General features: G+C 43.2%; 1 protein-coding gene and 1 non-coding gene across 2 annotated transcripts; one reads left to right on the top strand and one right to left on the bottom strand.

The window, feature by feature from the left end:
* Positions 1-289594: 289594 nt before the first annotated feature.
* LOC124613684 (homeobox protein Nkx-6.2-like) lies at positions 289595-516042 on the top strand. The gene is made up of 3 exons (XM_047142401.1): positions 289595-290312; positions 425837-426015; positions 515824-516042. The coding sequence occupies exons 1-3, from the start codon at positions 289595-289597 to the stop codon at positions 516040-516042; spliced, it is 1116 nt and encodes a 371-aa protein (XP_046998357.1).
* Positions 516043-541281: 25239 nt separating this feature from the next.
* Trnas-gga lies at positions 541282-541365 on the bottom strand. The gene is given in 2 exon segments: positions 541282-541316; positions 541326-541365. It is a non-coding gene; the product is annotated as a tRNA-Ser (tRNA).
* Between the last annotated feature and the right edge of the window lie 35351 nt (positions 541366-576716).

Raw genomic sequence — 576716 nt, 5'->3', positions numbered from 1 at the left:
GAAAACAATGTATTTAGCAGATTTTACCTTAATCATGTGACATTCAGTTCAAAATTTATACAAACGTCCGTGACATCCCGATCCAAAAATTATATAATCGTCAACAATATTACATCTCCATGACGGACACACGTCCAGACCGTCCGCTCGTGCTAACACTTCAGACCTCTAACCTCCATAACTGCTAACTATAAACTTGCAGTCACCGTCACTGTTGGGTATTCAAACTTCCGTCACTGCTGATTATTAACTTCAAACTGCGAGTCCGACCAGCCACAGAGTCTCTCACAGAGGGCGCACAGCGCTGTCAGAGTTATTAATGCAGTCTATCGCGCTGCCAACATACAAACACATAAACAGGCTACTTGCAGCAGCGCCCTGGTTCGCAGAACTCCTGAATATAGACGTTGACTGTGGATATTGTATCACAGACATAGTCCCTTTGACTGTTCAGAGATGTCACTTAATCCGCCCAAAGATGTAAACAACCATCCATGATCAGCGCCTATTAGAGGAAGGGGGTCCGACAGCCGATCAGTTCCAGTCGTTCCACCAGGATGGAGGTACACTGCTCGTGTTAGTTCAACCATGCCTAGATTGTCATTACCGCGATTCGATCGCGTCCGCATTATTACTTTGCGCCAGAAAGGGCTCTCAACAAGGGAAGTGTCCGGACGTCTCGGAGGGAACCAAAGCGATGTTCATCGGACATGGAGGGGATACAGAGAAACAGGAAATGTGATGAGATGCCTCGCTCAGTCCGCCCAATTGCTACTCCTGCAGTGGACGACCGCTACCTACGCATTATGGCTCTGAGGAATCCTGACAGCAACGCCACCATGTTGAATAATGCTTTTCGTGCAGCCACAGGATGTCGTGTTACGACTCAGACTGTGCGCAATAGGCTGCATGATGAGCAACTTCACTCCCGACGTCCATGCCGAGGTCCATCTTTGCAACACGAGACCATGCAGCGCGGTAAAGATGGGCCCAACAACATGCCGAATGGACCGCTCAGGATTGGCATCACGTTCTCTTCACCGATGAGTGTCGCATTTGCCTTCAACCAGACAATCGTCGGAGACAAGTTTGGAGGCAACCTGGTCAGGCCCAACGCCTTAGACACACTGTCCAGCGAGTGCAGCAAGGCTGAGGTTCCCTGCTGTTTTGGGGTGGCGTTATGTGGGGCCGACATATGCCGCTGGTGGTCATGGAAGGCGCCGTAACGGCTGTACGATACGTGAATACCATCTTCCGACCGATAGTGCAACATCGGCAGCATATTGGCGAGGCATTCGTTTTCTTGGGCGACTTTTCTCGCTCCCATCGTGCACATCTTGTGAGTGACTTCCTTCAGGATTACGACATCGCTCGACTAGAGTGGCCAGCATGTTCTCCAGACACGAACCCTATCGAACATGCCTTGGATAGATTGAAAAGGGCTGTTTGTGGAGGACGTGACCTACCAACCACTCTGAGGTATCTACGCCGATTCGCCGTTGTGGAGTGGGACGATCTGGACCAACAGTGCCTTGATGAACTTGTGGATAGTATGCCACGACGAATACAGGCGTGCATCAATACGAGAGGGCGTGCTACTGGGTATTAGAGGTACCCGTGTATACAACAAATCTGGACCACCACCTCTGAAGTTCTCGCTGTATGGTTGTACAATATGCAATGTGTGGTTTTCACGAGCAGTAAAATGGGCGGAAATGATGTTTATGATGATCTCTATTCCAATTTTCTGTACAGGTTCCCTAAGTCTCGGAACCGAGGAGATGCCAAACCTTTTATGATGTGTATAGTATTAGAGCCCTATATTTAATGTAAAATACTTTTTCAGTCTAATATAACAGTAATATATACCTCATTTTCCCTACATGTCATATATTTGTAGTGTATCACTGTAGCAGAGCATCTTACACACTAATTTAGTCTGTAACCACTCTGTATATGTTTTAACGTATTATACGTGGATCAAAATATGTGGTACAAATTGGTAATTTGTTTTGTGTCCTAACGATAGTATTTAATAATAAAACCCAAGTGTGAGCGTACGCCTGTGTGTGTGTGTGTGTGTGTAGGCGAAAATATGTACAAGAACATGAGTATAATTCGTTGGAGAAAAACTGTGAAAACAAATGTTTCAGTCAGACATTTGACGTAAGTTGCTTTCTAACATATGTCTGTAGCCCAACAATCATTACTACTCTTTTCTAACTGAAGATTTGGTATGTAGTACATCCGCAACTGCCAGGAATGATAATTAATTTAGAAAGATACACATCACTTACAGTAGTTCTTTATTCAACTGCGACCGGTTTCGGAAATTTTAAAATACCATGTTCACGTGTATGAAATTATTGTATTTGGTAACGCGTAACATGTGGTCGGGTAATTCAGTGCAATAGCTCCCAATCACTACTTTTTGGCGAAAACTGCCCACCGCCGGACATGGTATGAACGCCAACCATGACTTGGTGGAGGGCGACACTGGAGGTCTAGGAGCACGGTGCACTGAATGGATCTCTCTAAATTAACTATCATTTCTATATGTGAATTATTGTTTACCCTACGGTAACTCACCTGTAAACACAGGTGAAATGTATTTTAATGAAGGTATGCAAACTCTCTGATGATGTACTGTATCAATTCGAGACCAAAAAAGGTGCTTTTTCAACAAAGTAAAACGGAAGCAATTTTTGGATGGTTGCAGTTGTACACGATCACTAATTTGTATCACGTAATAGCCCGAGTCTCCAGCTATGTCTTTCTTTGACAAAACTGCATCCTTGTTAACTTCTGGAGGGATGTGATCTTGATCGACGACGAAGGCTTGTGAAGAGAGGGCTCTTGATCGTAGGCCATGGTATCCACTTCACAATGGCAATCACTACAACTGGCTCGTGTATTCACAAACCTGAAAAACAAAAATAATCTTGTTACAACAATTCCTGTGAGTCACAGCTGCAATTAGTCAACCCATGGAAACTGGAATGATCACTCAGTTGCATGTAACGCAAGTGGCAGACTTCGATTCTATTTCTAGCACACTGGGTAAATGCGGTAACTGTCAATCTACAAAGGAGAATGCTTGCGAAACTGTTGAACGGCCCGTTCTAGCGTATAAATAAAGTACGTGCAACCCAATAGTAAGCGGACGAAGAGAGGGTATTCATCATATACATGGTTCAGTCACATTAATCAGACTACCGCCAATGTTCGACGTCAACGTGCAATAACCACTCACAGACGATAGGTAGCAACGCTAGAAGTGACGGGTATATAAAGCGCGTCGAGTGGATGTGGAAAACAGTGCAGCTGATGTCATAATGCGGAAACAAAGCAATTTATCTGATATCCAAAAGGGCATGATCATTGGCTTTCAGACGAAAGGTGGAAGCGTTTTCGAAATTGCTTAGCTTATAAACTGTTTGCGTGCTGCCGTGATTAAAATCTATCATGCGTGGAAATGACTACCTAAAACTAGCACCAAGGCAACAGTGATGCACCAAGGGCATAGATAATAGAGGCGAATGACGGCTGCGGAGATAAGTACGGGTGAATAGACGTGCAACTGTTGAGCAACTGACCGCACAGATGAAACAAGGGGCTAGCAACAGTGTCTCCTCAACGACCGTTCAGCGAACGTTGCTGCGTGTAGACCTCCGCAGCTGGCGCCTGGTTCGTGTACCTATGCTCACTGCTGTTCATCGGCGACGAAGGCTGGAATCTGCACGTCAATACCACAGCTGGGCGCCCATTGCGCGGCGACAGGTGGCCTTTTCAGATTAATCGCGTTTTATGCTCCAGACGGGTTTTGGTATTTACGGACCTGCAATAATCGTCGGAATGGTCCAAACGAAAGAAGGGAAGGTTATGGTCCGGAGAATGTTTTTGTGGCATTCCCGGAGCGATCTCGTCCTTCTGGAAGGCAGAACTGATCAACAGAAGTATGCATCTGGCCTTGGGGAGCGTGTCCACTCCTACATGCAGTTTGTTTTTTCTTCGACACGATGGCACCTACCAGCAGAACAGGGCAATGTGTCACAGTGCTCGGGCAGTGTACATACATGGTTCGAAGAGCACCACGATGTGTTAACTGCAATCCTCTGGCCACCAGACCCTCCAGGTGTAAACCCAATGCAGAATTCGTGGCACCACCTCTGTCGGGGGTTCGCGCCATGGATCCTCAACCGTGAAACGTAATACAGCTGACCACTGCACTCGAATCAACATGTCTCCAAACCCTTGTCGGTACGTTCCAGACTCACTGACTCTCTTCTTGCACATCAGCGCTGCAAAAAGTGATTATTCAGGCTTTTGGCATGTGATTACACTAACGTGTTTGGACCGTGTAATAGAAGGGTACCACGAATGGTGACAAATTTGTTCGATCCACCGGAGAAAGTCACAGATATAATTAAGTATCTAAACTAGCAGACCGTTGATGATAGTCGTAAGGATGTTTCAAGAAGGAGCTTAAAGTGAGGAACCTAGGATAACACTATAGTCTCCTGCGCATCGTCCCCGTAGGGCCCACGAAAACGAGATAAAATTACAAGTAATTATCACGCACAGAGGCTCTTAAACAGTCACTCGTCTCCATGAATACACGGTACACTGTAAAGTGGGAAGTACCCAGTACCGTGCACTTTATAGCGATTTACAGAGGGTGGATTTAGATACAGACTTAAATGTGCAGGTATGCACTCAAACTGGTAAACATTGTACTTAAGGTGCGCTTACAAATTAAGTGAATTCCGAGGTACTTATAAGTGGCATGATAGATGCAGTAAATCCTTAACCCAACATTGGATTTATATCTGAGGCACACGCACGAATTCATGTGAAAGGCTGTCGTAAATTAATTTAAAGCGCAGCACTGTGTCGAGTATCCTGGCACCCCAGACTTCCTGTTTTCCTGGCACAGCAACAATAACCAGTTGAATGTCAGCTCACACATTTACAATTGCTGTACAGAAGTATGGATCTAACTGTTAGAAAGTGACATTTACTTCACAAATGGCAGAAAAATGGTTCGCAAATCGGGCCATTCTGGCATCCATCGGTAATTTACTTGATTACCTTGCAGATATCTAGAGGATAAACGATCACGCAACGCCCATAGTATTCTCTGAAGCTGTGCTATGCAGAGTGAATCCAACTTCACAGACAAAATTTCGGTGTTTATTTAGAAGTAACATGCTAACACAGCTGGAAGATATTCTAGCAGGATGGAAAGAGTATTTCTCAGAAATGCTAAATTGCACTGACTCGCACATAACCTTCAACTACGTAATGGTCGAGAGTACCAGCAGTAATACTGACGAATACAGCATCACAGAACATGAAGCGGTACATACCATTCAAAAGCTGAGAAATAACAAGGCTGCAGCGAGGACCAGATACCAGCAGAGATTAAAAGAAGGTGGAAACAAATTACACAAAGAAATTTATAGCCTTGTCACAATAATCTGCAAAACAAACGCTACCTGAAGACGAGAAAACTGCTATAATTTACCCATACATAAGAAAGAAAACAAAGGGAATGGAATGGTTTGTGGAAATTATAGAGGAATCAGTTTGCTGAACATAACATACAAAGTTCTGTCAATGATCATTGTCGACAAAATTAGGCCCTACACAGTAAACATTATTCAAGACTACAAGGTTGGATTTCGACCAAACAGTTTCACAAATGATAATCCGTTTACTGTACGGCAGATCTTTGAGAAAAACTTGGAATTTAACAAAAACATCCAGTGCTGTTCATCGCTTTCCAGCGAGCCTTTGACAGCATCTAGCCCCCACAGTACATTAAGAGAATTTAGGATACCCAGTAAACTCATTAGGATGACACAACTGCGCATTAACGGCTCACAGGCAGTAGTGAACTTCAGGGGAAACATATCCCCCAACTTCCCAATCAAAACAGACCAACGACAGGGAGATGCTCTTTCACGTGTTCCCTTCAACCTTGCATTAGAGGAAGTGGTTCGGAAGAGTAGTTTTCAGCTATACAATGGTCTCTGATCTGAACACAGTCAAGTAAAACTCCTGGCATACGCAGATGATGTAGTCTTACTCAGTGAAACAGAAGAAGAGATGAAGGACATGCACAGATCTCTCAGGCACAGTGGCAGCAAAATGGGACTTTTGATAAACCAAGAAGAAACAGAATATATGGAAGCAGGTCGAGTCTTAAACCCAAATCCACACTTGAACTGATCACCATTCGAGATTAGAAAAGTTAATCAGTTTGAATACCTTAGATCGCGCTTTATCGGTAAAAATATCCCAACTTCGGGCATAACTGAGAGAATAGCCTCAGCATCTATATGTCTGTAAGCTCTAAGCAGCTCACTCAAAACTAAAGTTTTATTAGTCACCAGTAATATGGAGATAAATAACACTATCATCTGCCCAGTAGTACTGTATGGTCAGGAAAGCTTGATACTTACCACGAAAGAAAGAAAAAATCTGAATGTTTTCGAAAGAAAAGTGATGAGAAAAATCTGGGGACCTATGTTGGGGAACGACATATGGAGAGTTCGAAAGAACACTGAAAGTTATCAGTTAATGAAGCAATCCACTATCGTCTAGAAATTAAAAAGTAAGAGATTACAATGAACTGGGCATGTAGCCAGAATAGAAGCCAACAGAATTCCTAAGAAGGCACTTAAGGCACTCTACGACCAACAAGACCAACGGATCGACCTTGCACACGGTGGAAAGATAACAGAGAGAAGGACGTCGCAGCATTAGGAATCCCCGCAGGGTGGAAAGAGACAGAGAAAGATAGAAGAAGACGGAATCAGACTGTTGATGCAGCGCGTGGTCTACAGGGCCTGTGCTCGCTTAAGAGAAGAATAATAATTTAGAGGTACATTGTTAGTATTTTCGTATCAGGGACCGTGGTCTCTGGTGGCTCATTATAGAATAATAAAATCATTTATTCGATTTGGTACTCTAGTTAATTGTGTTTCTGTGAAAATACTTTCACAAAAATGAAAATGCCTGTAAAATGCATCACCATCACGCACAACATAAGAAACAGAGTAATGTAACAATCCTCTTATGCAAAAGTACTAAGATGTAGTTGCTGCACTGCGAGAACAACTCGGCGTGATATCGTTTACTGCTCCTCCATTGCATTGAGTCAAACCCGTACACGATGTTCGTATCGGCCAGCTCTTCTTTCATCACTTCAGACGATTGTAATGATCGATCTCGATTTTACAAGCATTACTTGCTACTAGGCGATAAACTGGCAATGGTTCCCTGTAATCGGAATATGTGGCCCGCTCCTTTTCTTCCATACTTTAAAGTTTTATATTTATTGAACCATTTGTAATTTTAATTTTGCCATGTATTATTGCTTTTTACGTTTAAGATCAAATTTGTGTACTGAGATATTTGGATTTTTGTGTCATTTCCTGTGTTCAAAATCTAGCAGCTTTGAACAGTATTGTTGGTACAACTTAAACCCGTTAGCAACGATCTATATACCAAGTGAACCATAACTCCTCTGCCAAACTTTCACAGGTTGTAGTATGGATCAAAAGAAGAAAAACGTCCAGTAAGCATCGGATATAAAATGCATACCTTAAGAGCTGTCAGCACTTGTCCATCTACGCTACTATGAGACGTATCTCTTCTACTGAATGCCGGATCGGTAGCTCAGCGTGTTCGGTCAGAGGGCTGCGTGCTCTCTGTAATAAAAAAAACTGAGTCAAGGAATCAACGATCAGCTTGAACGGATGGCTTGTGACATCCGCTCAGAACTATATCGGACAAAAATGGAAAAAAAGAGTGGTCAGCGCGACGGAATGTCATGCCTAACGGCCCGGGTTCAATTCCCGGCTGGGTCTGAGATTTTCTCCTCTCAGTGACTCGGTGTTGTCCTTGTCATCATCATTTCATCCCCATCGACACGCAAGTCGCCGAAGTGGCGTCAACTCGAAAGACTTGCACCAGGCGAACGGTCTGCCCGACGGGAGGCCCTAGCCACGCGGTACTTACATTTTAACGAAAGCCTTTTGTTTTCCTTATTTTGAGAGGTGGTAGTATGCACCAAAACAAGAAACAAACATCCAGTAAACATGTGTTTTAAAGAATGAGATTTTCACTCTGCAGCGGAGTGTGCGCTGATATGTAACTTCCTGGCAGATTAAAACTGTGTGCCCGACCGAGACTCGAACTCGGGACCTTTGCCTTTCGCGGGCAAGTGCTCTACCAACTGAGCTACCGAAGCACGACACACGCCCGGTACTCACAGCTTTACTGGCAGAAGTAAAGCTGTGAGTACCGGGCGTGAGTCGTGCTTCGGTAGCTCAGGTGGTGGTAGTCGGCTTTTGGCGGCCGTGGTGTGAGGACCTCCGGCGTGTGCTGTGCGCTGCGGTGTGCTGCGCTCCGCTCGGTAAGTCAAGCGCCTGTTGCAGTAGTGAGCTGCGTTATTTCAGACTCTTGACGGATTCGTATTAGAAGGAGAGATGGATCAGCCTAATAGGAGAGACACATTGAAATTTGTTTTTGACCAGAAAGGGCAGAGACCGAATTCGTTCGAAATTGAGACATGGTTAGAAGAAGTTGTGAAAATTTCGTTTGAGGATATTATAGGTATTCACCTTTCAATTGTGAGTAGTATTGTGTATGTCAAGCTTAAAAACACGGATTTGTGTGACAAAATTGTTGAATCTAGTGGCGGAACATTTAAGTTCAAACATCGCGATGGCAATGTTAGTGAAGTTCGTGTTACGCATGCTGGCTTTGGATTAAGAACTGTCCGTATCTTTGAGCTACCATTTGAAATCACCGCTGAGAATAATTAGCAACTTTGCAGAAAAGTGGTCTCCTGCTCACAAGTTCCCCGTCTGGAATGGTATCAGGCAACTGCGAGCTGATTTACACAAGTACATACCCTCGTATATAAATGTTTGTGGTTATCGGGCTATAGTCATATATGATGGGCAGCCAAAAACCTGCGCGTCTTGCGGCGGCACAGGCCATGTCCGCTCGCAGTGTATACAACGCCGAGTGGCCCAGCTACCTGCGGGCGAAGCAGTGAGACCCCGGCCATGTCAACGTTGCCTTTAACTCACGTAGCGGCAGCCGCTGGACAACTCCATACGCGTGACGCTCCTGACGCTACTCGGGACGCTACCCAGGATGATGCAGCTCGCGACAATGAAGTTATAATGGAAGTTAGCGACTCGACGGTGCCAACACAGCCAAAGAGTCAAGAAAAAGAACCAAATATCTCTGTTCAAATAGAACAAACTCCTGAACCGGTTATAGTCCTTCAGAATGAGCAGTCTCCAGAAAACCACAAGGAAACCAACCCATCACTTGCCAGAGAACAGGACCGAGCGCAAGAAACCCAAGATATAATGGAAAACGATGAAACCTCCCCAAGAGTCAGTCCTCCAAGGAAACATAAAAAGAGGAGACTAGCTCATAAGGGAGCTGAACAACTGGCACCCCCTTTGCGAGAAAAAGCAAAGCAGATTAGCAACAAACTGCATGAAGAACAACATCGTAATCCGGTTCTGAGTATGCAGGCACCTGACCCCTTGCAAGCCAAATCAAATACACCATGCCCATGTCAACGGACCAGTCGTCAAACGAGAGGTTGAAGCTGATAGTAAATTTCGATGCAAACAAGGTTTTCCCTGATACTAGAAATGCAGAAAAAGAGACATCGAAAGCTAATCAACACAAAACCTGGGCTGATGAATCGGATGAAATGCATCAAGATGAAGAATTGAACGAAACTGGAGGAACGGAACAGACTCCTGCCCCAAGAGATCAACTGAACACGATGAATACATCATTGCCGGAACATACATTTGAAAAAGGATTTTCCTCCGACAGCACTTCGTATGACGAATACTGACTTCGGTAATGAATAGGACAATATGAACGCAGCGCAAGCCTACAAAATCGCTACGTTGAACATTAATAAGATACGCTCCTCCCTGCATTTACAACATCTGCAAGACTTTCTATACGCGGCTGACGTTGATATACTACCGTTACAGGAAGTAACAGATATTAAATTAGAAAAGATACGTGGATACAACGCCACAATAAACCCCGGTATCGGTGCAGAGCTGGGAACCGCAATTCTCACGAAAGAAGGCATCCGTGTCACACAAATAGCAAAACTTGAAAACAGCAGAGGGGTTGCAGTGACTGTTAATAATGCCCGCATCATCAATGTTTATGCACCGTCAGGCAACAATAACAGGCGTGCTAGAACGGATTTTTTTAGAAGGGAAATCGTTCATCTCTTCGGTACGCGTCAAGATTATATAATCCTAGCCGGCGATTTTAATTCTGTACTTAGCCCGAAAGACCAGACACCGAATTTCAACAAGTCCGTAGAACTGGAAAGAATAGTCCACCAAATCCAGTTAACCGATACCTGGGAACATACCCATGGCGCACGGGCCGGTTTCACATATTTTAACAGTCACTCAGCAAGCAGGCTAGACAGAATTTACGTGTCGTCCAACCTTAAGAACCATGTACTCCAGTCTGAGGTCTGGCCCACTATGTTTTCTGACCATGCCGCGTACATCACCACAGTAAATTTGGAAAAACAAGAGACTTACCGAGCGAGGGGCATATGGAAACTCAACATTACACATCTCCAAGATGAGGAATGTCGCGTAGCATTTACTAATGTGTGGCAAGAATGCGAGAAACGATTCCCGCAATACAGTTCTGCCATAGCTTGGTGGTTACAATGTGCGAAGCCTAAAATAAGAAGAATGCTGATGGATTACTCGCGACAGAAAAGTTTCTGGATTAAAAAGACGACTGAATTTTATTTTAGCTGCCTTAGAGACTTGTACACCTTGGACACACAATTAATGGAGAACTTTAGCCGGATTCAGAAAGTCAAAGCAAAACTTTTAGCGCTGAAGCGGCGACAGTCAGAAGGTTTTAAAGTCAGAGCGAGACTACACAACATTGTAGAAGGGGAAGAAACGGCTATGTACCATGTAATGCATGAGAATAAGAGAGGAAACAGAAAAATACTGACAGAAGTTAAGTTACCTGATGGGACCAGGCACACAAAACAGCATGAAATTCAAAACGCTGTACATAAATATATCTCAGATATGATGTCCACCAAACCTACCGTCGACGAGGCGCGACGTGATCTTGTTAGAAACGTATCAGGACGAATTAATACAGAGCAAGTAGAAAATCTCATGGCCGAAATAGAAGAGGACGAATTGAAAGACGCAATAGCACAGAGTCCTAAAAATAAGTCTCCAGGACCTGACGGTATCCCCGTGGAATTCTACCAAGTGTTCTGGCCACAAATGAAAAGCAAGTTGCTATGTATGTACAACGAAATCATGAGTGGCACTGTTGCCGCTCCCAAAGAATATCTTGAAGGGATCATAGTTCTAATTCCTAAAAACTCAGAGAAGGCGTTTGACAGAGTCGATCATAAGTATCTTCTTGGTATCATGGAAGTAATGGGATTCCCACCACGATTCGTGAGGATTATTCAACAAATTCTGAAAAACAGTGTAGCACGAATAATGATAAACGGACAACTAAGTAGAGAGATTGAATTGACTGGATCCGTACGTCAAGGTTGCCCAATGTCAATGGCCCTTTTCGCAATAGCAATAGAACCTCTCCTCGCGACACTCACGCATCACCTGCAAGGATTGTGTATAAACGGCAAGAAAATAGCGTGCCACGCCTACGCAGATGATGTGGGCGTCCTGGTTATAAATGAAGATGAAGTGGCGAAAGCTCTTCAGATTGTACACACATATGAACTTGCTTCTGGCGCCAAACTAAATAATAGGAAGTCAGGCATCATGAACCTAGGCAGAGGAATATCCATGCAAAATCGGGCACAATTGACGGAAGTATCCACATTGAAATGTTTGGGTATTGAATTTAGGAACAACATCCAACACACTATTGCCGTCAATTATAAAAAAAACTACTTGCAAGCACACGAGCATCTGTCCAAGGAAACAGTATGAGGCAACTGGACGAGATACAGAAAATCAAACTAGTAAATGTGTATATAACATCCAAACTTAACTATGTTGTCCAAGCTTTTCCGATGCCATTAGAAACAGCCAGAGGAATTTTATCCGCGATAGGAAGCTTTGTATGCCAAGGCAACATTTTCAAAGTGAAGTTCAATACACTAACACTCCCAACAAGGAAAGGAGGTTTAAACCTTGTTGATGTCAGTTACAGGTCACGAGCGTTATATGTGTGTCGAATGTGCAAGCAATGGAAACAGATGCCCGACAGCTTAACGGCCCACTTGCTGAATGAAATTGCTCCAACAAGCATGCAGCCGCCAATAGATGTGAAGCATATACCAGCTGGTCTTTGTCACCTGAAAACTTTTCTCGTTGAGTACAGTTATATCTCCTCGAGGCTCTCAGAACAGCTGTTGAAGAGAGTAAAGGACATCTATACATACACTCCTGGAAATTGAAATAAGAACACCGTGAATTCATTGTCCCAGGAAGGGGAAACTTTATTGACACATTCCTGGGGTCAGATACATCACATGATCACACTGACAGAACCACAGGCACATAGACACAGGCAACAGAGCATGCACAATGTCGGCACTAGTACAGTGTATATCCACCTTTCGCAGCAATGCAGGTTGCTTTTCTCCCATGGAGACGATCGTAGAGATGCTGGATGTAGTCCTGTGGAACGGCTTGCCATGCCATTTCCACCTGGCGCCTCAGTTGGACCAGCGTTCGTGCTGGACGTGCAGACCGCGTGAGACGACGCTTCATCCAGTCCCAAACATGCTCAATGGGGGACAGATCCGGAGATCTTGCTGGCCAGGGTAGTCGACTTACACCTTCTAGAGCACGTTGGGTGGCACGGGATACATGCGGACGTGCATTGTCCTGTTGGAACAGCAAGTTCCCTTGCCGGTCTAGGAATGGTAGAACGATGGGTTCGATGACGGTTTGGATGTACCGTGCACTATTCAGTGTTCCCTCGACGATCACCAGTGGTGTACGGCTAGTGTAGGAGATCGCTCCCCACACCATGATGCCGGGTGTTGGCCCTGTGTGCCTCGGTCGTATGCAGTCCTGATTGTGGCGCTCACCTGCACGGCGCCAAACACGCATACGACCATCATTGGCACCAAGGCAGAAGCAACTCTCATCGCTGAAGACGACACGTCTCCATTCGTCCCTCCATTCACGCCTGTCGCGACACCACTGGAGGCGGGCTGCACGATGTTGGGGCGTGAGCGGAAGACGGCCTAACGGTGTGCGGGACTGTAGCCCAGCTTCATGGAGACGGTTGCGAATGGTCCTCGCCGATACCCCAGGAGCAACAGTGTCCCTAATTTGCTGGGAAGTGGCGGTGCGGTCCCCTACGGCACTGCGTAGGATCCTACGGTCTTGGCGTGCATCCGTGCGTCGCTGCGGTCCTGTCCCAGGTCGACGGGCACGTGCACCTTCCGCCGACCACTGGCGACAACATCGATGTACTGTGGAGACCTCACGCCCCACGTGTTGAGCAATTCGGCGGTACGTCCACCCGGCCTCCCGCATGCCCACTATACGCCCTCGCTCAAAGTCCGTCAACTGCACATACGGTTCACGTCCACGCTGTCGCGGCATGCTACCAGTGTTAAAGACTGCGATGGAGCTCCGTATGCCACGGCAAACTGGCTGACACTGACGGCGGCGGTGCACAAATGCTGCGCAGCTAGCGCCATTCGACGGCCAACACCGCGGTTCCTGGTGTGTCCGCTGTGCTGTGCGTGTGATCATTGCTTGTACAGCCCTCTCGCAGTGTCCGGAGCAAGTATGGTGGGTCTGACACACCGGTGTCAATGTGTTCTTTTTTCCATTTCCAGGAGTGTATTTGATGGAAGCTAAGGAAGGAAATATTATTGAAAGAAAATACCCCAACAACGACTGGTCTGCAATTTGGAAAAATATCCACGATCGGAACTTACCCTCTAAGGTGAAAGCAACTTGGTATAATGCAGTCAACAGGAAAATTTCAACTAATTCCAAATTGCACGCTATACATCTCACAAATTCGCCCTTGTGCGCGTCATGCAACCTTCTTGACACTGAAGAACACCGATTCGTGTGTGAAAGAGTAAGAGACATATGGCATATAGTTAAGCAGAAATTAGCGACCGTTAACAGAACATCTCCAACCGTTTTCACCGCCACAGATTTTCTGACTCCAGACGCAGTGCCATACCCTGATACGAAAAGAAATGCTGTTAACTGGCTAAAAGGGCACGCGCTGCACTGTATCTTGAAGGCAGAAAATAAAAGCAAAGAAGATTATTGGGTGTATCTAACGACTCAGCACCATCATCTCATGCGGACAAAAGACTACAAAAAAAATTACGCATGCTTCCTAAATAGAATCATGGAATAAAATTATACAGAGAACAATATACAGATTAAGACTGGTACGGAATTCAGAGATGTCAGCCTTGCACGATTACAGATACCTGGAACCGGAATGTCTTCGATCCTTTCACGAGACACTGCAGAAAAGAAATCAAGTCCGTGGCAAGACGCACAGGACTATATCCTCATCAAGAAATTAGACATCAAGTTTTATGTATTTTTTTTTAATTATCTTATGCCATACGCGGAGAAGTTTTAAGTTCTAAAAAAACGTTTTTCAAGGGGATGCAAGATTTTATGTTTTCCTTATGAAGATGAGAGACTTCACGTATCAGTTTATTTTAATATACTTATCTTTCCATTAGCAAGAGGAAGATTCATTACCTTTAATTAATATTAAGAAGAAATATTTATTTCTCATTTCTGTTAGCTAAGGTAATTTAGACATCCAGCTTACAGAAAAAAAAATTAAGAAGCCGAAATAAAAAAAATAAAAAATAAAATAAAATAAAATAAAACAAAAGGATACAAAAAAAGAAAAAGTGACCGAGCACTCGCAAAAAGTAAGAAAAATGAGGACTTGGCATCAAAAACATAAAAAAGTACATACAATAAAAAAAGTAAAAAAAAGTTGGTAGAAGGATGGGCTCATAATAATAATGATAATAATAATAAAAACAACAAAAGCAAAGAGGGTAGCCGAAGAAGGCAAAGCAAGGTGAGCGTTTGGAGGGGCTGTGAGGGGAGAAGGGAGGCCCTAAAGAAAAAAAAAAAAAAAAAAAAAAAAGGTGGTAGAGCACTTGCCCGCGAAAGGCAAAGGTCCCGAGTTCGAGTCTCGGTCGGGCACACAGTTTTAATCTGCCAGGAAGTTTCCTGTGTTTTAAAGTGGATACCTCAGAGCTATGAGCATCTATTCATCTTCGCTGCTGCGAAACACATCTCTTCTTCTGCACAAGTGCTAATAACAAGGTACGCCCATTAGACCCCATGTTTATTGGACATTTTCTTCTTGTTTTAGTCCATAATACCTCCACGCAAGATGTGGGAAGCAAAAGGCATGCAGTAGAGGAGATTTCGTTCATTGTATTGGAGATGAACAAGTGCACATAGCTCTTAAGGTATGCATTTTAGATACCATTTTTAGTTGATATTTTTTTTCTTGTTTTGGTCAATACTGCCACCTCCCATTCACCCAAATGATAGGTGCATTTTTTAAATAAATGTTGCCATCTCACAGTTATGCCGAAGTCACAGGCGTTACTGTCACTAACGTTTACTTACAAAAATGATTTATTTTGTATCATGTCGAACTGTTGTGTAATTTTAGACACTCATGGTGTTACGGAATGGAATGGGAAGCGACAAAATGCTTCGTATTGTTTTAAAAGATCCGTTTCTCAGCTTCTCTGCGTTGCTGTTTCGTGTACCTTTTAATATCTTGTCTCATATGGTACGTATCTTATTACTGATCTGATGACGGGGTTCTCCAGAAACCCGTCATGAGACGACAAACAAAAGAAATTATTTTATTGAGTAAGAAAAGTTTATTATAATTTCCGCAAACGTCTTTATCCGTAAACCTATCCACACTGCTCTATATCACTGTTAACATGCAACTAACACTGCCAGAACGACAAACATGGAACGGAACTGAGCAGTACTGAATACACAAGTGAGTGTGGAGAGCGAGTTGAGCATTAATTTTATCAACAGCAAGTAGCGTGCATAAATGAAAAAAACTTTGTTGCAGACAAGGCACACAGCGGACACCGTCCACATTTCACTTTGATGCTAATATTTTCTGTGCGATACAGATACCAATAGATCTGGGTAAGAAGTGCAGTTACTCTGTAACGAGCCACCACAGAAAAAGAAGGAAGGAAGATTAGTTCCTGTATGACCTGACAAAACTACAATCGTTTAGTCGTAATCTACAACATACGAAATATTAGCTCAATTTGTTACAAAACGATCAAAAGATTTACTTAACTTTATATAATACACTGGCACACAGGAGTGTGTCGAATATTTACAACAGCCTCTCAACAGTAAATCATCACTTGACGCAGTCAATCACAAACTCTTCTCTTGAAGTAGAAGATAAACATTTCTGAAGATACAGTTCCATCTGAGACTCCAATAGCACTGGTGTTCTAAGTAGATGATGTTGACTGCTTCATCGGAGGTCCCGAACAGGAACAGAGCGAGTCTATGCCGAGCTCTATAGCGACCTCCGTACGATGACGTTGCAGTGCTGAGAGAGAGGCCATCTCTTCAGGGGCGCCTCCAGTTCGTCGCCGCAGACTGCGACGAGACTTGGCTAACATCTGTCGTACCGAAGAGCGTTGCCGACTTTGTCGTGTCACCCCATTCTTTGGACGATACCACAGTGTCTAGTCCCATTGAAAAGCGGTCATTATCGACGGAGCAGGGTTAGTATTAGAAAAGGGTGGGAAGAAAATCAACCATGTCCTTTTCAAAGGAACCATTCCAGTATTTGCATGCAGCGGTTTAGGGAAGTCACAGAAAACTTACGTCGAGGTGACAAAAGTCATGGGACACCTTCTAATGTCCTGTTGGACCTTCTTTTATCCAACATACTGCACCAACTGGATGTGGCATGGACTCAACAAGTCGTTGTAAGTACCCTTCATAAATATTGAGCCATGCTACCTCTATAGCAGCCCATAATTGCGAAAGTGCACGAACTAACCTCTCGATTTATGCCCCATAAACTTCCTATAGGATTCATGTCGGTCAATGTGGTTGGTCAAATCATTCACTCGAATTTTCCAGAATGTTTTTCAGTCCAATTGCGAACAACTGTGACCAGTGACACGGCACATTGTTAGCCATAAAAATGAAGTCCATGAGTGGCTGCAAATGTCTCCAAGTAGCGGAACATAACCATTTCTAATCAATGATCTGTTCAGTTCGACCAGAGGAGCCAGTCCATTCCATGCAAACACAGCCCACACTATTATGGAGCTACCACCAACTTGCACAGTGCCTTGTTGACAACTTGGATCCGTGGCTTTGTGAGGACTGTGCCACACTCGAGCCTTACCAACTGATATCTGGACTCATCTGACCAGGCCACGTTTTCTCAGTAGTCTAGGGTCCAACAGATATGGTCGGGAGCCCAGGAGAGGCGTTGCAGGCGATGTCGTGCTGTTAGCAAAGGCACTCGCGTCACTCGTCTGCTGCCTAGTCCATTAACGACAAATTTCGCAGCACTGTCCTAATGGATACGTTCGTCATACTTCCCACATTGTTTTCTGCGGTTATTTCATGCAGTGTTGCTTGGGTGTTAGCACTGACATCTCTACGCAAACGCCGCTTCCCTCAGTCGCAAAGTCAAGGCCGTCGCCCATTGTGTTATCTGTGGTGAGAGGTAATGCCTAAAATTTGTCATTCACAGTGGATATCAAATGGTTCAAATGGCTCTGAGCACTATGGGACTTAACATCTGAGGTCATCAGTCCCCTAGAGTTTACAACTACTTAAACGTAACTAACCTAAGAACAACACACACATCCTTGCCCGAGGCAGGATTCGAACCTGCGACCGTAGCAGTCGCGCGGTTCCAGACTGTAGGGCCTTTAACCGCTCGACCACGCCGGCCGGCTTCTGCGGTTATTTCACGCAGTGTTGCTTGTGTGTTAGCACTGACATCTCTACGCAAACGCCGCTTACCTCAGTCGTAAAGTCAAGGCCGTCGCCCATTGTATTATCTGTGGTGAGAGGTAATGCCTAAAATTTGGCATTAACACTGGATATCAAATGGTTCAAATGGCTCTGAGCACTATGGGACTTAACATCTGAGGTTACCAGTCCCCTAGAGTTTACAACTACTTAAACGTAACTAACCAAAGAACAACACACACATCCATGCCCGAGGCAGGATTCGAACCTGCGACCGGACTGAAGCGCCTAGAACCTCTCGGCCACCGCGGCTGGCACTGTGGATATCGGTATACTGATTTCGTTAATGATTTCCTGAATGGAATGCTCCATGCGTCTAGGTCCAACTACCGTTCCGCGTTCGAAGTCTGTTGATTCCCGTCATGTGGCCGTAATCCTGTTGGAAACATTTTCACATGATTCAGATGAGTACAAATTACAGCTCATCAGTGCACTGCCCATTGTATACAGGGTTATTACAAATGATTGATGCGATTTCACAGCTCTACAATAACTTTATTATTTGAGACATTTTCACAATGCTTTGCACACACATACAAAAACTCAAAAAGTTTTTTTAGGCATTCACAAATGTTCGATATGTGCCCCTTTAGTGATTCGGCAGACATCAAGCCGACAATCAAGTTCCTCCCACACTCGGTGCAGCATGTCCCCATCAATGAGTTCGAAAGCATCGTTGATGCGAGCTCGCAGTTCTGGCACGTTTCTTGGTAGAGGAGGTTTAAACACTGAATCTTTCACATAACCCCACAGAAAGAAATCGCATGGGGTTAAGTCGGGAGACCGTGGAGCCCATGACATGAATTGCTGATCATGATCTCCACCACGACCGATCCATCGGTTTTCCAATCTCCTGTTTAAGAAATGCCGAACATCATGATGGAAGTGCGGTGGAGCACCATCCTGTTGAAAGATGAAGTCGGCGCCTTCGGCCTCCAGTTGTGGCATGAGCCAATTTTCCAGCATGTCCAGATACACATGTCCTGTAACGTTTTTTTCGCAGAAGAAAAAGGGGCCGTAAACTTTAAACCGTGAGATTACACAAAACACGTTAACTTTTGGTGAATTGCGAATTTGCTGCACGAATGCGTGAGGATTCTCTACCGCCCAGATTCGCACATTGTGTCTGTTCACTTCACCATTAAGAAAAAATGTTGCTTCATCACTGAAAACAAGTTTCGCACTGAACGCATCCTCTTCCATGAGCTGTTGCAACCGCGCCGAAAATTCATAGCGTTTGACTTTGTCATCGGGTGTCAGGGCTTGTAGCAATTGTAAACGGCAAGGCTTCTGCTTTAGCCTTTTCCGTAAGATTTTCCAAACCGTCGGCTGTGGTACGTTTAACTCCCTGCTTGCTTTATTCGTCGAATTCCGCGGGCTACGCGTGAAACTTACCGCACGCGTTCAACCGTTTCTTCGCTCACTGCAGGCCGACCCGTTGATTTCTCCTTATAGAGGCATCCAGAAGCTTTAAACTGCGCATACCATCGCCGAATGGAGTTAGCAGTTGGTGGATTTTTGTTGAACTCAGTCCTTAGGCACTGTTATGACTGACTGATGTGTGTGCATTTCAAGCACGACATACGCTTTCTCGGCTCCTGTCGCCATTTTGTCTCACTGCGCTCTCGAGCGCTCTGGCGGCAGAAACCTGAAGTGCGGCTTCAGCCGAACAAAACTTTATGGGTTTTTCTATGTATCTGTAGTGTGTCGTGACCATATTTCAATGAATGGAGCTGCAGTGAATTTATGAAATCGCTTCAATCGTTTGTAATAGCCCTGTACATTGTGTATGCGACCCTATCACTATCTGTACCTGTGCATATCGCTATCCCAAGATGTTTGTCACCTCCATGTAATTTGGATGCTTTGGTGGGGGTGTCGTTCTCCCGAATGCGAGTGCGATGTTACTAACCACTCCGCCACCTCGCTCGTATATAGCAAGAGAATCAGTAAATATCACTTGGTTACCTCTGAAATTTCGTCGATGGACTTCAGCTGCATCCTTTGTATTATTGCCTGCATTAAATAAGAGAGTAGCAGTTGCCTCGCAATCGGAGTAATGGTCCGTAAGGGCTGCCCGGAGGCTCTGTACCACACGCGGCTGAATTGTCGGCACACACAAGCCACTCTGGACAACAGAGCAGCGGCAGGCTAATTGTAGCTGGCAGAGAGTGCGCGAGTGCCGCTGTCAGCGGACGAGCAGGTGACAATTGTGGTCGCCGGAAAGCCTATCGTAACGGCGCTTTCAACGGCGCAATGGGCTGTTTAGCGGGACGAGATGATGTGTCCGGTGGCGCGCCGGCGGCTTCGGCGGCGTCGGCTGCGGCTGGTGGCGGGTGACGGAGTGCTGCCGGCGCGTGCCATCTTATCGCGCGTGTCATGCCTCTCCCTCTCCCCAGATAATATGGAAATGCGGCGCCGCCACGCGACACGACACGCCGCCGTGATTAAAGGCACTGACCCGCGACTGCTAATGCCGGGATTTGCGGCACGCCACCCACAAAGGCTGCCCGTGTCCCTTACAGGAATCCCACATAATCGCGGCTGACTCCATCAACCCACGGCTTACGGCGTTGTAAGAAATAAGGGGTTATTTAGTTTAGTTTTCTGCGTCACTACAGCGAGTATCATAGTTAATAGCAAAGACTAAGTCGGGTGAAAGTATTCGATTATACACAGTCCAGTCACATTAATGTGATCACCACCTACGGTCGACGTCAATGAACAATGTCTACAGGGCTATTACAAATGATTGAAGCGATTTCATAAATTCACTGTAGCTCCATTCATTGACATATGGTCACGACACACTACAGATACGTAGAAAAACACATAAAGTTTTGTTCGGCTGAAGGTTTCTGCCGCCAAAGTGCTCGAGAGCGCAGTGAGACAAAATGGCGACAGGAGCCGAGAAAGCGTATGTCGTGCTTGAAATGCACTAACATCAGTCAGTCATAACAGAGCCTAACGACTAAGTTCAACAAAAATCCACCAACTGCTAACTCCATTCGGCGATGGTATGCGCAGTTTAAAGTTTCTGGATGCCTCTGTAAGGGGAAATCAACGGGTCGGCCTGCAGTGAGCGAAGAAACGATTGAACGCGTGCGGTAAGTTTCACGCGTAGCCCGCAGAAGTCGACGAATAAAGCAAGCAGGGAGCTAAACGTACCACAGCCGACGGTTTGGAAAATCTTACGGAAAAGGCTAAAGCAGAAGCCTTGCCGTTTACAATTGCTACAAGCCCTGACACCCGATGACAAAGTCAAACGCTTTGAATTTTCGGCGCGGTTGCAACAGCTCATGGAAGAGGATGCGTTCAGTGCGAAACTTGTTTTCAGTGATGAAGCAACATTTTTTCTTAATGGTGAAGTGAACAGACACAATGTGCGAATCTGGGCGGTAGAGAATCCTCACGCATTCATGCAGCAAATTCGCAATTCACCAAAAGTTAACGTGTTTTGTGCAATCTCACGGTTTGAAGTTTACGGCCACTTTTACTTCTGCGAAAAAAACGTTACAGGACACGTGTATCTGGACATGCTGGAAAATTGGCTCATGCCACAACTGGAGACCGACAGCGCCGACTTCATCTTTCAACAGGATGGTGCTCCACCGCACTTCCATCATGATGTTCGGCATTTCTTAAACAAGAGATTGGAAAACCGATGGATCGGTCGTGGTGGAGATCACGATCGGCAATTCGTGTCATGGCCTCCACGCTCTGCCGACTTAACCCCGTGCGATTTCTTTCTGTGGGGTTATGTGAAAGATTCAGTGTTTAAACCTCCTCTACCAAGAAACGTGCCAGGACTGCGAGCTCGCATCTACGATGCTTTCGAACTCATTGATGGGGACATGCTGTGTCGAGTGTGGGAGGAACTTGATTATCATCTTGATGTCTGCCGAATCACTAAAGGGGCACATATCGAACATTTGTGAATGCCTAAAAAAACTTTTTGAGTTTTTGTATGTGTGTGCAAAGCATTGTGAAAATATCTCAAATAATAAGGTTATTGTAGAGCTGTGAAATCGCTTCAATCATTTGTAATAACCCTGTACATACAGACTGCAGATGGTAGCACTAGTGGTGGAGGGTATATAAAGCGGATCAGAGTGACGTGTAAGGGAGTGCAGCCGTTTTCTCAACGCGGAAACGGAGCGGTTTATTTGACGCCTGAAAGGGCGCCATTATTGGGTTTCGTGCCAAGGGTGGAAACATTTCCGAAAATTCTGAGTTTGTAAACTGTTCGCGTGCCAACATGGTTGAAGTATACCCTGCATTGCAAAACGGTGCTAACCAAATCTAGCAACGAGGCAACTGTGGTGCACCACCGGCTATAGATGACTGTAATAAACGACAGCTACCGAGACGTGTACGAGCGGATAGACACGCAGCTGTTGTGTAACTGACCATCCAGATGAACTTAGGCGCTACCAAAGAAAAGTATCTCCTCAACGACCGTTCAGCGAACGTTGCTGCACGTGGACTTCCACAGCAGGTGCCTGGTTCACGCACCCATGCTGACTGATGTCCATCGGCAACAAAGGCTGGAATTTACACGCCATTAGCATAACTGGATGTTGCATGGGGGCTTAATTAAAAAGAAAAGATTAATATTAATGAATAAATGCAATAATTTTACTAGCTGTGTGCACGAAGTCTCGTAACCGGTTGGCCCTGGCTATTATTAGCACGCAATCTGACTGCATAAAATAAAAATAAAGAATGACAAGGAATTTCCATTAACACAATTGATTAATTAAGTCCTCTGCAAATATAAAAGCTGCGAACAACAAAGCACAAGTGTAACTGTTCTGTGTGTGGTAGTGTGACTCAACGTACATGTATCTGGCTCGGTTCTTTCTCAATACGACAAAATACTTTAAACACCATTTACAATCAACTAATTGAAAAACCAGAAATACTATAATTGCACATACAAACCAGAATTACTAGTCTAACAAATGATCACGAGCCAGATGCCTTGTTGACTGTACCTTTGAGCAAGAGGCATTGTCATTAAAGAAAACTGTAATACCTTTTTACCTCATTATATATTGACGAAAATTTTCCATTACACCAGCATCATAAATCAAAAGCCCATCTCCTCAAATACACTCTGACAATTGCAACTTCTTCCATCTATACATTACACCAACCGAACAGCATCTACTCTCTCGCCCAACAGAACAACAACTGCTCTCGACATCCTCTGAACTACTACTGCACCAGTGGAGGCGGCGGAATAATAATCTTTGGCGCAATCTCTGGCGCTGTGACTCAGTGTAGCCACCTTTCAATGTCTACTGCGTGGTTGCAGGTGGCCTTTTCAGATGAACGATGTTTTATGCTCCATCGGACAGATGGTCGTTGGCTTGTACGGCGTGAAACGTCTGAAAGCAAACAGCCTGCTACAGTCGTCAGAAGGATGCAGGTCAGAGGGCATTCCCTAGTTGACCTCATCTTTCTCGAAGGCACAGTGGATGAACATAAGTACATATCCATCACTGGACTAATTGCGAATTTGTATGGGCGCTGATAACCGAGCAGTTGAGCGCCCAACAAACCAAACATCATCATCATCATCATCATCTATCCTTGGGGACCATATCCACTGCTACATGCGGTTTTGTGGCATCTACCAGCACGACAATGCAACGTATCACACAGCTCACAGTATATGTGCGTCGTTCGAAGAGCACCAGTATGACTTTACTGTACTCCCCTGCCCACCAATTTCCCTTGATTTAAACCCAATCAAGAGTATGTAGGATAACTTCGATCAGGCTATTCAGTGCCATGGATCAAACGAGAAACGTAGCGCAGCTGGCCATGGCCGTGGAGTCAGCATGGCTCCACATCCTTGTTGGGACCTTCCAGAACCTAACCCTCTCTGTTCCTGCACGTCTCGCAGCGTATCGTGCTTAGAAGGTGGTTATTCAGGCTTTGACAGATGGTCTCGTTAATGTGACTGGAACGTGTAGAAGCATAAAACTTAAGGTAAAACCGAGTCTGCAGGCGAGCTATTTGTCCTAGATTTCATAAATATGTTTTTACTGTAAACTCTTCGATTAAGTTCCTATCGCATTAGTTTCAGAATTCACCTCCTCCTGTAAGGCATGGCTGTGTGCTACGTGTGGCTGCCTCGAGTCGAATGAGCATGCTGTTGCCTCACGAGCTAGATATAGAGTCCAGTGAGGTCATACTGATAAGCTTATCTGGGCGTGGCAGGAAGCAAGCCCGCTCAGTAGCGAAATGGCGGCACTGGATGTTCAGCTTTCCAGCGGATCGCGCTCATCTAAAACTGTAGTGCGATCTGCCGAGCCCTAGCGGTGGCCGAGCGAAACTCGTTCAAGGTCACCCGCCAATATGGTGGCGCACACAGCCTATTACGTCACACTGATAAGCTTATCTGGGCGTGGCAGCGGAAGTAAGCCCGCTCAGTAGCGCAATGGTGGCACCGGAAGTCGAGCTTTCCAGCGGATCGCGCACAGTTAAAACTGTAGCGCGATCCGCAGAGCCCTGGCGGCAGCCGAGCGAAACTCGTTCAAGGTCACCCGCCAATATGGCGGCGCACACAGCCATGCTATAATCTCAGAGTGCCCCAGAGAGCATCCCAGAGTGCCCCTGAGAACTGAAACACAAAGAAGAATCACTTCTCGGCTTTTGAGAAGATCAATGTGTAGTATTTTGTTGTAAATCATAAAATAAGGAAATTATGATTTACAACAAATTACTACACATTGATCTTGTCAAAAGCCGAAAAGTGATTCTTCTTTGTGTTTCAGTTCTCAGGGGCACTCTGGGATGCTCTCTGGGGCACTCTGAGATGCTCTCTGGGGCACTCTGGGATGCTCTCTGGGGCACTCTGGGATGCTCTCTGGTTTTTTATGATCCCAATCTTATATAAACTTGTTTATTCTTAATTGTTTATAGTTTTACATTAGCACCTACCCACCTCCCCAGGAGTCGGAACTCCCGCACCCATCAGATCATTTATATATAATAAATTAGTTTATAAATAATAAATATTTTAGCTAATTGCATTTTAGCATTGATCTTGTCAAAAGCCGAGAAGCGATTCTTCTTGGTGTTTCAGTTCGAGAATATGGTACAAACGCGATGGGGCACCGAGACTTTTTACTGCTGTTGTAAAAGACATCCATCACATTAGTACCGTACTATATGGATAAGCCCGTAGTTCGAGAATATGGTACAAACGCAATGGTGCACCAAGACTTTTTGCTGCTGGTGTAAGACGACATCCAACACATTAGTACCGTACTATATGGATAAGTCAAGCAGGGCCTATAGTTTCTCTTTCAAGATCACCTAACATCAATATTCTGCACCGAGCGAGGTGGCGCAGTGGTCAGCACACTGGACTCGCATTCGGGAAAACAACGGTTTAATCCCCCCTCCGGCCATCCTGATTTGGGCTTTCCGTGATTTCCCTAAATCGCTCCAGGCAAATGCCGGGATGGTTCCTTTGAAAGGGTACGGCCGAGTTCCTTACCCCTCCTTCCCTACTCCGATGAGACCGATGACCTCGTTGTTTGGTCTCTTCCCCCAAACAATCCAATCCAATCCAATATTCTGCAGTTTTCTGTGTGGTGTCATATCAAAACTGAAATGTGCACCACTCCCACTGATGAGGTTGAAGAACTGTAACAGCGAAATTTAGAGTCGTGTCAATATTTATGAGATAATCTGTGGGTGTTTGATAGAATCCATAGCTAATTAAGTAAACGAAGGCAGTATGTAATGTAGCGAAGCAAGTGAGTAAAGAGACGGGCAGTTAAACTCCAGGAGCTGTAAAACATTCAAATCCGCAGGGCCAGTTTGAGAACGAGTTTTCTCACAAGCGACATATCATTTGGCGTCCACCCCCTTTTCCACACAGGCACGATATCATTGGGAGTCCCTACCCATTCCCCTCCATCCCTCATACCTTAATCAAATGTAGCTATATGGTTCCAGAGACATTCTCAGGTCTCAAACATCTGTGTTGTGTATACGCAGACTGAAGCGACGAATAAAAGTGTGTACTAGATCAGTATTCGAACATGGGTCTCCTGTTTACTATGCAGATGCACTAACCACTACGCCACGGTGGCACAGTGGCTTTGCACAGCTGCAAAGACCACCTAGCACGCCTCTCTCCTAATTCAAATTGTCATTCACCTTCGTTGCTGAGGTTCCATTCCAATACAGTTGGAGCGCCTCTGCAATGCTCTTCGAGTTTATGGGGAATATTATGTGGATCGAGACGTGAATGGGAATTTGGATAGAGAAGGGAGGCGTGCAAGGGTAGTCCATTCAGTTGTACAAAGTCACTGTGCCAGGGTGGCGTAGTGGTTAGCACATCTGCCTAATGCGTAGGAGATCTAGTTTCGAATCGAGCCTCGGTACAAATTTTCATTCATCGCTTCAGTGTGCACATAAACCTCGTCGGCGGTTCTAGGCGCTTCAGTCCGGAACCGCGCTGCTGCTACGGTCGCAGGTTCGAATCCTGCCTCGGGCATGGATGCATGTGATATCCTTAGGTTAGTTAGGTTTAAGAAATTTGAAGTATAGGGAACTGATGACCTCAGAATGTTAAGTCCCATAGTGCTTAGAGCCATTTGAACCATTTTAACCATTTGAACATAAACCTCTTACATTAATTGCGGTTCGTTAGACCGCTGGTAAAGCATTTAGAAATAGAAATAAACTGTTTGAGCGTTGTTTTCACTACTAATTATCATACACCCTCAGAGGTTTATGCATTACATGAAATGATAATAAATCCCAGGTAGGTTGATATATGATCACTTGGTGCATCTTTGAATGCTAATGTAATGGAAATTATCTGTTTACTTGGAATACTGCCGCTTTAAGCAACTTTGCATGCGAAACACGTGAGCAATAGACACTCTCTGGTTTCAAGAGGTTGCATTATTAACAAAAGCGCGGACAAGCTAGTAGGTAACTGTCCAGTCGAGTCGTAGCCTTGCGCAGTAGTAGTTGTAGAGTCGTGGAGAGAGGTTGTTGTGCCATGGTGAAGTGGGCAACCTAGATAGCGAATGTGCTGCACAGTGATTTCTGTTTGAGACGTTCCATGGTGTGTAACCTGAGGATGAAGTATGCTTTTTAAGATGATGGTGCTAAGAGACAGCGCTTCAGAAAAAAGTAACTTATTTTGAGTTGTGAGCTGCGAGCACGAGTTCTGTAATCATTGCTGTGCAAGGATTTCGTTGTGTCCTGTATTATATATATGCTAGTAATCAGGGAGAACTATCAATATTGAGTTAATTATTCTAATTGGCACTCCCTCATTTAGAGTAGTTAAATAATATTGTATTAGGAGTTCAGAAAATAAGTTTGTGTGACAGAAATATTTTGTATTTTGTAGAGGCAGACATTATCAAGTACGGCACTGCGGGGGGGGGGGGGGGGGGGGGGGAGAGAGAGAGAGAGAGAGAGAGAGAGAGAGAGAATGTTGATTATTCATATACTTGGAATTTACGTTTGTATCGTTAAAACGATTGAATATCAAGTCAGTTCCTTTTTGTCGTTCATAAATGTTTCACAAAAAATAACCCCACGTTCGAAGAAACATGTTTGGTAAAACTTGCATTGTCACGTCTTCCAGAATAATAATTAATTTTGAAAACAAAGCAGAAACCAATTTGCTAAAACAGCAACTTACAGAAATGACAATGAGAATGTAAAACGTCGTGCTGTGATTTATTTCAGACCATCATTTGCAGTGCAGCTAGAACAGAGTCATGTTATTCCTTGCAAGTTAAGAACTGGTTGAACGGCCTATTCGAACATTTTTGACAGAATATTAGAAACAATTATTAATCAGACAAACATCACGCGAATTCAACACATGAGTTTTTTTAATAGAGCACATTTAAATTATATAACAGTTAGTCATTCTTTCTTGTGAATCATTCTTTTATGCAATCTAATTTCCAGACTGTCAGATGCATTTCAGATTAATTAAAATCACATTACTAAAGAAGTAATTTGCATAAACAAATTCATGTTCAAAATGAGGGTAGCTACACCGATTCTAGATCCGAATCTCCAACCGGAATTTAGAACTGAAGCAGTTTTTAGATTATCAGAGAGAAATTCAGTCAAACACAGTTTCACCACACAGCAGGCAACACACGAACTGTACAAATTTTGCACTAGGGTCGCCTCTGGCAATACCCTCGGCTTGACGCTCTGCGTGTGTCGTTTAGGTCTGCAAACCTGTATGGGTGGCCAGAATGAGGCACAAGTGGGGAGGACACATGTTCGTGCCAGGCCGGCGCCACTCTCCCAGTTGGGCATACGATAACTATGTTAATGTTTTATTACAAATGCAGCCAGTATGGCGATAGGTATGTACACTCCTTGACATAAAACTTGACCGGCGGCCGGCCGCTGCAGAGGCTAAGTTCGCGCCGATCGCGACATGGGACAAATAAACTGACCGACTCGCTAATTCTCTAAATCCGATTATCTGCACAATCTGGCAACACTGTAGACTGCGGCACTTCCTTGAGGAAGTCTTGTCCCATGATAGAGAAACTCTATGCTGCTTGCGCCTGTGGTCTAGCCGTAGCGTGCGTTGTTGCTATTCACGATGTCTGTGGATCGAGAGAAGCTGGCACAACGTCAGTCTGAATACTGCAGACGTGAATGTAATGGTAGCGCAGATTCAATCTATTTCGCTTTCTGACACGCCAATATCAAAATTATATCCAGTAACGATTTTGCGGCAGATTTCCTGCAGAGTGTCCTCCTCTGGACGCCGTATGTGGCAAGGCTCCGGGATCCATTTGCTGGCTACCGGCAGCGGCCGTGGCGACAGCAGTGGAATTGCTCTCCCCCGTTCTTTATCGAAAGCGCCTGCTACCGCTCATCGCTTTTGATAATTTAGAACACTTTATTATTAAATGTTGCTCCACAGAAAATTTCTACGATTTCCATTCACGCTCGAATCCAACGGAGACAGATGCCCAGATTAGTAGGTGGGTATTATATTACATTAATCGGCAAGAGCTGAGTATGGCCCGAAATTAATTTTATTTACTGGGACGAAATTAAACCACCTCACTACATTCGATGAATTTATAAATGCTTCATACATCGTTTCTTTTCCTTTCAAAGTCAATTATTTGTGCAACTTTTGGCCAATATTCAGATGTTTTCGTCAAGCCAGAGTGAGCGCCTGTGGTGTAAAGTGTATTACAGTTCTTGTTTCATTCCTTATGGTAAGTCTATGCGATAGACTGTGTGAATACCTTTCAATGCATGCTCTGCAGCAGTGCAGGAACACTGCACATACAGAATGCAGCAGAGCCTTGGTAGCTACTTGGGGACCTGGCTGAGTCGTGTTCGAAGGATAGGGTAGTTACTGGTTCACATTATATTACAGTAGCGAGAAGTACCGACTTTTCCTTTTTCTCTGCAAACATCCAGAATTAAGTTCAGTAACAAAATTCTAAGAAGATATTTGCATTGTGCCAACTCAGCGATCAACCTATTTTTATAGATTTTTATTTTCACAACCATTCTCGTTCGGCATTGCAATAAACTTTCATTCATTATATGCTTGTTCTTGTTACGATTATTATTGTCATTCTCTCACTCGCAAGGGTTTTCACATCCCCATTTGGTATCGACGCACATGAAGAGTGGCCATGAAAGAAGGGAATACTGAATGTTCCGTCATACAGAATACACTCATTTACTTCGGCTCCTCGTGATCAACGCTACAGGAGAAGTGAGATACATAAAGTTGACAATGGCAGAACAGATATGGTAGGCACAACTCTGCAACTGCTCCTGTTGTTTTAACACAGTGTCACCAGATAAACTGATGCTACGGAATCGTAAATTTAGTGCGCACTTTGCCACAGTGGCAGAGAGCTGCTAATTTCGGACCATGACCGTGGATTACCCTTGGGTCAGCTGCTCGTTAGCGTGTTGCAACTGTAAATGGAAGGCTTTGTTTGATATTCTTGTGCTGATGCTGTCTGAATAGATTATGACATTGGATAAAAAACGGTTTAGTTTTGAGACCTAACCGTCGAGGGGGGAGGCACAGTGGTCTGCTACTTTCATGCAGAGACATGCATTTGGAATCTGTTCATCGTTAAGGGGCCAAACAAGAGGGTAACATTAAGGAAACAATAATCAGTCTACTTAGTATATAACAGAGTATACAGATTTCGAGGAGGAAATCTTTACCTCTTCTTACATCTCAAATGAAATGAATGCCATGAGCAATCGAATATTTGTTGATTGCGCCTCTTCTTGCTTTCATCCCTACCAACATATTTCTTCATTCTCGTGGTAATTATGAATTTCTACATGAATGCTTCTAAGGATTGCACGTGGACACATTCGACATCTAGATGCAAAGCATTTGATATCTTACATTAATATTCAATTCAAATAAGCTTCCGATGTATGTTTACTTCGTATGTATTTTGAGATGATTATGAACGTTACGGAAAATTATCTCACATGCTTTGTGCTGAATGAAAAACACTGAATCATCCGTTTTGCTTTCCCTACGTTGAAATGGTATAATGTCGGCGTCAACAGCCTTCTTCCACGCCGGAAGCTGAAACTTGTATCATTCTGGATTAATGATAATTGAATGCCTCAAATGTATACGTAGCCCACAAAGCGACGTCAGAAACTATCAGGGGAGAACGCCGCATAAAAATCAAACGTGCGCGCACGTCTGCCCTCTGAAGAACCGTATCGGACAATCACGACAAGCATTTCGCTAAAGAGCTGCCTCGTAAGAGAGCTGAGAATTGGCAGCGTCGTAGCAAGTATTTGTCGACACTGTGATAGTGCATTTACTTCCGGGTGAAGACCGGCATTACCTCGCTAAATTCACTTGACATTCGTTTTCCACATCGAAGACTCACACGATATAATCCGCTGTAAGATGAGACACTTAGAAAGAATATTTACTCGTAATTTCTGGACTCCAAGAACGGCGTTCTTCACATGAGTAATACCTGTCTGTGTGTTTAAGGTTGCGTTTTGAGGCTCAGGCAATATCGCAGTGACTACAGTCCGCTCGTTGCCGCCTGCGTGTCGTTAGCTCAGTCTGCCTTCGGCAGTGACAGTGCGGATCGTGTTGCCTGTTTGTTCACGCCGGAGCGGCTTCGCGTGTGCGGTGTTGTGAGTCTAGAACGAGATGGCACTCTCGTACAGAAGAACGACTTTGAAGTTCAGTTTTGCGACCGACTACACACGACCAAAGGCACACGAGTTTGAACGTTTCTTAAAAGAAGAGGTCAAAATCGATCCACAGGAAATCGTGGGAATCAATTTATCGATCGTTTCTAGCGTCGTCTATGTCAAGCTTGTTGACGAGGCTGCTTGCGAAAGACTTCTACAACGATCACCGAACGGGTATCGTTTCTGTCATGCCGACGGGAATGTTGGTGCAGTTACAGTCGATCACGCGGGAATGGGGATCCGCACTATACGAGTCTTCGAACTTCCGTTTGAGGTCCCGTCTGAACTTGTTACCGACGTCTTTCGACCATACGGTACAGTTCTATCCCATGTAGCCGAAAAATGGACGAGTTTTACCACGTATCCCATTTTAAATGGGGTGAGACAAATACGGATAGAACTGCGAAAGCACGTCCCCTCTTATTTGTACATAGGAGGTTGTCGAGCAATTATAATCTATGATGGGCAACCTCGCACTTGCTCGGGGTGCGGAAAAGAAGGTCACGTCCGCTCGTAATGCCTCCAGCGACGTTTAGTTCAAACTCCACGGGATGACGTTCAGGCGCCACAACAGATGACCGTCTTACCGTTGACCTTTGTGGAAGCCCTGAGAGGCGATGTGAGGGAGATTTCCGATGGGCACCAGAAGCTGCCCCCTATAGAGAACATGGACACCAACGGACTGGAACTCCGACCACCGGTTCCACCACAGCAGACACAGGACACCACACAAGAGATGCAGCTGACGGCCGCTCCAGGCTCATCCGTGGTGGCTGCCAGTGCTTCCACCGAGAGCGTGATAGGCCAGGACCAAGACGGAGGATACGCAACCCAAACAGCCGATGCGGAAGCAAGGCAACGGAAACAACGTTCGCCGAAGAGAAGAAAGAAGCGTCGGCTGACTTCTGCTGACGATAGCCTTAGTCCCAAGGGGACAGTGGACGACAACGACAGTATCGACCTGAGACCAGTGGATTCAACAGATACCGAGATGACGATGCAGGAATTACACAGCTACGATACCTTGAACTCTCCTTCTGGTGACCGGAAGGCAGAAGTGGAGATGACAACTGTCCAACATCAGAGCGGTGACGACGTTGCCCCCCACCCTTCGACCAGTTCCGGAAATATGCTGGGGGACTGGGCGCAAGAAATGGACCAGCAGGACCAGAATGAAACTACGAACGCGACGATTGAGGATAGTCCTGGCCAGAGGCCGGGAGGGATCGGGAAATGTTGAACAACTTAGTGTGGTGAGGAGCGCCGGGGGTGCAGTTAGACGCTTAATGACACCGCCCTACAACTGATGACCACACGCCAGGCGTACCGCATTGCCACGATAAACATTAATGGCATTCGGACACCACTTAAAATTCAAATGCTGAAAGATATGTTACGCGCTGCGGACGTGGATACCGTATTCCTACAAGAAGTGCGTTTCACATCGCCGCCAGAGTTCTACGGCTACGAGGCACATTATTCAGTGCACGATGAAAGTGGATGCGGTGTGGCGATTCTCAACAGGGAAGGAATAGGACTGAAGGACGTCATGTCTCTCCCTTCGGCACGTGGCATAGCGATCACTGTCGACGGAGTTCGTTTTATCAATTTATACGCGCCATCTGGCTCCACAAAACGAAGAGAAAGGGCGACCTTTTACACCGAAGAGATAGCACCGTTGTTCGCTGGACGCTATGATAACTATATAGTGGGCGGCGACTTTAATTGTGTCGTCGACAAAAAGGACCAAGTACCTCATTATGTGCCATGCATGGAACTGCATGCGTTGATTACCGAAATGGCGCTTCTGGATACCTGGGAACTGCAGCATGGCGACAGACCGGGTTATACGTTTGTAACGGGACACTCGGCGAGTAGACTTGATAGAGTGTATGTGACACGAGCTCTACGGGCGGCGATACTGGATGCCGAAATCTGGCCAGCGGCTTTTACGGATCATATGGCGCACGTCTGTACGATTTCACTAACGCGTCAGAAGATATGGCGGAGTAAGGGTCACTGGAAAATGAATTGTGCACTTTTACGTGACACTGAATGTCGCCGGACGATAGAGGCGGCCTGGGAGACCTGCGTTCGCCGCCAACGAGCAGAACACCTCGGTTCTCCAGTGGTGGATTAAATGCGCAAAACCAACGTTACGGAGAACGTTGATACGATACGGGCGGGACAAATCGCAGTGGAACCGCACGACGGCTGATTTTTATTTTACGGCCCTGAGGGAGCTGATGCCCCAACAACCATCGCCGGAAAGGCACACGGGCACGCGCAGGATAAAATCCAAGTTATTACAGCTGACGAGACTAAGAATGGAAGGTATAATGGTTCGGGCGAGATTGGCGGACACAGTTGCTGCGGAAACCCCCTCCATGCACCACGTAGTACGTGAACGCTAACGACGACGCAGGACATTGATCAGGGAACTAATCTCTGAAACTGGCCAGCAAGTTGTGCACCAGCGTGATATTGCGCATGTGTTTACTGACTATTTCCGCCAGTTATATGGACCAGTACAAGTGAACCACGAGACACTACATGATGTCATCTCGGAAATGCCAGATAGAGGACCACCACTGGATGCAGAGACTTTCCTCACAGCGATAACAGAGGACGAGCTGACGGATGCAATTGCCAGGGGGGGGCTCCGCACAAGTCCCCAGGACAGGACGGCTTCCCAATTGAATTTTACCGCGCCTTTGCATACCTCATGGGACGGACCTGGATTCAGATGTACAACGAACTCCTGTTACCGGAGACTGAGATACCTTCCGAATTCACGGAGGGTATCATCATCCCAATACCCAAACCACGCGGTGGCAGAAATCCAGGAGATTATAGACCACTCACTCTCTTGAACTGCGACTATAAGATTTTCGCGCGCATCCTTGGGGCTCGCCTGCGGTCTTCAATTTCTGATAGACTCCTCATCGATCAAATTTGCCTCGGCGGTAAGAGTAACGTACATACGGCGCTCGGTGACTATCGAGATATCATCGCATTAGCAGCGGCATGCCGAGTGCGTGGGGCACTCGTCGCTATTGACTTCGATCATGCGTTCGACAGAGTGGATCATAACTTTTTGCATGCGGTGATGGGCAGATTGGGAATCCCACAGGCCTTCATTCTAGTGATCATGCGACTGTTACACGGCGTGCGATCAAAGGTCTCGGTGAATGGGCGGGGCACTGACTACATTGTTATTTCAAGGTCAGTTCGTCAAGGTTGCCCCCTTTCGATATTTTTGTATGCAATGGCTTTGGAACCCTGTCTATATGGTCTCCGAAGACGGTTGGAGGGAGTGCCGTTGCCACAACTGACCTTTCATTGCCGCGCTTATGCCGACGACGTGATGCTGGTGGCACGGACAGGCGAAGAAGTACGTACGGCGTTGGCATGGATACAGCGATACGGGATGGCGGCAGGAAGCGTGCTCAATCTACAAAAATCACGCTGCATGAATGTCGGTCGAGGATTACAACCGGGGGAGGAAGACCCGCTCATGTTAGTTAAGACCATAAAATGCCTGGGTATTACGTTCCACACGGATGTGCAGCGGACAGCAGCGGATAACTACCGACGCATATTGAAGCTGATGCGGACAAAGGTGCTGTTACAGAAATTAAGAGCGTTGGATATGATTCAGAGGGTGACCTATGTTAACGTATACCTAGCACCGAGACTCACTCACGTAGCGCATGTCCTGCCTTTAACGCGCACAATGGCATCACGGATACAAGCAACTTTCGGAACCTACGTCAGTGTGGGACACCTGTTTAAGATCCAATACACAACGCTTACGCTACCACCTGGACTTGGTCTAGTGAACGTATATGCAAAGGCACGGGCGTTATTCGTCAGTACCATTTTCCGACAGTGGTGCGGTCAATTCCGCAAAATCTCGGGTGCGTTGGCCGATGTACTAGCGCCCACTTCAATGCTGCCCCTAGTCAATGTGGGCCATATTTCACCGAAGCTGTCACATTTCAAGTCTTTTTTTTGGAGCTTAGCTATGTCAGAGATTCCTTCCCAACAACACGACTACCGACGACGCGAGATGTATACCAACACTTACTGCGCCGGTGTCCCAGGAATACCCTGGAAAAGAAGTACCCAGACTAGAACTGGCGACAGATATGGCGCGTTATACGGAACGTTTGCCTCCCAACGTCGGTACGCTCAACATGGTATGTGGTGGTAAATAGGAAGTTCGCAACGAATCAACGGCGGCACGCGTTTCATTTGGCAGACACTCCACTATGTTTAGGCTGCGCAACAGTGGACACTGATGAACATCGTTTAGCATGTAGTGGGACGGCTCCAGTGTGGAACTTGGCACAACAGATATTGGCGTTCCTGTTACGCTCCGCCCCTCACACAATTTCATCAGACACACTTTTTTTCCCCCAAGAATCTTATTTTCCGGTCCAAAAAAACCAATGCAGTGACATGGGTACGGGGAATGGTGGTGGGCTACGTGTATATCGAATCGGAAAAGGACAAAATTGATTTTTGGCATTTTCTCCTGGATGGACACACGAAGCTGCAACAGCATAAGAAATATGGGCAAGACTTCGCTAATTACTTGCGACTTACATTTACCGACCCGCCGGCCAGATGGGGTGTGACGGGTGAGAGATGAGATAGACGAAGAAGCCGAAATAGACATCGATCACACTTACGGACCCTTAGTTAATTTCGAGAAGACGACCCAGTCTTACACCAACGTCTGGAGAACGAGTCGGTAGATGGCTCTCTTGCTCTATCGAACGTCGGGTCGTGAGCAGGTGTCGCCCCCGACACGAATTTCATTTCATTGCTACAGGAGCATGTTTCATTTGCATTTGTACTATCCGCAATGTCCTCATGTCTTTCATTTGGGTATCTTCAGTTTTATTCATTTCCTTAATTCATTAATTTTCTAATTAGGCACTACTTGTGAACATATGGACATTGTAGACACTTTTTATGCGGTAGTACAACAAAATGTATGTCAGCCAAGGTGGTACCCTGACATTGAGAAAAAAAAAGGGGGTAGCATCTAAAAAAAAAAGAGTTGGCAGAGCACTTCAAAAAAATTGAAAAAAAATAAAAATAAAAAAGATGGATAGAGCATATGCCATGCAAGCAGTAGATCCCGGGTTCGAGACCCGGTAAAAAAAAAAACAAGTGGTTCCGTTGTGCGTTGCGATGCTACTGCTACATACGATTGCAGTTCCAGTATCGCTGAATACACCCTTTTATTTTCCATTTTAATTAATTGAGTTGCAAATTGCTAGTAAAAAATTCCTTATACGAAATCTGAAGAAGCCTTTACAAATCAGTGTTCATGCAATTTCGACTTAGTAAATTATGTTAATATCATGGATGTCTGCTTTGCAAATGCAAAGGTGCTTCACTGTAAAATAGTTCCTGAAAAGATTCAAACCAATTGTCAACGATACGAATTTGAGCTTTGTTCGTCATATAGGTCTAGCGTATCAGGAAGTTGTTTATGAAGTGCACATGTTGATTAATATACACTCCTGGAAATGGAAAAAAGAACACATTGACACCGGTGTGTCAGACCCACCATACTTGCTCCGGACACTGCGAGAGGGCTGTACAAGCAATGATCACACGCACGGCACAGCGGACACACCAGGAACCGTGGTGTTGGCCGTCGAATGGCGCTAGCTGCGCAGCATTTGTGCACCGCCGCCGTCAGTGTCAGCCAGTTTGCCGTGGCATACGGAGCTCCATCGCAGTCTTGAACACTGGTAGCATGCCGCGACAGCGTGGACGTGAACCGTATGTGCAGTTGACGGACTTTGAGCGAGGGCGTATAGTGGGCATGCGGGAGGCCGGGTGGACGTACCGCCGAATTGCTCAACACGTGGGGCGTGAGGTCTCCACAGTACATCGATGTTGTCGCCAGTGGTCGGCGGAAGGTGCACGTGCCCGTCGACCTGGGACCGGACCGCAGCGACGCACGGATGCACGCCAAGACCGTAGGATCCTACGCAGTGCCGTAGGGGACCGCACCGCCACTTCCCAGCAAATTAGGGACACTGTTGCTCCTGGGGTATCGGCGACGACCATTCGCAACCGTCTCCATGAAGCTGGGCTACGGTCCCGCACACCGTTAGGCCGTCTTCCGCTCACGCCCCAACATCGTGCAGCCCGCCTCCAGTGGTGTCGCGACAGGCGTGAATGGAGGGACGAATGGAGACGTGTCGTCTTCAGCGATGAGAGTCGCTTCTGCCTTGGTGCCAATGATGGTCGTATGCGTGTTTGGCGCCGTGCAGGTGAGCGCCACAATCAGGACTGCATACGACCGAGGCACACAGGGCCAACACCCAGCATCATGGTGTGGGGAGCGATCTCCTACACTGGGTGTACACCACTGGTGATCGTCGAGGGGACACTGAATAGTGCACGGTACATACAAACCGTCATCGAACCCATTGTTCTACCATTCCTAGACCGGCAAGGGAACTTGCTGTTCCAACAGGACAATGCACGTCCGCATGTATCCCGTGCCACCCAACGTGCTCTAGAAGGTGTAAGTCAACTACCCTGGCCAGCAAGATCTCCGGATCTGTCCCCCATTGAGCATGTTTGGGACTGGATGAAGCGTCGTCTCACGCGGTCTGCACGTCCAGCACGAACGCTGGTCCAAATGAGGCGCCAGGTGGAAATGGCATGGCAAGCCGTTCCACAGGACTACAGCCAGCATCTCTACGATCGTCTCCATGGGAGAATAGCAGCCTGCATTTCTGCGAAAGGTGGATATACACTGTACTAGTGCCGACATTGTGCATGCTCTGTTGCCTGTGTCTATGTGCCTGTGGTTCTGTCAGTGTGATCATGTGATGTATCTGACCCCAGGAATGTGTCAATAAAGTTTCCCCTTCCTGGGACAATGAATTCACGGTGTTCTTATTTCAATTTCCAGGAGTGTAGTTCCTCTCTTCTAAATTTTTGCAGTAGCATTTAACTGCAGACGTTTTCTGACACCGGCGTTATCAGGTCCTTTCCGTTCTCTGAAACCTCCAACACGATAAATTTTTCTGGTTTAAATCTGATGACCTTAACTATCACCTCCGATCAACGTTAAATACACTCCTGGAAATGGAAAAAAGAACACATTGACACCGGTGTGTCAGACCCACCATACTTACTCCGGACACTGCGAGAGGGCTGTACAAGCAATGATCACCCGCACGGCACAGCGGACACACCAGGAACCGCGGTGTTGGCCGTCGAATGGCGCTAGCTGCGCAGCATTTGTGCACCGCCGCCGTCAGTGTCAGCCAGTTTGCCGTGGCATACGGAGCTCCATCGCAGTCTTGAACACTGGTAGCATGCCGCGACAGCGTGGACGTGAACCGTATGTGCAGTTGACGGACTTTGAGCGAGGGCGTATAGTGGGCATGCGGGAGGCCGGGTGGACGTACCGCCGAATTGCTCAACACGTGGGGCGTGAGGTCTCCACAGTACATCGATGTTGTCGCCAGTGGTCGGCGGAAGGTGCACGTGCCCGTCGACCTGGGACCGGACCGCAGCGACGCACGGATGCACGCCAAGACCGTAGGATTCTACGCAGTGCCGTAGGGGACCGCACCGCCACTTCCCAGCAAATTAGGGACACTGTTGCTCCTGGGGTATCGGCGACGACCATTCGCAACCGTCTCCATGAAGCTGGGCTACGGTCCCGCACACCGTTAGGCCGTCTTCCGCTCACGCCCCAACATCGTGCAGCCCACCTCCAGTGGTGTCGCGACAGGCGTGAATGGAGGGACGAATGGAGACGTGTCGTCTTCAGCGATGAGAGTCGCTTCTGCCTTGGTGCCAATGATGGTCGTATGCGTGTTTGGCGCCGTGCAGGTGAGCGCCACAATCAGGACGGCATACGACCGAGGCACACAGGGCCAACACCCGGCATCATGGTGTGGGGAGCGATCTCCTACACTGGCTGTACACCACTGGTGATCGTCGAGGGGACACTGAATAGTGCACGGTACGTCCGCATGTATCCCGTGCCACCCAACGTGCTCTAGAAGGTGTAAGTCAACTACCCTGGCCAGCAAGATCTCCGGATCTGTCCCCCATTGAGCATGTTTGGGACTGGATGAAGCGTCGTCTCACGCGGTCTGCACGTCCAGCACGAACGCTGGTCCAACTGAGGCGCCAGGTGGAAATGGCATGGCAAGCCGTTCCACAGGACTACATCCAGCATCTCTACGATCGACTCCATGGGAGAATAGCAGCCTGCACTGCTGCGAAAGGTGGATATACACTGTACTAGTGCCGACATTGTGCATGCTCTGTTGCATGTGTCTATGTGCCTGTGGTTCTGTCAGTGTGATCATGTGATGTATCTGACCCCAGGAATGTGTCAATAAAGTTTCCCCTTCCTGGGACAATGAATTCACGGTGTTCTTATTTCAATTTCCAGGAGTGTACTTTATGAATCCATACAAGGAACTCCGTATGTGCAGTGTTCCTGCACTGCTGCAGAGCATACATTGGAAGGTATTCACACAGTCTATCGCATAGACTTACCTTAAGGAATGAAACAAGAACTGTAATACACTTTACACCACAGGCGCTCACTCTGGCTTGACGAAAACATCTGAATATTGGCCAAAAGTTGCACAAATAATTGACTTTGAAAGGAAAAGAAACGATGTATGAAGCATTTATAAATTCATCGAATGTAGTGAGGTGGTTTAATTTCGTCCCAGTAAATAAAATTAATTTCGGGCCATACTCAGCTCTTGCCGATTAATGTAATATAATACCCACCTACTAATCTAGGCATCTGTCTCCGTTGCATTCGAGCGTGAATGGAAATCGTAGAAATTTTCTGTGGAGCAACATTTAATAATAAAGTGTTTTAAATTATCAAAAGCGATGAGCGGTAGCTGGCGCTTTCGATAAAGGACGGGGGAGAGCAATTCCACTGCTGTCGCCACGGCCGCTGCCGGTAGCCAGCAAATGGATCCCGGAGCCTTGCCACAGACGGCGTCCAGAGGAGGACACTCTGCAGGAAATCTGCCGCAAAATCGTTACTGGATATAATTTTGATATTGGCGTGTCAGAAAGCGAAATAGATTGAATCTGCGCTACCATTACTTTCACGTCTGCAGTATTCAGACTGAAGAGGCTATAAAAATACGTTGTGCCAGCTGCTCTCGATCCACAGACATCGTGAATAGTAACAACGCACGCTACCGCTAGGCCACAGGCGCAAGCAGCATAGGGTTCTCTATCATGGGACAAGACTTCCTCAAGGAAGTGCCGCAGTCTACAGTGTTGCCAGATTGTGCAGATAATCGGACTTAGAGAATTAGCGAGTCGGTCAGTTTACTTGTCCCATGTCGCGATCGGCGCGGACTTAGCCTCTGCAGCGGCCGGCCGCCGGTCAAGTTTTATGTCAAAGAGTGTACGTCACTATACGTGGGAACAATACGTACTGTAGAAAAGGATTACATTATTAGAAGTAATTGTTCCTGTTTCTAACTTTCTCTAACACTCAACTTTGTATAACAGATGTGAACTGAATCATTCAGTAAACCTTACCAGTTCTTTAATGTTCTTACTATTTGAGAAAGTTTATCTAACGAAAAGTCATTTGTTGCTTACTAAAAATATCAGTAAGGAGTGTAACAGCTAAACATACGATACTGTACTGGTTGAAAACACAAATTAGATAAAAATATCCTATAACATTGCTATTAATACACGTTAGGCATTCAGTTGCAAAGCAGGTAATCGTGATTTAAGGAGACTTGTTATTTCTGATCCTTCTTCGTTTCTTTTACTATATTGCTTTATTTACGCCTGTGAATTGTTCCGTAACGACTTAAAAGAGTCAAAATAAGAAGCATGTCGCGTAAAACTTCCATGTGGCTGCCGACAATGGTTGTTACCTCTGGAAGCGATATTTGGCACCATACTCTGTGTAAGCACTGCTTTGTTATTTGTGAAATTTTGTTTTCTGACTTGTGCCGGGCTACGAGGGAGTTATTGTTCGTCACATCTCAGAATGTATAGCATGTACAAGCACGTACAAAGCAATTTAGCTGCTTGTGGGAGAGGTGTCGTTATGGTACGTAATAGGGTTCCTATGACGTTATACTCTCAATACCTTTCACTGTGCTTCTTTCCTATTCATATTCTCTCTGTAAAGCCTGTTTTTTGATACAACGGAGTGAGAAATGTAGTGAGAGAAATATCCGAATAACAAGATTTCGTATACATTGTAGGCAGTCTACTATGTAAATCACAAAACTATTTTTTAGGAAATAAAAATTCACAGCTTTCAAGCTTCTGTGGTCAAGCGGTTCACCTCATATTTTATTGATGAGAATCAAAGGTTAACCTCACATAGCTTTCATACTGAAACTTCTGGGTGAGGATATTACTACTGGAATTCCAAAGGGTTCGATACTGGTACCGATCCTGTTGTTCTGATATATGATTGACCTTCAGTCTTCAGCTGCTAAATCTGATGTAATGAGTTATTATTGGTTTTTCCGTCTTAAGGGCCGGCCGAGTGGCCGAACGGTTCTAGGCGGTACAGTCTGGAACCGCGCGACCGCTACGGTCGCAGGTTCGAATCCCGCCTCGGGCATGGATGTGTGTGATGTCCTTAGATTAGTTAGGTTTAAGTAGTTCTAAGTTCTAGGGGACTGATGACCTCAGAAGTTAAGTCCCATAGCGCTCAGAGCCATTTGAACCATTTGAACCGTCTTAAGGTCACTACAATTTCATTAAAGAGAATTTTATATCAGATGCGTTTCGGTTTTAGTTATAAAGCATCTTCTGTGGTTATTCTGCTAACTCGATACTTGTCTTTGCACATTTATTGTTATTTTAGATTTAAAACAGCGTTTTGTTTATGAAGTTGCAGTGCAAATTACTCACAGTGTTTCTGCCTGTTGTTTACATATTCTCCAAAGCACTGCTTCTATGCTCCTTGCTTGCAGCGTTTGATGTCGAATGACTTCGTTTCATATATCCACTTCGATATCAACCGCTACTAACAAGGAGGGAAGAAGCAGTGGTTTGAAGAATATCCAAACATCGTGAGTAATTTTCTCTCCAGCTTTATAAACAAACGCTGTTTTTAATCGAAAAGAGCCGAAATGTACAAACATATGTATCCAATTTGCAGAATAATCACTGAAGATACTTTATAAACAAAAGCGAAACGCGTTCGGTGTAAAATTCTGTTTAATTAAATTGCAATAAGCTTAAGCCAGAAAAACTAATACTAATTGATTTTAACGGCCGCTGCAGAAGAAGGCCATACAAACAAACAGATATAATGATTTTCGCTGATGAAGCAAGTATCAGATTTAAATCCAACAGAGATGTCAAAACAGAAGCTACAATAAATTAAATATTCCGAAAAGAATATTAACTCGTTGGCAATAGATACTCTATCATTCGACCTGGAAAAATCACATTTCATTCATTCCTGTACAGTTCACACAGACAGTTCGTACAGACACGTGTCACGTGTGGATGGGCACTGTCCTGTAGATGAGCATTGTGGAGCAGAACCACCCCGCCTCTACACGATGTGGCCACTCCCCAGCCCTCCGCAGAACTGGCAGACCTTGGCCGTCACGGGATAGGCAGAGAAGCGATTCATTGTTGAACACAATGCAACGCCATTCATCAGCAGCCCATCCTTCATGGTCACCCGAAACCCATCCGTTTGTGTTTTTGTATTAACGGTAGTTAATGTACGGAATAGTAATTCCTTAGTGTGCCTGCTGCTAGTCTCTGACCGGTACTGGACGATGTACATTATTTGTTTTCAGATGGATGGTGCGGATACGAAGGGGTTACGCCGTGTTTGGCTCTCAGTACGCTGTAGCTCCTTGTGGTGGTTACATGTGACTGAAGGAACTTTGACGATGAGTCTGCCTACCCTACGTTCCCATGTAGTCCAACATCGGATATGGCACGATGCGACCAGCCAGCCAAATGACAGGCCACAATGAGAACTCTTTTCAAACTCTGTCAGGTGATAATAACTCTGTCTCACGAGAGTACGCGCAATCTTCGTGTTTTTCACAACGGAAACTCCACATGTGACGGTATTCAGGCCCCTTATATACCCCACCAGGACTGGTAGCAACACTAAACACGAAAACGCTAATGCACCTTGGTGGCCTTTGTACCTGTTCAAAAATGGCTCAAATGGCTCTGAGCACTATGGGACTGAACTTCTAAGATCATCACTCCCCTAGAACTTAGAACTACTTAAACCTAACTAACCTAAGGACATCACACACATCCATGCCCGAGGCAGTATTCGAACCTGCGACCGTAGCAGTCACGCGGTTCCGGACTGAGCGCCTAGAACCGCGAGACCACCGCGGCCGGCTTTGTACCTGTCACAGACAATTGTAACAGTTGTATTGACGTCATACCAAGTCTTGTGAGTGCTTCACTATTTTTGTTAGGCAGTGCAGATAGCTACTGCTTGCCATATTGCCCTCCTTGGCCACAATGTACGTAAAAAATATCTGGGCGAGGATTCACTAACAGATAGAAGTCATAGGGAAAATAGCGTTGAATGTCCCTCAGGAAAAAACAGTATCTTTAGTTGTCACAGTTTACAGTAATGTCTATGCAGATGTTACCGACAGCTCCAGAGAAACGTCGTTGAACATAACAGTGTATACGGAGAAAATCTACTGTTTAATCAAGAGATTGAGGGAAATTGCGCTTGGTGTAGTTGTTATATCCCTTCAGGGTAAAGTCGGAGTCCACTTGTGGAACTTCTTCTGTATAGTGGTGCGTATCGTGACACTGTTGTAGTCATTGTTCCTCCCCGGTCCTTAAATGTATATGCACGTTTCATCTTGTTTTTCGTGGTGTATATTTTCCAGCTTACATATATGTCAAACTGCTTGTAAGAATTTCATTATATTAGTGTTGTGTCAGTTATCTATTTACATCGTTTTTCAAATTCAAAAATAATTAAACGTCCATAATGAGACGAAACATGCTCCCAGACTAAAGAATCGACAATGAGTACAGGAGTTGCTAAGTCCAAATACGTACAGGGTTCGCCTGAAATATGAGAAATAATAAAAAAAGTCGATCTATTTGCTGCGTCTTAAATTTGTTTTTGTTTTCCTTTTCTTTAGTTGTTCCGAGCAGCATTTCAGTGTGAGAAAGTTGTCTTTCTGAAAAAACATCTTTCCTCGTGGTAAGAATTTCTCAAAAACTTCTTTCCCTATATATTTTGTCTTTACTTCATTTTGTACTTCATCTGTCACTGAATTTTCAGCTGCTACGATAGTTTTTCTTGGAAAGCAAATAAAATTGAAATGAAGTCCCATGAAGTAGCGGCTCACTGGCTGATACTATCTGCAGATTAGACGCTTGCCTTCTGAGAACGTGCTCCTACCAACTGATCTCTCAGATCAAGAAATTATTATCGGCCAGAAAAAATACATTAGATGTATATCTCACGGGAATATTTAGTGAACACTGCTTGCCATTCACCTGGAGTAATTTCAGGAAATAGCACACTAGGTCAAAATAACAAAATAGAATTTCGAAGCACCTATACGAGGTGGACGTGTTGTGAGAACGTTTACTGTTTCAGAGAACAGTACGACAGATTCGTAAGAAACTGGTGCTGACAGTTTAAACTGATCTAAAATATACTCTGTCCTAAAAGCCTTACGCGAAAAATTAAAGCCCTCTATAACTCTAAAACAGGTAACCTAAGATGAACAATATGACTGCAGCTGAAACCCTCTGAAAGTCCCTGAACAAAACTGTACCAGAAAAGGTGCAGAGCCTTGCCTGAAAAATTGTGAAGATCTCTTATCTTTATTAATAACCGGTGCCCCAGTTTATTAGCATCATTTTGAGACATAGCAATTATTCCAAAAGACTGAGATGATAGATACTGTAGGGAGGCAGTATATTTAAATCAGAACTGGCTCACCACTAAATTACCTCTTAGTTTGTTGACATTTTGTGCATTTTACAACTCCATTTTGAATCCTTCTGGTATTGTAATAAGATCAGTTTACTAAAACTTGCCCCAAATGAACTGAGGTACGATGTTCATATTCAGACAGCTACATTTCTTATTTGTTTCCTTTGTTTCGTGCACTTGTATATTTACGTTAGCAATTGTTCATTTTCTGTGATTTTCTTTCGTCAGTACTTAATTCAGATGAGAGTATAATGTGATTTACTTCATTATTTCATCCATTTTAACATGACAACACATATTTTTAGTATTTGAAGTACAAAAACTTTCTTTCCTTATCATCGTGGTTTACATAGGGCTGTCGTAACCAAACTTTGTCAATTACGATTAACAACACTCTTAAAATATAATAGAATGCCGAAAGCATTCATTGGGTTCAAAAATTTAATGAGATTGGTTTATAAACATGTTATTCTATTTACTTTCAATTTTAAAAATGACGCTTGAAACTGACACAGTGCCACAACTTAAGTAAACTGGCCGTGAGAGCAGAAAGACAGTGCCACCAGGAAGAAAAGAGCGAATCCATCAGCTGTCAACAGGTTACTGGTTGCCAAGTTTCTATAGTATGGGTTCATCATTGAAGTGAAATTCACAAATCTGTGCTCTGCGATGAAGCTCTAGACGCTGCGGAGAGAAAAGATCTTCCAACAAAAACAAGTGCAGCAGATTTAGTGATAGTGCAAATATATTTAGTCGCACTTTCGACTTGTAATTGCTTGTCGCGTGGCGCTGGCGCAGTCTACAACCTGGCGACTGATTTGCTGGCAGTTTTTTACGTCAGTCTACCTTAAGCAAGTTTCTACATATCTGAGTAACTGTTGTAATGTGCAAACATTTGAACGCTTGTTGTATTCAGTCCTTAGTCTCTACAATTTTCACCAGTTATATTTCCTTTCATTAGCAAATTAACTATCCCTTGATGCCTCAGAGGGAGCTATTTCAACAAGACCCTTCTTTTAGTCAAGTTATCCAATAAAATATTTTTCTCACCAATTCGGTTCATTAAGTCCGTGTTAGTTGTCTACTCTATCCAATTAATCTTCAGCATTCTTCAGTAGCATTACATATCTTCTCGTCGGTACAGTTTATCGTCCAATTTTCACTTCCGTATAAGGATACATTACACAAGTAATTGCTAGCCGCTGTGGCCAAGCCGTTCTAGGCGCTTCTGTCCGGAACCACTCTGCTGCTACGGTCGCAGGTTCGAATCCTGCCTCAGGCATGGGTGTGCGTGATGTCCTTAGGTTAGTTAGGTTTACGTAGTTCTAAGTCTAGGGGACTGATGACCTCAGATGTTAAGTCCCATAGTACTTAGAGTCATCTGAACAATTTTTTACACAAGTAATTTCAGGATATACTTCCCAACACTTAAATTTATATTCGATGTTACATATACCCCGTCAGTCCAAACTGTTTTGAGAATAGGTTGATAAAAATAGAGTTAAGTTAAGACAGCGGTTTTAATGCTTCAGGTGTTCTCGTAGTCTTCCCCCACTTGAGTTCAACGCACTGAACGTTCATACCACAATGTGAAAATGTCAGGAAAATCCTTCTTTGGAATGTTGTTCAATTCGCACGTCACTTTGGTTTGAATGTCGGTAATGCCCTGTACCTCTTCTTCAGAAAAGGTTTTCTTGCTATTCCCAGTTTGCCTATAATTTCCTCACTACTTCTGCCATCATCAGCTATTTTGCTGCTCAGAATAAAATCTCGTTTACCACTTCTAATATCTCATTCCGTGATCTAAGTACGTCACCATCACGTAATTTACTTAGACTACGTTGCATTACCCTTGCTTACTTTAACTGTTGATCATCATAGATCCACTTTTCAAGACATCGATTTCGTTGAACTGATATTTCAAGTTCTCTGCCGTCTCCTGGATGAGTGTAATTTATTTCTTCTTGCAGAAATTTAATGAAGATTACCCCTTCGTATTTCTCAAGTGCGTTTTTCCCCCACCTTACCAGAAAAATGGGAGCAAATGTAACTGATAGACGATTAACGCCTTTTTCAGATTAATCCGCTGGAAAATCAGGCACCTATCGAATCTTCGTCCTCCCTTTTCGATTAAAGAAATGGCTGTTATTCACAGTAGCCATTTCCTAAACCGGTAAGGAAAAGAACACTCATCGATCGTTCATCGACGTAGTTTGAGAAGAGTATCACCAGTTTCGTGGACTATCTAGCATCTGCCCACGATACGTGCAAGGGGAGGTGGACAGACTAGCGGCTTCTGACACTGGACAGCAAAAATTTATTGTGAAGTCCGCCTCCACAGCTGAGCGCGGACGCTGTTTCCTGGAACGGTGCGCCGACTATGGCATTCTAAGCAAGTCAACCTGATAAGCATCGTGCTCAACGAAGTGGCGCCGCAATCACTAAACTCTCCGGTTCCTGTCGGTCACATTTCGCCGCCACGCAGTCACATTACGCCCACGGCGAAGCACTGTTGTCACGTACTACAGAGACACGACAACGTCAACGTGGCTGAACGACTTTACACAACCGTACGATAGAAGAGAGTGTGACGTGTGATCCATCCACCTTTCTCCCCATGCAAGTGCGGGCTTCGTGGTACTTGGTAATGAATGACAAATTCCCTAATCGCCATCGGTTGCACTTCATTCATGTGGTCGACACGACTTTGTGTCCACGTTGCATAGTAAATGATTCTGATGCACATCGGTTGACATGTGGTACGGCGGTTGCATGTTAGCTACTTACACAACGAATGTTACTCTTACGACGGCCGCCCGCGTCGGCCGTTTCTGATTCTCTATTCGGCCCGCATGCCGTATACTTCCCAGCAGCCAGGAAAAATGAAGTCAGTTAGATTAAAGGAATGGTGTTGTACTATTTCTTCCACTACGGTGTCAAAGAAGTCCTTCCCTTGGGAGAAACACGCGGACATACAGTGCCGGGGAAATACTGATCCTGCTTTGCCAACCACATGGGTTCGTTGTTCAGGGACCTTCCAGTTAGCTGGGGTGTTCAAGGTGCGAGACGAGATAGATGATGATGGTCCACTATTGAAAAAATTAATTAATTAAATAAATAAAAAATAAATCAGGTCTACAGATATCCTATGAGAAGACTCAATACATGGAACGACAAACTAACAATGTGCACATCATGCAAACGATGTATGGATCCGTAAAAAGTGTCGAAAAATTTAAATATTTAGGGGAATATATACAAATAGGAGTATCAAACAAGGCATCCAACATAGAACGTACAGAAAGACTCCAGAAAGTACACAAACTCACATGGTTACATTATAATAAGAAAAGCATATGAAGACAGGCCAAAATTAGACACCACAGAACAGTTGTATTACCGGACGCACTATATGTGTCAAAAACGACACAATTGGAGCACCAGGCACTACAGAGACAGAAAAAACAGAACGCAAAATTCTCAGGAAAATATTCGGACCAATACACAAAGATCGCATATGGATGAAAAGACCTACCAATGAGTTACACCACCATACTGACAGACTCACAGACATGATCAGGAGACGTAGACTAAATTTCAAAGGACACATACAGATAATGGACAACACCAGACTTACAAAGATAATCTTTGATGTAGTAAAACATTCAAGCCTTAAAACAAATTGGTATCATGAAATAGAGGGAGACTTAAGGCAGCTGGGGATCAATAAACAAATGATAAAAGACAGAAAGGAGCTCAGGAACAAAATTAGGAACGCAAAATTTATGGTAAATGAGAAGAGGAAGACGGGAGCATTATGGACGGAACAAAGGAAATAAGAGCATAGTCGAAGGATGAAGAGATTTTGGGAAGAGAATAGGAAGAAAGGAAAGAAGTGAAAATTGTGTCATCATGAGATATTTGAGTTCAAACACTGTCCATAAGGGCAAAAATGATATGAATGAATGAATGACATAAAAAATAAAAAAGTTAAAAAAGTTATCAGTTCAGCAGAATGTCATGCAAGGGGCTACTGTTCGATTCCCGGACGGGTCAGAGATATTTTCCACTCGGATCTGGGTATTATGTTGACTCCATCATCATTTCATCCTTATCGATACGCAAGTTGTCGAAGTGGCGTCAACTAAAAAGACTTGCATTTGACGACCGGACTACCCGACGGGTGGCCCTAGACAATCGCACACTTTATTGAGAAATGCTTAGCTGTCTAAATAATTAAGGTACTGGGCCGATATTCGGGAGTAGCGGAATTGAAATACTTTTGCGGTCACACTGATAAACGTTTTCTGAGTTTCCCTAAACTACTTACGTCGAATCGATAGTTGGTCACTTTAGTAATACCACAGCCTTTCGCCTACCTCCTTGCCAGTGACTTAGTGAACCGACTGTAATGGTTCGCTGTCGACGATACGTCAAGTTCCCTCTTACAACCCTCCTTGTCACGCCGCAGTAGAGGCATTTCGTCACTGGAGAGCAGACTCCAGGCGATGCATAGCACGCCGCCTCCCGCGTGGCCATCATCAATTTCCGGTAGCCCCTGCCATAAAACCCATTCAGCGGCCCCGGACAGCCCTATTAGTATGATACGAAGGAGTGTGTGGACGGCGGAATACTGCCGGTGGCCCTCTACAGAAAGCCTGGCACGCCTGAAAGGCAGGCCGGCAGCAGGAGTCTCTCTGAGTGGGCTGGCCAGGGCCCCCGGCTCCCGCAGGTACTGAGGGAACGGTAGCTCCCTTTGGCAGCGGCACAGTATTAAAAGCCGGCAGCTCGGCTCCATTACGGCCGCAGGCGACGGACCGCGACGGTCACGCAAACTGGACGCGCACAACGGGAACACCTCATAGCCCGCGTCGCGCAGTAAATCACCCGTTATTTACTCTCGCACCAGCTTGCCTATGCCAGGGACACCAGGAGGAGCGGTTCCCAAGTCATCGGCTTGCTCGCGGGGTCCCGCTCGAGTTGAATGTTTCGTGTTTGACGTCGGACTCATTTTGTTGGATCTCTGCAGAAGATAAGCTCGATCTCTTCGGTAAATGTTGGTTGATTGCTGAAATGGAGAAACGTGATTCCTAACCTCTGAAATGCTCTGCTTTTTAAGAAGATAAACTACCAAAAAATTTAAAAGAAACTGGCCCACTGCGAATGAGACTCGACGCTGAGGGTTCTGCACAAACTTCACTATGTAGACAGATAGTTCATCCATACCGGGAATCAAGAATCTCGACGATTTTTGCCTGTTCTCGGTAAATACGGGCAAGATACTGCTGCCGGAAATTCCAAGAACGTATCAAATCTCTATATTTATTACACTGCGAAGAGACCTTGACCTTAAATATCTTAAATACATTTCACCTTGATACGTCTACCCGTTCCTGAGAAAAGGGGGTCTTAACAGACGGATGGATAGACACTCGGATAATAAATGACAATTGTTTTTCGAATGATATAACTACAGATTAATAAGTTTAGAATTTTTTTCTTTACTTGTACTGTGAAACTTAGCTTCTTGAATTATTTTTTTTTCCATTCCAGGTCAACAGGAAGTACCCTATAGCTTTTGATGCGTGAGTTTGCAAGTATCGACATGTGTGACTTAAGTGGTCGTCTCTTTTGATTGGATTGACTTAGAAGCTTACGTTTACTATTCCGCAAAGGAACCATATACATTAATATGTGACAGATAAGACGGGAAACAAAGTGATCCTATAAGGGTTCCGTTTTTACTGATTGAGCTACGGAACCCTGACAAAGTAAAGCGGAAAATGTACCAGTCTTATGAGGACTCCTTTCGGTCACACTGCATGGCCCACAAGCGATGGAATTTAGATACAACCGGATGAACAGAGTAGTACTGAATATTGGGTTGCCCATCAACAAGATAGGTAGTGACCGACACATTCATTCACACCATAGACTCTGCATCCTTCTGTACGCAGTCTAGTGGTATGATATGACAGCAATTCCTTGTTTCTGCAGGAGACTTGGGAAACAGGGGGTTCTTTTCTCCACTAACGAATATATCAAAGTTGAGAGGGAAGTCCTTTGGGTTAAATAGTAGTCTGTTGGAAAATTAGGCGGTAGGAAAAGGTAACCATTCTATTACTGAATGAGATCACGTCAGAACATACACTATAACAATAACAGTTTATTGCCACTGTTTGTACATATGCTGGGTGGCGCTCAACGGAGAACGTTAACCATCTGATGTGTGCATCAGAGGCTAGGTTCAAATGGTTCAAATGGCTCTGTTCACTATGGGACTTAATATCTGAGGTCATCAGTCCCCTAGAACTTAGAACTACTTAAACCTATCTTACCTAAGGGCATCACACACATCCATTCCCGAGGCAGGATTCGAACCTGCGACCGTAGCAGTCGCGCGGTTCCGAATTGAAGCGCCTAGAACAGCTCTGCCACAACGGCCGGCTCAGAGACAAGGCAGCGGCGTTTTATTCCGAATCACCCACTGTAAACGTCTACTTATCATCTGCAACAAAGTAGCTCCGTCAACCCATCACAATGAGTTCACCCTCCGACTGCGGCATCCACGCCTTTCTGTCGCACGCACTCAGCACACTCTGCTGGTGTCTGCTTGATGGGGTCACTAGGTCCTCTCTCCTCGATACCTCCCCCCTCCCCTCTTCTCTAATGTCTCTCTTGGATGAGAGAATTAAGCCTTCAAAATATTTCCATTACGAAGCTGTCGCGTTGTTCTCAATGTCTGTACCAGTACGCGTTTCGCCTCGATTTCGCAGCATCGTACTGACAGCTGTAACAGATGTCGGATTTTAATGTCAGTTTCCTGTGGACCAGCAGTGCGTACGTAATGGTATTTTAAATAGTTGAAGTCACGGAATCTGCCCGTGACCTTTCAGCCCTACTGAAGACCAGTTGACACACTTACTGGCTCGGTCAGGATATCTCGATATGAATAAATCTGTATCTACATTTACATCTATACCATTACTCTGAAATTCATATCCAAGTTCTTGGAAGAGGGTTCACTGAAATTCTTTCACACTACTTCTCTACCGTTTCACTCTTGAAAAGCACGTGGGAAAAATGAACGTCGAAATCTTCACCTGCGACCTCTGATTTCTCTTACTTTATTAGATGATCATTTCTCCCTATGTAGGTCGGACTCGACAAAATTTTTCTCAGTCGGAGGAGAAAATTGGTGATAGAAATATTGTTGAAAAGATCTCGCCGCAACGAAAAACCCTTTTGTTTTTAATGATTGCCACCGCAGCTCACGTGTTATATCCGTGCCCCTCTGTCCCTTATTTTTCTATTGTACAAAAAGAGCAGCTTCTTTGATATTTTTTTCTGTGTCCTCCGTCAACCCTATGTGCTGAGGATCCCATACCAAGCCGCAATACTCCACAAGAGGACGGACGAGCTTAAAGTGGGCAGTGTCTTTAGTAGTTTTCTACACCTTTTAAGTGTTCTGCCAATAAAACGCAGTCTTCGATTCGGCATTCCTGTAACATCTTCTGTGTGATGGTTTCTGCTTAAGTTGTTCGTAATTGTAATATCTAGATATTTAGCTGACTCTACAATTTTTAAATTTGTATTATTTATCGAGTAACCGAAATTTAATGGATTCTTTTTGGCACTCGTGTGGAGGACCTCACACTGTTTATTGCTCAGGTTCAATTTCCACTTTTCGCAACATGTAGACTTCTTGTCCAAATCATTTTATAGTAGATTTTGAGCTTCTGATGACTTTACTAGACGGTAAATGACGCCATCATCTGCAAACAGTCTAAGAAGGCTCTTCATATTGTCTCCCAAATTATTTATATAGATTAGGAACAGCAGGAGGCCTACAATTCTTGCTTGAGGAACGCCAGATATAAATACTGTTTCACTCGATGCCTTCTCATCGATTATTCGAACTGTGAAACTTCTGACAGGAAATCACGAATCCAGTAGCGCAACCGAGACCGTACTCCCCAGGTACGTAATTTGATTAGCAGCCGCTTGTGAGGAACAGTGTCAAAAGCCTTCTGGAAATCTAGAAACATAATATTAACTTGAGATCCACTGTCGATAGCACTCCTTACTTCGTGTGAAGAGAGAACCAGGTGATAATTTTTATTTTCGCTGGAGCTACAGTTCCGGTAAGATTTCAGAACTATGCTGTCGCTATTGTCCTGTCATAATTTTCATTTTATTATTATATGATCCAGATTTCAGTCTTAGGTCACTTTCAAGTACAAAAACAGGAATATACAATATAAATGTAAATCACTAAAGCAAGAAACGGGGCAACCATGAAAAATAGTGTATAAAAACGATGATTCTTTGCCTTATTTATATGTCAAACGACATCGAACTTCATGAAATACAAGTCCGTGTCGAAAAAGCATATCTTGTCACGTAGGCCAGATACGTCATTAGTAAAAGCGAGAACATCTGTAAAACTCCTAAATATATTGCAGACTTTCGTTTATGGTGTCTGTAGCACAGCTGTTATATGAAACTACCAGCCAATAAACAACAAATAACACGGAAATAGATAAAACGATATTCCAAAGATCGCCTGAGAGACTTCACAGTCTGCACAATACAATACAGCCTTTGGTGTTGTAGGGAACAAAGTAGCTGAACTCTTTATTTTGTGTGTGTGTTTTTTTATTATTTCCGTAAGTTCCGTAAGACCAAATATAGGAGCAAATCTCCAAGATCATGGAACGTGTCAGTAAGATAAAAATAAAATGTTTATGAACCCGAAAAAAGTCAGTCCATAAGTTTAAGTAAACGCAATCAACAATAAAACAAGAATCAGCTTACTTTTTCAAGGAACTCCTCGACAGAATAGAAGGCGTGACCCGTGAGGAAACTCTTCAGTTTCCATTTGAAAGCGCGTGGATAACTCCTAAGATTTTTGAATTCGAGTGGTATTGAAAATGGATGCAGCAGTATACTGCACACCTTTCTGCACAAGAATCAAAGAAGTAAGATCCAAATCCAGGTTTGATTTCTGCCGAGTATTAACTGAGTGAAAGCTGCTTATTCTTGGGAAAAAAGTTAATATCGTTAACAAGAAATGACAGTAAGGAGTATATATTGGTATATAACAGTGTTAACTGTATATGACATGGAGGTCCACTATTAATGTTCACCTGTAAATATTTTAAAATGTCTCATCGTAATATATTTATAACAAACATGAAATTTCTGCCTTGTAATACCGTTAATTATGTAAAGCATTGTGCACTATATAGGCGATTAGTAATACGCATCGTTAAGGCAGCACGCAAATGCTCGCAAAAGTCCTCACATCAGGAAAACCAAACCAAGAAAACCACAACGCAAAGGTGACGGCATAGTTGAGATGCGGAAGGAACATAGATGCAGCCGTGGAGCCAACAGAAGATGAGACATTATTCGATCTGGGTAGGGATTACATGGTCTAGGTAACAAAGAAGGGGGGAGGGGGGAGTTGAGGGGTTGGGGATAGAATGAAGAAGTGAGTGCCCAAAGGGGGGTGGGTGGAGAGAAACCAAAATTCGTAAGGTTACTGAACTCACTGACTATCTGACAAATATACATAAAACTTAAGTAGAGTCCATGTTATAAAACTTATTGAAGTATTAATAAAATATGTGCACCCCTATCTATAACATGCATTGTAAAACTGCTTGAGCATGTGCTTCATTAACACGTACACCACAATTTGCAAGTAGGTTAAGAAAATGGTAAAATTCTATTAGAAAATAAATGTTCAATATAAAGTATTTTCTCAAGCGTGAAACAATAGTACTCAGTTATTAACAATACCTAAAAGTTCAGTGTTTAAATCAGTAGATTATTATTTGAACTGGTAACTTATAAGACGAGCTGTATGATGGGGAAATACCAGATACTTTCTGTGGACTGTCTCTGTCGGTCCACTATGGCCAGGGAATATCGGCTGGTACGTACTTCTCAATTCAATAAACTTTACCAACAGCCGTATACTTTAGGTTATTTTGAGTTGGTGTCACTCTTTCGTATAAATCAGTTGCACAACGATTGGGATTCACGGTATAAAGTTTTATGGTGCTATACGATAAGCTCGTTGATTCGAAAAAAGCGTATGGGGCATGAAGATGGCAAAATGAATTGCCGAAACTGGTAGCGTTCGAAATAAAATAAAATAAAATAACCTAAAGTATACGGCTGTGGGAAAATTTATTGAACTGAGGAGTGATTTCTGTGGATGTTGTATTCTATCTATAAAATAAGAGCTTATATGTATATAATAATTTAAAGATTTGAAGTTGAGGGGAGGGTGGTAGGAAGAAGGTGGACTGAAATCGTAGAGGTGGTAGGTGCAAAAGGATGTAGATAGTTTGACAACGCAGGTAATGAGAGGGGGGGGGGGGGGGAGGGAGGGATTGAAAGGGTAATCGAATATTTATAAAATATTTGAAACACATTTACATATTTTAAACACTTCGAGTAATCTTTATCAATATATGTGATAATCAAGTGCTATAAAAGTATTGGAGAATATAGTCACATTTTGAACACACATTAGCTTTTGCTAATGACAGATCTGGTCTATACAACTAGATATGCTTTTTCGACAAGGACTTGTATTTCATACCAGTCTGATGTCTGTTGACATATAAATAAAGTAAACACAGTATTTTTCATGGTTGCCCTGGTTCTCGTTTTTATGATTTATACTTGTGTTGTTTATTCCAGTTTCTGTACTTGAAAACGGCCTGTGGCCGAATGCTGGATCGTATAAAAGTAAAATAAAAATTATTACAGTGAAATAGTGGCAGCATCATTAAAAAATGCGCCAGTTGGTTTCAAAAGTACCATATTTTCTGAATCCGTGTTGAGTACTAACAGATCGTTTTATCCGAGGTATTTCACAGTGTTGGAACACAGTATATGTTCCCAAAATCTTACTGAAAATTGATGACAGTGACACGGGAAATACAGGGTGTTTCAAAAATGACCGGTATATTTGAAACGGCAAAGAAAACTAAACGAGCAGCGATAGAAATACACCGTTTGTTGCAATATGCTTGGGACAACAGTACATTTTCAGGCAGACAAACTTTCGAAATTACAGTAGTTACAATTTTCAACAACAGATGGTGCTGCGGTCTGGGAAACTCTATAGTACGATATTTTCCACATATCCACCATGCGTAGCAATAATATGGCGTAGTCTCTGAATGAAATTACCCGAAACCTTTGACAACGTGTCTGGCGGAATGGCTTCACATGCAGATGAGATGTACTGCTTCAGCTGTTCAATTGTTTCTGGATTCTGGCGGTACACCTGGTCTTTCAAGTGTCCCCACAGAAAGAAGTCACAGGGGTTCATGTCTGGCGAATAGGGAGGCCAATCCACGCCGCCTCCTGTCTGTTTCGGATAGCCCAAAGCAATCACACGATCATCGAAATATTCATTCAGGAAATTAAAGACGTCGGCCGTGCGATGTGGCCGGGCACCATCTTGCATAAACCACGAGGTGTTCGCAGTGTCGTCTAAGGCAGTTTGTACCGCCACAAATTCACGAAGAATGTCCAGATAGCGTGATGCAGTAATCGTTTCGGATCTGAAAAATGGGCCAATGATTCCTTTGGAAGAAATGGCGGCCCAGACCAGTACTTTTTGAGGATGCAGGGACGATGGGACTGCAACATGGGGCTTTTCGGTTCCCCATATGCGCCAGTTCTGTTTATTGACGAAGCCGTCCAGGTAAAAATACGCTTCGTCAGTAAACCAAATGCTGCCCACATGCATATCGCCGTCATCAATCCTGTGCACTATATCGTTAGCGAATGTCTCTCGTGCAGCAATGGTAGCGGCGCTGAGGGGTTGCCGCGTTTGAATTTTGTATGGATAGAGGTGTAAACTCTGGCGCATGAGACGATACGTGGACGTTGGCGTCATTTGGACCGCAGCTGCAACACGGCGAACGGAAACCCGAGGCCGCTGTTGGATCACCTGCTGCACTAGCTGCGCGTTGCCCTCTGTGGTTGCCGTACGCGGTCGCCCTACCTTTCCAGCACGTTCATCCGTCACGTTCCCAGTCCGTTGAAATTTTTCAAACAGATCCTTTATTGTATCGCTTTTCGGTCCTTTGGTTACATTAAACCTCCATTGAAAACTTCGTCTTGTTGCAACAACACTGTGTTCTAGGCGGTGGAATTCCAACACCAGAAAAATCCTCTGTTCTAAGGAATAAACCATGTTGTCTACAGCACACTTGCACGTTGTGAACAGCACACGCTTACAGCAGAAAGACGACGTACAGAATGGCGCACCCACAGACTGCGTTGTCTTCTATATCTTTCACATCACTTGCAGCGCCATCTGTTGTTGAAAATTGTAACTACTGTAATTTCGAAAGTTTGTCCGCCTGAAAATGTACTGTTGTCCCAAGCATATTGCAACAAACGGTGTATTTCTATCGCTGCTCGTTTAGTTTTTATTGCCGTTTCAAATATACCGGTCATTTTTGAAACACCCTGTAAATCAGTGGATTACTTGTAACTTTTTCTTGTGTATGGTGTGATATGTGCAAGTTTCAAGTCATTAGGTACGAGGCATTTGTCGAGTGAGCGGTTGTATACGATAGTTAAAAAAAAAAAAATTACCATACTCCGGAAGGAATCTCGAAAGATTTGTCTTTCTTACGTGACGTAAGTTGCTTCGCTACACCAAAGATTTCTGTTTTTAAGTTACTCACGTTGGTAGCGGTCCTTGCTTCGTATACTGACATATTTACCATATATTCTTTGGTAAAAGCGTTTCGGAAAACCATGTTCAGCTACTCCGCTTTAGTGGCTCTTTCATTGGTAATATTACCATTGATATCGCTCAATGAAGGTACTGGTTACATGTTGTCGCTTGTGTACTTTATGTATGACCAGAATCTCTTAGGATTTTATGCCACATTTCGAGGTAGAGTTTCGTTGTCGAAACTATTAAAAGATCGCCTGAAATCCACTCTAAATTTCGAGATACTGTAAAACATTGCCAAACTTAGAGATTTTTCTTTCTTTTAAATGTGGAATGCTTTTTTCTTTGCTTCCACAACAGCGTCATGACGATGGGGGATCTGTTCGGTCTCTTAGTTCAAAAATGGTTCAAATGGCTCTGAGCACTATGGGACTTAACTTCTAAGGTCATCAGTCCCCTAGAACTTAGAACTACATAAACCTAAGTAACCTAAGGACATCACACACATCCATGCCCGAGGCAGGATTCGAACCTGCGACCGTAGCCCGTCTCTTAGTAATTTACTTGGTATGACACTTGACACTGAATACCTTAGATGACAAACTGCTGAAAGTTGTTAAATTATGACAAGCTGTGAATGATTACAACTCAAGAAAATGGACGATATTTTATCGAACAAGCTCTCAGCGAACTTCCGCAAAAAAAGAAAAGAAATGTTAAACATGTAAATATTAATGTGTACTTGGTATTCTTACGATTCGTTGGGTATGCTGAAGCTCTCGAAAATAGAGGTGCAGTGGTCTTTGACAACTGGCAATCGAGGATGCTTACGATCATTTCACAGCAACCTGTTGAAACGCAACCTAACTGAGTACGCAAAGTGCAGTAGGGAGGTAGGTCCACTTCAGCGTAGGTTGAACAGATAACCCAGCCTGGTTCTTCACTTGAGTAATAATTGCACGTACTTCATCTAGATTTTAGCATATTTAGTTTTAACACTATAGGCTCGGCAGAATAATGAAAATGGTTTAACAATTCTCATTTCAGGTCATGATATCCGGATATTTGTTTTTGGATATAGAGAAAAAGGCAGACTTGAAAACATTTTGCTAGAAATACCCAACTAAAACTCTGAACTCAAGAGATCTCTCTGTCCACTTCGGAGAAATACTGTAACATAAAAGAAATGCAGCTCTATGGATACAAAATTGGGAAGCCTGTTACAGGGTTGTGTATAATCACACCGCATGATAGTTCTTGGTCCTGTAGCCACGGTTAATTCGTTGTTAATCAAAGCATCCTACGTGATGTACCAGGCACCTGACATCGTTAGAAAGTTTACAGTCACGATACGCAACACATATGATTTGCCATGTATGGAAGTGAAACATGGACGATAAATAGTTTAGACAAGAAGAGAATAGAAGCTTTCGAAATGTGGTGCTACAGAAGGATGCTGAAGATTAGATGGGTAGATCACATAACTAATGAGGAAGTATTGAATAGGATTGGGGAGAAGAGAAGTTTGTGGCACAACTTGACCAGAAGAAGGGATCGGTTGGTAGGACATGTTCTGAGGCATCAAGGGATCACCAGTTTAGTATTGGAGGGCAGCGTGGAGGGTAAAAATCGTAGAGGGAGACCAAGAGATGAATACACTAAGCAGATTCAGAAGGATGTAGGTTGCAGTAGGTACTGGGAGATGAAAAAGCTTGCACAGGATAGAGTAGCATGGAGAGCTGCATCAAACCAGTCTCAGGACTGAAGACCACAACAACAACAACATCATACACTCCTGGAAATTGAAATAAGAACACCGTGAATTCATTGTCCCAGGAAGGGGAAACTTTATTGACACATTCCTGGGGTCAGATACATCACATGATCACACTGACAGAACCACAGGCACATAGACACAGGCAACAGAGCATGCACAATGTCGGCACTAGTACAGTGTATATCCACCTTTCGCAGCAATGCAGGCTGCTATTCTCCCATGGAGACGATCGTAGAGATGCTGGATGTAGTCCTGTGGAACGGCTTGCCATGCCATTTCCACCTGGCGCCTCAGTTGGACCAGCGTTCGTGCTGGACGTGCAGATCGCGTGAGACGACGCTTCATCCAGTCCCAAACATGCTCAATGGGGGACAGATCCGGAGATCTTGCTGGCCAGGGTAGTTGACTTACACCTTCTAGAGCACGTTGGGTGGCACGGGATACATGCGGACGTGCATTGTCCTGTTGGAACAGCAAGTTCCCTTGCCGGTCTAGGAATGGTAGAACGATGGGTTCGATGACGGTTTGGATGTACCGTGCACTATTCAGTGTCCCCTCGACGATCACCAGTGGTGTACGGCCAGTGTAGGAGATCGCTCCCCACACCATGATGCCGGGTGTTGGCCCTGTGTGCCTCGGTCGTATGCAGTCCTGATTGTGGCGCTCACCTGCACGGCGCCAAACACGCATACGACCATCATTGGCACCAAGGCAGAAGCGACTCTCATCGCTGAAGACGACACGTCTCCATTCGTCCCTCCATTCACGCCTGTCGCGACACCACTGGAGGCGGGCTGCACGATGTTGGGGCGTGAGCGGAAGACGGCCTAACGGTGTGCGGGACCGTAGCCCAGCTTCATGGAGACGGTTGCGAATGGTCGTCGCCGATACCCCAGGAGCAACAGTGTCCCTAATTTGCTGGGAAGTGGCGGTGCGGTCCCCTACGGCACTGCGTAGGATCCTACGGTCTTGGCGTGCATCCGTGCGTCGCTGCGGTCCGGTCCCAGGTCGACGGGCACGTGCACCTTCCGCCGACCACTGGCGACAACATCGATGTACTGTGGAGACCTCACGCCCCACGTGTTGAGCAATTCGGCGGTACGTCCACCCCGGCCTCCCGCATGCCCACTATACGCCCTCGCTCAAAGTCGGTCAACTGCACATACGGTTCACGTCCACGCTGTCGCGGCATGCTACCAGTGTTAAAGACTGCGATGGAGCTCCGTATGCCACGGCAAACTGGCTGACACTGACGGCGGCGGTGCACAAATGCTGCGCAGCTAGCGCCATTCGACGGCCAACACCGCGGTTCCTGGTGTGTCCGCTGTGCTGTGCGTGTGATCATTGCTTGTACAGCCCTCTCGCAGTGTCCGGAGCAAGTATGGTGGGTCTGACACACCGGTGTCAATGTGTTCTTTTTTCCATTTCCAGGAGTGTAGTTTGGTGGGAGCCTTTATTTAACTGGCGTGGCATAGGCGATTTGCACATGGTGTGCTGTATGCGTGCTAAAATTGATTACTTATTATTTGCTAAATAAAACGTCAAGGAGAAATTTGTATAAATGTAAAGGGTCTGTTAATAATGTAGTCGTCAGAAAGTACTAATGAAAATAATCTAACAGTAAATTTAAAACGTAAGAAAATTTATGAAAGGCCAAAATCACTTCGTGTAATGCCATGTTGTTACGAAAGATGTTCGGTGGGAATGACCCGCGCAGGCAGTGTGGAGAGTTCAAGTCATACCGACAGCCGATAAAGTCGAGTATTGGCAGTCTGCAAAGATGTGATTCGTGCCGCGTGTCTGCTAGCAATGCCGACCATTTACATGCTGGGAAAATCTTTATCTATTGTTCATTAGTACCGTACATGAAAGGTGTACGTATAACATGTTGAATTATTTCGGATGTGGATTTATGAATCGCCTATCGATATCAAGACACGACCCCGTAATGGCTGTGGTTTCGTTATTTTAACCAACACTAAATTCGTGAAACAAAGAACTGGCATCCCTTTCGAAACATCGATAACGTCCGTTATTAATGTGACTGAGCCTAAATATCCGAGTCACATATATTCGCAATTCATTTGAGCCAATAGTATTTGATGAAGATCCTATGTATCCCCTCCATTGACCTGGAACAATTATTTAAAGACAACAGGTGAGTACGAATTACAGCTCTTTGTATCTTTTCCGAAGCGTTAAGATGTAAGTGCAACCCACATACGGAGAGCAGTTTCAGTACAGATGAGACCAGGATCGTAAACACAGTGATAATATTTGCATCCCGAAGATTGTTATTAGAAAGAGTGAGAGAGAGAGAGAGAGAGAGAGAGAGAGAGAGAGAGAGAGATCCTGAGAGTTTATGTCAGTGCTACGTTCGCTTCGTCACGGGATCACTTAGTCGGCGCAAGAGCGTTACTGACATGCTCAACAAACTCGAGCTGCGGTTGCTACAAGAGAGGATACGTACAGCACGTGAAATCCCTAGAGAGTACGTTCCGGGAAGAGTCAGGCTTCCTACCGTATACGTCTGGAGAAACAACCACAACGAGAAAATAAGAGAAATTACAACTAATACAGAGATCTATTAACGGGAAGGAGGATATTATAGTGGTACCTCAAATAATCTCCGCAACACATCATAAGGATCATGAGAAGTGTAGATGTAGACAACACCAACAATCGTTCTTCATCTACATCTACATGACTGCTCTGCGATTCACACTTAAGTGCAGTATTCGGCACTAGAACAGAAAGAGCGAGGGGCGACGGGAGGGGTGATGAGAAATGACAGAGGTAGACCAAGCAAGACGATAATTTGGCTTTCACAGTGTAAACGTAGATGGACAATTGAATTAAAGTCATTGGCATGAAACGGGGATGGAATCGATGAGGATTAAATGACATTATTACCTAAGACAGTCTATCAGTCCGCTATAGTTCCAGTGTGACCTGAATGCCAAAGTCAGCTGGCGTGACAAATGAAAACTTCTAGATAATCCACAGAAAATCCAAGCCACCATCATTCGCCGCATCTCTCGGCGTTTCCGTCATCTTTTATTACAACCTCTACCGACTTCAACATATCCCATTTGTTTCACTTACTCCGTCAAGTATTTAGGGCTAAATCTTGACGGGAAACTGACCTGGAAATTACACTTACTGGCTATCCAACTTCATTGTGTACCAAGACTGCAGTGTGTACCAAGACTGCAGAAATGGGCATGCAAGCAAACAACACAAAACAAAAAATAATTACACAACTTCATTCTTTCGCAGTGACAGCCCGGTTCAAATCAGCCTCGCGGATTAACGACGAGGGCTGGTGAATTGGCCAGCATGGACGTTATTTTTAAGTGGTTTCCTACAACCAGCTACCTAAATACCGTGCTGGTACCCATGGCCCACTTCAGATACACGTTTCGCAAATAACGGGTTTTTATAATAAAGCGCGTGTACTCACGGAGGTCGAAAGTAAGCATCGATTTTCGTAGGATAGCGAAACTTGGCAGATATGTTGGTGCTTTAATGCGGAACCGATTTACGCTATAAAACAAATAAGTTCCAAGTGTGGCCAACAGGTGCAAATCTGGCACTGTACACCGGTCGATTCTTCTTTGAAGAGAATACACTCAGAGAACCTATCTGGTGTACAGTGACGTCTGCAAGTTAGCGAAATCTCTTTGTAGAACACGTGATTACTGCATCAGAAGAGCGTAACTTTGTGGGAATCACTTTGTTTATGTAAGGTGGGGCAGCACCTCACGTCGCTCGCCCAATGAAAAATCTGCTTAATACAACCTTCTACAAGCATTTTATGTCCAGAGGCTTTCCAGATGCATGGACTGCAAGACCACCTGATCTGAATCCATGTGATCTCTGGCTCTGCGGATATCTAAAAGTATGCATTTACCAGGGACATGTTATGTTTCTACCTGATCTGAAGGCTTGCGTACAGGATCACGTTGCTCAGATCCTACCTCAACTGCTGTGAGCATGTGTCGAACACTTACTTTTATGGATGCACCCTCTCGTCGACATCTCCAGTGCTCGTACTGAATGAATTGTGCAAGCAGCAGTTAGTATGAAAATCAATATTATGCCTTTCTCACTTGTTTCACCTCTTCTACCCACGTCTCATTCCTAATCCAAAACATATGGAAACATTTCTATAGGTCTTTCCTGCATTCAAAACGCTAGATTTCCACCTGGTAGCCATAACTGGAATTAACTTTTTTCCAGCGTAAATTGGTTCCACAATAACTCACGAATTTTGTTGCCTTACGATAATTAAACCTACAGTGGATCTCTCCTCTGTGAGTAGCTGCATTTAAGTTATAGCCAGCCTGTATTTAGAAAATGTTCTCACACTTAAACAAGTGATTAACACTAGCCACCGATAGGTGGGGTACACAAATTCCATTTCAGGGGGGAGAGGGAGGGGGGGAGAGTTTTGGCGTTTGGGAGGGCATCCTCCTGCCAACTGTGACTAAGATGTGCAATAAACCATAAACAATGTCAACCCCATCGAGAAACAGGAACAGGCAAGGAAGAAGAAAACCTTTATTTGGATTGATAATTACCTCTCGTATATTACAGTAAATAGTCTTCAGTTGTCAAAATATGGAATGAAGATTTATCAGTAAAAACTATACACCTAATACCGTGCTACTGGCAAATAGGTTCACTCAGAAGAAAGCTACTCGGCTGTTTACTGTTCACTTGGCTGGATCGAATCGGCCAAGTCTTTTACTACACTACTCGAAACTTTCCTTCTGTCAGAACTAGCTTAGTCAGTAAATCACTGGTCATTGAACTAAGTGCCTGTCCCAGCGTGAGCCAGCTCTAAGCGAGCAGCGGATCGCCGTGTGGCCAGTGCGCCGTCCGCGGTGCGAGGGGCAGGCCTGCCCTGCCCCGTATTGTTAGGGGTGTCGCAGTCCATTAAGGGAGTCACGGCGGCCGCTCGCCTTGAAACATGGCCCGCGGACAAAGGCGCGCCGGCTACAGCTGTCAGGCAGGCATTGGCGAGCAGTCGTGTGGACAAATTAAAACGGCCTACCGCGCTAAGGCGGGCCGGCGAAAGGGCCCAGGTGTCTGCCCATACCAGCCTCTGGAAACCACTGTTGCTGCAGTCCACGTCAAACCCAACCATAAGCCTCGTATGTCTACTGATTTTTGATACTGTTGCAATGTAGGGATGGCTTCGCTTAGAGAGCCTATACAGAGGGAGAAAGTGGCCAATGGTGATAGCGTCGCTGATTAGCTGAGAGACGAGGACGCCATGTTTTCATCAAACTGACGCGGACTTGGTACGAGTATAAACAGATATTGTGTGTGATTCTGTACTATTGGTTCTGTTCAACGCTTCGAACGCCAATTTCATTGTACAATTAATGTATTGAGGGACTTTTGCATGTTCTCTGTCGGTTCTATTTACGTAAATTACCTTACAGCCACTCTGTTGGTCGGATCTATGACGATACTTTTAGAACTGTACAGCAACTTTAGAGGCAAACTTTTTATTTAAAGTATTTTTACTGAGCGTGACTAGTAATATGAATTACAAAATCATCAAGGACAGTCAGGAGGAATGCCTGGTTGCTCCGTTGTTGGGTGCAAAAACCGAAGTGAAGAGGGATGTATGATGCTCGCTTTCCCAAGAAATGAAGAAAGACGTAAACATTGGGAAGTGAAAGTCAACCGAGAAGGCGGGAATCGTAAAGGTGACTTATGGAAACCAACAAATTATTCCTTTCTGTGTGAAGTAAGTAATTTTCTCCTGTGATATGCCGTTAGTAAGGCCCAAGCAATGACATTTTGTTTTGTGGTAAGTAAAAGGAACTCTTGCAGTCATGAGATGTCCCTATGTTACATGTGTTTTACTCACTGGTTGTCACTGTTAGAAAGCTCGTTTGGTTTCTTTGTGTATCGAATGATCAGTTTTTTTCTATATGCCTATAATGCCTACAAAACAAAATTAAAAAGATTACAGAATAATCTTTTTACTGATGCATCCCCTTCATGATAGAAAAAGTGAAAGATCACGCCAGTAATACTAATGAGGCATTGTAGCACAGGGGTAGAGTTGTAACTTTGTAATCCGAAGGTCGAGAATTCGAATCTTGCCTCTTCCATATTTTTATAAAGCTTATTTTCTAGACTTCTAATGGTTCTTGAGTGACAATTCATGCTACAAGATATGTTTTAACATGTATACGGAACCCTAAGTCTACATACTTCCGACTGGCGACTCGCGCTTGACTCTGTAGTCTTGGCTATTTACATTCCTGTAAATTACAATCATCGTGTGGATATTCAGTTACCTATTTTGAATTACTTTCTGCTGTTTCAGTAGACTACTTAAGTACTGATATTTTTCCGATTTTCTGTCGCATAGAGTTCCTAAAAGTGTATACAGAATGACGTGTTTTGCCAGCATAAGAAAATAAGATCGACACACACGTAAAATGCATTATGTGGAGACGGAAAGAGACAAGAGTTTACCAATTTCAGCGACGAATATCCACACGGAAAAGTCTGAAATAGCACAATGTACTCTGAGATACATTAAATGAAACTTCTTTTTCTTATCAGTCAGTCGTCATTGTTTAAATAGCATCATAAAATATAGCTGTTGAAATTCGGCAGACATACACACTGCTTCACGATACTTCCATTTACGCACAAATTTATTGGGCCTCTATAAACGTAGACGAATGGCATTTGTTTTAATCATGTACCGAGTATTAAGCTAGAAGATCTGCCTTGGTCTCATGCGTCAAACACATTCCCTATTTTACTCGTCAAGTGGCTACCTTTCAACTTGCGTCGCCGTTTAATTGGACGTCCCGCGCGCAGCCTGGTAAAAACATGGCGGCCACGGGCCGATTGGCCAGTCTCTCCCTATATAGGCTCTCTAGCTTCGCTGCTCTAGTACCGTTCCTAGCGGGCTATGGCAGAAACATTCTCTTTCGTAAGGAAATCCAGAATGCCATCTCTCACAGAGAGCAGTATTTGACACCAAGAGCGTTTAACTGAATGTGAAGAACATTAAATATAGCTTAAGCACTTCCATAAATGTAGAATGTACAGTAGAATGTAACTCTCCTTCTGAAGTGAAATCTAAAATGTAGTGAACCTCCTGGTGGATTGAAACTTCAGTTCTGACTGGAATTAGAAACCAGACATTCGTGTTACACAGGTTCAGTCACACCAACTGTCTGAATACGCCAGGAAAGTCTACTGTTTGACATAAGGGTTCTCAGAAAGTAGATGGAAGTGATCTCAAGCGTGAGTACTGCAGTGTGCACGTTACGATGATCTAGTCCGGCATATAGAAAAACCTACACTTTCAGTTTGCATAACATTCATATCACAAGTATCTCAACAGGGGTGATCTGATCTTGATGAAATGCAGTGACCAATAACATAGCGCTCTCTATCTCTCCCCTATATCTAATGCACACGATAAACTTCTTCTTAGTGATTGGTGATTCTGAACTCACACTTGGACTGTGTTATGACCACTCATTGTCCCTCCGCCAGACACCGTCAGGTGGCTTGCGGAGTATGGATGTAGATGTAGACTGCACTTTCGGTGAGAAATGTTTACCACTTTCGATAACCTATCATTCTGCTCTTTCTTAATACCTTTAACTTTCCAAAATTCACAATTCTTCTTCATCCTTCAGGGGTTGGATATTTTTCACTTATGTCTTCTTGTTCAGTGTCTCTGTTGGTGGTAGTTAGTTACAATCTGATCTCTCCACTCCTTTCTTTGTCTATCTATTACTCTTTTCTCCATTAGTCGATAATTCATTACTATTGTAGGCATTCTACTTTCATTCATTCTTCGTTTCTTTACTCCTTGATCTGTTCATTTATGCTTTTGAGTCCCGGGTTGTTGCAATCCTAATCACATCAGATGTTTTCCAGCTGCTCTTCTTAAAAACCTCATTTCCTTAGCGTGTACTCTTCATTCAGTTTTAGCTGTTACTGTCCAAGTGGCACTGCCATAAAGTATGAAAGGCATTAGCACTGTTTTGTAGAATTTTCTTAGGTTTTGTTTCCTCACCTATTTATTCAGTATTTGCATATGACCCATTAATGTAACAGAATATTCCAATTTTATTCGACATGTCTTTTGCGATTGTGAAATAAATGGCATTTCCCAAGAAATTCAATTCATTCATTCTCTCATTCTTGTCGTTTATACTAATTTTTATTGGTACCAGGTCTTGAATTTTAAAAGCCATAACGCTTGCTGTCGAAGCAAGAATATCAAGCTACAGATCTTGGCTATAATAATAATGTCTTTTTGAGGGTTGTCATCGGTGTCAGCTATGACATATAGTCATCGGCAAAGAGGTAGGTTAAAGTAAAGGGTATAAAACTCTACTTCTTTTAGCCATTGTCTCATCATGTCATCAACAGACACTGTAAAAAGCATCAGAGACGAGCAGTATTCTTGCCCTAAGACTAAATTTGTTGTTACTTTAGTTCCTAAATTACAGCTGTCCCCTATATCTGTGTTTCCCATACATGCACATAGCTAAAAAAATTTCACTTTAAATCTGATGACAAACACAACAAATGTGACGCTATAAAATGCAAGTTATCAAAACGGAACTATTAACGGTGTGTTTTCAATTCAACATCTGATGAAATGAAATAACAAATTATAGCAATGTAAGACTATACCACACTAACTTGAAACGAGCTTCAAAACTGCCCTCCCGTCAAGGCAAAGTAAATGCAACATCAGCTGTGGGCATAATTTTGGGTAGTTAAGGTGTTGTGTACTTGCTGAAAGGTTGGTCAGTTGGGCAGAAGACAATGAGTGGTCATAATACAACCCACTTTCCTACAACGCAGAAAAGCCAAGAAGCAGCGACGGAGACCTGACGTTAAAAGTAAACATCACAAAACTAAAATTGGGCAAGGTTCAACAAATGTCATGATCCGAAAAATATTATGGGAACGTATGGGAACGTATGGGAACGTATAAGCGAAAAAGCCAATAAATGCCATGTGTTTGGCAAGAGGTAAAACTTAACATGTAGCAACGTCAGAAATTTGTGGATGGGTTCTTGAATGAACCGTTGGCAACTGCGACCTTTGAAGCAAGAAAAGCGAGAAGATTGTGTCGAAGCAGCAGAAGAGATTACTTGAGGATTAAACATATTCAGTGCTTTGAGGCAAAAGTCAGATCATGAAATGTTGAATGAATGAATGAAAGGCTCAAAGCGTACTGCCGGAAACAAACAATTACCAACAGTGGGGTAAGGGCTCCTTACAAAATCGGTGATGGAGTCCTGCACCACCGAGACCACTTTCATAAACACTGTTGAAAACCATACAAACTGAATCTGTTACATTAACATTTGCTCACTACACACCGGTTTTCTGCTTGTTATTTCAGTTAGCAATTCACTAACCTGAACGCGACGATAGTGTAGAAGAAAACTAAACCTTGAAAACTATATATATACTGCTGGCCATTAAAATTGCTACACCAAGAAGAAACGCAGATGATAAACGGGTATTCATTCGACAAATATATTATACTAGAACTGACATGTGATTACATTTTCACGCGATTTGGGTGCATAAATCCTGAGAAATCAGTACCCAGAACAACCATCTCTGGCCGTAATAACGGCCTTGATACGCCTGGGCATTGTATCAAACAGAGCTTGGATGGCGTGTACAGGTACAGCTGCCCATGCTGCTTCAACACGATACCACAGTTCATCAAGAGTACTGACTGGCGTATTGTGACGAGCCATTGCTCGGCCACCATTCCACCATCGACCAGTCGTTTTCAATTGGTGAGAGATCTGGAGAATGTGCTGGCCAGGGCAGCAGCCGAACATTTTCTGTATCCAGAAAGGCCTGTACAGGACCTGCAACATGAGGTCGTGCATTATGCTGCTGAAATGTAGGGTTTCGCAGGGATCGAATGAAGGGTAGAGCCACGGGTCGTAACACATCTGAAATGTAACGTCCACTGTTCAAAGTGCCGTCAGTGCGAACAAGAGGTGGCCGAGACGTGTAACCAATGGCACCCCATACCATCACGCCTGGTGCTACGCCAGTATGGCGATGACGAATACACGCTTCCAATGTGTGTTCACCGCGATGTCGCCAAACACGGATGCGACCATCATGATGCTGTAAACCGAACCTGGATTAATCCGAAAAAATGACGTTTTGCCGTTTGTACATCCAGGTTCGTCGTTGAGTACACCATCGCAGGCGCTCCTGTCTGTGATGCAGCGTCAAGAGTAACTGCAGCCATGGTCTCCGAGCTGATAGTTCACGCTGCTGGAAACGTCGTCGAACTGTTCGTGCAGATGGTTTTTGTCTTGTAAACGTCCCCATGTGTTGATCCAGCGATGGAGACATGGCTGCACGATCCGTTACAGCCATGCGGATAAGATGCCTGTCATCTCGACTGCTAGTGATACGAGGCCGTTGGGATCCAGCACGGCGTTCCGTATTACCCTCCTGAACCCACCGATTCCATATTCTGCTAACAGTCATTGGATCTCGACCAACGCGAGCAGCAATGTCGCGATACGGTAAACAGCAATCGCAATAAGCTACAATCCGAGCTTTATCAAAGTCGGAAACGTGGTGGTACGCATTTCTCCTCCTTACACGAGGCATCACAACAACGTTTCACCAGGCAACGCCGGTCAGCTGCTGTTTGTGTATGAGAAATCGGTAGGAAACTTTCCTCATGTCAGCACGCTGTATGTGTCGCCACCGGCGCGACCCTTGTCTGAATGCTCTGAAGAGATAATCATTTGCATATCACAGTATCTTCTTCCTGTCGGTTAAATTTTGCATGATCTTCGTGTTGTAGCAATATATATATATATATATATATATATATATATATATATATATATATATATATATATATATATATACACCCGTAAAATGTCGCTTTAAGATCTCTCAATGTGTGACTGTATGTGCTCTGAGTGGGAGTTAGGCGAGTTCAAAATCATAATGTGCGTTCTCCCTCTACATGAAGTAGTAGGGCAAGAAATTGGAGACCTAGGGCAAAAGCTGTACCCAAGGCTGAAGAAAATACGCAGAATCCTAGAATATTACTCAGAAGAGAGAGTAACATTTGCACATCAGACAACTCCAGTAAATGGTCTTGGAGATGACTAGAGACGGAGGAGTATTGTTTTAGTGTCTCATTGCTTGATCTGACCTTTAACATTAACGAATATGTATTTGATATTTTACTACAGCAGTTGTATTTACCGTGAAACTCTACTGTGCGGTTTAATAATTATTCTCTTGGGTAAGATATTTTGGATGTAAAGTAATCCCCTATTGTACCTCCAGGTGGGGACTACAAAGAATAATGCTGTCATCACTAGAAATTAATCGGAGCATGAAACGTTAAACCCATTAATCAAGTAGGTAGGTTAGAAAGTTTAAGAAGGGAAATGGATAGATTCAAGTGAGTTGTAGTGGGAATTAAAGAAGTACAGAGGCAGGAAAAAGAAAACCTCTGGTCAGGTGAGTATACAGTTATCAATACAAAATCAGTCATAACGAAACGCGGTTTGCAGTTTTCTCTTGTTTAAGTCACGTTTTCCTAATGAACGATGGAAAAAATATCGCAGTATTTTGACTCATGTTTTGACAGTAAATATCAGATTTCAAAATATAAGTATAATAAAAGAGAGAAGCAGCTAATGTCAAAAATCTTTTTATTTTGCTTCTTAATTCTGTTGAAATTCAAATGTTCTTTTAAAACAAAGGACTAATACTAGCGGCCCGGCGCTATTTTGAGCTGTTGAGGGATTGATTAATGATCCTGATGAAACTCTTTTTAAGACTGATTTCTTAGCGCCAGGGTAAATGTTGAAGAAGAAATTAAATTTAAGTACTAGCGGTTCATCGATAATTCTTTGCTGCACGCTTATTGCTTGCATAATAAATCATAAAGAATTCGCTCCCGCCCCTGAGGGCTTCAGAAATCGCCCGTAATGCCATTAATCAGCGGACAAAACAGCCTCCGGCTCCACTAGCTGGTTTTTATCGGCACTTTGCAAGTTTCTCGTCGCACGGAGTTTACCGAACAGTACAAATGCCGATATTGCAGAAACAGGATTCAGGAGGTTGTTTTGCTACCGTCAATACTGCGTGAAAATTTAGAGAAAATTTTCCAATTAAAATTTACTGTACGGAATTGTGTTTGCAATTAACCAGAAAGTTTCTTCCAAGTCCAAAATGACTACAGTTTCGTAAATCGGTGATCCGAAAGCTTAACACACCCAGAGCGGCTATTTGGAAGCGCAAATATCGTTTGTATAAATCTTTTTCTTTCAAGTACTGGATCAGGTATATCGACATTCGAGATTTGCGATTGAATATTTGTTCCGTAACGTAGTCGTTAAATATTCCGGATCTTCTAATTTTTAGATAAAACCGCTAAGGAGATGATAATTCAGAGAAGAAGCTTTCCCTGCAGAAATAAAAAATGCTGTAAAGATGTGAGTGACTATAGTTGTCAAATACGGTATGTTGTTTTTTAGTTGGGATTACCAATTTTCCGATTAAATATGTTGTACAAGTTATCTGCAGGAGTATCTTCTGTTAGTTCTAGTACCGCACTTGACCATAATTAATCAGCTCAAGCATCAAGATGCTTCTGAAATCTCTATGCATTATAAAAATTTATGTATGTATGTACAACATCTCCTCCTAAACAATTGCAGCGTAACGCGCCGAGTGCAAATACCCCGACTACATTTGCCCAAAATTTAAGAAAAGAGCATTTAGCGACTTCAAAAAATACTTTATACACAATTTTTAACCTTTAAGACATATTTTCTCGCCGGCCGGTGTGGCCGAGCGGTTCTAGGCGCTACAGTCTGGAACCGCGCGACCGCAACGGTCATAGGTTCGAATCCTGCCTCGGGCATGGATGTGTGTGATGTCCTTAGCTTAGTTAGGTTTAAGTAGTTCTAAGTTCTAGGGGACTGATCACCTCAGAAGTTAAGTCCCATAGTGCTCAGAGCCATTTGAACCTTTTTCCTCGCTGACATACCATGCAAAATGATGAAACGAAAAAAGTTAACAGCTTCCTACATTTCAGGTCTTCAAGCAGTAAAACAGCTGCATCAAACATGACGTTTTAATATATTACTTCTTTGCTAGTAACTCTGATCTCAACACGTTTTGCAGACAGTATCCAAATATACAACTAAATGTGCCTGCAAGATTATATCATTGTACGACACATAGTTAAGGATGTATGACATCAAAAACATTGAGATGTATGAAAATCTACCAAATCAGACATAATGTATCACTTTATTACTCGATTTGTCAACTAGTTCATAAGAATGATCACTGTATCGAGCCAATAATTTTGTTGATGTGTTTCGAGATCTAATATAAAGCGACAAGGCAAGCTGCCTCAGCATGCATGGTTGTCAGATTTATCTCAAAAAGTATATGTCACTACTCCTCTGTAAGTTATTACCCAAAAATGGCTGCCAAGGATTTTCCCCCCAAAATAGTTGTTTCAATTTCCTATCTTTGCATTCATGACCTATATCTACAAATGATGTGTGTCTCTTTTTATATATCTGTATGTAGTAAAACTGCTAATATGACTGGGTTTGAGGATTCAAGTTATGATTTGCAAACAAGAACAAGGATTCAAGGTAGAAAACTGTTACACTGTAAAGATACGCAAATTTTCTTCGTTTATTCATAACATTCGCTATATTTTCTTCTTTAGCAATTATTTTGTGCAATACGTTCAGAGATATTTCTTACACCAATATGAATAATGACTAGTAGCATGGAACAAAATATAATCTACACAGCACCCAGTTCAAAATTAACATTTGTGCATATAATGTTCCCATGAAATTCAATACAGTTGTTGCAACGGAAAGATTTAACAGAGCAGATGTTGAATATAATTTGATATGTAATTGTTGTAATACAATTTTTTTTGCAGGTTTACGGTTGCAGTATTGGTCTTGTTGTAGTGTGAAATACAGGCCTAACATAACTAATGAATCTGTAATAAATATATACACGTATGTCAGACATTATACAATACACATTTCTTTCCGTCCTAGTATACACAACTGAAATGCACTTATAGTGTGCAGTCTTACCACACACACACACACACACACACACACACACACACACACACACATAAACACAAACACAAATATGTACACAACCAAGTACACTGTGATAAATAGATCACACTATTATGTATACACTCGTACACAAACGCTACTTACAAATACTTTCATTCTCTCACTATCATCCAAGTGAATAGCGCGTATACTGTAAGCTTTCAGATCCATCAGCACAAACGACTAGCTTATTGCCATAGGGCAACAGGCTCATTTTTAATTGGGATACAGTGTGTATCACAGAGTCTCATGATTGAACGGTAACTTGCTGCATCATATGCAGTGGGTCCTAAAGCTGTGGCATATGAGAAGAAACATAAACCCTCCAAGCAAGCAGCAGCAGAACGTGTCTGGTAGGATGCACATCATACCGCATTAATTGTTGAGTAAAATAAGCAAGTACTCGGGAGTGGTAAGGTCTGGTATTCCAGGAAACAAATTTAAAATTCTCATAAGATATTTATTTTAACCCAGAGACGTGTTGCAAGGGAATTTGACATCTTACAACAACCGAATAGTGCAACAGAAAAAATTGTATGTCTTTTCCAAAGTTAAAAAAGGGGTTGATAATAAGTTTACTTATTCATACCAAATCTGATCTGATAGCAGAATAAACCTTAAAAGAAAAATGTGACTTTTTGTAACTTAACTGAATCAGGATTTATATTGCCAGAATTAAAATGCAAAAAATAATTTTACTGAATCGAAAAGACACGTAACACGAAAAAGCGTTTCCCTTTTTTTTTTTTTTTTTTTTTTTTTGACTAGGACTGCAGCTAATAAACTAACGTCTTACAAATATAACATACGTATTTACGTATTTTACAACATGGAAATTCTGCGAATGATATGTCTTTTGAAGTGAATAAAAATTCAAGGAAATCACTCTCGAAAGAACGGATACAAATAGATTCTTTGCCTATCACATGAACCGGCGAAATACAGTACAGGAAATAGCAGATGATACTTACAAACATTAGGGAGAACCATTCTTTACACCACAACACACCAGTTACGATAATAAAAATGCAATCTAGTTCTCCGTGACATAGCAATTGAGAACAGTCAGTAATAAATTTAGCTGAATCACTAATTATTAGAAAATTTCTGTGAGGTCTAAAGTGAAATTTTGAAAAAGGACTTCAACGAACAACAGATTAAACATAAATTAGCGTATATAATCGTAGCTTGGTTTATTTGAGATCAAACAATAATACCAACAGCTCACAGAGAAGGAACAGATCAACTAATTGTGGCAACCGCCGTGTGGCTACAATCGGAGCAAGACCATGAGTCAACTGGATATCATGGGACGCAATGTTCAATATTTTTAGATACAAATCCTCACCAGTAAAAACTGCCGGCTTGCAGTCGGTCTAATACAGTAGCAGACCTAACGTTTAATATGGTCCTTATGCCAGCAGCGAATCAACTCCAAAACGATCAGGGAGATGTATAGCAGAAAACGAAATTTCTTCTCAAGACTGCACATCCTTGTACTGCCCCATTACCAACGGTCACGGGCTGCGCATGCGTTGCTGTGTCTAACCGTACTGACTGTCAGAGCCTGCTCCTGGCGGAGGACACACTTCTCCCGTAGGCTGCGGTCAGTTACCAAGGTCGCGAGCCACGCATCCAAAGATCTTTGGTATGACGAGATAGGTTACTCTGATACAACGGGATCGACCCGAGCCGACCACAGCTTAGTGGTGATGGTGGTATTCTCAACAAGCTACCTCTAGAATTACGCTCCTCTCCTACCACGAAGATACAACTATTGCGGGCCTCAAACAAAGCTGTAAAAGTGGATAGCATGCAGCGGTAGGGGGAATTAATCTGCTGGGCTGGGACTTGCAAAGAGCACAATATTGCATACACTGCAAGTAAAAGTTTGGCACAATCTCATAGTGCAGATCGAATATTAGCTGATAAAACCAAGCAAATATGTGGAAAAGGGTCATTGGTATAGGACAACTTATTGCGTCATTTGCTGCCGATAAAGTAATGCGTGCCAAACTTAGACTGGATACTGATATAAATTCATGATAGGTTATGAGCTGCACTTGTCATCCACTTAAGGGGAGCTGGAGGTGCCTATGCTACCCATGTTAAAATCACTAAGTTTGAGGAACATTTATGAATAAACTACCAAATAGAAAAATTTTAATTTTTTTACATATAGAGTTGTTTAGTACTGCAGTTATGACAGAGGGATTTTGGAGTATCTTTTCTAGCTTCCTTCTAATTATTTTTTTATTAATGACCCAAATTTTTTTACAAATAATTGCTTTATAATTAAACTGAAATGAAACTACTGAACATATTGCCAAATGGCTGTGTTACAATGTAAGTTTGACCACTAGGAGTGCTGTATAAAAATTTCATCTCTCTAGCTTGAGTGGATTTTGAGAAAATGTTCTTTATATTCGAAAAATTCTAATTTACGGGAAATGGCTATCGAAGTTTCTCAATACATTCCTGCACTGTAGGATGGATTATGAGGGTCTTCTTCTTCATCCTCCAAAAGCTTCCTCTTCTGTCTTCTTTCCTGGCCTGTTGTTCCATCATACTCCATATGCCTTTCTCTTCTTTCTGCTCCTCTTATCCTTTCTCTGTCAATATTTCTTAGTGCTCGTACAGTGTTCACCTCAGCTGTAAATCCTAATGCCTTCAGAACTTCACACTTCACACTGTTCTCTTGGTTGTAGGTTGCTATTGCATCATAAATGCCAAAGTGCAGTGTTTTTATGCTTACAAACACCCTTTTAGGAATCACTTTCCAAATCAAATTGTTTACGTTCGCATTAGGATTCTGCGTCTTTCTGTGTAGACATTTGTGTAACAGTTCTGGCTGTGCTAAGTCATGAAAAATTGGTTTTATTGCATTTATCACAGCTGCTGGCAAACTATGTTTGTGATCATAGCCCTTTTTTGCATTATATTTTGCACCAGGCTGTGTTGAGGGTATTCATTGGAAGAGGCAGTATGAAGGAACAATGCCCACACTGCTTTTCGCATGTCACTAACATTACTAGTATTTTGCTTTATAGCATACCCATAGTATCTCTGTAGATGTTCAATCACCTCATCAGTAAGCCTGCCTCTTCCTCCTATTGTCTTTCCATCACTGAGATTACTTGAACCCAAAGTTTGTTTGAGCCTTTGAAGCTGTGCACCCATACGCTTTTGCACATGCCCAATGCATTCCAACTTTTCAACTACAAATTCATTTCCATATGGTTTCAGTTCCTCTATAGTCTTGAAACCTTTGGAGTCACCATCCCCAAGGTAGTATTTGTACCTAACGTTGTATCTGGGAACTGAACATTCAAAAATTTGTTTCACTCCATCCACTTCCATTGCTCCACTTGATCCACTAAAATTTGCCTCACAGGATCCACTGTGCTCTCCTTTGATTTTATTTTTGCACCTACAATGTTTTGATAATATTGCAACATCTATCACTTTTGCACTATCACCACAAGTAGCAGTTACAACCCCATTCAGGGATTTATGACCCCTCTTTTGCCAGGAACCATCTAATGCCACTACCAAATCCCTAGAACCACCCTTTATTTCTACAGATTCCTCCACTGCTTCCTTCATGGTTTTCAAAGCCACATCTTAAACAGAGGATCCTACCAGTTCACAGTAGTACCCATATTTGCTTGGAGGCGAAGGCAAGTTCATAATACCACAAAACTGTTTACCAGCAGCAGACCCTTTTCCAATGGATCGAAGACGATACACAAGTCGAACATTCACATCAAACACTCTAGATCGTCCATTTTCACCAAAGAGACTGGCATGTGCATTGTAGAAAGTCACTTAATACTTGCAACATGCACAGATTATCTTCATCTCACAAGCTAAACCAAAGTGCTTTGTTATCTCTAGTCCCACTCCTACACTTGAACACATTTTGCACAGAACACTTTCTTTCAGCACAGAAGATAATAATCGAATATTCAGTACTTCGTTAATATCATCACTGTCACTAACATATTCACGAAATCTGTCACTTCCACCAGTCAGCTTCTTGCTAGAAGATGTCACAGGGCTATGGCCAGCCATGTGTTGCTTAGCAGAAGAACGAACTGTTTCAGTAATTTTAGTATCGCAACTTGGTATTAGTGTTAAGTTGCTTTTCCCTACGTTCTTCCTCTTCTTATATACACGGTTACTAAAACGTGGCATCGTAACCAGAACAACGCTTTACACAAGAAGTATAATACTACCAACAACAGGCGCAACACTGAACTAATTCGAAACGGTAAACAGCAAAGAGACGATGTTCCGCGCTCTTAACGCTTCATTTGTCACAGAAAACAATGTAGCCAACCCATGCACACTCGCTGTATGCGTAACATAGGGCGCTGTATGCGTAACAGGCCGAGAAAATCCCAAGCAGTTCGCCAGGAAGTCACGAGAGGGTGTTGGATGCATTCAGCGGCCGCCCATTTCCTCTGCAGGCGTGGGGGAAAATGGTAATAACTCCACTTCTAGGGCGAATAGAACAATAATTCAAAGTTTACGTTAAAGAAGAATGTTCCAATTAATTTTCGGTAGCAAAAAAAAAAAAAAAAAATTGTAATTTTTTGGATTTGACCACCTCCGGCTCCCCTTAAGAAGAACAAAACCCAAGGATGTTTAAAAAAATTTCATCCACTCGTCACTGTCAGCTTCTAAATGCATCCTGAAGTAGAAAGGAGTAAGATGAAGATTAAGACTGGTTAAAGCACTTTGGGTTCTACCAATACCCAAAGCACCTGGTGAAATCATCCCATCCCTAATTCCTACAATGGTAGGACTTTCAGCTAATGGATCATTAGCTGGAGAAGTAGTGACCACCACCTGAACAGCGAAAAATGCGAAAGCACACAAGAACAGCTCGACAAAGCAAAAAGACACAATAGGATAATAGAATAGGTTAATAGAATCTATCACTGTCAGGAAAGGACAAAATTTAGAACCACACAGGGAAGAGCCTGGACCGTTCATAGAAGAAAGCTCCTAGCTATAGTACCTCAGAGACCACTCACAAATACAATCTGCTTAAATTCGTCACAAAATTTCACATTCAAAGATTTAGTGGAGTGTTCATGTGGAATAAATAGCTGGAAAAAATGTGGAACTTTAGAGAATGTCGGATAGTAAATTTAGATCTTGTGGAAGGACCTGGAAAACTGAAATAATATCTGCTGCTTTGACTCATTCGGAGATTTGCACCCACCAGATGAATTGTGCCATTGCTTTACCAACAAGTGTTGGTCACTGCAAGGACTTTGATACATATCCGTGTGCACATTTGTACCTCACATTCCTCCTGATAACTGCATAAAAACAAGCAGCATTCAAATCACTGTGTCAGTTGAGGTTTAGGTATGATGTCATACACTCTTACCTTAAGAGAATGATCTACACACGAATTACTTTCACCAGTTGATCGAAATAGGAGGAAGTGGAATCTCGCAGTGATTGGGCTGTAAACGCCCAACAGTATTCCTATTATCATTAAGGTGAATACTTGTAAACTACATTACGAAGGGGTAAATTTATGGAAATACACCCTGAATCATACGATATTGATGATTTAAATGCATTTATAAACCAAACTCTTAAGTTGTTTGAGTTAAGTACAAACGTTAATACTTTAAAACAGAGATAAAAACGACAGAAGATACAATAGGCTTCTGCCAGGAAAGTTCAATAGGACCTCTACTACGTTTCTCAGTGAGTCAAATTTTGCAGAAAATTTTAATAAACAACCAGTGGATGTACTGCCGGTTAGCACAATTAGTGTCAAGTGTAATATCGCAATAAATTCATATATCATCAGCAAATTGATTCATCTATCTAGGGGTACATTTTTACAGTGCGTCCAGAATATAAAATTGTTGATGTGCCTGCCAGCGCAATGTATCTTCCAGTGACTGTCCGGTTAATAGAACTTCTCGAGTTGAAGCCTGCAACCAGGAATGACATGTAGTCGATTTTCACAGTGGAGAGAACATAATATTTTTACACTTGGAGCAAGGGTGCGGGTGTAAGGTATGAATCCGGTGTACACAGCCATCAGTACACCACTTCACAGAGGAAGCGCAACATGATAACATGGGAGAATTAAAAGTTCCTTACGTCGATAGACTTGAAGGCTTGAAACCATGCAGTGGTGTTGCTCGATATAACAGTACGAGGTGCGAGCTACATGTCAGAAATATTTCTCCCACAAACCTATTTCTTCGGGGATAAAAATGATGAGTTTAAGGTTCCCACACAACACCAGGTTGCATTAACAATTTCAAGCAACTTTTCCTATTCTTGGAAGAAACACTTGTGGAAAAGGCTGGAGGACCTACAGTAGTACACAATTTACATGTAATGCTTGTACTTTCCTGATTCGAGGAATAACACAAAAATTGAATCCGATCGAGACTGGCCATACTGGAAATGTTTGAACCACATCAACCTTCAAAAGATATAGTTCTGCATCGAATTCATAACTGAATGGTTTACAAAATGCAAGACGATTCGTAGACAGATTGACAGGTGATTATGGTTGCTTTATTGCGTGTATTCCATTCAAGATGTTTACGGGATACTTTGAAGACATGAAACGAAATATCATGAATGTGAAGCAAGAACTAATTCTAGTACGAAATGCGATGTTTAATAACTCATACATTCAGGAACAAGAGGGTGAACCAAAAGTCAATAAAATTTTGTTGGACTAATTAGTACGAAAAATGCTTCATATCTCTGAAACTGGCAAGAAGCATTTTAAACTTTTGAAGGCACTGAACCCTGGTAGTCGACTGCCATTAACTATTCATTCATGGGAACTGTTTGACTATCCAGTTCTCCATTTCCACCATACCATATACATCCAGGTAGACACCGGCCATTAAAACATCTGTTCAACGAGAAATGCCTCGATTCATTATACTGGCACTGCAAGCCGACAGGAAGGAGAGTCAGAAAAAGGATTAAAGCATATTAGACAATTGTACACTGGCCAAAGCTATAGTTTACCTTAACTCATAGTTTTACTCATGCGATAATTTACAGCTGGACTGGGGTAAAAACGTGTACTGCCTATTGTAAGAAATGTGTTGTAACCTCCGCGTGACACAGTACTCGTTAAGGCCTGTGCTATGATAACTGAGCGGGATTCACCTTACGAGAAAGGATTTTCGCATAGATATCGACCGTGTGTACCTGAATGGTGGCAAATCAGACTTACACCCACTTTGTAATAACAATGATCCGTCAAGCAAGTTCGAAATGCAATTACACGTCAGGATGGACCAAAAGCAACACTGAAGATGCTACCAATTTGATAATAATACGGTCGCCAGCCTAATTAGGCATGAACTGAGTTTCTTCCCTGTACAAGTTGGTATATATTCATGCAAAACAACAAGTAGTAACACTGCACAATATAGTAGAATTTTAGAACCAGAAAATCTATTGAACTGATAGTTTCACGTTCTTTAGTGATATGGAAAAACCATGAATACATAACACTACACTACAATGTATACTACAAAATTTTATACTGTCTATTAACCTGATTAAAATCGGGCATAGGTTACCCTAGAAATAGCACTTTCGTGTAACACACAAAATGTCAGTTTTGATAAAGATAAAACACTGATAAATTTTGACATTTATATTGACTTTAACTTTTGCTGGTCAAACCAATTTAGAACACTTCAGAATTCAAATGAATAAAAGGGGGGGGGGGGGGGGTTCCTGAAACTGTTATGATCACTGTATTAAAAAAATGATTACTGAATTTATTATGCGTTCAAGATTTCTGGTATATAAGTTACTACTCTTTTCATCTTATTTACTGCTTATTTAAATACCTTTATATCTGTCTCGAAATAATAAACTTCATTACTATATCAATATTAAAGTTATCTTTCAACTTCGTTAGACCTTCGTTATTCATTTACTGGTTCATTAACAAAACATTTTTTTAAACACCATTCTAACATAGCTAGTTCTGCAAATAATTATTATTAACACAAATTTTAATTTTCATTTTGGGACACTCGGATTGCACATCATTTGGAAAGGATCCTGTCTAGGTTAGTTGTGAAGATAATTAAACGATGGGAAAGTTCTGGTAAAATTTAGGTTATTATTGCACACTTCACTCTCTGATCCATACGAATACAGTACTAAAAGTTTCAACCTGCTAGTATCGATGCGGCGGTTGGCAGGCGGCGAGATGGCGAGGCACAGAGCACACATACAACCACAGCTATGGCTCTTGACGTATCGGCACTTTAATTCTTCTTAGCGTCGCAATACTTTTCCATTAGTGCCTATGGAATTTTGCCATGCTGTGTGGGCGTTGGAACGGCATACCCGAGGCTCAGTGAAGTTACGTCTTCCAGGAGAGCCTCCTCGCTCCAGAAGGTGTTGCTCAAACCAGTGCCAAACTCCAGCTACTACTGAGCCCGTTGTGCCGTGCAGTGCCCGCTTGCATTTTCTCGCTCTCGCCTGCCATTCACCTTTTACCGCTCCCTGACAGACCGGGTATTCACCCGAGGTTTCGCATTCTACATATTCTAACATGTTGCCTAAGTATGGACCAGACGCACAGTTACAATTTTAAACATCTTACAACAGTTTCAACATTTGTTACATTTCAATTCTATTACAATATTGCTTGACATTTGACATAAACATTAATATTCACATTGGAAATTATTTACAGTTTTCTTAACATAATCACATGAAACAAAAAAGAAATGAAATCAGAACAGCAATTACACAAGTTTATCGAAAAATCAGATGGGAAGAATTACTTATATGTACAATATTACAGAGTCGTTGTTGTTACAGTGTGTAATATTTTTGCCTTCTTATTACAGGAGCATTGATAACGAATTCAGTTGTTCAGCCCTCAAAACTTTAAGAAATTAGTGTCTACTGTCATGATAGACTGCTCAAAGCAGAACAAAAGAGTGAAATCACGGCCAATAAAGGTCCTCATAGAATATGAATCAATAGAAAATCTCAAGGACACTACAGCTTACAAATTATTGCTACATGTCTATGTTATTAATTATTCATCACTTATGGGATTTGTGAAACAAGTTGTATAAATGTGCACAGACTGTGTCACATCCAATGCATCTCATGATGAACCCTGAAAGTGTGAACATCATTAGAGATGGTCAAAGCTTCTACGATGAATGTGGACAGTTTATATGCTAGGATATTGCCTTTGCTGAATTTCCAAGTGTTGGATGCGTAATTACCAAGTTCTCATATATGTTGTGTCACTGATACCATTCGGGCCATAAAGTGAACCAAGACACAAAGAACTGTATTACGGTTAATGCATAATTCTTATGCAATATACTGGGATGACCCTGAGATGGTTACGGAGAAATGCTGATATCATTCTATATTTTCAGTCACACATACACGATTGTGTGCATCAGAAGACAGAATGCTACATGGATGTGGAAGATTTACAAGCATGTTTCAACGTACAACCTGGAGTCGTACAAGTGCCCGTCTCTCTGGCAGTCAAGAAGATATATGGAGGAGCAGAAAATTGTGCTACGTAATGTAAATTACTTTCAGGGTGGGTGAGAAATAAATGACCTTTAAAAGACTATGTATTTTCTTTCTTTTGACAGGTCTGAGCAAGTTCCCCTTCACCAATCCGGACCACTCAGTTGTTCACATTGACTTACCAACAGGCCTGAAAGAGCTCCCCATCCTCCTAGCCTGGCCAGTCTCAAGCAGCTCACTACTTTCACCCAAGGCTGGATTGAGCAAGCCAGCTGCAATCTGGCCACTCATAAGTTGCTCTACTACTACTAATAGATACGCAGGTATGAGTTTATATGTAGTAAATATAGATATTCACCCATTTGTGTTTTCTATCCTTCTCATCCAGTACAGGTGATATGATTTTATCCAGGTCTTCTATACATATGTGGAACAGGCAGCAGTCATGTGCAACCTGATCCCATAGACCAATACGTGCAGTACAATATGCAGACTCCCACGTAATTAAGTTATGAACCGAGTTATACTTTTCATCTGCAAACTGCACTTCTTTCTTTCCTTTTTTTGTACTCACGTTTGTTGTTCCGTTCATACTGGCTTGTTTCGAATTTGGGGCGTGAGTATACATATGTTGGTGCATACATGTGTGTGTGTGTGTGTGTGTGTGTGTGTGTGTGAGAGAGAGAGAGAGAGAGAGAGAGAGAGAGAGAGAGAGAGCGAGAGAGAGAGAGAGAGAGAGTAAACAAGATCAACTTAGTTACATGATAACAACGTAATTTTGGTTTATTAACATACACGCAATATTTGGTAACAATTTTTATGTACAGAGATAACTTAATTCTTTCAAACTAATATCAATGGCTAGAAACAGATAGATACCGCTGGAAAATATTAGTATACCGTTTTAGAGGTTTCCAATTAATTTAATTAATTGCTGCAACAGTGTATATGGCGTACATGAAATGATTACGTGTACAAATCAATAGCACAGGCGGTTCTAAAGTACCAAGTATCGACTAATGCAAAAACACTCGTACTAATATGTGGAATAGCCTTCACAGGTGGCAATGCATGTGCTGACTCTGGCTTCCAGCCGATCGTATACATGGCGAATGTTGTCCTGGGATACATTATGACAAGTCTGCTCGACCTTTTCATGTTCTTCTGTAAGACTTGTTGGTTGATGAGTCACACCTGTCACTTCTTGTTCCATCTTTTCTCACACATTCATGGGTGGAGACAAGTCAGGGGATTGGGCTACCCAAGGAAGTTGCTCCACACCTTGCAGAGCACTTTGAGTTTCGCAGGCAGTGTGTGGGCGAACATTATCCTGTTGGGACAACATTACCTTCCTGTTACAAGAAAGGCAAAGGAACAGGTCTGACAACGTTCTGCACGTACCGAGCGCTGGTTAGCTTCCCCTCCAGAAATATCACAGTTGAACAGGGGTTACAACTTATCGCGCTCCAGGCCATAAGGCCTGTGGTGGATCCAGTGTGTCTTGGCCGAATGTACTTAACAAGACAGTACTCACCAGATCTACATCGTCGGTATAAACGACTATCACTTGTGTGAGTGCAGAATTGCCTTCACTGTTGGAGACCACAACGTGTAGTTCCATCTTCCAAGTGATCCTCTGATGGCAGCAGTCGAGCTGTGCATGTTGATGCTGTGGTGTGCGTGGAAGACTGGCTTGAGGAGAGTGTGCCCGTAGTCTTACTGCTACTAACCAGTTCACAACATTTCATGCTGAAACGTCTGGGCTGTCAAATCCTCTTATCTGTGCTGTGGTAGCTGTACAATCTGCCTCTGCTACCCTTACAATATGACGACCTGCTGGGCTTCTGTGCTGTATGGACGTCCAGAACCTCGTCCACCTTCTTAGCTGAGTGGTAACGTGTGTGCCTACCACGCAGCGGGCCTCGGTTCCATTCCCGGTCGGATTGGACATTTGCGCCTATCGTGGACTGGGTGCTGTGTTGTCATCATCATCATCATCATCATCATCATCAACTCATCGTCACTGACGCACAAGTCGCCCAAAATGGCGGCCACCTGAAATAAGACTTGCAACCCGGCGGCTCAACGTCCCCGCATGGGGCTTCCTGGCCAACAAGGCCACGTGATCATTTCATTTCATCCAGAACCTCGTTTACAAGTGTGAGAATGTTCACATGAAAACTGATACCAGCGTTTTTGTACAACGACGCAGCACGTCCAACTTGTGTGGTAGTTCTCCGATAGGATCAGTCCGCTATTTGGAAGGCCACAGTTTGACCCCTTTCAAGCTCGCACAGTTGGCTGTAGTGCATCTCCATGGCATGGTTACCTGCTTGCTTCACACATCTGCACCACACCGAGCCTTCTGGTTGTCAGCATTCCCTATTAATTAAAGGGTAGACGATGAAACCATTGTCACTACACCTACTAACCCCCCCCCCCCCCCCCAGGTGGCAGTGGCATATGCCATCATCAGATCAAAATCGACCTCGTCTTTCCAAATATACAAATAATTTTCCAGCATTTTATATGCGCATATATACAGAGATACTTTAATATTAATGTCAAGAAACTGACACACGCACACCTATGACAAACAGGTTATACTATTCCACTTACATACACACATTTTCACTTAATTTACATCAAATAAAAATACAGTTATTCTCTGTCCATAACACAGTGTGGCAGGGTTTTGATTCTGATCTCACAAAGGACACATTTGTCATCATGAGGTGACAGACTGACTTACTGCTGTAATATGGTGTATTTCACACAGTTTCGTGATTGAATAGTTACTTGGCGCACCATATGTGAGAAGAATGTCTAGCACCACTATCGCCACTACGCAGTCAGTGCTTGTAAGCATTATTTGTGAGAGCCACTAAGGCCGCACAACACGCGCCCTTAGCCTGCCCTTTGGTTACACCTATCACTGTACCGTATTTGTATGTTTTCGATCTAAGGCCTACAGACTCCACAATCTGCGACCCATCTTTCGTTCTTTCATTACACCGATAACGTTGTTGTTAGCTGGTTCTATGCCGTAAGGGTTATCTGCCGCTTAGCCAGATATGTCGAACCTGTTGGGTGGCACCTTATAACCTCGCATACATCACAACCCTTCGCACAACAGATGAAGTTGTCATTCCCCTTACGAAGCAATTTCTGATACACGAAATGAGATTTTGCAAACCCACAGTGAAAACGGCACATATGGAGTTTGTATAGGTCCAATATATGCATGCCGATATAAATCAGGTTACATAAAATTTATCGAAAATTTAGCCGTCTCCAGAACGACGAATTGTTCATTGAACGTAGTGGCCATTTTAAAATTTGGCCTGCGAGTATGATTCTTGGTATCATAACCCCTCTCCCATCTCTTTGCTTTGTGAACTTGGTGGTGGTTTCTCAAGTTCTCCATTAATTTCCTAAATATTGCAAAGTCACACATCGCGGTTGCCTTATTTTCGGTGTTTATATCAACACAGATGTGAAAATTACCGAACTATCACTTTAATAAGTCACAGCTGCAAAATACTAACGCGAATTCTTTACAGACGAATGGAAAAACTGGTAGAAGCGGACCTCGGGGAAGATCAGTTTGGATTCCGTAGAAATGTTGAAACACGTGAGGCAATACTAACCTTACGACTTATCTTAGAAGAAAGATTAAGAAAAGGCAAACCTACGTTTCTAGCATTTGTAGACTTAGAGAAAGCTTTTGACAATGCTGACTGGAATACTCTCTTTCAAATTCTGAAGGTGGCAGGGGTGAAATACAGGGAGCGAAAGGCTATTTACAATTTGTACAGAAACCAGATGGCAGTTATAAGAGTCGAGGGGCATGGAAGGGAAGCAGTGGTTGGGAAAGGAGTGAGACAGGGTTGTAGCCTCTCCCCGATGTTATTCAATTTGTATATTGAGCAAGCAGTAAAGGAAACAAAAGAAAAATTCGGAGTAGGTATTAAAATTCATGGAGAAGAAGTAAAAACTTTGAGGTTCGCCGATGACATTGTAATTCTGTCAGAGACAGCAAAGGACTTGGAAGAGCAGTTGAACGGAATGGACAGTGTCTTGAAAGGAGGATATAAGATGAACATCAACAAAATCAAAACGAGGATAATGGAATGTAGTCGAATTAAGTCTGGTGATGCTGAGGGAATTAGATTAGGAAATGAGACACTTAAAGTAGTAAAGGAGTTTTGCTATTTAGGGAGTAAAATAACTGATGATGGTCGAAATAGAGAGGATATAAAATGTAGACTGGCAATGGCAAGGAAATCGTTTCTGAAGAAGAGGAAGTTGTTAACATCGAGTATAGATTTAAGTGTCAGGAAGTCGTTTCTGAAAGTATTTGTATGGAGTGTAGCTATGTATGGAAGCGAAACATGGACGATAACTAGTTTGGACAAGAAGAGAATAGAAGCTTTCGAAATGTGGTGCTACAGAAGAATGCTGAAGATAAGGTGGGTAGATCACGTAACTAATGAGGAGGTGTTGAATAGGATTGGGGAGAAGAGAAGTTTGTGGCACAACTTGACTAGAAGAAGGGATCGGTTGGTAGGACATGTTTTGAGGCATCAAGGGATCACAAATTTAGCATTGGAGGGCAGCGTGGAGGGTTGGTTCAAATGGCTCTGAGCACTATGGGACTCAACTGCTGAGGTCATTAGTCCCCTAGAACTTAGAACTAGTTAAACCTAACTAACCTAAGGACATCACAAACATCCATGCCGGAGGCAGGATTCGAACCTGCGACCGTAGCGGTCTTGCGGTTCCAGACTGCAGCGCCTTTAACCGCACGGCCACTTCGGCCGGCGGCAGCGTGGAGGGTAAAAATCGTAGAGGGAGACCAAGAGATGAATACACTAAGCAGATTCAGAAGGATGTAGGTTGCAGTAGGTACTGGGAGATGAAGAAGCTTGCACAGGATAGAGTAGCATGGAGAGCTGCATCAAACCAGTCTCAGGACTGAAGACCACAACAACAATCAATACACTGCTTCAATCAGGGACGCTACTTGAAGAAGATAGTGCAGGTCACTCTAAATCAGTTTCATCCCTAAACTGAGATTCTGCTCGAGGTTTCTGTAGTGCATATTGCAACTCTATTCCTCCCCCAACATTGTTATCAGCTCTGGCAGTGAACCATTGTACAGAACTAGGCACTCCAGATAAAGTGGCAAATCGCAATGTGCACCAAGCATACTATCAGGGTATGCAGAGTCTGCCTCCGTGACACATACTATACTAGAATCCTCAGCTATATCTGAGATTTTACCTAAGCCATCGATTTCCTCTTTAATAGCAATCGAAAACCTTCAATTGGCAGAGGTTGTTGCACAGTGTGCCTGTACAAGTTCTCTACATCCAGGTACAGGAAGTAACTCAGATCGTTAGATGTAGTAAAATCTTCGATCTGAACACAGTGGCAAAAATCTCCTGCTAATCTTCCATTCGTAAGAGAGCAACATGTCGACATCGATCAATAGTTCGATGTTGTCACGTGTTTTTTTCAACATGGCTCCCCTGAAAGTCGTGGCACGGTGTAGTACGAGGCAAGATCTAACGTTTATATTATCATGCACACGCTATAGAATTTCTAGAACATATCTGCAAGCAAGTGTATATCCTTGTCCATACTCAGCTAAGTTAGATATTTTTAATTCCTGCCAAACATTCGGCGCATTCCCATACTCTACATCCCTTATGGCTCTGCCTGTAAGATTACCGGTGAATGTAGCTGTCAGGAAATGTGGTGACGTTGAGTATCTCCATCGAATTCAGGTATCTGAGTAGGAAGGCCCCTGTCTTCTTCAAGAGTCAATGTGCAGCCTGAGTTTCATTTCCTGCTGATGCCTCGTATTAGTAAGTTTCTGAAGCGATGTGTGCGTAAAACGTAGTGAATGTAGGAACCACAGCGTAATGTTCACGGTAATTGAGTTGGAAAATGAAAAGTACTTTTCCAAGCTCGCAGGCAGGACACCTATCTTATAACTGCACAAGCCGAAGTCAGCTAAGTGCACAACGATGAAATGAGCACCACACCCACTCAAATTGCGCAAGAAAATGAATGTGTGTCATGGCACTTGGTATTTTCATGCATTATGTATTGCACCACGGAACTTGCCTGTTGGTTGGCAATGAGCCCTACGCACAGTTTCCACTTCTCTATCTAATGGCAGTAAACAAATGTGGCAGTCAACTGCATTCTTGTATAATTCATCACACTCCTACAATTTGGCTATGGGAATATTCGTGAGATAAATCAGATTAACCTGCTTTGCAAGTTTTTCGAGTTCAGAGAGCAACCATCTTGCGGAATTTTCCCCTACATACTGACACTCTGTGGAAGTTCTATGCGTGGAAATGGGATGAGCCTCCCAGTGCACCACTGTGGCGAGAAGTACTCAAAGTCAGCATACACTACCAAAGGGCAGCATTCCTGGTGGTGAAAGTTCTTAAATTTTAAGAATTTATGTTCCTCGTTATTTATCCCTGGCTATAGAAATACCGTAGATTCTTCACTAATCACTCATTCGAAAGTAACAGAGTTCAGATATCATGTGGGATCCAATTTCATTTTCGAGGAGTTTATCTGTGGTGTCCCGTGCCTTTTGGAGAAAAACGTAGCTTTCTACATTTTTGCACAATAGTGCCTTCTGCTAAAAACATTCCTCCTCGTTCCTCTTCTCGCCTGTAAATGGTCACAACAGCGGGGCTAGCATCACAGGAGATCTTACCTGCGTTTAACCAGGACGCTTTTGCGCCTCCCCCCCCCCCTTCCGTGCAGTATTACAACGTCTAGCAACTCATGGGAATGAAGAGTAAATGAAAGTAAGGTTACATCAGTCAGATATCGACAATCACTAGTACTGTTACTCATCACATTACTTGGCTTCGATTAAATATACTGATCAAATGGGTCTTTCATTATGACTTTACATGTGTTAAGAGACTGTTTACAGAAAAAACGATTGCCTAACACGGATCAAGAGCAGTTGTATCAATAGCTGCAGAGTTTACAGCCCTGGCGCTGCGGACATCATCACACTCTTCGTGTGGATTCCTGTCTTATTGCAGACAAGTTTCTATGATCATGCACAGCTGAGCAAACAATATGTCTCTCCTCTCTGTCGCTAGTCGCATGGGGCTGTGTAGATCATGGATGGCGTTGAGTACGAAAGAACTAGCTCTCCTTCTAGCAGCAGTTTATCGTAGGTCGCTTGAACAACGAAGGGTGTCTAGAGACTGGAAAAAAGTACAGGTCATTCCCGTTATCAAAAAGGATTGTAGGAGATGTAGGTCTGTATCGTTGACATCAATCTTATATTTTTATGGAACATAATTTATGCTCATGCATTATGACGTTTTCGGAGAACGAAAATCTTCTCTCTAAAAATTAACATGGATTTCTCAAATAGAGATCTTGCGAAACTCAGCTCTCTGTGTTCTTCTACGAGTTCCACAATCCTGTAGACATCGACTCTCAGGCTGATTCCGTGTTCCTCGATTTCAGGGAGGCATTTGACACTGTCTTACATTAACACCGGGCATCGGACCAGGTTTGCGACTGGATTCACGATTTCCTTGCAGATAGAAATCAGCACGTGGCCCTTAACGGAACAAACTCGACTGGTGTGAAAGTAATTTCGGGAATGCTCCAAGGCAGTGTCTCAGGACCATTACTGTTTGTAATGTATGTGAATGATCTAGTAGGAAGCGTCGGAAGCTCTTCAAGGCTGTTCGGAGATGATGTGGTTGTCTGTAAGAAGACAGCAACGCCATTAGACAGTAACGATTTGCAGAAATACCTACAGAGGATTGATGAATGGTGAAGGAAGATAAGTAAATGTAACATATTGCCATACACAGTAAGGGAACTCCACCACAGAACATCTGTACCATTGATGAGAAATTCCTGGAAACAGTAACATCCTTAAAATACCTAGGAGATGCTATCGAGAGTGACCTTTAGTGTAGTGACCACCTAAAACAAATAGAAGGAGAAGCAGTCAGACTGAGAATCATAGCAAGAATCTTAAGCAAATTTAATTCATCTACTAAAGAAGTGGCACACGAAACGTTTGTTCGATCGCGTCTTGAGTATTGTTCATGAGACTGGGACTCTAGATAGGGCTGATAGAAAAGATAGAGGAGACGCATCGAAGAGCAATCGTCGCGGGATCTTTTAGGCCGCGCTAGCGAGTTACGGGGATGCTCAACAAACTCCAGCGGCAGACGCTACAAGGGAGGCATTGTGTATCACAGAGAGGTTTACTATTGAAATTTCGGGAGAGTTCTTTCCTGAAAGAGTCGGACAACGTTTTACCTACTTCCCCATAAATCTCGCGAAATGACCACAAGATGAAAATTCGGGAAATTAGAGCTAATACAGATGCTTACCGACAATCATTCTTCCCACGCTCTATGCGAAGATAGAACAGGGAGGAAGGTATCAGTTAGTGGTAGATGTAGATACAGATACCAACCGTAACGTTTTTATTCCCACAGGTAGTTGCCTTTACAGAAGATGTCCAACATACCCAAATTCTGCTTGAACAGCCTCATATCTATGTTTAATGGGCTTTCGAAGGCGATCCCAAATTTCAGGAGTGTTGTGTATTTCCTCACAACGTGTAGCAATTCGATTCCGAAGGGATTCTATGCCAGGCGCTGGAGACGAACGCACCAATGATTTTAAATAGTCTCACAAGCAGAAATCAATAGGGTTCACATAATGAGCGTGGATGCCAAATAATTTAGTCCCAACCACTCGTTCATCAATAAGGAAATATACGATTCCAATATCGGTGAGCCATAGGACTGAAGTGAGCAAAAGCGACATGGTGCAAAATAAATAAATAAATAAAAATAAAAAAGTGGGCTGGTTGAAGAACGAGCAGTGAAGTGTCTTCGAAAATGTGAGGTATTGTGTTTTCCAGGAGTATGTGTACGCCAGATCCGTAACCCTGTTTACAAATACGAGGGGTCCAACTAAACTATCACCAATGATGTGCTGTTTGAGGCTTTCCCGGCGCTGCATCTACTTGATAGGTTCTCGGGACTTACGCCGGATAATATTGTAGAAGCCGCACAATATTTCAGCGAGACAACTGCCCGCCATCTTCAGGTGCTACTGTCGCGTCGCTGAGAAACGCGCTAGTTTATATGCTGGCTTTCTAGAACAGCGCAGGCGCCAGCGGGGCATAAAGTCATCGAAGACCAATCGTAGACAGCGTCGAATACCAGAGTTCTCTGCTGGAGAAACGGGTCGCGGTCTGCGGAAGCGCGCCGCGGCGCGGGAAATGCGGCCGGGAGCGATGGACCCCGTTCGCGCGCGCGAGGTGTTGGCGCGCGATTTAAGCATCTACGCTAAGGCTTCCCATCTGCGTTGACTCGGTGCGGTTACTAATCTGTGGCTGACGATTCCTTAGTGCCGCCAAGGCTGGTTCCCAGACTTTGCTCAGGTGAAACCCCGTGTCTCTGTTTATTAGATCACTGCTTATACGTATTTCGACCGCCTCTTTGATGATGGAGTCCCAGTATGTGGAAGCATGCGAGAGGATCTTGGTTTCTTCATAATTCATGCCGTGTCCCGTGTCAAGGCAATGTTCAGCAACCGCAGATTTCTCTGGCTGACCCAACCTCGTGTGACGTTTATGTTCGTCGCATCTGTCTTTGACCGTTGACACATCTGGCCAATATAAGATTTCCCACACTGGCACGGGATTTTGTATATTCCTGGTCTCCTCAGGCCGAGGTTGTCTTTAACAGAGCCCAGCATCGATTTCACTTTTGCTGGAGGCCGGAAAACACATTTATTCCGGTGTTTCTTGAAGTATTTGCCCAGAACGGGTACTTCGAGAAGTAGATCCGGAACGCGTTTCGACCAGCGCGCTCCAAACCTCAAGAACAACCTGAAGAAGCAGATAACACCACGGGGTTGGTTTTTCTACCGTATGTCGGTGGCGTGTCTTTTAAGGTAGGCAGAATTTTCAAGAAACACCGGATTAAATGTGTTTTTCCGGCCTCCAGCAAAAGTGAAATCGATGCTGTGCTCTGTTAAAGACAACCTCGGCCTGAGGAGACCAGGAATATACAAAATCCCGTGCCAGTGTGGGGAATCTTATATTGGCCAGACGTGTCGTACGGTCAAAGACAGATGCGACGCGGGGCTGCTACGGTCGCAGATTCGAATCCTGCCTCGGGCATGGATGTGTGTGATGTCCTTAGGTTAGTTAGGTTTAATTAGTTCTAAGTTCTAGGGGACTTATGACCACAGCAGTTGAGTCCCATAGTGCTCAGAGCCATTTTTAAACAGATGCGACGAACATAAACGTCACACGAGGTTGGGTCAGCCAGAGAAATCTGCGGTTGCTGAACATTGCCTTGACACGGGACACGGCATGAATTATGAAGAAACCAAGATCCTCTCGCATGCTTCCACATACTGGGACTCCATCATCAAAGACGCGGTCGAAATACGTATAAGCAGCGATCTAATAAACAGAGACACGGAGTTTCACCTGAGCAAAGCCTGGGAACCAGCCTTGGCGGCACTAAGGAATCGTCAGCCACAGATTAGCAACCGCACCGAGTCAACGCAGATGGGAAGCCTTAGCGTAGATGCTTAAATCGCGCGCCAACACCTCGCGCGCGCGAACGGGGTCCGTCGCTCCCGGCCGCATTTCCCGCGCCGCGGCGCGCTTCCGCAGACCGCGACCCGTTTCTCCAGCAGAGGGCTCTGGTATTCGACGCTGTCTACGATTGGTCTTCGATGACGTTATGCCCCGCTGGCGCCTGCGCTGTTCTAGAAAGCCAGCATATAAACTGGCGCGTTTCTCAGCGACGCGGCAGTAGCACCTGAAGATGGCGGGCAGTTGTCTCGCTGAAATATTGTGCGGCTTCTACAATATTATCCGGCGTAAGTCCCGAGAACCTATCAAGCTATCACCAATGATTGTTCAAAATGGCTCTGAGCACTATGGGACTTAACTTCTGAGGTCATCAGTCCCCTAGAACTTAGAACTACTTAAACCTAACCTAAGGACATCACACACACCCACGCCCGAGGCAGGATTCGAATCTGCGACCGTAGCGGTCTCACGGTTCCAGAGTGAAGTGCCTAGAGCCACTCGGCCACACCGGCCGGCTATCTCCAATGATCTTGACCCACATGTTGCACTTAGTAATGAGTTGGAACAATTACATAGGGGTTTTCATACGCTCATACATGCTTCTATGGAAATTTTTAATGTCATCCAGAGTGAACTGTGCATCTGTGAATAGTTTTAAGGCAGGTGATTTAGGATTCATAGCACACTACTGTGACACTGGTAGAACGTAATTTGTGCAGAGTAATCTGCTGGTGACATGTTGCAAATAATGACGATGCAACTGTATCCCTAGCAACAGTCTCCAGACAGTCATATGAGGAACATTCTGCATATGTGGAACTATAGATCTCGATTGTCCACTCAACAAACCAGGAGATTTAAAATTATCACGAGCACACAGACGGCGATAGAGACCTTAAAATGTCTTCTGATCTGGACATCTTCGCGATGGGTACCTCTGTTGGTACAAACGCCAAACCAGCGCAACATTGCCGTCGGCTTTGCCGCACACGAGGTGCAAATTTGACACCTCCTGATTTCAGTACACGTCGAAAGTGAAAGACAATATTCATTGTACCTTTCACCTAAGGGTCAACTGTTCTGTTAACATCTTCTGTGAAGGGTACTACCTGCAGAAAGAATTATGTTCCGGTGTGTAGCAGTGTATACAGGGTGTTACAAAAAGGTACGGCCAAACTTTCAGGAAACATTCCTCACACACAAATAAAGAAAATATGTTATGTGGACATGTGTCCGTAAACGCTTACTTTCCATGTTAGAGCTCATTTTATTACTTCTCTTCAAATCACATTAATCATGGAATGGAAACACACAGCAACAGAACGTACCGGCGTGACTTCAAACACTTTGTTACAGGAAATGTTCAAAATGTCCTCCGTTAGCGAGGATACATGCATCCACCCTCCGTCGCATGGAATCCCTGATGCGCTGATGCAGCCCTGGAGAATGGCGTATTGTATCACAGCCGTCCACAACACGAGCACGAAGAGTCTCTACATTTGGTACCGGGGTTGCGTAGACAAGAGATTTCAAATGCCCCCATAAATGAAAGTCAAGATGGTTGAGGTCAAGAGAGCGTGGAGGCCATGGAATTGGTCCGCCTCTACCAACCCATCGGTCACCGAATCTGTTGTTGAGAAGCGTACGAACACTTCGACTGAAATGTGCAGGAGCTCCATCGTGCATGAACCACATGTTGTGTCGTACTTGTAAAGGCACATGTTCCAGCAGCACAGGTAGAGTATCCCGTATGAAATCATGATAACGTGCTCCATTGAGCGTAGGTGGAAGAACATGGGGCCCAATCAAGACATCACCAACAATGCCTGCCCAAACGTTCACAGAAAATCTGTGTTGATGACGTGATTGCACAATTGCGTGCGGATTCTCGTCAGCCCACACATGTTGATTGTGAAAATTTACAGTACATACTGACGAAACTAAAATGAGCTCTAACATGGAAACTAAGCGTTTCCGGACTCATGTCGACGTAACATCTTTTCTTTATTTGTGTGTGAGGAATGTTTCCTGAAAGTTTGGCCGTACCTTTTTGTAACACCCTGTATATCGAAGGACGTAACTCGGAAACCAAGCAGTGAAATTTTTACAGTCTACACGTGCGAAATTCTTATCTGAAATTAGATCCCCTATTTTCGAAACACCCTAGGTAGATGACAATGGTTCTATCTATTTTATGGCTGCACTGAACTGTTACTCATTTGTATATTCAAGCACGTAGTACACTTTATGCCAGTTTCACGTCTGCTGCCCGCAGCCTTTATCCCAAGGTTGCAAATTGAATCACCAGACGACGAAACTTGGAAGACTAATATATCCATGTGCATGCTACCTATGCATTCAATAAATAAAATTTGGTTTATTTTTGGAAGAAACGTTGCGAGTTAGATTGCAAGGAAGCTACGAATTACACGTAGGCGAACAACGCCAATGTAGCGCAGATTACGTGCGTGGAAAATTACGTGCGGGAGATATGAATCATATTGACACTTAAGTTGATTTACATTTGTTATTTCACGTCTTGAGCTACACTCTGCCATTATACTGTAAAGTACTTCAACGGCGAACAGAAATACGTTTTACGGCTTGATTCAGTACAGAGAAAAAATGTATCTGATGACGGCATATGGAGCAACTGCCAGTCTAAACGTTCGTGAAGCCTGACGCATCCGACTGAAGACCGAAACAAGATTACGAGAGAGCGGCAGACCCGTGACGTCACTATAAGTGAACGAAATGCCGCGCGGCGGAACTACTTTAAAATGCGAACGAGCGGGGACACCGCAAATGGATTGCTCGCGAGACTCCTGTTATATATATTGCCGCTGTTTCCAAGTTTCCCCGTCCTAGTGGCTGCGGGGACGTATTTCAAATAGCGACTGAATGCATGATAAAACTCCTTCATCCGCCCCTTCCGCAGTCGCATCCCATAGATTTTCATGACGTCATCTGTTCTCGGGAGAGAATAAAGTTTGATAGTCACTTCTGAATTTCTGATCCGCTTTCGAATGGATACATCCAATCAGATCTCGAACTGGCGCTGTTTTTTCATCGATTGCCTCCGGAGGGGTGTGGTAGGGAGGGGGAGGAGGGGAGGTCAGGTGATGGGCTACGGGGGGAGCGGGAGCGGAGGAACATGGCGACTGGTGGGGGATGAGATCGCCCCCAATTGAGTCCTCTGCGAGGTACGTTCTTTTTAGCGACTTTAGCGCTTGCTGCGGAGACAAAGGAAAATCAATTTGCCCTATCCGTCCGACGCGGTAGGGGGGGAGCAGTCGGCGGAAATTGCAGACGGAAAGAGAGGCGGGCACTCTCGTGCGAGCCCTCGAGTCGGAAGTGGGCCCAACGCCGGCAACGCACCCGTCTGGGTTACACGCGAGCCTCTCTTAGTGATGGGACAACCGACTGGTTTTAACAACCACTTGGCTAGTCGATTGTTTCTTGGTTTAGTCGGATTTACAGTCTAATGTAACAATCGAATGAAACTAGTCTCTGAGGACAAGGCAGCTGTGTGAATCTTTTCAATCCGCACCAGGCTTGAGAGACAACGCGATAAGTCCCTGACACTTACGGCAGTCGCGTGTTACTTTCTCTCTCTCTCTCTCTCTCCAAGTTTCAGTCATTTGATTCACATTCTTTTTCAGCCTTCTTCGGTTGTACACGAACCATGACTGGGGTTGCCAACGTTTTTAAAAAACAGCAACCTATCTTATTTCAAGGAAAGGTGATAGAAAGCATGTTACTAAAAATGAAGCGTTTTCAAAATGTATGTAATTACCAGCTAATAAACCCAGCATAGCCCGGTTATACAGTTTGCCAATTTTCCATTAGAAACGGAAACCAAAAACGAACAGTATTTGTAGCGCAATATTGAAAAAATTTCATTTCTATGTATTCGTGAAAACATGTTTGAAATTATGAAACATTTTTCTGTACACTGGGCGCAGCTGCTTCGCGTGTCTACACGCGGTTTTGTAAACGAAATCAAATGGTTCAAATGGCTCTGAGCACTATGGGACTTAACTGCTGAGGTCATCAGTCGTCTAGAACTTAGAACTAATTAAACCTAACTAACCTAAGGACATCACACACATCTATGCCCAAGGCACGATTCGAACCTGCGACCGTAGCGGTTACGCGGTTCCAGACTGTAGCGCCTAGAACCGCTCGGCCACTTTTGTAAACGTTTCTTTGGCAACGCGTCTCCGTAGCTCTATAGACGGCTACAGCCAATCAGGTCAACTTTTTGTCAGTAAGGTTGTCTTTGTACCACACTACGTTTGTTTCAAATGGCCGGTATTCCACTTACTTGCATTATTTTGCATTAAAAGTAGGCTAATAATTTTATTACACCTGTGATTTCAAGTTAGTATTTCAACTACTTTTCACCATCCTACAAGCTATTAGTTTTGTGATAATGTTGTAGTTGCATTGGCTATGAAGAGAGCTTCTGATGACAGTGACTTAAGTTGAACAATGATAGCTCGATACGAATATCATGATATTTCAAAGCAAACTTACAAAACTGAACTATCACTTTATTTTTACTTCTTATTATCACCTGACATCCTTTTGGCATGATCTAAATTTACCCACATTATTAGATATAGTAAAAACATAGTATTTTTAAGACTGGTCTAAAATTAATCGGAATGTTAGTTTAACTTTGTAACAGTATTAAACTAAAATTTTTCCCTAATAGAGCATAAGTAGTATAAATTTTCAGTTCCCAAGCACTCACCGACTAAAAATGTAAAATGCTGCTATGTCCGTCATGATGTGCAATTTATTTTGCGTGCAGTGTTTCTTTAAAAGTGATACATAGTTAACCTGGTTGACTGTATTATTTTCGCCTACAGCCGTTTGCTCTTCGCAGTTGCAAGCCGTCAGAACCGCTGCCAGGTGTCACGGATTTCCTTGAATTGACTGGAATGCAGCAGCGTATTAGCAGTAAAGAATAAATGTATTAAAACTTCATGCATGATATGACATTTTTACACGAATCTCAGTGCTTACGAGGTCATATCTCCGGAACTACGATAGGTATGTGGTTCTCACACACACAGCGATTGTTTTGCAGTGAATACATAGTGTGTTGTGGGGTGATCACTCTGTTGTAGAAATAATTCAAAAGCCAAGATCGCTTAAATACCGTTTACTAGATGACCGGTTTCAATGCACTAAAGGTGCCATCATCGGATCTGAATGTAGCTTAACATGTATAAATCATTTGGATATAACGATACATGAGGCAGACCAGCTGATATAAAATCACTGTCGCAGAAATAAAAACTAAAAAATTAAAAAACAACTGCTCTCATAGTCATTCTATTCCATCACATATATAGAATGACCAAGAGAGCAGTTGTTCTTTAATTTTTTAGTTTTTATTTCTGCGACAATGATTTTATGTCAGCTGGTCTGCCTCATGTATCGTTATATCCAAATGATTTATACATGTTAAGCTACATTCAGATCCGATGATGGCACCTTTAGTGTGTTGAAACCGGTCATCTAGTAAACGGTATTTAAGCGATCTTGGCTTTTGAATTATTTCTACAGCGATTGTTGCCTGAGAGTGAAGATTACGTGTACCAGGTTTGGTTGAAATCTGTCCAGTGCTTGAGGAGCAGATGTGGAACATACACGCATACACACATCCATTTTTATAATATGTATGAATTTACTCAAATCTGAATTTTTCGTACTTCTGGCACTAAATACGAATTTTTGATCGGTTTTAAAAGATTAATAATCGGTGCTACATTATAAGTTTATGTTTAAATACTTATTTATTTAAATTTACTGAAGCTCTGTCTCTCTCTTCTCGTTGATTTCCACTTTTCACCGATAGTTATATTTCCGTAAGTGCTGTGGTGCCATGAGCAGAAAGGATATGAGGTAAAAAATTTAAATGTTTGTTGACCTAAAAACTTGCTTAACACATACTGAATTTCTTGGAAGCAATATCTCATATTAAACCTTAATTTTCTTTGAAGTTCTTTAATTAATGTAGTTTCATGGCATGAGTCATACTTGAAGATACTGTACGTCGCAATGAGTTTGTCTTGAGGATCACTTTTTATCCTGTTATATGATTTCTTCAACTCCCCAGCCGCTGGCCGTTTCGGTATACTGATACAGACACAAAGTTCAGTATTAAGAAAACGCCTTTTCGTAAACATGGACGAAAAACTGAACCACTCAATAAAAAGCAAATATCGGAACGGCAATAACAGTGACGACCGATGCTAACAGACTGCATTCAGCAATAATTATTTAACAATGGCAAAAGAATCGAACGTGTCCGCAGAGAAATGAATGCGCCGGGCTGCGTCGACTGTTTTAATGCGGCTGCTCTCACAGAATGGTTTCACTTTAAAGACTGAATGAATAATTCCATTGAAACTTAAAAAACTAAAACTACAACCGAGTGAGTCAACTGTTTTCTAAGAACACAACTGAATCAACTGTTTTCAGTCGGTTGTTCCAATGACTAGCCGAGCTGCTACTTAGAGCTCTTGACGATTAATTTATGCGGTAGAAGAAGATTCAAATGGTTCAAATGGCTCTGAGCGCTATGCGACTTAACTTCTGAGGTCATCAGTCGCCTAGAACTTAGAACTAATTAAACCTAACTAACCTAAGGACATCACACACATCCATGCCCGAGGCAGGATTCGAACCTGCGACCGGAGCTGTTGTTCGGCTCCAGACTGTAGCGCCTAGAACCGCTCGACCGCTCCGGCCGGCGGTAGAAGAAGAAAACAACGAAAGTCCCGATGGAGTTACTTCATATTATTTCTTTAGAACAACTTCACCACGTTTTTCAAGTTGTGTGAGTAGATCCTCGGCCATTTGATTCCAACTCCTTGCTGGTGTAAGAGTCTATACCACGGTACAGGCAGACATAAATTGAAAATTCTCAGATGTGCGAAATCAAAGTAACGCAGTGCCTTATTGGCCACTCCTTCTATAATTTGCCAGAATATTTTCACCCAAGGTTGTAAATTATTCTCAGCTCTAATGTTGGTACTAAACAGGATGAAACATGGGTAATGAAGCAAAGGGATATAAGCGGGTTACAGTCACGTGAACTGGGGTTCTCCGAAAGAAGGATAGGAGTAATAAGTAGAGATAGGTTGTGGAATGAAAGAGTACGGGAAGCAGTGAAAGAGAAACCCTTGCTGGACGATTCCCAAGAAGATACATGAAACGTAGATACAAAGTAAAAGACCAAGAAGAAGACAAAGGGATAGGTGATTGAAAGGTGTGAAGGAGTGTGTTGTAAAAAGAGGCGAAGGCTGGACCAGAATGAACACAGAAAATGGTGAGAAAAAAGGACTACATAGCGAGGCTAATGTTCCAAATAGACCCAGCCTGCGGCTGGAAACAGTTGAAGATGATGATGATGATGACACATAAAGTTACATAAATAGCTACTTTGCTTCAAGTATTGGATTAAAATGGCAGCTGAATAGTGGAAGAGGAGGAGCACTGGGTATAAAGTTTACTGCATTTCTTCTGATACACATATAAATACACATTTATAGGCTGAACTCGAATTCCACTAATAAAATTTCGTTCGTCAAAGAGGTTAGAGGTGCCATTTCAAGGATTGCGCGGCCGCTCCCACCGGAAGTACGAGTCCTCCCTCGGCCATGGGTGTGTGTTTTGTTCTTATCATGGGTTAGTTTAAGTAGTGTATAAGTCTAGGGACCCATGACCTAAGCAGTTAGGAATTCACACACATTTGGACATATCTGGACAAACCTAGACGCTATGGAAAATGTAATCGTAAATATACCTTGGTGGATATAACATGGAAGAAGAAAATAATAAGAATAACCTGTCGACCATCATGATTTGAGAGCCCATTTGTTAATGGTTAAATGTTACTTTTATTGATAATATCTTCAGAGGTAGCAGAGATAAAATACAGGCAGCAAAAGGTGATTTACTTCTACAGAAACAAGGCTGTAGCTAAAAGAACCGAAGAACGTGAAAGGGACGCAGTAGTGAGAAGAGAGTGACACAGGGCTGTAGCCTATCCTAGGTGTTATTCAATTTGTACATTTTGGAAGCTGTAAAAGAAACTAAGGAGAAATTTTGCAAGAGGATTAAAGGAATTTGCCAATGATACTGCAATTCTCTAAAAGCTAACAAAGGACTCGGGAGAACAGTTGAACGGAGTGGATAGTTTCGTGAAAAGAGTGTATTAGATGAACACCAACAGAAGTAAAACGGGGATAATGGAATCTAGCGATGCTGAGATAATCAGTTCAGAAAAAGGGACAGTAAAAGTATTAGCAGAAATTTGCTATTTCGGGAGCAAAGTAACTAATCACAGCCGAAGTAGAGAGGATAAGAACTGCAGACTGGCAATGACAAGAAAATCGTTTCTGAAAAAGAGGAATTGTCAACATCTAATATGCATTTAAGCGTAAGATCATAATTTGTGAAGGTATTTCGAGTTCCGCCTTGTATGGAAGTGAAAGGTGGGTGATGAACTGTTCAGTCAAGAGGGGAACAGAAGCTTTTGACACGTGATCCTACAGAACAATGCTGAGTGCTACGTAGGTGTCTCGAATAACAAATAAAGAGATACTGAAACGACACGGAAAAATAAGAAATTTACGGCACAACGTGACTAAAAAAAGGGGTCGGTTGATAGGATACATCCTAAGGTATCAAGAAATCTTCAGTTTAGCAAAAGAACGAAGTGTGTTGGAGGGTGCTGGGGGAATGTTGAGTGGGACCTAGACTTGAATTCAGCAGCTGGTTCAAATGGATGAAGTTTGCGGTGGGTGGATATGTAGAGATGAAAAGCTTTGCTCAGAATAGACTAGCATGGAGAGTTGCGTCAAATCACTTTTCGGCTGGAGACAACAACAACAACAATGAGATACTCATATCAAAGACGTTATTATACGACCACGATATTAATGCCCTTGGCCACCTGTGGTCGTTATTGGAAATACCCGGCGACTTTACAAAGAACAAGTACAATGGTGACTAACGAAAAAGCATCGCATTGTGAACGATTTCATCACAGTTGAGCATATACCATCGAGTGGTTTAGCATGTCCTCGTGACTTATAATGATAAAAACTCACGATAAGCCCATCGAAGTACCTTAAATCTCAGGTGCAATGATATTGTGGTCGACTAATTCCTACTGTCTTGCGTAATTGTAGTGGCAAAGGCTACACGTTACATCGAGCTTTGTCAACTAATTGTAAGACTTTCAAAGTAGCTTCCTTGGACTCAACAGTCATTTTTCTCTTAGTGCTTTCGTTAGTCAGATATCAATAATCATTTCGTGACAGCAAGCTGACATTTTAATGTAGGTTTACTGCTTGGTGGATAAACTATTAACAAATCACATTATAAATTTCCTGGTAAATTGTGTAAATATGTATCGGCATATTGCTTCGAATATGTAATAAGCTGAAAAACTAGACTCCCATCAGGAGATCGCATTTATTACTAACAATGGTCGATTGTCTTCACGAATACGAAAACTGTTAGACTTCCTGTTTTAATGTATACTTGATCAGTGAGAAACAAACTTAAAATAAAAACAGTTTTGACATAGAATTTCACATATAATCTGTGTACATTTTGAAATAGTCGTTTATCCCAATCTGTTTGAACTAACACACATCCAATCTGTATATGATAGTTATATCATTCTGTCTGAGTAGGATATTAGTAGCGATATCTGATTATTAGCCCATTCAATGTTAATTTAACGCGATGCTTGTTTGTTACTCCTCACTTGCTTTCGCGAAACTTTATGGCCAATGTTTCAATCTTTTCAATAAAAACAGTACGGTTGTTAGTAGCGCGATACTCGTGCACCCTTTGATGGAAAATGTCAATTAAACTCACTGAAATTCTACTTACTCTTAGTTACTTGCAGTACTCGAAATTTGGTGCACTTCAACTGGTAACATAAGCTTTCACCACAATTAAATCATTGTAAAATTGCTGGTGAGTTCCTCCATACGAAATGACTTCGGGACACTCTGCTTCAACGCAATCACACACGCCTCCCTTTTCAAAAGCCACGTTGTTATTCCGTAACAACGCACGAACGCGACCGTCGTACAGCTTAGACCCGGTTAAACGTGAACGTTTGCGGCACTGTTAGCGCCTATTTGCAGGATCCTATAAGCACACTGTAGTCCACGAAGTTGCGTAGACTCGCTGTCATTACCTTATTGCTGCATGTTGCACGGAAACGAAGACAAGACGGTCACATTCGTGAAAGCGCACACGATGATATACGAATGCTCCCGATCGATCACGAAGCGTTCAGTCACAAGTACGGTTCCAAACTGAGACGACATGTGCGGGAGTGCAGTTTCCGGTTCCTGCGACATGCTGACTAAGCGATTTTGAGAAGAAACAAATTATAACGTGCAAAGAACAGTTTAGTGTTTTAAATGAACTACACGAGCTGAACAACAGGAATAAACATAATACAGCATCAAGCGAAATACTCTGAGATGACGAAAGTCATGGGGTACCTAACACCATCGTGCGGGACCTCCTTTTCCTGGCGTAGTGCAGCAGTTCGACGTAGCAATGACCCAGTAAGTCGTTGGAAGTCTACTGAAGAAATGCCATGCCTTCATAGCCGTCCATAATTGGCAAAGTGTTGCCGATGCAGAATTTTGTGCATCTCTCGATTATGTTTCATAAATGTTCATGTCGGGCCATCTGGGTGACCAGATCAATCGCTCGAATTGTGCAGAATGTTCTTCAAACCAATCGCGAACAATTGTAACTGGCTTGCATGGCGCATTGTCATCCACAAAAATTCCATCGTTGTTTGCGGACATGAAGTCCTTGAATTGCTGCAAATATTCTCCAAGTAGCTGAATATAAACATTTCCTGTCAATGATCGGTTCGGTTCGACCAGAGGACCCAACCCATTCGACGTATTTACAGCCTATACTATTACGGAGCGACCACAAGCTTGTGCCAGTCTCCAACCCTACTATCAGCTCTTACCAAGTGAAATCAGGACTCATCTGACCAGGCCACGGTCTTCCAGTCGTCTAGGCTCCAACCGATGAGGTCACGAGCCCAGGGCCCCTATTCTGTACCTTTCCGCCATTTTGCTGATCGCTTCAGTACGCGAGCCCACCGAACGGTCTTGTTTTCGACACAGAGCCCCAACAGTATTCAGTAAGCATTTCGAAAGCGATGCCGAAGGGTCCTAGCGAAGCGAAACGCTGTTGTCAGTTCTTCTCGCGCCAACCAATGAAAAGCAGTCTTACTCAGATCCGCGCACGCGCACTGCAGCGCAACAGCGGCACGAACTCGAAGCGGCTAGCAGCCGACACAGGAATGCCATTCTTCACAGTACCGAAAAGTGTGGTTGAGTACGTAACACTGTTCAAATTTCACTGACCACGGGCTTCCATGAATGCATGATAACGACAGAATATTGACTGTGTTCTGGAAACAGTCGTAAATGTCACATTATTGATATTATTCCCATTCACACGACGTCTTGTTTTGGATTTTACGTTTCGGAATATGAGTTAGGAATGGAGTATAGTACCATTTTGTACAAATACATCTACATAAACACCCGAAAAATTCGTCATTTTTCTGTTTTCCGTCGTTCCTCAGTTGCTTCAAAATTCATGGAGGTACGTTCCGTCTACGCAACTAATTGAAGGCAGTTTATTTATTGCCATTCGCGATCCGCTTCCTTTATTCGTGATGATGCTTCATAAATAAAAGAAGCGAAACACGTATGGGAATAAACTCAATTCAAGTAGTTGCATAGATGGTACACATCTCCACGAACCCGAATAATTGTTTAAGAGAGTGTTAAAGAATAAGAAGATGTGTAGAGTGTGGTTGTAGCTCGATGCTCGAGATCCAAATAATGGTGAAGAAGCCTACTTCCCTATATGAAACATCAACGATTTGGTTCATAAAAACAAAATTTAAAAAATCGCCTTTTCAAGAGCGTGTGGCGAGTGCAGCTATAGAAGTTCGTTGCAGTTTATAACACGCATCTGATGAATCAAAATGTTTCATATACGGTGATACAGTCTGAAAATATTGTAGTGGGAACCTTTCATCTCTTTCTACTGCTGTTAACGATTCGATCACAAATAAATATTTATGACAAGCTTGATAATAAAAACGATTGTTGCTAGTTTCATTCGCAGTAATTTACGTTGTGCTCTTAGTATCCTGTCTGACTACACTCTCGGAAATCGCTACGTATTCGGAAAAAAATGATGAATTATTTGTGACAAGAAGAAGTATAAATGTCACTGTCACTTGTTCCACGCGCGGTACTTTCATCTTTCCTTTTTTGAACATATGGAAGTCATGAAAGCCCGGGTTCCCGGGTTCGATTCCCGGCGGGGTCAGGGATTTTCTCATTTTCTCTGCCTCGTGATGACTGGGTGTTGTGTGATGTCCTTAGGTTAGTTAGGTTTAAGTAGTTCTAAGTTCTAGGGGACTGATGACCACAGATGTTAAGTCCCATGGTGCTCAGAGCCATTTGAACCATTTTTTTTTTTTTTTTTTTTTTTTTTTTTGAAGTCACGAAATCGGAGATACTCGTTACTGAGAAGGCGCGCACTTACGTGTAAATTACGAGTATTTAAGAAAAATGCTTAACTTTGACGATTAAAGAAGTCTTATAATGTGTTGCAAACAATAACAGGAAAAAAAAATATTATCGCATCTAGCAGTATACGAACCTATGTCCTTTAACACAGGAGTTTTTTTTAAAGGAAAGTAGGAGAAAGAGAAACCCTTATTATTCACAAAACCATTGTCCTTATACATTATAACTGTCCTGTGAGGAACCTCGCTGCCGTCCTACCATGCAGCATGAAATAATAAAGTCAAAGTGGGGCCAATTCGAAGTAACATTCCATTGCTAACTGTGCAAGTGTTAGTTCTTCCTAGGTCGCATACTAGCGTAGTTGTCCTTAGCTGATCACTTTATTTGGTCGGTTTCACAACGACAGCACCGCCGCTCACCTTTGGGTACCAGGCACACCACAAGTATATGGCGGGTCCGCAAAAGCCGTTACTAGGAAATTGGCATACCAATACTTGTACTTTCGTAGCCGTAACAGTTTTGTGTGTCCATCTTGCAAGTATTGCCAGTAATCCAGTACGCTCAGACGTGTGTCTCTATATACGTAATGGACCGTCATACCTGTGATCCACGCCACTGCGTTCGTCTTATAACGCGAAAAATACGTTTCCTCTGGAAAAAATACTATGTCGAAAGCAACTGCCGTATTGATAGTGCGCCGCATGAACGCTATTATCTTCCTTGCTAGAGTCCAGACAGCCAACGCCTCGCCGCAGACCAGCAGGTGGTCGTCCGTATCCAGCATGCCGCATTGCTGACACATAGGCGAATCCGCCAAATGTATTGCGTACTTTTTATCATTCGTAGGGTATTTCGGGTTGACTACAATGTACCATGTTGACCTGATTGTTGTAGGTAGGTGGGGGTGGCGTACCGTGCGCCACACCACTTGCCAATTTACGGCTGGATGTTTCCGTTCCACACTGTTCCGGTCGATCTGTCGAAGAAGCAGATGGTACACGTCCTTCGATGTCGACTGTCGAGACGTCGGTAAACGCTCTCGAACGTAACTGTGTTCATCGATGAACGTGCGCACATATGTTAACGGGGGCGATATATGGCAGACACTGGCTGGGGGAAGATGCGATGTTGGTACCAGTTCTTCGAAGATCGTCCCCGTAAGTGAGTGATTCCTGTTGCGCCACCGTTTTAACATAGTATTAATATACGTGGCACGAGCCTTCTCGCGCACATTCACCAAACCAGCGTCCTCTTCTCGCGCTGGGAGGGTAAGCAAGTTGTACTGTGCCTTAAAGAGCTGTCCCAGACTTACACTGTAGCCAAAACCCGCCTGAATCCTCATAGCCATCAAGCGCGACAAGAGGAGAAGGTGTGTCAGGTGCCACATCATGGGCTCGAGATAAAGGTTGACGAGTAACGCTCGCTGCAGCATATCCATCGACCATAGAGCATTTAGTCGTACTGACGTGCGGACTCTGAGTAACAGCCGTCGGTAATTGTCCGCAGCCGTTCCCGCCGTCTCCTTATGAACAGTGATACCCAAACAGCGGAAGGTTTGCAACAACAGGTAAGGGTCCTTCCGTTCGTGGTTCTAGTCCACGCCCAACATGCATGAATTGTGATTTTACAAAGTTGACCTCGCTGCCAGCTGCCATCCCATACGTCTGTAGCCAATCCAGCGCTGACTGAGTCTCCCCCTCATTCCGGACGAGCAACACAATGTCATCCGCGTACGCTCTGCATTTGAATGATAGATGCCTTAGGGAGACACCGGTAAGACGGCGGCGAAGGCCCGCGAGGCACTGTTCTAAGGCGATCGCATATAGGAGGATCGACAAGGGGCAACCCTGTCTGACTGATCTTAAGATGTTAAAATACTCAGTTCCCTCTCCGTTGATCACCATCGCTGATCTGGCGCAGTGCAACATCCGCATCACTGCAGTGGTCAATAATGGCGATACATCCATCCTGTTCATCGCCGCCGCGAGGTACACATGATCCACGCGATCGAAAGCATGGTCGAAACCTACAGCAACCAATGCCCCCCGGAGGCGGCGTGCAGCCGCGAGGGCGACGATGTCGCGATAGTCTCCCAAGGCTGTGTGGATTTTACTGATGCCGCCAAGACAAGTCTGATCGGCATGTATTCGATCCGCCAGCGACGTTTTGATATTGAAAGTTTACCGTCTTACCTCCTTGCCTAGGGACGCCAGGTGAAAGTTGATGTCAAGCCCCAAATCAAAATTGCGCAATGGATAACTGGGGAGAGCAGCTTGAGAGCGCTACCTAGAGAGTGTGTCCTTTCTGTACGATACTAGGCAAGGGGCTGGAGGGCTCACACGCTGATGTGTGGGTCCCTGCATTCTATATCTTCTATTTTTAAATGAATTCCTTTAACTGGACTCCTATGTGATTTTTAAGGTATGTTAAAGATTGATGACAATTGATTACGTATTTATTTTAAATATTATCACTTGACTTTACAGCGATAGCAGCAATTGTTTCAGTTTACAGATATTACAATTTTACAACTTATAGCTCGGGTATATTATATACTAATCTGCACGCACATTTCTACGGGTAAGACGGAATTGCGTTGGCCAAATGTATACCACCAAAGTCTCCCATTATTTTACATAGGGCATACACTATGTGAGGAGGATAACGGGCAAACTGGGGACCAGATACATTAACACAGGGGGTCAAATTTCCTAAATTAACGAGATCATTCATTTCCTTACAGAATCCGAAGCTGGAAATAAAAGAATTAGAACAAATCTTCAAATACCTCTCTTCTATGCGTGAACATTGAGACAGACGCACTGAGGGCACGTCTGCTCACTTACCCGTCTTCTGTGACACCCTCCAGAATATGGCGGGCACCCGGAGGTCTTCCTGGGCTCCGGTGGAGGGGGTGGTCGAACCACTTGGCCGTGACCAACCTCTCCACTCCAAATCTTGTGGCACTGGAAAGTCTTTGACTTTTACCAGCCGGTGCTGTCTCTCTGATCCCCTAGCCAGGAGTAAGGTTGGCACTACTATACTACAGAACTACTTCCCAACAAAGATTTGGCCACGCTTTGCGGAAAGGTGTGAGGAGGATTAGGAAAGTTCATGTGCAGATTCACATCCACGTACAAGAAATGCATAATACATGACACATATAAATACGCATTATGAAGCCTGACACATTTCTTTCCACGCGTCCACATGGGTTCTGTTGCACCCGCGGCCGGCTGCGTTGTGTAATAAAATTGGCTGCGGAGCCGCCTCTGTTTCTATTTCCCGGTGCGAGCGAGCAGCGAAACCTGCTGCTTATAGAGCGGAAACTACTGTACCGTTTCAATATCACTGCCCAGTATGCGCATGAAGATCTTGTAGTCACTGTTAGGAGGGTCAAGGGGTGGTAATTATAAGCCCGTTTGCCACCACGGGGCTTGGGTATCGGTATCACGAGCCCTTCCGTGAATTTAATATGAACCGGTACTTCTTGCTGCAGAAGCTCATTAAACATGCATAGTCACATCGGTGTCATAATGGTCACAAAGGTACGGCAAAATTCCAACGGGATTCCGTCTGGACCTGGGGACTTGTTGCAGGCACCTCGTGTAATCGCTTCCTCCAGCTCTTCACACGTAATTTCAGATAACACGTCCGCTTCCCCGTTCACACTCGTCGCGTCTAGGATCTCTTCCAGGACGTTCCCCAGCTCCTTCTGACCCTCCCAGTTGCTCGCATTTTTCTTTTTTTTTTTGGTCATCAGTCTACTGACTGGTTTGATGCGGCCCGCCACGAATTCCTTTCCTGTGCTAACCTCTTCATCTCAGAGTAGCACTTTCAACCTACGTCCTCAATTATTTGCTTGACGTATTCCAATCTCTGTCTTCCTCTACAGTTTTTGCCCTCTACAGCTCCCTCTAGTACCATGGAAGTCATTCCCTCATGTCTTAGCAGATGTCCCATCATCCTGTCCCTTCTCCTTATCAGTGATTTCCACATATTCCTTTCCTCTCCGATTCTGCGTAGAACCTCCTCATTCCTTACCTTATCAGTCCACCTAATTTTCAACATTCGTCTATAGCACCACATCTCAAATGCTTCGATTCTCTTCTGTTCCGGTTTTCCCACAGCCCATGTTTCACTACCATACAATGCTATAGTCCAGACGTACATCCTCAGAAATTTCTTCCTCAAATTAAGGCCGGTATTTGATATTAGTAGACTTCTCTTGGCCAGAAATGCCTTTTTTGCCATAGCGAGTCTGCTTTTGATGTCCTCCTTGCTCCGTCCGTCATTGGTTATTTTACTGCCTAGGTAGCAGAATTCCTTAACTTCATTGACTTCGTGACCATCAATCCTGATGTTAAGTTTCTCGCTGTTCTCATTTCTACTACTTCTCATTACCTTCGTCTTTCTCCGATTTACTCTCAAACCATACTGTGTACTCATTAGACTGTTCATTCCGTTCAGCAGATCATTTAATTCTTCTTCACTTTCACTCAGGATAGCAATGTCATTAGCGAATCGTATCATTGATATCCTTTCACCTTGTATTTTAATTCCACTCCTGAACCTTTCTTTTATTTCCATCATTGCTTCCTCGATGTACAGATTGAAGAGTAGGGGCGAAAGGCTACAGCCTTGTCTTACACCCTTCTTAATACGAGCACTTCGTTCTTGATCGTCCACTCTTATTATTCACTCTTGGTTGTTGTACATATTGTATATGACCCGTCTCTCCCTATAGCTTACCCCTACTTTTTTCAGAATCTCGAACAGCTTGCACCATTCTATATTGTCGAACGCTTTTTCCAGGTCGACAAATCCTATGAAAGTGTCTTGATTTTTCTTTAGCCTTGCTTCCATTATTAGCCGTAACGTCAGAATTGCCTCTCTCGTCCCTTTACTTTTCCTAAAGCCAAACTGATCGTCACCTAGCGCATTCTCAATTTTCTTGCTCGCATAGAGTCTGCTAAAATGATCCGTGAACGCCTGTGCTATGCCCCTTTGTGTTGAAAAACGACGGCCATCGCCGAGATCGATCTCATGAACTAAAGTCCTTCGTTTTCTTCTTCTTTCCTTTATCACATAATGCCTCGAGGGGACCTCGTTGGACAGGCAATCCTGCGACCTCGCGTTTAGCATCACACCCGCCATCCTCAGCGTCGCAAGTGGTCGTGCGCTGCCATTGAGAAACCTCCTTCCCGTAACCTATTAACGTCCTCCGTAAAGCTGGCTTCACGCGCTCGATCCACCACTGAAGGACGGAACCGTAAGAATTTCGTCGACGGAGGTAGCCATGCTACGCGTCCTCCACCATGCATCGGCGTTCTGCATCACGCAAGTAGGAGACATTCGTCTTCCAATTACCTCTCCGTCTCCATACCTGCTGTCTATCAAGGTTAACCGTAAAAATATGTGCCTCGAGGCCTGTAAACGCTGTTGTCCATATTTCTGCGTCCATCGTCGACATCGGTAACGCCCTTGAAACGTAGATCCGATCCAAACGGCTCGCGAAGTGTCTCGTAAAAAATGTATATTCTGGTTGGTTGAAATATTTCAAGTCCCATGTGTCGACTAATTCCATCTCGTTGACCAGCTCCCAAAGTTCTTGGCTAGGAGTATAGTTAGGATATTGGTCCTTCCCGTCGAGCACACAATTGGAATCTCTGCCGAATATGCAAGCATCGTACCTTCCCTGGAACAACGGTTTAACCTCATGAACGTAAAAATCTGCTCTGTCCCTTCTCTTATCCGAGCCTGACGATGCGTATATATTGATCAAACGTATTCCACCTATGGTCACGGCCGTACCACGTGCAGAAGGCAAATACTATACTTCGCCTGCACTTATCCCTTCCTTCAATAGTATCGCTGTGCCAACGCCTCTCTCGTCACACGGGGAACAGTAAATGTCGTAACCGTAAAAGTTAGAGGGGGGAAGTACCCGAAATTCCTGTAACAGCGCTATATCTAAATCTGCAACCTTTATCATGTCATTGAGCATCTTGATTTTTACCAGCGTCCCATTGCTATTGATGTTAACAGACCCTATCCGATAAGCTTGTAGCATGGCTGTCAACGTAGATAGGGCACCTTACGGTCGCTAATTCTTCCGTACACAGGCTGCTTTCGTACTAACGTCCCCCGCCGTCCCCTCATATGGTCTGCCGTTGTTCCGTGCATTCTTCCGGTCTTATACCGTGAGAGTGTGTGGGAGCAGTTCCTCCGGCATCATCTGTTCGCACGGGGGTGGGTCTTCTGACCAGTCCCCTAGCGCCCCATCGTTGTCGTGCGTCGTAGGCGCCGTAGCCTCCTCAGTAGCCTGTTGCCGTCGATCGAACTCCTCCTCTGTTTCTGGAACATCGTCATCGGAATGTCGTGTCGCCGTCCCGCTGGCCACCCTTGCACCCACGCTAGGCAGTTCTTCTGCATCCATGGTTGTCTGCTTTGTACCCGAAAACGCCTCGGAATTGCCTGCTACATTCTCCACCGTGAGGCGACGCTTCTTCCGGCGTTTTGGTGATCACTGTTTCCGTTGCCGGGCCTCGGAATCAGAGGTCAGCATGGCCTCTGGTTATTCGTGGGGGACGTCGGAATCTGCGCCGTCGTATTATCGACGTCTATAAGTACTTTATCTGAGGGGGCCGCAAGCGGCACCGAAAAGAGGGCGTCCTGTGACTGCTGTAGGTGATCCAGCGCAACGTCGTCCTCACGTGGCTCGCCACTATCTGCCTCTGTCTGTGTGTTCTGGCACGCGCCTGTCTCGCGGCCCACGTCATCGCGTAATGCGGCGACATAAGTCATGGGGAGCACAGTCAGAGGCAATGTGAGGGGTGGATCATCCCGTGGCAGCTGTAACAACCTTCCTTGAGTACACTCAGAACGGACGTGTCCCTCCTTCCGACACCCAGAGCACGTCTTTGGTAGTCCGTCGTAGATGACAAAAAATGGTTCAAATGGCTCTGAGCACTATGGGACTTAACATCTATGGTGATCAGTCCCCTAGAACTTAGAACTACTTAAACCTAACTAACCTAAGGACAGCACACAACACCCAGTCATCACGAGGCCGAGAAAATCCCTGACCCCGCCGGGAATCGAACCCGCGAACCCGGCCGTGGGAAGCGAGAACGCTACCGCACGACCACGAGCTGCGAACGTAGATGACAATCGCCCTACAACCAGCGATATGAAAATATGAAGGAACGTGTTTTCGGAGTTCGATCCGTATTTGTCTGACGCCATTGAGGACAGGATACGTTTTGAAAGTCGCCCATTTTTCAGCCGCATAGGATATGACCGTTCCGTAAGGACGCAGGGCGTCTGTCACCAATTCTTGTGGCACTTCGAATGGAAGCTCAAAGACGCGGATCGTTCGTAGTCCCATGCCAACGTGTTCAACTGTAACCGCTCCAACATTCCCGTCCGAATGACAGAAACGAAGTCCTTGACGGTGTCGGAGTAGTAGCTCGTCACATGCCGCTTCGTTGATGAGTTTAACATAGACCACCCTGCTGACTGCAGGTAAGTGTATTCCAATTCGATTTTTACCTCGTCGCGTAAATAACGTTCGATCTCGTAAGCCTTCGGTCGAGCAAATTCGTTAACAAAACTAAATTTCAGTGTCGATTTGCGGAACGGCAAGGCCATGATTCGTTCTATGTATTACCGCGGAACACCGCTACACACTTAACACCGAGCGAGGTGGCGCAGTGGTTAGCACACTGGACTCGCATTCGGGAGGACGACGGTTCAATCCCGCGTCCGCCCATCCTGATTTAGGTTTTCTGTGAATTCCCTAAATCGCTTCAGGCAAATGCCGGGATGGTTCCTTTGAAAGGGCACGGCCGATTTCCTTCCCCATCCTTCCCTCACCCGAGCTTGCGCTCCGTCTCTAATGACCTCGTTGTCGACGGGACGTTAAACACTAATATCCTATCCTATCCCACACTTAACACCTCTCGCGCATACGTGCGGCAGGGACGTAAAACACCTCCCGAACCGCTGCCTCGCTGAAGGCTGACTGTCAGTTCGTTGACTTACCAACTTCGCCACTACAGCTTGCGTGGTACTTGCGCTTTATTTTATATAATTCCATTCAAGAGAGACGTAGGCTGACTTCGTTGCCGAATGATGCGGGCGTAAGCCGTAAATGCATGAAATTTTGGAAGGTTTCTTCTACGTGGCTTCACAAAATTCCTTTGCATTATTACTTAAAAGTTTGATACGCCTTTAGCTAGTTAATAAGTAAACCATTTGCGGAAAAGAATACGCGAAGTCACTTGTAATCTCAGATAACACTAATGTAACATACGTAACAAGAGCCGATGTCTTGATATTTAATGATCTTTAAACTCTTAATTGCATAAGATAATAGGTATTTTGAGAGAATATTGACCGAAAACGTTTTTTTATGTTGTGATCATACACAGTAACAACCTAACCTAACCATATTTCTAACGAAGGAAAATAGTCTATTATGAACTCACTTTCCAACCAGACGAGTCCTGTGGTGATTCTTTAGTAACACAATCACTAAACCCAAAGCTAAAGTTGCTCAATATGTTTAAAATAACAAATTATAGTTGTAAATAAGCCACAGCTCACCGAACGACAAGACCACATCGAAATCCAAAACCTCTCGGTACAGTTGTCGAAAAATCGGTGGGAAGACCGTTGGGTAATAGGTCTCAGAAGCTTACTGAATAGTAAGTTCGGATAAAGAACCGAAAATGACGTCACTACCGAGACTGACCTACTGCACCGATCGGCATGAACTATATAGAATAGGGCAGCCAAAGTCGTGCCTCACAACGAAGGGACTCGCGTCGGTCGTCTGCTGCCGTAGCCCACTAACGCCAGATTTCGCCGCACTGTCTTAACGGATACGTTCGTCGCACGTCCCACATTCATTTCTGCGTTTATTTTCACGCAGTGTTTCTTGTCTGCTAGCACTGACAACTTAAGCAGACACCACTGCCCTCGGTCGTTAAGTGAAGGCCGTCGGTCACTACATTGTCCTCTGCGAGAGGTAGTGCTTGAAATTTTGTATTCTCGGCACACGCCTGACACTGTGGATCTCGGAGTATTTAACTCCCTAACGATTTCTGAAATGGAATGCCCCATGTGTGTAGCTTCAACTATCATTCCGCGTTAAAAATCTGTTATTTCCCGTCGTGCGGCCGTAATCACGTCGGACATCTTGAAACATGAACCACCTGATTAAAATGACAGCTCCACCTAGCACTGCCTTTTATACTCTGTGAGCGCGATACTGCAGCCACCTTTATACGTGAATATCGCTATCCCAAGACTTTTGTCAACTCAGAGTATGCTGTGCGCTCAGAGAGTATAGGTTGGAGACTTATTTCATACTGTCGGGGGACATGTCATGGAGACGTCAAAGTGAAGTAGCGTTGGCAGGGAGGATATTTACATACTTGTCATAGGAGTAATTGTGTTCCACATTACAGCCTCCTGCTCTGCTTCGTTAATTTCTGTCACTCAACATCCGTCCCCAGTTGAAGTTGGCAAAGAGTATTCGTACGCAAAAGGCGGTATTTTCGGAGAAATGTCAAACTTCCCCTCGCCTTCAATCAGTATTGGTCGTTTTCTTCATTTGGCGTTGTATTCTGCCACAGTACATGATGCAGCATCTGCAGATAAAGAAACAATTCCGATTTCCTTCTAGCGCTGTACGCCGGGTGTTTATAATTAAAGTGCCGCTACTAAGTAAGGTCCAGTTGTGTCCTGTAATTATCATACGACAGATGGTAGATATTCTATTGCGTTAATGCGGTGTAGATTTATGCTGGAAAAAATTAGTTCTAATTTTGGCCACTTGGTGCAAATCTGGCGCTGAACAGCATTTCGTTGACGTCTCTGTTGCTCATGTTGAACAACTTCTGTAAGTTGCAGTTAATAATAAAACCAAAATTATGCCTTTCTCAAGTGTTTGACATTTTCTGCCCATGTCTCAAAAAATGGTTCAAATGGCTCTGAGCACTATGGGACTTAACTTCTGAGGTCATCAATCCCCCAGAACTTATAACTACTTAAACGTAACTAACCTAAGGACATCACACACATCGACGCCCGAAGCAGGATTCGAGCCTGCGACCGTAGCGGTCGCGCGGTTCCAGACTGTAGCGCCTAGAACCGCTCGGCCACTCTGGCCGGCCCCCATGTCTCATTCCTAATCCATTACACATGGAAACATTTCTGTACGTCTGTCTTGCATTTGCAGCGCCAGCTCTGCACCCGGTAGCCAAAATTGTATCTAATTTTTTTCAGTGCCATACGATAATTGCAGCTCACATTGTACCTCTGTGGGGAGCTGCACTTTAATTATAACAACTCCGTAGCATACCCTCGTGTATGCATTGCTGGTATGCGCTTCGTGGTGCATCTGACTACACATGATTTTTCCCATTCGCGTTTTTGCGCACGCTTTGTTGCGCGCTTTAGGGAATGTGTAACGGACAGAAAGAGAACATAAAATTGGAATACCCATGATGCTGCTTCAGGTACTGACATCTGACAGGGCATTAATTTAATTTTCTTCCATATTGCCTTCATATGAATTCGCTTGAACAAAATTTTGAAGTAAACTGGGAAGGGGTGCATCAGTTGATTGTCATCGTCTGAGTGAAGGCAGCACGAAGAAGCGTCGACGGCGTCCATTCCCACGCAAACTTTTCGGAGCGCGTTCAGTTGCCTCCGTTTTGCCAGTAACGCCCCAGACCGACAGGAGAAGAGAAGGCCAGACAGGTCAAGATGCGCCGCCATTTTTCGGAACGATCGCGCGGGGTCGACGTCCGCGCTGTTTACGCCGCGCTGCGGCTCCGGAAGACACGGAGGAACCGCAGTTCGCGAGAACGACCACTGCAGTACGAATTTATGAGAAGCGCTGTACCATCGGCGCCGTAAGTGGAAGCGAGTCGCCGTGATGGCGGCAGTTCCCCCCGATGCCACTCGCTTTGAAAGACCCGCGGAGCAGAAAGAATGCCTTCTCCCTCATCGACTCGTTCCTGGGCCCGAGATAAAGCGAACTCCTCCTATATAAGTTTTAACTCGGCGCCGCTGTCGCCGGTATTATTATTGCCTCTTAGGGCCGGGAATCGATGTCTGATATTTGCGATGCGACGCGGCGGCGTACATCAGCGAGCGCGCGCCACGTGAATGGCCAATAAAAAGCATTCGGTACCGCCTCGCGTCTGTCCCCAATGACCGGCACGCCGCCGCTACAAGCCGCGGTTATGGGTCGCCTGCCCGCGCCGCGCGCGTCTCCTTCTCTCGCCAAACATCCCTAAACGCTAACGACACGGGACTAGGACTCCGTTTCAGAAGCTCCGGAAAATACCGCTCCAACTGAACGACGAGCACGCTTTCTGCTGCCGCTAACGAGGCATGCAGGAAGTGTGACAGCGAAGTACAAACCCAGTTCTACGTCAGACTCAACTACGGATATCGCAGTGATCCGTTAACGCTCGACTTGGACATAGCCGGTTCCAGTCTCACAGAAAATAGAATCTTTCGTCATTGAAATTGGGCCACCGAGGGGACTGTTTAGACGGACGGAGTGGCCGTGCGGTTCTAGGCACTACAGACTGGAACCGAACGCAGGTTCGAATCCTGCCTCGGGAATGGATGTGTGTGATGTCCTTAGGTTAGTTAGATTTAATTAGTTCTAAGTTTCAGGTGACTGATGACCTCAGAAGTTAAGTCGCATAGTGCTCAGAGCCATTTGAACCATTTTTTTGAGGGGACTGTTTAAGGCAGTGGTCGTCAGTGTTTTAGGTCAAGAGTCAATACTGACATTTTTGGGTAGCAACTCGGACCGCACATGTACCGATATTATTATTAATCAGTATGTTGCCCCCCCCCCCTTCCCCACCGGCCGGGGTGGCCGAGCGGTTCTAAGCGCTACAGTCTGGAACCGCGCGACCGTTACGATCGCAGGTTCGAATCCTGCCTCGGGCATGGATGTGTGTGATGTCCTTAGGTTAGTTAGGTTTAAGTAGTTCTAAGTTCTAGGGGACTGATGACCTAGAAGTTAAGTCCCATAGTGCTCAGAGACATTTTGAACTCCCTTCTCCGAAATAGACTAGTAATGGAATTGGTGCGACAAACTGGTTGACAGCTGACTTTCAAGTGGGGACCACTCGGAAACTTCGTGTCGACTGTTCTCTGCTTCGGATTGCTGCCACCCTCAGTGACCCCAAAGATGCAACCTGTAATTGTCCAAAAGAGTGTTGTTGTGATGTCTGTTGGAATGTGACCCACCTACGGTTGTTCAGGCGTCGTGAGGAGGTGGACCATGTAGGCTACATGTTTCTGTGGTCGCCGTTATTCACCTCTAGTAACCGTTTGACTGGACCTTGTTACTCTATCTTGAGGCAGCAGACTGTGTTCTCGAAGATGCCAAGTCCATGCCATCTATAAATCTTAAGCATCAGTCGCTACAAAATGAAGTCACGTGCTGCTTCATTATCGCGCAGTTATTGTACCTCCATTATATACATTCCATTTTAGATCTTCTAACATTCAGCGTGGTGTCTGTTTGTTCTAAGTCGTGTCTCCCTACCACTTTCGCGCAACGACGCTCTGAGCGTGTTTTTTAGGGAATTGACTAGTTTGAACCTGGGACCTGTTGCTGGCAAGGAGACATCAGACCACACATGACATGTAGAATTCAGAAGAGTTCAGTGAGACTAGCGATGATATAACCAAATACTTAATGATTTCAGCGTCAGCTCCACTGCACCCCCTCTAAAAGAATCTTAATACTAACTAAATTTAGTGGAAGGCGTTCAAGGCTTTCCTATTTTTAGTTAGCTGGTAAAATAACGTCGAAAAGCAGTTACATTTACCATTGGAAATTTTATTCTACTCACAAAACATTGTTTATAAATTGCACTATTGATAGAAGGAAATGTTTTAATACAGGATGATAAAAACCAACTGTGTTCAACAAAAATGAGAACGAATATTCCCTGAATGGGTTTCCAAGTTCTACAATGGCTCAAAGGATGACCTATGGCATATCACATATATAATCTAGGTTTAAATTAAGTTTCACAAGGGAGAAAACTATCAAAATGGTCCACAGTGACCCTCAATTATCTTTAATTACTTATCTAACTTGTCGTAAATTACAGTGGCTGATGTGGCTTCTCAATAACTATATAACAGAAAAATCATCGCGTTTCAGATTTTTACTTCAAGTGGCAAATGTGAACACCATGAGCTTTAATTGACGATCGACACTAGTATTACGCAAAAAGGGGGGGTGTAACAGATGAGACTTCTGTAGTTCTGAGTGAAGCTTTATGCGCTGTTATGCGGCATCGCGTGCGTTCATTACCTTGTCGGTGTTCGTCAGGGGGCGGCGGCAGCACAGCTCCGCTCACCTCCCTGTCTCGGAAGCAACTCTCCACTAACTTTTCCTTACTACAATTTACCGAAGTTGGTTTAAAAAAATCTATCTGGCTGTATTTTCATCTGACCAATCAGGGTCTCAATGTTAACCTTAAGCTCCGCCTACAAAAATTCTGTCTATCCAATGAGAAACGTTATACTTTTCGTGGTGGGGCAATGTTTTTAAAGTTTGCAAAGTAACAGAGACGCGGAAAAGTCTCACCCTAAAACTTGCAGCTGGTGTGGTCCTTTTAATGTTATCGCAAGATCTATACTGTTCTTCTGGAGCGCTCTATCTTTTAACATGGGCTGGGGGGTGGTCATGACGTAACAGAGACGCGAAAAAGTCTCACGCTAAAACATGCGGCTGGGGTGGCCCTTTTTGTGTTATCGTAAGATCTATACTTTTCTTCTGGGGGGGCTCTAGCTTTTAACATGGGCTGGGGGTTGGTCCAGACGTAACAGAACGCGAAAATGTCTCACGCTAAGGCTCTAACTTTTAACATGGGCTGGGGGGTGGTCCTGACGGTTAGCTGGCGACGTGGGTGTCCGTCCCTTATCGTAGGGCCTTCTAACTTAACATGGTTTTGCTCTCGGCTTCTGTTCTCGTTTCTCCCCTCGGAAGTGCGTCTGTCTTACGGTGGGAAGGTATGACATGCATTTAGGCATTCTTGTGTTAGTCTGTGGTATTCCATTTGCTCACTCGTTACTCGTATTACTTTGGTTAATTTAATGTCACGATTTATTTGGAGCTATGTGACATACTACTGGATTTGCTTATGATGTCAGGGTTTTCGTCGAAGGTGTTGGATTTGCCTGACACCTTACAATTTTCCTCTAACATATTACTTCAACAAGGCTCACAATACAAATATACCTTTGTCGTTTAGCTCTGCCTGTCTTCTGTGAGTCTCCCTTGTCGACATGGCCATTGTCTTGCACTGCGAGGTTCTGTGTCCGCAGCGAATCTCCGAGGGGGGATGGAGTTTTCATGGAATAACTGCACCGACCAGAGGGTGTTTTCATGTGCAGGAATCCAGGTGTCCATCGTCTCTGCCTTGCAGGGACTAATAAGGCTAGTCAATATGGACCACAAAAGGTCGAGTGTGGTTAACAATTAGTCCATTTGCAAATATTTGTAGAGTGGTAGGAAGAAGTGCCATGAACAACGTATTAGAACTCCTGATCGGTGAGGGCTGAGTGTGGGTTTGGGTGTGTATTTGAAGGTCATTTTTCTACCTCTTTTTTCAATAACTCGTAATCCACGGCATAGAAAATCTAGAGAAAACGTTACCCAATACAGAATTTAATTGCATTAAATTTCCGATAAAAATATTTTTTCATTTGTTCTTTACGACTAATAGTTTGCGCGTAGCGAGCGGAAGAATACGAAAATCTCGTTCGTGGTTTATGGAAGAGGCCAACAATAACATTGATGGTTGCATAAAACAACAGCGGTAGAGGCAACTGATCACCCTCTAGAAACTGATCCAGTTGATGTGGAAGAATGAGCAGTACCAGAAGAATGGAAGTTGGACATAATATGCCCAATGTAAGAGAAGAGAACCAAAATGGAATGCGGTAACTATTCAGGAAATATATGTCGTCTATGACAACCCTCAGCATAAATCTCGAAACAAGGTCCTTTCCTGGAAATCACCTTCACGCAATGCTGATGAAGACCTACACAAATGATGAAGTTTATGGTGGTACAGGTGAATGGCTGGTTACAGCCTGAATCCCGACAATTCAAGAACTGGCTTGGGAGTCTTTCGAAACGTTGCTAGAACGCATTCCTGCATCGTTTGGCACGTAGCTGTCGTTTTCATCATTTGAGGCTTATTGTTCTGGTCCCCTCTTGATAACAGACTTTTACAAATTTTTGCTATCTTCTGTAGGGATACTAGCACCAGATTAGTTTACTTTCAGCGTATAGTTAGGCAGTTTGTTTGGTATTTCCACCGCTGCCGCAATAAACTAAAAGAACATTGAGTGTTTCTTAATTACTGAATTTCATGCTTTTTTATGCATTACCACAAACAAAAAATCCGTAAACTGCTCACTGATAAGTAGCAACGTGTTGTAGGTGAGTGTATTTAAAAGCAGTTCGATCAACTAATGATGCTGTTATATACTTCTGAAGTGACACTTCGATCATTAATAGCTGTTATTTAAAACTCACAATTCCCAACCACTTACAGAGTGCTGGCAATAGTGTAACACATTCGTTCGAACACGGTAGTACTATTTCAGACATTTCTGTGTAGACAAGTGGTGTGAACACTATATAGTAGCTGTAGTGTATCCTTTCAGGTGGAAACTGAGATAATTATGTCTAGTAACTACAATGTCAACCAGTCAATATGAAAAAGAAGATTAACAATGAAGAACATACGTTATATTTTTCTTGAATCAGCCTGTGTTCATTTTATTTACGTAAAATTAAACGTGACAGCATAACACGGAAAAGAGGCAACGGAAGATCAGTTTTGATTTTACCATATAGTGGTTTCATACTAGTGAAGGGATTTAACGGAGATAGTGTCAGGAAAACTGTTGAAAGGGAAAGTCATCATTTCAACCTCATAACTCTCCAGTACTTCTTTCTTTCCTAGGTTCTTGGTGTTTAATGCCTTCTATCATTGGTACCTCCTCCCTCCTCCAACGTTTCGTCCGTTTACTGTCTCCTATAATACATACTTCTCTATACACTGCCGGGGAAAAAATTATGACGACATCGATTTTGAGCAGATGACGGCACATGTCCCACCTGGGGATAGCAGCTGAACTGATAATGGTTTCAGTGTCGTCTGCAAACAGGTAGAGTAGTGGCAGCGTTACCAGAGCGCCACCTCTGTCTACCCTTTAATAGGGAATGCTCACAGCCAGGAGGCTCAGTGTGGTACAAATGTGTGAAGCGAACTGGCAACCAAGCCACGGAGCCGTACTCGTGCTTCCTACAGCCAAATGAGCGAGTTTGTCAAGGATCCACTTGTGACCGTCTGAGTGACGGGTTGGTCCTTTCGCAGAAATGCCACACAAGTTGGACAACCTGCATCAGTTGTGCAACGATGGTCGTATCAGTGGTCACGTGAACATTCTCACACTTGTAGATGAGATCCTGGGCGTCCGTGCAGCATGGGCGCCCGCCAGGATCCTCATATTGTACGGGCAACAGTGGAAGGTCGTACAGCTACTACAGCACAGATAAGAGGGCTTATGAGCCCACACGTGTCAAAACGAACTGTTGCAAACCGGTTATTAACAATGGAACTACGGGCATGTACAGCTCTAGAACGCCTTCCACTCTCACCACAGCATAGACGTGCGCGGCTCGACTAGTGCCGTCAGATGATCACTTGGGAGGTGGAATGTGGTCTTCGGCTGTGAAAGCAGCTTCTGCCTGCACGCAAGTGATGGTTGTTCGCGCGTGCGACGTAGACCTGATGAGCGCTGTCTTGTGCAGTGAATTCATCCAAGACATACTGGTCCCACCCCAGGCTTTATGGTCTGGTGTGCAATAAGCTACAACTCTCTTTCACCTTTGGTGTATCTGGAGTGTAGGCTGGCCAGTGCTCGGTACGTGTAGAATTTTGCTAGACTCATACTTTAGCCGCTCTTCCGGCAGGAATGAGATGTGTCGTTCCTACAGGATAATGCTAGACCATACATTGCCCGTAAAACTCAACGTGCTGCGTAAAATATGCTGCAACTTCCCTGACCAGCACGATATCCAGACTTGTCTCCAACCGAGCACGTGTGGGTTATGATGGGACCAGAAGTGATTCGAACGACTCGTGAGCCAACACCTCTTACATAACCACATAAACAGGTCGAACAGGGCCGGCCGGAGTGGCAGAGCGGTTCTAGGCGCTTCAGTCTGGAACCGCGCGACCTCTACGGTCGCAGGTTCGAATCCTGCCTCAGGCATGGATGTGTGTGATGTCCTTAGGTTAGTTAGGTTTAAGTAGTTCTAAGTCTAGGGGACTGATGACCTCAGATGTTAAGTCCCATAGTGCTCAGAGCCATTTGAACCATTTAAGGTCGAACAGGAGTGGATTAACGTATCCCAGGACAGTATTTGCTTTCTGTACGATCGACTGCATTCCAGAGTCAGCGCTCTCAACAATAAATCTTGAGTGAATTTGAACCCCTTAAAATCGTGTATTATTTTTTTTCGGCAGTGTATTACCTTTTCCATGCAGCTTTGCAACTTAATTCTTTACCAATTCTTCCTTATTTGTAGGATTTGCCGTCTCTTAATAATCTTGTTTAACGTACTTCACTTTTATTGTCATTTACAATTTATACATTATATCAATCTCCAGTACACTTGAAAAGCTTCTAAAGGCCGTTATGTTCCAGAGTCATGTAAGGCTGCACCTCATACGAAACACTCCACTGAATCTTTCCTTAACTGCTTATTCCACTTTATTTTATCAAGCATATTCCTGTTTTTATTTATTCACTGCATCTCACGTCAGTACTAATCCGACATCTCAAAAATGGTTCAAATGGCTCAGAGCACTATGGGACTCAACTTCTGAGGTCATTAGCCCCGGCCGGCCGGTGTGGCCGAGCGGTTCTAGGCGCTACAGTCTGGAACCGCGCGACCGCTACGGTCGCAGGTTCGAATCCTGCCTCGGGCATGGATGTGTGTGATGTCCTTAGCTTAGTTAGGTTTAAGTAGTTCTAACTTCTAGGGGACTGATGACCTCAGATGTTGAGTCCTATAGTGCTCAGAGCCATTTTTTTCATTAGTCCCCTACAACTTAGAACTAGTTAAACCTAACTAACCTAAGGACATCATACACATACATGCCTAAGGCAGGATTCGAACCTGCTACCGTAGCGGTCTCGCGGTTCCAGACTGCAGCGGCTAGAACCGCACGGCCATGCGGCCGGCTCCGACATCTCAATAAAGTACTTAAAATCGGCATCCCGTTAATCAACTTCTTCTCCAATTCTCGTAACTAATGTCCTACCTTCTACTATTGTCGCCAGTACCAATAATTTCTCAGTGTTTATGATTATACTGTACCATTTGTGATGTGACGATTGTAACAACAAAACGTACCAATCTGATTTCATCCATTATAAATGGTTTTTGAAAACCTGCGACTGTAGAAACAATACCATTCCAAAAGATATTTTCAATGTGTAAAGTGTACAACAAGTTGCGTCTGATGTTAAGTGTGTGTGAGACTCTGCACGAATGGACCATTAAAAAACTGTAAGTACAAATTCTTTTAAATTTTAGCCACTAACTTAACAAAAAGAATTGATACCCAACTAAAAAATCACGTGTTTCTTACGTATTACAGAAAAAGTCACCTAAATGAAGCAGACTCACACACACTGACAACATCAAAAGAAATGGCTTAATACACACAAAAAACGCACTTGAAAATGGGAATTATTTCTCGAAACGCGTCTTGCGAAAAGTAAAATAATGAAAAATCGTGATTGGTAGCAGAAGATTTATTTATTTATAAACAAAATGTACCAAAATATTTTGTTTTTTAAAGATCTGGTAATTTCTTTAAAATGTTTATAAACTACACTTTTGATTAATAAACAGTTAATATTTGACTTCTGTATCAATTCCTGATTAGTTTTCCGCCTGTACAGGAGAAAACATTTCGGAATGTCGTATAGGTGTGCATTAGACTGAAGGACAGCGTCAGACTCGTCTTGTAGGTAGCGTGCAGGTTGTGCCGAAACAATGCCTTCCACTCCGTTAGGCGGAGAAGTAATTACCAGTGACTCGTAAACAGAGTGATGGCGCCGCCTTCACGGGCGAGCAAACTTGTTACGATCAATAAACATACAAATCATGCATTCGCGTCTCACAGTGTTGCGCCGGTATGGCTCGCCGCCGCCATTAAAAGTTGCAGCGGAACTTTACTGCTATCTTGAGTGAGTCGAACGCCAGTCTCAGAGCAGGAGGGGTCCATGTGTCGTCTCCCGACAACCTCTTCCCTCCTAACTACCTGAAAAGTAGTCTCGCTGTTCACTCGCTGCTGCGGCACCGAATAAGAAGTTCCGCTGCTAGCATTAGTTGGAAAAGCGTAGTGATCTCGTATTATTGAGATGTTAAGAAAGTTCGTAGCGTTTTATGACTCCAATATAAGTTATTGTTTCAGGCGAATTGGATACAGAATTCAGTTAGTAGTATATTACCGTCCCTTATCCATTACTCTCTCCAAGTTTTTGGATTTCACGTCTGAAGCTAATAACATTGGAAATGTAGCCTTTTTTGAAACTGGACAAGGGACAGAGAAACATGAAAGTGCACAATCTGGACGCTCCACGGAATTTCTGGATTGCAACCGGCTGACGTCGACTTACTGAAAGGATATTTTGCCCGACAACCATTCAGCCCTGTTCAGGTGAGTGTTTTGCCCCGAAGATACTAGTTCACATCACTAACTTTATGCCGAAAACTTGACGCGGAGATGCATGCACAAAAGCAGCCGCTATATGAGCGGCATCTTCCGAGTTTCGTTCCCTTTTCGAGTACATCTCCATCTGTGGCACGCAGGCGCTGGTGCAGTGCTCGCGATTAATAAGATCTTCCGCGAAGCATATTCCATTGATTCTTTAAAAATTGAGTCCCAGGAGGATCTCGTCGAGGCCAAGATTTCAGAGGCACAATAATCCATGGAATAGGTTGTGGAGATCCAATTCTCGGCTCTGACTAAGTTACTGTACTGCGAAAGGCGAATGGGTCATCATGTTCAACCCACATTACACGCACTGTGCATGAGGTCGGAGCAGTGTAGGCTTTGCCATACTGTCATGATATTCTGTAGATTCAAACATTCTGCAATTCCAGGTAGTCCTTTACCGAACAGAGAAAAGCACAAATCTTTGGAGGTGGCTGGAAGATTACTTTAACATAGTGTTTTATCAGGTTTCTGCCTGATTTCGACGAAATATTGCCAAGATATGGGAGGAACGCCCTGGAATGAGTCACTCCTTCTCCTCTTGATCTTGTGGGTGGTCATGTTTCTTCCTCGTTAGAGTTGATCTAATCTGATTCAGAGAATGCCCATCATCTTTGAACACAGACTGTATGTGTTTCAGCTCCTTTGCAATCCTGTGCCTGTCAGACACAACATGTGTCCGGTTCACTAACGTTCCAAGAACGCCGATAGTTTATGATGGACGCCTACAAATGCAGGTCTATATGTGTGGGCTTAGGGTAAATGGAATGATCCATCCATTTTACCGACTGAAGGAGACTCCCAGAAATGGCAGACAGCCACCCTTCTCCAATTCCACTGTAAATTTGATATTGTTGTGCTTTGAATTCAGATGTTGCAAAAACCGTCTGAAGTGGTAACATTCTCAATGTCTGGTTCGCTCATTGCAAATCCTATGTCTATGACGAAAGGAAAGATACAGTAAGAAAGAAAGAAATATTAGCATTAGTCACATTTCATGCCACTGCATATACAGTCTAAGACAAAAAACGACGCGTCACGATGGAATTATCCGAATGAGACGGAAATTGATAGATGTGACATTAATGTACAGAAAAAAACAAATGATTACAATTCCAGAATGATTTATTCAAGAGAAAGAACTTTACAAATGGAACAAATTGATTAGGCGTTGGTCCACCTCTGGCCCCTATGTAAGCAGTTATTCGCCTTACCACTGATTGACAGAGGTACTGGATGTCCTCCTCAGGAATATCGTGCCAGATCCTGTCCAATTGGCGCATTAGATCATCAAAATCCTGAGATGATTGGAGGACCCTGCCCATAACGCTCCAAACGTTCTCGTTTGGGGAGCGATCCGGCGCCCTTGCTGGTCAAGGTACGGTTTGCCAAGCATGAAGACAAACAGTAGAAACTCTCGCCGTCAGTCGGCGGGAATTTTCTTGCTCAAATGTAAGCTCAGTGTGGCTTGCCTTGAGAGAGCAACAAAACGGGACGTAGAACATCGTTAACGTGACGTAAGGATACCGCGGATTCATAAAGGCGTCTTGCTATGAGACTAAAGGGCACCCCAGACCAGTCACACCTGGTTGTCGGGCGGTACTGCATGTGGGACGGGGCGATACGTTTTCTCATTGGCTGGAGTAAAACTGTCTTCAGTGATGAGTCCCGGTTCAAAATGAGCCCCGACGACCGGCGAAGACGTGTCTGCAGACGCTCGAGACAGCGGCGATACCGACCTCACTGTCGCTCGTCTTATGGACCGACAATCAGAGAGATGATCTGAACTTCTTTTCGTAGCAGGAGCCCTATGGACGTCATCCGCGGCACCCTTATAGCATAGCAGAATGTCGACGATATTCTACGCCCCCGTTTCGTTGCCATTGCTGGGAACCCATAGTGGGCTTACATTTCAGCAAGATAATGTCCGCACGCACTCGGCGAGAGTTTATACTGCTTCTCTTCGTGCTTGCCATACCCGGTCTTGACCGGCAAGGTCGCCAGATCTCTCCACAACCGGCAACATTTGGAGCATTATGGGCAGGGCCCGCCAACCAGATCGGGATTTTGAAGATCTAACGCGCTAATTGGATGGAATTTGGCGCGATGATCCTCAGGAGAATATCCAATAAGTCTGTCAACTATGGGTACTGTCTACATTCCCTGGTGTTACATCCAGGCCTCTTATCTGGGTAATGAGACATTTCGTGCATGCAAAGCAACTCTTTTTCACTCACGAAGTTGACACTACGTCACAGATATTTCCTCCAAAAAGCCGCTCGGATGATGGAGCTTCTACACTACTGGCCATTAAAATTAGTAAACCAAGAAGAAATGCAGATGAAAAACGGCTATTCAGTGGACAAATATATTATACTAGAACTGACATGTGATTACATTTTCACGCAATTTGGATGTATACATCCTGAGAAATAAGTACCCAGAACAACCACTTCTGGCCATAATAACGGCCTTGATACGCCTGGGCATTGTGTCAAAGAGAGCTTGGATGGCGTGTACAGGTACAACTGCCCATGCAGCTTCAACACGATACCACAGTTCATCAAGAGTAGTGACTGGCGTATTGTGACGAGCCAGTTGCTCGGCCACCATTGACCAGACGTGTCCATTTGGTGAGAGATCTGGAGAATGTTGTGGCCAGGGCAGCAGTCGAACATTTTCTGTATCAAGAAAGGCCTGTACAGGACCTGCAACACGAGGTCGTGCATTATCCTACTGAAATGTGGGGTTTCACAGGGATCGAATGGAGGGTAGAGCCACGGGTCGTAACACATCTGAAATGTAACGTCCACTGTTCAAAGTGCCGTCAATGCCAACAAGAGGTGACCGAGACGTGTAACCAATGGCACCCCATACCATCACGCCGGGTGATACGCCAATATGGCGATGACGAATACACGCTTCCAATGTGTGTTCACCGTGATGTCGCCAAACACGGATGCGACCATCATGATGCTGTAAACAGAACCTGGATTCATCCGAAAAAATGACGTTTTGCCATTCGTGCACCCAGGTTCGTCGTTGAGTACACCATCGCAGGCGCTCCTGTCTGTGATGCAGCGTCAAGGGTAGCCGCAGCCATGGTCTCCGAGCTGATAGTCCCTGCTGCTGCAAACGTCGTCGAACTGTTCGTGCAGATGGTTGTTGTCTTGCAAACGTCCCCATCTGTTGACTCATGGATCGAGACGTGGCTGCACGATCCGTTATAGCCATGCGGATAAGATGCCTGTCATCTCGTGTGGTAGTGATACGAGGCCGTTGGGATCCAACACGGCGTTCCGTATTACGCTCCTGAACCCACCGATTCCATATTCTCCTAACAGTCATTGGATCTCGTCCAACGCGAGCAGCAAGTCGCGATACGATAAACCGCAATCGCGATAGTCTACAATCCGACCTTTTGTCAAAGTCGGAAACGTGATGGTACGCATTTCTTCTCCTGACACGAGGCATCACAACAACGTTTCACCAGGCGACGCTGGTCAACTACTGTTTGTGTATGAGAAATCGGTTGGAAATTTTCCTGATGTCAGCACGTTGTAGGTGTCGCCACCGACGCCAACGTTGTGTGAATGCTCTGAAAAACTAATCATTTGCATATCACAGCATCTTCTGCCTGTCGGTTAAATTTCGCGTCTATAGCACGTCATATTCGTGGTGTAGCAATTTTAATGGCCAGTAGTGTAGCAGTGACTCCTTCAGTGCTGGAACGTGTGTGTTCGTCGCCACAATATGGCAGACTAACATCTTCTTCTCCATGACAACGCAAGGCCTCACACAATTCTGCACATCCCAGAGGTACGCACAAAAATTCACTCTACTTCCCCGTCCACCCTAGAGTCTGACTGTCGCACCTTCCGAGTTCCATCTATTTGGCTCGATAAAGGATGCACTTCGCGAGAAGTAGTACGTGGATGATGGGGAGGTTATTGATGCAGCAGGACGTTGGCTCCGACGTTCACCAGTAGAATGGAACCATGCGTTCATAATTGCCCTGCCAGTAAGGTGGTCTAAGGCCATGGGAGTGAACGAAGATGATGTTAAAAAATAAGGTTTTGTAGCCAAAAGAGTGGGGAATAACATGGCGTATTGGAATCCTGAATTAAACGAATCTGCTTTCAAAATGACTTGTATTACTTAATGAACGCCCTCGTACTATTGCTAGCCATTACGCAGACAGAACAGGGAAGATAATGATGATATAAAGTAGCATACGCCACATACTGTATATTGATTTACAAAGTACACATGCAGAGGAAGATGTAAAGTGCGTCTTCATATCGATAAATTTAGAGGACTATAAAGCCAAACACAGGACCGGAGATAAGTTCACAAGCAGCAGACTGTGAGATGTGGCAAGTCTGGAGTAACTGCCGCAGCTCACGGTGATCAAAATTCATTGGCAGCTGTATAGGAGGGAGCTGTAACTACCTGGCAGCCCTGAGGAGAGGATCCCGGTCGGAGTGGGAGGTGCCGGCGCTTAGGCCGCTGTTCCGCGCAGAGCGCGCGTAATGCTCCTTGAATAATGGGCTGCTCGGCTGGATGTTTGCGAGAAGAGCAATTCATTAATTACGACAATAACTCATCACAATAAACAGCGGCGGCCGGGATTAGCGGCCTTTATGACGCGTGTTCATAGTCGGGCCGGGGCGGCGCTCTTAATTGCTAGGGCAGGGCGCCTCTCCTTGCCGCACAGTCTCAAGGTTCTGCGCCGCGTCCATCATCCGCCCGCGGCGGAGACGGGGCGGCTCACAATCAGTGTAACACTTCGCTTTACACGTATTCCAGCTAATAAGTAGACTTGTTAATCTCTGAGCACTAAGAGGGTGTCATCTTCAGGAAGATACAGTTTTATTGCTTTCCTCTTTGAGCTATCAATGTGCTCTATTTTCAGTGTACTCGCTACTATAGGACTTAATTACAGACAGGTGTAGTTGTGCGTATTAATTTACCTAAAATTATTAGTCAGCGTCGTGATATAATTCTTTTAATTCTTCCCTCATTTTGTGAGTATAAGATTCAGAATGAATTTCTTTTACTTCCGCCTGTGATTACAAAACGTTTGGTCCTAAGACTACCTGTTTCAGTCAGCAGTGACCAACTTCAGATCTATTTTGTAATATATCCTAACACAATGAAACCGCAGTGGCATCGTCATAAAATCTACACAAAATCGGTTTAGCATCATCGCACATATTTAAAACATCGTGTAAACTAGGCCACAGTTCTGGCAGTATGACTCTGCCAGAAATGTGGCCTAATTTACACGATATTTAAAATATGTGCGACGATGCTAACCTGATTTTGTGTAGATTTTGTGACGATGCCACTATGGCTTTATTATACAGGGTGGGGCACGTAAAGGTGGCCCAGACGAGTGGTACGATTTGTAACAGCATTAATGGAGGAGTAAAAGTCTGTAATACCCCACCCGTCACTTATCTAGTTTTTGTGTGTGTTCACCCCAGGTAATTGACTAACAGATCAACAGAGAGTGGAAAACTGCCGCAATGTCAGGTAACACAAAGAAAGTAATAAGGCCCTGTGACTCCTGATTGATCTGCTGTGGCATTGTTGACATTAATTGATTCAGAATGGATCCCTTTTAATTAAAAGGGGTGCACATTGATGTTATATTCAGCTATTGAACACCAGATGCAAATGTTGGACATAAAATTAATTAAGAAAGTGACTTGGCATTTCAACTACTTGATTGAAAACAGATGCAGTCGATTAGCACAGATTTATTTTTAACTCACGACCTTCAATCATCACATTACATGACTCTCATAACAGGCAGTGGTAACGAATTGCGTTTGCATGGAGTAAAGCACGATATCTCAAAGGTAATTCCTATTGACTGACCCAGGCGTAATGCAAAGTGCGAGAATAATTCTACACGACACGGCCCATGAAATCCTCATGGAAACTTTGCCAACGTGATCCAACAAATTAATCAGTGGCTGGAGAGGGCGCAATATCACTGGATACAGTGTGACGGACTGGCGTCATTGTGCAGACGTCGGCCGACCTCGTGGTGCTGCAAGGCTGCGCTCGTCTATTCACTCCTAGCTATCTTGCTCAGTACATAGCTGAACCAAAACTTCCTATCTCCAAGCTCAATCGTTCCATTTGCTAGGTCCTAAACTGCAGAGATGCTCACTCTTTCCCAGGCAAGCTGAGTAAAGAATGCCACGTCTGCACTCTAGGCAAGCTGGGAATGGAAGACTACTACGGAGACTTCTCCCAGTCCGCTCTTCGCCTCGGTTTCCCCTCCAGCAAAATCACTTACGCCAATTGCAGTGCAAGTCGCATTAATTATGCATCACTTCCCAGCGCCGACCAATGTCTGCTCTGGGAAGTGAACAAATTCCCACAAAATTTCTCTTTCTCTCAACTTCTGCTATTTAGCTACTCCCAGGCCACCCATCAAGGTTAGCATCTGCGCAAACACCAGTTTTTCCGGAATTCTGACTCCAAGGAGAGTACTTCAAATTCCTTGGTCCTATGTTCCCATCAGAGGCCAGCGTATTTCATTCTGTCGCTCTTCACCTGATTTACTTCAGACTCTGCAGACCGTGAATTCAGCGTGAAGTTGCTATAGTCACGAACACGCATATTTTGACCTCTGTTGACTGCTCCACCATAGCTTTGCGCGGCTTTGTCGCATGTTTCACAGAAAACGGGACGACGGACATTTATCAACAGGCGTACAATTTCCCGGTACACCAGCATGGGGTCAACCACCTACTCACTGTCTATCATCTTAAGGCGGCTGGAGGCCGCGCCCCGTTACCGCTTTCCCAGAGCTTGAGCCGCCCTAAGCTGCCTATTGTCGGTTCTCTTAGCCGCTCCCCCGGCGGCCACGGTCAGTTCTGAGTACTTCCCTGGGATAAACTAGCCTCCAGTAAATCGACGTGTTTCCACAAAGTTTTCATGTCTTGTGAATTACTTTAAAACCATCACCCGACATTAATTATTTCCATACGTCCATAATATACCCTCTACAAGATGCATTGTGCCTTGTCAGTCATTTTTGTTCAACCCTACTGTTCGCTCAACGTGAGTTAGGTGATCTTTAATGACTTCATGTAAGGGGCATAGTTCTTGCCATCTTACAAGTCCTGCAGTTACTTCCAACAGGATGGAGCACCTGCCCATACAGCCAGCCGAACCTTGGAGCACTTTTACACAATCTTAACGCCTGACGGAATTGTTAGCTGAGATCAGTCTGGTCGCGACCTTAGATAAGCACCCAAGCCCGCTGAAATATCAGTGTGCCACTACTTTGTGTGGTGAGCCCTCAAGTCTGAAGTGTATTGCAACAACTCTCATAGTCTTCGAGGACTGTAGCATAACATTTCAGAGGAGATTGCAGAAATTCCAGCAATCCACCTTCCATCCGCCTTCAGCAGCTTGCTGACTGGGCCCAAAAGTGCCAGAGATGAATTATAGTCACTGTCAGCATCTGCTATACACAGGTTAGTATCGTATTTCCTTTCCTCTGCTGTGTTTCTACAACAATGTTCTATGGATCACTTTTATTTCCTCCACCCTGTATTAGGAGATGTTATAAAACAGATACGAAGATGATAGTTGCTTACCGAAACCGGTAGTCTAAGAACCAAACGTTTGTGATAATAAATATAAGAAATTCATTCTACACTTCCTGGATCAGTGTTCTAATCCGCGACCATTTCGCAACTTGTAAAATCTAATATCTGTTGTAACTATTCGAACTATATCTAATTTACTGCTTCAGAACGAATGCCCTTTGTTCATCAGAACCTAAATTTTCACGCAATGAAAGTTGGTGCTGATGTAAAAGAACGGACGATTTCGGCTTCCGCATTAAATTGATTGAAAATATCCGTCTCTTTTTGATATCTGTCTTTTTACATATACATTGTTAGACAATTGCTAAGGAGCAACTGTCAATTTGCTATGGAAAAACCGACAATTGATACGGAACACCTGATCAATGATAGCAAAAGAAAATATATAGAGGGCAGGACGTACTCATTTCAGCGAAGCCTGTGCGCGAACGCTCCGTATGCATTCGACAGTTCATGCAGCACGCTGTTTGACAGAGGTTGTCGTGCAACCGATTAGTGCGACATTCCGTGAGGTACACCAATACGTCTGTAAGACATCATTTGAATGCTTAAGATGGTGGACGGGTAGTTGGACAGCAAAGCCGGTCAAAGTGTCACTACTTTGGCAATAGTAATGGGTATGTACAAAAATGTCATATTGCGGCCAGAAAAGGACGCTGAAGGTGGAAATACTATGCTGAAGCATCGTCGACGGTCCGCCGTGCCGCAAGAGGGTAGATACATAGCCCTAGTGGCTAAAAGGAACAGACACCTCACTCCTAGGAAGATCGCTGCAGAACTTGCTACCACTGCCGGAACAAGCGTGTCTGTGATTAAATCAGTCTGGCCTGTATGTTCGGAATCCTGTTAAATGCATCCCACTTCAAACAAGCCATCTTCGAGAAAGAGTTCGTTGGCGTAGGGAGTACGTTGGTCTTAACCAGCAACAGTGGTCCAGAGTGATGTTCTCCAACGAATCCCGCTTCAATGTGGCAAGCAATTGTGGCCACCACTTAGCGTGGAGAGAGAGGGGAATACGTTACACAGCAGACAATGTTCATGAACGTCATCGATGCGCCCTAGGCGTTATGGTGTAGGCATGCATTATGTACAACGGCCGAACTCCGTTGCATTTAAATGTGCGAGCGGTATTGCAGGGAGACACACCACACCCTCACACCCCTAAACAGATAGATATGATCCATACGTGAACATTCAACTAGCAAGTTATAAACAGGATATGCATATGAACAAAAGCGCCATTCTGCGATAGTCCTCGAATTCTATTGTGATGCACAGAATGTTGCTTAGAAATTGTCTTAAGCGCATTTTGATATTTCATGAAAGTTAATTTGATTCAAAAGATATTTAGAAACGTGTATGTTGACGTCATGAGAATGATGCCACAAGTAACCATAATAAAAGAAGCCACCTCATCAGAAGATGGGTAGTTACCAGCACACTTTCTTTTTATGGATGATAATGTCCGCCAACACAGGACCGCTGAGGTGTCGGACACACTGCAAAGCGAAGATATTGAACGTGTGGGATGGACTGCGTACTCCTCGAACCTAAATCCTATACAGCATGCCGGGAATACTCTGGGAAATCGAACACGCACTTCCCAAACTGTGGAAGAATTGATAGCTTTCATGAGAGAAAAAAAAAAATGGCTCTGAGTTTGTGGGACTTAACGTCTGAGGTCATTAGTCCCCTAGAACTTAGAACTACTTAAACCTAACTAACCTAAGGACATCACACACATCCATGCCCTGGGCAGGATTCGAGCCTGCGACCGTAGCGGTCGAGCGGTTCCAGACTGAAGCGCATAGAACCGCTCGGCCACAGCGGCCGGCTTCATGAGAGAGGAGTGAGACAAAATCCCCTAACGACTCTTCAGCGTTTTGGTAGCCAGCGTGAATAACAGGTGCAAAATGTGAAGTAGTGCCCGAGGAGGGCATATTCCTTACTGAGTGTCCGATTTCGATTTATATGTTGGCCCTCTAACCTATGTCAAACATGAACGTTACTTACGGTTGTTTTCCTGCTTTCCTATACGGTGTAATTTGTACTATTTTTTCGTCGTAATTAAACCATTCCATTTCTGTTAGGTATGTGTTTCATGTCGTCCATCATCATACCGTATGTGATCATTCCTTAGCAATTGTCAAGCAGTGTACGTACTTAATGAGCTCTCGTCGTGGGACTTACGATTTCGCTTTTGGTTTCAATTTTAGATATTGTGCTCAACGGTACTCATATTGATTGAAAGTGAGATCAACGTCCTATTCGCAGTGATGTAACAGGTTTTGTGGAAGATACGTTTGACGAACTGATCTCACTCTGCGGTGGAAGCCACTGCTCAGCTTAGTTTTTGACACTTCATTTGATGGTTCAAATCGTTCAAATAGGTCTGAGCACTATGGGACTTAACATCTGAGGTCGTCAGTCCCATAGACTTAGAACTACTTAAACCTAACTAATCTAAGGACAGCACACACATCCATGCCCGAGGCAGGATTCGAACCTGCGACCGTAGCAGCAGCACGGTTCCGGACTGAAGTGCCTAGAACCGCTCGACCACAACGCCCAGCGATACTTCATTTGAAAAATATTAAGAAGTAATTGAAGTATTACACTCGAAGTGCGATGTCAAAATACCTCAATGCAGGTAAGTTGATTCAATCAAAAGATCGTGTTATAATATCTGTTTATTAACTAAAACAGTGATAAAAATGCATTGGTAATTTTCGAAATTCTTTGGCTATTCAAAATCCGATTTCAGATTTGTACTGCACTAATCGGCTGCAGTCGTTTGAGATACACGACAATCAGAATTTTTATTTTGGAAATTCTGTAGTGCTTTTCGATTTTATATGTTTATTACTTTTCTAGTGTTGCGTACCATCGTCGTATAAAAATTTCGACAGAGGGACATGATTCCACCCACGATTGTAAATACCGTTTGTATTTGGTGTCGGACAGTTTCGGCTCTTATGCTACTGTCCCGCAACATCTGCAATGAACGGAAAGCAATTAATTTAACTTTGATAAGAAGAGGCAACAAAACAAATGCTATTAGAGCCATATATTGAGACATTAAAACAAGCGTCAGAGGTGTTGAGAAACAGTGAAATTCTTAAATTGGAAGAAAGTTCCAGGCCCCGATGTAATTCCTGTCAGATTCTATACTGAATTTACGGCTGAGTTATCTCCCTCTTCTAATTATGATCTATCGTAGATCCCTCGAACAAATAACCGTACCCAAATCTTGGAAAAAGGCACAGGTCCCTCTCGTGTACAAAAAGGGCAATAGAAGTGATCCACAAAACTACCGCCCAATATCTTTGACATCGATTTGTTGTAGAATCGTAAAACATATTCTGAGCTCAACCAGAATGACCTCCTCAGTGCCAACCAGTATGGATTTCGAAAACATCGACCGTGTGAAGTCCAACTCGCACTTCTCTCACATGACATACGGAAAGCTTTGGATCAAGGCAACCAGGTAGATGGAGTATTCCTTGATTTCCGAAAAGCATTTGACTCAGTGTCGCACCTGTGCCTAAAGTACGATCATATGGTGTATCAAGCGAAACTTGTGACTAAATTGAGAACTTTTTGGTAGGGAGGACACTGCAAGTTATCTTGGATGGAGACTCATCGTCAGACTTCAGTGGGGCCCCAAGGAAGTATGTTGCGACCCTTGCTGTTCTTATTGTATATTATTGATCTTGCAGACAATACTGATAGTAAAATTAGGCTTATGCAGATGATGCAGTTATCTATAATGAAGTACTATCTGAAAGAAGCTGTGTAAATATTCAGTCAGATTTTGATAAGATTTCAATGTGGTGCAGAGATTGCACTAAATGTTCAGAAAAGTAAAATTTTACACTTCACAAAACGAAAAAACGTAGTACCCTATGATTATAATATCAATGAGTCACTGCTGCAATCGGCCAATTTACACAAATACCTGAGTGTAACACTTTGCAGGAATATGAAATGGAATGATCACACAGGTTCCATCGTGGGTAAAGCAGGTGGTAGACACCGGTTTGTTGGTAGAACATTGGCGAATGCAATCGGTCTACAAAGGATATTGCTCAAAAATCACTCGTACGGCCGGTACTAGAATATTCCTGAAGTTTGAAGAACCTGTAGCAAATAGGACTAACAGGGTATATTGAACGTATACAGAGAAGGGCAGCACGAATGGTCACAGGATTGATTAATCCGTGGGAGAGTGTCGCAGATATACTGAAGGAACTGAAACGGAAGACTATTGAAGATAGACCTAGGCTATCCCAAGAAAGTCTATTAGCAAATTTTCAAGAACAGGATTTAAATGATAACTCTAGGAATATACTACAGATCCCTAAGTATCGCTCACATAGGCATCATGAGGAAAATATTAGAATAATGTTGCATGCATTCACAGAGGAAGACTGCACTGTAGTTCCCTCTCTAGATTGTCGCACAGATGACAAAATGGTAGATATCGAAATAGACTACAGAGGAACAGAAAAACAATTAAAATCGCTCAAAAGAGGAAAGGCCGCTGGACCTGATGGGATACCAGTTCGATTTTACACAGAGTACGCGAAGGAACTTGCCCCCCTTCTTGCAGCGTTGTACCGTAGGTCTCTGGAAGAGCGTAGCGTTCCAAAGGATTGGAAAGGGGCACAGGTCATCCCAGTTTTCAAGAAGGGACGTCGAACAAATGTGCAGAACTATATCTCTAACGTCGATCAGTTGTAGAATTTTGGAACACGTATTATGTTCGAGTATAATGACTTTTCTACAGACTAGAAATCTACTCTGTTGGAACCAGCATGGGCTTCAAAAAGACGACCGTGTGAAATCCAGCTCGCGCTATACGTCCACGAGACTCAGAGGGTCATAGACACGGGTTCCCAGGTAGATGCCATGTTTCATGATTGCCGCAAGGCGTTCGGTACAGTTCCCCACAGTCGTTTAATGAACAAAGTAAGAGCATATGGACTATCAGACCAATTGTGTGATTGGATTCAAGAGTTCCTAGATAACAGCATGTCATTCTCAATGGAGAGAAATCTTCCGAAGTAAGAGTGATTTCAGGTGTGCCGCAGGGGAGTGTCGTAGGACCGTTGCTATTCACAATATACATAAATGACCTTGTGGATAACATCGGAAGTTCACTGAGGCTTTTTGCGGATGATGCTGTGGTATATCGAGAGGTTGTAACAATGGAAAATTGTACTGAAATGCAGGAGGATCTGCAACGAATTGACGCATGGTGCAGGGAATGGCAATTGAATCTCAATGTAGACAAGTGTAATGTGCTGTGAATACATAGAAAGAAAGATCCCATATAATTTAGCTACAATATAGCAGATCAGCAACTGGAAGCAGTTAATTCCATAAATTATCTGGGAGTACGCATTAGGAGTGATTTAAAATGGAATGATCATATAAAGTTGATCGTCGGTAAAGCAGATGTCAGGCTGAGATTCATTGGAAGAATCCTAAGGAAATGCAATCCGAAAACAAAGGGAGTAGGTTACAGTACACTTGTTCGCCCACTGCTTTAATATTGCTCACCAGTGTGGTATCTGTACCAGATAGGGTTGATAGAAGAGATAGAGAAGATCCAACGGAGAGCAGCGCGCTTCGTTACAGGATGATTTGGTAATCGCGAAAGCGTTACGGAGATGATAGATAAACTCCAGTGGAAGACTCTGCAGGAGAGACGCTCAGCAGCTCGGTACGGGCTTTTGTTGAAGTTTCGAGAACATGCCTTCACCGAGGAGTCAAGCAGTATATTGCGAGGAGTCAAGCAGTATATAGCTCCCTCCTACGTACATCTCGCGAAGAGACCATGAGGATAAAATCAGAGAGATTAGAGCCCACACAGAGACATACCGACAATATTTCATTCCACGAACAATACGAGACTGGAATAGACGGGAGAACCGATAGAGGTACTCAAAGTACCCTCCGCCACACACCGTCAGGTGGCGTGCGGAGTATGGATGTAGATGCAGATGTAGATGTAGATGTAGATGCACAGAGTCTTTCAAACAATCATTCTTCTCGCGTTCCATACGTGAATGGAACAGGAGGGAACCCTATTAGCTTGTACAAATGCAACAGGAAGAAACACTATTAGCTTGTACAATGGGACGTACCCTCTGCCATGCGCAACTGCTGGACATTAATTTTGTATTTACATGCCGTTTGGCGATCGTTGGACAGCTAGGTGACAAGCACGCTTCCATAATAAGTACATTTTAATGGCTATATACACAGGTGTAACAGTTCCTTTCTATAATAGTATCTATTTTGTTGCCGCTTCTTGTAAAAGTTAATTACTGTGCGCTCATTGCAGCTGTTGCTTGTCAGTGGCTTGAGAACCGAAACTGGCCAAAAGCAAATAGAAACAGTATCTACAATCGTGGGTGAAATTGTGTGTTTACATGTCTATCCACACGTGAACATTCAACGAGTATGTTATATACAGGATGTACAAATGAAGAAAAACGTTATTCTGCGATAGTCCTCGAATTGTATTGTGCTGCACAGAATCTTGCTTAGAAATTGCCTTAAGCGCATTTTGATATTTCATGAAAGTTAATTTGATTCAAAAGATGTTTAGATACATGTGTATGTCGACGGTATGAGAATGATGCCACAAGTGACCATAATAAAAGAAGCCACCTCAGCTGAAGATAGGTAGTTACCAGAAGTTACGTACAGTTATGGGCAGTTATTATAGTTCAATTCTTTTATCTTGGCGGCTCGTGCATGCCCGCCCAGACGCGGGAGATTGTTGCGTTGCCAGTTGCAAACGACTCACGCGCCAAGAGAAGCAGCGCTATAGTATAGTATAGTATAGTTCGCAAACTTACGTTTAGGTGGAAACGTGCAGTTTATGAAGTAAAGCCACCACGGCCGCATTAACCCTTTCGCTGCTACAGAGACGTGCTCCCCGCATTTTGTCGTCACTGCGCTGCTCGCCTGTACAGACACATGGTGTTCCGACTGCTTTGACACACTTATCATTCGATTTCACAAAAACTATTTGGCCAAAAAATTTGATTTTTACATATCTTCTTGACTGATACCTTCCCCCATAAATGACTTAATTTTGTTTCGATGTTCAATGAAGTTATTGTGCAGCATTTAATGTAGTAAACAGTTGCACGAAATTTTGAAGAGTTGGCAGAGGTAAAAGTCCATAGCGTATACTTTCCGTATGGCCGATTTTAGTTGCCACAGTGTTGAGAATGAAATGTGGACAAGATATCTAAATTTCATATAAGATTTACTGTATAACAATATCTCATTTAATTTAAGTACCAGGTAGGTGTCGTATGTAATATTGAGAAATATTCCGTCTTTTGTGACTGTAATAAATGTTTTATTTACACTAGGCGCGTTTGGCTTTATTTTAAAGCACTTCAATCAATCAAAAGGAAGTAGACAAAATAGATTAAACAAAACTGTGAACTTACAAAAACATTAGGACTTGAATATACAATGTATTAGTGAAGTGCTCTGAGCTATGTCAAATATAATTTTTGTGTGTGGCACACACAAACTGCATTTATTTGCTAAAACACTGATCAGCCGACACAAACGTTGAATATTGTGTTACCGCAGCTCAAAACTACGAAAGGTGACTTGGCAATGGAGGAGACAAAATACTGTCCACAGAAGATGCTTCAAAAGAGAAAAACGCGTTTGGTCTAAATAAGACGCTTATTACAGAAGATGAATATATTTCAATACCTTAGAGCGAGCCTTAAATCGACCGCAGTCGTTCATGGTTCCAACTATACAGAGTGTTCATTTTAATTGGAGACACTGAAATATCCGAAAATCTACACATCGGATCAAACAAATTTATAACTAAAATTTGTTTGTCTCCGAGGGGGACATCCATTAATACCAAATCCGACGAATTTGTGGTCAAATTTGTAATAATTGGATGTCCCCTTAAGAGAGGAACTCATTTTCATTAGGATTTCTTTTGGCTCTGTGTGTCGTTTTCAAGAGATTTCAATGTCCCAGTTAAAATGAACACCCTTTATAACAAAAACAGTGTTTATAAATTGGGAAATATTCCATCTTTAGCGACTGTAACAAAACTTTTATTTATACCAGAGTCATTTCGCTTTTTTCTAAAACATTCTGATTAAAACAAAGTTGGCGAAGTACACAAAACTGAATTGCGGACGTAATAAAATATACAAACTAAAATATATTGTCAGTGAGGCGCAGGCGCAAACAATTTGTGTTTGTCATAACGGACAGCAAATACTTGCCAAGACATAGATCAGTCGGCGAAAACATTGAATATGATGTTGCCAAAGCAGCGAAGCAAAGAATTGCGTCAGACAATCAAGTAGCTCGGCAACGTACGAGCCGAAATTCTGCTCTAAATAATACTTTTAATACAGACGCAAAAGAATATATCTCAATATGAATAGTAAAACAGTGACGGCGGAAGAGAAGATATACAAACAAAACAGATAACATGACTATTGTACATGTGCCTTTTCATTATTTTTAGTTGCTGTGAAAAGAAATATTGGAGGACAAAATTAGAAAAACCGTAAACTTATTACGATTATAATGAAGAGACAAAGAACTAGAAATTTCAAAAAATTACATTCAAACGAATAAAATTCATGAAGCAAGACACTTCGATATTGTTTTAAAATAACGAAAATATTAAGCACCCAATATGGTTTGAACTCAGAACCTTCTGCTTAGCAGCCAAATAGCTCAACCATTATGCTAACGCAGCTAGTCGTTCATTACAACTACTGGAGAACTCTAAAATATCACGCAAAATACCGACAAACTCTCTTGGTATGACTATGAATTACTCATGTTTCGTCGAAGTACAATAGGAAATAAACAATTACCACGGTTCTTTATTGCAAAAAAGCAGTTCGTGAGAATGATACAAACACCTTTCCGTGCTATCGCCTAAATTAGGAGGCTTATTGCTTGTTTGGTTTAATTAATTTATAGAATGTGAAGCATTTGGTATAAAGAATGCTTTTTCCAAGCTTTCTATAAAAGAAAGTCTGCTTTCAAGACATTGCTTTTGTTCAATTACTTTATTTGTGACTGAACGTTTATAAAACTGAAGACACTCATCCGTGCTCTGCACTGCAGTCGAGCTCTGGCAACGTCGTTCTCTGTTCATTGGCGGACTCTGTTTTGTGATATCAGATGCGCAGAACGAACCTAAACTCGGCCGCTGTCGTAAATGACGCGCACTATAGCAGGGCAGCTGGCTGATGTGGCCGAGCAGTTCTAGGCGCTTCAGTCCGAAACCACGTTGCTGCTACGGTCGCAGGTTCGAATCCTGCCTTGGGCAAGGGTGTGTGTGATGTCCATAGGTTAGTTAGGTTTAAGTAGTTCTAAGTCTAAGGGACTGATGACCTCAGATGTTGAGTCCCATAGGGCTCAGAGCCATTTTTATAGCAGGGCAGCAGGAGAAGAAGCTATGCATCATTTCAGATGTTTCTGTATTCCGTTTTTTAATGAGGATAAGCATTCTCAAAAATTTTAGAAAAAGTAATGTACAGGCAGCTGCTCAACCATCTGACCACAAATAACATATTATCAAGAACACAGTTTGGATTTCTGAAGGGTTCTGATATCGAGAAGGCTATTTACACCTACAGTGAAAATGTACTTAATTCATTAAATAACAAATTACAAGCAGCAGGTATTTTCTGTGATTTGTCAAAGGCATTTGATTGTGTGAACCACAACATCCTTTTAAGTAAATTAGAATTCTATGGTGTCACAGGCAGTGCTGCAAAATGGTTCAAGTCATATCTCACTAACAGGAAACAAAGGGTGTCAGTGCAAGGGAATAGTGAATTAAGCCTTCAGTCATCATCAGAATGGGAAGAAATTACATGTGGTGTCCCACAAGGATCCATCTTTGGGCCATTGCTTTTCTTGTGTACATTAATGATCTCTCATCAGTTATATTGCCAGAAGCAGAGTTCGTTTTGTTTGCAGATGACACAAGTATTGCAATAAATAGTAATTCAAGTGTAGTTCTAGAAAGATCTGCTAATGATATTTTCATGGACATTACTAAATGGTTTAAAGCCAACTCACTGACATTAAACTTCGAAAAGACTCACTATATGCAGTTCAGAACCTGTAAGAGGTTTCCACCCAGCACATGCATAAAATACGAAGAAGAACAGATAGAAGAGGTTGACAGTCTTAAATTCCTGGGATTACAACTTGATAATAAATTCAGTTGGGAAGAGCACACCACAGAACTGCAGAAACGCCTTAACAAATCTATATTTGCAATTCGAGTGTTAGCAGACATAGGCGACATAAAAATGAAAAAGCTTGCATACTTTGCCTACTTTCATTCCATAATGTCATATGGTATAATATTTTGGGGTAACTCTTCAAGTCAAACAAAAGTTTTCAGAGTTCAAAAGCGTGTAATATATATTATTTGTGGAGTAAATTCACAGACGTCCTGTAGAAACCTCTTCAAAGAACTGGGTATACTAACTACTGCCTCTCAGTATATTTACTCATTAATGAAATTTGTCCTAAATAATATATATCTTTTTCCAACAAACAGCTCAGTTCATACATACAATACCAGGAACAAAAATGATCTGCACAAGGACTTAAAAGCGCTTACTTCAAAAAGGGGTCCACTACTCAGGAACACATATCTTCAATAATTTGCCAGTAAACATAAAAAATTTAGTTACAAATAAAGATCAGTTTAAAAGGAGCCTGAAAGACTTACTAGAGGCCAACTCCTTCTACTCCACCGGCGAATTTTTTAATAGAAACAAATGATGTATTGTATATATTCATACTATTATTACTGTTATTTCAGCTTAAAAAAATAAATAAATTGACATGTTCCACATCCACGAGGATCTCCTCAGCATGGATCTATGGAACATAAAACTAATCTAATCTAATCTAATCATGTCAACACTGATGACGAACTACAGATCCATGTCTTATTTGTAATGAAGTTAATATTAATAGGCAGACATTATGTAAGACTTTTAACATTACTTCAGAATGCATACAAAGCTGTGAACGACATCTACGAAACGAATTAAATTATATGGTTCCAGGGCCCTCTTCAAGTCTCAAACATCGATGTATAAAAGCAGACCGGAGCAAGAGAACAAAAATTTGTATGAAGGTTGGGATTCCCAGGAGAACCAGATTCGAATCCTGGGCTTGGTACAAATTTTCATTCATTGCTTCAATCTGCAAATATGACAAGTACTGTCATAACTTGTAATGATTTATTTGCTAAGGCAGGGTAATCATCAAGCACAGGAGCCCACAGTTTCACAGCACTTAATTCCTGGAACACTGGTTCTCCACTTTGGACAGAAAATAATTATATCAAACGATCGTCTCACATGGCAGTTCACTTCAGTTATATCAAAAGCAAAGCTGATTCTAAACTCAGACATTATATGAGCCAGTTTCTGGACAATTTTCTACTAAACTTTGATGTACATTGTGCAAATACTGTGCTAGATGTCTAGTAGCTTTAGGTGATACTACAGACAGATTTTTCAGACATGCAAGAAAATTCTGAAGGAATTTCCAACTCTCTGTCATTTGAGCGCTCTTTGCACAACTCACAATAAACACTAAAACCACTGAAATGGCGACAAGGTCATACGAAAATCGTTTCCTCTAAGGATGCTAAACTACAGTGACAGTCAGCTGGTGTAGGTGGAAACAAAGTGTAAACTCATTAGAACACACCGTAATAATGTGTTATTGATCCTAGGAACAATTCCATACCCCTACAAAGTTCTTATAGAGCTCCAAGTCCCAAACCCTCAGTGTAAAGAACAGTTAATCTAACATAATTACATTACATCATAATATCCATCATCTAATTCCTCTGGGCATGATGAAGGAGCCTGGCAAACAGTATAGGCCGTACTGTCACTGATGTCATAGATCTTGGGATTCTTATCGACATTTGTTTGAAGCGGTTATAAATGAATGGCCAAATAATTTGATATCTCTCCTGCTGATCTTGATACTGAATAATCAGCTTTCAGCAGATAAGACTCACGACAACGTACCATTCCCAGCTCCCATTAAGTTGAGGTACAATCGTGTAGTGAGAATCGCATTGAAAAACATTAAGAAAGCTGCAGAGAGGCGTCAGAGAAACGATAGGCACAAGTGATCAGCAAAACTCTTCATGGCAAGACATAAAGTAATTATGAAGATGCACAAACTGTATCCTAAGCAACATGTGCTGACAAGGAAATTCTTACCTATTTACGCTGGTCGTTCAGAGTGTGATGTGTTGCACACTCCAGTACCATAGAAATGGGAACTTAGTGCACTAAAATGTCAAATATATTACATCATAATTCAAATGTAAAGCTGTTTTGCAGATATTTATATTGACGTGTATAGAGGAGATACACAAAGCAATTTTCAAGTTTTAAGTATAATAATCAAAATATCCACGGGTATGCTGCCGGTCTATAGTGTCCAACGGGCACAATATTTCGGCGATCATACATGTCGCCATCATCAGGTGAACTGACGGACTGAGCTCCTGTGAACGTGCCGGCACGGAGATCCGTACGCTATGGCTGCTCAGAGGGAACTGGGTTCGGTCGCGGTTGCGGCTGATTTAAATACCCTCCGCCCGCGGCGCGCTCCCTCCGCCGTCCGCGCCCCGCGCCACGGTCGCGCGGTGGAACAGATTGCGACGGCGTCTGAGATGACGTCGGTGTGATGGCTCTGTCCGCCGTGGTCGTCACAACTATACGTTTGCTCGATTTACTCTTGATTAACCCGATCGCCGGTTCCCAAGCCTTGCTAAGATTATAGCCACAGTCACGGTTTATGAGGTCGTCATTGGTGCGAATTTCGATGGCCTCCCTAACAACGCTGTCCCAGTATCCCGACTTCTGTACCAGAATCCTCGTGCGGTCATACTCCATGGCGTGATTTTCCGACAAACAATGTTCAGCGACCGCCGACTTGCTCGGATACATCAGTCGAGTGTGCCTCTGGTGTTCACGGCATCGATCCTCGACGGTACGCATCGTCTGACCAATATACGACTTGCCACATTGACACGGAATCTGGTACACGCCGGCCTTCCTCAAACCCAGGTCATCTTTGGCGCTCCCCACCAGTGCACGAGTTTTATTTGGAGGACAAAACACAGTTCCGACCCGGTGTTTCTTCAGAATGCGGGCGATTTTCCCCGAGAGTGCGCCTGTGTATGGAATAAATGCAGTGCCTACCTCCTCCCTCGTGACTTCATCCATCTCACCAGGTTGTGTTGCAGTGGTTGGGCGGAGAGCACGTTGAATCTGCCACTCTGAGTACCCATTTTTTCGAAATACAGTTCTCAGATGTTCCAATTCCTGGGGTAGACTCTCTGCGTCAGAGATAGTGCGCGCCCTATGTACTAGAGTTTTAAGTACCCCCGTTCCTCTGTGAAGGGTGGTGGCAGCTGTCTGAGTGCAAATACAGATCAGTGTGCGTAGTCTTCCGATACACCCCATGACCTAGGGTGCCGTCAGCCCTTCTCTTGACCAAGACGTCAAGGAAAGGTAATTTACCCTCCGGAAGACTACGCACACTGATCTGTATTTGCACTCAGACAGCTGCCACCACCCTTCACAGAGGAACGGGGTACTTAAAACTCTAGTACATAGGGCGCGCACTATCTCTGACGCAGAGAGTCTACCCCAGGAATTGGAACATCTGAGAACTGTATTTCGAAAAAATGGGTACTCAGAGTGGCAGATTCAACGTGCTCTCCGCCCAACCACTGCAACACAACCTGGTGAGATGGATGAAGTCACGAGGGAGGAGGTAGGCACTGCATTTATTCCATACACAGGCGCACTCTCGGGGAAAATCGCCCGCATTCTGAAGAAACACCGGGTCGGAACTGTGTTTTGTCCTCCAAATAAAACTCGTGCACTGGTGGGGAGCGCCAAAGATGACCTGGGTTTGAGGAAGGCCGGCGTGTACCAGATTCCGTGTCAATGTGGCAAGTCGTATATTGGTCAGACGATGCGTACCGTCGAGGATCGATGCCGTGAACACCAGAGGCACACTCGACTGATGTATCCGAGCAAGTCGGCGGTCGCTGAACATTGTTTGTCGGAAAATCACGCCATGGAGTATGACCGCACGAGGATTCTGGTACAGACGTCGAGATACTGGGACAGCGTTGTTAGGGAGGCCATCGAAATTCGCACCAATGACGACCTCATAAACCGTGACTGTGGCTATAATCTTAGCAAGGTTTGGGAACCGGCGATCGGGTTAATCAAGAGTAAATCGAGCAAACGTATAGTTGTGACGACCACGGCGGACAGAGCCATCACACCGACGTCATCTCAGACGCCGTCGCAATCTGTTCCACCGCGCGACCGTGGCGCGGGGCGCGGACGGCGGAGGGAGCGCGCCGCGGGCGGAGGGTATTTAAATCAGCCGCAACCGCGACCGAACCCAGTTCCCTCTGAGCAGCCATAGCGTACGGATCTCCGTGCCGGCACGTTCACAGGAGCTCAGTCCGTCAGTTCACCTGATGATGGCGACATGTATGATCGCCGAAATATTGTGCCCGTTGGACACTATAGACCGGCAGCATACCCGTGGATATTTTGATTATCAAATACGCCGGGAGAAACTCAAGAATCACATTTAAGTATAATGTGTATTTACTTATGTTTTTTTAATGATATGCGATTAAGTTTCAGGTTATGAGAAGTTCATCTATGTTTTTGTCAGGCATGTGTATAGAGTCATTAAAAGTGAAAAAGAGGTTTATTATGGAAAGTCGATGTCAGATACGTTCAGTCTTGGGTAAACAAATTCAGTAAGAGTCATGAGTAAGGATATGTTGAACAAGAAGTTGTCCCACTGCTTTTGAGGTGATGTATTGATAATGATGGATTAAGGCAATAGTTTCACTCTGAGTAATCTTGCTACCTCTGTAAGAGGAAAGAATGCTAGAATAGCTATTATTTTTTGAGTAATATGTTTATTTTCACATTGTTATGCACTGTGATTTACGCATTGTCTTATTGTGTAAAGTGTGCAAAGTGAGTGACTCATTTTAGATGATAAGGAGATACATAAAATTACTTGTATATACTAACCATTAACTGTGTGTCTACATTCTAGGAATTGCGACATGAGATAAGAAATGAGAAGTACATAAACTACTTTTGTTTTCCCTGCAAGAGAAATACGATTTTTTTTCCTTCTGTACATATAGCGGTGTGTTTTGTGGACGTCTCGCGCTCTCTGTCTGAAGACTTCAGGTCATTAGTTGATAAAACCACTTAGCTCTAATGAAAATTCAATGATTACATTGTTTTCCTCGCAAGTATTGTGTCAGCTGTTTGTTTCGGTGAGTGCAGGAACACACATGAGAAGATAAGACTTTGTTTTCCGTCGTTGTCAGCAGTGTTGATTTGGACCCAATAGTATTTGACTTTATTGCTGTGGGTAGTTTAGAGTGGTATAGTAGACAAACAGTAGTAGTAGTAGTGAAGCACTGAGAAAGTAGTTAGTGAAATTAATCTGGAAGTCTCTGAAATGCACTATTTCTGTGATGTCTTACTATAATGGGAACTACAGATCGTGATTTTGTTCATAGCTTTAGTGCATATTCTTTCAAGGAAGATAAAAATCAGTTGTCATCTGCACAAAAAATTTATTAGATTCACTTTACTGGCTTCAACAGTTTAAATTGTCATCTTCAGAAGTTTGAAATAGACTCAAATCTTAGGTAACAAGACGTAATATAAGGATAGGATAGTAGTGTCCTACAATGGGTCGGCAAAAATACATACGTAAAAAGAGTATGATAAAAACAAATGTACAGAGACTGAACAACAGCAAAGTGTAACAGCTTGTTAAAACAGAGGTAAAATTGAAACGTCCCCTTTGAACAATTATACATGACTGTGCTTAACCTGACACACAATATTTTTAGCGCAACGCAATCTGACTTTCAAAATTCCCTACAAAAGAATGGCCCTGACTAACATTAAACTGTACCTTTCACAAATCACTTACCTCACAAAAATCTTCGCTGCTCAAGCTACTGCAATACAGCGAGCGCCACTACTGCCAGCTAAATAAAAGATTCAAACTACTGAAGGCGCTAACTACTGATAGGGATAGTTAGCAAATGAAAGATATTAATAGAGAACAAACAATGTATTTACCTTGATATCATCACAAGTCATAATATATATATCAGTTCATGACAAATTACAAAACTCCGCCATCTCTCTCCCCACATCCACCACTGCTGGCGGCTCACCTCCAACTGCGCAACGCTACGCGCTGTTCACATCCAGCTGCCGCTGCCCAACACTACAATGGCAGACAACAATGCAAACTAGCCACAGACTGCACACAGCACAGCCAGTGATTTTCATATTGAGCGCTACGTAACGTTGCCAATAAGAAAACATAAACAGCCTACTTACATAGAGAAAACATAAACAGCCTACTTACATAGAGAAAACATAAACAGCCTACTTACATAGCCCCCATGCTCCCCACAAAAATTTTTACAAATAGGATTGGGCAGTGGCCAATACAGAATTGAAAAAAAATTTTCATAATTACAATAACAAAGATATCAAATGCACACACTTATTGATACAACGTTGGTCAAAAGCTCAAATTTTCTCACAGTCCATAAAGACAGTCCTAATCATACATAACAGTAGAATAGCAGTGTTTTTCTCAAAGTCTGAGCAGTAAAAGAAAATGCACACGGAAGTAGTGGATTTCCATGCAGTCTTGAAGAAGTAGTGTTGTCCTTCCAACGGAAAGATAGTGCTGACTCTCGACATGCTGACAGGTAATGGGCCACAACAGAGCAAACCCACTGCAGAGTCAGTCGAAGTTTTGATGAATATTGGTAGGTAGGTCATCACAGAGCAGACCCACTGTAGTCCTGGTAGAGATTACGGTATTGGTGGGCCACCAGAGGTGCAGACCCACTGCAGTCCTTGTAGAAATAATGGTATTGGTGGGTCATCAAAGATGCAGACCCACTGTAGTCCTTGTAGAGATGGCCAGCAGCCATCTGTTGTGACTGTGCAGGTGCACAATCACCATTGAAGAGTCTTGCGGATAATATAGCAAGTCCATAAACCACCACTTGTGCACTCACAACGTTTTTGGAATTGTCCTTAGAACCAGCAATGCTGTTATCCAGTCCCGTGCTGAATCATTAACACACGTGCAAACGCTATCAGTCCCTACTTCTCACATATTGTCCCTATACTATGACCAACAGAAACGTGTGCAGTGAAATGTAACTTACAAGTTAATAATATCATGGTGACAATTACAATTTTATAAATTTACAACATGAAAATACAATTACAAAGGTACAAAATACATCATTAAAGAACATAACAATACAGATAACATTTGTAGTAACACAGGCTTTACAAAAGAATAGAAATAAACATATACATCAGTGTTACAGGAATTATGACATAAGTACATACATAAAGGGTCACAATAACTTTTGAAACATCAACTTCACACATGAGCATTAAACAGAATGAATAATGTCTAACATCTTTACAAAGTAAATAACATATTATTAATGCCAATTATATTTGAGGATAACAGTATTCCTCATCATAGTGAATGTAGCTTAATATTAAAAGAAGAAAAAATTCTATGAAACTACACAGAGACAGGAAGAAAACAAATACACAAGGGTACACAAACACATAGTGGGATAACACCAATAGGAAAGGACAGGGTTCGTTTTCAGTGTAACATTTGGTACTGCAGTCCAACCCAAAACTTCATATATCTTTCCTCTTATTTCATCCTTTGTTTCCACCAAAAAAAATTCTATCTAAGCATGCTTTCTGTATTCTATTCATATTTCTTTCAATATAATTATTTCTCAGTGTACAATACTCATTTTGGCCCAAATCTTTTTCATATTGTCCATAGTCAGTTTCTTATATAGTCTACCTCCTCTTAAGCTAACTTAAATCTACTGAGCTCAGATGCTAAACTAAGGGACGAGGCAATGCAGCAGCACAAAACAAATCAACACAAACAGCAATGCAAAAAATGCAAATCGGCAAAGCTAGCAGCATAAATGAGCAAAAGTCAAATTCAATAACACTATGCCTGGCAAACAGCAGTAACTTATACCTACCCATGACATAGCTCAAGCAGAAAAAATATTACACTAAAATGGCCATGTCTAATACCTATGTCACATCTTAACATTAGAGTGATGCATCACAATTTATTCTACAAAAGAAATTACCAAGTACTTGAAAAGAAAATTATGAATGCAGTTACTAGTTCCTTCTTATTGTTCTTTCCTTTCCAAGTGCTCCTTTTTTAAAGAATGTGGATCATAAAATAATTATTTAATAGATCTGTTGACAGAAAGTGTTCACATTAGCAAATGCATTTCATTTTATAAAAGCAATGCTGCAACACAGCTGAAAAACAGGTATCAAATGAAATAAGCAATTACGCAAACCAAAGCATAAAAACATCATTCAATAGTCATGTGACATTTCATAAGTTAGTAGAAATTCTCTCAACTCTCGTAGAAAGACGCTTGTCGTAATCAGGTGTGCAGATGTACGAATATTTCCCATCAATTCATAAGCATTTCAGTAATTAGCACAAAGTGCGAGTAATCATATGTTTTCAAGTAACGAGGGTGTCGCATTAGCGATGAAAGGCACACCCTAATGGCTTGTTCTCCAGGTGTTTGACACGTCCCACGTCCCCTTTTTTTTCTACCTGTGCCGCTGAAAAGGGCTCGCAATAATGGCTTTTTCTCCAGGCGTCTGACACAGCTGGGTGCCCGCGACGCATTACGTGCAGGTGGTCACTTAACTTTCGTACGGAAATATTTACGACAGCAGTTTCTGCTACCGTTGCAATCTCATATAAAAATATTTCACAGGTCAAGAATGAGCGTTGCAAATCTGTAGAAACAAAATGCTATTGATGTAACAGTGTCCAAAAAATTTTCGTCTGCATTGTAATACATTCATGCATATACACACACATTTCATAACTCTTAAAGTACGATTCTTGGTTTCCAACAACCTTTTCATAAATCAGAGTCCCTAACCCCTACTCCTTATTCCTTACCTTATTACACATATACATATTCATATTCATCAACACGTCTTCAATATTTCATCATTAATAGCTACATAGCATAATCAGATTCCTCATATAGCATCAGCTTATTTATCATAAACATACCTCAACAGCATAGTACACATCGTCGTCGTAATAATAACATCATAACACTTCAGTCAAATCTCAAAATCGTCGTAACTTCCTCCAATAATTAAAAATATTCTCTGCTCATGTCAAAAGTGTCATCTGCCTCAAACGTACTTTAAAAATCATAATCCCTTTACCAAATACATCATTCAAAGCTCTCATAGTATCACAATGGTTCTGAAAAAATATGAACAGTTCACAAAGTACAGACAAAATACAGTTTCATAAGTGTGAAGTTATCCAACTGTGTACTTACGTAAACATCTGTCACTGATATAGTAAAAATAAATGTTAGTCTCTCTCAGTTAAATGATCAGATAGCTGTGTAAATTGTGTGTTAGAGAAATATGGTACCGATGTGTAAAGTTGTATAAGCAAATACCATATCAGCTAGGGTTCCTTGTGGTTGCCACACACATGGTACACAAAGTAAGCGTGTACCCCCCTGAGGATTAATGTAATTATACCCTCAGGTGCTACAGATTATTGCAATGGAATGAAATGTATCACGGAAAAACTTTGTATCATTGTGTTTCAAATATCTTTGAAAATAAATGTTTTTAGTACAAAATTGATCACTCAAATACGTGTCCTGTAGCGCTAAACATGCGTCTTGCTGTAAGATAATCTCTGTGGAAGTGTCGTAGTTATTTTCCTCCAAAAGCTAAGTTCTGCAGAAGCCAATGTACTTACCTCATGATAAACAAAAGTGAAATGCTTTGCGTAGAGATATCTTAGTTATTACGCTTATTGTTGTGATGATGAAAGTACTGTGCTGTAACGTATTGTTGTGCTATGGAAAAGGCTGTCTCCTTGTAGCTATACCACAAAAGTTACTAATAAAACATGTTTTGATTTCCAGAAGAATTCAGAAAACTGTGCAGATATAAAACAGATACACCGCAAAAGCAACATTGTAAATTGTCACTCATTAGTAGCATCGTGATAAAATCGTGTAGCTGTCACATTAACTAACCGCTGTGTCATCTGTTCGCAATAACAATGCATTCGTAATTTCTGTTTGAATAAGTTGTCTTGGTTCTTGACTGGATATTTAACTTTAAACATTGTTGCATGGTAACAGTTTCTAAAGCATACTAGTAATGTGAAGTGAAAAGTTTTATGGCAAAGACAAAGTTAAAAAGCAGATTATCTTTCAATAAACGGTTTTACATGTGAAATGTGGTGTAAACCTTTACTCTTCCTAGTACGCAGAGTTTCAACTTCAAAGCAATTATCATGTTGTATACATCGGTAAAGAATGCTAAAATTTTTCTCAAGGGTAGCGTCTTATGTTATTTTTCTCGGAGCCAGCGGGCGCACGCGGCTGCCTGCTGTGCGAGTCATTGCCTATTGTCTCTTTGTTGGCGCGCGTCGTTAATGGGATTTGGAGACCTAACTTCTACAAATTCGCGTTGCCGAGAGGGCCCTGCTCTGTTTGAATCCCGCCAGTTCTGATGCAATTGACGTCTGTCGTTATGATCATATCGTCTGTCGTCATGTCGGTAGATTTGATAGTATCTTTCGTGTCGGTCACGTGGTGGAGAATTTCTCCCTGAATCGTAACTGCGCGCTGAACTGTTGCGTCTGAAATTATTCTGTCTCCCTTAATAATAATAGTTCTGGTTCCCATATTGTCTGTTTCTCTGATTGTCTCTGTAATAGTCATTACTACGGAAATGCGATCTTTCTCTGTAACTATTATTACTCTGCCAGCGGTTGTCATATGGATGGTGTCTGTTTTGGTTACGATTTGCGTTGTAAGAATAGCTTTGTCGTGTCCAGTTATTATTTCTTTCATCGTGGAATTGTGACAGATGTGACCTGTAATTGTTGTGCTCCTGTTTCCGCGTTCCCCGATTGTCAGTGTCAATTTCCAGTTCTTGTAACAGACCCTGAAATGCTTCAATGTCATCTTTGCAACGTCCTGCTAAAATAATATGTCGTAAATGTTCAGGCAATTTGAGTAAGCAAATGCGGATGAGTTCTGAGGGGCTGTATGGGTTTGAAAGATATTGATTCTTATGCAACATGTCTTCAAAATATTTGACAAGACTGGAAAATTCAGATTGTTCAAAGTGTTTCATCATCATGATGCTATGTTTTACACGGTCTTGTGTAGCTTGAGACCAATACGCTGAGAGGAAGGCATGATAAAAATCTCCTTCACTGTGACAATCGTGAATGACCGATCGCATTCTTACACCTGGTTCATTCTCTAAGTAGCCACACATAAATTCTAATCTGTGTTGTAACGACCAGTTGGGAGGAAAACAATGAGAGAATTGATGGAGCCACGCTTGTGGATGAATGTCGTTGGCAGAATTCTTAAACTTTTTGAATTTACGTGTAGTAATGAACAGCTTATAGTCAAAATCATCATGTCGGCGAGTAGCATCTCGGTCATAGTTACGTCGTGTCGGCGGTTCCATCTCAAAATTCGGTGTACCTTGCCAATTTCTTTCATAATTACCGAAATGCCCTGTGTTATTATTTTGTGGCTTTTGCGTATTTCTAAGTTCCTCTTCCCGTATTGGAGCGCGAGTGTCTTCTGAAATACGTAATTCTTGTATTACCTGTGTCAGCTGATCTTGTACTTCCCGGATTTCTCTTTTGTACTGTGTATTGATTTGATTCAGATTTTGTTTCAGTTTCCTAATTTGTTCGCTCTGTTCTGTGTCATTAAAGACTACCGGTTTTGCGTCATTCAGATTATCATCTACCTTCGTAGATAAATTATTTAGCTGATCCGAAAGTTCAACTACTTTCTCTGATAATGAACACATTTCCTCAGTGTGTTTTTCTGAACCAAGTTTCAGAGTGTCAATTTGTGTTGAAATCGAATCTACTGTGTCCTTTAAGTTATCCTGAGTTTTTGCAAGTTGCGTAACCGAATCGTTAGATGCAACTGTGTCAAATTTAGCTTGCAAGGTCTCATGATTTTCATGAACAATAATTTGCAGTTCTTTTATGGCTGCTTCGTGATTCTGTAATGCATTTTCATGCCGCGAAAAAATAGGTTGAAAATGCTCACAAATTTGTGTTTTTACATCATTACAGACTTTTTGACATTTCGATTCAATGTTATGTAACTCAGTAGTTAAGTCTTCACGTGTTTGTTCAAGAGTTTGTTCCAATGAGTCTAACTTTTTAAGATTTTGTTCCACTGTGTCTAACTTTTTGAGATTTTGTTCCACTGTGTCTAACTTTTTAAGATTTTGTTCCACTGTGTCTAACTTTCGAAGATTTTGTTCCATTGTGTCTAACTTTTGAAGCTTTTGCTGTGTTTGTCGCATTTGCTGTATTAATTGTAATAACAATGCACTGGTGTCTGGAACATGTTCCTCAGTGCTTTTCGGCAGTGAATTTGCACCGGCAACATTCACATTTTGACAAGCAGAAAATGTGTCTTGACTTATTTGAGAAAACGGTGAGGAACCAAAACCTGAATCTACAGTATTTGCGAGATTGTTTCCTGTCATTTAGGATTCCTGAGGCGAGCTGTTGCCGACCGATCGTTCGATAATGCGTCCCTCTTCACAAATTGTTTCACTGTCCACGCCATTGTTTGCCGCCCACTCCATTTCCCTGTGCACAGTTACCAAATTACTACTTTGAATGTCTGTTAATTCATTACTCTGCGGCGCTAACACACTGCTTTCGTCTTCACTGTCATTTTTCAGTTTACTTTGGAGCCTAGTATTACGTTTTTCACACGCCATTATTGTCACAATATTTCACACGACAACACAGAAAAGCACAATTTGAAGAGCAAAAATAAGAGAACATATGAACATAACACTGAAAAAATATCTAGATAATTGCACGCGCTGCTGAGAAATACTTGGTGTAAAACTGCATGCATGCTACAACTGTTTTACTGTACCACAATGAAAGACTGCAACTACAAAGGAAATTCTCTCTATAATTACGCGCTAGCAATAAACAAAATCTACACTAATTACACAAACTACAAGAAAAAAATCAGAAGATTCCAGTGAGGTATCCTGGCAGGGTCGCCATATGAAACGTCCCCTTTGAACAATTATACATGACTGTGCTTAACCTGACACACAATATTTTTAGCGCAACGCAATCTGACTTTCAAAATTCCCTACAAAAGAATGGCCCTGACTAACATTAAACTATACCTTTCACAAATCACTTACCTCACAAAAATCTTCGCTGCTCAAGCTACTGCAATACAGCGAGCGCCACTACTGCCAGCTAAATAAAAGATTCAAACTACTGAAGGCGCTAACTACTGATAGGGATAGTTAGCAAATGAAAGATATTAATAGAGAACAAACAATGTATTTACCTTGATATCATCACAAGTCATAATATATATATCAGTTCATGACAAATTACAAAACTCCGCCATCTCTCTCCCCACATCCACCACTGCTGGCGGCTCACCTCCAACTGCGCAACGCTACGTGCTGTTCACATCCAGCTGCCGCTGCCCAACACTACAATGGCAGACAACAATGCAAACTAGCCACAGACTGCACACAGCACAGCCAGTGATTTTCATATTGAGCGCTACGTAACGTTGCCAATAAGAAAACATAAACAGCCTACTTACATAGAGAAAACATAAACAGCCTACTTACATAGAGAAAACATAAACAGCCTACTTACAAAATAGTTAAGCATGTGAACCAAAACATCTTTTTGTTACAGAATCAATAAATAGTCGAACTGCAAAAGAACATATAATACATATGATGAGTAGCAAGCAACAGAATGTCGAATTGCCTGTCAAATACAGAATATAACTGACCAACCTCAGCCAACATACTAATGACTTCAAGAGCATTTATCTTGCCTGTATACAAAGTAGGAGCGCTATTGTTCATAAAACGGGCTACAACTTAGTTTAGTGTGCAGCTGCCACACGCTAACTTGCTAATATGCCTACCAACAGTGCTAGCTTCCATGTACTAGATTTTAGTCAGCATTTGTATGGGCTGCAGGGACGGATTCTACACACAAAGTCAACTTGTGAACATGTGCTGGGGCTTCACACACTTGCAGGTCAGCAGTCCCAACTCCCTGGCTTCATAGGCTAAGTGCATGTCACTTAATTCCGCTTTCTGCAAACTCCTAGCCGGCAGCTGGCCTCATTTCCAAGATACTGAAAATTTCAGCGAATCCCTTCTCTATTGGATCTTGGTGCCGCAATCGGCTGATAACAAAATAAAATGTTTTACCTGCCTCTGTTTAGCTCCCTTCAAATGTAATAATATTTTATAAATGTTTGTTTGTTAAACACATGGCGCAAGGATTAATTGTCTATTTATAAACTCATGTTAAACATCTTATTTATTTTATAAGGTTCAATCGATATTAGTGTTCCCACTGTGCATACGTTTATAAAGATTCTAATGAACACTAGTGTTTTCATTGTGTATAGAGGGGTGATAAATGCTCTTGAAGTCATCAGGATGTTGACTGACGTTAATCGCATATATTTTGCATGGCTGCGATTTGAGGGTCTGTTGCTAGCTTCCCATCAGACACATTATGTATTATTTTGTGATGTGACTCTATTCATTGATTTTGGAAGATTATGGTCCTCACAATCAACTAATTTACACTTGATTTAACAAACCTTTTACATATCTGTTGTGCAATCTTTGTAAATTTATTTTTAATATACTCTTTTTATATGTATTTTGGCCGATTATTTATAGGGCACTACTGTCTGGTCATTATTTGATGTCAGCTTACCTATGATTTGAACCTATTTCAAACTTCTAAAAAACTGGTAAAGTGAATCTAATAAAATTTTTTTGCAGTTGATGACTTATTTTCACCTTTGCTGGACAAGCTATCAGTGGACATTCTAAGCCACTTGCTTTCTTATTACGCCATTAAGATATTTTACTGTCTTATGACTTTTCCTTGCAGTATTGATCAGTTATTGTCTGAGAGAGATTTTGTGACTATGTGACAGAAACTTTTTATTTCATTGATCGATAGTATGACTGTTTAGACAAATGAGTTTCCTGTGTGTGCAGTAAGTAGATGTACTGGAAGACTGATGATGAAGTTCAAATGTGAAGGAATCTATGGGAAACTTTATTTATTATGTACCTTTTCTCTACCTTTGGGATCAAAAGGAGATCAGAAGAGGAGCGAGAGAAAATGACTGTCACTAGAATGGCAGCGCTAGTTGTACCAAGACTCCATTGGAGCCACACTGATGAAAACTGTACACCACCGCTAAAGCAAACAGAGCGGGCTGACAGTACCAGTACAAGGGCAGAGACCACAGGAAACTTTTGACCTGTGGGACGATGTACGCATATGCATATGGGGAACGCATTCCTAGTGGTCAAGAAGAATGCATGGATGACTCAGGGGTGTGCGTTGTAGCCAGACTGTAAGGAACCTCATTATCGTCTGGAGGTTGCTTACACCAAGCGACTTCAGATGCTAGAAGATGAATGTCCACATGGTCTAAGCTGATAACTGGTACTCACTTCACCCATTGCTCAAACCACTCTTCATAATTTTGAAGAACCATTCATCACATCCCGTACTTTCTTCAATTTGCCTCCAGTGACATTAACTGACGTAGAATTCATAGTAATGAAGTCGACCCTACTTGAAGAAATAATGTATAAAACGTTATTGTTAGTGCATCCAAACAGCTTTTCATTTTATGTGTACTGATTTCTTCAAAACACTGCCCAAAGCATTATTATAATTCTCTCTCCTACTTGGAAGACAGTTTAATATTCTTACTGTTATAGCATTTAGTGCTTAAAATACTTTATTCAGAAGTAGCTGTTCTATGTAGTAAGGGTGTAATACAATGCCATTTACTCTTTCTATTAACAGTTTAAGATAACTACGGACTCATCCTTGATGTTGTTTGTAGCACTTGATAAGTGTTGACACTTGCTTACGGACGTACATTTTATATAAAGTGTCCTGCCATTTTCCACTAATCTCTGTTCTGAAATAAATTGGTAGGTGTGGTTTATCAACATTGAGATTTAACATTCTGAAGTACCAGTCTTAAACATAATGACTTGTTACTAACAATTTAAATTCTATACTCTGCTGAAGACGTATTCCTAATATTAAACTCCCAGGAGTGCTAGTCTTGCCAGTTTCGCTGTGAAGTTTGGAAAGTAGGAAATGATATACTGTCGGAGGTAAAGCTGTGAGGACGGGTTGTGAGTCATGCTTGGATAGCTCAATCGGTGGAGCACTTGCCTGCGAAAGTCAATGGTTCCGAATTCGAGTCTCAGTCCGCCACACAGTTTTAATCTGCCAGGAAGTTTCATATCAGATCGTACTCCACTGAAGAGTGAAAACTTTCTTCCTTATTGCTAATATTTCTGATTAGAAATTGCTGCATCGTAACTTGCAATATTTTAAATGTTGTGATTATGCTATTTACTAAGCTTACCGAGCAAGGTGGCGCAGTCGTTAGCACAATGGACTCACATTCGGGTGGACGACGGTTCAAACCGGTGCCCGGCCACCCAGATTTAGGTTTTCCGTGATTCCCCTAAATCGCTCCAGGCAAATACCATGATGGTTTCTTTGAAACAGCATGGCCGTTTTCCTTACCCATCCTTAACATCTCTGATGGCCTCGATGGCGGCGGATTGTTAAACCCAATATTACTTCTTTTTTTACTAAGCTCTGCAGTAACGGATCAGCAATTATGGTACGGAATTGTAAAGAGGTAGCTGTGATCCATTACCACGAATTTCCCCGTTCATTCAATAACTAAGAATCCTTTCGCTGTTAATATGTTTCATCCCTGTCAATTCTTATCGATACTGCTTGCGATTACACTCCTTTACCATTCAATATTATTGCGTGTACTGTCACAGAGGGCGAGTTCTGAGCCTTTAAGCATACCGGGCTCACGTGGTGGAGTCTCGCTGTGGCTGTTAGGAATAAGTTCCCGGCTGGCAACGAGAGCGCCGCCTCGACTCCAAGTGCGCGAGCTGGGCAGGCGCCATCAGAGCAGTGCAGGGCAGAATGCCTTTTCAAGCCTGTGGGCAGGAGATGAAGTGGGCAGCCACACATCAAGCGAAGGTATCATCGAGTCGTGCGGCATGACCCAAGGAAGATTGGTGTACCAGTTACCGTTTGGAACAGCCCCTGTTCTACCAAAAAGAATTAAATTTGGTGAGCACGTCTCAGAAGATTGCCTATTGCTGTGCAGTCGTGCAACGGAGCTGATGTTAACATGCACTTCAATCTGTTTAGTGCTATTTACCAGACCATACTTCCCACTGAGTTGCAGTCGGTTTTGTTACTTGATGTTTTTATTGGTTCCAACAGACATGAAAACGGTGGGTTATTCACTGTTTCATGTTAAATTGCTTCCGCCCATTAATTTGTTCTTGTTATCGTAGGTCGGAATCAAACGTGTTTTCTGCTTGCGTTTAAATTGCTCATTTATTGGTCTGAGTACCGGAATTGATGGGGAGAATAAATTTTAATGGTGCAGCTGGTCTGATCTTGCTCAGTGAAGGAGCCTAAATTTTATCATGTAAATTTTCAATAACCCGTCTTAGTTGATGCTGAACCTTTGCTTCATTCTATTTAATTAGATTTCCATACTCAGAACTGTTCAGATGGTTCAAATGTCTCCGAGCACTATGGGACTTAACATCGGAGGTCATCAGTCCCCTAGAACTTAGAACTACTTAAACCTAACTAACCTCATTACATCACACACATCCATGCCTAAGGCAGGATTCGAACCTGCGACCGTAGTGGTCGTGCGGTTCCAGACTGAAACGCCTAGAACCGCTCGGCCACAACGGGTGGCTTAGAACTGTTCCCTGCGAATTTCAGCCTAGCTGTATTATGCTTCTACTACGTTTACCAGGACTCGTTATTGGTAGTTTATTATTGAAAGGTTAATAACTATGGCCATCAGGTACAAGTCCTATTGTTCTAATTTGTTCTTATTTTTTTGTGAGGTTTAGACTACTCCTCATTTTAAGGTGATTTTAAATATATTTCTGTTGGCGGACCATGCAATTTGGGGAACTTTGAAGAGCTCCCCATTTTGCAGAATTGTTGTTGAGTGTATGTTAAATGTATTTTATTTATATATTTTAGAAGTACCAGTGACTACACTCTTTGGCCAGAATCTGTAGAACGGCACATCCAGTACTGTGAACTGGCACTGTGTCTTAATCCAGCCACATTCAGATTACTGTAAAACGAACCTAACTGGGCATTTTCTGGCATCTTTAGTTGTGGTGTTAATCGTTGGCTTATCTTTTGTATTCTTTTATCTCATGAATGCAGTTCTGGTTCACTTTAATAAAAGTATTTTTGTGGAAATGATGCTTATTTGATGACCTTTCACTATCACTTCTCAACCAGCTAGCTCATTGTCCATTTCAATTATTGTTTCATAATTTTGTTCCTTTAATGAACTGTTAGGATGTCATGAATAATTTGGAATTTTCTCTAGTGATATTTTCCAGAAACACATCAAATATATTCAATTTTTTGATGGAGAGGTGATAAAAGATGCCCGTTAGTCGGCACATTCTTTTTATCACAGTCTATTTTGCCCCTTTGTATCTTGTTATGTTTATATTTGCTACAGTCTATGAGAGCTTGCTCTAACGAGTTTAGATATGTGGATACTAGGTTTTTAGAATCTCTTTGCTGTTGACTTCGATAAACTTATGGTTTTGGCAAGTCAGTTTTGCTCTTGGCCAATAGTATTCATTTTTGGGGGTGGAACAAGTGGTCTTACTTGTTTGAAAGTAGTTCGTCATTACTCGTGGTCGTTTCTTGTCCGGAATCAGTGTCGTACAGAATATAGATAAAGAGGCACTTTGTGGTGTTTTCTAATGATGAGAAGAAAGCAGTTTTTATGGCCAAAATCTACTCTATTGAGCAGATACTAAAATGCATAAGGATTGGATGAAACCAACTCAGTTTATTTTCCTGCGATGGAAGGTATCTGTATTTGGTAAGATTAGTTTGGCAATGCTCGCTTGTATTACTCTGCACGAAGTACCTCATCTCATGGTTCCATATAGTTCAACAGGAGCTCAAAGCTTGCTTCCTCTAGTTGTTTGGAAGCTGGTTATTCCATCCCTGACTGCTTTACTCAGTCCCGTGCATTAGAAATTCCTCAAGATGAATTCCTCATGGGATGTACGATTACTATTTTTTGTGATACCAGGATTTCGTATTTGAGATGTGTTGCCTTGGTCTGTAGGGTCTTTTAAAGTTTTTCTATTTTCTCGAAAGTCAACGTATTCGTTGTTAAACTCGTGTCTTATGAAGTCATTTGGCAGAACCAAATCATTCTTTGTGCTTGACGTATTTGAATGCGCCATGCTGATGGGCCATCATCTTGTCCCGTTATAAAAATCAGATACATGAGTCAGAGTCACTCAGCTGAATCACGACTCAGCTACAGAGCTGGCACTGATAATTATAAATAATAACAAGCAGTCTCTCTGCATGCTAGCTAGGTTTCAGTTACTGATAAGCTGGGCAGTTGGCTGTTGCAATGAGACACTGTGTTGTGCTCTTTCACTCATCTAACGCCACGTTACGTATGAAGTGAACTGGGGTTGCAAGTACTCACGCTGCTGTTTCCTGTACTGTGAATTTATGTCTCCACACAAAAAGGGGGACAGCCCTATAAGCGGCAAGCTAACCATTGTTCAAAGTAATCTATTAGCTTCGCGAACACATTGATAGATACGCAACTTATACATTTATTTTCGTTGCTCTGAATTTATAGAAGTGTGTGTTGTGTGACTTTTTCTACTTATCTTGGAGTAAGATCGCATCACTAAGTTTGTTATTTTGGGCATTGGAAATTTACATTCTGCACATCTTAAAAGCAGCAGTGCTTTTTTGTCATTAGCCATAATAGATTTCTATGCTTCTTCACACATACAAACACGCACACACGCACACACACACACACACACACACACACACACACACACACACACACACACACATCGATATTCACTGTCATTACAATACACTCATATAAATACCTCCCCAAATGCATCTGTCAGATTCAAACACACATGTATGTATTCGATATTACAAACTGTGACTGATGATAAGGACAACATAGGTGCCGGAAAGCAGCTCCTTATCAATGGACTGTGAACAAATATTCTCATTTAGCCTTCAAACTAATCATGGTGTGAGTTCGTTAGGCAGCGTTGACAGTGATCAGTACGTTCTCAGAAAGAGCGCCTCTCTCACTTATCATGAGATGTACGCCGTGTACCGCAGACGGCATATTTCACTCTCTCCCTTTCTTTGACTTCTATAACCATCTTGAATGATCTAACCTCAATGCTACACAACATCAAAACAAGCCCTCATGATAGTAACTATGAGATGAAGATATCACTTTACAATTTTTCGAAAGGTCAGAGAAAGGCAAACGATTTACAGTTCCCTTTTCCCCTCCTTTTTGGAGTAAATGTTCCTCCTTTTTTTTGTGAGATAGTGTCAGTTATAGGACTGCAGTAATTCATCAAAAAAAATGTGTCTCAAGAACTTAGTCATTTTAATTTTCCCTAAATGTTACTGAAACAGTTAAAGTAGCTGTGAACATTTGTGGAAACGGCTTTCATCCTGTTTCTCTTAATTTTGTTCGTTTTGTCTACTGTAAGTAGGCTGTTAATGTTTTGTTATTGGCAACGTTACGAAGCGCTCTGTATGAAAATCACTGGCTGTGCTGTGTGCAGTCTGTGGCTAGTTTGCTTTGTTGTCTGCCATTGTAGTGTTGGGCAGCGGCAGCTGGATGTGAACAGCGCGTAGCGTTGCGCAGTTGGAGGTAAGCCGCCAGCAGTGGTGAGTGTGTGGAGAGAGATGGCGGAGTTTTGAAATTTGTAAGACTGGATCTCATGAACTGCTATATACATTATGACTTTTGAACACTATTGAGGTGGCCGGCCGCGGTGGTCTATCTGTTCTAGGCGCTCAGTCCGGAACCGCGCGACTGCTACGGTCGCAGCTTCGAATCCTGCCTCGGGCATGGATGTGTGTGATGTCCTTAGGTTAGTTAGGTTTAAGTAGTTCTAAGTTCTAGGGGACAGATGACCACAGATGTTAAGTCCCATAGTTCTCAGAGCCATCACTATTGAGGTAAATACATTGTTTGTTCTCTATCAAAATCTTTCATTTGCTAACTATGACTATCAGAAGTTAGTGCCTTCAGTAGTTTGAATCTTTTATTTAGCTGGCAGTAGTGGCGCTCGCTGTATTGCAGTAGCTCGAGTAACGAAGATTTTTGGTGAGGTAAGTGATTTGTGAAAGGTATAGGTTAATGTTAGTAAGGGCCATTCTTTTGTAGGGATTTTTGAAAGTCAGATTGCGTTGCGCTAAGAAATATTGTGTGTCAGTTTAAGCCCAGTCACGTATATAATTGTTCTAAGGGGACGTTTCATATGTCGACCCTTAGCCGAGGATACCTCACTGGAATCTTCTGATTTTTTCTTGTAGTTTGTGTAATTAGTGAAGTTTTTGTTTATTGCTAGCGCATAATTGTAGAGAGAATCTCCTTTGTAGTTGCAGTCTTTCATTGTTGTTGTGGCATGCATGTAGATTTGCACCAAGTGTTTCGCAGCTGCGCTTGCAATTAACTAGATATTATTTTCAGTGCTATGTTAATGTGTTTTCTTATTTCGCTCTTCAAATTGTGCTTATCTGTGTTGTCGTGTGAAATATTGTGACAATAATGGCGTGTGAAAAACGTAATACTAGGCTCCAAAGTAAACTGAGAAATGACAGTGAAGACGAAAGCAGTGTGTTAGCGCCACCGAGTAATGAATTAACTAATGTTCAAAGTAGTAATTTGGTAATTGTGCATAGGGAAATGGAGTGGGCTGCAAACAATGGTGTAGACAGTGAAACAATTAGTGAACAGGGAAGCATTATCGATCGATCGGTCGGCAACAGCTTGCCTCAGGAATCCGAAATGACAGGACACAATCTTGCAAATACTGTAGATTCAGGTTTTGCGTCCTCACCGTTTTCTCAAATAAGTCAAGACACATTTTCTGCTTTTCAAACTGCGAATATTGCCGGTTCAAATGCATTACCGAATAGCACTGAGGAACATGTTTCAGACACCAGTGCATTGTTATTACAATTAATGCAACAAATGGAACAAAAGCTTCAAAAGTTAGACTTAATGGAACAAAATCTTCAAAAGTTAGACACAGTGGAACAAAATCTTCAAAAGTTAGACACAATGGAACAAAATCAGAGACAAACACAGCAAAAGCTTCAAAAGTTAGACACAATGGAACAAAATCAGAGACAAACACAGCAACAGTTAAACACAATGGAACAAAATCAGAGACAAACACAGGAAAAGCTTCAAAAGTTAGACACCACACTTGAAGAAACACGTGAAGATTTAACTACTTAGTTACATAACATTGAATCGAAATGTCAAAAAGTCTGTAATGACGTAAAAACACAGATTTGTGAGCATTTTCAACCTAATTTTTCGTGGCATGAAAATGCATTACAGAATCACGAAGCAGCCATTAAAGAACTGCAAACTATTGTTCATGAAAGTCATGAGACCTTGCAAGCTAAAATTGACTCAGTTGCATCTACCGATTCGGTTACGCAACTTGCAAAAACTCAAGAAAACTTAAAGGACACAGTAGATACTCTGAAAATTGGTTCAGCAAGACACATGGAGGAAATTGGTTCATTATCAGAGAAAGTAGTTGAACTTTCGGATCAGCTAAATAATGTATCTACAAAGGTAGATGATAATCTGAATGACACAAAACCGGTAGTCTTTAATGACACAGAAGAGTGCGAACAAATTAGGAAATTCAAACAAAATCAGAATCAAATTAATACGCAACACCAAAGAGAAATCCGGGAAGTACAAGATCAGCTGACACAGGTAATACAAGAATTACGTATTTCAGAGGACATTCGCGCTCCAATACGTGAAGAGGGACATATAAATATGGAACAGCCACAAAATAATAACACAGGGCACTTCGGAAATTATGAAAGAAATTGGCAAGGTACACCGAATTTGGAGATGGAACCGCCGAAACGACGTAACAATGACCGACATGCGACTCGCCGACATGATGATTTTGACTATAAGCTGTTCATTACATCACGTAAATTCAAAACATTTAAGAATTCTGGCAACGACATTCATCCACAAGCGTGGCTTCATCAATTCTCTCATTGTTTTCCTCCCAACTGGTCATTAGAACATAGATTAGAATTTATGTGTGGCTACTTAGAAAATGAACCAGCTGTAAGAATGCGATCGGTCATTCACGATTGCCACAGTGAAGGAGAATTTTACCATGTCTTCCTGTCAGCATATTGGTCTCAAGCCACACAAGACTGAGTAAAACATGGCTTCATAATGATGAAACATTTCGAACAATCTGAATTTTCCAGTCTTGTGAAATACACTCCTGGAAATGGAAAAAAGAACACATTGACACCAGTGTGTCAGACCCACCATACTTGCTCTGGACACTGCGAGAGGGCTGTACAAGCTATGATCACACGCACAGCACAGCGGACACACCAGGAACCGCGGTGTTGGCCGTCGAATGGCGCTAGCTGCGCAGCATTTGTGCACCGCCTCCTTCAGTGTCAGCCAGTTTGCCGTGGCATACGGAGCTCCATCGCAGTCTTTAACACTGGTAGCATGCCGCGACAGCGTGGATGTGAACCGTATGTGCAGTTGACGGACTTTGAGCGAGGGCGTATAGTGGGCATGCGGGATGCCGGGTGGACGTACCGCCGAATTGCTCAACACGTGGGGCGTGAGGTCTCCACAGTACATCGATGTTGTCGCCAGTGGTCGGCGGAAGGTGCACGTGCCCGTCGACCTGGGACCGGACCGCAGCGACGCACGGATGCACGCCAAGACCGTAGGATCCTACGCAGTGCCGTAGGGGACCACACCGCCACTTCCCAGCAAATTAGGGACACTGTTGCTCCTGGGGTATCGGCGAGGACCATTCGCAACCGTCTCCATGAAGCTGGGCTACGGTCCTGCACACCGTTAGACCGTCTTCCGCTCACACCCCAACATCGTGCAGCCCGCCTCCAGTGGTGTCGCGACAGGCGTGAATGGAGGGACGAATGGAGACGTGTCGTCTTCAGCGATGAGAGTCGCTTCTGCCTTGGTGCCAATGATGGTCGTATGCGTGTTTGGCGCCGTGCAGGTGAGCGCCACAATCAGGACTGCATACGACCGAGGCACACAGGGCCAACACCCGGCAGCATGGTGTGGGGAGCAATCTCCTACACTGGCCGTACACCACTGGTGATCGTCGAGGGGACACTGAATAGTGCACGGTACATCCAAACCGTCAACGAACCCATCGTTCTACCATTCCTAGATCGGCAAGGGAACTTGCTGTTCCAAGAGGACAATGCACGTCCGCATGTATCCCGTGCCACCCAACGTGCTCTAGAAGATGTAAGTCAACTACCCTGGCCAGCAAGATCTCCGGATCTGTCCCCCATTGAGCATGTTTGGGACTGGATGAAGCGTCGTCTCACGCGGTCTGCACGTCCAGCACGAACGCTGGTCCAACTGAGGCGCCAGGTGGACATGGCATGGCAAGCCATTCCACAGGACTACATCCAGCATCTCTATGATCGTCTCCATGGGAAAATAGCAGCCTGCATTGCTGCGAAAGGTGGATACACACTGTACTAGTGCCGACATTGTGCATGCTCTGTTGCCTGTGTCTATGTGCCTGTGGTTCTGCAGGGTGATCATGTGATGTATCTGACCCCAGGAATGTGTCAATAAAGTTTCCCCTTCCTCGGACAATGAATTCACGGTGTTCTTATTTCCATTTCCAGGAGTGTATTTTGAAGACATGTTGCACAAGAATCAGTACCCGTCAAACCCATACAGCCCCTCAGAACTCATCCGCATTTGCTTAATCAAATTACCTGAACATTTACAGCATATTATTTTGGCAGGACGTTGCAAAGACGACACTGAAGCTTTTCAGGGACTCTTACAAGAATTAGAAATTGACACTGACAATCGCAGAACGCGAAAACAGGAACACAACAATTACAGGTCACATCCGTCGCAATTCCACGATGAAAGAAATAATAACTGGACGCGACAAGGCTATTCTCACAACACAAATCGTGACCAAAACAGACACCACCCGTATGACAACCATTGGCAGAGTAGTAATAATTACAGGGAAAGATTGTCTCTCCGCGGTAGTAACTATCACAGAGACAACCATAGAAACAGACAATATGGGAACCAAAATAATTATTATCAAGGGAGACAGAATAACTCCAGACGCAACAGTCCACCACGCAGTTACGATTCCGGGAGAAATTCTCCACCATATGACTGACAAACAAGAAACTATGTAAACTACCGACAAAACGATAGACCTGAATTCCATCAGAACTGGCGAGCTTCAAAAAGGGCAGGGCCTTCTCGTCAAGGTGGATTTGTAGAAGTTCGGTCTCCTAATCCCAATAACGGCGCGCGCCAACAAAGAGACAGACAATGACTCGCACCGCAGGCAGCCGCGTGCGCCCGCTGGCTCAGAGAAAAATAACATAGACCCTAACCTTGAGAAAAATTCCAGTATTCTTTGCCGACGTATACCGCACGATAATTGCGTTGAAGTTGAAACTCTGCGTACTAGGAAGAGTAAAGGTTTCCACCACATTTCTCATGTAAAACCGTTTATTGAAAGATAATCTGTTTTTTAACTTAGTCTTTGCCATAAAACTTTCACTTCACGCATTAGTACAATTTGTCACACTGAGAAACTGTTAACATGAAACAATGTTTTGAAGTTAACTATCCAGTCTAGAATCTAGGGAACGTTTTTAAACAGAAATTACGAATGCATTGTTATAGTGAACAGACGACACAGTGTTGTTATTTGTACATTCTTGCTTGTTAGTTGCACGATTACGTAATGACTATAAGGCTTACATACTTAGAACATATACTGGTACTGCTAATGAGATTTTAATGCAACATTTTGGTTTACTTGAAAATACATTCTGGATTTAAAGTACTTTCTGTCAGATACAAGATGACACAGTCGTTAGTTTATGTGACAACTACACGCTTTTATCACGACACTACTAATGAGTGACAATTTACAATGTTGCTTTTGCGGTGTTTCTGTTTTATATCTGCACAGTTTTTCTGAATTATTCTGGAAAGTGAAACATGTTTTAGTAGTAACTTTTGTGGTATAGCTACAAGGAGACAGCCTTTTCCGTAGCACAACAATACGTTACAGCACAGTACTTTCTTCATCACAACAATAAGCGTAATAACTAAGATATCTATACGCAAAGCATTTCACTTTTGTTTATCATGAGGTAAGGACATTGACTTCTGCAGAACTTAGCTTTCGAAGGACGATAACTACGAGACTTCCACAGAGATTATCTTACAACATGACGCACAGTTTAGTGCTACAGTACACGTATTTGAGTGATTAATTTTGTACTTAAAACATTTATTTTTAAAGATATTTGGAGTACAATGATACAAAGGTTTTCCGTAATACATTTCTTTCCATTGCTGTAATCTGTAACACCTGAGGGTATAATTACATTAATCCTCAGGGGGGTACATGCTTACTTTTTGTACCATGTGTGTGGCAAGCGCAAGGAGCCCTAGCTAATATGGTATTTGCTTATACAACTTTACACATCAGTACCATATTTCTCCAACACAGAATTACACAGCTACCTGATTATTTAACAGAGAAACAAATATTTTTTTTTACTATGTCAGTGACAGATGTTTACGCAATTACGCAGTTGGATAACTTCACACTTATGAAACTGTATTTTGTATGTACTTTGTGAACTCTTCATATTTTTTTGGAACCATTGTGATACTATGAGAGCTTTGAATGATGTATTTGGTATGGGATCATGATTTTTAAAGTACGTTTGAGGCAGATGACACTTTTGGCATGAGCAGAGAATTTTTTTTAGGTTTTGAAATTATTGGAGGAAGCTACGACGGTTTTGAGAGTTGACTGAGGTGTTATGATGTTATTATTACGATGACTATGTGTATTATGCTGTTGCAGTATGTTTATGATCAGTAAGCTGATGCTATATGAGTTATTTGATTATGCTACGTATCTGTTGTTGTTGTTGTTGTTGTTGTTGTTGTGGTCTTCAGTCCTGAGACTGGTTTGATGCAGCTCTCCATGCTACTCTATCCTGTGCAAGCTTTTTCATCTCCCAGTACCTACTGCAACCTACATCCTTCTGAATCTGCTTAGTGTATTCATCTCTTGGTATCCCTCTACGATTTTTACCCTCCACGCTGCCCTCCAATACTAAATTGGTGATCCCTTGATGCCTCAGAACATGTCCTACCAACCGATCCCTTCTTCTGGTCAAGTTGTGCCACAAACTTCTCTTCTCCCCAATCCTATTCAATACTTCCTCATTAGTTATGTGATCTACCCATCTAATCTTCAGCATTCTTCTGTAGCACCACATTTCGAAAGCTTCTATTCTCTTCTTGTCCAAACTATTTATCGTCCATGTTTCACTTCCATACATGGCTACACTCCATACGAATACTTTCAGAAATGACTTCCTGACACTTAACATCAATACAGGATGTTAAGAAATTTCTCTTCTTCAGAAACGCTTTCCTTGCCATTGCCAGCCTACATTTTATATCCTCTCTACTTCGACCATCATCAGTTATTTTGCTCCCCAAATAGCAAAACTCCTTTACTACTTTAAGTGCCTCATTTCCTAATCTAATTCCCTCAGCATCACCTGACTTAATTAGACTACATTCCATTATCCTTGTTTTGCTTTTGTTGATGTTCATCTTATATCCTCCATTCAACTGCTCTTCCAAGTCCTTTGCTGTCTCTGACAGAATTACAATGTCATCGGCGAACCTCAAAGTTTTTATTTCTTCTCCATGAATTTTAATACCTACTCCGAATTTTTCTTTTGTTTCCTTTACTGCTTGCTCAATATACAGATTGAACAACATTGGGGAGAGGCTACAACCCTGTCTTACTCCCTTCCCAACCACTGCTTCCCTTTCATGTCCCTCGACTCTTATAACTGCCATCTGGTTTCTGTACAAATTGTAAATAGCCTTTCGCTCCCTGTATTTTACCCCTGCCACCTTTAGAATTTTAAAGAAAGTATTCCAGTCAACATTGTCAAAAGCTTTCTCTAAGTCTACAAATGCTAGAAACGTAGGTTTGCCTTTCCTTAATCTTTCTTCTAAGATAAGTCGTAAGGTCAGTATTGCCTCACGTGTTCCAGTGTTTCTACGGAATCCAAACTGATCTTCCCCGAGGTTGGCTTCTACTAGTTTTTCCATTCGTCTGTAAAGAATTCGTGTTAGTATTTTGCAGCTGTGACTTATTAAGCTGATAGTTCGGTAATTTTCACATCTGTCAACACCTGCTTTCTTTGGGATTGGAATTATTATATTCTTCTTGAAGTCTGAGGGTATTTCGCCTGTTTCATACATCTTGCTCACCAGATGGTAGAGTTTTGTCAGGACTGGCTCTCCCACGGCCGTCAGTAGTTCCAATGGAATATTGTCTACTCCGAAGGCCTTGTTTCGACTCAGGTCTTTCAGTGCTCTGTCAAACTCTTCACGCAGTATCATATCTCCCATTTCATCTTCATCTACATCCTCTTCCATTTCCATAATATTGTCCTCAAGTACATCGCCCTTGTATAAACCCTCTATATACTCCTTCCACCTTTCTGCTTTCCCTTCTTTGCTTAGAACTGGGTTTCCATCTGAGCTCTTGATATTCATACAAGTCGTTCTCTTATCTCCAAAGGTCTCTTTAATTTTCCTATAGGTGGTATCTATCTTACCCCTAGTGAGATAGGCCTCTACATCCTTACATTTGTCCTCTAGCCATCCCTGCTTAGCCATTTTGCACTTCCTGTCGATCTCATTTTTGAGACGTTTGTATTCCTTTTTACCTGTTTCACTTACTGCATTTTTATATTTTCTCCTTTCATCAAGTAAATTCAATATTTCTTCTGTTACCCAAGGATTTCTACTAGCCCTCGTCTTTTTACCTACTTGATCCTCTGCTGCCTTCACTATTTCATCCCTCAAAGCTACCCATTCTTCTTCTACTGTATTTATTTCCCCCATCCCTGTCAATTGCTCCCTTATGCTCTCCCTGAATCTCTGTACAACCTCTGGTTCTTTTAGTTTATCCAGGTCCCATCTCCTTAAATTCCCACCTTTTTGCAGTTTCTTCAGTTTTAATCTACAGGTCATAACCAATAGATTGTGGTCAGAGTCCACATCTGCCCCTGGAAATGTCTTACAATTTAAAACCTGGTTCCTAAATCTCTGTCTTACCATTATATAATCTATCTGATACCTTTTAGTATCTCCAGGGTTCTTCCATGTATACAACCTTCTTTCATGATTCTTAAACCAAGTGTTAGTTATGATTATGTTGTGCTCTGTGCAAAATTCGACCAGGCGGCTTCCTCTTTCATTTCTGTCCCCCAATCCATATTCACCTACTATGTTTCCTTCTCTCCCATTTCCTACACTCGAATTCCAGTCACCCATGACTATTAAATTTTCGTCTCCCTTCACAATCTGAATAATTTCTTTTATTTCATCATACATTTCTTCAATTTCTTCGTCATCTGCAGAGCTAGTTGGCATATAAACTTGTGCTACTGTAGTAGGCATGGGCTTCGTATCTATCTTGGCCACAATAATGCGTAAACTATGCTGTTTGTAGTAGCTTACCCGCATGCCTATTTTCCTATTCATTATTAAACCTACTCCTGCATTACCCCTATTTGATTTTGTGTTTATAACCCTGTAGTCACCTGACCAGAAGTCTTGTTCCTCCTGCCACCGAACTTCACTAATTCCCACTATATCTAACTTCAACCTATCCATTTCCCTTTTTAAATTTTCTAACCTACCTGCCCGATTAAGGGATCTGACATTCCACGCTCCGATCCGTAGAACGCCAGTTTTCTTTTTCCTGATAACGACATCCTCTTGAGTAGTCCCCGCCCGGAGATCCGAATGGGGGACTATTTTACCTCCGGAATATTTTACCCAAGAGGACGCCATCATCATGTAATCATACAGTAAAGCGGCATGCCCTCGGGAAAAATTACGGCTGTAGTTTCCCCTTGCTTTCAGCCGTTCGCAGTACCAGCACAGCAAGGCCATTTTGGTTATTGTTACAAGGCCAGATCAGTCAATCATCCAGACTGTTGCCCTTGCAACTACTGAAAAGGCTGCTCCCCTCTTCAGGAACCACACGTTTGTCTGGCCTCTCAACAGATACCCCTCCGTTGTGGTTGCACCTACGGTACGGCTATCTGTATCGCTGAGGCACGCAAGCCTCCCCACCAATGGCAAGGTCCATGGTTCAACGTATCTGTTATGATGGAATATTGAAGAAGTGTCGATGAATAAGGTAAGGAATAATGAGTAGTGGTTAGGGACTCTGATTTGTGAAAAAGGTTGTTGGAAACCAAGAATCATACTTTAAGAGTTATGAAATGTATGTAAGTGTGTGAATGTATTACAGTGCCGACGAAAATTCTTTGGACACTGTTATATCAATAGGATTTTGTTTCTACAGATTTGTAACGCAAATTCTTGACCTGTGAAATATTTTTATATGAGACTGTCACTGTAGCGGAAACTGCTGTCGTAAATATTTCGGTAAGAAAGTTAAGTGACCACCTTCACGTAATGTGTTGTGGGCACCCAGCTGCGAGACAGACGCCTGGAAAAAAGCCATTAGTGTGTGCCTTTCAGAGGCACAGGTGGAGAAAACAAAAAGAGGCCATTATCCTCGCTATTGACATTCCTTTGTAGAAAGCATCGTAAATATGACACCCTCAAACTTGAAAACATGATTACACTGTAGAGTTCTTAATTTATGATATTTACTGAAATGAAATGATGAGAAACATTTCATGTCTATTGTCTTGCTAGTTGAAAGATTGTTTACTGCATTATGAAATGCCATATGGCTAGTGAATGACGTTTCACGCCTTGCTTAGCCTATTTTGTTTAATATCTAGTTCCTAGCTGCACTGCAGCATTGGTTAAAATAAAATTTTATAGATGTACTAATATAAATATTTTATGCCTACAGATCCAGTAAAAAATAACTTTATGATGGATGTACTCCAAAAAAATGAGGGAGCACAAAAAGACATTTCCACTTCACAAGAATTGCATACATAATTTTTGTCAGTGACTTGGTAACTTGTCTGCTAGAGCAAGTTACAGTGATGCATCACTCTAGTGTTAAGATGTGACATAGGTATTAAACATGGCCATTTTTACTGTAATATTTTTTCTGCTTGATCATTCTCATGTTTAGATATAAGTTAGTGCATTTGCTGCGGCTGTTTGCCAGGCATAGTGCTACTAAATTTCACTTTGTATTACTCTGTTAAGCTAGTTTTACTACTGATTTATTTTCCTTGTTGCTGCACATTGGCTCATATTAGTTGTAATGTTGCATTGCTTGGTAATTTAAATTTACTGTAGCTTGATTTGCAAATTTCCATTTTTTTTTGTCATTGCTGCTGAGCTCAGTAGATTTAGTTAGCTTAAGAGGGGGTAGACTATATAAGAGAATGAGTTGTGATGAATTGGAAGAAATGCATTGAGAAGTTATATGAAAAAAGTACAGAAAGCAGGTACAGATAGGACTTTTTGGGAATAATGATGAACGAAGGGAGACTTCCAAGAAAAAAAAGTTTTTTTTTGCAAAATACTGCAGTACCAAATGTTACACTGAAAACAAACCCTGTCCTTTCCCCCTGTGTTATTCTGCTATGTGTTTGTGTACTCTTGTATATTTGTGTTTTTCCTGTCTTTATGCGTTTAGCTAATGAGATTTATGTTGTAGAATTTTTCAAATACTATATTATTTTCTATGTAAAGATGTTTAGACATTACTAATTCTGTTCTGTTTCAATGCTCAAGTGTGAAATTAATGTTTCGGAAACTATTCTCATTATTTTATATATTTACTTATGTCATAATTCCTGTAACACTGATGTATATGTTATTTCGATTCTTTTGTAAAGCCTGTACCACAAATTTTATCTGTATTGTTATGTTTTAAATGATGTATTTTGTACCTTTGTTATTGTATTCTTATGTTATAAAATTGTAATTGACACCAGTTCATCATATTATTAACTTGTAGGTTCCATTTCACTGCACACGTTTCTGTTGGTTATAGTATATAGATAATATGTGAGAAGTAGGGACTGTTAGTGTTTGCACGTGTGTTAATAACTCAGCAAGGGACTGGATAACAGCATTGCTGGTTCTAAGGACAATTCCAAAAACTTTGTGAGTGCACAAGTGGTGGCTATGGACTTGCTATATTATCCGCAAGACTCTTCAATGATGATTGTGCACCTGCACAGTCACAACAGATGGCTGCTGGCCACCTCTACAAGGACTACAGTGGGTCTGCATCTTTGATGACCCACCAATACCATTATTTCTACAAGGACTGCAGTGGGTCTGCACCTCTGGTGGCCCACCAATACCATAATCTCTACCAGGACTACAGTGGGTCTGCTCTGTGATGACCTACCTACCAATACTCTTCAAAATTTCGACTGACTCTGCTGTGGGTTTGCTATGTTGTGGACCAATACCTGTCTGCATGTCAAGAGTCAGCACTGTCTTTCCGTTGGAAGGACAACACTACTTCTTCAAGATTGCATGGAAATCCACTACTTCTGTGTGCATTTTCTTTTACTGCTCAGACTTTGAGAAAAAAAAAACACTGCAATTTTACTGTGATGGATGATAAGGACTGTCTTTATGGATTGTGAGAAAATTTTAGCTTTTGACCAACATTGTATCAATAAGTGTGTGCATTTGATTTCTTTGTTATTGTAATTGTGAAAAATTTTTAACAAATATGTATTGTCCAGTGCCCAAAAAAATTTGTAAAATTTTTTGCGGGGAGCATGGGGGCTATGTAAGTAGGCTGTTTATGTTTTCTTATTGGCAACGTTACATAGCGCTCTGTATGAAAATCACTGGCTGTGCTGTGTGCAGTCTGTGGCTAGTTTGCATTGTTGTCTGCCATTGTAGTGTTGGGCAGCGGCAGCTGGATGTGACCAGCGCGTAGCGTTGCGCAGTTGGAGGTGAGCCCCCAGCAGTGGTGGATGTGGGGAGAGAGATGGCGGAGTTTTGAAATTTGTAAGGCTGGATGTCATGAACTGCTATATACATTATGACTTTTGAACACTATTGAGGTAAATACATTGTTTGTTCTCTATCAAAATCTTTCATTTGCTAACTATGCCTATTAGTAGTTAGTGCCTTCAGTAGTTTGAATCTTTTATTTAGCTGGCAGTAGTGGCGCTCGCTGTATTGCAGTAGTTCGAGTAACGAAGATTTTTGGTGAGGTAAGTGATTTGTGAAAGGTATAGGTTAATGTTAGTAAGGGCCATTCTTTTGTAGGGATTTTTGAAAGTCAGATTGCGTTGCGCTAAAAAATATTGTGTTTCAGTTTAAGCCCAGTCACGTATATAATCGTTCTAAGGGGACGTTTCACTACTAACTAAACGATGTAAAACTATACCACAATGAATATCACATTTTATAAACTAACAGATGAATAACATTGGGCAATACAGTGTGTACTTCTCTAATATTATAATTTTACAGGCTGAAATATGCTTAATGATTATAAAGTATTTGTAAAAACTGATTATGAGTAATGACGGAAGCAATGTAGCTTTGTCTACGAGCCCTCCCTTCCTCCCCTCCTTCCCACTCCTCCTTCTCACCCATTTTGTTCACAAAACCCTCGAATTGAGGTGATTAACTGTAGAAAAGTGTAAAGAATTGTCGTTCTACTCCTGCATCTCACTGGACATATTGATTTCTAAGCTAAAGATCGTATAATAATGAGAAAGGAAGCTTTAACTGAAAAGCTACTGAAGTTCTGCAAAATTCGAATACCTTGTCGTAGTGTAGTTTTTAATGAAGGCAAGTGAAATACGGAAATATGTGATAAGTACTGTAGCTACCTTGTTATATGCCACTAGACATTAAATTTCTGTTAACCATGGAACTGAGAGTTAAATTTGTACTAAAATGATAAGTTAGATTTTTTATTGAGTACAAATGATATATGTTTCGGCGGAAAGGGATGTAAATTCGTATTCTAAGTATTCCTGAGCCATTTTAACTCTGTGAAATAGCGATACTTGGCAGCATATCAGTTAATGTGATGTACCTCAACACCAGAAAACTTAGAAAACCACTACTTTTTGTTTCTACAAGAATTCTCCAGTCTAGAAAGCAAGGTGACACAAAACTTCCAAAGCAAGAAACCTATCAGAAGTAGAGTAGCAAAAGGAAAACAGCTTATTCACTGAAAAATACTTTCATCAGATATTGATATGGAAATTATGGAGCCACTGAAAGTGTAAGTGTGACATGAAACAGTGAAATTCCCTGACAGAAGAGCCTTAAAGTACTTGAAATGTGATGCTATTGATGAATGTTAAAAATTAAGTGAACAAATAAAGTACGAAATGACAAAGTACTAAAAAGTATAGGTAAAGAAAGAAGGCTAAGAGACGAAAAGAACAAACAGGCTAGTGGAACATTTGCTACAGTTAAATAGTTAACTTCCGTTGGGAAAAACAATCGGGGGGAATAACAGAGTAAATCACACGAAAATTGATGAGAAAGGATGTTGGATTGCGCAGAGACGAAGAGATCTGTACAGAATAGGAAAATAAAGTCGGCCTGAACTCAGTCGAGAGACTCATGATTTAAAACACTAACGTGGCTGTGTCGTATGCTGGGTAGTAAATGTCTCCAGCTACGCACTAGTCACTAGTATCCATAGCAACAATATAACGATGATACCAACCTACGATCAAAGGCATGTTTCGCGAAACGTTTTGGAAAGAAAATTTCAAAAAATAGCCAGACGTGCTCATATCCGCTTCACCTAATCTTTACCTCCCTCTTCACAAAAAAAAAAAAAAAAAAAAAAAAAAACTTGCTGTGCTACGAAAGGGAAGATTTAGTCTATGTACTCCTAGGGGGAAGAGGAAACAGCCGTCCGTGAGATAACAGGACCTGTAAATATACACTGTGGATCATTAAAATTTGAACACGATGAAAGCGGAATGGAGTGTACTACATGCCTAGGCATGTAAATGGATAGTATTTTAGCGCAGTTGCACACAATATGAGTAACGCCATCTACATTTTCTTTGTAAGCAAACATTAGGCAGCGGGTTTATCATTTATAAATCATATTTAGACGTTGATGTTTGTGACAATATCGTGATATGCCTTTTGTAAGAATGAGAAAAGTTGACCAGTTTGTATCTGAATTTGACAGCACCTGGATAGTGCCCTATCGATATAGCCCTCTATCGTTCCTCGGTGTAGCTGCTAGCGCTGGTGGCATCCCAAAATTATCAAGCGAATGGGTTAAGGAGGGCCCTACTCAACCCCATATGGAATCACAACGACTGCACGCGTCTGGCGCTCGAGACGAAAGAACGATTATATTGTTTGCTGGTCGTGCGGAATTGTACAGCCACTTGACGTACCTTGAACCTGGAAATGGGCGTGTTTGTAGCAAGACAACTATCCACACTGATACTGTGACGTCTTAAGCACCAAACACTCAGTATGTCCAATGTTGTTGCTGCTACACTAAACGGTCGCCTGTAGATCGCACAGCCGATAATTTGGTCAAGAGACGTAATATCTCCTATGTCCATCACAAGATAATGCAATACGTTGTCGTGCTATCATGACTTATTGCGATACAGAAACTGTTCGAATTTTGACCTGGGTAGCATGATGAACTCTGGCGTAGAGCTGAAGCAACATAGAACGACACTACCGTATCTGTCAACCAAGCTAAGTTCGACTATGTGTCCACCTGGGTTAGAGCCATTTAAGCTGCCAAAAATGGCATCGTTGTGTACCAAATTTCGCTCCTTGTACATCCCAAATTATATACACTCCTGGAAACGGTAAAAAGAACACATTGACACCGGTGTGTCAGACCCACCATACTTGCTCCGGACACTGCGAGAGGGCTGTACAAGCAATGATCACACGCACGGCACAGCGGACACACCAGGAACCGCGGTGTTGGCCGTCGAATGGCCTAGCTGCGCAGCATTTGTGCACCGCCGCCGTCAGTGTCAGCCAGTTTGCCGTGGCATACGGAGCTCCATTGCAGTCTTTAACACTGGTAGCATGCCGCGACAGCGTGGACGTGAACCGTATGTGCAGTTGACGGACTTTGAGCGAGGGCGTATAGTGGGCATGCGGGAGGCCGGGTGGACGTACCGCCGAATTGCTCAACACGTGGGGCGTGAGGTCTCCACAGTACATCGATGTTGTCGCCAGTGGTCGGCGGAAGGTGCACGTGCCCGTCGACCTGGGACCGGACCGCAGCGACGCACGGATGCACGCCAAGACCGTAGGATCCTACGCAGTGCCGTAGGGGACCGCACCGCCACTTCCCAGCAAATTAGGGACACTGTTGCTCCTGGGGTATCGGCGAGGACCATTCGCAACCGTCTCCATGAAGCTGAGCTACGGTCCCGCACACCGTTAGGCCGTCTTCCGCTCACGCCCCAACATCGTGCAGCCCGCCTCCAGTGGTGTCGCGACAGGCGTGAATGGAGGGACGAATGGAGACGTGTCGTCTTCAGCGATGAGAGTCGCTTCTGCCTTGGTGCCAATGATGGTCGTGTGCGTGTTTGGCGCCGTGCAGGTGAGCGCCACAATCAGGACTGCATACGACCGAGGCACACAGGGCCAACACCCGGCATCATGGTGTGGGGAGCGATCTCCTACACTGGCCGTACACCACTGGTGATCGTCGAGGGGACACTGAATAGTGCACGGTACATCCAAACCGTCATCGAACCCATCGTTCTACCATTCCTAGACCGGCAAGGGAACTTGCTGTTCCAAGAGGACAATGCACGTCCGCATGTATCCCGTGCCACCCAACGTGCTCTAGAAGGTGTAAGTCAACTACCCTGGCCAGCAAGATCTCCGGATCTGTCCCCCATTGAGCATGTTTGGGACTGGATGAAGCGTCGTCTCACGCGGTCTGCACGTCCAGCACGAACGCTGGTCCAACTGAGGCGCCAGGTGGAAATGGCATGGCAAGCCGTTCCACAGGACTACATCCAGCATCTCTACGATCGTCTCCATGGGAGAATAGCAGCCTGCATTGCTGCGAAAGGTGGATATACACTGTACTAGTGCCGACATTGTGCATGCTCTGTTGCCTGTGTCTATGTGCCTGTGGTTCTGTCAGTGTGATCATGTGATGTACCTGACCCCAGGAATGTGTCAATAAAGTTTCCCCTTCCTGGGACAATGAATTCACGGTGTTCTTATTTCAATTTCCAGGAGTGTATAAATGTAACAATGTATTTTTCCTAATAAGCAAAATTTCGTTATATCCTACCCTTCCTTGTGCTGAAATTCTAATGCCCAGCAATGTGATAACTTACTATCAAACTTAAAGTTGATTTGAACACGACAGTGCTTTACTGTGCGCCGTGGAACTTCAAATAGTCAAATTAAACTTGGAAAATGAGTACAAAGTGTCATTTATTAAAACATTAATATTACTACAAATAACCCTATAGGTCGGGCAACAACAGCTAAAAAACTTTTACGTAGTGAGAAGGACAGTCAACCATTTTAAAATCAGAGATGGTAAAATAGCCTATATTAAAACCAAGTGAAAGTCCATATCCGCATAGCTGCTTGTTGTGTTTTCACTGTATGACGACCGGTTTCATACCCTGGAGGTACACAAAACTAATACATCATATGTCACGAATTCCAAGGTACAACTGCGCGTAAAGACATCTCAGTCCTCGCTAAAACCTTCGATGAAACGGCAGAAGCGAAAAAAGCGTGGTCACTTTAGGAGATGTATTGGTGATCAAGCATGGTTCAGAACTGATGCCCATCTGCCGTTTCATCCAAGGTTTTACCAAGGAGTGACATGTTTTTAGGCCCACTTGTACCATGGAATTCGTGACATATGAATTATTAGTTTTATATGACCTGAAGATATACCTCGGTATCAAATCGGTCATCATACAATGAAAACACAATAAACGCCAGTTGCAGATTTGGATTTTCACTCAAGTTTAATATAGAGTGTTTTACCATTTGGGATTTCAAATTGTCTAATTGCCCTTCACATTAATAATACTTTTACCCAGCCCGTTACCAAAATTCTCCTAACAAATCCCTTATAGAAAAGAAAATACGATTAGGTTCTGGAGAAGAAAAATTTCATGAACAATAAGCCGCTACAGGAAAAAAAATCACGATTATTCAACTCCACTTCAATTCGAAAGCAATACCACGCGGGTTCTGTAACACTTATTTCCAGACATACGTATCACAGTGATAATAACAATCCCTATAATAGTAACAGGACATATATGACTCCAGAACAAGCCCAACTCAGAATCTACATCTACATCTACATCCATACTCCGCAAGCTACCTGACGGTGTGTGGCGGAGGGTACCTTGAGTACCTCTATCGGTTCTCCCTTCTACTCCAGTCTCGTATTGTTCGTGGAAAGAAGGATTGTCGGTATGCCTCTGTGTGGGCTCTAATCTCTCTGATTTTATCCTCATGGTCTATTCGCGAGATATACGTAGGAGGGAGCAATATGCTGCTTGACTCTTCGGTGAAGGTATGTTCTCGAAACTTCAACATAAGCCCGTACCGAGCTACTGAGCGTCTCTCCTGCAGAGTCTTCCACTGGAGTTTATCTACCAACTCCGTAACGCTTTCGCGATTACTAAATGATCCTGTAACGAAGCGCGCTGCTCTCCGTTGGATCTTCTCTATCTCTTCTATCAACCCTATCTGGTACGGATCCCACACTGCTGAGCAGTATTCATGCAGCGGACGAACAAGCGTACTGTAACCTACTTCCTTTGTTATCGGATTGCATTTCCTTAGGATTCTTCCAATGAATCTCAGACTGACATCTGCTAAACCGACGATCAACTTTATATGATCATTCCATTTTAAATCACTCCTAATGCGTACTCCCAGATAATTTATGGCATTAACTGCTTCCAATTGCTGACCTGCTACATTGTAGCTAAATTATAAGGGATCTTTCCTTCTATGTATTCGCAGCACATTACACTTGCCTACACTGAGATTCAACTGCCATTCCCTGCACCATGCGTCAACTCACTGCACATCCTCCTGCTTTTCAGTACAATTTTCCATTGTTACAACCACTCGATATACCACAGCATCATCCGCAAAAAGCCTCAGTGAACTTCCGATGTTATCCACAAGGTCATTTATGTATATTGTGGATAGCAACGGTCCTACGATACTCCCCTGCGGCACACCTGAAATCACTCTTACTTCGGAAGACTTCTCCCTATTGAGAATGACATGCTGCGTTCTGTTATCTAGGAACTCTTCAATCCAATCACACAATTGATCTGATAGTCCATATGCTCTTACTTTGTTCATTAAACGACTGTGGGGAACTGTATCGAACGCCTTGCGGAAGTCAAGAAACACGGCATCTACCTGTGAACCCATGTCTATGGCCCTCTGAGTCTCGTGGACGAATAGCGCGAGCTGGGTTTCACACGACCATCTTTTTCGAAACCCATGCTGATTCCTACAGAGTAGATTTCTAGTCTCCAGAAAAGTCATTGTACTCGAACATAATACGTGTTCCAAAATTCCACAACTGATCGACGTTAGAGATATAGTTCTGCACATCTGTTCGACGTCCCCTCTTGAAAACTGGGATGACCTGTGCCCTTTTCCAATCCTTTGGAACGCTACGCTCTTCCAGAGACCTACGGTACAACGCTGCAAGAAGGGGGGCAAGTTCCTTCGCGTACTCTGTGTAAAATCGAACTGGTATCCCATCAGGTCCAGCGGCCTTTCCTCTTTTGAGCTATTTTAATTGTTTCTCTATACCTCTGTCGTCTGTTTCGATATCTACCACTTTGTCATCTGTGCGACAATCTAGAGAAGGAACTACAGTGCAGTCTTCCTCTGTGAAACAGCTTTGGAAAAAGACATTTAGTATTTCGGCCTTTAGTTTGTCATCCACTGTTTCAGTACCACTTTGGTCACAGAGTGTCTGGACATTTTGTTTTGATCCACCTGACATAAGACCAAAATTTCTTAGGATTTTCTGCCAAGTCAGTATATAGAACTTTACTTTCGAATTCATTGAACGCCTCTCGCATGGCCCTCCTCACATTACATTTCGGTTCGTGTAATTTTTGTTTGTCTACAAGGCTTTGGCTATGTTTATGTTTTTGCTGTGAAGTTCCCTTTCCTTCCGCAGCAGTTTTCTAACTCGGTTGTTGTACCACGGTGGCTCTTTTCCATCTCTTACGATCTAGCTTCGCACATACTCATCTAACGCATATTGTACGATGGTTTTGAACTTTGTCCACTGATCCTCAACACTATCTGTACTTGAGACAAAACTTTTGTGTTGAGCCGTCAGGTACTCTGAAATCTGCTTTTTGTCACTTTTGCTAAACAGAGAAATCTTCCTACTTTTTTAAATATTCCTATTTACGGCTGAAATCATAGATGCAGTAACCGCTTTATGATCGCTGATTCCCTGTTCTGCGTTAACTGTTTCAAATAGTTCGGGTCTGTTTGTCACCAGAAGGTCTAATATGTTATCGCCACGAGTCGGTTCTCTGTTTAATTGCTCAAAGTAGTTTTCAGATAAAGCACTTAAAAAAATTTCACTGGATTCTTTGTCGCTGCCACCCGTTATGAACGTTTGCGTCTCCCAGTCTATATCCGGCAAATTAAAATCTTCACCCAGAACTATAACATGGTGGGGAAATCTACTCGAAATATTTTCAAAATTATCCTTCAGGTGCTCAGCTACAACAGCTGCTGAACCAGGGGGCCTATAGAGACATCCAGTTACCATGTCTGAGCCTGCTTTAACCGTGACCTTCACCCAAATTATTTCACATTTCGGATCTCCGTCAATTTCCTTCGATACTATTGCACTTTCTATCGCTATAAACACGCCTCCCCCTTGACTGTCCAGCCTGTCTCTGCGGTATACATTCCAATCTGAGTTTAGGATTTCATTACTGTTTACGTCTGGTTTCAGCCAACTTTCTGTCCCTAGTTCTATGTGGGCATTGTGACCGTTTATTAATGAGAACAGTTCTGGGACCTTTCTTTCCTGCAGTTTACTATTAGCACATTAATATTGTTATTCCCTGTTGCATTTTGCCTACTGCTACCTTGCCGCGTCTCAGGAGGCGTCTTGTCGGGCCTAGGGAGGGAATTCTCTAACCTAAAAAGACCCACATATGCACTCCACACGTACTCCGCTACCCTTGTAGCCGCTTCCTGCGTGTAGTGCACGCCTGACCTGTTCAGGGGGACCCTACATTTCTCCACCCGATAGCGGAGGTCGAGAAATGTGCACCCCAGATCTCCGCAGAATCGTCTGAACCTCTGGTTTAAGCCTTCTACTCAGCTCCAAACCAGAGTACCGCGATCGGTTCTGGGAACGATACTGCAAATAGTTAGCTCAGATTCCACCCCGCGAGCGAGGCTTTCCGCCTTCACCAACTCCGCCAACCGCCTGTACGAACTGAGGATGACCTCTGAACCCATACGGCAGGAGTCATTGGTGCTGACATGAGCAAAAAAATTTGCAGTCGGGTGCACCCAGTGCTCTCTATCGCCGCCGGCAGGGCCTCCTCCACATCTCGGATGAGAACCCCCGGCAAGCAGACAGAGTGAACACTGAACACTGGCCTTCTTCCCCGACCTTTCTGCTATTTTCCTAAGGGGCTCCATCACCCGCCTAACGTTGGAGCTCCCAGTAACTAATAAACCCCTCCCCCCGTGTCCCTGTTCGGCCCTTGCTGAAAGAGCGGCCACATGTCCACTCACAGGCAGAGCGGGCGATGCCACACGGCCAGGCTCCACATTGACCCTCCGCCTCGTGCGCCGCGAACGCCGCTGAACCCGCCACTACCCTTGGGGAGAGGGTGGCCCAACCGCGTCCGGTACCCGCGAAGATGTCTCGACAGCAGGTTGGTTGGTTGGTTTGGGGAAGGAGACCAGACAGCGTGGTCATCGGTCTCATCGGATTAGGGAAAGATAAGGAAGGAAGTCGGCCGTGCCCTTTCAGAGGAACCATCCCGGCATTTGCCTGGAGTGATTTAGGGAAATCACGGAAAACCTAAATCAGGAAGGCCGGACGCGGGATTGAACCGTCGTCCTTCCGAATGCGAGTCCAGTGTCTAACCACTGCGCCACCTCGCTCGGTTCGACAGCAGGGACAGTGGGTGAAGCATGAAACACCTGGGGTGTACCATGCGACGCACCAGACTCCCCACAGCCGCTACACTCCGAGGCAGCAGCCTGTAGACGGCTGACCGCGGCCGTCAACACGTTTAGCTGTTCGCGAAAAGTGGCCAGCTCCTCCTGCGTCCGTACACAGCAGTCACACATCCTATCCATCCTAAGAAATCAATTTACTGTAGAAAGTTAATCAACTTTTAACTAGACTGCTAATTCACTAAAGGCGGCTGATAGTTGACTAAAGTGTGGTTAGTAGACACTTCTTGTAGAAAACAATGAAAATAGCACTACCTGTCTCTGGACTATATTGAAAACAAAGCGCTACTGGCAGTATGGTTGACTAAAGGGACTCTCTCTGACTGTATTCAAAACAAACACGAAATCTATGGAATACTATTACTAGCACTCGACAATTACAGCTTCCTAAAAGCAAAAACACACGGAAGAAGAAGTGACAAGTAAGAAAAATACAGTTAATACTTAAATTAACGTAGCTCGCTGCACTGCAGAATTATTCAAACACAGATTTTAGTGTGACCCTTTCATGCACTCCCTGTCGTTCTATATCCTAACATCTCTATATTACAATTTTCTACAGAGGGCGCACTGAACTGTTATTTGAAAGTTTTCACTTAATACCAGTAATAACATTACTAAAATCTGAAGCAAACAATAGCATTACTAAAATCCAAAACTTCAATCAGATTCATTCATTCAAAAATTTAAAAGCACATTAATATAGGACGTAAGGTTCATCAAGATACAAAAGAAACATTTAAGTAACTTTCGAACATCGGCGAAGCGGCTCATGCAGTTGTATCTTTTGTCACCAACGTGGTACATTTCCACTCACCTGACCGCCGTTACTTCTTTACCGTCCACACAGATAACCTTTCAACTGAAACAGATACGATACAGCTCCTGCTGCCCAGAAAGACACACAAAAATCCACATGATGTCCAAAGACACAGTTAGAACTCCACAGTTAGGTAAAACTGATCTGATACCAGAAATGCACTGAATCCTAGTCCCCTTATTACCGTACTGTGGACTTCATACTCGAACCATGGCATACACACTAACGCTGTAGGAAAACAATTACGAACAAAATCTGTTCGGTTACGTGAGTTCTACAGTGCTTAGGAGGCTACAACGCAAAAGGAACAACTATACCGCCCATGAGTTCGCCGCAAAACAGTGGCCAGAAGCACTGAATAATGTCAGTTCAGAGCAGCAAATCCCATTGCATACGGAATTACTCAGAAGGCCGACGACATAACAGTCCCTGGGCTCGGCCCATCTGTACTACAGAACAGGAAGCTGCTCCCATGTACTGCGTTGTGTGAAAAGCAGTGTATCGTCATGCCCACGCTACACGAGCCTCATTCCTCTCTGAAGGCAATGACTCAATATCTCCACACACCTAACCACAGTTATCATTGCAAATTTCCACGTCAGTAACAGAACATCGACGGCTGTAGCCCCACTTGTTAATCACACATTCCATTACGTCCTGCCCCACACACAGCCTGTACTTCCTTGTTATCGCTCTGTGGTCCCCCTTGTAACAACCTCCTTTAAGGAACCATTTGCACTCGAGCACAGACGATATTTAATTTACTTAACTTAGCTTATATGTATCGATTAACACCGCTCTCTTGTCGCAGCCAGTAGGCATCTACACTCTTATGTCATTCGTTGTCCTAGTACGACGTAATATTTTGTGTGGCTCCACACATAGCCATATTGACACTTATTTGCAGAAAAGAGGCGCAGAATTAATAATTCGTTCTCATTTGTGAATTATCTGCAATTATTTACATAGACTGTTACGTAAGTGTCATTCATGTCATAATGTATATGTTGAATGAATACATGTTTTGTTTAATCGTATGCTTTTCTCTGTTTTAGTAGTTGTAGTCACCCCATTGTCAAGATTGAAGCTGAGGTCAGATATCAGACATTGTCTACAAAAAATATATAATGAGCCCTGGCTACGTTCCGTACATCTTCGGAAGTGCGAAGCTCGATAAATTCACGGCGTAAATTTTAATCTCTCAATTATCCAACCAAACAAACAACAATAATAATTATTATTACAAATTATTATTATTATATGTTATTATTTTATTTTATTTTTATTTGTTAAACTGGCGACCGTGTGCCAGGACTCATTATTGTATCTGTACTACAACTAATTGTTCTTTTTCATGTACATCCTGACCGGCAACAACCTATGTGACGAGAATATTGAAGAAAACGAATAAAATCTGGAGACAATTTGGACTGGAAATGCAATCTTCGCATCAAGACGACATGTACGGTAAGACGCCGCACTTGCGCATCCACAATTGATTCCAAGCACATTTTTCATTCAAAATTATTTTTCTCAGCATTTAATTCAATATTCAGTTTCCATTCAGTAACTTTTTTTTTCAAATTTCGCGAAATCTCATTATTCAGACGATTACATTCCGATCCAACAATACGCAAGTTACATTGCACAATATGGCCGACATTGTACAAGATTCAAGCAACATAGGTAGTCACCATTAACACGTATGCTACTTTCGATCTTTAAAGTCATCTCTCAATCATTCTCAGTCATTTAAACACACACATAGGCAGTACATTTTCACACTACGCTTTTAAACATTGTTTTTCTTGCACACAATTTATTCACGATATGGTAAAACCTCGACACCAGTACACAATGGAACAACAATCAAGTAACGCAAACATCGATACACAGACACATTCAGACACAGAAATTAATACAGACACGCAAACACATCAAAATAACCCGCTACACACACACACACACACACACACACACACAAACGCCGAAGGAGCAATTCAGAACCAAACCTGAGAGACCACGTTACATCTAATGACGCGGCGGGGGCAAGCTCATTTTGGAATCAAAATTTTGCCGCTATACCGAATTCAATTTTGGAAGGCATATCTAATATTAAGCAAGATAATGAGGAAAAATTTACACAATTAATGACAGACAATGCAGCTTTCAGAAATGACATAAAATCAGACTTCGCCACACTGACTCAAAAGGTAGATGAAATTAATAAACGTCTTTCCAAACAGGTCGACGATCTTACGGAAAAATTTGAAAATTTAGATTTACGACAAAGTGACAATGCCAATCACATCCATGAATTGACAAAAACCTGTGAAACTATTAATTGCAAATTAGAATCAAACACGCACGCATGTGACGAAATTAATTTAACGGTGAATACAATTGAAACAAACGTTGCCGACATTCACAAACAGATTCACTCAACAATACAGAGAGAGGATGAACCCCATTTCTCTAGCATTAATTCACATTTTAAAGAACGGACAGCACACAAAAACCAAATTTTTGAAGAATGTATACAAAACAAATTGCCACGTATTGTGCACGATTCTGTAGTGGAATACATGAACAGCAATAGACAAGTAATCGATGACGATATGCAAACAAAGTCAACTCAATGTCAAGCACATCAGAATAGTACACCCACTACACATTTTAAGACACACAGAAGAAAGTCTCGATTCGGAAATGAACACATGTACACACACGAATTTCAACACTCAAATACACAATACACTGAAACGCATAGCAACAGATACCCATCACCTGAAATACACTCCTGGAAATTGAAATAAGAACACCGTGAATTCATTGTCCTAGGAAGGGGAAACTTTATTGACACATTCCTGGGGTCAGATACATCACATGATCACACTGACAGAACCACAGGCACATAGACACAGGCAACAGAGCATGCACAATGTCGGCACTAGTACAGTGTATATCCACCTTTCGCAGCAATGCAGGCTGCTATTCTCCCATGGAGACGATCGTAGAGATGCTGGATGTAGTCCTGTGGAACGGCTTGCCATGCCATTTCCACCTGGCGCCTCAGTTGGACCAGCGTTCGTGCCGGACGTGCAGACCGCGTGAGACGACGCTTCATCCAGTCCCAAAGATGCTCAATGGGGGACAGATCCGGAGATCTTGCTGGCCAGGGTAGTTGACTTACACCTTCTAGAGCACGTTGGGTGGCACGGGATACATGCGGACGTGCATTGTCCTCTTGGAACAGCAAGTTCCCTTGCCGGTCTAGGAATGGTAGAACGATGGGTTCGATGACGGTTTGGATGTACCGTGCACTATTCAGTGTCCCCTCGACGATCACCAGTGGTGTACGGCCAGTGTAGGAGATCGCTCCCCACACCATGATGCCGGGTGTTGGCCCTGTGTGCCTCGGTCGTATGCAGTCCTGATTGTGGCGCTCACCTGCACGGCGCCAAACACGCACACGACCATCATTGGCACCAAGGCAGAAGCGACTCTCATCGCTGAAGACGACACGTCTCCATTCGTCCCTCCATTCACGCCTGTCGCGACATCACTGGAGGCGGGCTGCACGATGTTGGGGCGTGAGCGGAAGACGGCCTAACGGTGTGCGGGACCGTAGCCCAGCTTCATGGAGACGGTTGCGAATGGTCCTCGCCGATACCCCAGGAGCAACAGTGTCCCTAATTTGCTGGGAAGTGGCGGTGCGGTCCCCTACGGCACTGCGTAGGATCCTACGGTCTTGGCGTGCATCCGTGCGTCGCTGCGGTCCGGTCCCAGGTCGACGGGCACGTGCACCTTCCGCCGACCACTGGCGACAACATCGATGTACTGTGGAGACCTCACGCCCCACGTGTTGAGCAATTCGGCGGTACGTCCACCCGGCCTCCCGCATGCCCACTATACGCCCTCGCTCAAAGTCCGTCAACTGCACATACGGTTCACGTCCACGCTGTCGCGGCATGCTACCAGTGTTAAAGACTGCGATGGAGCTCCGTATGCCACGGCAAACTGGCTGACACTGACGGCGGCGGTGCACAAATGCCGCGCAGCTAGCGCCATTCGACGGCCAACACCGCGGTTCCTGGTGTGTCCGCTGTGCCGTGCGTGTGATCATTGCTTGTACAGCCCTCTCGCAGTGTCCGGAGCAAGTATGGTGGGTCTGACACACCGGTGTCAATGTGTTCTTTTTTCCATTTCCAGGAGTGTACAATACAATTATCATTTTGATGAATAACCATGTACACACAGGGAAGAATTCAATGATTACACGGAAAGGAACAGACGAACACGTAACAAAGAAGAAGAAAGTCTATTCAAGCACCGTAAATTCCAACCTTTTATACCAGGCAAAAACACTGTACACCCTGTCATCTTCTTAGAAGCTTTTAGGAACGCATTCCCACGTTCGTGGAGCGACCACAAACGCATTGCACACGTTGTGGATTGCATTCAAGGGGACGCTGCTGTCTGGGCTTACTATGAAAGCAACAGATGTGTAACACACGAGCAGTTTGAACGCGCCTTTTTGAATAAGTTTTGGTCACCCACTGTGCAGGAACGTATCCGCAAACAAGTCACTGAACCCGAACACTTCAATCCTAAAAACGGCAATTTGCGCCGATATTTCGAGAAGTACCTAACCATGATACAATTCCTTAATGAACCAGTGAAACCAAAAGATGTGATCCGATCACTGAAAGCAAGACTTCCTTTTAATATTAAAGAGAAATTACTGTACTTACCGGACGACGATCCTGAATATTTTTTGGAAAAGTTAGATGCTGTTGATTTACTGTATGAAGAACAAGAACCAACACACAACTCACGTAGTAGGAATCAACATGTCTACATTGCTACATTACCAAATACGCAGCAAAATTCACAACACACAGTAGACATGCAAAACAATCACCAAAACTCACAGCTGCACACAAACAACAACTGTAACTATACACAGGGAGATAACCCGTACAAAAAACGAAGAAACGACAATTTAAATTCAAGAAGGAATAACGGAAACAACAACGGACACAAAGCCAAACAGAAACACTGGCAAAGAAACAACAACACAGATTACACAAGAAATGAAACACCTACATCGCACTTTAACCGGAGCAACAGCCAGTATTATGTGAGACAGTGGCAAACACAGCAACCACCACCATAAAATCATATTCAGATGCCACAAGGGAATTTAGCACAAACAAGGAACACAAACCAACAAATGACTTCAGCCAACCGAAAACAGACAGGCGATTGGCAAAGACAATATCCTAAGGTAATTATTATTGAGGTAGCTAATGAAACTAAAGCTACACTTACCAATGACCAGACAAACCTGGTAAACTAGAACCAGTCATTACTGAGCCCCAGGTCGTGACTGAGGAACATTTGGGGGGGCAACTTCAATTGGTGCAAATTGCTCTGAGCACTATGGGACTTAACTTCTGAGGTCATCAGTCCCCTATAACTTAGAACTACTTAAACCTAACTAACCTAAAGACATCACACACATCCATGCCCGAGGCAGGATTCTAACCTGCGACCGTAGCGGTCGCACGGTTCCAGACTGTAGCGCCTAGAACCGCTCGGCCACCCCGGCCGGCTGTAACTTCAATTCAGAAACTATGTTTGAATACACACTTGCTAGTGAAACTGTGGCTTTACACATAGCCACATTGATACTTATTTTCAGAAAAGAGGCACAGAATTAACAAGTCGCTCTCATTCGTGAATTATCTGCAATTATTTACATAGAATGTTACGTGTCATTCATATCGTAATGCATATGTTGAAATGAATATATGTTTTATTTAATCGTATGCTTTTCTCTGTTTTAGTAGTTGTAGTCACTCCATTGTCATGATTGAAGCTGAGGTCAGATATGTGACTTTGTCTACAAAAAATATATAATGAGCCCTGGCTATGTTCCGTACATCTTCGGGCGTGCGAAGCTCGATAAATTCACGGCGTGAATTTTAATCTCTCAATTACTTATCCAAACAACCAAGCAAAAATAATTATTATTCTTATCACAAATTATTATATTATTATTTTATAATATTTTTTATTTGTTTAACTCCCTAGCTGCCGTCGCCATACTCCCAGCGATGAGCGACATACTGCCCATCGACTGCCCCGAAACTATTGATAGTCAAAGACATGCCAATAGGCACAACCTTAGTCGAGTCGCCGTAAGAAGACTCAGCATAAGAAGATCCCAGACAGCTAGTAGCGCAGTTGCCAGCTCTCAGCCGCCTAGCGCTAACAGCAGCAAGCGAAAACAAAAGTCGTCTACATAGCCGCGACAACTCCGAAGCGTTGGTGTAGACACGTTTGCAAAGTCTCCTATGTTACTACTTGAGGTAGCATGCGAGCTGCTGTGCCCAGCTCGCTGCAGCTGTCAGGCAACTACTTTCGCCAGCTAGACAACTGGAATGGCTCTTTTTGAGGATTTATTTTCCTCACGACTTTAGAACAGACCTACTCAGACATTGGGACATAGCCCTTAACATATAACCTGAACCATGGTACAAAATGGCTCTATTCTGATTATAATAATTTGCAGGGGTAAAAAAAGCAATAAATGACAGAAAAAACCTGTAGTTCGGATTTAACCCCGGATTCATGGACTTTATACAATTATCCAACGAACTACGCTTATACGAATGTGAAAAATTTATAGATTTATCAAGGTTTTACTGTCATTAAAATGGTTTATAACCTTCTCCCTGCGAATGATACCACAGCGTCCAGGGCATTGGACTCACTGACACTGAAATTGTAGTCCACGTGGGAGTCGCAGATGGATCTTAAAGCGTCGGAAAAGATCGCGGAGTTCTGGTTACAATAAAAGAAAACAATAAAAGAAAACCACATTCATTACAATGTCGTGTGCTCATATCAATGGGCTACCTACAAATCCATACACATAATACTTGACACATGTAATTAATAAGCTTTCCAATCAGTAATTAACAAGAGGTAAAAACTTTGCTAATATGTAACTGGTCTGCAAACTAGCGCCGGCCGCTGTGGCCGAGCGGTTCTAGGCGCTTCAGTCCAGAACAGCGCTGCTGCTACGGTCGCGGGTTCAAATCCTGCCTCGGGCCTGGATGTGTGTGATGTCCTTAGGTTAGTCAGGTTTAAGTAGTTCTAAGTCTAGGGGACTGATGACCTTACATGTTAAGTCCCATAGTGCTTAGAGCCATTTGCAACTTAGCGGCACGGAAAACATCTGTACTGGCTTCCGGTGAGACTCTACTCACTGTCAGAGTGGACGGATCATTCTCATCGACATCATAACAACGCTACAATTCACATGGTGCATTTTCTTATACTTTAATTTTTTGGTCACATTTTTTTCTTAAATGAGAGACTCTTGATATGCAAATCAGCATTTGACGTCTTATTTAACAAATCATAAGTAATGTAGTTATAAGTTTTGGCACGCATGCAACATTTCAGTGGCCAGTGAGAAAGTAAGATCATTTCTCTAGTTCCGTGTAAGATAAATGAAGGCGCCCAAGAAACTATGGTACGCTGTGCAAAGTAGTAGGTGTTGCTTTCCTTTGCCACATACACTGATCAATACTTGTTAATGAAGTCAGCTGCCTCCTACAGCACATAGAATGCTTTGAGTTATAATAAAAACAGCCATGGCTGAAAGAGACGGAAATGTTATAAACTGTGCAGAAAGCACACGTTTCAGCTTGTGGACATGAGCGTAATCTCTCCCTTGTGAAGAGATGATAACTAGAACGGACATTGGCAAGTCACGCGTCTGTGAGCCAGTTGACACATACAACGAGCCTGAAGGATGGGGCGCCGGTTCAGGGGTGCCATCCTGACAAAAGGCGTCGCTCCGGCAAATTTGATTAGCTTCCATAAGGCACTCGCGTGCGCTGCCTCCATTAACGTTGGCGCCCTGCCCACCCCGAGTGTCATCGCGGCGGATGGAGCTCCGCGCGCGCCGTGATTTCGAGTCATCCTCTGCTCTTCTCTCTGGCGCACTGGTGAGAGGGAGGGTTGATGGAACGTGACCGTGGCTCGCCTCCCCCTCTGACAGTCTCAATTACAGCTCACACTCTTTTCGCAGCTCTTTGGTTTCGTCGGGGAAGTGATCCGTAGACCGTAGCTAAAATGAACTACTTTAATATAAAGATAAACTGTCTCAGTTTGTTGGATTACCATTCATTTTTGTAACTGTATATGGAAATTGAACTCATTCTCAGCTCTCAAGCACACATTATTATGAACTTCAACCATTAGGCAATAAGTATTTCAATTCACAGTAAAGAAATTTAAAAAGAATTAACACAGAAAAATAGTTTTTTAAATTGTATGGAGTCTAAATTTAATAGCCCGAAAATATGGAACAGGGTTGCAAAAATGCAGGTAATCTTGTACGTTTAGGAAAACACATATTTTATGTTCACAAAATACAACTGTGAGATTGCACTTCATTTAAAATTTTAAAAGAATTGTTTGCAAGTAACAGAAAAAATAATTTGATTCGATAACAAATCCGTTAAGTTTATTAAATTCAAAACAAAATCCTGTAACAAGTAAATGTTTATCTAGGAGAGGTGATCCGATTTACAGTCACTATTTCCATGTCACAAATCCAACCCTCGTTTTCAACACTTGCACAGTCAAAGGTAGATTTTATGGAACACCAAGTATTCCATGTTGCTCGATAAACTCTTACTTATTAAATTGCATAGATATAAAAGTACAATTTTTCTGAAAACTTATCCAAAAATTTTGTCAAAGTAACTCACACGATGTCTGGAGACGAAGTGGACTTGTTGCAGAGCGCTACGGTAACGTTTTGACGTAGATCATTAATTTTCTGTTTGGTAGCACCAATGGACGGATGAGAAATCACGGTATTCCATTTGCACGACAATTCCATAATACCTGACGTTCATATCAAAAATGGTTCAAATGGCTCTGAGCCCTATGGGACTTAACATCTGAGGCCATCAGTCCCCTAGAACTTAGAACTACTTAAACTTAACTAACCTAAGGACATCACACACATCCATGCCCGAGGCAGGATTCGAAACTGCGACCGTAGCGGTTGCGCAGTTCCAGACTGAAGCGCCTAGAACCGCTCGGCCACACCGGGCGGCGACGTTCATCTACTAGGGTCACTTTACAAACAAAAGAATCTTTAGATGTCTATTGCTTTGACGGCAAAAAGATTGTCTTGATGATGGTGCTGAGAGGGGTTTTGAATTGTTAATGTGTCGTCACCCAAGCAACGGACATATAAAGATGTTCTTGTTTGTAACGAGAAACTACTAATAATCCAAACAATATGTGATCTGTGGCGAGTTATGTGTGGATTAATTTCTAACTGTCGCTGAGTCTCCTCGAGGAGATGCCTGCGTTTACATAGTACGAACTTGTTCCTCGACGAACCACTGATTGTTTTGTGTCTAATGAGTGGCTGGTGATCACAGTTTCCAACCAATGGAAACTTCATTTCTAATTCATGTAAGATGTTTTACGCTACCTACAAGATCTGCTCTTTATAAGAAAATATGGCTGTATCATATGTGGATGAACTAGCCAAGGTCTAAGGTTATTTAGTGATTATGATACTCCAAAAAAAATTTAAAAATCCGCGATTGACTTGTTAAGTGTACAGAGCTCTATCATCCAAGTGTGACATTTAATGTAATTTTGTATCATTTGCATGTACGGACAAGTCACAGAATCAGTAAAAATGAATATAGTTTTCTAACTACTGAAAAGGGCCTTTATAACAATTATTAAACATAGCAATCAGGTTGTTTGTGAAGAGCTGCTTAAAAAGTGTTCAGGGTGTCCCACAAAGGTGTTTACACTGTTTTAACTGTAATAACTGAGGACGTATTAATGATAACTGATCCAGTTGTGACTATAAATGTTGCTCTCATGACTAGTGTGTGTAGCCACTCATTTGTTCGTCTTTTGTTTCTTCTCATTTGCCAATAACTACACGTAAATAAGAAGATGGCTGGAAACTTGTCCTTGCAGAAAAGAAAGAGTATTTTAAAAAGTTATTGGAAATGTGCAAACATGAAAGAAGCGCAGATACAATGTCAGGCAGAGTTTTATACTGCGCCATCGTCACGCGTAACAATAACGAAATTACACGATAAATTTCAGATGAGAGGAAGAAGGGACAGTGTGGCAGGAAGAAATCAGCAGCGGACGAAAGAGGGATGGAGGCAGTGGTACAAGCTCTCACAAGATCTCTAAAGAAGTCCACACGTGAAGCTGTTCGTGAATCAGGTATAAGAAAATCAAGTGTTCGCCGCATTTTAAAGCGAGCTAAGTGGATGCCCGACATACCCAGTTTGCTTCGCTCGATGCACGAGGACGATTCGGATAGGCGCCTCGCATTTTGAAATGGATTTCCCATAATGAATAGTTGATTGTTTGGCATACGGAGGCAACGTTTAACCAAATGAAACCACCAGTCTCCATAACTATGTGTAGTAGGCAAAAGATAAATCCTGTGTAATGTAAGAACGAGACGTTACTCTTCCTGGGTTGTCAGTATGGTGTGGTCTGTATGTCAGAGGACTCGTAGAGCTAGTCTTTTTTTTAGGGAACAATGACAGGTGTAAAGTACCTTACTATGTTGCAGGAACGAATAGTACCAACTGTTCACTAACTATGCAGAGGTGTAGTTCCTTTTTTTTTTCATCAAGATGGTGCAGCGTCAGAGTACCATTGTGACGTGTGGCAGTTCCTGGATGAAACATTCGTTGAGAGGTGGATAGGTCGACGAAGAAGTGTTGGATTTCCACTTCGATCTCCCTATATAATGCCTTTACACTTATTTCTATGGGGAGCTCTGAAGGACACCATCGATGTCAAAAGCCACGTACGTTGGATGACTGCCTTTTGAATCTCTTCCTTTGACAATCACAACTCATGTGTGTCGATCTATTCCGCCGCGTTGTTGACGCTGTATTGCTACCGATGGAGAACATTTTGAACGTCTTCAGCAGCAAAACATCATCAATAATGTCGAGACCAACTATATGACCTAAAAATTCATTGTTTTTATTATTTTTCTTTGAGTTACTAAAGTTCTGTGTAAACCCCTTTTTAGGATACCCTGGAATGTACAAAAATTCAACAAGCAGATTGAAGAGAGAACTAAAACAAATAAATTTAAAAATGTAGACGAAGCATACCATCTAAATAATGTTGCTATACATTCAATGCTGGTACCATTAACAGTGAAATCAGTGATAACACCACCAGTCCTTCTACAGCATACCTTCACGGAATGACGGATCTTACTGGAAAACGTCACATCTGTTATGATCGATAATAATCGTATTAATCTCCTTCCATCTGCCTGATTTCATCATATGATTTATTACAGAATGTTACGTTCCATTTATTGTAGACGTACACTGTCTCATGTTTTCACACAGATAAATGAAAAACCACACAGAATGTAGAAAGGTACTAGTATCGACATGGTCCTGATGTTTAGCATATATCCGCTAGCGTGGCGGGTAAATAGTTTAAACAATATAGCCTAACATTTGACGACAAAGGTTATCACTTAACTAGCTTGAGGCCATGGAAAACAGCGTTATATACAACGTGTAAATTTTCTCAGACTACGCCGAAATTAATTTATGCTGGTACATACGAATTAGTTCACTTCTATATTTTCCTATTTATACAGGGTGACACACGGGGGACGGACGGTTTTTAATGAAATAATACTCAGCCAACTTTAAAATTAATGCATGTTTATTTACACAAAATCAAAGCTCATTATTTGCCATTTTAGTTAACAAAGTTATTTGTGAAAAATAATGTCGTCAAGGTGACGTCCATCATTTCAAATGCAGGACTCAAGTCTCTTCTCAAAATCCTCCATCACACGGACTAAAATCTCTGCAGGGACAGCAGCAATTTCTTGAATGATTGCATTCTTCAACTCGTCCAAATTTTGTGGTTTGTGGTTATAGACACAGTTCTTAAGGTATTGCCAAAACGTGAGATAATCTGGCCAGGAAACATGCGTCCAAGAACTGTCATTGAAGTGTTTGCAATGTGCGATGTTGCCCCATCCTGCTGGAACCAAACGCGCTTTAAAGGGATTCGTCGTCTTCTTAGTTCTGGTTTCAAGAATGTTTCAAGCATACGAATGTAACGAACCGTATTGACAGTAACTGTGGACCCGTCCTCTTCAAAAAAATAAGGTCCAATAATGTCAACAGAGCCAAGAGCACACCTGACTGTTACTTTTTCTGAGTGTAGAGGACGCTGGTGGATAAGGTGTGGATGCTCTGGAGCCCAGTGACGTAGGTTTTGCTTATTCACGGTCCCGTTTAAATGAAAGTGAGCTTCATCGCTCATCAATAAAATTTTGTTTTCACTCGATCCCAAAATCACTTGCCTTCAGTAAGCGAAGTCTTCTCGTAAAGAAAAATCAGTTTCCTTAAGTTGTTGGACAATGAGCATTTTGTAGGGATGGAATTTTAATTCTTTACGCAAAATTCGTCTAACCGATTCACAATTGATTCATAAATCACTAGCATGACGTCTAGCTGACCGTCCTGGGCTTCTGACTGCCGCTTGCCTTTCCCTTTCAACATTTTCTGGTGTCGTTACTCTGCGTCTCGGGCCAGGATACTTCTTATCCAGTATGTTTCCAGTTGATCTGAAGTTTTCCACCCATCTGAGGATTGTGTTACGGCTCGGAACAGCTCCATGTCGATCGACATTAAACCGCGCAAGAAACAATCGCTGCGTAGCAATAATAGAAGCAATAATAGACTCACCACTTTTCACAAAACTGTCACAGACAAAAACTCGACGTTCCAAGTCCCACTGCTCCATAGTCACTGAGTAAATGAAATGGCGTCTTGTGTGGATCAGAACTATCCCCACCACGATCACCTCCCACCACCGCGCCCTCAGTACTACGCAGTTCAAAACGGTCCGTTTTCCGTATGTCACCCCGTATTATATTGATGAAGCCTGGTTGGGTGTAATAGAGAAGCTGAAAGTCCTAGTCTGAAAGTCCTAGTCTTGCTAGAGAAAATAAATTCACAAATAAATAACTGAATCAAACTCAATTCAGAAACAGTTAAAATGCGATAACGCACAGAACAAAGCTTACGCGATTCACAGAGAGACGGCGCATAAAACTTCCCCCCCTTCGATTAATCGCCAATTGTGGTTACTACTGTGACAAACCTGAACTAATAAAATCAAATTTGACAAGTCATAGAAACAACGGAGAGTGTAACAGCAACTTTACATTAGCGGGCATTGGCTGCCGACTCCAGACAACCTACAAAGCAGATCTTTAAAGCTATTCATATGGAAAGTGATTCTCTTATCAAATGACTTAACGACATGAATCACGAAAAAAAGGAGAGAGAGAGAGAAAATTGCGGAAAGAGGAAAAATATCGAGGGCAACCGAATCTTGGGTGTTCTTCATCAGTGTGGGATCCGTACCATCTGACAGAGAAACCAAACAAGAACAGGAGGTTTGATCATGGGTTCGTTACCAAGATCGGGAGGACCAAAACGCTACTCTAATGAGATTGGCAAGCGACGTGTATCAAAGAGAGACTTACCGTTAAAATTCTGAGAACGCACATTCCAAGAACAGTCAAGCAACTTACAGCTCCCACACACACCTCGCGAAATGAGGCATTTTAGTTCATACAGAGGGTGACCGACAGTCGCTCTTCCTGTGCGCCGTCCTCGAGTGGGAGATGATAAGAGGATAGAGGTGGAGGGGAGGGAACGGAAACGGCAGTGATTCTCGAAGCATTCTCCGCTACACAATGCAAGGTGCTCTCCGACGGCTGCTGGGTGTTCCTGACTTCCAGGGTCAAACTCGCAAAGACAAGCTTTTTTTTATTTCTTTTTCCTTTTTATCCGGGTCATCGGTTTTCGACAGGTTTGATGCTGCCCGCCGCCAGGAATTCCTTTCTTGTGCCAACCTCTTTACCTCAGAGTAGCACTTACAAAATACGCTGTGGCCTCAATTATTTGCTGGATGTATTCCAGTCTCTGTCTTCCGCTGGAGTTGTTACATTCTGCAGCTCCCTCCAGTACCAGGGAAGTTATTCCCTGAAGTCTTAACTGATGTTCTGTCACTGTGTCCCTTCTTCTTGTCAGTGTTTTCCGCATACTCCTTTCCTCGCTGATTCTGCCGAGAATCTCCTCATTTCTTACCTAATGATTTTTCAATATTATTTGTAGCATCACGTCTCGAATGCTTCGATTTTCTGTTCTAGTTTCCCACAGTCCATGTTTCACTACCATACACTGCTGCCCTCCAAACAAACATTTTTAGAAATTTCTGCCTCAAATTTAGACTTTTCTTGACTAGGAATGTCCTTTTAGCTAGTGGTAGTCCGCTTTTTATGCCCTCCCTGATCCATCAGTTGTGGTTTATTGTGCTTTCTAGGTAGCAGAAATACTTAGCTCTGTCTACTTCCTGATCACCAGTTTCTCACTATTCTCATTTCTGCTACTTCTCATTACTTTCGTCTTTCTTAGGTTTACTTTAAAGCCAAATTATTTACTCATTAGACTGTTCATTCGATTCGGCAGGTCTTGTAGTTCTGCTTCACTGACGATAGCAATGTCAGCAGCGATTCTTATAACTGACGTCCTTTCAACTTGAACTCTTTAACCTTCGGTTTATTTCCCTCATTGCTTCTTCAATGTACAGATTGACCAGTGGGTGCGAAAGACTACATCTTCGTGTTGCACACTTTTTAATCCGAGCACGTCGTTCTTAGTCTCCCACTCTTATTGTTCCATCTTCGTTCTTGTATATTTTATATATTACTCGTCTTTTCCTATAGCTTACCCCTATTTTTCTCAGAATTTCGAACGTCTAACATCATTTTACACTGTCGAACGCTTTTTCCATGTCTTCAAATCCTATGAAGATGTTTTGATTTTTGTTCAGTCTTGCTTCTATTTTCAACCGCAACGTCAAATCTGCGTCTCTGGTGCCTTTACCTTTCCTAAAGCCAACCGGATCGTCATCTAACAAATCCTCAATTTCCTTTTCCATTCTTCAATATGTTGTTCGTGTCAGCAGCTTGGATGGACAAGTTGTTAAGTTAACTGTACGTTAATTCCCACACTTGTCGGCTCTTGCAATCTTGGGAATCGTGTGGCTGATAATTTTCCGAAAGCCTGATGGTATATCGCCAGTCTCATACATTCTACAAACCAACGTGAATAGTCGTTTTGTTGCCACTTCCCTACTCATTTTAGAAATTTCGGTCGAATGCTGTGTATCCCTTCTTAAGGCTGTCTAAGCTCTTTTAAATACTGATTCTTATACTGGATCCACTATCTCTTCTGAAGCGACTCCTGCTTCGTCTACTATCACCTCATCAGACAAGCCTTCTCCGTCGTAGAGGCCTTCAGTGTGCTCTTTCCTCCTATCCACTCTCTCTTTTATATTTAACAGTGAGTTCCTATTGCACTCTGTAACGCGTCCTCTTATATTATTATGTTTTGCTGTTGTTATTGTTAGAAAAATCTTTATTCAGTCGGTCGTCGAAATTTTGAAATTAACGTTATTGTGGATGTCGCGTAATAAATATTTCGCGTGAAGCGCTGTTGCGACACATGCAAAGATCAATTGTGGAAGCTAAGGCACTGAATATTACAAATAATGTTGTTCAAGAATACGGCCGACTGACTACATCAAATAAGAGGGCATTCGCGAGTGAGTGGTCAAAAAAAAGTAAGCGTTAATACTGTGCAGGAAATGAGTCTTAAATATAGTTACGCTTGTACTTAGAACGTAAATGCGTGGACTTAGAAATTAAATGAAAAGAAAGACTGCAGATTCTGAATGTCGCGGCAAATATACTGAAATTGACGGTAGCGGCCACGAAAGGAAAAAGATGAACTCATTCACGTACCTCTTATTGTTGAGCAGAGTCGCAGTGAAGATCGTCGCCTCCGTCTAAATTCTCTACATAAAATTAAAATAAAAGTAATAATTTTCCAGAATTGCAGGAGCTGGGACCCATGGTATCACAAAAGACGAAATCGCTCTGCTTCAATCACTTTCATTATTTAACCCAATTTTATCAGTAAGAAATGGCACAACACGTCTTAACACTAGGACAAGATAACAGCGTAAGGTAACTAACAAGCGAAGAGCGTAAAGCTTCTTTTGTTCAGCAAATGCTTTATGCATTAATCTCTAGTAGTTGAACTAGTGTCTATATATTCATTAAAAACATTTATATAAATCATTTACAACTCTTTATCTCAATACCACCCTTTCTTTTAATTTCATCGAAGGTTATTTCGAATTTTCTATCTGCTGAGTCAGTCCTTCCTACAATGATTTCTTTTTCGATCTCTTCACATTTTTCACTCAGGCATTTCTTCTTAGCTTCCCGACTCTTCCTATTTTTTTTTCTCTCCTAATTGGCCTGTATCTTTATGTTCCTGAATTTCACTGGACATATATGTACTTACTTCTTTCGTCGATCAGCTGAAGTATTTCTTCTGTTAGTCATGGTTTCCTCGGAGATACCTTCCCTGTATTGATGTTTTGCTTTCCAACTTCTGGTATTGCTCTTTTTGGAGATATCTGTTCCTCTTCAACAGAACTTCTTGGCAGTCCCTCCCGGAGATCCGAATGGGGGACTAGTCCGAAATCTTCTGCCAGTGGAGAGATCATCATGACAATTTTTCAATTACAGGCCACACATCCTGTGAGTACACATCATATGTATTTAATGCAGTGGCTTCCGTTGCCTTCTGCATCCTCAGGCCATTGATCATTGCTGATTCTTCCACCTTCTGGGGGCAGTTCCAAACCCCAAAGGCAAGAGAGTGCTTTCAAGCTCCATCCACTCCTCCGACCTCTTTGGGATTGCTGTTGGCAGAATTAGGGTGACTTCTTATTCCGGAAGCCTTTGGCAGCCATTGCTGGTGATTTTTATTCAAAATTTAAGCAGTAGCGGGGTTTGAGTCCGAGACTTCTTTCCCTCTAGACCACTGGTGCCCCTGCACAGACAGTGGAAGGTCCTAAACTGGGTTCTTTGGGATAAGCAACCAAAGGTCGCAACTGAATAATTCAGATGATAAAGGCCCTTGAGTGAGTAATGTCCGTTGAGAAATGTCTGCCGAAAAAAAGAAAGGATTTCGCATCGAAATTGGCTGCGCTATCTTCAGAACCAGTAACACATAATCTATGATGTGCACGTGATGGAGATTGTCACTGCCTACAATTTGTGACTGGTTATAGAAAATTAGTATTACTCAATACGGGTACTAGCAGGTGTGTATTTAAGGTATAGTGTACCAGAATTAGATCTTAGGAAACAAACGAATAAAGATTGCATAATTCCGTAACTGGCATCTTCCTAACAGGAAACGCAGAGACTTCTGCAGAGTCTCGATAAAGTATAACGCGCACACCAGATGGTTTTGAATCGTACGAGAAAAGATTCAACAGTAAGTACCGTTAATTTGCCGCCGCGGAATGCACTCTTCAAAAAACGCAGTGTGTCTACTACTAGTGAAACAGAAACTTTGTGCCCGTCATAAACAATATGTGCATATAAAAGATATGGGCGCATAAATAGAAACAAAGACTAATTATTGTACGATTACACGATTAGAGAACAAGCACTGGAAGCAGTCACAACTATGAAATATTTGGGAGCTTCCACACAGGGCGATTTTTTGTGGAACGATTACATAAAACTAATGGCAGATAACGGAAACACCAGACTGAGATTATCTGCAATAATTATCAGGAAGTGTGACGCATCCACGAAGGAGGTCGCTTATGAAATCATCTTTCGACAGATACTTGAGCGTTGCTGTCGGTGTGAAACACGTACCAGATAGGACTGACAGAGGAAATTAAGAAAATACAAAGAAGAGCAGCGCGTTTCGCCACAAGTTCGTTTAGCAAGCGCGAACGCGTCACTGAGATGCTCAGCCAACTCCACTCGCAGGCGGTATAAGAGAAGACTTTTTCGTCATGGTGCGGCTTACTGTCGAAATTCCGAGAGCGTTCGTTTCCACAAGAGTCAAACAATATATCACTTTCTCCAATGTATATACATAAAAGAACATGAAAGAAAATTTGGAGAGATTCGAGCTCATGCGGAAACTTACCAGTAACTGTACTTCCCGCGGATCATTCGCACGACTGGAACGTCAAAGTGGAAAGAGACAGTGATACGTGAAGTACTGTCCTCCACACACTGTAAGGTCGATTGCGGAGGATAGATGTAGATGTATGTGCGAGCAAGGCCCTACCTAAAGTTGAAATCTGTGAACGAATTATCCAGCGTAGTACTGCAGCCTACGGTTTATAACATTTGCGGACGAGGGTAATTTTCAGCCGTGATGGTGTTGCGAACTTCCGCAGTAACCATTTCTTGTAAGCAGAAAATTCCTAACCCACCTCACCTCAAGTAATGATGTTTTATTATTTTGTTCGCTAACATTGTACATGATCAAATAAAGGGATATCATTTGCTGCCACTCAGTTTGAATGTTGCACAAAGATCATGTGAGGTTTCAGTGAAGTGATTAAAATGCAGCAGGATGGAGCAACTCGTGGCAAAGATCTGGATTATGTGATCAATGTGTCTTTTAGTGTGGAATACTATAGTGCCGATACACTGAAAGTGAGCCAAATTGCTCACGTGTTCTCCTCGTCAAATATGGACACTGTTCCATACCGCTGTTTTAATTACTTCGCCGAAACTCCACATTTGCCTTTAGGTGACGAATAAGTGAGGAACGTTTAACACAGAGACTTCTGTTTTTGGAAATACAGTTGAGTAAGTAAGTACTGCATTTCCCCATGAACGATGGTGATTAATGAGGTGAGGTGCCTTGTGTGCTCCTATGATACACATAGCCGTAGGTGAAACCGCAACAAATGGGTGTATGTGGATAGTTCGGCCAAATACGTGGTTCCTGAAGATGGGCAGCAGCCATTCCAGTAGTTGCAGGGGTAGCAATCTGGATGATGGACTGCTCTGACCTTGTAACATCAGTCAACATGGTCTTGCTGTGTTAATACTGCGAACGCCTGAAAGCAAGGGGAACTGCAGCCGGTATTTTTCCCGAGGGCAGGCAGCAGTACTGTATGGTAAAATGATCCTGTCGGGTAGAAAATTCCAGAGGTAAAATAGCCCCCTCCCCCCCTCCCTCCCAATTCGGACATACAGGTGGCGACTGTTCGGCGACATTGCACCCGCTTTGGTCTGCAGACATACATTGATTCTAGTGAGAAGGATGTCTTAAACCGTTTTGTCCTCTTCTGAGGCAAACTGACCCACAACTGTTGTAACTGGTCCTTGATATCTGGGAAACTAGCACTGGGACGGAGTTGACGTCGGCACTGGCTCCATACATGTTCTATCACAGACACACCTGGAGTTCTTGTTGCCGGCCGGAGGGGTCGAGTTGTTCTAGACGCTACAGTCTGGAACCGCGCGACCGCTACTGTTGCAGGTTCGAATCCTGCCTCGGGCATGGATGCGTGTGATGTCCTTCGGTTAGTTAGGTTTAAGTAGTTCTAAGTTCTAGGAGACTGATGACCACAGCAGTTAAGTCCCATAGTGCTCAGAGCCATTTGAACCCAGATCTTGTTCACCACGGGAGCACCTCAACATCACGCAGACAGTTCATAGAGACAACCCACAATGCGTGAACAAGCACCACGATAATGTCGCAGGAGAGGTAAAACACGAGGATGAAGGATGTCCGTGACGTACCGTTGTGCCATCAGGGTTTCCCTCAGTCACCACCAGCTGCGACTTGAGTTCATTTCCGATTGCTGCCCACACCATGACGTCGGGCGTAACCCCGCTCTGGCTCTCTAGAAAACTGAAAGAATGGAACAACTCCCCAGGTCTCGGCTATACTCATCGACGATGGTTATCAGGGGTAGTGGAGAGCGCGATTCGTCGCTGAGGATAACGCGACCCCATTCGTCAGCAGTCCATGTTTCCCGGTCACGTATCACACCAACCGCTGGCGTTCGTGTTAGATGTTAACGGTAGCCTACGCATGCGACAGTAATTCTCTATACCGGCCGCTGCTGTTCTTCGAAAAATGGTGCGGGATGACACAGAATGTTGCACAGAATTCTTTACTTGTGCAGGTGTGAAATGTTTACCATTAGCTTGGTACAAAATACAGCTATCTTCCCTTGTGATGGTCATACATGGTCAAACGCAACCTTGTCGACGAGTATACCTGCTATCTCACTTTCTCACGCAGTCCATAATTGAGCCACTGGTACATCCGAATGCTCTACAAACCTAGATACTGCATCAGGTCAAATGGAGAACCAAAGCGAGGCCCTCTATAAACCCCTACCTGATATGAATATTTGGCATCTCCGTGTCATTGACAGTGATCACTCAGTAGCTGAACACCTGACGCTGTTCGCGCTCCTTATGTACCCTACCATGACTACCAGCAATGCTAAACACGAGCAATACTAATGCATTCTGATGGTCGTTGTTCCTGCCTCAGAAATTTGCAACTTTAATTATTTACATAGCCGCTGATGGTGTGTACATTTACGAGGTTACATTGACATTTGAACACGTCTTCTGCATTCTTCACTTTTTTGTCAGACAGTATATTTTGCCAGTATAAATAATTTTCAAAATCCTTGTATAGCACCACATCCCAGACGGTTTGATTTCTTTTCCTATTTTGCCAGCCATTGTCCTCGATGCAGTACAGAAAAAAAAGAAAAAAGTCTGTCCTTCAGATGTTCCTCCTGAGATATATGTTACCCTAATAAATGTCTATTTAAGGTCAATGTTACAGACTACTACAGCTGCTTTAAATAAGAATGCCCCCTTTAACTGTGCTGGCCTGCTTCTCATATCCTCCTTGCTTCGCCCGTCATGCACTATTTTGCTTCCAAGGTATTGAATTCCTTCACCACGTCGACTATGTGGTCCCTTATTTTGATGTTAAATTTGTCCCTAATCTTATGACAGTTGCTCGTCCTTATTTTCGTCTTTTTTGGTTTACTCTCATCCCATATTTTGTCTTCATTAGACTGTTCATTCCATTCATTAGAATTTGTTATCCTCCGTCAAGTCCACCGAAGGTTACAATTCATCAACGAATCTTGTCGTTGGTACCATTTAACCATGAATGTTAATCCTGTTTCCTAATCTTATCTTTTTTCCGTCATTGCCTCTTCGATATACAGGTTGACCAGCAGGGATACATTTTCTTACACTCTTTTCAATCCGAGAGCTTATCTCCTGGTTTTCTCATCTAATTGTTTCCTACTGATTAATTTTTATGTTCAACGTTATCGATGCAGTTTACTCGTATATAAATTTTTCTTCGAACTTACAAAAATCTTGCATAATTTGAAGCCATCTAACTTTCCTGTAGGTCAAGAAATCCCATGGAGCTCTCTCGATTTTTCGTAAGTCTTGTCACCAGTATGAATCCCTTCGTTAGAACTGCTGGCTGATGCCTTCATCTTTCCTAAAGCCAAATTGATCGTCAACTAAAAAAACGTTAATTTTCTTTTCCATTCGTCCGTATGTTTTCTTCTCAGAAATTTGGATGCATTATACTGTAAAACTGATTGTTCGATAGTTCCCGCATTTATCTGACTTCAACGTCACCTTACTTCAACGTCACCTGACTTCAACGCCATCGCGAGAGTGTGGATGATATTCTTCCAAAAGTCGATTAGTATTTCTCCAGTCTCATAGATTCTGCACATTACCTTCAATAACCGGTTGCGTAGCGTGGTACAGTTGTTATTTCTCCCTATGGTTTTAGAATTTCAGAAGTAACTTTATCTGTGCCTTCTGACTAGTATGATACTAAGACTCGCAAAGCTATTTCAGACTCTGATCTCCTGTGTCGTCCAAATCGACACCCATATCTTCAACTATCACAATATCAGTTTCTTCCCCATCGTAGACTTCTCTGACGTACTCTTTCCACACACCCGCTCTTTCCTCTACTTTAGACAGTGGATTTAATTTTTTACTCTTAATGTCAGCGCCTTTGATTTTAATTTGACCGAAACCTATTTTTACATTTTAATATGCTGAATGTTTCCTTCTGACGACTATTTCACTGCCAACTACTTCACAATTTACCTGCAGACATTTCGATTTAGCTTCTCTGCCCTTCCTAGGAGGAATTCCTTCTAAGGACCACAAAAAGGAAGGAAGATTTTGGTTTAACGTGACAGTGGAGGACTTGAAATGCTGTTGTGTTGTGTTAGTGCGTGCAGAACCGAGATTTGCTGTGTGATGCACAAACTGTCCCCGGCTTACCCTTTCAACAGTTTGTATACAGCATGTAAATTCTAGTGTGCCAGTTTGATGTAAGGTGCTCTACGGATCTAATTTCGCTTCAACTCATTATAGTGTGAGAAAGCAGCAGTTAAAATGTCTTATTACTAAGTGGAATAGTACTTCTTCGTGTAAAGATGTTATATGTTTGTTGTGTTTACGATGTCCTAGAAAGAACAAATTGTGAGAAATTACGTCGCGACAGTGGGAGAAACCAAAGATGATGTCCGCGCCGCCGTACGGGAGAGATGCCCAGGAGCAGCCAACGAGCTGGCCGCTATCCGACGACGAGACGGCCACTAGCGAAAACATACTAAATGTTAAAAGTATGGTTAACGCTGTTCATTTACTAGCCTAAATGGTTCCGAATGGTGTTATATGGGTTACATAGCGGCCTGGTTTGAACCACGTTACGAACTGGGACCACTGGTACTGTAAGGTTACAGATGTGGTATAGAAACCTTAGGTAGACAAATTCGATGCAGCTTTGCCGGGGATAAATATTGGATGTTCATTTTCGAAGAGAATTTGGATTTTTGATTGTCATAATTTGGTCTGATCACTGACTTGGATAGTCTGGGTTAGTAACTTAACTAATAGTACAGCCGACTGTTTCGGAAGTTGCAAGCTATTGAGTACCTGATCTCATTAAGCTTATAGAAGAAGGGAATTAGCATTTTGTCGGTAGAAATGGAACAGTGTTTGTCTAAGGAAAACGGGTAATTACGAACAGCTTCAAGTGAAGCATGTTGTAGAGGTTCATTGAGGTATTGGCGGTAAGAGTCCGATTGTTTCGTGTTTGCAGTTGATTAATGTTTGACACACTCGTGGCCATAGAGGTGTCGTTTGATTTTGAAACTGTGGTAGGAGATTGTTTGGAGTACGATCTTATTCCTAGAGTTTACTATTGAGTATAAAAGGGTCAAGGAGTAAGATATCAGACTTCTAATTTTCTAATTATCCGGGTTGTAACACAGATCCATTTTGTGATGAGGTGATTTGCTACGTGGGGACTGATAATTTTATTTGCAGGCATTGTGATGACAGGTGCGAAGAGTTAGCGACTACTTGAAGCAAATGTTCGAGGAATGACCGTTGAAATTAATTTGGGAAAGAGAGTCATCCTAGTTAGAAGCCAACGCCTGAAGAAGTGTAGCTTTGTGACGTCATTTTTCAAGGCTATGGCACAAAGTGGCGATGATGATAGAGTCACTCGTTGTTAGCTGCATACCGTTGACTGTAGCCTATGGGAAGGCGGATATGTTAAAACTGAATTCCTGTTAAGAGGTTCATTTTGTACTGGCGTAGTAAGTAAGAGAAGGAAATAACATTGAAAGTGTTATTATCAAAGAAAGTAGGAGGATACGAGAGCATTTTGCGCAGCTAGTTTGAAAAGCAGGGACATTAAAGAGAACGTTCACAAATAAATATTTATGAGTTTGACATGACTTGGCTGGAGAAGCAAGTTTCAGCAACGAAAAATGAGGGAGAGTCGCTACAATTTACAGTTCGTGGCTTTGAGATAAAAAAAAGATAATAAGTATTATTATTATTATTATCGGTGAATAATAGTCCTATAAAAGACTATGAATTACGGAGAAAGGCTTTACAATATAAAAAGTCTTTAGATAAACATTACTTTACTAAGGAGAAGTGTCGTACGCTTGTAAACATTGATATATAGATATTATCTTGACAACCGTTGTAATATCGATGATGGTTGTAAGTAATAATCTTTTGTTAAACGTAATTTTATAAATGAGACAAAGTACACGCCTTTCGTGGTGTAAAATCTGCAAAGAACTCGAAAGTAAACTCTGATTGAATGGTTTTGTAAGGTTCACTCATATTTTATTGATGAAATATGGTAAGAAAACGGTTTGCTTCTTCGAACTTTATTACGTGTGATATACGAAACTACTGTAGAGTGTAAAGCTGTGTGTTTTTGTCCAGTGACGCGGTACTATTGTAGCTTGATTAACGAAGAATATTCTTATTTATTAGTTATATGACCACGTGCGGAAACTTGTAAAAACGTTTTTATGGAAACCACTATGTGATTAATTAATAATGACTTGATAGACTGAACCGTACCTCTTGCTAGTGCTGATCGGTTTTAGATACCTTTAAAGTATACAGTAATTCCATAAACAATAATCGCGAGCAATAGTAATAGGGGGTCCCCCCCCCTTAAGAGTAAAAAATGGGTAAATCTGGGCAAGCCGTCCTGAATAATATACATAATATGGTCTGGATTCTCAAGTGATACTGGTTACGTTAACCCTTAAACCTCTGATGTTGGTACCGATTCCAGTACATACGTGGCTTAGCTGATGTAATAGTCACGACTTAATCAGTGGTTTGATTGGTTGACGAAATGTGGACCACTCGATAAGTTCGTGTCACCCATACTGGCATAAAACAACAGCCTCTCCCCGATGTTATTCTGTCTCTCCATTGAGTAAGCTGTGAAGGAAACCAGGGAGATATTTGGAAAGGAAGTTAAAGTTCAAAGAGAAGAAATAAATGAGGCTTTCTGATGACGTTACATTTCTGTCAGGGGCAGCAAAGGACTTGAGAGAGTGACAGAACGGAATGGTCTTCGTCAAAAGTGGCTATAAGACGAACATTAACAAAAGTGAAAACAAATGTAATGGAATGTATTCGAATTAATTCTGGCGATACTAAGGGAAGTACATTAACAAATCAAACGCCGAAGGCAGTAGATGAGTTTTGCTACTTGGGCAGCAAAATAACTGATGGTAGCCAATGTAGAGACGAAATATAATAGAGACAGGCAACAGCAAGAAAAACATTTCTGAAAAAGAAATTTTTTAACATCTAATATAAACTTCAATGTTAGGAAGTCTTTCCTGAGGGTATTTATCTGGAATTTAGCTTTGCACGAATGTAAAACGTAGAAGATTAACGATGAAGGGGTCGGCGGAAGAATGTTCTGAACCTCAATTTGGTAAGGATTTGTCTGATCACTTTATCTATTCCATATTCGAATGCATTACGTGAATGACAAGTAATTCCAGATATACCGGTAGAAATAACTACGTTTTATATTACTTGTTTTGTCTTCTTTATGGATTTATGTATTTTTCTTTGGTGTTATCCAACATGTAACATACAAGTACCCAAAACCCGCTCTTGTTAGTCAGCACTTTCTTCCACCTCCTCGTTGAATTCAGACAAGAATAATACACAATATTGTGAACTTTGAGCTACTACAGAAGAGTACTGAAAATTAGGTTGATATGTCGAGTACCTAGTAAGGAAGTACTGAACTGAATTGGCGAAGAAAGAAATTATGACACAAACTGACTAACAGAAGGGTTCGATTAATGGCACACATCATGTGGAGTCAACGAACCTTTAATTTGGCGACGAAGGGAACTACGTGAGGTAAAAACTGTAGAGAAAGACCAAGACTAGATGACAGTAAGCAGGTTACAATGCCTGCAGGTTACTGTAGCTGTGCGGAAATGAAGAGGCTTTCTCAGGACAGACTAGCGTGGGGAGCTATATCTTCAGATTGAAGACCCAAACAACAAGAAGAACAATTTGGCGCATGATTTATACAAGGTGGTCAGCTTGTAAGGGTGTTGCAGGGGAGGTTGTGCTGAGAAATAATTGTTAAAATGGTTCAAATGTCTCTGAGCACTATGGGATTTAACTGCTGAGGTCATCAGTCCCCTAGAACTTAGAACTACTTAAACCTAACTAACCTAAGGACATCACACACATCCATGCCCGAGGCAGGATTCGAACCTGCGACCGTAGCGGTCGCGCGGTTCCAGACTGTAGCGCCTAGAACCACTCGGCCACTCTGGCCGGCAGAGATAATTGTTAAGAAAAAAATTCAATACGTTGCACCGTTTCCAAGTTACATAGCATTGAAATTAGTCAATCACGTCTAAGTGCGCACAAATTCAAACAGCCTGCCAGAGGCGGTGTCGCCAGACATGTTCTTAATTTGGTTTACTCAAATAAGGCACATTTCAACTGTTTATGAGTATTTCGACAAGTGGTAATTCACGGATCCACGTATGTCTGTGCATTACTGCACTTTAGCGGGTGCAAGTGGTTGAATTTGCGTGCGCAATGACCTGATAAGTTAACTTCAATGGTAAATAACTCAGAAATGTATCGATTTTTTTCTGAACAGCTATTTCTCAGCACGACCTCCCCTGCATCACCCGTAAAAGCTTTCCAGACTGCTTCGGACTATCCTATATTTCTCATAAATTCTTTAGCTTAGAAACTGATTTGTATCAGTGTATTCTTTTCAAAACTTTTGGTAAAATATGTTGTAAATGATAGGGAGTTTCTTTTTCTCTTTTTTAAACAATTTTTACTATTATTCTTTTATATAAATGAACTCATTCGGACTGCACAAAGTGCTCAGTAAGATTGGCTGATCTTCCTCCGTGCCTACATATCTTTCATCCATTTTGTCTAAAAAAATTTCCTGATTTTTCTAGATACACATTCAGTACATCTACTATGTTACGACTGATCTCATCTAAATTGAAGCTATGTTAAAATAATTTCAATAGAATAATCAATAATGAGAGCGACAGCGAACTGTGTTTGTAGTGAAGTATCAAAAAAATTTCATTTTCAGTTATACATGAAAACACCTTTGAAGTTATAAAACAGATATACTAAGTAATACGCATAATGTACAGATGTATAAATACAGTACCGATATTAAGAAACATGACACTGGACTGTTTCTGAACTAATGGGTGCGGCTGCTTCGGGTGCCTACTAAGCGATTTTGTAACGTCTCTATGGCAACGCCTCTACACAGCTCTATAGATGCATATTGTTTTCTCCTACAGGTGTTTTTGCTTTGCAGTTGAAAGGTGTCGAAAGCGCAGCCAAGTGTCGGGGATTTCCTTAATTTGGCTCGACTGTACGAGTAGTAAAAAACAAATGAATTAAAACTTAACAAATGATGCGACGATTTTTCACGCAGACCAGTATTTATGACGTAATAGCTTTTGAAATATGTGTCGTATAATGATGTATTTGTGTAGATACATACAGCGGCATGTGGGGATCCTATCTGCAAAACATATTGCGAATAGAGTCAGTAGCACAGAAGAAATAAATGTAAACGTCATGCACAATGCGGTAGTTATTCACGCATCTTAGTATTTACGACGTCACAGCTCCCGAAATATGTGTGGTAGCATGATACATTTTTGGTAGGCGCATTTGGCGGCATATATGGATACTGTCTGCGAAATTTATTGCGAAAACAGGTTATAGCACAGAAGTAATACGTTTAAACATCTTGAATGATGCGGCAGTTTTCCAGGTGTCTCATTGTTTACGATTTAATACCTCCTTAACTGTGTCAGGTAGGTAGTTCTTTCCCCCACGGCGCTTTTGCCTGGCAGTAGAGGAATTTGTGTACCAAGTTTGATTGAAATCGCTCCAGTGGTATAGGAGATCACGCACACACAAACACACATACATTTTTATAATATGTACGGTTTATTTCAATTTTAGTAGCGGTGAAATGCTTAGCACTTGTAACTATCCTAATCCTCAAAAATTGGCGAGACTTTTAAGCGAGACGTTAGTAACTGGAGAGCGGCGCAGATAACATTATGAGCCTCGTAAAGTTAAACGGCATTTCCAGAAGATGTATCGTCGAGCACTGTTAGCGGGTGGGAGGGAGACAGCCGTCGGCCGCGAGGACTCTTGTTGCACAGCAGGGGAGGATGCGGCGTCTGGCGCAGCGGAGGGGAGGACAGAAGTCATCCACGGAAATGTGATTTACGCTCGCCACCGATGTTTGCTGTGTGTCGCAGCAAGGAGAGCCGCTAATCAGATGAGGCCATAAATCCGGCGAGTAAGGACGCATTACGCTGATACGTTATTAGCTGCAGATTCAATTTTATGAAAGGCCCGCGCCCGGCCTTGTTTGGGAGAGGGGGAGGCCTTTATTGCCCAGTGGCAGCGGCAGAGCTAACGGAGCGGCGCGATTCCGGGGGAGTGTCTGCGAGTCACGCACCTACTGGCCGGAGCGGCGAGCAGAGCAAGCAGCGGCAACGGCCTCTCGCTCAGCGTCACAGTCAGAACAAGCGAAAAAGATGGTGCTAAGAAGCACGATTGTACAAGATGGCTGGAACGAGAAAAACACCAACAGCAGTCTGGCGGAAGCAAAAAGTTATCTGTAATGTAAGAGATTATCTGGTGTTGCAATTGGTCTGCAGGCCTGCATACAAGTACACTGCTGACCATTAAAATTGCAACACCAAGAAGAAACGCAAATGATAAACGGGTATTCATTGGACAAATATATTATACTACAAGTCACATGTGATTACATTTTCACGCAATTTGGGTGCATGGATCCTGAGAAATCAGTACCCAGAAAAACCACCTCTGGCCGTAATAACGGCCTTGATACGACTGGGTATTGAGTCAAACAGAGCTTGGATGGCGTGTACAAGTACAGCTGCCCATACAGCTTCAACACAATACCACAGTTCATGAAGAGTAGTTACTGGCGTATTGTGACGAGCCAGTTTCTCGGCCACCATTGACCAGATGTTTTCAATTGGTGAGAGATCTGGAGAATGTGTTGGCCAGGGCAGCAGTCGAACATTTTCTGTATCCAGAAAGGCCCGTACAGGACCTGCAACATGCGGTCGTGCATTATCCTGCTGAAATGTAGGGTTTCGCAGGGATCGAATGAAGGGTAGAGACACGGGTCGTAACACATCTGAAATGTAACGTCAATGTGAACAACAGGTGACCGAAACGTGTAACCAATGGCACCCCATACCATCACGCCGAGTGATACGCCAGTATGGCGATGACGAATACACGCTTCCAATGTGCGTTCACCGCGATGTCGCCGAACACGGATGCGACCATCATGATGCTGTAAACAGAACCTGGATTCATCCGAAAAAATAACGTTTTCCCTTTCGTGCACCCAGGTTCGTCGTTGAGTACACCATCCCAGGCGCTCTTGTTTGTGATGCAGCGTCAGGGGTAACCGCAGCCATGGTCTCCGAGATGATAATCCATGCTGCTGCAAACGTCGTCGAACTTTTCGTGCAGATGGTTGTTGTCTTGCAAACGTCCCCATGTGTTGACCCAGCGATGGAGACATGGGTGCACGATCCGTTACAGCCATGCGGATAAGATGCCTGTCATCTCGACTGCTAGTAATACGAGGTCGTTGGGATCCAGCACGGCGTTCCGTATTACCCCCCTCAACCCACCGATTTCATATTCTGGTAACAGTCATTGGATGTCGACCAACGCGAGCAGCAATGTCGCGATACGATAGACCGCAATCGCGATGGGCTACAATCCGACGTTTATCAAAGTCGGAAACGTGATGGTACGCATTTCTCCTCCTTACACGAGGAATCACAAGAACGTCTCACCAGGCAACACCGGCCAACTGCTGTCTGTGTATGAGAAATCGGTTGGAAACTTTCCTCATTTCAGCAAGCTGTAGGTGTCGCCACCGGCGCCAACGTTGTGTGAATGCCCTGAAAAGCTAATCATTTGCATATCACGGCATCTTCTTCCTGTCGGTCAAATTTCGCGTCTGTAGCTCGTCATCATCGTGGTGTAGCAATTTTAATGGCCAGTAGTGTACTTAATACATCGTCAGGCGATACGCGTTCTGGTGTAATACAGGCTGTTTCCAAAATTGTCATTCTATTCCACAAGACATTGTATGAATGAAGATAGGAACACTTTTCAACATAATGTAGGCCGATTGTTTTGTTTCGCAGTCTGCAAGGCTTTTTGCGCCGATTTGTGACTGCTGGTGAAACATGGATCCATCACTACACATCAGGGTCAAAATGGCGGTCAAAACAATGAACAAAGGCTGTTGAAAGTGCACCGAAGAAGGCAAATATCATTTTGTCAGGTGGTAAGGTGATGGCCATGGTTTTTTGGCCTTCCCAAGGAATAATCGTCATACATTACTTGAAAAAAGACAGAACTATAACTAGACCTTGTTATGCTTCGTTGTTGGATCATTTGAAACTTGGGTTGGCTGAAAAAAATCAAGGTTGGCATGCAAAAAATGTTCTTCCACCATCCCAAATATCTGCAATAACAGCGTCAAAAGTGCATGAACTGGGATCTGAACTGGTTCCTCAGCCATCCTCTTAAACAAACGTAGCCTTTAGTGACTTCTTACTGTTCCCTAACTAAAAACTTTGCTTACTGCCAAGAAATTTTCGTCAAATGAGAAAGTAATAGTTGCAGTCAACAAGTATTTTAGAGAGTTTGACAGAGCCTATTTTTCCGATGGGATGAAAAAGCTGGAGGATCGCTGGACTAAGTGTATATCCCTCAAAGGAGAATGTCGAGGATAATGTGAGTTTTTTACGAAACAAATGTTTTTTCTTACTTTTTTGCCAGACTTATCAAACCACCCTCGTATATGTTCAAATGGCTCTGAGCACTATGGGACTCAACTGCTGAGGTCATTAGTCCCCTAGAACTTAGAACTAGTTAAACCTAACTAACCTAAGGACATCACAAACATCCATGCCCGAGGCAGGATTCGAACCTGCGACCGTAGCGGTCTTGCGGTTCCAGACTGCAGCGCCTTTAACCGCACGGCCACTTCGGCCGACCCCTCGTATATGTCTTTTACATGCATGCACATAGAGACTTGGGGTGCTTTTTACAATTACGTTTAGGATCAAAATTTCCATTTACCAACCACAAATATGCAATCACCCCTACACTGCACGAACGTCAAACATACAGACGGTAGTCAAACTCGCCCCATACTTTTGTGAGTATGTGCATAGTTACTGCATTCACTGCTGTTGGTATGCGGCGTCACCGTTCACCCAAAGTGTTGCAGGGTGAGGCATCTTCCACAAGCCACCCACAAAAAGAACTCAGGTACCATGAGGTCAGGGGACATTGGCGGTCAGTGGCGTAATGCGTTAACCGCATGGCATTTGATGGCGATCCACAATAGGCAGCTATCAAAGATGTTGTTTCCCAAGACATCTCTTTTCCTCAATACATACCAATCGTACAGGGATGAGTGAGATATCTTTAGAAAGACTTTTTAACCGGCTTCTGACGTTGCATACAGATTTTGAGTAAAACTTACTGTTTGTGGAAAATTTCAACATAAAGCAGACTTTTAACTATATAGGCAAAATGGCATCATGGATGCCCAGCTTCATACCTATATTTTACGAAGTCAGCTTATTAACAACGAATAAGAGAGTCCCTTTCAATACTATCTTATTACAAGTACTATTTTATTTGTTTTAAAGTGCTTATTATCTGGATAATTTGTATACAGCACTCGCATAGATAGTAACCGTGACCACTGTGGTAGTCCATTATCTCTGCCCGTCGCCCAAGTTGACTTTTCCGAACATATTTTCCGAAACGAGAAACATGGTTGTCACTGTGTCCAACTATCCTTATCCCAACGAGTACACTTACTCCAGAACCTGTCCTTACCTACAGATTAACACTGTTTTAATACCATGAATGAACTTAACACCATCTGACCCAAGCATTCCTCTTCGGTTGACAAATCGAGTGAGGTGGTGCAGTGGTTAGCACACTGGACTTGTTTTCGGAAGGACGACGGTTCAAACCCGCGACCAGCCATTCTGATTTAGGTTTTCCTTGATTTCCCTAAATCGCTTCAGGCAAATGCCGGGATGATTCCTTTGACAAAGGGCACGGCCGATTTCCTTCCGCATCATTCCGTAATCCGAGCTTGTGCTCCGTCTCTAATGACCTCGTTGTAGACGGGGCGTCAAAAAGTAATCTCCTCCTCCTCGGTTGACACAAAGACATTCGCCTGTTATATTGGATTTGCGTTCACTATAAACATGTTCCAGTGACAAGCGCTTGAAAGAGCGGGATTCTATTTCCTAAATCTCGTCTTTACTCACGGACAACTGTATGTGGCATTTTCAATGGTAAGCGAGTCAAATAATATTTTTGTATCTCATAAATAAAAGGAAAAACAAAAAGTACACGAAGATTGCGTTCTTATTTAAATCGGCAGGCTTCCGTGGCCGTTGTCACTGAAGTTAAAATATTCTTGGTCATTAGGCCGCGTCATGTTTCTTCTAAAGTGATCGACACTTCGACCCCTGTGCTGGGATCTTCCTCAGTATCTTCTCGTGTCCACTACTGCTAGAACACTGCAGGTAAAATTTTCTGGGTTATTAGGCCGCGTCATGTTTCTTCTAAAATGATTGATATTTCGACCCCTCTGCTGGGATCTTCCTCAGGATCTTCTCGTGTCCACTACTGGTAGAACATTGCAGTGTGGAAGGATAAATCTGTTACAGTGTGTACATTATGTGAATAGCATGATTAGGAAATATATTAATACGTTTACTTACATTTCTGTTGGCGATTTCATTATCTGGCACACAGAGCACAGTAACAGGTAAATCACAACTTAGCATTTTCACAAACATCTGTTTACATCTTTCCAGAGAGTTATAAAAATCTAAGTAGTTTAACTTAGATTTTATAACTCTCTGTAAAGATGTAAACTCTTTGAAATTGTAAGTAGTTTATCTTAGATTTTAAAACTCTTTGGCAAAATGTAAACAGGTGTTTGTGAAAATGCTAAGTTGTGATTTACCTGTTACTGTGCTCTGTGTGTCAGAAAATGAAATCCCCAACAAAAATGTAAGTAAACGTATTAATATATTACCCAATCATGCTATTCACATAATGTACACACTGTAACAGATTTATCATTCCACACAGGTTTATTTTTCGATTCTTAACCCCACTGGCACACGCAGCTAATGTGCATAACCTATCAGCTGATGTATAAGTAACTGTATAATGCACCTGATGATGGCAGCATGCTGCCAAGATGCATTGTGCTAATAAAATATTAATAAGCAGTGACTTCAGCAGTATAAATTATTCCACAAAAACATCTGTTATGTCAGATATTTCAAACTGAGTAGGCTCTTTTCAGTAAAATTTTGGTATGTTGCATAGTGCCCCGTTCGTTGGTGGGGTAACCTGAAAAACTTATCAACCTTTTCTCTATACTTTATTATAGCCATTATAATGGTCTAATAGAACATTTTATTTGTGGTTTATAGGCATAAAAGTATGTAGTTCCTATCTATCATTTTTCAAATTTAAAAAGTTTATAATAAAAATTAATAACTGTTTTTTGTTGCAGCGTGCCCCTATCTCCCCTAATGCTCGTCATCACAATCTTGTGGTATGACATGCTGACCAAAACCAATGAACGTATTTGGAATTTATCTTGGATACAAACGAGACGTGGCGATTACTCCAGTCATAAACACTGATTTTCACTGGAAAATTACGTGCAGAATACTGCAATGTGAAAATAAAATTTTCTCTAATAGGAAAACCTGAATTATCGAACGTATGATTAGTTGATTTTGTTTGTTTCCTATCCCGTCAGTGGCCGTCCCCTGTAGTTTGTCCCATTGCTCAAAACTAGCCAGAATAAATATTGGAAATAAAATGTAACTTCACTACATTATATAGTTACTTCATAACACTAAATCTTTTTTATAGCAAAGTAAGCCATTACTATAAAAGGAATCACAGTAGTAGATCGTATCATAAAGCTATAAAACCTCAAACAGTGCTATAAAATAGTCATATAATCACAGGCATATAGAACCCAACGTGGAAAAACAGTTTACAGGTATTGATAATGTATGTCAACGACATGACAGAAGTCAGGCAACGTTGTAGCAACATATGACACAGTGAGGGTGTGCTGTGTTTCAAGACCGTTCATCATACGGTGGGACACATAGATATCATTTGACACCCGCTGCGAGATAAAAAACTGTTCTAAATATTTTACTGATGCACATACTGGACTATCAAAAACCTACTGCATTTTAAAAGTCACATGACGACCGTATCATTACTGGAGAAGTGTTGGTATTTTGCTTGTCTGAATAATTATCTTCAAAATATTAAATTATGTTCTGCAGAATAATGAAGAACTAAATGAACTAAATATCTTAGAATCCAGTGAAGCAACCCCCGTCCCCCAGCCCTTTATACTCACATACGCCGAGCCTTGGTATTGAATTCATCATTTCTTTACGGCCCCATAAACCACCGCTAGGACTATGGCGCTATACTTCTATACGCTCGTCCAGAAGCTAAATTCTAATAACTATCCCCCACAGTAATAGGAATACTGAGTAGCAGTTTGGTAGCGTTGGGCCAAGCATTTTCCATTTATGTTAGTGTATTTCAGAATTTGTATAAGTCCGAGAACGTCTTTATGGAACCATTAGAATTTGTTTTGCTAGCCTACGATATAATTAGCATGACAAAAAGTGCTACATATGCATCTACATCTACACACGTATTCCGCAAGCCACCTGTTCATTTTCTTCCCTTTTCCACTCCCATATAGAGTGAGGGAAAAGGGACTGTCTATAAGCCTCTGTAAGAGCCCTAGTTTCCTTTATCTTTGTGGTAAAAATGGAAATGAGTGTTTGGCGTCATTGGCAGGGAGGCCTCTTACGGGGCAGGTCCGGCCGCCTTGGTGCAGGTCTTATTACATTCGACGCCACATTGGGTGACCTGAGCGCCGGATTGGGAAAAAATGACGATGAAGACAACACAACACCCAGTACTCATTTTTTTTTGTAAAGTAATAAACTTTTATTTACAAGTTAACAATTACATTGCTTGATCAAAGGTACTTTTAAGTTTCACATATACAATATTTGTATCTTTTTCTATAGTATTTTCTTGTATTTTCTTTACACTTTGGTTCTTTCTGATAAGCAAATTTTGTTTCTAATTATGTACTTGGTTATATTGTTTGTTTTCTAGCCTGATTATTTCGGTTCTGTGGTCTTTTTGTTTTTAGTTCTAGTTCTGTATGCAATTTTAGTGCTGTCCTTTTGTAAAGGAATCTGATGACATTCAGTGATAAGAAAATCCCCGACCCAGCCGGGAATCGAACCCGGGCCCCTTCGGATGGCAGTCCGTCACGCTGACCATTCAGCTATCGGCGCGGACATTTTCGTCGTATGTTGGTGGCAATAGAATCATTCTGTAGGTAGTTTCAAATGCCGGTTCTTAAAATTATGTCAGTAGTGCTCCGCGAAAAGAACATCGTCTTCTCCAGGGACTCCCGTTTGAGTTTACGAAGCTGTTCAGTAACACTGACGTTTTGTTTAAACCTACTGGTAACAAATCTAGCTGCATGCTTCTGAACTGCTTCGATGTCTTCCTTTAACCCTACCTCTTGAGGATTCCAAACACTTGAGAAGTACTCCAAAGTGGGTCGTACTGGTGTTCTACACGTGGTCTTCTTTGTAGATGAGCTGCACTTTCCTAATAATCCCCAATAAACCGAAATCGACCATTTGCCTTCCCTACGATCGCTCTTATGTGCTTCTTGTATTTCACATTGCTTTGCAGTATTACGCCTAGACGTACTCTATTGCCAAATGGTTAAAATGGCTCTGAGAACTATGGGACTTAACATCTATGGTCATCAGTCCCCTAGAACTTAGAACTACTTAAACCTAACTAACCTAAGGACATCACACAATACCCAGTCATCACGAGGCAGAGAAAATCTCTGACCCCGCCGGGAATCGAACCCGGGAACCCGGGCGCGGAAAGCGAGAACGCTACCGCATGGCCATGAGCTGCGGACCACTCTATGCCACGCAGCATACAAATAATACTGTATTCGAACGTTACAGGACTCACTCATCTGTAATAACTTACGTTTTTCCACATTTAGAGTAAGTTACCATTCGTCACACCAAATAAAAATCCCGTCAAATTCATCTTGTATCCTTCTACAGTCAATGACGATAGTTTCCCATATATCACACCGTCACCAGCAGACGTTGCAGATTGCTGCTCACCCTATTCATCAGGTCAGTTGTGTATATAGAGCACAAGATAAGTTCTTTCACACATCCCTGGGGTGCTCCTGACGACACCCCTGTCTCTGATGAACACTAGCCGTCTAGGGCAACGTGCTGGGTTCTACAACTCAAGAAATCTATCACACATCTGGGAATCTATTCCGTAAGTTCATATTCCTTCGGTAACAGTCTGCAATGAGGAAGTGTGTCACATGATTTCCGGAAATCTAGGAATATGAAGTCTTCCTGTTGCTCTTCATCCATGGACCGCGTGATATTGTGTGAGAAAAGAGAAAGCTGATAGCACAAAAGACGTTTTCAACTTCAGTGCTGATTTTTGGACAGAAGCTTTTCTATCTCAAGGAAGTTTATTGTATCTGAGCTTACAATATGATAAAGAATTCTGCAGCATACCGATGTCAAGGATATAGATCTGCATTTTTCGGGTCCATTTTTTTTTACCCTTCTTATATAAACGAGCCGCCTGCTTTTTTTTCAGTAGCTTTAGACTTCGCTGGGCGTGATATTCGCGATTGATGCAAGCTGACTAAGGGCCCAATGCCGTAGAGTACTATCTGTAAAAGCAAATTGGGATTCCATCCGAACTGGTGACTTATTTGTTTACACTCTTTCAGTTTCTTCTCTATGGCAGTGATGCCTGTTACTATGTCCTCCATATGAAAGTCTGTCTATTGCACAGGACTCCGGTTTGCAACATGGAGTAGGAATATTTGTGGACTGGGCATTTAAATGCCCAGAACAAAGCTTTTGTCGGCACCGGTACACACCTCCAAATTGTATGAAAATACCTGTAACATTTTTCACGTATTTCGATTTGGATGTACTGTAGCGTTCAAAAGTATTTTGTAGAAAGCATTAGTTGTAATTAGATTAAGATAACTGTGTAAGAGAAAAAAAATTGCCACTGGATAATTGAAAAGTATGCAATTCCAATCAATTTAGCACAAAGCTACATTTAGTTTGAAAAAAAGTTCTATTGCGTCAAAAAAAATTCCTCTTGCTCAAAAGTAAACTGCAGATCTAAGTACGTAAGAATAAAACAATACTACTTTGGAATCTGAAGAACAAATCACTACTTCGCTGCATACCCACGGGCTTTGATTACCGCTGCACATACACTGAAGAGCCAAAACATTATGACTACCTGCTTAATAGGCTGTTTGTCCGTCTTTGGAACGAAATACATTACTGATTCTGCGCAACAGGGATCCGACTGTTTATTGGTAGCTTTATGGAGGTATGTAGCATTAGATGTCTACGTTCAAGTCATGTAATTCGCGTAAATAATGGGCTGCTGGTTTGCGTACGCTGTGATGGGGCCCGATAGCGACCCAGATGGGCTTCGTAGGATTTACATCAGGCGAATTTTGTTGCCGAGACGTCAACGTGAGTTTACTATACTGCTCCTCAAACCACCGTAGCACGGTTCTGGCTCTGAGACACCGACAGTTTCACTGCTGCAGATAAGATCGCCGTCGGGGAAGACATCAACCATGAAGTGATACAGATGGTTTCGCAGCTGTCGGCGTGTCTTCGATTACTACCATAGGTTTCATGAAAGCGCAGGAGAATGTCTCCCATAGCATAGTAGTGATCCCAGCAGCCTGCGTACGTTGCGCGCTTCACATTTCGAGCCAACGTTCACCTCGCTGTAACAAAAATGTTATTCAGCCGAAGGGCCGACACGTTTCCATTGATCGACGGTCGAATCCCGATGGTCCCGTGGCCACTGCAGTCGTAACTGACGATGTCGTTGGGTCAACATCTCAATACATAGGGATGGTCCGCTGCGGAGCTCCATGTTCAACACTGTACGATGAAAAAATGTGCTCCGAAACACTTGTGAGTGCATCAACAGTGTGCTCTTTCGGCAGAGATATCACAGATCACCATCCGTCCTACTTTACAGAGCAGGTAAGTCTCCGAACCCCCCGTTCTGTGAAGAGTCGTGGACGTTCAACGACTTAGCGTCTAGTGGTAGTTTCACTGTCCTACCTCTTTCTGCATATACTCACGACAGTAGTGCGTGATCATTCGACCAGCATCGCCGTTTTCGAGATACTCGTCCACAAGCTCTGCATAAAAATAATCTGCCCTTTGTCAGAATTGCTTATCTCAATGGATTTCCCCATTTGCAGCCCATATCTTCTCTGAGGTGATTCCCCGCACATGTCTGCTCCGCTTACATAGTTCTGTTGCCTGTTACGCGCCCACAACGCCACCAGGCGGCATCTAACGTCGTGGGAGTATTCGTCCAGTAAGGCAGCTTCTACATCGAACAAATCGATCCCAGGGGTGCTCAGTTCGATTTAAATCCAGGCTCTGGCTTAGCCACTCCAGTAGTTTTATACTTTTATCTGATAATCATTTTAAATGACCAGAGGTGTGTTTCGTATTATTGTCCCGCTGAAATATCCAGTTATGTGGCATATTCTTTCTCCCATGTGGAACCATATCCTTTTCTAAAATGCCACTGTATGGGAAACGACCCATTGCGCCTTTCATTTGGACTAGTGGACCAACGCCACGTCTAGAAAAATATCCCCACCTCATGAGCTGCCACCACCGTGCTTAATGGTGGGTATCTGGTACTTTTTATTGCGCGTTTGGTTTTTTGGTCAACGAGTTTACCGCACCATCAGAAGAAAATACATTAAATTTATTTTCATCACCCTATACAAATATAGACCAATCTGTAGCATTTCACATTTGATGCTTTTGGAAAACTCTATCCCGGTCTTCCTATTTTTTGAGTTTGTTAGTGATCTACGTGTCGTTCGTATACAATTTTAATTGCCTGCTACTAGACGACTTTTACATTGGAGGCATGTCGGTTCAGCCCATGATGCTGCACCAGATCATTCCTAACCTACAAAGCTGATTTTCTTGGATCAGCATCGGACTGCTTGCAAATCATTCCCTCCCTCCTTGTCGGTTTTCGAGGACAACGCAACGTTGGCTAATCGCCTGCTGTTCCTTTCTGTTTTTACCTTCGACTCCACACACTTATTAATTACGCCGTAGTCTCTCGTAATGCTCTGCAACTTTTCCTTCTTCAAAGTCAGCAAAACAGCTTCTCTCACATCAAGCGAGTACTTTTGCATTTTGTCTTGCTTCTGGTCGTATCTACAAATAAACAAACACCGTTTGAATGCCTAACTAACATTTAATACATGTGAGATCTTCAGTTCAATTCTGGCGAAACTGGTATTACTGTATGGGCTTGTCAGGACCAAGCGGCGCTACGCCACGCCCTTGGACGAATGAGAACATCAACTCTCTGCTGTACCTGACGTATCCAAAATACCCACGACATATTTATCGCCTCTCAGGCTGCCGCATGTATCTTCCCAGGAGTAATCTTTGCAGCAGACACGATTACCGCTGCAGGCGCTGCAGCGAGGGGAGGTGTGTGGCAGCGGGCACTTAATCAGGTATTTCATTACGGTGATGAGTGTTAAATTAATGTTACGACTCCCCCGGGCCACTCCCTGCGCCGCATATGCCCCTCCCCTCGCCGCCGGCGAGCGTGGCGGTCAAATCGAATCATCCAGCACTTAGGAAGGCGCATCACCCCACACGACCCCGCCGCCGCGCCGGAAATCGATCAACGCCTTCCCTTCCTTCCTCGCTCACAGCCTCGCCACCCGACCATACACAACATCACTCAGCCCACTCTACACAGTCACGTGTTGTTCCCCCAGACAAACGATACACGATTCCACGACTTGTGATCTAGGACTGTAGAAGCTGACTTCTCATCTCCATTATTCACCGTGAATAACCTTGCATGCACGCTGTAGAGCTGCAACCCCTGTTTATTCGGTACTACTGAACCATCAGACCTACATATAGTACACTCATGAGTTACTGAATTACATGTAGCCTTCTAGCAGCGTGTCACACCTCTATCATCCTAAGGACGCCGGGGAGAGCTAGCGTCCCTAGTCAACGAGACACCCTGAAAGAGTTGGGCGCCATCCAGATTACATTTCGCCCACAAGTCCCAGAGAGTGGTGGGAGCTTGGTCCACGATGCGTGCGTCTCCCTCGATGACTCTCGAGAGGGCAAGTTACAAAGTAAAGGTAATTTCTTAAAAGAAATTTTTTATTTGGATAATAAAATCGTAAGGAACATCATTGCTCAAGCTCCCTCAACTATTCACTTACTCCATCTCTTGACATGCTCCATAATTACGTTCTGGAAGTATTATTCTTTGTGGCATAATGCACATCCATTCTTGCGCAGCCTTGACAACATTGGCACCGGAAGATATCTTGGTTTCACGTAAGGACTCTTTCACCGTACCAAAAAACCTTTTGCTGCAAGTAAAAGCCTTTTGGAGCTAGGTCAGGAATGTACGTTAAGTGTTCAGTAGCTCAAAGCTAAGATTTTTAATGTATTGGAACTTATTACAAAACACTCATTCGACCTATACTTGAGAATTGCTCATCAGTGTGGGATCCGTACCAGGTCGGGTTGACAGAGGAGATAGAGAAGATCCAAAGAAGAGCGGTGCGTTTCGTCACAGGATTATTTGGTAAGCGTGATAGTGTTACGGAGATGTTTAGCAAACTCAAGTGGCAGACTCTGCAAGAGAGGCGCTGTGCATCGCGGTGTAGCTTGCTGTCCAGGTTTCGAGAGGGTGCGTTTCTGGACGAGGTATCGAATATATTGCTTCCCTCTACTTATACCTCCCGAGGAGATCACGAATGTAAAATTACAGAGATTCGAGCGCGCACGGAGGCTTTCCGGCAGTCGTTCTTCCCGCGAACCATACACGACTGGGAAGGAAAGGGAAGTAATGACAGTGGCACGTTAAGTTCCCTCCGCCACACTCCGTTGGGTGGCTTGCGGAGTACAAATGTAGATGTAGATGTATTCCCAGCGGTATGAGGACAGGCATTGCCTTGGAGAAAAATCAAACATTTGAAAGCTTCCCTCGCTTCCTCGTTTATTTTCGGAGCTCGCAATAACACAGAGCAGTATAAAGAATCAGTAGGGGCCATTGATATCCCAAAAGACAGCTACCATAAATTTTGTTGTAGAACTTTGGCTTTTGAACTTCTTCGCTCAGACGAATATGTATGTTTTCACAACATGCTTTGTCGCCTACTCGATAGTTCGTAGTGAAAGAGCCATGTAGCATCAGTGGCTACTATCCGACTGAGAAAGTCATCACCTTCTTATTCAAATCGCCTGAAATGTGATTTCGAAATTTCCAAACATTTCTCTTTGTCTTTGTTTGTCAGTTGACACGGTACCCAATGACATCAGCTTTGCGTTAGTTTACAAACGTGTGTAAGACAAGGATGTAGTACTGTTCAACCAATACGCCGAAGAAGCAATAACGGAAATAAAAGAGAGGTTCAAGAGGGGGATTAAAATAATGGGTGAAAGAATATCAATGAAAAGATAATAAATAGAATGCAGCCTACCTGATTGGTTTTCATTCTCAAAACACTTTGAGGCTGTCGACCCTCCACCAAAAATAAAATTTTGATATACAAAAGAAGTATAAAGTACCCTATATACAATAGGAACAGTACCAATGACGCTAAAAATATAAAGGAAGTACACAAGAACAATAAAACAATAAGCCATTGATATTAAAATTAAGCGCAAGGTGCCTCTACGGGTACTTGCTTGTATCATCTGTAGATCAAAGGTGGCTTAAAATCATGTTTCAAAAAATTGTTGTTAACATCAGTATTTTATGTCAAGTTGGTTTTACCATCATTAGTGTTTGCTTTTATCAAATTGCTTTTGTATTTATACCAGCTGTATGTAATTATTATTTATTTACGTAGATGATTGTACGGGGAATACTCTAACGTCAATAAAATAAAATATTGACTAGTTAAGTCAGTTCGTAGTTCGAAGGAAAGTAACAGACACAGAACCAATCGGTCCATGCCTAGTAATGCTCTAAGGTATTCAAAACAGACTTTGGATTGAGGACAGCTTTAGCTTTACTTACACATCTAGCAGTTGCTTCAGACATTTTCGGAAATATTTTTATGTATTAAGTTCGTACTTAAGTACTTGGGGTTTTCCGTAAGTTCAACCAACACAACTGATTCACATAACAGAGACTTCAGGCATCGATAATACATTTTCCTCTGACATCTGCAACAGTCTGCCTCTTGGGTAACTTTTCGATTCCGCGGTTGTAGAAACCACGTGGTTTTGAGGGGAAGAACTAGCCGAGCCACGTTCGGAGCGCATTTTCATCCGGAAAGAGAGTTACTTGAAGGCTGTTACACAAGCGCGGAAAAGGTGAAACTTTGAGGGCGGAGTATCAGGCGGATAAGGTGGGTGCGGATTGACTTCCCACTCCTACTCCTGTATGGCGTCTTTTGTCAGTCTCAGAATGCGGGCGGGTGTTATCATGGAGCAGCGTCACTTCACGCGTTCTTCCTCGTTACTGTTCTTGGGCTGCGTCTGCAAGACGTCTCAATTGTTGACAATGTCAGCAGTGGTGGTTACACCTCAGGGAAGCAATTCGCAGTACACCACGTAGCCGCTGTTCCACCAGAAGCGTAACACTATCTTTTGTCTATGCACGTAGGTCTTTGTACGGGGAATTGCTGCTTTGCTTGGGCTGAACCATTCCATTCTTTTCCTTTTGGTAGTATAAAGACACGATTTCTCTTCACCAGTAAGAATAGAGGATAGGAATGATCGTTGTTGTTCACAAGACAGTTGATGACGAGGAAGCAGAAATGCTCATATGGCCACCAGCAGATTTTTGTGATTTTTACTTAGAGCATGCGGTACCCATACTACCGATTTTTGAACCTTCCCCATTGCGTGCATATATCGCACGATGTTGGAATGATCACAATTCATTTGCCATAATTCGAGAACATCAGCTTGTACAATTGTGGATTAAAGCGTTTAAACTACACTACTGGACATTAAAATTGCTACCCCTCGAAGATGACGTGCTACAGACGCGAAATTTAACCGACAGGAAGAAGATGCTGTGTTATGCAAATGATTAGCTTTTCAGAGCATTCACACAAGGTTGGCGCCCGTGGCGACACCTACAACTTGCTGAAACGAGGAAAGTTTCCAACCGATTTCTCATACACAAACAGCAGTTGAACGGCGTTGCCTTGTGCAACGTTGTTGTGATGCCTCGTGTAAGGAGGAGAAATGCGTACCATCACGTTTCCGACTTTGATAAAGGTCGGATTGTAGCCTATCGCGATTGCGGTCTATCGTATCGCGACATTGCTGCTCGCGTTGGTCGAGATCCAGTGACTGTTAGCAGATTATGGAATCGGTGTGTTCAGGAGGGTAATACGGAACGCCGTGCTGGATCCCAACGGCCTCGTATCACTAGCAGTCGAGATGACAGGCATCTTATCCGCATGGCTGTAAAGTATCGTGGTTCAAATGGTTCAAATGGCTCTGAGCACTATGGGACTTAACATCTGTGATCATCAGTCCCCTAGAACTTGAACTACTTAAACCTAACTAACCTAAGGACATCACACACATCCATGCCCGAGGCAGGATTCGAACCTGCGACCGTAGCGGTCGCGCGGTTCCGAACTGAGCGCCTAGAATCGCTAGACCACCGCGGCCGGCAACGTATCGTGCAGCAACGTCTCGATCCCTGAGTCAACAGATGGGGACGTTTGCAAGACAACAACCATCTGCACGAACAGTTCGACGACGTTTGCAGCAGCATGGACTATCAGCTCGGAGACCATGGCTGCGGTTACGCTTGACGCTGCATCACAGACAGGAGCGCCTGCGATGGTGTACTCAACGACGAACCTGGGTACACGAATGGCAAAACGTCATTTTTTCGGATGAATCCAGGTTCTGTTTACAGCGTCATGATGGTCGCATCCGTGTTCGGTGACATAGCGGTGAACGTACATTGGAAGCGTGTATTCGTCATCGCCATACTGGCGTATCACCAGGCGTGATGGCATGGGGTGTCATTGGTTACACGTCTCGGTCACCTCTTGTTCGCATTGACGGCACATTGAACAGTGGACGTTACATTTCAGATGTGTTACGACCCGTGGTTCTACCCTTCATTCGATTCCTGCGGAACCCTAAATTTCAGCAGGATAATGCACGACTGCATGTTGCAGGTCCTGTACGGGCCTTTCTGGATACAGAAAATGTTCGACTGTTGCCCTGGCCAGCACGTCCTCCAGATCTCTCACCAATCGAAAACGTCTGGCCAATGGTGGCCGAGCAACTGGCTCGTCACAATACGCCAGTCACTACTCTTGATGAACTGTGGTATCTTGTTGAAGTTGCACGGGCAGCTGTACCTGCACACGGCATCCAAGCTCTGTTTGACTCGATGCCCAGGCGTATCAATGCCGTTATTACGGCCAGAGGTGGTTGTTCTGGGTACTGATTTCTCAGGATCCATGCACCCAAATTGCGTGAAAATGTAATCAGATGTCAGTTCTAGTATAATATATTTGTCCAATGAATATCCGTTTATCATCTGCATTTCTTGTTGGTGTAGCAATTGTAATGGCCAGTAGTGTATCTTCATCAAGCCCTGAAGGTCTTCCTGAACATGATGAGTCATTAATCTAGATCTGCAGCTACATGGATACTCTGCAAATCACACTTAAATGCCTGGAAAAGGGTACATAGAATCACCTTCACAATAATTCTCTATTATTCCTCTCTCGAACAGGACGCGGAAAAAACGAACTGCTTTATCTTATCGCGTGAGCTCTGATTTCCCCTATTTTATTATGATGATCGTTTCTCCCTTTGTCGATCGGCGTCAATAAAATAGTTTCGCATTCGGAGGAGAATGTTGGTGACTGAAGTTTCGTGAGAACATTAAGCCACAACAAAAACCGCCTTTGTTTTAATGATGTCCACCGCAAATCATGTCAGTGACACTCTGTTCCCTGTTTCTCGATAATACAAAACGTGCAGCTCTTCTTTGAACTTTATCGATGTACTCCGTTACCACTATCAGCAAAAACCATCCTCCTTAAGACGAGAAAACAATTTTTTGGCCAACTCTGTCTTATGCCATTATCTCCGTACAAATCGCCTCCGCTGCTTTCTTCCCCCTAATGAACTCAGACAGAAGAATGTGTCGCGAATGTTCCGATTTCTTCACTTGGCACTTCATTTTCTAGTGTCCGCAGCTCCACTCTCTATCTTCAAATGACACAGTGACAATATACCGGGTGATCAAAAAGCCGGTATAAATTTGAAAACTGAATAAATCACGGAATAATGTAGATAGAGAGGTACAAATTGACACACATGCTTGGAATGACATGGGTTTTATTAGAACCAAAAAAACACACAAGTTCAAAAAATGTCCGACAGATGGCGCTTCATATGATCAGAATAGCAATAATTAGCATAACAAAGTAAGACAAAGCAAAGATGATGTTCTTTACAGGAAATGCTCAATATGTCCACCATCATTCCTCAACAATAGCTGTAGTCGAGGAATAATGTTGTGAATAGCACTGTAGAGCATGACCGGAGTTATGGTGAGACATTGGCGTCGGATGTTGTCTTTCAGCATCCCTAGAGATGTCGGTCGATCACGATACACTTGCGACTTCAGGTAACCCCAAAGCCAATAACCGAACGGACTGAGGTCTGGGGACCTGGGAGGACAAGTATGACGAAAGTGGCGGTTGAACACACGATCATCACCGAACGACGCGCGCAAGAGATCTTTCACGCGTCTGTCGGACATTTTGTGAACTTTGTTTTTCTTTTTGGTTCTAATAAAACCCCATGTCATTCCAAGCATGTGTGTCAATCTTTACCTCTCTACCTACATTATTCCGCGGTTTATTAAGTTTTCAAATTTATACTGACTTTTTGTTCACCCAGTATAAACTCAAATAGTAACAGTGAACTACAAATAAAAAATGACAATCGATAAATAAACTGGAATAGCAACATAGAAAACAAAAACGGTACGTACTTATTCGCCAACCTAATAGACACCAGTTGTTCCTAGCCGCGATGTGAGCAACATGTCCGGCGAGCGTTCCGCGCCGCGCGGGCGCAGTTTGGCGGCGGCGGCGCGCGGGCAGTGGCGGGGCGCCATCAGTCTGCGTCGCATCGCATCCCATCTCCGCCTCGGCGCTCCTCGCCGGCGCCGCTGAGTTACGGCTCCTCCGCCCAGCAATTAACGGCGCCCGGCGTCATCATTCTTCATTTAAACGTCATCTCGTCTCCCAAGTTCATTCTTAATCTAAACTTCATTCCATTTTAATCTCGCTGATGACGACTCGGCTCCTATACGTCACGGGCCCGATATTTAAATCGCGGCGCTCTCGCTGTCCTCGGCCCTCGATATATGGCGGCCATTACCGCCGGAAGCGTAGCGCTACCGCGGCATTCGCAGTCCTTAGGCGCGCTCTTCTCCCCGTCATTACGGCTACTCGCAATTACCTCTCCACTGCTACCGCATTGCGTTTGTGGAATCATCGGCCGCCAAACGCCTTTCGTCACTTTGCGTCTGGTTTGTCTGTTCGGGCCATTATCGTTCACAGTGAATGGATCAATAGATGACACAGGTTATTTCACACGACTATATTTCTACGTCAACGTGGACAGAAACAGGGTAAATTTTAAGCATAGGACTACAAGGTTTCGATTTTCAAAAGAAGAATCGGGATTTACAGGGGTATATCTTCCACAATCATGCACGTAAAACCACTCAACTAAATCTGTTCCTAGGTATGGAATTGCTGATGGTAAATTTGTAATTCCTATTGCTCCACAGAAAGATATTTGACCTCAAGGTAAAACATAGCCTATGGATGCAGTTCCTGCAACTAAAAATAAAATTACTATTCTAATTACACACGTGTATACAGGGTAGTCCATTGATACTGTCTGGGCCAAATATCTCACGAAATAAGGATCAAACGAGAAAACTACAAAGAACGAAACTTGTACTAGCTTGAAGGGGGAAACAAGATGGCGCTATGGTTGGCCCGCTAGATGGCGCTGCCATAGGTCAAACGGATATCAACTGCGTTTTTTAAAATAGGAACCCCCATTGTTTATTACATATTCGTGTAGTACGTAAAGAAATATGAATGTTTTAGTTGGATCACATTTTTCGCTTTGTGACAGATGGCGCTGTAATAGTCATCAACGTATAAGTACGTGGTATTACGTAACATTCCGCCAGTGCCGACGGTATTTGCTTCGTGATACATACGTGGACCGTTTACCTATTGCGGAAAAGGTCAATATCGTGTAGATGTATGGCTATTGTGATCAAAATGCCCAACGGGCGTGCGCTATGTATGCTGCTCTGTATCCTGGACGACATCATCTAAGTGTTCGGACCGTTCGCCGGATGTTATGTTATCTAAGGAAACAGGAAGTGTTAAGCCACATGTGAAACGTCAACCACGACCTGCAACAAATGATGATGCGCAAGTAGCTGTTTTAGCTGCTGTCGCGGCTAATCCGCACATCAGTAGCAGACAAATTGCGCGAGAATCGGGAATCTCAGAAACGTCGGTGTTGAGAATGCTACATCAACATCGATTGCACCCGTACCACATTTCTATGCACCTGGAATTGCATGGCGACGACTTTGAACGTCGTGTACAGTTGTGCCACTGGGCTCAAGAGAAATTACGGGACGATTACAGATTTTTTGCACGCGCTCTATTTAGCGACGAAGCGTCATTCACCAACGTAAACCGGCATAGTATGCACTATTGGGCAACGGAAAATCCACGATGGCTGCGACAAGTGGAACATCAGCGACCTTGGCGGGTTAATTTATGGTGCGGCATTATGGGAGGAATGATAATTGGCCCCCCGTTTTATCGATGGCATTCTAAATGGTGCAATGTATGCCTATTTCCTACGTAATCTTCTACCGATGTTACTACAAGATGTTTCACTGCATGACAGAATGGTGATGTGCTTCCAACATGATGCATGTCCGGCACATAGCTCGTGTGCGGTTGAAGCGGTATTGAATAGCATATTTCATGACAGGTGGATTGGTCGTCGAAGCACCATACCATGGCCCGCACGTTCACAGGATCTGACGTCCCCGGATTTCTTTCTCTGTTGAGAGGAATGTCGTTACACGTATTGCCAAATGCATTGAGGTAGACGGACATAATCTTCAACATTTATTGCATTAATGTGGTATTTACAGGTAATCACGCTGTAACAGCATGCGTGCTCAGAAATGATAAGTTCACAAAGGAACATGTATCACATTGGAACAACCGAAATAAAATGTTCAAACGTACCTACGTTCTGTATTTTAATTTAAAAAATCTACCTGTTACCAACGGTTCGTCTGAAATTGTGAGCCATATGTTGGTGACTATTACAGCGCCATCTATCACAAAGCGAAAAAAGTGGTCCAACTAAAACATTCATATTTCTTTACGTACTACATGAATATGTCATAAAAGTGGGGGTTCCTATTTAAAAAACGCAGTTGATATCCGTTTGATCTATGGCAGCGACATCTAGCGGGCCAACCATAGCGCCATCTGGTATCCCCCTTCAAGCTAGACATGTCTGGTTCTTTGTAGTTTCTTCGTTAGACGCTTATTTCGTGAGATATTTGGCCCAGTCACGATCAATGGACCACCCTGTATATGGGGCTCTTTCTACAATTACATGTGGGATCTAAGTTCTTATTTACCTTCCACAAATGTTAAATGTGTCCACCACCGACCACAAGACAAACAAGTAGATGATATTCAAAAAACGTACGGAAATGCAGCTAGGTGGCGTCGTGGAAAAGCTCCGATATGCGAACGGGAGCACACCCTGCCATTTTCAATGCAAAACTGTTTTACCTTAAAAATGTCAGAGTGTGCTCCTGCCGGCGCTTGTCGACGACTTCACCCAATTGCGTTCCCGTAAGTCATTTGAACATTGTATACGTCGAGGAAAGCAGGTGTCACAAGTAAAATTTCGTGTAGGTAACTGGCTACAGCTGTGAGAAATTTATAGAAAAGCATTTTTACATGCCACCAACTGAATAAATTATATTTATTCTTTACAGGTTTCGGCTGTTCCAGCCATCATGTGTTCGAAGAAAAATTGTAATACCTCTCTGTCTCTTCTATGAGTAATATGCATTTTTAAGCCAACAGGTGCTATAATGTTTCTTCCAGCTGATGATGGTTGAAGCAACCGAAACTGGTCAGGAATAAAAATAATTTATATAGCTGATGGCAAATAAAAATACTTTTCCATAGACAATCATGCTTCTCCAATACTGTTGTGAGCTTATTTGAGTTACTCAGTTCACTGGTGTCGCTATGTGGCTCCATGGTTCATCAAATGTTCATGATAGGAGATTTTCACAAAAAAAAGAAACAGGATCAGACGACCTTACGGTCGATCCATCGTTGGCGCGGTTAGTTGTTAAGAAATGTTTCTACAAGCAAGTGCAAATAATATTTTTCAAATCTTCTCGAAATTGTGGAAAAGCCGCATCTCCAACATATCAACGTGCGGATTTGCTGTCTCTTTTCCGCAAAAAAGGATGGGCCGTAAATCTTTTTCCGGTGGTGCAAAACATATGAGGCTTTGAAGAGCTTCTCTCGAGCTCGACTATGTTACGTGGCTGAAGTGCTCCCCGTATTCTTACGTTGTAGCAGCTTAACTGTATGGTTAAATGATGATGGCGTCCTCTTGCGTAAAATATTCCGGAGGTAAAATAGTCCCACATTCGGATCTCCGGGCGGGGACTACTCAAGAGGACGTCGTTATCAGGAGAAAGAAAACTGGCGTTCTACAGATCGGAGATTGGAATGTCAGATCCCTTAATCGGGCAGGTAGGTTAGAAAATTTAAAAAGGGAAATGGATAGGTTAAAGTTAGATATAGTGGGAATTAGTGAAGTTCGGTGACAGGAGGAACAAGACTTTTGGTCATGCGAATACAGGGTTATAAATACGAAGTCAAATAGGGGTAATGCAGGAGTAGGTTTAATAATGAATGAAAAAAAAAGGAATGTGGGTAAGCTACTACAAACAGCATAGTGAACGCATTATTGTGGCCAAGATAGACACGAAGCCCACGTCTACTACAGTAGTACAAGTTTATATACCAACTAGCTCTGCAGATGACGAAGAAATTGAAGAAATGTATGATGAAATAAAAGAAATTATTCAGATAATGAAGGGAGACGAAAATTTAATAGTCATGGGTGACTGGAATTCGATAACAGGAAAATGGAGAGAAGGAAACGTAGTAGGTGAATATGGATTGGGGGTAAGAAATGAAAGAGGAAGCCGCCTGGTAGAATTTTGCACGGAGCACAACTTAAACATAGCTAACACTTGGTTCAAGAATCATAAAAGAAGGTTGTATACATGGAAGAAGCCTGGAGATACTGACAGGTTTCAGATAGATTATATAATGGTAAGGCAGAGATTTAGGAACTAGGTTTTAAATTGTAAGACATTTCCAGGTGCAGATGTGGACTCTGACCACAATCTATTGGTTATGAACTGTAGATTAAAACTGAAGAAACTGTAAAAAGGTGGGAATTTAAGGAGATGGGACCTGGATAAACTGACTAAACCAGAGGTTGTACAGAGTTTCAGGGAGAGGATAAGGGAAAAATTGACAGGAATGGGAGAAAGAAATACAGTAGAAGAAGAATGGGTAGCTTTGAGGGATGAAGTAGTGAAGGCAGCAGAGGATCAAGTAGGTAAAAAGACGAGGGCTAGTGGAAATCCTTGGGTAACAGAAGATATATTGAATTTAATTGACGAAAGGAAAAAATATAAAAATGCCGTAAATGAAGCAGGCAAAAAGCAATACAAACGTCTCAAAAATGAGATCGACAGGAAGTGCAAAATGGCTAAGCAGGGATGGCTAGAGGACAAATGTAAGGTTGCAGAGGCTTATCTCACTAGGGGTAAGGTAGATACTGCCTACAGGAAAATTAAAGAGACCTTTGGAGAAAAGAGAACCACTTGTATGAATATCAAGATCTCAGATGGAAACCTAGTTCTAAGCAAAGAAGGGAAAGTAGAAAGGTGGAAGAGTATATAGAGTGTCTATACAAGGGCGATGTACTTGAGGACAACATTATGGAAATTGGACCAGGATGTATATGAATATGAAATGGGAGATATGGTACTGCGTGAAGAGTTTGATAGAGCACTGAAAGAGCTAACTCGAAACAAGGCCCCGGGAGTAGACATCATTCCATTAGAGCTACTGACAGCCTTGGGAGAGCCACTCCTGACAAAACTGTACCATCTGGTGAGCAAGATGTATGAGACAGGCGAAATACCCTCAGACTTCAAGAAGAATATAATAATTCCAATCCCAAAGAAAGCAGGTGTTGACAGATGTGAAAATTACCGAACTATCTGTTTAATAAGTCACGGCTGCAAAATACTAACGCGAATTCTTTACAGACGAATGGAAAAACTAGTAGAAGCCGACTTCGGAGAAGATCAGTTTGGATTCCGTAGAAATATTGGAACACGTGAGGCAATACTGACCCTACGACTTATCTTAGAATCAAGATTAAGGAAAGGCAAACCTGCGTTTCTAGCATTTGTAGACTTAGAGAAAGCTTTTGACAATGTTGACTGGAATACTCTCTTTCAAATTCTAAAGGTGGCAGGGGTAAAATACAGGGAGCGAAATGCTATTTACAATTTGTACAGAAATCAGATGGCAGTTATAAGAGTCGAGGGACATGAAAGGGAAGCAGTGGTTGGGAAGGGAGTGAGACAGGATTGTAGCCTCTCCCCGATGTTATTCAATCTGTATATTGAGCAAGCAGTGAAGGAAACAAAAGAAAAATTCAGAGTAGGTGTTAAAATCGATGGAGAAGAAATAAAAACTTTGAGGTTTGCTGATGACATTGTAATTCTGTCACATAGACAGCAAAGAACTTGGAACGGCAGTTAAACGGAATGGATAGTCTTGAAAGGAGGATATAAGATGAATATCAACAAAAGCAAAACAAGGATAATGGAATGCAGTCGAATATAGACGGGTGATGCTGAGGGAATTAGATTAGGAAGTGAGACACTTAAAGTAGTAAAGGAGTTTTGCTATCTGGGGAGCAAAACAACTCATGATGGTCGAAGTAGAGAGGATATAAAATGTAGACTGGCAATGGCAAGGAAAGCGTTTTTGAAGAAGAGAAACTTGTTAACATCGAGTGTAGATTTAAGTGTCAGGAAGTCTTTTCTGAAAGTATTTGACTGGAGTGTAGCCATGTATTGAAGTGAAACATGGACGATAAATAGTTTAGACAGTGGTGCTACAGAAGAATGCTAAAGATTAGATGGGTAGATCACATAACTAATGAGAAGGTATTGAATAGGATTGGAGAGAAGTTTGTGGCACAACTTGACTAGAAGAAGGGATCGGTTGGCAGGACATGTTCTGAGGCATCAAGGGATCACCAGTTTAGTATTGGAGGGCAGCGTGGAGGGTAAAAATCGTAGAGGGAGACCAAGAGATGAATACACTAAACAGATTCAGAAGTATGTAGGCTGCAGTAGGTACTGGGAGATGAAGAATCTTGCACAGTATAGAGTAGCAACGAGAGCTTCATCAAACCAGTCCCAGGACTGAAGACCACAACAACAACAGTGGTTCACTTTTCCACTTAAATGAAATGCAGCCTCATCACCGAACACCGAAAGTAAAGGAAATAGTAAACTTCCATTTCCACCACCAGAATGAAAGCTGAGAACTCTACAAAATGGCTCTGAGCACTATGGGACTCAACTGCTGAGGTCATTAGTCCCCTAGAACTTAGAACTAGTTAAACCTAACTAACCTAAGGACATCACACACATCCATGCCCGAGGCAGGATTCGAACCTGCGACCGTAGCGGTCTCGCGGTTCCAGACTGCAGCGCCAGAACCGCGCGGCCACTTCGGCCGGCGAGAACTCTACACCTTGCTGTTCATCGCCACCTTGAAGGGCTTTTCACAGTTGAATCCTGTATGGTTTGGGACACAAATGTCCCCCTAAAACACGCTAGACAGACGCACGTGAGGGATGGCTGACATAACAAGTATATTTCTATGGACTATGTGTAAAACTCTGTTGAATGACTTATACGTCTAGAACTAGCACACAGGGGCGATCTTTAGATTTCCCATTACTTACACAAGCAGTGACTTGAAATCGCTGGTACTATTGTCGAACGCTCTGAGCTGTAGGAGGTGCAGTGCAGGACTCCCCACGGACGTTGTATCGCAACCGCACCTATTGGAACGAAGAACACAAAACACCTTTTGTTGCTGTGCTGTCACCGTTTCGACGCACATAGGGCAGCGAGCGAGCTACAGTCGAGACGGCGTAAGAAGCTCCCAAACAACCGGCAGCGTTTTTGTCAGCTTTCACCTGCGAAGAACTAACGGTTACAAATGAAAACAGTAGCCGTCTACCGAGCTGTAGCAACACTGCGGCGTTGCCACAGATATGTTTACAAAATCGCGTTCCGTTATTGGTTGAGGTAGGGCCGCGAAGCTGCAGCGCCCAGCCTACTGCAGCTGTCAGGGATCAACATAAGCTGACTCAGCCGCAGCTGCACCGCGAGAGCATTGGCAGAAACCACTGTAATTGAAAACTCATAACTGGTGCCAAAATAAACTTTTTGTAGCCTTGTGTGAGTTAAAATCAAAATCAAATTTGTATCATTATTCTTGTGAAATAGGATGATACTTTTTTGAAATACACTGTGTTATTAGTGTTTCAAGAGTGTATCTTTTAGCCATGGTTGCTTACGCATTCTCTTGAACATTTAGGAAACTAGACAAACACATCCCAGTGCATCCTGAATCGCAGAATTCACGCCCAGACATCCACCGTTTTACCAAAAATACAAATACAACTTAATTACACCAACAAACAAATTACAGAAATAAATATGACGAGTTAAATAACTGAACTGATTTAAAAGGGTCCTAATAACAATTAGAGGACCTGGACTTGGTAATAAGGAAATTTCTAAGAACATCTAAACATTCTGAGCAAATACACACTCTCCTTTCACCTAAGACAGAAGCATGAATTCGTTACACAACTTGGAATTAAGGAGAGAATTAGAAAAAAAAATCCTTAACAACAGAAAATTACGGCTCTGAAATCGTGAGTGAGGCTCACTTACGGTTTCTTCTTCAGTAGGATACAACAGAGTACCAAATTAGTTACATAAGATTGCCAGATGTACAGAGTAAAACATCACAACAACATTTTTTTTTCTACCATTGCTAGTCCCGCAAGATTTCAAGAGATAAGGGTCATCCAAAGTGAGAAAAAATACATGGACACACATATCAGACAATAAGCCAAGATTTTAAAATTTAATGAGACTTAACTTGTCTGAAACTTCCAATGTGTAGGTTGTCTGTCCGGGTACCAAGGCGCCAGTAAACCGATCGCTCCAGAAGGTAGTGATGCTTGCTCATTTGGCTGCAAGACCCGGCCATGACAAACACGCGCCGACCAAACTTTACCAAGTCATTCAAATAACAAGTATGGCAGGTGCACCTGAAGCACAAAATGGTTCAAATGGCTCTGAGCACTATGGGACTTAACTGCTGTGGTCATCAGTCCCCTAGAACTTAGAACTACTTAAACCTAACTAGCCTAAGGACTTCACACACATCCATGCCCGAGGCAGGATTCGAACCTGCGACCGTATCGGTCACCAGGTTCGAGACTGTAGCGCCTAGAACCGCACGGCCACTACGGCCGGCCCTGAAGCACAGACAGACTTATTAGTTGAAGTACAAATATCACGAGCCCACCTGAGGCACTCAATAACCAATGTGCAAATTTTGATTATAACAGTGCCCAGATAAGCTACAAGGAGAGAAAATATAGATTTCAGAGCTACTGTCTATCTACAATGATGCTGAAACAATATTTCGTGCATAAATTCTCCGATTCAGGATGCACTGGGATGTGTTTGTCTAGTTTCCTAAATGTTCAAGAGAATGCGTAAGCAACCATGGCTAAAAGATACACTCTTGAAACACTTATAACACAGTGTATTTCAAAAAGTACCATCTTATTTCACAAGAATAATGATACAAATTTGATTTTGATTTTAACTCACACAAGGCTACAAAAAGTTTCCCTTGGCCATGCCAAGCTAACAAGGACGCCAAACAAATCGATCTCCATACTAGTGCGTCTTCAGTTTAGGGACTTAGTGGCATATATCGACTAACCAACACAAAACAACAACATATCTTAAACATTTTTCGCCTGAAAGACACAGCAAAGCATGAACAGCAATTCCAAATACGTACCTTTCTTAGTAAATAGAAATTAAAGCAACTTTATAAAACCTTAAAATCACAAACAGCTCAGATCCATGAGGGGGCGTAAGCACAGATCGAAATTCAGGAAGGTAGCTTACAGTTTGTCCCACTCGCCTTAGCACACAGAGGCAAAATAACAGAACATCGACCAGCACGATGATGCAGCACACACACTCTCTCTTACCAGGGCTCCGTAGGCAGCCCTATATCACATTAAAATACTACATTTGGTGAGCCAGAGCATGGAATTTGCCTTCAATATAACAAGGAGCTGTTCCTTATGTAAAGCAAAAGTCCTTTAAAAAGTCAGTCAATCTGTTGACATACGAGTGTTAATAAGCAATAATGCACAAAACATATATTTATAAATACATCGTGTGCAAACCCTAACAACAATACATTATGTCGCTTTCTTTCTCACACAACCACCAAGTTAGAATTCAGACAGAAGTGACCACAAAGCATGTAGTAAGAGAATAACAATGTTTCTGATCAAGTCTACCCAAAAACAACCATCTGGAAAGGCGAAAAGATGCTAAGACACTTGCGGGTAAGACAACGTGCAATAAATCCACGGTAGCGAGATAAAGACAGCGACCGTTTCATGTCACTGCTACCCCACAGCAAAACATGGTTGGAATTGCCGCACTGCAGTGGCAAGTACACACCCTTCCGATCTGCCTTGTGCTGACTTCTCTCCACTGCACCAACCGCCGACCACCTTTCTCTGTGTGATCCAGCTCACCTCGTTTTGGACGTGCGTCATCTACATTCCTCGTTCAACAGCCGAGCAAAGATCATTCTTTATGCAGAAATAGACTTAGAGCAAAATGCCACAGCTCGACCTCCCCCACCAAAATCACAAAATCCCTCCCCCCCCCCCCCCCCCAGCCTCTCAAAAAGGGAGGGTTGCGGAATACCACCTATTCTCCTTAACTTGGCTTACGTGCACTCTAGACGACTTGCCGGTGGCTAGGCTATGAACTAAGAGGTTAACGGGGCTCAAGAACCTTAACATCTCACACAGGACTAAGGAAACGAGGGAATAACTTACCAGAAACGTCCTCTTTCCCTTTCAGTGGAACACAGAAGCTTTGAACGAAAATAGGACCTCCAACTTTGGCTTTAAATTCGCGTCTCAATTGGTTGTAACGATGTGCCTGCTTACGGTGTACCAGTTCTAAAAAATGGTTCAAATGGCTCTGAGCACTATGGGACTCAACTGCTGAGGTCATTAGTCCCCTAGAACTTAGAACTAGTTAAACCTAACTAAGCTAAGGACATCACAAACATCCATGCACGAGGCAGGATTCGAACCTGCGACCGTAGCGGTGTACCAGTTCTACGTTCGACCTAACCCATCTCCAGCTTTGCTTGATAACCTCTGGGTGATTTTATCAGGAACGAGTTCATTTATCGACCGTAAGTTGGCCAACGGAGAATTGAGGCTGCAGGTGAACATCAACCCTCGACGGTGTCCATAGTACTGAGTTCGGGCTGCACTGCAGCGCTCTGCTGCGTGCTCGACGAATGGTGCTTGCTCCCACAGTTGGCAGCATTGGGATGCTCTACAAAGTGCCTTCAGAGTTTTACACCAGCCGGAATGGTCCATTTAGTATTTACACTTTCATTTACGATGCTAGGTTGTTATTATTAATAATCAATGAGACAAACAAATATGTTTAACAATGTGTAAGTTGACACATTGGTACATTGAAACAATGATCGCATGTACACAGATGGATACCAACCAACAACTGACATTTCTATGCTTCGTTCACAATGTTATTCCTACATGGCATAGTTCAGAAACCCGATTTTGGAATGTATTACTAAAGGAAAGAAATTCTTGAAACATCTTTTTTTAGAAAAGTACTGTGTAGGCGTTTGCTCTTCCAGCAAAAACTTCATGAGACTGTCAAAATAAATCAACTGTAACGTGATTATTTTCAGAGTAGACATTCCTGCTGCGAAAAACTTCTAGTTATTGACAACTTACGACGAATGGCAACAATCGCTTGGTTTGAGAAAAGCGCACTGAAATGTCTCAGATTAAGTCACGCTGCAAGAAAGCGCCACAAGGCACGGGAATAATTACACAGGTGCGAACAGGCCGGTCCTGGGGTTGTGGAGACAGGAGTTCTCTTGATAGCCTCATGCTGCTCAGAACTAAAAGCGAAATTTAACCAAGGAACCAACACATCCCACTTTTTTTTATTATTTTTTTAAGACCTGGCGTTAATTTAGCCAATTGTCCACATTTGATACAGCAGAGATTCTAAAGGGTGGATCTGTCTCACTGTTAATTCTGACACAGACTGTTTTTAACAACTCTGGGGTTTCACATAAATTGGTTTTCACTCTTCCAGTATCGAACTAACATAGGGACATTCTGCGCTGTAGTCAGGAAATTTAATTTTTTTGAATGATTCATTTTTAAATTTGTGAACATTTAGAACCACATTATTTTTTAGAACAATGACTTGTCTTTATGTTTTGTGTATTCTGTTCCACATCTTGTGGTTATCAGCATTGTTATTAGCAATGTTAAAAAAATTTGAATGAGTTTTCTCTTTTTTATGTATGTGATTTTATATGCTGTTTTATTGAGTTTGAGGCATTATTTGTAATTGATTTTTGTTAAAGTCAGGGTAATTTACTCATTACCTGAACGAGGACAAGAAGTAAGACAAGGTTAGAATAGGAACAAGCTAAGAATAAGCAGATAGGGACCATGGAGCAAAGCTAAGATTGGGATGTAAGTGAAATGGGAGAGAATCGGTTAAACTTTCCCACGGGGCAGTCAAGTCCAGTTGTAAGTGGTAAAACATGTTCTCTTCACGACATGTCAAACTGTTCATGAAAACCAGCAATTATGGGGAAGTGGAGAATGATAGGCCAGCCACTGCACCTCAGAGAGACACTTAGTTGAATTCACATAATTTACGGACAGGTAGACGAACTGAAACAGGAGACAGAAAATTTTGGATTTAGAATGTTTGAAGATAACGGATAAGGAAGCACAGGAAGCAAGGAAGTAGCAGACAGAAAAAAACTGATGGTGATATGAAGGAAGCTAGATAGAAAGTAAGAGAGATGAGGGAAGAAATAGAAAAGCAATAAAGGAAACCAGAGAGGAACTGTCAAAATTAACGATAACGGTGATAAGATTGGAGAACAGTTAAGTTAGATGTCAGTCTTGCTATAGGTTCTCAGCAAGCCACATGAAAAAACAGCAAGATCAAACAAAATCGCATCAGAAAGATGGAGAAGTGTATCGATAATATTGAGGTACGTATAGAATATCGTTTATGCAGAATCATTGATCAGCTACAGATTAGCAACCATGAGCTAGTAGAATAAGAAATACGAAAAGTATTTCCAAGAACAGGCATCACAATCCTGGTGCCTGCAGAGGTTTAGTCGCTACTTACATTTCAGAAGAAACAGGTGTACCACTGAGAAGCCAGACACAGAGAGCAACTAAGGCAGAGTAGCAGCAATGATTAACATGTCGATTCACGAAATGAAGAGAAAACGAGAACCTCACAAACAGCAATTGGAATCTGCATGAGAACCGTTCGACTTCAGTGATTTTATCTTGGTCCAACCCGGCCGTTGTGGCCGTGCGGTTCTAGGCGCTTCAGTTTGGAACCGCGTGACCGCTACGGTCGCGGGTTCGAATCCTGCCTCGGGCATGGACGTGTGTGATGTCTTTAGGTTAGTTAGGTTTAAGTAGTTCTAAGTTCTAGGGGACTGATGACCAGAGATGTTAAGTCCCATAGTGCTCAGAGCCATTTGAACCATTTTTATCTTGGTCCATTAATTCCAAAGTTACAAGGACAATGCTGATACACTGCACACAAAATGTTGGACTACTCAATTCGCTCTGTCACTCTCACCATCACGACCACTGACATACGAACTTGAAATCGTCTGCAGAGACGTAGAAGGGAGAGAAGTGGAGTAAATGAGATGCGTAGCAGCAACTTGCATCTCATATTTGGAATTTAGAGATGCATTCCACGCTGGTCAGTCGTTGTGAGGAAAGCAGGAACACATAACACAGGATGCTATGCATCCAGACTTCTTGCCCAACCACTGGCGCTCCATCTGCAGACACATAAACTAATAAATTCCATGACAGACCAACATTTCCTACACTTTCTTCAGTGCTACTAAGAATATCATATCCACCTGTATGCCTGCGGTATCTACATTTTCATAGAGCACTGAATAATATGCAACAAATTCTTTACAAAGATTTTGCAAGCTGGCTCTGAACGCCGTCTGTCAATCTTTGTGGGATACATGACTGTCTTGTTTCATAATGGGACCATACGAAATTTAGCTACTTGAAATGGACATAAACGTCTACCAAATATTATCTTATTAAATCACCATATGTGTAAGGGCACAAGGGCTGTGGTAAAAGTACTTCAGTTTTGTAGGTCATCCGTATGGCACAGTCACTCGATTTTTCTTGTTCTTCCTCTACAAAGAGCTTCCTTTAAAGTTTTGAAACCTCTTGTACACTTCACGTTAGCATTTCCCATATTCTTTGACATGTTTAAACATGTAGTGCCTTTGTAAACTGAACTTCCTGAAAGCATTCATCATGTTATTATACATAAACAACTTTTCAGCCCCATTTTTTATGTAAATTGATAAGATTCCTTGCACCGCAGACAGAATTGTGAAAACATTGTCGGTGTTACAGAATGCTGATTAGCCATTGCTGTCTAGTTGGCACCGATGTCATAACTGATCCTCCACTATTTGACAGTTGGTGCTTCTCCTGCGTTGTCACAATCATATGGTGTGCGCACATTTCCCTCACTCCCCACCATGCTGCAATTACTTTGCTCACAAGCAAGAGCGGGAGCACTTGTGAATGCCCATGCTCCAAATCAGCAATTTATTAAGCCTTGTGCTACATGAAGTTGCCAGTCAGTTATTGGGGAGACGAAACAAAGATGCTGAAGCATTTAAGAGTGTGCATCATGAATCAGAATTTGATTTCCAGAAACACAGTGCAAGAGAGAGAAGAAGAAATCATGTAGATAACCTTAATAGACCTCTGCAACATTATAGTGATAGGTGGAACATGAGAAAGGGTTCATGAGGAGGAGGTGGATCCTTCCATCAATATCCACAACATAGACGGGAATGGAACAATTATCAGAATAATAATAATAGTCAGTGTTTTGAGCAAAACTGGTACACATCTGATAGGAAGAAGCCACAGGCAGATATCATCGAATTCAGAGTTCACAATCAGAGGGATGACCATCGAACTGGAAGTTGAAGTTCATTGCAGTAATGACAGAATATAGACACGGGAGAGGCTGGTATAACACCTGTGGATAAAACCAGAAAGAGCCAAGTAAATATGATCGAATATGAAGATGTAGTACAAATGTTGTTAGAAGGAAAGGAGGACATCATGACACAGAATTTGCTTCTGATAATCGAAGCAATGATATTGAGTTTACAGTTAAAGGGAATATTAGACAGTGGCAATCAAATCTCGGAGGTCTCAGAAACTGCATTTCAAAGATTTGCATAAAATTACTGTTGGCCGCTACTGTCTAAGAAGAAATCGAGAATCAAGCAGGTTATAGGGGGATAATATGCAGTGGTGAATCAGCAGATAACATCAGAATTAGTGTGTCAGGGAGAGACTTTGAGGGAAAAACTTTCTAGTGATTTCTAAGCTGACCGTCATTTGATTGTTGTTGTTGTGGACTAGTTTGATGCAGCTCTCCATGCTACCCTATTCTGTGCAAGCCTCTTCATCTCCGAGTAACTAGTGCAACATAAATCCTTCCGAATCTGTTAGTGTATTCATCTCTTGGTCTCCCTCTACAATTTTTACCCTCCACGCTTCGCTCCAGTACTAAATTGGTGATCCCTTGATGCCTCAGAATGTGTCCTACCAACCGATCCCTTCTTTTAGCCAGGTTGTGTCACAAATTCCTCTTCTCCCCAATTCCATTCAGTACCTCCTCATTAGTTACCTGATTTATCCATCTAATCTTCAGCGTTCTTCTGTAGCGCCACATTTTGAAAGTTTCTATTCTCTTCCTGTCTAAACTATTTATCGTCCATGTTTCACTTCAATACATGGCTGCATTCCAGACAAATACTTTCAGAAAAGACTTCCTGACACTTAAATCTACACTCGATGTTAACCAATTTCTGTTTTTCAGACACGCTTTCCTTGCCATTGCCAGTCTGCATTTTATATCCTCTCTACTTCAACCATCATCAATTATTTTGCCCCCAAAATAGCAAGACTTACATGCTACTTTAAATGAGTCATTTCCTAATTTAATTCCCTCAGCATCATCTGATTTAGTTCGACTACATTCCATTATCCTCGTTTTGCTTTTCTTGATGTTCATCTTATACCTTCCTTTCGAGACAGACACTGTCCATTCCGTTCATCTGCTCTTCCAGGTCCCTTGCTGTCCCTGACAGAATTACCACTGCTTCCCTTTCATGCCCCTCGACTCATATAAGTGCTATTTGATTTCTTTACAAATAGTAAATAGCCTTTCGCTTCCTGTATTTTACCCGTGCCACCGTTAGAATTTGAAAGAGAGTATTCCAGTCAACATTGTCAATACCTTTCTCTAAGCCTATAAATGCTAGAAACGTAGGTTTACCTTTCCTTAATCTATCTTCTAAGATAATCATTTGATTATGGGAACGGATTTCGTGTATGACAGTAGGCGATATTGGATCTTCGATATGGCGAGATGTTTTTACAAAAAGGGTCGAAACTGCATATCCATTTCGAGGTGCAGGCCATGCGAGCACAAATTCCAGACAGGTGCTTGAAACAGTGTTTCAAACAAGGAGAATGAGTGGAAGAGGTAGAAAACAGGAGATATGATTGGGGAAGAGGTGGTGATCAGGTGCCGGACTAACCAGATAATTGATGGACATGTTCAGAAACTTTAAAATATTAATGTGCAAGAGGAGGAGGGATTAGAGATATTACTAGAAATTGTAGAAATGTTTTAATCAAATCAGGAACGATTAAAAACTGTCTGCACAAATTTAGAGTAAAAGAATACAAGAAATTTTTTGTGCCACCATACTTCGTTTTAGTCAACTAAACATGTAATGTTTTCCTGGAAATGCGGAAAGTGCTAGAGAACGGAATGATCCAACCAGACATATTAATTTACAACAGCTCCTCGTGGGTGATTAATAAGGAAGACAGATCCATTCACCTGGTGCTTGATTCATGAGAAACAAAAACTATAATTGCACCAGAGACAGACAGATCCAAGAACTCTGAGGAGGCGTTACAAAACAGACCACTTGGTGAGTAGGGCAGCGGCAGATGTAGAAATCCATTTTAATAAATAAATAACTGCAGCAGCTGCTGTGGGAAGATTTATTGAACTCCTACTGGTTCACAACTAGTTTTGTGACTATAAAGTCAGATCCTCAGGCGCCAACCAATAGACCTTGGGGTAATCTGCCTAGCTACAGATGTCTTCCTGAATGCAATCTGGGCAGTAATCTCAAAAAGTCTCCTCTTGAAATTCAGAAGTTTGTAGAATTCCTCTTTAGCCACACTAGGCCAACATTTGCAGATCACTTGGTGAGTAGGGCAATGTTAAGCAAATGAATATTCGTATTTTTTCCCCTTTAACGGACAACGCCATGGCCAGTCTGTAACACCACGTGGCACTGTGTTAAGAGACCATTTATGCAACACCATATTTCTTGCTCTTCTGAAGAACACCTCAATTCTAATAGGCCATACAGTACAGAGGAACGTCAGCACTAGTGGGAGCTCCAGACAGACGTTTACCCCAGTCGAAATCATAAGAAAAATAAGTCAACACAGAGGTGTAGAGACAAAGATGGTGTCCTCTGATTATGTCGACACACGCTGCCAGAAGGTCGCTATGCGCGATGACAGCCTGCACCTGATAATCCCTGCCCTGAAGGAAGGAGGTTGACTGCACCCAGTGATGAACCTAACAGAAGCCCCACATACTGATGATGAACTACAAGTGCACGCTCTGTTGACCCAATTGAAAAGCGTGATCCTTCAACAAACTAGTATGACATTTCCATGCACCTTAATCATGTGACAGTGTGAACACAATGTAGTTCTTGTGTGATGTTAAAATTTCATTCTCATATTAGGGAAACAGAACATTTATTAAATTTTATGATTCCTTTGTGATCTACACATATATTGTATTTTGAACTTGTATTTCATGCATTTGCATCTTTATTCTTTGTATGTCTTACTCATGTACATTTTACACTGAACAATGGCAAAACATTTAATCTATCTTAACAATCTCACATATGTCTTTACAATAAGGCTCATGAGCCATAAGTAACAGATAAGCTAACCATTCACACTTTAATTACCACTGAACACTACTAGCACATTCAAGTTAAATAAATAATTTTTATAATATTTTTGCTTATTTTGTTCTTTTTTATGTTTAATGTTCATAATTCATCTACAAATGACCACTATTAGTTTACATAACACAATTAATTTTTGTTACTTTTTTTAGGCATGATTGTTTAATGTTTATGATTAAGTTCTTTACACAAGCCAACAGATTTATAAAAATATAAGATTCTTACAAGAGAAACTTTATTTGCCCAGATCACAACACATACATATACAGGCAACCAGTTTTGACAGTTTGTCACCTTCAGATCTGAAAAAGTGATACAAACACTTTTTTTTAAATATTTAAACAGTCTAATGATCGATATTTTTCAAAATATGTATATTACATACCATCTACATACATAAGCGATTGTGCAACTCAGTATGGTGTACTGTCCTGGAGCTTCTGTATTATAAGTAAAAACTACTGTGGAAAATCCAGTGTCACAATAATAAACAGAACACATTAGAGGTGCACATACCTCACTGAAGGAGATGTACCAGTGTAATGTCATACATCACATCATAACGTGAAACCATACTTGTGGCAAACACAAAAATTCTAATAAAATACATTTTATTCACAGGGTTACTGAATTTTATGTTATTACAGGCTACCACCAGATGGGAGCAGTCTTTTACACCATTACTTAAGAACTTAATAGATGCATATTTTTAGTGTTTGTATAATATGTACAAAGATAACATTAATCTACAATTAAAATTTAAAACAATTTCAATACAGCATCTTACATTGAAAGAGAAGACATGTTAGTTCCACTCAGTCATGACAGGCATACTGTTTAGGAGCACTGTAAATGTGATCAAAACGAGTCAGAAAATTTACCAGAACATGAAAAAACATTTCACAAATTCTACATCTAAAAACAAGAAATAGGGACGACTAAACTAATGACAACACCAAGACGGTTTGCCTCAGTCTTTGATGCAACATTCTCTTACATTTGAGCATAATATATGCAAATATATGCAGTACCTGTTCATACATCAGCAGTATAGCTGTAAGATACAAATAGAGTTCATGCTTTTTGATTAATGCTTTTTGATTCGTGCTTTCTGACTGGTTCTGTGGCATATATGTGGAACACACCTATGATCCATACCTACCAACCAAGTTCTGCATATTTACACAAATACGTCTGCACTGCTTAAAATATTCAGCGGCTGGCTGTACAGTGAGCAAAAAATATATGATTATAAGAAATAAATGTACAGTTTATTCACAATAAAACGTTCCATGTATCCTGTTTGCCACAAGTATAGTTTTATAAAGTGATATATGATGTTACACTGGTGCATCTTCTCCAGCAAGGTATGTGCACCTCCAGAATGTCCTGTTTATAATCATGACACTGGATTTTCCGTAACAGTTTTTACTTATATTACAGTTGCCTCCAAATATGTTTATGACCAGACAGTGACCACATGAAGTGGCACAATGGTCGATGTATGTAGACAGTATGCAATAATTAGGAATTTAGTTGTTTTAATTAATATCTATTATTAGACTTTTTAAATATCTTTATCTTCTCAGATAAAGTTGTCTATATATTCATGTATTTCGATCTGGGCAAATGAAATATATTTCTTTCTGATTACGTGGTATGACTGATTTTGTGCAATATCCTTGCTTGTTATATTGACGATGATACAATGTAGGATCTAAATGACAATGTTATGCAATTTTTCATATACTTTTGCCTATTTCATGTCACAAATACCGTTATGTGATGTTCTTTTACTATCATAGTATTATGCTATATCACTTCTCATAAAATCCAGTTAATAAACATTAGAACTAGAGGTACATTTAATCAAATATTGATTTCCATGATAAGGAAATACATATTTCCAAACAATTTTACATATGTTAGTGTCTTTTGGGGATATATGTAGTCATCGATGTGCATAATTGGTGTGAACGAACATTATGTCACGTTTTTGCTTTGTAACTCAAAATAGTGATTAAATAGGGAGTCACAGTTTGAAGGACATCAGAGTAATAAAATTTCCACTCTTGTCTAATTAAAAGATTGAATGCCTTGGAAGCTGGGTATATTTTGACTTTGTTTGCGGTAGTTTTGATAATCTTTACTAATAGAAATGATAATGTATTTAAAGAATCGCAACAGCACATAACAGCCTTCAGCAAGACGACAAGCTTTGAGTGTGGCTGAATCAGACGGTTTCCCTATGGATGTTTGTGTGTTGATAGTTCTGTTCTGTTTTCCTGTTTATTGGTTTGGAAAGATACCCACTTTTCTCATATCCTCAGTTCACACGATGACTCGGTGGCTCATCTAGCTAACCATGTTAGTACGAACAGGTGTAGATAGCAAAAGTTTTGCTGATTTATGCGTCGCTACCATTTTCCAGTGGGACAACTCGTATGCAAAACTTCAGTGTGAGTGCGGCTGATGAAAAGTATCAAGCCATTTCGGCTGGTTACATTTCATTGGTATTGATACGTACATATGAGTTAATGTAATTAATCTTATGCAGATCATGGAAGTATATTTTTTCATGTTCGATAAAGCTATAACAGTGATTGTAATGGGCGATTTCATTTCCTTTCTTTACTGTGCTAGAGTTCACCTAGTGATCTTTAAGGCTGGGGCATGCTGCAGTTCGTAGGATAGGAAATCCAGAGTTTATGGCAGATTTAGAGGACACATTGCTGAAGACGGTGTTCTTAAAACCAACTTGTTTCAATATATTTAAGGTATAGCCACGTGGGAGGGATGCTATGCATCGTTTCCTATATCATTTTAATGGTCTGCATCCCGACATTAAGTTCACGATGGAAGTGGAAAAGGATAGAAAACTTCCGTTTTTAGGTGGCTTGGTCTACAGGAGGGACGATGGCACATTAGGATACTGTGTTTATCATAATCCCACGCATACGCACTGATACCTTCATGCGTCATGTTGTCATCCATCGTACCAACGCAAAGGGGCCCTACGTACATTTGTGTCAAACTATCTGCATCTCAGATGCAGAAAGTTTGACACAAGAACTGGACCATCTAAAAGCTGTGTTCAACAATAGGAATAATTTTAGAGAGATTTGATATTAAAAGTGTATTCCGTTCGCCAGCTAAGTCTAGAGGCCTGTTTGGCTCAGTGAAGGATGATTTGGGTTTGAGGAAACCCGATGTCTACGTAATTCCCTGCCATTGTGGGAAAGTCAATATTGGACAAACGTTTCGTACGGTCCAGGATCGATGCATGGAGCACCATCGCCACACGCGTTTATTTCATCCAGAAAAATCTGCGGCTGCAGAAGATTGTCTTACTGAAAGAAATAAAATGTTGTATTATGGGACACAAGTGGTTGCCCCTGCGTCACGTTTTTGGTACTGTGTAGTGAAAGCCGACTATCTGACAATATTATGAACAGAGATAAGGGATAACCTTTAAGTAATAGTTGAAACCGTGCATTGTTGGAGTTAAAAAAACAACGATATTTGTTTCAGTCATCAAAAGGTGTCAACAGTGTTTGATATCGATTTATCGTTTCCGCAAGTTTGCGAGTTTTCACCACCATTGCGCTGTCATGCTTTGCGCTAGAGGGCAGTTACGTTCGTGCAAGCCCGGTGGACCTACAGGCGGTGCATAAAGGAGCCACCTCTCCAGTTTGATTTCAGTTCCTGCGAGTTAGTGCGAAGGCTTGCTCACCTGAAGATGGCGGCCATGTAGACCGCCGAAGTACGTGTCACGATGACGTCATGTTTCGGCTGGAGACCCGATATGAATATCAAGGGTCAAACTGTTCTGAGAATTGGCCAATGGCCGACACAGGGAAAGGTGACTGGGATGTACGCGATGTCAATGTGATGCAGGCCCAGTGGCGCCAGCGTGGCAGAGCCAGTGACTCCGGAACAACATGAGCCAAGGCAGCAGTCACATTAAAAAGGCGAGGCGGAAAGGTGTTTTATGACGCCTACGCCTTGTTAGGAAGAGATACTCAGAAAGCTTCAGTTTTGCAGCAACGAATCTGCGAAGCAAGGAGGAGCACTGGGGTCAGTGTCAAAGAAACATAAATACATGGAAACCGAACTCTAAAACAACTGCAGTTCGCAGGTCAGGCAGTCACCGGGCAACGAAGCTATTTTTTCTCTCTTAATTTTTTTCCCCACAGCTAGAGGAGACCACAGAGGCAGGTAAATAAGATCAATGTTTAATGGCAGTAGTGAGAAGTCAGTATGACGAAGTTTTGTGTAGATTTTCTCGAGAATAGAGGGGCTAAAAGCAGGGTTATTGGATTTGACATTTCGCTAGTTTATGGTGGAAGATTTTTAACAACAACAAAATTACGCCATTGGCTGAGAAAATGTACACTACTGGCCATTAAAATTGCTACACAACAAAGATGACGTGCTACAGACGCGAAATTTAACCGACAGGAAGAAGATGCTGTGATATGCAAATGATTAGCTTCTCAGAGCATTCACACAAGGTTGGCGCCGATGGCGACACCTACAACGTGCTACTATGAGGAAAGGTTCCAACCGATTTCTCATACACATACAGCAGTTGACCGGCGTTGCCTGGTGAAACGTTGTTGTGATGCCTCGTGTAAGGAGGAGAAATGCGTACCATCACGTTTCCGACTTTGATAAAGGTCGGATTGTAGCCCATCGCGATTGCGGTTTATCGTATCGCGACATTGCTGCTCGCGTTGGTCGAGATCTAATGACTGTTAGAACAATATGGAATCGGTGTGTTCAGGAGGGTAACACGGAACGCCGTGCTGGATCCCAACGGCCTCGTATCACTAGCAGTCGAGATGACAGGCATCTTATTCACATGGCTGTAACGGATCGTGCAGCCAAGTCTCGATCCCTGAGTCAACAGATGGGGACGTTTGCAAGACAACAACAATTTGCACGAACAGTTCGACGACGCTTGCAGGAGCATGGACTATCAGCTCGGAGACTATGGCTGCGGTTACCCTTGACGCTGCATCACAGACAGGAGCGCCTGCGATGGTGTACTCAACGACGAACCTGGGTGCACGAATGGCAAAAGTCATTTTTTCGGATGAATCTAGGTTCTGTTTAAAGCATCATGATGGTCGCATCCGTGTTTGGCGGCATCGCGGTGAACGCACGTTGGAGGCGTGTATTCGTCATCGCCATACTGGCGTATCACCCGGCGTGATGGTATGGGGTGCCATTGGTTACACTTCTCGGTCACCTGTTGTTCGCATTGACGGCACTTTGAACAGTAGACGTTACATTTCACATGTGTTATGACCCGTGGCTCTACCCTTCATTCGATCCCTGCCAAACCCTACATTTCAGCAGGATAATGCACGACTGCATGTTGCAGGTCTTATACAGGCCTTTCTGGATACAGAAAATGTTCGACTGCTGCCCTAGCCAGCACATTCTCCAGATCTCACACCTATTGAAAACGTCTGGTCAAAGGTGACCGAGCAATAGGCTCATCACAATACGCCAGTCACTACTCTTTATGAACTGTGGTATCGTGTTGAAGCTGCATGGGCAGCTGTACCTGTACACGCCATCCAAGCTCTGTTTGACTCAATGCCCAAGCGTATCAAGGCCGTTACTACGGACAGAGGTGGTTGTTCTGGGTACTGATCTCTCACGATCTATGCACGCAAATAGCGTGAATATGTAATCACAAGTCAGTTCTAGTATAATATATTTGTCCAATGAATACCCGTTTATCATCTGCATTTCTTCTTGGTGTAGCAATTTTAATGGCCAGTTGTGTAGCTTTTTATGGATTAGCAGACGAAATCTTCTGGTCGCACAATTTAGACAGTCTTAGTGTCAACTCCTAAAAAGAATGAGACGGGCTTTGGACGTGAGACATGAAGATACTCTGCGTTCTGAGGAGGTACCAGGCGGATGACATTGCTCTCAACAAGTACAGCAGGCTTGAGACTAGTCTTCCCTGCAACGGAGACTGACGGAGTCCATTGTTCAGGTACAAAGCAGTGCCAGACACACCATCAGTGGTCTGCTCGCGCTACATCAACGAATATGGCTGAGTAGCTTGCATTAACGCCCGTTAACAAGAACGGAACTTCGCAATTCAATGTCATCTTCGCTTTAGCTTTTCCACGTTTGGCAGTAGTGTCATAGTGTCACAGCCGCATCGAAAACTTCAGTTTCCCTTTTACGCCACTCAGTCACAGTTATTAAAGCGTAAAATTGTGAATATCGCAACTTAAGTTTCTCTGCTTCGGCCACAAATTTCTAAAGTGTTGATTTAATACAGCACTGATTCTTAAGGGTGTATCTGTTTCACTGTTAACTCCGACACGGATGTTTTTATTGGCACTGGAGTTTCATAATCTACAAATAAAAAATCTTCATGTGACAGGAAATATTCTCGGTCGTATTAAGGCGAGCCGTTGGAAGAAAAATACTGGCGGTGCCTTGTAAGTACGCTCGTGCTGCTGCTCACGGACTCGGTCGTAAATAAACAGTATTTACAGGTGACATGATCCTATACTGATGTCTTATATGTTACCAAAATCAATGTCATAGCTTTCTTAACAGATTTGTCCTAGAAGTTTTTACGAGGTTCGACCAACGGAAATTCATCAGCGACGACGGTTTTCGTTACACTGGAAAAACATTTTCAGAGCTTCTCATCTCGGAAATCTTTTATGTTTTCGCAATAAAATATGTATCACATACATCTATAACTCTGAGAACGTTCATATTTTTCTTAAGTCCAAATATTTTAGTGGCTCTGTGTGTTTCATTTGTTCCCCCACAGAGACTGAAAACAATTATTTTTCTTGAGCATTTCCTGCAGTATTAGTTCTCGTTTCTTTCGTAGTGACTACCAATAATTTTCTATTGGAAAGTCTAAACTAAAAATACAGATGTCCAACATTTTTATGAAGTTTTGCTCAACATTTCAAATTATTATTAACTGGCAACGATTCAAGAAGGTGAGATTACCTTGACCTGTCTACATTTTCCAGAGGACGGATTTCGTGGTGCTTAAAAGAGACGAAAGTAGTGCGCTGAACTGTTTCGTTATTTAATTGAGTATTTCTCAGCAGTGTTCAGATGACGCGTCTTGCAGTGAGATTTGAAAGAAAGTTATTTGTTTATAATCTTAAAGCGTTATGTTTTTAATTGGGTTGTAAGCTTTTAATATTTCTATTTACTTAAATTCTCAGTAATTATTATTACGAACTACAGGTGTAACAAAACGAAATGTGAGTTTCGCGTGAGTTTCGCCTGAAACAAGTATCGTAATTAGACGCTACTCAGATTGCACCAGCCCAGTACTCAAAAGGACTGCGTTCAGGATTTCTGGCCGACCACACAAGCTCACCTCACATCTGTGGAATGCTTCCTGAACCACTCTTACATAGTTTAGGGGCGCTGGAAAGGAGTACTGGGTTGGTGCATAAGTTCGTAGCGTTTACCATAAGTGCAGATACACATAACAGAGACTTTAGTCATCAGTAATACACTGAAGAGCCAAAGAAACTGGTACACCTGCCTGATATCTTGTAGAACTCCCGCGAGCACGCAGAAGTACCGCAACACGACATGGTATGGACTCGACTAAGGATCTGAAGTAGTGCTGGAGGGAATTGACATCATCAATCCTGCAAGCTGTCCATAAATCCGTAAGAATACGAGGAAGTGGAGCTCTCTTCTGAACAGCACGTCGCAAGGCATCCAAGATACGTTGAATAATTTTCATGTCTGGGGAGTTTGGTGGCCAGCGGAAGTGTTTAAACTCAGAAGAGTGCTCCTGGAGCCACTCTGTAGCAATTCTGGACTTGTAGGGTGTCACACTGTTCTGCTAGAATTGACCAAGTCCGTCGGAATGCACAATGGACATGAATGGATGTAGATGATCAGACGGGATGCTTACGTATAAGTCACCTGTCAGAGTGGAGACTCTGTAATGGTGTGGGGCGCGTGCAGTTGGAGCGATATGGGACCCCTGATACGTCTAGATACGCGTCTGACATAGTGTCATCTACCCCTGGGTCTTTGTTTCAGCTCAGATCTTTCAGTGCTCTATCAAATTCTTCTAGCAGTATCATATCTCCCATCTTATCTTCATCTACGTCCTCTTCCATTTCTATGATGTTGTCTTCAAGTTCATTTCCCTTGTATAAACTCTGTATATACTCCTTCCACCCTTAGGTTTCCCTTCTTTGCTTAGGAATAGTTTTCCATCTGACCTCTTGATATTCACACAGCATCTCCTCTTTTCTCCAAAGGCCCCTTTCATTTGCCTGTAGATGGTATCTATCTTTCCCATAGTATAATATGCTTCTAAATCCTTACATTTGTCATCTAGCCATTCCTGCTTAGCCGTTTTCCAATTCCTGTCACTCTCGTTTTTTAGACGTTTGAAGTCCCTTTCGCCTGCTTCAATTATTGCATTTTTATATTTTCTCTTTCATCAGTCAAATTCAACAGGTCCTGCGTTGCCTTTTTAGTTATTTGATTCTCTGCTGTCTTCACTATGTCATCTCTCAAAGCCACCCCTTCGTCTTCTATTGTATTCCTTTCGCCTGTTTTAGTCAGTCGTTGCCAAATGCTCCCTCTGAAACTCTCAGAACTCTCCGGTTCTTTCAACTTATCCTGGTCTCGTGTCCTTCATTTCCTATGTTTTTCCAATTGCTTATATTATTATAACTGTTGAGTGATACGGGACCTCTGATACGTCTAGATACGACTCTGACGGAGTGTCGTCTACCCATTATAACTGGGACATTTCCTGACTGGCTAAAATATGCAGATGTTAAGCCTCTATTCAAGAAAGGGAATAAAGAGATACCATCAAACTACAGACCGATTTCACTTTTGTCAGCATTCTAAAAAATTTTAGAAAAAGTAATGTACTGGCAGCTTCTCAACCATCTGACCACAAATAACATATTATCAAGAACACAGTTTGTATTTCTGAAGGGTTCTGATATCGAGAAGGCTATTTACACCCACCGTGAAAATGTACTTAATTCATTAAATAACAAATTACAAGCAGCAGGTATTTTCTGTGATTTGTCAAAGGCATTTGATATTGTGAACCACAACATCCTTTTAAATAAATTAGAATTCTATGGTGTCACGGGCAGTGCTGCAAAATGGTTCAAATCATACCTAGCTAACAGGAAACAAAGGGTGTCAGTACAAGGGACTAGTGAATTATGTCATCAGTCATCATCAGAATGGGAAGAAATTACATGTGGTGTCCCACAAGGATCCATCTTAGGGCCATTGCTTTATCTTGTGTACATTAATGATCTCTCATCAGTTACACTGCCAGAAGCAGAGTTTTTTTTTGTTTGCAGATGACACAAGTATTGCAATAAATAGTATGTCGAGTGTAGTTCTAGAAAGATCTGCTAATGATATTTTCATGGATATTAATAAATGGTTTAAAGCCAACTCACTGACATTAAACTTTGAAAAGACTCACTACATGCAGTTCAGAACCTGTAAGAGGTTTCCACCCAGCATATGCATAAAGTATGAAGAAGAGCAGATAGAAGAGGTTGACAGTCTTAAATTCCTGTGATTACAACGTAATAATAAATTCAGTTGGGAGGAGCACACCACAGAACTGCAGAAACGCCTTAACAAATCTGTATTTGCAATTCGAGTGTCAGCAGATATAGGCAACATAAAAATGAAAAAGTTTGCATACTTTGCCTTCTTTCATTCCATAATGTCATATGGTATAATATTTTGGGGTAACTCTTCAAGTCAAACAAAAGTTTTCAGAGTCCAAAAGCGTGTAATACGTATTATTTGCGGAGTAAATTCACGGACGTCATGTAGAAACCTCTTCAAAGAACTCGGTATACTAACCACTGCCTCTCAGTATATTTACTCCTTAATGAAATTTGTCCTAAATAATATCTCTCTTTTTTCCAACAAACAGCTCAGTTCATACATACAATATCAGGAACAGAAATGATCTGCACAAAGACTTAAAAGCACTTACTTTAGTTCAAAAAGGGGTCCACTACTCAGGAATACTCATCTTCAATAATTTGCCAGCAAACATAAAAAACTTAGTTACAAATAAAGATCAATTTAAAAGGAGCCTGAAAGACTTACTAGTGGCCAACTCCTTCTACTACATTGACGAATTTTTTAATAGAAACAAATGATGTTTTGTATATATTCATACTATTACTATTGTTGTTTCAGTTAAAAAAAAAAAGTTTGCATGTTCCACATCCACGAGGATCTCCTCAGCATGGATCTATGGAACGAAAAACTAATCTAATCTAATCTTAGTTTTAATCTACAGTTCATAACCAATAAAATTGTGGTCAGAGTCCACATCAGCGCCTGGGATTGTTTTACTATTTACAGTCTTGTTCCAAAACCTTTGACTTATCATTATACCGAGTGATCATAAAGTCAGTATAAATTTGAAAACTTAATAAACCACGGGATAATGTAAATAGAGAGGTAAAAGTTGACACACATGGATGGAATGACATGGGGTTTCATTAGAACTCAAAATAACAAAGTTCACAAAATGTCCGACAGATGGCGCGTCGTTTGGTGATGATCGTGTGCTCAGCCGCCACTTTCGTCATGCACGGCCTCCCATGTCCCCAGACCTCAGTCCGTCCGATTATTGGCTTTGGGATTACCTGAAGTCGCAAGTGTATCGTGATCGACCGACATCTCTAGGGATGCTGGAAGACAACATCCGCCGCCAATACCTCACCATAACTCCGGACATGCTTTACAGTGCTGTTCACAACATTTTTCCTCGACTACAGCTATTGTTGAGGAATGACGGTGAACATATTGAGTATTTCCTGTAAAGAACATCATCTTTGCTTTGTCTTACGTCGTTATGCTAATTATTGCTATTCTGATCAGATGAAGCGCCATCTGTCGGACATTTTTTGAACTTTTGTATTTTTTTGGTTCTAATAAAACCCCATGTCATTCCAAGCATGTGTGTCTATCTACACTATTCCGTGATTTATTCAGTTTTCAAATTTATATTGACCTTTTGATCAGCCGGTATAATCGGACCGAAACCTTCCAGTGTCTCCAGATCTCTCCCATGTATACAACTAAATTCTTAAACCATGTTGAGATTAAATTATGCCCTGTCCAAAATGCTACCATGCGGCTTCCCTGTCAGGCCTTTCAAATGGTTCAAATGGCTCTGAACACTTGGGGACCTAACATCTGAGGTCATCAGTCCCCTAGACTTAGAACTACTTAAACCTAACTAACCTAAGGACATCACACACATCCATGCCCGAGGCAGGATTGAACCTGCGACCGTAGCAGCAGCGTGTTTCCGGACTGAAGGGCCTAGAACTTCTCGGCCACTACGGCCGGCTCATTCCTTCCTCTCAGTCCCTACTCACTTCCAAGATTTCCCACTATCGTATTCTAGTCCCCCATCAGAATTAAATTTTCGCCTCCCTTAACTATCTGAATAATTTCTTTTATGTCATCATAAATTTCTTCAGTCTCTTCATCATTTGCGGAGCTAGCTAACATATAAACTTCTGCTGAGTGTTGGATTTGTGTCTATCTTGGCTACAATAGTACGATCACTATGACGTTCATAGTAGCTTACCCGCAGTCCCATTATCTTATTCATTATTAAACCTACTTCTGCATTATCCCTATTTGATTCTGTATTTATAACCCTGTATTCATCTGACCAGAAGTCCTGTCCCTCCTGCCACAAAACTTCACTAATTTCCACAATATCTAACTTCAAGCAATCCATTTGCCTTTTAAGTTTTCTAACCCACCCACGCGATTAAGGGATTTAACCTTTCCCGCTCTAATCCGCATAATGCCGGTTTCATTTCTCATAAGGACAACATCCTAACCAGTAGTACCCACTCGGAGATCCGAATGGGGCGGGGGGCTGTTTTATCTGCTGAATGTTTTACTTTACAGTAGAGCTGCTTGTCCTTGGGAAAAATTACGGTTGTATTTTCCCCTTGTTTTCCGCCGTTTGTAGTACAAGCATTATCAGGCACCTCTTGGTTGATGTTATAAGGGCAGGTCAATCAGTCATCCTCATTGTTATCCCTGCAACTACTGAAAAGGGTGCTGCCCCTCTTCAGGTACCATATGTTGTCTCTCCTCTCTAAAGTTATCTCTCCGTTGTGGTTGCACCTGCGATACCGCTACATCTACCGCTGAGTCATCCAAGTCACCCCACCAACGGCAAGATCCATGGTTCACGGAGCTTTTCGAATGTTTCTTCTTTATTTGTATGTACATGGAGTCCATACCGATATTTATGTTGTGTTATGCGATGTGCAGTCCCGTCTTAATGCAGACAGTTTCGACCAAGAAGTACATGCATATTCATTTATAAAGCATTTAGGCGGAGAGAGAACTTTAAATTTCACACATACAAGCTCACTGCAGTGCTTGTTTGCAGTCGCAGGACTCGTCTACTGCAGTATTTCAGAACCGATATGCTCATTAAAATGGAAACAGTCAGTGGCAACCAAGTGGTGACGTCTCAGTGATTAAGACACTGGGTCTGATGCATAGCGGAGCAGTTCTTTCCCTGTCAAACCACGCAAGTTTACTTTTTCCACGGTTCCCCTAAACTGAAAGAGGCGAATGTCTGGATGGTTTTTCAGAATCTACAAGTCTGATTTCCTTTCTTATCATCTGTAGTCCGCACTAGTGCTCCGCCTCTAACTAACTCGTCGTCGACGCGTTGTTGACCTTAGTATTTCCCACTTTTGCGGGATGTTTGAGCTGTGATGTATACAAAGAAACTTTTTTTTTCAAAATGAAGGCGAGAATGCGCATATATTGTTTTTTTAAGAATCAAATACAATGGTGTGCCAAACGCTGACGGGAAGATGTTTAGGCTATATCGATACTTTTTATTGTAGCGTTGCATGTGAATTACGATTCATCTTCATGTCCTTTCTTCGTCTTCTTTTGCGTCATTAACCCCAGTTATCTGGTGAGGAGATACTTGCGCTATTTGTCTCCTATGTATTCTGTTCAGCTTGTCCATGCTGTATATCTTTTTGATGATTTCCAGCCAGTCGATTTTCGCCAGTCTTTCTTTTCTGATATCGTTTCTAGCGTTCTCGTTTCTGCTTATTCCTAGTCCATCCTTCCTCTGTGAAATTCTCACCACTCAGCCACCTGAACGACGTTTTATTGCTTCTTTTCTTATTTGCTGCTGTAATTTGCATTGTTTCTTATACGTAACTACATGTCACTACTTTTTTGTACGTCCGTCCCGTCGCTACACTTTTGCTTCTGTTTCGCAAGCTTCTATTTCATTACTCAAGGATGAGTTGACGACACCCCTATGAGCACGTCTTATAGTTGTTTTGACACGCTTTTGTCACTTTGTTTGAGACACTGGCCTTGTGTTCTTGAATAACTGGTGTCAAATCCTCGTCCAGCCATTATGATGTTCTCATCGAATCTCTGAACGCTTTAATTCTCTCCCCATCGACATCGAACTACACTACCGCCCAGTCCCAGACCTGTGCATCAACGCCACTTTGAAGCCTAACCTACCTTCCTTTCTTGGTTTCTTCTGTCGCACAACACATCAGACACATTCCCTTATTTGAGTTACTCTCCCTGTACATAGCTCTTCATTTCAGCCTTCATTCCGCTGTCTTGAGGGACGAAGTGCGTCTTGCCTGATTGTATGGCTCAGACTACAAATCTAAATGTCTGGGCTTTAATCCTCAGTCCGTCCTTACTGCTTATTTCATTTCTAGCAAAGATTTCTTGGTACGTAAAATATCAAGTTACATCACGATCCCCACTAAAGTGTATCGCCCCCGTAAATGACGTCAGAGTCGAAGGTCGAATGAAGGTAAGTGAGGACCACCTGCTATAGGACCCTATTTACTAATACGAGGTGCCGATGAAATGAAGTTTCAGTTTGATAACAGTCATAATCTTCCCTCCATGGATAACTGTAGCAATCTTTACAGAAATAAATAAACTGCTGGTTTATACGAGAAGATGAGAGACATTTATGAACGACCTCCAGCGATGGGGTCAACGGTTCTCGTTGCCAAACACTGAGATAAATCTGGAAAAGTTTCGATGTGTGATGAAATTTCCTGTGCCCAAAATACAGCAAATTAAAAGAACTATTTATAAAATCAGTTTCATTTATTAAACTAGACAGTCTGATTTCGCATAACACGGCATAGTTACACGTCAAGATCACTTTGGCTTCCCTCCACTTCTTATTTACTTCATTCCTATTGAAACTATCTCTTTACTTATTTTTGCTAAACACTGACCTACAGAATTTTCCCTGACAGAGACAACTCAAACTTAACCTATTCTTTTATTAGCCACAATATACAAGCCCAACGAAATCTGACTGCTATACATTGACAACATGATTTCCAATAATTAACACAAAAGAATGGCACTAAATGGCAAGAAATCCTAACAATAACACAAATTCAAAAAACATGAAATCAAAGAAATATGAAACTATCTTCAATTCGGTTAATTGTCTAAACTCATTTCAATCACGAATCCCAACAGTGCAAACCCCATTCTTTTTCATAAGTCATAGAAAATCTTCATAACACGAACTACAGCAATTACAGCAAGTAGCAACTACAGCCAGCTAAATAAAAAGATTCTAGCTACAATAGACTCTAATTACTAGGAGGCATATGGATAGCGAAAGAAAGATCTTATTAAAGAGCAATCAATGTATTTAGCAAATTTGACGTTATCCATGTGTCATCCAGTTCTAATAATTATATAGTTGTCAATAATTCCCCTGAACAAACATTATCAACCAGACATCCACCATCATACGTTTCCTTGCTTATTTTCTTATAGACACATCATTTAATCTCACTTTACAATGCATGTCCTACCAACACAGAGTCTCCACTAAGAATATCATGTCCATACACTTCCCTACCCACCCGCTAACTGCTAGGCCGTACAACCACAGAATCTTTCGCCGAGTCCGCAGAGCGCTGTCAGCGATATTAACACAGTCTATAGTGCTGCCAACATACAAACAGGCTACTTACACTACTTGACGTATTTCTTTATTCTTGCATTTCTCTGAACACTTTTTATTTCGTCGATCGGTTTAAGTATTTCTTGTTCGTAGCTATCTTTCTTGTACCTTCTTTTGCCAGTCCAACTTTTATGATTATCCGTTTTTTTTACATGTTCGTTCCTCCTCAGCTGAACACCCTACTATGATTTTCATTGACGCAGTATCCACAGTCTCAGAGATCTTCAAACGCATCTCATCACTCCTCAGCACTTCAGTATTCCACTCAGTTTCACCCTGATTCTTAATCTCCAATCTACTATTAACCATAGCATTTCGTGAGACTGAGAAGTTTATGTCTACGAATCAGCGTGATTTTGGAAAGCATCGTTCGTGCAAAACCCAGCTTGCCTTTTTCTCACAGGTATAATGCGAACTATGGATGAAAGGCAACAGAGAGATTCCGTATTTCTACATTTCCGGAAATCATTTGACACAGTGCCCCATTGCAGGCTGTTAACGAAGGTACGAGCATATGGAATGAGTTCACAGGTATGTGACTGGCTCGAAGACTTCTTAAGTAGTACACTCATGTTCAGAAAAAACAGAACACCTTGAACGACTACAGATAGGACGTTCATATTCACATTACATGTACATTAGTGCGTTCTTCAGAAATGATTAGCATTTGAACCATGTCGGCCCCACGAGTTCAAGGTCAACATCGATATCAAGGCGCAACACCACGTACCAATAAAATATGCCTGCGGCTCTCGTTGTCGTATAAACCGAAGGTAACGGATCAGTGTGACTGGAGCAGACGTCCAGGGTGCCTTGCAGACGTACGGGCGAATTGTACCGTCAAATCATTGAGTTTCAAAGAGGACGCCTCATTGGCATGACAGAATGTGATGCATCCATACAGGAAACTGCTGCTCGTGTGAGACGAAGTGTTTCAGCAGCGCAAAGGGTGTGTGCAGAATGATTCACTGAAGGCCGTAGGACACGGCGGAATGGGTCAGGTCGCACCACCTAGACCATCCCTCGAGAAAATTGATACCTCATCCGAATGGCATTGTAGGACAGATCTGCGTCCTCTTCGGCTCTGGTGCAACAGTAGAACAGTGGAACACACCGTACACAATCAGGCGTGGTAGTCCGTCGCCGTTTATTACGGCATGGATTACGAGCGAGTCGTCCACTGCTCCGTCTACCTCTGACGGATGTGCAGAAACATGCTAAACAGCAACGGTGCATGGAACGATGTCAGTGGGAACAGGAATGGCATCGGACAGTGTTTTCAAACGAATCAAGATTCTGTTTGTTTGAAAATGATGGCCACACTTTTGGTTCACCGCAGACATGGGGAGCAGCATCACAGTGACTGCATTCGCACAAGACGTACAGTGCCAACTCAAGGCTTTATAGTGTTGGGTGTCACTAGGCACAACCACAAATCACAGTTGGTGCATGCCCAGGGCACTGTGTCCTACGTGAATGACATCCTGCGACCTGTAGCCGTACCCTTTTTGCACAACACCCAAGACGCCATTTTTCAGCCAGCTAATGCACGACCACACTTTGCTACATGAACAGGCGCCTTCTTGGTGTCACAGGATGTCAGCCTTTGCCCTAGCCCACCAGATCACCAGACTTGTCACCAACCGAAAATGTGTGGGTGCAACGCTGTGATCCAACGCCAAATACCACAGATGAACTCTGGAACCAGGTGAATGCAGCATGGTTGGCTATAGCGCCTTATACGCGTCGATGCCATCACGCATGGAACAAGTTATCTGGGCCCAAGGCGGGCCCTGTGCCTACAAGGCAACTGTAGAACATGCTAATGTACAGGTCCTGTGAATATGAACGTCCTATCTCTAGTCGTTCAAGGTGTTCTGCTTTTTACTGTGCATCATTGTAGAACCCAATATGTTGTCCTCGATGGCGAGTGTTACCATACTCAGCATATCGTCAGTAGTGGCCTGGGGGAGTGTGACAGGACCGCTGTCGACCCCTATAATACATAGCTAAATGATTAGGGGGACAAGGTGAGCAGCAATCCACGGTTGTTTGCTAATGATGCTGTAGTGTACGGTAAGGTGCCGATGTTGAGTGACTTTAGGAAGATACAAGATGACGTACAAGATTGACTCGTTCGACCTATACTTGAGTATTGCTCATCAGTGTGGGATCCGTACCAGATCGGGTTGACGGAGGAGATAGAGAAGATCCAAAGAAGAGCGGCGCGTTTCGTCACAGGGTTATTTGGTAACCGTGATAGCGTTACGGAGATGTTTAACAAACTCAAGTGGCAGACTCTGCAAGAGAGGCGCTCTGCATCGCGGTGTAGCTTGCTCGCCAGGTTTCGAGAGGGTGCGTTTCTGGATGAGGTTCAAATGGTTCAAATGGCTCTGAGCACTATGCGACTTAACTTCTGAGGTCATCAGTCGCCTAGAACTTAGAACTACTTAAACCTAACTAACCTAGGGACATTACACACATCCATGCCCGAGGCTGTAGCGCCTAGAACCGCACGGCCACTCCGGCTGGCCTGGATGAGGTATCGAATATATTGCTTCCCCCTACTTATACCTCCCGAGGAGATCACGAATGTAAAATTAGAGAGATTAAAGCGCACACGGAGGCTTTCAGACAGTTGTTCTTCCCGCGAACCATACGCGACTGGAACAGGAAAGGGAGGTAATGACAGTGGCACGTAAAGTGCCCTCCGCCACACACCGTTGGGTGGCTTGCGGAGTATAAATGTAGATGTAGATGTAGATGTAGACGTAGAGAAAATTTCTAGTTGATGTGATAAGTGGCAGCTAACTCTAAATGTGGAAAAATGTAAATTAGGCGGATATGTAGGGAAAACAAACTTGTAATGTTTGGATACAGCATTAGTTGCGTACTGCTTGACACAGTCACGTCGTTTAAATGTCTGGGTGCAACGTTGCAATGAGATGTGAAATGGAATGAGCATGTGAGGACTGTGTTAGGGAAGGCGAATGGTCGACTTCCGTTTATTAGAAGAATTTTGAGAAAGAGTGGTTCATTTGTAAAGAAGATCACATGTAGGACGATGGTGCGACCTATTCTTGAATACTGCTCGAATGTTTGGGATCCCTACCAGGTCGGTTTAACGGAAGACATCGAAACAATCCAGAGGCGGGCTGCTAGTCTTGTTACCTGTAGGTTCGAACAACACGCAAGTGTTACGGAGATGCTTCGGGAACTCAAATGGGAATCCCTATAAGGAAGGCGACGTCCTTTTCGAGGGACACTATTGAGAAAATTTAGAGACGCAACATTTGAAGCTGAGGGATTGTACTGCCGCTAACACACATTTCGTGTTAGGACCACGAAGATACGGAGTCATATAGTCGTTTTTCCCTGGCTCTAACTGCGAGTCGAACAAGAAACGAAATGATCAGTGTTGGTACAGGGTACCCTCCGCCACCCACCGTACGGTGGTGTGCTGAGTATGTATGTAGATGTAGACTAAATTGTGATCAGAGTCTGTCTCTCCTCCGGGATACGTCTTATAATCCAATATTTGATTTCGGATTTCTCGTCTGACCACGATCCAGCTGGCATTTTTCCGTATCTCCCGGCCTTTTCCAAGTAAGTATGTCGTCCATTTGTGATTTATGAACAATGTCTTCGCTAATGCTAGCTGAAATTTATTCCAGAACTCAATTAGTAATTCTTCTCTCTCATTGCTGTTACCAAGCCTATACTCTTCTAATCCTCCTATTCATAACGAATAGTACTCCGTTTACACCATTTTCTGCTGCTGTTGATTTCATCTTATATTTGTCCGACCATAAATCCTTATCTTATTTGCACTTCACTTCACTAACCTCAATTTTCTTACATGAACATAGAAGTGTTCAAACTGCTGACATCCCACACCCAGATTGTTAGTATATTCACCTATCGTTGGTTAGGAGTCTTTTTCTTATCGTTACCTGCCCCATGATAGGCCCTACCGGATATCCGAATAGGTGACTAATCCGGGATCTTTTTTTCAATTGAGAAAACCTGACCCTATTTCGATAACAGACAGTCCTGTGCATATGCAGCGTATGTCTTTAATGCAGGCGTTTCCGTTGACCTCTGTATCACTGCTGGTTTTTCCGCTTTTTAAGGGCCGTTTCCCATATTATGAATTAAGTGGCTGCTCTGAAACCTAGTCCCCTGCTCTTCCCTCTCTGGTGAGTTCGTTGGCTGAACGAGGGTGACTCCTTGTACCGGTAGTCTTCAGTCATTTTAGCCGATAATTTTTATTCAAACTAGCTGAGAAACCTGGCATCGACCCGGTATTCATTTTGTCAATTTTCTATTAGAAACGGAAACAAAAAACTGTTTTTGTATCTAATATCCAGAAACATTCATTTCCTTGTATACATGAAAACAACACCTTTCATATTATGAAAGAGTCGTACAAAGAAATGTGCATATTGTACAAATGTAGAAGTACAGCTGATTTTGTAAACGTATCGATGACAGTGCCTCTTTTTAGCTCTACAGATGGCTATTGTTTTCGCCTACAGCCGACTGTAGGAGTGTCTTAGTAGTAAGGAAAAAATGTATTAAAATTAATGCATGATGCGGCATTTTTTCATGTATCTCATTGTGTAAGACGTCATATCTCCTGCATTATGATAGGTAGGTGGCTATTACCGCAGTGGCGATTGTTGCCCGAAAACAAGGGATATGTGTACCAAGTTTGGGTGAAATCGGTCCGTTGATTTAGAAGATGTGTAAAACACACACACACACACACACACACACACAGTGTGTGTGTGTGTGTGTGTGTGTGTGTGTGTGTGTGTGTGTGTGTGTTGTAACTAACCTGTTTCTACGGGTTATTACGTTAAGATTAGGGTCGCCACCGACTCTAACCATACAACTAATCAAAGGTTTGGCCGAGTCGGAAAATAAATTAATTTGATCACAGACCAAAAGTCATAAAAATGCATACGTTGTGATGTCGCTTATAGCGGATGCGATGTAATTAATAGTGTTACCCCTGCACTGTTCACCAGAATCAAACATTTAGAATAAAACAGAAAATGCATGAACACTGTGCATAAGATCAACTCCCAGCAACGCATCTGAAAATAAGACTTCATCTAAAGCATTTGTTTTAAAATAAAAGAGGAAACTAATCACTGGAACTGTGCGTAAGGAAACGCGTTGGATGTGCTAACGGGAAAGCTATGAGGTGAGTGGCTTAAGTGTAAAAACGTAACCTCGGAATACAAGAGAAAAATGTGGATAAAATCATTTATTCCTAAGATATGGATGTGAAGCACGTACACAATTCCTGATGACATTAATTTCTAAAACATTAAAGAAAAGCATCGGCACATTCACAGCTATAATCTACACCTAAAATCATTGGTGTGAATCATTCATACAACTGCTGTTGCCTGATAACTGATCCCAATAACTCGTGAAACGGTGCACGTTTCGAAGTGCGCCCGCGTGCCCACGTGGTTTGTGGAGACGCAATTTTTAGGTATCGTGGCCAAGTTGCCACAATATCACATCACACAATCATGAACAGTTAACATTCTTCAACACAAATATGAGATCGGACAGTTAGTGATGACGGTAGCCCAACAAACTCTAACGTTCAACCACGTGGTTGGCTCCCCACGGACGAAAGATACATAAAGCAAGGAAAATTTACGAGAACGCAAAACTATTAATATTTAGAAAAATGAAAGCTTATACAGGCACAGCTTAAGGCAAACAGGCATTCATACAGGAGCGAGTGCTCACTTCTTATCGACACCTTTGTGTGGCGCTCTTCCGGCGGATCCAAGTCTGCTATAGAAATTTACTAAAAGAAAAATCTGCCAAAGTTTTGCATTCCTTGCTGCGACAAGGCAAAACAATCTTTCAGAGTTGAAAAGCGAGACCAAAAGCTAACAGCTCTCCTCTCGCCAAGTAACAACGCGCCACGCGGTCCGTCTAACTCGCCCCTCTTCGACTGGAGCACAGCTGTGGACGCTTCCCGTACCGGCGGCAGACTGCCTCCCTTTTTCTTCTCCAGCCTCTTCCACGTTCCGCGTGGCACGGAAAACCCAAAGATGCCATTTCCGCCACCAACCTAACACAGGTGGATTTCTCACAAGTAGCCCAAACCTCTTTGCCAACTTGACCACTACGAGAGTTGGCTATTCTGTACAACTGCTGCTGAATCTGTACGACTATCGCAGGCTTTCTGCAGCAGACTACGCCACCGTCTAGCAACGTGACACACAACCACATTCATTCAATCGCACCAGTGTGAGAGTTATGAGAAAAGAGAAACAAGGAAAAAAAGAGAAATGCTAGAGTCCATTTTTATAACATGTATGTGTGGAATCGCGCAGAGATTACGGTGCCACGCCCAAGCTATCAATACCTATCGATATTAAAGCCGTTACCGAGGTCTCGCTGCAGTCCACAACGACGCATCGGAGGCGCTCCTGAAGGCCACACCTCCCCTCTCAGCTCAGCAGCGCTCTCACGCTGAGGTCAGTGTAGTGTCGAGCTAGCAACAGCTCGCCCCAGTTAAAGACCTCAGCTGCAGCAATCAACATCATTATGTTGGACAGTGCCAGTTGAAATTTTTGATGAAATTCACTTTCGTAAACGTTGTCTTTTGTACTGCAAGGGAATGCTTTGTTAATAATAAGTGCATCACGTGATGCTTGGCTAGCCAATGACTATTGTAAATTACCCAGCAATCCCGTGGTAAAGAATTGTGTCAAAGTTAGGTAAATCTTTCTTTCACTTGTGTAATTAAGTGAGCTAACATTTAATGGGTTCTAGTTTGATGAGCCTTCTCCAAGAGCAATCGAAGACCCATAATTACGGCCCGACGAAAGTATTTTCGTCTGGTCACAACTGTAAGGATTTCAGTAATGACTGGGTTCGAACCCGGGACCCATGACGTTTTGATTAGTAGTCAAAACACTAGCGTCAGACCACCTGTGTGCCGTGAACTACGGCACTCTGAATTCCCGTCCGCTACAGCGGGGCGTATCCAGTCGTTGCCTGTCCCTGGTCGCCAAGAGGACGCGTGCCGACAGGCGGTCTGCCGACACCGCCGTCAAGCTCTGGCTGCAGGGAGCCTTGGCCAGAGACGAGTTTGTGTGTCAGACTGTGGAGCTTTTCTGGGGGTTCTTGAGGAAAACATCGATTGGGCAGCCATTTGCATTCTGGTTGTGATTCACCTCCATGCTGTACTAGCGGTTAAGGGGTTCAGCGTTACTGTTGTCCTAACGTCAGGGAAGGTGCAAGAGCCAGCCGGGGTGGCCGAGCGGTTCTAGGCGCTACAGTTGGGAACCGCGTGACCGCTACGGTCGCAGGTTCGAATCCTGCCTCGGGCATGGATGTGTGTGACGTCCTTAGGTTGGTTAGGTTTAAGTAGTTCTAAGTTCTAGGGGACTGATGACCTCAGAAGTTAAGTCCCATAGTGCTCAGAGCCATTTGAACCATTTGAAGGTGCAAGACCTACGTGCGTATGGCCGAAATATGTTTCAGTTGTTGACGGTTTATATGTATAGGGGGTGCCGGTGCACTCTTACGTTATTTTTGGGGATAAATGGGTGACCTTCTTGTGACTAAATGGTTGCCCTAGTGCTTGATTTCGCTGGACCTGTCTGCCTTGTCTATGTTTCGGCATAGTGTAGGCCTTTTCAAGTGTTGTCAGTTTCGTGCTCCGTTTAGTTCTAATGGTTCAAATGACTCTGAGCACTATGGGACTTAATATCTGAGGTCATCAGTCCCCTAGAACTTAGAACTACTTTAACCTAACTAACATAAGGACATCACACACATCCAAGCCCGAGGCAGGATTCGAACCTGCGACCGTAGCGGACACGCGGTTGCAGACTGAAGTGCCTAGAACCGCTCGGCCACACCGGCCGGCTCCCTTTAATTGACTGACAGAGATCATTAGCTTCAGTTATTGTGATATCAGCCCTCATTTGTGTTTTGTTTCTGAATTGTATCCTCAGCTTGTGCCTAGCTACCCTATCCCATAAATGTTCCTTTCAGTTTGTGTGGTTAATTAGTTGTATACTTGTTCATTCACCTTATGCTCTCTTGTTCTTATTAAGTTACATTTATTTTAAAGTCCAGAAATTTACCTGGATAGGCATTTGTAACATACTAAGTTCGTATGTATTTGTTGGATGTGAGCGGAATAAATATCCCCTGATGTTTTTATTATGCTCGCAACTCTGGTTTGCTGAATTGTGTTATTATAAATGTTTTTAAGCTAGATAATTATTTACGCCACCACAACCCCCACACAGTTACTGCTCTCAATGTATCCTGCGCCACATCTTTCAACAGGTGAGTGTCAACTACTCACAGCACCTGAAGGTGACGTTCAGACGTTCTGGTCACAACTATGCTGGAATACAGCATTATGCAAATTATCGACATCCATATTCTGCAGACCACTGTGAATTGCAATGCATAGGTTGGTTGGTTGATGCGGGAGAAGGGGACAAATAGCTAGGTCATCGGTCCCGTCGGATTAGGGAAGGATGGGGAAGGAAGTCGGCCGAGCCCTTTCAAAGGAACCATCCTGGCATCCGCCTGAAGCGATTTAGGAAAACCAAGCAATCCTAAATCACAATGGTCGGACGTGGTTTTGAACCGACATCCTACCGAATGCGTGTTCATTGTCCTAACCACTGAACCACCTCGCTCGGGTATTTCCCATTCTACCACTTACAAGGGCTTTTTCCTGTTCCATTCCCGTTTGGATTATGGTAAGAATAATTGCTTAAAAGCCTTTGTGTGCTCTTTAATCAGTATAATTTTATATGAGTCTAATTTTATGTGAGTATACGACGTGCGTTGCCTAAGGAGGGGTCCACGCGGAAAAATAATTGCAGCTCGATAAGAAAAAGACAAATGCTGGGCGTCCTACAGTACGTCTCAGACTTGTTCGATGGGATTTAAGTCGATTGAACGGGCAGGAAATTCACAATGACGTTGACCATAGAATGTACAGTGTTCAAGGATTTGTAGATCAGTACGCCCATGTAATAGTATGCATCCCCACATCATAACACTTGAACCACCAAAACGATCATGTTCGACAAGGCTGGACCTACATATGGCGAGAGATGGGAATGCGTAATGCACCCAGGAACATTGTCGAACATGATCGTTCTGGTGATCCAGGTGTTATGGTATGGGGAAGCCTCATGTTGCACGTGCGTACTGACCTCCAAATCTTCGAACGCGGTACATTCACTGATCAACGTTATTGTCACATTGTCCTCCTTCTCCAAGTGCATTTCTTCAGGGATGCATTCCGGCTGGACTACATTTTTATGGACAAAACTGGGCGACCGCAATGAATAGCCAGGTGGAGCCGCTCTTCGAATGAGGTGCTTTCCGGCGAATGGACTGCCCTGGCCGTTCCTCCTACTTAAGTCCGGGAGCTGTCAACCGGGCTGGTAGAGGCATGGAACGCCCTACCATACGAACTCCTTACCAACTTTGTGCTCAGCGTGGGAGCACGTTGCAAAGTATGTACATTGCCGTCCGTGGTGATCATACACTCTATTAAGAAACATGTCTTTTGTATCGTCCAGGAGGTCATCATGAATCGTCATCACTTTACAATAGTTATTGTCTCTGAACTGAAGTGTCATTTGTGTTCGTCTCGTTGCGGATTTCTTTCAGTTACCTTTTGTACTACAATGTAACAATGTATGCTGCATGTTTCATGGAGATATGTTACCTGGCAGTGACAGATCATGTGATACTTCCGTCTTTAAGTTTTGCATGCCAGTATACAAACGTTATAGAAAGACTGGAATTAAGACACGTTAACCAACAGTGTGTGTCATATGAGTACAGTAGATGAACATTAATAGACGCAAGTGTGTGTGTGTGTGTCTGTGTGATCGTGATGCTTTGAGAATTATTAACAGTAACAGCAGTAAACTAAACTGGCGGAAAAAATTAGTACACTCTTCACTCTTTTAGAACTTTCCAATTCACTCAGGATCTATAGTCGCAACAGTGCATATGGAGTATACAATCGCACCAAAAAGTATTGGCACACGTGCGTAGTTATCGTTGCTGGTTACAAACGTCGCACTTTCCGGTACACAGCACATGTACGTGCTACCTCACATACCAGACATTACAATTCTGCCCACAGTGCCTACCATTAACAAGAAAATGCAGTGTTAAGGGCAAACATGTACCTCTTCTGCACACAAAAAGTATTGGCACAGAGCGTGGCTTCTCGGTATACTGCTGGGTTTTCAGGTACCGGAACGCCATCTGCTGACGCAATAGACACTGCTTGTTGTTGACGGCCCAGTCGCTAGTATGTTGCTGCATTGCACGATAGTGGTCAGCACGGAGCCGAAGATGAAGGAACATTTAGTGGCGTTGCGTGAGAGAGTGGTATTGCTCCATTCACAAGGGAGAAGCTATCGACAAATCGGAGCAGAGGTGTCTGTTAGCTACACCACGGTACGAGCCATCATTCATAAATATAAAGAGACTGGAACAACAATGAATAAGTGTCGTCCTGAACGTCCAAAAGTACTTACAACCCGAGAGCGTCGCCGTATCTTCGCACTTGCTCGGAAGGAACCTGCTACAAGTGCAGCAGCTATTGCTGAGGTTGTTCAGACAACGTCCGACAAGACGGTTTGTGTTCAAACTATACGAAATGTGTTGAATGTGGCTGACATGCATGGACGTTCTCCCAGAAAAAAGCCATACATATCGGAAATTAACCGGCAGAAACGCCTGCGGTTTGCCAAGGTCTACATCAGCAAGCCGATGGAGTTTTGAACACTGTGATATTTAGCGACGAATCGAAGTTCAGTGTGCTCGGATTTGATGCAAGAAAGAAAGTTTGGCGCAAGCCGAATACGGACCCCGACATCAAACACATGCATCCCACAGTCAAACATGGTGGGGGCGGTATCATGGCCTGTGCTGTATGGCAGCGTCCAGCATTGGAAATCTAGCTGCAATCCACGGTACAATGGGTCATATGAGATACATCGACTTGTTGCGAGGTGCTAGTGGACAGACTTTGGGCCTTACTGGGTGGTTTCATTTCCAGCAAGACAACGACCCAAAACATACCGCCATGAAAACCCAGGAGTGGTTACTGTACAATGCCCCAAGAAGGGTTCTAACACCACCTCAGAGCCCTGATTTGTACCCCATTGAGAACCTGTGGGCTCATCTTAACACACAAGTCAGAAAAAGGCGTCCGTCCGGTAAAAACGACTTGGAGAAAGTGCTCCTGGTGGAATGGTCGAAAATTACCCCTGATATCACCCGGAATTTAATACAAAGCATTACTAGGAGTTAACGTGCTGTTATAGATGCTAAAGGGATGCACACTAAAAGGTAAACATTAATGAAAACGAACACACTGTCCGATTCATACGCGTGTGCCAATACTTTTTTGGATGCAGAAGAGTGATGTTTATTTTCATAACACTGTATGTTACTTTGCGGACAGGTGATTTGGACATATTTGTAACCTATGTAATGTAAAGTGTCACGTGTCTGGGTTCTGTTCTGAAATATATGTTTCGTTTAACCTACAACCACTAAAATGTAACTGTGCCAATACTTTTTGGTGCGATTGTATGCAATGATTACATTTACAGATCAATAGCACAAGCGGTTCTTATGTAAGAGGCATCGACCCATGCTGAAAGATAGATATTAGTACGTGGTGTACCCGCCACTGGCGGCAATGTAGGTGCTGACTCTGGTATCCAGTCGATCGTACAGATGGCGAGTACAGTCCTGGGATATGTTATGCCACGCTTTCTCGACCAGTTTACGTAGTTCTGTAAGAGTTGGTTGACGAGTCGCACGAGTCACTTCTTGCCCCACAATATATCACCTATGTTCGATTGAGACAAGTGCGGAGATCTGGCTGACCAGGGAAGTTGCTGCACGTGTTACAGAGCACGTTGAGTTTCACGGGTAGCATATTGAGGAGCATTATCTTTCTGTAATAACATGTCAGCTTCCCGTTGTAAGAACGATAAATTAAAGGGTCACAACGACATTCTGCATGTAACGTGCACTGATTAGCGTCCCCTCCAGAAACACTAAAGGTGAACAGGAGCTGTAGCCTATCGCACCCCGGACCATTTTACCCTAGGGTGTGACCAGTATGTCTTGGACAAATGCAATAGCGCTAACCAGGTGTACGTCGTACGTGCAAATGACCACCACTTGCTTGTAGGCACAATCTGATTTCATCGCTAAAGACCACGGTGCGCCGTTCCATCTTCCAAGTGATCCTCTGACAGTGCCAAGAGAAAGTCGTGTCGCGTACGCCGATGCTATGCCGTGAGTGAAAAATGAGCTAGAGGTGTTCGTGTCTGTTATCTGTTTTGTACCACCGCTGATAACCACTTCGCAACAGCTCCGCGTTGAATTATTGGGCTCGCGAACCCTTCTGTTTGTGCTTTGGTAGCTGTATGATTTGCCACAGCTGTTCTTGCAATACTACGATCCTGGCGGGCGTCTGTGCTGCGTGGACGTCCAGAACTTCACCTACGACTGTGAGAATGTTCACGTGACCGCTAATGCCAGGATCGTTGCACAACTGAACCAGCGCGTCCAACCTGTGTGGTAGTTCTCATAAAGGAGCATCCCGCCACTCGAAGGGTCTCTGTTTGATCCCTTTCAAACCCTCTTAGATGGCTGTAGGAAGCACGAGTGCATCTCCGTGGCATGGTTGTCTGCTTGCTTCACCTGTCTGCACCACGCTGAGCCTTCGAGATGTGGGCATTTCCTATTACGGGGTACACACAGATGGCAATCTGGTAGCTGTGCCACAACGCTATCTGTTGGTGGACGATGTTGAAACCATTATCAGTACATCTGCTGTCCCCAGGTGGCATACGCTGTCATCGGCTCAAAATCGAGGTCTTTTTTTTGTTTTTTTCCGGCAGTGTATTTCAGTGTCTGAACAGACTTGGAAGCTCATGCCCAACTCGTAATAAAAATTTGGAATTATTCATTATCTCACAAGGAACTGTCCTTCACAATTATTTACAGAGAATACGACTCGAACAGAAAGACCTGCGTGGTTGGTGGGAATAAAGAACAGTAGAAAACATTGTTCTCAGTTACCTCATCTATCAAAGCCTACTGTATTTCGAAGTTTCAGGCTTGCTAAGAAACTAAGTTATGGTCACTCTCTAATACAAAAAGAAAAAAGTACGCAGAATATCGTTTTGTTGAACCAAGCAGTATGTATGTAGTGCTGTGTAAAATAGCGTGACTGAGCTGCGTGGTAATCGTAAGGGGACGACACCCTGCCTATCTAACCCATGTTAATTTAGGCAAGCATTTGACCCATTTCTGAAAAAAGTATTTGATGCAGGACCTTAATATTTTTACTGTATGTTACACGATGCTAATGGAGTCAACTGTACTAAAATCTACTTTATCCATTTAATAGTTTTTAAGAAATACTTTTTCAAATTTATTAACAAAAATATTAAGTTTTTTCTGAAGAAAATACTTTTTTGCGAACTTCCTAATGGGGTGAATATTAATGAATGTAATAACAAAAGTGGCTTTTTATGTTATGCAGAGTCTCTGTAAATTTCATTCATTTCTATCGTAGTTTCTGATATAATGGAGCATATGTACTGAAAATTTTAGTTTGCGGGAAATTGACTTTAAAGAAAAAACTTTTGAAATTTGTTACTTACAGTTAATTAAAACTGTCCTGCTTCGTATGATGGCCCTTCTTTGGCCTCTAGCAGGTCTTCCAGCTTCTTGTTCACCTTCCTGGATGTTTGTCTTGCTTTCTTGGCCATGTTAGATGCAGACCTGTCTGCATCGGCTATGCTCATTTTATCGCAATGTTGCAGTGATCATATTTTCACCAGGACTAATTCCCAGCTTTTTCAGTACCCAACACTTTCCAATATTACCATAACTGAATGTAATAACAGCATCATGAACACCTAGTTTCATTGTATGCATGCCTACAAATGCAGTTTTAGGAAGGCGGTTCCAAATTACGCTGTTGAAACATTCATTTGGGTTCTGTGTCTGCCCATGCAGACATTTCCTTAGGTCAGGATGAGCCAAGTCTCTGAAAATAGGTTTAATTGCTGTAATAACAGCAGCAGGAAGAGAATGCTGGTGAGAATAAGATTCTCCAGTTGCCTGGGCCCTATTGTATTTGCACCACGAATTTTCTCGTGATGGACACAAACCATGACATGGCTTATCATCAGTAGAGGACTTACGGATGAATATGGCCCAAACATCTCTCTTCATTGCCTCCAGATTTTCTTTACATCTCCTAATTCCCCGTCCATAGTATACCTGCAAGTTTTCTATTTCAGTTTTAGTTAACCAACCCTGTCCGGTCAACAGTTTTCCATCTTCTAATTTGTTTCCTCTCATATCAACAGTTAGTTTTCTCAGCCTTGTTCCCAAACGTTTTAGAACATGGTCTATTCATTCTATTTTGCTATTAATGGCATTTCCATACGGCTTAGAATTGACCACACTGTTGTGTGCCTTACTGTCACCATCGCCCAAATATTTGGTGTACCGTACGCCTCTTGTTTCTACGGAGCGATGAAATAATTGTTGTACGCCATGAACTTCCATACCACCACTTGTTCCTCTAAAATTAGCCACACAGTCGTGTTCTTTATGTTAATTGACTTTACAACATTTGCAATATTTAGACATTATCTCCACATCTAACACTTTACCGGGTCTACACTCGTGGCAGTCACTACTCCATTCAGAGAAGTATGTCCTCTTTTCTGCCAACTTCCATCAAAGGCAACTGCAATATCCGAACATCCATCAGTTTCTTCCACTGCTTCTCTAGCAGTCAGTTTCATGCTTTCCTCTCTGACCTCACATACAGCTTTCTTTGATATTACAGTCAGTTTTTCAAATTTATTTGGAGGTTGATGTAAGTTTATCACTGAACAAAATGTTCTCCCAGCAGCCATGCCCTTGCCGATGGATCGTAAGGCATAAACTAATCTAGTATTGATTTCATAAGGGCCACTTGCATCTGATTTTGAAGAACTCATAAATGAAATCACAGCTGAGCATTTATTGCAAATTAAATCCAAAGCAATTGCTAGGCCTTTTCTCCCACTGGCACTCTCACATACTTTCACACTCTGTGACTCACCAAACTGTCTACGTTGTACAAATTTAGAAATTATATCTGATAATATTCTCAAATTTTTAATTATGTTGCTGCATCGCTTGTCACTTACAGTAAATTCGTTGTAACTCTCTTGAAATGGTGAGAGCTTCTTTAATAATGCACTTGTTGAAGAATTAACAATTAGAAATATCGTTGCCAGGCGACATAATCGCTTGTACAGAAAGCTTTCTAAAACTGTTTCCTCTAAACTGTCGTTTCTTGAAAATGCCTTTACGTTTCGTCATCTTCAATAAATACAACAAAACACACGTAAACAAGTACTGCAAACGTATGTATAACATCTACTCGCAATCACACTTGAACAAAACTAACCGCGTGTTTGATAGCGTGTTGTTTACAAACAGTAGAAACAAAAGAATACCGAACGTTGCATTCCAAGGATAGCCAACACACTCGGGAGTAAAAAAAAAACACTAACGTCTAATGTACGGGATATAAAGATCTAAAATATATGCAGAAAAGTGGGTGATAGAAAAGTGGGCGTGGCACATAAACACACGTGGTAGGAAAATGCTCTTTAAATGCTCGAAACTTTTTTTTCCAGAAATATCCTGTTCAGAGTACTTAAATAAAACCTTAATCTATCGAAATATGATGAAAACCGAAAATCAATTTTTTTCGACCTGAACCAGAGTGTGGTCCCCTTAACAGTGTACAAGTGCCTTCAGAACTTCAGCCAGATCACGGCAACTTCAGCGGCTATCGCCCTCCACAAACTCTGCCATCGAAGCTAACCATTCGTAATTCATGGCTGCGGCCGTAGTGGCTATTTGTTGGTACCGTGACCGTTATGAACAAACTATATTTTGTTCTGTCACTGGACACACTGTTCGATAGCAGATAATTTAAATTCAGTCATTCGTAATGTCTTAGATACACATGGAGGACAATCATTAAACTATTATGAATGTAAAATTGTAAGTAAAATTGTAAGTCAGCTGTAGTATTTTTATGTAATAAAGCAAACAGGTAGGCCTGTAACAAAACAGCGCTAAAACGTGTCTCTTGTAGCGACCTATACTCAAACGAAACTGGTGGAAACCACGAAGCAGAGCCTATCTCAGTAAGAACGAGATTCGATATTTTCCGGAGCTTAAACTAAACAAAGGGGTAAATACAGTAGCATTTATGTGTATAATATACTACCGTTAAAAATGTGTCCGACAATTTACTTTAATATGTACTTAGGTGTGGCGTACCCGCATTTATCTGACGTTATAAACATTAATTTGGAGCAATATTGTGTACCAGAGGAAGGACCAATGATTAAATAATGCTACTGCTTTGATTTAGTTGTAGATTCTATCTAATGCAACACACTTAACATTATTTCAGCTCCGTAAATCATTTTATAGTTGCAACAAACGATAATACAACATAAAATAATAGAACAATTCCCCGATCCCATAAATGTTTTTACCACGTGACTGTAACAAATTTATCAATACACTTAAATGCGAACGAACGGTTTTTATTACATCATGGTCGACACAGCAGACACTTGGACCTACGTAACTGAAATCTCTTGAGCTTTCTTCATACGGACCTTGCGCAAGTTACCACCATAGTTTGAAACTCATAAGCAAGCAACCAAAATCAGTTAAGTATTACAGATTTCTGCACATAACAATATTTTTGTGACTGATAGTCAATGATAGGAATGAAGGAATCAAAGACAGTCATATAGTTTGGCTCAACTAACTTCTTCACCTCGAGTAGGCTTGTATCCACCGAGCGAGGTGGCGCGTGGTAAGCACACTGGATTCGCATTTGAGAGGACGACGGTTCAAATCCCTGTGCCGCCAACCAGATTTCGGTTTTCTACGATTTCCCTAAACCGCACGTGACAAACCACTTTCAAGCAGTCTCTCTACCGTTCAACTCCCGGACAGCACGCGGGAAAAACGAGCACTTAAATTTTTCTGTGCTAGCCCTGATTTCTCTCGTTTTATCGTGATGATCATTTCTCTCTATGCAAGTGGGCGACAACAGAATGTTTTCGCAGTCGCAGGAGAAAACTGGTGATTGAAATTTCATGAGAAGTTCCCATTGCAACGAAAAACGCCTTTGTTTTAATGATTGCCACTCCAGTTCACGTATCATGTTTGTGGCACTATCTCCCCTATTTCGCGATAATACAAAACGAACTGCCCTTCTTTGAACGTTTTCGATGTCAACCGTCAGTCCAACCTGATCCGGATCCTACACCGCACAGTAATACTCCAGAATAGGGCGGACAAGCGTGTTGTAAGCAGTCTCTTTAGTAGACCTATTGCACTTTCTAAGTGTTCTTCCAATGAATCGCAGTCTGTGATTTGCTATACCCACAACATTATCTATGTGATCCTTCCAATTTAGGTTATTTGTAATTGTAATCTCTAAGTATTTAGTTGAAAATTTACAGCCTTCAGATTTGCGTAATCGAAATTTAGCGGATATCTTTTAGTACTCATGCCAATAACTTCACACTTTTCTTTATTCAGGGTCAATGTCCACTTCTCGCACCATACAGATATCGTATCTAAATCATTTTGCAATTCGTTTTGGTCATCTGATGACTGTACAGGACGGTGAATGACTGCATCATCTGTAAACAATCTCAGACGGCTACCCAGATTGTCTCCTATGTCGTTAATATAGATCAGGAACAATAGAGGGCCTGTAACACTTCCTTGGGGAACGCAGGATTCTACTTCTGTTTTACTCGATGACTTTCCGTCTATTACTACGAACCGTGACCTTTCTGACAGGAAATTACGAATCCAGTCGCACAACTGGGGCGATACTCCATAGGCACGCAGTTTGGTTAGAAGACGCTTGTGAGGAACGCTGTCGAAAGCCTTCTGGAAATCCAGAAATGTGGAATCAATTTCACATCCCCTGTCGATAGCACTCATTACTTCATGAGTATAAAGAGCTAGTTGTGTTTCACACGAACGATATTTTCGGAATCCGTGATGACTATGTGTCAATAAAATGTAGGTATGAGTGAACCGAATCTCTGTAGCCACAAAAACGCTTTTGTTTTAAAGATTGTCACCCCATTTCGCTTAGAATACTCGACACATTCTCTCCCCTACTAGGCGATAGTACAAAACGACCATACACACCTTACCACATTCAGACAATACCTTGTTAACATCATGAATAGTTTCAAGATCTGTGAATGTATATATAACATCTCCGGGTGTTCTTTTACTTAGATAGGAGCCTTCGTCAGGTGCTACGCGTAATACTCTTAAACAAGAGACTTGCATCCTGTCTGGAATTGAATTACGTTGCAGAAAAATTGGAATTGTCCAACCGGCTGTACATTTGCAAGTGTATTTTCTTTCAATCCTTGTGGGGAGTTCTCATAAATCGATGCACTAAATATTCATATAAAAATTTCATAGAATCACATTCAGAACATGCAGAGAGCAGCACAGTTTGAATAAATTTCAACTTCCCTGTATCGCCTGGTGCGAATTCCGTGCTGTTCAAATACGGATCAAACTGGGGACAGGTTTCCAGTTAATATTTACACAGCGAGAAGCACTCCCCGCAAAACATCAACTCCTCAATTCAGTCCAATGCGCCGTTTTTTACTAGTACCGGTATATATTTAATAATTTTAGCCTTATTTAACTCAGGGATACTGACTGATCAATTCCTTGTATAATGTGGTAAAATAGGAATATTATCAACCAACCTCGAAGAAACAGGGATCGGAAAAGAACGTTGTACGAACAGAACAATAAGAAAAGTTTTTCAGCATTTCATTGTTGATATTTTTATCGAGATGGTAAAAATAATTCTTCATGTGACATCATCTCCGTTTACTGCCAGCCACTTCAAAAGCTGGATTGGTATTTTATATTAGTAAAAGTGTGATGATCAAACTACATGTCTGTGAACATCGTAATAAAAGCTTTCAATATTCGAACACGCTAAAACAAAAGAAATAGACGAATGGTTTTAAACAAGGTTTGCATTTTTATTTTACATTTTTTATCATCGGTGTACTGACGTCGAAAAGTGATGTGATTTTACCTCTGAAGACGTCTTCTGCAGTCGGAAAGGAAACGTTAGGAGGAAGTTTTGCGCATCGACCACGGCCTAATAGCCGTTTTAAGTGATGTCAGTACCAGCCGTGAAAGCTTACAATTCATGATCAGTGACGTCTGTGACTGTCATGACTTGAACGCTGATGACAATGTAATGGTGGCAATATGTACTCCCCGTGACAGCTGTTTTTCGTTTTTTGACACAATTAGCGTCATTCTTTACAAGCTTTTTAAGCAAATATTTGATAGGTGCCTTGCGCTTGTTTCCTTTGAAAATTATTGTCATAGCGGTGTTATATCTGCAGGTTTACTAGAACGGTAAGGAGGCAAGAAGTCTGAAAGGCAAGTACGAGTTGATAAAAACTTATAAACGTGGAATTTTAAAAAATCTGTAGGCTACATGCAGCCTTCGAGTAGGTAGAATTACAAGACGAAACTACGGTAAGATAATGTCTATCCTCAGACACATCTGTTCTTAATTACCTGCACTCCAAGGTTATATATAAATGTAAGAATATTAGCTTATTTCCCCACACTACATGTCAAAGATAAAAATAAATTAACGTACTGGTACTATCCTACTGAAGATACGAAAAAGGATTATATGGTAGGAAAATCGTAAAGGGTATTGAAAAGCGATGAGAGAAAAATTAATAAGGGAATCAAGAAAATTAAAAGCAGTGACGCTAACTGGCAACAGTAGCATTATAATCTACAGAACATAGACTGTGACTGTAAACGCCGAAAATATCCAAGAAGTGTCTGGTTCCGAAAGGAAAAAGGAAGAAGTTAACGGTTTAAGCTGCAATCAATAACAAAACTCCAAAACAATTCTCATTTATTCTTCAGTCTCAGTTCCATATTTTTTAAATACATGACATATTTCGATCTTTCTGCATCATCTTCAGATTTATGTAGCTCTGTCTGTACTCTGATAAGACATCCTGACATAAGATCTGAAGACGATCCACAGAGATCGAAACATTTCACGTACTGAAAAAAATATGCAATTGAGACTGAAGAATAAATAAAAATTTACAGATCGTTTTCTGAGTGAGACAGCCACAGGTGATGAAATCCAGTTAAATAAATAAATAACCGGAGCAGCTGCCGTTAGACGATTTATTGATCTTCTAATGGTTCAAAACCATTTTCGTGGCTTTTAAGTCAACCCCAGGTGCCAATCTACGGACCTAAAGAAGATCCAAATAACTTTTTGTTGACCTAGTGTAAGAAAAAATTTTTAATTAGATTATAAATAACAAAAACGTCCTCGGATATTTTTGAGACATGGAAGCCGTCCCTCAATAAAACAAAGATATCCCCTATCCCTATGCTAATCACAACCTAAAAATATTGACCATTCAAAACTTGACAGTGGGCTATATGTGAGATATAGCCTAGAACAAGATAGTCCACTGTAAACTAGATTAAGGTTACATCTCGCATGTAGCCGACTGTCGAGTTTTGAACGGGTGCATTCTTTGCGGAATGATCAGCATAAGCATAGGAGACGTCCATGTTTCATTGAAGAACGGCTTCCGTGACTAAATAAGATTCAGGTCTGTTTTGTTATTTACAACGTAATTAAAATCTTTTCTTATAGGTTAGCGTATACAGGTTACCAAAAAGTGTTTTGCATCTTCTTTAGGTCAATTGTTTGGCACATGAGGATGTGACTTTAAAGTCACGAAACCAGTTGTGAACGTATGGGAGATCAATAAATCTTCTCAAAGCAGCTGATGCGGTTATTTATTTATTCAAATAAATGAGAATATTTTTAATTTCAATACAAATGCTGTTCTTCCGCGACGAATATGTGGACTATAGTGCTAACGAGAGTGTTAGAGCAGGAACAGTAGCTTCGAAGAAGTAGGAAGGAAGTCCGTTAAGTCTTGTCCAAATGACTACTCAGAAATATAACGTAAAAATTAATCTAGGTGGTCAGACAGGGGAGCTGAACAATACTCCTCCCACATGCGCGTTAACTGCACCACCTCGCTCGATGGATTGCTATGTGTTATCTGTATAAAACGAGCAGATGTTCTTGAATGAGAGTTAATACTGTATTTATTTATCATTATTTATTATTTTATTTTCTTTCAGCCATCTGGTGACTGAGACACGTCATGTTTTCACGGTGTTAAATTTGTACTTGAACAAAAAACAAAGTTTATTTGATTTCTTTGTAACTTAACAATGATGCAGTTTTAAAAACTTACAAATTTAGAGGTAATTAGGAAACGGAAATGCTTTAAATTAATAATTATGTATTAAGAAACTAGGAAGACAGGAAAGAGCTTAGATTTGTAGACTGCCGTTATAATAGTACGGCAAAGTGTTTACGAGACTGTGACGTGACGGGACGGTGACTATCAACAGCTATGTTCAACTGTGATCTTATTAGTTTTACTAGTCTAGATTCTTTGGATGTCTACCCTCTGTGTACAGATTTGTATGTTGGATCTTGTACAATACAGAGCGTGAAGCTGATAGTACGTTAGCTGTCAGAGAACCACGGAGTGGGAGCTGGGAGCGCAGATGAGGCGTTGCGCACAGCACGCGGGCACCACGTGGCCTTTCCGCCCACAGCTGCGGAGGCGGCAGCACGCGGCCGTCCGCCCCGCCCCCGTCCCCGACACCCACTCGCTACTTCAACTTCTATTTGGTCGTGTTTTATCGCCTCTTAGGCCGGGCGCTCTTTCCACTTTCTTCCGACCATTATTTAAAGCCCCCTCTGTCTGCTGCGAATTGTCTCGTCGAACAACACCGGGGCGACCCCTCCGGAGCAGATCGCCCGCGCGCTTTTTACACGTCGGAGTAGGTCGACCCGCAGAGGGGAAGGGAGGCCGAGGAGGCGTGGCCGCGAGAGCGGGCGGCCAATGGCGGCGGCCGGCGGGAAACACGCCCCGGCCAATGGCGCGGCGGGCCCTGCCCTGCCCCGGGCGCGACGTCACGGACGGCGGGCGGGCGCGCGGGCCGGCTTAATCCCAGCTCGTCGGTCGAGGCGGGCGGCAGCAGCGGCGTTTGTGTCCGGCCAGCAGGCAGCAGCGAGCAGCGACCACGACGGCTTCTCCACGGGACCTGCAGCCGCCGACCGACGACTCCCAGGGGACGTCGCGCTCGTCGCTGTCGCCCTCGCCGCCGCCGACGCCCCCGCAGGCGCACTCGCCGACGGCGGCGCTGCTCGACCACCACCTGCACCAGCACGGCGCCGGCATGCTCGACTTCAGCAACGGCGGCGCCCACTGCGGCGGGCCCATCGTACCCTCGCCCTCCGTACTCTCCTTCCTCAACCTCAATATGGAGCGGCCCGTGGGCGCGGGCGGCCCCGGGCCCGGGGGCGGCGGGGGCGGCGGCGCGCAGGCCGGCTTCGTGCTGGGCAACCAGCCGCTGGCCGCGCTGCACTCCATGGCCGAGATGAAGTCCGCCGCGCTCTTCCACCATCACCAACAGCAGCACCAGCAACAGCAGCAGCAACAGCAGCCGGCGCCCACGTACGCCGCCCCCAGCCCGAGCCCCGGCAGCGGCAAGGGCAGCCCCAACGGCTCGACGACGAGTGGCAGCGGTGGCGGCAGCAGCGGGGGCGGCGCGGGAGGCAACCCACACGGCATCGACCACATCCTGAGCCGGCCGGCGCCGGTGACCGCCGGGGGCGTGGGCGGCGGGCCGGCGCCGCGGTCCGCGGCGGCCTTCGCGGCGGCGGCGGGCATGGCGGCGGCGGCGGGCATGGCGGCGGCGTCCTACTTCCACCATCAGCAGCAGCAGCAGCACCACCACCAGCAGCAGCACCAGCCGCACGTGGCCGCGGCCGCCGCCGCCGCCGCCAAGCACCACCACCCGCTGGCCGAGCTCACGTCGCGCTCCGCCATCTACTGGCCCGGCCTGCAGGGCCTCGTCAGCAACCCCATCGCCTGGCGCGAGCGCCTCGCCGCCAGTGAGTACCGCATCTGCCTCTCTGTCTCTAATAGTTTCCACTCGCTCGCTGCGCCCCCTATCGCTCCACTAAGAGCCTAATTCGCTCTTCTTCGCACGAATGGCTATAATTCCTAAAATACCACATAACGACGATCCTGTTTTTATAAAATAGCTCCACGCACATCAGATCATCCACATTAATGGTGATCGAGCTCATAGGCTGTAGACTCAATTACTTGAAAGAGAACAACAAGCAGCCACTTTTCTATAGATTTATTGGGAGCAGAATGCGTTTAGGATTTCCATCTAGCTTGAACTGGCCTAATACATTCACACCTTCGTCAGTATAACATTTTTATCGAGTGCATTTTGAGTACTACTACAAGTACTTTTTGTTTCGTAATTTATGGCTCCTGTCCCACACATATATACGTGACACAAACACTTTCAGATTCATTGAAACGTCGCTGCATTCGCCACGTAGACAAAAAATATACATTTCCACTGTTGACGGTAATTGCTGTTTATATTCCAGTATTGAACAGTTATGCTTCTTTCATGCGGTACTTGTGTTGCATGAGGATGGCCCACCAAGCTGTCCAGCCAGCAACATATACTGGACAGACATACGACTTGTGACAAGTAGCCGTATGTAAAATTCGTCCGAAGACGGCTCGAAAGTAGCAGTGGTTTCTGCATGTCCACCAACGTCACAGTGTCATGTCGGCAGAAATTAGCCAATACTGGAATATAAACAGTAATTACAATCTACGGCTGAAATGTCATATCAGAAATTTTGGACTACTTTGGTACCTGACAGAAGAAAAATCTATAAAATAACGTTTGCTGCTGAGAGTCAATATTTTCTTTTATACATTTTCTGTGCGATGTGTTTTGGGAAATAATTCTCTCAATCAAGTGCTATGAGATTTTAGGCATGATGTTTTAGATGCGTGAGTCCCTTCAGTGGCTTCAATGTAATACCTAAACAATTCCGCCTATTTATATATTACAGTAGAGACGTAGTAATTACCAAATTGCACGTGTTTATGTTACAGTAAAGGAGCCAGAATAATGAAACAGCTCACTAGTCGCAAACAACACGCCTAAAAAGATCGTAATACATGACAATCGCACTTGAGAGAGGGAAATTTCTCCCGTAACGCGTCGCTTACAAAATAAATGAAGGAAAATCCTTACCGGCATGAGCAAATATTATTTTACAGCAAACAAAACAACTGGTTTTACAACACGTGCTTTCTCCAAGCATTTCTAAGGGACTGAATTAAAAAAGGCAGAACTGTATTAGTGTCACACTCTTAAACGGAATAATGAGAACTTCGATTGAGAAGTGTATAAGTCCATTTTGATTATTTTTAACCAGGTAGGTAGTCTTTACATTGGGCGTTTACATTAATAAATGCATCTATCGGGCAGCGGAATAGACATATCGCTCCTGTGAAATTGTGGAAATATGATTTCCACTGTTCTGCCCAAAGAAGAGAAAATTACAACTGCAATAGTCCAACCAGATTCCATACCACTCGATATTACGCCTGTGCCACAATCAACGACCAGTTTAGAGTTTGACATGATCCCCTAGCCTTTCAAAAAAAAAATGCATATTGTCAATACAGATTTTGTTCTTGACTGCTTATCTTCTTGTCTCTGTATTTTTGTCTTTTTTCTTCTTTTTTGCGCCAACAATCGCAAAAGCATTTTTAAGTGCAGTAACCGGTTCCAAACGCAAGCAGTGGCATAACTTTACCTTTGCGTTGTCAAGGTGTAAGTACCATACTTGGGTATGGGAAAGTTACGTCAACACGCCCAGCATGTGGTTTTAGACTGTCCAATAGTGACAATTGGATGCTCGAAACGGTTACTGCATGTTGACATGGTTTAACGATTAGTGTCGTAAAAAAAAAAAAAAAAAATAAATAAACGAAGAAAATCTTTCAGGCTTCCTCGCCGAAATTAATCATTTGCAAATTTCGTGTTTGCAGCCGGCTTAAAATGTGTGTGCATTCCTAAGGGACCAAACTGCTCAGGTCATCGGTCCCTAGAATTACACACTACTTAAACTAACTTGCGCCAATAACAACACACATACCCATGCCCGAGGGAGGAGGCTACAATCAATTGTGAACGGGAAATTGTCGAAATATCGTGGGAAGAAATGACATTAACTTGGCGGAAAACATAGGTATTTCGAAATCGTTTAAGAATAGAATATATCACGTTTATGGAGGTACTATTTTGATTTCATAGCCTATTCCAGTTTTTAATTTGCAATTTTCAGATATCTCCTGTAATAGTTACTTGACTGACATGTCCTTCTGGGTCATTTGACTAGCATCGTCTTTCAGACAACCCCTCAAAATAAAACTATAAATAATTTTATTGCCTACGAAATCACTAGAGAATTTGCAGCTCGCAAAGTGGTGTATAGAATCAGCGGTCAGTATTAATGGAGCCCAGTTTAATGTGGAGTACAGTGAACATCGTTGTCTTTACTAATGCGCTGCGTAAATGTCACTTTTCCCTTGGTTGCAATGGGATGAACAGGACGCTAAACATCATACGATTTAAAGAAGGGTAATGCTTATTAATTTAAAATTTATCACCATTTTCAGTTCCTGATGTGACTACTGGATACGCAGGAAACAGAATTACGGTAACGCTACGCTGACCGAGGATACTCTTTATTAGATTTTCTGAGTTTTATTTGCAGATGTTACGGTGATATTAAAAATAACAAAAGCGTCAATGAAACTGTACTAGGCCTATTTTATATGCGTTATCCTTTTTTGAGGGACTACGTAAAATGATTCAACAGTACGTAATGAACTGTTCTGTTCTGTTTTGTTTGTTTGATTTTTTTTTCACACTGCTACTAGGTAACCCAGCACGTAACTCACTCAATCACTTGTCTATCCAAGGCTTGAACAAGGAGGTAAACAAGAGGAGAATCGAATAGGATCTCAAAAACCTTAAATATTATGAAAATTGCGTTAATAGACAGCAATGATTATTACACTAAACCACTCCATCTTTACTGGTCATAGACAGGAAAAAAATAAGTGGCGATTTCTAAGACAATCTCCTACTGCCTATCCGTTTGCTCACTGTTACTGCAGCCACCTGCTTCTCAGAGAGTCGTGTAGGAGTGCGTAGTTACAAGTTACCCATCTACTTTCTGAACTTTAATTTCTGCTACGAAACTGAAGTTTGAATGAAATATTTCTTTTAGAACTGCTTTCGTACTAAGATGCACTTTCTTGTCATTTTCAATGACATTCAAGGCACTTTACCTATCAAGTAGAGCAATTATAGACTGTGTAATCTGATTTGTCGTTGTTTTCTGTGGAACATACTCCTTTTTCCTGCGAAATTTCGTTTTTATTAAACAAAATTGTATTATAACTCTTATAAGGCACTCTTTGGAAGGTCTGCTCGTTCCTACCAACAGGTGATTCTAAAGACAAGATAAGATATTAGTAACAGAATGAAATACCACTCAGAGCTTCAGTCTAGTTTTTGCAGTTATCTGTGTGTGTGTGTATGTATGTATGTGTGTGTGTGTGTGTGTGTGTGTGTGTGTGTGTGTGTGTGTGTGTGTCTTGTTGTAATTTCTGCTTGTTGACGCGTGGTTATGTTTCGTTTGTACCAAAATTTGCAATTTGATGGAGAACGAAAGTATCTCGGAAAAATAATTCCTTCAACTTCGTCTGTTAACTGTTATTGATATTTCGGTTCTCACTCATGTTCTATATGTATGTTATTTTTGAAGCTATACATTTCTCGTGAATTTCTGATCGTCTAATAAATATACACAACATTCCGGGCTTTAAGAAGAGCTTGATTTAAGATTAACATACATAATGAGTTTGAAAATTATTTTAGATGCACACGTGAATGAGGTACTGTCGTTCGCAAGCGCAGTAGGTTAATTTTGGAAACTTTCTAGTAGATAATTCTTTGGTGTTTTAGTGTGATTAGTTACTTCTACCTTAAGTTGCTGCAAAAATAAAGCCAAGTATACACGGACATTGCATATATGGGCTTTCATAAATATATCACTTATTTATTTGTTACGATACGATTAATTCTACAGCAACTGATATTCCTTAAACTGAAACGGCTCCCTGAACGGTCCGGAAGTTTCAGAAGACACTGTAGTCCCCTGATGTCGCTAAGTCGTACTCTTACTGTCGCAGACCGTGCACTGCATCAGGTAATTATTCTACAGTACAGAATTCGTTTCACTTTAGTGGTGAGCGGTATATACGTCCGCTGTCTGATATATTATAAATGCTACTCACTGTCTCTGTCAATTGCATCTGGTATTGTGGATCAAAATGTTTATATATGACTCAGTTATCTCCTTTGACTATCAATACTGCATATTTGTATTGACGATTCCCCGGTGCTCTTTACTACTTTGAAGTTGTGCTATGCAAGTACACAATGAACTGAAACACTCCGCTGTGAGGTAAAAAGTACCAAATATCTTAAAACTGTTCCAATTAAAACTAGAATAAACGAGACAATATTTGAACGAAATGCAGTCTTCAAAAGCTTTGTAAGCTTTTAAAACCAGTTTCAATGCCGTTTACAAACCAAAAGTGAAACGTTCGTGTACAAATAGTGTTAATGTTGCTGGGTTAAGTGAATTTTCTGATAAATAAGTTCTGAGTCTGTACTTAAAACCTTATTCATTTGAAAGAACTGTAAAATCCTTCATAGCGCCGTCTTTGTACTCAAAGCGCGGTATAATTACATTTTCTATATATCAAAAATTAAATCGAGAACAATGAACTGTACCTAAAGATATTGCCTCAACGACAAATAATAATCATTTAAAAAGAAAATATGTTTCTATTTTTAAAAAATTTCGAACAGTTGAATCTTGTTTTCGAATAATACGGTGCTGCAGAAAAAGACAAAAATAATGATTACTGTGGAATGAGATTTGGGACACGGAAAATATAGTTTTACCACGTCCGCGCACGATGTGAGATCAGTAATTTAAAATAAAACAGTAGATAAACAATGAGTAATTGTGGTATTACAACTAGTTCGCACACAGTATGTCAAGAAGGTTCAAGCTTATTAGGCTTAAATCAGTCTCAGTTTTATTTGCCAGCGGGTTCAACTCACTGATATAATCACGGCGCGAATATATCAAATGTTATGCGTCGGAAAGGTTTAGGCTATTAATTCAGATCATGAATTATTTCAGTGAATCTGCTGACAGAAACGCCGTAACTTTGTTTATAGAGGACCAAATGGTATAACTGCGAGGATGAATCTTCAGCTATTCTATACAGGAAACTGAAATGAATTTCTTGAACGCAATAAGGATATCCCTGCTTCTCTTGCCTAAAAATTCTCAGTGAAAATAGGTGACAAAGGAAACAACTCCCTTTCACAGCCGCCGAATACCTCTGTCATTTTTAAGTGCTGCAAAATCCATCCGAAACTGCTACGATGCAATTGTGTCCTGCTTATTATTTCAGGTTTGAAACAAACTAAAATTTATGTTCATCTTTCTTGATTCTATTGTACTCATCACTCCTAATTAAATCCATAACTTCAAATAGGATAACGATTTTTCATCCTGCTGCGATAACCGTATGTCCCTCATTTTATATTGACCTTCGTAGCAGTGCAAGAAGTATACATATTTCACAATGTGAATGATATTTTTTGCTCTACCAATTTAGAGGTAGATGTATCTTATACGTGCTTGGCTACTGAGCTATTTGGGGAGACATGTTTGTCGCTTAAAATAGTCGATCAGTAACAATAGGCACACGCATCACCATTCCGCCATGAATATTTGATGGATTTGGGTTTGTTAACCTAATCACCTACTGCTGTTTTTTGTATGGTATTTAACTGTACCCATTATTTTTGCTAGATATTATCCATCATGGTTGTGTATTCAGTTCCCGTCTACAAAACAGAAACATCGTTTCTCGACGCACGATCATTTTAGCTATTCTGTGAGGCTTACGTGGAAAGAATTTCTGCATACAATAAAATTATGTTGACGCCGTTTTTGAGATGGAGCTAGTATCGATAGATTATCAGTAGCTCTCTCCCCAAAAGCGTGCGACTTACGTCTTTCTGCACATGGTGACATGAAATTCTAAGAAAATCATATAGAGCACGTCCTTTTCGGATTCCTCATTATCTTAACCAACATACAAATGCAGTCTTAATCCTGTTTTTAAAATCTACTACTTCGAAATATCTTTCAACATTGTATCCTATGGTCGGTCATATGGGCTATAACGTGGCGAAATCCTCCCATGAGTCGGTATGTGCTATTTGCCCTCAACGGAAATAAATGTGTCCGATGCGTCCACTTTCTTCTCGAGCCTACCCTGCCTCGATTAGGTCTCTTACGTTCTTTGAAAATGTATTGACTAGCAGAGGAGACGAGCTAAAAATCGAATTCGGACATCTCTATTAATTACTGACGGCGCGGACAAGAGGGGTTGTGGAGGCGTCATAAGCACTTTTAGTCGTTCGCTGCCTATCCACCTACATGCAACGACCATTGTTCAATTTTGTAAGGGTATGGCTGACGTGGACTTCTGATGAAGAACCTACAGGCCACTGTAGATATCTCCGGGGTGTTAGGACCCTCCAAACCATTGTAGCGTACCTGATCAAGTTAATAATGTGCAGCATCTCTACACTATAGACACATTATTACGACGAAATATTCTTCATCCTCCGTCCTGTAATACATGCCTCTAGAAATTTATTATCTTGAGTACGTTTTTCTGTACTAAGTAACAAATTTATTTCATTATATATCAAACCTGTGTACCAATTATCATATTATAACAAATTTTCGTGGCAATTTCTTAATTACTAATGTGGAGTATTCATCATGTTCCACGGCATATATAGAGAATTAATTAGCAATCAAAATATTCCTGCAGAAAACACCATGCGACAGCTTTGAAATGAATGTCGTTTGAAACTGAAGAAAACCTATTACTCGTATGGTCATTCAGAAGTACAATTATTTTGTGCTACCCGCTGCACATATGTCAAATTATCCATTGGCAATCACGTAAAATAAATTTTTCGCCCCGTTTCCACTAACAATAATTTTTAACGGCTGTGGGTGGGTGCCCTAGACAGAGGCTATCAATGCTGAAGACCGTCAAGGGAATAACGGTGCAATAAAACTGCTCAGCTTAAAATGTAGCCACGTATTAGAAACAAAACATCCTAAAACCATAGCGTTTAACCACTGCTTTAAATGTGGATCAGCATGCGATAAGCTGGTAAGTAAGATAAAGTGTAAGAAGCTTCTTTGCACATGAAAATGAACAGTAGCGAATGCAGCAGAAGTTTCGTGTTAATAGAAATCTCAGCTAGGCATAGCAGGGGAAGGCAGGCTACAAAGACAGACTGGAAAGGAAATAAACCGAATTTGAAACACTTCCAGTTTACAAACGTTGACGTATAGACAGGAAAGATCGCAATTTTTGGAAAATCTTTATGTCTGACACATTCATAAAAATACACATGTCTCTTATTCGACAATCGTTTATTTGTAGGACGCTTGTGGTACTGTGGACATAAAGTATTGTTTTGAAACCATCCCGTCTTTCTTTTTAACATTCTTGTCGCATACTGAGTGTAGGCTACTACTTCCCGCCGAATTTGCTACAGTTTCTGCTTATCACTCTCAACACCACACTGAGATTGTCCACATTTTTACTTCACTTAATTTTCGCAGGAAAATTCCATCAATTTCTTGTATCATCACTGCATCGGTTAAACAATACTTCAGGCAGCGTCTCCGTATGTTGTCTGAATAACATTCGTCCCGTCAGATGTCTACACACACTATACATTTAGGTAGGGACATAGGAGTACACGAAGTATGTTTCACTTTACTACTCGGAGCAACAAAATGGTGTTTGACATACTATGAAAAAAATGATATTATCCAAGCATTTCCTCATTAGTTTCATGAGAATCAACTATTCTCTCTAAAGAGGTGTCTGGAAGTTCCACAGATTTTCGATTTGAAGCAAATTATCATCAAGCCTGATTACTTTTCGACTTAGAAAACAGGTAAAATGTGGGGCAATGTAAAAGACGCTGGGAAACTTCTCATTCATTGCTACGCACACCGATATACGGACGCTTATAATTAACTTTTCACAAAGAGATTATCACACTGAATAAACGTATCGATGGACGGTGAACGAGCTTAGATTAACACGAGCAAAGAGCGATCCACACTGGAAATCATGGATGCTTCCTCCCGCCAGGCAGTAGTAAAATTCTATCAAATATTGCTGAGTGCCCCATAATGACTCTTTGTAGCAACCAAGAATGAACGTCTGAAATGATTGTGTCTAATGAGGCTTAAATTGGATAGCCATTTTCTTATCCGTTGTAAACGAAGAGAATGAATTGTTTAATGTTCAGTATGACTCCTATTTTACACTTGTCAGTATTAAACATCACTGATACAAGTACTTCATTTCAGATTGTCGCCCAGTTTTATCCATTTCTCTCGAAACATTTGGTAACCGATCGTTTACAGGATCACTACAGATAAAGTAAACTTCAAAGCACGCCTTCTAAACGGCTATGTTGTTGTTGTTGTTGTCTTCAGTCCTGAGACTGGTTTGATGCAGCTCTCCATGCTACTCTATCCTGTGCAAGCTTCTTTATCTCCCAGTACTTACTGCAACCTACATCCTTCTGAATCTGCCTAGTGTATTCATCTCTTGGTCTCCCTCTACGATTTTTACCCTCCACGTTGCCCTCCAATGCTAAATTTGTGATCCCTTGATGCCCCAGAACATGTCCTACCAACCGGTCCCCTCTTCTTGTCAAGTTGTGCCACAAACTCCTCTCGTCCCCAATTCTATTCAGTACCTCCTCATTAGTTATGTGATCTACCCATCTAATCTTCAGCATTCTTCTGTAGCACCACATTTCGAAAGCTTATATTCTCTTCTTGTCCAAACTATTTATCGTCCATGTTTCACTTCCATACATGGCTACACTCCATACAAATTCTTTCAGAAACGACTTCCTGACACACATCATCAGTTATTTTGCTTCCCAAATAGCAAAACTCCTTTACTACTTTAAGTGTCTCATTTCCTAATCTAGTTCCCTCAGCATCACCCGACTTAATTCGACTACATTCCATTATCCTCCTAAATGGCTATACTGTATTTCTTATAGATAGCAACATTCTGGCCACATCCATGATCTCTGTGTTGGGCAAAGATGCTTTATTAGAATACGTCGATTGTTTACGAACCACAGATTAATGGAATGAAACAATAATTGTGCTGTTACTTGACATTGTCAAGTCGGAAGGCAGGCGATCTGTTATGTTAAAATGTGTGGACAAAAGTCCTAGGTCAAGATGGCTATAATCCCTTTATTGATTACTAATTTCAGTTCATTGATGAGCCATGTTCAGATTAATAAAAATTATTTTTTAATTCCGTGTGTATTAGTCACCGGGCATTACACATCGTCTTCATCTGATGAACTGAATCGGTCTTCTTGTCACGCCATGTACACACTAAAGAAGGTCGTCGTGGTTCAACTTTTCCGCTTTTGTTCTGTGCTCAGGCAAGCGAGCTCGCGAGCACGTGGAGTGGGTGGGAGTGGCGTGCTGGTGGGGACAGAGCCAGGAAGGGAAGGGGGTTGCCGTGTGTGGGCGGGGGCGGGAGCGGCGCTGTCCGCTGCCCGTACGACACTCGTTCGACGCCCGCGTCGCCCCCCGTGTTCCGGCCGTGCAAATTAGCCTGTCCGACAAATAGCGCTCAGCCTAAGCACCGCCGAATGGCCTCGCCGTGACTACTGGTTGCAAATAGCCCCGATACGTCGGCACCGCGCGTTGATACTCCAGAACTGAACACAGTAAAAGCCGCGTGCACAACTGCAGCACTGCACGTCTTTCTCTCAGTCAGGGATTGACATCGATAGGGCTTAACACTTCTGTTACTGGAGCGAGCGAGGGGCAGAGAGTTTTCAGCAGCTTAGCATTCTAATCTCTACGTGAGAACTAGGTATTCTCTGCTTCCCCTACCATAATTTCAGACTAATGCCTGAACAGTGCCTTTACGAGAATAAGTTGTCGTAAGCTGACACGCGGTATTGGGCAACAAAGTAACTCAAATGACAATCTACTCTGTGGAATCGTTTTCCAAATACTATAGTTTCTTTTTCGCTTGGTTCGACAAATTGGAGAGTATCATGCCGCAACGAAATTCGTTGTTTTTTTATTAATTTCCAACAGAATTACTCCCTAAGATAGTGAATTAATTAAGGTGTTTGCTCCACCATTTTCAACAGTAGGCTGATAAAATTTAGGCTAAATCTAAAATGGTCTTATTCGTCCTGAAGATGACTATATTATGGATATTCCAAATCTGAAGACAAATGGTTCAAATGGCTCTGAGCACTATGGGACTTAACATCTGAGGTCATCAGTCCCCTGAACTTAGAACTACTTAAACCTAACTAACCTAAGGACATCACACACATCCATGCCCGAGGCAGGATTCGAACCTGCGACCGTAGCAGTCGCGCGGTTCCGGACTGAAGCGCCTAGAACCGCTCGGCCACCGCGGCCGGGTCTGGAGACAAGTACGAACATTGTATGATCGACGATGAACGGTGAATGGAACAGCTGACGTCATAGCCACTTCAGAAGAAAGAGTACGAAGACGTAAATAAGAGAAAATATGCTGGCAGATTTGTTTAATTGGAACTAAACGCAACTACGAAATTGTAATTCGCCGCTAAATTTGGACCATGGTAAAAAGGATCGAATTGAATTTGCGCGCTGTTTTGTGTTATGAATGAGACGTAGGCCCATTACTTCACTCTAGATACTACAATAACAACAAAAGAAAAATTGACCAAAGCACAGGTTGTCAGACAAAATCCCCGCTCCAAACTGAGGTCTATTACGTCTACCATAAATATTGTGGCCAGAGTATTCCGAAATGTTGATCTGATTGTTCTTATTGATTTCTATGCAAAGAGTAAACTGGGCGAATACTGCAAAGTCTTCTGGATTGACTGCTAAAATAAAAGTGCTTCAGAAGCCCCCAGACGAGTAAAAGAAAGAACATCTCTCATCAAAGCAGTACATCTATTTATAAAGTGCCAATGTCAAACAGGAAACTGTTGTATTTAGTGCTTATAGCATTGAAATATCCGCCGTATTATCAGATTCTTTGTCCTTCGATGTCCATCTGCACCCAAATTGAAAACGAAAATGGTTGGAAACTGCTTTGAATCCAATGATGAGTTTACCGCAAGGGTGGAGCGTTGTTTTGGAGATGTATTCGAAGAACGCTCCGCGAGTGTAATCTGCTCCGAAATTATGGGGCAATATTCAGTGACCAAAAAGAAGACTACGACATGAATTAAGCGCACTTTTAACGATAAAACACAGTATATCGTTGTCATGTCGAATAAGCGAATTCGCAACAATAGTTTTGTGTTCAAATCACAGTCCAGCCAACATGACTGTACTACCATATCATTTTCATACTTTACCAGCACCCAGACAGATGGCGCAGTGGACGCACATTCGGGAGAACGATGGTTCAAATCCCCGTCCGGCCATCGAGATTTAGTTATTGCATCATTATAAATAGCTCCAGGAAAATGCTGGGATCGGTCCTTTGAAAGGCTATGGCCGATTTCCTTCCTCATCCTTGGAACGTTCCGAGACTGTGCTCCTTCTTTAATGACCTCGTAGTCGACGAGATGTTAAATCCTAATCTTCCTTCTTCCCTAGCTTCCTTATGGTTCTCCCAAGTGCACCATTCTCTGGCTCTGTCCTCACCCACGTCGTGGCTGTAATACTCTTGCTGTCGATCATATGCCCTCTGTCATTAAAACACACTCCATCGAGCGAAGTTATCACGCTCTTCCCTTGACTGGTTCTTCAATAGTGTACAAAACATTACGTTGTACTTACCTGTACATCGTGGCTCACGATTCCGCCACCAATAGGCCTACTTACGTATATATCTGCCTATTTTTCTATCGTTAAAAGTCGACATATAGTGCTCTCCCCCCTCCCCCCCACATCATTTAACTTTCTGCCTAATGCCCTACGAGTTCCGAAATTATTATAAGTGTTAAAAGGCCTCCTAAGTTTATCCCCAGCGAAGACACATTGTACAATAGGAGCGCTGGTCATGAAATCCAAAAATGCCGGTATTCAATGCATTACAAGAAATATATGATATCAGACACATATAATATCCTGACGCATAAAAAGTGTTAAGAGCATTAACCATACAACAAAATATTTGCCCCTTTTGGTATTATCACGCATGGTTTTTTTTTAACCGGCTATGAAATATTCAGTGCGTCAACATTAGCTACGTGAATATACGTACTTAACAGCCAAAATAAAACTCAGATCGTGATCATTGCACAAGCATAGTTGTAATCCGTCTTTCGCTATGTTCAGCGATGACATGTACATTGTTCTACAGAGTCAGGTAAAAAACTTCTGCAGCTATTCAGAGGAAATTATTCACAATAATAAACTAATGAAACTGTAATTAAGCTGGACACAATCGCTTTAATCGTTTAATACTGGGTATCATATAAAACAAATCGTTAGATTATTGAAATTAATTTCCTTCAATTAGACTTCCACAGCGTGTCGGAATGGACGCGGAATTTGCAAATGCCAGATAGGGATGTAAGCTCCTGCTTAACACGAGCCATTCTTTAAGTATAAAACGTCAGTTTCGCGGTATTTCTGTTTGCGTCGCCGTTTGATATTATTCCATGCTTGTATTTTTTCGGGAACAAATGAGGATCCATTCATACAAATAAAAATTCTCCGTTTCCTACGTTACTCATTAATTTAGGATTTTTCTCCACGATCACCGTGGTATACCACCTCATCTCAAAATATGAATTTTTATGCATTTGTGGAATGAATATTCTGCCTAACACGTCGGTATCTGTCGTACGGTATTCCGACACATGTACGCATTCTGTATGCCTTCACATCCATGACACTATAGACGTACATGCGGATCTTTAGACTTTTTGCCGGGAGTTTTTCGAAAATGGTTGCAACAAGTGAAAATCCAATTACTCGAGTTCAAAATTAATCGGTAGAAGAGAACGCTGGAAATGCAAGTACTGCGTTTTCAGTGTCTTAAAAGCAACCTGAATGTTGAAAGAACTCTAGCGTACTTACGTAGCAATTACATGTTTAACAGTATCTGCAGTATCTAAATGTTTTATCTGTGATTTCTCGACAATGAAACTTACATAAATTCGCATATGATCTCATATAAAATTCGCACATTTTCATTGCAATACTGGTTGGTTTTTCTTCATCGTGATCGGCTTTCGTTACTTTCTTAGCGGTTTTAACACATCTGAGCCCAAGGTAGGATACCAGCGGTCCCTGCAACCGTTTGTCTTGATGCCAAAATTCAGAACAGGTTCGCTAAACGAAGGAAATAGAATTATTAACCAGGTGCGTTACATTTATCGTCAGTGAATAAGACTTTCATTGCACTAGACTTACAGCCCTCGTAACATCCTAACGTTATGTTCCTTTAAGGGCATCTTTACATATCACCTTCATAGTTATGAATAAGAGAAATTCGAGGAACGGGGCATAAATCAAATGCACTGACGGCTTGATCTGAAATATGCTAAAAAAGAAGGAAAACGGAATAACGCTGCCTTGAAGCAAATAGTGATAAAAACATCACGAATACGACTCGGATAAGAAGAAACTGACAGCTAAACACTGCAATAGGTTTGTGTTAAATAGTTTTCCTTATTCACATGGTGCGTTCTTAAAACATGTGAATAAATTATATAAAATCGTTTTACAGATTCGCGATCACTGGAGTTCAAAATGAATAACAGTCCCTCATAACCACGACTAAGATGGAAAACTATTGGTTTACTGATTAAAATAGGTTTTTGTCCATATTGTTCAAGTAGCATTCAAAAAGAAAATCTTAAATACAAAACGTTTCGATTCAATTCCCCTCTAAAACGACAATAATCGCTATTAGATCTTCTTAAGATTATGTGAACTTCTAATTAAGCTCACTGTGGACATGTTCTTGACATAAAAAATAAACATATTGAGCAGACGTATTTGTTAGACAAGGAAGTAAACTATCCCCTACGTTTTTCAACTTGTGATTTAAAACTTGACCAGAGACAGGAGGAAGAAAATGGCAAAATCAATCATTAAAAGTTGTACACAAACTGGTTTTGAGAAGGTATGGTGTAGAAAATGATTACTTACCATTTGCAGGGGCCAGACAGTGAAAAAATAGCACAAAAAAAAACAGGACTACAGCAGAAAGATCAGCAGTATGTGACTTATTCGAGAATACAGAACTAGTGAGAACAACAAAGCTGCTTAGTTAAAATTAAGCTAAAACTTGAAAAATTCAGATGAACAGACAGCTTTAAGAATCCAGGAGAAACCATCCAGCATATGGAGGAGGCAAAAGAAACTTTCAGAGAAAGAATATTGTTAAAATATAGTAACTAAACAACAATGTACATACCCATCAGAAACACAAGTTTTACTGTCCACGAAACAAAATGAAGAAATGAAGAAGAAGGGAAAAAAAATTGTTCGGGAGATACATTAAGAAACAAAAAAGCAGTAGGCACAATTTAACTCAGAAGTAACACAGAAGTATACAAGGTGTAGAAACTACATAAGTAATTAGGGAATCGGAGTGCTGTACAACAGTTTTAAAAGATTAACGAGAGCCCAACTGGGTTAGGAAAGTACATAATATCTGGGCGAAATGGGTATAAATAAATGAGAAATTGAAGGCAGAATAAAGCAAAGAAAAAATTAAAGAAGTGGAAAATTTCCAAGATGAAACAGAGCAACTGATAGGAAAGTAGACAGAAGAAGAAAGAAAACAATTAATTAAATAGATGAGAAGTACTGGACAAAGCGTAAAGTTAAAACAACGGCTTAAATACGGTACTTAGTTGGCCTACAGCGCAAGTCCCTCTGTTCCTAAATACGATAGTTAATTCATTTATTCCACTGCAATCGTTATTCTGCTTCCTACCATTCATCACCTCCGTATTTTCTGTGTTAGGCTTAGGCGTTAATCGATACTGTACCCTATCTCACTGCCCATTTCTTTCAACAGGTCTTCTGAATTTTCCTTGTACCCGCCAAGAAAGACCGTGTCATCTTGTGAATCTTAGCATTGTTATCTCTTCCTCATGACTTTTATTCCTCTTCCTTCATATTCTTTCACTTCTCATGTCGGCCACTGCTCTGAATTAAAACACCACTTTCCTTCATTTCTTTTTCTTATAACATTTATACGGTATCACAACCTTATAACATCCAAAAACCTGAGCAATCGGGTGGTTATAAATGAAGTGCAGCCATTCGAAGAGGTCCAGTGCAGGCTGCAGTTATCGTCAGGCAGCGAAACTTGGTAGATATTCTAATGCGTTAATGAAGATCGGATTTACACTGGAAAAAAAAATAAGTTCTTATTTTGGCCACCAGGTGCACACCTGATGCTGTGAATGCAAGAAAGATGTGCAGAAACGTTTCCATGTGTACTGGATTAGGAACGGGACATGACAGAAAAAGGAAGGCATAATGTTGATTTTATTTTCAACCGGCGTGTACACAATTTGTCCAGTTCCAGCACCGGAGACGTCGACGAGAAGCGACATCCGTAAAACGACGTGATCAACAGTTTCTTACATCAGTTCCGGTGGAATTTGAGCAACGTTTTCCTGTACACCGGCCTCCAAATCAGATAGAGACTGAATGTGTCCCTGCTAAACGCAGTCTTTTAGATATCCCCAGAGTCAAAAATCACATGGATTCACATCACACGACCTTGCATGCCATGCATCTGGAAAACCAGCGGAGATAACACGTTCGTAGAAGCCCACATTAACTCACTGGGCTAGAGACATGTTGCATGAAAACATTGGTTTCCGGACAGATGCGCTCGTCCAAAGCAGGAATCACATGCGGTACAAGGTCTCGATAACGTGCAGACGTCACGGTAAACATGACAGGCTCTCTGGGGTGTATCCCCTTCAAAGAAGAACGGACTGAGAATGAGAGTACTAGTGAATTCACACCACGTGGTAACATATGGCGAGTGCAATGACTCTTGGAATACAAGACGAAGTTTAAAAGTACCCCTAATTCTTCAGTTCTATGTATTCACTGCACCATGTAGCATAAAATGTGCTTCGTCACACCGTAGAATATTATCTGGCCATATGTCGTCAACTTTGATCCGTACCAGAAACCGAAGAGCAAATTCAGAACGTTGCTGCGGATCATTATGTTTCAACTAATGCATCGTGTGGATTTTGGAGGGATATCAGTGTAAAACAGATCGCAAAACTTTCCTTACTGCCGACCATGCTATGGACAATTCTCGGGTTCGATTCCCGGCGGGGTCAGGGATTTTCTCTGCCTCGTGATGACTGGGTGTTGTGTGATGTCCTTAGGTTAGTTAGGTTTAAGTAGTTCTAAGTTCTAGGGGACTGATGACCATAGATGTTAAGTCCCATAGTGCTCAGAGCCATTTTTTGACAATTCTCGTGACACTTCACGTGCCCAAACACTACCCGGAGGCACGTATTATCAGTTACAGCAAAAGTAACCTCATCTGTAACTTCCACTGGAATATGACACCTTCCTGTTCCAGGTGCCACACCATGCTCACCTGGGTTCTCGAATTCGATTACGATCCTCTCTAAACCATTTAATGAAATCGAACCTATTCTCACGCCCTTCAGTCGGCGATACACTCCCAATGTAGAAATGTAATTGCTGCCGTTCACTTAAAATAGTTTCAGTGACAGCTCAAGCTCTCTCTCTTCGATGCTCAAACTGTTCACTAAAGTTATGGCTTGTCAAATGACAGCTTGGATGTCATGCCGTCATACAAACACTATACAGAGCCAGATTTGCACCTAGTGGCCACAACTGGAACTAATACCCTTTACATAGTAAATTGGTTCCACACTAACGCATTAGCAAATCTGTCACGTTTCACTGCCATATGATAATTAAGGTCCACACTTGACACCCGAGAGTAGCAGCACTTTAATTATAACGGACCGGTACACGGAAGTAACGAAGTGTCCAAATAGCTAAGAATCATGATTAATGGCGAAGCCTGCCTCGAATGATAACATATAAAAGTAGAAGTGAAAGCATTCAAGTAAACGTTTGTCCTTTCCGAGATAATGAATGTGCGTTTGTGAACCGCTGCTGACCTTAGTATGAAATATTGTTCTTGTTGGTACAAATGTATCTGAAATGTAAACTTTTCCAATAAGTCCCCTCAATATTCACCGATGACTCACCTTAACACAAAATACAACATTGCTTAAGCAGGTTATATGTTACAACTTGCTGTAGACTCCCACCCGCCAAAGGAGGTGTTCCGCGTCTCGTACGCTCATTTAGTTGCGCTTGCTTCTTTAATTAATTACGACTTCTTTCAAACACCCCACAGGTCATTTCGTAGGTCTTCACGAGACTGGACAAATCACAGCTGCAGTTCTTCAACCGTAGCTAGGAGAGAACTGTACACTTAACTTGTGAGATGATCTCAGATAGAAAAGTTTAGCGTAGGCCACTGAAGACATGTGGTCGTGCAGGTTAACGTATACGTCCTGTTCGACTTACCCATCTTGAACTGTAATGGTTCGTTAGATGTTGTCCTTCATCAGCAGCAAAATGTGTCATTTTTACAAGGTTGTTACTCCCCCTTCTCCTCTCTCAGTATTTGCATGTGATGCCTCAGGATTAGGACAGTATCCACACATATTATAAAAAGCGCTGTATGTATGCGTGTATGTTTCACATCTCCCCCTATACCACTGGACTGACAACAATCAAACTTGGTACACATATACCTGACTGTCAGGTGACAATCCTGTGGGAGTAAGAACCACCTATCACAGTTCAGGAGATATGACGTCATAATAAGATGCGTGAAAAACGGCTGTCCCGTGCGTGACGTTTAAATTTATTTCTTCTTTGTTACTAATTCTATTTGTAATAAATTTCACAGACAGTATCCACATATGCCTCCAAATGAATTTACAAAATTGTATCATGGTACCACACATAGTTCAGAAGATGTGACGTTTTAAACTATGATGTGCGTGCAAATTTCTGCATCATCCATGAAGCTTTAATACATTTATTCTTCACTACTAAGGCATTTATACAGTCGAGTCAGCTTAAAGAAATCCTTGAAATGTCGAAGCGCTTTTGACAGCCTTCATCTGCGAAGTGCAAAGGCTCTAGGGGACAACAATAGCCATCTATAGAGCTATGGAGAGGCTTTGCCATAGAGACGTTCACAAAATCGCGTTGTAGAGACGCGAAGAGTTACGCCCAGTGTGCAGGAACTGCCTTATTTTGGATACTGTAATTATGCATTTGTACATTATATATATTTCTTTGTATGACTGTTTCTTAATTTCAAAGGTGTTTTGATAAATACATGGAAAAGATTTTTTTTTTCGATTTTACACTTCAACGATATTTAATAACGATGAATGTGAACAGCACAATGCTACTCTGCAATAATAATCGTCTTCCACTGATGCATAACTAGTCTTGACAGCAGGAAAACATTTAAATCCGCCATTCGAATGCCACAGTCGATCATCCTGACTATCATCAGACTTGGATGATAAATAGTCCCTGACCCACGATTACATACATTCAGCACATACTGTCATAGTCCTGGGACCCATGTGGTCAGTCAAACATTCTCATTCTGTTTCATCATCACTGCGCTTAGCTATGTAATATCCTTTCTCAGGCTCAGGCTTGATGACTTCAAAAAAAAAAATGGCTCTGAGCACTATGGGACTTAACATCTATGGTCATCAGTCCCCTAGAACTTAGAACTACTTAAACCTAACTAACCTAAGGACAGCACACAACACCCAGCCATCACGAGGCAGAGAAAATCCCTGACCCCGCCGGGAATCGAACCCGGGAACCCGGGCGTGGGAAGCGAGAACGCTACCGCACGACCACGAGATGCGGGCTTGTTGCCTTCAAAAGCACAGTGTGTTCCATCATTAAAATGTCTCTTCTGATGCTGAGCTTTAAAAGTATTACATCTCTCATTAGAAAGTTGTCAGAGAGTTTTGAGCATATTTTCAGTTACTGCCAAACTATTGCTCTTCTCTTCAACTTTTGTGTAGAAAACTGTGTATATTAAGTGCTGGAACACTGAAGATAAATTCTATAATACAAATGGAACTTTCTTGAGCCGGGACTGCCCTCAGTTTGTAACGAATGAAGTATATTTACGCCTTTCCTCTTCAAAATCAATGTGAAAAAATTCCATTCTTGAGGACTAGGATGCAAATTATACAGGCATCCTAATTTTTCTAAAATATCTATTATAAGCGGCAGTGGAACCATCTTTCACTGTAACTTTATTTAATTGTCTGTAATCGAGATAGATGTGGTACTCACCGGTCTTTTTTATAGTTATTATATAGCTAGAGTATTGAAATGTTATTACTTCTCTAAATTAACGGTTACATAAATCAGCAGTTGGGAGTTACAACTCTGTGTCCCACGCTCAAACTTGTTTCGACTAGTAGTTTTTCTTTTGTCATATGTTTAAAATTTCTCTCTGCGTCATTCTGCTACTTTATAATCGTCGTTAAAATGTGAATCCTTGTCGTAGATTCCAGATCCGCAAAACAGCACATCGCTCATCGCTCAATGCTGAGAAAAATTCGTCGTAAATAAACAGCCAAAATTGCATCGTCATTCATTCTGTTGGTCGCAGTGGAGCACCGGAAATTTATACCAAAAAAAGACTCTACTTTCACGTAAACTATTTAGTGCTTTCAAAGTTACAAGCTCTAATACTGGACGAAACAAAATAACAGCACAATGCAACTCGCGTCTTCTCTATGAACATAATTTCTCCATGAACATACAAAAACTAGGGTAAAACTCATTGCACTAGACTTTCTACAAATGCTACTACGTCATTTTGGCGTGACGCGCAGTATCGACATTCGGTGCAACAAGCGCCATATTCATTTTGGCATATTTGCATGTTTTACATAATAACCTGCAGTATGCCGATCCAGAGCAACGGCGCATTGAAAATTTACCACGAACTCGTCACCATTACCATTAAATGTCGAGTTAATAACGCATCAAAAGATACTATAATAAACAAGACAAGAGACTGAAATCTCACGACCAAGCGCTAGCGTAAAGGGTAATGTGGTGATTTACGAGGTCGAAGGATTTAGGTTAGCACTCAGCTACCTGTTATTTTTTTCATATTCGCGTTGTTAACTGGTGCTGGGACTTCCTTGTGAACATAATACAAGTATGATCTGCAATATTCGATACTATTCACATTTCTAACTGATTAGAGAACGAAGGATGAAATAAATATTTGGCGGTTTTTGGGTGTGTGGTCACGCAGTAACCTATGAGGACAACTTGAACTGCTACGATTAAAACGAGCTCCAATAAAGTTCATATTCTTCCTTCTTACAAATATTGGGTGTTTATTTCCAACATGTGGCGATTTCCGATTGCGTGGTTAGGCAGGAAACTAAGACAACAGCTTTAATTCCTACGAATGAAACGTACAGCCATAAAACTCATATTTTTCCTTTTCAAAAATATTTAGCTGTTTATTTTCGAACACGTGGCGATTTTCGAGTGTGTGGTTGGGCAAGAACCTAAGAAGACAGCTCATATTGCTGCGAATGAAGCGAGGATATTGTTCAAATGGTTCAAATGTCTCTGAGCACTATGAGACTTAACTTCTGAGGTCATCAGTCTCCTAGAACTTAGAACTAGTTAAACCTAACTAACCTAAGGACATCACACACATCCATGCCCGAGGCAGGATTCGAACCTGCGACCGCAGTGGTCCCGCGGTTCCAGACTGTATCGCCTAGAATCGCTCGGCCACTCCGGCCGGCATTCATATTGTTCCCTGTCACAAAGTCGATAGCAATTCACGTGGTTGTCGATACAGCGTGTGACGTCAAAACGACGTCATGTTTTCAGTATGTCTTGTGAGTTGAGTGCTACCCCAAAAAATTATGCAGTATTCGGCTTCGAAGGTGCGTCACAGGATTCGTCTGCAGGGAGATCTTCAAATGCCAAACCAAATCCATCTCATATATGCTTTAGATGAACTGTGGTGGGAAGACCAGTTACAGGAGAAGGAGCATCGCGACCTCAAAACTCCCAGGGAAGAAGCGCGCCGCATTACTGGCCGAGAACGTCCGTCTGTTTATCTGTGGCGCCGACGCTGGCCGTCTCCATGGTAACGGCTGCGCTGCCTCCTCGGAGGAAGCGAGGCAATCGATAGGGAGGAGCAGAGCGAGCTCGCCGCGCCGCTACAACTTCAGTTTAATTTACACAATGGGGGCCGTGCTTGGTTAACCGATAAACTTACTCTGCGCTGTGCTGGGCTGTGCGGCCTGGCGAGGCGCTGTTGGAGGAGGAGGAGGAGGAGGAGGAGGAGGTGGAGGGGGAGGGAAAGGGGGGGGGGGGGGCGTGGGCCAGCCGTGGGCCAGGCGTGGGCGTGGCAGGTTTATGCCGTTCCGGGGACCGACAAATACCGCAGAGTTTTGCCGCCGCCGCTGCTGCCGCGCCGTTAATTTGCGGAGACGTGTGTGCGATAATTCCCCCCCCCCCCCCCTCTTGTTTCGGTTTTTCCGTTCTTCGGGGCGCCAAATTTGTGCTAAATGCCCTCTCGGGAGAGCCTGGCCCACAATTTGGGCCAGCGAGATTGCGCGGGCCAGCCGCTGCCCACGTTTGGAGCGTCGCTTCCTCCCAGTAAACACTGCACGCAAACACACAGAGGACACGCGAAAATTAAGGCCATTCTTGTTGTTTGGTTTGTAAGCAATATCGCACTGAATCCGTAATTACTGGAGTCAGTAGAGCTCCATCTAGCGCCCTCTGTGTGTTGTCTCAGCTGCGAACTTGTGGCCTCAATAGTCAGATATGGACGATATTCTTACAACGAGCAATTTCGTTCAATGACTGCATTAATGTACTGAGAATTTTAAGTTTTAAATTAACTGAATAACAATGATCAAATTAATTAGGAAATAACGCATATGTACTAGAATTAGACATAAAGTATAAAATATTGTCTCCAAAAATTAACATTACTTCATTAAGTTTTTGTTTCCACGAAGCGACTTGTCCGCAGTCCTGATACACAATTAAATCACTGCGCCGTACGACCGTCATCATATAAAGTCTCGAGAGAGCTCTTTCAAAGCGAAGCAGCCCAGTTGTAAAGTGAAATATCGTGCGGTAATTCGTTATCGGCAGCATCGGAAACGTTCCAGCTGTGTCGGACAATCCAGATGACATGATTAACGTTTGGATTGGTATGACAGAACTGCAGCTATTCTGATGCCGCCGAAAACTACTCACAAAAAAACCACTTAGTATCTTGTTTTGGCTCCTCTAGTGGCGTACTGCCGTTCGTCAATTACAACGTGCACCAAGATTATACGAATGTTTGTGCACTCAATTTTTATTTATTTTTATTTACACATCAAGTTCCGTAGGACCAAATTGAGGAGCAAATCTCCAAGGTGATGGAACGTGTTAGTACATGAAATTACAACATAAAAGTAATAACAGATAAAAATAAAATGTTTGTGAATCCGAAAAAAGTCAGTCCATAAGTTTAAGTAAACGCAATCAACAATAGAACAAGAGTTAGCTTAATTTTCCAACGAACTCCTCGATAGAGGATTTGAAAGCGAGTGGATTACTGCGAAGATTTTTGAATTCGAGTGGTAGCTTATTGAAAATGGATGCAGCAGTATACTGCACGCCTTTATGCACAAGAGTTAAGGAAGTCCGGTCCAAATGCAGGTTTGATTTCTGCCGAGTATTAACAGAGTAAAAGCTCCTTATTCTTGGTAATAAGCTAATACTGTTAACAAGAAATGACAGTAAGGAATGAGGCCAATGTCTAAATACCCAGACTCGTGAACAGAGGTCGACAAGAGGTTCGTGAACTTAAACCACGTCTTGCCCGAACCGCCCGTTTCTGAGCCAAAAATATCCTTTTAGAATGCGAAGAGCTACCCCAAAATATGATACCATATGACATAAGCGAAGTAGACTAATGTTCGCGTCGAACGATCACTCACTTCAGATACGGTTCGATTAGTAAAAATGGAAGCATTAAGTCTTTGCACAAGATCCTGAACGTGGGCTTTCCACGACAGTTTACTATTTATGTGAACACCTAGAAATTTGAACAGTTCAGTTTCGTTAATCATATGCCCATTCGGTGCAAATAAAAAATCAGGTTTTTTTTTAACTTGTGTGTTAGAAACCGTAAAAACTGAGCCTTACTGTCTTAATTACGTAACTTTAATTTTCGGGGACGATAATGAAAGTTATATGAGTACGCTAGTATATATGGGGTGGTTACAATTAAACCTTCGTTAATTGAGCCAGCGCACACACAAAACTCCATGCCGTTCGGGTACCCAACTTCGTAGGATTGGTGTTCAGACGGTGCGCTGCAGGATTTGCGTTTTTAGTAGCGTTAGTGGCACGACTTGCCGTTAGGCGCCGGTGTGGTAGGCGGCGCACGTTTGAAACACAAGCGTCAGTACGCATTACAGTTGCAGACAGTCGACAAGGGTATGGACAAGGTGAGCAGGGCTTTACTCGTAAAGGTGGTTTATCAAAATAACTAACTGTGCTGGTGCTCTGCGCGAGTATCGAAGCATTAAAGGAACACGGAGAGGTCGTCTTTCCTCACCAGGGTTGAAGAACATGATTCGGAAGTTCGAATTAACTGGTAATTTTGGAACTGCTCGTGGGAGAGGCCGACGCCAATTGTGCCACTATTACCTTGGCTGAGAATGCTGGACGCAGTATGTGCAGTGCACACGAGCTGTGTCACGACAGCTGAACATTTCACGGTCCACCGTTCAAAAAGTACAGCGAACAGTTGTCAAATGGTGTCTCTAGTGCGAATCCAGGCCGTCGTGGATGCACATGGTCGTCACACTGTAATCTGGAAAGGAAACATGGTACGCAAATAACGAATATTACCCTCTCATGTGGAAATTCTTTCAGTGGTTTATTCCGGACGTCCTTACAAATGTCTACACAAAGCTTTTTATCCCATTATCTCTCGTTCATCATGGGGGCCCTCTCAAGTAGCCAAAGTTTGATTATAACCATCGTATACGAAGTGAGACGCTAAAGAGGTAATACTTCTCTTATTTACTGGACGATTCAGAATATCGAACGAGTCTTATAAAAAATTATAGTGCGCAGCGGGGTTTGTAATTTTGTATACGGCCAGTACTACTAATTCTTGTAACTGTTTGTATAGCGTAACGCGCTACCACGTGAGACGGAAACCATATCCAACCACTACCGCCGATAAACAACAATCGCTGGTGTACTGACCATTCCGAGAGTGGTTTTTAGGAGGGTCCCCACGATCGTTTACGCAAATACTGGACTGTCGTTTACACTGATGGCTCCAAACAGGAGAATTTCCTTGGCTGTTCTGTGGTGTTCCCTGATCATGTTACCCGGATTCGCCTCCCTGCTAAATATACCGTTTTCGCAGCGGAGCTCCACGCGATCCTGAAGGCACTGGAGCTGATGCATCGTGTTCGGGGCGATCGATTTCTTCTCTGCTCCGATTCTCTTAGTGCCTTACAATCACTGCAGAACCTATACCCGACTGAGGAGATGGTCCAGCTAATATATGACCAACTGTACTTGCTCCAACGGCGGGGTAAAGAGGTATCCTTCTGCTGGGTGCCTGGTCATGTCGGCATATGGGGCAATGAACAGGCCGATCGGGCTGCCAAGGAGGCCTGCAGAGAGCAGGATGTGGTCCAGTGTCCTATCCCCTTGCAGTCGGTCATTGCTGCACTCCACAGGAAGTGCAAGGAGTTGTGGGAGGACGAATGGCTGGCGGTGACGGCCAATAAACTGCGGTTGGTAAAGTCAACCACTCGGCCGTGGCGTTCCTCCTGCCGGTTGCTCAGGCGGGAAGAGGTGGCCCTCACACGTCTTCGGATCGGGCACTGTCCTCTCACACATAGCTTTTTATTACGGCGGGAGGATCCTCCGTTTTGTGATGCTTGTGGTGTGCACATCTCTGTCCGGCACATTTTAAAAGACTGCATTTTATACCGTGATGCACGGGCAGAAGCACAAGTTGATGGGGATCTGCCTTCTGTTTTAGCTAATGATGAGCCGTGTGTGTCTAGGGTTTTTAAGTTTTGTGACGTGTCTGGACTCTGGCCTAAACTTTTAGGCTGGAGGTTTTAGTGTATTGCAGAGTGGCTGACTCCTCCCCTTTATTTCCTTGTGGTCAGCCAGCCACTTCCATCTGCTACATTGTTTTAGCTCCCTCTATCATTTACTTCATGTGTTGTCCATGTTTTACTGTTGACACCCTGCTTCATCCCACGCTTCGGTGTGGATGAGCACACATTTTTCAACGATTGTTACCCGTGTTTTATGATCCGTTTTATATTCGTGTTCTGGGATTTTTCTTGACACCCGTCTCCCTATGTTACTGAACGGGCGCTGAAGACCTTGTTGTCGTGCGCCCAAAAACCCCTCTACTACTACTACTACTGGGCTGGTCCCCATTTGCTGTCTCAGAAAATACAACACACACGCAGTTGGTGGTAAGTTCCTGTGGGACCAAACTGCTGAGGTCATCGGTCCCTAGGCTAACATAATACTTAACCTAATTTAAACTAACTTCCGGTAAGCACAACGAACAAACTCATGCCCGAGGAAGAACTCGAACCTCCGACGGGGGGAGCCGCGCGAACCTTGGCAAGCCGCCTAAGACTAAGACCACGCGGCTACCCCATGCGGCACGCACACACAGTTTAAATATGGCAACACATAGAATAAAGACTGCACAGCTCACAGAGAGACGGCGCACACGACTTCTCTCCCTTAGGTAAGTGAAGACTGCGGTGAAACGAAGGGCATCCGATCGTAAAAATAATTTTGACGAAAGTTGAGTACAGTGAAGCCAATTCTAGACAGGGTACACGCCAACGAAAAGAAGAAGAAGACTATATTAGTGCTTGTATTAACAAAATATTAAAGGAAGAATGATTTTGCAGATGGAACGGTGTGCTTTTTTTAACGGCATTTGTAAGCTATCGAAAAGAAAAGCACCCTTTAGTATTGGTGTTGAAACTTCGCTACAGCGTTCGAGAAATGTGTCATATATCAAATTCAAGGCGGCTAGAATACGATAATGTGGTACAAACGCATCCAAACTTAGCCATCATGACAGTCTCCATTGTCATATGAAGCAACAAGATACGTGCAGGCTAGTAAGATAAAATCTTATTTCCTTCTCTACTTTACCTTATGTACAAGATATACATTCAACTAAGAGTTTTGTAAATGTAACTACACCCTAACATTTAGGGTATTAGAAGGATATTAGGAATACTATTTTAAATACGTACATGATGCCATTTTAGATTTGTGTTGCTTATTACGACGGAGTCTCGCATGAAACTCCTGCTTGGTTCTAGGCGCTTCAGTCCGGAACTGCGCGCCTGCTACGGTCGCAGGTTCGAATCCTGCCTCGGTCATGGATGTGTGTGATGTCCTTAGGTTAGTTAGGTTTAAGTAGTTGTAAATCTAGGGGACTGATGACCACAGATGTTAAGTCCCATAGTGCTTTGAGTCTCTTTTTATGTGCCATGGCCGGCCGGAGTGTCCGAGCGGTTCTAGGCGCTTCAGTCTGGAACTGCGCGACCGCTACGGTCGCAGGTTCGAATCCTGCCTCGGGCATGGATGTGTGTGATGTTCTTAGGTTAGTTAGGTTTAAGTAGTTCTAAGTTCTAGGGGACTGATGACCTCAGCTGTTAAGTCCCGTAGTGCTCAGAGCCACTATGTGCCATGTTTACGCCGCAGTAGTGGCTTCCGGCTGCCTTGCGAATTTCCATTGTCGTGCAACGCCTGGCAACTATTTGAGTCGCATATTTCAGAAGAGAACCAGACGCTTCTGCATTGGCGTTTGTGAACTGAATGGAGGTCTTGCGTATTTTTCTTTGCGTTTGGGGTAAATTCTGCATTTACATTCAGTATGATATTTTATAGAGCTGGGACCTTGCCACTAGTATTTCTTGCACTGCTTCCTACTTCATTGAAGGATACTAGAGAAAAACAGTACCCCCTATGCTTCTGCACATGCCACAATAACTCACAGTATACCATTGTGGTTCTTATGCCGTAATTCGTACAGGTGTACACATGATATCTTTATTCTCTTTCGCTCGATCATTGGTTCTCAAAACGTCGAGTAAAGCCTTCGCGGTGTGTAATCTCAAAACGTTAATCTCCTCAAAAAAATTGTCGAAAGATAAGCCGTAGGGACTTCAAATAAATTCATAATTTCGTCTAGAACGTACTCGTGAAGGCATAAGCAAAGTAAACTTCGACACATAACCCAGAGAATGGAACAGATTGATAGGACATGTGTTAAGATATCAACGAACACTTTCTCTGGCACTAGAAGCAGACGCAAAACACAACAATTAGAGATTAGAATATATTCAGCAAATAACTAAGGATATTGCGTGTACATTTTAGCCTGAGATGAAGAGATTGTTGCGACACTGGAAATCGTGGGCGGCGCATGATCTCTTTGGAATACGCTGCGAGCCGTCACTGTCGGCACGAATGCAAACTTCTCGAGCCGACGGCGGCTCGTCAACAAGCAGAGAGCTCGACCCCGGAAGAGGCAACGGAGAGCTGAGGCGAGTCAGTGTGGCCAGCAGGCGGACTACAAAGCACGGCGCGAGGAGAGGCACTCGTCCGAGACAGTTGTGAACAGCGTTAAGAACTATCGGGCCACATCAACGCCTGAGTCAGTGACTCTGTCCATGCCATGCTTCGCGTGCGCCTTTTGTCATGACGTTCTGCACTGTCCGCTTCGATAACCACGCCAGCTCATCCGCTCCCGCTGGCGAAGCTACTCGAGAATCACTCTGAAGACCGATGGCAAAAAGGAGTAAAAATCAGATAGATAACAAACTGACAGCAAAACAGAAAGATCCTCTATCACTACTATGCAAAGTACTGTTGATTTATGTTAGCAGTCATGAGAGTCACAAAAATTCGAAGAAGTGCTAAATTTTAACGTCCCATCGACAAGGGTATCGTCAGGAGGGCCCAAGGGATCTGTGATAGGATGGCTCTTATTTTCTATATACATTATTTATCCGACGGACAGGATGGGCAGCAAGCTGTGGTAGTCTGCCGCTGATAGCATGGCGAACGGAAAGGTATAGTCACTGAGTGACTGTAGGGGTACAAGATGACGTAGCCAAATTTTTACTTTTTGTGATGAATGACAGCTATATCTAAATACGGAAGAATGTAAGTTAATTCAGTTGAATAGGAAAAACAAACGCGTTATGTTCGAATGCAGCATTAGTAGTGTACTGATTGACTCAGTCTGGTAGTTTAAATGTCTGGGCGTAACGTTGCAAAGCATGTGAGGTTTGTGTATGGGAAGGCGAATGGTTGACTTTCGGTTTATTATCAGAATATTGGGAAAGTGTTGCTCAGTTGTAAAGGAGATTGTATTTATGACGCTGGTGCGACCTGTTCTTGACTACTGCCCGAGTGTTTGGGATCCCACTAGGTCGGGTTAAAGGAAGTCATAGAAATAGTTCAGAGGCGCGCTGCGGGATTTGTTTCCCGTAGGTTCGAACAACTGGCAAGTGTTACGCAGAGGCTTCGGGAATTCAAATGGGAATCCCTGGAGGCAAGGCGACGTATTTTCGAGGAGCGCTATAGAGAAATTTTAGAGAACCGTCATTTGAACCCGACTACAGAACGGGCCTACTGCCGCCAACATACATTTGCTTAAGGATCGTGAAGATAAGATATGAGAAATTAGGGCTCATACGGAGGCATATACAGGGTGGTCCATTGATCGAGACCGGGCCAAATATCTCACGAAATAAGCGTCAAACGAAAAAACTACAAAGAACGAAACTCGTCTACCTTGAAGGGGGAAACCAGATGGTGCTATGGTTGGCCCGCTAGATGGCGCTGCCATAGGTCAAACGGATATCAACTGCGTTTTTTTAAAATAGGAACCCCCCATTTTTTATTACATATTCGTGTAGCACGTAAAGAAATATGAATGTTTTAGTTGGACCACTTTTTTCTCTTTGTGATAGATGGAGCTGTAATAGTCACAAACATATGGCTCACAACTTTAGACGAACAGTTGGTAACAGGTAGGTTTTTTAAATTGAAATACAAACCGTAGGTACGTTTGAACATTTTATTTCGGTTGTTCCAGTGTGATACATGTACCTTTGTGAACTTATCATTTTTGAGAACGCATGTGTTCGGCTGGTCCCGGTGGAGGTTCGAGTCCTCCTTCGGGCATGGGTGTGGGTGTTTGTCCTTAGGATAATTTAGGTTAAGTAGCGTGTAGGCTTAGGGACTGATGACCTTAGCAGTTAAGTCCCGTAAGGTTTCGCACAAATTTGAACATTTTTTTGAGAACGCATGCTGTTACAGCGTGATTACCTGTAAATACCACACTAATGCAATAAATGCTCAAAATTATGTCCCTCAACCTCAATGCATTTGGCACGTGACGACATTCCTCTCAACAGCGAGTAGTACGCCTTCCGTAATGTTCGCACATGCATTGAAAATGCGCTGACGCATGTTGTCAGGAGTTGTCGGTGGATCACGATAGCAAATATCCTTCAATTTTCCCCACAGAAAGAAATTCGGGGACGTCAGATCCGGTGAACGTGTGGGCCATGGTATGGTGCTTCGACGACTAATCCACATGTCATCAAATGTGGTATTCAGTACCGCTTCAACCGCACGCGAGCTATGTGCTGGATATCCATCATGCTGGAAGTACATCGCCATTGTGTCATGCAGTGAAACATCTTGTAGCAACATCGGTAGAACATTACGTAGGAAATCAGCATACATTGCACCATTTAGATTGCCATCGATAAAGTGGGGGCCAATTATCCTTCCTCCTATAATGCCGATCCAAACATTAACCCGCCAAGGTCGCTGATTTTCCACTTGTCGCAGCCATCGTGGATTTTCCGTTGCCTAATAGTGCATATTATGCCGGTTTACGTTACCGCTGTTGGTGAATGACGCTTCGTCGCTAAATAGAACGCGTGCAAAAAATCTGTCATCGTCCCGTAATTTCTCTTGTGCCCAGTGGCAGAACTGTACACGACGTTCAAAGTCGTCGCCATGCAATTCCTGGTGCATAGAAATATGGTACGGGTACAATCTATGTGGATGTAGCATTCTCAACACCGATGTTTTTGAGATTCCCGATTCTCGCGCAACTTGTCTGCACTGGAGGAATGTTACGTGATACCACGTACTTATACGTTTCTGACTATTACAGCGCCATCTATCACAAAGTGAAGTAAGTGGTCTAACTAAAACATTCATTTTTCTTTACGTGCTACACAAATATGTAATAAGAAATGGGGGTTCCTATTTAAAAAAGCGCTGTTGATATCCGTTTGACCTATGGCAGCGCCATCTAGCGGGCCAACCATAGCGCCATCTGGTTTCCCCCCTTCAAGCTAGACGAGTTTCGTTCTTTGAAGTTTTTTCGTTTCATGCCTATTTCGTGAGATATTTGGCCCGGTCACGATCAATGGACCACCCTGTAGACAGTGGTTTTGCCCTGGCTCTATTTGCGAGTAAACAGTAAAAGACACGACTAGTAGTGGTAAATGGTACCCTCCGCCACGCACTGTGCTGTGGCTTGCGGAGTATGTTTGTAGATGCAGATGTAGACGGATTTCATGGTCGATTTGAGGAAGGATTGGGTAGAAAATGGGCGTGTCCTTTTCAAAGCAAACGTCGTGGCCTTTGCCCTGAGCGATTTAGGGAAACCACAGAAAATCTAAATCAGCGTCTATAAACAGCTGCACTACCGAATCCGAGTCCATTATCTTACTACTGCAGAACCCGCCTCAGTAATGGAAATTCGAGGGTTTACTCTTACTTACTCCCGTGCCGTAAATGAAGACTGGACACGTACTCTTGCTTGTCTAAAGAGCCAACGTAGCATTCTTCCGTACTGCGATCAGGCCCTGAAGCCAACGCGATGTCGACGGACGGCCGTGTTGTCATATGCCATGTGACGTCACGCGGATGCGGTACGGAGGGACATGTAGTCAGCGCACCGCTCTCCTAGCCGTGCCGGCCGCAGTAGCCGAGCGGTTCTAGGCGCTTCAGTCTGGAACCGCGCTGCTGCTACGGTCGCAGGTACGAATCCTGCCTCGGGTATGGATGTGTGTGATGTCCTTAGGTTGATTAGGTTTAAGTAGTTCTAACTTCTAGGGGACTGATGACCTCAGATGATAAGTCCCATAGTGCTTGGAGCCATTTGAACTTTTTTTCCCAGCCGTTGTCGGCTTCCCAGACTTTCTCATTCAAGTAGCTCCTCGACTGGCGTCACGAGGCTGAGTGCCCCCGTTCCAATCCACCCGCCAAGGATAAGCCCTCGCTGTCATCGGGAACTGAACCCGGGTCCTCTGCTTGAGATTCAGCTGTGCTGACCATCCTGCTACCTACGCAAACTATTCTTACGTACTGACTCGAGAAAAGCTAAGAATGAATGAAGTGACTGGGTGGGAACCTAGTTGTCCCCGTAACCGAGAAGGGAATTTTACAGGCGTCAACTTGTCCGGTGCCCTGACAGGAGATATCACCGATATCTTGCTGCATGTGTTTAATAATGTAGGCTAACAGGATGTTCCACGCATTTATCTAATCTTATCATTATGATATTAATGCAAACATCTACAGTGTCACGCAGATAATAATCTGTTAGCTTAAATGATAAATACCCTCTCTACAACAATCTCATCCAGTTATACGTTACAATAAGGTCTTTGTGTAAGAACTTGACATAATTTTACTTTACCTGCACATTCATGAAAATTATAATGGACTCTTAGAATCCTGGGAAGAGAGCACTTGATGGACAGATTACAAACAGTAAACAGATACCAGCAAATAACAAACATGCGCGTTATTTGAGGTTATTTATGTGAGAGATACCAGCTGCGCCGGCCGCGGTGGCCGAGCGGTTCTAGGAGCTAGAGGCTGGAACCGCGTGACCGCTACGGTCGCAGGTTCGAATCCTGCCTCGAGCATGGATGTGTGTGATGTCATTAGGTTAGTTAGGTTTCAGTAGTTCTAAGTTCTAGGGGACTGATGACCACTGCAGTTAAGTCCCATAGTGCTCAGAGCCATTTGAACCATACCAGCTGCGTTATATATTCAGCATCTGGACGAGGACATGACATGCTATGTAGATCCTACACGTCAATTATTTTTGAAAATTTTGAAAGTTATGAAGAAAAAAGTTTGTTTAGTATTCCGCTCGAAAAAGATGAAATGGACAAAATTCAATAATGTATTTAAGTAATTTATTTCTTAATTAATTCAAAGGCAACGATGATGCCTGTTGAAAACTGAAAGGATTGTTCACGCTTTATACGTGGGTCAATTGTAGAATAGTCCTGGGCCACTAAACGAGGTCACTGTATTAATAAACAACCGAAGTATTGGGAAGGAAACATGACAGTGAAGCGAGGTTTCGAGAAGATATGAATGGATAATGGTGGGAATGAAGCCGCCTATCGGAGAGACCAAGACAGTGAGAAGTCTTTCTCGTCGCCGCAATGTATATCGTACGCGAACACCGTACAGCGTTAGGAAGGAATTGGCTTTCTTTCTGGTGGTGCTCCGATCTTATTCCTATTCTGCGGACAAGATATCGGTCAAGCAATGCCGACCCATTGTTGGTTAGCAATTTTTCCTGCCCCGGTTACGCATGCATACAGAACTTGCGTGCAGAGACTGTATGAGACCAGGAAAAGTGGTGAATGAGACCTGGGAAATAACGCTTCTTTTCATTTTTGGTCATGCGTTTACGTGACATCAACAGTCGTAGAATAATCATTATTTCGTTCCTGAACGCAACGAAAGTTAGACTAAAATTCATTTGATGCGGTCGCCCACTCCGAGTTCTATTATACACATTGAGATTAGCACCGCCGTTTCCTTTATCACGAGCACGAACAGCCCAACGTCGCACATTAATGATGTCGATACAATCATACAGTCATCACCATACACAGCTTTCATTTTTATATGAATTTCAATTGGAGGCACGGTGTTTGTCACGCACCGACATAGTTACGTTACACACAGCCATGTTACGCGCTTCAATTTGGAGCTCTCTAGTGTCAGAGGGCTGCAACTTGCGTCAGTGAAGCGAGAAAGTCGACCGATTAATATGCATGATAAGTCAGATCTCAGACGATATTGGGAACGGAATAAAAAGTCCGGAGGCATTACTTTCCAGCACGCTCTAGTGTACAGTACGATTCTGATGTTACGGCGTGGACAATTACTGTAGAGCTACGCCGCTAATCTGTAAAATACTTGGAAATGCGTGCTACGGGCCTGCTTACCATTATACCATACAATAAGGTTACTTACCGTCATATTCACAGATGGTGTGGGGGTAGAAGATTATCGTTAAATTCATGTGCGAGACTTTGTTGGCTGTGGCGTTAGAAGCAATATTCCTCACTTCGTTATCCCGCACGGTAAATTTTATGTCTGGGTCTCACCTCGACCACCACGACACCACAGAGTCAAATGCAGTTGTTAAAAAAAAAAAAAAAAATGGTTTAAATGGCTCTGAGCACTATGAGACTTAACTTCTAAGGTCATCAGTCCCCTAGAACTTAGAACTACTTAAACATAACTAACCTTAGGACATCACACACATCCATGCCCAAGGCAGGATTCGAACCTGCCACCGCAGCGGTCACGCGGTTCCAGACTGTCGCGCCTAGAACCGCTCGGCCACCCCGGCCGGTCAAATGCAGTTGTTCCCAGAATCCTTATTTCTCTTTCAAGAACGCAAAATCTTAACTCCTACGGTGCAATGTAAATAATGGGTCATAAATCGGACTATTCCTTCTAGCGGTAACTGATTTTCTACCACGTGAAAAAATCTTCTGTAATTTTAAATTCCAAGCTGCGCTGTGTTCTAATCCACATCTAAGTTGGGCCGTGAATCAAACTGGCTGGATGATTTGATTTTGCAGGTCGGACGAACCCAAGGGCACACCACCTCGGATATAGTGTGCTGAGTAAAGATTTCTGAATCCAGACCAACGTTTCAGGTGTTGCCTTCTTTGCCTATGATTTCATCTCATACAGTAGTGTTAATTTTGCTCTCAGGCCCATGAGCGAGGATTTATTTTTAGCCAGATTATGTATCGATGGTACATTAAAATGTAATTCTCATTGTTTTTTCTGTTCGCTTCAATAGTGCAACACGCCTAACACATTTATGTAATGAACGTACAATAAACACTTTGCGAACCACTGTGAAACTGATAAGAGGCGGTACGTAGCATTAGGGCTTCGTACCGTTCCAACGTTTATGGAGCAAAAAAGAAAAGATTGCTTAAATGCGTCTGCGCTCACTGCAGTTAGTTTAGTTTTGTCTCAGTAGTCCCTAAAGGAGAGATTCGTAAGGGCACGAGTTTTATTTCAAGATTCTTCATTTAAAATTGGTTCCTGAAACTATCTACAAGATAATGGGCTTCGGTCGCCGCCCAGTTTAGATTTTTCAGCATTTCAGTAGCATTCTCCCATGGTTCAATGAAACTGGTGACCGTTAGTGTTCCTCTACTTTAAATACGTTCAATACCCCCAGTTAGCCCTGTTTAGTATGGCTCCAGCACACTTGAGCAATATTACAAGATGGGATGCACAAATGTTTTGTAGCCAGTTTCCTTTGTACGCTGCTTTTTCTCAGTGCTCTGCCAATGGACCGAAGTCTACCATCTGCTCTATCTACGATTAAGCCGATGTGATAGTGCCATTTTATATCCCTACAAAATATTACATTCAGACATTTGTAAGAGTTTGCTGGTATCATTTGTGTCTCGTTGAGTTTGCAGCCATACGATACTATTTTTCAATGTTTTTTAGAGACCACAGCCTTACTTTTCTGTACATTTAAAGCAAACTGTCAGTCCTGAAACCGTTTTTAAATCTTATCAAAATATGAGTGTACATTTGAGCAGTCTATTTCAGATAGTTTCCGTTGCATATAGTTGGATCAACTGCAAAAGTCTGAAGTTACTACCAACATTCTCTGCCACGTCATTTATGACTTTACCGAACAGCAAGGACGCCTATACACTTCCTTATGGCACGTTTGACTCTCCATCGGGGATGACATACTGCGTCCACTCCACTAACAAACCTTAAGTTTTAGTGTTATACGGGTTATGTATGGAAAACAACAAATGCTAGATTGTTTCTGGAATGTTCCTCTCGTCAATAACAGCACAAATAACGGCTGCTTGTAAAGATGTTGTGATTAGAACGAATATTTAGTTGCTTGTAAACTGTCAAGATATTTTTGATACAGTGCAAAATGTTATTTTAAATACTTTACTACCAACTCTCCATAAACACGTACAGTCGTCATATTTAATAATTACGTCTTTAATTATGATTTTAGTCTCTTTTATCGGACATTATTTCCCAATAGCACATTACTTAAAAGTGGAAATAATGTAAAGCCACACGGAGTGGCCGCGCGGTTTGAGGCGCCGTGTCACGGACTGCGCGGCCGCTCCCGCTGGAGGTTTGAGTCCTTCCTCGGGCATGGGTGTGAGTGTCTTGTTCTTAGCATAAGTTAGATTAAGTCAGTTTGAGTAGTGGTTCAAATGGTTCTGAGCACTATGCGACTTAACTTCTGAGGTCATCAGTCGCCTAGAACTTAGAACTAATTAAACATAACTAACCTAAGGACATCACACACATCCATGCCCGAGGCAGGATTCAAACCTGCGACCGTAGCGGTCGCTCGGCTCCAGACTGTAGCGCCTAGAACCGCACGGCCACTCCGGCCGGCAGTTTGAGTAGTGTGTAAGTCTAGGGAACGATGACCTCGCAGTTTGGTCCCTTAGGTATTCACACATACACACAAATAATGTAGTGAAGTAAACACGCTTTCAACCACAGTTCATGTATTGCACAAATAATTCTCAATCATGAAAAAGACATGTCTTATTCCAACGATGTAGAGGGTGAAAATACACCTATTACAGAAAAAATGAAAATCATAGACTTCAATTATTTACATACATACTGCCTAATTTTGATTCCAAGGCGTACGTGCGAGGCGCTAGCTCGCGGGAGAGATACTCGTACATGAGCCAAATCCGAAACAAATCCGCGCGGTGGACTGGTGATCGTGAGTTGTACGCCGGCTAGGATGTTTGTATTTTTGGCGGTTTACACAATTCACAGATAGGTGACGCCCACAGCTTCTCTGACTTACGTAACTGACCATTGCAGCAATAGGAATGGCACCCGTCCGCAAAATTAATAAAACAAATTTCCTAAAACTTGAGTACAACTTCGACCCCACATACACTGAGGTGACAAAAGTCATGGTATTTCTCCCAATATTGTGTCGGACCTCCTTTTGCTCGACATACTGCAGTAACTGGACGTGGCATGGAGTCAACAAGTCGTTGGAAGTCCCCTGCAGAACTGTTGAGCCACATCCGCTCTATAGCCGTCCATAAATTGCGGAAGTTCAAATGGCTCTGAGCAATATGGGACTCAACATATGAGGTCATCAGTCCCCTAGAACTTAGAACTATTTAAACCTAACTAACCTAAGGACATCACACACATACATGCCCGAGGCAGGATTCGAACCTGCGACCGTAGCGGTCGCGCGGTTCCAGACTGAAGCGCCAAGAACCGCTCGGCCACACGGCAATTGCGAAAGTATTGCCGGTGCAGTATTTTGTGCACGAACTGGCCTCTCGATTATTTCCCACAAATGTTTGATAGGATTCATGTCGGACGTTCTGTGTGGCCAAATCATTCCCCTGAACTGTCCAGAATGTTCTTCAAACCAACCGTGAACTACTGTGTGGCCCAGTGGCATGACATCGTTGTTGGGAAACGTGAGGTCCACGAATGGCTGCAAATGGTCTCCAAGTAGCCGAACATAACAGTTTCTAGTCAGTGATCGGTTCAGTTGGACCAGATCACCCAGTCCATTCCATACAACATAGCTCACACCATTATGGAGCCACCATCAACTTGCACAGTGTGTTGTTGATAACTTGGGTCCATTGCTTCGTGCGGTCTGCGTGACATACGTGAACCATACCAGCTCCTCTTATCAACTGAAATCGGAACCACACCACGGTTTTCCAGTAGTCTAGGGTCCAACCGATATGGTCACGAGCGCAGGAGAGGCGCTGCGAGTGATGTCGTGCTGTTAGCAAAGGCAATCGCACCAGTAGTCTGCTGCCAAAGCCCATTAACGGCCAATTTGGCAAATTGTCCTAACGGATACGTTCGTCGTACCTCCCACATTGATTCCTGCAGTTATTTCACGCAGTGTTGCTTGTCTGTTAGCACTGACAACTCTACGAAAATGCCACTACCCTCAGCCGTTATGCACGTGGTGCTACCGCCATCTGTATATTGCTATCCCATGACTTCTGTCTCCTTATTATAAGTGGGAAAAGAAGGAGAACGTTACACCGACCGATTCAATAAAAGGAAATTTTTCTGCAATGCATTGTTTTAGGTTCTTTTATTTTAGGTACAGAGAAACTCAGCAGGCTTCGGATGTTCTCCACGTTGAAAATAACAGATAAGGGTGAGGCGTGACTGACAGATCAGCGAATGAAACACAGAGTGAGTTCGGGGGTCAAGTCGGTGGAAGGGATGGCTGTTATCGCTGAAGCAACTGGTTTTCGATCGTATCGGTAGTATTCCACGCCCTTTTCACCTGACTGTTAAAACAGCCTAAATAAATGTTTTCTGAAATAACCGATTTTTATTCCTGTTATTCACTGTAACAAACGTAGAAACCTATCTCTCTCAGTTCCAAGATATATAAAATCAAAATATAAAACTAAGCAGACGAGTGAAACAAACCTTACTGTTTCCACTGTTCGCTGCTTTAGTCGAAAAGTCATAAGAAAAATGGCTCTGAGCACTATGGGACTTAACTTCTGAGGTCATCAGTTCCCTAGAACTTAGAACTACTTAAACCTAACTAACCTAAGGACATCACACACATCGATGCCCGAGGCAGGATTCGAACCTGCGACCGTAGCGGTCTCGCGGTTCCAGACTGTAGCGCCTAAAGCCGCTTTGCCACTGCGGCCGGCTAAGTGATAAGTGCTTGAATACTACAAAAAGTTTCCTATGTCCAATTGAATCTAATTTTTCGAAACACTGCCATAAAAACCATGTTGTAATCGGGGATCTTAATACCATTTGGGCATTACGAGCAGTCAGTGCTAAAGAGTGAAAACTGAGGTTGAAGAACTGTTTTTCATATTAATTTGTGCGTTTTCAAGGGCTACAAGCAGGCAAAGGCGTATTATGTAGATACGGGCAACAGATCAGTAACTTTCAGTTTTTATTGTAACTATGAATGAACTGTTGTTAAGTATTCAATTTACTACTGTTACTATAATTTCCTTCCTCTTTTATTATTTCACAGAAATGGCGGTCAAATCTGTAAACTTTTATAACAAATGAAATATTGTACTTCATTGCAACGTTACTTGATAAAAATGATTCCAGACAATGTCTGATGTCATTCTGCAATATGGCAGATGCCCGGCGACGATAGCAAGAAACTACCGCATAGAACAGGTGGGAGCAATCTCACACAGCGCGCGTAAGCGCGTACCTTAAGCCACAACGCACGGCAACAGGTACATTATTGTCTCAGCAATGCTGTACCAGTAGTTATGCCATATGTTTGTTGCTCTTTTTTATCGGCGTTGTTAGCACAATAGCACTGATCGCTTTTAAAACTAAAATTTAAAACAGTCTTGATGGCAATCTTGTCAAAATATTTTTTTTTATTGGAGTGAGTGATCGGTTTCGACTCTATGAAAGAGTCATCTTCAGACGCCAGAGCGGTGGATGGACACTGCTAGATGAGATCCGTCGACCCTTGACGCTCGTGTGAGCAGTTAGACGAGGGTAGAGGGTCGACGGAACTCATCCAGCAGTGTCCATCCACCGCTCTGGCGTCTGAAAATGACTCATACAGTCCAAACCAGTCACTCACTCCAATAAAAAAAAATATTTTAACAAGATTGCTATCGTTGTAAATATAGTTTTAACTATTTTTAAGATCGAAGGCTATGTTTTCAAGCCGGCCGGAGTGGCCGAGCGATTCTAGGCGCTTCAATCTGGAACCGCGCGACCGCTACGGTCGCAGGTTCGAATCCTGCCTCGGGCATGGATGTGTGTGCTGTCCTTAGGTTAGTTAGGTTTAACTAGTTCTAAGTTCTAGGGGACTGATGACTTCAGCAGTTAAGTCCCGTAGTGCTCAGAGCCATTTGAGCCATATGTTTTCAAAAATTTCAAAAATCTTACTTACCGTTTTACCTGTTTACTAAATACGGAATATTTCACGAATAATAGTTATTCCTTTTTTTAAAAAAAAAGTTTATTTAAAAACAAAAAGTTAAATGGTTGAAATGGCTCTGAGCACTATGGGACTCAACTTCTGAGGTCATCCGTCCCCTAGAACTTAGAACTACTTGAACCTAACTAACCTAAGGACATCACACACATCCATCCCCGAGGCAGGATTCGAACCTGCGACCGTAGCCGTCTAGCGGTTCCAGACTGTAGCGCCTAGAACCGCACGGCCACTCCGGCCGGCCACAAAAAGTTAACACTGCAGTTACGGCTAATTGATATTTCGGTTTTTTGCTCGGTTATTAGTGAAAACTAAAAACACGTGTTATAACCGAGACCAAATACCGAAAAATACCGGCTATTCATAACTAAAATACCGGTATCGGTTTGAACCGGTCGGTTTTTGCAACCCTCAGTCTGCGGCGGCAGGTCAGTGCGTGGGCGCGGCCTTTTCCCTGCAGCCGCAGGCGGAGATAATTTTTTAAGAGCGACGTCAAGGAGCGGCCCGCCGCCGCGGATGAGGACATCAGGCCTCGCAGAGCGGCGCGTCGCACCGCAATAATGTATCGGCCAGCGCGGCGCGGACCCGCCCGGCACAACTTGTCCGTGCGGACAGCGCCAGCTGCGGTCAGCCAAGCCGCGCCGTTTTATTTGATCCCACCCCCCACTCCGCACCACCCCACCACTCTACGCCAACACCCCCCTCCACCCGGGGCTGGACTACCACCCCCTCCCCACAGTCCGGCCGGGACCTCTCCCCTGCAAGTACAAATTATACGGATTGTTTTCTGGCAGCGCCGACAATTTTATTCCTCTCTACTGAATTATACGGCCGCCGCAGAGCTTGTGGCCGGATTCTTCCTCTTTATACGGCCGTGTCTTCCTGTCTCCTCTCTCCCTCTCTCTCTCTCTGTCTCTCCTCTACCCGGCTTTCCGCGGCTCGCGCCTTTCTTTTTGCTGTCACAGCTCGGTGTTAAACTCGGCTTTCATTAGGGGCTTATTTCACCGCGGAAGAAGTGCTTCCCCAGCAGCAGAGGACGCCGTCCTCACGTATTTTCGGCGCTGCGAGGCCGCACTCCCGTGGAAACAGCACGAGATAAAACAAGGAGTCTATGTATGTGGGTGCGTGTGCATGTGTTTCTATATCTTACGTGCTGAATGGACATATTTCGGCTAGTTTTCCAATGGCGTCGTTTTCGTCAGATTATTCATTATCGTACATTTACATCTGCGTGTATATTTCCCAAGCCACCTTATCGTAATACATTCCCTCGAGTTAAAAACGCTTCCGTCCACGAATCAGCACAGTTTTAGAAACCATCTTTCGTGCAAAACTCAGCTTGCTCTTTTCTCACATGACATCCTTCGAACTATGGATGTAGGGCAACAGGCTGATTTCCGGAAAGCATTTGGCATGGCCGGCCGGAGTGGCCGAGCGGCTCTAGGCGCTACAGTCTGGAACCGCGCGACCGCTGCGGTCGCAGGTTCGAATCCTGCCTCGGGCATGGATGTGTGTGATGTCCTTAGGTTGGTTAAGTTTAAGTTGTTCTAAGTTCTAGGGGACTGATGTTAAGTCCCATAGTGAGCAGAGCCATTTGAACCATTGTTTTGCATTTGGCATCGTTCCCCACTGCAGAATGTTAACGAAGGTATGAGCATACGGAAAGGGTCCCTAGATCCGTGAGTAGCTCGAAGGCTTCTTAAGTAAGAAAACTCAATACGTTGTCCTCGACGGGGAGTGTTCACCAGAGACAAGGGCATCGTCAGGAGTGCCCCCTGGAAGTGTGATAGGACCGCTGTTATTTCTGTTATTTTCTATGATGAAGATGATGATGATGATGTTTGGTTTGTGGGGCGCCCAACTGCGCGGTTATCAGCGCCCGTACAAATTCCCAACCTTTACTCAGCCCAATCCCGCCACTTTCATGAATAATGATGAAATGATGAGGACAACACAAACACCCAGTCATCTCGAGGCAGGTGAAAATCCCTGACGCCGCCGGGAATCGAACCCGGCACCCCGTGCTCGGGAAGCGAGAACGCGACCGCGAGACCACGAGCTGCGGACAGTTATTTTCTAATATGTCAAACAGAGTGAGCAGCAATCTGCGTTGGTTCACAGGAAAGTGTCGTCGTTGAGTGAGCATAGGAGGATACAAGATAACTTACGAGGAGAACACACCCGGTTTCCCAAAAACTTCGCTCAATGGAAGAGAAGTAAAAATAAGCGAACACTTGTGTCGGCTTATCCGTAGATAGCTGACTGTTTCTTAGAAAGCGACGGCCAAAGTTTTCGATGCTCTATAGAGGTCTTTAGCGCGCGATAATCTCAACTGAAATGGTGTCTCAGTGTCTAGCGTCTTGGCCTCTAACTTTTGTGCACTGTGTTCAATGCCCGATTATTATTTTTATTCATTTCATTTAATTTAATTTTTTCCCCACTCATCTACCCATTTCCGTTGAAGATTACTAAAAAGTTTCTTATCAGAGTTAATGGATACACAGGTGTTATATTAAGTCTAAAATTACAACTGGATTTCACAATAACATAATATACGCGTGTATGGCATATTCAAGGGCTACAATCCTTTTATATTCTCGTATTTCATTCTTATATCAATTCTTATATTGATTAATATGTCCTTCGTCAAAATTTGGTGCATTCCCTCGGATAATACATTTCCTAGAAAGATTCGGAACATAAAAATTCTGAACCCATGTGCATCGCAAGAAGGCAGGTTTGCGACAGTGGCATTTCTTCCTATGACTCTCACTAAGGAAAGAAACCTCGTTAAGAGTGCTGAAGATATCAGGCGTTGGCAATAGTTTCGCAGCAAACCACCCATAACGGACCACATTACCGAAAACTAACGCCTGCAGTGGATTATGAATCAAGAGTTTCGCCGAAAACAATTCCAAATAATTTTATCATTCCCAGAATGAGGTTTGCACTCTGCGGCGGAGTGTGCGCTGATATGAAACTTCCTGGCCGATTAAAACTGTGTGCTGGACCGACTCGAACTCTGGACCATTGCCTTTCTCGGGCAAGCGCTCTACCATCTTTTTTTCCGCTTTGTTCGTAATTGTTCATTGTATTTGGTCGTAGCGGACGTCAGATGACATCCACTGAAGTTCGTCGTTGATCCCTTCACTCAGATTTTTTATTACAGGGGCCAGCGAGCTCCCTGACCGAAAACGCTGGGATACCGTGCCGGCTACCATCAGAAGTATCCAAGCACGACTCACGATCCGTACTCACAGATTTACTTCCGCCAGTACCTCGTCTCCTTCCTTCCAAACTATACAGAAGCTCTCCTGTGAAACTTGCAGAACTAGCATTTCTGGAAGAAAGGCAATTCGAGTCTCGGTCTGGCACACAGTTTTAATCTGCCAAGAAGTTTCAATTTTCTCATTCATTCATTTTTATTATTTTATTAACCAGACGTATAATTAGTAGACTAATAAGGACAGTGTTATTTCAATATACACTGGGAAACATTCGTGTAGTAATCGTTTACGAACATGGGTAGATAAATAAAACATGGAGCGCTAAACTGTGAAGCTGCGATGCTAGTCTCTGTACCACCGCTACGGTCGACATATTTAATCGCTAAAGAGCACATAAAATACCTGGAAAAGCTTTGACAGTCGTTTTCTCAAAAACGGTCGAGTATCTGCGGATAAGGCGAGACACGTGTTCGCTTATTTTGACCACTCCTCCACTGAGCGAGGTTTCTGGGAAACTGGGATATAGCATTTGTCGCGTTCTCCTCGTTAAACAATATTTCTAGTTGATATGATCAATGGCACCTACATCTAAATTTAGAAAAATGTAAGTTAATGCAGATGAATTGCAAAAACATACCCTTAATGCTCAATTGCAGCATTAGTAGTGTGCTACTTGAGACAGTAGCCAGACATAACGCTGCAAAGCGATATGAAATGGAAAGAGTATTTATGGATTGTAGTAGAGAAGGCGAATGGTCTACTCCGATATATTGGGAGAATTTTAGGAGACAGTGTGTAGAGCACTACTTCGACACACTCTTGAGTATTGTTCGAGTATTCAGGATTGCCATCAGGTCAGATTAAAGGAAGATACCGAAGCAAATTAGAAGTGTGGTGCTACATTTTTTACCGATAGAATCGACCATCATGTATTACAGAGATGCTTCATAAAATCGAATGGGGATGCCTGGAGGGTAGACTACGTTCTTTTTGCCGAACACTATTGAGAAAATTTACGGAACCGGGATTTGATGCTGACTGCAGAATGATTCCACTGCCGCCAACTGCAGAACGATTCCAGTGCCGCCCACATTCATTTCTCGTAAGGACGGCGAAGAAAAGATAAGAGAAGTTACAGCTATATGGAGGCATATAGATGATCATTTTCCCTCGCTCTATTTGCGAGTGGAGCTGCAAAGGAGATGACCGGTAGGGGTACAGTCTACCCTCCGCCACATGCCGTACGGCCGATTGTGGAGTATGTATGCAGATGTTGATGTAGATGGTGAACTTCGTGTAACACTGTAACTACTCCCGTTTCCTGCTCCAGTCCGGAACGGTGAGCGGGAAGAAAAAGTCTTCGTAAACCTCAGTGCCCTGAAATCGAATCTGTATCAATACCCCCACTGCTTCTCACTACATACGCTATCTGATCAAAAGTATCGCGACGCCTCTATGTAATGCGGTATTGACCACTATATGACACGAGAGGCCGACCCGCCAATGTAGATGGAGCCATTGGATGTCACCTGGGTAACAAATCCGTCAGAGACATGTCAGCCTTTCTAAAGCCGCTCAAGTTGACTGTTGATGATGTGATTGTGAAGAGGAAAAGCGAAAGACCAACCGCAGCTAAACCAAGCTAGACAGTCCTCACGTACTGACGGACTGGGACCGTCGAACACTGCGGAGGGTTGTAAAACATCGCACGAAATCAGCTGATGGAACCACTCGTGAGTCCCAAAGTGCTGTCTGCACACCAGTTAGCACAGTGTGCGTAGAGAGTTAAAAGGAATGGTGTAGAATGATCGAGCAGCCTCTCGTAAGCCACACATTTCCAGTCAGAGCTAAGCGGCGCTTGAGAAGGGATAAAGGGCGATGCTGCTGGGCCGAAACGAGTAAGATGCAGTGGTGACTCACGCTATAGCCTGTGGAAGTCTGTCGGCAGGGTCTGAGTTTGATGAATGCCTGGGGACGCTACTGGCCACCATGTGTAATGTCAACAGTGAAGTATAGGGAAGATGTTCGTACTCTATAGGGGTACAGTTCGTGGTTAGGGTGCGTAAGAAAACGCTAAATACGGAAGGATTTGAACACAATTTACAGCTTTATTTAACTGCGTACAGTAGTGGAACAGTTCGGACACGATGACTGTTACTATAAAGCATGACAGTGCACCCTATTATAAAGCAGCACCTGAGAGGCATTTGTTAGTGGTCAATAACATTCCGGAAATGTACTGCTGTGCCCCGAGTTCCGACCAGAACCCAACGGGACACCTTTGACATGAGTCATAAGGTCGACTTCGCTCCAGACGCCAGCATCCGAGATCACTACCTTCTCTGGTTTCAGCTCTTGAGGAAAAATCGGCTGCCACTCCTCTCCAGCCATTCAAAATCCTCGTTGAATGTGTCCCCAGCGGAATTCCAGTCTCCATAAATGAGAGGGGTGGACACGCGTCGTATTAATGCCCACTGATAGGTGTCCGGTTACTTTTGATCACAAAGTGTACATGTAGCGGGAAGCACTCTTCGTGGAACGTACGTCCTCGTTATTTTAATAATAAATCACACGGTCATGCACAACGAGTTCTTGTACTGTCTGCCGCTGAAGTTGCAAGAACATCATCGTGACGCTGTCACGCTTACTAAAGAGAACTGTGACGAAACTCGCCGCTCTTCTTTGGATATTTTCTAATTCTTCCCTCAGTCCCACTAGGACAGATCTCAGACTGATGACCAATATTCAAGTGTCAATCGAACAAGGTTTTTATAAGCTGCGTCCTTCATTGGCGGACTGCACTTTCTGAGGCTACTTGCAATGAATCAGTCTGGCATCTACCTTACCTGCAATTAGTTTTATGTGGTCATTCCACTTTAAATTTCTCCATACACAGATATTTAATGGTTGTGATTGCTTACAGTGATTTTTCGGCAGTAGTGTAACCACACTATAACAGATCATTCCACTCACCTCATTAAAAAATATGACCTAAAATAGTGGCTACTTTCTTCCATCTTTCCGGGGACTATTCGAGGGCATGTTTTACATCTGAATGTTCACCTTGCCTCCAAAGTATATAAAATGTATTCCCAAATCCTATTCTTTTATAGTTTCTCTGTTCTGCTTGATTGGCATTTGACAACACTTCATGGACGACATTTATTTTATTTAATTGAGTCCATATTTCTTTCGTAAGTTTCTTCTCAGATTTCGGGAGACGTCTTCAGAAGTATTGGAGGTAGGTGGCTAGGTACTCTGATATTTACTGCTTTGAAAAGAGTGTACTTTTGATACTTTACATTCCCAGTTGCGCTAGACAGCCGAACAATCAGTTTCATCGGTGATGTGTTCCAAGTATTCTTAAAGCAGTAATGATTGGACTAAATCCTCTAAAGCAACAGGAGACGAAACTTTTGCCATGAAAATATGCCTTGGACCACTGCCTAATCCCAGAGAACGATATCACCAAGGAAATGATCATCGGCCGTAGAGGTCTGGCTATTCAAAAGGCAGACATTTTTAAGTTCAGCCTAAATATCACTTGGTTTCCTTAACAGGCACCTGTTCAGTACTTTGGATATCAGTTCATTCGTTTATTTAATTACACTATGGATAGCGTCAGCTTATCGTATGTAAGAGCCTGAAGATCTTAAATCTTACAGTGTTTACACATGTGTTTATGAAATATTATGGACGAAATTTAAGTTTCTAATGCAGTCGACAATCCTCTATTCGTATGAGAAACGCCTCTGTAAGTCCAGTAAATACTCGATGTAGACAGGTCTTGATAGTTTGGCGGTCAGGATTAGATGCTATCTATACTGTAAATCTGCGCATACCCCACATTTTGTCCATATTCTGCTGATGGCACGGCAAAAATCTTGCGTCGCCTCCCAATTCTTCAAACGCTGGTTGAGATACTCGGTTTCTTGAGTTGTTCACTTATAACACTAATTGCATCCATAGTTTATGCACCCTGCCACTAGTATCTTCACTTTCTTTTGCCGTCCATAGAGAAAGATGCCAGAAACGAAAAACAAAACGTGTTTGTGTTGATGGTGCAGCTGTCGTAAGTAACTTGATCTTCTGCGTTCTTGGCCAGCTTTCCTTCTTTTTTGTTTTTTTGTTTAAGTTTGCTGATATGAGTGTACTCTCGTTTCGGGCCGCGCGGGATTAGCGGAGCGGTCTTGGGCGCTGCAGTCATGGACTGTGCGGCTGGTCCCTGCGGAGGTTCGAGTCCTCCCTCGGGCATGGGTGTGTGTGTTTGTCCTTAGGATAATTTAGATTAAGTAGTGTGTAAGCTTAGGGACTGATGACCTTAGCAGTTAAGTCCCATAAGATTTCACACACATCTGAACATCTCGTTGCGGGAGTGGCTAAGGTAGCAAGTTTGAGTGTTTCTGAGCGTTCCTATGATAATGCGCATGCTCTGCTTCAGTCTGATGTGAATGCTGTTAAGACAAACTGCCAAAAAGATTCTAAAGCACACTTCCATTGATTATTTCTCATTACTCTCAATTTTACAGGAGTGCTAATTTAAGAGTACTGTTGAATATTTGGAGCTCAGTTCCCGGGCAAAACTGAACAGATCTCGTCTACGTCGTAACATGTTACCACGATAGCAAACATTGCTGTGACTCTACCATCTCGTTTGAGTGTCTGCCGAGGTAAAAAGGTGTATTCACCAGCACTATATTTATTTTCCTCTTTCAGTTCTTTTGCATATTATCTGACTTACAGACCGTTGGTTCGTTTAGTATTATTTATTATTCTTACAGTTTTACCCTCAAGTTTACAGTGACATATAGCTCCATCAGCACTAACCAAATGTTGTTCCTAGCAGAACGTTCTTCCTCACTATTAATCGTGATTTTATGACAGCGTAAGTACACATGTGATATGTAATGTCTACATATCTCTTTTCCTTACGTTTATACTGGTTTTTGTAGTAACTGATAGGACACTGTTCTGCCCACATAACAACACAATATCTTCCCTGATAACTGTCAGCAAATACTCACTAATACCAAAACAATGCCATATCTGTTCAGCGTAGTGTTTTGGCGAATCTTCAGAGGGTCCGGCTATAAGTGAAGCGCTCGCCACCACGGGCTTTCGTAGTAAATCAGCCCGACAGTTGTTCATTACGAGGAGAAGTATTTCCATGTGTGGCTTCATGTCACATGTTATCATCAGACAGCACTGTTGTTTGCGGGTTAATAACCGTCAATATTTCCACCCGCTTTATTAAAGCGTTGCTCGATATTGCTATGCGCGTGTTCACTACGGCGGTTCTGTAGATTCAGCGGACGATTGTAAATAAAATAACTGGTCCACTGATAACAGAGATGCCGCCAAAAAAAGCCATTTGGAAAACAGAGAGTCACTGGTTTAGAATAAGAGTGCACAGATCACGGAAATTCTCACCATCGTTGTTCGTTTACGAGGGCATAGCTTCGAATGCCATTTAATTATTGGACTTAATGCTGCAGGTTTCTTAACTTCCCTTTAGAAAGTGACTGCGAAGGAATCGAACGAATCAAATTTTCTGTTTGGCAAGAAAATGGAACTGACATCCATGAAATTTACTTCTTATCACCTTTGTAGATCCTGTGGAGTGATACAAACCATGTGTAAACGGGGAAGCGGAATTGCTTTGTTTATTCTGCTTTGTGAAATCGAGAAAGGTCGCAATATGATACAGGGTGGTCGGCCATTACAGGTGTGTGAAACAGGTGTGTGATCTTTGTAAATCTTGTGGAATGATGCAAATCAAGTGTCAGCGGGGAAGCGAAATTGCTTTGTACAACTCAGAGCACGAACTGCGAGAGAGCTCTGAGCAATGCTGATCGAAAGCAGATATGAAAACGAATTTCTCAGCAATATTCGGATAATTTCAAATAGGAGTGCTGCTGATTTTGTTTGTCGATTTGTATCAGACGTTAGAAACAAACAGCAGTCAAAGCGTTGGATCGAAACCGGCCACACTGCAAAAAATAGTGCTAAGCAAATATTAGACGAGCCAGTGTTTTGTGAGATGGAAAAGAGAGTCTCCATATTGATAACTTGGCACAAGGTAAACTGACGATTAGCCTGCACCTGTCGCGATCTACAGCAGTAACAGAAGTCTGTACTGAAGACGAAATACATCGTCTTTGTCAGGACAATGCAACTGCCTACAATGTTTATTTGGCTAATTTGGGAACAATTGAGGAATGTGATGCTCGGATTGTCTTTTTTTATTTATTTAATGCTCTTGGCGTCTGTAACCATTTTTCATAATTTACGAAAAGTTGCTGCTTCATAACTGTCTTCTTAATTACAAATGACTCTTTTGCTAGATGGATACAACCAATGAGATTCATTTGCTCAGCAAGACGATTCTAACCTAAATCCCTTGTCGTGCTTCCACAGGCCTGTTTGTTAGTTAATCTGAAATAAGTTTTACCTTGTGTAAACCGTCTTTTCACATCTTATCATCACTCTCCATAGTAAGGTATTCTATAGGAAGTTCTCAAAAATTTTACCTAATTAGTTTTTTGATAAAGTTGTACGAAAGTGCTGTGACAGCGTATTGGTTGGTTGATTTGGAGGAGGAGACCAAATAGTGAAGTCATCGGTCCCATCGCATAAGGGAAAGATGGGGAATTCGGCCGTGCCCTCTCAGAGGAACCATACCGGAATTTATCTGAAGCGATTTAGGGAAATCACGGGAAACTTAAATCAGAATGGCCGTATACAGGTTTGAACCGTCGTCCTCCCGAATGCGAGTCCAGTGTGCTAACGACTGCACCACCTCGCTCGGCGAAAGTGCTGACAGTTTTGTTGCTAATCATTCTCGGTTACTGGTCTGTCACTTCATTACCATGATATGGACAATATCCTCTACTTTTCATCCCTTTAATGACATACCGGGTGATCAAAAAGTCAGCATAAATTTGAAAACTTAATAAACCACCGAATAACGTAGATAGAGAGGTAAAAATTGACACACATGCTTGGAATGACATGTGGTTTTATTAGAGCCAAAAAAAATCACCCCGTATTGCTAGACGCATGAAAGATCTCTTGCGCGCATCGTTTGGTGATGATCGTGTCCTCAGCTGCCACTTTTGTCATGCTTGGCCTCCCAGATCCCCAGACCTCAGTCCGTGCGATTATTGGCTTTGGGGTTACCTGAAGTCGCAAGTGTATCGTGATCGACCGACATCTCTAGGGATGCTGAAAGACAATATCCGACGCCAATGCCTCACCGTAACTCCGGACATGATTTACAGTGTTGTTCACAACATTATTCCTCGACTACAGCTATTGTTGAGGAATGATGGTGGACATATTGAGCATTTCATGTAAAGAACTTCATCTTTGCTTTGTCTTACTTTGTTATGCTAATTATTGCTATTCTGATCAGATGAAGCGTCATCTGTCGAACAGTTTTTGAACTTTTGTATTTTTTTGGCTCTAATAAAACCCCATGTCATTCCAAGCATGTGTGTCAATTTTTACCTCTCTATCTACATTATTGCGTGATTTATTCAGTTTTCAAATTTATACAGACTTTTTGATCACCCAGTATTTACACTAGATGTAATTTTGGAGATTTTGGGACTGAACAGTTCGGATGGTGTGTTACAGGAATATCCATCTTATTCACCGGATTTGACGCCCCCTGTATTCCACCTATTCCCAGACTCAAGCAAAATTATACCTGAAAAACTTTTTCACTCCAGTGAAGTGTTCGTAGATGGGAGCTTTCTCCCGGCTATCACTGCAGGAGTGGTATTATTTCAGCGTAAAAAAAAGAAACGTAAAAGGTTGGACGAAAGAGCATTGACCGAAAAGGAGGCTACGTCGAAAGTGCGTTTTTTTACCTACAACGGTTGCTGTCGAAAACGAATTACTGTACAATAGTCCACTTTACCAAAGGTCTGTACCACTTTGTTCTGGCTGCTCTAGCGGTGTGCTGCAGTAATGTGGCAGGTGTGCTGGGACTGCAGTTATGTACCTGCAAACGAACAAAAAACTATTTCACAGGTTTTTTTTTTTTTTTTTTTTTTTTTTTTTGAGGAGATAATTAAAAATTGATGACTGCCCTCGTGTATACGAAAGCATCACACGGCCAGGAGCTATCTCCTAACCATCAGGTCAGACGAATTCGTCGATAGTTTGAATACACAAGAAAATCTGAAGCCCCAAAGAAAAACAGAAGCATTAATCACAGCTTTCCACCTTGCTGGTCAACGTGTCTGCTCGTGGTGTTGCAGTCGGGAAGCAAACATTACATAGTTCGGAGTACGGGCTCTTAGCTGGGGAATTCACTTCCTCGGTTATTGAGCACAGGCCGTTACCGCGAGCATTGCTCGGCGAAGCACGTGTATTATAGCTGGCAAGACTGGCGGAGGCGCGGGCTCGTTCCGGCAGCTGCACGGCGGACACGGCCCCTCGCATCCCGCATCTCGCAGCCAGCACGCACCCCTCGGCCCGTCATGCAGTCCATAATGCGCGCGCCGCTCTCCCCCGTTGATTAACCAGGAATTGCCGCAGACCAAATTAGGCTGAGAGGCGCACGAGGGTCCACCCCTCCCCACTAACACCCCCTCCCTGCCCCCACCCTCCTCACGACGCGGCTGATTAAGATGGCGCGTCACCACTGACAGGCCGGAGACAAAAATTAATACCGGCTTGCGAAGCGGGCGACCGAATCGCGTGTTTGTCCTCGCTGTCCAAACAACGCTATTTATCGCCCAAGAAGCAGAATACAGCTGCCGCTACTCTACCCACTGCGTCATTCTCATCCCCAGAAAAAAAGTGCAACATCGTGTCACAGCTGGAGTGTACCACGCAATGTGCTACCTCACTACGTCCTTAAATCACGTTTGAAACTGATCTCCCGAGATTTCTCTGCGAGACTGATATTCTCCACATTTTAGATTTTGCACCAGTAGATTAGTTTGTTATTTCACACGACATTTTGGCAACTTCCCTAATTATTCAGTTAGGGCGCCCTTTCCAATAATCACTACTCAGAGGCATTCTCAGGTATACTGCCAAAATGCTACTTAAGTCTCTATTATGTTGCATTTTGTTTTGCATGTTGTGTCGAAAGAGTGATGGCTTTTGGCGATTTTTTCTTCTGGGGTGGCAAAGTGTGAGAAATAGTTTCACTGTATAGTGCATTCGCTTGCAAAGGGACTTGGGCTATCTGTGGTCCTTGAGACCTTTTAGGGTGTTGGTTAGGTAGTCTTACGAATGATTGACAGTAACTATTTACATATAAAATACCGACTAACTGAAGAGTACATCATATTTGATGGTCCTGTGGGGGTGTAATAGTGGCTCGAAACACCTTGTATTTGTGCCAGTGTCATGGTAGGGCCTGGCATACATTTGCAAGTTGGCGGACATTTCCCCGATACTCGTCTAATTTGTGAAACGTACTAGTTGCCTGCTCTTTTATCTTCTCAGTGACGTATTTTTCTCCAGTCAGTTCGTGTATTTCCCTCATCCTGGCCCACCTTGGGGGGGGGGGGGGGGCCTAGGCTCCACTTCAAACACCTGTTTTTTAATGGTTGCAAACTGCGTATATTAGAGTCACATGTTGTTCCCCAAGCCGCCGAGCTGTACAGCGGGGAGGGTTGTACGGTTGTTCTATAATTTTTTTATTTCGTTGACAGGAGTTGAGTTGCACCCAGTTCCGACAGTTTAAGTCATCATCTGGCACATCGCGACATAATACATAAAAAGCACGCTTTTTCTGAAGAAAAATACACTTGCAGCAGTGTAATCGTATATCATTAAGTACTTGTTGTAAGCGGAAAATGATGTGTATCATGTCACCATTACAGTACAATATGTTACATATGTAGTTAATAGTGCCTATAAAAACAAATATAATATACGTGGGAACCTTGGTATTGCGTATGAATGACAGGGCTTCTTCATATTCTGTCACAAACTACTTGATGAATGGTACGTAATCCAGCCTGTAACACAATTGAACTGGGGATCCTCATACCAATCGAATCGACTGTGTAAGCTCCCATCATCACTCGTTCTATATTTTAATGATAACTATGTGTCCCAGAAGTAATTAAACTCAATGGAAAACCATTTAGCCGGCCGAGGTGGCCAAGCGGTTCTAAGTGCTACAATCTGGAGCCGCGCGACCGCTACGGTCGCAGGGTCGAATCCTGCTTCGGCCATGGATGTGTGTAATGTCCTTAGGTTAGTTAGGTTTAAGTAGCTCTAAGTTCTAGGGAACTGATGACCTCAGAAGTTAAGTCCCATAGTGCTCAGAGCCATTTGAACCATTTTTTTAAAAACCATTTACTTTCAATGGGGAGGGTGAAGGGGGAAGAAATCACGTACTGGTGAACAAGGGAGGTTCGTAATCAGCATGGTTTAGTGATTGTGACGAACAGTCGTTTAGGAGAACTGTGAGGAAAAGTGGATAACAGCTACAAAAGTCACTACAGAACTGAATGTCGCACTCACAAACCCAGCCAGCACAAAACAACACAAAGGCATATTCGTAAGCAGGGAATTGTAGGACGAGCTCAAATTCCAGAATGACTTATCAATGATGGAAATGCCCATAACAGGAAAACGTCGTGTCGCAGCCGTAATATCAGAACTATGGAACTGTGGAGTAAAGTTATTTGGTTCAACTTGTGATCGAGTTCAGTTACCAAGAGCGGTGGTTTGGGCAACCATGTCGTCGTCTTCCATGAGTCTCACGGTTACTCTGCAAGGCCGCAATACTACCAAGGATTATGTGACCATGTTGGCTGATCAGCTCCATCTCATGGTACACTGTTCCCCTTTCCAAGAAGAGGGGCTCCCGTTCATACAGCTCGCATCGTCCAGGACTGGTTTTGTGAGCACGAGGATAAATTTTTGCGTCCTGCCTGGCCACTACAGTCACCAGATCTCAATATTATTGAGCCTTTGTGGTCTCCTTTGGAGGGAAGGGTGTTTGACCGCTATTCACCTCCATCGCCGTTACCTGAACCAGCCATTATTTAGCAGGAAAAATGGCATAAGGTCATTTCTCTACCCGTTTCGAGACACTTGGAAGCTGTTTTGAATATCAACAGGTTTGCTACATCGTAATGTGTTGTGTTTGTGGCGGTTCCATATTTTTGTCTACCCTCTGCTGGCTTTCGTGACTTTTATCATCTTCTAGGGGGTTAAACTTCGTCGTGTTTCTCTTGAACTTCAGCTACATCTCGATTGTCTCCAAATTGCGGGAGTCTGAGAAGTGGCGCGTGGCTGTCGCAGAGTGTATGTAGGCGAAACGCGAAGTGATGCGAAACAATGTGGTAAAGAATACTGACGTCAGACGCAGTGGAAACAAAGTGTGAAATCTGCAGTAGTCGAACATCTGGAGAATTGCGTCCAAGACGTTAATTTTAAGAACGTACATTTCTGTATGGAAAGTCCGCGGAGCAATTGAGAGACGCCAAAACTATTGTGATCTCAATAGAGGAGACGGATATAGATTTCGCGTCATCAAAAACGTAAATACGCGGACACTGTGCTCGAGGTATACAAGCAACAATCAGAATGTCACGTCTACGTTATGACAGTAATATTTTAATAAACCTTTCTCCCTCGTGCTGTTCCTGTTTCGATGTCTAACCACTGACAATGGCCAACCAATTGTAGCTAGAATGAATTTTATCCAATAATCACATGGTTTCAACATAAGGACAGGGAAATTCACTTACATGTGAACGCGGCACTGGTCGTTGACAGTGTCCAGCTAACCGTGAACTCCAGTAGATTCTGAAGAAGATCGCCACAGAGGGGTCGAAATGATCGCGTAGAAGAAATTGATGGGGAGCATAACGCCGCCTAACATGCTGGAAGATTTTATCTTCAGCCTACATAATACCCAGAATGCCAGTGAACAGTGCAAGTAAAGTGCACATCGTACCAATATTATCGATTCTCTTTCTTATTCCGTCCTGCAAAGCACAAATGATTGCACCAACCTCTGTTGTTCTCGCGATACCTGGGCGAGATATACGGTGATGTAACACAGTTTATCCAAGAGGGTGTGCTGAAAAGTAATGCCACCAAATTGTTTGTGTGAAAACTCTTAAAGCTTTTTAAATAAAACAAACATTGTTCCATCATCTTTCGGGCGTGCACGCCCGAAAGATGATGGAACATTATGTCCGCCGGGAAAACTTCAAGTATCACAAAACAAACATTATTAATATATCATATCTTTATTCTTCAGTCTACGTATTTGCCACCATCTGCCCTCCAAAATGTAGCTTGTAACATCACGATGTATAACGTAACTATGCCGGTGAGTGAGAAACGGGATACTGTAATCGAGTTTCGAATTCGAAGAGTTCGCCTACACACGGAACAGCCTCTTCTTCAGCACGACGATGCCAGACCACACACGAAAAAAAAAAAAAAAGTTACAATGTGTGTGAAATCTTATGGGACTACACTGCTAAGGTCATCAGTCCCTAACCCTACACACTACTTAACCTAAACTATCCTAAGGACAAACACACACATCCATGCCCGAGGGAGGACTCGAACCTCCGCCGGGACCAGCCGCACAGGCCACACACGAGCGCTGCGACATCTGCAACAATCCGATGCCTTGGGTTCACTGTCATCGACCATCCTGCCCACAGTCTCAACTTGGCTCCATCCGATCTTCATCTGTTTGCAAAATTTAAAGAATACCTTCGAGGACTTCAGTTTGATAGTGTTGAAGAGGTGAAAAAAAATGTGAGGTTGTGGATCCGTGAACAAAGTCAAACATTCTACAGTGCTCGTATGAACAATTTGGTAAATTGGTAGCTCGTTGGGAGAAATGTGTTCGTAGCCAGGGAGACTTATGTCGAGGTATAAGTACGTAGAATGAAGAACAAAGATGTTGAATGTTGTAACGTTTCTTTTATTTAAAAAGCCTTAAGAGCATTACTCGCCGGCCAGAGTGGCCGACCGGTTCTGGGCGCTACAGTCTGGAACCGCGCGATCACTGCGGTCGTAGGTTCGAATCCTGCCTAGGGCATGGATGTGTGTGTGATGTCCTTAGGTTAGTTAGGTTTAAGTAGTTCTAAGTTCTAGGGGACTGAGGACCTCAGAAGTTAAGTCCCATAGTGCTCAGAGCCATTTGAACCAACCAAGCATTACTTTTCAGCACTCCTTTCGCTAGAACTACGTCGTATTTCCTCCAAGGATTCCCATTTAAGTTCCCCCATTTAAGTTCCCCGAGCGTTTCCATTACACTTACGGCTACGTCTATCTGTTACAGTCCTGAAAGAGCGTCTCTGAATTCATTCCGTGTCTGCTGTCGTGGCTGCTAGGGTTCCAACCTTTGGAATAATACTGTAGAATTTAGTCATGACAGCTCTTGTATGTACTTTTCTATATGAATGCACTAAATTTTCCCACAACCTTCCCGATAAATCCAAGTCTCCACAAGGCTCCGATAGCACTGATTTTACGTGATCGCTTATACAGTGGTCACCACTAATTATGTAATCTGATACGCTCAAGTTGTTTCTCTTTTTATTTGTCGTCATTTAAAGGGAGGTACCAGACATCATACAAAGTTACAATGAAATGAACACCCTAAGCTGCTTACAGGCGTTGGCATACGTCAACGGGGACAGATGAAAATGTGTGCCCCGAACGGGACTCGAACCCGGGATCTCCTGCTTCATGGCAGACGCTCTATCCATCTGAGCCACCGTGGAAACAGAGGATAGTGCGACTGCAGGGATTTATCTCTGGCACGCCTCCCGCGAAACCCACATTCTCAACGTATTGTCCCGCACTACATTCGTAGTGTCACCACCCATTATACTCATTACTCGCGGCGCGTTGCCGATTCCCGTAAGAGTTCGGGCACTGTTTGTGCATTCGCACAGAAGAAGAAGATGGTCAAGTGGCCGGTGAGCCTTCACTATATATATTCTAAGATAAGTCCGAAAGAACAGATACCATCTTAGTATATATTATACAAAGTTATCATTATGTCCAAGTCTTTCTGCAATGTCACCATCAGCAAACAATCTTACAATGCTGTTCATTCTGTCCGGTAAATCGTTTGTGTTCAGTGAAAAAACGTCAGAAGCCCTATTACTCTTTTTGGAGGCAAACCGGCTGGCCGAAGTGGCCGTGCGGTTCTAGGCGCTGCAGTCTGGAACCGCGAGACCGCTACGGTCCAGGTTCGAATCCTGCCTCGGGCATGGATGTGTGTGATGTCCTTAGGTTAGTTAGGTTTAACTAGTTCTACGTTCTAGGGGACTAATGACCTCAGAAGTTGAGTCCCATAGTGCTCAGAGCCATTGGAGGCAAACCAGATATTATTTTCGAATATTATCAGCAGCGAGTAAGCCATTAGCTCTCGAGGCTCGTCTGGCAACTATCGAACCTCCGGCTTTCTTTATCCACCCTGTAGGGCTCATTTCGGATAACAGATGGGAACATGCTGGTTTGGTGGCACTGTAACTCACGAGGTATCGTTCCACTTCCACCCACCTCTCCGTGAGCTGAAGGTAACCGTCGGGACCTACGTCACTGTGGAGGCTGTGAGGGCCCGGGAGGGATGTACGCGGCGCACGCGCCCCTGCGTTTTTATTGGACATTTTCAATTTTTAAAAACACGCCGGCCCGGGGCCCCGCCGGGACGACCTCAGGATAGGGGAGCAACTTTTACGAGCGCGCCGCTCCGCGCCTACATCCTTATACGTGTACACCGGGGCGCCAGACTTAATTAGGCCGACAATCGCCCTAATGGGAGATAGCGTGTTTGGCGACACGCCGACCAAGGCGCGGCCGGACAGCGTCCTCGCTATATCCCCGTCACCCCCTCGTGTGACCTCGCCGACGCGCGCACAGCCTCCTGACGCCGGCTGGGGAAAAAACCAACACCGCGATTATATCCGTAGCCGTGGCTCTCTTTTAATTAATTTTTACGACAAAAAATGGCGGTATTAAAATAATGGAATGCGAGTTTTTACGACGCCTCGCCGCGCGGCTCTGCCGCCTGACAATTACTCGACGAGTGGTAAAAAGCCAATAATAATGACGCCCTGGTGACGCAAACTAGACACAGTTGCGAGCGCTCTTTTTTTTACTGTCTCTCGCACGCTGGCTTAGCGGGATGGAAAGCAGCCATTCGGAAACCACCTGCGTGGCTATGGCTTTCCCGAGAGCCAAGAGTTTAAATCTCGCGCTGACCATTTTGGAGACTGAAATTCACGCTGTCCGCCTGTATCTGACGGTTTTCTCGCTGCGAAAATAAAATAATTTTCCAGCCAGTTTCATCACACGTGGCCTCAGTCAAGTGGAAGTGTTATTATCTTTAAATAAATTTCATTCTGCTTCTATATGCGTAACAGTGTCAGAATTAGTTACAAATGCTTACAGTATACCAAAGCCCGTAATATAAACGTTGTCTACGCTAATAATTTGTGCTAAAAATCAAACCATATACACAAAAAAGATACCAACCAAACACAGACGTAATCACAAACGGATAGCAAAATCGAGTTTTAGGATGGGCATTAGTAAACATCAAATAATCAAATCGTGTCTGTTACTTACTGGGGATTTACTACTTTAGAAACTCTTTACATAACCAAAGATTCTTTCTTGAATATCATACACAAAATGAACCTTCAAATTTATTTAGTTATTTGGTGAAGTAGAGCTGTCTGTAGGCTCATTTATTACACTGTAAGCCTCTCGACACTTTCGGGTAAAAATGTAAAGTAGTATGGCACTGTTAGCTGCTCAGGTTCAGCTGTCGAACTGGACAGGTTTTTCTGTCCTTCGCACTCAATGGCACCTTTCCTTCGCGATGTGTGAGACTTGGGTATTTATATGTATTTGATAAGGGAAGGTGAATGTAATGGGTGCATGTATGTGGTGCGATGTTTGTGATGGATGATGATGACAGAAGTGAGAGGCACATAGCCAGCACATAGCCTATTCCTCTTGAATAGACCAAGGGGGCCACCGAACTTAAGGTCCCGATCCAGGGAACAGATCAACATGAACAGTGTCATATTCACTCACTTCGTATGAGACACTGCGGTGAGCTTTGGAATTTAATCCAGAATATTGGTGGTCAAAAATTTTACTCCATCACCATTCCTCCACTTCTTCTTAACACGTGGACTGCCACAATGCCGCCGGCGGACAGAGCAGAGATTCTCGCCCGACGTCGTGTGGGTGCCAGCGGCCACAAGCTCTACTCTGTTTAGTAATCTCTGGATGTTGTGTAAAGTTGTAAAAAAAAATCAAGCTACTGTACCTGACTTCCTATACATCGGCTTCAACTCAAACTCAACCAACAAATACAAATTAAAGCACAGTACAGCACTGTACATGCATTTTGCAGCATGTGGCCGCCGGCGTGCGCACGGCGTCAGGCGTGAATTTCTGCCGTGTCCGCCGGCTATCTCGTGGCAGTCAACATGTGAAAGGCAATGGAAAGCAGCCAGCACCACGTGGCGTAACCAGGCGGCTGCCAAGCCAACTACTGGCCACTCCTGACGTCGATAAACTTCGTTAAACTAATGAGAACCGGTGTATTCAACGAGGCAAGGCCGTTGGTATGTCCTGGTGTAACTTCAGGATAATTGTTCTTCTAGATTGAACATACTTACATCTGTGAATTATTTTATTAGTGACCTCCATTTCTGAGACTGTTTCCAGTTTCTGATCGAATTAACCTATCATAAAACGGAAAAGCACGTCCTGTGACGTTACAAACCATTTCCTGTTCTATCACTTCTAACGCATTCAACCAATTCTTCCGGGGTCAGTAATCAATCCTCAGTTTTGTGTTACGCGTACGACTTCGCTATAAAAAAGGTTTCTAAATAAAAAAAGGACAGTTTCTGTTCTTTCTGTTTTTGACCGAGAATCTACAAAGAGAATAACTTTGAAGACTGTAACGTATTACACGGAAGATGACTTCGGATTATCATTACTCACTGCCCCCGAGTTGTGTGCTTCCCTACCAAAACTTCATAGGCGACACCTTTATATTTGTAACGGCTACAATGTAAATATACAGATAACTTCATATAGTTAGACAGTCTAAATCCATGACGATGAGAATCTACTGCACTCTAGTTGCAACTGCGTAACATTTTACTTGATATAGGACATGATACTCCTGGAAGAGTGGTCTCTTGCCACTTTTTTATTTCAGAGCCAACACATCCAGCCACCATCCTACCACAGTTCTGATGGAACAGACAGAGCGAGCGAATGATGTGTTTGGGGAAACAGCGGAAAGCTTTAAACAGGACGATAAATAGGATAATGTGGATCCTGCTATTCATTCGCTCAGTGTTTACGTTCGCATTGTTAATAGTCTTTTGTAGATCCTTGTTCTATCCTCAAACTCACATTTGATAGATCCAGAATTCAAGTATAAATGACGGTCAGTATGTCCAGAAACGGTTCACGAGAGAGATTAAAATTCAGGATCATAAGGTAGCAATGATGAAAATTGGTGGCAACGTTGCTATCCTCTGTGAAAGTGAAGAAGAATTACGGGAAGTGTTGAACGGAATGAACAGCCTAACGTGCAGATGACTTGAATTGAGAGTAAACCGAAAAAAGACGAAAGTCATGAGTGGTAGAAATGAGATTAGCGATAAACGTAACATCGAAATAAGAGACCACGAAGACGACGAAGTGAAGTAATTCTGCTAGCTTGGAAGCAAAATAACGCATTACGGACGAAACAAGGAGAGCATAAAAAGAACAGTATCACGGGCAAAGAGGGCATTCCTCACTAAAATATGCGTAAATTTATCAGACATACAGTCGCAGGTTCGAATCCTGCCCCGGGCATGGATGTATGTGATGTCCTTAGGTTAGTTAGGTTTAAGTAGTTCTAAGTTCTAGGGGACTGATGACCTCAGTAGTTAAGTCCCATAGTGCTCAGAGCCATTTGAACCATATCAGACATAGTCCTTAATTTGTGAAAGAAATATCTGAGAATATGGACCAAAGCGTTGTATGGTAGTAAATCATGGACTGTGGAAAACCAGGAAGAAAGACAATCGAAGGGGTTCAGACGCGACATTGTAGAAGGACGTTGAAAATTAGGTGGACTGATAAGAAACGAGGAGGTTCTCCGTAGAATTGATCAGGGAAGTAATATGTGCAAAACAATGACAAGGAAGATGTGACATCTGTTAAGACATCAGAGAATAACTTTTCATGGTATTAGAGAGAGCTGCACAGGGTAAAATTTGTAGGGGAAGATAGAGAGCTGAATAAATCCAACAAATAATTGAGGACGTAGGCTGCAAGTGCTACTCCGATATGAATAGTTGACACAGGAGGAAGGAAATCGTAGCGGACCGCATCAAACCAGTCAGAACACCGAAGAAAAAAATGTTATTCTAGAAGAATCAACTTTGCCAAGATCGCTAGTAATTCTTTTTCCGTACTATCGCCAGTTTCGACAGATCTGCGCAGTCATCATCGGATCTTGTAACATTATTAGATATACATGCTTTTTACAATACTGAAAGTCACATAATGATGTTGCGTCTTTCAGTATTGTAAAGAGCACATAATAATGTTATGAGATCCGATGATGATAACGTAGATCTGTCAAAACCGGTCGTAGTAACAGAAAGAATTACTAGCGATCTTGGCAAACTTGATTCTTCGAGAATAATATAGCATTCAGATCGCCCCCAAAGACTGACGCAATGTCAAACATGTGTGATGAAAAAGAGTCACTTAATCGATGACAGGCTAGTAGCAAATCGAGGATGCACTAGCTACGCTGCTCGTGGCTAGATCATTGGGAGTGCTGGAAGAGAAGAAAGGCTAGAATCGCGTTACTAAAATAACATATTGGAAGAGACGAAAGGCTAGAATCGCCCTACTAAAATAACGTACTGCAAGAGAGGAAAGGCTAGAACCACATTACTAACATAACGCATTGGAAGAGGAGAAAGTCTAGAGTCGCGTTACTAAAACAACCTATTGCTGATAAGAAACTGCGGCTGGTCCCGGCGAAGGTTCGAGTCCTCCCTCGGGCATGGGTGTGTGTGTTTGTCCTTAGGATAATTTAGGTTAAGTAGTGTGTAAGCTTAGGGACTGATGACCTTAGCAGTTAAGTCCCATAATATTTCACACCCATTCGAACATTTTTTTTTCTTTTATAAGAAACGTGCTTGAATGAAGGACAGCAAAAGGTGACTCTCTGGAGATAACACTTAACACTGGTAGATGCTTCGAGGCTAGTGTATCCGAGGAGAGTGTTGATGTCGGAGAGGAGGGACTTCCGCTGACCGCGCTTGTAAGCCAAGTGCAGCCACGTGGGCGACACGTGCGTGGGGAGCGACGCACGCGCTGTTAATAACGACAGCTGATCAATCTGGCGCCGCGCTGTTGACACGGTTTCTTATTGGCGGCTCCATCTGTCACAGAGCCAGGCCCGCTACCGCCGATGGGAGGGGATGGCGGGAGAGAGGGCTACATCTGCGAAATTAATACCGTTGACAGTCCGCGCCAAACCGAGGGGTGGCGCTGTGAAACGTTTCCAGAAACTCTTTTTTCGTAGTTACACCACTACTTTTCAAGGAGAATTTCATTGGCTGGTCCGTACCTAATAAAATATTTGTCTCTCTCATGTGTAACGTTATATCCTGGGCAACCACAGCCGTTGGTAAACTGAAGTAGAATATAACCGCAAACGGCTATCAATTGCTGATTTATTCGCACAACAGGTTTCGCTGTGTTAAAGCAACATCCTCAGGTGATAAGTAGTATCACGTGGTTTAGCACACGGAGGCGGCCCCAGCTTTCGTAGTCAGAGAATCTAGCCCCACGGGGAGCGGAAGTTGTCAACAATTAATAACCGGCAGATCATCCAGGAAGACAGTGCAGGGGATGAGGCACAATAACAAAGTACTGCCTTATCCCCTGCACTATTCCCTCCGATGTTCTGTCGGTTATTATTTATTTACTTTCTTCCCCTCTTTATGGGGTTGGATTTTGTTACTACGAAAGTTGGGGACCTCTCCGTCTGCTAATCCATGTGACACTACATATCACGCGAAAATGCTGCTTTAACACAGCGAAACTGGTCATGTGAATACGTTGCCAGCCAACACAGGTGCGCGGTTTTACTCAAGTATTTGCTTTGGATACAGACGTCCCACAGTTGCAGTGTTTAGTTTTTTTGTTTATTTATCTTTAGTTCTTGCCACAAGATTAGGCGACCGCTACGGTCGCAGGTTCGAATCCTGCCTCGGGCATGGATGTGTGTGACGTCCTTAGGTGAGTTAGGTTTAAGTAGTTCTAAGTTCTAGGGGACTGATGACCTCAACTGTTAAGTCCCATAGTGCTCAGAGCCATTTGAAGCATTTGAACCACAAGATTAGGGGCAATAGCCCCATTTTAATGCTATCCTATATAAAATCATTATACAAAGAGTATGTCATAAAATACAATTTCAGTAAATTAGATTATAACAGCACACATCGTCATTAATGTATGTGACACACAAGCGAAGATTAATCCCCACAATTTAAAATGTTGTTTAAGTGACAAACAAGTGTGTAATATGCTAGCAGATAGCTGTATTTCACGAGAATAATAGCATATATGATACATTTATTAGCCGGCCGCGGTGGTCTAGCGGTTCAGGCGCTCAGTCCGGAACTGCGCGACTACTACGGTCGCAGGTTCGAATCCTGCCTCGGGCATGGATGTGTGTAATGTCCTTAGGTTAGTTAGGTTTAAGTAGTTCTAAGTTCTAGGGGACTGATGACCACAGATGTTAAGTCCCATAGTGCTCAGAACCATGTGAACCATTTGAACCATACATTTATTGAAGGTACAGAAACGGCCAAGAACGAATAGTAATTGTAAACGAGACAATATAAATTAATGCATTATCAGCATTTACTGTTCAGAGCAGAATTTGTCTGATGGACATTACTTTGTTGCAACAGAGTAAATCGTAGAATGCAGCATATATCCACGCTTAACCACAAGTGTAAGACGAGATAATACGAATAGCAGTACGGTTTTATATCTTATAGCTTGAAAATGGGGTACGATCCCGAAAAATTTCTCTGACAGTTCCCCGCTGTTCTCTATTGTCAGCGCTCCATATCCTCCTTTAGTCCCGTCTAGTATCGATTTCACATATTTGACATCTGCCTCTGCACATATACTCCATAAGCCATTGTGGCGGACAAATTGTACCGGTATTAGCAATTCCTCATCGTACCCTAATAACGTACACCTCCGCAAGCGTCCTAATTTCCACTGTAATTTATAAGCATTGTATACAGGAAAAATGGATATGAGCGTTTGGCGTCATTGGCCGGGAGGCCCATTACGGGGCAGGTCCGGCCGCCTTGGTGCAGGTCTTATTACATTCGACGCCACATTGGACGACCTGCGCGCAGGATGGGGATGAAATGATGATGAAGACAACACAACACCCAATCCCTAAGCGGAGAAAATCCCCGACCCAGCCGGAAATCGAACCCGGGCCCCTTAGGTCGGCATTCCATCACGCTGACCATTCAGATTTCGGGGCGGACATTATGTACAGTGCAAACATAAAACAATTTTGTGCAGTCTGCTGTGAATAACCAAAATGGTCTCACGATAACAACGTCGCTCTTTCTTCTAACGATTCTTGTTTAAGTTTCTGAACGGCTGTTACATTTCCGCATGCGCTGTAGCGATCTGCTACGATCTGGACAGCGTGCTTCGGAGTTTATTGTTCGCGTGCTGTCAGGCCTACTCGAAAGGACAGCAAATACGTGAGAAATATCGCAGAATAGGTCGCATCGGTCTCTGTGTGTCCTTAACATTAGCACTGAACTTTCTTAGAATCCTGTCAATAACGTGAGTCTTCAGTTCGCCCTACCATTGTTCGTATACGTTTATGTGTTCTTTCACTTCGTCGTTGAACCTGGATTTCTGAAAATGTGAGTTTGGAGCAGAAAGTGAAAGATTATTTAGAACCTGTACAGAAACCAGACTGCAGTTATAATAGTCGAGGTGTATGAAAGGTAAAAAGTGGCTGAGAAGAGATTGAGACAGGGTCGTAGCCTGTCCCCGATGTTACTCAAATTGGACACTAAGCAAGCAGTAAAGTAAACCTAAGAAAAGTTTGGAGAAGGAATCAAAGTTCAGCGAGGAGAAATAAAAACTTTGAAATTTGCTGATGATATTGTAATTCTGTCGGAAGCAGCAAAGACGGCGTATGGCCAGTTGAACAGAGTGGACAGTGTTTTGAAAGGAGGATATAAGATGAACATCGAAAAAAGTAAAACAAGGATAATGGAATGATGATTAATTAAATCACGTGATTCTGAGAGACTCAAATTAGGAACTGAGACTCTTAAAGTAGTAGATGAGTTTCCCTATGTTCACAGTAAAATAACTAATGACAGCTGAAGTAGAGAGGTTATAAAATATAGACTGACGATGGCAAAAAAAAGCGTTTCTGAAGAAACGTTATTCGTTAATATCAAATATATATATATTCATGTGTTAGGAGGTCTTTTTTGAAGGTATTTGACTGGAGCGTAGCCGTCCTCTGATCTGAGGCATGGATTATAAGGAGTTCAGACGAGAAGACTGTAGAAGCTTTTTAAATGTGTTGCTACAGAAGAATGTTGAAGATTAGATAAGTAGATGGTGTTACTGATCAGGACAACTGAATCTAAGTGGGGAGAATAGAAATTTTTAGCACAACTTGTGTAAAAGAAGGGACCTACTGTCTGACACATTCGGGGACATCAAGGAATCATCAGCCTGAGGATAAGTGTGGAGGGGTCTAACAACCCTACCACAACAAACGTCAAAAATTAATTATGATTGTAGTGTTGCTCACGCTGCTAAATATTGCAATTTCGGGAAACAACAAAGTTATATTATGTGGCAGGTGTCATTAAAGCACAGTTAATAAAGTCATTTCTTGAAATAATGGATAAACTAGGCACTCATCTTTTCGTGTTTCCCACGCTGGTCTCGTTGTGAACTCATGGCTCAATCGTCGAAAATCTAGGTAGTGATGATTCCAAGCTCGGATGCAAAGAGGCCTAGGTGTTACTCTGCGATATTCAAAAGTTTTGTAGATGTGTTTCATAAACCATTCTTGAAGATTAAACTTTTGCAAGTTAGGACAATGGTGATGTAAAAAAGTAATCAGCACTCCGAATTTAAGTTACGCTTCTTTTTTATTACTTTTGTTGCAATATCACGTAACTCGTTCCAAAACATCACTTCACAATATAAAACGTACTTGAAAATATCTTCCTCACTGTTAAAGTTCACATTTCATAAACTGACTACAATTTACGTCTTTTTATCATGACGACCAAAGCTTGACTCTCTAACAACCGCTTACGGGCCCAAAAATCAGAGTTACAAGTACGTCAATGATCATAATGACAAAAGAAAGAATACGCATAAGAATATTATCATTGCAATATATACATGTCGATGTATCGACGTACCTCTACATTAATGGAATCAAATCTGAATGTTGTCACAGAAATATGTTAACTATTTTACAGAAACACAGTAGAATATTGCTGGTATCGAGAGGTTGAGGTGAGGTGCCGTAATGGTTACGTAATTCAAGTACCATCACAGGGGAATATTTGCAGAGAGATGCCAAGGACTGAATACAGTTAGCAGATTCTAATGGATTTAGGCTTCAGTAATTATTCGGAGATAAAGAAACCTGCACTGGACAGAGCAGCTTGGAAAGCTGTATCAAACAACTCTTCGGACTGAAGACCGCAACAAGTCTGAAGCACAGAATTGTGCGGTAGTTAATCATGGACTGTGGAAAAATCGGAAAAGAAAATAATCGAAGGGTTTGAAATGTGATGTTACCGAAATAAGGTGGGTTGATAAGGAATGAGGAGGTTCTCTGCAGAACCGGCGAGGAGACGAGTATGTGGAAAATAATGCGCAGAGGGGCAGGAGTATAGGTCTGTGTTTAGGCATCTGGGAATAACTTCTGTTATGCACGAGGGAGTTGCGGAAGGTAAAAACTGCAGCACAAGATGGAAACTGGGAAAAATCAGACAAGAATTGAGGGTGTTGGGTACAAGTGCTTCTCTGAAATGAAGAAATTGACACACGTCTAGAAAGTCGTATCAAATCAGCGAGAAGACTGGTGGAAAAGAGTACTCAACAACGTCATGGCAGACGAAGCTGTTATGTGAATTCCCAGCGGGGAAAGAGCCTCGAAAAAAGGTGGTGACCCATGATGCTACCAATAAGAAAAATTTCAGAGCATGACTAAAGTGTCAGCAGGAAAACTGAAACTAATTACCTCTGCTGCTGTCGTCGCTATTGCAGGTAGACGGTAGTGTCAAAACTTGTATGTCACGTCACGACTAAATTAGATAATGGTAGCCGACAAAATGACAGCACGCACACAGGACCCAGCCGCGGGGAGCGGTGATAATGGCAGTGCGCCGTGTTTTTCGTGCCTTGTAATGGCTGTCCATCACGGGCGACGTGAAATACGCGCGCTATCATAAAGCAAACGTTTGACACGGCTTATCAGCGAGCGCGCCTCTGCCACCGGAGAGCGAAATTATTGTGGCCCAGAAATATTCCGTCGATTACCATCAATAATCTGAAATTAAAGTCTTTCAAACAGATTGTGCATAAATACGCTGCAATTATAACTATATTTTATCAGCAGCCGTCAGGGCCGGCGCCGCAAAACACGCTGCTAATTTCCGGTGCAACTGTCGATGTGTGTCCACGCATGCATTAATGACGCCTGTTTCCCCGGGTTCGAAATAAAAAAGTAAAAAAGGCGGACCAATCGCTCTGTGAGCGATCGTTTGGAGTGGAAACCAGCTCATGTTAGGGAGGCGCTGAGCGCATGCTATAGGATATGTAATTCTATTGCCTGAACTACTCCAATGACCAAAATACTGTGTCGTAAGCGCCTCGCGTTTCCTCCTGTGAATAAGGAAACTCATGTTCTACGAAAACAGCTCGAAATCCAATCGTCAGAGATAGTTAGGAATTATGTTTACTCCTCTGTACTAGTCATAGCACTGAACCCGGAAATAACTGATTCAGTTTCACAAGCTACCGAGTACTACAGGGTAGACACATTATCAGAGAAAAACACTAAAAGGACGCGCGATACATGACTACTGAACGGCACTGTTATCACTCTCATGTCATACTAGTGCTTACATGCATCGTAATGTGGATGGTTATTACACTCCTTTTAAATACTGATGTGCAGCAATCGCTTCTTATGACTCTCCTAATGACTTCATAGCACGAGATATTCGTGACTTTGGAGAAACAGGCCAACTCTAGAGAGCCGTTATGTGCTAAATAAATAGTAGAATGATGGCTGTTTAGAGACATTATACACAAAGTTTCCACAACTACCCTTCCCGCTTAAACCAGAGGACAAGTTCTCCATCATGGTGAATAAGACCCTAAAAGAGGAGTAAACGTTTAACGTTTCGTCGACAGAAACAGACCTTACCAGTTAGTCGACGTCGCTTCTTGCGATGAGGAGTGTCCTCATATTATCAACTGCATCGGTGTCTACTTGGAAATAATCAGGTTTGGTATCTTATCCTGCTGTCAATGTGGAAGGCGTTCCACGCTACGTGTACACAAATGATTGGAGGCACTGAAAGATGTCTTCATATGTAATACTACGTAGAGATGAATACACGCTACCATATGGTTAATGATCACAATTTTTTAATGTCGTGAAATAATAAAGCATTTCAATAGAAAATTTTGTTTTCATAAAAGTGAGTACGCAGACAGTGTCACCATCGCTATTGTCATTTAAACACATGATAATAGGGCGAAAAAGAGCTGCGGCGACAGAATTTGACCTTTTATTTAGAATATTTTCCGGATCTTTCTGTGCTTAACATTCCCTGCAGACTTCGACAGCCGGCCGCGGTGGTCTAGCGGTTCAGGCGCTCAGTCCGGAACCGCGCGACTACTACGGTCGCAGGTTCGAATCCTGCCTCGGGCATGGATGTGCGTGATGTCCTTAGGTTAGTTAGGTTTAAGTAGTTCTAAGTTCTAGGGGACTGATGACCACAGATGTTAAGTCCCATAGTGCTCAGAGCCATTTGAACCATTTTTAGACTTCGACATGTTCCATGTAACTGCACTCTTCCTCCAAACAGCGATGATATTTTCACGAAAGTAGGGCTCGTTCCATATAAACTACAGCACGTTTTGATCTTAAAAAAAAAAAAAAAAAAGAGCTTCAGTATCTTGGCGATTGAAACCGCATCATGCATTAAACACGCAGCAGCATGCCTGCCTCTTTGCGTTCTATCTTTGTGGAAAGCTTTGCTTCAATTTCTCGAATTTTGCTCAAAATACTCGATATACACAAGCTTTATGGTACGCACTCTCAACAGTGTCCAGTAAGTTAGTAACTATTACATGTTTTTTCTCTCTAAAAGCGCATAGTAATACGAGCATTATTCGTAACATGCGGCATGGATACCAAAGGGTTATCTTCAGTATACTCTTGCGGACAGTCATCCGAGACCGTTTAAGCGACAAAATGGGTTCATTTATGTCGGAAATAGCGTAAGTTACGACGAGATATAAATTAGTTCGTAGGTTCCGACGAAGTATAAATCAGTCCGAACTGTCTGTTAGAGAGACAAAACTCGCAGTAGCTGACGTTTTTCGAAATCTCTGACGTCTGCGAGCAAGAAGAAAAGCTGTGGCGGAAGCTAACAGGGTAAACAAGAGTAGGTGCAAGGTGACTTGAAAGAAATCGAATTGATTTTTCAAGTCTGTAGACGTTTCAATTCCGTAGCCGATTTTATACGATTTTTGTTGGAATTAAGAACAACTTTAATTGAATACGTTCATTCTTGAGAAGACTGAGCGATGAAAGGAGTATCCTGAGAAAGATTAAAGCCATATACAGGATCGGTACTTTAATACAGGTATTTAAATGAAATGTCAGTATTACAGTTCCGACTCGGTGCACAGATTTCATCTTTTAGAAAGCCTCGGCTTTTGCTAATTTACGAAAAGAGCCTGTCTATTATTTACGGACATCCTCTATTCTGCTGATTTTCTGTTTGGGGCCGTAAGCCAGTTATCAGCGAGTTGAACGCCGCGTCGGGCTCAGATGAACACATTTCCTACATTTCGAACAGAGGGCGGTGATTTGTTTCGCAGCGGGTATAAACTGTAATAAGCAGATCTATAAACTAGCGTAGCGAGCTCTGCGCACTCATACTAATGCTTAGCTACGTGATCGCCCAGTACAATTCATAATTTAGCCCATTAATAAGAGGTTATTGCGGATAAACTGGTCGTAAAATAAATTCGTTCATTAAGTATGGGATATAAAGCTGGGATGAGACTCGTAAATCGATCAGTGTTTTGATTTCGAATAACCGGGCTGGAATGGCCGGCACGACCGCCATCCCGGTGAAATGAACCGCCGGTCACGTCACTGATGGCTGTCCTGTCAGTATCAGAACTGACCGGTGCACTTCCACGAACCAAGTGTAAACGAATATTCGTGTGCGACGAAAGAAGACCTTCTGTTCACCAATACCCACTTCGTGTTAGTGGCTCATTACAAACTTTCGGGCCAGTTACGGCACCTGTAGAAGCCTCGTGGCATAAACAGATTCTAAAAAGTGATAATTTGTTATCTACATGTACATCCATACTCCGCAAACCACCTGACGGTGTGTGTGGCGGAGGGTACTTTGAGTACCTCTATCGGTTCTCCCTTCTATTCCAGTCTCGTATTGTTCGTGGAAAGAAAGATTGTCGGTATGCCTCTGTGTAGGCTCTAATCTCTCTGATTTTATCCTCATGGTCTCTTCGCGAGATATACATAGGAGGGAGCAATATACTGCTTGACTCCTCGGTGAAGGTATGTTCTCGAAACTTCAGCAAAAGCCCGTACCGAGCTACTGAGCGTCTCTCTTGCAGAGTCTTCCATTGGAGTTTATCTATCATCTCCGTCACGCTTTCGCGATTACTAAATGATCCTGTAACGAAGCGCGCCGCTCTCCGTTGGACCTTCTTTATCTCTTCTATCAACCCTATCTGGTAAGGATCCCATACCGGTGAGCAGTATTCAAGCAGTGGGCGAACAAGTGTACTGTAACCTACTTCCTTTGATTTTGGATTGCATTTCCTTAGGATTCTTCCAATGAATCTCAGTCTGGCATCTGCTTTACCGACGATTAATTTTATATGGTCATTCCATTTTAAATCACTCCTAATGCCTACTCCCAGATAATTTATGAAATTAACTGCTTCCAGTTGCTGACCTGCTATATTGTACCTAAATGATAAAGGATCTTTCTTTCATGTATTCGCAGCACATTACACTTGTCTATATTGACATTCAATTGCCATTCCTGCACCATGCGTCAATTCGTTGCAGGTCCTCCGGCATTTCAGTACAGTTTTCCATTGTTACAAAGTCTCGATATACTACAGCATCATCCGCAAAAAGCCTCAGCGAACTTCCGATGTTATCCACAAGGTCATTCATGTATATTGTGAATAGCAACGGTCCTACGACACTCCCCTGCGGCACACCTGAAATCACTCTTACTTCAGAAGACCTCTCTCCATCGAGAATGACATGCTGCGTTCTGTTATCTAGGAAATTTCCAATCCAATCACACAATTGGTCTGATAGTGCATATGCTCTATAAAAAATCTGCTGTATAAAATATCCATCGTTGATGGAACACGAGTACGCAGTTTTATGATATGGCATCACCAAGTAACATCGCTCGATGAAACTTGGACCATACATAGAAAGAACTGCTACATTATAGTAACTGAAAAAAATATGCAATGAGACGAACAGAAGCGACATGTTTATTCACAGACAATAATTACACTGAAGTCACCACGAGTCATGAGACAAACAAAAGTGACACTGTTATTCAAAGACAATAATTACACTGGAATCACCACGATTAATGATGGTTCCCTGAATATTACAAACGGCGGGAAACGGTTTTTCATAGGATGAGTAATCAACACGAACAGCATTGCGTTACTCTGCAACGTGCTAGCACGCAGGTCACGAGGTTGGTAAGGACTTCTTCTGGAATGGAGTACCATTTCTCCACCAGCGAGGCTGAAAAGTGCTGGATGATCGTTGGTGCAAGTGGACGTGTTCCAGCACTTATCCCCAACGTATCCCACGCGTGATCGAAGAGATTTGAGTCTGCGGAATGATCATACTAGTTTATTCTTCGAACGCCTTCTCGTCCCAAGAGCTCCTCACCCACGCTGGTCAACGCCCCCGAGCATTATCACCCTTATAAATGAAGGCATGGCTTAATGGTTCAAATGGCTCTGAGCACTATGGGACTTAACATCTATGGTCATCAGTCCCCTAGAACTTAGAACTACTTAAACCTAACTAACCTAAGGACATCACACAACACCCAGTCATCACGAGGCAGAGAAAATCCACGACCCCGCCGGTAATCGAACCCGGGAACCCGGGCGTGGGAAGCGAGAACGCTACCGCACGACCACGAGCTGCGGACCATGGCTTAATGCTCCCCTGAAAAGATGGACGTGGGTAAGGAGTAAAATGTCACAATAACGTTAGCTGACGAGAGAACCTTGTTCAAAGATTCAGAGAGCAGAAAGTTCGTGTTGCATTATGTCTCCCCACACCGTAACACCTGGACATCCAAAACGATCATATTCGATAACGTTTCTGGGTGAATTAGGCGTTTCTAGCTCTCCCCTTGCACGCATTGACGTCCGTGGTGATCATGAACCCTATTAAGAACTATTTTGAGCCGTTTGTAATGTTCAGAGAGCCATCATGAACACCAGTGACTTCAGTGTAATTATTATCTTTGAATAAAAGTGTCATTTCTGTTCGTCTCATTGCGTATTTCTTTCAGTTACCTACTGTACTATACTGTGGCAGTCCTTTCTACGTATAGTCCAAGTTTCATCGAGCTTGTCAGTAACGTATCACGCCAGGGTTGCTTTCGTCCTTAACATTTGCACACAAGCGCATACATCTAATCGATATGAGGTATGCTTTTCCTAGGATCATAGCTTCTTGACATCAGTATCCAGCAGTAGTTTGCATTGTAAATATATGTAGCCAATCAGTACGATCTGGTGCGTATTTCGAGTAGCACCCACTTCACTGGCGCACACTGCCTGTAAAACCTGTGTCCACAGCCCCATTCAGGAAGTGACCCCTCAGTCGTTAGCAGTACCGAAAGTCACTTCCCGAATAGCTCTGTGGACACAGGTTTTACAAGCATTGTGCGCCAGTTAAGTGTGTGCTACTTGAAATACGCACCAGATCGTACTGTTTGGCTACATATTTCTACAATGCACGCAACTGCTGGATAGTGATGACAGGAAGCTACGATCCTACAAAATACACGCCACATGTCGATTACATTTAGGGTTATTTGCTGCGTCAGACCAAAACGTTTCGAGACTGGAGTAACAAAAAACAGATAAAAGTTAGAATGGTGCTTTAAATGCTTCATGTCTCTCCTCCCACTCGATTACATCGCTCAGAATGTACATATAACCATGTTAAACTGCCAGAAAAGTCCTTCTTTGGTATGTTTTTCAAAACACGCTTCACATTGGCTTGAATTTCGGTCACGATGTCAAATCTTTGATCCTTTATGTAAATTTCGGAACTTCGTCGTTTTGTCGTAGGTTAGTATTGCATGACCAAGTCTCGTCACCCGAGATGACTTCTTCCAGAAAAGAATGGTCCGCGTTTCGCATTTCAATCCAGTAGTGGCAGGCATCCAAGCACCGTTGTTCATGTTCGTGAGTCAAGGTGTGCGGGACAAATTTTGTACACACTTTTCCTTCTTTAAAACATTCTGAAGAATATCTTGAGCACTATTTAGAGATGTTCCTGCATTGTGATTTGTGGCAACGAAGTTGACACTCTACGATTGCAGTCCGCTACTTATAACACGGCCTGCTCGCAAGTGACTGGTAGAATGCATTTCGGTTATTTACAGATGCCGGGTCGATTATTTACAGATGCTTGTTCGAACTGCCGCCATGGTTACTGCGCTGACGTCGCTTGTATTGCCAAGGATAAAATCAGTCTCAAGGTTCTGGACGGACGGTGTGTACCAGGTACATCTGAAGACGGAGTTAGTTGCACCGACATCGATCATGACTATAACAAGAAAATTAATATAATTTTTGTTGTCAGAGGATTATTTTTTGTTAAGGAAGGTCTCTCCTAAGAGTCGTAAGGCGCATGTTTTGACAGATACATTAAGTTTAGTTTTTTGCAGTATGTAGATGGAATCAGCCCAGACAAACACAGTCCATCATGTCGTCTAGCCCTTTTCAAGTTGCCCGCATTTTCCGGCCCGTGTTACGCTGTGTCTGCTACAGCCGCACAGCAGAGCTACTCAGTTGCTGCCAGAGTACTGGTTATTATTCGTGTTTTTCTGTCACTGCTGTAACATATTGTTAAACCATATGTCGCACTTCACTAATTTACGACCGCTCTGCCGGGCGGGGTAGCCGCGCAGTCTCAGACGTCTTGCCGCGGTTCGCGCGGCTCTCTCCGTCTGAGGTTCGAGTCCTCCCTCGGGCATTGGTGTGTGTGTTGTCCTTAGTGTAGGTTAGTTTCAGTTAGAGTAAGTAGTGTGTAAGGCTAGTGACCGATGACCTAAGCAGTTTGGTCTCATAGAACTTAACACAAATTTCCCTTTATGACCGCTCTATCGAATGGGCACAGAGAGTTGCACATTACAAAACATTTTGGTTCTAACAAGAAACAACATTTGACACTGACACGCCAGAAGGATGTAATATATCGTCAAAACCTGTATTCCTACACACATAATGTAATTCCCGTACAGGGGACGACATTTTAATTGAAAGCCACTGCCTGATATCGACGGATAAATACAAGAGTGCAGTACCTGTATTGCTAAGAAGAGCATGCAGTATTCCCTAGCTACCTGTTCTGTGCAGTACTCTCGCTGATGTTACCCGTAGTAGATATTGTAGCACACTGGAAACGTTCGAAGCTAGAAAAGTTCTGGTTGTGTGGTAATGATAGCATGAGCGGGCAGCAAATCTACTTTGAGTAATAGTTCAGGATGCCATTACTGTGTGTTTATTGAGATACACCGTAATATAATAAAGAGTTACTCAATACGATACACTTCATGCTGTAGAATACTTAAAAACGAGAGTATGGTTGACACATAGTTCAGACCAGGAATACATCCTAATGCTGACTGACATAACTTGGTGCCCAACAAGAATCATTAGCAAATTTTGTACGAAATCACAAGGATTCGTACTTTGTACAAATCAGGCTTATCTTTGTGTCTGTCGATCGTGATCGACAGACGGAGAAGTAAGCTATTTTGTAGTTGACTCTCTTGTCACAAACAAGTCCGGACTTGATAGATTTGTATTTTTTCGGTAGCGCATTCAGCACTATTTGTTTCTTATTACAATTACTTTAATGCATAATGCAATAACAGTAAATTAATTCTAATGACTCTTAGACTGTCCCTAGCATTTATTAAGTTAAAAGCGCATACTAATTACAAATATTTGATACAAATATATTCACAAGCCTCGTTCGGTTCCTTAGAGCCGCGCGGGATTAGCAGTCATGGACTGTGCGGCTGGTCCTGGCGGAGGTTCGAGTCCTCCCTCGGGCATGGGTGTGTGTGTTCGTCCTTAGGATAATTTAGGTTAAGTAGTGTGTAAGCTTAGGGACTGATGACCTTAGCAATTAAGTCCCATAAGATTTCACACACATTTGAACTTTTTTTTTTTTTTTTTTTTTTTGTTCCTTAGACAACTAGCGAATCTGAAGAGACATAATGGTGTGACCGTAAACACGACTTGCCTGGCGATCGTGCGAACAGCCTCCCGATGCACTGTAGTAGCCGAGTAGCGCTATGTACCATCGCTCACGCTAGCGACTGATCTAACTTAACGCGTAACGTTCAAATGCGTGTAATATGAAAAATGGGAAAAAATGGAACCTGAAACAAGAGGAACCTGACAGGTTTAAAAAATACTTGTTAGACACTTGGAATGACAAGAGGACCGGCCTAAAACGCATATAATAGTAACATATGCGCCTTTACGGCATTCGTGATACCTCAATGTGGATGCACCCAGGCCCGTCCTGTTGTGGGAATCACGCTAAATGCTGCGAGCAATGAGAATGGTGGAAAGGGCGGCAATTCGGGAGTAGTGTGCGACAAGTTGGAAATTTGTGTTAGACATGACCCGTGCTCGGGTAGCTGAAGCAACTAAGCGTAACTCCGTGTTCGAGTCCCAGTTCGGCACAAATTTTCGCTTGTCGCCAGTGAATTATTTCAGTGCCTTCTTGCGGCTGACGTCGGTATTTCTCTTTTATCACGAAAGCTAGTGGGATGCATCTCTCCACGGTACTTGAAGCTGAGCAAGCTCCTTCATCTCTGCACAGTCATTGTGACATACATTAATTTCAATCTGCTTACTATAGCCAATCTATTGTCTTCTTATCTAAACTGTTTATCGTCCATGTTTCGCTCCTGCTCAAGGCTACAGTCCAAGGAAAATACCTTCAGAGAAAATACCGTCTAACACTTAAATTTGTATTCAATGCTAACAAATTTCACTTTTTCCGAAAAAAAACACTCCTTTCTATCAGCAGTCTTATTTTTGTACCCTCTCCACCTCGTTATTTATTTTGATGACCAAACAGAAGCCCGGCGGTGTGGCCGAGCGGTTCTAGGCGCTTCAGTCTGGAACCGCGCGACCGCTACGGTCGCAGGTTCGAATCCTGCCTCGGACATAGATCTGTGTGATGTCCTTAGGTTAGTTAGGTTTAAGTAGTTCTAAGATCTAGGGGACTGATGACCTCGGATGTGAAGTCCCATAGTGCTCAGAACCATTTGAACCATTTAAACCAAACAAAAAACTAATTTAATACTTTCAAGTGTCCCACTCGCTCATCTAAAGCCCTCATCATCACCTAATTTGATTGAACTACATACCATTATCCTTCTTTTTGTTTATATTCACCTTATAACCTGTTTCCAAACCGGTATCCATTACGTTCAAGCGATCTGCCTAGTCCTTTGCCGTCTGTGACAGAATCACACTGTCAATGACCAACCATAAAATTTTTACGTAATGAAATGAAACACCTACAGCGATCTTTTTAATGCTATTTTATTTACTTAAAACCAGTTTCTGTGACTCAGTACACCATCTTCAGGCGTTAATTGACGCTGAGGGGGTGAAATCAGTCTTAAATACGAACCCACCAGTGGCCGACATCTATGAACTGGCCGCCGTAGAATACTGTAAAAGTGATGATGTATCTGCAACCATCAACTACATCGCGTTTACGGTAATCTGCGGTAGCCAATTCATAGATATTGGCCACTGATGGGACCGTGATTACGATTGGTATTCAGCCTTTCAGCGTTAATCAACGCCTGAAGATGGTGCTTTGAGTCACCGAAACTGGTTGCAACACAATAAAATATCAAAACGATTGCTGCAGGTGTTTAATTTTATTATGTAAGTGAACGGCCGAAGTACCGCAGACTGTCAATCACAAGCGTGGACATACAAAAACTTAAAATTTTTTTTCTTCTCCCTATACTTTAATTCCCTTCACAACCTTCGCTTTTTTTTCCTTTCATGTCTATTGACCCGTACAATTGCAGTACGGTGTCTGCACAAGTCGTAGAGAAGCTTCCACTCCCGGTATTGTGTCCCTGCTACCTTCAGAAGCTACGTTAAACAATATTTAGTCCGTCGCGCCAGCGTGTGCGGTCGGCGCCAGCTGCCGAGACCGGCTGTCAGGCGTGATTGAACGGCCCGCGGAAACAAAGACGCCGCGCCGCAGATTAATTACAATGTCCGCCGACCAGCGACGTTTGTTTGATTCCGGAACGAGTTAATATCGCGACGCGGCGCCAGATGGCGGCGTTGTAGCAGCGCGCGATGTCCCGCGCCTGGGCATCATTTGTAAACTGTCCGCATCGGCCGCGCGCTCATTATCCGGCCTTCCCGTTACGCCAGCAGTTATCGCGGTTTCTGCCGGCGAAAAGGGCAAATGGAATACCCAGCCCAGTGCTAAAATGGAAGCCACGCCACGTTTCGTAACCGCTACAGTTATTTGTAGCGTCGTTATTTGGACTATGTGTCAACAGCTATAGGAAAGACGTTACTCATAGAGAAAGATATTAAACTGGTATTGGTACGCAACTAACTGTTTACTTCTTTATCCTACGTAGCAACAAAACAATATACAGTCCAGCATTTTCCAACTAACTGTAAGTATATACGATGGAACCTCCCTTTCCATTTATCTACTCCAATATGACGAAGACAGGCCCACTCCACACTCCATTCGTTTTGACGATCCCCGTAACTCCAACTGATCAACTTCACTTCTCAATTAAGCAGTAGACCTACAAAACGGACCATCCGTTAGACTTAAAATGTCAATTCGAAAATTACTTCGACCGTCTATGTTTCCAATTTTATTTTATTTTTGCGACCAGTTTCAGCGTTTCACTACGCCATCTTTAGGCCCCCTGACCGACGTGTAGTAAGAATCCAAACTCTGACTCAGTTTGAATCTGCAATTGATGCATGAATGGATGGTGTACATTTTAGATGTGTGACAATGGATGTATCTGTTCTTTCTGTCAAAATGTTCGGTATAAATTCATTTGTAGAGTCTTGCCTTTGTTCTCATTCTATTTTGATCTGTTTCTATGTAACTTGACCGATAAGTTGATAATGCTATCTTTATTGATTTATGCATACAGGCCTGAAGATGACGCAATGAAGCGTCGAAACTCGTAGCGACAAAATAAAACAAAATCATAAGGACGGCTGTAGGTGTTTTCATTTTTTGTCACGATAGTAAACGGCCGTCGTCCGAGAGACGTCCCTCTAAAAGGATGGACATACAAAAGCTCTTTTGGTTGTCGTCGGCGGCGCCCTTACAGCACAGCGGTACGTCGACGATATCTACGCCCTATTTTTTTGCCCTTAATGACATATGGGCAAGATAATGTCCGGCCGCACAAGGCGAGAGATTCTACTGCTTGTCTCCGTGCTTGCCAAACCCTACCTTGGCCAGCAAGGTCACAGCATCTCTCCCATTTGAGAACGTCTGGAACGTTGTGGGCAGAGCCCTCCAGCTATACTTTGAAATTTCACGATACTGGGCACACTTGCCACTAATCAGTGTCCATTACAGGGTCTGGCTTTCTTTGAACTTTCGTGTTTCCAGCAGAAAGTGATTCACGAAATGGCACGATGTTGCTGTGAGCATCACTCTCATCATCTCGACTTGAAACTCAAGAATTTTATGTAAGTTCAACCCATTGACAAAGCCACCTACACCTTACAACACGATTAGTTAATTGGTACGTCGGTCTTTTTGGCGGAGCAGGACACGAAATCGATTTGTAAAGATTTGTTTTCTTAGGAGAAGATGTGGGGTGAGGAGTGGTCTCAGATGCCCTCTCCTGTCCCTCGTGGTAGACCTCTTGTGTTTAAGCATTTTCAAAATATTGTTCTGTACAGATTTATACTTATTCTATTGCAAAGACAAAGCTTGCGCTGACACAAAAATCCATCACAACCGCTCGCTACTGACTGAGTGTAGTTGATGAGACACACACACACACACATATATATATATATATATATATATATATATATATATATATATATATATGGTGTTATATAGGTTTATATTTATTCTAGGAATAAAGGCAAAGATTACGCTTATACGAAAATCAGTCACAAACGATCGCTAATGACTGTGTTTAACTGATGAGAAATACTAGATAGTACGCGCTGGGAAATGTTCATCGCTCAGTGGTGGTTACTGATTTTGGTAGAGAGTGGCGAGACAGATGGGGGCGGCCGGACGGGTATTTAGAATGAGGAATGAGGCGGGAGCGGTGTCCGCTGCTAGCGCAGCTGCTGTGCCCGCGGCCACACCGGCTGCGCGGCGATGCGGTGTGCCGAAGGACGAGTGTTGCCTCTGCTGCTGCTGCCCCGGCGCATCCTAATGGCGTGTTTATACGGCAGCCGGCGCCGCGCCCTGCCGCCGCGTCGTCATCATCATTACGGCGATGATTGTGACGTGCGCTTTACGTGCAGTTTATGACGGCGCGCCTCTGACGGAAGGCCCCGCATACCAAATGGCGCTGGCGGCGCAGATGCGCTGTACGCCTGGCGGGTCATGTCCCAACCAACAGACTACGGCGTCCGCGGAGATTTATCAGATGGGAAGGGGATTCAAATCGTTCAAATGGCCCTGAGCACTATGGGACTTAATATCTGAGGTCATCAGTCCCCTAGTGCTTAGAACTACTTAAACCTAACTAACCTAAGGACATCGCACACATCCATGCCCGAGGCAGGATTCGAACCTGCGACCGTAGCGGTCGCGCGGTTCCAGACCGTCCTCTCACCATATTTTGAAGGTAAATTACTTTATTACCAAAAAGTTAAGATACTTAAGAAAGAAATGTTTTTACTTTAATCTATAGCCTCACTTTTATCTTGTTTGGTTGGTTGGTTGGTTTGGGGAAGGAGACCAGACAGCGAGGTCATCGGTCTCATCGGATTAGGGAAGGAAGTCGGCCGTGCCCTTTGAAAGGAACCATCCCAGCATTTGCCTGGAGCGATTTAGGGAAATCACGGAAAACCTAAATTAGGATGGCCGGACGCGGGATTGAACCGTCGTCCTCCCGGATGCGAGTCCAGTGTCTAACCACTGCGCCACCTCGCTCGGTTTATCTTGTTTAATGACTACCGGTTTCGGTACCAAGTATATCATCATGAACCGTTCCACGGCGGGCAGTGGCTAACTCACTTACTCAAGCATCTTGATCACCTTCTCACATGATAGTACTTGGTGCCGAAACCTGCAGTCACTAGACAAAAAAAGAGATACTATACACTAAAGCAAACACATTTTTTTATGGTGTTGGTTGGTGTTTCAACAGACAATATGTCCGGAATATGTAAGCTTATATCATTCGTGTATCGAAATTACAATTTTTTAAGTTATTTGTTGTGCACGACTTCGTACACAACTGTAAGGAGAGGTGGGCTACAGAGTGGTGCAGCAACTGTTGTTCAAAAATTGCTCAAATTGCTCTGAGCACAATGGGACTTAAAATCTGAGGTCATCAGTCCCCTAGACTCACAACTACCTAAACCTAACTAACCTAAGGACATCACACAGACCCATGCCTGAGGCAGGATTCGAACCTTCGACCGTAGCAGCAGCGCGGTTCCGGACTGAGGCGCCTAGAACCGCTCGGTCACAGCGGCCGGCCAGCAACTGTTCTCACAGAAGAGTTGGACAGGATAAGAAATGATTAGCGAACAAATAACACAGTAAACAAAGGGTTTACTTAAATTGTCGTTCTCCAGTGGAACGAAGACTCATTAATAATATTGCAGCAAGAAACAGAGTCCAGCTATCACAACTTCAACAAGGATGTGGCTCCCTGAAGCAAACATAAACGATGGTGTCGCTGCGAAGTGGCTCCGAGCGAGATCACGCTGAGCAGCTGCCGCTGGCCGTCCTATACAGAGGAGGCGGAAGGCGCTGGCCAGTGTAGCTCAGCGGACGCGCACCACTGGGTCCACTAGATCCTGCTCGACCACTGTCGGCATCAGACAGAAACTTTTCATTCCATTACCAACCTCGACACTTTGTGGGGAGGTATCACTATGTGAAGCCACATTATGAACACAAATGAGTGGCTAAGTTACTCAGAGGCAAAGTATCAGTTTGGATTCAAAGGTCTCATGTCCAATTCCTTGCCACTTCTAAGATTTATGCCTGTCATTCATCCGTTTTTCACAACTGGCAGTGTTTGTTAACGTGAAAAATATCGAGCTCCCTATAACTGGCCAGGTAAGTCAGTTCAAAGATCGGTGGAAGGCGCTGGAATACCACTTCCAACAGGACTGCTCCTAGTAAAGCACTATGGTGTCCAGACCAACCTTCTGAATTATGAAAGCTTTGCTTCTGATTCTGCATGCCAACTTTTTTGGGTCAACAATGTGAAATTACGTTCTCTTGTTATGTATAAATAAACCCTTTCCAGCGAGTTAGAAAATTACGCTAGAAATTATTCACAAAGAATCCAGAATGAATTGTTATTTTGCGGTGGAGTGTGCACTGATTTGAAACTTCCTGGCAGATTGAGATTTGGTGCTGTGCCAGGACTCGAGCGTGGGACCTTTGCCTTTGCTGGAGCGACTGAGCTATCCAAGCACAGCTCACGACCCGCGACTCACTGTTCGTGATTCATGCTTGGTTAGCCCAGTCGGTAGAGCACTTGCCTACCAAAGGCAAAGGTCCCACGTTCGAGTTCCAGTCTGGCACCAAGTTTTAATCTGCCAGGAAGTTTCATTCACAAAACATGTATACTTTCAGATTCTAATAACTGAAACTTCTGTATTAAAATATTTTACTTAAACTGCTGAGTGAAATTGAATACAAGTGAACCTACTTTCTCTTAACTTATTCTTATCTTGTCAACACTGACCCACAATATTCTAACCCAACACAATGTGACTGCTCAAAAAATTACAACCTGACTTCAAATAATTAATTCAAAAGAATGGACCTGACTAAAAGGAAGTCTTAACAATAACCTGTACATTTCATTAAGCACTTACCTCACAAAAATCTTCATTACGCGAACCACTGCAATACAGCGAGAGTCAATACTGCCAGCTAAATAAAAGATTCTAACTACTAATAGCCATGTGGTTAGCAAAGGAAAAATTTTGTTGCAAACCAAATGGTGTAATTTTTTTTACCTTAATAATGTGACATCCAGTTCAGACACGCCGGCCGGAGTGGCCGTGCGGTTCTAGGCGCTACAGTCTGGAACCGAGCGACCGCTACGGTCGCAGGTTCGAATCCTGCCTCGGGCATGGATGTGTGTGATGTCCTTAGGTTAGTTAGGTTTAATTAGTTCTAAGTTCTAGGCGACTGATGACCTCAGAAGTTAAGTCGCATAGTGCTCAGAGCCATTTGAACCAGCCAGTTCAGACACAAACATAAATCGTCATTGACATCTAGTACAATGAATAATATTCAGCCTCCAAGTCGAACATGTACAGATCGTTAACCTACGCTAACACTTCAGACCTCTACCCTCCATCAATGCTAACTTCTCACATCTAACATCCATCACTGCTGGCCGTTCACCTCCAACTGCGCAGCAGTACTTCCAAGTACGAGTCCAGCCAACCACAGAGTATCTTACAAAGAAAGCGCAGTCAGATATCCAATATCCAATGCAAAGCGCTACACAGCGCTGCCGACACAGAAGCAGCCCACTTACATAATGTCAGATTGACACTGAAAATGAAAATCGGAAATAGAAAAGGTGTCAGGGCGATAGAGAAAATGCTACTCGATGTCAACAAAAACAGCCATGAAGAAATGCCATCATACAAGTGGAGAAAGAAGAAATAAGCGTTAGAAAACAAGACTACGCGATAACACACTTGAATATGTTTTACGTATCGACACTATTGTTGAGGAGATACCGAGGGTTTGCTTCGCCACATAATCTTAATAGTTTACTTTTTTCGCCAACCATGGTAAGAAGCCACTGTGACAACTACAGTTCTCCGCGTTTGTAACGTGTTGGAGCCTCGATCAATGACACACACCGTTTAAACACATCACTTTATTCTCAGATCTGATGATTGCCAAAAGTGTTTCACCAACAGTCACCAAGTAATTTCATCGTCTTAGTGGTTTCGATCCGACAACTGTAATCTTCATATCACAAAATGTTGCAGAAGCATTACAACACAAACTGTCAAGCCACTGTTAAATGCGTTATTGCAACATTTTATGTGCCGGACGACAGTTTGCAGTAGACAAAACAAAAGTCACCAAACAATTTGTGAGTTTTACTGATGGCGTCTGAAAACTCGTTCACGTAAACGCAAAATATTTGTGGCCCTATCGCCCAGTTCAGCGTATTGGATTGCACTTTTCATACATTTTTCGAAATAAAATCAAGAAAGAAGCTTAGAGTTTGAAATCTGGTCGGCGAATAGGTCATTATAGTCGGAACACGAGTTTCGATTGGAGAAGGAAGTTGGTCGTGCCGTTTAAAATGTAGGGAAATTACGGGAAATCTAAATATGGATGGGCCGACGGGGATGTAAACGGGCGTCCTCCAGAACATTAATCCGCTTTTCCAGTATGCTCGGTATCCTTCAAAAATTCAGAGCTCTGGGAAGTTACTACGAATGATTGTACCTTCGTTATCTGTCGACAATGTTATGCCATGTCGAACGCCTCTCGAAAATGACGGAAGATATAATCTAGCTGTCGAGGAAAAGGAGAACTGCATCTCGCTGCAGTGAGCTTTCCCTCGAGAGCTAGTTAAGAATCGTACCGCTTTGCAAAATCCATCTCTGCGTGTCGCCATTGGCTACGAGAGCTTTGTGTAGAACAACAAGCGCCCAGTTGTAAGCCGTTGTTTATTAAGACTGGTGTAGTCGAAAAGGCGATCGTCAGCCCTACATCGCTAGATTTAAAGCAATATCGATAACCGCACTGTAAACTATAGTATCGCAATGACAAGTATATGCTTTGGAAAGAATTGATAATAGTTAAAATCTGCCTATCTGTGTGGCAGAGCCGGAAATATAGAGGAATCGGATTACTGCATTGAGGCTGGATACGATGAGTTAGAAGCCTCATATGTAGCGCACAGAAACAGGTAAGGGATTAAGCGCAGGGAATTAGCGACGTAAATTCTGGCTCCGCGATGCTGCCAGCTTCCAGCACATATTCAAAGCTTTTTATGCTAATTAATTCCTTACGAATTACCATCACACACGATTATGGCAAAAAGTCGCAGTTCCACCGCTTGTAAAACGTGTGGGTAGGTGTTCCTTTCCTTGTGGAGCGGAGGTAGTGGTGTGAGGACAGCAAAGTTGGCAGCCCTGCAGCACACATTTGCGACGGCGTGTAAGCTGTTTGTAATTGGCGCTGCCGGCCGTGACGTCACTATTATGTGCACGGCGGCGATGTTTCGCTCGCGGCTTATCATGGCGCCATCACGCCTCGGCGCCTACGCCTGTTTGGCGTCGGATTCCGCCGGCCAATCGCCGCCCCCGCCACGCACCCTGTCCTCCGTTCCCTCCCTCCCTCCTTCCACCCTCTCTGCCATCACACACCTCCCCGTCCGGACCCCCTTTTAAGCCCCCGGCGCGCGTCGCAACACATATGCGCCCACACTCGTACCGTGGCCGAGCTGTTCCCGAGCCCAAACACCAACAACGGCCCGCCGAAGTAATGTGTACCTAACTCGCCATCCGTTATCATTAATTAATGCGGCGACGTGTAAATTTGCAGTCGATATACGCGCCGCCGGCAAAAGAAATAATGGCAATTATTTTTTCCCCACACTGGGTATTCCAGGGCTTAGGTCTAATCCCTCCGCTGAAATATAGAATATTATCTGGCGCCGTTTTTTTCCCCGTTCCTTCTTTCTAGCGCTACCTCACATTCGCGTGTGTGCTGTAGCCGGCCTCGCCTCCACTCTGCAGGAGCTAAATCACGGCTCTGTCCTCTACACGCGCCAATAAAGCTAACCTAACGGTATCTGCCGCGTTTAGCACTCCACCAAAATGCGACGCAATTAGCGTCTCTGTAATGCGCATGCGCTCTGCCGCCACAATTTGTACCCAGCCCCGGAATTAACCCCTCTCTCTCCTCTCCCGTAACGAGCAGCAGCCATCAGTGCAATTCCTGCCTCCTCCTACTGTGGTAGCAGCACATCGAGGCCCACTTTCTCCCACCTTACACTCTACTTAACTATCATCCCTCTGGTTGAAATATCTGTTTTGTTAGTTTTTCCTTTCGGTTTCTGTTCTCCATTATGTACGAGATGTGCGAGAAAAGTAATGAGACTGATTTTTTATCTGCCAGAGTTTTTATTTTATTAAGCAACAAATTCGTTCCCTTCAAAGTAATTCGCTTTGGCAGCTGTAAACCGGCGGAAGTCATTGTTCCCCGTCTTAGTAGCAGTGCTGAAAGGCTTCAACTGCTAGGGCCTATAACACATCGGTCACAGTCTTTTGAATATTCTTCAGAGTCCCGAAATGACGTCTTTCTAAGAAATTTTTCGGTTTAGGGAAAAGAAAAAAGTCACAAGGACTCAATATCAGGTGAATGAGGTGGGGGTGGGGGGGCTGTGGAATGCCTCCGTGATCAAAAATTGCCGGCCGGGGTGGCCAAACGGTTCTAGGCGCTTCAGTCTGAAACCGCGCGACCGCTACGGTCGCAGGTTCGAATCCTGCCTCGGGCATGGATGTGTGTGGTGTCCTTAGTTAGGTTTAAGTAGTTCTAAGGGCCATCACAGAAGTTGGGAAGGAAAATATAGGTACAAAGAAGGGAGCTTCGAAGAAACCATGGGTAACAGAAGAAATACTTCAGTTGATTGATGAAAGGAGGAAGTACAGACATGTTCCGGAAAAAACAGAAATACAGAAATATAAGTCGCTGAGGAATGAAATAAATAGGAAGTGCAGGGAAGCTAAGACGAAATGGCAGCAGGAAAAATGTGAAGACATCGAAAAAGATATGATTGTCGGAAGGACAGACTCAGCATACAGGAAAGTCAAAACAACCTTTGGTGACATTAAAAGCAACGGTGACACTGTTAAATGCAGAGGAGAGAGCAGATAGGTGGAAGGAATACACTGAAAGCCTCTATGAGGGTGAAGATTTGTCTGATGTGGTAGAAGAAGAAACAGGACTCGATTTAGGAGAGATAGGGGATCCAGTATTAGAATCGGAATTTAAAAGAGCTTTGGAGGACTTAATGCCAAATAAGGCAGAGGGGATAGCTAACATTCCATCAGAATTTCTAAAATCATTGGGGGAAGTGGCAACAAAACGACTATTCACGTTGGTGTGTAGAATATATGAGTCTGGCGACATACCATCTGACTTTCGGAAAAGCATCATCCACACAATTCCGAAGACGGCAAGAGCTGACAAGTGCGAGAATTATCGCACAATCAGCTTAACAGCTCATGCATCGAAGCTGCTTACACGAATAATATACAGAAGAATGGAAAAGAAAATTGAGAATGCGCTAGGTGACGATCAGTTTGGCTTTAGGAAAAGTAAAGGGACGAGAGAGGCAATTCTGACGTTACGGCTAATAATGGAAGCAAGGCTAAAGAAAAATCAAGACACTTTCATAGGATCTGTCGACCTGGAAAAAGTGTTCGACAATATAAAATGGTGCAAGCTGTTCGAGATTCAGAAAAAAGTAGGGGTAAGCTATAGGGAGAGACGGGTCATATACAATATGTACAACAACCAAGAGGGAATAATAAGAGTGGACGACTAAGAACGAAGTGCTCGTATTAAGAAGGGTGTAAGACAAGGCTGTAGCCTTTCGCCCCTACTCTTCAATCTGTACATCGAGGAAGCAATGATGGAAATAAAAGAAAGGTTCAGGAGTGGAATTAAAATACAAGGTGAAAGGATATCAATGATACGATTCGCTGATGACATTGCTATCCTGAGTGAAAGTGAAGAAGAATTAAATGATCTGCTGAACGGAATGAACAGTCTAATGAGTACACAGTATGGTTTGAGAGTAAATCGGAGAAAGACGAAGGTAATGAGAAGTAGTAGAAATGAGAACAGCGAGAAACTTAACATCAGGATTGATGGTCACGAAGTCAATGAAGTTAAGGAATTCTGCTACCTAGGCAGTAAAATAACCAATGACAGACGGAGCAAGGAGGACATCAAAAGCAGACTCGCTATGGCAAAAAAGGCATTTCTGGCCAAGAGAAGTCTACTAATATCAAATACCGGCCTTAATTTGAGGAAGAAATTTCTGAAGATGTACGTCTGGAGTACAGCATTGTATGGGTAGTGAAACATGGACTGTGGGAAAACCGGAACAGAAGAGATGTGGTGCTATAAACGAATGTTGAACATTAGGTGGACTGATAAGGTAAGGAATGAGGAGCTTCTATGCAGAATTGGAGAGGAAAGGAATATGTGGAAAACACTGATAAGGAGAAGGGACAGAATGATAGGACATCTGCTAAGACATGATGGAATGACTTCCATGGTACTAGAGGGAGCTGTAGAGGGCAAAAACTGTAGAGGAAGACAGAGATTGGAACACGTCAAGCAAATAATTGAGGACGTAGGTTGCAAGTGCTACTCTGAGATGAAGAGGTTAGCACAGGAAAGGAATTCGTGGCGGGCCGCATCAAACCAGTCAGTAGACTGATAACAAAAAAAAAAAAAAAAAAAAAAAAAATGTTCTATGGGACTGATGACCTCAGCTGTTAAGTCCCATAGAGAACAGAGCCATTTGAACCATTGGATCAAAAATTCCCTAATAGAAGCGGCCGTGTGACATGTGGCATTGTCAAGATGCATCATCCACCTATCTGCAATGTCTGGTCTCAATCCATTCACCTTTCTCCTGAGCCCACTCGCCTTATAATCATAGATTTCGTCAGTAATATCTGGCAAGAAAGTCTACATTCTCGCATAGACAACTGTTTTGTCACATAGTTGTTCATTAGTTCATTGCCCGTGTGTTTATTCTTACATGATCCGCATTTCGTAATTTTCAGTATCTGAAAAGCATCCGCCTTGATGGTTCGTTATCGCGGTAACAGTTACACTCTTTATCCCGCTGTGCACCAAACAAACCTCTTCTGGTAGCTTGTAATTTGTAAGCGGTATTCTGATCACAACTTGACCATCTGTTCTTCCTGTCAGCTGGTAATACACACGCTACGACAGGGAATCTACTGCTGTGGAAGCTCAGATATTTACCGTAATTTTTTCATCTTTTACACGAAGAGAGATTTTCTTACATTTATTTGCACTTTTATCTAGAGCAGGGGTTCCCAAAGTTTTCCTCTGGAGGAACACTTTGAAAATCATGGTGTTTTGATGGAGCATCTTGTTTATTTTGAAGCTTAATAAAATATTAAAAAAGGAAAAAAATTGTTTTTTCAGTGATTATTTCAGTTTAAATCGTAAATCGTTAAAATACTGAAAGGAAAGTAAGTCTTGTTATTAACAGTTATTCGCGTAGCGCTTACTAGCTTCCCACGTAACATCAGCGATCCGCGGAACCAGTTCGGCAAATCCTGATCTAGAGGCTAAACACTAAATAATACTAAATAATAGCTGTTGAATATTACAATGGTAAGTGACATTTTTATCTATACAATACAACTGTAAAAATTCTGCCACTTCGCACCTTAAAATGGTGAGTACCTGTTCAAGAGGAAGTGAGCGATGGAACTACGAAACCACTGCTGGTTAGTTACATGATCACTTGCCCTAACCATCGTATTAACACATCAGTCCGATGGTTGGTTCGAAAAGCACAGTGCGTTATTAAGCAAGGTCTTACTCCACCTACCTTTGCACTGATTTACGTAGCCAGTTGTAGAGGGGACCTGCAGTTTTCATGGACTCCTGAACTGAATACGGTGCACTTCAGGGCTTTTTACATCCACAAACATGGTAAGAGGTGAAACAAGTGGTAGATGACTGGTAGACGTCGTAAAATTGACTGGGGATTGAACCTGCGACCTTTGGATCCGCAACTTGGCACGTTAACACCGAGCCACGAGCTACACAACTGACGAAAACTGCGAGGGCTCTCCGGAAGGTAAGGAACGGACGGTCGCGAAATGAAAACCAGAGTGAAACTCAAACCTGTTTTATTTGCAATAGTTAGGCACATCTTCCAGCTATTTCTCTCTACATAGATACCTTTAGTAGCGTTGTACTAACTTTCAACTATCCTCGTCATAGAACGGAGCCTCCTGTGGTTTCCGACAATGCTCTACGCCGGACTGCAGCTCGTTGTCTGTGCCAGAATGTTGTCTTCATACCCAGCGGTTCATTTGAGCGGAGATGAAAATCAGGGGGAGCCAAGCTAGACTGTAAGGTGGACTGTTAAACACTAACCATCGAAAACGCTGCGAGAGAGTCTCCATTGTGTCTGCAGTGTGCGGTCGAGAACTATCATAAAGAAGTAACTGCGTGACAGCTGCGTTATGTGGGGTTGCATGAAATCAGGTGAAATCTCTCGGCAGGCTACCATACTTGGTGGGAGATACTATTTCCAAGTCATCTTTACGCACTCACTGTGTACTCAGAACTGAAAAGAGCGACGTGACGCTATCTACGGGCATACGAGGGGCACTGCCCAACACATCTGTGCAAAGCTTCATCGCATTTTCACTGTGGTTTCCATTTCTCAACCGATCTTTCCTTTTATTCTGAATAGCACTCGAACAATAGCGGCGAAAAAAACAGCAAAACCAACTTTTCAACTACTCTGACGGTTTTCTCAGTATCGAATACTCCGATGATTATCTGTACTGCCAGTTTTGCATCAAAAGCCGCTACTGAACACATTCCTTAATACAGAGAAAAGTCAACCCTAGCTGGAGATGCAGGCTTCCGACCCCATATTAATTAGCCGGGCACGTGTATCATCATTATACGAGGGGCAGCTATTAAGTGCAGAGGAGCACTACCTTCTTATTCCAGTAAACACGTCCTCCATTATGAAGCGGGCGGTTAATCTGACGAGCGAAATGAAAGCGCCTGTGTGTGTTTTGCAGCGCGCCTCGGCTCGCGGCCGCTGTGTATTAAAACGCCGCCGCCTTTGTCCGGCGCCTCGCTAAGCGTGACTTATTAATACCGTATTTCATCATAATTCCCATTGTGGCGATCAAAGTTCCCTGCCTCTCGCCCTCGGCGCGTACAGTCGCCGGCGTAAGCCGTGAGTTACGGCCTTTAATCCGCCGGTGCCATTCACTGTATCTTAAAGTAATTCGAATTATGCAAAGCGCCGCCCTCAGGTGTGAGCGCGGTAATGTATGCCTCAGCTGGCGGCGCGACAAGACTCAAAGGCAAGATTATGCACACTGCGTAAATCCCCATCCCCAGCTGCCTGCAGCGTCCCGCCGGCCCCGCTAGCCGAGCTTCATTGACCCCAACCTACCCAACCGGTCAGTCAACCACCACTCACTACTTAACCCCGGGCATTACTTAAACAGCGTTTGGTCAACAAGGCTGATGATGACATCGAGAGCCTTTTAACAAATTCAATAAAATCTTTGAGTGGATTTAGAAAACCATGTCCAAGATTCCGATCTAGTTGATCGAAATAATTTACGGGCAACAATAAATGTCGCCAACGGCGTTGTCGCAGTTAGCGTTAGATCACCAAATTTAAGCGTTGTCAGGCTTGGTTAGCATTTGGATGGGTGATAAGCACTATTGACAGGTGTGGTGCACTCAGCCTTTGTGAGGCCAACCGAGGAGCTACCTGATTGTGACTGGCAACGGCCGGAAGAGCGGTGTGCTGACTACTGGCCCCTCCATCTCCACATCCAGTTACGCCTCTCGGCGGACGATCACACGGCGATCGGTCGGAATCGTTGGGCCTTCCAAGGACTGTTCGGGTGGAGGATAATAAATGTCTGACCACCATACATCTCGCAAGGACCATCAAAATTTGTATCCTGAAACAAAATTAGTAATAAAAGAGGTGAAAAAGGGTAGACGAATCATGGAGTGCGACAGGGGTATTCTCTTTCACCCATTCTTTTTAACATATCAATAACTGCAAACCAGATGAATCTCGAGGAGCTAAAATAACGTAAACACATTAATATAAGTGTACTACCACACTGAGGTGACAAAAGTCATGGGATACCTCCTTTTGTCCGGTATGGTGCAGCAACTCAACTGTCATGGATTCAGAAACTCGTTGGAAATCCCCTGCAGGAATACTGAGTCATGCTCCCTCTGCAGCCGTCCGTAACTGCGGAAGTGTTGGTGCAGGATTTCGTCCACGGACTGACCTCTCGATTATGTCCCATAAATGCTCGATAGGATTCACGTCGGATGATATGGGTGGCCTAAACATTTGCTCAAACCCTCCAGAACTTTCTTCAAGCCATTCGCTAACAATTGCGGTCCGGTGACCTGGCGCGTTGTTTGGTAACATGAAGTCAATTAACGGCTGCAGGTGGTCTCCAATAAGCCGAACATAACCGAGGATCCAGTCCATTCCATGTAAACACCACCCACACCATTATGGAGCCACTACCAGCTTGCACAGTGCCTTGTCGACAACTTGGGTCCACTGCTTCGTAGGGTCTGCGCCACACTCGAACTCTGCCATCAGTTCTTATCAGCTGAAATCGAGACTCATCTGACCAGGTTGCGGCTTTCCTGTCGTCTAGAGTCCAACCGATACGGTCAGTATCTCAGGAGGGTTGCTTCATGCGATGTCGTGCTGTTAGCAAAGGCCATCGCCTCGTCTGCTGCCATAGCCCATCAACGCCAGATGTCGCAGCACTGTCCTAACGGATACGTTCGTCGTACGTCTCACATTGATTTCTGCGGTTATTTCGCGCAGTGTTGCTTGTCTGTTAGCATTGACAACTCCACGCAAACGCTGCTGCTCTTGGTCGTTAAGTGAAGGCCGTTGGCCACTGCGTTGTCCGCGCTGAGATATAATGTCTGATATTTGGTTTTCTTGGCACGCTCATTACACTGTTGTTCTCCGAATATTGAATTCCCTAAGGATATCAGAGATCCTTAGTTCCAACTACTAGCCTGGGTCCAGCTCCATCTACCATTCAAAGTCTGTCAAATCCCGTCATGCGACCATGATCAAGTCGAAAACCTTTTCACATGCATCTTCCGAATACAAATGACAGCTCCGCCAATGCATTGCCGCCATCTGTGTATGTACATATCGCTATCCCATCCTTCGTCACCTAACAAAGAAACAAGGCAATTAAATGAAGGTGAACAGCACATAATATTAAAATTTCATTACATACCTCTAATGTTATTGCATTTCAGTATAAATACCCAAAACAGTGGAAAACAGTAAGTAACAACAAAATAACTGAACAATCATGCAGAACATATGGTATAGAGAAGCTGAACAAACGTCAAGCGATATTTGAAAAAATAAACAGAACGCTTACCTAGATAATGAGAAAAGGCACAATAATAAAAATTTATAAAATTATGGCTGCACCAATACAGTTGTACGGAAACGATATAAAAATAATGATAACAGTACTTTTCTCCTACTATCGAAATGAGAACCGATTACTTGAACAAGTAATACCATAGCATCCAGCCGGCATGATTTATCAAGCACCACCACAAGAAAAAGTGTACGAAAGTGCCGAACCTGTTACGTAATTCATAAAATGCATAAGATGAAGAAGAATTTAGCTGTAATTCTCGACTCTGCTAAATGGTCCCTAAAGGTTATAAATCAAAGCTGGTGCTTCAGCTTCCCATTAGTATGCCCATTTGCGTATTCGAAAACGTAAGGTGGCAGGTATGTTACAGAATCTCGAAGTTATGTGGTCCAAAGATAAACATCGAATGCTTCGCGATATCTCAGTTCGTCGAGCGAGTCCGTCTGCAGTGAGGGTAATTTAAGGCAGGTGTGACGGTTGGAAGCCGGATGGGGTCGCTTTCTGCTTTACCTGCACTGACAAGGAGGGGGAAGTGGCTGGCGTATGCCGCTGCATTCTACACCCGGATTACTCGTCACTCTTTTGATGGCCTGCTTTCAGACGATTGTTCTTGGCCATCAGTTATGTTCCACATTGTAGCGTTTCCCTTTTTGCACATTGCGCCGTGAGAGATGCCATTGTAGCTACGGTTCTCGTATTGTGGCTGCTAGGAACATTCATCCATCGATGAGAGCAATATAAATATCCTTAGACAGAAGGCAGTCCATCTACAGCGTCTGTGAGAATGTAGCGGATTTTCTCGTAGGACTATATGATGTGTTGGTAAATGTGCCAACACCTTGTAGATAGAGGCGGCCTAAATGCACGCTATCTAAGGCAGACGGGCGTGAATTCTGGAACAGGATAAGTAGTGAATTCTCATAAGAAAAGTATGCAGCTCCTCGAATACTTATCTTTTATTCTTTTATGTGAATTACAGCATTCTTGATGAGACATTTCATACGATAACTATCAAACTATGTAAGGCTAATGGCGCCTTGCTAGGTCGTAGCCATGGACTTAGCTGAAGGCTATTCTAACTGTCTCTCGGCAAATGAGAGAAGGCTTCGTCAGTGTAGTCGCTAGCAAAGTCGTCGTACAACAGGGGCGAGTGCTCGTCCGTATCTCGAGACCTGCCTTGTGGTGGCGCTCGGTCTGCGATCACACAGTGGCGACACGCGGGTCTGACATGTACTAAATGGACCGCGGCCGATTTAAGCTACCACCTAGCAAGCGTGGTGTCTGGCGGTGACACCACACTATACGACCTCAGTTTCCTCTCGGGTATCGTGGATTTATTCGGAAGTAAATGCTGGTATCTTGGAAGAGTGATTTTGTCAATAATTTTTCTACAAGGACGGTTGATCGAGCGGTGTCAGTCAAAAGGTATGTCTGAATATTTAAGTTAAGGGCAGGGACTTACTAGCCACTAAACACGTCCTTTCAGCGCCAACTCATATTTCTTACCCTCCTGTATGTCTTGGGAGAGTGGTTCATTATAGCCGGCACCATATTAACTCTCTTCAATGGGGTAATAAAGGGGCGCTGTCAGTTATGGCCTCAAGACAATGGACAACCGCTAGGGTAACTAATCATTTATTCTATCAACAGGTAAATATTATTTGAATTTTATGAAAAATCGCAGTCATTGCCCTATTATCACAACCGAAATTTTGGCGACGAGCCCCGACGCTTTTTACAAGAGATCTAAATTGGCCTTGCCAGAATTAATGCACAACATAAACAGATTTACCAAAACTGATCGAACACAGTTCCAATGTCGATTGTTTTGCGAGTTCACGTTCCACGACATATGTGTTCAAGCTTTATCAGAAAAGGAAAACATTTACAGATCAATCTCTCCATAATACGTAGATTGCAAATTGCCAGTTGCAGTACAGACATCCACCAACAGCATCTGGATTGGTCAGTCGATGTACTACTTTTATTTTATAAGGTCTTGTTCTGATTTTCTCTACAGGTAAGCGATCAAACGCCACCGACAGACTAATGTGAAGTTCCAAATGTTGCAACGTCTTCCTCTCGTTTTTTTTCCAAGGTGGCGTCTAACTTGCCAAGCTTATTCTCGGCTAAAGGCGATGCGGCATCTGCCACACTGATCGAATGACGGGCCGAAGCGTCATCAGTGGTCTCAGCTTCGGCATTGGTTCTTGCGGCATGCCATCGCACGCGAAAAGCCTATACTGCCAATGATAACCGATCGCCCTGTGAATGAAACTTCCCTGACGAGAGTGGATCTAAATAAAGCTATTAGGCCCTATAACTAAAACAGTGATGAGCAGAGTCCGATTCCAATCATTTTCGAGGCAGCTGATTTGCTTTTCTGAGAGAGAGATGATGATCAATTTGCTAATGTTATACATCTACCTCTGCTTCTGTATCTACACCCTGCAAGCCACCTTAAGACGTGTGGTGTAAGATGGAGGACTGCATCCACATTGTGAGCCGAGTGAGTGGCAGTCGTCCACGCAGAATTTCACTCGCTTCCAAGCGGGCGAGCACTCTGCGAGTGCCACCTAAAAGGCGCATGGTCTTTTGCACATGAGCCGAACGAGATATAAGGACCCGGCAATGAACTTGTGACGTCACACTAGTCGGCTTGTGCGCCACAATTCGCGAACGCTCGGCTCCGTGCAGGGCCCAAAAGAAATCAGTATTTAATCGGAAAGGTACACTAAAGGTCTTAATTTTGTCGCTTGCTATCGAGAAATTGCATGCATTTTAACACGCAGTCAAGAATAGTACTAAACTCGTCTGAAATAGTTACTCGCTCCCCGCCGTGGACGGGTGCTGGCACTCGTAAGACCTACAGTGTCTCGTGCTGTGACGTACGCGCCACGGCCTGTCTTTCTCGTGGACCTCGCTTTGCACGTGACTAAGAAGCCGTGACAGCTACGTCACAACGCATTGCGAGACTGCGGAAAACCATCGAGCCTGTACACATTGCACATGCCCTTTGATCATCCGCGTGGATATGCAAATCGCGCAGGCGACTGTGTATTAGGCGGGGTGGAGTCGGTCATCTTGGGCAACTTCCGTTAAGCTGTGCGGAGTTTTATTTGCCCTCTATCTCGCACACCGAAGTCAGGTGAACGTTACACGTATCAAACCTCGCGCTTGCAGTACTCTAGCGTAGGATACTTCCGTATTTGCTATGTTTTCCTCTTCCCGGTTCCATACATGTATAGTAGTGGCAAAAATGACTATCGATTACGTACTTAAGTGCTCTAATATCTGTAATTTTCTTATTGTGGTCATTCCGCGAGCAATATGTGAGAGGTTGTAGTGTGTTGTCCAGTACTTCGTTGAACGGGCGCTCGTGAAATTACAGTATAACTTGATGCACAACACGTCTCTTCTAGCGTTTGCAACTGTACACGCCGCGACGAATGTCATAGGATACAGTGTCGAGCGAACTTTTTCCCTGCGTACTGCAGCGACTCGACGTGGCATACTTCAACAAGTCGTTGGAAGCCACTTGCAGAAATATCCAATAATTCTACCTCTATAGCTGTGCATAATTGCGAAACTGTTGCCGGTGCAGGATTTTGTACACGGACTGACCTCTCGATTATGTCTAAATGTTCGATGGGATTCACGTCGGGCAATTTGGGTGGCCAAATCAATGACTCGAATTCTCCAGAATGTTCTTCAAGCCAACCGCAAACAATTGTGGCCCGGTGACAGGGCCCATTTTCATCCATAAAAATTCCAACGTTGTTTGGGAAAATGAAGCCCATTAATGGCTGCAGATGGTCTCCATATAGCCGAACATACCTATTTTCAGTCATTGATATATTCAGTCAGAGCAGAGGACCCAGTCCACTCCATGTAAACACCGCCCACACCGCTTTCACCGTGCCTTGCTGACAGGCCGGCAGCTGTGGCCGAACGGTTCTAGGCTCTTCAGTCCGGAACCGCGCTGCTGCTGCAGTCGCAGGTTCGAATCCTGCCTTGGGCATGGATGTGTGTGATGTCCTTAGGTTAGTTAGGTTTAAGTAGTTCTAAGTCTAGGGGACTGATGACCTCAGATGTCCCATAGTGCATAGAGGCATTTGAACCTTGCTGACACCTTGCGTCCATAGCTTCGTGGGGTCTGCACCGCACTCGAATCTCACTTTATGAAATTGGCACTCATCTGACCAGACCACGATTTTCCAGCCGTCTATGGTCCAAGCCCAGGAGAGGCGCTGCAAGCCATCTCGTGTTGTTAGCAAAGGCACTCGCGTCGGTCGTCTGCTATCATAGCCAACTAACAGCAAATTTCGCCGCGCTGTCCTGTCGAATACGTTCGTCATATGTCCCATATTGGTTTGTGCTGTTATTTCAAGGTTGGTTCAAATGGCTCTGAACACTATGCGACTTAACTTCTGAGGTCACCAGTCGCCTAGAACTTAGAACTACTTAAACCTAACTAACCTAAGGACATCACTCACACCTATGCCCGAGGAGGGATTCGAACCTGCGCCCGTAGCGGTCACGCGGTTCCAGACTGAAACGCCTAGAACAGCACGGCCACACCGGCCGGCTGTTATTTCAAGTTTTTGGGAAATAATAATAAGCGAATATGTTTTTTTACATAAATGAACAAAACGTATTCAAAAAATAACAATGTTTAGAGTACTAAATGTACTGAAAGTTAAACGAATGTAAATTTTAATTGAAAAATGATGATTTCATTGCACGGCAGTGCAACAGCAATGTCGATCTCGGAATGTTAGAGTCACGACGACAGCTAGTAAAGACATTCCCATTTGCACTGCAGCAACTGCTCGGCGAATATAGTTTTGATTGCGTTTTGTCGTTTTTCGTTTGTAATTTCGCCCCATTTACCTAAAAATAAACAAAAATTCACTTTGTTTCCATAAATAAATAATTCCATACGTATAAATATTAAAAAATATTCTGTCGGATTTAACTCACCATTTTGCGGTCGGATTTACCCCACCATTCCATTTTTCATTTAACGCACATAGAATCAATTTACACGAAATTTCCAACAAAAACCATACATACACTGAATAGGTCACTAAATGCACTACAAAATCACTTACCGTTTGTATTATTTAATAAGGTAAATCTAGTGATGCAGTTTGTACATTAATTAAATTGAAACAATCGAAAACACACTTGTCTTTTGAGTGTCTAAATGTCAAATGCTGCAAAGCTGTCAAGGTGACATTTTCGTTATTTCGAATGCTCGCTCCGCGTTGCCGTTTCTCACAAATAGAGGGCGGTCGGGTTTACCCACCAGGTCGGATTTACCCCACCTTACCCTATACTTTTACATCCCTTGATTGTGTTGTTCAAGAGGAATACTGTACGCACTACCCGAGAGCGGTGGCGCAGTGGACAGGAAACAGTGCCTGTATTGGGCGTCGCGTGATCGTGCCTCTGGCCGTGGTAGGCCTGCCCCTCGTGTCGCCGTCGGACAGGGGTACCCGCGCGGCGGCGGCGGCGGCGGCAGCCGGCTGCAGACTTGATTACGGCGACAGTAAAGCCGGCGTCCGCGTCGTAAAACCGCCGCGCCTCCAGATCACCGCCTAACTGCGCAATTAATGGGATTACACGGCCGCCAAACGGCGCTTTTATGCGCCGATGGAGTCCCTGTCACGCGCCCGTCACACCCACCACTTAATCTCCGGCGCTCGGGCACTCCTTGCCTGTGAATCTGTGTCGCTGCCAACTCCATTACTGACTCTTGTAAATATGTGTCTGTCTCTCTTTCTCTCTCTCTCTCTCCTTGCCGTCACTTACCCTCCTCACACTTTCATTACGAAAATTCCATTATCCTAAAACTGTCTGGATAATTAAAGACTTTTTTTAATTAAATGAAGCATTCCATGTCGCGTGTGACATTTAATGTACGTTTAGTTCAACATTTTTGCGAGTGTTGTATGAGCTGCCGGTTTATATGAATGGCTCATACAGAGTGGCCTGAGGAAAGAAATGTCGTATTACCCCCAAACGGTATTTTCCTGATTCTACTCCAGCTTGTCTTGTATCATTTCTGTTGTTTTTCGCACGCAGTATTCTGTGCAATGTATTTAGAGCTTACTGTGCGCAAAATGACTCATATAGCTAGTGAGAAACATGACGACTTCGTGATTAACAGCTGATTACAAAAACTAAGGTCGAAATATCATAAGCTTACTTGATAGAAAATAGAACAGGTGTTTTCATTTCCAGTTTGGATACACCTACTTTCCTAATTGTAACTTCACGGAATATTAGAAAGGCGTGCTTCATTAAGCGTTAAACTGATAATCATGTTCAGTTGGAAATTCTCTGAAAACTGCGAACACTTATTTAATACTAGTGGCAGAGAGACCTTGCTCAGAAAACATCAAGAGTTATGAAGGTAGAATAACAAAATCATTTCCTGTATCAGGACTCAACTTTGGACCAATGTCCCTCAAAATATCAGAGAAATTAAATTCCTTTAAAAGCTCAAAAGATAGCTGATGTTCCTACTTCTATCACAATAGCTATTTCTTTCATATACTTGGCTGCAAATCACTCTTCTCAATTCCGCCTGGCCCACCACTTTTCCCTCACCCACCACTTTTCCCTCCCCCTCTTCACACAGTGTGTGTGTGTGTGTGTGTGTGTGTGTGTTGTGTGTGTGTGTGTGTGTGTGTGTGTGTGTGTGAAATCTTATGGGACTTAACTGCTAAGGTCATCAGTCCCTAAGCTTACACACTACTTAACCTAAATTATCCTAAGGACAAACACACACACCCATGCCCGAGGGAGGACTCGAACCTCCACCGGGATCAGCCGTATTCACACAGTCCTCTATAGAGAGTCTTCTTCTTCTTCTTCTTTTTCCTGTGCCTTTGTCCCACACCAGCGCAGAGTCGGCGTCGCTACGAACCGATTTGGCATGGTTAATTTAAGAGCTGGCCGGATGCCTTTCCTGCCGTCACCCCGTTACTCTTTGGGACGGAAAATGTACTCTCTATCTGCGTGTAGCATTACGCACGTGAAAGTGAGCAAAAGTTTTCTAAATGTTTACGAATCATGCAAATGAAGACTAGCGTGGATAGCGGCCTGATATGCACCAGGTGGAACGTGGGAAACCGCCTGCAAACGATATCCAGGCTGGACGGCACATCGACCCTCGTGTTAATCCGCCGGTGGATACTGTCTGGGGCCGGCTCACCTTCCCGTCCCAGAGGCAGCGATTTAAAACGAGCGGCTAACCGAGCGGGTCCTATGTTTAAAGTTTGTTCTTTTTCAGTATCTATTGTCATCGTCATTTTCAGTCTTCTACTCTTTCATTATCCCTTCTGTTTATGATTACACTAAATACGGCTTCAGATATGCTAATCAATAACATTGTTATTTTTATTTCATTTTATAATAATACAATATTGTTTTCGCTAGTATGTACCCTAGCCTTTAATTTTTCGCGAGATTCTCGCGCATAACGCTAGTGCCCTCTCTCGTCGGATATGTTCCTTAGCGCAAGCTTCACCTGCTTTACACTAGGACACAGGCAAATTGGTGTTCAGATTTTTTATTGTTTGCAGGTGTTTTAAATGGTTCTGATATGTTTTATTTATTAAGACACAGGATTTAAATTAGCACAACCTTTAAAATTTTGATGCGCATGAGTATGTATCCCGGTGTTTTAATGTGCGCGAGTGTCTCGAGCAGACCACAAGTGCCCTCTCTCGGTAAAATTGTCTACCTTAGTGCTCCCATACCTCCTTCACGCTAGTTCACAGGCTAAGTACTGGTTCAAAAATGGCTCTGAGCACTATGGGACTTAACATCTGAGGTCATCAGTCGCCTAGTACTTAGAACTACTTAAACCTAACTAACCTAAGGACATCACATACGTCCATTCCCGAGGCAGGATTCGAACCTGCGACCGTAGTAGTCGCGCGGTTCCAGACTGAAGCGCCTAGAACCGCTCGGCCACCGCGGCCGGCTAAGTACTGGTAGTATGCCGCGTTCGCACGACCATCTCTATATAATTATGCTGTACAGATTGAGGTATATTTTAACTACTGACGACGCCTTTACCACGACTTTTTTATGCATCTCCACTGCAGGATGTAATTTTAGTAAGTGACTAAATGTTTTTGTGCTTGTAATACTTTGGTATTTTTCATGGTTACTGAAAGCTATAAATGTTTTTTCTTCTGTCTCAGTTACGTTTTTTAGTTTTTTGCTAATGAAGGTGTCTTCCTGCTCAGGTGCCTTTTTGCTTCTGATGAAGGTATATTTAGTTATACCGAGACCGTTGTCAAGGATTTCAATAAATCTTTATTATGCAACTGTTTGGCTGTTATCATTTACCGTGAATACAATATTAAACAAATATTAAACAATATTAAGAACCTAATGTTTTACCGGTGATTGAAAAATAACACAACATTAAACAAATATTAAACAATATTAAGAACCTAATGCTTTAGCGATGATTGAAAAATGACCTATAATAATCAATATATTTCAGAAACAAAGACTCGCTATGTAAACAGTAGATGTACAGTACCAGCACCTCCAAAAGCCTCCGGAGGTGCTGGGTTTCCTGACCTATTTGTACAACAATAACTGCAGAAAATTCACATGCCGGTTTGTAATCCAGAATGGCTGTTTGCACAATAGTTGTAACGTTTCTTGTTGAGCACTCTGAACCTTTTAAATCTTTCGTACTGAAATCAAAGACTAACAGTATTAGCTTTTTAAATCTTTTATACAAATTTTTAATAAAATAAATTGTTAGTAGACCAGGCGTTGAGAGCAATTTCGTATTATGGCAAATATTTGTGCACGGAACTGATCAGCCTACGATGGATAAATTATTTGCCCATCTAATTTGTTACAATATAATTATTTAGTATAAAAGTTCAACGTTTCTGTGAAGGTAAAGCTACTCATCGCCTGTCTCCAGCAAAAGGTAGATAGATAGAGAGGGAGAGAGAGAGAGAGAGGGACTATAGAAGGGGAAAATGAAGAATAGGCATGGTACGATTCGGTGTGGCCCGGTGCTGAATGAACGAAGCGTGTGTTTTGCATAGTAGTGAGGTGAGGTAGGCTGCTGTTACCTCAGCACATCAATATTCAGCAGCGCCACTGTCCACTGTCAGTCCGCTTCACTTCATTCATTCACTGTGTATGCCGATTGCCTATGGCCAATATGAAGTCTTTAGAATGAGCAAATGCGTTGTAGCGACTAAGTGTGCAACATGTGTGGCTCACATATCGAGAAACGGTAGTGTACTGTAAGAATAGCAACGATACACGGCTCACGACTCGCAGCACATCGATTGTAACGAAAAATTGGCGACTTAATTTTGTCACCTCTCAAAACTGTATATGTATATACTGGGTGATTCAGCTACCCTACCGACGTCGTTTTATGCAACCCGCATCTGGCCATCAAATGCCACGAGCAAGATTTTCATATTGTCTCTCTCTCGCTACAGAAAAAATGAACAGGATCTTTTTGTGGGAAATTTAATGTAGTCAAATTTTGTATTGGAATACGTTTACGATACAGGGCGTAGTTTGCGAGTTATTCAAGACGAACGTACAATTGTGACCTTCAAACGCACCCCCACTTCCTCACTTAACCCCTGCCGGTCAGGATTTCTAGTGTGTTGTTCGTGGCACTTCCTCCTATCACTGTACAAATATTTGTGACTGCACTAGTTATGTCCCACATTCGTCCTTCATTTATCTTCATTCTAAGCCACTGACTTAGTCGAGCACTTAAAAATTTGCAAAACTAGCATTTGCGTCAATTTTACATAACAATTTTGTGAATTTTAATAGCAAAAAATAAACAATAACTTCGTTGTTTTCGCCAGACTTGGTGACTACGAAATCACTGTGCTTTTAATGGTTAAGTTAGGACTGAACTGTCAACGTAATTAGTTTTAGCGTAACGTTTACAAGATTCGTTTTCCTTTCATTACACCTACAGGCACATTTAAATTAATAATGTTAACGAAATAATTGACTATGTTAATCGAGACCACAAAAGGTCGAATATCGGGAGCAGTTCATATTGTCAGAAATTTTTGTACACAGGTAGGAGGGAGCGCCACGAACAACATATTAAAAATCCTGACTGGTGAGGGGTGAGCGAGAGGGTAGATGTGCGTTTGAAAGTCACTTTTGTACGCTTTTCGTGATGAACCTGGAAACAATGGCCTCCAGCGAAATAGTATCCCAGTACAAAATGTAACTACACTGAGTTTCCTGCAAGAAGGTCCTGTTCATCTTTTCCGTAGGACTAATCGTTTGTTTGTAGCGAGCGAGAGAATATGAAAACCTCGCTCATGATTTTTGAAGGCCAAATATAACATTGCGGGTGGCATAAATCCATTCGCATTGTGAGTGTGGAAATACTGACCATCCGTACGCCTGTTACATGCTCTCATTTGTCTTTATTTTTATTCTGATGTTTCCTACGCGGTACGCGCTATCGTGACAGCACAGTTTTCTTCGCAAACTGTTCTCTAAATTTACGCAATGGGTTTTCGAGAGAACTAAGTCATCTTTCTACCAAAGGTTCTCTTTCAAGTTTCCGATCATTTCTATTACTCTATCGTATGCCCTATGTCGAACTGTTGCTATATTAGCAGGGACTCTCTCAATATTCATTCGATGTCCGTTATCATGTCTATTTGATAAGGACTCCAACCAGTGGAAAAATGCACTAGTGTCTTATATGCGTTATAGACACATTGCATTTCACTCGGAACCATTCGAACATACACAAGTCTTCGATTCGTCTTCTCTAATAATGGTTTTACGTAATCGTCCCATTTCACATTGCTTCTCACTATTGCCCGTAAATACTTAAGTTATACAACGTGACATGCTCATGATGTTCAAACAAACCTTGTACACGGACACTATCACGTTCTTTCTCTCTGTCATAGGCATTTTCTTACATTCATCCACATTTAAAGGTCGGTACCATTCACACATGAAGCGGAAATTTTGGCAAGCCTTTCTGCAAATTCTTACGATAGTCCAACGACGATACTAATCCATAAGCAACAGATCGTCAGTGAAGAATCTCATACTGAAGCTGATCCTATCTGATAAATCGTTTTATACGCTGAGGACATTAGAGGTCCTACTACACTTCCTTGGGGCAGCATAAAGTGTCGGACTGTGTACATACAGATATTGTGTGTGATCTTATCTTGGTTAGTTGTGACCATGTGATACAGTGTAGAACGCCTTTCGGAAATCTAGGAAGATCTGTAAGTACTCCTCTACAGGCATCAACACAGTTTCCGGAGACACCGAGGGTGTAAAATGCAGTTCGCTAAATTCGCCTATGAAGTCCAGAAGGCAGAATACATTGACCGTGATCCTCGATTTCCGAAAGGCATTTCCGCATAATATAAAAAATACATACAAGTATACGGAATGTAAGACTAGTTTTGCCGTGGAGTTGAGAAGATCTTGGCAAGTAGAACACAGCGTTCATTATGCAGAGAATCCTTCAAAGTAACCTCCGGTATGCCCCAAGGGTGTGTTAGAGCGTTATTACTGTTCAATATATCTACAAATGACTTAGCGGAGAACGTTGGAACGTTCATGAGGGAGTTCGCGGGTAAAGCTGTTCTACACAAAGGAGTCACATTGTTAAAAAATTGTAGCGAAATACGTGAAGAACTGCAAACGACCGCCGCCTGTTGCAGGTATTGGAAATTGGCCCAGGATACAAACAAAGTAACGTATTGGGAATAAAAAGGCGGAAAGATTTGTTATTGTGTGACTAAATGATTGTTGAGAAATACCTGGAAGAAATCGCATCCATTAAATATCTGAGAGTCTGCACATGGAGCTATTTAAAGTGGAACGATTAATTAAAACTAATAGTGGAAAACGCCGACTGCGATTCATTGGATGAATCCTCAGGAAGTATGCAGTACCAAGGAATTATGTAGTTTATAAAACCCTGGTTCTTACAGGTAGAATTCAACGTGTCGCTCTTAACGGAACAAAATCGATAGATGTAATTTTCGGAGTACCCCAAGGAAGTGTGATACAACCATTACTATTTACAACGTTTATAAATGATCTAATAGAAGGCGTCGGAAGCTCCTTAAGACTGTTCGCAAATGGTACAGTTGTCTACAAGAATGTAGCGACGCCGGAAGACAGTAACGATTTGCAGAATGACATGCAGAAGATGGTGCAGGCTCTGGAAGCTAACCTGAACGTAAATAAATGTAACATATTTCGCATATATAGGAAAAGAAATCCACTACTGTACAACTGCAGTACTGCTAAAAAAATTGCTGGAAAAAATATCTACCGTAACAATCTAGGAATAAGTACCTAGAGCGACCTTAAGTGGAATGACAATGTAAAATACACTCCTGGAAATTGAAATAAGAACACCGTGAATTCATTGTCCCAGGAAGGGGAAACTTTATTGACACATTCCTGGGGTCAGATACATCACATGATCACACTGACAGAACCACAGGCACATAGACACAGGCAACAGAGCATGCACAATGTCGGCACTAGTACAGTGTATATCAACCTTTCGCAGCAATGCAGGCTGCTATTCTCCCATGGAGACGATCGTAGAGATGCTGGTTGTAGTCCTGTGGAACGGCTTGCCATGCCATTTCCACCTGGCGCCTCAGTTGGACCAGCGTTCGTGCTGGACGTGCAGACTGCGTGAGACGACGCTTCATCCAGTCCCAAACATGCTCAATGGGGGACAGATCCGGAGATCTTGCTGGCCAGGGTAGTTGACTTACACCTTCTAGAGCACGTTGGGTGGCACGTGATACATGCGGACGTGCATTGTCCTGTTGGAACAGCAAGTTCCCTTGCCAGTCTAGGAATGGTAGAACGATGGGTTCGATGACGGTTTGGATGTACTGTACACTATTCAGTGTCCCCTCGACGATCACCAGTGGTGTACGGCCAGTGTAGGAGATCGCTCCCCACACCATGATGCCGGGTGTTGGCCCTGTGTGCCTCGGTCGTATGCAGTCCTGATTGTGGCGCTCACCTGCACGGCGCCAAACACGCATACGACCGTCATTGGCGCCAAGGCAGAAGCGACTCTCATCGCTGAAGACGACACGTCTCCATTCGTCCCTCCATTCACGCCTGTCGCGACACCACTGGAGGCGGGCTGCACGATGTTGGGGCGTGAGCGGAAGACGGCCTAACGGTGTGCGGGACCGTAGCCCAGCTTCATGGAGACGGTTGCGAATGGTCCTCGCCGATACCCCAGGAGCAACAGTGTCCCTAATTTGCTGGGAAGTGGCGGTGCGGTCCCCTACGGCACTGCGTAGGATCCTACGGTCTTGGCGTGCATCCGTGCGTCGCTGCGGTCCGGTCCCTGGTCGACGGGCACGTGCACCTTCCGCCGACCACTGGCGACAACATCGATGTGCTGTGGAGACCTCACGCCCCACGTGTTGAGCAATTCGGCGGTACGTCCACCCGGCCTCCCGCATGCCCACTATACGCCCTCGCTCAAAGTCCGTCAACTGCACATACGGTTCACGTCCACGCTGTCGCGGCATGCTACCAGTGTTAAAGACTGCGATGGAGCTCCGTATGCCACGGCAAACTGGCTGACACTGACGGCGGCGGTGCACAAATGCTGCGCAGCTAGCGCCATTCGACGGCCAACACCGCGGTTCCTGGTGTGTCCGCTGTGCCGTGCGTGTGATCATTGCTTGTACAGCCCTCTCACAGTGTCCGGAGCAAGTATGGTGGGTCTGACACACCGGCGTCAATGTGTTCTTTTTTCCATTTCCAGGAGTGTAAGTAGAAGGAGAAGCAGATGCTATACAGATTCCTAAGAAAAAATCTTAAGAAAATGTAACTAATCTACGAAGGAAGTTGCTTACGAGACACTTCTTCGAACGATTCTTGAATATTGTTCATCAGTCTGGATTCTTACCAAGAAGGACTGATAGAAGAGATAGAGCAGATCCAACGACGAGCGGGCGTTTCGCCACGGTATCGCTTAATCGGAGCGAGAGTGTTACAGAGGTCCTGAACAAACTGCATTGGAAGACACTACAAGAGAGACGTTGTGCATTACAGAGAGGTTTGCCGTTGAAATTTGGGGAGAGAACTTTTTGTGAAGAGTTGGACAACGTGTTACTTTTTTCCACACACGTGTCGCGTAGTGACCACGATGAGAAAATTCCGTACATTAGAGCCAATACAGAAACTCACCGACAATCATTCTTCCCACGCGCCATTCGCGGCAGAAACAGAGTAAGGGGATCAATTAGTGGTACAAGAAGGATGCTCCGCCACACACCGTTAGGTGGCTTGCGAAGTATGGTGTTGATGTAGATTTGACTGATATTTGAGTATTGCTCGTCAGTGTGAGACCCGAAGCAGATAGGATTTTCAGAAGAAATAGTGAAAACACAAAGAAGAGCAGCGCGTTTCGTCACAGGCTTGTTTAGTAAGCGCGATAACGTAATGGAGGCACTCGTCGGACTCCACTAGCAGACGCTACAAAAGAGGCATTCTGCATCATGATGTGATTTACTGTTGAAAATCGAAGACAGTACTTATATACACTACCGGCCATTAAAATTGCTACACCACGAAGATGACGTGCTACAGACGCGAAATTTAACCGAAAGATAGATGATGCTATGATATGTAAATGATTAGCTTTTCAGAGCATTCACACAAGGTTTGCGCCGGTGGCAACAACTACAACGTGCTGACATGAGAGAAGTTTCCAACCGATTTCTCATACACGAACAGCAGTTGACAGCGTTACCTGGTGAAACGTTGTTGTGATGCCTCGTGTAAAGAGGAGAAATGCGTACCATAACGTTTCCGACTTTGACAAAGGTCGGATTATAGCCTATCGCGATTTCGGTTTATCGCATCGCCACATTGCTGCTCGCGTTGGTCGAGATCCAATGACTGTTAGCAGAATGTGGAATCGGTGGGTTCAGGAGGGTAATATGGAACGCCGTGCCGGATCCCAACGGCATCGTATCACTAGCAGTCGAAATGACAGGCATCTTATCCGCATGGCTATAACGGATCGTGCAGCCACGTCTCGATCCCTGAGTCAACAGATGGGGACGTTTGCAAGACAACAACCATCTGCACAAACAGTTCGACGACGTTGGCAGCAGCATGGACTATCAGCTCGGAGACCATGGCTGCGGTTATCCTTGACGCTGCATCACAGACAGTAGAGCCTGCGATGGTGTACTCAACGACGAACCTGGGTGCACGAATGGCAAAACGTCATTTTTTCGGATGAATCCAGGTTCTGTTTACAGCATCATGATGGTCGCATCCGTGTTTGGCGGTGAACGCACATTTCAAGCGTGCATTCGTCATCGCCATACTGGCGTATCACCCGGCGTGATGGTATGGGGTGCCATTGGTTATACGTCTCGGTCACCTCTTGTTCGCATTGACGGCACTTTGAACAGTGGATGTTACATTTCAGATGTGTTACGACCCATGGCTGTACCCTTCATTCGTTCCCTGCGAAATCCTACATTTCAGCAGGATAATGCACGACCGCATGTTGCAGGTCCTGTACGGGCCTTTCTGGATACAGAAAATGATCGACTGCTGTCCTGGCCAGCACATTCTCCAGATGTCTCACCAACTGAAAAGGTCTGGTCAATGGTGGCCGAGCAACCGGCTCGTCACAATACGCCAGTCAGTACTCTTGATGAATTGTGGTATCGTGTTGGTTGGTTGGTTGGTTTGAGGAAGGAGACCAGACAGCGAGGCCATCGGTCTCATCGGATTAGGGAAGGACAGGGAAGGAAGTCGGCCGTGCCCTTTGAAAGGAACCATCCCGGCATTTGCCTGGAGTGATTTAGGGAAATCACGGAAAACCTAAATCATGATGGCCGGACGCGGGATTGAACCGTCGTCCTCCCGAATGCGAGGTATCGTGTTGAAGCTGCATTGGCAGCTGTACCTGTACACGCCATCCAAGCTCTGTTTGACTCAATGCCCAGGCGTATCAAGGCCGTTATTATTGCCAGAGGTGGTTGTTCTGGGTACTGATTTCTCAGGATCTATGCACCCAAATTGCGTGAAAATGTAATCACATGTCAGTTCTAGTATAATATACTTGTCCAATGAATACCCGTTTATCATCTGCATTTCTTCTTGATGTAGCAATTTTATTGGCCAGTAGTGTATCTTGAAAACACCATGAATGCAAAATTAGAGAGATTCGAGCTCATACATGGCCTTATCAACAACAGTTCTTTCCAAGCAGCATTCGCGACTGAAACACAAAAACGGTGGTAGTAACAGTGGAACAGAGTACCCTCCACAACACTCCATATGGTGGCTTGCGGAGAGTAGGTGTAGATGTGGATGTGCTTCACTTCTAAAGAAATTTCAGCGCGCTGGAATGAGCGTGGCCAGATCCGTGCAGCAGGGAGACAGCGAACCAGAGCGGCTGGTGTGTAGCGAGCAGACGCGGGTCGCCCCTTCGGATTCGCGCTGACGCGTCCATCTCGGCGGCAGCTGCGCGGAGTCGCCGGGCCGGCAGGGGAAGGCGGAAGGCTCGCGGCACGTCTGGCCGGTAAATACCGCCGCCACGTCGTCTCATAAATACGGGCCTAGCTGTGCCGGGCCGCGCTGCCCCTCGGGCGACGCTAAATCAAACGTCGCCAGTCAGAGAGCCGACCCACCATACGCCGGGCTTGCTACCCGCCCTGTCACGTATGGCAGCGGAACTTCACTACACGAAACGCGTTCATACCGAAAGCAGGACCAGGTCTTCGATTAGACAGTACACTTTCTAGCAGTCAAAACTCAGAACCAATCGTTAAAAGCCGTATTCACAGACTTGACACGGACGTTCCGGGTTCGATGCCACGACCAACTAAGGCGCTTGTGATGGAAAGGTCATAGGCGGGGTTCACGCTGCCCGGACGAGCTTGCACAGATAAGCTGAGAAATTGGGATGTAGGGAGCTGAAGAGCGTACAATGTGTTCGAACATTATCAGTTACCTCGAAGAAAACGATTTACTGACAAATAGCCTCAGGTCTGGAACCACACGACCGCTACGGTCGCAGGTTCGAATCCTGCCTCGGGCATGGGTGTGTGTGATGTCCTTAGGTTAGTTAGGTTGAAATAGGTCTAAGTTCTAGGGGACTGATGACCTCAGATGTTAAATCCCATAGTGCTCAGAACCATTTGAACCATTTGACAAATAGCCAACGATGATTCGAAAAATATTGTTCTTGCGAAACACACGTAGCTCTTTTTCCCACGAAGTAATGACTGGAGATCTATTTTAGATTTCCAGAAGGCTTTTAATACTGTTTCTCACAAGCAACATCTAATCAAATTGCGTGCTATGAGGTATCATCTCAGTTGTGCAACTGAATCCGTGATTTGCTATCAGAAAGGTCACAGTACGTGGTAATTAACGGGAAATTATCGAGTAAAATAGAAGTGATATCCACCGTTCCCCAACCACCACCATCACCTCAGCTGTTCCTGATCTGCATAAACGATTTAGGAGACAATCTGAGCAGCCCTCTTAGATTGTTTGCAGATGATTCTGTGATATACCATCTTATAAAGTCATCAGATGACCAAAACAAATTGATGAACGATTTAGACAAGATACCTGTACGGTCCGAAAAACGGCAATTGACTCTAAATCATGGCTCAAATGACTCTGAGCACTATGGGACTTAACTTCTGAGGTCATCAGTCCCCTAGAACTTAGAACTACTTAAACCTAACTAACCTAAGGACATCACACACATCAATGCCCGAGGCAGAATTAGAACCTGCGACCGTAGCGGTCGCGCGCTTCCAGACTGTATAGCCTAGAACCGCTCGGCCACCGCGGGCAGCCTCTCAATCATGAAAAGTGTGAGGTCGTCCATATGAGTACTAAAAGGAATCCTGTAAATTTAAGTTCCAGGATAAAACACACAAATCTAAAGGCTTTAAATAGAGACAAATACTTAGGGACTACAATTACAGTTAACGTAAGTTCGGACGATAACATAGATAATGTTGTGGGGAAGCAAACTAAAGACTGCGATTTATTGGCAGGAAACTTACAAAATTCAGCAGATCTACTAAAGAGACTGCTCACAATACGGTTGTCCGCCCTCTTCTGGAATATTGCTCTGTCGCGTGCGATCCGCATCAAATAGAAGTGACTGAGGACATCGAAAAAGTTCAAAGAAGGGCAGCTCATTTGTACTATCGAGAAATAGGGGAGAGAGTGTCACGGACATGATACGCGAATTTGGATGGCAAACATTGAAACAAAGGCGTTTTTCGTTGTGTCAGGATCTTGTCATTACACATCAATCATCAGCTATCTCTTCCGATTGCAAAAATATTCTGTTGGCGGCTACCTACGTAGGTAGGAATGATCTTCACAATAAAATAAGAAAAATGAGAGTTCGCTTACTGTTCGAGAGTGGAACGTTACAGAAATAGCCTGAAGGTGGTTCGATCAACCCTCTGCCTGGCACTTGATTGTGAATTGCAAAGTAATCACGTCGATGTAGACGTAGAAGAGGCTTCAGTCCAAAAGCTTGCACCACGTGGGAACCCCACGATGTTCGAAATTGGGAAATGACGCCAGAAACAGCAACAGAGTCCGGCGTACTCAAAGGGAATGTCACAGGACACTCATGACCTCCGACGTGAACTCAAACTCCACGCGCGGTGGTTAGCACACGTCTGGAGGACGACGGTTCAAATCCGCATCCCCTCCATCTAGATTTAGGGTTTCCGTTATTTCCCTAAATCGCTTCCGGAAAATGCCGGGACGCTTCCTCTGAAAGGGCACGGTCGATTTACTTCCTTATCCTTGAAATAATCAGAGCTTGTGCTCTGTCTGTAATGACAGCGCTGCCGAAGGAATGTTAAATTCTAATCTTTCTCATTCCTTCGAACTCTACCAAAAAATTTCAGAGTGTGGTCAGGGATAATTTCTGAGTATTTTAGTGCGAGAGACCTGTGGTCCCCGGTGGCTCTTTACAGAGGAATTGTATTTTGTTCGATTTCATCTATCCTTGCATTGTACTGATAATATCTGCGCAACTATACTAAAGGTACTTACTGTTGACAAAAGTGATGACCACTTTAGTCTTCGCTCTCAAGCTTGTATTCAGTGCTGCTCCGTTCTGTATTTGGTGTGTTTCCCCCATTGTGTCTGTTGTAGGTTAACAGTGATGCACAGCAGTTTTGATAGTTTCATTGATGAAGAGTTACGAAAGTTCCAGTGAGATATTGTTACCCTCAGTTCGGGAACACCTCAGTATTCCGTCATCGTTGTGCTATTCTTCCATTGCATTCAGTGAACCGAGTTACAATGTGCATACTGACCACCTCTTTCCAGCCCACAGATTTATCTTAAACTGTTGCTTGTGCCTAAGTCACAGCACTAGAGATTTCATCTATCCACGCATGTTTTCCTTCTCTCCCTCTCTCCTCCTCCACCTCTCCCCCCATCCCCAACTCTCTCTCTGTCTGTCTGCGTGTGTGTGTGGGGGGGGGGGGGGGGTTCAATATTTTAAATGTTTATCATAGATTTCTGACAATAACTTCGAAATATATTATTTCATTGATAGCTCAACATCTTCAGACAACTTCGTATCATATATGAAGATGGTATCTGCTCTTTCGGACATATCCGATACCATCGGTGACCATGCAACTCTTTAGAATGAAATTACAATGAAATGAATACCCCTAGCTGCATACAGGCGTCGATATAAGTCAACGGGGACAGTTGAAAATGTGTGCCCCGACCGGGACTCGAACCCGGGATCTCCTGCTTACATGGAATAAAATGGGCAGGGGCACTATGAATATAGTGCGCGACAATAAGTTGGGAATGTGTGTCTCACGGGAGGCGTGCCAGAGATAACTACCTGCAGTCGCACTATCCTCTGTGTCCTTGGTGGCTCAGTTGGATAGAGCGTCTGCCATATAAGCAGGATATCCCGGGTTCGAGTCCCGGTCGGGCCATTGTCCCCGTTATATCAACGCCTATGTGCAGCTAGGGGTATTCATTTCATTGTAACTTCATATCAAACTGTTTTATTATTTTGGTGTAAGGAATTAGTTACAGAAGTTTGTAAAAATATCTTTGACGCATCCAGTATAAACAAATTGGACAACATTTGTAGCTCTCTGCGGCTGTTTGAATACGACGAAGTTATGCACAGGAAAGTGATTTCCTAACAAAATTGTTTGGAAGTACCGGAAGACTATGGTTGGAGTCACGAACGATGACGGTCGAGTTTAGACTTGTTCTGCGTACCTACGTCACGCGTTCTTCAACAGGCGATGAGCGTCCACTTTTGTGTTCTGAGCGCTCTGCTGTAAATGTCGTACCCAATGCGAGCATTAAATATGATAGCAGCGAGTTATTTAGAGAATTTATATTCCATTTGTTGCGCGTTTACATGGATGAGCGTGGTGGTGGAGAGAGATAAATTTTGCACAAGCAAGGGAGAGACGTAATTTGCAGGATAGACGCTTACATCAAGAGTAATACATGTTTATGCGAGGACCGCAACTGTCGCTTGGAACCTGCAACAGCGAAATCCCCGTATGTTTCTCGCCCTGTGCGAACCGCCATTGTTCGTGCTCCGAACTATAGCACATTATCAACGACTGCTTCATAGTTCGGCAGCTCGCTCCAACAAATGAAATGTTATACAGTACCCAAAACCCATTACATCATGTACTTCTCGGTCTGACTGTTGTCTCCACTTTGCTGCATCTTAGAAAGATCCAGGGATTTTCACTGTCGCACGTCTTCCGAAGATGTCCAGTTTCTATCCATCCGGCATTTTATCTGTCCTTGTTCTGGTGCCGCAGGGTGGAACTGGTTTCACTCAATTCTTTTTTTTTCCAAGTCCGCTTCCTTGTCCGTGTGGTCAGCACTGCCATACAGTGAGCCCGGGTTCGGTTCTCGGTGGAGTCGGAGATTTTGTCCGTTCGGGGACTGGGTGTTTTATTGTCCTAATCATCATTTCATCATCACTGGCACACAAGTCGCCTCACGTGGCTTCTACTGAGAAGACTAGTAACTCGGCGGTGGAACTTCCCCAGGTGGGGACTTGCGGCCAAAAATGCCGGACGGTCATTTCATTTCATTATTTGTTCTTTTGTGACCCTTATGCATCTCATTGTATTCAACAATTTTAAAAATGTTATATTAAGCCTTTTCAAAAATTCATTGAGATGAACCTACCGATGTTCGACATTCGAGAGGTTTCCTTGGCCTTCTTGAAATCAATTTCCGCTCTGACTCTCATGATCTCGACATCAACGGGACGTCAATCGCAAATTCCATTCCTCAGAAGGGAAAGCAAATGGCGATCTCTTAATTCCGTACCACCGCCTGAACCGTATCCTCTCGGAACTCCTCGTACAGTATAAACCGTAATAGGTTCTATAGGTAAGCGTTGATCCGCGCCAATGACACATTAACCGAGCGTCGGCTCGTTAGTTAAGCGACGCGTAATGCGCGGACAGGCGGAATTGCATTTCGCTCTATGTTCACCTCGGGATATTAAAGCCGCGGCCGCACGCGCGCGTAATCGAATGATGGAGACCCGCGCATCATCAAACTTCATCAGCGGCGCGGTATCCATCACGGGGTAGTATCAAGGAGCGGGCGTCGTAACGAAATCACGCTAAAAGGGCCGCCGTATTAATCTCGCCAAAACCCAATAGAGCGGCGCAGCAATTAATGCGGAGCGCCGCGCGACGAGGGCCTTAATGTGGCGGTGCGCTAACACGGTTAGCCGACGTCCGCATCGTTAGCGCCGGCGCGCCATCGCTCAGGGCGGGCGCCTCACTCACGGAGCTCTAGCTGCCGCTCTCGTCACGTAAGGCCGGCTCAGCCTCCTGCACGTGAAATATGAGAGCGGCCGAGGAACGCCGGCGGGATTTGTAGCGGGCGCCACAGCTGCGACACTGCCGTAGCTCTCGTAGGCTGTTCGCGGACGTTGCGTGAAGTCATCAGCAAATTGTCGCCACAGACTGAATGACCTGCAAACGAACAGCATGTGCTGCAAATACGGTGAAGGGAAGTCCTGGGCGGAATACAATTCACTAGTAATGAAAGCAGTAGATGCAACTCGTTACCGAACAGGCGAGGTGTTCACGTGTTGTAAACACAGCCAAGCCTTCGGCCAATGTCGTTTTCCCGAGATTACCAATACAAAACACACACACACACACACACACACACATACACACACACACACACAAAGAGAGAGAGAGAGAGAGAGAGAGCGGCAAATGTTCAAATTCAAATGTTCAAATGTGTGTGAAATCTTATGGGACTTAACTGCTAAGGTCATCAGTCCCTAAGCTTACACACTACTTAACCTAAATTATCCTAAGGACGAACACACACAGCCATGCCCGAGGGAGGACTCGAACCTCCGCCGGCATCATCCGCACAGTCCATGACTGCAGCGCCTTTGCCCGCTCGGCTAATCCCGCGCGGCAGAGAGAGGCACGACAGAGGGAGAAAGAGAGAGAGAGAGAGAGAGAGAGAGAGAGACACTCACAGACATACACGCACTGCTACGTCACTACATTACCCGGGCGCTGAGTTGGTCCACAGTGTCACTAAACTTAATGTAATGAGCAGGAAGCCACATAAAGGATTCATCGGTCATCGGTGCTGTTACCGTGGGTGTAGAAAATTATTGTCGTTGGGCGGCCGTAAGGACCTGTGGAAAGACCTAGACAAAATTTCCACTTAGTTTACATCTACAGCTACATCAACTGTGTATACTTCACAAGCCAAGCTGCTGCGGAGCCACTTGGAGTACGTCCGCCACTTCGTCCATGTCCTGTTCCAATGTGCGTGGTAAGAAAAACTCCTGATAAATCTCGGTGTGTGGTCGATTTTCTCTAGTTTTACCTTCATGGTTTTTTCGCGGGATGTATGTAGGAGGAAGCAATGTACTAGCTGGCTCTTCTAGGAATGTATGCTCTCAGAATTTGAGCAATAAACGTCATCAAGACGAACAATATCTCCCTAATTGCGTCTGCCACTGCATTTGCATGACGTGACGATTTCGTACTTGATGAGCCCGTGATGAAACGCCCTATTTATCTTTGGATCTTCTCTATTTTCATGACCAATCTTAGGTAGTAAGGTGGCTTTCTAATGAAAGGCAGCTCTCTTTAAATGGGGATAAATGCACCACCTTGCACATGATACAGAGAAAGAAACTGGTTTGAAAATCAGTGATAAGCATCTGGAGCAGGCCACATTTGCAGGTGACATTAAGAAGCGTTTTTAAATGGGACGACTACATAAAATCTGTACTAAAGGAGGTGAGAACAAGATTTGTTGGAAGGTTACTATACGGGTGCAATGCAACTGTAAAGACAGTCGCATACGAGACTCGCCTGCCACTGGTACCAGAGTACTGCTCCAGCGTTTGGGGTCGTTATCAAGTAGCCGCAACAGTAAAAGCTAAGGAATTCACAGGCACAGTCTAGCGTCGAAGCTAGTCGATACGGCTGACTGTAGCGGACATGTTCAGTGATCATATATGGGCCCTTCGGAAGAAGTCAACATCGTTCTCGCGAAACCCTGTTAGCTAAATTTAGAGAACCGATATTCGAGGGTGACTGCGGGACAACCCTCTTACCGCGACCAATTACGTACCTCGAGATTAATTAAGAGAGAATTCAAGAAATTAGAGCTATGTAGAGGCATACCCAGAATTATTCTTCCCACGCGCCATTCGTGAGTGGAAAAGTAAAGTTAGTGATACCATAAGTACCCTCCGCCACTAAACCATTAAGTGGCTTGCAGAGTACGTTGTAGATGTAGAGTGTAGACTTCTTCTGGCTAGGAACGCGCTCTATAAAAGTACTAGCACCCTTCAGACCCCACTTCCTTCTGGCGTTATGCTGCTTCGAAATGTGCTAATTCCTTTGTTTCATCATCCTGCTCCTTAATTTTTTTAATCACGTTTCAGCTGATTCTCAATTTCCTTTTTTTAATATTTTCAACCTGTATTACGTGCTTATTCCTCTTTCACAGAGGATAGCTCCTATTATTACTACATGTTCACCCTGATTTCTAATCCCCTGCTGAATAGTTTATTTTCTATCATGCTCCTTAGACATACAGGTTGAACAATAGAGGAGGAAGACTGCACCCATACGTCACTCCCTTTAACCCCAATCTGTTCCCTCTCGTTACAGTCCTCTGCCAAAACTGTCTCGAAAATCCCAGACAAATGGCTCTGAGCACTATAGGACTTAACATCTGAGAGCATCAGTCCCCTAGAACTTAGAACTACTTAAACCTAACGATATCACACACATCCATGCCTGAGGCCGGATTCGAGCCTGCGACCGTAGCGGTCGCGCGGTTCCAGACTGAAGCACCTAGAACCTCTCGGTCACATCGGCCGGCTCGAAAATCTCAGCTTCCACCCCAGTCACTGCTGCAAATTTTCTCATATTAAAGCATAGTTTGAGTCCAGTGTCCCACGACCGCCATCTTCACCGGATCACTTCAAACAGTATCACGTTATTGTTCGCGCTGAGCTAAATATTTCCTCGTCAAACAACGTAAACAAAAATACGCACAACATAGCTGAGGACAATATATAAACATTACAAGTATTAAACAACTCCAGACCAGAACTACGCCGGCCAGGGTGGCCGAGCGGTTCTAGGCGCTACAGTCTGGAACCAAAAATATGGTTCAAATGGCTCTGAGCACTATGGGACTTAACAGCTATGGTCATCAGTCCCCTAGAACTTAGAACTACTTAAACCTATCTAACCTAAGGACATCACACAACACCCAGGCAGCACGAGGCAGAGAAAATCCCTGACCCTAGTCTGGAACTGCGCGACCGCTACGGTCGCAGGTTCGAATCCTGCCTCAGACATGGATATGTGTGCTGTCCTTAGGTTAGTTAGGTTTACGTAGTTCTAAGTTCTAGGGGACTGATGACTTCACAAGTTAAGTCGGATAGTGCTCAGAGCCATTTTTAACCAGGACTACGGTCAATACGCTAGAGTTAGATATGTCGTCCATGGAGCACCAAACTGGGCATAGACCACTCAGCCCCATATTCACACAACGTAAGTTCAACACTAAGACGTGATCTCAAGAAACACGTTTTGCGCCTTGTGATGCTAGAACGGACTCGGGTGACTTTCGAGTAGTCAGTGCTATTGTGTGGCCGTGAGTTAATCCTTCTTGAAGCATCACGTATCTCTCCACATGCATAGTTGTGTTACGTCACTTTTGTTGTATCTTTTTCTGCGTAGATACGCTGAATGCCTCAGTTGCTATAACGGAAGTCTTACCCGACTTCAATCGTGAACATGCACGCTGACAACTAAACAGAGGATAAATCTCTGGAGCTGTTGCTTCAGTCTTCTCATTTTTGGCTACTGCTTCTCGTCGAATGCCAGGATGTGCGATTCTAGGGGAAACTAGTATAGCAGCTGCAGAGGGGTAGGCCGCAGACAACCTGTAATGATGCGGCTTCTATCAATGGCAACTTCAACCACTGCTTTGGTATGGTGGAATCTGTACCATACAGAACATGCGCATCCAGCACTGGTAGTTAGTACAGGAACAAGGAACTGTTTCTAATTGTCCTTCCCTGGATGTTTCTGTCAGCTTTCTTTATGGTGGTAACCGAGATCCAGCGATCGATTCAGGGAAATTTATGGGACTTAGTTACTTTCTCTCGGATGCCCTCCCACCATGCGCAGCCCAAGAAAAAACTGCTGTTTGTCCTCTTTTGAACGTGCGAAAGATGCACTTTAATAGTAACAGGAACAACAATATTTGTAAAATTTTGAAACCAGTGTTTATGGAGTTGAAACAATCATTTTAAAAAGACAATGAGATATCGAAATTATCCAAAAAAGGACGAAAAACAATCAGAAAATTTTTAGGTCGAAGTTATACTGAAGAAGGAACATACACACAAAGAGAAAAATAAGGAAATTCAAAAGTACATAAACACATATTCGGACATGAAAAAACATACGCTAAAATCTATGAGCATACTGAAGGACTAGCTATAATAAGATTAACTACAAGGATTTTACGGAAGCCGCGGTAGAACTAAAATGAAGCAATGAAGCAATAAAATGTATAGTTGCAATAAAAAAAATCTCAAGGAAGCAGGACTAACGCATCTTGATAATAAAAAAAGAGTCGGCCTGTCAGATATACCCAAGAAGACTGTAAAACTTAGAGAGCCCACTCTGAGAGAATGAAAGTAAAATGGGCACAGAGAAAAACTAAAACAAAACATTGAAAATGCCCTTTTTTGCTTTCGCGTGGTCCAGTAGGTTCCAAACGTGAATAACTACAACAATTTGTTTACATCAGTATTTAGCATATTGCTTTAGTGTAAATTCCAAGGAACTGTAAGTGAGAGAAATACGTAATTTAAAAAGCGTTCGTTCGAAAATTTTAGAAGTACGTGTGTCACGGAATTGATTTAACAATTGTAATAGCAACAGATTCTCAGAGTGTTGAAAATGAAATCGAAGTAGACAGTAACTACTGTTAATATTTCACCAAGCACAACGACTGTGTATACACGACTGGAGAATTTGCATATGCGAGCCCGTAAATGAGGTGTAGGGATGGCGGCGGGGGGTGTGGAAGGGGGTGAGAAGGGATAATATTACTATAAAAATATTCCTTGGCGGGGGAAGGCGTCGTGGTTCCGCGCATGCGTCGTTATTTGCTCGTACACAAGCTCCCACTCTCTTTAGTAATCCTGGAGAAAGTATTAGGGTTGAAGGACCTTACTGAATGATAAATGAAGGCTGGAGCACAAAAATAAAAATAATCGAATCGTTTCCGAAAAGCGTTTCGGAGCACAGTACCTTTCTCTGTAAGTAATTTTGTAGCAATAGAATTCGCCTGGGGTGGGGGGGGGGGGGCGTTGGTTGGGGGGCAGTGGACGCTGTACGCTTCGCGGGCTCATTTCTTTCAGCGAAATTAAAGTAACTTCTCGGCGTGTGCGCTTCTAAAGAGGGCAGAGGGCTCCCAAAGGCTCGTTACGCCCCCACAGTGGCCGTTGCAGCCGGGAGCAGAGAATTTGTAGGCGGGCGGCGGTTTTTAAGTTTGTGCTGGCTCCGTGGCTGCGGTGCCGCTACCTGCCATTACGGGGCGCTGCTCCGCTTGTCGGCAGCTGGCTGCGACGGCATGCCGCTCTGTTCCCTCGTGCCTTTTTCTCTCCTCGCTGCGCGCGCCTTCCCAAAGGAGCGAAACGCACGAGATTGCTCGGTCGCGCCCGGCGCACCGCTAATTACGAGTTTTAATTCCGTCTCTAATTACCGGCAAGGTAAGACCCGGGGGAGACCGAGAGGCAGGGAGGGGGGTTTGTTTTTAATAAACAGCCCCACATGGACACTAATTACAACATCGCCGCACATCTTAAAACCTCATAACACGGCCAGCGCCCTTCCTCTGTGTATGAACCAGTATTTTATTCCATTCCGGCCGCGCCTTGCTAAACAACCAATGAAACGCGCATTAAGTCCTAATGTGTACAGTCGGCGCCGCGGCCAGGGGTTTCCCCGCAGCCGTCTGCGGGGATTCACCGCGCGGCTGCCGCAGTGATGCCAACTGCGCGGCCCGACCGCTCAATCGCGCGCGTCCCCTCATTAACGTATTACCGCGGAATCAGTTGATTGATTTCCGATGCTCCAACGGCCGCGTTCGCATTAATGGCATTTATTTCAGCGTTACGGCGGCGCGCCGGCCATCGAACAAAGGGGGAATATTAATTTCCGGGCGCGTACGGCAGCTCCATAATAAACTGCGCCAACAATCACGTGACCCGGCCCGCAATTGGAGATTAGTGTAGCAGTTTTTAATCCGGCGATGTAGCGGCCGCTATAAAAACGCCGTCAGCCGGTCGACGGAAGCGCGGCGTCATCGGCGGCGCAAGACCGTCCGCGCGCGCTACATCGGCCATCGCCGAAATATTGCAGTTCCTAACGAGTTCTGCCGGATTAAATGTGCGGGCGGCCATAGCTGCGCCCTGTCGTTGACGTGATCGAGCGAGCGGTTGCCACGTGCAACTTCGGAGATCTGTGACCTGTTAGCGCAGTGCACGTCTCGTGCTACAAATGACAGCGTAGCCGAGATGATAAGACGCCTTAACGAAATGTATATCTGGAATTGAATCTGGAGACCAATCAGTGAAAAACTACATACCTAACGGGCAGTTTTCACTCAGACAGTTGGATTTCATTGAAATACAGCTGTTACAGAAACCTTCTTCTTCTTTTTCTTCAACACTTCAAATATTAGCCTTTTACGTATTGTAATACTCGTCTCTTCATCAGTCTTTCTTGAGCAGGTAATCTTTGGACACTCATCCTGTTAATGCGTTCGTTTCATTTTGTTCACTTTTCATGGATTTTATTTCCTAGTTTATAGCTGTCCTATTCATTCGTCCTGTCTAATCTACTACTTCCTTTTACTGCTCTGAGAAATCTCATCTGCCTGAATTCTGCTCTCTTCTTGTTCATATGTGACTGAGGACTAACTAGACTCTGGACCTGGGGGTCCCAGGTTCAGCCCAGGTAGGAGCGGGAAATCGTCTTTGTTCCGATCCCTCCAGGATGGCCTCATGTGCATGCAGCCTGCTATAAAACTGAGTACCAGGAATCTTTCCCAGAGAAGAGGCGGACCGGATGACGGGTTCACAACCCTCCCCATCCAGGTGCCACGACAAATCAAGAGCTTCACTCTACCTACAGTCAAGCCATTTTATTTTCCAGGAAAATTTTCTTTGTTACATCTGTATTTGAGAATTTGGGTAGTTTCTCCTGTATTTAACTTTATCGTAGGCATTTATGTAATATTACACAATAAGGAGTTAATATACAGGGTGTGATGGGTATAACTGCACATATTTGTATCAGTGACTGAGGACAGTGTACTGAATAATATTACATTAGTATTCACGCCATTTCCAGACTAATAATTATAGGTATTAGAAGTCGTACATTTTTACGTTAGTTAGTACCTCTAAGTATGAGTGGCAGGAGCAAGCCATTAAGGTTTATTTTACCCTGGGCAGCAGGACAAGTGTTGGAGTGTGGACACGTGGATGCAAAACGATAAGTCTATACTGACAGGCGTAGTCTACTTATTGGTGCAGTTACAACCATGCAGAAAACATGGGCTCGTATGCTTCGTGGCGCGTTTGCGGAAAGACTGCTATACACTGAGAAAAAAATAAACAACATACTGGTGTTTGTACCTATTAAGGTACCACATATGAAAATATCTGCACTTATACCCGTTACACCCTCTATATAACTTGTTGAAATATTTCATTATCGGCAACAAAGTGTTTAAGCCGAGCGGTCTAAGGCACTGCAGTCATAGACTGTGCGGCCGGTCCCGGCGGAGGTTCGAGTCCTCCCTCGGGCATGAGTGTGTGTGTTTGTCCTTAGGATAAATTAGGTTAAGTAGTGTGTAAGCTTAGGGACTGATGACCTCAGCAGTTAAGCCCCATAAGATCTCACACACATTTTTGAATCCTGATGGTCCTGTGCCCACTGCAGTCGTAACTGACGTTGTTGGGTCAACATGTTAACACATAGGGATGGTCCCCTGCGGAGCTCCATGTTCAACAGTGTACGATGAAAAAATGTGATTCACACACATTTGTACAAAATGCTTATCTATTGAGACTCTTTCCCTTAGAAACTACAGTTCTTTTATTTTCCTGCTGATATCTTCTGCTCAACAAATAAAATCCTCCTTGTAAGCCGTCTTTTTCCGCAAAAAGTGGGAACATCGGAAGAGCGAATATGGAGGAAATGGATAGGGACTGCGGCTAGATGGCGCTCGATGGGAGAGTGGAGCGGCCGTGAGGCGAGACGAGATAGTCCATGGAGGTGCGATAACAGGTTGTCCCGGATGGCAGAGTGGTTACCGCATCTGCCCATTAAGCAGGAGATCCCGGGTTCGAATCTCGGTCTGGTACACATTTTCACTCGCGGCCGCCGATTCCGTGTAATGTCCCAATGCCCCTGGTAGCAACGATCCTTTTCCTTTCTTCCCCTCGCCACATTCAATTTACATATAAAAACGGGATAGTTAAAGAAATTATGGTCTTCAGAATTATCATATTATGAGATATGATAACCCATGTAATACTCTAGTGATTACCGTTCTATCTGTAGTCCTGATATGAGGTGTGATGCCATGTGAATTACCTAAGACTGAAACTGGGCGTGAGAAACTAAATTACGTCATGAAGCACTTGCGGGCAAAACACTGCTTTGTCATTTGACATCATTAATTTCGTTATTAACCTGAAACTCTGGAGATATTCACTGTTTGGATTACAATGTTCACCTCAGCTTCAAGTGTCCACTTTGTGCAAGGTAGGCGATTCGATTCAAAATTTTTGTTACGTTTCTACTCCTTATCAATTCTTCGAATTGTAATAAAAAGAGAGCTCATTAAATGTCTGCGAGACGGAAAGGTCACATCTTTCTCAAGAGATCGCTGCCTGTTACCCCTATGTCTCCACTTTCATTATGTATTGCCGTTGATAGTCAGTATATATGATACAGCGTTGAAGCTTCTGATGATGAAACAACAAAAGAAAAACTACGAAAGAAGAAGAAAGGAACGAGAGCATCGTTTGGTGTAAAATCGACGTCGATCTCATAACGGAATCGTTGATCCCAATTTTCCTGTCTCAAAATCTGCATTAGAACACTCTCTATTTCACCATCTTGTTTGATCACCTTCACAGATTCACCTGGGTTAACGTTTTCAAGACCAAAGACGTTAGTATTCACACTGAATTTTATATTTGCGCAATCGTGCAATGATTCGAGAGAGTCTGCTATTAAGGATGCATGCTACGAGGGCTATCCACAAAGTACATTACGTTTTGGAATTAAAAATAAATAAAGTGTTGGAATTTTTTTATTATATACAGATGAAAGCCACACTTAAATACTACTTTTCTACACAGTTGCCATTTAAATTAAGGCACTTATCGTAGCGATGGACGAGCTTGGAAATTCCTTCGTCGTAAAATTCGGCCGCCTGCGCCTTCAACCACGTGGTTACCTCTTCATGAAGCTGTGCGTCGTCATCAAAACGCAGCATAGCCAACCACTTCTTCATTGCTGGGAATAAGTGGAAGTCGCTCGGTGCCAGGTCGGGACTGTACGGCGGATGAGGAAACAACTCCCACTTAAAAGATTCGAGAACTTCACGAGTGGCTTTTGCCGTGTGGGCCCGGGCGTTGTCGTGAATCAGCAAGATCTTTGAGCCCAACTTTCCCCTGCGCTTGTTTTGTATTGCTCTTCTGAGGTTGTGCAGAGTTTGGCAATACCTTTGAGAGTTTATTGTAGTGCCTCTTTCCAGGAAATCCACAAAAATCACACCTTTTCTGTCCCAAAAGAAGAGGTAACCACGTGGTTGAAGGCGCAGGCGGCCGAATTTTACAACGAAGGAATTTCCAAGCTCGTCCATCGCTACGATAAGTGCCTTAATTTAAATGGCAACTATGTAGAAAAGTAGTATTTAAGTGTGGCTTTCATCTGTATATAATAAAAAAAATTCCAATACTTTATTTATTTTTAAGTCCAAAACGTAATGTACTTTGTGGATAGCCCTCGTATAACATGCCCAGAGGTAATATCGGGAAATCTGTAAAGCCGAAGTCAGCGTTCTTTGACTGAGACTTGAACTTGGTTTCTGCTAGATATTCAAAGTATAAGAATTGGCATTAGACTCCAAGAATAACGTGTCATAAAGAAAATAGTACAGTTAGCGTATTGCACAGAGCTGCTCGCATCACGGTGCAAATCATTATACGTTGTCATTTCAATAATTTATGTGTGAATGTCATTGCTTCGTTCTTTCCAGTATCTTACTTGCGCTTACCAGACTCGGTCGATCTGTTAGAAGACGTCTTTGCACGGAAAATAAAATCAGGATTAGGGAGAGGATTGCAGATAGCACTCGTGGCCCCTAACTTATTTTAATTATTAGAATAGGAAGAGCAGGAGATTAGTGTTTAACATCCCGTGGACAACGAGGTCATTAGTGACAGAGCAGAAGCTCGGATTTGGGAGGGATGGACAAGGAAAGCGGCCTTGCCCTTCCGAATGGAACCATCCCGGTATTTCCCTTAAGCGATGTAGGAAAATCACAGAAAACCTAAATCGGGATGACCGGACGCGGGTTTGAACTGTCGTCCTCCGGAATGCGAGTACAGTGTGCTAACCGCTGCGCTACCCCACTCTGTACTATTTAGCAGAATATGAAGGCAGTATTTATCACCTGTAAAGAGTTGAACGAAATGCATTCAAAGTTTACATCATGACTGAATGGCGGCAAGCACATTTACAGGAAAACAACACTGCTGCAGTATTTACAGCGGAGTTCTGAGCAAGCTTGTGACAAGATGCAGCGGATAAACACTTGACTACAAATTAAAGCTGTGTGCCGGACCGAGACTCGAACTCGGGACCTTTGCCTTTCGCGGGCAACTGCTCTACCCATGAAAGGCAAAGGTCCCGAGTTCGAGTCTCGGTCCGGCACACAGTTGTAATCTGTCAGGAAGTTTCATATCAGCGCACAATCCGCTGCAAAGTGAAAATCTCATTCTGGAACATCCCCCAGGCTGTGGCTACACCATGTCTCCGCAATATCCTCTCTTCCAGGAGTGCTAGTTCTGCAAGGTTCGCAAGAGAGCTTCTGTGAAGGTTGGAAAGTAGGAGACGAGGTACTGAAGGAAGTAAAGCTGTGAGGACGGGGGGGGGGGGGGGGTGAGTTGTGCTTGAGTAGCTCAGATGGTAGAGCACTTTCCCGATTCCCGAGAAAGGCAAAGGTTCCGAGTTCGACTCTCGGTTCGGGACACAGTTTTAATCTGCCAGGAAGTTTCATATCAGCACACACTCTGCTGCAGAGTGAAAATCTCTTTCTGGGCTTGACTACAAAAATAAGTAATATTTGGGACTACGACGTTTCATGTCCTGTCTGATCACGCAGACTGAGATTTTCCATGATTCTGCGAAATCGCATAGGGCAGATATGGAGATGACTCCTCTAAAAAGGAAATAGTTTATTTTCTTGCCCATCTGTCCTTAATACGAGCCGGTACTTCATTTGTAATAAACACGTCCCGACACGACGTTAAACCCTGATCTTCCAAGTATCATGTGCAAGATAAAACTGCGTAACATTCTAGGATTCGAACCTGGATCGCTAACTTCGGAAATCCATTGTGGGATCAGAACACACTTCACAGATTGACACACGGCTCTTAACTTACCAGCAGTTCCTCTCCGTGTCTTAGAAGCTGGCCTTCAATCTAAAGACAAACCGACACCTTCCACTTACCTCATAGCCAACCCTAGGTCCGCTTATACAGGGCACGTTGTGCCAGATTTATTGCCTGCACGAGCGGGAAGACGTGCGATATTGATTTCCACTTGGGGGCCCGCAGAGGGCACGGCCGCAGCGGGAGATGAGCGGACTGTACCGACGAGGCGGCACATGGCGTCAGCCAAGTTGGGCGCCGGGGCCTAACTGTGATGTAATGACCAGCTTTACTGTAATGAAGTACACCGCAAACTGCCGCCTGAATAACTAGCCATTCGCCAAGTTTGCCTGCTCATTACCCGGGCCGCGGTAATGGCCGTGCCACCCTCCCCCCCCCCCCCCCCCCTTGCGGCTCCCAAGATGTCGCACAGTCACGTGACCGAGGCGGGGTTTCGATCTACCATCGGAGGCCGGCGCCTCGTCTGCAAGACGTCAGCGAGGATGCCAGGCCCCTTCACATTTGTAGCTCTTCCCGTATGCCGTCGTGTTTTTTGGTCGACTTCTAGTTACTAGGAATGATCGACAAAAGAGGTTCAAATGGTTCAAATGGCTCTGAGCACTATGGGACTTAACTTCTGAGGTCATCAGTTCCCTAGAACATAGAACTACTTAAACCTAACTAACCCAAGGACATCACACACATCCATGCCCGAGGCAGGATTCGAACCTGCGACCGTAGCGGTCGCGCGATTCCAGACTGTAAGCGCCTAGAACCGCTCGCCCACGACAAAAGTGGCTTTTACAACTGATTCACTTTTGAAACGAATCATAGTAGTAGTACCTACGGCCATAGGAATTCTGTGACAGTTAAAGTGACTTTTTCTTGGCTGCTCGTCCGTCTAAACTGAAGGCCACAAGAGAATACAAATATCGATGCGCTATAATGGTTATTACTCGACAAAGCCAATCGTGCACTCGGTCACCAAGTTGTTCACGTGACTAGGTGTAGTTACTTGCTACGTCTACATTAAGTCTACATGCCGGCCGGGGTGGCCGATCGGTTCTAGGCGCTTCAGTCTGGAACCACGCGACCGCTACGGTCGCAGGTTCGAATCCTATCCCGGGCATGGATGTGTGTGATGTGCTTAGGTTAGTTAGGTTTAAGTAGTCCTAACTTCTAGGGGACTGATGACCTTAGAAATTAAGTCCCATAGTGCTCAGAGCCTTTTTTTTTTTAGTCTACGTACAATATCTGATGAAAAGCGATGGGCACTCATATTGGGGGGTGTCCAAACTTTACCTAATTACGGCTTGGATTCTGCTAGAGATGCTTACAATGAGGTGTCTGGATGTCTGTGGAGGAAAGATAGACCATTCTTCTTCAAGAATCGAATCCCAAAGATGTTCCATTCGCTTCAGGTCGGGACTCAGGGCAGGAATGTTGTTGTCCACCAGCCATGGCCTCATAAATGCTGCTTTATGACAGGGTGCGAACACACACTACGTTGTAAAATGTGTTCATATCCTTCAACATTTAGCGTTTTGTTGAGCGCAATAAGGGAACCACAGCCTATGTAATACATGTGGTGCCAGGCAAAGTTCTAGAGGCAACAGCCAAACTCAGACCTTCCCGTCGGATTGCCTTAGGGTACAGCGTGATTCTTCACTCCAAATCATTCGTTTCCAATTATCCAATGTCCCGTGGCCTTGCTCTGTACACCGACTCAAGCGTCGCTTATTACCGACAACATAAAATGTATGCCACACAGTTGTACAATCTACCTAGGGCCGAACCGCACAGTAACCCTGAAAGAGTGGTTCGGTGTGGAGCGGCGGAGGGGTGAAGTGGACTGCGGTAGTCGTCATGGGTTTGTGGACCAGTGCGGCTGCGGCGGGGACGGAGCCTCTCCGTCGTTTGTAAGCCCCCAGTTAACATACAATACCGTACGGCATAACATATTTTCCCGCTTTCCCTGTAGGTGGTATAAATATTCGATATGGTGCATCTTGAAACACCAAACTGAAGTGTTTGGTTACGGAAGCACTCACCTCACGAGCACTAACAATTTACCCGCACTCGAGTTCACTTAGCTCCGACAAAATGCACTAACAGGTACACAGAACACTGATCTGACCACGACTCATAATCCAGCGCATCGAGAACATTGTACAGATCCCGTTAGAAAAAAAAAAAAATGTTCAAATGTGTGTGAAATCTTATGGGACTTAACTGCTAAGGTCATCTGTCCCTTAGCTTACACACTACTTAACTTTAAGTATCCTAAGGACAAACACACACACCCATGCCTGAGGGAGGACTCGAACCTCTACGGGGACCAGCCGCACAGTCCATGACTGCAGCGCCCTAGACCGCTCGGCTAATCCCGCGCGGCGATAGTCATCAAATACAACAGCGCAACCTGCATGCTCGGCCAGCCTCTGTACTTATGTTCAAGCGTGTATTTCTCGCGGTATTTCCATATTTTTGTCCAACTCTTGTATCTTGGGATCCCTCAAATATTCTTTCATTCCATATAAATTTGCGGGCCTCATAATGCTGGAGACGAAAATGAGTGCCACATAGAAGTGCACTGCGAAGACAAAACAACAGCCCGAGCCGACCCGGGATCTCGGCGCAGACCGGCGCCGTTCTTCAGCTTGCGGGAACGGCGATATGCTGCCGACGCTCGTGAACCGGACTGTACGCCGTCCGCGAGATTTCATCTTGTCTTCCCGGGAACATCAGAAAAATAGAGTCCACTTTTCTTTCGGCCTTTTTACAAGCTTTGTAGCAGCAATAATGACGGTATTAGGAACGGCGGCCGAGGATTGGTCGGCGCCAGAGGGCTGGCGCATGCGCACTCCGCGAAGTGGAGCAGGGAGCGGGGTGGCGCCCTATATAGGCGCCGCCAATATGGCGCCCGCGCGCACACGGCCGCAGGCGGGCCGAGACACAGAAAGGGCTGCGCGCCACTCATGCAGAACCCAGCTGCAAGCCGGCGTAGACGAGGGACCCAGGCAGAGCGGTGATTGTCCGCTCGCTCACCAAATACTGCATCAGAACTTTGTTTATTTGTGCATGTTATATGGGTGCTTCTAATACGGTACTGACATTTTCATATTTACGTCTATCTCCGCTAACAATCTTATAGTGGGAAGTACTTTGAATACAACTAGCACTTCCCGCTTCCCAGTTCCATTCGCGAATGGTGCTAGGGAAGAACGATTGTCGGCAAGGGCGTCCGCAGACTCTGAAACTCTAAAACTGCCGTTATTTTTATATAACTGAGCTTGTCGGTCTCGAGACATGTCGTGCCGTAACAACTAAATTTTATAGAAGATTTTCAACCTTGAAGCAACACAGCCAACCGGTTGCAATTGATTGTTTAGTACATTGACTTAGGTTTCGACACCTCTAATGAAAATTTAAAAGCCGTAAAGTTACATAGTGATATGGCAATAGTCAAAGTTTAGAGCAGACATTCTCAAGTCGAAATACTCCTTGCAAGGTGTACGTACCAAAGGCTGGGACGTTTTTAATTTTTAATTTTTGACTGGATCGTTTCTGCTCTAAACTTTGACTATTGCCTTTTCGCAATGTAACTTTACGGCTTTCAAATTTTCATTCTGATGAAGACATCCTTAGAGTGTCGAAACATAGGCCAATATTTGAAACAATTATTAGCTGCCGGTTGGCTGTGTTATTTCTCCGCCGAAACTTACATACGGTTGCTGAAACACAGCCACGATCAAAACTAATTTACAGATGACATTAAAAGCTTACTATATCCCAGAGAACTGGTGGTTATTCTCTCGAAATATGAATAGAACTGTCTACTCTACCAGGACATAGGGGGGAGGGAGGGGGTGGGGGGGGGAGGGGATGGGGACGCCTATGATTGCCGATAAGTTTTAATGTGAGCTCGAATTTCTCTGATTTTCTGGTCATTAAGCGAGATATTAGTGGAACAATGTAAAATGTTACTTGAGTCTTCTACGAACGGACAAGGTCTACTGGAGTGTAATCAGTATCTCTGAAATACTTTTGCCGTGTTAAACGATCGCATGACAACACATGGCGTTGTTCTTTGAATCTTGTCAAACAACTCTGTTAACCCTTCCCGGTAAGGCTCCCAAATTGAAGAGCGCTGTTCAAGATTTGGTCAAACGAGCGTATTGTTAAACTATTTCTTCCGTGGATGAGTTTCATCTCTGTCTGGCATCTGCTGTTCCTCTTACTGGGATCACGTGGTCATAAATGTTAAGTCGCCCCTGAAGGATGCTTCTGCGTATTTTCCAGTTGTTGCTGTTTTAACCTTGTTTATGCATCCTTTGTGGACTCACAGTTTAATTTGCACCTGAAGATGTGACATGTCTTAAAACCGGGTCGTGCGTTCCTTTTTTAGAAATAAATAATTTTTATAACTGTAGCGGATTTTACCATTGCTGTAGTTGCTATTGGTTGTGTTCATCGGCGCTAATGTAATGGAACGACAATGTGTCTTTACGGCTATTTATACGCGATATGTTGCCTTTATTTATTTTTAGAATCAAGTGGCAATCTCCACACGAAGCGTCGATCCATTTCAGATCTCCCTGCATTTTGCTGCAGTTTTCTGATGTTGCAACCATTTCGTTTACAACATTTACATCCGAGAATAGCTTCACGATGCACACGACGGCATGCAGCACGTCGTTTTTGTATTCATCGTGAAGTTTCCCCTGGGCTACTACTGCAGCTACTTTTTCACATAACAAATTTGTGCCCTTAAGAACGATCTATTCTACCTGCTAAGACTCTCTGAAGCAAATGTCAAAGCCGGTGCCATATTCTGTAAGCTTGTACTATACGTCTTTCTAAAGTTATGGAACTTGAGTGCGTTAACTTTGATGCAGTCACTTACCGCCCTCTGGATCTCATGGAAGAACAGAAAGAGATCTGAATGAATCTCCTATGCTGCAGCACACTGTGCGCTGCATTAAACTCACCGACAGATTGAAACTGTGTGTCGGAACGGGACTCAAACCTGGATCCGTGCGTCTCACATGTAGCGCACTGCCGACTGCGCAGTCCGACATCAACGCGGATCGACTAAGTTCCTCAACTTCACACTAACTGCCCGCTAAGTGGGGACACTTAGTAATACAATAGCTCACTTTCCCATAGCCAGGTTTCCGAGCTTGAGTCCGTAGACTGTACAGTGCTTCAGGTGCTATAAATGTTCAGTGGCTTGTAAAACATGTTTCTTTAGTGTACTTTTTAATTGAGTCATTTAATGTTTCCAAATATTTTACTGTATTACAGTTTTTTTATCTCGTTATTGTTACGTAAGAATCAGCTTTTTCGAGCGCATGTTTCGTAAAGTTGAAATTATTGTTTGGTTCTTGTTACGTTTTCGTGATCTTATTAGTCCATGTGTCATGCTGGACTTGTCCTCTCTTGACCTATGTACACCGAGATCTCGATTTTCGACGTTTTCGAGCATATTTCAGCCTCACTGTGCGTTGATTGTGTTTGGTGTATATGGTGTTCCCAATTGTCGCTGTGTGGTTTTCGGTTATTTTTCGTTTGTGTTGTGGTATCTGTATGCAGTTTGATATTCCTTTGTTGGTATGTGAGTACGTGTGTCACTGCATAAGGTGGGTCTGCGCTGATGTACATAGGTCAACTAAGTTGAACAGTAGGACGACACATACGAATTAATAAGATCACTTAATCGTCAGTAGTACCAAGTAGTAATTTAACCTTACGAAACAACTGCTGCAAAAAGTTTTTTATTACCCAAGATTAAGAGATTAACGAAAAATTGTAATTTAATTAACTATATATTAACATTACATGACGCAATTGTTACACATGTGAAACAAACATGTGTTTATAGTGAAAAGGAGCGTTAGAACAAATCAACACGTAGCTACATATACGGGCCACATTTCCAAGAATGTGGGAGCTGCTGAAGAACGACAGAAAACACATTACTCCAATCCACTTTGGCTTGACGCAGCAGGAATGCTAGAATGTTCTAAAATTAGAATACAGTTTCTGTTGCAAGTGTTTTATTAGTAATGATGTGTTTCGTGCGTTAGCGTATCCTCAGATTATCTGTAATTAGTAATAACAATACTGTTACATAACACTTTATTCACGAACCTATCACCGATCAATGGTATAGCTAAGCTAAAGATGAGAAGTAAAGTGATTCACTTGCCTTGAATAACGGGGACCGCCTTACTCATGTTTAAACTCGACACTTTCACTAACTTGCATTCTCACGTCGTTCTACCGTGTGGTCCTATTCCCTTCAGTATACACGTTGTCTAGAGCAAGCAATATTTGTTTACCACTATGATTCATGGGTCTGATCGCTAACCTTTCTCTGAACCGCACATTGCCATGTTTTGGTGAATTCCTTTTGGTTCCTAATCCTGAGCTGACGCCGATTTAATTGCTTATTGGCGTTTCAGTTTTACACTTCTAACTCAGATGTTTTCACTTGCCATTTCATGGATTCCTTTCTCTATGTTTGACGACGGCTGTCTTTGCTTTTACGTCGTCATATCAATGGTTTTTAAACATGACTAATGCGGTTTCTCTGTTCAAGGGAAGTGAATCCCTTCGATTCTCACCTTTAGCTCATCTATCTCATTAATTGCTACTAGATGGTTTTGCGAATAAACTGTTATGTGACCAAGTTGTTATCACTAATTAAAGATAATCTGAAATCCGTCAACCACGCAAAATCATTATTACTAAATGCACAAGTGCCGAAGAATGAGAAAATCTAACTACAAGTTAAAATTTAATGTAATCCACAGTTTAACCTATCCTGGTCGTACAGGATGTACAAGTTGTATCAAAGTTCAATGTGAAAAGTGACACTGATGAAAGTATACAGTAATAGAAGCAGAAGCGTTCCGGTAAACATGGTCTGTAAAAGAGACGTTTGCACTGCGAATGTGTCGTTACTGCCCGTCCCTGATTTCAGTATGAAAAATTGTCCCAGTTAGTACAAATGCGTATAAAATATGGTAGTTCCGTTTAAGTCCTCCTCTAATTGTGCTCAAATTTCATCCGCGGCCCATGGTTGGGGAATACGGTACAAACATGATGGGACATCGGCACACTTTGCTGATGTTGTGAGGCGAAATTTAACGTCTCAATATGGCTCAAGATGGATAACTCAGGAGTGGCCTGTACCTTGGCCGCCAAGATCACCTGACCTCAATCATCTAGATATTTCTGTCTGGGCTCATCTCAAAAATGAAGTGTACTGCACCATCGTTGTCATGATTGAAGAACTGAGGCCGCGAACTTTAATCCTGTCAAGATTTACGTGGTAATTGTGGATGTTTGAAAGAATTCATAGCTCCTTGTAGACACATGTGCAATATTGCATACCAATGCGAGGATAATACGGGGGTTGTGTGGTGTCCTTAGGTTAGTTAGGTTTAAGTAGTTCTAAGTTCTAGGGGACTGATGACCATAGATGTTAAGTCCCATAGTGCTCAGAGCCATTTGAACCATTTGATAATACGGGGAACATTTTCATGAACGGGTACGAATGGTCAGCGAACTGTAACAAGTAACGTGCTGAGGCAATATTTTATTGTTTTGAAGTTACACCCGGGGTAAAATTTGAGACCAATTAGAGTAGGATTTAAAGGAAAAGTCTGCATTTCAATACTTGAGTATTATAGGGCCCATCTCAAGGTCTCTCGTATTTGGAGAGGCCGCTGTGTGAACTGTGGCGAGGGTACTGGTGTGGAAAGCGATCGATAGCGGCATACTTGTCATTTAGAATGAGTGCAATGGCTTAGCTAGATAAGCATCATGCTTTTGTTGCGGAGGACTGTATTCGTAATCGTGTTTCTGTGATTACTACTCAGTTCTGTTATTATTGCTCAGCGAACGTTTCGCATTCGGTCCGAACTTGATCGACATGATTCTGTTCCTTATAGAAAAACTATTGGAGTTTGCCTATCAGACTTTACAGCATCAGGCCCTTCACTGAATAGGAAATCTACTGGTCGGCTTCAGTGTGCCACAACGCCAGAAAATGTGGTACTGTGAGATACTGCAAATAAACAAAATTTCCACTACTGAGCAGCACAAAAAAACTCAGGAACTTCACCAGGACCACGTCTCAGCCAAAGTGTTACAGTTTGGTACGCCGTTGCTGAATTTGGTGCAGGGGTCCGTATTTTTTGAAGAAGATGGCGTGACGATAACGGTTAATTAAAATCGCATGATGGAGATCTTCCTCCGAACTAAGTTAAACCAATTCGTCGGGGACCATAAAGACTGAGAAATCTGATTCCAACAAGACGGAGCCATAGCTCACACTTCTAGGCATTCTCTATAAATTTTGAGAGAGCTGTTTTCTCAATGTCTTCTCTCTTCGCAAAGAGACATCACCTGGCCCCTAAAATGACCCGATTTATCACCTTGTAGTTTTTTTCTTAGGGGAGATTTAAAGGCTCAAGTGTGCAGACGTCGCCCCACAATCGTGAAACCACTTAAGGAGGCTATCACCAAGGAAATTGGTGCCATTCCATCGGGAATGGCACGTAGGACTATGGACAGCTTCTGGGTAAGGCTTCGCCAATGTTTCAACAAAGGAGGAAGCCATTTACCGGACATAATGTTAAAAACCAGCTAATTTAAAATGGCATAATATTTTTTGTTCACAAATAGATCTATTTTCTCCGTATCTTTGGGATTGCTTTTTGAAACACGGCGAGTCTTTTTGTCGAACTTATTTAGAACAGTCATTTTGACGTCAAGGGCAATTCGTGACCACACATTCGTAACTATCTTCCAAACAGCTGGTTTGCCGACCCATGTTTACTGGAACGCTTTTGCTGCACATTTTCTCCCGTATCAGTTTCCACTAGTAAGCTCTGTATACATAATGAATTATATTTACTGGCATTTGAGTGAGGCCTGCGAGGCTGGTTGTGAAGACTGCTCGCCGAGAGCAGGGAATTCTGATTCGAATCCCGGGCTGGCACAACGTTTCGCGAAGCACTCGCTACGTTAGGAGATAGCTCCCCTAATACTAGAAGCCGCCGGCAGCGCTCACGGCTGACGGTAGTGTACTGCGGTGTTGCAGTGGGCCCGGCGAGCATGTCGCTGGTGGACAAGGACGGCAAGAAGAAGCACACGAGGCCCACCTTCAGCGGGCAGCAGATCTTCGCGCTGGAGAAGACCTTCGAGCAGACCAAGTACCTGGCGGGGCCCGAGCGCGCCAAGCTCGCCTACGCCCTCGGCATGACCGAGTCTCAGGTCAAGGTGAGTCACGACTCCAGCTATCTCTCTCACTCCCAACTTCCTGAGACTTGTACCTCTCCTTAGAGAAATTTCTTTAATTACATCACAATGGAGATTAACACTGTATAGCCCACAACTGCGGTGTTACCACTGGTTCTTACCAAAGAAAAATCAGCACTATATTTTCAGAAGTTGTTATTTTATTTACACGACCCATCTCCGCGTCTCATTAGTGCCATCTTCAGGCCTTTATGCACTCCGTGTATAGAGGATTAGATGCATTGATGCATGCATAACTGGAGACATCAGTTCTGGCATTCCTTTTTTTTTTTTTTTTTTTTTTTTACACATGTTGTGTTGGCATTAGAGCCAACACCGTGTTACAACTGGAGGCCGAAATGCACGCGTTTTAGCTCACGCAGACTGGCGTGAGGAGGGAAGAACTATACTGACGTGAGGTCTGGAACATGACAAGGAAGGGGACTTATGACCTAAGATGTTGAGTCCCATAGTGCTCAGAGCCATTTGAACCATGACAAGGAATTAGAATTCAGAAAGCGGACGTAATTAGTTTGATACTTAACTTTAATCCATTAATGATGAACGTCGCTCTTGACGGTACATGATTCACAATATTAGCTGTTCAGGATACATAGTAACTGAATATGGCGCCTTGCTAGGTCGTAGCAAATGACGTAGCTGAAGGCTATGCTAAACTGTCGTCTCTGCTAATGAGAGCGTATTTTGTCAGTGAACCATCGCTAGCAAAGTCGGCTGTACAACTGGGGCGAGTGCTAGGGAGTCTCTCTAGACTAGACCTGCCGTGTGGCGGCGCTCGGTCTGCAATCAGTGATAGTGGCGACACGCGGGTCCGACGTATACTAACGGACCGCGGCCGATTTAAAGGCTACCACTTAGCAAGTGTGGTGTCTGGCGGTGACACCACAACACACTCCACAAAAAATTTACGGAATCCAGGAATTGATGACTCCGATTACGCATGCATTGCTGTATCTGATCGTCTATACATGGGATGCATAAGGTCCAGAAGACGGCACTAAGGAGATGCCGAAACTGGTACTATACATAAAATAACAACTTCTGAAATCAAGCGGCTGTTTGTCAATTTTTTTAGGTAAATCTCTGACCGGCAGCTGTCTTGTATCCACAATGGATCCACAGAGATTTCCAGTGTTTGGTCAGGTCGTAAATTTGTCGTTCCGCTATTGGATAGTGAACTGTGGTCACATCCATGATATGTGTAACTTCAGCATCTGTTCACAGGAGTTGACATGCAACAGCTACCATCTGACATAAGCTTCAACGCAGTGACTGGCGTTGCACAAGAGTTCTTTACTAAAATGTGGCATTAAAGATGATGTGAACACTACTTACAAATTAGTCTATGAATCCAGGATTTTTAGAAGAGCATTCATTACTACCACAACCTCAGCGATTAGAGGAAGGAAAAATACGAATCTGTTCTCACTTCAAATAAACCTCCTACACTCCTGGAAATTGAAATAAGAACACCGTGAATTCATTGTCCCAGGAAGGGGAAACTTTATTGACACATTCCTGGGGTCAGATACATCACATGATCACACTGACAGAACCACAGGCACATAGACACAGGCAACAGAGCATGCACAATGTCGGCACTAGTACAGTGTATATCCACCTTTCGCAGCAATGCAGGCTGCTATTCTCCCATGGAGACGATCGTAGAGATGCTGGATGTAGTCCTGTGGAACGGCTTGCCATGCCATTTCCACCTGGCGCCTAAGTTGGACCAGCGTTCCTGCTGGACGTGCAGACCGCGTGAGACGACGCTTCATCCAGTCCCAAACATGCTCAATCGGGGACAGATCCGGAGATCTTGCTGGCCAGGGTAGTTGACTTACACCTTCTAGAGCACGTTGGGTGGCACGGGATACATGCGGACGTGCATTGTCCTGTTGGAACAGCAAGTTCCCTTGCCGGTCTAGGAATGGTAGAACGATGGGTTCGATGACGGTTTGGATGTACCGTGCACTATTCAGTGTCCCCTCGACGATCACCAGTGGTGTACGGCCAGTGTAGGAGATCGCTCCCCACACCATGATGCCGGGTGTTGGCCCTGTGTGCCTCGGTCGTATGCAGTCCTGATTGTGGCGCTCACCTGCACGGCGCCAAACACGCATACGACCCTCAATGGCACCAAGGCAAAAGCGACTCTCATCGCTGAAGACGACACGTCTCCATTCGTCCCTCCATTCACGCCTGTCGCGACACCACTGGAGGCGCGCTGCACGATGTTGGGGCGTGAGCGGAACACGGCCTAACGGTGTGCGGGACCGTAGCCCAGCTTCATGGAGACGGTTGCGAATGGTCCTCGCCGATACCCCAGGAGCAACAGTGTCCCTAATTTGCTGGGAAGTGGCGGTGCGGTCCCCTACGGCACTGCGTAGGATCCTACGGTCTTGGCGTGCATCCGTGCGTCGCTGCGGTCCGGTCCCAGGTCGACGGGCACGTGCACCTTCCGCCGACCACTGGCGACAACATCGATGTACTGTGGAGACCTCACGCCCCACGTGTTGAGCAATTCGGCGGTACGTCCACCCGGCCTCCCGCATGCCCACTATACGCCCTCGCTCAAAGTCCGTCAACTGCACATACGGTTCACGTCCACGCTGTCGCGGCATGCTACCAGTGTTAAAGACTGCGATGGAGCTCCGTATGCGACGGCAAACTGGCTGACACTGACGGCGGCGGTGCACAAATGCTGCGCAGCTAGCGCCATTCGACGGCCAACACCGCGGTTCCTGGTGTGTCCGCTGTGCCGTGCGTGTGATCATTGCTTGTACAGCCCTCTCGCAGTGTCCGGAGCAAGTATGGTGGGTCTGACACACCGGTGTCAATGTGTTCTTTTTTCCATTTCCAGGAGTGTAGTATACAACAGATATTAAGATCTAGCATAAAAGTTGTGACATTATCCACAGTAAAGTCTTAGCTGCTGTACCACGTGCCCTACACACGACTGGTCTCCATGTAACTGTGCTTGGACTGCTTCACAGGTAGATAATTCGTTTACCTTCTACGAGATGGATACGTAAATAGAAACCGCGTAGTTCACATTTTCGTCCGGCAATGTCGGTGAAGCTTCCACAATTTCCGTAAATAAACTGCGCAACCAAATCAAAGGATCATCTTTTCGAAGCCATGTAATAGTCTCCCATGGCGACGCGCAAGTGTAGCTCAAAGGTGCCTACAACATTCCTCTGTAATGGTCCAAAAGCGTATCGCCATGCGACGCCACCCTCGGGATGGCTAGCAGTCGACACATGCAAAAAAATGGCATAAGCTCAGAAGTTCATCTGTGCTGTAAGATGGGTTAATAATGCCACATCGACCCCAAATTTCACCGCAATTCTTACCAACACCACCGTGGACGGTAAAACAAGGAGTAGGCAATAAGGCGTTGTGTGTCCGCGCCTCATCATACAACATGGAGGTGTCCTCTTTTGGAGTACTGCTCTGCGGTGTGAGATCCTTACCAGATAGGATTAACGCAGTACATCGAGAAAGTTCAAAGAAGGGCAGCACGTCTTCTATTATCGAGAAACAGGAGAGAGACTGTCGCGGGCATGATACAGAATTTGGGTTGGAATCATTAAAACAAAGGCATTTCTCGTTGCTGGGGGATCTTCTCACGAAATTTCAGTAACCAACTCTCTCCTCCGAATGCGAAAATATTTTGTTGACGCCCACTACGGATCATGAGGTTTCAGTTGCTGCACAGTATGGACCTTGTACGGGTACCGGTGCAATATACACCACAAAAGTTTCCGCGCTATTGTTCATGGGATGGACAATTCCCGTGTCGCTGCACGAGCTCTAGCACTGCCCGGGGCACGCGCTGCTTGGTCAGTTACAGCAACAGCAATCTCGCCAACAACTTCCACCGAGACACGACGGCTTCCACCTCCAAGTGCTACATCAAGCTCACCCGTGTTTCCGAATTTCATTATCATTTTCTAGAAACTATTTAATGACATCGAGCCGCTCTCAGACTTTTCAGCTGGGAATACTCTCTCAGTGCAGCAATCTAATTGCTGGTGATTACACATAACAGCTTCACTAACAGCGCAAGGTCTTCTTGACAGCCATATTGCTGACTCACTTCATGGCTTGTGAAATGACAGCGTGGTTGTCACACCATAACAATTACAATGCACAGCTGCACACTTGCACTTGGTGGCCAAAATTGGAACTAATTATTTTCCGGCGTAAATCTGTTCCCCATCAACGCTTCAGTTGATCCACCAATTTCTCTGCCATACGATAATTACGCCCCACATTGAACTTCCGCGAGTTGCCGTACTTTAATCATAAGCACATGATAGTAATAGAGGGAACCACGAAGTAAACATTATTGCAAAATACCTGCATCCCTCGATGTCTTACCCGATGGCGATCGCATATTCCAGCAGGATAACTATCGGTATCACAAGGTCAGAATCACACTGCAGTGGTCTGACGGGTATGAAAGTTAACGCACGTTGATAAGTCTCCAAATTTTTCTGATCTACACCCGATGAAACACATATGGGGTGCTATTGGGCGCTAGCTCCACGCCCAGGAACCACCGACTTGCAATTTACGTGAACTGTTTGACCCGTGCGTACGCAACTGGTGTCACACACATCCGGAAACCAACCAAAGACTTGTGGAATCCATGCTACAGAAAACGCAGAATCGCTACTATAAAGAGAGCGAGTGAGCGAGAGAGAGAGAGAGGGGGGGGGGGGGGGGGGGGGGAGAAGGGTAAGTTAGGTGCAAGCTAAACGGGAACAGCTTGGAACAACAGATGCAAGAAAAAAAAGAAACAGAGAGAAGAAATTCACGGATACGAACATTTTTCAGCTTCGAATAGATGTAGTCAAGCTATGCTTTTGCTCAGGGCCCTATTCTCGAGAACGACATAGCCACAGTAAATGCAGCCCTTGCCCGTGTCTGCTGTCAGGTTTAACGTTTTGCTTCCTTAAAGAGAACAAATAAAGGAGGTGCAGCGAGAATCCTCAAGTGTCTGGACAGACTTCTGGCGTTCGGTGCGCAGGGAAGAATTACTGCCCATCAGTCGGCGGGAAAAATATGTCGGTCCGCCGTCGCTGTCGGAATTTACAAGGCAGTAAAAGCGCGCTTGGTTCAGCGGGGGGCACTCCGTCTCACGTCTCGGTCCGCTCCGTTCACAGATCGTGGCCATCAGCCGCGCAGACCCGAGCCCCGAGAGAACGGTATTCACATCTCGACAGCTGGGATCTCACGTCGCATTCTTGCGTAAGTTTAGTGCCGCTAAAGGGCTTGGAGAAAATTGAGCTCTAGTCCGACAGTACTTCTACAATAGTTCTGATGTGTCGAACTACCGTCACATCGCCTCAAACAGTCTTCTAATGAAAGCAATTTTTTTGTACTCACTTAGCTGGTAATAGCAGTCGCACATCATGTAGGGGCTTTTAGTTTCACGACAGCTGGTAGGAGCTAGAGCGAATATTTTGTCTGCAGTATAATGGGAAAAAAACTAGACAGGAGCGCATTTCTGACGATTGTTGCTCTTAGAAAGACCACGGAAGTGTCATAGAAAGTAAAATATTCATGGCGTAGGTGCTATTACGTAGCGTTTTTAATCCAGGTGAAGAGAGAGCGAGGTGGTAAAATATTGATGATTTCCGTGAGGACTGCAGTTCAGATCCCCGTCCGGCCATCAGATTTGAGTTTCCCATGACTTTCGTAAATAGCCGGGACGGTTTCTTCGGAAAGGCGTGGTCGATTTTCTTCCCCACCCTTCCCTAATCAGAGCTTCTGCTTCGTGCTTAATCACCTTGCTGTCGGCGGAACATTAAGTCCTAAACTTCCTTCTTCCTTCCGGGAGGAAACCCTCTCCTAGTTTTTGATGCCTATGGTGTGCAAATAACTTTTACTCCACTTTTTAACTGGGCGCATTTCATTTTACGGTAAGAGAGCGGAAGCAAATGCAAGTGAAAATCTTCCTTATGTTTTAGCTGGCAATAGGCTGCACGTGATAACTACTTAAAATACCCTTGGTAATGTCTGCAACCTAACCTAAGCTTTTAGACTGGAGATTCCATTGCGGGGTCACCACGTATCGGCCAACACAAACTAAACAACTATTATCTTCTCGATACTCAAACTGCACATGTTGCACAAAATTCCCTTACCACCAGTTCGGGAACTCCGGAACTAGATCTGGGGTTTTCTCTGTGAGTCAGCCATATTGTAGCAGTGTAGCAATGTTAAGCTAATGGGTATGTTACATTTTGTTACAGCTTTTATAAGACGCTTACAGAAGGATGACAATAAAGTGCTTAATGAGAAACGTGTATACTCGGAATCTTAAATTTCAAGTACTTTTATCCAGAAGATGTTTTTAAGCTAATGATGACATTTAATTTTCGTGCAAAATACGCTCCAGAATGTGCATTACGTCCACTTCAACATTTCGCCATCAAAAAGTTGTTCTGAATGAATGAGTGTTATTATTTGTTTTTATTGTCAGTTTTTCGTACAAGAACAGAAACGACGTGGTTTAACCGAATAGTAAGAGCCGGTTCGTAATATTCTCAAGTTATGATCGAAAATTACAATATCGTATATGTTCTACAAAATTAATTTGCTTTTTAAACCTGTTTTCCTGCTTACAGGGCCGCCACCAGATTTTAACTGAATTTTGTCGTCAAAGAAGGTACGATACAAATGAACAACATTGAAAAAGGTGTTACTCATCAAGAAAGATGAACAAACACAGAGAAAATGTCATCTTCGACAGTGTAGTGGTAATTCAATTAAAAAGTTAGAAGTTAAACAGCAAATAAATATAAAGGGACCAAACCAAAAAAATATTAACATTAAACTCTAAAAAACTACCTATATAATAATTTAAATTAAATTAACAGTCTCAAAATCATAAACTTAGCGCTTGACAAGATTACTGAAGAGTGCGTGGAAGAGATATTACGCATGGAAAGTGATACAGAAACAGAGTAAAAGATGGATTTGATAACTGTAACAACAGGATGTATGGAGTATGTAGACAATTCCCATAAAATAAATATTCGGTTGGTGCATAAGTCCGTAGCGTTTTCCCACAAGATTAACAAACGCAACGGATACCCGTAACAGAGATTTTAGTCATGAATAATATATTCTCCTTCACTATCTACAACAACGCAAATGTTTCTAGCTGCATCCACCGCTGTCAAGCTATATTGTACTCGAAAGGGGAATACGTTGGGAACGTTTCGATTCTCTACTTGCCACTCCATTTCCCAGCGTCCAAAATTCCACTCACTATCTCCAAACGACGAAACGACAATATGTAAACTCAAATAGCTACAGTGAACTACATACATAAAATAATAATTACTAAATAAACCCATAGTAACCGGAATACCAACATACAAAACAAGAACGCTACCAACTTATGGACCAGCCTAATAAATACAAGAAAAATGGAGGAACAGAATGGAACAGACAGTGTGGGAAGCTTTGAAAAATTGGGAGAGTCGTGCAAAGTTTTGGAGAAGGGAAGTGCTGAGTTGTGTTTGGTCATTAAATATTAAATCTGGACTGTGAACCAAATGTTTGTTGATTTGTAGCGGTTGCCAAAAGACAAATTTTTGGCCTTTGTTTGGCAAGTGGAGGAGATGGGATTGTGGCTGGTAGCTGTGGCTGGTAGTATGTGCTCAGCAAATGGGTCAAAATTTCGCAATTTCCATCTGCATTCATGTTCAGCTAACGTAGTTACTACGTCTCTGCCAGACTGACCACATAAAAGTTATCACACCACGGACAAGTAATTTTGTATACACCAATATTGGCTTATATTCACTACTGCAAATACAATGGGATAAGTTGTTCCTCACATAGTAAGAAACCCTATAACTACAGGATTTCAGTGTTTTTGTTATAGCTGGATACGTGTCCTATTTATGGGATTGTACATGACTTCCTGCAAAAACTGGAAGGAACAGCAGAGGGAGCACTGAGAAGGGGCATAATATTCAATTTTTATTTCCTAAGGTCTACCAAGAAGCGACGGAAAATCAATTAATATTTACAAGCTGCTCATAAAAATTTAAATGTTAGTCTCAGCCGAGTCGAACAAATCGTTAACACGAGAAAGGAAACTCTGGTACGCATTTGTCTGCGCAGATACACGTGAGCGCTGTTCTAGATGAGGGGGAAGTTGTGGAATCCGGCATTGGGAACTGCCTACCCTTTTCTCGACATTTTCGTAATTGCAGAGTTCGTGTCCCAAACCTCTCCCCCGTCCCTCCCCGTCCCCCAGCCGCACTCTAAGACAAAGAAAACGAAACCGACGCTCCACGAAGGAATGATAAGAATGAGAATGAGACGTAAATCGGTGAATGTTATGTACACGTACAAACATGTATTGCGGAGGACAACCAAAGGGGACCGGCTATGAAAAGAAGTGGCACCCCAGACCATCACTCCTGGGTGTCGGGCCGTATGGCTGACGACAGTAGTCAGGTTGGTATGCCACCATTGTCCAGGACGTCTCCAGACACGTCTTTGGCCCGGAATATCAATCAATGGAGTAGGATTGTTCTCAGTGCTGAGTTCCACTTCGAAATGGGCTACGTTGGCCAACGAAGTTAGGTCTCGATACGCCTCAGACAGCGGTGGCTTACCAACCTGACTGTCACCCTCCATACAGCCCGATAACAAAGAGTAAAGGTCTAGGGTGCCATTTTATTTCATAGCAGGACCCCATTGACTGTCATCCGCGGCATTCTTATAGCACAGCGGTACGTCGGCGATATTGTACACCCCGTTTTGTTGCCAATCATGGCAAGCCATCCTGGGCGTACATTTCAGCAAGATAAAGCCCGCTCGCATATGGTAAGGATTTGTACTGCTTGTATTTGTGTTTATCAAACCCCATCTTGGTCAGGAAGGTCACCCGATTTCTCCCCTATTGAAAACGTTTGGAGCATTACGTGCAGGGTTTGTTAACCATCTCGGAATTTTGACGATCTAACACTCCTGTTGGACAGAATTTTGGCATGATATCCCTCAGGATAACATCGAGCAACTCCATCAATCAATGCCAAAGCGGATAACTGCATGCACAAGGAGCAAAGGTGGACCAACATGTTATTCACCTGTGCAGTTTGTGAAGGTATTTCTCTTGAATAAATCATCCAATTTTACTGAAATTGTAATCATTTGTTTGTCTATACATTTATACCACATCTGTCGATTTCCGTCCCATTCGTATAACTCTCTCGTGGTGCAGCTTTTTTATGTATATACAGAGGGGTCCAAAAAAATGTATCCACTGTTTAAAAGTCCATAACTTGCAAACTAATTGACGGAGTTGTCTCATTTTTGGTGAAAGTGTAGCTTGAAGTCCAACTTAAAGATATCACTGATGGTGTTCGAAATGGTCATCATTAACATCCACACACAAACGATGCCGCCTAACTGCAGCACGAACTACTGCCTGCAACGTGTTCAGTTGGATATTTGCACATGAATGTAGGATGGATTCTCGTAGTTCATCCAATGTGCGTGGCTTTTGTCGATAAACGACGTCCTTTAGTGTTCCCCACAGGTAAAAGTCCAGAGGAATTAGGTCTGGGGCACGTGGTGGATACTCCACAGCACCTCTACGGCCTATCCATCTTCGTGGTAGATTTTCGTCGAGATACGCCCTAACACGATTTTGGTAGTGGACTGGGGCACCATCTTGTTGAAAGTAAACTCTTCCGTCTCCATACAAGTCTCGGATGGCAGGTAAAATGGATGTCTCAGGCTTCTGAAGGTACACCTCACCGGTAACTGTGCCGTCAAAGAAGAATGGCTCAATCAAGCCCCGGTAGGACAACCCATACCACACATTCACGGCTTTGTCTACATGGACGACATCAACCTGTGTTAGCCATTCAACTAGAGATTCTTAGGGATAGCACACATGCCAGTGCTCATCTGTATCAGACGAGCGATTTTATCTGTTCTGACCTCCATCAAAATCTCTACGTGAATGGAAAACACTAGTTAATGTCTTAAGCTACGTGCTCGTGTGTTGGTAGTGCACGAAGTGGGTGTGAGCGTCACTCGGGCGTGTTTGAGAGGCCACGCCCCTGTAGCAGCCGCTAAGGCGGCTTTGATGGACGCGGGGCGGCGCGATTGGTCGCGCCTTTCACATGCAGATGTCTCGGCCGGGCTGAGCAATTGGCTCGCCTCTCGATTAGATCGGCGGCGCACGGCGGTCACCCCTCTGCAGGAGGCGAGGGCAGCTTGCGCACTGCGAGAAAGGGGCGCGCTTGCTTCTTGCTTCACAGCTTTCAGGGGCGGCGGGGCTAGGGAACATCCGAAACTCACTGATGGCCATAAGTTACAAAAAAATATGGATACTGCCTGAGGCTGCAACTTCTGGAACGAATGATTCTCAGGAAGATAATTGGGCAGGTGTCAGTCAGCACAGATGACGAGCGCAGGCCGTTGTGGCCGAGCGGTTCTAGACGCTTCAGTCTGGAACCGCGCGACCGCTACGGTCGCAGGTTCGAATCCTGCCTCGGGCATGAATGTGTGTGCTGTCCTTAGGTTAGTTAGGTTTAAGTAGTTCTAAGTCTAGGGAACTGATGACCTCTGGTTGTTAAGTCCCATAGTGCTCAGATCCATTTGAACCATTTGAAGCCAGAAGACGAGTCAGTAAACAACTGTATTCTACGACAGAAAGAGTCCCTGACACTGTCAGGAAAAGAAGAACTATGTTCTCGGAATATTTCTCTAGAATGGACCAGAGACGGTTGACACATCAGATAAAGCAGTTACATGTGGACAAGAGAACCAAAGTACGCTAGATCCTAGAGGCCCACAGCAATCTGGAAGAAACGGGAATACAGGAAACAGAGATTGACAACAGAATGACTCTTAATTTTAAAAAATATTCAGACTTCCATAGGTTTCCAGCACAGAAATAAACCCAGAACAAAATCTTCATAGACGGAGGAGGAAATATGACAGTATAATGGCCGGCCGGAGTGGCCGAGCGGTTCTATGCGCTACAGTCTGGAACCGCGCGACCGCTACGGTCTCAGGTTCGAATCCTGCCTCGGGCATGGATGTGAGTGATGTCCCTAGGTTAGCTAGGTTTAAGTAGTTCTAAGTTTTAGGGGACCGATGACCTCAGAAGTTAAATCCCGCAGTGCTCAGAGCCATTTGAACCATTTTACAGGATAATGGACCAGGACAACAAACAGAAGAAACAAAGCTGATCCGAATAAACGTGGTCATCATGAAAGAGAAGGAGAAGAGAATGGGAACAGCTTGATAGCTAGGTGTTAAGTAACTTTTACCACATTTCAATTTGCGGATTACACCAAAAACTCAAATATCTCTCAAAAGAAGTCATATTCTTTATAGCCTGTTCTTTTATCATGTTTCATTATTGTCAATTAGCTACTTTTGCTCTCTTTGTCATTATCAAGCTGCTTCAGACCAGTAACTGTCTTATGTACAGTGTATTGTGATTTATGCCAGTGTGAGGAAAGCGACATGTGATGGCGTTCTTGTGACAGTTGAGACCTGCAAGAGTGATAAGTTTTGGCTTGATGCGGAATGATAACAGGAGGCAAAACTACATAATTGCTAATAATGAATAGAAGTGTTTACTATAAAATAAAGAACAGCCTACGCAGCAAAAGGATTTCTGTTAGGAAATTTACGGCCGCTATGGGACTATAGTTAAATAACACTTCTGACTTTTATTCCTATTATATTCGACACATATATTCACATAAGATACAAAAAAGAGCGTATATCGTATATCGTTAGGTGGCTACGCCGTATTAGACTAATATTTACTATTTGCACGATATACGATAGAGAATTGTCAGAGCATGTGCTTCGGTAAGTGCCGAAGTGATAAGGAATACCACTCAATACATGATAAGAAGATTGCAGCACTGCGCTGATCACAGTGGCCATCACTTCAAACACCTTCTGTAAACGGACGTTCATACCACCTCTGTGACCTTCGTTGATCTTCAAACACCTTACTGTTCCACATCATTGGATTCGCCTCGTTAGCCGCTATCAGAAAATAAGTACCAAGCTATAGCATCCCATTTAAAGAAACAAAGTTGACCTTCATATCACTGAAGTGAGCCCACCTAGCAACAAACAACCAACGTCGTATTATGGCCCCCATTGTCCCATGCAACTTTTGTCCTACAAACTTTTCAGCTACTATCATACTTTCGGAGTTATTCTAGGTGGCAATAGTTAGTGACTCATCCTGTATAGTCAGGTAGTTGCGCTATGGTCTTCCCTGGACATTCAAAGTACCATAGGATCTAGATTAGCAGCGCAAGTAACTATATCAAGACGTTCCCATTGTTATACACTGCTACATCGTTGGATACTAACAAGATCTGGAGGCTCCTTGGGAACTGGTGACCAGCTCGAAGATAACTTGCAATGTCGTTTATGTGATACGTGTTCGGAGGACACTGTAGAAATATGTGGTTTGGATATTCTTCCTCTCCGCATACACATAGAGGGGTGGGACTTAGACTGAGCCGAATGAGGTCTTTGTTGATCTTCGTGGGATTAAATTTCAGACGTGCCATAATTGTCTTGAAGGTCCTTGATGTTTGCGTCTTATTATACCATGGTACTCTTGGAATCGTCTGCTGAACTAGTGCGTAGTGACTGTCTTTGATTTTAGATGTCCGTGAACATTCCTCTTGCCAGTCCGAGGACAGCCACTTTCTGAGCAAGGGTATCATATCTGCGAGAGGGAGTGTATCACTTTAAATAGCTCCATGCAGGGCAGCCAGCTTTGCTATCCAAACCACACAATTTTACGATGTTCTCGCAACACACATCACATAAAGGACCTTGCAAGCTATCTTCGGGCCCTTGCTCATTCTCAGGTATCACAGAGTGGCCTTTCATCCATACCGTAACAATGTTGCGACAGTTTCTCTGCACCAGAAACACAATGTCGACCATTCCTGCAATTATGGGGTTGGTACAATTGTTAACGCAGTGTTTCAGTGCCAGATCGAGAAATTTCCACTGCGCACCGCATCAAGAGTCTCAGTTTCCACATCGTTCAGAGGGAGGAAGTGGGAGGAGCGTAGCCGCACGAAGAGAAAGTGGAGAGTTGGGGTTGGGGGTGGGGTGACGGGTGGGGGTGATGGTAGGGAAGGGAGTGAATCCGCAGGGGAACCCCCGTTGACACTTGGCAGAAACAAGCGCCGCGCGTCTCACTTTTACACGGCGGCGCTGCGTCCACGCGACTGCGACTGCCCATCCCACCCCACCGCACCCCACACGCGGACTACTGGTGCTGCTTCGCCGCTTCTTCCCACGCCTCGAGCGCGTCTCTCTAATTCTTTTTTGTCATCTCTCCCGCTTCCTGCGGCGTGGGCCATATTTACATTTTTATTGAAACTCAGCGGGGATTTGCATGTAAGCCGTCGCGGCGACCGCAAAAAAGGACAAGTGCGCGCATCATGATATAGAGAAAATAGGTCCCCCCCGTGCGAGGACGGCAGCGGGGAGACGAAAATACTGTGCGTCCAGGGACGGGCGGGGGAAGTTTGGCGGCGTTTTATATTATTTTGGCAGCCTGTGCCGCCACTGGCGCTGCCGCCCCTCGGGCCCGCGCGGCTTTATTCAATTATCTGGCTAATCCTCCAATTATATCGAGGATATCTCGCGCCGCCGCCGACAGATGGCACCGGCGTCGCGGCAGCGGCGGCGGCATCCTTGCCTCGCTCAGGGGAAGGAATTCATTAAGGCGGGGGATACTGCCGTGTTTACAAGCTGCCGCCAAGATTGAGACCTAACCGAATTAGCGATATGAATGCCGAACTAAGTTACCTCGGCGGCGCGTAATGCGATTCAATCCGGTCCTGGTGTCGCATCAGGCGGTGCTGGGCCCCCAGCTCTCGAGATCCCCCGGGCGAAATCAGCGAAGACGTTCTGCTGAGCTACTCTTGCAAGTTCCCTAAAGTGAGCGCCGTAGGCCTCATTTACAGTTGGCTGTTTGTCTATCCCTGTTAGAACTGAACAAGGCCGACTCTCGTAGGTTTACATTTCCCACTGTACACATCATAAGATGATAATGTAAATTGGAGATCCCTCACGTCGGAGCCGACCAGAGTGGCCGAGCGGTTATAGGCGCTACAGTCTGGAACCATGCGACCGCTACGGTCGCACGTTCGAATCCTGCCTCGGGCATGGATATGTGTGATGTCCTTAGGTTAGTTAGGTTTAAGTAGATCTACGTCTAGGGGTCTGATGACCTCAGATGTTAAGTCCCATAGTGCTTAGAGCCATTCGTTAAGAGGTTGTTTCTCAGCTTTAGCTATGCGCGTGGACAGCATCATGCCACGTTTAGGGAAGACAATCAAAAAATTTCCTGTTCGTCAGAGGAGGACACTTGGTTCTGTCAGAAGAGACAGCTTGATAGTCTGTCTTCTGCTGGCGCTCCGAAAAAACAGAACATATCTATCACCCTCGTCCTATCTCAGCCTAGTGTGTGCAGAAGGTATTAATTTTTCAAGTTGATGCCTTTGTCAGACTATATCTCATCAGCCGTGCTATTTTCAAAGTTCCCTACGGACAAACCACAATGAAACGTGGTATGCTTACGCGAAACCTTCGTGTTACCCTTTCTGTAGGCCATTCCCAACTAAGCGACTCGAGGGAAGCTATATTGGCTACCGAAAGAGTAAGCCTTTCGCCTTTTTAACTAAGTCAGTTTGGACTGTCACACCCTTTTGCCAGGCCTGACAAATCCCAGCAGTTGCGTAAGCCCAGGAAACACAGTGACTACCTTGTACATTCTTTTAATTTACTATTTCTGCTTCAGGTAACAGAAATGATATCACGGCCGATTTCGACTTATTATCAAGTCATCATCATATGAAGTAGTTAAAAAGAAAGAAAAGGGCTTGTAAAATACTGGGAAATTAAAATTTGATGTATATTTTAGTTTGCTATTATTTACCAGTCCCTTTTCCTTCTTTTTAAAGAAATACTCTCATGGTGAGTTGGTAATTAAGCTGAATCAGATAGTGATACCACATGCGTCACATGAGTTGAAATGTAATACGATATTGCAGTGCCTGTATTGTTGAGAAGTGTAATGCAGCGTTTCTCTCCTGTATGGGAATTACATAGCGTGTGTACGAGGACAGGTTGCGACACAGGAAGGATGGCATATGGAAGTCTGGGTCTGCCCGTAAGTCGTGACGGATAGCCAAAGTAGTTAACGTGACTGCTCGCGTAAAGCGAGAAATCCGGATTCGAGACCCTGTCCAGCACAAATTTTCATTCCCGTCATTCCATTCTAAAGCTGACGGTTCTCCGTATTCGTCACTGCGAATGCGTTTCATGTATATGACATCTAATACATAGACATCAATGACTGTTTGTTTTTGATTCTTTCTTCTGTGCTTTTCTATACTATTCACCCGATGGCGATGAAACCTTGGCCAGTTGTTGTGCGCACACCTATGAGGATTTCTATGGGGCCACAGAGCTGGGGATGACTAGGAGATGACATAGAGACGTGGGCAGAAATCAATCTTGGCCCAAACATTCACTCTTTCGTTAGCATTAACACGTCTCCTATTTCTTGTATATAATGAAAATGGTTTATCAGTATGTACCACACCAGTTCCATAGTTCCTATCACCCTGTACACCAATAGAAAAGGTGCGATAGGCAATAATGTCTCTGTCATAGTAAGATTCCAATCCTTGTAGTGCTTTATCACTACCTCGTACTACAGCAAGTGTTAACCATGAATTACCAGGAACAAGTTCAGTAGTGGTACATGAAAAATTAATCTTGCATCCAACAAATGTGATTGACGCAGCAACCACTCCTAGGTATACGAGTGTTGGTGGAGGTGAGAAGCTGTAATACGCAAAAAAGTAAAAATGTTCGATACCGACCGATATTAGTATCAAATCCATAGTTTTCGGGGTCGCTAGACTTAACTGGTGACAGGCGAGAAGCCATTTCATCCCTGGAGCCGAGGTGCAAAGACATGTCAGTATATCTCTGTACTTCTACCAAAACTGGTATGCATATCACCTGCTAAGTGCAGTAATTCGTTTCGTCGGCAAGACATCGCTAAACCCCTATGGCTGAACGTTATAGGTCCAAAGGCGTGACATAAAAGCGTAACTAGTAAGGCCTGTGCCAATTTCAACCAAATCTGGTATATAGACGACTCATTACTTGTACATAAATACTGTGGGAGTAAGGTACCCCTACTACCACTAGCCTCAAAGGCGATGGTGAGACAGCTTGGCATGTGGAAACGTCCGAATACAACCTGTTGTATTCCTCTCCTGTAATTAGTTGATTTGGAAGTCTTTAAAATTATGAAGCGCAATCTGTGTCTTATTTGCTTCGTTCAGTGCACGAAGCACATCGTGAGAATGAGCACTGCAGCGAGCTAATAACTTTGCCAGGGTGTTTCGGGACCGAAGCGGGTGTCATACGGCCCAATACCACAATACCACAGAAAAATCCGCCTCAATTGCAAAAATTTTCTGGTCTTTACCCAGGTTTCGGCTGGAATAATCTACCCTTCTTCAGAAACATAAAATTACTATAACATGCCAGAGTAAGACACAGTCAACATTAAAAATTAAAAAGGTTTTAATTTTTAATTTTTAATGCTGACTGTGCCTTACTCCGGCATGTTATAGTAATTTTAGTAATGGCTAGATTATTCTACCCGAAACTTGGGTAAAGACCAGAAAATTTTCGCAACTGAGGTGGATTTTTCAATATATTAGTCATCACAGTTGCTGACGGGCTTCAATATACTAAAAATTCTTACACACACATTTTATTGCCTCTCTCGAGTCGCTAGCCGTAAAAACAGCAAGCAGAGAATCAGTCAGTTGCGCGAGACAGTCCTTTTACTCGAAATTGCTATGAGTTACTGGCAGAATTACAAGTTTGCTTAGAATTCAGATGAAATATGTGTGACATATGGCAATGTATGTGGAATATATGTGACATATGGGTAGGCAGGCGAAGCCTCGATCAAAAAACTAGTGTATATAAAAAAAAAACCTCAACACGTTTGAGCCTGAAGGCCTACATAATCACTCTCTCATGATACATATTTCGACAGAAGAATGTAAGATTTCCTGCTTCCAGCACTATCCAAAGTATCCTTTGTCATTTGACTGCACACCTAAGAATTCTAACGCCATCAGGACGCCCGTGCAACGTATTCAACGTTGCTATACCGACCCTCGTCTCGGTATTTTAATACCGCTCTGTGGAGGCGATGGAGGGACGTGCATTTGGCGCAGTCTGCAATATATTCCTTCTACCGTCCAGCAAATTTCCCTTTCTGCAGGCGCCACCGCGAAGCGAAAACCAATCTATCCGACGAGGCCGGCAGTAATTCGGCAGGAAGGGGTGAGGGAGGCAGCATTTTCTCATCCGCCCCCGCGGCTCCACCTCTGCGCTCTTCCGCGTGACACGGGAAGTCAGGAGAGGAGAGAAGAGAGAGAGAGAGAGCAATTAAAAACCGGGGAAATCCAATTAATCGGCAGCGGCCGCGAGGGCTGGAGGCGAGACGCCGCTCCATATGCATGGCTGCGGCCGGCGGCCTGCTCGCGTCACTCAGTAGACACCATCTGGTGCGCGCCTTTGTAGCCGGCTAAGCCCCTTGCGGTGGCCGACCGAACCCGCGCCTAATCCCGTACAACCGCCCGCCGCTACGGCCGGCAGACAATTATCCAAACAAACTGTTCATTGGGGAGAGTGCCGGCCAGATATCGCCTTCCCTGCCGGCCGATCCTCCCGCTCTTCCTTCCTTCCTTCCTTGCAGTTCGGCCGCGCCGGATATCTGCAGATATAGGTGTTTAGTAAGCGATGTGGATTTGTATCAATAACGCAGTTTTGCCGGGCCAACTCGCTGCGGCTTAGCCGGAGTGAAGAGGGTCGGTGCTGTGCAGCTAAGCTGGCGGTGTTAGAGTTTATACTGGCCACTGATTTATCGTGCCCCAGATATCAATTCCTACCGGGCGAGACCAACCGGCTCCTCTCGCAGCAAGTACTAATTAAGGCGTGCGGAATGGAAATGGTACAGATGCACTTGTAATGAGCTGTGATTATTTCTGCGTCCCTTCGTCGGAGGTGCCATCATTAAATTCACTATGACATCATTCGAGGGTTAGCAAAATCTACGACGTGCTAGATTTCACAACAACCGTACTACCTCGACGAAGAAAGAAATAAGCAGTTCAGAGCAGCGCAGATTTTGTAATATTTGTACGGGCCACGACGTTATCTACCCTCATGTTTGTGACTGCCACCAGCGGATACTCTCGCACATCATAATCAAATCCAGCCTCACTAAATGGTTACCACACTGTACATTTAAAGCCACGTCGCCTCTCTCAGTCGTACAGCATTTAAATAATATCGTACACTCCTGAAAATGGAAAAAAGAACACATTGACACCGGTGTGTCAGACCCACCATACTTGCTCCAGACACTGCGAGAGGGCTGTACAAGCAATGATCACACGCACGGCACAGCGGACACACCAGGAACCGCGGTGTTGGCCGTCGAATGGCGCTAGCTGCGCAGCATTTGTGCACCGCCGCCGTCAGTGTCAGCCAGTTTGCCGTCGCATACGGAGCTCCATCGCAGTCTTTAACACTGGTAGCATGCCGCGACAGCGTGGACGTGAACCGTATGTGCAGTTGACGGACTTTGAGCGAGGGCGTATAGTGGGCATGCGGGAGGCCGGGTGGACGTACCACCGAATTGCTCAACACGTGGGGCGTGAGGTCTCCACAGTACATCGATGTTGTCGCCAGTGGTCGGCGGAAGGTGCACGTGCCCGTCGACCTGGGACCGGACTGCAGTGACGCACGGATGCACGCCAAGACCGTAGGATCCTACGTAGTGCCGTAGGGGACCGCACCGCCACTTCCCAGCAAATTAGGGACACTGTTGCTCCTGGGGTATCGGCGAGGACCATTCGCAACCGTCTCCATGAAGCTGGGCTACGGTCCCGCACACCGTTAGGCCGTCTTCCGCTCACGCCCCAACATCGTGCAGCCCGCCTCCAGTGGTGTCGCTACAGGCGTGAATGGAGGGACGAATGGAGACGTGTCGTCTTCAGCGATGAGAGTCGCTTCTGCCTTGGTGCCAATGATGGTCGTATGCGTGTTTGGCGCCGTGCAGGTGAGCGCCACAATCAGGACTGCATACGACCGAGGCACACAGGTCCAACACCCGGCATCATGGTGTGGGGAGCGATCTCCTACACTGGCCGTACACCACTGGTGATCGTCGAGGGGACACTGAATAGTGCACGGTACATCCAAACCGTCATCGAACCCATCGTTCTACCATTCCTAGACCGGCAAGGGAACTTGCTGTTCCAACAGGACAATGCACGTCCGCATGTATCCCGTGCCACCCAACGTGCTCTAGAAGGCGTAAGTCAACTACCCTGGCCAGCAAGATCTCCGGATCTGTCCCCCATTGAGCATGTTTGGGACTGGATGAAGCGTCGTCTCACGCGGTCTGCACGTCCAGCACGAACGCTGGTCCAACTGAGGCGCCAGGTGGAAATGGCATGGCAAGCCGTTCCACAGGACTACATCCAGCATCTCTACGATCGTCTCCATGGGAGAATAGCAGCCTGCATTGCTGCGAAAGGTGGATATACACTGTACTAGTGCCGACATTGTGCATGCTCTGTTGCCTGTGTCTATGTGCCTGTAGTTCTGTCAGTGTGATCATGTGATGTATCTGACCCCAGGAATGTGTCAATAAAGTTTCCCCTTCCTGGGACAATGAATTCACGGTGTTCTTATTTCAATTTCCAGGAGTGTAGTTGTGAGTCTTTAAGCGTATCGGAAACTGTAAGATACAGATGACATCCAGTGGCTAAAACACAACAGACTTGTAGGAAGTATAAATTAAACACTTCGGGGATCGTGGAAGCATTGTATTTATTACGTTTAGTGGTATTATGTACGACATATTCAGCAATAAAAACATTTACACACATACGAAACAATTCTAAAGTCAAAGAGCAAATACTTTATATAAGAGTAATTACTGTACCAAATTTCACGTTATAATCTCCAAATCAATAAATATCTTGTACTACACACTTTTAAAAGTAGCATATGTTTTAATTCAGGTTACAAGCCAATTCCACGCCAAATGTCTTCCAAATCCATCCAGCCGATTCGGCGTGAAAGAGTAACAAACAAACATACAAAGTTTTGCATTTATAATATGTATGGGATGGCGATATAGATATCATCAGTCTCCTCAGGAGGTCCAAACCGTCTCAGTTTTTTTCATTTGGATCTCCCGAGGAAATTTACTCATCATGGACGTCTTACGAGACACAATATGACGAGTGGGACGCACAGGAGGAAGTGATGCGGAAACAAGAAGAGGTCCGGCATCTGCAGGCTGCTGTACGGTCGTAAGAGACGCCAGGCAAGTGGTTGTGCTCGTGTGCTAGCTGCCTGTCGCGTCTTTCCTTGTATATCTCCTGCTTGGTACACAACACATGCCATATATTGTCTCGGGGAGTATATGGGTATGCGGGGTCTATCTAAATTTCCCTTTCAGACATTGAGGACTTTCATTGGGGCCCAAGACGGTTAAGTTTAGCGTAGAAACTCATCTCCAGAAACGTACCGTTTTTCTGCTGCACACAAAATACCACAACACACGTTCAGATCTCCCGTATTTTTGACGCCACTTTCTAGGATATTACGTACATCATTCACCGATCAAATGGTTCAAATGGCTCTGAGCACTATGGGACTTAACTTCTAAGGTCATCAGTCCCCTAGAACTTAGAACTACTTAAACCTAATTAACCTAAGGACACCACACACATCCATGCCCGAGGCAGGATTCGAACCTGCGACCGTAGCGGTCACGCGGTTCCAGACTGTAGCGCCTAGAACTGCACGGCCACCCTGGCCGGCTTCACCGATCACCTATATCCCATGCCCACTACAAGTTTGTTTATATGCCACTCAGTTGAGTTTGTTATCTGCACAGAGGTTTGTACGTGCTTGTTCTGCTTGTGGACTCCGTTCATACTGTGGTAGTGTACACCAGTAATCATTCACTACAGTACAGAATGCGAGCTGTACGTACGTTTCATTTTTAGTGTGTTGCTGTTGACCATGCTGAACTACACGTTTGCGGAATACACCGAAATGTATTATCGTACGGCGAAGTTCGGTGCAATGGGAGGGCTGCTTGTGACTTGTATGTGGAGTATTTTCCACACCGCCAGACACTTTCGCACTCCTTCTTTGCTACGGTGTACCAGCGGGCCTCAGGGACATACATATTCAGCACCAGCAGGATCGACTCCGGTGCTCCAAGGCGGCGCCGCAAACTCAAGTTTGAAGAAGAGTGGAAGCGGTCGCGACGATGAGATCCAGAAACACAGCAGGTAAACTGAATGTGGATCACCAAACTGGCGTGTTCTGTATGAGCAGCAGCCTCACCTTTACTACTCCCAGAAGGTACAGGCAAAACAGCCACAGGATTTTGCATCGTGAGTCCACTTCTGCAGGTGGTGCTTGTACCACTGTGTGGACCAGCCCGACTACCCAAGGATGATCCGAAATCCTTAGGACTAACAATTTGGGCAACAGTGAATAGGTCGTTGTGGCCGGCTGCTTGGCTTGTATATTCTCCTGACTTGAAGCAGCTAGACTACTACCTGTGGGATCACATGATATCCTAGATTTTCGAGACCCCTGTGGCATCCTAGGAAGACCTGTTGGTGCGGATTACGGTTACAGCAGATGCTGAAGGACTAGGTATCTGCGATCGGGGGAACCGGAGCATGGAACAGAGGAACTGTACTTGTGTTGACGTCGGTGGTCGTCACATCGAGCCCTACTTTTAAGTGGACCCGAACAACAAACAGCCGGAGTCAGAGAGCAACGTGTGCTGTGGTATTATGCGAGTAGCGGGCAAACAGTACGTTTCCGGACATGCATTCCTAAAAATGGTTCAAATGGCTCTGAGCACTATGGGACTGAACTTCTGAGGTCATCAGTCCCCTAGAACTAAGAAATATTTAAACCTAACTAACCTAAGGACATCACACACATCCATGCGCCAGGCAGGATTCAAACCTGCGACCGTAGCGGTCGCGCGGTTCCAGACTGTAGCGCTTAGAACCGCTCGTCCATACCGGCCGGCTGCGTTTCTATGCCAAACTTCACCGTCTTGGTCTCCACTACAAGTCTTCAAAGTCTGTGACGGGAATTTAAGTTAACCTTGTATAACTAGACATACGTTAAATTTTTGGAAATTGCAAGGTTTATTAAAACCCTGCCAGACAAGGTAGGAGGAGTAGTCCTTCAAGCTGCGTCAACGACTGGAGTGGAGCGCTGCACTCCAGAACATTTAATCTCGGTCCGGAGAATGCTGTGGTTGATTTATCCAGATGGAATTCACCTTCTGGTGATAAATTTCGAAAGTAAGGTGCAGAAGTAAGGTACAGTCGTCTTCATATCTATAAATAATAAAATGACTTTAAAGCATTTTTAACTCCCTTCTCCTTTTCTTTCGCTGAAACATACGAAATATATGCTCTTCTCTTGAGCCCTTCATCCGGTCAAAGAAAACCATCATAATGACCGGCAAATCGGTGTGCTGACCACACGCCCCTCCTACCCGCATCCTCAGCTGAGGATGACACGGCGGTCGGATGTCCAAATGGGCCACTTGTGGCCTGAAGACGGAGTGCTGTGCTTGAGCTCTTCATGTTTACAGACATTGAAAATTAACACAACTATAAAATACGGGACATCAAAATTTTCAGAAATTTTTGCGCTAACAGACGTTAAAAATACTTTAAAAAATTGGAACATCACAACAACTGCTGACAAACAAATAAACTTAGTATTTTCGTGTTGCTTTGTCAATCCTGAAAGTCTGTATCGTTAACGCGGAAGAAGAAATACCACCACATTGAACACTAGCTCCTCCGGACGTACTGCTAAGCTTGTTTTCTATTTGGTTACTCACAACAGTTTCAAACAAAGCATGCAAAGGGCGACCTAAAAAACCAACTGTTGCGTCTATTTTGATGTCTTAGAATAATCAGTAGACACATAGATTGCTGTGACGTGGAACGGTCTTCCTTGTAAACACCATGGATGATCGTGTAAATGACAGTGTGAAGCTCCTAGTGGTCGTTGCCTTCGGCAAGGAGTTCTGCAGCAGTCTTGTCGCAGAACAAGAACGCCGCCGCCGCAAACAACAGTGTAGGCGCCACCCCGCCTCCCTATCGTATCGTGGGATCGCACGCCGTACACTTAACCGCACCGCGGATTATCTTACAGCTGTGGCCGCCCTCAGCGGTGTCAAACTCAATTACTGCAGATCGCGTTATCGCGCCATTGCTATCGGAGCCGCAAGTTATTGCGCGTCGTGCCTTATGACGCTGCAACTGTGTTACCACAGGGGGCGCCCCGTTCTGTGCTGCGGTGTTACAACCCCTGCACACGACCCGCTTACTCGCTTTCACCTCCCCCACCTACACATCACGTGTGACGCTTATGGCATTCAGTTTTTTACGGTCTGTCTCTGCCACTGTTTCTCGTCAACGTCTACATATTCAGATAGCTACAGTGTCACCCATCACGAATGGTCAATATTCTGGGACATGACAGGAACTATAAATCGTTAATCCTAGTAAACATAGGCTCTAGAATGAATACCTTTAGAACTGCTCAGGAGGTGACACGCAAAGATTAACATGTCCACCATTTAAAAAAATGAGGTACTGAAGGGAATGGCACATATAGAAAAGCAGAATCTAAATACATCATGTAATTTACGTGAAATCGAACATGTTCTATTAAAAAAGCCTGTGAAAATATATGATTCAGAGTAGACACGAACGTGTCCACATACGAATTTCGTGAAAAGAACTAGCCCATTACGGCCAATAGGATGCGCTGATACCAGTCACGTGATTCCCATTCCAGTCTGGCCAGACGTTCTTGAGCAGAGCAATTGCTGGCACCAGTTTGTGTTTCTGTGCTCTCTCCTATTAATACTACATAGTGCTAACATTAATAATTATTATTATGAGGCCACAGCTACTTAACGGCTGACTGCATTCTCGCTAAAATAGAGAAACTTCTACGAAAACAGGCCAACAATCGTAACAAAAGAGGATATAATGAGCGCTACCAGTCAGTGCGTGAAGTAGGAAACCTCGAAGTAGATTAGAGGACGGTAGGAATGAGATTCCTGTCTAAAGGTCTACGAGTTTTAGATTACATAGCTGAGATGAAACGAATATTCACATACAAGTATGAAGCTACAGAAAAATTTGGAAATTTGTGGTAAGGTCTTATCGGACCAAACTGCTGAGGTCATCGGTCCTTCAGGTGCTACAGAAAAGCTCGTACTTATACGGAGACAATTAAATTCTAAAGACACGGCAAGATGTTTATGAGTGAAAGTCTCTTTAGAAACACGGAAGGACCATTACGAAAGTCTTTGCTAAACCACAAGCTGAAGTAGTTCTCAGCCATCCATTCTCAGATAACGAAATCAAAGATGTTGATGGTTTATTGTAAACTATTTTTGGAGAAGACTCGGGAAATCGAGAGGACTTAAGTTGGCATACATCTATTATTGACGATATACCCATGTTGTTCAACAGAGATGTAGAGGAATTGCATGTGACTACTTAGAAGACGCTTCAAGTTTATACGTTAAAGAGTAACAGTCACCTCAAATAAACGTTCTAATAAAAAATAATGCCATTGTTATATGACTTTAGTCTGTTATGGTGATTTCACACGTTTTAAACAATTGGGAAGCAACAATAAAATTAGAACTTCCGGAAAAAGCGGAATATCATTGTTACAGTTCCCCATTTATAATTGTTGCCCATGATATCACATACTAAATAGCTACAAATACGTAATATGATATAGTATAGCAAACATTATACAACAAGATGTAATTATTTTCAAAAAACAAGATATTTCATTTTGAAAATCATTCATGTCCTAATGGTTCACGCAAGTGAGAAAGTGTCCGCTTTTAAAGGTACTTGTTAAAGAAATATTTTCATTGTAGATTTGATTTACAGATACGGACTGTATTTTGGGACACAAGTAAAGGCGTTTGCATTGCAATATACACCGAAGAGCGAAAGAAATTGGTACACCTGCCTAATATTGCGTAGGTCCTCCTCTAGCACGCACAAATGCCGTAACACGACGTGGCATGGACTCAACTAATGTCTGAAGTAGTGCTGGAGGGAATTGACACAATGCATCCTGCAGGGCTGTCCATAAATCTATAAGAGTACGAGGTGGTGGAGATCTCTTCTGAACAGCACGTTGCAAGGCATCCCAGATATGCTCAATTATGTTCACGTCTGAGGAGTTTGGTGGAAAGCGGAAGTGTTTAACCTCAGAAGAGTGTTCCTGGAGCCACTCTGTAGCAATTGTGGACGTGTCGCATTGTCCTGTTGGAATTCCCCAAGTTCGTCGGAATGCACAATGGATATGAATGGACGTAGGTGATCAGACAGCATGCCTACGTACGTGTCTCCTGTCACAGTCGTATCTAGACGTATCAGGAGTCCTACGTCACTCCAACTGCACACGCCCCACTCCATTACAGGGCCTCCACCATCTTGAACAGTCCCCTACTGACATGCAGGCTGCATGGATTCATGCGGTTGTCTCCATACCCGTACACGTCCATCTGTTCGATACAATTTGAGACTCGTCCGACCAGGCAACATGTTTCCAGTCATCAACAGTCCAATGTCGGTGTTGACGGGCCATACGTGGCCTAAAGCTTCGTGTCGTGCACTCATCAAGGGTACACGAGTGGGCATTCGACTCCGAAAGCCCATATGGATGATATTTCGTTGAATGGTTCATAAACTGACTCTTGTTAATGGCCCAGCATTGAAATATGCAGCAGTTTGATGAACGGTTGTGCTTCTGTCACGTTCAACGATTCTCCTTAGTCGTCGTTGGTCCCGTTCTTGCAAGATCTATTTCGGGCCGCAGCGATGTCGGAGATGTGATGTTTTACCGGATTCCTGACATTCACGGTACACTCGTAAATGGTCGTACGGGAAAATACCCACTTCATCGCTACCTCGAAGATGCTGTGTCCCATCGTTCGTGCGCCGACTAAAACACAATGTTCAAACTCAGTTACATCTTGATAACCTACCATTGTAGCAGCAGTAACCGATCTAAGAACTGCGCCAGACACTTGTTGTCTTATATAGGCGTTGCCAACCGCAGCGCCGTATTCTGCCTGTTTACATGTCTCTGTATTTGAGTACGCATGCCTACACCAGATTCTTTGGGGCTTCAGTTTATTATTTTCATTCATACGTCTGCCTGAAGTACGTTTTACGTTGCTTGTGGAAAACTGCATTCAGTGGACATGTACGTCTTTTCATATCAGCTCCTCACTTGTTCATATTCGCTACTGTGAAACACGTTTCTTCTATTGAATAAGTGCTCATAGTCCTTAAAGTATAGATGTTAGAGCCCATGTTTACTTGATTGCTTATAGTCCTTAACGTATACATTTCAGAGCCCATGTTTACTTGACAACTTTTTGTTATTTTAGTCAAAACTGCTTTTTCCTAAAATATGTAAAGCAACGCCCGTATACTAAAAGAGGGAGAACTCCTAGTGACTCTTACAGTTTAGGATCTGTGTTTACTAGTCTGATGATCGTTTCTGTCATATCCCTGAATATTCATCATTTCTCCTCGGACACCCAGTGTACTCCGTAAGCCCCATTATACTGTGTGATGGAGAAAACTTCATGTATTACTGTTCTTTTCCTCTTTTTCAGTTCTAGTAGCAAATCGAGCGTGGCAAGGAAAACTTTTGGTTGGCCTCACTATAATATCAAATCCGAATCCTGCGAAACATATGTAGGAGGAAGCAATATATTGGTTGGCTCTTCTGAGAACGTACGCTCTCTAAATTTTAATATGAAGCGACACCGTGATGCATCTGAAACTGGAGTTAGATGAGCATCTCCGTGACACTTTCGCGCTTGTTGAACGTACCTGTTAGGAAAGGCGCAACTCTTCTCTGGATGCCATTTATTTCCTTTATCTGATAAGGTTCCCAGACAGACAAGCAATATTGAACTATCGGTCGACTACAGTTTCGTAAGCTTACTCCATTATGGGTGGGCTAACTTTTCTCATGATTATTTCACTGAATTTCAATCCGGCATCTGCCTTTTCCACGATTAGTTTTATGTGGTCTTTCCACTTTAAATCTCACCGTATGCATTTTGCGCTATATTTAATGGTTGTGATTGTTTCCAGTGATTGCTCCGCAACCGTGCAATCATACAATAATGGGTCTTTCTGCATATTTGTGCACAGTACCATATATTTGCTTTTATTCAGCATCTATCGCCAGTCCCTGCACCAAGCTCCGATGCTCTGCAAATCTTCCTGTATTTCGCTACAATTTTATACCTTTGCGACTTCTCCATATACACAGATCAAAAAAAGCTTTTCATCACCTCGGTTCCGAGAGTTCCGGAACCAGTACAGAAAATTGGAATACAGATCAACATAAACATCATTTCCGCCTTTTTTATTGCTCATGAAAACCACACAATGCATGTTGTAGCCGGCCGCGGTGGTCTCGCGGTTCTAGGCGCGCAGTCCGGAACCGTGCGACTGCTACGGTCGCAGGTTCGAATCCTGCCTCGGGCATGGATGTGTGTGATGTCCTTAGGTTAGTTAGGTTTAAGTAGTTCTAAGTTCTAGGGAACTGATAACCACAGCAGTTGAGTCCCATAGTGCTCTGGGTCATTTTTTTTTGCATGTTGTACTACCATACAGCGAGACCTACAGAGGTAGTGGTCCAGACTGCTACACACAGCGGTACCTGCAATACCCAGTAGCACGTCCTCTTGCATTGATGCATTCCTGTATTCGTCGTGGCATACTATCCACAAGTTCATCAAGGCACTGTTAGTCCAGGTTGTCCCACTCCTCGACGGCGATGCGACGTAGATCCCTCAGAGTGGTTGGTGTGTCACTTCGTCCATGAACAGACCTTTTCAATCTATCCTAAGCATGTTCGATAGGGTTCATGTCTGGATAACATGCTGGCCACTCTAGTCGAGCAATGTCGTTATCCTGAAGTAAGTCATTCGCAAGATGTGCACGATGGGGCCGCGAATTGTCGTCCACGAAGACGAATGCCTCCCAACATGCCGCCGATATGGTTGCACTATCGGTCGGAGGATGGCCTTCACGTATCGTACAGCCGTTACGGCGCCTTCCATGATTACCAGTGGCGTACGTCGTCCCCACATAATGCCACCCCAAAACAGCAGCGAACCTCCACCTTGCTGCACTCGCTAGATAATGTTTCTAAGGCGTTCAGCCTGACTGGGTTGCCTCCAAACACGTCTCCGACGATTGTCTGGTTGAAGGTATATGCGACACTCATCGGTGAAGAGAACGTGATGCTAATCCTGAGCGGTCTATTCGGCATGTTATTCGGCCCATCTGTACCGCGCTGCATAGTGTCATGGTTGCAAAGATGAACCTCGCAATGGACGTCGGGAGTGAAGTTGCGCATCATGCAGTCTATTGTGCACAGTTTGAGTCGTAACACGAAGTAATGTGTCTGCACGAAAAGCATTATTTAACATGGATTCGTTGCTGTCAGGGTTCCTCCGAGCCACAATCCGTAGGTAGCGGTCATCCACCGCAGTAGTGGCCCTTGGGCGGCCTGAGCGAGGCATGTCATCGACAGTTCCAGTCTCTTTGTATCTCCTCCATGTCCGAACAACATCTCTTCGGTTCACTCCCAGACGCTTGGACACTTCCCTTGTTGAGAGCCCTTCTTGGCACAAAGTAACAATGTGGACGCGATCGAACCGCGGTGTTGACCGCCTAGGCATGGTTGAACTACAGACAACACGAGACGTGTACCTCCTTCCAATAGGCGCTGCTCATGCCTGGTTGTTTACATCTTTGGGGGGGGGGGGGGGGTTCAGTATCATCTCTGAACAGTCAATGGGACTGTGTCTGTGATACAATATCCACAGTCAACGTCTATCTTCAGGAGTTCTGGGAACCGATGTGATGCAAAACTTTTTTTGATGTGTGTACAACAGCATCATCCGCGAAATGCTTATGGAACTTCCGACGTTGTCTACTAGGTGAATTGTTGTTGTTGTTGTTTTGGTGGTCTTCAGTCCTGAGACTGGTTTGTTGCAGTTCTCCATGCTACTCTATCCTGTGCAAGCTTCTTCATCTCCCAGTAGTACTGCAACCTACATCCTTCTGAATCTGCTTAGTGTATTTATCTCTTGGTCTCCCACTACGATTTTTACCCTCCACGCTGCTTGCTCAATATACAGATTGAATAACATAGGGGAGAGGTTACAACCCTGTCTCACTCCCTTCCCAACTACTGCTTCCCTTTCACGCCCCTCTACTCTTATAACTGCCATCTGGTTTCTGTACAAATTGTAAATAGCCTTTCGCTCCCTGTATTTTACCCCTGATTCCTTCAGAATTTGAAAGAGAGTATTCCAGTTAACATTGTCAAAAGCTTTCTCTAAGTCTACAAATGCTAGAAACGTAGGTTTGCCTTTTCTTAATCTTTCTTCTAAGATAAGTCGTAAGGTTAGCATTGCCTCAGGTGTTCCAACATTTCTACGGAATCCAAACTGATCTTCCCCGAGGTCCGCTTCTACCAGTTTTTCCATTCGTCTGTAAAGAATTCGCGTTAGTGTTTTGCAGCTGTGACTTATTAAACTGATAGTTCGGTAATTTTCACCTCTGTCAACACCTGCTTTCTTTGGGATTGTAATTATTATATTCTTCTCGAAGTCTGAGGGTATTTCGCCTGTCTCATACATCTTGCTCACCAGATAGTAGAGTTTTGTCATGACTGGCTCTCCCAAGGCCGTCAGTAGTTCTAATGGAATGTTGTCTACTCCCGGGGCCTTGTTTCGACTCAGGTCTTTCAGTGCTCTGTCAAACTCTTCACGCAGTATCTTATCTCCCATTTCATCTTCATCTACATCCTCTTCCACTTCCATAATATTGTCCTCGAGTACATCGCCCTTGTATAAACCCTCTATATACTCCTACCACCTTTCCGCCTTCCCTTCTTAGCTTAGAACTGGGTTTCCATCTCAGCTCTTGATATTCATACAAGTGGTTCTCCTTTCTCCAAAGGTCTCTTTAATTTTCCTGTAGGCAGTATCTATCTTACCCCTAGTGAGATAAGCCTCTACAGCCTTACATTTGTCCTCTAGCCATCCCTGCTTAGCCATTTTGCACTTCCTGTCGATCTCATTTTTGAGACGTTTGTATTCCTTTTTGGCTGCTTCATTTACTGCATGTTTATATTTTCTCCTTTCATCAATTAAATTCAATATTTCTTCTGTTACCCAAGGATTTCTATTAGCCCTCGTCCTTTTACCTACTTGATTGTCTGCTGCCTTCACTACTTCATCCCTCAGAGCTACCCATTCTTCTTCTACTGTATTTCTTTCCACCATTCCTGTCAATTGTTCCCTTATCCTCTCCCTGAAACTCTCTACAACCTCTGGTTTAGTCAGTTTATCCATGTCCCATCTCCTTAAATTAGCACCTTTTTGTAGTTTCTTCAGTTTTAATCTACAGTTCGTAACCAATAGATTGTGTTCAGACTCCACATCTGCCCCTGGAAATGTCTTACAATTCAAAACCTGGTTCCTAAATCTCTGTCTTACCATTATATAATCTTTTAGTATCTCCAGGATTCTTCCATGTTTCAGTTGCCCCTAGCGCTTTCGTTTTATGCAACCCGCAAAGTTATAAATGGCTTCCTTAAGCCAAACTGAGATTTTCATAGCCTCTTGCTCGCTTTGCGCAAGCTATTAGTCCTACAGAAAAAAATTAACAGGGCGCTTTTGTAGGCAATTTAATGTAGTTAAATTTTTTACTTGGATTTGCTTTCGCTAGGGGCCATATTTTCCGAGTAATTCAAGAATAACAAAAGAGACCTTCAAACACACCTTCACCATACACTCATCCCTTACCAGTCAGGATTTCTAGTGTGTTGTTCGTGTCAATCCCATCTACCACTACAAAAAATTTCCGACTTCACGATCCACTCCCCATATTTGGCCTATTGTCGCTCTCTATTGACTGCTCGCTACAAGCATAGTCAGCTACTTGGTTAACATTAGTGCTTGAAACCTGCCTTCGAGGGTAATGAACGGAAAACGACTTTCGAAAAACGCTACGCTATAACTAATTACGTTGACAATTCGATCCAATGTTAACCACCACAAGCACAGAAGTTTCGTAGTCAAAAGGTCTGGCGAATACAACGATGTACTTGTTTATTTTATGCTGTTAAAATTCACAAATTTGTTAGGTAAAATTTGCATAAATGTCAGTTTTACATTTTGTAAGTACTCTACTAAACCGACGGCATAATAAGGTCAGTCATTAAATACCAAGAAAGGTCTAATGTGGGCGATAATTTGTGCAGTCATAAATATTTATGCAGTTGTAGCAGGGAGTGCCACGAGTAACGTATCAGAAATCCTGACGGTTGAGGGACGTGTGTGGGCTGGAGGTGAAGTCGAAGGTCACTTTTGTACGATTTTCTTAAATATCTCGAATAAAGTGCCCTCCAGCGAAAACAAATCTCAGTACAAAATTTAACTATACTAAATTTCCTACAAAAAGGTCCAGCTCATTTTTCTGTAGGACTAATAGTTCGCACGTAGCGAGCGAGATAATATGTACATCTTGTGTGTGATTTACGAAAGCCAGCTATAACATTGTGTGTTACATAAAACGACATCGGTAGAGGCAGCTGAATCGCCGTGTGTATATTGTGAAAGTATATTTCTGTCTACCCTGTTTATCAAAATATTACGATTCTGTTCCACATTTTTCCACATTTTATTCCGTTCTAGAAACTTTACTCCTACCTTAGGGGTGTTTTGTTTATGATTCCTCTTTCTTGTTCCTACAACTAAATCTCAAGTAATATTTCTGCTTTTTAGTCTACAGCCTTTTCCTTTGTACAGAACATTCTACAATGTGTTATAGTGTTGTGGGAAAGGGAAACAACGGTCACAAATTAATATTTCAGGCATTACGAGCTCTTGAATGAGCGACGCGTATGAGGGTCATACAGTCGTTTAAGACTTGTCGATGTTTGCGTACGCCACATTGTGTGTAAATTCATCTGCGTAAGTAGAGATGATCGAGCAGTGTAGATTACATCAAGTTCACGACTGTACTTTTGTTACCAAATACAACGTCTTGTAACAGAATTTTTGGTTGAAATATGGACTGCTAACTCTACCCACCAAAAAGCTAATATAATGCGGATTAACGCTCGTGTTGGGATCTGTCATAGGGAAATGATCGATGCCTTAGCCATGGAGGGTACCATAAAATGCCCTTCCTAGGCATTGCTCTGCGCTTCACCGATTTTACTACCTTTATCAAGATAAGTGCTGAAGCGGAATGGTTCATTTACTGATTCACAATACAAGTGGGCAGAAGAATATTTTGTGTCCAAGTTTACCCTATCATCCTACTAAAATCACGGATTTATAAGTTAAAGCTGAGTAAATGGCATCCTACACCATCAGGATAACTCTGGGACACGTCTACTATCCTAATCATCTCCATAGACAATAATTTAAAGACGGTACGTAGGCCTGTCACACCGAGAAAGCTTTTCAAGTGTCTTTTCTCAGTTGAATCGTTCTAGGGTCTGAAATTGTAGGAAAGAGTAAGAGTAATTACGCAACTACCTTGAAAAATAAGGATTTAGATTCCCCACTCCACTTTTTGTTTTATGTCATGAAATCAGTAATACCATTTACGAAAGTTGCGATTTCTATTTGTCTCATGGAATCATTGTCTTACAAATTCATAAATGACACGATAATATTCACATACTAAACTACGCAGATTGAATGTAAAGGAACTTCACAGGTCTTAGTTTTCATGTCTGACAATGTTATAACAAATATTTGTCTTTTTATACTGCAGTAGCCGGCCGAAGTGGCCGTGCGGTTAAAGGCGCTGCAGTCTGGAACCGCAAGACCGCTACGGTCGCAGGTTCGAATCCTGCCTCGGGCATGGATGTTTGTGATGTCCTTAGGTTAGTTAGGTTTAACTAGTTCTAAGTTCTAGGGGACTAATGACCTCAGCAGTTGAGTCCCATAGTGCTCAGAGCCATCTGAACCATTTATACTGCAGTGTGAACCTAGTATTACGCCATTGTTATTTTATGCTTACTGCTTTAGCAATGTTAGGGAAAGTGGTTGTATAGTTTGATTGATCGAGAGCGATAAATGAAATAGGATTATGAACTTTGACCAAAGTAATACACCTTTAGCTGTCGGTAGCTAGGATCAAATTATTTTTTAATCGATCTTACAAGAGTGAAATTCGTCATTGCTCTCAATTTACATGTATAAATGCTGTTTCGACTGCAAATAACTGAAAACAAATTCTTGGATGTACAACGATACAATCATTTTGGGAACTGCTACTCCCATAAAAATCGCACTTCCCCCCCCCCCCTTCATAACGTACCCAAGGATGACACTCCTACTCATCATCATGTACTTAACATAGGCGGATAGCTTGACGAAATACAGCTTGCAGTTATCTGGTTCAGTACAGAGAACAAGTTGTCAGTTTTGCTGTTACGTCGTCATTTGCACACAACTTTTTTTAACAGGGTTCCTTGGATTGTTTTTCATCGGTTGAGAAGTGCCCGACTTCGCATTATTTTTTATGGTTCTGGACCTAAATCGATAAAAACGGAACCCTCGTTGGTCCATTTTGTTGTCCGTCTGTCTATCCGACTGTTAAAAAAAGTGGTTCAAATGGCTCTGAGCACTATGCGATTTAACTTCTGAGGTCATCAGTCGCCTAGAACTTAGAACTACTTAAACCTAACTAACTTAAGGACATCGCACACATCCATGCCCGAGGCAGGATTCGAACCTGCGACCGTAGCGGTCGCTCGGCTCCAGACTGTAGCGCCTAGAACCGCACGGCCACTCTGGCCGGCTCCGACTGTTAAGCCCCCTTACTCTCAGTAATGGCTAGAGTAAGCAAGTTGAAATTTATGTCAGTTATTTAGGTCCACGAACCCTTGGTGGTGTAAGAAAAAAATGGCTCAAATGGCCCTGAGCACTATGGGACTTAACTACTATGGTCATCAGTCCCCTAGAACTTAGAACTACTTAAACCTAACTAACCTAAGGACAGCACACAACACCCAGCCATCACGAGGCAGAGAAAATCCCTGACCCCGCCGGGAATCGAACCCGGGAACCCGGGCGTGGGAAGCGAGAACGCTACCGCACGACCACGAGGTGGTGTAAGAAATTTAAGCTTCTAAGCCAATGCAGCCAGAAGACACGGCCATTTATGCCACAAAGTTTGAAACTTGCGAACACACTCTTTAAAACCCATAGATGAATTATCTGACCGCACGTTCGGACAAAAAAAAGAAAGAAAGAAAGATGTACTGGTAAGGAGCATGCATCGAAAGCGAGAGCTGCGGGATCCAATATCGCGCGGACCAAAGATTTTTCAATTTTCATTTTAACCCAACCTTCACTTCTCAGCTATGTGAGGAGCCATCACAGACGACATGCGGTTCGTGTTCCACGTTAAACTGCACGTTCCATTTTCCTGGTTGGATAACTGGACTACGTTTGGAACGCAAGTCACCTGAGTAGGGTCCAGTTGAAAGACTAGCACCAGGATACGGAGCCACACGAAATTATTATTATGTACAGAACCCTCAAAGAGCGAGTCCTTCTCGCAACTGCCGGTATTTTTTTATGTTTTTATTGATTCAACTTACAATTTATGACTGGAACACATCCAGTTCGATGTTCTTTTTCTCGTGTTGCTGCTCTCGTGATCGCTCAGTGTGCCAGGAGGTTCGTCATATCGTCACGAAAAGACAGCACATCTTTAAAATATGTTTTCAGCTTCCTGCCATCTAGCATACACCATATTAGACAGTGCTTGGCTTCAATGATATAAGCATACAGCCGCTGCCATTGCATCAGCAGTTAACATGTGTTCCGGAGAATAGAGTTTTCGTAAAAATCTCTTAAATGCATTAGCAAGGATGGAAGGGAACGTAAATCAACACTTTTCACTGGCTCATCTCAGTCTCAAGTGGAACTAATTATAAGACAGAGAATGATACAAAACCGAGAAATATGTAGGGAGAAGTGAGTGCTTGAAATGTAGAGGAGTGCCAGAGAAAAATGTAACGTGCCGCTACAGAAGTGTGTTGTTGCTCAGTGTCGCAATAGATCTATCAGGCAACGGTCGTAACGGAAATGCTAACTCACGCAGCACGCAAGACAGAAATGTGCGCGCTATCTGTCAAAGGGGTCACCGTAAAGTCCCACCCCGGCTGGGGCTGTAGCTTTTCCAATAATAAAACTGCGCCCGTCGATGGCGCGATGTGTCGCACTCATTGCTCGCAGACGAGTTCCCGCACCGCGTGACGTTTTAATTTCGAAAGGAGCGTAAAATGTGTATTTAGATCGCGGAGGTCCGCACGGGGACAGACCCGAGTGCACTCGCGCACTGGAAAAAAAAAGCTATACAAATCACTCCGATCGTGTTTAGGTAAGCCATTTCGCAAAAACATGCAAATAGATCTCTATGGCAGGCCGGAACCAATAAATCTCGTTTGGCGTGCGGATAGTTCTATAAATATATCACCGCTAAAATATCTTACGGAGGGAGGGCGAGAAATAAAAACTCGCCGCAGTGACAGTTCCGGGATTAAAACAGTTTCGATGAAAAAGTGAGATTGCTGTGTATCTGCGCAGAGGCGCCGCCGGCCAGGACGCGTCGCCCCGCGCTTGTAGCGACATTTCGCTACAAACCTTGACAAACGAGGAGCGCCGCGCGCTGTCACGTGATAATGATTGAGGACCGCGGCGCGCGTGATGAGGGGGATGCATCACGCAGCGCGCATGCGCGAGCCGCCGGCCCACATCCATCAATTGCGGCGCTGGCAGGGATGACGGCGGCGTGGTGGGGAGGATTTGGCGGTGCGGCCGCAAGCCGCAGACACCTTGCCCGCTGCCAGAAAAATGCGACGGCCGCCTCGCCGGGCCCTAAATCACCCCTCTGACCCCTCCCCGCGCGCCCCCCCCCCCCCCTCAATCCCGACTCCTTGCGGCCATTGTTTGGCCGCGCGCGAGATTAACCCCCGCAACCTGGCGTGCCTCTCTGTCTTCCCTCGCCCTCTCTTCGCTTTCTACCGCGCTCCTCGCCTTTTCCTCGCGCGGCCGCCTTTTGTTAACAGAGCGGCTATTAGTTTAAAATAGATAGCAATTTGTTCGGCTCCGTTGTCCGCGTCAGGGGCCGGCGACCCCAGCGAGGGATACGGCAAAAGGGAGATTTAATCCGTCATCGGAAATTAAATTAGAAGAGTGCGGGGCGCGAGGCTAGCGCAGCCCCTGGCCCCACCGCCGGACTGATGCAAATCGCCGGAGATTGGCCGCCGGCTCATCGGCCTCCTTTCTATCGGAGAACCGCCAATTCCCGCCGGCGTCCGGCCCCGGGCAGGGTTTTTTCTGGAGCAGAGCACACTGCTGGCCGATCTGGCACTCGCCTCACCGCCCGATAAAGCGATTCCTCTGGTGCTGCATTCTACCCCGTCGTGTAACTGATGACCCAGAACCGCCTCACTCTGGCCTCCCAGTCAGAGGAACCACTCTCAAACGCCGAGCTAGTTGAAGTTTTTAGCGTTTCGTACCACAATCGCTAAAAACAGAACCCTTATAGAATCACTTTCTTGTCTATCTGTCTGTCTGTTCGAAACACTTTTTCTTAGCTGGCCGGGGTGGCCGAGCGGTTCTAGACGCTACAGTCTGGAACCGCGCGACCGCTACGGTCGCAGGTTCGAATCTTGCCTCGGGCATGGATGTATGTGATGTCCTAAGGTTAATTAGGTTTAAGTAGTTATAAGTTCTAGGGGACTGACGACTTCAGTAGTTAAGTCCCTTAGTGCTCAGAGCCATTTGAACCATTTGAAGTTTTTCTTAGGAACGGGTAGATTTATCAAATTGTAATTTATGTCGCATATTAAGGTCTACGATCCCTTGTCAATGTAAAAAAGCGATGCTTCTAAGTCGATGCAGTCAAAAGATACAACCATTTATGTCACATATTTCGGTATTCCCAAGCTCAGCCATCAAAACCTATAGGTGGGTGGGGGGGGGGGGGGGGGGGGAGTACTCCCCGTTGTACCACGAAACTTGATAAGAAGCAAGGTTTCACAGTGCATCCAAAGGAAAGCTTCTGAAAGTTGTTAAACTGTAATTGTACCACACGATTTTTTATTTATTTATTTATTTATTTATTTTTGCTTTTCTTGTCGACTATGTGTTCTCCGCCTGCTACGACCGCCTTTTCTCAAGAAAACGTAGACTTAACAAGTTGAAATTTGTCACATACTATGATATATGGTCCCATGGCGGTGTAATAAACCTTACCTTCTGTATCAGTGCAGTCAAAAGATACGGCCATTTATGTCATATAGCTGGATACTTCCAAACTCACTCATAAAAACCTATTGGGTACTTCCTTTTAGACTAAAATTATGAAACTGGCCAAGAAGCAAGGTTTCCCGCTACAGCCAAAGGGAAAGACTCCGAAAATTGTTAATTTGCATTTATATCACACGACAAAAAATTTTCATTTATTATCAGGTTGTCTGTCTAACCGTCTGTTAAGACCTCTTTTCCTCAGGCACGGATAGACTTATCAAGTTGAAATTCATGTCACATTCCGAAATCTATAGTCATTTGGTGCTGTAAATATATTAAGCTTCTAAGTCAGTGCAATCAAAAGATACAGCCGTTTATGTCATATTTTGATACTCTTAAACTCACTCTTTAAAACCTACACGGTACCTCCCCTTGATGTAAAACCACAAAATTTGGCAAGAAGAAACGTTTCACGGTACAAGTAAAGGAAAACTCATAAAATTGTGCATCTGTAGTCACATCATGCGAAAAAAAAACATTTTTGTCATTTGTTATGCGATTTCAGACTTGAAATTAAAACCTCCTCGAAAGTCTTGGAATCCCTAGCACCGATATCTTGCCAGTACCTATGTCGTTAACAAGCAAAAGTAGTCGTAATCTTCGATTATCGGAATAGATGAACGTCTATCTACATAATCAAGTTTGTTCGCAACACTCACTACGCGAGTCCTACTCGCACCTAGCCAGTTTTTATTTTAATTTTTAGTTACTTATTTTTTTTTTAATATCACAACATTATTTCACACTAATGAACAATTATCTACTTATGGAACAGGTCCCTAACATTTTGTAAATATATTTATAGAGGGGTGAGCTTCTTGCCTTATGGACGTCATAATCATCCGCCAAGTAACATATGTTTCGAATACTTCGGTTGTCTTTATTTCTGATGCTCACATTTACACATATTTACATTATGTTACTGGGCAAGCCTGGATACCTTAGTGCATTAACTTGCCGCTTTTCCGATATTGGAAGGCGAGCCTGCCCCTAATAGAAACCGCCTCGCGAGGAAGGAAGGTGTGCTGGCGGCTTGGATTTGATGTGGACGGTTTTTCAAGTCCAAATAGGTAAATACCTGGTTGATAGCCCCGTCCCGCCTTCGATAAATGCTACGCAAGTATTTAGAAAACGTTCTCACGCTTGAACATGAGGTTTATTCTTATGCAGACAGATACGGCACAAAAATTCTGTGGTAGAGAGTGTGAGATGTAGGGGGAGAGCGCGAGAGGTGACGTCAGGAAAGGCATAAGCAAAAGCCCATCCACTGCCACTAACATTGCCACGACGCATATATCAGTGCTGATCGCGTAGGAATACAGGAAAAAGTTAGTGAAGAAAACGAACATTAAGTTATCGGTGTCAGAGTCCTATAACCTCATTCTCATGCATGCCATATGGCTGCCCAAATCAGTCGACTATGGAGAAAGTACAAGAAGAAACACAAACGGAAGCAGATCATTCTCAAGTTGGCTTGCACACTGTAATTCCTATTTACTGTAAATATTAAGGTCGCAATAAAAACAGCTGAATGAGCTAGGGCAAACATGTATTATCAGTAAGTACGAAGTAGTCTACCTAGCAAACGGATAAAACAAAACATTTTTGGACGTGATGTTAACGTTTATGTCAATGTTTGCGAAATAAATACGTTTTTATGGTACCGGCCTCGGCATAATACCAATGAAGCGGCACACACCATAGGTCACTATAGTATATTTCGTGTTGAAGTGCACCTGTGGAAATCATCAGCGCTTATTGTAACATCACGATTTGTCTCGTCCATATGCTCGTAATGCCCGAGCTGTAAATACGTGCTGACAAAGCGAAGGCAGCAAAATTGTAGATTCGTTGTGACTTACACTCAACGTTAAATATGAAAATAGCTGTAGACCAACTAAAAATTTCACGGTAGTTTCCCGCTATCCAGTAATCTACTAGAAACCCTCGGGTGTTTCTCATCTACGTTTTTCTATACAAGATCCTTCGTATCCCGTCGCCTGTATCGCGAGCAGATGCTAGAAAGTCCACGACAATGGCAACATTGCTCTCAAGTTATGTCAGTCAGCTGACTAGCAAACTTGTTTTTCTTTAGTGGTGTTAGAAAATGGCTAATACGAATTATAATCATCTTTATAGTCGAATATTTAACCCGAATTTTCAATGTGAGCCAGGTGTTACAACAGGTTCCTCTGGAAAAAGGCCGAGAACTTCCATCAAGTACACATGCTCTCCATTGTATGACGAGGTGAGGTACAGACGCACTTGAGGAACCCAAATTATTAAATGTAAACGAGGAGAAATAAAATTTTAAAGGCTGCGGATGACATTCTGCCAGAGACGAAATGCGACTTAGAAACTCAACTGAACGGAATGGATATTGTCTTGAAAAGAGCTTCTAGGGTGAACATAAGCAAAAGCAATAAAAAGTATCATCAGATGATTTTACATTTCACTTGATATCAAACAAGCAATTATATGAGAAGTTCCAAAAGATCTCAACCAGAAGAAAGGACAGGAGACTTCTAAGAATACTTTAAAAATACAGTATGAAACAAGGAACGGTTGCAAATAACATCTTGGCTTAAGAGAAGAGTGGAAAGATAAACTTTCGACGGGCGGAAGTACATCACGAACTACAGATACGCGGGATCAGTAAAAAATATATGGGGAGTAGCGAGCAAGGATTAGAGCAGAACGAGCACAGTGGTGACTCTATTCACAGAGAGAGTATGACGTAAAGGATGAGTATTCTCGGAAGAACTACGATCAGAGAATGAAGGCATACGGGCTACACAGAAGTAAATGTAGACTGTAAGTGGTGAAAAGGTCGAATGAATTAAATAAAATTGGTACAAGGGAATGAAGTGTAATTCAATTAAGTCAGATGAAACAGGGCAAATTAGATTAGGGAATAAGATGGAAATAACAGACGAGTTTTGCTATTCGGGTAACAAGATAAATGATTACAAAACAATTTTCACGTCCTGACACAATCACATTTATATGTTTATATTCCCGGTTTCAGCCTATCAGACTGGCATTTTCAGTTCCATGTGAAACACAGTAGTTATAGTCTCGTTGAGGAACACACATCCAAACAAAAAGACACCAATAGACGTACAGAGAAGAACAGAATGGAAGCTTTCAAACCGTAGTGTTACAAAAGAGTGCTGAAGGTTATATGGGAACACAGGATAACTAATGAAAGATACTGAAGCGAATCGGCTAGAAAAGAGTTTTAGGGCACGTTTTGACTGAGAGGAGTGATAGGGTGATGGGAAACTTCCTCAATGAGTATTTTAGTAGTGGAGGGAATTGGGGGTAAAAATTAAAGAGGAAGACCAGGACTTGAATAAAATAGTCAGGTTAAAATTAAGGTATGTTGCAACAGTTGCTTGGAGATGAGCAGAGTGGCAAGATTAGCATAGAGAGCTGCGCCAAGCAAGTACCCATACGGTGGACTACGGCCCACACATTCCTCACAGAAACACAAAACGCATTTGTCTGAAGGAATTTGTGAGAGCAAATCTTTCGCTGGGAGAGTTGACGGCAAGTACTTTCCGTGACGCCGCCGGCGTGGGGTCCAGTTGCGAGGAGTAGCGACTGTCCTCGCAGACGCTCATCTCATTTCCCCGCAACAATGTTTTTAATTAGCGAGACTGCCGCCAGGGGGCTCGCAGGCTTTCCTGGTGCTGTTAAAAAAGGAAGAGAAGGACGTGAATCACAATAATAAAAAAATAAAGTAACGAGATTTTTTTCCCCGGCTGAGAGGGAAAGAGCGAATATAAAGCCGCGAATTCTCATTATATTAAAAGTGTTCTTTTGTCCCTTTTATTTATATTAAAGACGCGCGCGCGGCTCGGCGCGGCGCCGGAGTTAAGTTATTCGCAGTTTGTTGCGGTGTAGGGCGGCGTGTACTCCAAGTTTGCCGCTGCGTGTCTGGCCGCGTGTCGGAGCTAACTGCTAACAGCCGCCTAATTTAATCAGCACGCTAAACGGCACGGCTTTCTTTCTCTTAATCAGGCGCGCCGCCCTTTGAGCGCCCGTGCACGACCCAGTGCATTGCGCGGATGGCGTCGCCTACGCCGCAGTACTTCGAAAGGTGCGCACTCATTGCCCAGTTTACTGTTTCGCCGAGCACCGAGTAGAGCAAAATTTACCCAAGCAGCTCACGAAAAAAGAATCAGATCGTACAAGAAAACGACGAACATGGTAAGTGTTTGCAGGCCGAGAAATTCATGATCTGGAGTAAGGGCGAATTTCCACAGATTAACAACATGAACACGAAAACAATGCTAAACAGAACACTGAACGATAATCTTTTCTTGCGCTATTTCCACAAATAGGTGAAACTTTTTGAAGAACAACATATTCGCCATTGACTTTATTTTCAGTTACTATCACTAGGACTGCAATTTAGGCCGTTGGGTCGGTTTAAACTGGCAAATTTCATACGTAAGCACCTATAAAAATGAATAGTTAAATTTCTCTGCTATGTCGTTACGCACGAAACTATCCTCTAGGATTGGCCCTATTGTTGCAGTTTCAATCGTGATATTAAGTCCTCGCCAGAACATGACATTCATCTATATCTACTTTATACTCCGCAAGCCACCTAATGGTGTGTGGCGGAGGGTACTTTCGGTACCACTATCTGATCTCTCCAACGATGTTCCACTCGCGAATGGTGCATGGGAAGAATGACTGTCTGTAAGCCTCTGTATTGGCTCTAATTTCTCCAATTTTCTCCTCGTGGTCAATACGCGAGATGTACGTGGGGGGGGTGAAGCAATGTGCTGTCTGATTCCTCCTGAAAAGTGGTCCCGAAATTTCAATAGCAAATCTCTCCGTGATGCACAACGTCTCTCTTGTAACGTCTGCCAGTGGAGTTACTTTAACATCTCCGTAACGCTCTCTCGCCAGTTAAACGATCCCGTGACGAAACGCGCCACTATTCGTTGGATCTTCTCCATCTCCTCTATAAGTCCTACTTAATAGGGATCCCAGATGTATCAACAATACTCAAGAATCGGGCGAACAAGCGCCTTATAAGCCACTTCTTTCGTGGGTGAGTTACATTTCCTTAAGATTCTTCCGATGAATCTGAGTCTTGTGTCTGCTTTTCCCACTATCTGTTTTATATGGTCATTCCACTTGAGGTCGCTCTGGATAGTTACGCCTAGATATTTTACCACAGACGCTGTCTCCAGCTGCTTCTAAAAAATGGCTCTGAGCACTATGGGACTTAACATCTGTGGTCATCAGTCCCCTAGAACTGAGAACTACTTAAACCTAACTAACCTAAGGACAGCACACAACACCCAGCCATCACGAGGCAGAGAAAATCCCTGACCCCGCCGGGAATCGAACCCGGGAACCCGGGCGTGGGAAGCGAGAACGCTACCGCACGACCACGAGATGCGGGCCAGCTGCTTCTCATCAATAGTGTACCTGTACAGTAGTGGATATCTTTTCCTTTGTATGCGCAATATGTTACATTTATTTACGTTCAGGGCCAACTGCCAGAGTCTGCACCGTTCATCAATTTTCTGCAGGTCGTTCTGAAATTCTTACTGTCTTCTGGCGTTGCTACTTTGATATAAACAACTGCATCATCTGCGAATAGCCTTAAAGAGCATCCGACGCTTTCTACTAGATCATTTATATACATTGTGAACAGAAACGGTCCTATCACACTTCCCTGTGGTACTCTGGATATTACCTTTACATCTGTCGATTTAGTTCCGTTAAGAGCAACGTGTTGAGTTCTATCAGTAAGAAAGTCTTGAATGCAATCCCAGGTCTGCTCCGATACTCCGTAAGCTCGTATTTTTTTTATTAAACGGCAATGCGGGACGGTGTCAAATGCCTTACTGAAATCAAGGAACACGGCATCAACCTGAGAGCCATTGTCCACTGCGCTGTGGATCTCATGGAGGAACAGAGCGGGCTGAGTTTCGCAGGAACACTGTTTGCGGAATCCATGTTGATTTTTACAGAGAAGCTGTTGATTTTCCAAGAATGCTTGAGCATAAAACATGTTCCATAATTCTACAAGAGATTGACGTCAACGGTATAGGTCTATAACTGCGTGGATCTGTCTTACGGCCTTTCTTAGAAACGGGAATGACCTGCGCTTTTCTCCAGCCTTTAGGTATCTTTCGTTGTTCAAGCGATATAGATAAATTACTGCTACAAGGGGAGCAAGTTCTTTTGCATAATCTGTATAGAATCTTAAAGGTATCTCATCTGGTCCTGAAGCCTTTCCACTACTAAGCGATTGTAGCTGCTTTTTAGTTCCGCGATCGGTTATCTCAATTCGATGTTCGCACGACGATTGAAAAGAGGGACAGTGTTACGATCTTCCGCACTGAAACAACTTCGGAAGACCGAATTCAGTATTTCGGTCTTCTCTCTGCTATCTTCCGTTTCGGTGCCGGTGTGGTCGCAGAGAGAATGGATAGTTGATTTTGACCCACTTACTGATTTTACATACGACCAAAATCTCGTAGGGTTTTTACTCAGGTCGGTTGACAACGTCTTACTTTCAAAATCATTGAATGCTTCTCTCATTCCTCTCCTAACTCTCATTTTCACTTCGTTCAGCAGTTGTTTGTCAGCTAGGTTTTTCCTTCTCTTGAATCTGAGATGAAGTGCTCTTTGTTTACGTAGCCCTTTTCTAATACGGCATCCATGGTGGATCTTTCCCATCCCTTAAAACCTTACTCGGAACATACTTGTTTAGGGTATAGTGATAGGTGCCTTCGAAGTTTTTCCATTTGTCCTGCACATCTTCGTCCTCATCACCAAATATTTGTGCTGACTGCTGAGATATTCTGAAATTTGTATCCTGTCACCCTTGCTGAGCAAATATTTCCTACCTTTCTTAACATTTCTTGTACGACCCATCGTTTTAGATGCTGTCACAGCCTTATGATAACTGATTCGATAAGTTCAGTTCTGTTTGTTGCCAGGAGGTCTAAGACGCTACCCTTACGAGTTGATTCTCTAAAAATCTGCTCAAGATAATTTTCGGACAAGACATCCAGAACAATGCCACTCGACTACCTGTCTCTGGCACCAGTTTTGATGGCATATCACTCCCAATCTATACCTGGAAAGTTGAAGTCACCCCCTATTATAACGGTATGATCAGAAAAATTACTAATGATATTCTACATGCTCCGTCTGAAGCTTTCTACAACTACAAATCCTGACCCAGGTGGTCTATAAAAGCATCCGATCACCATTTTTTACCGTTCTTTGATACTCAATTTCATCTAGAGTAATTCACTCTCGGAATCCGTGATAACCTCGCTAGAATTTACCGAATTTTTTACTGCAATAAACACGCCGCCACCATTGGCGACTAACCTATCCTTACGATAAACATTCTATTCTGAACTTAGGATTTCGTTGTCATTGACGTCTGGCTTCAACCAGCTTTCTGTTCCCAATACTATCTGTTCATTGTAACCTTCTATAAGCGATACTACTTCTGGGACCTTTCCTTGGATGCTTCTGCAGTTTACAAAATCATGTTAATCTTTTCTATCTCTGATCGACGAGGACCAAGATTCTCTGAGGTCGCTGTGGCTGATTTAGCAGGAAAATCGTGTTTGCTCCCAACGGAGGGGTCCTCTAACCTAAAAAAGCATCATGTGCACGCCACACGTACTCCGTTATCCCAGTACCCGCTTCCTGCGTGAAGTGCACGCCTGACCTATTAAGGGGAACCCTACAGTTCTTCACCCGATTGCGGAGGTCGAAAAATCCGTATCCGATACCGTCGCAGAACCGTCTGAACCTCTGGTTTAGACCTTCCACTCTGCTCCAAACCAGAGGACCGCGATCAACCCTGGGTACGATGCTGCAAACAGACAGCTTGGCCTGCACCCCGCGTGCGTTGCTAGTTGCCTTCACCAAATCAACCAGTCGCCGAAAGGAGCCGAGGATGGCCTCAGAACCCAAGCGGCAGGCGTCATTCGTGCCGACATGTGCCACTATATGCAGCCGGTTGCACACAGTGCGCTCACATTTCATCACTTGATAATATCTACAGGTGTAATACAGAAAACAACTGACACTCACAGCCATCTCTATGTAAGGTATCGCCATTTGTCAAAATTGCAGTTTCTTGGAGAAAATATTTGCACCGCTTTGCAGGATACTGCACACTTTCGAAGGAAGAAGAAGAAAGGTTGAGAATTTAATGTCTCGTCAACGAAGCTCGGCTGGAAACGCTAGAGCGAATGAATCGCTTGCGACTTGTTCAGAGGAAACGTGCGATGATCAGCTGAAGTTACACAAGAAAATCACGCAAAATTTAAACATGAATGGCCCCATACAGAGTTTTAAACCCTGTTCGCTCTCTCTAAGTGTCCATATCTCCAATTTGAGTGTATTCAAATACATACTGCACATCTTTTCCTCTCCTGTATAAAATTTTAATGTTACGTATGCCTTTCTTCAAGCGGTTTTTCCGATTTTTCAGTTGTACTCATTTATCATCAGTGCTTTTGATGCGTTCCATACTTCGGACCCAGCAGAGTTCGATAGTGGGATTGAATGAGTCTATTTGATCGATGTAGAAGTTCTTAGCTACAATAAATATGTGTACATGGTTCAAATGGTTCAAATGGCTCTGAGCACTATGCGACTTAACTTCTGAGGTCATCAGTCGCCTAGAACTTAGAACTAATTAAACCTAACTAACCTAAGGACATCACATACATACATGCCCGAGGCAGGATTCGAACCTGCGACCGTAGCGGTCGCTCGGCTCCAGACTGCAGCGCCTAGAACCGCACGGCCACTCCGGCCGGCTGTGTGTACATGAATTGAACAGCGAAGGGAAATTGATCAGGAGGCATCCCGTCACGGACTATTACTACCACTGTCACAATCCGTTTAACAATGCCGAACGTGTAGAGAAAAGGGTCAGAGGCAAGGAAGAAAAGAAGGAAGGAAGGAAAGCAAGGTAGGGTTTAACTTCCCGTGTTCATCAAGATCATTAAAGACAGAGCACAAGCTCGGACTCTGTCAAGGCTGGGGAAGGAAATCGGCTATGCCCCTTCAAATAACGCATTCCTGCTTTTGCCTGAAGCTATTTAGGGAATACACGGAAAGCCCAAATCTGACGCGTATTTGAACTGTCGTTCTCCCGAATGCGAGTCCAATGGTGCTGACCACTGCGTCACCTCGCTTGGTGGAAGATAAAGAAGAAGGAGAAGTGTATTTTGCAGAGGCGTTGGTCACTTGTGTTGTTCAGCTGTGTGGGGCTCACAACAGAAGACACTAACAAAACAAATCGAGTGAGCAGATTTCTAGCAGAAGTACCCGAACATGTGTTTGCAGATAGATACGGACACCAGCGCTCTGACAAGCATAATATTGCAGTGGTGTCCGACATTAAAAGGAGCTGATGCAGTGTGGCGGAGGGTTACGGCGAGCGCCGGCCGTCGGAATCTGCTCCAAGATGGCGGCGAATGGAGCCGTCAGGCGGGCTGCACTGACCGCCACCGCCGCCTCCGCCGCCCCCACCGCCTCCGCCTTAATCTGACGCCTGCGTTACGACGCCCGCGGGGGCCGTCCGCGCTCCGCCAGGGATCATAAAAACGCGAGCCCGATCATAATAAAGGCGCACCAGCCCAGAATCCCCTTATTCGGCCATTTTCGTTCATCGCGCTGCGCGGGAAGGGAAGGCAGCAAGGAACTCGTGTATTCGCCGCCGCACGAGGGATTTCTGTCGGCAACTTCTTCGCCAGTTATTCGCAGCCCGGGAATATCACTCGGTGCCCCCTCTCTTCCCGCCCTTCTTCCAGAGTGCCCGGCTTGTCGAGGGAATAAACCGGCTTTGAAGCCCCTCCTCGAAAGACTTCCTTGAAACGATCGACCGACTCAGTGTCGCAGGATTTCATTTCGACACTGAGACGCCTTGCAGGCTGCGTACGAGTATTCTATTTTTCTTTTTCTTTTCCCTTCTGTACGTTTCTGAATTTCGCGACAAAATACGCATACAGCTCAGACGGAAAGAATTCTTTCCCGACGAGGTCGGCGCAACAAACGACCGCGCATCTGTGCCTCGTCTATAACGCTTCGATTCCGGTAGATATAGAACGCTGATTCACTCTATTTTCATGTGATCCCTAGCTATTTAATTATTTTATGCTATTTACCTGATTTCATTTCAAAGCTACTGTGCTATGGAGCTAATCAGTACAAACATTTTAAATTGCTAATTAGAAAATTTATAGACCAAAGAAACTGAAGGTTTTAGAAGAGTTATCCCAGCAACGATGTTATCGATATCGATAATGACTCTGCTAATTAAGAGCTATTCCTAGCAAGGTAGAGGCATAATCCAATTGTGCCCATTCTGGGATAGGAACCAGTAATAGTGATCGCTGGACGTCTGAGGACATCACGTATTTTATCACTATCGGAATATTTAACGCTGAAGTTTCAGATTACTTCCTCGAGATGAACAGACAAAGATTTTGTTATGGTGAGAAGTTAATGGAGCGATTTACAAACAACTAAAGTGCTCCAGACAAATACTGAGGGCGATATATGAGGAAAGTTTACTTCTGTATGGTCTGAGAACTTTCATTGAATGCACAATTTACGAAACTATTTACAGTTCACAATAGAGTAATGTATTCAACTGGAGACACTGCAGGCAGTGAAAGAACAAATAACGAATGCTCTCCTTGCTGTCAGAGATCAGCCATTATGTGATTACTGCTTCTTTATATACATTCCCTTATACCAGCCACGAATGTATTAGAATGCGAAAAAAAATTGCCGTACAACTTACGATGACTTACGGATCACAGATGTAGGTATTGAAAATTGTCCACCTCCATAGCTGAGTGGTCAGCGAGTCTTACTGACAGGCGGAGGAGGGAGGTTCGATTCCAGATGGTGTCAGCGATTTCCTTCCCGGTGGGAGGACTGGAGCGTCGTGTACCCTGCCTTTTGATGCCACTCTGTGAGCTGCTTGACCGAGTAGTAGCTGTTCCAGGTCACAAAAATTGACAGGTCAGGGAGAGCGAAGTGCTGACTTCGCGCCCCTCCATACCGCATTTGATGACGCCACTGGCGGAGGATGACACGGCGGTCGGTCGCTGCCGATGTGGCTGCCAGGGCCTGTAGATGGAGTTAGTTATTTGTGTAGAAACTTGCTCCGGGAATTGCAGAACTTCACTTGCTGTAAGCTTTACAGGAGAATCTTTGTGCAGGTTTTCCAGCTTTTTATTCTATTTTATTGGTTTCAGACAAAGTCAGACATCATCGGATACAATTATTCGCATAGTGAAACAAGCAGGAAATTTGTCTGATTTAATTAGAAAATGTAAGGCACAACTGTCAGAGATAAATTAGTCTATAAAGCCTGCACCGTAACAATAAAAGGATCAAATTTTTTAATATAAAATTCAGTTATATATACAGCGTGGCCAGAAACAGTCTGAAAAGCTTGTAAGAGTGTTGCAGGGTAGGTTGTGATGATAAACTATTTTTAAGAAAAAAGTTAGATACGTTATTCTCTTTCCGAGATAACTATCATTGACGTTAGCCAGTCAGGCCTTTGCGCTCGTAAATTCAAGCGGCCTGCCAGATACAATTAATTTCTGTTGCTCTCATACATAAATGATAACGCAAGAGACAGCTCAGCCTTTGGCTCTGGTTCTATCACTTCTACTGTCCCATGTTCAGTGTTCGTATTGCTCTCCTGTTCGGTTTTAGGAGACCAAACGAAGAAAACAAGGCAACACCGCCAATAGCAGAGGGCTCGAATTTTCCCGCGCAGGAGTTGATTGGCTAACTCCAATGCTAATTAACTTGAAAACGGTGCAACACCTTTACAAGTTTTTCAGACTGTATCTGACCAGAATGTACTACAAGGAAACATAAGAAAAACTCGTCAAATTTTAAAATTTCCTTTTACAAACACGAAGCAAAATGAGGAATACAGCTGGCATAAGAACCACCTACGAAACTGAGAGCTACTCAAAGACAGAAATAATCCTAAGTTTTTAAAATATTGTACAGCGTAAGTGTTTTTGGACGACAGCATTTTTCCTCGTCAGTGAGGCAGAAATCAAAGCTTGGAGTAATTATTAATTTTAAGAAACGTCCGTTTTATTCATATTCATTCGACCTGTTGGCAGTCTGTTGATAATAACAATATCTTTCCTCCTGAGCGCCGAGTTAATGGTTCAAAGGGGTCTAAGTACTACGGGACTTAACATCTGAGGCCATCAGTCCCGTAGACTTAGAACTACTAACTAATTTAAGGACATCACACACATCCATGCCCGAGGCAGGAGTCGAACCTGCGACCGTGGCAGCCGCGCGGCACCGGACTGAAGCGCCTAGAACCGCTCAACCACAGCGGCCGGCACGCCAAGTGACTAAACCGAAGGTGGAATAGGATTTACTGCTGAACCGCCCAATCCCAACTTCCTTTGATGTTACGCTGCATGTATTTCAACCTTAAATTATTGCTATTTTGAAAAGTGTCATTCTTTGTAAATGCTGCAGATAAAACAAAAGGAAAGAAAACTGTAAAAAGATGAAAAACGAAAATTGTAAGATGTACGACCTGTTTTAAACACCAGGTAACAGGTCTAAAATTTGGCAATTAATAAATAAAATAAATAAAAAATAAATGTCCACAAACATTGTCCATTCCGTTTTTGCTTGCTTGGCGACTGTACTATGAAAATCGCTGAATGATAGGGGCGTGTTGGAGGCAAGCAGATGGTGCACCATTTTCGCCAGTTGGTCTGCACGTTCGATGCCCGTAATACGAACATGTTTCGGTATCCATTTCAGACGTATCAGTTGATACACTGGTAGTGACTGTGACGAGAGGCGGTGCTAGCGGCCGAGGAGCCATCCGGAGACGGTTGAGGCGTGGGTGGCGGTCGCCCGCGGGTATTGATTGCGGCCGGCTCGGGCAGCTCGTAAGACAAACGCTGATTCCTGCTAGCCCCTTTGTGCCGCTACCAGCCAGGCACGGCAGCCGCTGAAGCTGTGCGTCGCTGTCAAAATACTACATGCTTCGATTTTTTCGTCGTATCATTTTCCACCAGCTGCTAGGGTTTTCATCTACATCTACATTTATACTCCGCAAGCCACCCAACGGTGTGTGGCGGAGGGCACTTTACGTGCCACTGTCATTACCTCCCTTTCCTGTTCCAGTCGCGTATGGTTCGCGGGAAGAACGACTGTCTGAAAGCCTCCGTGCGCGCTCTAATCTCTCTAATTTTACATTCGAGATCTCCTCGGGAGGTATAAGTAGGGGGAAGAAATATATTCGATACCTCATCCAGAAACGCACCCTCTCGAAACCTGGCGAGCAAGCTACACCGCGATGCAGAGCGCCTCTCTTGCAGAGTCTGCCACTTGAGTTTATTAAACATCTCCGTAACGCTATCACGGTTACCAAATAACCCTGTGACGAAACGCGCCGCTCTTCTTTGGATCTTCTCTATCTCCTCCGTCAGACCGATCTGGTACGGATCCCACACTGATGAGCAATACTCAAGTATAGGTCGAACGAGTGTTTTGTAAGCCACCTCCTTTGTTGATGGACTACATTTTCTAAGCACTCTCCCAATGAATCTCAACCTGCTACCCGCCTTACCAACAATTAATTTTATATGATCATTCCACTTCAAATCGTTCCGCACGCATACTCCCAGATATTTTACAGAAGTAACTGCTGCCAGTGTTTGTTCCGCTATCATATAATCATACAATAAAGGATCCTTCTTTCTATGTATTCGCAATACATTACATTTGTCTATGTTAAGGGTCAGTTGCCACTCCCTGCACCAAGTGCCTATCCGCTGCAGATCTTCCTGCATTTCGCTACAATTTTCTAATCCTGCAACTTCTCTGTATACTACAGCATCATCCGCGAAAAGCCGCATGGAACTTCCGTGATAACGGTTGTGAGAGCTGAAGCGTTGTTTCTCTCTTTTCAAACTGTATCTGATATGCTACACTAACAGTAGGAGATTCGTGAAGTCGTAAAAGTTTGACATAAACATGTAAACAGCCTGTCTGCAGTACTGTAGAGTTATTTATTGCCACTTTCGTTTATGTTCTTAGAACACCGTCAGGCGATATGTTCCACAACTTTCCCAAAATTTTTAATGACAATACACTATCGGATCGTAAGCATCCATACACCTGTTAATGGACTTAATACGTGGTGTGACCACCATTCACCTTTATGACGGCTTGAACTCTGATGGGGACACTGGGGACACTTTAAATGTGGTATCTGAATGTTTGCGGAGGAGCAGCAGACCATTGTTCCTCAAGAGTCGAAACCAGGGAAGGCAGTGATGTTGGGTCTGGAGCGAAGCGGACGTGCCATCTCATCCCAAAGATATTCCAGTGGTTTCAGGTCGGAACTCTGGGTAGGCCAGTACATTTCAGGAATGTTGGTGTCCACAAACCATCGTCTCACAGTTGCTGCCGTATGACAAGGGGCATTGTCATGTGGATACAAAGAGTAATCGTCTCCCAATTGTTACCCTATTGTAAGCAGTACACAATCCAGTAAAATGTATTCACAACCTTCCGCACATAGCGTTTCCATACACGCAATAAGGGAATCACACCCTGGTCATGAAAAATGCCTGTATACAGTAAGGCCATCTCCTTCGTACATCACTGTTAGCACTACACATGATGGCAGGTAACGTTCTCTGGGGAATCACCAAACCCAAAGCCTTCCTTCGGATTGCCGCATGGTATAGCGTGGTTCATCACTCCAAATTACTCGTTTCCAGTCATCCAGTGTACAGTGGGATCTTTCTGTACACCACCTCAAGGGACGCTTAGCACTGTCATCAAAAATGTATAGCTTTTGACGAGCTGCTCTAAGATTATACCCCATTCTTTTTAACTCCCTACACACAATCATTGTGCTAACTGGATTGAGTTCATGCGATTTTTTAGAACCACACTCCGCAATGCTCGACGATCCCTCTCCGTTATTAAATGAGATCTGCCTGGTTTTGGTTTAGCTTCGGTTGTTCCTTCGCGATCCACTTCACAGTCACATCACCAACAGTGGCACTGGCTAGCTTTAGAAGGACTGAACTGTCTGTGATGGATTGGTTACTCACGTGTCATTCAATGACTAGTCCACGTTCCAAGTCACTAAGCTCGCCTGACCGGGCCATTCTCCTGTCATCGTTTCTCTACCGACAACTCAATAGTCCCTGACACATTTTATACAGGCGGCTCCGTCTCTCGCGAGTTTTAGTGGTCAGTTCGACATTACATGGAGATAGCATACGCACACTTTAATATGAACTGAGTGGCCAATAGTCACAAGAAGGGTAGTCCCATTTCAAGACGTACCGTGTGTTATGCCTGAATGTTGCGGCTAGATGCGTCTACGACGAGAGTGTAGACGTAATATCTGGACGCTCTGTCGTAGACTGGTGAGTCGTGAAAATTGGAGACCTAACCGATGACCGTGAGATGATAATTGGTGCATGAAGCAAAAAGGATTCCGTCTTCAGGCCACAAGTGGCCCATCGGGACCATCCGACCGCCGTGTCATCCTCAGCTGAGGATGCGGATAGGAGGGGCGTGTGGTCAGGACACCGCTCTCCAGGTCGTTACGATGGTTTTCTGTGACCGGAGCCGCTACTATTCGGTCGAGTAGCTCCTCAATTGGCATCACGACGAGGCTGAGTGCACCCCGAAAAACGGCAACAGCGCATGGCGGCCCGGATGGTTACCCATCCAATTGCCGACTACACCCGATATCGCGTTACTTCGGTGATCTGACGGGAACCGGTGTATCCACTGCGGCAAGGCCGTTGCCCGGTGCATGAAGCAAGGGTCGTCGCAAATCGTAGACTATATAAGAATTAGGGTTTCCAAAGTCATCAGTATCGCAGAGACAATGTTTTCACAAGCGTAAACTGCGAACAGGAAGGTCACAAGTGTTTGACGGACGGACATCACGTCGCCTCCGAAGAACCATACGGAGCGACCGACGGTCTACTGTGGGGTAAACCGCAGCCGATTTGAAGGTGAGGCGTCAAGAAATCATTTCACCAGAATTATACGCGGTAAGGCTTCGGTCGTCGATTATCAATATCTAGTCCCGTGCCTTCTCATGGCTTTTGGCTACTCACTGTAGTAAAAAAACTAAACTCCATCCGAATTGGCCTCAGAAGACCCTAACGATACTGACCGATCGCCGTGTCATCCTCAGCCTTTAAGCATCACTCAATGAGGATATGAAGGCGCATGTGGTCAGCACACCGCTATCTCGGCCGTTGTCAGTTTTCGTGACCGGAGCCACTACTTCTCGGTCAAGTAGCTCCTCAATTTGCCTCACAAGGGCTGAGTGCAACCCGCCTACCAAAAGCGCTCAGCAGACCGGACGGTCACCCGTCCAAGTGTTATCCAAATCCGACAGCTCTTAACTTTGACGATCTGACGGGAACCGGTGTTACCACTGCTGCAAGACTGTTGGCACACACTGTAGTAGCAGTGTGTTAATTGCGAGGGCCTGCTAAAAAGTAATGCCTCCGAAATTTTTGTTTGAAAACTCTTAAAGATTATTAAATACAACAAACTCTGTTAACATTCTACATCTTTATTCTTCATTTCTACATATTTATTTCTCAACATAGCCACCCTGGCGACGGACACACTTCTCCCAACGAGAGACCAATTTGTTGATATCGTCACTGTAGAATATTTGACTTCGTTGACGGAGCCGCAACCTCACTTTTGCTTTCACCGCTTCATTAATATCAAAGGCAAGTCCTCTATGGTGTTCTTTACGTTTTGGAAACAAGGGAAAATCGGATCGGCCAAAGTATGAAGAATGATTTATGTCAGTGAACCCAAGACGTCGGATTGTTGTAGATTTTGCAGCCCTCGCATGTGGTCTGCCATTGTCGTGCTGAAAGATAAGGTGCTCCACGTGTGGACGAACTGTTCGAATTTGAAACATGATTATAGCACGCTGTTTCTCACGCATCGACGTAGTTACGTTACACACCGTCATGTTCGGAGCTCTTTAATGGCAGAGGCCTGAAAATAAGTAGACATGGAGAATAAAGACGTAAAATGTTAATAACGTTTGTTTTATTTACAAACCTTTAAGAGTTTTCACATAAAAAATTCGGAGGCATTACTTTTCAGAACGCCCTCGTAGATTCACTGAAGTGAGATAAAAGAAACTCATGGGGATAAAATCGATGAAGAATCAATGACGTGAGATGATATCTAATTCAGTTAGCATTTATCTTTTGTAACGGAGTAAACCACGGACCCTTGTAGATCGATTACACTTTCTGGGGTTTCTTCCAATGAATCTCATCCCAGCATCTGCCTTACCAGTGATTTTTTTGCATATTCTTGTTACACTTCAAATCGCTCCGCACCCATACTCACAGGTTTTTAATGGTTGTGTTGCTTCTAGATATTGTTGTGGAAACGTGTAATCAAACAATGATGGGTCTTTCTGCGTCTTCCCACATACTCGCAGAAGAAACTCTCTTAATAGCGTTCGGAAATCGTAGGTATAGACACCAATAACACTGAAAAATTCATTCTGGTCTGCATGCGTGCTCAACTAGCCTAATGGTTAATGCAACTGCACCGTAGAACCCTAGCTATAGTCACGAGCTGTCACAAATTTTCATTATATTAACTTTATGCCGAAAGAAGTACTCGAATCTCTCATGTGTAACATCCTATAAGGTCAGTGGCACCATGTGGTTGGTTTCCTTTTTATGAGGTCTAGTTGGTTGTTAAGAAACTCTAGTAAATGATGATATATTTGCCTACCACACACATGCTACATCAGGATGTATGCATGGAAGCATCTCATCTACATCTACATCTGTACTCCGCTATGGTGTATGACGGAGGGTACTTTGTATACTAATGTCATTTAAACATTTTCTGTTCAGTTGCAAATTATCCACGAGAAGAACGATTGTGTGAAAGTCTTCGTGTGAGATCGAATGTTTCTGATTTAACCTACATGATCTTTTCCCGAGATATACGAAGGGATGAACAGCATATTGGTCGAATCTTCTGGGAATTTTAACAGCAAACTGCATCGTGATTCCAACACCTCCCTTGTATCATCCGCCACTGCTGTTGGCTGAGCACCTCAGTGACGCTTTCGCGCTTGCAGAATGTATCTGTCACGAAAGGCGCTTCTCTCCTTTGGATGCTCATTAATTTCTCGATCTATCCCGTCTGGTATAGATCCCACACAGACGAGCAATACTCAATCATTGGTCGAACAAGGATTTACTACGCTACTTCCTTAGTGTGTGGACTCACTTTTCTGAGGATTCTTCTAATGAATCTCAGTCCGGCGCCTGCCTTTCCTGCGATTTGTTTTAAGTGATCGTTCCACTCTAAATCGCTCCGTACGCGTACTCCCAAATATACTATGGTTGTGATTGTTTCTAATGATTGCTCTGCAATCGTGTAATCATACGGCAATGAGTCTTTCTGCCTATCTATGAGCAATACATTACATTTTTTAAATGTTGGGAGTCAACTTACAATCCCTACACCAAGTTTTTATGCTCTGCCTGTCTTCCCGTACTTCACTACAATTTTATACCGTTGGAATCTCTCTGTACACAACAGCATCACCCGCGAGAAAGGTTATGGGACTTCCAGCGTTATCTTAGGTCAAGTGTATAAACACATTGTAAAAAGTAGTGATTCTATAACACATTCTTTGGGTATGTCTGAAGATTTGTCTGAGTTGATATGCTGTGTTCAGTCTACTGGAAACTCTTGAAGCCAATCACAGAGCTGGTCTCAGATTTTGTACGCACGTATTTCTCATTACGCGGAAATGCGAAACTGTATTGAACGGTTTCTAGAAGTCAAGTAACAGAGCATGAGCCTAGGCGTTGGTATCTACTGCCTTCCGGGCCTTATCGGCGAATTCTACCGAGCGAGGTGGCGCAGTGGTTAGCACACTGGTCTAGTATTCGGGAGGACGACGGTTCAAACCCGCGTCCGGCCATCCTGATTTAGGTTCTCCGTGATTTCCCTAAATGGCTGCAGGCAAATGCCGGGATGGCTCCTTTGAAAGATCACGGCCAACTTCCTTCCCCTACCTTTCCTAATCCGACGGGTTCGATGACCTCGCTGTTTGGTCCCCTGCCCCAAATCAACCAACCAACCTAGGCAAACTGTACGAGATGCGTTTCACATGATAATTGTTTACGGAATCCATTTGAGTACTACCGAGGAGATTTTAGATTTCCAGAAAAGTCACAAAACGCGAGCACGAAACAGTTCCGAAATTCTACAACAAACTGACGTCAGTGCCGTAGACCTGCAGTTTCGTGGTCTGTTCGACGACCGTTCCTCAGGACGCGAATGAGCTGCGCTTTTCTTCCAATTACTACATCCTCCAAAGATCTACAGTACACTGCTACTAGAAGAGGAAAAAAGTACACTGGACAGAGGTAATTCTTCAGGCTGTGGCCTCCTTTGGTAGCATCAACATCGGTGGTGCAAATCTTGTGGCTGCATATCACCGGATGATGTTATAAGAACGTAATAAATAGTGATCATTATGCACTCTACAGAATAGCAACTCACGCAGTTATTTAAGAAGTAATTTTGTATACTCAACAGATGTAGTAGCAAAATTACGGTCAATACACGTAAAACAATTCAATACACAGTTAGGGCCTGCCTGAAGGCGCTTCTGTAGATTCGCTGGTTGCATACCATCCTGGCATAGGATAGTTGCGTTTGAGTAGCCAGCAGCGACAAGTCTGCCACTAGGGCAAGTCATGTGATTAAGACAGCACTGTGTTTATCATTCCATATTTTCTCCAACGCTATAAAAAGTAGATAATGCGTAAAAACTTGTGTTTGACTCAGTATCTCCTAAGTTAAGAAAATTTAAGAGTTATTACCGTTCAGAAAAATGTTCGCTGGAAACTTTGTCCTTATATATCGATCCATTGATAAAATATTTCGGTGGGGATCCATTAAACCGTAACCCTACACATTTGAAGAACTTTGTACCCAAGAACATTTTTCTCAGTATTGATGAAAGTGATGATTAATACAGTAGCTTCACGCTTTGCTAGTCATGACTGAGTCTTTTCAAGTCTTGAAGACAGGCATCGTGGAAAAGAGTAGTTGAAAATCAGTGAGTGCAGTCCATAGATAGAGTTTAAAAATAAACAATCCATCAGTGGCGCGACAGGCGAATGTTTATTGCAAATGTCGGGGCGTAATTTTATAATCTCTCGCGAAACGGACTAGATTTTACGAGACAACGGCCCGCAGATGAATTATTGAAGTCGGCCGCGCGATGTATCGGCGAGCGGGAAATTATTAATGGCCCCCGCGTATTCAAAACACCGAACGTTGATACACACGGCCGCCCGCGCCGGGCCGTATTAATTGGAAATTTATCGAAGTTTCAACGTCAAAAAGTGTCAGATTCATCACGGCCGTTATTTCTTTGGTTCTGTTTTTTTTATTATTCTATCAAAACGCAAAAGCGCAACACACAAATCCCGCATCGATTGGAGAGCGGGTTGAGTTGGGGTAGTAAGGGGGAGGGGGTCGCCGTCATTTAGAGAATAACATTTAGGGCCAACGACTGGCCCATTAATCACAAGCGAGAAGAGCTCTGCCGCCGAAATAATATCTGGGCGAATAAAACAGCCGCGCGGGCGATTACAGCCCGGGATTACGCGGCGCGGTTTTAATGCCAAGGTGTTTTAATGAAATAATTGTTCCGCGCAAAACGTGTCCAGCGCAGAGAGGTCGCGGGCATTAGGGCGCCGCTTGGCGACCGGGATAGCCACCTCCTCAACTGCAAACAAACTGCTGGCGGCAATGACTGCAAAAGCCGCACGCACCAGGAATTGTAATTAATAACGGTCAAAACCGGCTCATAATTGAAAACGGCATTACCGCCAGCACCGCTCGAATAACCTGCTGTTAAACTAGACTCAGGCTCCGTGTATCCAATTAGTGGAGTAACCCGGAGTCAGATTACATGTGCGCCCGTCAGTAGCCCCTTAGCCCAGTGCATCATCACGATATCATGATGTGAACGTAGCGCCGATTACCGCCACCCCGTACTGTCCTCGATCGCCGGGCGTGCCACGAGGCACTGCTCTGGGACCGTTTCTAAATAGCCCCCCTAAAAAGATCAGAGTTTGACAATAACGGTGATAAAACCTTCAGGAAATACAGATGTATCAATTTCAGATTTGAAACCCAGACCCCGAGACTAATGAATGCAAAGTTAAGAAGTCAAACAAATTTTGGGATAACTCTATTAGGAATCAACGAATCGCTGTACAAAATCATTAATAACTTAGTTGCTAACATTTTAAAGTGGGCAAACACGACCAACACATAGGTGTTGCGTGGTTATGTAGTTTTGCGTATGAGTTTTGGTACATTACGACTCCAGGTACTCCGCCTCACATACTTCCTCGTAGGTTGGTCACCTTCAGTTGTTCCCAGTGATGTGGTGGATTCAACTAAAAGTTAAATTCATGAAAAACAAATGCATTATCACTCTACGGTAACCATCACACTCTGTCTCGATGTAAATTAACTTATATAGAAGAAGCAGACGGGAAACGCTTGATGTAGCTGTAGGTGTAGTTCATCGGTCTGAGAGTTCCTCTTGCATCTGTCAAAGATACAACAAACCAACTTCAAACCAAACATAGTCTGCGATGAAGCCAGCCGGTGTGGCCGAGTGGTTCTAGGCGCTTCAGTCGCAGGTACGAATCGTGCCTCGGGCGTGGATGTGCGTTATGTCCTTAGATTAGTTAGGTTTAAGTAGTTCTATGTTCTAGAGGACCGATGACCTCAGATGTTAAGTCCCATAGTGCTCAGAACCATTTAAACCATTCTACAACGAAGCAATGAAAACAAAGCAACCCTAGCTCTAGGCTAAGTTCAGCGATCCTTTGACGTTTGAAAACTTTGCCTCTTTTCATATAGCACTGCGGATTTTATTCCTACAGTAAATTATCAAATAATTTGGGCGCTCATAACCGTCTAGCGTGTAGCAGACCGCTGGTGCGTTTACAGACTCATCCTCGCAATAGCGACTAATCGCCTGCTCGTTTCACGTTTTCAGTCAGCGCCAGTTAGTTGACTTCATTTGCGTTCCCTCTCAGTATTCACTGCGTGGGATTAGGACGGGAAACACACCGCTGATGCCGTGATGCATGTTCGGGGCTCCAGTAGTAGTTTCCTAGCTCAAGTAGCCCTTCTTACTCATGAACACTTGAAACAGATGTTTATCGGTAATTAGTGGATAGGAACAGAAGATTCGGTTTCGCAGCGAGCTTATTCCACTGACATGACGCCATTTGGTTTCTTCTTGTGAGGCCGTGTCGAAAGTCTTGCATATGAGACACCAGCCGAGACCCAAGCGAATATTCTTGCACGAATGCCTCTGCCCGTGACATTGGAGAGTAGCAATGCTATAACAATATGAAATAAGCAGAGAGAAAAAGTATCAACTGAGAGGCACCCACATGCCTTGCTCATACTGTGGCATCAAGCAGTCAGGCCTGCAAGATGAGTGGTCTGCCAAGCGAGTGGATTCATTCTTATTTATCGAGTAACATGGACTCTAGTACTCACACTTAAGTTACAAGTTATCCTCCTATATGATTAATACGCAACGGAAACACGCATCTGACTATCAGTAATTTACAGAACTCTGACTGTACACTACGCACTGGCAATACCACATTTTCTTTTTGTCTTTTATTTAACGGCTTTTGTCAACACGTGGCCACCGCACTGAATATGAATGGCGCACACATTATAAATTTGGGACATTATGACAACATACAATTCGAAGGAAAAGTCCACCAATTTTTTTCTTTTCACTATCTTATTTATTCCGATAAATTCTCTAACCTAAACACACAAATTCTATAACCTACAACAATAACACATGAGAAATTCCGCCCAGTGGGCATGGCTTTACATTGGTGAATCTCTATGTTATGGTCTCGTAATTATTTATCGCTACAGTGCACTTTCTGGATCTTTTATTATTTCTCACACTTCGACTCTCACAATCATCATCACGAAACTATCCTCCAGACCCAGCAGTACAGAAGGAACAAGCATAACCCACTAATCTTTTGAAACTACCTTGCTACTCTCCCATGCAAACCACACATACCCAAATTACATGACATACACCACACTACGACATGGAATACAAAACACTAAATAGTCACAACATTATCACTTTCAGCTTTCCCACTTCAATTAGTATTTATCCCAGTTTCACACGACACTGCCCCACTTTGTAATTCTACTTTCCTACTATGAACTCTGGAGATATTTGCACGTGTTCCTGTGCAATGCAAGCCAAGTGGCGTTGCTGGATAGACGGTCGACTCACCTTGCTTCTCTCTCAGAGTTTGAATCTAGCGTCACACGGAATCACATCACGCAAAGTAATATTAAGAACATATTCATCACACACGCGAGTCCTCAACTGATACCATGGACGAGTACTTCTCTTTATCTTTTGTCTCATACACAGTTTGAGACTCACACAGTACTCACCACGTGGAAGTACTCGTCTCTAATTTCAAGTCCTGCACACGCCATTTCTTAAATATTTCAACTTATGGTACACACGCTATTTCTTAAATATTTCAACTTATTGTACACACGCTAGTAATTCAGATTAACTTAAGCACACGGAAGTATTTCAACTTATTGCTACACGTGGTTTCATTGTGACCGTTGGTCACTTCCGAAGATTACTACAATCCCATTAATATTACCTGCCTGACATTTAATTCTCCCCACAAAAGTTCCTGAAATAAAGAAATTATTATTTCAAACTACTCTTAAATATTCCACATGAATACCATGTCTCCACTCTTTCGTCATTACGGAGCACAACTAAAACAGGCCGTAACAGCACAAGATCCAGCGGCAGAGTGCTGAAACATGGCCGTTCTCCAGGTCATCTCATACCTCTGTCGAGGTGGGGGAAGACCATGCTACTGTATTGGTCAGCCACATTTCAGGCGCTCAAAGCTCAGGTAAATTTCATCTCTTTGGTCTCACCAAAGGTGGCCAAAGGATCGTCTCAAAGATGATCATATATTCACATTCACTATCTGCGGTTAGCATACATTCATTCATTTCACGGATCTCACCAAACTGGATGTAGGGATTTATTTTGTGGGAGTGCACATGTGATCAATTAAATAAATAAATTGTCATTCTTTCCCACACTTGTATCCGGCTTCGCTGTATTAATTGAAATTGAGTTATTTTACAAAAAAAATATGTTGTTCTGACAAAAATAATGAAGTATGTTGTACCTATTTTCAGTGTCGGGCGGTACTGTACCGTTTCACAACGTCACTGCATTCTGTTTCCCCCTCATCCATAGCGGGCTTTGGCCTTATCGTTTGTGTTTATTTTTTTTTTTATGAGATCAGAAACTTCCGAGTGAGACACTAACCCGTGTATAAGAATATTTGGCAGGCAAGATAACGTGTTGTAATATCATTTTATTTCCTCAATGACCGCTCCTTGTCCGAAGGTGACAGCTAGACTCTGTCGAAACTGGTCATTGAGGAAACAAAATAAAAAACATTTAACAAAATGCGATCTTTATTTCCAAATATTCTTATTTACTTAATGTCAGAACGCTCCCAGCAACTTATACTAACCAGTCTGGTACTTAATACAGAGAAAGCTACAGTTTTGAATACAGTAATTACTCCAAAACTGTGTACGGTGTTCGGAGAGTGAAACGCCACTGGACTCTTCTCTTTAAGATCTCCTGATAATGTCAGCAGAAATTATTGAAGTTTCATACAGAAAAACCAAAGTTCGAAACCAGGAGATTTCGGTTTTCTTGTGCTCGTCTGACTCATCGTCCGCGGACGGAATGGTTAACTGAATTGTAATAAAGATGTCAGGGATACGGCAACGTCTCCTAGTCCTCTACACTTGACGAAATGTGACACAAGCGGAGCTGACAGCCGAGCGACCGGAAAGTAGACGCCGGCCCCGAGGTACTGCGAAAACCTCCACCCTAACGTCCAGAAGCCGTTGCTCCACTGTTGATCAATAACGCCTGAAATCAACGGCGCCCTGCTCGCGGGGAAAGAAAACCGAAGAAAAATAATAAAGTAAATTCCGGCGGCAATATATTACTAGCTGCTTACAGCGGGCAGATTGGATATCATAAAGCGGGGCACAATATTCGGCCGCAGTTTATTGGCTGCCGGCGGTCGGCGCTAATGACAGGCCGGAAAATACCGCCCCGAGGGTGGCCGCGGAAGCAGGGAAGGAAACGGTCAGCCGCCACCTCTCTGCTACGCAAGGCCGGCAGGCGGCGAGTGGTGTTCCTGTGACGGGGGTACCTCAGCAACCACGTAATTAATTTCTCCATCAGGAAGGGAGCCGCACCTCCAACGAGAAGACATCGGTCAAATAACAACGCAATCCATCAGCTATTTCGAGCTCTTAGCCAGTCATCACCGCTCAGCGCCACTCAGCAGCTATTTTCTAACTGACATCCAGTTATTGTGATCTTTAGTCCAAAGAATGGCACGACACTCCACGCTAGTGCGTCCTGTAAAAGCTCCTCCATCATTGCTTAACTACTGAAACCTATACCAATTTGAGCTGTGCTCTCTCTCTCTCTGTCTTTCTGTACAGTTTTCTGCCCCCCCCCCCCCTCCTACTCGCTAGATACACACACACACACACACACACACTGACACACTCAAACACATACACACACGCACACACACACACACACATGCAGGTGCTACTTTCCACGACCAAACTGACTAGTCCTTGCTGCCTCATGATACGTCGTACGGACGGATCGCTTCTTTTAGTCAAACTGAGCCGTAGATTCCTTTTCTCCTCAATTCAATTCGGAAATTCCTCATTAATGCTACCCATCTAACCATCAGCATTTTTTTGTCCGTCTTCTGTTTGTTGTATACACACTCTAATACAAAAAAAGACGCATCACGAAGAAATTACTTGAATGGGACGGAAAGTGGTAAATATGATGTACATGTACAGACAAACAAAAGGTTAAAATTTCAGAAAAATGGCAAGATTTATTCAAGAGAAAGAGCTTCACAAATTGGGCCCGTTAATAACACGTTGGTCCACCTCTGACCCTTATGGAAGCGGTTATTCGGCTTGACACTGATTGACACAGTTGCTGGATGTTCTCCTGACGGATATTTTGCAAATTTCTGTCCAATTGGAGTGTTAGATCGTCAAAATCCCGAGCTGGTAGGAGGGTCCTGCCCATAATTCTCCAAACGCTCTCGATTGACAAGAGATCTAGCGATCTTGCTGGCCGTAGGATTTGGCAAGCACGAAAACAAGGAATAGAAAGACTCGTCGCGTGTGGGCGGGCATTATCTTGCTAAAATGTTAGCCCAAGATGCCTTGCTATGAAGGGCAACAGAACGGGAGGTAGAATATCTTCGACGTGCCTCTGTGTTGGAAGAGTGCCGCAGATGACAACCAAACGGATCCCGCTCTGAAATGAACTGTCATCCCAGACACCGCTCTTGGTTATTGGGCCGTATGGTCGGCTACAATCAGGTTGGTATATTACCGTTGTTTGGAGCGTCTTCAGACACGTCTTCGGCCTGGAGTCTGACAGGCTGGAGTAGAATTGTCTTCGTCAATGAGTGCCGCTTCGAATTGATCCCCAATGACCAAAGATGTGACTGGATATTGTACTATATGACACGGTCTTCAAACCAGAAATATGAAAACTTTTACCCCCCTAGAATTGTTACTAATGTACAATTTTATCTTCATTTGCCAACTTTCGTCTCATAAATATCTCTTTTGACCCGTAAATCTTAATCCTAGATGTGTGATAACGACAACTGCCCGAGCACTATTTTGGATATGTTAAATATTTATTTTGGAAGTTCATTATTTCCGATTTTGTAATAGCCTACACCTCCCGTAAGGAATTATCGATCGCGTCAGGTCCGTCGCCTGATGCACGTTCGTGTAACGCTGCTTCATTTAATCGTATCTTGTTGCCTCTGAACCTTGTACAGTGTCGCAAGTAAAGTTTTCATCAATACCTAGACTGTTTTGAACAGCACAGTGGTTTACTAGGCATGGTCCTGTAGGAGGTCGGTACGCCGTTCCCTTCCTCTGACATTTCAACTGACGTAACCCAGTCAGTTACAGGGAGACATGCATTTTAGTGTGGATTCCGATCTACGGTGTAACTCGGATTTTTTCACATCAGCTATAATTGCCAGAGGAGAAAGAACAGAAAAGCGACAGATAGGAAATCCTATTATTGACCAGTTACCGAATTCGGAGTAGATATTAAAATCCATGGAGAAGAAATAAAGACTTTGAGGTTTGCCAATGAGATTGTAATTCCGTCAGAGACAGAAAAGGACTTGGAAGAGCAGTTGAACGGAATGGACAGTGTCTTGAAAGGAGGGTATAAGATGAACATCAACAAAAGCAAAACGAGGGTAATGGAATGCAGTCGAATTAAGTCGGGTGATGCTGAGGGAATTAGATTAGGAAATGAGACACTTAAAGTAGTAAAGGAGTTTTGCTATTTGGGGAGCAAAATAACTGATGATGGCCGAAGTAGAGATGATATAAAATGTAGACTGGCAATGGCAAGGAAAGCGTTTCTGAAGAAGAGAAATTTGTTAACATCGAGTATTGATTTAAGTGTCAGGAAGTCGTTTCTGAAAGTATTTGTATGGAGTGCAGCCATGTATGGAAGTGAAACATGGACGATAAATAGCTGGGGCAAGAAGAGAATAGAAGCTTTCGAAATGTGGTGCTACAGAAGAATGCTGAAGATTTGATGGGTAGATCACATAACTAATGAGGAGGTATTGAATAGAATTGGGGAGAAGGGGAGTTTGTGGTACAACTTGACTAGAAGAAGGGATCGTTTGGTAGGACATGTTCTGAGGCATCAAGGGATCTCCAATTTAGTATTGGAGGGCAGCATGGAGGGTAAAAATCGTAGAGGGAGATCAAGAGATGAATACACTAAGCAGATTCAGAAGGATGTAGGCTGCAGTACGTACTGGGACATGATGCAGCTTGCACAGGATAGAGTAGCATGGAGAGCTGCATCAAATCAGTCTCAGGACTGAAGAGAACAACAACAACAACCGAACCCGAGACCTTTGCATTTTTAGATCGTGTCGTAATGAACTAAAACGTTGTGCGAGGCCGGGACTCGAATGTGGAAGATTCTAAACAGGGCACACTCCGCTACAGAGTGAAACAGGAGTTTCGGAAACGAGCCTACGAGTATAATCAATCGTCCAAGCGTGTGCCCTAGTCAGGCAAGGTATCAGGAGAACTTCTTTGAAGATTAGAATGCAGACGTACTGGCAGAACTTAGCTTTGCGGATGGACCGTAAATAGTGCCTGGAGATACGAGCACTGGCCGCGAAATTCAGTATACCCGGTACGATTTCTGCTTCGGCACGCTTCTGCCAGAAAGTTTCAAATCAGTACACACACCGCTACAGAGAGAAAGGTGCATTCTAGTCTCGTGTTCTATTTCCGAGGACGAAAAAAAAAAAACTGATCCTGGGGACCTTCTATCGCGTGAAGTGCAAAGTCGTTTACCAGGCTGCCGTCACACAGTTTACTCGGCTTGTTATTTTAATGGCGAGAAGCGGAGCCGGCGGGAATATTTCTAGACAGAGTGCGTCGTGTGCCGGAGACAGGAGACGGCGCGGCGGTAAGAATGCCGGGGTTAATACTGTGTGGGGAGGCGGTGGCGGACACAGCACAGGTGCGGATGGCCGCCATCTGTCAGCGCCTAAGCCCCGGGCCCGCACCCTAAGCCGCCCCCGCCGCCCCCTCCGCCCCCGCACAGCAAGAACACGGTGCGTTCCGCCGGCTCTCCTGTCCTGCCCTGTCGTGTCTTACCCTCTGTCGCACAGCTCTCTTTCTTGTGGCTCTGTTCTGGCGCGTCCTCAAGGCTGCGCGAGTTCTAGTACGACCAGCACCCACAAATCTCCTCTGGAACGCTGAATCACGTACTAACGCCCAGGCGATAGAGCCGCATCTCTCCGTGGACACGTAAGTTACACATCACTGTTTCAGTATTGATCATCACTATCGTATAAACATAGCTCGGGCCAGTCTGAACGTGGATACTGATCGAATATTGCAAGAAGTGCTTCGATATAGCCTTCGAGTTGAATCGGTGTGATTGTAATTAACGAACGTGTACTGGAAGTACAACAATGAATGCCTTCAGCCACAAAAATTCGGGTTTCACTGCGTTTCTAGTAAAGCACGAGTATTTGTACCTGAAGGCTTGTTGTTATGCTTTCCGCGTCTGAATTTCGGACTTCAGAACTATATGCAAGGGAAAAGACGCTCTCTTTCTCTTGGGCTTTCTCGAGATCTAAGGTCGGTTCTTTCTCTAACTGTGCCATGGTTAATCTTATAACTGATAAGAAAGGTATGAACAAGTTAAGTACATTATCAGATATATGAATGGCTCACACAGTTTCTGAGTGATACAACTGAGTACATTCAACAGAAACGTAAGCAACATGGAGCGTACCGCTAGGAACCGCAGTAGGGGCACAATTTTCTCCAACTTCCCGTTCACCCGACGTTGCTCACTCATTTACTCATCTCAGTCTTGTATTAGAAAATAGCAGAAATCTGATCTACCGACTCTATAAAGTCAAAATAATTTTAATTGCTCTCTTTTGGAAGCTTAAGTACAGACAAACTATGGGCTCTAGTTCCTTTTCCAAGGTCCCATTGTTTATAAAAGTATCTAAGAGGAATTACAGATCTCTCTTTGTGTCATTCAACTGATGTTAGAATTCGATCACAACTGAAGATACACGCGGAAAAGCGGGCTAACCCACAGTATTTAGAAAAGGAGAAAAGTGGGGTTGTGTAAACGAGACTGGAAAAAATGTATCAGACTATTTTATTCTTATCTTTCTAACGAAAATCCATACAGTATGGACCAGTTATTGTTTCCGATGTGTGATATCCTTCATATTGGAAAGTAACATGAAAAATAATAATTCATAAAGAATATCAATAGTACGAGGGTAGGAACTTTAATTTATTTACAGCTCGTACAAAATAGATACGTGTTTCAGAGATTTACTGACCTTCAAAGTAGTCACCAGCATTGTGTGTAACCCGTTGCCAGCGATGTGGAAGTCGTAGGATACTCTTAGCAGTGCCAGTTGTGTTGACAGTTCGAGCGGCGCGGTCTATTGACCGACGAATTTGCAGCAGTTCAGAAGTGAATGCCGTGAAGTGTTTCCTTTAGTTTAGAAATCGAGTTTAACTTACAAGGGCTTAAGTCAGGGGAGTGCAGTAGGTGGTATAGCACTTAGCAGCCCATCAGTCAAACAAATCAGTAACAGCTTGCACTGTATGTACTTGAGCACTGTCCTGAAAAATCGTGGTCAGGTCCTACAGAAAGTGTCATCACTTCTTTCCCTGAGCTGGTCGTAGGTTGTATTGCATTAACTGTAGTAAAAAGTACTGCAAAATGGAAAATTGGTGATAACACATCACGTATGGCTCAAGTAGATAGAGCCAAAGGCCACGATCATAGTCTGATGTCGCAAAACAATGCATCCACTGGCGAAAGCAGTGTCCATAACAGAACTGTAAAAGTTTTTCAATATTCTGAGCCTGTTTTCATATTTTCAGTACTAACCTATTTATCATGGAAGTTCAGTTTTGCCTCTAGTTCTTTCTTTTTCTGACAGTTTTTCTCACATGAAATTTGGATCTTAAGGCGATAACAAACTTTACAGGTGCCACTACGTGGTTTTGCAAAGCCAATATTGAGAAACTGAAAAATATTTTACAGTACATGCCAAGGCTAATACTATACATCTTGCTAATATTTATATTTGCACACACATACGTCGTGTTGGAATTCTTTTCCTGTAGTAATGACTGAATGACTGCGTAGGAGAACTATTTACTCATACATAAGCCCATGTGAATTCCTGGACCTCCTCAAGTTTATTTGGACGATTGTTACGTCTCCCACGCTTATCTTAAATAAAATATTCAGCTTTTAATGTCATGTTACACAAATAAAATATTCAGCTTTTAATGTCATGTTACACATAAATCTATCATCGTTAATGTAGTCTAATGAACACAGAAACTAACTTCAAGAGTTCCAGATGTTTTCTTTTTTTTTATTCATACGGGATAGGCATCCGTTGCTTATACCGAAGATTGCTAGATAAGCTTCCTTACACATCTGAACCTCCACTTCACCCTCAGTAATCTTACAGATGTTGGTCATATGCCGCCCACTTCTCTCTGTATCATCAGTATCCCTCAGATCGACAGGATTCATATTCAAACATCCAAGTACATAAACATTTTGAAGATCATTGTTACTTAGGTTTCGAAAATCACGAAACAACTTCTCCCGTGTGCCTGCAGGTACAATATCGAAGCATTTTCTCGCATAGGCTCAATGTGAACCTTGTGATTCGCCTTTTTCACTACACCCTTATAATTACTGTACTCTTTACCACTGTTGCACTTCTTCTTCTTCTCAACATCTTTGCGCCATTTCATTGGATTACGCTTCCTCTTTTGATGATTTTCACTGATTTTTCACACTCTCGTCACCGTTTCCCATTTCTACATCCTCCATGTCGATTATCTGTATTTTGTACTGAATGTGCCTACTGAACACTTCAAACACTCTAAACTAGGTACATAAAGTGATTAATATTACGTATTACACAAGGATTATATTTCGTGTTTACGCTTTTATTAATTAAAAAAATGGCTCTGAGCACTATGGTACTTAACATCAGAGGTCATCAGTCCCCTAGAACTTAGAACTACTTAAACCTAACTAACCTAAGGACATCACACACATCCATGCCCGAGGCAGGATTCGAACCTGCGACCGTAACGGTCGTGCGGTTCCCGACTGAAGCGCCTAGAACCGCTCTGACACAGCGGCCGGCTTTTATTAATTCCAATATAATCTATCTCAGCCCCCAAACCTTTTCAAATTACAATTACGTATCTGTTGTCTGTTTATCATATAGCACAGTACTGGATATCCTACTGTTCTGCTATTCAGCTTCTTTCCGCAGGCGGGAAGCCGGAGTATAGCGGCTGTTTTTGACATTACAGAAAACATATCTATAGAAACGCAAGAAATTCTAATATTTAGGGGTGAGACCAAAGTCAATTTTGATAATTCCTGCACCCAACAGCAGATAACAGCACTTATATCAAAGTTTTAACTTTTGAGGGTTAGTCCGTTTTTCCGCGCGTGTCTTCAGTTGCTGTCATTCAGTCTAGCGGCCTCACGACCTATGGACTCTATACTAAAATTAGTTGTTTAAGCGTATTTTTACTCGTCACTCGTTCTCAAATACAATCGCGAGTGGTGTGTTTGTGGACCAAGTTTAATTTAATTCGTTATAAGATTTGCAGGGCAGCAGACTTCATTCAGTTCCTCTCCCACGTCCCTGCACAGGTACTTGGGGTATATCCTCCCCCCCCCCCCCCCACCCCGAAGGTTTTTTTTTATTTTTTGAAATTCTGTCGTGCGTTTCACTGTTATGCTGGAACACACACACACACACATTCATTTATATATCTTTTACACTGGGACATATAGAAATTATTTATGCGATATGGTCAACGACGCTCTCACACTTCACTACCGATTTTGAGATCTACATATCCTCCGTGCCTAATTGTAAGAAAATGTAGATCGACTTAGTGTTCAAATGGTTCAAATGGCTCTGAGCACTATGCGACTTAACTTCTGAGGTCATCAGTCGCCTAGAACTTAGAACTAATTAAACCTAACTAACCTAAGGACATCACACACATCCATGCCCGAGGCAGGATTCGAACCTGCGACCGTAGCGGTCGCTCGGTTCCAGACTGTAACGCTTAGAACCGCACGGCCACTCCGGGCGTCCGACTTAGTGTCTCGATTTAGTTTAGCGAAAGTCTGTATCCTTTAAATGTTAATAAATTTATAACAACTGTCATAAATAAACAAAAGCCGGCCCTGCGACAGAGCGGTTCTAGGCGCTTTAGTCCGGAACCGCACTGCTGCTATGGTCGCAAGTTCGAATCCTGCCTCGGGCATGGATGTGTGTGATGTTAGGTTAGTTAGGTTTAAGTACTTCTAAGTCCAGGGGACTGATGACCTCAGATGTTAAGTCCCATAGTGCTTATAGCCATTTTTTAAACGATCACCCGGTAGCATACGGATACATCTACACATACATTTACATTCTGAAACAACTGTTAAGCGCATGGCAAAAGGTACTTTACATTATGCTACCGAGCAGGACAGATTTCTGTACAATTCGTCTATGGAGAGAAGGAAAAACGATTCCATGAATGCCTCTGAGCGCGCTATAATTAGCCTTTTTTTGCTGTCCCTGTGGGAGCGGTACATAGTGTTTTGTAGTATACTATTCTAGATTGGCTACAAATTTCTGGACGTCGTATAAATACGTGAAATAAGTAGGACGAAAGGCGAATTCTAGACCAGCATTTGTTACGAGTATTCTGTGAAAGTGTAGCGCAATTGCTGCAGTGCCTCGTAGTTTCGCAATTCCAGAATAAGTAACTGTAAGAGTTATAAAGATTTAGAGCTGGTACTGAGAGGAACAAGAAATGGAGTGCGTGTGTGTGGGTTACGAATGCACTGGGCGCTGACGCAGCGGCGGCAGGGGCTAAGCCACCATTTGTCGCGCGGACCGCAGAGACAAATTGTATTGTTTTCCATTTGGCGAGATGAAACTGGCCGGGCAATAGTTTTTGCAAGCCGTCAGGAGGGGCGATGATGGCGGAGCGATCCCGACACAAATCCACGCTAAAACCGGCGGCGCGCTGAGTAATGGCCGCGCCTCGCCCCAGCTCTGCCGCAAAAATACCCCCGTCCGTCCGGTCGGCCACAGGCGCCCCCTCTACCCCACCTGAGGGGCTGTGCTCTCGCCCGACTGAGATACTCGCACAGGCTGACTTTGCCTCAACAAATGTTCTGCAAATGGAGCATTCAGATCCCAATCGGGTTTAAGGGTGTCATACTTGGTATGATGATTATGACGACCCGCTTGTAGTGAAAATTCATAATCACAGCATTGAGCTAGTATGGACTCTCTCTATCCTATTGTACGGCAAATACATTTTATTTATCTTTGTGACCGAATGCCCCATCAATTAGCTTAAAAGACGGAAGTCGTGAGCGTCATCACTCCGCGAATAGTGTACACTGAATTCTGTGTGTTATCTTATTTTAAACTACTTGTGTATAGTATCAGTGAGAGACGCTGGCTATCGTAGCGGGGTCACCTGTCAAGTGGGACGAATCACATCATGAGGGGTTCAACGTACTCGTAGCCCGTAATCGGATTGTATCATTGCTTAACTCGATTTGACAGCCCGAGTGACTTCTTCTCATGTCTCGAGTGGCCAAGGGCTGCGCTCCAGCGACCGTGGTAATTTCTTCCGTGACGTGAAGTGAGCAGAGGTTCTCTTGTAAGGTGGTGGTTTCTGTATCCCGTAGCGATAGGTGACCTTGTCAGCATTTGCCCAAACAAATGTGGAAAATCGCCTAAAAACTGCAGTCATGCATTCAGGCTGCCCGGTGTCGTTTATGGGTCTAGTTGCTCTCGCTATCTCGCAAGCTAGTGCGCTGCACATTATGTATAAGATCAGGTCTCTGTAGCGGCATTAATTCTGAGGGAATAAATTAAATCAACAGGTCATTGCTACTTTGCAAGGGCAGGGCCTTAACTCAGTTTTGGAAATGAGTCTTCTTTTCTGAGGAACCATTAACAATTCACTGTTACTTTGCAAACAATGGAAATAAGGGCAGGGCGTTAATTAAGTTCTGGAAATGCATTTACTTTTCTAAGGAACCATGTCGTCTTTTGTTTTAGGGGATTTGTGAAAAACCACGATCCGAATGGCTTCTCAGATACGAATCGAAGCATATACATTGAAATATGCGTGTGGCTAGGGCCACCCGCCGAGTAGACCAGTCACCTGGTGGAGATCTATATAGCTGAAGCCACTTCGGCGACTTGCAACTCAAAACTAAATTTGCAGGACATCGTAAACTACAACAAAGACTAAATGTGTATGGTAAATACTAAATCAGAAACCATTTTAGAATGTGGCTTTTGGTCTGCTAACTGGGAACATAAACAAAATTTGAGAGGGCTGTTAGAAGAATTGTGTTACAGAATAAATACAAATTAAAACAATTAGATAACTAGTTTCTGGATTGTAAATTCCGAATACCAAAAATAATTCCAAGGGGTCGCAGTACAAGTTCTCTTGCAGGGTAAACACAATTATGACAGATACTGCATTAACTTTGGGTTTAGTTATTTTCCACATTAAATTTATTGTTACAAAAATTCGTGTTGTTAGCTGAATGACATATAATGACAGTTCGTTTTCATCTGCTTTTTTCATTAGAAAAGTTTGTAGACATTCTGTTTACTTTCTTTATGCGTTTCGAATTTTTCACGTTTACTTTCCCATAAATAATTGTAAATCAGTGAACAGTAAAGTTTCACTTTCACGTAGCTCTGAGGCGTCTCCATTAAGCTGTTTGAAACGTGATGATCCGCTGTGCCTTCAAGAATGACGAGATCACCTAGGGAATGCCACGAAAACATTCTCCAGAGCATAACTCTCCCTCCTCCGGCATGGACCCTTCCGATGATAGTTGCAGGGTGTTTGCTTTCAGACTCCGATGGAGCATAAAAAGTGACTCATCTGAAAAGGCCATCTGTCACCATTCAGTGGACGTCCAGTTGCGGAACTGGCGTGCTAATTCCAGCCTTCGTCGCCGACAAACAGCAGTTCAGCATAGGTGCATGAACCAGGCGCCTACTGCGGAGGCCCACAAGCGGCAGCGTTCGCTGAATGGTCGTCGAAGAGACACTGTTGGTAGTTCTTTGATTTTTGAGCGACGTCAATTGCTCACCAGTTGCACGTCTATTCGCCAGTACACATCTCCGCAGCCGTCATTCACGTCTGTCATGCGTAATCAATAATCAATAGTGTATCACGGCTGCCTCGGCGCCGATTTTGGATAGCGCCATTTTGCCTTGAACAAAAAAAAAAGGGTTCAAATGGCTCTGATCACTATGAGACTTAACATCTGAGGTCATCAGTCCCCTAGAACTTAGAACTACTTAAACCTAACTAACCTAAGACCATAACACATCCATGCCCGAGGCAAGATTCGGACCTGCGACCGTAGCGATCGTTCGGTTCCAGACTGAAGTGCCTAGAACCTCTCGGCCACACACGCCGGCCTTGCCAATAACGGTACAGCTCAGCCACACCGGCACGCGAACAGTTAAGAGAAATACTTCCACCGTTGGCCCGAAAGCCAATGACCATGCCCTTTAGGGCGTCAGACAAACAACCCCGTTTCCGCATTACGACAACGACACTGTTTTCCGCGTTCCCCAGACACACTTTATATACACTTCACTGGTACTAATGCCACCTGCTATCCGTGAGTGATTATTCTACGCTGACGTCGAACTAGGTGGTGGTAATGTTAATGTGACTGGATGGTTTGAGAAACGTCCAAGGCAAAGTTAAATTATGTGTCACCATTCTGGAATTACAAAGTTTATGTTTGTTTTAGAACTATAGTTCTGCTGAGTTACGTACGCATACCGTGTACTTCACTGACGTCTGCAGAAGCCGTAAAAGTTACGGTGGACGTTACTGAAATGTGTAGAAACTGCGAATCCAATTTGACAAGATTTATTTCCGTGTGTTATATAACGGTCTGGTCCATCCCGAATGCTAATATAAGCCATATAAGCTCACATCTATTTCGCATATTTTTGTAATGTTGACGTTGATCTCAGCATCTTAATCACTTGAAAAAGACCTAAGCTCGAAATTGCAATCGTGGAAACTGTAATAAATAGTACAGTCGTTAGTCAACATAACGTAATTTAAAAAATTTTCCAATTAATTTGCACGATTCGGCCCGAAAAGTAGAAATCACTAATACAAGACTGTGACAGTAAAAGAAAAACCCTTATCTCATGGGGATCTTTACGGCAAATATGTAAGAACGTAACAGCGTCTGAAAATATTTTATTTCCACGATACTTTAAGTGTCGCGGCTTTATTGAGCCCACACGTGCTAGAAGAACGTTGACAGCTGCTCTGTGTTCCCCCTGTATCTCCGACAGCACCTCGTAATCACTCGGAGGTGTAACCGGCCGGGAGAATCACATCTCTGCTCGGGAAGATGCGACGCAGCCCGCGTTCCCGAGTTACTGGCGCTGCCCTCCACAGGACCGGAATTGCTGGTATGGAGCCAGAATTTCTGGGGAACGAGCAACTCACGGCAAGAAATTGGGGCATTAGCATGTAACACGCCTTCCCTATGGGAAAAACAGAAGATGCAAATTACGCGCAGCTAATGCAAACAGCCGGCACACTCGGCCCGGCGACTATTTCCGAGTATCGGGGTCGCCTCGGGCGGCGCGGCGCGCTCTTTTTAACTGTAAAAGAGCCGGAATGGTAATTAAACTGAGTGGCCGCAGAAAGGGGCGGCCAATTCCGGCGTCCTGGAGGCCGGCGGCCAGCGGGTGTGGTAAACACGTGTAGATGCTGCAGCATTAATAACGGCCGCTCCTTTATTATTGGGGGCCGGAACGGAACGGAATGGCATGAAATGTAGGCGGCCTAAGCCGCAGCGGCCGCACTAATCCCCCTGCAAGATGCCGCTACCCCAGCAGTTCGCAGCCTTGCCAAATGAGGGATCCTACTACTGCGTTATATTGCAGACCGAGCGAAGTATCTGCTGTCCCCTGCAGGAATGAGACAAAGTAATTGTATACGCTCCAGTAAAAGAGTTTATAGAAACTGTTAACTCGTTTAAAAAAGTTGGCACATCAAAGAATTAAGTTGTGGCGCTCACTGTATCTATGTCTTCCTTGACAATCGTGGACTACTACAGCATCAACACAAACAAACCCCACCTCTTTCCTCTCCAAGAATTCTTTATATTTTCCCAAGGTAATTTTAAACCCCCTGCCTTTAAATTAACCTCGATATCTACCTACTCTATCAATCATAAACTACACTACAGTACCAATTCAAATGGAATGAGTAACTTAAATGTATATTTCCTAAGTGTAGCATAGCAGGTTAAATCATTCAATAAAGGCAAAGCCTCTGGTCCACAATGTAGACCAGTCTGGTTCCTTCCAGTGCATGCTGATTACATACCTCAAATTTAGCAATCATATACCGGCTGATCAAAAAGTCAGTATAAAGCTTAATAATCCACGGAATAATGTAGATAGAGAGGTAAAAATTGACTCATATGCTTAGAATAACATGGGGTTTTATTAGAACAAAAAAAAAATGTTCACAAAATGTTCGACAGATGGCGCTGGACAGCAAAACTCCTACCGTGAAGGGTGAGAGGTACGCCGATATGTTACAGAATCGCATCATCCCCAGCCTGGCTGATAAACACCTGCTAGAACGTGCAATGTTTATGCAGGATGGCGCTCCATCCCAAATTGCTAGACGCGTGAAAGATCTCTTGCGCGCGTCGTTTGGTGATGACCGTGTCCTCAGCCGCCACTTTCGTCATGCTTGGCCTCCCAGGTTCCCAGACCTCAGTCCGTGCAATTATTGGCTTTGGGGTTACCTGAAGTCGCAAGTGTATCGTGATCGACCGACATCTCTAGGGATGCTGAGAGACAGCATCCGACGCCAATGCCTCACCATAACTCCGGACATGCTTTACAGTGCTGTTCACAACATTATTCCTCGACTACAGCTATTGTTGAGGAATGATGGTGGACATATTGAGCATTTCCTGTAAAGAACATCATCTTTGATTTGTCTTACTTTGTTATGCTAATTATTGCTATTCTGCTCAGATGAAGCGCCATCTGTCGGACATTTAGTGAACTTTTGTATTTTTTTGGTTCTAATAAAAGCCCATGTCATTCCAAGCGTGTGTGTCAATTTGTAGCTCTCTATCTACATTATTCCGTGATTTATTAATTTTTCAAATTTATACTGACTTTTTGCTCACCCAGTACAATCGCTTGGCTGGCCGCTGTGGCCGCTTCAGCCCGGAACCGCGCTACTGCTACGGTCGCAGGTTCGAACCCTGCCTCGGGCATGGATGTGTGTGATGTCCTTAGGTTAGTTAGGTTTAAGTAGTTCCGAGTTCTAGGGGACTGATGACCTCAGCTGTTAAAGTCCCATAGTGCTCAGAGCCATTTGAGCCATTTGAACAACCGCTTGCTCGTCGGAAGATCCGTACCTAAAGAGTGGAAAGATGCAGAAGTCACTCCAATACCCAAGGAAGGAAATAGGAGTACTCAGCTGAATTACAGACTCATATCGCTAATATCGATTTGTTTTAGGGTTTTGGAACATATAAATTACTGTGCTCGAACATTATGAATTAGCTCGAAGAAAACGATTTATTGACAAACTGTCAACACGGATTCAGAAAATATTGTCCTTGTGAAAAACAAATAACTCTTTATTCTCATCGGCAGGGCATGTCAAATTCATTCCGTAATTTTAGATTTACAGAAGGTTTTTGACGCAGCGACTTCTAATCAAATTTTGTGTCTTTGGAGTAACGTCTAGGTCGTGCGACTGTCAGAAAGGTCACAGTTCTTAGTAACTGACGGAAAGTCATCGAGTAAAAGAGAAGAAATATCTGGTGGTCTCAAAGGAAATGTTACAGGCCCTCTGCTGTTACTGACCTACATAAAAGATTTAGGAGACAATTTGAGCAACCTGCTTAGATTGTTTGCAGATAATGCTGTCATTTACCATCATGTAATGTCATCAGATGATCAAAACGAATTGCGATATGATGTAGATATCTGTGTGGTGCGCAAAGTAGCAATTGACTCTAAGTAATAAAGTACATGAGTATTAAAAGGAATCCGCTAAATTTAAGTTACACGATATATCACACAAATCTAAAGGCTACCAATTCAACTAAACACTTAGGGATTACAGTTACGAATAATTTAAACTGGAATGATCACATAGATAATGTCGTGGGGAAAGACTGCAGTTTATTAGCACAACACTTAGAAAATGCAACAGGGCTACAAAAGAAACAGCTTACACAAGACTTGTCCACTCTGTTTTGGAGTATTGCTGTGCGGCGTGGGATGCACATCAGTTAGGATTGAAGAAGGACATCGAAAAAGTCCAAAGAAGGACAGCTCATTTTGCATTATCGCGAAATAGGGGAGAGAATGACACGGATGTGATACGCGAATTGGGGTGGCAATCATTAAGACTAATGCGTTTTTCGTTGCGGTAGTACCTTCTCATGAAATTTCAATCACCAACTTCCTCCTCGGAGTGGGAAAATATTTTGTTGGTGCCCATCTGCATAGAGAGAAATGATCATCATAGTAAAACAAGAGAAATCAGAGATCGCACGGAAAGATTTAAGGGTTGAGGTATTTCGAAGAACCGTCTGCCAGGCATTTAATTGTGAATTGCAGAATTGTAGAGTAATAATGTTGGTGTAGATGCAGATGAAAATTACAGGTGATGCTCTTAACATTTATGGATTTCTTCCCCCGCTCCCGCCATGGACATCCTACATCTAATTTTTAGCTTACTTCCTGTCCGACCCCATTCAAATCCCTTAACTGCTGCAATCAGCAGATGCCCTCACTACCAACAATTTCACAGGTTTAAATGGCTTTGAGCACTATGGGACTTAACATCTGAGGTCATCAGTCCCCTAGAACTTAGAACTACTTAAACCTAACTAACCTAAGGACAAATGGTTCAAATGGCTCTGAGCACTATGGGACTCAACTGCTGAGGTCATTAGTCCCCTAGAACTTAGAACCAGTTAAACCTAACTAAGCTAAGGACATCACAAACATCCATGCCCGAGGCAGGATTTGAACCTGCGACCGTAGCGGGTGCGCGTTGCCAGACTGAAGCGCACATCGGGCGGCTAATTTCAAAGGACAAAAAAAGGTGAAGACCAACATTTTGCCACGGATCAAACTATAGATTTTCACGTCAGTCAGTATAACTGTGTATCCTTCAAATGATTTTATTAAACCGAAGGTTGATTTGTAAATAACTAATAATTAGAAAGGAGTTTTTATGTCACTTCTCTCCATATCGTTCTTGGGAACCGTCTGTGCCTATACAGATTCCTACTAAGTCTACTTCCACTACCTGTCCCCTCCTCATGAAACTTCGCATCCAACCATTCGATTCACTCACCACAAAACCCGCATAAAGACCATAACGAACAGCCCCCACGTTACTGTTCCACGACCTACCCTCAAACGTTATGTAACTGCAAGCTTCCTGTCTTCCAAAGTCCCAAAACCCCTGATGCAGGTTAGGCGCTTAAATTTAACAATTATCACTACGCTTATCTTCCACCTGATAACGGCCGGTCGCTGGTGGCCGAGCGGTTCTGGCGCTACAGTCTGGAACCGCGCGACCGCTACGGTCGCAGGTTCGAATCCTGCCTCGGGCATGGATGTGTGTGTTGTCCTTAGGTTAGTTAGGTTTAAGTAGTTCTAAGTTCTAGGGGACTCATGACCTCAGCAATTGAGTCCCATAGTGCTCAAAGCCATTTGAACCATTTGAACCATCTGATAACGAAGTATGATATCCCTGCGGTAGTACAAAAATTCAGTAAATCGTTTCGTTTAATTTGTAAACCATAAACGCACAATCATAATCTTTTTAAATTTCTAGCGCTTATTTTCAGCAATACTTTAAATTTTAACTCATCTTTGTAATAGTCTTAAGGCTCTTTGATTGAAGAGTGGCCGTGAATGTGCCGCTGACAGCCGACACATCACCATCGGCGGGCGAGAAAAATCAGACAACAGCAACATCTTCTAATGCGAATGGAAAGCGAAATCCTTTCTGATAATTATCCAACATAACAGACCTTCCCTTGTTTTACACACGATGGCTCATTCAATCACCTTACCTTTCTTAAACGTCTGTTCCTGATCCATACATAAATTATTGAATCCTTACCCTCACCATTAAGTCCTTCATAATATACATACCATCATGACATACTTTCTTGCGTCTACTTCATTTTCTATAAATCAGTTCTCTTCTTCGAAACCTTACTATTACACTGGTCTTTCTCAAACAAATATCAGATAACCATCATCTTCTTCCTTCACTTGTATCAGGAAGTATTATGTCACTGAAATTCTGTAAACATCAGTTAAGTCACCTTATTTCACATTTGACCATTAAATCACAACAATTTTTTGAGTCTAAACTGCCTACTGAATATAATTTTCATATTTTGATATTGCTCTGTTACTGTGCTGAAGCGCTTCGCTGAAGAGCGGATGGCATGGTAGCACCCAGAGATGCTATTCTTCCTTGACCTTTCACCATACACTCGTAAAATCAACAAAACCGGAAAAAATTACAAATACATGCGATTGATAACTAGCATGGAGTCAACAACGAAATTTCTTTCTAAGAAGTAAGTGGCTACGCTATAAAATCGATGTGCACTGCTTAACAAACTGTTTTCTATACAGCATAAGTCAAGAGGAAATGTACCTGCTTTGAGGGATGTTGTATTAGAGACACTGAACAGAAAATTTCATATGGACATATGCCATATTCCGAATGGCTTCCGAAATAGAACATATTTAGTGTTCATTGTCGTTTATGTTCTGTATTACTCAAATATTGGCATTGTTTACAACGTACCACACTAGTCTAATAAGGTTGAGATGAATAATATGATACGGGATACTTGTGGTCTGTCAAGTCGGGATACCTCAAACTGGTCTACGAAAACTATCTAAGCAGCAGCGCATGCGCGTCGCGCGATTTGCTCAATATTCTCTGACCCCCCGCGCAAGCTATCAGTCCTACAGAAAACAATGAAAATGACTTTTTTTGTAGGAAGTTTAATGTGGTTCAATTTTATATTGCGACACGTTTTCGCTGGAGGGTGCGGTTTTCGAGTTATTCAATAAAACTTACAAAAGTGATACAAAATGTGTTCTATCTCGGATACAATTCGTAGTAGGACATATGGTCATATTAAGTTTATTGTTCAGAATCATTAATACTATTATCCCTCAATCCATTTGTCTTTTCTCCTCATTAACCCTATATAAAACAGTCAACGGGGCGTACATTCTTTATTATCGTACAATGATAATAACAGAATATCAAATGAAACGCTGTTTAGTCGCGTGGACAACGTTCCAGAGCGAATGTGTATGTTGGCGAAGCTCAGGGGAAGTTGCCCGCACTCCGGGAAGCAAGATGAAGTATTTATACGCCCACTAGAGTTTCATTGCTTTTATACAACTTCCCTCAATTTAAATCTTAGGATATCTTGCAGAGGTGCAGCTGTTTCCATCTCATTTGCTTTCATAAGAATGCCATCTCGGCCCCAATCTCAAATCGGGCAGAGTTCTAGAAGCATCCCTCTGCGCAGGTGATTCAGAAGGAAAAAGCACTGCAGTACGACGTAGATAAAACGGTTATTTCAGCATTTCTTCGCATCCTAGGAAGAGATTCGATAATATTAGATTTATCTTTGATTTTAAAATAGAGTAATTGTTTTAGTAAACTTTATAATTTACGACTACTTTATTGATCAACACAAATATACGATTGCTGCGATTGCTGTCTCTTCAAGAGACGATTTACCAGATTTTCGATTTATGTATCTAACATTCGAAGCGTTCTTAGTGAAAGCACAAGTAATACACAAATTTCATAGACAAGTCCTAACATTAAGAAACAGTTCTTAAATTACTGAGGAAGATATTGCTGCAACCAGTCACTATTTATGTAATCAAATTTATTTTGTTGTCCTTTACCGATTTCGAGTGTTTCCACACCCACCCTCGCAAGATGCACAGTTATGTCATTGAGTAAAAGAATTAGTAGATTTAATATTTACTCTTCTATACCATCAGTTACTTCTCCCTCTTCGTAAGCGCAGGTATCGAAATATGAGTTTCATGCTTCGTAAACACAATTTGTATCTCTTTTACCGGTGAAGTTACACAGTGTGTTAGTTTGATATAATCTTACGTGAAAAACTGGCAATGAGTGTTTTCCCCTTGTGGAAACACATGTGAATTGTTACTGAAAGCAATAGAAAAGCAACCAGTCATCATTAAATAGTCTGGTAATTAAAAATAGAGCCATTACCAGTTTCGAACGGAGAAGTTTCTGTTAATATGGCCCTAGATGTTTATTCTGAGTTGTGTTTGGTGCTCTACAAGGATTCCAAAAGCGAAAAGGCGTTCACTTTTGTTTACAATTCGGTAGCGCATTAAGCATAAAACTTTACACATACACATCATTGGATTCGTCTCGATAGCCGCTATCATAAAATAAGTACCAAACTACAGCATCCCATTTAAAGAAACAAAGTTGACCTTCATATCTCCGAAGCGATTCCACCTAGCAACAAAAAAACCAGCGTCTATTATGGCCCCCGTTGTTCCATGCAACTTTTGTCCCACAAACTTTCCAACTCCTATCACACTTTCGGAGTTATTCTTGGTGGCAATAATTAGTCCCTAACCCTGTATAAATGTATTTTGTTGTAGTTACAAATGTGTTACTATGTTACATTTGCTCTTGTTACTCTCTTGCTTTTCAGGTTAGAAGTAAGTTTTGCAGGCTCAGATTCGTGAGGTTAAATAATGATTTGTTGTTACTTAAGATTTCCAATGTTCTTAGTCCATGTTTCTCTTCCTTAAGATGTATTTACTCGGTTTCCGTGGTACAGACGGCCGAACTGCGGCGTTTTTTGATCACATTTATTTCAACATTTCACTTGCACCTCGCACTGTGTGTTGAACTTGTGTGTGTTTATAGTGTGTGGTGTTGCCAACTGTCGCTGTGTGTTTTTCTTTCATTTTCAGTGTGTACTATATATGTGTGGTTTGCTATGTGTTCATTTGTCAAGTGTGTGTGTGTGTGTGTGTGTGTGTGTGTGTGTGTGTGTGTGTGTGTGTGGATGTGAGTGTTTCTACGTGGGAACGTGTTATGCTTCGTGTGACCGGTTTTTTTGTGTTATTATTGTAGTGGCTAACGTTATTTAGGAAGATTTATGCAGTGAAATTCCGCTAGCAGAAGTGTTAGGTGTGCAGTTAACTCTTTTGAATCAGTTTTTAGGATTCCGTGCCCAGAGCGGTGGAAAGGGAATCCTCATAGTATTGCTTTGTTGTCCGTCTGTTTGTCTGTCTGTCAGTCCTACTGTTAAAAACTATTTTTCTTAGGAACGGGTAGACGCATGAGGTTGAAATTTGTGTCACGTACTGAGGCCTATGATCACTTGGCAGTACAATAAATTGAAGCTTCTAAGTCAATACAGTCAAAAGACAAGGCTACTTATGTCACAGATTTTAATACTCACAAAGACACTCATCAAAGCCTGTAGGGTACTTCCCGTTGATCTACAATGATGAAATTTGGCAAGAAACAAAGTTTCACGGTACAAGTAATCGAAAAGCTCCGAAACTGATAAACTGTAATTATATCACACCAAAAAATATATTTTTTGTCATTTGTTATCCGAAGTCAAACTTGAAGCTAAAACAATCAGTAGTTTTGCATTGAGTGGGTCGCGATGGGAAAAGTCAGACATCAAGTAACGAATGATTTTATCGCTCATATGACGCGTTTCGGAATTTATCCGTTATCAGATACCCAGGAGCGACTGCTGCACCTAGATATGGCGTTTCAAGTTTTATAAGAAACAAACATTCGCAGGCTTGTCTCCTAGATGTCTGGAGATGGAGAAATTCCGAAACACGTCATATGAGCAATATATTCCTTGTTTGATGTCTGACTTTCATCATTGCGACCCAGTCAGCCTGAGAGGCGAACTACTTTTTTTTATAATAACTGATCGCCTGCCCCCTGCATGACTTTATGTCACATTTATGCAATTGAAATTAAAATATTCTCGAAAATCTTGCAATCGCTGGGAACGATATGTTGCCAGTATCAATGTCGATAACACGCAAAAATGGTCGAGATTTTCGATTCCCAGAATGAATTAACTGTCAGCGTACATAATTAAGCTTGTGTGGAACTCTTGGTGCGTGAGTCTTACTCGTATCTGGCAAATTCTTTATTTAGTTTTACCCCTAAACAAAATTTTGAAATTTAAAATTGTCATTAGTGAAAGGATAAGCTGCCACTTTCCTTTATTCTTTAACAAGACCTTCCTCATTCTTGTATCAAACCATTCGCCGACAACCTACGAAACTTCGTCGGGAAAGCTTGATCCAACCCTTTATATTATTTGTCTCGTCAGTTGTTTTGGCTCGAGTTTCGCTTCCGCTGTTCTCGTTCCGAAGTGTCGGGTAAACACGTCGAAGACGTGCATGGTATGCTGCGGCGTCCTTCCTTCCCGAAGCGCTGAAAGTAATGAAGCCATTCTGGTCGAGTGTAAACGGGATAGGGCCAGGGTGTGGCGCGGACAGGGCGCAGTTTCCGCCCTCGCAGGCAGGCATTAACCCTTCCCGTCCCATCCCCCGGCAGCCCTTCAGCCCTTCGCTCGCCGGCCGACCACATTTTGCAGCGCTCCGAGATGCCTCACTAATACCACTTCATTTAGACGATAAGGCACAGGCGCCGTGCCGGCCGCACGACGGCCGAGAGTGGTGGGGGGAGGGGAGTAGGGGAGGCCGGAGCCTCCTCCCCTCTCTTCTGTCACCCCTTCGCTCTGCTTTCCGGACGGCGAGACGGCGCACTCGGGAGAAGTGGCGGAAGGACGAGGCTAGGAGGGACGAAGAAAAGGAAGAGGAGCAGCAGCGAGTTGCGGCCGTGGAAGAGGCCCGGCGTCCCCGCCCGGCCATGATTGATGGGCATTACATGCCGGCCTAAATACCGTGTAATTTGCAAATACAACGCATAATTACACTTGATTACCGGCGCCCTCTATCCGCCGCCCGGTGCCGGGACTTCACTTTATGATAAAAGATAGAGGAGAGGAAGGAGCGCCGGCAAGGAGGGATGATTAAAGCGTCCGTGATGTACTGCTCTTAGTAACTGGGGGCGGGGGTGTGGGGGGGGGGGGGGAGGTAATTAGCACTGGAGCGGGCGGGCGCAAACACGCCAACTGCGCCCCAGACACGCCGCCACAGACGGATCGCGCGCTCGCAACCGCCGCCACCCTCCACGCACGTGCCCGCGTGCAGCGCAGACGCGCCAAATCACGTCGTTTGAGTCCTTGCCTCTGCACGTTCTTCTCTTACTCCTTTTATATGCCCTTCTTTCAGTCGCGACGAGCGGACTGCCTACCGCCTTTCAACAAAAACCAGTCGCTTGAAACACAGCTGGCTTTATTCATATACGACATCTTGTAAACAATAGATTCAAGTGAAAAGATTGCCGAAAGGCTTCGATACAGCACCACATCGCCAACTACTCACCAAAATACGATGTGAGTGAGTAGCCTTTACTTGCGTGAGTGTGTTATCGTGAATACAAACCTGGAAATGTGAACTGACAACCTAAATGAGCTACTGAGCTCAAAGCCACATCACTTACATGAAATTCAAGAAAATCCTGTGTGCGTGAAAATCGATCGCATTCGCAAGCAAATTAATAAGCAAACCAATGATTTCACGCTCAGTGGACTTGGTCAGTGTAAAATTTTTGCAGAAAAATGTAACTATTAAAAAAACAAACCAAACTGTAATGTCGGCCTGTATAAGACTGTAACCTGAAACACACAAAAATTTCTACACTGACATAAGGCCCTCGTAAAATAAAGAAACTGGCAGAACCTACATTGCGCAAATAAAACGAAACATTATGAATCTCACCTGCAAAATGGCAGAAGTACTGGCAGAAACAGCAACACAGCAATACTCCACAACAGCTAAAAAAAAAATAAAAAATAAAAAAAAAATCTGTGTTTGGTCCAGGGAAATTGGGTTAATGATCTTCACACAGAATGCCACTGAAATACATGGCGTAACTTTTAAGTTCTGAAATTTCAGTTAGGAAGGAATTTATCAAAGAAAACAATTATAGACTCCAATATGAAAATTCATTTAATCTAATAATTTCCATGATACAGTAAATTAACTTAGAATGTCAATCAATAGAATAATTATCAACATTCGACTGTGACGAGGGTGAAGTGTACCAACAATAGAAGTGTACAAAAATAAAAATAGACTTTTTACCTCGTCAGATAATACCTTGTTCTTCATTTCAAAAGCTTTTTTATGTCCGTATGCTATTCAACTATTGTTCTGTCATCATTCCTCCTCGCAATAAATCTGCAACTTCCATTGTTCCAAAGTGCGTCTATGCATTACACTGTACACTCAGCGAATCCCCGCCTGCTGCACACCGCACCTTTCCACTACTGACTGTCAAAAATCCTACGACTCCACAGTGCTGCCATCGCAGACGCAGATACTGTTGCCTAACAACTGTTTCTCTGACCACAATTCTTCAAATATATCATTTTCCTATACAAATATTAACACATCCAATAACAAAATCAAAAAATAGCCATCTTACAACGATAATACGGAGTATCTTTACAAATATGTAAATGGTTCAAGGAATATCTGAGTTTTTTTTAATTTAATCGTATGGCTAGCCCCCCCCCCCCTCCCTCCCCCTGCCCATATACCTCAGCCATTGCTTCCCCAGACCACAGACGGTATTTCTGCCGGCACAGTTTCCAGGATGATCTCAACTGAAATAATTCGTGCGCGCGTTAGCACAGGAGCTTAGAAGACCGAAAGCGTTGGCGGAGGGCAAACTGGGACACCAATGTTGGGTTAGAATGTGGATTCCCCTAATAAACCGTTTTGTGAACATTAAACACGACGATGAGTCCTTTTGCAAACATTCTTCTGATGACAAAATTTTATATTGATAGTTTATGCTCCTTAGTATAATCACTAGCTATTTGTCGCTGCAGTAGGTCCCATTCTTCGTATTTTATTGTGTCTCAGAACTCAACAAAGAAGCTGCTTTCTCCGTTTATCATTTATTCGTTGGGCTACATATCCCCTCCACCTCCATCCTATTTTCATGTGTCTTGATTGCGTCTTCTCCCCAATCTTCTCCCAGATCCGTTCCTTGGTTTCTGTCTCTTCTGTATCCAACGTGCTCGATTAAAGGTACACGATTTTAAAAGTCCAGTTATCGCAGTCGTAAGTCACAATTGGCAGTACACCTAACTGTATGTAAACTGTCCTTTGCAGAAACATTCGAACGTTGCTTTTGAAAACCTAATATAGTTTACCAAAACCACTCTAGGGCACGTCTTGAGCTGTCTGTCAAGTCACTGTTTTCGATTCCCTAAATACAAATACTCATCTATGGGTTCTATTTCGTTGTTAACTTCTATTTTCTTTTTCCCAAGTTGGTTGTACATTACGTTTGTCTTTTTAGGTCGAATTTCATACATGTTCTATTAAGATCCCATTGAAGTTTATCTGTGTTAGAGACGTTCAGAAAGATGATTTCTGCTAAGCAAATACGATTCGTGTATGATCGATCAATACATATTCCAATAGGTCTAAATTGTTGACAGTTTTGCACCAATTTGATCAGCAAGACTATACTTTGCAAGCTACAAAACGTTAAGTCTGCAATGATTTTACTTTGGAATACGAATGAAAGTTTTTGCTTTTTATACATAAATGAAGCGGCTGCCAACCCATTGGTTCATTTGAACTTCATATTTGCTTATTAGACATCGTCCAATTGGAGGCGATATACCATCATATTCCTCCCACTCAGCACCTATCTACAGTACAATTACGTTTGGATCAAACCTTGGGAATAGGAAACATGCGAAAACTTCACATTTTTATACGTATAAAAATGGTTCAGATGGCTCTAAGCACTATGGGACTTAACATCTGAGGTCATTAGTCCCCTAGACTTAGAACTACCAAACCTAACTAACCTAAGGATATCACACACATCCATGCCCGAGGCAGGATTCGAACGTGCGACCGTAGCAGCAGCGCGGTTCCGGACTGAAGCGCCTAGAACCGCTCGGTCACAACGGCCGTCTTATACGTATAAAGTCTGTCTAAGCGAAAGAGACATGCTAAGTAGCATAAAAACATTCTCAAACAGACCGGCTGTCGAATCTCGATGGATTTCTTATTCTTTAACGCAGCAGTAACCAAACTGATTCATTAATTCTTGATAAAATTTACACATAGTTCTCTCAAAGAAAATACCGGTTTTGTAGTATTTAGAGAAAATTTAGAGTAACTAAAGAGAGAAAGTTATTTAAATTTAGCAAAACCTAGAATATGGCAGAAATGACGCAAAGAGGAAACAGAGGTACTAAGACAAACCGAAGCACAATTACGCATCACGGAGACAAATTAAGAAACATTCACAAAAATTAAACAAGAAGGACAAAAGACCTAAAATATATTATGTCAAAAAGAAAATGAGGGTCACTAGGAAAATCCGCAGTATGACACATTTAAATACTGCGTGGCACAGACGGAAAACGAAACGACGAGAAAATTTTTAAGTACTAATTACGCCGCAAATTATCAGCAAACCGTGAAAAGCACAGTAAGGGATAACATGATTCGGAATGAGAAACAATGGCCTGGAAGGCAAATATGAAGGACTGCTCGGCTGGTACGAAAATTTGCGACACGTCGGTGGCATCACGAAGTTTTCTGTTTTATTCAGCAACATCTATTTTTCTGAGGAAATTCTGTTTTTCAAATGACGGCAGACAGAACGATGAAGGTTACGTATCTACGGGTAACATACGATAACATCAAAATATCTGAGGACAACTACAACATATTGCCTGAAACATATCATGAATGCCAGAGAGGTCAGTAATTAAATGGTGCAACAACGATGAAACGTGTTTGAATCTTAGAAACATCTTTGGAAAGGTAAACCACTTGTAACCTCCCTATCTAATTTTGCTACAAAATAACTAACCTAGTGACGCGGTTGCCTATCAGATGCTTATTACGATGTTACTATGTACATATTGTAGTGACCACTCGAAAATGGCGTAACGCTGAAATTGGCCTACAGTGGAACAATAAATGATTCAGTCCTTTGGGCGCGAGTTTGTGGTCATTTAAACAAATCTATGCATCTGTGGTACCTAACATAAACAGTGATAACGATTTTCGTCGAAATTTCAACGGAAATGATTTTCATATCAAAGAAAAAGGAATAAAAGTTCTTATGTTTTGTGCTGTGCGCTGCACTGTGTTTTAAGTGTTACGCACACTCTGTCAGTGTACAGAGTGATCCGTTTGAGATGTTAGAAAAGGAAAACACTAGAACAGGCCGATAACGTTGTGCTGGTGTCCGAAAGCTGGCTCAGTCTCTACGACACTCAAAAATTTCGCATACCACACAACACATTGACGGCGTTTTTGTAGCGTACCGGCCGGCCGCGGTGGCCGAGCCGTTCTAGGCGCTTGAGTCCGGGACCGCGCGACTGCTACGGTCGCAGGTTCGAATCCTGCCTCTGGCATGGATGTGTGTGATGTCCTTAGGTTAGTGAGGTTTAAGTAGTTCTAAGTTCTAGGGGACTGATGACCTCAGATAGTCCCATAGTGCTCAGAGCCAATTGTAGCGTACCGACAATTTTCACTTGACAATCAAGACACGCCGAGCGCACTAAATTGTGCCACTTCCGTACAATGGTGTTTGTGAAATTCGATGTTTGTGCTGTGACTACGCGGTCTGTACAATGTGTTTGTGACAACTGGTGTTTGCACTGTGAATTACGCGCTTTTGGCTTGACTCCGGGAGCATGGTCACTCATTGTTAACTCCCATCATTTTCACTATCATTAGCCTTTCTCAATCTTTCACTCAAACCCTTCGTTAAACAGACTGTCCATTTATTTAGCTAGTCAGTGTATAACGTTATCAGATGTGACAGGATACAGGTTGGCCTGACACATTTTCTTTCTTGCGTTGCAGGTGTGGTTCCAGAACCGGCGCACCAAGTGGCGCAAGAAGCACGCGGCCGAGATGGCGACGGCGAAGCGCAAGCAGGAGGAGGCGGAGGGGCTGGCCGATGCGGACGCCGACGCCGACGCGTCCGACCGCGACGACGACCTGGGCCGCGCCGCCAGCGCCGCCAAGCGGCTGCGCCGCGAACTCGCCGGCGAGGCCGCCGAGCTGGCGGGCCGCCCCTGAGCCGGGGTGTCGGCTCCGTCCGACGAGCGCTTCAGCCTGCTCGACGCGTCTCCAGCCTCGTCGCAGAGCGCTGGGCCTCAAGTTTCTACGGCACCCGTGACGGACAGACCGCTGTTCCAAACTGAGTGGTCCTCAACTGTTGGGAAATATCTACCGTGAAGCATCTCAGAGCCCCGTTGTAGCGTAAACAGTCCGCTGCTGGAAGTCTCCCACTCGTTGTCGATAACTTCTGTTCAAGATACAGCACACGCAATTTCCTGGTGCTCGAGGCTGAATTACACACATGGAGACATATGGATCTTTCAGAGAGGAAGCTCTGCATCAGCCATCGCCATACTAAAAGCCCATTATTCGAATGGAGGCTATTTTGGTATGCAGTACTGTGAAGTTCAATGAACTGCAAATATGACTGTTTACTGGCGGCAACTATAAGATAGGAGAACAGAAATGCTCGCTGTTACACTGAAAGAATGATAGAAAGTGAAAATTTTTGCATTTAGAAAACCGTTCTACAGATCAAAGAAAACGATTAATACTGTAAAACTGATCTCTAAATTGTAACAGTAACAACGATACGGTGTTCTGACAGACTAAAACGCTATCCAGACACCTGTCAATCTCTCCGTTTGCCAGTATCAAACCAGCCTCCGCCATATTACTTATACCAGGGTACTTGTCTGGCAAGATATACAAGAGAGTCCTTGTGGCGTGGGAAAATTGGAGAGATTTGACCATCTATCTAGTTCGAGAGTGGGGTCTGGGTCAAGCTGCCAGCAGAAAACACGAGTATTGATTCTGATTCAGGTCTGGAATAAACTTTTAGTCTGTCAAGACGTTTCAAAGCGCTGTGAAAGATTCATTCTAGTAACTGAACAGTGTTTACAAGCAAAAAGATTCAGGAATTAATTTTTAACATAAGACAGAGATCAATATTCTCGCGATGTTAAGAGTAGTTATACTTTCAAAATCGAAAAAATATGAAGGAAACCAGTACAATTTCACGAAAGCCCGTGCACTCATTAAATAAAAATAAGGGTGCTAATGTTACATACTCCTCTAATTCTATTACTAATAAGAAAGTAGCGCAACTGGTGCTACAGAAGAACAGTACTTCTTTTCCGAGGTCTGTTGCGGTTTCTGCAAGAAATGTCGCTAATTAGTTAGACATTAGCGCTGCAGCAGGGGCTCGTTTCCGTCATGTGCTGCACGTTGTGCTGTTCCTCATGTTCTTGAAGAGTTTCAGCAAGCATTTATCAAGTTTCTTGTACCCGTCAGTATAAAAAGATGGTGGTTTTGTATGACGCCAGGGGAGTCGTAGTTTCCGGCTCAGCGGTGTCATGTGATGCCTGTGTTAGTGACAGTAGTAACAACGATGTTTGTTAACTGTTCCCAAGGAAGATCGCCACAAGAATGGAAGGAACTGAGGAAGCGTCAGGCACGAATAACTTTTTACGAGCAAGGAGCATAACTGGGACACTTACTTGTTACTGCAATTGAACTGTTGCCTAGATTATAAATTTCTAATTTGCATTTTCACTGCGCATTGTTATGATTTTTCTTTGTAATTGTTGAAGCTGAAATGACGAAACGATGATAAAGTTTTTATTCAACTCATAACTAGAAGTAGAACGAACGTTCGTTTGTAAAGATAATTTTCGAATGACCTCACATGTAATTTATAGTAATGAAATTGATGGTAAAATGAAATATGTAGCCTGTACTATGTATCTAGATCCTGTCATATCTGACACCCCGTTTCGTCAGTTCAGCTGGACCCGTAGTTGGTGTGGAAGTGAATAGACTACACTGCTGGAGGTGCGGCGTGACAGTCTGTATTATTTTTAAAAAGAGGGCGCGCAGTATTATGCAAATGCAACCAAAGAATATGAACCTAGCTGTACATTTTGCACGTTCTAGATTAACCAGTAAGATAGGTAGAAGGCCTAATCAGCGAGAGGATGTATAGCAGGGTGCCCGCGAAGCTATATATGGACTTGTAAATAAGATTATGTATATTGTAAAGTATATCTGCCGCGGCGCGCTGGTCGGCAACAGAGGCGGAGGAGGGAGGGAGGGGGAAAAAAAGGCAAAGGCGGGGAGATTAGGGTGGTGTACGGTTCCTGTGGGAAGGAATAAAGCAACTAGTCAGGCGCTGATAATATTACTGCAAAAGCACGTCCCACAGATAGGGCGTATATATTGCTGGCCCCAAAAAATTGGTTTCACAGCTGTGCGCGGGCACTGCGTGTTAAAACAGCGTACCGCGCACTGCGTCGTGGAAGCAGATAGCGGCGGATGTGTGCGCCGCCATTAACGTACAGGAAACAAGCGCTCTTCGAATAAATGTTATTTTATCTGTGTAATTAAGTGCATAATTTAAAAATAAGATTATAAATAAAGAAATCTCTACTAGACAGCGTGCGTGTGTGAGTGCAGTGTGTAAATGAGTGTAATGAGTAAATGGCTGCTGAAAATGATATCTGATTTCGAAAAGTAACAACCTTGTACGTGTATACCAGCTAATATACCAATTATTTGTAATATAAACATGTTGCGAATTAGAATGTGTATGATTTAGTACTCTCCCACAATATACCTAAACTCCTCATTCCTCTACCTCAAAAGTAAGCACAGTAATTCATTTTCCAGATTTCTCTGGCAGTTATGATTTTATGACTGCAATAATTAAGTTTTCTGTGTGATACTGTATGCTTAAAAAAGTAGATGACATAAGACGGAGAAAACTGCCAGCTTCAAACAAGGATATGACAGCCAGTGTCAAATCACACGAAATCTACATGAGTCTGCTCGTAAACATTTACCCACGTTAAACGCATATCGTTCTTCCGTTGAGACTTAAAGTCAAACATTTCTACAAGTATTTAGATTTCTATATAAAACTCAAAACGATTAAACTTGAAAACACATACAACACAGTTTATATGACTCAGAGAGGCAGTAGATGAAGGTCGCGTTCCAAAAAGAAAGTAAAAGTTGTATTAGTCCTGTTTCTGAGGCTGCCACGACTACATCGCACAAATTAGTATTTATCAACCAGCCCTATATTGACTCCTACACGATATCATATAACGAGGATCAGGATTTACCGTTCCGTGGACAATTACATCATTTGGATGGAGTACAACTTCGGACTGCTTAGGATGGACGTACTTAGATTTAGTTACATTTTCAGACAGAGCATTGGGGATTTAAGCTTCCGTCTTCAGATAGAATGGTGCGGCATTGGTTCCTCTCGACAGAAAATGCATTCTTAAGATAAAAAATGCTTCCACCAGTAGTGTGATACTTTACTGGGGGTTTCAAAGGCGATACAGTGGAACTATTCCTCAAAAAAGCAATTCTGTTACGAAAAATGTTAGAAGTCGCTTACGTAAACGTCAGCTGTATTTCCTTCAGCACAGAAAATTTCCGTGGAAAGTGGCTTAAACCTCCGAGTGGTATGCCATTCAAACGACTTCAAGACCAACACAAAAAAATCTCCGTTTTCAGTAAAGCTTTACCCTGTAATTTCTTATTAGATCTATACAAGGGTTATATCATTGGGCTTTCTTCATTCTGATATGATCCTCTGGTCCATAAATTTATCAGTCAAATAGATGTTTGTATTTTGAATATTAATGATGAACATAAATCGCAGTGTTCGTTATTTGACTCTAATCTGGGCAATGTTCGCGTAGGCTAACAAACATTACAAATATCCCCAAGTACTGCAAAGTTTATCTACCCCAAAAACGATTACAAACGTATTTAACAAGTCAAAAGTTATTCTAGGTGAAAGCGTCAGCGCCTCTCACAACGCACGTATAAAAGATAATAATAATAATAATAATAATAATAATAATAAGAGATAATCTGCAGGAAAGAGAAAGAGAATCGATTCTGCTGTGAAAAGGAATCTGGTAACACAAAGCCTTCTGAAAGTGACACTGAGGTGTCAGAAAGAGCCCTTTTAAACAATCTGAAGACCAACTTCACAAACTCAAGCAGCATAAAAAAGAAAATCATGGTTTTAACATGCCTGCCTAAATCATAGAGTGTAAGGAAGATAATGCAGGAGTTCAATGCCCCATAATACATGGTACGGCTAGCAAAGCAGCTATTACAGAACGGAGGTATTTTGGAAAACCCTCATCAAAAACCAGGGAAAAGTCTGCCAGTAGAAACTGTCCACACCATTTGATCATTTTATGAAAGTGTCGACATAAGCAGCGCCATGCCGGGAGTAATGGATTGTGTTTCAATGAAGGACAGCGGCGGAGAGAAAATTAAAGTTCCAAAGAGACTTTTTCTTTGTAATTTAAAGGAGGCATACAGAGTTTTTAGAGAAAATTTTCCTAATATGCCTGTCAGTTTTTTCCAAATTTGCAGAGTTGAGGCCTAAAAGCTGTATTCCAGCAGGGCACTGTGGTACAAACAGTCCGTGTATATGTCTTTCTCCAAAATTTCAAATTTACGATTGAAAATGCAAGGTTGAACTCAGTAACAAGTGGAGAAATACAAACATATAAAGAGTGTCTTAAAAAGGTTCTGTGTCACCCACCATTAATAGATTGCAGTTGGGAGACTGTAATCTATGCCCTGGGAATAAGGAAATCAAGACTATACTTCAGAAGGCGTTCGAAGAAAAGCTGATAGACTATGTCATCTTCCGACAGTGGATTTCTGCAGACAGGTGTAAACTGGAAACATTACAAATATCAACTACAGAGTTCATCAATTTATTTTGCAATAAGCTGTCTATGTTGGTCCGTCATGACTTAATTGCAGAAAAACAAAGTTCAGTCATAAAACACATTAGGAAAACGATTACAAAGTCCACCATTCGCTGTGTACTGTGATTTTTCATAAAACTACTCATTTTTGACGCAGAATGAGGTCCAGATCTGTCTCTGGACAAGTCAGCAAGCCACTGTTCACCCATTTGTTGTATAATACAAAGGAGAAACAGAAACAGAGCATCTCAGTTATGTTATTATTTCAGACTGTCTGGAACATAAAACTGTGGCTGTCTACTGCTTCCAGAAAAAGCTCATTGAATTCTTGAAAAAGCACCTTGAACCTAAAAAAATTTACTACTTTTCTGATGGCGCTACTGCTCAGCACAATAACAAGAAAACCTTTTTAAATGTATGTTTTCATCAAGCTGAGTTTGGCATAGAAAATGAATGGCATTTTTCAGGAACAGCATATGGAAAAGGGCCTTGCGATGGAGCCGGCGGCACGAGTAAGTTTGCTACATCGATATGACAATCAAATTCTTACACCTCGGCAACTTTTCAACAGGGCGTGGAAAAGATCTCTGGAGTACATTTTGCATTTGCAATTCTAGACGAATGCATAGAGACAGCCACATTTCTAAACAGTCGCTTCAGCAAAGCGTTAACAATTCCAGGGACTCGTTTGTTTCATGCATTCACTCCTGTAGTTTCAGATACGACAAATGCTCGAAGTTCATTACAGCAGTTGCCACCAAACCCCAAGAAACACCGTCACTGACAGGTATAAATGGATACGTAACTACAGTGTATAACGACAAGTTGTGATAGACACAGCTGTTCGTAAATGTCATGTTGTAAGTAAAATTTTTAAAATGAATTTGGTGATTTAATGCAGAACCTCTACGAAAGTCATTTTTCACACAACACACGAACTTGAAAATTTTGCAACATGTGATCCATGATGATCTCAAAATTAAACTTTCAGAGGTTTTTTGTGATTTTTCGAAATTTTAAAAATATGGCTTTTTTAGAAAATTAAAATCTGAAATTTATTTAATTTTTTAAATTAATTTTTAAACCCCATTATGTTGCATGCCAAATGAAAACCCATCTAAATAGCATTAAAATGACACGTTTTGCTAGTCTGTATCTCATCTGGTTCCGGAGAAAATGGCAATTTACCACTCCAGGATGTAGCAGTTTTTAACGAAAATTTTAAAATTGAAGACTTAACAAATTTTTAATTTCCTTCATAGCTATATATGGAAACAAGGTACACCTAGTTTCATCAAAATCTGAGAACGTCAAATTTAATCAGTGTGTTGATTTGACACGCAAAGACCCTAATTTATGTTATAATTTTCTGTTATTCTGAAGGATACACTTTAGCACTGACACAATGAAAACTCTCATTCTTAATCAACCTACGACATTCATTGATTTTCATGATGTTCGATAGATCCCGTCAAGGGATCACAAATATGAGATAGCCAAATCACAGAACCTTCAACTATGCACTGGATCAAAGAAAAAAATACGCTATACTACTTAATGCTAGATAAGATTATGCCAGCTAAACTGCTTAAAGTAAATTATCAAGAAAGCTGCTGCTACTATGAAAAAAGCTACTATGAGGCACAGACATGTACGCAGACCACGCAGGATAAGTAAGTCTCTAACACAGAACACCAAAATATCAAAAGTGCAAGGACTGTGTTACGATACGGAAGCAAAGACCAACAGTTGCGCTCCGAGCTGCCTGGCAGTGAACTTCGAATTCGGGAAAATATGGCCCGATAACTGCATTCTGTACTAGGTGATAAAGTATTTTTGGCTGGCTCTGAGCACTATGGGACTCAACTGCTGAGGTCATTAGTCACCTAGAACTTAGAACTAGTTAAACTTAACTAACCTAAGGACATCACAAACATCCATGCCCGAGGCAGGATTCGAACCTGCGACCGTAGCGGTCTTGCGGTTCCAGACTGCAGCGCCTTTAACCGCACGGCCACTTCGGCCGGCAAGTATTTTTCATTTACACTTTACGGGTGGATCTTGTAGTTTTGTGGTAAAGTGTATTTATGTGTAGAACCTAATACTGCAATTTCGACCATGTGGCTGTTATCAAGTCTAGATTACGTTCCTGATTACGACGTTCTTTTGTGTATTGGACTCTTTGAATTGCGTTGTACACCTAATGTTGGTATTATAATACATGTGTTCCGTCTTTTTGCAAACACACTGCTTTTTCTTTTTACTCAAACATATTTCAGCACTTCTGTGCCATCATAAATGGTTTTTTTGTTTACTGAAAAAACTGTAAGAAGTCAAAATATTTTAGGTTATAATTGATTTAATAAAGTGAAGCCTAAAGAAGGCTTTTGTTCGTTTTGCTTCTTACCGTGACTTTACATTATGTGGTTTTGCAGGACCAACTCTATAGCGTCCTGCAATGACAGCTTGCCATCTGAAAACCAAACGATTAAATGTAAATTTCATCGGCCATTTAACACAGCCCTTGATTTTAAAAAAGTGATTTTTTGCGTGTCAAAATGTTTTGCATATATGTTTGATACTAATCACGTTTTGTTGTGGTTATGAATGAAAAGGAATACATAGATAAAACATTAGTGTTTCTGAAGGACAACAATATCATCAAACTGATCAGTGACCCAACAGCAAAATGTCAGAGAAACATCCAAAAACACTAAAAAACATCAAAAATACATTCTGGAAAGGCCAGACAAATATCCGAAGGCACCCACTCTAAAAGCCCTACCAAAGGTGAACAAAGATCATACTCCATTAAGGTCGGTTATCGACTTCAGAAATCCTCCATCATGCCACCTAGCCCAACATACACACACGTTGGTAAAGGACATATACACTTTTGAAAACAACAAAACCTAGAGAACTCAATGCAACTGGTAGAGAGAATGGAGAACATAGACATACCAGACACAGCAAGGCTCGTATAATCTGATGTCACATCAATGCACACTTTTGTTCCAATTAATGAAACAATCATCATACAAAGAATAAAACAACAAGGAAACACACCAGTCTCACACATTAATGAAATAGCAACCATACTCAAGACCATAACAGCACAAAATTACTTTATGTTTAACAAATAATTTTATTCCCAACATGAAGGACTGCAGACGGGATCCCCAATTAGTATCCTCCTAGCCAACATATTCATGAACAACTTGGAGAACAGGATCTTCACATATTTAATAAGACCAAAAAAATACGAAGTCATACACTATTATGTCGATGACATAATATGCCTAGCTGATGAACCACACTCACATATATAAAACAGCTACACAAGGAAATGAACAACTTACACCCAAAAATTCACTTCACATTAGAAACAGAAACAGACAACACACAAAATTTCCTGGACCTCACCGTCCGAAAACGAACAACACCCATGATTTCACAATATTCATGAAACCGACAACCACAAGCATCACCATTCACGATCTGTTGAACCACCCGGTGGCACACAAGCAAGAAAGCTTCAGATTCTTGCTCAACAGATTGAACATAACACCCGTAAGCAAACTGAATTACACACAGGGGCTAAACACAATAAAAGAGATAGCAGAGGAAAATGGTTACAAACCACACATGATAGAGAAATCAAACCAACAAATTTGTAAACAGAGAAGGAACGAAAGCATAACATACACACAAAACCTTATACGATACAGAGCAACACAACATACAAACAATGACCACATGCAAGACACAACAGTACAACAACACACACAAAACAACATCGCACATACTCACCTATAATAACAAAATTCTCCACAGAATAGACAACATATTGAAGAAACGGGGACTTCAAATAGGGTACAGGACAGACAACACAACACAGAAAAAAATTCAGGACACAGGAGACACCCACAGATAAATTCAACAGGTCAGGAACATATGAGTTCATATGCAACACTTGTCAGTAAGTATACATAGGACAAACATGCAGAAACTTTAAAACAAGATATTCAGAACACCTCAAAGCCCTAAAAAGTAACAGCACCCATAGCACATTTGCTGACCACCTAACAGCCCATAACCACCACCCGACTACAATAGAAACAGATTTAAAAATACTGACATCCAGCCACAGCTTATACCACATACTGACAGTAGAAGAGAACTTGCACTTACAGAAGGCAAGAGCAGAAGGCAAACAAGTTATAAATGAAATCACTATACTCTGTAGAGACACATTATTTAACATAGTAAAGTAACTTTCAGAAAAGGCAACATAAACAGCCAAAGGAGCTCACACACACACACACACACACACTCACACACACACATGAAGAGAGAGAAAAGTACACAAAATTCAAATTTAGCGCCAAATTATCTAGGGAAAAAATGAACGCGGACGGGGTTAGGAAACACAACAGAGTGCTCATCGCATCTTGCGAAGTAAAAAGGCGTTTATAAAGAAATAAATTACGTTAATATGTGTATGCAGTGTCTTGGAATCCAAAAGAAGAAGAATCAGTGACAACCAAACGTGAGTAGTAACAAACATATAGGCCTACGCAAAACATTTTTACACGCAAAAAATCACGTTTTTAAAAATAAAAAGATGTGTTAATTCGCCGATGAAATTCACACTTACATCGTTTGGTTTTGCAGATGACAAGCTATCAGTGCAAGACCCTATAGAGTTGGTCCTGCAAAGCCACATAAAGTAAAATCATGGTAAAAAGCTAAAAGAACAAAAACTTGCTTTAGGCCTTACTCTGTTAAATCAATTATAAACTAAAATATTTTCACTTTTTACATTTCTTCAGTAAACAAAAAACCCAGTTATGAGGGCACAGAGATGCTGAAACATGTTTGGGTAAAAAGAAAAAGGAGTGTGTATGCAAGAAGGCTGAACACATATCCTCTAATTTAACTGCAAATGCTTAAAGAAAGGACGACAGCTGCAGATTGAAAAGACGAGTAATGCTAGTAGTCTGCTTAATTTTTGCTCTCACACATATTACTGGGTGGAGTAAGTTTCCATATCTGTTTTTATTTCATATGAAATAGTAGCTGGTTTCGTACCATGGTGTTCTGTGGAGCATGTCTGTTTGTTACTGCTTACCAATCCGTATGTGAACTGCTCTATTTAAATGTATTGGAAGTATACTGCTCGTATTCTACATTGTTTTTGTTCTCATCCGTTTTTCTTACTCTCGCACTTAGTGGAGTCCACCGAAATTTTCCTTTACTTCTGCTAAAATATACTGTTTGTAGCACCCGTTAATAACGTGTGAAAACATTTGCATAACTAGTATCGCATTTTTAACATTGGCAAGGAACTATATCGAGTCAGCAAGACTGCCAAGCATACTCATCTACATCTACATCCAAACTTTGCAAGCCACTGTGAATCCCATGATATTCAGTGACAAGAAGTAACACCATTCAAAGCAGAACTACATACTAACTCTGTGACAAGATGTAATGAAACTGAATGCTGATACTGTCAAAACATGCTAACATGGAGTTCAGCATTAAGAAAAGTACGGAAAATGGTTGCAAACAAAAATGAATTAGAATAAAAGCAATATACTTAACAAGCATTTAAATCGAGCAGTTCACGCACAGATTCTTAGGCGGTAAAAAATACGCAAAAGTCCACAAAACACCATGCTTCTGTTTTGCGTTTAACAAACTCAAAATGGAATCATTTACCAAAGCCCTATTACGGATGCGAGCAGAACTTAATCACAATACTAGCAACGTATTTACAGTGCAATTCAAAGAGTACAGCACACACGAGCAGTCGTAATCGGAAGCACAATGTTGTGAAACCAGAGTCTGCTTACTACGAAACGAAAACAAACAGGGAACACAAAAAAATCAAGCAATAAGAAAGCAAGATAATTGTATATGAGTTTCAGCTCCGTGGTCACCACAACGATCTTCCACCATATTTCCTCGCTCACACACCAGATACGTACCGTTTCACGGAGTTAGTACAAAATAAAATGGTTAATTTGCAATAAATCTGCCGCAAAATGGTAAGTATTGACAGTTCGGAGCTGAAAACGCAAGCTGCTGTACATGAAAGGTCTTAGAAAAAACTATCAGTTTCTTTAACATGGTGGGTTACATGCCAATGAAGCCATCTTAGTAGTGACTGACGATGTGATGTAACCTTAGAAATACTCAGTCGCCATTGCCACATTTTATTTACTCTTTATACAGAGTACAAATAGAAGTTTAAGATTTTCCTCGCTCTCCTCTGTAGGCAAACTGATTTACTATTACCACGGCATATCATCGAAGTAACGCAGTATTAAATGACGCCACATTCAAAATCCTGAGATGGCTGCGAAGACCCGCAACCTTTGGACTCATATACATTACACGGAAGGCAAAATACTTCGCTATACTGCTAATACACAAGAGCTATCAAATTTGTGTGATAATGAAATTAACTGACAGTGACAGTGACTGGTTCACCATCTATTAATTAAGTGGACTATTCTTACTTCCAACTGCGCGAGAAATGAAAGTATCTCGTTTGACTCTGTAAATTTACACATGGCGCACTTCAGCATGTTGACATAACGAATGCGCATACCACTTAAATTTGATTTTGTTACTTTCGAGAAAATATTAATTAATTAATTAATTCCTATGCATTACGCAATTTACCCTGCACGTTATTCCCTACGTTTTTATTCGCTGAAAGAGAAAAATTACATCACTGTCAGGTCCGCGATTTAACTTTAATACGCTTACCTCTCTTGACGATGGTCAAAGATGGATCGTTGCAGTTCCCTGTTTTATTCTTTGATAGTATGTAGCGGCATATATCTTCAATTTAACAGCGAAGCAGTTCCACTCATTAACTAATTGTTGTAACAGGTAATTTTAATTTCAGCCAGAAGACATTTTTCTTGCCGAAGTATGTCCCTGTAAGTTTGAAACAGTTGGCGTAAGATTGTTGGTAACTGGAGGTGACATACGTGTAAAAATCACAGAAATTAAAACTGACAAAACTTTCATAGTCCCCATTGTTATCTTTCGAGTAACGCTACGAAATTTATTGCACTATAAATCCACACATAAAATCTAGGTCCTCCTTACAAACAGTTCTGTCTTATAAGCAATGCCACTTTTACCTCAGAAACATTTTCTGCCTTCACACCAGAGATTGAATTGTGCACAGCCTCCGTTATCCATGTACTTTTTCGTTGATTTCACACCGTATTTTATTACCCTTTTAATATCTCTAAGCAGCACGAGACTTTTCACGTAGGTACTGATTCACTTCCCCTGAGATTTCCTTCACCAACGTACACTTTTTTCGTAACTTCCAGATATTTTTCAAAGTTCGTGAACAGAACTCTATGTTCCCACTGCCAGCGCCGCAGCCGCAAAACAGAACACTACTTTTAATCTAACCTTCATTTATTTTACTCAGACAGATTAATTAGTGGCAAATTCTCCTTGGACAACGCTATTAGTTGAAATACATTATTTTGATACAGCATGTACGAAGTTCAGCTCACAAACGCAGTTTGATATCTACAGCATTTTTTTTGTTTCAACAAACTATTTTTTCTTTTTACAACGTAATAGTGAAAATCACAATTGTTTGTATTATACACTGAATTATATCACAGGCTACACATGAAACTACACACGTAAACAAATCACAACTTACACTGTACATCATGCTTTATTCATAATAAACATAACACTCTTTCCGATAAACTGGCCACGGATTCTTGTTAGAGCTTGTCTTGCGCAACGATGATTCATTCTCAAGTGTGTATGACACTGCACATCCACAATAATTTATAGATGACGTAGTTTCGCGAAGAATATAATAAAGTCTGGTGCAATAATTACGAGAAAGGTATACTATGTCTTGAAAACCCTAACTTACCACAAACTGCATACTGTAATTTCATGAGGAGACGAGTAGGGGTAAGAAATTTAATAGACGTTTTCGAGATCATGCTTACAATTCGTCATGAAGCTATCTGCAATTTCAGTTGTATGAAGATAATTTAAAACCTTGTCATATTAACAGAATCTTCTGTCGGTTCTTGGTAGAACAACATTTGATAAATGAAAAGCACCAGTTTGCTGGACATGAACGCAGCTAGAGGTTGCAGAATTCAGACTGCATTTGCTGAGCATGTACAGAGTGAGGGTCACAACTACCAGCCAGTGTCCCATGTACTTCACTTAGTAAACAAAGGCCATAAACTCAACCTGCTGGAAGTCCTGGAAATTAACAAACATCTTTCTCACAGTCCAGATCTCATTCTAAATGACCAGACACAGCTCAACACTTCCCCTCACCTAAACTTCATATAATCATCTTTGTTGTTCATTACTTCCCAAACTCTCTCTTCCAACATATTGCCATTTTCCTTTATTCATTAAGTTGTTTTGTTTTGTTGAAATTGTCTTTGTATTCCACATAGACTGTAGTTTCAATAGTTAAGGCTTTCTTTTAACTGGTACTTGTATTACTGTCCATGTTTTACACCCCTTGTAGTTGTCTCATCAAATACTGTTCGTATTTTACTTTGCTCATTTATTTAATGAAAACTGTTACACAGCCACTGCTTTGATTATATTGTTAATGTTAAAATGCAGTACCACCGCACTCTCAGACTGTAGGCTCCCTCAAAGACTTCCATTTTCCTGCATTTAATTATTTCTGTTTATCTTATTGATATTGCTTAAGTTCCTTATGTATTCTGTAGTTACATTGATAACTGTCTCTTCTTTTAACTGGTTGTGTATCACTCTCCATGTTTCATACCTCCTGATGCAGCCTTGTCTAGTACTAATTTTATTTTATTTTATTACTTTTGTTTATTAATAGAAACTGTTACATAGGCATGCTATTCCTATTTTGTACTAAAGGTTTTCCTGTCTACTCCGTTGTTATTTATGTACTGTTCAGTTTTTACTTTTTCATTGCAAAGATGTTACTTACTGTATGTTTCTACTTCAGTCTAGATGTGTTACTTCTCTTCCAATGTTGTTTGCTAACATTTAACTCCTTTGGTGATAATACTCAGTAAATGTCTGAAGATGGCCTTGTAAGCCGAAAACCGATTAACAATGAAAGTAATATTGCAGAACAAAAGTGCTTTTCATTTATTAAAACCTTGTCTTTGATCTTTTTTCGGCAATCATTTTGAGAATTTATATATATGATGGTTAAGAATATTCTAGATTTTGCTCTCCATTAGGTCAGGCCTTAAAAATGCTCAAGTCTCACGCTGTTCGCAACATTACAATATGATTACATTGATCGGTCAATTTACTTTGTCGACAGTCAGCATAAACGCATACATATTACGCTTTCAATATGGAAGCAGAAAGCCGACCAGTATTAACCAAATGGTTCCAATGGCTCTGAGCACTATGGGACTTCAACATCTTAGGTCATTAGTCCCCTAGAACTTAGAACTATTTAAACCTAACTAACCTAAGGACATCACACACATCCATGCCCGAAGCAGGATTCGAACCTGCGACCGTAGTGGTCGCGTGGTTCCTGACTGAAGCGCCTAGAACCACTCGGTCTCTCCGGCCGGCCCCAGTATTAACCAGCCATGGCTTGTTGACATACGGCGGTATTGTTTTCTGTTCCATGAAACTAAAATGATCGACACGACTCGCAGAAAATTACAAGTTGCACCTTCATAGTAATTTTTCTGAGTCGTCAGTCTTCTGACGGGCCTGATGCAGCCAGCCACGAATTCCTCTCCTATCGCCAACCTCTTCATCTCAAGAGTTAATCTTTCACACCACATCATCAATTACTTGTTGGATATATTCTAATCCCTGTCATTCCTTACAGTTTTTACCCTCCGTAGCTCCCTCTAGTACCATGGAAGTTGTCCCCCTGATGTATTAAGAAGTCTCTTATTATACTGTCCCTCAGTGTTTCTCATATGTACACTCTTTGACATAAAACTCGACCGGCGGCCGACCGCTGCAGAGGCTAAGTCCGCGCCGATCGCAACATGGGACAAATAAACTGACCACCTCGCTAATTCTGTAAGTCCTGCTATCTGCACAATCTGGCAACACTGTAGAGTGCGGCACTTCCTGGAGGAAGTATTGTCCGATGTTAGAGAAAACGTAGTCGGTTTATGCCCGTGGTCTAGTGGTAGCATGAGTTCCTTCTGTCTATGATGTCTGTGGATCGAGGCCAGATGGGGTAAAACATTTTTATAGCCTCTTCGGTCTGAATGGTGAAGACGTGAATTTAATGGTAGCGCAGATTCAATCTATTTTACTTTCTGACATACCGATAACAAAATTTTATCCAGTAAGCATTTTGCAGCAGATTTCTCGAAGACTGTCCTCCTCTGGACGCCGTATGCGGTAAAGCTCCGGGATACACTTTCTGGCTACCGGCAGCGGCCGTGGCGACAGCAGCGACGATGCACTCCTCCGTTCTTTATCGAAAGCGCCTGCTATCGCTCATCGCTTTTGATAATTTAAAACGCTTTATTATTTTTAAATGTTGCTCCACAGAAAATTTCTACGATTTCCATTCAGACTCGAAAGCAACGGAGATCACTCTGTTACATTAATCGGCAAGAGCTGAGTATGGCCCGAAATTAATTTTATAGACTGGGACGAAATTAAACCAACACACTACATTCGATGAATTTATAAATGCTTCATACCTCGCTTCTTTTTCTTCCACAGTCAATTATTTGTGCAACTTTTGGCCAATATTCGCATGTTTTCGTCAAGGCAGAGTGAGCTTCTGTGGTGTAAAGTGTATTACCGTTTCTGTATCATCCTTGTGGTAAGTCTATGCGATAAACTGTGTCAATACCTTGCAATGCATGCTCTGTAGCAGTGCAGGAACACTGCATATTTCGAGTTCCATGTATGGGTTGATGAAGTATTTAACGTTGATCAGAAGTCATAGTTAATGTCATCAGATTTAAACCAGAAAGAGTTATTGTTTTTGAGGTTTCAGAGAACGGAAAGGAATTGCTAACGCCAGTGACAGAACTCTACAGTTAAATGCTATTGCAAAAATTTAGAAGAGAGAAAGTATATTAATCAACATGTTCACTTCATAAACAACCTCCTGACGTGTTAGACCTATATGACGAACAAAGGTAAAATTCGTATCGTTGACAGTCGGTTTGAGTCTTTTCCGAAACTAGTTTACAGTGAAGCACCTTGGCATTTGCAAAGTAGACATCCGTGAAATTAACATAATTTACTAAGTCGAAATTGCACGAAGATTTGTGTGTAAAGGCATTCCTCAGATTTCGTGTAAGGAATTTTTACTAGCAGTTTGCAACTCCATTAATTAAAATGGAATGTAAAAAGTTTGTGTTCAGCGGCTTTCTGCCAGATTGGGACTACCATCTAATATAGAACTATCATCGCAACGCATAACGAAACCACTGAGCTAACGACACACTGGCCATAACAGACGGACTATAGACATTGCGATATTGTCTGAGCCTCAAAGCGCAACATTAAACACACAAACAGGTGTTACATATGTGAAGAACGCCGTTCGTGGAGTCCAGAAATTAAATACACTTTATAAGTGTCTCGTCTTACAGTGGGTCATATCGTATGAGTCTTCGATGTGAAATACGAACGCCATGTGAATTTAGCGAGGTAATACCGGGCTACACCCGGAAGTAAATGCACTATCACAGTGTTGACAAATATTTGCTACGACGCTGCCTATTCTCAGCTCTCTTACGAGGCAGCTCTTCAGCGAAAAGCTTGTCGTGATTGTCCGATACGGTTCTTCACAGGGGAGACGCGCGAGCACGTTCGGTTTTTATGCGGCGTTCTCTCCTAATAGTTTCTGATGTCGCCTTTGGGTCTATGTATACATTTGAGGCATTCAGTTATCATTAATCCAGAATGATACAAGTTTCAGCTTCCGGCGTGGGAGAAGGCTGTTGACAACTGACAATATATCATTTCAGCGTAGGAAATCCAAACGGATGATTCAGTGTTTCTCATTCAGCTTAAAGCATGTAAAATAATTTTCCGTAACGTTCATAATCATTTCAAACTACAGACGAAGTAAAAATACATCTTAAGCTTATTTGAATGGAATATAATGAAATATATCGAACGCTTTACACCTCGATGTCCAATGTGTCCACGTGTAATCTTTTGCAGCATACACATAGAATGTCACGATTACCGCGAGAATGAAGAAATATGTTGGTAAGGATGGAAGCAAAAAGAGACACAGTCAACAAATATTCGATTTCTCAGGTTATTCATTTCATTTGAGATTTAAAAAGAGGTAAAGCGGAATATTACTTTCGTTAACACGAAAGATATGTCGCACATATGGATAATGAGGAAGTCTGCGTCTTCATACGTTTCCTCCTTGAAATCTGTATGCTCTCTTATATACTAAGTAGACTGATCATTGTTTCCATAACGTTATCCTCTTGTTTGGCCCCTAAACGATCAGTAGATTCCAAACGCATGTCTCTGCAAGAAAGTAGTTGTTTGAACCCTTCCTGTGTGTTTTTTTGCTTGGAAATCATGAAGCAGACCACTCTGCCTGCCCCCTCCCTCCCCCCCCTCGAGGGTCAGGCCTCAAAACTAAACCGTTTTTTTTTCATCCAATGGCATAATTTATTCAGACTGCATAAGCACAAAACTATCAAACAGAGTCTTCCATTTACAGTTACAACACTTCAACCAGCAGCTGACCCAAGTGTGATCCACGGTCATGGTCTGAAATTAAGAGCTCTCTGCTACTGTGGCAATGTCCGTACTATATTTTCGATCCCACGGCACCAGTTTTTCTGGTAACACTGTGTTAAATGAACAGGAGTCGTTGCAGAGTTGTGCCAGCGTATCTGTCCTCCCATTGTTAACTTTATGTATCTCACTTCTCCTGTAGTGTTGATCACGAGGTGCCGAAGTAAAGGAGTGTATCCTGCATGACGTAACATTCAGTATTCGCATCTTTCATAGCCACTCTTCATGTGCATCGATACCAAATAGGGATGTGAAAACTTTTGCGAGTGAGAGACTGACAGTAACAATCGTAATAAGAACCAGCAAATAATGAGTGAAGTTTTGTTGCAAAGCAGAACGAGAATGGCTGTGAAAATAAAAATCTATAAAAATAGGTTGATCGCTAAGTTGGCACAATGCAAATTTCTTCTTAGCATTTTATTACTGAATTTAGTCCTGGATGTTTGCGAAGAAAAAGGAAAATTCGGTACTTCTCGCTAGAGTAATATAATGTGAATCAGCAACTACGCTTTCCTTCGAACACGACTCAGGCAGGTCCCCAAGTAGCCACCAAGGCATTGCTGCATTCTGACCCTGACATTGCTCCGATGACGGTTAATGCAGATAGTTCCGATTATGTAATACAGGTTAGTTGCTAGGATCGTAATTTTAAATTTGCGATGTGAAGACAATCCAAATTACTCGTCAATATAAAAAGATAATATTATGGGAATTGAGCATGTTCCCTTTTCCACTTCCTCTTTTCCACCCGTTATAGGCCCTTTGCTGGTATTCTTTCCACCAGCGTCTAGCTGTTCTTGCCGGTACTCCATACGTGACACGGCCACTCGCAGCATGTGACGTGAAGAGCAGTGTGCCCAGTCACGTGGTGTTTGTGTTGCCGAAACAGGAACACTACGGCAGCCACTGTGATGTAGAAATAGCAGTCGGTCTTGACCAACATCACATCACTCGACTACCCGCAAACTGACTCCCATTCTCAAATCCAACGAAACTAGTGAAATCTATGTTACCCAACTTTATATCATCACAAATCACCCTTCCCATGCGTTACCAGACTCGAAAGCATTCATGAAATGAGTTTTTCGAAAAGCATAAATCACTTCTGCATCTTTGTGACGTAAAACATGGGCATTGTACTACCCACAGTGTTGTATTCCAGGTCTTGTTGCCCGCAGGCCCTTCTTCAGAAGTGGTCTCTTGTATTTTCGAATCGATGCTCAAATGATTTGATCTTCTACATCAAGTCAGAGCTTTATGGTTGTCTAACTTACGGTGTGACTAACACAGGATATAACGCTTTAAGAAATCTCTAAGGTAGCAATCAATGAGAAAAGTTGGAAAACATTTCAGTGCGTCATCAAGGAATGGACTGAAATTAAAATTAGTGATGGCCGCAAGCGAAATGCTACCTAATGTGACCAGGCATTCTATCAATTACACGTTGGAAATAGTTCCCATATGAGTACACTGATGCTTTTGTGTCAAGATCACATTTTGGTCTATCAGGAACTAAATGCGACGTAAACTGGTATAACTTCACGGCACTACATCAAACCCACCCCACCCTCGTTATGGTCAACTTGCTCCTCTTAATATTATTTTCTTTCATTCGGTCTGGAGTGTGCTGCAAATTTAAAGGATCGTTCAGCTGTTCTGAGCGCTTTTATAAGCACAGTTTCCTGATTGCATCGCGGTAAACATTACATGTAGATGTTATTTCTCTATTCTTGGTTTACAGCTTTTAATAAAAGGGTAATGAGCAGTAGTAAAATTAAGTAAGGCTAATCGGAGGAAATGAGACGATGGTAGTCGTAGGCGTGGTTTCCCGTGTGGACAGCAAAATAACTTCTGCAGCAGAAGTAAGAAGGATATGAAATGTTGTCTGGAAATGGAAACAATAACTTTATTGAAAAAGAAAACCTGCTACATCCGAAAATTAATTCAAATATCAAGGTGTATACTCCGAATGTATTTCTCTCATTTTCTGCTGTTATTTGATGATGTAGGTAAGAGTCGGTAAGCATGAACAGTGGTAATAAATGGGCTTTAACCATGATACGAGTCACAGACGTGGGAATACTACTCAGAGGGTTAACAATTAGATTTTCTGCTCTTTTTAGACATGTAGGCATACAGCCATATCTGTCATTCGGATTGCATTGTATCCCCATCCTTTCGTGAAGAATTTCTGCTAAGAAAACGGAATCTTCTTGCCACTAACATAGTCAAGGACTCACGACGTCGTACGCCTTATTTGGCAACTGTGTTGGTATGAGAATGATTTGCGGCTGTGGGACGGTGTTTTATCTGCTACATCCATTTAATATTTTCTTGTCATGTCGATCAAATATTGTGAATAATGACCACAGAAGGAGTGGTTTTGAGTTAGGAAACGTATTTCAGTTCAAAATGGTCGCTTCATGCAAGAGGTGGCCCTACTCTCATGTTTCACGTTGCGAGCTGTATACGTCAGCAACGATTATGGTAAGGGCAGTATTTACTACTGTGAGAACGAAGCACTGCTACAGTAAAGTGCTCAATTAACATAACTATAGCTTTTTTCCATTAGTTCCAGTTTTTCTGCAAAAGCTTTATCTTATCAATTCCTTCCGCTACTGCTCTTTTTTAAGTTCTAGTGCCTAAGCGACCAAACTGCTAGGGTCATCAGTCCCTAGACGTAGAAACTACTTACACTAACTAACTTATTCTATGGACAACACACACTTCCATGCCCGGGGAGGACTAGAAGCTCCGGCGGAAGCGGCCGCGAAATCTGTGACACGGCGCCCCAGCCAGCGTGGCCACCACGCGCGGCAACTGCTATTCAAAAGGTCACAACTGAGAGACTATTCCAAACCCTCCGATTCATGTGTGTTCTGGAAACCTCTCTGGACTTGCGACAGTAGTTTTCACACCGAATACCAATTTACATCAACAACAAAACAAGATAACCCCCGGAACAGACTAGAATTAACTGTCAGTGACACGAATTTGCTTTGTTTACACCGCGCGACCGCTACGGTCGCAGGTTTGAATCCTGCCTCGGGCATGGATGTGTGTGCTGTCCTTAGGTTAGCTAGGTTTAAGTAGTTCTAAGTTCTAGGGGACTGATTACCTTAGAAGTTGAGTCCCATAGTGCTCAGAGCCATTTTTTGTGTTGTTTACATCATCTCGGTGTCAAACGAGAAGGTAACAGTTACTGAAGCAATAAACGAGGTTATTATTCATGTACTAACTATGGCAGCTATGAACATAAAAACGTATGAAAATGCACATCAGCGCATTTTCCCATTGTTTCCTTTCTTCTTCAGTAATCTATTACATTCATTGTGAATCCGCCAAATGATTTCGATGTGTTGGACTATTATCCATAATAACACCTGATATTCTAGTCATGTATAACAAATTTCGCTGAAGCTGATCAGTAGAAGTACAGAATTCATTCGTAGAACTCAGCGGTGTAATGCGCTATGTGGTTGGCGTCTGGGAGCGCAGCACCACTAGGGCTGACAGAAACAGGTTGTAGATAGCAGTGAGGCAATTCTGATCTGTCCAAGGCTTTCATCATATTGCTACTGTTTTTGGTACTTGGAAGACCTTTCGAAAGTGTTGGGCACGCCTGTGGTCATTCACTCTCTTTCAGCATTGGTGGCGTAGAACAACGCTCAGTTCCCATAATTTTGTCTTTTTTCTTTGACGAGTAATCCGCATAGTCGTCACGTTAATGTGCCATCTACATCGCAAATATAATATTACGGTCCTACGAACTAACCTGCAATAAGTTTTGTATTACATAATCGGAACTATCTGCATTAACCGTCATCACAGCAATGTCAGGCTCAGAATGCAGCAATGCCTTGCTAGCTACTTGGGAACCTGCCTGAGTCGTCTTCTGAGGAAAGCGTAGTTGCTGATTCACATTATATTACTCTAGCGAGAAGTACCGAATTTTCCTTTTTCTTTGCAAACATCCAGAACTAAATTCAGTAATAAAATGCTAAGAAGATACTTGCATTGTGCCAACTCAAGGATCAACGTATTTTTATAGATTTTTATTTTCACAGCCATTCTAGTTCTGCATTGTAATAAACTTCAGATATTTGCATTGCGCCAACTCAACGATCAACCTATTTTAATAGATTTTAATTTTCACAGCCATTCTCGTTCTGGTTTGCAATAAACTTCACTCATTATTTGATTGTTCTTATTACGATTATTTCTGTAATTCTCTCACTCTCAAGATTTTTCACCTCCCTATTTGGTATCGATGCACATGAAGAGTGGCTATGAAAGATGGGAATATTGAATGTTACGTCATGCAGAATATACTCCTTTACTTCGGCACCTCGTGATCAACACTACAGGAGAAGTGAGATACAAGTTTACAATGGGAGGACAGATACGCTGGCACAACTCTGCAACGACTCCTGTTCATTTAACACAGTGTTACCAGAAAAACTGGTGCCGTGGGATAGAAAATATAGTACGGACATTGCCACAGTAGCAGAGAGCTCGTAATTTCAGACCATGACCGTGGATCACACTTGGGTCAGCTGCTGGTTAAAGTGTTGCAACTGTAAATGGAAGACTCTGTTTGATAGTTTTGTGCTGATGCAGTCTGAATAAATTATGCCACTGGATGAAAAAAACGGTTTAGTTTTGAGGCCTTACCCTCGAGGGGGGAGGGAGGGGCGTGGCAGAGTGGTCTGCTTCATGACTTCCAAGCAAAAAAACACACAGGAAGGGTTCAAACAACTACTTTCTTGCAGAAACATGCATTTGGAATCTACTGATCGTTTAGGGGCCAAACAAGAGGATAACGTTATGGAAACAATGATCAGTCTACTTAGTATATAAGAGAGCATACAGATTTCAGGGAGGAAACGTATGAAGACGCAGACGTCCTCGTTATCCATATGTGCGACATATCTTTCGTGTTAACGAAAGTAATATTCCGCTTTACCTCTTTTTAAATCTCAAATGAAATGAATATCCTGAGGAATCGAATATTTGTTGACTGTGTCTCTTTTTGCTTCCATCCTTACCAACATATTTCTTCATTCTCGTGGTAATCGTGACTTTCTATGTGTATGCTGCAAAAGATTGCACGTGGACACATTCGACATCGAGGTGCAGAGCTTTGATATCTTTCATTATATTCAATTCAAATAAGCTTAAGATGTATTTTTACTTCGTCTGTAGTATGAGATGATTATGAACGTTACGGAAAACTATTTTACATGCTTTAAGCTGAATGAGAAACACTGAATCATCCGTTTGGATTTCCTACGCTGAAATGATATATTGTCAGTTGTCAACAGCCTTCTCCCACGCCGGAAGCTGAAACTTGTATCATTCTGGATTAATGATAACTGAATGCCTCAAATGTATACATAGACCCCAAGGCGACATCAGAAACTATTAGGAGAGAACGCCGCATCACAACCGAACGTGCGCGGGCGTCTCCCCTGTGAAGAACCGTATCGGACAATCACGACAAGCTTTTCGCTGAAGAGCTGCCTCGTAAGGGAGCTGAGAACAAGCAGCGTCGTAGCAAATATTTGTCAACACTGTGATAGCGCATTTACTTCCGGGTGTAGCCCGGTATTACCTCGCTAAATTCATATGGCGTTCGTATTTCACATCGAAGACTCATACGATATAACCCACTGTAAGACGAGACAGAAAGTATATTTAATTTCTGGTCTCCAAGAACGGCGTTCTTCACGTAAGTAACACGTATTGCGTTTTGAGGCTCAGGCAATATCGCAATGACTATAGTCCGCCTGATATGGCCAGTGTGTCGTTAGGTCAGTGCTTCCCTTATGCGTTGCATTAATAGTGCTATATGAGATGGCGTTTCAATCTCGCAGAAAGCCGCAGAACACAACCTTTTTATATTCCATTTTAATTAATGGAGTTGCAAACTGCTAGTAAAAATTCCTTATACGAAATCTTAGGAGTGCCATTACACACAAATCTTCGTGCAATTTCGACTTAGTAAATTATGTTAATATGACGGATGTCTGCTTTGCAAATGCCAAGGTGCTTCACTGTGAACTAGTTTCGGAAACGATACGAATTTGAGCTTCGTTCGCCATATAGGTCTAACATGAGGAGATTGTTTATGAAGTGAACATGTTGATTAATATACTTTCTCCCCTTTATATTTTTGCAACAGCATTTAACTGTAGAGTTTTCCTGACACCAGTGTTAGCAATCCCTTTCCGTTCTCTGAAGCCTCAAAAACGACATCTTTTTCTGGTTTAAATGTGATGACCTTAACTATCACTTTCGTCCCAGTCTATAAAATTAATTTCGAGCCATACTCAGCTCTTTCCGATTAATGTAATAGAGTAATTTTCCGTTGCTTTTGAGCGTGAGTGGAAATCGTAGAAATTTTCTGTTTAGCAACACTTAAAAATAATAAAGAGTTTTAAATGATCAAAAGCGATGAGCGGTAGCAGGCGATTTCGATAAAGAACGGGGGAGTGCAGCGTCGCTGCTGTCGCCACGGCCGCTGCCGTTAGCCAGAAAGTGTATCCCGGAGCTTTACCGCCTAGGCATCCAGAGGAGGACAATCTTCGAGAAATCTGCAGCAAAATGGTTACTGGATAAAAATTTGTTATCGGTGTGTCAGAAAGTGAAATAGATTGAATCTGCGCTACCATTAATTCGTGTGTTCACCATTCAGACAGAAGAGACTATGAAAGTGTTTAATTCCAGCTGGTCTCGATCCACAGCCATCATAGACAGAAAGAACGCGTGCTACCGCTAGACCACGAGCGTAAACAGGCTCTGCGTTCTCTAACATCGGACAAGACTTCCTCCAGGAAGTGCCGCAGTGTACAGTGTTGCCAGATTGTGCAGATAGCCGGACTTAGAGAATTAGCGAGTTGGTCAGTTTTCTTGTCCCATGTCGCGATCGGCGCGGACTTACGTTAGCCTCTGAAGCGGCCGGCCGCTCGAGTTTTATGTCAAAGAGTGTACCTTTCTCCGTCGATTCTGTAGAGAACCTCCTCATTTCTTACCTTATCAGTCCACTTAATGCTCAAAGTTCTTTTGTAGCACCACATCTCTAACGCTTCGATTCTCTTCTCACAATACACCGTTTGTAATTACATTTCACTGGGTCTCGTTAGCACTGACTGTGTGAGGTGGCACAGAAGTTCAGACACGATACTCGCAGCTGAGACAACGGCGTTTCAAATCCCAGTCAAGCCCGCCAGATTTAGATTTTCCATGGTTCTGCTAAATTTCGTAAGGTTTCTTTAAAAAGAGAAAAAAAATCGAAGTTCCTTACTCATACATCCCTAACCAACTACTGTGCTAGGTATCTAACGACCTAGTTGTCGATGGGACGGCAGATTTTAGTCTTTCTTCCTTTAGTCTTTACCGTACGCTCTAATCTCGATTGTGTAGAAGACGTTCAGCGTGTTAAATATGTTTAAATTGTTGGAAGAATATGCAAATTTGCATATAATGAAACGTAAGTGGAAGCGTTTTCATGACGTACAGAGATTGGATAAAAATTTGGAAACACTGCTACAAATGCATGCCTGAACATAAATGCAGATGCTAGGCAAGCCTGCAGGTTGTTCAAAATGGTTCAAATGGCTCTGAGCACTATGGGACTAAACTTCTGAGGTCATCAGTCCCCTAGAACTTAGAACTACTTAAACTAACCTAAGGACATCACACACATCCATGCCCGAGGCAGGATTCGAACCTGCGACCGCAGCAGTCACGCGGTTCCAGACTGTAGCGCCTAGAACCGCTCGGCCACTCAGGCCGGCCTGCAGGTTGTGGTGTTGTTTTCGCCTACGAACGGCACTTGTGCAACATCCTCAACACGTTCGACTGTCTGTCGCTGTCAGAGCAGTGTTTTGTGTGTGCGTGCATTATTTCAGGGCTAAGTAAATTTGAGGGCAACGCCCTTGCCGCAGTGGATCCACCGGTTCCCGTGAGATCACCGAAGTTAATCGCTGTCGGGCGTGGTCGGCACTTGGATGGGTGACCATCCAGGCCGCCATGCGCTGTCGCCATTTTTCGGGGTGCACTCAGCCTCGTGATGCCAATTGAGGAGCTACTCGACCGAATAGTAGTGGCTTCGGTCAAGAATACCATCATTACGATCGGGAGAGCGGTGTGCTAATCCCATGCCCCTCCTATCCGCATCCTCCACTGAGGATGACACGGCGGTCGGCTGGTCCCGGTAGGCCACTCGTGTCCTGAAGAAGGCGTGCTTTAAGTGAATTTGAGCGTTGGCCAATTGTTGATGCTCGTATGGCGAATGCTACCGTAATCAAGGGAGCTGCAGTGTTTGGTGTTTCAAGAAGCAATATTTATATCACACACAGGGAAAGCGAAAAAACACCATCCGCTAAATCGCTACGCGGACGAAAGTGTATGTTGATTGATCGTGACAGGCGGTCACTGAAGGGGATTGGGACGAAAACAAGAGGACGATAGCCGCAAAAGTCACTGCAGAACTTAATGTCGCACTCACGAACCGTGTCAACAACGAAACAATACGAAGCGAGCTCCGTAAACAAGGAATTGTAGGGCGAGCTGGAATTCCAAAACCACTTAGCACTCCGTCTTCAGGCCCCGAGTGGCCTACCGGGACCATCCGACCGCCGTGTCATCCTCAGTGGAGGATGCGGATAGGAGGGACGTGGGGTCAGCACACCGCTCTGCCGGTCGTTATGATGGTATTCTTGACCGAAGCCGCTACTATTCGGTAGAGTAGCTCCTCAATTGGCATCACGAGGCTGAGTGGACTCCGAAAAATGGCAACAGCGCATGGCGGCCTGGATGGTCACCTATCCAAGTGCCGACCACGCCCGACAGCGCTTAACTTCGGTGATCTCACGGGAATCGGTGTGTCCACTGCGGCAAGGCCGTTGCCCAAAACCACTCAGCAGTGATGCAAATGCCCGTAACAGGAAAATGTGGTGCCGAAGCCATATAACCTGGACTATAGAACAAAGGAAGAAAATCATTTGGTCGGGTGTCTTGTTTCACACTGACTACAACTGACCCAGTTTATGTCACAGGAGTGAAACATGGGAGTGGGGCGAAGGGTGGTTGGGATTGGAAGGGGGGTGACTGGGTGACTATTTGGGATGTCTATCTTGGTAGTCCATGGGCCCCAGGGTCGCTTTACTGACAAGGATTGTATGACTATTTTGGTTGTTCAAGTCCATCCCATGGTACAATTCTTGTTCCCCAATGACGATGCTGTTTTCCAGGAAGACAGGACCCCTCCCTGTTCACACAACTCGCAACGTCCAAGAATGGCTTTGTGAGCACGATGATGAATTTTGACATCTCCCTTGACTACCACAGTCACCAGATCTCAATATTATTGAGTATTTTTGGTCTGATTTGGAAATAAAGGTGCGTGAACGCTACCCACCTTCATTATTGTCGAGTGAACTCGCCAATATTTTGCAAGAAGAATAGCAAGAGATTCCTTTGAAAACCACATAGATCTTATTATCCATTCGGAGACGACTAGAAGCTCTTTTGAATGTCATCGGGCTCCCTGCATCGTACTAGGGATGGTAATGTTTTGTGTCTTCGGTGTTTTCGTATTTTTGTGCAACCCCTTTAGACTAGGCAAAACCAAAATCTCCGAACACGTGTTTAAAGTTTTATCCTGGAGGTCATGACCATTTTGCCCACCACATGTTCATTAATTTACCGGAAGAAGTTAAGCTTTTACTTCCAAACTTATTTTGCACTATTTTCCTGTGTCAGCGCGAGGCAGTTTTCAAATGTAGCTGTAATTACGTCGATGACCTGAACGTCACCATATACGAAACTAATCGTTCATGCAGAGACACACGTATGTTGCTACACATACGTCACTGATATACATCTGCATTTGACAATGGCCACGGACGGAAACTCGTTAACTGTGCAAAAGAAAAGTTAACATGGAATTTGAGCTTTTTTCGACAATTTAATCAGGCCATGATGGAAAAAATGGTTTTCGTAAACAGCGTTTAAGAAAACAAGCACTCAGGTTAAACTGACGCTCCTGTGCACCTAACGATTGGTCGGCTGATTCAAAGCACTGTGTACTTGTAGTACAGATGTGTGAGTGTTGGTTGAGAACAGAACGAACTAGAACACTAATTCAATAAAAAAAATAACAAAAAATGTTTTGTCACTTTTGTACCTCTGAATCAGCTACCCGCTGGCGCTTTCTCTGAAACGCTGCCAAAAGAACTATGTTATGATTTTATTGCGTGTGCAGACAAGAATGGTAATAGGTGTGCCGTGCGGTGGGGAGCGGCAGGGGGGAGCGGGGAGGGGATTGGGAGGGGAGGAGTGCGGCGTCTCTCACGAAGTCTGAAAAAAGAACCGTAAGGACAGAGATACCATTTCAACCTAAAATAGCTACCCTTTATACCCGAAAGGGAAATAAAGAAATAATAAGATTTTCACTCTGCAGCGGAGTCTGCGCTGATATGAAACTTCCTGGCAGATTAAAACTGTGTGCCCGACCGAGACTCGAAATCGGGACCTTTGCCTTCCGCGGGCAAGTGTTCTACCAACTGAGCTATCCAACCATGACTCACACCCCGTCTTCACAGCTTTACTTCTTTACTTCTGCCAGTACCTCGCCTCCTACCTTCCAAACTTTACAGAAGCTCTCCTGCGAAACTTGCAGAACTAGCACTCCTGAAAGAAAGGATATTGCGGAGACATGGCAAAGGTCCCGAGTTCGAGTCTCGGTCCTGCACACAGTTTTAATCTGCCAGGAAATTTCGATAAATGAATACATTGCAAAGGAACACAATGAAGAGCATCGTTAATTCATCCGAAGAAAGTATTGGCGGATTTTAACGTTTATCATCCCCCTTGTGGATTCGGTGGAGAAAAGAAAGTGTTAAAATGATAGCAGAAACTGAAGCCTTGGAAGATCTGAATACATGCAAAGATGGTTCACTAGCGAGAATGATCACACGTCTATAGCCACGACGCAGATACTAAGCGCGATAGTTTTTCTAAAACAGTCACAGTTTTCACCAGATAATGCATTATGATACATTTATACAGTAGATGATCTGTGCATCACGTTTAGATACTGGTCCGCCAAGTCTTGCTCCTTTGTTGAGGAATACATGCAAACTACCCCATGTACCGTACAAAAACGATATTATAGTCACAGTTTTATATTTTGAAGATTTAACGTATTTCTGCAGTGTTAAGCGTGGTTCACCTGAAGAAATAAAGCAGAAGCCACAGGTATTTGGTGTCTCAAAGAAAGGTGAGTCGAAAACCAAAAACATTTTGAAACTGATTATTGAAATAGGGGACTGAAAGAAAAGGTTACGTTAGACTTGATTTTGGCTGTGTGTATTCATATGATTGATATTCGAATAACTACGCCACCATGCTTAGAAATGCAAGCGGATATAAAGTTAGTTACCTCATGCAGACATCCCTAAAACACCATACAATACCGCTACTCACCGCTAGCTTCAGTTCGGCGGGAAAGAGAACCCACAAGTTGCTTCAAATGTGCCATACCTAACTGAAGCTACTCACTGATAATTATATCGCGTAGAGCTACCGAAATGAGGGGATATTGATTGTTAAGCTTCAGTTCTTGCTCCATATTGTCTCACACTGTTTCTTCGGGCCGAGAGTGCAATGAACACAGTATTAAAATGATTACACCAGCTGACTGTTTGTCGGCTGTGCTCCGCCTGTTATCTGTAGTAAGACGCGAGAGTTGAGGCCCACCTAATGAGTCTCATACATCACCAATTACTGGAACTTTTTCTTCTATTATCACAAACTATTTTATATTCCAAGCAACCGCAGCTGTTGAAAGGTATTATGTTAGGAAGAACTCCACTAACAGCCGGTATTATAATATTAAAACTCAACCAGTTTCGCAGCTTGAAGCCGCATTATCAGGTGCAACCTACACGATAAAAAGCAAAGTGCTGTGTCAACACATTTTGTGGATATTGAAATTAATAAAGGAATGTCTAAAATACACCCATAACATTAAAAGATCATAGGTATACCCATCGTTCCTAGTCAAAATTTATTATTCAGTGCATATCGTCAATACTATGGTGAACGAAAGGTAAAGATGACGTACTCGATTTTTTTTTTTAAATTGTCTTCATCTAAAAACAAAAAAGAAAATATTTTATAGTTAACGGACGATAAAAGTTTTTAAAAGGGGACGAATTTTCTGTGGTAAATAAATATAATGAAGCGGTTGTATACCACATTACATGCAATGGTTGCTCTAAGAAATATATAAGACAAACCAGTAGGTCATTTCGAATAAGATTTCAGGAACAACTTAAGTTAAATAATCCACGATTTGCATTAACAGCGCACTTACGCGAAAAGGGGCACATCACAAGCCCTTCAGAAAATTTAAAAATACTTCATCAAAAAGAAAAAAAACCATATATTGAATATATTACAGGAAGTAGAAATTTTTAGTTGTAAAAACGAAAACACACAGTCCACGTTGAATAAGTAATTGGAATTCTGCCTAATTTTGATTTTCTGTATGATAAGGTGTTAGTGCATATTAAAATTCTGTAATATTCTCGGTTGGAAAGGTAGCGACCCAGCGCTCCTAATCATGAGTATATGACGTCACATTGTCCACATGTATAGCTTCCGCCCCGCTAGCCAGCTAGTCTCTCTGTGTAGCTCGTGCGGGCCGGTTTTGCTTTGTTCTGCACCGAACTGCCCCACGGTCACAGATAAGACACTTTCACCTGGTACTTTTCACATAGTAATTTGAATAGTCCCGCGACAACTCATGACAGCACAGACAATTTTTTATCGCCAATCCAGCCCCTTTTAAAAACTTTTAGCGTCCATTAACGATAAAATATTTTCTTTTTACATGAAGGCAAATTTTAAAGACTGGTGCACGCCCCCTTTGCCTTTCACTCACCATAGTATTGCCGATATTGACTGAATAGTAAAATTTGACGAGGACCGATGGATATGCCTACAATCCTTTAACGTAGTGAGTATATTTTAGACATTTCTTTATTAATTTTAATATCCACAAAATGTGGTGACACTGTACTTTGCTTTTTATCGTGCGTTTTTATCAGCTGTTAGCGGAGTTCTTAATAAGATTATGCTTCTATTATTGTATACCTTCACGTTGTCAAGATTCGCTATTAATAATAAATGTGTGTAGATACCGAGATCAAGTGTAGACGGGCATAGGGTCAGCACACCGCTCTTGCGGCCGTTGTCGGCTTTGCACACCCTGTGGCTGCTACTTCTCATTCAGGCAGCTCCTCAGTTGGCATCACAGGGTTGAGTGGACGGCATGCCAGTCCTCCCAACTGGATTACATATTAGGGGCGAAACACATGGCGCTGACTGCGATATATTGCCGTATAAGCCAAATTATCTGTGTGATTTTAACTGATGAAAGGAGAAAGTACAAACACGCAATAAATGAAGTAGGCGAAACGAAATACAAATGTCTAAAAGATGAGATTGACAAGAAGTGCAAAATGGCTACGCAAGGATGGTTAGAGGACAAATGCAAAGATTTAGCAACATATATCATTAGGGGAAAAACAGATACCGCCTAGAGGAATGTTAAAGAGGGCTTTGAATAAAAGATAAGCAGCTGTATGAATAGTAAGAGCTCAGATGTAAAATGAGTCCTAATCAAAAATGGCAAAGCTGAAGGATCGAAGACGTACATAGAGATTCTGCACAGGGGATGTACGGAGGGCAATAATATAGAAATGGAAGAAAGGAAGAGGACACAGATGAAGACGAGATGGAAGAAGAATACGACAGAGCACTGGAAGACCTAAGTCGAAACAAGGATCCGTGGGTAGACGACATTTTGTCTGAACTACTGACAGCCTTGGGAGAGCCAGCCGTGACAAAACTCTTCCATCTGCTTTGCAAGATCTATAAGACAGGCGAAATATGCCCAGAATTATTATATTCTTCTTGAAAGAATATAATAATTCCAAATTCAAAGAAAGCAGGTGCTGATAGATGTGAATATTGCCTAACTATCAGTTTAATCAGTCATGGTTGGAAAATGCTAACAAGAATTCTTTAAAGAAGAATGACAAAAGTGGTAGAAGCTGACCTCGAGGAGAGATGAAGGAAAACGCGCTGCAATACTGACCTTACCACTTATCTTAGAAGATGGATTAATAAAGGCAAACCTATGTTTATAATATTTGTATACTTAGAGAAAGCTTTTCACGATGTTGACTGGAATAACCTCTTTGAAATGCTCAAGACAGAAGGGGTAAAATACAGGGACCGAAAGGGTATTTATAACTTGAACAGAAACCAGACGGCAGTTATAAGAGTCGAGGGGGATGAAAGGGAAGCAGTGGTTGAGAAGGGAGTGAGACAAGTTGTAGCCTATCCCTTTTAATCCGTACATTGGACAGGCCGTGAAAGAAACCAAAGAAAAAATGAAATGATAATTAAATCAACACCCTAAGCTGTCGACAGGCGTTGATATACATCTTCGGGGACAGCTGAAAATGTGTGCCCCGACCGGGACTCGAACCCGGGATTTTCTGCTTACATGGCAGACGCTCAATCTAACTTAGCCACTGAGGGCACAGAGGATAGAGCGACTGCAGGGATTTATCCCTTGCACGCTCCCCGTAGGACCCACATTCCCAACTTAATGTCCACACACTACATTCGTAGTGCCCCTGCCCATTAGACTCATTACTCGCGGCAGACGATCTTACCGAGTCCCGTAAGAGTTCGGGCAATGCGTCTGCATCCGCACAGAAGAAGAAGGTCAACGGCCGGTTAGCCTTAACTACATGAAGATGGTATCTGTTCTTTCGGACAGACATTATCTTCATATACCAAAGAAAAATGTGGAGTAGGAATTAAGGTCCAGGGAGGAATAATTAAACTTTGAGATTGGCGATGACATTATTAATTACGTCAGACACAGAAAAGGACTTGGAAGAGCAGCTGAACGGAATGTACAGTGTCTTGAAAGGGGGATAGAAAATGAGCATCAACAAAATCAAACCTAGGACAATGGAATGTAGTCTAATTAAATCAGGTGATGATGAGGGAATTGAATTAGAAAACGGGACACTTAAAATAATAGGTAAGTTTTGCTATTTGGGCACAAAATAACTGATGATGGCCGATGTAGACAGGACATAAAATATAGACTGGCAGTGGCAAGAAAAGCGTTCCTGAAGGAGAGAAATTCGTTGACATCGAATATAGATTTAAGTCTTGTCTGTACGGAATGAAGCCATGTATGGAAGTGAAACATGGACGATGAACAGTTTACACACGGAGAGAATAGAGGCCTTTGAAACGTGGTGCTGTAGAAGAATGCTGAAAATTAGATAGGTAGATCATATAGCTAATGAGAGGGTACTGAATAGGAATAGGGAAAAAAGAAATTTGAAATTTGGGGAGAGGGAGACTAAGAGATGAACACAGTAAGCAGATTCAGAAGGATGCAGGTTGCAGTAGTTATTCAGAGATAAAGAGACTTGTTCAGGATAGAGTAACATGGAGAATTGCATCAAACCATTCTTCGGACGGAAGACCATGACAAGAACAACATGATTTCCTGCTTAGACACGAAATAAATAGATGTTAAAGTATGCCTCGGCCTTGTTAACAATCACAATGTGCTACGCAATCTTACTAGAAAAAGCTCTGATCACTTATCGTTTTCCAAACATTGTCCAAAGGATATTGCGTGCTCGCCTTCTCCATCGCTGACATTTTGTGGCATTACAGTGCTACACATCACGAGACCTTGTTGTGGCCACTAGTACTGAGCCACATGGTTTCGAAACCAATGGTAACAGATCCTACCACGCATAATTTTGACCATACATTTTTGATAGCATATTTTCACATATTCTTTACATTTACCGCGGATTCTAGGTTTAGTTTACAATTCGAACCTCCTTGAGTTAGTATTCACGCCATATCCGAGCGCTTGTCTAAGATAGCTGGTGGTGGCCGCAGTGGCATTAGGCATAGGGGAGTTTCAAGCTTAGTTTTCTAGAATTTGCGATCTGAGATCGCTTTTACTATAAATTTGTAAATTATTGTAGTGGGAAGGATGTTGATTGAAGCTGGATCTGCGTGTTCCACTACCGTTAGACAGTCTTTCAATCGCTGTTCGCATAATCAGGTTGCCTGTCTGAGAGTCAACGGAAATAAATTATTGCCCACCATGGGTGCTCTTCCCAAATGTACGTATGTTTAAGAACCAACCCGGATGTTGACAGATCTGAGTTTTGTTTATCAATCTGTATATCTGAGACCAAATGGTCTCTCGCGTGTCTCAGTAACGTTGGGTCTGTGTAACTAACACATGTCGACACAGTTCATATTTACGTCCGTATTTCGAAATGGAAAGCTTGAAAAATAAATCTGTGTAAAGTTTGTGGCACAAATACTGAATATGCGAATAATATTATCACAAGCTGGTATCATCAACGTTAGTAATTTCAAACAATCCTGTCCATGGTTCAAATGGAAAGCTTATCAGTTTTGATGTGTTTTAAATTGTTGTATGCCTTACCTCTCTACCTCAATTATCTAATAGCAGATGATTCTGTATAATCTTCCCAAACATTGTGGGATGTGCTACTGATTATTTCCTAGCACGCATGTACACGGCTGCTGTTATTTCGGCCAATACTCGCTAGTACGACTGTCACAACATTTATGCAGTTGAGTCGAGAAGCAACAGCAAATTTAAGAAAAGTATGGGAGGTTTTCAAGCAGTCAGATTATTGTCGATTTTCCGCTACAGTTATGAAAAGAAGTGTTATCGTTAACGGAATCCCTAGCTCGTTTCAGATGTATTGTATCAGCCGGTGTTTAGCACACATTATTCAGTAAGTTTCACAAAGGTCATTCTGGTACGTCCCGATACAGCATTCAACATGGATTGTACAGTACTACCGCTTAGTTAAATACTAGTAAACCCTCGATTTTTTAAGGAATCAAAATCCTATGTATATAACAGCTACAAACGTCTAATTACTTTACGAATGAGTTAATGTGTTAAGTATTTGACTTTGAACATGTAAGCGAGAAAGATGTGGGAAAGGTTTGAAATCAAAATGGAAGTCGCTGCATTCTCATTACGAAACAGATCATATCTTTCAACTACGTGTCGTTCAACGATATAGTTTTACAGATGCGTTAAGTAGTATACGTGGATACTGACTGAAAACTCTGTTGCGAATAGGGTCACTAGTAAAGAAGTAATAAATTGAAACTTCCTGGCAGATTAAAACTGTGTGCCGGACCGAGACTCGGTCCTGAGTTCGAGTCTCGGTCCGGCACACAGTTTTAATCTGCCAGGAAGTTTCATATCAGCGCACACTCCGCTGTAGAGTGAAAATTTCATTCAAGTAATAAATTATAATTTCAGGCATAATGATTAAGATTGACTGCATGAACAGCGAAAATGTATTATGCGATAAACGTTTTTCTTTTCTTCACTTTGTGTGTGGCATCAACGGGAACACTGTATCGTAAAGGTTTGAAATACTTGTAAAGTTTTTTGGAAGTCGCTAAGTGGTCTCATTCTCAAATACTGGATGAATAAAGTCCGAGTATCTGCGCGCTGACATATAAGATGCCTCAAGCACACAGTTTCTAACACAATTAAAACTGTAATACTTGTATTATTGCGTTAAAATGATACCTTTTACTGAGTAGATTTCCATGGTATTTCAAATTTTTAAATTCGGTCAGTAACTATACGAAACATTGAAAGTCAAATTTTTGTTGCCCTGGAAGTTATTACGTAGGCAGCCTGTAACTGGTACCGACTCCGGGATAGCGGTTTAATAGTAAAGATTCCAGAAAGAATCTCACCACGTGCATTTTCTCTCAATGACACCACATAACATAGCCTCTGTTTGAGGGTGATCAGAAATTTGGGGTAAAAGACAGATTTACTGTTGCTCTAAAATTTGTTAATGTTCAAACAAAGGCAGCTCATAAATTCGCAGAGTAGTGTTCCAGAAAAAGGGCTCAACAAGACAAATATCCCTCGAACCGCTGCGTGCAACTCTTGGTAATAAAACGCCTTCAGAGAAGACTGTTTACACTTGGTTTACAGAATTTCAATGTGGTCGGGTTCCCGGCATTGACGTAAAGGACATGCTGAAAAGAAATGCCTCCGAATCTTTCGTGCGAAACTCTTAAAGCTCTTTAAATAATATACATTTTATTAACGTTCTACATTTTTATTCTTCATGTCTACATATTTACGTATTAGCATAGTCACGCTGGCGACGAACGGATTTCTCCCAACGAGAGACCAGTTTGTTGATACCGTCACTGTAGGATGTTTGACTTTGTAGACAGAGCCACAATCTCACCTCGGCTTCCATCGCTTCGTCGCTGTCGAAGTGAAGTCTTCGAAGATCTTCTTTAAGCTTTGGAAACAGATGAAAATCGGATTTGGCCAAGTAGGAAGAATGATCGATGACTGTGAACCCCAAGGCGACGAATTGTTGCAGATGCCTCAGCGCTCGTGTGCAGTATGGCAGTGTCATGCTGGAGGAGAGAGTGCTCCATGTGTGGACGGAGTTTTCCGCGTTTTGAAACTCGATTACAACACGCTGTTTCTGATGCATCGACATAGTTACGATATACACCGCCATGTTACATGCCGCAGTTCGGGGCAGAAGAAGGTTGCAACTTGTGTCAGCGATGTCTTAATGCCATGTAATACCTCATACCAATATTGAGAAAAGAATAAAAATTCTGAGTCATTACTTTTCAGTACGCCCTCTTATGTCTCGAAGATCAGTTATTTTTCCAAAACGACATAATACAGTGAGCAACGTGCTTGAAGATAGTCGTCATTGACCCACCGTTAGCTAAAGCATTTTTAAACATATTTCAGACACATACATTCTATTTTGCAGAAAAAATTCAGGTGTGAAAAATATCAGTTCCCTTTGGAACCTGCACTATTTGACTTGAGCTGAAAGACTGGCTGGTGTAAACGACATTCTCAAAAGATTCTATGAAGGGATTGCAAAATCCGTATACAGTATCGTTACAAGAGGCGGAACTTGGATACAGGTGGGCCATTCGGAAAGTTGTAAGAGGTCCGAGCAGATGTAATTTCGATGTATTGCTCATGCGCTGCCTGCGATATGCAAGGTATAAGAGAATCGCTGACCAGAGAGCGGTGTTGACTCAGTAGGAACTGTGTAGCTGTAGCAGTAAGTTGTTGCTAGTCTGTGTCTGGTGTGGAGTCTGCTCTGGTCTGATGGTGTATCGTGTTGGGTGGCCGGTCGCAGTGTAGCGATGCCGGAGCCTGAGTATTATTGTATAAGGTAAAAAGCAGCCTCGCGCATATCTAGTAATGTTATGTGAACTCTCATGTAAATCCTTTAAAAATGTCCTAATAATAATCTTTGTCATATAAAGTAATTTCTAACAAGCATTCATTTCTATTTAAAGAATTTACTAATTTCTCCAATCCATGATCATTACGACTGTTGCAAAAGAAAAATCAGTTGCTTCCTTTCATAAATGACAAATCTATCGGCCAGCATTGCACAGAGCTGTGCCGGAAAAAGTTATTGTAAGAGCAGATAGTTGGCAACTTTGTTGAGGTAAGAATTTTTGCTTTTTTATTCAGAATGATCTTGCAGGGCCATGACGCAGCACTGCTGTCGTCCAAAATTTACCAGGTTACTGAATTTATTTTTTATTACGAGGTTTCGGAATTTTTCTGTTTCGAGCTTACATTAAATGAGAAAAGAATTTTGTGGGTACATTAAATGGGAAACAAATTTTGTGTGGAGGTTAAATGTGAATGCACTTCAGTACGGAGATTATAAATGGGAACCAATTTTGTTCTTAGGTTACACAAAAAATGGAATCATATTATTATTATTATTTATTAAATTTTGTGGGGAGGTTACAAAGTAAAGAGCGTTTTTTTCTACAGAAATTTTTGTTTGATATAGTTAAACGAAGCTACACTCCCGGAAATGGAAAAAAGAACACATTGACACCGGTGTGTTAGACCCACCATACTTGCTCCGGACACTGCGAGAGGGCTGTACAAGCAATGATCACACGCACGGCACAGCGGACACACCAGGAACCGCGGTGTTGGCCGTCGAATGGCGCTAGCTGCGCAGCATTTGTGCACCGCCGCCGTCAGTGTCAGCCAGTTTGCCGTGGCATACGGAGCTCCATCGCAGTCTTTAACACTGGTAGCATGCCGCGACAGCGTGGACGTGAACCGTATGTGCAGTTGACGGACTTTGAGCGAGGGCGTATAGTGGGCATGCGGGAGGCCGGGTGGACGTACCGCCGAATTGCTCAACACGTGGGGCGTGAGGTCTCCACAGTACATCGATGTTGTCGCCAGTGGTCGGCGGAAGGTGCACGTGCCCGTCGACCTGGGACCGGACCGCAGCGACGCACGGATGCACGCCAAGAGCGTAGGATCCTACGCAGTGCCGTATGGGACCGCACTGCCACTTCCCAGCAAATTAGGGACACTGTTGCTCCTGGGGTATCGGCGAGGACCATTCGCAACCGTCTCCATGAAGCTGGGCTACGGTCCCGCACACCGTTAGGCCGTCTTCCGCTCACGCCCCAACATCGTGCAGCCCGCCTCCAGTGGTGTCGCGACAGGCGTGAATGGAGGGACGAATGGAGACGTGTCGTCTTCAGCGATGAGAGTCGCTTCTGCCTTGGTGCCAATGATGGTCGTATGCGTGTTTGGCGCCGTGCAGGTGAGCGATACAAACAGGACTGCATACGACAGAGGCACACAGGGCCAACATCCGGCATCATGGTGTGGGGAGCGATCTCCTACACTGGCCGTACACCACTGGTGATCGTCGAGGGGACACTGAATAGTGCACGGTACATCCAAACCGTCATCGAACCCATCGTTCTACCATTCCTAGACCGGCAAGGGAACTTGCTGTTCCAACAGGACAATGCACGTCCGCATGTATCCCGTGCCACCCAACGTGCTCTAGAAGGTGTAAGTCAACTACCCTGGCCAGCAAGATCTCCGGATCTGTCACCCATTGAGCATGTTTGGGACTGGATGAAGCGTCGTCTCACGCGGTCTGCACGTCCAGCACGAACGCTGGTCCAACTGAGGCGCCAGGTGTAAATGGCATGGCAAGCCGTTCCACAGGACTACATCCAGCATCTCTACGATCGTCTCCATGGGAGAATAGCAACCTGGATTGCTGCGAAAGGTGGATATACACTGTACTAGTGCCGACATTGTGCATGCTCTGTTGCCTGTGTCTATGTGCCTGTGGTTCTGTCAGTGTGATCATGTGATGTATCTGACCCCAGGAATGTGTCAATAAAGTTTCCCCTTCCTGGGACAATGAATTCACGGTGTTCTTATTTCAATTTCCAGGAGTGTATTTTACACACAATTTGATACCCAAGCTGCTTTTCTACGTAGTCATCGTTCAAATTTAGGCAGTTGTTGTTCTGCTTTACCAGCTTTTCTATGTCTTCTGCATACTCAATTGCCGCCAAATTGTTGAACCATTCGTTAACGGCTTCCTAAGTTCATCATCACTTCTGTAGCGTTGTTCACTAAAAAAAGAAAAAAGTCCGGACTGTATGTAGATGATGAAATATTTCCCACTGAAATCGCTCAAGCAAGTCCTGTGTCAGTAGCGCCGCAAGCGGACGTGCATTATCGTGAAGGAGGATGACTCCACTGATTAGCATTCCGCACCGCTTGTTTTTAATGTCGCGGCGAAGTCGTTGAAACATCTGACAGTAGGCCGCTGCGTTTATAGTCTCACCCCTAGGGCCGGCCACTGTGACCAAGCGGTTCTAGGCGCTTCAAAATGGAACCACGGTCGCAAGCTCGAATCCTGCCTCGGGCATGGATGTGTGTGATGTCCTTAGGTTAGTTAGGTTTAAGTAGTTCTAAGTTCCAGAGGACTGATGACCTCAGATGAGGTTTAAGTAGTTCTAAGTTCTAGGGGACTGACGACCTCAGATGTTAAGTCCCATAGTGCTCAGAGCCATTTGAACCACACTCACCCCTAGGCATGCAGTCAATACGCAGCGCACCCCTACGATCGATAAACACCGTAGCCATAATCTTTCTGGTGCCTAAAATTTGTCTTTCTTTTTTAGGTTTCGTTGGGGATTGCGAATGATGTCATGACTGTCGCTTTGTTTCAGGTGTGAAATGTAACATCAGGCTTCAGCGCCAGCGACAAGGTGATTCAAAAATTCATCACCATCCTTTTTCAAAGCTACTGAGAAGTGTCAATACAGCTTCCACTCGTTTGGTTTGCGTTCGTCCGACGAAATTCGAGGAACCCACCTGGCACACACTTTTTTATAACACAGGTCTGCACCAACAGTGTTGTACAACACGGTTGTTGAAATCTCTGGGAAGAATGAGCGGAGTCCACTAGTAGTGAAACGCCTATCTTCTTGACTTTTGTTTCAATCTTTACTTTGAGTCTGTCAGTCCCCACGGAGTGCCGGCTCGAGCTGTCTTCATCGTGATCATTCTTCCACCCACCATTAAACTTGAAATACCATTTCCGAACTTCTTTTATCTATCTATAGATTTCGATAGGTCTGACTTCTTGCACGTTTAACAAGCGGATAACACTGCGCATCTCACACATGGCGGGATCGTCAATGTTGTCACAAATTTAAAGTCACACACCTAAGCAGTAAGTAACCGTGTTTGATCGAAGCTACCTCCTAACTGAAGCGGATAAGTACCAAGGTCACTGGTCGGTCGGCATTGTTGGTGCGGGGAGACGCGGCCACGTGTCAACACAAACCGTTCTTTACTTTCCGAATGACACTCGTATTCGTGCAACCTTGAAACTGAGTAACAGTCAACCGATTGAGAACCCCAAGATGAAATGAAACCAACAAAAGAGATTCACTCTTGAAACACTACCACGAATATGATCGCTGCTTTCCTTACCTACACTGTGCGTGTCGTGACCATTGCTTTTGAGGAGATAGGAACAATTAATGCTGGATATTATACAATAATTTGTTTGTCATAAAAGCATAGATACAATCAAGAAAAAACCGAAACTGCCAGATCATTCTTCAACACGACCATGTCAGAAGTCACAAATCACGTCAAACTTGGCCGCTAGGTACACAGATAGCGTGGTGGCGGAGGGGACACGGTAGTGGTGGCAGTTCCCTTGCAGACAGGTCAGTGTGGTACAGGAGAGCAGTTCTACAGCTGAAGCCTTCGTGCAATTGCGTATCATACAAATCTTCTAACTACAGCTACCGAGTCTCTAAACGAAAATATTAATAGGTTATATTAGTACAACTTACAATTCGACAAGTCAGCTGTTTATTATTAAAAAAACACAATGGATTACACAATTGCGCTGAAATTGGACCAGTAGTAAATGATTTGCCTGTCTCTTGCACCCATTTTAAAATTAGCTTCTTCTGCGAAAACACACACCTGGGTTTTTAATATCACACCTCACTAGCATGCGAACGCAGTTGCAATTTTGACAGACTCCTGAAGCAGTTTATTATTAAATGAACGGTTTAGGACATGTCATGTCAACAGCTCACGAAAATTTCATGCTCAGTACAAAAAATACATGCATTTTTCCTTCACTTACCTTATTGTAAACCCATACTAATTCTTATCTGGCCAGTTATAGTTGGACCTCAAAATTTCATAGAAAAAACTCTGTTGTTACTCATCTAGCAGGGAAGATCAGAAAGTTTCACATGGTAATAATAGGACAAAATACCCTCCGCTTTGTGTGCTATCATCTGCAAAAAATTCATTTTGGTATCTTGAACAGTTTGTGGTGTATGATGAATGTTACGAGCATTCCGCTTTCAGTCTATGGTTTGTCCATACGATCAAAGTGATTACACTACATACAATCATTTTTTCAAAGTTGAAGAAAGATACAGAACTCATCTCAAGCTTAAAGAAAAATTCATTATGTTATTTTCATTTTGTACACAGAAATGTGTCACCGGAAGTCCACCAAATGCAAAATAATCATAGAGAAACATATTTTTCTTTCAGACTACAAGAATTTGGTTCAGTAGGAATATCACAGTAACTATGACTATTAACGACTACTAACCTAATTTAATGTATTTCAACGATGATTTCATTTATAGAAGTCTGAACATGCACAACATTGCGTTACTTGGAAATGGCCAAAGGCCGAAATCATGATTTTACAGCATAATTAACATGATCTATACATTTAAATGGGGGAACTTCCATTTAAAAAGTATTACATGAGAGTGGTCTCAAATCATGGTAAAATTACACACATCAAAAAAAATTTTGCCTCATCTCGGTTCCGAGAGTTCCGGAATCTGTACAGAAAATTGGAATAGAGATCAACATAAACATCATTTCCGCCCTTTTTATTGCTCATGAAAACCACACATTGTATGTTGTACCACCATACAGCGCGACCTTCAGGGGTGTTGGTCCACACTGCAGTACACACCACCGAGCGAGGTAGCGCAGTGGTTAGCACACTGGACTTGCATTCGGGAGGACGACGGTTCAGTCCCGCGTCCGGCCGTCCTGATTTAGGTTTTCCGTGATTTTCCTAATTCGCTCTAGGCAAATGCCGGGATGGTTCCTTTGGAAGGGCACGGCCGAATTCCTTCCCCGTCCTTCCATAATCCGATGAGACCGATGACCTCGCTGTCTCGTCTCCTTCCCCAAACAATCCAAGTACACACCGGTACCTCTAATACCCAGTACCACGTGCTCTTGCATTGATGCATGCCCGTATTCGTCGTGGCATACTATCCGCTAGTTCCTCAACGGCGATTCGGCGCAGATCCCTCGCTGTGGTTGGTGGATTACGTCTTCCAGAAACAGCCCTTTTCAATCTGTATCAGGCATATGCGATAGGGTTCATGTCTGGAGAACATGCTGGCCACACCAGTCGTTATCCTGAAAGATATCATGCACAAGATGTGCACAATGAGGGCACGAATTGTCTGTCGCCCATGAAGGCGAGTGCCTCACCAATATGCTCCCGATATGGTTGCACTATCGGTCGGAGGATGGCATTCACGCATCGTACAGCCGGCCTTCCATTACCACCAGCGGCGTACGTCGGCCCCACATAATGCCATCCCAAAACAGCAGCACCTTGCTGCACTCGCTGGACAGTGTGTCTAAGGCGTTCAGCCTGACCGGGTTGCCTCCAAACACGTCTCCGACGATTGCCTTATTGAAGGCATATGCGACACTCGTCGCTGAAGAGAACGTGATGCCAATCCCGAGCGGTCCATTCGGAGTGTTGTTGGGCCCATCTGTACTGCGCTGCGTGTTATCGTGGTTGCAAAGATGGACCTCGCCATGGACGTCGGGAGTGAAGTTGCACATCATGCAGCCTATTGCGCACTGTTTGAGTCGTAACACGACGTCCTGTGGCTGCACTAAAAGCATTTTTCAACATGGTGGCGTTGCTGTCGGGGTTCCTCTGAGCCATAATCCGTACGTAACGGTCATCCACTGCAGTAGTAGCTCTTGGGCGGTCTCAGCGAGGCCTGTCATCGACAGTTCCTGTCTCTCTGTATTTTCTTCACGTCCGAACAACAAAGCTTTGGTTCATTCCCAGACTCCTGGACACTTCTGTTGTTGAGAGCCCTTCCTGGCACAAAGTAACAATGCGGACGCGATCGGACCGCGGTATTGACCGTCTAGGCATGGTTGGACTACAGAAAACACGAGCCGTGTACCTCTTTCCTGGTGGAATGACTGGAGCTGATCGGCTGTCGGACCCCCTCCGTCTAATAAACGCTGCTCAAGCGTGGTTGTTTACATCTTTGGGCGGGTTTGTGACATCTCTGAACAGTCAAACGTACTATGTCTGTGATACACTATCCACGGTCAACGTCTATCTTCAGGAGTTCTGGGAACCGGGGTGATGCTAAACTTTCTTAGATGTGTGTATTAAAGAAATGACAGGAATTTCAACATGAAGCTGACAAATGAAGTTATGAGATTCGAGAAAATCAAATTTATTTTACTGAGTAGTTTCTTTAAACAATTTGAGAAAGCTTACAAGGCAGCAAGCGTGCACACGTTTCCGTTCCCAAAGTGTAATTGAAGCAGGAATACAATGTTTCTTCAACAACAGATGAAGCACATCGCTCAGTAGGCGACAAGGAACTGAGGAGGCTTTCCTTTCTAACTAGAGGCGTGGACTCACCCAACACTGAGAATGAAAACGCGTTTCTGCGGAGGGGCGAAGTAATATTGCACGAACTATAGTCAACAGAGAAAAACACTAAATTAATGTCCCACTGTCGGTGTTCATCTGAGTTATAGCTTAATGAATTCTTTTTATTCGCTTTTGTCAAACGAAACAAGTGTGTACAGTGATTTTAATCACCACAGACAGCTTATGAATACTTCGAAAACCCCTTGCTTTTTGGGGACCAACATCACAGTGGAAACCAATGTTTTCCGATTTACTTAGCACGAGTGTAAAATCGTATAAATTTTAGAAGCGAAAAGTTCGAGAAAGAACAGAATGACATGTGCTAAAGAAATATTCTTTCATTGAATTTTTTTTCATTGTTTTTCTAGAAAATAAACGGGGGAGGCAGCAGGATTTATGTGCAGTGGGGCAATATATGTTTTCTACGGAATTGTTTTTGGTCTATTTATGCTGCCTAGTGATGTTAGCACACTTCTAACTCCTTTGCTCACACTCTACGCTCTACTTGCGGCTGTATAGCGGCCCTCACACGCTCCGTATTATCGACAGAATAATACTGTGTCAATAAACTGCGTGGAAGTGCCAGGCTAAGAACGTTTTGCGCAGTGTTTATGTTTGGGACCTTTCAGTTAGAACTCTGTATTTCCTCACCACGATGTTATTGCACTTGGTCTCCGGTGACTGTTATCGGAAACATGCGATGACGTTACAGTAAACAAGTACAGTGGTGACTAAGAAAAACGCATGGCACCGAATGATTTCAAGATAGTTGTGCATAATTATAGTACTAAGTGTTTCAGCGTATCCTTGTGAAATATCGTGACAAAAACTCAGGCTAAGCCGACCAAAGCTCCCTCACTCCCAGTTACAATTACATAGTGGTCGATTAATAGCTTCCTAGCGACGTTTCAGGACGCTACGACGTGCATGTGTATTACGAATGGGCTGCTTGCTTTGTAAAACACACAGAGAAATTATGCAAATCGGGCGAAACAATCCGAGAAGCTTTCTGTGAATACTGCCACTCTTGTATCTATACTCTTGGAACCGCTGTGAAATGTAGGGCAGAGGGTACATCTGACTGTACCAGACTTTTCCATGTTCCTTTCACGTACGGAGCACGGACAGAATTACTATTTATATGCCTCTCTGCGTGCTGTAATTAATCTAAACTTGTACTCACGATCCCTATTGGATCGATGTGTTGCGGGTTGTAGTATATTTCTTGAGTCATCATTTAAAACCAGTTCTTGAAACATCGTTAGTGGACTTTCTCGAGATAGTTTCCGTCTATCTTCAAGAGCCTGGCAGTTCATTTCTTTAAACATCTCTTAAGGATCAAACAAACCTACGACCATTTTTACTGCTGTCCATCTCGGCATACGTTAAATGCCCGTTACTAATCCTATTTAGTACGGGTCCCATTCGCTTGAGCAATATTCTACGATGAGTCGCACGAGTGATTTTTAACAGTCTCCTTTGTAGACCGACTGCAATTCCCAGCTATTCTAACAATAAACCGAAGTTTGCTACCTGCTTTACTCGCGACTGAGACTACATGGTCGCTCCATTTCATGTCACTACTAAGAGTTACATTCGGCTGTTTGTATGAGTTTACAGATTTCAGCTGTGATTCACTGACCATATATTCATAGGATACTATATTTTCTCGTTCTGAGAAGTGCACAATTTTATATTTCTGAATATTTAAAGCAGGTTGGCAATCTTTGCAGCACTTTGACATCTTGTCAAGGTCTGACTGAATATCTGTACAGCTTTGTTCAAACTGTATTTCGTTGTAAATAACTGCATCATCTGCGAAAAGTCTGAAGTTAACTATTACACTGTCCGCAGGACTATAATACAAAACATCAACAAGAAGGACCCAACACACTTCCCTAGGGTACATCCGAAGTTATTTCTACATCTAACGATGACCCTCCATTAAAGATAACATGCTGCGTCCTCCTTGCCAAGAAAAATCCAGGGTATCTTTCATGGCAGTATAGGTTCGTAAATCACAACAAAAAAGCCTTTTTACAAATAAAACAAGTTAACTTTTATAACACAAAGGAATTACAGACATTGGCTGCGAGTGGGTATTGATTTAATGGGAAAAGTTGAAAATTTGTGTTGGACCGAGATTCGAACACAGGTCTCCTAATTACTAGGCAGATGTGCTGACTGATGTGCCATCCGAACACAGTGGCCAGCACATCAGCACGGCCTACCCTAGCAAGCCTCCCGTCAAACCGAAATTCTCAAACTATCCACATACCACTAATGTAGTGCCCCTTCACCATTATCCTCATTACTCGCGGCATGTCGCTGATTAAAAAAAATGGTTCAAATGGCTCTGAGCACTATGATACTTAACATCTGAGGTCATCAGTCCCCTAGAACTTAGAACTAGTTAAACCTAACTAACCTAAGGACATCACACACATCCATGCCCGAGGCAGGATTCGAACCTGCGACCGTAGCGGTTTCGCGGTTCCAGACTGCAGCGCCTAGAACCGCACGGCCACTTCGACCGGCCACGAGGCAGGATTCGAACCTGCGACCATAGCGGTCGCGCGGTTCCAAACTGAAGCGCCTAGAACCGCTCGGCCACACCGGCCGGCCGTCGCTGAATTACATAAGAGTTCGAGTGTGGTGTGCATTTGCACTGAAGGAATCATTGGACAGCCTCGTCTGAATTCTACAGGGTGGTCCATTGAAAGTGACCGCTATCAATCACAAAGCGAAAACAGTGGTCCAACTAAACCATTCATATTTCTTTACGCACTACACGAATATGTAATTAAAAATGGGGGTTCCTAATTAAAAAAACGCAGTTGATATCCGTTTGACCTATGGCAGCGCCATCTAGCGGGCCAACCATAGCGCCATCTGGTTTCCCCCTTCAAGCTAGACGAGTTTCGTTCTTTGTAGTTTTTTCGTTTGGTGCTTATTTCGTGAGATATTCTGCCAAACCACAATTAAATTAACTTTTCCTCTGGATCACGAACGACCGAAGGCGTATGAAGTACAGCGTTTTATACGGGATTAAATTCGTCTCCCGCCACAAGATGTTATTGGTATCCATTTTTCGATCCTCAGTACTACTGTGTACATCAGGCTTTTGAACGACGAGCTGTGCGGCGACGTTGTGCGGCGCCTCGCCAACGATCCCAGGTTCCGACACTCTGACGGTCATGTAGCAACCATCGTGCTTTATAACGCTGGTTTTGGCCTCCGAACAACGCCACCTAATCGACGAGGCCTCACGACTCAACTATGACGTCACGCAATCCAGGCGAGGCATATAGCGTCAATCTTGCCTTTCGCCAAATCGTTGCGTTAACACCGTTTTAGAAACGGATAAATATAAGACAGTAAAAGACGTTAAGACGATTGAGCTTGACTATAAATGAAATTACTGCGAGTTGATTTGTTATCTCGGGGAAAAAAGCGAAAGAATTTACTGCTTTCTGCTGTATCAGATATAGAATCATGAAATTTTTTTCCGCTTAACACAACTTTGGCAGTTGCAGGCACTAAAAGCTATCGAGCTGTAAGAAATGACATTACTGAGACTTAATGACCTTTCTTTTTTTCTAAGGTGTCAGGTGTAAAATAACATACAACACTGAAGGAGAGAGCGGAAGAAAGTGCTAATTAACAACAGCTTATTTTGAGTTATTGTATGTTACGTGTTTCGTTAATTTTACAGACAAGGACATAAGCAGAGTAGGCAGTGCATTCTGACGGTACACATGAAACTACTACCTCCCACAACGTTGTGTATTGGGAAGCAACAGATAAATTTATCAGTTTAATCCTTAACTGATGGGCCGGTCGGGGTGGCCGAGCGGTTCTAGGCGCTACATTCTGGAACCGTGCGACGGTCGCAGGTTCGAATCCTGCCTCGGGCATGGATGTGTGTGATGTCCTTAGGTTAGTCAGGTTTAAGTAGTTCTAAGTTCTGGGGCACTTAACTTCTAAGTCCCATAGTGCTCAGAGCCATTTGAACCTTAATTGATGGCTGGCATTTTCTTCCAGCGACCCCTTCAATTGCACGAAAGTTTTTATTTACGCGGACACAGCTTTATTCTCGTAACATTGACACATGCGCTAGCGACAGTTCTCCAGCACCTCAGCCTAGTGGATTATTGGGAGCATGTTCGTGGCGATCGTCTGGGGTTTACGCTTTTCATAACCATTCTTCCAGCTGCCTCTGACCATGACGCATGCATCTGCGCCATCAGTCTCTGCCGCCAAAGCGTGTGGCGCGCTGTGCGCCGTGGAAACTGAACAAGATCCACCTTACTTCACCCGACTGCCGGCAGCTCCTCGAGACCACGTGCACAGCTTGTCGTCGACGCTGTGACGCCAATCAGTCTGCCCTGTCTTAGTGGGTGCTCTGTGCAAAGCCTGCCCTCTCCAAAGCATTGACTGGTTACGGAAGGGAGGTTGCGGCTTGGCGGCGACGAACTCGGGAATTCTATTTCACCATTCTCCGGGAATGCACTGTGATGCTGTATTCGCTAGAGCGCCAGGCGATGGTGAATAATGCCAACGCACAGCTCACACCCCTTTCTCCCCGCCACCTTGAAGGAGCCATGCCCAGGTCGTGCACACACGACGGGATAGAGCAGGAGCGTCCACCTATGAATCATGTCATAGCGGAACGACACCACCAACGGAGGACTTTGATTAATATTCTTAAGATCGATGATGGACGGCGTTTTGATATCCCACGGGATACATGATCTGTTTTCCATGCATATTATGTTATGCTGTACTCTGAACAACGTCATTACCTTGCCAACATTACGGCGTCTCCAGACTCTACTTTGGCTCGGTTCCCTTGGAGGCGACGATGGATCTGCTTATTAACGTCACAGAGGACGAAGTCCATCATGCTCTCCAGGCGGGTTCTACGAACAGGTACCCTGGCCCTGACGGCCTTCCTCTGGACTTTATAGGACATTTCGTCCCCTTTTGGCGCCAGTATGGACAGAGATCTGTCAGGAGCTTATGCCACCTATAGTGCCGATCCCAGACGGTTTCCTCGATGGTTTCCTCATTCCCATTCACAAGCCTCAGCGTACCTCACGGATGTGTGACTACCGCCCCTTGACGTTACTCAACGGCGACACAAAGATCTTAACCCGGTTGCTGGCTGCGCGGTTTAAACGGACGGCTCGGTAGTGGTTTCCCCCAATCGAACCTCTTTGGGAGATGCAATAACATCCGCACTGCCCTCTGTCGCTATCGGGACATAATCGCTCTTGTCGCATTCCTGAACTTCTGGCAGCTGTTGACTTCTGCCAGGCGTTCGATAGGGTCGATCAGGTCTGCCTGGAAGGGTTGCTCCGCAATATGGGCTACCCTAATACTACCGTCGATGTCATAATGCGTCTCCTTCGTGGAGCTACGTCTCATGTACTCTACATGGCCGTCTCACTCCTCCCATCTCGATCCGTCGATCAGTGCGTCATGGCTGCCCACTCTCTGAACTGTTGTATGTTTTCGCCATGGAACCGTTGCTCTTCGGCGTCCGTCAAAGCCTCCCTGGGATGTCTCAAAAATGGTTCAAATGGCTCTGAGCACTATGCGACTCAACTTCTGAGGTCATCAGTCGCCTAGAACTTAGAACTAATTAAACCTAACTAACCTAAGGACATCACAAACATCCATGCCCGAAGCAGGATTCGAACCTGTGACGGTAGCGCCTGGGATGTCTCTCGGTTACCATGTATTCAGAGGCACTGCTTATGCAGACAATCTCGTCATCGTCCTTCGTAGCTGCGCCGAGGTCAGGGAATCACTGGCACAGGTAACCGCCTACGGCGAAGCTTCTGGTAGCTGCCTTAAAGTCCGCAAATCGAGTGCCATGGCTATAGGAGAGGGGCTTCCTGCTGACAGCGCTGCTCCTTTGTGAGTAGCTGATATTATCCGATACTCGGATACTCGGCGCACGATTGTTCTCAACGGCCGGCGCCTACTTTCCCGACTACGTGCTGGGCTCTTAGATCATCCTTAAGAGCACTCGATGTTTTGTAACGCACATAGTATGTAAATGTATATTTGGTGTCACGTATTCCCCACTGGCACAGTCACTTCCTATTCCGCCATCCATTGTCCGCCGCATGCTAGCGGCATTGGGTTCATTTGTTTGTCGTGGCTTGTTGCTCAAGATAAGGTACAAGACCCTCACTGTCCCGCGGTGGGGGAGCGGTTTAGGTCTGTATCATGCGCCTGACAGAGCGATCGCCTTTTTCATTGGCTCTCACACAGCGTTGTGGCACCATTGTCCTAGTCTACTGCTGGAGGCCCTTGCACAACACACTCTCTCTCAGCACCTATTCCACTTTCGGACGTCCCACCACTTTTTTCTTGACCTGAGCTACGTCCGCACTGCGATAAAGCCAACGCATTCGACATCCACGAAAGCGATCTATGGCTTTCTTCCGCAGCACAGATCACCGAATGTGGTTGAGGGGAAGCATCACCACGTCGACTGGCGTGCCGTTTGGCGATCGTTGTACGCTCCTTGTCTTGACACAAACGTCCAGTCTGCATGGTCAATGGGAAGCAAGTATGCCGGTCACCCCTTCACTGGATTCACCTCGCAGACACACTGCTGTGTGTCGTCTGTGCAGTTTTGGACACAGACAAGCATCGCCTAGTGTGCAGTTCGGCAAAAGGTGTCTAGTTATTGGTGCGACAGATGTTGTCCCCAATCAGCCGTACGACTCCTCATCAGATATCTAATCAACTGCACCTCTTTCCGGACGCGGGATACTTCTCGCAGGCGAAGACGAACTGTGTGAAGTGGATGTGTGGACATGCAGATGATTACGTGATTGCTGATGGCGAGAAAAGTCACCTTGATTTTTGGCAGTTTCTTAATGAATGCCATTGTGCAGTTGTCCGCAAACAAAAATGAAGACAATTTTTCTCCAATTTCCTTTGCAGTGTCCTTCTTAACCCACCCCAGAGCTGGGGTGTTCCTGTATGAAGAGTTGATCCCCGACCCTTCCATACTTAGAACCGATATATTCACTGGTCATCGGCAGGTTCAAAATGGTTCAAATGGCTCTGAGCACTATGGGACTTAACATCTGTGGTCATCAGTCCCCTAGAACTTAGAACTACTTAAACCTAACTAACCTAAGGACATCAAACACATCCATGCCCGAGGCAGGATTCGAACATGCGACCGTATCGGTCGCGCGGTTCCAGACTGTAGCGCCTAGAACCGCTCGGCCACTCGGCCGGCCATCGCCATGTTCTTCTCGGAATTAATATACGCTGATAGTCTCAATGAGTCTTACGCCTTGCTATGCCTTCCTCCTCGCGACGCGGCTTTGATTTTGTTGTCGTTGGTATAAATGTTAATTTAAAAAAAGGACATGTAAATTGTACCTCTACTCCACGTTCCCCACTCTTTCCTTGATTCCTGGAGGGTGAGAACCAGGCATGGTGGCCAGGCCTCGGGTTGCGACCCCTTCCCACTTTGCCCCATGGTCTAGTTGTCATATATCCGTCTAATAAGCAGGAGACCCTTGTTCAAATCCCAGTCCAGCACAAAGTTTCAACTTCCCCATTCATTTAAATCGATACCGACTCCAGCTAATGTCTGTAATTCGTTTGCATATTCAAATTGGTGTGTTTTCTGTCGGACATGTCCAAAGGAACATACACGACGAATGTAGAACTTTTATAATTTATTGTGTCGTGTTTGATTCTCTATGCATTTCTCTGCTGTAATAACTGTGGCAAACATAGTAAAACAATTATGATGATTGATAGCTTCCACTATTTTATCTCTATACTGTGACAACTGTTGCAACAAAAATAAACATATACTGTATGTTCACTGGAAAGTTAACCCGATTTGTATTATCAATTGTGAGAGTTTCTAGAAGTTAAATAAAAAATTCTGCTTACTGCAAGACAACATGATCTTCATTTTCCTCTGGTGATGTGGAGAACAGTGTGTCTGGCATTGTTCAGCAAATGGCTCTGAGCACTATACGACTTAACTTCTGAGGTCATCAGTCGCCTAGAACTTAGAACTAATTAAACCTAACTAACCTAAGGACATCACACACATCCATGCCCGAGGCAGGATTCGAACCTGCGACCGTAGCGGTCGCTCGGTTCCAGACTGTAGCGCCTAGAACCGCACGGCCACTCCGGCCGGCCATTTTTCAGCGCAATGAATGTAGAACACCTTAAGCGACAGCCGGAAAATACTGGCGAAACAGTTTTGGGGTCGACTTCTATTCAAGTGTCTTGCCTGAAAACTGCAGCTTCTCCGTCACAGCAACTCTGTAGTTAGTGCTCATGTTAGGAAGAGAAAAACTATTGCCACCTAAGAATCTCAACGTAGCCTACTCTTTTTTGTAACACCGATATTATTTTTTCAATTAATAATTGCACATTCGATATAACCAAGCCTCCTACACACTCTAATTGAATGAAAAGTGAAATAATAGGAATATTCCTTCGTAACAGTGGTTCCTTCAATCCTGGAAAACGTTACTTTTTGCTTAAAGCAGAAAGATTGCCTTGCAGCTGTCGTCGATACAGTTCGAGTACGGAGGTTCCTCGTCCTAAGTGAATATCATCAACCACCTATCTTAGTCAAATTCAGTTTATCACAGGCGTAACATAACACTTGCCATACGGTATTTAACACAGACTATATTACTGAAGACAGACATTAAGAAGTACTCATCGACTCCTTCACCGTTCTAATTTCGATGTTCCGTACGAATCACTCCGGAAATTTATCAAAATGTCACACATCCGAGGCAGAGAGTGGAGAGACGTGGAAATAGCGCTACGTATCTCGCACGACTCCTTTTGTGGCGAGTGGCAGTCCAAACGGACAGACTCTGTGCAACGGCGCAGGCGGCGTTTAGGCCACTTAATTCTGAACAGACTGTAACCGTAGCACCGTTTATCAATCTTACCCCTTCTGATCATTATAACTGATCCTTGCATTGACATTTGGGGCATTTCCTGACTAAAGCCTGGTTAAACGTATCATCCTATCAAAGAAGAGAGAGTTAAAAGAAATTTTTAAAAACTTGGCGTTAAACCCTGCGTGCTCTGAGAGATCCTTCCAGAGATGGATTGTGGCTAAAATGTTTAAGTTACAACAGCCAAAAGCTACACCACAGCATTAACTTCTTGACTCTACAGTATACTCAAATTTCGAAACTGACAGATCAAATCAAAAGGTAGCTAACCAACACAGACTTTTACCAAACTCTGCGTTTACTAGTCTTTATTGAATTTACGCATTTCACGTTGTATATATAGAAGCCTAAATCAACTGATTTTTTGTATCACGTTACACGTTTTTGCCAACTTTTAACTTTCTGTCTCTCTTTCCCTCCGGCCAAAAAAACATCGAAAAAATCGTGACTTTATCTTCTTCAAATTTAGTCCAATTTCATTTGAAGACCTGACGTTCCAAACGTGCTAAGCACCAAAAGTAATGACTTGAGATATAAAAGAAAGAATATTGTGTGACGTACGAAATTGGCCCGCACTAAACATTTATTATAGTGTAGGAAATATAAACTCTACTGCAAGGTCACAGAAAATTGCATTGAATTGTCCAGAAAAAGAAAGTTAAAAACTTGAGAGCAGAAGTTGTCTTACACGTTGCCTTCTTCATAGTAAATTGGCTTAGACCTATAGAGATATCATGCTATAATGGTTGACAATACCTACCTAAATATCAACATTTTGAGACATTTAAACATTACTAAAAAATCAGCAGTTTGCAGTATCATTATAAATCAGTAACAATTTGCCAATTGTGATGTGCTATAAAGAGTACCGTGATGAGTAAATTCTCTTTTTCAGCAGATAATCGTGAAATATTTTGCACTACTGAAAGCTGTGTGTAAATAAAAATCGACAACAGTTTACCTTTCTCTAGGATTTTAAACTTACCCACTTTTCAGTGTCACTGAATGTCCTTTTGATGTACGCTATTCCAGGTGAGGTGATTTTAATTTTTGCAGCAAAACTGATGTGTAGCTTTGTTGTGTTGATGAATTTATCAGCAGCAGCCTGGAAGTCAATAAAGTCCTTTTCCTTCGTCCTGAGTGTGTTGAATTTTAAAGAAGGGCGTGCTGAAGTGATTACTTCTAGTAAATCTTCATGTACATAACTCTTAATAAGCTTCTTGCGCTTTTCTATTAAGGCAAAATTTCTATCACAAAATAGCAAACAGTGGTCTGATATCAGGTACATACATTATATGCAGTCAAATAGCCCACAAAACACTACGAACATGTACACATATGTAAGTACACGGTTTTTGTTTTGTCCACGGCACTTGTGACTCCACATCACAAGTTTCCTATTATTATCCGTTACGCTGAGGGTATTTTAAATGTAATTCAGAATATGGAATAGAAATGTCGTTAGCTCCGCTAGACCCTTCATCTTCACACCACTATTACAGTACTGCCTTTTGGCACGTACATGAACGCAGAAGTTGTAGTATGAAAGCAGAACATATCCGAGTGTGTAAGAATTGGAAGAAACAATATTTGTTGTAGATCGATTGCTACTGCACAAGTGTTTCTTACACAACGCGACAGACAATGTGGCAAGTATTACGTTTGCGAGTTAAACTGATGTAAATCAATGCTGATTGCAAAGAAAGTTAAGAACACTAGCGCCTTCTGTTCGTCACTGTGACGATAAGTTACCTTCGTCATATGATCGAGCGCTTTTAGTATAATATAGTATAATGTAGTGTGTTCAGAGCGAATAAAAACAATTTTGAAATTAAATGGTACATTTATAATGTTAGATCTCCATTTCTCTTCATCTAGCAAAACTTAATCACGAAAGAATTGTAGTATTAATAATTATTAGGCTACTAATATCAAATAATCACACAAGAATCAGGACATTACGCGCGTGCGACATGAGGGAACAATTGCTCTCGTAAACAAAAACTTTCGGCCGCGCGGACCGAAAACAGAGCGCCGAACAAATATAAGAAAGGTAGCGAAGGTTACACTTGCTTCTGCACAGATTAAAAGGTGGCTCTCGTACCACAGTGTAATCCAAACACTCGATTAGCAGAAACAATAGTGACTTTTGCAAATAAAGTTTACAATTACATCGCTGTACACCTATCAGGGCAACATAGGCAGAAGAACCGGCTTTGCTTCCGATAGATTCTCCTATTCCGCAGTGACGTGATCTAGGCAGTTGACCTCTTACGTCCCACGCGAGGGTCAAGGCCGAGTATGAGATCCCAGCGGGGATGGCGTCGTTGTTGACAAGTCTGGTATACGCCAGCCTGGGGACATCGACCTGTTTTCGCTCTCTCTTCTTCAGAAAGCCCAGCGACGGCATCTCTCTATTGCCGTGTCTCTCGCGTCGTTCACATCTTTCTCGCAGGAAGGTGCTTGGAGGATGTGGTTATGTCTCTGCGATTCCTCGTTCACGGTAAGCGAGCGCGGAAAGAAGTGTTCCTTCAGCGACGTTACCAGCCTCTGGCTTCAGTTACGATCTGGAGCCGCCTATTTATGTTCTCATCATGTTCACGCATGCCTGTAGACAAACAATGGAAACAGTGAAATTTTCTCGCCTCTACCGCCTGAAGTTTACCGCTCTTTGGGAAGCAGTTAAGCTCAGCGCAGCCCCCACCCCAGACCCGCCCAACCGCACTGCTTTTCCCTCCACGGTTTCCGAAGGCGTCACAGTCTCGATAGATTCCTTCTACGTGTCTTGAAGCATCTGAAACTGTATGTAAGTTAGTCTTCGCGCTCTGATAACTTTTCCCTTGTTACGTTCGTGAAGCATTCCCCTATTACGAACTCTGAAACTAAGTCTTTACATGTTTTTATCATTTGAACACCGACCTACAGAGTTTCCCCTGACAAAGACAACTCAGACTTAACCTATTCAACACATAATATACAAGCCTAACGCAATATGATTGCCATATACTGACAACAATAATTAACACAAAAGAATGGCTCTGAATTGTAAGAAATCTTAACAATAATAAAAATCCCCAAAAAATATGAAATTAAAGAAATATGAATCTGCCTCCAACTCTGATAATTGCCTAAACTCATTTCAATCACGAATCCCATTTTTTTTATAAGTCACTTTCCTCACAGAAAATCTTCATAACACGAACTACAGCAATTACAGCAAGCAGCAACTACAACCAGCTAAATAAAAAGATTCTAACTACTATAGACTCTAACTACTAGGAGTCATATGGTTAGCAAAAGAAAGATTTTGTTGAAGAGCAAACAATGTATTTAGAAAATGCTACCTTATTCATGCGACATCCAGTTCTAAAAATTTATAGTTGTCAATAATTCCACTAGCCAAACATTACCAACAACATCCATCCTCATTTTCTTGCATCTCACTTTACAATGCAAGTCCTATCAACACAGAGTCTCCGCTAAGAAAATCATGTCCATACACTTCTCCATCCACTCGCAAACTGCGAGTCCGTCCAACTACAGAATCTCTTACCGGGGGCGCAGAGCGCTGTCAGCGATATTAATACAGTCTATAGCGCTGCCAACATACAAAGAGGCTACTTAAAAACTCTTAGGATCTGGCTGTCATTTCCTTAGTTACATACAGTAAGAAAACTCTCAAAACCAACCGTCTCAGGCACACACTGCGTAATACGTGTAAAAGCATAAGACTATACCTAGAGAGAGTATTTACCGTCGAAATTGTAGCTAGGTCAATGAGACTTAGCACGTTTTACCTGAAGCGGGACTTAACATTTCATCTGACGAAATGTCAGAGAGAGTGAGACACCCAGCAGTTCAGATATTTTTCAGCTGCTGTTGGACTTAGCAGTTCATTATCAGAAGAGAATCAGGTACTCAGTACAGAAAGAAATAACACATTCTTTAACCAATTACAGAAGTCAAGAAAACTACCACAAGCATTTTGAATTTAGAAATGTGTATGAAACTGTGAAACAGTATATAACGAAATAAATCTTTTAAGCAAAGATAACAAAAGAAAACTGACTTACTTACCTTGAAACTACAAAACTGGACAAAAGATCGGCACTTAATCCTTTGAACACATGACCAGTCAGCCAACTGTGTGACTGAACAATGAAGACAAAGTATCAGGAATTCTAACAAATACAAAGCCATATACTAGAATCATTTACCCATTATGTTGCAACACAATTTTGACCTTGAAAACACAGGCCTACCGTAATTCTAAGTATCGACACAATTAGAAATTGTACTTGCACTCACAGTCAACAGTCACTTCCTACATGGCACGTTAATTTGACGTAATTAGTGCGGAATAATAACCTGTCACAATTCAGATGCTGTTTTGGACACTTGGAGCAGTGTCCGAAAAGCGTTAATACTTCTAAAGTTCTAAGTAAGCCCAAAACGAACATTTTCTGCTGAACGTTCATGTTCACGGTCTTTCAAGGCAGTCCCGTAGTGACTCGTGGTTATGAGTGCACCAACACAGTGGAGACTTGCAGCCCAGTGTACGCAGTCACATATCTCAGGATGGTGGGCTCAAACTCATCTCTCGATGGTGAGATATGGCATGTGTTCTACGAGCAGGCTCTTGTGCCATGTTTAAACAAACAAAACTCAAGTGCATACCTCTCCGCATACGACAGTGGCAAATGTTCGACAACGATTTAGGTTGCACAAGTCAGCTATACAGTTCTAAAATTAGGATAAATGCTCTCCTTTTGACAAGTATGTAGGCTTTACCAGTGGCCTTACCGCCATTTTAAACTTAAAGTTAGTAGGTTTTTGAATTTACCACATTTTAAAACTTAGGATGTGTGAATTTTTTTCAGCATCCTCCCATTTTAAACCCAGGCCAACCGAGGCGGGGAACTGGTTTAAATATGCAGGCTGTGAAGTCAGGAGGGTGGGGGAAATTGTTTGTGTGTTAAAGATGCAGTTTTTTCTTATTCTTGCGTAATGTAAATGTTTAAACAGCACAGAGTTTTAACTTAGGGAAAGTGGAGTCTGAATTGTAATGTTCAGAGGAAAACCAATGGTTTTAATTTTCTACCAGTGCATACTCTGGAAAAATGATCTGATAACCCTGCAGGCTGTGCCAGTATCAACCAAGTCCACCGTCTTGAATTCAGATGTCATACGGTTGGGGAAATCAATCATGCTGGCTGTGCTAGCATTCTCAGTTCAGCGATCTTGGATTCTACACTTATCACAAGTGAGCTACTTCCGCCATCTTGGATTTTAAGCCATTAGAGTAATTTTGCATCTTGGATCTTTTTTTAATTTCCTGCCAATTTTTGAATTTTCCGCTATTTTGTATTCATAGGGAAATGAGATTTTCAGTTTTGGAGTGGATCACATCCGAAACTAAAATGATTTTTTTTTTTTCTGTGAGTCTCAAACTGGAAGCACGTCAGCAATTCCTCTACGGTGTGGCGATTGATCGTAAGTCTCACAATGACCATTTCTCAGGAATTCGCAACGATACTCCTGCTGTCTTTCATACTGTTACCTACGGTCGTCTTACCTTCTTGGTTCACTATGATCAGTCCACTGATTTGGTGCCCAGAAATTCCACTCATTACGAAGTTTATTGCCTGGCGCTGCTTTGTTCCGTTTCTTATGCCGGAATGACGCTGCACTCTTTCGGTGTTGAGAGCTTCAGTACGATCTACACTAAAATACACATCGTCAATGGCTTTGTGTCTTGTGATGGCTATCTCTCGTGAACAATATCTCTGGTGAGGGCATCACCAATTTGGTTTTGCCCGTCCACTAATGTTTGGCAGACGAAAATTTACACAAAAGGCCTGCCCACAATTCACTCAAATTATGATAACTATCAGTTACCCTCATTCCACTTGTGTTTATTGTCTGTTTCCCAATGCTATGTAGAGAAAGCGGGTCTGAACTGCACGAAAGCAACAGGATGTGACCCTTTTGTCAGTATGAACTCGTGAAACTTGCGTATGCTAGCACTAGTAATAAAAATCAAGTTTTAAGTAGCACTCATCATACCGTGAAATTTCTCTTGTACTATATTTTGACTTTTTCTACTAGCATATATTCGTCCAAAGAAGGTTAATGCATGTGCTCGAACTTAACAGCCTTGTCCGTGCATTGATTCTGTGCGTCAGCTATCATTTTTATGAGTAACTGTTTATGCTATGGGCAATCACACTTTATTATGCGATATCTGCCCCATAGTCGCTGATTTTATCCGAGACCATTTTTATTGTGCACGCGATCTTTGTCTTGTTCAGACCTGAACGTTTCAGCTGTCGATTTCAGCTTTGATTTTTCCGTCACAACTTCATTGCACTGTTCATCTTGTTTTCACATTAACAAACTTACGAGTTCTTTTCGCTACTTTTCGAATTCCTCTCGAAACTCTTGTTCGTTCTTTGTGGCTTGATCCTTGGTCAGATTTGATTTGTCTTTAAGATCGTAAGTCTGTTTTCTAGTTTGCTGTTTAAAATCATTAGTTTACTGTTTAAAATCACTCATTGACTTGATATACTCAAACAATTGACGTAGTTCAAGCAATACTCTTTGTTGGCTAACCGTTGTTGTAGTAATGTCTGCTGTTGAGCTGGTTACCGTTTCTCCAAAGTCGTTAGTATCACAATATAACGTACTTTTATTTGATAAAATTTCCAAACAGTATTCAGAATCAACATTCACTGTTGACTTGTCCTGAGTACTGATACCTCTTACACTCGTAATATCTTCTTCACTGTTAGCTTTCATTCTTGTGGCTGGCATGTGGCCTATTGTTTCTAAGTCGTTCTCTCTCACAGTTTATAGTTTACAAATTACCATTCCTTCCCAACATTCTTTTCAGCAAAACGAGGCGCAGGTATTCTGGAATGCTGCGCACTCACCATTGTCTGTAAGTCTGCTACTCAGTCTTACCTGAAGACTACGATGAAGTCTTCGTCCGACATACTTGTCGCTGCTCACTTCGTTGATACGTACTCCTCTCCTTATCGACGATGAATTGTTTCATCATTAGCAGCATTTGATAATCGGTAGGTTAGATTTCACCAAGCACAATGGATTGAAATAACAGCATTAGTTTGTTATGTCCTATATCGAAAGGTGTTATTGAATTGTACTGGCAAAATCTTTCCACGAGATGTGCTTAGAGAATTTAAACATTCAGTAATGCTTCAGTCCTGGGCGACATTCCCGACTTGAGAGTTACTGTTCAACAATTTTCCAGCACTGGACCAAAGGACTAAGTAGTCCACATGGTTTACTTTCAAATACCTCCTTCGACCTAATGTTCGCGATAGCGCCATCGACTACCCTTATAGATTCCACTTTAACGACTGACATACTGGAGCGAGATCAAAAGCAAGCAACCGAAAACCTTATTGATCAGTCCAGATAGAGTGTTAACCGGCCGCTGTCGCACTTCACAGAGGTTGTATTTGTTACTGTATCGATGGAGGTGCAGCAACAGTAAACTCACAGCTTTTACTCTAAGTAATGTGTCTGTTCTACACTGAAGCGGCGAAGAAACTGGTATAAACATGCGTATTCAAATACAGAGATCTGTAAACAGGCAGAATAGGGCGCTGCAATTGGTAATGCCTATATAAGACAAGTTTCTGGCACAGTTATGAAATCGATTACTGCTGCTGCAATGGCAGGTTATCAAGACTGAAGTGAGTCTGAGCGTAGTGTTATAGTTTACGCACGAGCAATGGGACACAGCATCTCCGAGATAGCGATGAAGTGGGGTTTTTCCTCTACGAGTGTTTCATGAATGTATCGTGGACATCAGGGATCGGGTAAAACACCAAATATCCGACATCGCTGCGGGCGGAAAATGATCCTGC

This window comes from Schistocerca americana, chromosome 4 (genome assembly GCF_021461395.2).
Source record: "Schistocerca americana isolate TAMUIC-IGC-003095 chromosome 4, iqSchAmer2.1, whole genome shotgun sequence".
NCBI classification, from domain to species: domain Eukaryota; kingdom Metazoa; phylum Arthropoda; class Insecta; order Orthoptera; family Acrididae; genus Schistocerca; species Schistocerca americana.
The sequence above is the reverse complement of the archived record's forward strand: the minus strand, read 5'-3'. Positions and strand labels throughout refer to the sequence as shown.

Coding starts and splice junctions, on each gene's coding strand:
- LOC124613684 (XM_047142401.1), top strand. CDS start 289,595: ATGCTCGACTTCAGCAACGGCGGCGCCCACTGCGGCGGGCCCATCGTA. Junction 290,313..425,836: donor GCGCGAGCGCCTCGCCGCCA/GTGAGTACCGCA, acceptor GCGGTGTTGCAG/TGGGCCCGGCGAGCATGTCG. Junction 426,016..515,823: donor TGACCGAGTCTCAGGTCAAG/GTGAGTCACGAC, acceptor CTTGCGTTGCAG/GTGTGGTTCCAGAACCGGCG.